The sequence below is a fragment of the Monodelphis domestica genome, chromosome 7 (genome assembly GCF_027887165.1).
Source record: "Monodelphis domestica isolate mMonDom1 chromosome 7, mMonDom1.pri, whole genome shotgun sequence".
NCBI classification, from domain to species: Eukaryota; Metazoa; Chordata; class Mammalia; order Didelphimorphia; family Didelphidae; genus Monodelphis; species Monodelphis domestica.
The window spans coordinates 134164603-134652189 of NC_077233.1; the positions used below are offsets into that span (position 1 = coordinate 134164603).

Consider the following 487587-nt stretch of genomic DNA (forward strand, 5'->3'; position numbering starts at 1 on the left):
TAACAATCTGCTCCCTTGAGATGGTTTGAGTTGGTTCTGGCATATCCCTGGCTAAATTCCACTAAAGGCAAATTAAAATCCTTGGGGGGGGGGGAAGCTTGTGTGTTTGGTAATCACACAAGATAATAAAAAAGATTGAAAAAAGAAAATGAAGTCACAGGTCATATACCAAGTCAACAACAGGAAGATCAAAGGTCTGGGGTTTCCAAATTCATCAGCTTTTGATGCTCTATTTTCATCAGCTTCTGGTTGTAGGAACTGATATTAACCATCCTCTGCCCCCACCTTTGCTAATTCAGCTGGGTGGATATCAAGAACTAATTCAGCCAGGGGCTTATGAGTATTTGGGGGTGGAGAACAGTGATCAGTCTCCCACAATGGAATAGGAGCTGAGATGCCCATCTATGAATCTGCTGAAAGGTCAGAGTGAAAGGGAAGTTCCAAATAAGATCTCCTCAGTCCCTGATCTGAATAATTTCTGAAATCCTCTATATTGTATATTTTAGACTGTTACTCTTTTCCTTGGATTAACCACCCAAATACCTGTAAAGCTTTAAATTTAAAAAGTACTTTCCTCAAAAAATGAGGAACATAATTATTGTTATAATCATTTTATAGATGAGAGACAGCCAGGAGAGAAAATGATGGAGAGACAGAGAGAAGACTGTCAATGGGACTTCTGTGTAGCAGTGCATTTTTTGCTTCCTCAGGTGATTAAAAATTCTCTATTCTGTGCCACCCTCCCCCAAAGCCCAGTTCTCTGCTTGGTTTCATCTAAAATACAAATTTAAGACATGGCATTAAGTGCTTAGTGATAATGTAGGCTATTCCCTCTCAGTTAAGTATTTTTATTACAAGGATCTTCAATGCCATCATATAGTAGAATAGTAAAGGTTGGTAAATTTCCATTGTATTGCCTAGCTTCCATCTGGCCCCCACTCCCTTAATAGCTGGCCACATAAATGTTGTGACTTTAAAAAAATCACCAGGTGGCTAACCTGCCTGTGATGTTCCCCTTTAAACAGTCAGTGTTTAAGAGAAAAACAAATATTCCTTTGCTAAGCTCAGACTTGAAGTTACATCAGCTTGGGAAACACCTAGCAATACTTTGCTGGCTAATCTCTGAAGGTCCATGGTCACCTCCTCAAAACAATGAGTTCTCAGAAGAAGAATTTAGCAAAAAAGAGTTGATACTTTGGGAACTGCAGGTATTCTGCAAAGTAAAAATTTGTTGGGGTGGGGGCTTTTAGGAAACCCCAAACACCAACGTGTAAGGAAGCTCTACCTGGGAACGTCACCCTTCTTTAGGGAATTGTGTCTGGGAAGACCAAGGTGGTAGAAGAAACATATGAACTTGGGAAGGTGTTCAGTTTCAGGAATGTAGAAAGAGCTTAACTCATTTATAACACATTTGATGAATGTTGGAAGGCTCCCTCTCTTTCTTTCTACTCAGGACTGCTTTATTTTTAAAACTTGTGGTTTTAACTGGGTTGTTTGGTCAGCTTAATGAGTACATTTGCGTCATAGGAAATTGTCACTGGTTTTAAAGGTTGTCTGTTCCAGATCTGATTTTTCCTTTTTGTCACTAGACTAGTTCCTGAGTGTACCTGAGATTAACTGTCTCCATGTCCTTCAGGCCAGATCCCCAAGGTTGCCCCTAGCTTTTCTGGGAAGGTGGATCCATGAGTTTAGGTTTTAACTCCCTTCACCTTAAGGCTTAGATTTTGGGAGAGATCATGAGATCTGAGCAAGGCCTAGACCATCTCATTTTTGATATCTGAGTGCAAAGAGGGAATCCTCTTCCTAAAGGAATTTTGGAACTCAGCATTAAAACTTGCTCCCATAAGCACCATCCTTAATTCACAAGACCCCCAATTCTCTGCCCTATTGCTTGGCAGAACCTACACCCCCCTATCCTTAAAATCATAGAATTTTAGTGTAATCGATGCAGTCATATAGGAAGATATTCTCTGATTCCATAGAGGATGGATTAGAACAGCCAAAAAGACAGCAAACCCATATGCCTCTCCTTGTCCCATAATGGGACTCTGTATCAAAGAGGATTGACCATTGAGCCAAGAATTGACTCTTAAGCAGACCTTAAAAGGAGTAATCACCAACTGATATTCTCTCTTAATATCTGCTGAGCATATGGGAACTCCACTAGCTTCTCTCAGACTTCTTGTGAGGGCAGAAAGGGCCTCTCCTCTTCTCTCCCCTTCCTCCACCAATGAGAGCTGCTTCTGCTTGGCTAAAAGGGCTTACACTACCAAGGTGAGCCTTCACCTTGACCTCAGGCCCTTGAATGCCTCTTCTTATGTTTCCTTCCTTGAGTAATGGGGAATGAACAGATTCTGAGATGGTTGCTTCTAGCCTTGAAATCCACCTGCAAGTTGGAGACTCCTGGATTGCTCAGTTGGGGCTAGGAGGTGGCAAGAAGAGTTTTCTACAATTATTCCCTTTCCAGAGATGTTGAGCCAACTCATGCCCTGGCTTACTAGGAGATGTAATATGGCCCCTGAAGGAGTTGTTTGAACAGCCCAGAGCCTAAGTGAAGGTGAAATGACTTTTCAGCAATACCACTAAAAATCTCATGTTTTAAGTAGCAGCCAATTGGGAGAGAGTTATAGGAGTTGTGTTATTATTTCAGATTTTAGGCTTTTGTTAATGCATGTGTCATAGGGGCTTGCTGGGACACACCAGATTTCCTATTGTGGAGTTTCTCTGAATCACCTACCAGTCGGGAGGGTAGGGATAGCCTCCCTTGTTTTTCTGCATAACCAGAACAAGCTGCATTTTTAAAACTGGCTAAAGTAAGGCAGTTGATTTCTCTCCTGATTCCTTTTTTCTTGAGCTTGCTTTCTCATGAGCTCTTTCCTGCTGAATCTAGAGGGTGAAAATTACTGTCTACTCGCAGCAAGAGGTGGTGAACCTTCCCCTGCTTGCTCTCTCTATCTCTCTCTGTCTCTCTGTCTCTCTCTGTCTCTGTCTCTGTGTCTGTCTCTGTCTCTGTCTCTCTGTCTCTGTGTGTGTGTGTGTGTGTGTGTGTGTGTGTGTAGTATTTGTGTACACATTTGATAGAAAGACAAAGACTTCAGACTTGAAGCCACATGAGCTTGGGAAACACCTAGCAGTACTTATACTGTGCCCCCTAATCTTTGAGGGTCCATGGTCACCTCCATAAAACAATGAGCTTTCAGAAATTTAGTAGAAGAGAGAATTTATAAATCCTTTGGGAACTTCAGGTATTTTGTAGAGGAAAATTTGGGGGGGGAAGCCTTTTTGAAGCTCTGCCTGGGAACATGTCAATATATAATAATACAGAATATACTATATATTAATTTGTGTATATAACATGTTATTCATATATACAATTTTATTCATGCTGATTTAATATCAATTGTTAAATGGAACTGGTTAAATGAGGTACAGGGAACAATTCCTACTCTTGAGATAATATCATTGGTGGGGAGCTGAAGTCATTGTCAGAGAGCCTAAATACCCCCAAACCCCTTATGGAAACCAGAGAACTTGGGAGAGAGGAGAAATATAATATACCTGACCTCCAAGCAACGAGGGCCAGGGTAGTCAATGTTACTCACGCTTATGTGTCTTTTATGTTCTGCTTATTTCTTTTTTTCAAAGGAAAATAATTATCTTATATCTGATTTGCACTCTACATTGAAGACCTTTCTACTCTCTTCAGGAAGACTCTAAACATAAACCAAACCTAAGCTTTCAGCACTTTCCCCCCCAAGGATTCTGGGTCAGCTCATGAAAAGACCAGGCTCCTCACTGGATCTGGTCCATGTGAACCCAGAACCAAAGCCCCTTAGTCCCAACCTGAGCCAGCGCCTGTCTATTGTTACATTGCTTCTGACTCAGAGGAAAGTGATTTGGAAAATCTTAAGGTGCTATGCTAGCCTGAATTTCTTCTTGTTATTACTATTTTATAGCCCAACTAATCCACTCTACTTTGCTGCATGACATGTGGTCATCCATCTAGTTTGAAGACAATCTAGTCTCAGTTGAAGGGATGCCCATTAATTGGAGAATGGCTGAACAAGTTGTGGTATATAATTGTGATGGACTACTATCGGACTCTATGAAATGATGAGTAGGATGCTTTCAGAAAATCCTAGAAAGACTCATGTGAACTGATGCAAAGTGAAGTGGGAAGAACCAGGACATTGTACACAGTAATAACAATATTGTATGATGATATACTATGAAAATTAGATTTCTCATCAATACAAAGTTTCAAGACAACTCCTAAGTATTCTTGAAGAAAAATGCTTCCTACCTCCAGAAAAAGAACCAGTGGAGTCTGATTGTAAATTGAAGGATACATTTGAAAACTTTATTTTTCTTGTTTTTTTTGTTCATGTTTTCTTTCACAACATAAGAAATATGGAAATATCTTACATGGCTGTATGTGTATATCAAATTGCTTGCCTTCTCAATGAGGGAAGAGAGAAAGGAGGAAGAGATTTGGAATAGAATAAAAAAATTTTAAAGTAAAAATTGTTTTTACATGTAAAATATTTTAAAAATAAAAATGAAGACAATTCAACCTCCTTTTAGATTGCTTTAATTCTTTAAAAATATTTTTTCTTGATATTGAACTCAATATATATTTCTTGTTTGAGGACTAGCTCTGTCCCTAACTTGCTATGTCATCTTAAACAAGTCGCTTCTTTCCTTGAGATCTTATTTTCAACCTCTTTAAAATGAGATTTGACTAGGTCAGAAATTCTTTTTTTTGTCTCCTAAGCTCCTTCAGCTGTCTAATGAGGTCCTTAAAATAACATTTCCAAATTCATAAAATAAAAATAAGATAGGCTAACAAGGGAAACTGATATTGAAATCCACTTATCAAAATATTAAAATTTCATAGACTCCCTGAAATCTATCCACAGGCCCCTTAAGGAGCCATGGACCCCAGATTTCTCGAAACTGATCATCTCTAAACTACCTTCTGACATTCTCTCTCTCTCTCTCTCTCTCTCTCTCTCTCTCTCTCTCTCTCTCTCTCTCTCTCTCTCTCTCTCTCTCTCAACCCTTCTAAGAATTGATACTAAGTATTGATTCCAAGGCAGAAGAGTAGCATGGGTTAGGCAATGGGGGTTAAGTGATTTGCCCAGGGTCACACAGCTAGTATGTGTCAGAGATCAAATTTGAACCCAAGACCTCCCACATCCATGCCTGGTGCTCTCTCTGAGCCACCTGGCTGCCCCTTAACATATATCTTCTAAGATCCTGTCCAGCTGTAGTGCTCTCTAAGTCCAAATGTCCCTAGTCTGAATTCAAACTCCTTTTACAAAGCAACTAAAACAATCAGGCCACACATTAGAAAAGACAACTTCACTGACATCTGCCCCCAAAATTAAGACAATTAATTGAAAAGAGGAAACTCTTTGTTCTCAGAATAGTATGGTTCTGTGTTAATGTAAATTAGAAGTGTTTTTACTTAATGGGTCACCCTGTGGAACTGAAACTATACTTTTAATTTTCTGTTTTATTTTGCCACCTGGGGCCCATAATATAATTTAATTCAATTCCAAAAGGTTTACTCAGTGCCTGCTGTGGCCTGTAGGAACCTCTTCAGCACTGTAGCTCTCTAATTCTTTGGCACACTGCAAGACACTGAGCTGAATAAGGTGCTGCTCCCTGTTTTTCATTGGTTCCTTGGCAGTTTGGAAATCCATCAGGAGAGTTAAAATGCAAGCATTTGCATGGTAGTGACTCTCAAAGGGTTTCTGTAATTAAGAAGTAACTAGTGAACCAGTTCGAGCTGGTAATCCCCACTTTTATTTTTTCTGAAAAGTTTGAATAGAAACCCAAAAATATTCTCCAATCCAATCTTGAACTGAATTCGTGTTTTGTGTGACTTGAGTCCATTCCCAAAAGCATCACTTCCCCCTAGGTCTGAGGACCCCGCTGTGTGTCCCCAAACCTTTTGCTCCATTCTCCCAAAAGGGCAGATCTCTGGAGGAAAAGTGACAGGTTTCAGATCAGAAGTTTGGGAAGCTTCTTTTTACCCAAAGAATCAAGAGAATTCTAGAGTAGAAGAGGCTCCTAGAGGCCATCTTGTCTCAACTGTACCTAGCCAAGAATCCCTTCTACAATATAATTATAATAGTTAGCATTTAAATAGTGCTTTACAAATACTATCTCATTTGATCACAACAACCCTGGACAAGAGATGCTGTTATTATCCCAATTTTACAGATGAAGAAACTGAGCCCCACAGAGATTAAAGGATTTGCCCAATGTCCCACAGCTAGTAAGTGTCTGGACCCAGGAATTGAGTCCTGGTTTTCCTAAGTCCAGGTCTATCCCACCTAACTGCTTATTTGATAAGTGAACATTTGGTTGTCACTTGAAGACTTCCAGTAAGCAGGAAACCACAATCTCCACAAGTGTCCCATTACATGTTGGTACAGCTAGACGTGTCTAGAAGTTTTTCCTTACATCCAACCAAAATCTGCCTGTAACCCAAGTTCGACTCTGGAGAATTTGCATGGGACTGGGTGGCAGAGAAAGTGGTAAGTGATGAATGAAACAGTGCTTGGGAGAGAAGAAAGAGGATTTCTTTTGCCTACTTTGAGATCCCTAGTTCTAGACTCTCTTCAGAAAGACACCTGGAGAGAGAGAGAGACAGACAGACAGACAGAGACAGAGAGACAGAGACAGAGAAGGACACAGACAAAGAGAGACAGAGAGAGAGACAGACACAGACACACACACACACACAGAGAGACAGACAGACAGACAGACAGACAGACAGACAGACAGAGACAGACAGAGAGAGAAAGAGAGAGAGAGAGAGAGAGAGAGAGAGAGAGAGAGAGAGAGAGAGAGAGAGAGAGAGAGAGAGAGAGAGAGAGAGAGCAAAAACAAAGAGAGTAAGAGAAACAGAGACAACAGACTTTGGAAGGTGGACAAATAGGGGAAAATTGACTCTTTAACATGTCTCTGATTTCCAAAGTCTTTTCTCTCCCTCCATGGGCCTCTCTCTGACAAGAGTCTGGAGCTAGGTATATCCTCTCTCAGAACAGGAAGGAAGTAGAATGTCCATGCCTGGGAAATGGAGAGGCTCAAACAAGATAATGGATGCAAATTATTTTGCAAACCTTAAGGTGCCATTATTATTGTTGATGTTTCTATCATTATTACCAGCTGATAGACATGAGTTCTACTTCTCTTTTTTGGAACTGTTCCTTTTTGAGTCTCCATGATTTCATTTTTGAGAGTTTCCTTTCTTTCTTGAGCTGACTTTCATTGTGGAATTTTTAGGTCACAGAATCTTAACCATTTTCCTCTGAACTCTTTGGAATCCGTTTTCCTGAATTCAGGGGGAAATCACATGAATCATATATTAAACCATGCCTAGTTTATCTTTTCTCCTCCCTAAAAAATAGAATGGTCAGGGGGCAGCTGGGTAGCCCAGTGGATTGAGAGCCAGGCCTAGAGATGGGAGATCCTAGGTTCAAATCTGGCCTCAGACACTTCCCAGCTGTGCGACCCTGGGCAAGTCACTTAACCCTCATTGCCCAGCCCTTACTGCTCTAACACACAATAATGACTCCAAGAAGGAAGGTAAGGGTTTAAAAAAAATAGAATGGTCACTTCCCTCCAAGGTTCCATCATTTCTACTTCAGCAGTTAGTTCCTTCTTGATGAGGAGAATCAGAATCAAAACAGTAGCTCTCATTACCATCTCCAGGCAGTCAGATGACAAGGAATTTATTAAGTACATATTAAGTAGCCAGGCACTGTGCCAAGTCTGGGGATTCAAAGAAAGGCAAAAATGGTTCTGGTTCTCAAGGAGCTTAAAGTTTAATAAGGAAAACAATATGCAAACAATTATGTACAGATAAGAAATGGAGACTAAGAAATTGGAGATAATCAACACTAGCACTGTGGGGGATGCATATAGGTTTCATATGGATGCTGGGATTTATTTATTTGGTTTTTTAACATTTTTTTAAATTTGGTCAATTTCAAATATTTTTTCTTGGTTACAAAAATCATTTTCTATTCCTCCCTCCCCTCCCCACCCCTCCCATAGCTGACACACAATTCCACTGGGTATTACTTGTGTCCTTGATCAGAACCCATTTCCATGTTGTTGGTGTTTGCACTAGGATGATCATTTAGAGTCTACATCCCCAACCATATCCCTTCGACCCATGTAGTCAAGCAGTTGTTTTTCTTTGGTGTTTCTACTACCACAGTTCTTCCTCTGAATGTGGATAGTGTTCTTTCTTATAGATCCCTCTGGGTTGTTCATTATCATTGCATTGCCACTAATGGAGAAGTCCATTACATTTGATTGTATCACAGTGTATCAGTCTCTGTGTATGTACAATGTTCTCTTGGATCTGCACCTCTCACTCTGCATCAATTCCTGGAGGTTGTTCCAGTTCCCATGGAATTCCTCCACTTTATTATTCTTTTTAGCACAATAGTATTCCATCACCAACATATATCACAATTTGTTCAGCTATTCCCCAATTGAAGGGCATCCCCTCATTTTCCAATTTATTTTTGCCACCACAAAGAGTGCAGCTATGAATATTCTTGTACAGGTCTTTATCCTTATTATCTTTTTGGGGTACAAACCCAGCAGTGCTATGACTGGATCAAAGGGCAGACAGTCTTTTAGTGCCCTTTGGGCATAGTTCCAAATTGGCCTCCAGAATGGTTGGATCAATTCACAACTCCACCAGTAATGCATTAATGTCCTGACTTTGCCACATTCCTTCCAGCATTCATTGCTGTCATGTTAGCCAATATGCTAGGTGTGAGGAGATACCTCAGAGTTGTTTTGATTTGCATTTCTCTGATTATAAGAGATTTAGAACACTTTTTCACGTGCTTATTAATGGTTTTTATTTCTTTGACTGAAAATTGCCTATTCATGTCCCTTGTCCATTTGTCTATTGGGGAATGGCTTGATTTTTTGTACAATTGATTTAACTCTTTATAAATCTGAGTAATTAGACCTTTGTCAGAGGTTTTTGTTACGAAGACTCTTTCCCAATTTGTTACTTCCCTTCTAATTTTGGTTACATTGGTTTTGTTTGTACAAAACCTTTTTAATTTGATGTAATCAAAGTTATTGATTTTACATTGGTTTTAAAATTGTTCCCTTCCCAAAGATCTGACATGTATACTATTCTGTGTTCACATAATTTACTTATAGTTTCCTTCTTTATGTTCAAGTCATTCACCCATTCTGAGTTTATCTTGGTGTAGGGTGTGAGGTGTTAATCCAATCCTAATATCTCTCACACTGTCTTCCAATTTTTGCAGCAGTTTTTGTCAAATAGTGGATTTTTGTCCCAAAAGCTGGGATCTTTGGGCTTGTCATAGACTGTTTTGCTGAGGTCACTTACCCCAAGTCTATTCCACTGATCCTCCTTTCTGTCTCTTAGCCAGTACCAAATTGTTTTGATGACCACTGCTTTACAATATAGTTTGAGATCTGGGACTGCAAGGCCACCTTCCTTTGCATTTTGTTTTCATTATTTCCCTGGCTATCCTTGATCTTTTGTTCTTCCAAATGAACTTTGTTATGTTTTTTTTTCTAAAAAAGTTTTCATTAAAAAGTTTTTTGGAATTTCGATGGGTATGGCACTAAATAAATAGATAAGTTTGGGTAGGATTGCCATTTTTATTATGTTAGCTCACCCTACCCATGAGCAGTTAATGTTTTTCCAGTTTCTCAGATCTAGTTTTAGTTGTGTGGAAAGTGTTTTGTAGTTGTGTTCAAATAGTTCCTGTATTTGTCTCAGCAGATAGATTCCTAAGTGTTTTATATTGTCTAAGGTGATTTTGAATGGAATTTCTCTTTCTAATTCCTGCTGCTGAGATGTGTTGGAGATATATAGAAATGCTGATGACTTATGTGGGTTTATTTTGTATCCTACAACTTTGCTAAAGTTGTTGATTATTTCCACTAGCTTTTTAGTTGATTCTCTAGGATTCTTTAAGTAAACCATCATATCATCCACAAAGAGTGATAGCTTGATCTCCTCATTGCCAATTTTAATACCTTCAATTTCTTTTTCTTCTCTAATTGCTACTGCTAGTGTTTCTATTACAATGTCAAATAATAGAGATGATAATGGACATCCTTGTTTCACTCCTGATCTTATTGGGAATGCATCTACTTTATCCCCATTGCAGATGATGTTGGCTGATGGTTTTAGATAGATACTGTCTATTATTTTTAGGAAAAACCCTTCTATTCCTGTGCTTTCTAGTGTTTTCAATAGGAATGGATGTTGTATTTTGTCAAAGGCTTTTTCTGTGTCTATTGAGATAATCATGTGATTTTTGTTAGTTACCTTGTTGATATGGTCAATTATGTGGTTGGTTTTCCTGATATTGAACAATCCTTGCATTCCTGGTATGAATCCTACCCGGTCATAACGAATAACCCTCCTGATCACTTGCTGGAGTCTTTTTGCTAGTGTCCTATTTAAGATTTTTGCATCTATGTTCATTAAGGAGATTGGTCTGTAGTTTTCTTTCTCAGTTTTTGACCTGTCTGGCTTTGGAATCAGTACCATGTTTGTGTCATAAAAAGGAATTTTGTAGCACTCCCTCTTTGCTTATTATGTCAAATAGTTTGTATAATATTGGGATTAGCTGTTCTTTGAATGTTTGATAGAATTCACTGGTGAATCCATCAGGCCCTGGGGATTTTTTCTTAGGGAGTTCTTTGATCTCCTGTTGGATTTCTTTTTCGGATATGGGATTATTTAAGAATTCTATTTCCTCTTCTGTTAATCTAGGCAATTTATATTTTTGTAAATACTCATCCATATCACCTAGATTGACATATTTATTACCATATAGTTGGGCAAAATAGTTTTTAATAATTGCCTTAATTTCCTCTTCATTGGAGGTGAGGTCCCCCTTTTCATCTATGATACTGTTAATTTGGTTTTCCTCTTTCCTTTTTTAAATTATATTGACCAGTACTTTGTCTATTTTGTTTGTTTTTTCAAAATACCAGCTTCTAGTCTTATTTATTAGTTCAATAGTTCTATCACTTTTGATTTTATTACTTTCTCCCTTAATTTTTAGGATCTCTAATTTGGCTTTCTTCTGGTGGGTTTTAATTTGTTTGCTTTCAAGTTCTTTGATTTGCATGTCTAATTCATTGATCTCTGCCCTTCCCAATTTGTTAACATATGAACTCAAGAATATAAATTTTCCCCTGAGTACTGCTTTGGCTGCATCACATAAAGTCTGAAAGGATGGCTCATCATTGTCATTTTCTTCAATGAAATTATTAACTGTTTCTATGATTTGTTCTCTAACTGATTTTGGAGAATCATATTATTTAATTTCCAGTTAATTTTTTATTTGGCTCTCCATGGATCCTTAATGATCATTATTTTATTGCCTTATGATCCGAAAAGGTTGCATTTATTATTTCTGCTTTTCTGCATTTGTATGCCATGTTTTATGACCTAGTATATGGTCAATCTTTGTGAATGTACCATGTGCTGCTGAAAAGAAGGTGTATTTCTTTTTGTTGGTATTTTTCTCCATATATATATTAACTCTAATTTTTCTAAGATTTTATTCACCTCTTTTACCTCTTTCTTATTTATTTTTTTATTTGATTTATCTAAATTTGATAGTGGTAGGTTCAGATCTCCCACTAGTATAGTTTTACTATCTATTTCCTCCTTCAATTCTATTAGTTTCTCCATTAGAAATTTTGGTGCTATACCATTTGGTGCATACATGTTGATTAGTGGTACTTCCTCATTGACTCTACTCCCTTTTATCAGAATGTATTTACCTTCCCTATCCCTTTTAATCAGGTCTATTTTTACTTTGGCTTTGTCAGATATCATGATTGCAACTCCTGCCTTCTTTCCATCAGTTGAGGCCCAATAGGTCTTGCTCCAACCTTTAATTCTGACCTTGTGAGTATCTACCTGCCTCAGCTGTGTTTCTTGTAGACAACATATGGTAGGATTTTGGATTCTAATCCACTCTCCAATTGTCTACATTTTATGGGTGAGTTCATCCCATTCACATTCAAAGTTATGATTGTCACTTGTGAATTCCCTAGCATTTTGATATCCTCTCCCAGTTCTGTCCTTTCTCCTTTTCCTCTATCCTTTTAAACCAGTGGTTTACTTTTAATCAATCCCCCTAATCCCCTCCCTTGATATGCTTCCCTTTCTAGTCCCTCCCTTTTTGTTCCCTTCTTGTTTTTTTTTTAGTGTCTGTTAAGTTTCCTCCCTCTCTCTCCTTCCCTCCCTCTTTGTACTCTCTCTCCCATACCCCCCCTTAGTTTCCCCTTCTCCCTTACCCTGTAGGATAAGATAGAATTCAGGATCCCAATGGATCTAGATGCTCTTCCCTCTCAGAGTTGATTTCACTGAGAGTAAGGTTTAAGTATTACCTATTAGCACTCTCTTCCTCTCATTCTTATAAGAGTATTCTTTCCCTCCCCTTCCCATGTGTATCTTTGTGTGAAAAAGATTATTCTATTTATTTTATTTCTTCAAGTATCTCTTGGTACCATCATCGATTCCCACACACACACCTTTTTTCTATTTTTTTGACATATCATCTTTTAGTCCTTCATGCCCCAATCTCTTCCTATGATTGATTCTAATTACTGTAATAATGAATACAATTTTTGAGAGTTACAAATAACATTTTCCCCATATATTAATATATATAATTTGATCTAATTGTAGATCTTAAAGAAGAGTGTTTGAATACAAAAATTTTTTTCTCCTTTTCCCTCTCTTTTATATTTACCTTTTCATGCATGTCTTGATCTTTGTGTTTGGATATCAAACTTTCCACTTAGTTCTGGTCTTTTCTTTACAAATACTTGGAAATCTTCTATTTTGTTGAATGCCCATACTTTCCCCTAGAAGTATATAGTCAGTTTTGATGGATAGGTGATTCTTGGTTGAATACCCAGTTCTCTTGCCTTTCTGAATATCGTGTTCCAGGCCTTGTGGTCCTTTAGTGGGGAAGCTGCCAGGTCTTTTGGGATCCTGATTGGTGCTCCTTGGTATCTGAATTGTCTCTTTTTGGCTTCTTGTAGAATTTTCTTCTTAGCTTGAAAGCTTTTGAATTTGGCAATTACATTCCTGGGAGTTGTCTTTTGGGATTTAGTGTGGTGGATGTTCTATGAACTCTTTCAATGTCTATTTTTCCACCTTCTTCAAGAACATCAGGGCAGGTTTCCTTGGATGATTTCTTATATTATGATTTCAAGATTTCTGTTTATTTATGACTTTTCAGGTAGATCAATGATTCTCAAATTGTCTTTCCTTCCTCTGTTTTCCTGATATGTCACCTTGTCAGTGATATATTTTATGTTTTCTTCTAATTTTCAGTCTTTTGACTTTGCTTTATTAATTTTTGCTGCTTTGCAAGATCATCATCATCCAGTTGCCTAATTCTGGTCTTTAAAGACTGGTTTTCCTTTTCAGTTTGATCTATCCTACTTTTTGTGGCATCCAACTGTTTCTCCAGTTGGGAGTTCTTGTCCCTTAGAATGTTGTTTTCTCTTTGAATTATTTCCCACTTTTCTTGACAGAAGGCTTCCATCTTTTTGATAAGCTCCATTTGAATTTTTCCAGAGCTTGTGGACAATTTCCATTTTTTTAAAGTTTTGATTTTGTTTGAATTTCTTCCTCTTTTTTCTCTATAACCTGGGTTTTCCCTCCATAAATTTTCTAGGGTCAATGCCCTCTTCCTGTTTTTCTTGGAGGGTGTTTGTCGGTCCTGGGCACAAATAGCCATCCCAATGGTGGTTTTTCCTTCCCTTTTTAGTCAGAAATCTGAATGAGTAGGGCAGGTTCTCTGTTTATGGAGTTAAGGAGAAAGGTTTTTGCCTGAGGCAAGCTCTTGAATCTTCGCAGCCTCTCCTGTTTGGGAGAGTGCCCACAGTCTGCGCTCCCCAGTGTGCAGGGGTTTCTGGTGTAATTGCTCTTAGGGGTAGGTTCCAAGCAGTCCTAGTCAGATCCCAAGGACCTAGAGGTGCCTCTTGTTTACTCTAGAGGTGTCCCTCACTCACTCACTGATTCTGGCACATGCTGGCTCTGACTATGGCTTTGTAGGTGGGGTGGGGGAGGGTAGATTGGCTCACATTTTGATGGGAGCTTTTTCACCCTCTTATAGTGTGGAAATGCTCAAACCCCATGTACCTTCAATGCTGCGCCCTACTGCTGAGTCCCTCCGTTCTCCTAAAAATGGTTTTTTTGTTCTTTTGAGGTAGTCTACTTTGTTGGGTGCTGGGTAGAGGAAGTGTCCCACGTCTAGACTGCCCCCATGCTTACCCAGAAGTCGGATGCTGGGATTTTAGCTGGGACTTCAAGGAAGCCAATAAAACCAGCACATGGAGATCGACAGGGATATGGGAGAGTCAAAAAAATGTTTAGAGTTGGTAGATGGCATCTTATTTGAGGAACAACAAGGAGACCAGGGTCACTGGATCACATGAAATTAAAGTAAGTCAAGAATTGATTAGCTTTCCTGCTTTTGGCAAAAAAGACAAAACTCCCACATCTATACAGATAATTAAAATCTCCCATTAGGGTAGGAGTAACATATTCTAAGATGCTTGACAAAAAGTTAGGTTAGGGGAGGAGGGTGTTGAATTCTCCCTTAAAATGTATTGAAATAATTTTATTATGCTTTATCTTTATTTTGTTTTAATAACCAATTTACATATACATTTTCCAAAATGATGTTATGATTCATGTTGTCTCCCTCACTTCTTCTATTTTCCCTCCTGGAGATGATAAGCAATTCAATTGGAGCTATATATATATTATGAAACCATCTGAAACACTAGCTTTATCCAGGTGATTAAAGGTCAAACCACTGATATAGCTCCCATATTGCCAAGGTTCAAAAACACCACACTGGGAGCACCTGTGAGATTTAAAATGGTTGAGGTCTTAAACTGTAGTGAGTTAAAATGGTGGAAGATATAAATTGTGATAGATATAAGGGAGGGTGAGTAAATTTGACTGCAGAAAATATGTTTCACTACAGTGTCTTGGTTTTTAAATCAAATATAAGGTGGTCGCCAGGGAAATATTCCCAATTATTCAAATACCCAAGTCAATTGGGTTTTATAGAGATTTTAATTAACAATACAAGGAGTAATCAAAGAAAGAGAGAGAGAGAGTAAGAAAGGAATAAGTATGAAGGGCCTCAAGCCAATATAGCCTAGACCTGAGTCTTTTTTTTTTTAAATATATTTTATTTGATCATTTCCAAGCATTATTCGTTAAAGACATAGATCATTTTCTTTTCCTCCCCCCACCCCCCATAGCCGACGCGTAAGTCCACTGGGCATTAGATGTTTTCTTGATTTGAACCCATTGCTTTGTTGATAGTATTTGCATTAGAGTGTTCATTTAAAGTCTATCCTCTGTCATGTCCCCTCAACCTCTGTATTCAGGCAGTTGCTTTTTCTCGGTGTTTCCACTCCCATAGTTTATCCTTTGCTTATGAATGGTGTTTTTTTTCTCCTGGATCCCTGAAAGTTGTTCAGGGACATTACACCGCCACTAATGGAGAAGTCCATTACGTTCGATGATACCACAGTGTATTAGTCTCTGTGTACAATGTTCTCCTGGTTCTGCTCCTCTCACTCTGCATCACTTCCTGGAGGTTGTTCCAGTCTCCATGGAACTTCTCCACTTTATTATTCCTTTGAGCACAATAGTATTCCATCACCAACATATACCACAGTTTGTTCAGCCATTCCCCAATTGATGGGCATCCCCTCGTTTTCCAGTTTTGGGCCACCACAAAGAGCGCAGCTATGAATATTTTTGTACAAGTCTTTGTGTCTATTATCTCTTTGGGGTACAGACCCAGCAGTGCTATGGCTGGGTCAAAGGGTAGATATTCTTTTGTCGCCCTTTGGGCATAGTTCCAAATTGCCCTCCAGAATGGTTGGATCAGTTCACAACTCCACCAGCAATGAATTAATGTCCCTACTTTGCCACATCCCCTCCAGCATTCATTACTTTCCTTTGCTGTTATGTTAGCCAATCTGCTAGGTGTGAGGTGATACCTCAGAGTTGTTTTGATTTGCATCTCTCTGATTATAAGAGATGTAGAACACTTCTTCATGTGCTTGTTAATAGTTTTGATTTCTTTATCTGAGAACTGCCTATCCATTTCCCTTGCCCATTTATCAATTGGAGAATGGCTTGATTTTTTGTACAATTGATTTAGCTCATTATAAATATGAGTAATTAAACCTTTGTCAGAGGTTTCTATGAAGATTTTTTCCCAATTTGTTGTTTCCCTTCTGATTTTAGTTATATTGGTTTTGTTTGTACAAAAGCTTTTTAGTTTGATGTAGTCAAAATTATTTATTTTACATTTTGTGATTCTTTCTATATCTTGCTTGGTTTTAAAGCCTTTCCCCTCCCAAAGGTCTGACATGTATACTATTCTGTGTTTACCCAATTTACTTATGGTTTCCTTCTTTATGTTTAAGTCACTCACCCATTTTGAATTTATCTTGGTGTAGGGTGTGAGGTGTTGATCTATTCCTAGTCTCTCCCACACTGTCTTCCAATTTTCCCAGCAGTTTTTATCGAATAGTGGATTTTTGTCCCAAAAGCTGGGATCTTTGGGTTTATCGTATACTGTCTTGCTGAGGTCGCTTTCCCCCAGTCTATTCCACTGATCTTCCTTTCTGTTTCTTAGCCAGTACCAAATTGTTTTGATGACTGCTGCTTTGTAATATAGTTTGAGGTCTGGGACTGCAAGGCCCCCATCATATGTGTTTTTTTTCATTATTTCCCTGGATATCCTTGATCTTTTGTTCTTCCAAATGAACTTTGTTATGGTTTTTTCTAAATCAGTGAAGAAGTATTTTGGTAGTTCAATGGGTATGGCACTAAATAGATAAATAAGTTTGGGTAGGATGGTCATTTTTATTATATTGGCTCGTCCTATCCATGAGCAGTTAATGTTTTTCCAATTGTTCAAGTCTAGTTTTAGTTGTGTGGCGAGTGTTTTGTAGTTGTGTTCATATAGTTCCTGTGTTTGTCTTGGGAGATAGATTCCTAGGTATTTTATTTTGTCTAAGGTGATTTTGAATGGGATTTCTCTTTCTAGTTCTTGCTGCTGAGCTGTGTTGGAGATATATAGAAAAGCTGATGATTTATGTGGGTTTATTTTGTATCCTGCAACTTTGCTAAAGTTGTTGATTATTTCAATTAGCTTTTTGGTTGAATCTCTAGGATTCTTTAAGTAGACCATCATGTCATCCGCAAAGAGTGATAGCTTGATCTCCTCATTGCCTATTCTGATGCCTTCAATTTCTTTATCTTCTCTAATTGCTACTGCTAGTGTTTCTAGTACAATGTCAAATAGTAGAGGTGATAATGGGCATCCTTGTTTCACTCCTGATCTTATTGGGAATGCATCTAGTTTATCCCCATTGCAGATGATATTAGCTGTTGGTTTTAGATATATACTGTTTATTATTTTTAGGAATGACCCTTCTATTCCTATGCTTTCTAGTGTTTTTAATAGGAATGGGTGTTGTATTTTATCAAAGGCTTTTTCTGCATCTATTGAGATAATCATGTGGTTCTTGCTAGTTTGTTTGTTGATGTGGTCAATTATGTGGATGGTTTTCCTAATGTTGAACCAGCCCTGCATCCCTGGTATGAATCCTACTTGATCATGGTGAATGATCCTTCTGATCACTTGCTGGAGTCTTTTTGCTAGTATCCTATTTAAAATTTTTGCATCTATATTCATTAGGGAGATTGGTCTATAGTTTTCTTTCTCTGTTTTTGACCTGCCTGGTTTTGGAATCAGTACCATGTTTGTGTCGTAAAAGGAGTTTGGTAGAACTCCCTCTTTGCTTATTATGTCAAATAGTTTGTATAGTATTGGGGTTAACTGTTCTCTGAATGTTTGATAGAATTCACAGGTGAATCCATCAGGCCCTGGGGATTTTTTCTTAGGAAGTTCTTTGATGGCTTGATGGATTTCAATTTCTGATATGGGATTATTTAAGAATTCTATTTCCTCTTCTGTTAGTCTAGGCAGTTTGTATTTTTGTATATATTCATCCATTTCTCCTAAATTGGTGTATTTATTGCCATATAATTGGGCAAAGTAATTTCTAATGATTGCCTTAATTTCCTCCTCATTGGAGGTGCTGTCCCCCTTTTCATCTTTAATGCTGTGAATTTGCTTTTCTTCCTTCCTTTTTTTAATTAGATTGACCAGTACTTTGTCTATTTTGTTTGTTTTTTCAAAGTACCAGCTTCTTGTCTTATTTATTAAATCAATAGTTCTATCACTTTCGATTTTATTAATTTCTCCCTTAATTTTTAGGATTTCTAATTTGGTTTTCTGCTGGGGGTTTTTAATTTGATCGCTTTCGAGTTTTTTCAATTGCATTTCCAATTGATTGATCTCTGCTCTCCCTTGTTTGTTAATATGAGCTTTCAGGGATATGAATTTGCCTCTGATTACCGCTTTGGCTGCATCCCAAAAGGTTTGAAAGGATGTTTCGCCATTGTCATTTTCCTTGATGAAATTATTAATTGTTTCTATGATTTCTTCTTTAGCTAAACGGTTTTGGAGTATCATATTGTTTAATTTCCAATTGGTTTTAGATTTGGTTTTCCATGTACCATTACTAATCATTATTTTTATTGCCTTGTGATCTGAGAAGGCTGCATTCATTATTTCTGCTTTTCTGCATTTGTGTGCTATGTTTCTGTGACCTAATGTATGGTCAATTTTTGTGAATGTGCCATGTGGTGCTGAGAAGAAGGTGTATTCCTTTTTATCCCTATTTATTTTTCTCCATATGTCTATTAATTCTAATTTTTCTAAGATTTCATTCACTTCTTTTACCTCTTTCTTATTTATTTTTTGATTTGATTTATCTAAATTTGATAATGGTTGGTTTAAGTCTCCCACTAGTATGGTTTTATTGTCTATTTCTTCCTTCAATTCGCCTAGTTTCTCCATTAGAAATTTGGGTGCTATATTATTTGGTGCATACATGTTGATTAATGATATTTCCTCATTGTCTAGAGTCCCTTTTAACAAAATATAATTACCTTCCCTATCCCTTTTGATCAGGTCTATTTTTGCATTGGCTTTATCAGATATCATGATTACCACTCCTGCCTTCTTTCTATCAGTTGAGGCCCAGAAGGTCTTACTCCATCCTTTAATTCTGACCTTGTGGGTGTCAACCCGCCTCATGTGTGTTTCTTGAAGACAACATATGGTAGGGTTTTGGATTCTAATCCATTCTGCTATTCGTCTACGTTTTATGGGTGAGTTCATCCCATTCACGTTCAAAGTTATGATTGTCATTTGTGGACTCCCTGGCATTTTGATTGCCTTCCCTAATTCTAACCTTTTCTTCTTCGGCTCTACCTTTTAGTCCAGTGATTTACTTTGAATCAGTCCCCCTTGTCCCCTCCCTTGATGTTTCCCTTTTTAGTCCCTCCCTTTTTGTTCCCTCCCCCTCCCCCCTCTCTTTCCCTCCCTTTTTGTTCTCCCTCTCCCCCTCCCCCCCTTGGTTTTCCCTTCTCCTTACCCTTGTTGGGTAAGATAGAATTCAAGATCCCAATGGATCTGGATGTTTTTCCCTCTCAGAGTTGATTTCCCTGAGATTGAGGTTTAAGTAAACCCCCCCCCCTCTCTTCCTCTCCTTCTTATAGGAGTTTTCTTCCCCTCCCCTTCCCCTGTGGATCTTTGTGTGAGAACCATTATTCTATTTGGTCTTTCTTTACCCCCTATTTATACATTACATTTTCCCCACATATTAGTATACATAGGTTGATATAAATGTAGTCCTTATAGAAGAGAGTTTGAGTAAAAGAAGATAACATTTTTCCCCTTTCCTTAATATTTACCTTTTCAGGTATTCCTTGCTCTTTGATTTTCGGTATCAAACTTTCCACAGAGCTCTGGTCTTTTCTTTGCAAAAAGTTGGAAGTCTTCTATTTTGTTGAATGCCCATACTTTCCCTTGGAAGTATATAGTCAGTTTTGCTGGGTAGCTGATTCTTGGTTGGAGACCCAGCTCTCTTGCCTTTCTGAAGATCATGTTCCATGCCTTACGATCATTCAGCGTAGAACTTGCAAGGTCTTGTGTGACCCTGATTGGCATTCCTTTATATCTAAATTGTCTTTTTCTGGCTTCCTGTAGGATTTTTTCTTTTGTTTGATAGCTTTGGAATTTGGCAATTACATTCCTGGGAGTTGTCTTTTGGGGGTTTAGTGTAGAAGGTGTTCTGTGAGCTCTGTCAGTGGATGTATTGCCCCCTTGTTCTAGAATCTCTGGGCAATTTTCTTTGATTATATCTTGTATCACCATGTCCAGTTTGGTGTTTATTTCTGGCTTTTCTGGGAGTCCAATTATTCTTAAATTTTCTCTTCTCCCCCTGTTTTCCAGATCTATCACCTTGTCGGTGAGATATTTTATGTTCTCTTCTAATTTCTTGGTGTTTTGGCTTTGCTTTATTAGTTCTTGCTTTAAAGCCTGGTTTTCTTTTACAGTTTGGTCAAACTGGTTTTATAGATGCGTGAATTTCTTTTGCATCATTTCCCACTTTTCCTCCCAGAGGGCTTCCATCTTTTTGGTCCTTTCTGATTCAAATTCTTCATGGGTTTGTGGAGAGTTTCTATTTCCTTTGGAAGATTTTGGAGAATTTTCTTGTATATCTTCTTCTATCTGCTCTGTATTTTGTATTTTGGCTCCATAGAATGTGTCCAGAGTCGCCCCTTTCTTCTTATTTTTCTTGGTATTTTGGGGCTTCTGTGCTTCTGTGGAGTTTGTCATCTCTGAACGTGGAGGATTGGCTTTTCTTGTCTTTGTCTGGTGATCAGAGGCTTTAGTCCTGGGCAGATGTTGGTTCTATGAGCGTTCCCTGGGTTAAACTGAATATGCCTCACTGGAACTGGAATGGAAGGGTCGGACCACGAGGCCACACTCTCCCCCTGGCTCGATTTCCGGAAGTTGCCTTCAGAATCCCTGGCCGTGAGGCTGTTTCGTAGGCCTGCGGGGGGATGGGCTGCAGCTAACCCAAGCTCCGAGAGCACAGACTTTCACTGAGACTTGGATAGCAGGATCCAGCCCGTGAGGCTGTCTTGCCCGCCCTGAGGGTTGCTGTTGTTTTGACCAGCTCTCTGCAGCGGAGGCCCCAGGCAGTAACTTTCACCCGGACCAACAGGCTCTCTGCAGCGGAAGCCCCAGGCAGTAACTTTCACCCGGACTGGGACTTGGGTAGAAGACCCTGAGGGTTGTTGTTCCTCAGACCCTGCTCTCTGAGCCCAGCGCGGCTGCCGCTTCCGGGAGCCTTGGACTCTGCGCTCCTACCCCTGAGGTCCGAGGGATCTCGGGTTCTGGCTTTTAAGGGGAGCCGTACCTTTTGAACCGGGTCCAGGTCCAGGAGGAGGGTTCCCAGGGTCTGTGCTGTTGATCATTTTGAATTTCGGTGCCTTAGGAGCTTCTAGTTTGAGATCGGTCGGGAAGGGTTTTCCGGAGATCTGAACTTCAGCTTTCTCTAAGCCGCCATCTTAACCGGAAGTCCTCTTAGTATCCTAGACCTGAGTCTTAAGAGAGAAATCAGTCAGTTTTTTAACACTCACCACAAGGTCTGACTAAACAAGGATTCTAGTGACATCAGGCCAACTCCATCTCAGCTGACTTCACCAGAGAGCCTTCCAGCCAGAGACTGTTCCAAAAGGCCTCTCTCAAGAGATTCTTCCCAAGCGGTCCTCATCAGAGATCCTCCAAAAGGCTTTCTCCAAAAGGATATCCTCAAGAGATTCTGCTTTTTCTTATATAGGGGTTTTTCTCCCATGTCACCTCCCCTAAGTCCCTACATCTACCAATCACTGTAGACGCTTTCCAAAGGATTGCCCATCTAAATTCCTGCTAAGTCAACCAATCTCCTCAGTAAGTCTGAATGAGAGAAAACACAGCTGAGTCAACTAATCTCATCAAGAGAAAACTTGCCTGACCCTTTTAGGTACCTAGCATCCCATTGTATCAATTCTAAAAACAGGCCTGGCTCAAAGAACTCCTTGCCTTATTATAAGCATGGGTCCAAGTACTTTCATTGTTTAGCAAGGAGTTTTCTCTCCTAAAGCAGTCTTAAGTATGGTTGGAGTAGAGGTCCTCCCATTTCTGATCCTGGCGAGTTCTCACATCAAAATGGGGAATGTTTCTCAGTAGGGAATTTGTTCCAATTAAGAATTCCCTGATGGGGAAATTTTTATCATTCACAAGTCTGAGAGATTTCAAGATTTACACACCTCAGGCTTATTATGTGGTACTGAACACATCCGCCAAGTCCAGAGACATGGAGGAACTACACCCAACTGGATCAATTTTGAATTCTTGCTGAATATCCTTTCCATGCTAATGTTAAGCAAACTACCATTTGTTCAGTGTTAGAAAGGCTATGAATCTGTGGTTTTATTTTCTAATCTCAAACCATACCACTCATCATTACAGTGCTTCCATGCCGGACAGAATCGGTTCTGTTTCTCCTTCGATTAATTGTCACCCAAATGGCTTATATGCTTCCCCACTTTGGTTCCTGAATTTCATCACATGAGGAAACTATGTAATTTTCAATTCTTTATCCCAATCTATTCTGTTCCATTTTAATAAGGGATCCCCTGCCAGAGCTAATTTTTAGCTTTTATTCACATTCTGTCATCTCTCAGCAATACCTTAGAAATACAACTTTGCTTTCTAGTATTAGGATTTCTAGTTTGCTTTGCAAATAGATATCTGAAGCCAGGGATTGCCCATTCCTTTTTTCCATTTTGTATATTATGAATTACTGGGGATCTCTATTACCCTTCTTCTTCTATTATAGCTAATAGTTATGATATCAAGTTGGTTCTTGGACTATATTCTCTTTTCTCTTTCCTTTTCAATGTAAATACTAGAATAGATTCAGTTTAAAGGTTAAATTCCCCCAACTCCAGGTAAATATATTTTAAAATCAATTTTATTGATAGATTTTATTTTTTTCTTCTGGTAATCCTTCCCTTCTTCCCTCCCAGAGAGCCACCCCATAGAACAAAGAATTTTTTCAAAGAAAAGGGATAAGAGGAAAAAAAGTCAATAAAATTGATCAATTCATAAAAAACCTAAAAACATATAATATTCCATTTCCATGGTCCCCCACCTCTGCAAAGTAGAATATATAATGCTATAGTCTTCTTTATGTATTGTGTATATAATATGTGTATAAACCTTTATATGTAAACATGCACACACAATCCTTTTTTGCTGCATTTTGTCCCTAGTCAATAGCATTTCATTCCTATGTTTCTAATCTATGCTGCAAAAATCTATTCCCCCATTTTCAGACATCTTTGGGCAATGGATTGTCAAGAATCTACCTTTCTCCTTTGAATGAATAGCAGTATAGAAGATATAGAAGACCTCTTTGACTCTGAAGTCCTCAGAGTCTTCTCCAGAACTTCAGAATCCCTACTTCGGACACTACCTATTGCACCTCTGTACTATCCATCTCTTCTTCCTTTGATGCTTATTGTATGATTTCCTCTCTCTTTTTTTTGGGATCACACGAGTCTATCTCTTCATTTCTTGGAGTTCAAGTAGCTGCTTCCTTCTCAGAGAGTCCAACTCTGTCTTTTTAGGAGAGCCCGATAGATTCTCCAAAGCTCTATTTTTTCTTCTTTTTCCCCTTTATATTGCATTCTTCTACTCTGCGACCTCTTCATACAAGACCTGATTCCTCTTTGTTGCTTTGGTTGATCTTCTCCTTCCTTGTATATACCTTGACATTCTAGTTTTTCAAGTAATTCACAAGCTTGACATTTCCCTAATGCCCTGAAAATGAAGAGGATTTCCTGAAAGTCCTTTTACTTTCACTCTTTTGCATCTTTCCACCAGTGCAGTGTATAGAGTGTCCAGCCTGGAGTCAGGAAGACTCCTCTTCCTGAGTTCAAATCTAGCCTCAGACACTTACTAGCTATGTGACACCTGGGCAAGTCATTTTAATCCTGTTTGCCTCTGTATCTGTAAAATGAATTAGAGAAGGAAATTGCAAGACACTCCAGTATCTCTGTCAAGAAAACCCCAAATAGGTTCATGAAGAGTTGGACACCACTGAAATGACTTAACAATAATAACATTTCGTCTGTAGTTGGGATGGACGATAAAGGAAGTGGAAAGAAAATGTGGCTTTGCATCAGAAGACTTAGATTTGAATCATAGGTCTGCTAATTAAAACCTATATGACCTCAAGAATCTTAGTTTACCTTTCTAGACTTCAGTTTCTTCAGGGGTAAAATAAGGTTCCTGAGAACTTAAAGCTTGGATTCTATGCTTCTATGGCACTCAGGATGGATGAATTCTTACTTAAATTCCTTTCTAGTTCTAAATTCTGCTGAAGCCCCCAGTGCTCTTCCAGCATTTTTACGGTTCAGATGCCAGTATCATCTAGAATCCAGATGTAGGAGAAAGATGAATCCAAGTCTGGCTGTCTCTTGTTTTCCTGCTAAAACTCCTCTGAAACATGTGGCAGAGAGCCCTTATATATCCTGCCTTAGGGATGGGTTGGTGAGGAGGCACACAGAAGCTTAAATCTTCAGAGCATGAGTCTTGTTCTCTTGTTGGAACTCTGGGAGTTTCCCACACCCTGCTGTGGTTTCATCTCTGAAGGGTAGCAGAGGGGATGGAGGAGGGAAAAGAAGGGAAGGGTGGGAGAGCTATGGAAATGGGTGAAGGAAGAATGACAGGAAGTGAGAAAAAGGTAGAAATTGTGTTTTCTCATCATTTGGTGTAGTTTATGAATCTGCTTAGCCTAACCCCAATCTTGGTAGAATCTTAGAATCTCAGGTCAAAACTAGAAAGGATCTTAGAGAACATCTAGTCTCTAAACTGGGGATCAGAGAAAGAAAGAGACTCATCTAAGATCACATAGCTAGGCAGTGGCAGAATTGGAATTCCAATCCAGGTCACTTAAAACCCAATTGAGCATATTACATGACCACTATTAAAACCCTCCATCTTCTCCAGATGTTTTTTTTTTAAATTTCAAGGTACTTTTCATCTTTCTTCTTAGTCTTACCTTTCTCCAGAGCCCTTTGATCTCACATGTCCAGTTACCTTCTGCATTTCCAGGACCATTATTAAAATGCCCCATCTTCTCTTCCTGGGTTTTTTTTAAAATTTCAAGTTATCTTTTCATCTTTTTTCTTGAAATCAACTAATACCTCTATGTTCCTTAGGCCTTACCTTTATCCAGGGCCCTTTAGTCTCACATGTACACCTACCTTCTGGATGTCTTCACCTCACTCTGTTACCTGAAATTCAGGATATTATGTGCTGGAACTCATTAGTGGGTAAATCTTGTCGTCTCATTATGACACAGTTTCTACTTTAGAAGGAAGAGGTTGGGTCTATTGATCTAAGATGCTTTGAATCCTCATCTGGGTTAGGTTGTATATGTGATTTAAGCTTCTATGATGAAAAGAGATCACTGGACCTTTTAGAGATTTTCTATTCTCAATCTTGCCAAGACAGCTATGTGACCTTATATAAGTGATTTCCTCTTTCTGACCTTCAAGACTAGATGATCTCTAAAGTGATTTTAAGCTTTGACATTCTATAATCAGCTTTAAAATTCTATAATTTAATAATTTCCATATCATTGCCTTCTACTGATGTCCTACTTGGATAACTCAGCATGATATACAGGTGCTACATGGTTCTTTTCTATGAAAAAAAAATATATATATCCATGCCCTTAAAAAATCATAGTCATTTCTGAATATTCCTTTCCTCTCCTCACCCTATCTATCCTAACTCTTTCCAGTTTTCCTTGAGAAAAAAGAAAAATAGTTAAGCAAAATCTACCAGCACATTGATTTGTGCCTCAAATTGTATGACACCAATAGTCTCCCTCCTCCCCTAGTGAAATGACAGAAGTGAATTCCTTCCTCTCTTCTCCAGAGCTGAAATGTGACTCTTACTTTCTTTTTTTTAACTCTTGCTTTTTCTCTTAGTAACAATTCTAAGACAGAAGAATCAGGGCTAGTCAAAAAGGGTTAAGTGACTTGTTCAGATTCACAGGGCTTTGAACCTGGATCCTCCCTACTCCAGGCTTGGCTCTTTATCTAATGTGCTGCTTAGCTGCCCCATGGCTCTGAATTCTTGAAAGTTATGTCTAGCAGAGGGAGGGCAAGCTCCAGTGGGTCTTACAGAAATGGAAGTTCTTTCTTTGAGCACAATCAGGCAGCAGATTGTATGTACTGGCTGTTTTAGGACCAACCTAGCTATGGTTAGAAAGACTGATCATCAGGTTGGCCACATGGTAGTGAATTGGTTGGTCCTAGCAACTGTCAAAGTCAACCACAGTTTCTTCACTACTTCAAATGATAATAATTGTCAATATAGAGTACTTTAAGGTTCACAGAGCACTTTTACATATGCTATCTCATTTTGTTGTCAAAACCACTATAGAGTGGCTATAATAACAAATATAATAAATAATAGTATTTTCATTTTCCAGATGAAGATGCCAACTGACTGAGGTTATTAGACTTGCCCTAAGATCAAACAGCTAGAAAGTATCTGAGGTAGGATTTGAACTTGAGTTTTCCTGACTCAAGTCTAGAACTTGATCTGTGCTGTTGCCTAGTTGTCTAGGATCTCTGATTAGTAGCTGTTAGTGAGTCTACAGGGAGGCAGAGGGAAACTCTTAGAAGGACCATGGGAACACATATTACCTCCCTAATGAAATGATCATATCAGATCACATCTGACTGATAACTGAATGCAAGTTATTAAACTATTAGTACCAAGAGGGTAAGGATTATACCTCATCTAAATTTCATATCTTCCCTGCAATGTAGACACTTAAGTTGTTGAATCAGATCAAAAAGAGAAGCTGATTGGGAGGTACTGACTCTTCAGTACTTCAGAGATCTGTGCAGATGGACTTACAGTTCCTGCCTTCGTAGAATATAGAGTTTTGTAGCTTACACAAACGCTGCTTTATATAATAACTGCCTTAGAGGTACTAGGAAAGAGCTGTGTGAAACTGGAGTGAGATCAGAGAAGATTTTTTAGAAAAAGGAGCTTTTGAGTTGATTTTGAAAGGACAAGGAGGATTTCAATAGGCAGGGAAAGAGAGGGAAGGTATTCCTCGTAGAGGGAACAGAATAAGCAAAGGCAGGAGGTAGGACACTATAGAGCATCTTTAGAGGATGGTTAATGATCCACTTTGGCTGAGGGAGGGGTACGTGGAATGTAATTGTATGAAATAAGGGCTGGCAATAAGTAGCATGGCTCCAGACTGAAGGATTTTGAATGTCAGCAAGGGAATTTGTACTTTGCACTCCTGACTATTGGGAACCCCAGGAGATAAGATGCTTGAGTTCAATGCCAATTCCTATTCTCCCTCCCAGCCATCTGACCTCTTTGGGTTACTTTATCAAAATGGCGATTAATAATTTTTTCAACTTGCCTTTTGGCCCATCAACTCCCATAAGCCTATTAAGGGTGGCCTTAAAAAATTTTGAAATTTAAGTAGAAAACCTCATTGTTTCCTGTCTAGTTAGTCTTCTGGGTGGTGTTAATCAGCCTGCTGGGAGTGGCATCTTCAAATCAGCTACATATACTTTGACCCTGTCCCCAACACTTAGTCAGCATAGGGTTGCATGTAGCATCCCAATTCCTTGTAATGAGTACGCAACAGCAGCAACCACACGTATTCACTAATCCATTTCCTCATTTGAAACAGGAGCCCATCATCATACTTAAGAAGGAGTCTGGGACACAGTGGTCCATCCCCTTTTGTAGATGGGGACCCATCAGGATTATCTTGCTCATATTTCAAAAGTGGTCCATCAAAGCAGCCTCCATCTTGAATCTCATGTTGAGCATAAGATCATCCCACCAAAAGGTTTCTGTTTTCATGTTTGTTTGTTTTAAATCAACTTTTAATTTTCTCACCCTAAATTTTTCCTCTTTAATCAGAGTGAAAACTCAAATATAGGATCTCCCTTTAGCAGCATCCCTTCTCCACAAGAGAAGGTATAAATGAGAGAAATAACTGCACTATACCTCCCTATTTTGCAGGATTGTTGTGGGATAAAAATTATAACTATGATGGTCAAAGGTCTCACACCAATAAAATTATGACCCAAGAAAACCTGGCTTCTTTCTGTCACCCAATGGATAGAGAGGAGAGAGAACTCTTCTTGGATAGCCTCTGTCTCCTCCATCTCTCCTCCCACTACTGCCAGAAGGATCTTTTTTTGTATATAAATAAGCTTGCACTGTTCCTTACGTCAAAGCCCTGCATGGTTGGGTTTCCTTTTTTCTGACTTCTTCTGTCTAGTATTCTAGATCCTCCAGAATCTCTTTCTGCCCAATTTTGTCTGTCACTAACTCTTCATGACTCCATTTGGGGTTTTCTTGGCAAAGATACTGGAGTGGTTTGCTATTTCCTTCTCCAACTCATTTTATAGGTGAAGAAAATAAGGCAAATGGGGTGAAGTGCTTTGCCCAGGGTCATACAGATAAGTGTCTGAGGCCGGATTTGAACTCTCCCAACTCCAGGTCTGGTGCTCTATCTACTGTGCCACCTAGCTGCCTCACCCTCTTTTTCCAAACTTATTTTTCTATCATTTCGTTCACCACAGCCACTCTCCCAAACAACCTCTACTGCTCTTTGACTTCCCCACTCCATTCCCAATATCCAGTATTCTGACTCTCTGCTCACACTATTTCTTTTGCTTAGAATGTTTCTCTTTTAACTGTCAAATTCCTACATAAAATTAAATAAAAATTCATACATTTAAGCTTTAAAATCAAACTCAAATACAACATCCTCCAAGAAGCCTTCCCTGATGAAACTCATCAGTATCACTTTGTTCAACATTTCTTGCTTGCTAATGGTTTTAGATAGAAGTTCATCATTTCTTAATATACTATCATGTCAAATTGTATACAAGTCCATCTTATCTAAATGATACATTTCACCCTATTGCCTCATGCAGACTTATTTACTTTAATAAATTACATTGATGATATTAACAATAAAATACAATATTAATAACATTAATAATAAACTTAATAATTGAATTACATATCTATTCAATGAATTTCAAAATGTCTGTCCAGTGAATGAATAGTTTCCTTGTCATTCTTTCCCCATTTTTCTTTCCTTCAGAGGATTGTAGAATTAAAGTTCCAATGAACCCTGGAGGTTATCTAGTTCCACCCCTCCTTTTACAAATGAAATAACTGAGATTCTGAGTTTTGTTGCCTAATGTCAACACAGACAACAATGGTGGAGTCAGGATTTAGACTTTTAGGTATCCTGGCGATAAATCCAGAGTCTTCTTGAACAGCACACTTTACCCCTCCAGTGGTTTCCAAATCCTTAGACAAGCTATGAATTACTGGGGGCTGTGCCATTGGGGTCCCTGGTTAGAGGAAGGATGAGGTAATTAAAGGAGAAAGAAGGTAAAAGTGGAGAAGGTGGGAAGAAAAAATACAGAGGAAAGAACAAAAGGAAAGAGAACAGAGAAGGAGGCAGAAGGAGAAAAGATGGGAGGAAAAAGAGAGTGGAAAAGAGGGGGAAAAGGAAGAAGAGAAGGAGAAGAAAAAAAGGAAAGAAAAAGGAGGAAAAGTTTGGAGATCTTCCCCAGCCCCACTGAAATGGTTATTGCTGCGCTCTGGTGGGTCTCTTCTCTGCCTTCTCCCCAGAGCACAAGTGCCCACTCCAGGCCTGTGCCCCTAAGGAAAGAGCAGGGTCTACCACTGTGGAGTGGATGGGCAGCATCCAGTCTAAGCATCTGGGTGTCTCATGAAGGAACCACCAGGTACTGAAAGTGTCATTTCAGAAAGGTATTAATTAATATAAAATGATTCCATTTTTATATTTAGTGAGAGAGGAGCAGGGCAGAGATATCTGATAGATGACAAAGACAAACTCAGGAAAGGCAGAGCTTGAGACTTGATCCCATATCTCTTGATCCTTTTTATTTTAAAACATTGCTATCCTTTCAATACCCCAAATATTTTGGATTTGATCCTTGGCTATGTGACCTGGAGCAAGTCATTGCTTCTGAGCCTGAGTTAACATCTACAAAATGGATGGCTGATCTAGATGATATCCTAGGTTTCTTCTAGTTCAAATATTTTATATTCTAGGGTCCCTTCCAACCCTCATATTCTGTGTTCTGTGTTCTAATATCCTGTGCATTTCTAGTATCCTTTATTCTAGTGTCTTCATGGAAAAGATGGGACTATGATTCTGTGATAGTCAATGTAATAATAATAATAATAATAATAATATTTCCTGTTGTTATTGTTCCATTGTTTGGTCATATCTAACTCTTCATGACCCCATGGGCTACAGCAGGCAGGGCGTTTTTATTGCCTCCTCTCCCCCAAAGCCTGTCCAAGTTTTTGCTTGTTGTTTCCATGGCACTATCTAGCCATCTCATCCTCCACCATCCCTGTTTCCATTAGCCTCTAATCTTTCCCAGCATCACAATATTTCCCAGTGAGTCCTCTGTTCTCAGTATGTGGTCAAAGTATTTAAGCATCACCTTCAGTATTTACCTTCCAGTGAAGAGTCTGAATTGATTTCAAGTTTTGGCTGATTTGGTCTCCTTGCTGTCCAAGGGACTTTCAGAAATCTAAAGTCTTTTCCGGTCACACAATTCCAAAGGGTCCATTCAGTGGCTCTCAGTCCAATTGTCACAACCATACATTGTTTTGGGAAAACCAATATGGACAAAATCGACTTTATGGACCTTTGTTGGCAAAATGAAGTCTCTCCTTTAGAATGCTGTCAAGATTTGCCATGGCTATTCTTCCAAGGAGCAAATATCTTTTAATTTCATGGCTGCAGACACTGTCTGCAGTGACCTTTGAGCCCAAGAATGTAAAATTGGACACTGCTTTCATTTCTTCTCCCTCTTTTTGCCAGGAAGTGAAGGGACCAGTTGCCAAGCTCTTAGCTAGCATTTATATGATATGTTAAAGTTTGCAAAGTTTTACAAATATTTTCTCATTAGATCCTTTTATGAGTGAGAAAACTGAGGCAAAGAGACTTGAGGCAAGTGACTTACCAGGGTCACAAACAGAGCTAGGAAGTGTCTGAGGCTGAATTTGAACTGAGGTCTTCCTGATTCCAGCATCAGCACCCTATCCACTATGCCCCTAACTACTTCCCTTGGCAAGTCCTCCTACTTCTTTCATCCATAAAATCAGGGGTTTGGGCTGGTTGACCTGTCCTTTTCAACTTTAAATCTGTGATCTTCTAAGATCCTCAGGGAGAGGGTCCCCCCAAAACATCTTGGGCTAATGCATCCTCAGGAGGCCAGAGAGGTCCTGAGACCTACCTGAAAACATTTATGTGGGATGTTGGTGGCCCTGAGGATTGAACCAAAGTGGTCCCTGATACCCAAGAGGGAGCAAGCCTTAAGCAACCTGCTGTGGTGGAAAGAGAACCAGTTTAGGAGTCTAAAGATCTGGGTTCAATATGTGTCTGCCATTTCCTAAACATGTGACTTCGAATAAGTCACTAAATTTCTGTAAAATGAAGCAAATGTTACTATGAATTTAGGAGACTAGAATGATGGGACAGGGTGGGGGTTGGGGAGCCCCCAAATTTTTCTCATTCAGATCAGTCAAGGCTCTGCTAAATCCAGGGAGAGAGAAGCAACAACCCAAGTTGGTCACTGATTTCTCTGCTTTTGCTTTTCAGAGGTACTTCCTCCCCATTACCTCACAGGGGCACCAGAGGCACAGCTAAAAGGAGAGGTGCTGAGATCCAAAGTGTGGGTGAAATGAACCCCACCCAGTTTGAAAAGAATGATCTTCCTAGCCATTTTGTTTGTTTGTTTGTTTGTTTTCTGACACCTCTGAATAGAATGAGGGCTAAACCTGGTTAGGGCAGGAGGCTAAAATTTCCCAAACCTGCCTTCTTTAAGAAAAAAAAAGAAAGTAAAAAATGTGGTCAATGCAATGATCCAAAGGATTCAGGGTGGAAAAAAATTATCTGGCTTCTGAGAGAGAACTGATGAATTCTTGGTACAAACCGAAGTATAATTTTCTAATTTTTAAAATTTTTCTTGCTTTTAAAAAATATAACTAATTGGAAATATTTTTGAATGCATTCATATGTATTGCTGATATCATTTCGCTTGCCTTCTCACTGGGTGGGAGAAGGAGAGAACTTAGAACTCAAAGAATGCTCTAAATAAATACATTTTTTTAAATGCTTAGAAATCATTAGGGAAAAGAACACGGGGATGGAAGGAACCCAGAAATAATATTAATGCAAAAGGAGTGTTGGATGCTGAAGGAATATGAAAGTGGAATGAGCACAGGCATTAAAGAAATTTGGATATAGAAAGAATAAAAGTCAATGAACCAACAAGAATTTATTAAATACCTACTATGTGCTTGGCACTGTTCTAGTCACAGGGATCATGGGATAGTTCCTCCCCTCATAGAGCTTACATTCCAGAGGTTATAGACATGAAAGGAGACAAGAAGGATGAAGGAGAATCACAGAATTTAAAAAAGATCTTAAAGATTGTCTAGTGACTAGGTCAACTCTTTCATCTCTCAGTTAGGGGTACTGGGTCCAGAGAGAAATGACTTGCCCCCAAATCACACAAATCACAGCTGGAATTTGAACCCAGGACTTCTGACTTGATATGTGAAGTCACAAGCCCTAAATAGGAGAATGTCTCTGAGTGCCAGTTTGCTAATCTGTTACGTGAAGGGGTTGGACCAGGTGACTTCTGAGGTTCCTTCCAACTCTAGACTCGTATCCTCTGATGTATTTATGAGAAGTGACTTGGTAGATGTGTGAGCGTAATGTTTTGTAAATCAAGAGGAGGTTTGTATTTCGGTTAGTTAGAGAGGAAGGCTGGAGTGATTGGGACTTTCTGCTTTGTTTGTTTTTTTTTGACCTTTTCTTTTCTCCGAAGTGTGGTTCAGTGGAAAAGAAAAAAAAAACACAACAACAAACAAAACAAAACCCCCTGAGTTTGAGTCTGGGGTCCTGGATTAGGAATTCTGCTGTGCTACTTACCATGAGTGCATCCTTGAACCAAACATGTCCAGGCTCACAAAGGTTGCTTCTGGCTCTGGACCTCTCACCTTAGGAAGATTCGGATGGACGTCCTTTGATTCCAAGTTCAGCATTTTTACTTTACTCAGCATTTGTGAAATCCCTACTGTGTGCTAGGCACCATGCCATGGATTTTATAGACAGCAAAGAGCCACTGGGAATTTTTGAGCAGGTGAATGACCTCAATAGAGATCTAGATCAGTTATTCTATTTGTTGAACCCTTTCCTGCTGTGTTAGTATGAATTCTAAGACAGAAGAGTGATGAGAGCTTGGCAATCGGGATTAAGTGACTTGTTCAGGGCCACACAACTAGGAAGTGTCTGAGGATACATTTGAACCCAGGACCTCCCGACTTCAGACCTGGTGCTCTATCCACTCTGCTACCCAGCTGCCCCAAGATCAATTATTCTAGTGGCTTCTGTGGTGTGGATTGGAGAAAGGAAGAAAAGAGAGGCAGAGAGACTAGTTAGGAGGCAATGCTAGCTGCCCAGTGGGAGATATTAGAGTTCTGGAATTAAGATAAGAATATAAGGTGGTTCATTCATTCATTCATTCACATATTAATTCATTCATACCCCAAAATATTTCTGAGTGCTACATACCACTTCCTCTGTTGGCAAAGGGAAAGCCAATAGGCAGGGAAAGAAGGCAAATAAAAGAATGATATTATGGGACTGCTGGGCTTAGAATATTGAATATACAAAAGAGATGACATGTAAAGGGCTTTGCAAACTATGAAGTGACATAAAAATATTGGTTATTATGTAGTGGGCAACTAGATGGCATGTATAGAGTGTCAGGAATGCAAAAGATTCATCTTTCTGAGTTCAAATTCAGCCTGATATACCCACTGGCTAGGTGACCCTGGGGAAGTCATTTCACCCTGTTTGCCTCAGTTTCCTCATCCATAAAGTGAGCTGGAGAAGGAAATGGCAAACTGCTCCAGTATCTTTGTCAAGAAAACCCCAGATAGGTCATGAAGAATTGGACAAAACTGAAAAACAACCTAATAACAGCAGCATATGAAAAGAGGCAAATTTCAGCTACGTGTCAGGACAAGTTTTCTAAGAGTTGACCCTATCTGAAGGTGGAATGGGCTGCCTCCAGAGGCAATGAGTGTCCCTTCCTGGGAGTCTTCCAGCAAAGGCTGGACAAACATTTCTGGACATGTCATAAGGGGAATATGTGTTCAAGTATGGGTTAAATTAGATAGTCCCATCACACTCAGGCTCTGCATATTTTTTGGACTTAAATTTAAATATAGCTATTTCTAATATTTGTGGGAATCCATACTCCCTTGAATAACATAATGAAGCACATTGTCAAATATGGTATAGGAGGTAGATGCACTCTTTCCCCATCAGCTCTTTCTTTCTTTCTTTCTTTCTTTCTTTCTTTCTTTCTTTCTTTCTTTCTTTCTTTCTTTCTTTCTTTCTTTCTTTCTTTCTTTCTTTCTTTCTTTCTTTCTTTCTTTCTTTCTTTCTTTCTTTCTTTCTTTCTTTCTTTCTTTCTTTCTTCTTTCTTTCTTTCTCTCTCTCTCTTTCTTTCTTTCTCTCTCTCTCTCTTTCTCTCTCTCTCCCTCTTTCTTTCTTTCTTTCTTTCTTTCTTTCTCTTTCTTTCTTTCTTTCTTTCTTTCTTTTCTTTCTTTCTTTCTTTCTTTCTTCTTTCTCTTCTTCTTTCTTCTTCTTCTCTCTCTCTTTTTCTTCCTTCCTCCTTCCTTCCTTCCTTCCTCTTCCTTCCTTCCTTCCTTCCTTCTTCCTTCCTCCTTCCTTCCTTCCTTCCTTCCTTCCTTCCTTCCTTCCTTCCTCCTTTTCTTCTTTCTTTCTTTCTTTCTTTCTTTCTTTCTTTCTTTCTTTCTTTCTTTCTTTCTTTCTTTCTTTCTTTCTTTCTTTCTTTCTTTCTTTTTTCCTTTCTTTCTTTCTTTCTTTCTTTCCTTCTTTCTTTCTTTTCTTTCTTTCTTTCTTCTCTCTCTCTCTCTCTCTCTCTCTCTCTCTCTCTCTCTCTCTCTCTCTCTCTTTCTTTCTTTCTCTCTCTCTCTCTGTGTTGGTCTCTCTGTCTCTCTATTTCTGTCTCTGTCTCTCTCTGTCTCTGTCTCTCACTTTGTCTCTCTGTCTCTCTGTGTGTCTGTCTATGTGTCTGTCTGTCTATCTGTCTCTCTGCTGGGAATAGGCAGCCAGTCTGTCATACTGATATAAAGCACATATTTAGGGCAAGTCTGGTCTCAGCCGAACTGGCTTCTTTTTACAAAGCTGCTGGTTCACAACTTCTCTAAGATACAGAAAGGAGTAACACCATGTTTGGGTTCTAAAGCCTCCCTCTGCATTTTTGTGTACAGTGTGTTAACCAGAGGAATTACTTTGCTGAGGCAGGTGAGCACAGTTGCCCTGGTCACCGGTCACAGAATTTTTGCACACAGGGATGAGGGCTCAGCTATCATTCCACAGCCTAGTTCTTTTATCCACATTTTTTCTCCCTGCTTCTGGTATTTCCTTCTCTATTAGAGGAAATGGTACTTGATGCAGAGATAGCAAACAAGAGATGCAAAACATTTTGCAAACTTAGAATGATATGAAAACGCTAGCTGCTGCTACTACTATTATTGCTGTCAAATGCAGTCTCTGTTGAATGGTTTTACTTAACTCTTTCTTTGTTAAATGGGAGGATTCACAGATAAGGTTGGGAAGAGGAACAGTATGTTCAGAATGACTGTGATGTAGGAGAAATGTGAGAGACAGGGTGGTTTAGTGGTTCAATAACCAACTGTGGAGACTAAAGACCTGAGTTCAAGTTCTCCCTCTCACACATACTTGCTGTGTGACCCTGGGCAAGTCATTTGGCCTTCAGCTGCTCTAACCTAGGCAGTCTTCTAGGACTAGAAGTTACAGGGAAGTGCCAACCTACTTTAGAAGGAGTTTCCTATTTCCCTGCCCTGTAAAAACAAAAGGGATCAATAAAACATTTTTTAAGTTCATAGAATTTTAAGAAAAATGACACTCCAAGCTGATCATACCGGTATGATCCAACTGGTACAGAATACAGCAGGAGTAGGCATATTCTTGCCCCGTATACTATGTTTTTGTTAACACCGACCAAGAGTATTTTTTTTTGCAGTTGTTTTTTTGACTGTCAGATCACACTGTTGACTCATAATGAGCTTGCAAAACAGCAAAACCCCCAAATCTTTTTCAGGAAAACCTTTCTATCCATACCTTTCTCATCCTGTATTTAGAAAGTTGATTTTTTGAACCTGAATGTATAATCTTCCATTTTCCCCTGTTAAATTTCATATTATTAGACTCAATCCAACAACATCAATTCTAGTTGGGATTTGGGATTTGGAAAGAGAATTACCTGCTATTTCTGTATTATTTTTATTTGAGTCTACCTTCATGAGTGTTGATAGTTGAAAATTAACTTCATTTTCCTTGGCTGTAAAATGAGAGTGCAGTCTAAGATCTCTGAGTTTCTTCTGGTTCAAAAATCTACAGTCTTCTATTTCTGTGATCTTCCTTCTTTCTCTCTGTCTCTGTCTCTCTCTGTCTCTGTCCCTCTCTGTGTCTATCTCTGTCTCTCTTTCCCTCTCTCAGTCTCTGTCTCTCTCTGTCTCTGTCTTTCTCCCTGTCTCATTTTCTGTTATTTCTTCCTAGGAGATAACGGATGATTAGATGAACAAGAAAGCTAAGGGTCATGATACATACAATATACACTATTGGAGCAGTAAGGGACCACAGAGTGATCAGCTAGGTGGCACAGTGGATAGAGTGCCAGGTCTGGAGTCAGGAAGACTCATGTTTGGAGTTCAAATCCAGCCTCAGACATTTACTAGCCATGTGCCACTGGACAAGTGACTTTACCCTATTTGCCTCAGTTTCTTCATCTGCCAAATGAATTGGAGAAGAAAATGGCAAACCACTCTAGGATCTTTGCCAAGAAAATCCCCAAAGAGGTCACAAAACATCAGGTATGGCTGAAGTGATTGAACAAAACAGAGATCATAGTATATAAAATAATAACTGTGGAAAAGATGTGAAGCATAGAATATTTAGAAAAAAACTGAGCTAGAAGAGCGCATAGGGTTCATTCACTTAATCCGGCTCCTTCAATATATAGATGAGAAAACCAAGAGCCAAGGACATAGATGGGACACAGATAGCTAACTTCTCTTAAAACTCTCTGCTTCATGGGGGAGGATAAAGAGAGGATATTTCATCACATTGAACCCATTTCTCTCTCTACCCCAGTGTTCTCTGTTCCTGGTCAATAGCTTCATCATCTAAGGTTTCTTTTTCAGATGTAGTTTGTGAGATGAGCTAATGGAGGAAAGGGTATTGCCTTGCCCTAGAGCTATGGAGGGAAGGCTAATAAGTCAGGCAGATGGACATTTCTTCCGGTCACCATAAGAGGTCATCTCAGGAGGGCCCAGGCTGGGATACTGGCGAGTTTACTGTTGGAAAGAGGGTAGAGTTCACTAATGGGGAAGTAAAAGCAGCTACTGTGACCCCGGGTCCCTCAGTACGTCTCCCCCTCTGCCATGTCTCCCCTCTTGTGGTCTCTCCACCTCCCCTCCCCCCCAAGTGTCAGAGGGGGCCTCAGGCAGCTGGGAGGGAAAGTCCCAGCCCAGCCACAAAAGTCTCTGTTTCAGGTACTTGGACCTCCAGAGTGAGCTTCTCAATGTAAGAAGCGCCATACGATGAAGCAGATGTGTGCAGGGCCCAGTGAAGTCATGACTGAGTCAACATGTGTGCATGTTGAAATGGGTGGACTGGGCTTTGAGGACCACAAGCAGCCACACTTCGGAGGGGGGGTTTGCTCCCCGATTCCAAGCAGGATTTTAGCAATCAATTGGCTATTTGTGAATGAATGGAAAGTGAGAAAGCATGAATGAGGAGGGGACTGAACCTGCCACTAAGGTGCTCACGCTATAGTTTGAGGATATCACACACAAAAGCTGCAGGACCAATCGAAAAGGCCCATAAATCTTGGGGATGCAGCAGCTAGAACGATGGCAAAGCCTGGGGAGCCTAAGGCTGCATCAGTAATCAGAGAGTGCTAGGATCTGAGGGGCAGAGTCAGGGCAGATAAGAGAGCTTGAAGGACCTTGGAAGGTAGTAGAAGGGCAAAAGCATAGTGGTCCTCCATTTCAGCAGAGGCAATAAAGTTGGAGACCCCCATCTTATCCAAGCCATGTGAGCAGTGAGGCAACCCAGGACTCAGGTTCTGGATTCTGGGTGCCCCCTGGGACTGGAGAGAGGGCAAAGGGAAAGACAGTTCTGTCATCTTTCTACTAAATAACCCATCTCTCCATGCACCATCTTTCTGGGCAATTCAGCAAGAAACTATAGGAACCTCCTTAGGCCAGAAAGTCTCTCTTTATAAAATGTGTCTGAAACCCCTAAGAAAATCGCCAGTGATTTAATTTGCTATTGGAAGTCTTGCTGCTGATATGACAAAGGTAGAAGTTCACATAGAAAAGGGTGGAAAATTTTAATAGCCAACACATTCTTTGGGCACGAGACATATTCAAGAATGGATAATAAGAGACATAAGTGGGCTATCTTAGGAGGCAAAACTGAGCAAAGGACTCCAGGAAACACAGGTCTTGTGAGGCAGGGAAGTGGCTGTGGAGATGGGATATCATCTGCAGCAAGTGAATCTCTCCATATTTCACTAGCACTCATATCCTCTCAACAACGCTTAGAGAATTAGGTAGAATGAATTGGTTTGGGTTGGAAGATTAAGACTTGTGGTTGTATGAACCGGGGATGAGGATTGATGTTGACCTTCATTGGACCTTCTGTTTTGCTTTTATTAATTCAATTCATTTTTAATTTGAATTTTTTTATTTAATTAATTGATTTAGAATATTTTTCCATGGTTCCATGATTCATGTTCTTTCCCTTCCCTCATCCCTCCCCCTTTCCATAGCCAATAAGCAATTCCACTGGTTTTACATGTGTCATTGAACAAGACCCATTTCCATATTATTAATATTTGCACTAGAGTGATCATTAGAGTCTACATCCCCAACCGTATCCTCATCGAATCATGTGATCAAGGAAATGGCTTCCTTCTGTGTTTCTGCTCCCACAGTTCTTCCTTTGGATGTGGATAGCGATCTTTCTCATAAGTCCCTCAGAATTGTCCTGGATCATTGCATTGCTGCCAGTAGAGAGGTCCATTACATTTGATAATTCAATTTATTTTAAAAATAATACATAAAAGCTTGAGTTATTAGGCAACACATTGAGAATTAGATCAAAGGAGAGTTTTCCTAGATTATGGTGGGAACAAATGAACCACAATATGACTATATAATCTACATCAAACATGAGTCCAACTAAAGAAAAGTAATACCTCTCACAAAGGTCTGGCATCCAAGGGGTTCCATCAATTGAGGAGTGACTGAACAAACTGAATTTATTGGAACACTATTGTGCCATACAAAATGATGAAAGAGAAGGATTGAAAGAAACCTAAAAAAATTTATATGAGAAGATGCAGAGTGATCAAAGCTAGGGAAAAAATTTATACAATGAATACAACATTGTAAAGAATGACAACTTTGAAAGACATAAAACTCTGATCCATTCAGTGATATACTATGATTCCATAGGACCAAACCTCTTGGCAGAGAAGTGATGGGATAGAGAGGAAGAATAACATACATTTTCAGATATGACCAATGTGTGAATTTGTTTTGTTTGACTATGTTTATTTGTTACAAGGATAAGTTTTAAATTTGGGCTGGTTGGTGGGGAGAAAGAAGGTAGTGTTAGCGATTCCTAAAAAATGAAGAAATAAAGAGCAATAAACTTTTTTTTCCCCAGAAGCATGAAAGAGAAAAGAAGGGGATTAAGAGGCAGATATAGACAAACAGAATATTGTAGCATTGAAACTGTGTTGAATTTACTTTATACTGGGCCAGTGAGGGCCCAGTTCTCAGAATAATAGCTCAGAGCAAATTTGACCTTCCTGGTGGGTTAAACAGGACATGTATAATATTCTCTGACTAAAGCCAATCCAACATATAGGACTTTGAGGTCCTGATTGCATTTATGACTGACTATGGGAGGGACTTCTAGCTGAGCCTAACCCATAAATCCCTTGGGGATATTCCCATGCTATAAGGAGAAGAGTTTAACAAAAGCAGGAATGTGATGCAGGGAGAAGAATTAGGAGACTATTTCATTGTAGAAGCAATAAAGGTCTCAGTTAGGGTGGTGGCTGTATGAGTGGAGAGAAAGGGAAAAATGCAAGAGATTTCATTGAATTAAAATCAATAAGACTTGATGCCAATTGGATAAGTGGGGTGAAAGTGAAGAACTGAGGATGATTCCAAAGTGGTGAATGTGGATGATTACAAAGATGGTGGGACCCTTGACAGTGGAAAGTTAAGAAGAAAAGTGAGTTTGGAGAAAAGATGAAAAGTTTCATTTTAGATATATTGAATCTGAGATGCCTATGATTCATCAAGTATGAAATGCTCAATTAGATAGTTGGTATGAGATTGGAGAGAGACTAGGGACTGAATATATATACATATGCATATATATATATGAGAAAGAGAGAGATTGAGGGAGAGAGAGGGTGAGGGGAGAGAGTAGAGAGAGAGAAAGAGAAGGGGAAGAGAGAGGGTGAGGGAAGAGAGTAGAGAGGGAGAAAGAGAAAGAGAAAGGGGGGAGAGAGAGAGGGAGAGAGAGAGGGAGAGAGAGAGAGAGAGAGAGAGAGAGAGAGAGAGAGAGAGAGAGAGAGAGAGAGAGAGAGAGAGAGCGCATAGGTGATACTCCTATACTTTATAGGGGTAGGATATAGATGATTGGGGCAGCTATGTGGTATGGTGGATGGAGATCTGGGGCCTGGAATACTTGAGTTTCAGACAATTACCAGCTGTATGACCCTGGGCAAGTCATATAACCCTGTTTGCCTCAGTTCTTCATCTGGAAAATGAACTAGAGAAGGAAATGGCAAACTGCTCTAGTATCTTTGCTAAGGAAACACCAAATGGGGTCACAAAGAGCTGGGAATGTCTGAACAACAATATCATATGGGTGATTATCTAGCAAGGCAAACTGAGAAGAAAGTCAGACAGGCTAGAGAACTAAGAGAAAACAGTACCACAAAAATCAGGACAACCAACATTTATTAAGTACTTAGTATGTGATAGAGCTACAAATAATACAGAATAAATGGTCATAAAGAAGACTCACAACACATCTGTCCCATCAACCCCATTGATTAAGCACCGTATGAAAAGCTCTCATAAGCCCTTTGTTTTTAATTACGGAAGGAAGTCCCTCCAGTATGTGTGACTAGAAGAGGCAGTAAGGAGGGAGGGAGGGAGGGCTGTTTCTGGAAGGACTGGCTTAAAGAGCTGATCCACTTTGATATTTGCCCACTTCCTGATTTTTTTCAAGTGGTAAATTTAGCTTGGAGTCTGCAAACAAGTGTTTTACTTCCTTATTGTGATCTGACTTCATGATCTGCCTGGAGTTTTCTACAAGACTACTTATTTAGAGCTTTATCAAGAATATCCAGAGTAGAAGGGATATATTGTCTAGGGGGCAAATGCAATGAACACTCTAATATAAATTATTTTGATTATTTATTTTGTCTAGACCTGTTGTGCCATGTATAAAGAACACCTGGGGAGGAAACTCCTTCCACTGAGGCACAGAGGAAACTTGTACAATTTAAGAATCTTTCAGAATGATCTTGGGCACTGAGCATCAAAGTGATTTATCCTATACATGCAGCAACCTCCCTGCTCATCTCAGTCCCTTCACAGAAGCATCTAGAGAGTAACAAGGAATTGTTTTGTCCTCCTGAAGTGTATGCCCTTCTGGACTAAGCCAGAGGACATGTCCAACTATGAGAATCACGGGATTATAGATCCAGTGTGGAAGGGACCCGAGAGGTCATTGAGTACCATCCCATAAGAAACATCCCTTTCTGGCAAACGTTCATATCCTGAAGTTCTATTAAGTGCAGGAAAGACTCAATTAATAAGAGGTCATTTGATCAGAACCACCCCCTCCACCACATTTCTTTCTTTCTTTCACTCTCTCTTTATTTCTCTCTTTCTTTCCTTCTTTCTCCTTCCCTCCCTCCTTCCTTCCTTCCTTCCTTCCTTCCTTCCTTCCTTCCTTCCTTCCTTCCTTCCTTCCTTCCTTCCTTCCTTCCTTCCTTCCTTCCTTCCTTCCTTTCTTCCTTTCTTTCTTTCTTTCTTTCTTTCTTTCTTTCTTTCTTTCTTTCTTTCTTTCTTTCTTTCTTTCTTTCTTTCTTTCTTTCTTTCTTTCTTTCTTTCTTCTTTCTTTCTTTCTTTCTTTCTTTCTTCCTTCCTTCCTTCCTTCCTTCCTTCCTTCCTTCCTTCCTTCCTTCCTTCCTTCCTTCCTTCCTTCCTTCCTTCCTTTCTTTCTTTCTTTCTTTCTTTCTTTCTTTCTTCTTCCTTCCTTCCTTCCTTCCTTCCTTCCTTCCTTCCTTCCTTCCTTCCTTTCTTTCTTTCTTTCTTTCTTTCTTTCTTTCTTTCTTTCTTTCTTTCTTTCTTTCTTTCTTTCTTTCTTTCTTCTTCTTTCTTTCTTTCTTTCTTTCTTTCTTTCTTTCTTTCTTTCTTTCTTTCTTTCTTTCTTTCTTCTTTCTTTCTTCTTTCTTTCTTTCTTTCTTTCTCTCTCTCTCTCTCTCTGTCTCTCTCTCTCTGTGTTGGTCTCTCTGTCTCTTTCTATTTCTGTCTCTGTCTAAGTAATAGAGGTGATACTTGAACCCAAGGCTTTTACTCTAGAGGCAGTATCCTCTCCATTTTACTCTGTTATCTCCTATATCAATGTTAACAAAAGAGGAACAAACATGATGAATTCACTCCAAATGACTGTGAATGCAGTCCAGTGATTATTCATGGAGGACTGATTTGAGCCAAGACACATTTTGAATCTAACTTGGGCTTGATCCACCACCATCATCATAAGTTGGCATAGTTTCATGAAACTGATGAACTGTACCATCATCCTGCTTGCTGTATCCAAATATGCCAAGTGTGAGCTAACTTTTGTGTGTGGAAGTAGAAAGTATCATAACAGGCATATTATATTTCTCTGTTATTCATTTTAGAAAATAGAAAACAAACCTTTTCTTAAAACCTACAACTCAAAAAAACTGAAAGAACTAGAGAATGGCATTAGATAACCATTTAAAAATTTAAATAATCAAATTTAAATTTAACTTTGAAACTTTTATTATCTCTAATTTTTAAGCAAGTAAAGAAACTCCTTTATTATAGATGAATGCATAAGTGTTTTGAAGAGGAAATCCACTGGAGCAGCTGAAATAGTGTAAGCAATGACAAGAGAGAGTTCAAGTAAGGAAAATACAAAGAAAGCTAACAGCAAAAAGCCCAAATCCAGAGGTCATAAGTATTGTTATTATTTATTCAAAACCATTATCTTCAGTCTTAGAATCAATACCGTATATTGTTTCTAAGACAGAAGAATGGTAAGGGCTAAGCAATGGGGTTAAGTGACTTTTCCAGGGTCTGGAAGCCAGATTTGAACACAGGATTTCCTGTCTCTAGATCTGGCTCTCAGTCCACTGAGCCACCTAATCACCACCAACCCCCCCCCCCCCCAAGTACTATGATTAATGGAGAGAAAAGACAGCTGTGTTTGCTGCATACAGATACTTTAGCTAAAGATATCATGAAACTGAATAAATAGAAATATCTTCATGGAAATAAATGGAAATGAAAAGTATACATGCAGACTATATTAGTAAACCTACAATTTTCCAGGAAAAAATAGATGCTTTTAATAAGAAGAAAACAAAGAAAAATCCATGGCTGTGACATCTAAAGGATTGTCTACGTCGTGTAAGGTTATATAAAAATGTCTAATTATCAAAAAGACTTATTAAGTAGGGGAAACATTGGTACCACATCCAACTATTAACATTGTGAAACAATGCTTAGAGAGTTAACATTATTTCGGGAGGACTCACTTGCAGAGTTATCCATTTGTCTGAAGATCTTTGCAATCAACTGAGAAAGTAACAAAAATTACTTTGTGTGAATTGTTATTTTTACAAGTGAACGAAACAGAAGAAAATGTTCCCATTCTTATACACAAGTAAAATATGCTGAAAAAAAACTGACATTGGGGAAATTTTGTTACTTTGCAAGTCCACTTAAGACAGTGCAACATCAAAGGGAATTTCCAGCATTACTGTTGATTTTTTCTAAAAATGAAGATGATATAATGTGAGAGAATTGTATTGAACTCTGCACCGATGGAGTTCAATCATGTTGGAACAGAATGCAGAATATAAAAGAATGAGTTTAAAATACAGCCTCCTGGGCAATATGCACACAGTTCATGCTTCATAGACAATCATTTAGATGGAAAACTATGAATCTAAGGCTACAAAGTTTTTCAAGTTTTCACAAGAGTAATCAATTATGATGAGTCCATTAAAGGAAGGCTCTTTGCAAAATTGTATGTTGATATAAGGATGAGCATAGGACACTTCTGGATTATTGTAAACACACTAGCTTTATCATACAAAAGTACTCCAAAGGGTCTTTGAACTAAAAGAAAAAATTGTCCTTTTTCTAAGTGTCCTTTTTCTAAGATAAGAACAAAGATGAAATAAATTCATTTTCTAATAGCTATTTCCTCCTGGTACTTGCATATTTAGTGTTTATTTTTTAGAAACTGGCTATTCTAAATCATTGTAAGGTCCTCACATTCTTACTCAGGCCCCAAGAGACAAAGCAGTTGAGTTTATGGAAAAACTAGAACTGAGAATAATAAATTTATAAACATAATGTTGTAATCCTTTTTCCAATTGAAAAACAAACAAACCTGACTTGATGGGCTTTGAACTATGGAACTGCTTGTCAGCTCTGGGAGGGAGAGGGGGAATCATGAATCATTTAACCATGGAAGAATATTCTAAAGAAAAAAAAAACCTGATTTAAAAAAAGAAAAGTTCTGTGGTACAAAAATCATTCTTATTTTAAAGACCCAGAATTGTCTAAATACAAATGGACAAGAAGTCCATTTGCCACAGACAAATATACCTTTGTTTTTACTCCTTTACTTTACTTACTTTAGAAGATTCTTGATAGACCTGTCTCAAAATGGTACCCCAAAGCAAGTGTTTGAATCTGAAAAATCTTACTATGTTTTGGCTATGGGTGAATTAAGAATTCTTTGATTTACCAAACAATTTGACTTCTTACTTATGTTAGATGTTTTCTGCTTTTGTTAAAAAAACAAAATATCAATACCGACTAATGGATGAAAAAGCATTATTATAGAGTGTCAATCATCAGTGAGAACATGTTTTAGAAGGTTTATACCAAAAAATAAGCCCATCCATCACATCAGTAATATTACCATGGATATTTTGTTAGAAATACAGAAGTTATAAAGGATTTAATTAATAAATAAATATACACGTATATAGTTTTGCTGCATGTTAATGATTTGTCATTTGTGTGTTATACAATTTATGATGGATCACTTACATCTTTTAAAAAACTCTTATTTTCTGTCTTGGTAAACAGCTTTAAGACAGAAGGGCAAGGAAGGGCTAGGCAAACAGGGTTATATGACTTGCCCAGGGTTGCACAACTAGGAAGTGTTTGAGACCAAATTTGAATCCAGATTATCTCTCTCTACTGAGCCACCTAGCCCCTTATAAGAGAGTCTTAATTTTGTTTGAATGATGCACTTTCCAAGAAAAGTGTTGGGATAGATAATTGTTTTGTGAAAAATCTGGAGGCAGCTGGGTAGCACAGTGGAGAATGCCGGGGGGGGGGTCAAATCTGGCCTCAGACATCTCCTACCTGTGTGACCTTGGGCAAGTCACTTGACCCACATTGCCTGGCCCTTACAGCTCTCCTACCTTAGAGTTATTACTAACTTACCTAGTCCCAATTCTAAAACAGAAGAAGGTAAGAGTTTATAAATAAACAACGTTCATGTGTGAAATGATCTGGGGATTTTTTGTGGACTGCACATTCAGTATGAGTCAACAGTGTGATTTGTGTACAAAAAAGTTGGCTCACCCCTAGACTGCATTTAAAGAAAGGCAAAGTATACAGAGGGGGCTGTGCCCTGTGCCACACTGGCCACATCCAATATGGTGGCTGGCAAGTAAACAGTACTTACAGAGAGTCAGACATGACTGAAACAACTGAACAACCGCAAATGTTCCAGGCTCTATGCTAAACTCTTTACAAGAATTCTCTCCTTTGACCCTCACAACAATCCTGGTAGGTAGGTGCTTTATTATTAGCCTCATTTTACTGATGAGGAATCTGAGGCAGGCAGGATTGGGTTTAGTTCTGGGCATCACATTTTAAGAAGGATATTGACAGCCTAGAGCATGTCCAAAGGAAAGCACCTGGAATGATCAGGTGCTAGAGACCATCTCATTGGGGTTTATTTGAAAACAAAACAAAACAAAAAAACCAGGGGGTATATTAGCCTTGGGGATGGGGTCTGAGATAGGGAAGAATAAAATGAAAAGGTATAGATAGTTGTCTTAAAATAAGGTGGGTTTTCATTATGGAAAAAGGAATTAGATATGATCTGCTTGTCAGAACAGAATAAAGCACAAAGACAGGATATAGCAAAGTGGCCAATTTTTGGTCCAATGTAAGGAAAAACTAGGACAGCTAGGTGGTACATTGGATAGAGCACCAAGCCTAAATTCAGAAGACTCATATTCCTGAATTCAAATCTGGTCTCAGACACTTACTATTTGGCTCACCCTGGGCAAGTCACTTCACCCTCTTTGCCTCAGTTTCCTCATCTGTAAAATGAGCTACAGAAGAAGATGGCAAATCATTCTAGTATCTTTGTCCAGAAAACACCAAATGGGGTCATGAAGAATCTGATACAACTTCTAACAACTGAACAATCATGAGGAAAAGCTCCCTGTAAGTGGATGGATTCAAGTCTACTGGAAGCTTTCAAGTTCTGACAGCATAACCACTTGTTCAAGGCCCTTAGATGTTCAATGAGTGGCATGGACAAGAGATGTAGCAAGAGTCAAGATGAAGGAGAAAGTGAGAGAGTTTTCTTGGAGAGAAATCTGAGCTAGATCCTATAGAACAGCAAGTGCAAAAGTCATAAAACTAGGGTGGAACTGGAGTCTACACTTCCTGGTCAGCTCTATTTAACCTCAATTGTGGGCAAACAAGAACTGGGAAAGTACTTGAGGTTATACCAGGCCACAGTGAGGGTAAACATACAGGAAATATTGACTATGGTCCTTTCTTCCTGCTTTTCCCTGACATTAGCCATGGTCTCTATTAGCAAAGCATCAGGGAACAAAAAGTGAGTGGGACCAAGGGCTTGCCCACAAGTTCCACAGATGGACATGGATGGAGGATGCTCATGTCTGGACCCTCTGCATTAAAGTCGAATCCTACTTCTTTAACCTTATTTCCCACTACTCCCTCACAGGTACTCCAAACACTAGACAAACCTAACTCCTACCTCTAGTTCCTACCTCTTCTCCCTACAGTGTCTGAGAAGAAGGCATGATGTAAGTTGATCAAGTCAAAGACTTGGGTTTAGATCTTGCCCCAAATATTAGCTGAATGAATTTCTAGATTCTAAGCCCTAAGATTACAATGACAAAAATGAAACAATTCTAGCCTTCAAAGAGCTTCCATGCTTTGGGGAAGAGGAGATGGCATTGTGTACACAGATGTGTGTGTGTATGTGTGTGTGTGTGTGTGTGTGTGTGTGTGTGTGTGTTAGTGTGTGTGTGTGTTGGGGGAAGGACAAGCCAAACTTTTTTATCAGTATAGGAAATTGCCGTTGAGAAACTCCTTCCTCCAATATAGTTCAGGATCTATTCCACAATTTTCTGTCTTAGAAAGTTATCTGAGGGAACTAAGAGATTAAATGCCTTGCTCATAATCACATTGCCTATTATCTGTTATAGGCAGAACTTGAATTCAATTCTTCCTGACTCTAAGACCAATTCCATTATGCCATATTCCTCATTCAAAACTGCATACAGAGTAAATTCAAAGAGATTTGTGGATATAGGAGAGTTCTGATGTGTATATGTTGAAGGAAGATGGGAATTCTACAAGGCTAGAGGAAGAATGTCCACTCAGGTGGCTGGCTCTGGGCAAGGGAATGGAGAAGGGAAAAGTGAGTGTTGGCCAAGCAGTTTCTTGTGAGAGAGAGCAGGTAAAGCCTTTTTTTTTTAAACTCCTGAATTCTGCAAACTCCTCTGACTAGTATTCAAAGTTATTTTTGATCTGCTCCTACCAGACTTTTTCAGCTTTATCTCATGTTAGTCTCCTTAATAAAGTTTTCTCTAGTCAGTTGGGGCTACTCTCTGTCTCACAGCAAACTCTAAACTCTCCTCTGTCTGTACATTTACTCCATATCTTCCTTATGCCTTGACTGGCCCTATTTACAGCTCTTCTCTTGTTGAATTCCAACCCATCCCTAAAAGCCCAATTGAAATCCTTTCAGGAATCCTTTCCTGAACCTCCCTGTTAATCCTTAATGCTCTTTCCCCTTTCACCTCATATGTCATCTCTCCAATGCTCTTATTAACATAGATTACATATTGCTGCATAATATAATTACTGATGCCAATGTTTGAGAGTGGAGGGATGAACACCCTGTGGAATATTTGCAAAGGGACAGGAACAAGAATTATATAGGAGGGAGACATATGGACTAGTTATAGAAGGAACAACTACTTCAAAGATAGGAAGATATAAGGGAGGGGATTGATGAATAGATAGACAGACAAATAGATGGGTAGGTAGATGGACGGGTAGACAGATCGATAGATAATAGATAAATATACACATAGAAAGATGGATGGATGGATGGGTAGATGTGTGGATGAATGGGATGGATGGACAGGATGGAGGGATGGGATGGAAAGACAGATAGCTAGCTAGATAGGCATAGATACATGCATATATACATACATAATGAAAATGTTTTATTTCTTTTTTTAATTCCTACAACTTTTGGTTAGTATTGCTGTCTTCTGACCAAAACCTATCCCATGACCTTTGGAAATTTACTCAGAATCTTAAGCATTCCTTAGATAAGAAGCCAGAGAGATAATTTCATTTCTTCTTGATTCCATTGGTAACATGCCAATCTTCTCCCTCAATCAACTTATTCAGGAATCTTCTAAATGTAGTTTAATCTGTAACTTGATTGTACTTATAGAGTTTGTTTGATAAAGATTGTTTCCTTTAGAGATGTGAGATTATGACTCAGTTTAATTGTTTGTTCTACTTTTAAGGCCTTGAAGGAAACATTCAGAGATTAGATTTTTCTTTTCTTTAACTTTTATGACCCAAGAGAACTCATACAAGATGGCAATATATAAAAGAATTATTTCAGTCACTTGGATATAATTTCTCTATAAAAGGATGACTTGGACTTCTAATAAGAGTTCAGATTTTTTGTAAAGCCTGAGCCTATGCTTGAACATCAATAAAACCTAAGTTGTTCCCTGTATATTTTCTGCATTGTAGAAAACACATTTTGGCAGCAGTAACCTACCACATGAAATCAGAGAAGAAATAGTTCTACTATAACATATACATAGAGTAAGGGAGGATTTATTAAGTTTTTCCTATGTAACAGACTCTATGTTCTGGGAAAACAAATGTCAAAAATCAAGATGGTGCCTGCTCTCCAGGAACTTCCATATAATGGGAAGCTAGAAAAGTTGGGGCAGAAGACAGCAAGAATGATGGTTTGAAGCTGGCAGTATAGAAGGATGCTTAGTTCTAGGCACCAGAAATGGAAAGAAAGCTCACCCATCAGAGCCCAGGGTAGTTCCAAGAGAGGAGTTCAATGTCCTATGGGAAAAAGTGAGTATGATGGTTATAGCCAAAGGCAGCAGGGCTTGAAGCCCATATCTAAGGAGTAAAGTTATCTGTGTTTGTGTCCTAATCCCCATACGATTGTAAGCCTCATGAGGGTAAGCAGCCCATCTCATCTAAACTGTGTATCCCCAAGATAACACAGTAGCCACATACATACCTACACATAGTGGGTACCTGTCTCTCCCTCTCTTTCCTTTTTTCTGTCTTGTTCTCTCATTTTGTTTTTATTACCACCTCTATCCATTCGACTGTCTCCCACACTCCCCCCTGTTTTTTCTTCTCTGACTTCTCTGGCAGAATGAGAAGGTTTTGTTGACAAATAACCATCTCTGGAACCTCATGGGCTTTCCTTCAGCAGATCACCTGGATGGGCTCTCTTCCCCTGAGATCTGGGCAGGAGGGACTCTTTTGAGACAAACAGGCCAGGATTTCTTCTAGAAATCCCTAGGCCTATTTCTGAGACAAAGACAAGCTTAAGGGGAAATGGGTAGAGAATGAGGGAAATGACAACTACTGATGTTAGTGGCCCAAAGTGATTGACCTCAGACTTCAAATAATAAAGTGATCAAAAAGCATTTATCAAGCACCCACTATGGGCCAGGCACTCTGCTGGGGCTGGGAATCTAATTACAAAGAATGAAATAATCCCTACTCAGAAGAAGTTTGCATTCTTTGTAAGAGACAAGTACATATATGAGTACAAACAGAATAAATACAAATAAATAGAACAGTAAGAGCAAGTGTGGTGGAGTGGAAAGAGAATCAGCCTCAGTGCCACCTTTGACACACAATAGCTGGCTAGGTTTGTTGTTGTTGAGTCATTTCAGTTGTGTTTGACTCTTTGTGACCCCATTTGGGGTTCTCTTGGCAAAGATACTGGAGCAGTGTCCCTTTTCCTCCATCTCATTTTACATTTGAGGAAACTGAAGCAAATAGGGCCAAATGACTTGCCCAGGATCACACAGCTAGTAAGTGTCTGAGGCTGGATTAGAACTCACAAAGATGAGTTTTCTTGACTCCAGACCCAGAGATCTATCCATGCACCATACCACTTACCTCCTTTGGTTAGGTGATCCTGGGCAAACCATTTAATCTCTTAAAGTTCTAGGCAAGTCCTTCAAATCATTAATAAATTTCAAAGAAGGTGCAAACTGCTTTTAAAAAATATATTTTTAAATTTGGTCAATTTCAAACATTATTCCTTGATTACAAGACTCATTTTCCATTCCTCCCTCCCCCCATAGCCGATGTGCAGTTTCCCTGGGTATGGCATGTGTTCCTGATCAGAACCCATTTCCATGTTGTTGGTATTTGCACTACGATGTTCATTTAGAGTCTACATCCCCAATCATATCCCCCTCGACCCATGTCATTAAGCAGTTGTTTTCCTTTAGTGTTTTTACTCCCACAGTGTTTCCTCTAGATATGGATAGTGTTTTTTTCTCCTGTAACCCTCTGAGATGTTCAGGATCAATGCATTACCACCAATGGAGAAGTCCATTACATTTGATTGTGCCACAGTGTATCAGTCTCTGTGTACAATGTTTTCCTGGTTCTGCTCCTCTCACTTTGCATCAATTCCTGGAGGTTGTTCCAGTCCCCATGGAATTCCTCCACTTTATTATTGCTTTGAGCACAATAGTATTCCATCATCGACATATACCACAATTTGCTCATCCAATCCCCAATTGAAGGGCATCCCCTCATTTTCCAATTTTTTTTGCCACCACAAAGAGCTCAGCTATGAATATTGTTGTACAAGTCTTTTTTCCTTTTTATTTCTTTGAGGTAATAACCCAGCAGTGCTATGGCTGGATCAAAAGGCAGTCTTTTGTCATCCTTTGGGCATAGTTCCAAATTACCCTCCAGAATGTTTGGATCAATTCACAACTCCATCAGCAATGAATTAATGTCCCCACTTTGCCACATCCCCTCCAACATTACAAACTGCTCTTAATAGGGGGAGTTTCCTCATTTTCTCATAACAATGAAATAGGAGGTCCATTCCCTTTCCTAAGAAGATGGTTAAAGACAAGATAGTTTGAAAGGGAAGGCATTGGCAATGGAGAGGAAAAGGAATTGAGAAAAGCTTCATGTATGAGGCACTGCCTTCCCTTAATGGCTTTGGGTCCAAGAGCTGCTGATTTGAGGGAACAGGGTCCCCTGTTCACCCCAAGTCCCTAGAGGAATCCCAAGTAAAAGATTACATGAGGAGTTTTCCAAACTTGCACCCCTGCAGTTCTGGCTGAAGAAAGGCAGCTCTAAGTGCAACCAAAGAGATGACTGAATAAACAAAAGATGCTCTGTTTCTTGCTTTAGATGCATTTACACTAGTTTTATAAAAGGAGTCTTAGCACAGAGAGATACCTTCTGTTTGCACCTCAAACATCACTAGGTTCCTCAAGATGGGCAACTCACCCACCTTTTTGATCAGGATGTCATAAATGATGTTTACCTGTAATTCTGCCCCAGACTCTAAGGCACCTCACCACATCCCCTTTGTGTGTCCCCCTCCCCACCTTTCTTTCTAAGTCATGTAGACTCTGTTCCTTCAGGATATAAAAATCCCAGACTCCTTCTCTTCAGGGAGGCAGTTTAGTCCTGCACCTGCCTCCTGGCCATTCAACTCAATACATTTCTTTATTTTTAAAGATAATCATCAGAGCCTGTTCATTCCTTGTATGAGCACCCTACCCAGCCCAGGTTAATATCAAACTCTCCCACAACACTACTGCTCAGGGTACCTTTATCTAACTGGATATTGATCCATTATGAGTTTATCTCTGGGTTCTGGCCCTTCAGCTGGCTCTGGATCCCATGTCTCCAGCTTATACATCTCTACCTGGAACATATGAGCAACATCAAAAATTATTTCCTGAGGCAGCCATTTTTGAACAGTTCTAGCTAGGTGGAGCAATGGATAAAGCATCTAGGCTGGAGTCAGTAGCACCCAAGTTCAAATTTGGCCTCAGACACTTACTGACTAGGTGACCCTGGGCAAGTCACTTCACCCTCTTGGCCTAGCAGTTTTCTTATCTGTAAAATAAACTGGAAAAGTTAATGGCAAACTACTCCAGTATCTTTGCCAAGAAAACACCCAAAAGGGTCATGAAGAGTCAAATGCGACTGAAAAACAACTGAACAACAACAATCACAGGGAAATTTTGCATCACATCAAGGCCAAATAATCCAGCAATTACTTCTGGTTCAGTCCTCTGATTTGGAATTCCTGGTTCTTTCCACCACATCTACTGACTTCTCATTATTTGATAGCTTTACATATTAAGATCTTTTGTAAATTGAGCTCATGTCTGCTTCCCTCATACTTCCACCCAGTGCTCCTAACCCATTAGAATTAAAAACAGTGAGCTTGTTCTTCCTAAGCAAAGGAAGGGAACAAGCTTTTATAGAAGCACCTAATATGTGCCAGACACTGTGTTAAGTGCCTTTACACCCCCCCTTCTTTCTTTCTTCTGCAGTTTAATGGACCCACTCCTCCAGTTTTGTTGGGCTGCTTGTGGTCTGTGGTGAAGACATAGTTTCCTCAGGCTCTCCCCATTATCTCCTCCATTCTGATCCCCTGGCCAGATAGGGCTTTCTGTGGAAGACCCAACAAGAGAGTTCATCAACACTTCCTTCAAAGGGAGATGAAAAGATCTCTCTGAGGCTAGGAAAAGAGTCTGAGTTTGTCAGAGAACAGTTCTGCAAATGGCACTGATTCTTGGAAAAATGAACTTATTTCTTCTCCTTTTCAGTTACCTTGGGCTTCTGAAGCCAGGTCCCAACTTGACTGAAGGCAGTATCTAGTTTCTCTTGCTGGAGTTTTGAGTCAGACCTCAGAGACACCTTCGAGGCTGACTACACTAGACTACAAGTCAAAGGAACTGAGCAGGTGCTTCATAAATGTTTCTGGATTGATTGATTAGTCCAAGTTGTGTCATTCATAGGTTGTGTAATTTTTGAGGAAATGGCTTCACTTCTCTGAGACTCCAGTTCCTGATATGTAAGATGGAGGTAATATTTCCTGACTTGCCTTTCTCCCTTTACTTTTGTTTGACATTTGCAAAAGGAAATTTACTGAGAAAGTATAGCATGAACAGAAGTATCAATATACTTCCCTGAATGCTCTCACCATTCTACACTCTGCTCTGGGGGAATAGACTCAAACTTGAAGTAACATCTAACAATATTTCCATTGGTGGTTGGTTATATGGTTATATGGTGGATAAGCGCTGGGCTGAGAATCAGGATGACATCTTCATGAGTTCAAATCTGGCCTCAGACACTAATTAGCTGGGTGATCCTGTGTAAGTGATTTAAGCCTGTGTGTCTCAGTTCCTCATCTATAAAATGAGCTAGAGAAGGAAATGGCAAATCTTTGCCAAGAAAATGCTAAAATGGAATCACAAAGAGTCAGGCACAACTGAAATGACTCCACAATGAAAACAACATTTCCTCCCACCAAGCTCATTTCCTGAGTTATAGCCCATGGATGAGTGAATGTTTTGATTGCAGAGTGTGATGTCTAAAGGCTGGGTCAATTTGCTGCAGGTTATTCTTCAGGGGCTATGCTGACTCTTCACCTAGCTGGGTGGAGATGGGTCATGAATAATGAGACTCCTTTTGGCCCCTTTGACTTCACCAAATTAGGTCTTGGTCCATGCTATCTTGGATTCTCAGTTAAGATCAGGAAAGAATTACAATAGCAATTGTAGAAATAGTAGCGCCATATGTCAGAGGCCATATGGAGCCCCAGGTGAGAAGCTAAAGGCTGCCCCCTGGAGGCTTCTTCTTCTTCTCCTTGCTCAAAAGCTTCCAGGGAAAAGCCTCTCTCACGGGCTGAACAGAGTCAAGAGATGAGTTTGAATGCTAGCCGCACATGTATCTATTAATTAGTTACTTATTCTCCCTGAGGAGAATACTCCTTTGTGTAAAATGGGAATAATAATACTTGGACATTCTGCTTCACGTGGTTGCTGTGGTAAAAGTGTTTTGTAAACTTCATAAATGTTATAGAATTGTGAACTCATTAATAATTGTAATGATGGTAATAATGGGATTAATAGCATCGGAGCAGTGCAGAAATCATAAAGCATAGTTATGGCGTTTTATTAATATGGTTTTAAACTAACAATCAGTAAGTCAATAAATATTTATTAAGAACCTACTCTTTACCAGGCAATGTGCCAATTGCTGGGGATATAAATATGAAAAAAGAAAGTAAGACAGTCCCTGACCTCAAGAAGCCAACAATCTAATGGGTGAAGACAATACACAAAAGAAAGATGAAAGGGGAGAGGAGGTAGCTGGTGTGGGCATGATGGATTCCAGTCCAAAAGAGTAATAGAGAAGGAAATGAAGAGGAGAGGGCTAACCTGGTAGCTCCCTTTAAATAAAGGCTTTGGGAGGAATTCTTTGCTTGGTCCTCTAGCTTTCCAAGTAGAAGGGCGAATGGTTCTGGGAGTACTGATAGGGTGTGAGTACCCAGACTGATACAATCTCAAAAGATGGTGAGTTTCCTGACAGTGAGATTCCTTGGGGACATGATGGAGTCCAGTCCAAAGAAATTGAAATATTTCCCAGCCTGATGGGAAATGAAGTCATTTCCATGTCATTTTCATATCCCTTCTGAGTATGCTAGCAGGCTAGAAATCCTGGGCTTAATATTTTTTAACTTTAGTTCCTTCATCTCCATGCAACAATAAACCACTACCTTTTTAGTGGATCTGAATCTCTCTCTCTACTAAAAAGTCTCTTTCATCTCTGATTCCAAGCATTCATGGCTCATTTTCAGTCTCAGGGGAGCATTACCTCTATATGAAAGGTCTTCTTAAACTCTCTAGTTCTTAAGCTCTCACCTAAGAGTCATGGGAAAATTACTTAAATTTAAGTGTTGTCAAATAGATAGCATATGCCTGCAATCCCAATCATTTGAGCTCAGGTCAATATGGTATCTTTAAATCAAGCCCCAATACAGGGCCACCCTGGGAGTGGAAGAGGGAGTTGGGGAGGGGGTGTGACATCAGGCTCTCTGAGGAGAAGCGAACCAGCTCAAGACAGAAAAATGGATCAGGCTAAAGTTCTCATGCCAAAAACATAGTCAAATTGAGTCCATGAGTGGTTTGTATGCTTCTAGCATGGATGAGATAGGCAGATCCAGTCAGAAAAGAAAAGAAGAAAGTTTGGATTCAGTTCATGTCTTATGTCTCCCAAAAAGAGAGTGGCGGAAGAAGAAAGGAGGCACAAGGTATACAACGTAAATCAATTTCCTCCACACACATACAAATGCTGAACACATAGGACTAATGTAATGTGTGGAGAGATGAAAAAAAGTCTGCAGCAAAGGCTGGAAAAGCAAGGACTCCAGAATCTGTCAATCAAGATGAACATTCTATTTAGAATGGTGACCGGGAAGGACCATTGCAAAAGGAGGAGGCAAACTGAAAAACAGTCTCTTTGCCTTGGGACAGAAAAGAGGAAGGTCAAAAGTCTTGCTCTCTGGTTACTCTCTGCTATACTACAGTGAACTTGAATTGTCAAGACCTGTTGACCATTTTCCCATATCTGAACTATATTCCCCCACCTTCCAACTTGGGAATTCTTTAGTATTAGGGAAACCCCAACCCCTCTCTCTCTCTCCTCAACTTCTTTTACTTTCCCTTCTCTCAAATAAACCCCTTACTTAATCTTAGAGAAGAGAAAGAGTGATTTATCTGATATACCAAAAGACTCACTCTGAGCTGATTTCAGTGAGACCAACAGAAGAATCAAATAGGGAGGGCAAGGGAGGAGGGAGGAGAAGGGAGGAGGGAGGAGACTGGCAAATCTGATCTTAAAATCATCATCTCTCACTTAAATAAATACACTAAGAAGCACACCATGACAGAAAACCTTCAAACAGGCAGCACTAATTTATGATTACTATTATATTCTCCTAGGAGATTGGGACCTAAACTTAGGAATGCAATGCAGTTTGCATGACTGCTGAAATAGAATCTATATTTCATCTTGGCTCTGCATTGTCTAAATCATTTCTTCTAGGTTCCCATCATCTGGCAAGCCCAGCCAGGGACTGGACTCATTATTCGGCTGGTGGTGTTCTTCTTTAAGAAACACTGAAAGCACTTGCAAAGTTCCCTCAATTAGTTTTCATTCCTACTGCTCTTTGTGTAATTTAACAGAACATCTCACAATTGTCATATTTCAAAAGTACCTATCGGAATAGGGTTGGCTATTGTTAAATGTTTCAGACCAGGCTAGCAGAATTGCATCTTTAAAACTCTTTAAGATAGCTGGAGACACTTTCTGCCCAAATAGAGATAAGCTTCAGTGGAGTGGCCAAATGTTCTCTCATCCTGGTTTTTAAATATCATTGGCCAGTTGATTTCCTATCCCCTGAATTTATCTTGGAGGGGGCAGGAGGCCTACTTATGATTGATTAGAACAGAACTAACTATAGAAGAAGACCATTAGTAATTCTGCCTTGTTGACATTAGCAAAAAGCTCTTCTCTGCCCTTTTAGTAAACCACAGGTGGGTAAGTGCCATACTCGGTAACACTTAAGAACTTAGCACCATCTATATGGATCAGGTTTGGGGGTTGCCGAACCATGTGGAATTTTTCAAGAAAAGTGTTCAGCAACCTCATATAAAGAAGCAAACTAAGGAAATAAAAGGCTATAAACATTTTTAATTGCTTTGCATGGTTTTCTTTTGAAGATTGGTGTAAGAATTTTGGCTTTTTATATTTGAGATGAAACATCAGAATAAAAATTAAATAAAAAAAAGAAACACTGAAAAATAATTGCAAGATCCCAAGAACTCCCATGGCTCTGAGACTAACTACTCTCTGAAGATTCATCTTAGAATCAATTTTAGTTACCCACAACCAAGCAAAGAAAGAATGTAGAAAATGATAGCTAAAGACCCAGTCTCAAGCCATCACGTCTTATTTCTGGATGCTATGTCATGAGGGTAATGTCTCTAAACTTTCCTGATTACATACTTCTATCAGTAAAGTTTTTTAGGGTCTTTTTATCATGTACTCCTAACATCTGAATATTAACTTATTAATAAATTACATATATATTACTATATAGTTATAGATATCATTATAACATATGAATGGATAAATGTTCACAAAAATAACAATTCAAAATGGATGAGATAAAGGTGAGGTGAAATAATATTTGATGCTAGAGTCAATGGGAGCCACTGGAATTGATTGACTGGGGGAGAGGCATATCCAGTCATTCTTTAAGAAAATCACATCAGAAGCTGTATCAGATGGACAGAAAGAGAAAACTCAGAGGTCAATTAAGAGTCTACTAATAAAATCCACTCAAGAGGCAGTGAGGGCTTGAACTTGAATGAAATGAGTGTGTTGGAGGAAGAAGTCAAAGATGCCTTTGAGATTGTAAATCTGGGTGACTAGAAGCTAGGGCTTCCCTTGATAGAAATATAAAAGGCTGGAAAAGTACTGTTGTGGGGTGGAGAAGACACCATGAAGATGCCTCCACAGACCACAAGCTGTACCAGAAGATCCAGAGTGAACTTTGGGATGTGGTGATTTGAACTGTGTAGGGTTTAAATGCATTTGATTTGTATGTATACTTTTATGCCAAAGGGGACTTCCCCCTAACTGGCTTTTTGTCAATGTGCTTAGGAAATATTGGTTTTGTTCTCTTTTCCTCTTATCCTCAAATTATTGTAATTTCATAGCTGCTATGTTTATAAGACCCACTGGAGAGACTAGTCTTCTGTGAGTCTGAGTGGATGGGGGGGATGTATAAATAGAGATTTTGGACCTTTGACTTCATTCCCCAGAAGTCCTTGGTATTTCCCAGAATTCCCTATAATCTCTCTTGCATCTCCACATTGGCGAGATCATGCTATTGTTATTTAACTGGCAATAACGCCCCCCATGCTCTCTCTTCTTGCATGATGTAGTATCAGCAGTGATGGTAGTAAGTTGGGGATGGCTGAAAATGGCTAACCAGCCATGGGCATGTGGTTTTTATTTTGTATCCTCTTTATTCCTTGGTTTCCAATGATCCTTAATAAACCTCATAAAATATAATATTTTTATTATTAGAGATATAAATTTAATTTTTACAGGGGTGAGGTAGGTAGGAAGATAACATTAAAAGATCTGATATGCAAATGACAGCATCTCTATGTCTGTCTCATCATCCAGTGAGACTCACTCTATCCCACAGAAAACAAGCAAAAAAAGGTGAGGTAGGGCTCAATCAGCAGTCAGTGCCCAAGGGCATAGAGCCAACTGTCTGAGATGCCCCTGCAGCAACCACCACATGAAGTGAAGGACACAGAACGAGGAAGCTGGGGAATGGCAATTTCCACTGGCATCTCTGAAGCTGCTGCCATCAGTATTGCAATAGTGGCTTGGCTATAAATGCCCTAGGAGGCTATTGCCTGGCCCAGACAGGAGTAGGTTGGAAGCTTGCACAGCTGTGGGAGGGGGTGTGAATGAGAGAAGCATTGGAGGATAAAGATCGATGTGATTGTGTTAGAGACAAGCCTGGCAACTTCCTCTAGCAGAAATAGGCAGATGGGCTGTGACATCTCTTTCCACCTTCTAAGTGATTACATGTGGGGGTCAGAGCATCCCTCCCCCCACCTCCAACTTTGGAGACCATTGTCTTACACCTCTCACCATCCTGGTTGCCCTTTTCTGGATGCATTCTTGTTTATCTATGTCCTTTCTATAATGGACACTGAAATGACCACAGTATTTTAGATGTGGTCTGAGCAGGAAGTGCACAAAGGCACCAGCCCTTCTAGTCCTAGTCACCAATGACTCTCAATGAAGGTGAAGATACTTTTTTTGACCCTGGTGTCACATGATTGATTCATATTGGTCTTTTTTTTAGGTTATTTATTTATTTAAGTTAATTTATTTAGTCAATTTAGAACATTATTCCTTGGTTACAAGAATCATATTACTTCCCTCCCTCCCCTCTCCCCACCCTTCCTGTAGCTGACGCGCAATTCCACTGGGTATTACTTGTGTCCTTAATCAAAACCTATTTCCATCTTGTTGGTGTTTGCATTAGGATGTTCATTTAGAGTCTACATCCCCAATCATATCCCCTCAACCCATGTAATCAAGCAGTTGTTTTTTTTCTGTGTTTCTATACCCACATTTTTTTCTCTGAATGTGAATAGTGTTCTTTCTCATAAGTCCCTCTGAATTGTTCTGAATCACTGCATTGCCACTAATGGAGAAGTCCATTACATTCGATTGTACCACAGTGTATCAGTCTCTGTGTATAATGATTTCCTGGATCTGCTCCTCTCACTCTGCATAACTTCCTGGAGGTTGTTCCAGTTCCAATGGAATTCCTCCACTTTATCATTCCTTTGAGCACAATAGTATTCCATTATCAACATATACAACAATTTGTTCAGCCATTCCCCAATGGAAGGGCAGCCCCTCATTTTCCAATTTTTAAAATATTTTTGTACAAGTCTTTTTCCTTATTATCTCTTTGGGGTACAAACCCAGCAGTGCTATGGTTGGATCAAAGGGCAGACAGTCTTTTATCGCCCTTTGGGCATAGTTCCAAATTGCCCTCCAGAATGGTTGGATCAATTCACAACTCCACCAGCAATGAATTAATGTCCCTACTTTGTCACATCCCCTCCATCATTCATTGCTGTTATGTTAGCCAGTCTGCTAGGTGTGAGGTGATACCTCAGAGATGTTTTGATTTGCATCTCTCTGATTATAAGAGATTTAGAACACTTTTTCATGTGCTTATTAATAGTTTTGATTTCTTTAACTGAAAATTGCCTATTCGTGTCCCTTGCCCATTTTTCAATTGGAGAATGGCTTGATTTTTTGTACAATTGGTCTAGTTCTTTATAAACTTGAGTAATTAGGCCTTTGTCAGAGGTTTTTGTTATGAACATATTGGTCTTTTAATCCACTAAATACTCAATATCTTTTTTTACATGAATAGTTAGCAAGTCAAAAGGCATTTTTTAAAAAGAATTCAAGTTCTGAGGAACCATAGTTAGGATCACACAAGATTTAGCAGCCACCACTATAAAGGAGCAGAAAGTTTGTGTTAGGTTAAAAAGGACTCATGTGGAAACAATCTTTGACATGATAGAAATTCATTGAGATTTTGAAATTTCTTGAAAAGAGGAAAACAACAGCAGTTGGAGAATATGCACATAGACAGTAAAGTAAGAAACTATGAAAGAATTCAGCAATAGCATTCTTTTTTACAAAATTAATAGCAAGTATTTAAAAATTCTTTAATTTTAAGCATAGTGATTTTATAGGTATCTAAAAATAACATACTTAAAACAATTATTTCTCAGAACTTATTTTTCAGAACTGTCAACCAGTTTTTTTCTTCACTGGCAAGTTTATCTGGTCTTACATACATCGATAATGCTGGCATAGAATGGTAGAACTATTTATTTAGGTTCAACCATGTGCCCCTGTTCTTGGCAGGTACTAAAGAATTTTAGGTTACTACATCCTAAGACCATAGTAGATTACAATTTAACACTCATTTATTTTTGCAAGTATAATATGAAATTCCAAAATGACAAAAAGTTTGATTTATAAATGAGAAAACCCCAGCAAAACTGATAAAAGAATAGGGACACATAAAAATTTTGAAACCTAAACACATGTCAAAAGAAATATAAAAAGTTAAATATACACACATAAGTAACTAAACAAGGATAAACTATTTACATTCTGGTATAGGGAAAATATATGTCCCTTCATCACCAGGAGTCATAGAAGAGATCTAATAAGAGAGAAGACCCATGAGTGGGTTTTTGGTGTTTGTTTTTTTTAATGTTTTGATTATCTTCCAAAGAAGAAAGGAAGGGAAGGGAATACACTGCGGTAAGGGGGAAGAAAAAGAGTAGGGGAAACTATCTCATATAATTTAGAAGTGTAAAGAGAAAACTATAACATGAGGGAAAAGGGTGAGGGGAGCAGGCAACATTTGAAACTTTGCTGTCCAAAAAGTCTGATCTATTACCTCTAGATCTTGCACCTGTACTCAAACAATGAACAGTTCAAGTTATAGGAAGGAAGGAAGAAGTCATTGCTAGCCCCTCATTACCAAATGTCCAATCAATCATGTTGTGCCTATTTCCTCAGCTATGTCACCTACTCTGTACAGTTTTTGTTCTATTCTTATAAAAATGAGTTCCATTTTCAATTCTGGATCTTTGGCATAAATGGAAGCAAATTATTGACTCAACTATTCTCAAGTCACTGGTTCTGATAATGAAATGTTATCCTGCTTGGAGAAATATGCCTCAGTTTACATTTTTGTTCAGTTTTATTCATGACAATGTGAATTGAGATACATTTTTTTGGACATAACCAATGTGGGAATTTATTTTGCTTGGCTATGAATATTTGCTAAAGGGTTTTGTTCTTTTTTAATGGGCAAGGGAGAGGGAAAGAAGGTTGATTTTTGTTCATAAAAAAAACGAAGTTAAAAAAGTACATTCAAGAGAGCACAACCATGCTCCCCAAAGTTACTAAACTTTTACTATTCTTTTGACCTACAGATACTACTACTAAGTTTAAACCTCAGAGATCAAAGAAAGAGAAAAAACATATGTTCCAAAAATATTCATAACAACTTCTTTTGTGGCAGGAAAGAGCTGCAAACTAAACTTTGGGGAAATGACTGAATAAAGTAGTGTAAGAGAATACTATTATGCTCTAAGAAATAACACAAGAGATGATTCCAGAGAAATCTAAGAAGAATTGTGTGGATGTAAAGGTAAATGAGGAGAACCAGAAGAACAATTTACATTATAATATATCAACATGGCAAAAACCAACAACTTTGAAAGACTTAAGAAATTTAATCAACCGTGATTCCAGAAGACTGATGAGGAAGCATGCTACCTGCCTCTTGACAGAGTTAATGGTCTAAATATATAAAATGAGACAAATTTTTTGGTCATGACCAATGTGGGAATTTGTTTTGCTTGACTATTCTTATATTTGTTTTAAGAGTTTGGCTTTTCCTCCCTCTCTCACCTTTTTTCTTCTCTTCCTTCTTTGCCCTTCCTTCTTCCTTCTTTCCTCTCTTCCTTTCTCTCTTTCTTTTTTCCTTTTTTCTTAGTAAAAGAGGAGCAGGTAAGGAGCAAAAATAAATGTTCAATAATTGAAAAAAATTAACTTACTTTTAAAAAAACTAAAACTTTAAAAATAGAATGGATTATCTCAGGAGGTAGTCTGCATTTGGAAAGGATGCTAAAACACCATTTGTCAGTAATGTTGTAGAAGAGAATTTTTTAATCAGCTATGCTTAGACTAGATAGCCTCTGAATTCTTATCTAGCCAGTCAGTCAATAAACATTCATCAAATACTCACTATTTGCCAGACATTGTACTAAGCACTGGGCTACAAAAAAGGGAAAAGACCATCTTTACACTTAAGGACCTCATGCTCTAAAGGGAGAGACAACATGCAAACAATTATAGACAGACAAGCTATAGACAGGATAAACTGGAGATCATCTCAGGAGAAAGGCACAAAGATTAGATCAACTCCATCTCAGATTCTGTGATTTCTGTGATCCTCCTTTCAGAGCATTTCAGCTTGCTATTATTTCTCTTAAAATGTAGGATCTAGAACCAAACACAATATTTTAGGTACTCTAACCATTGAAGAGGATAGTGACCCTATCAGTTCTTTTGATCAGGCCATTTGACTTCTATAAATGGAGCCCCGTCATGCTGTTGGCTCAAGTTCAGCCTGTGGTTGAATTTAAAACCCCAGGTCTTTATTCAAATGAACAGCTGTCAAGCTAGACCACCTTAACCCTGTACTTATGCAACTGATTTTTTAAACCTTTTTTTTAAAATTTTTATTTTAAAGCAATGCTTTAAATATATTCCCCTTCCATTTCATCTCGTCAGTTTTGATTCAGCTACCCAGTATGTTGAGAGGTAGCACAATCCAATTTATTCAATATGTTTTTATGTGACCTTGGACTTAAAAGTCATCTAGCCAGAAGTGTTACACACTTATACTGCAGAACTCCAGAGTGTAGCCCTAATCAGATTAAAATGTAATTGATGTAGCCGAACAAGTTGTGGGATGAGATCATAATAGAATACTATAGCGCTATAAGAAATGTCAAACAAGCTGGTTTCAGAAAAACCTGGGAAGACTTATGTGAATGGATGCAAAGGGAAGTGAGCAGAACCAGGAGAACATTGTCCACAGTAATAGCAATATTATAACAATTATAAGACTTAACTATTTGAATTAATACAATGATGCAAAACAATTCCAAAAGGACCCATGATGAAAAATATTATCAAACTCCAGAGAGAGAAATGATGAACCCTGAGTGCAAATTGAAGCATATTTTCCTTTCCTTCCTTCCTTCCTTCCTTCCTTCCTTCCTTCCTTCCTTCCTTTCTTCCTTCCTTCCTTCCTTCCTTCCTTCCTTCCTTCCTTCCTTCCTTTCTTCCTTCCCTTCCTTCCTTCCCTTCCTTCCTTCCCTTCCTTCTTTCCTTTCTTCCTTCCTTCCTTCCTTCCTTCCTTCCTTCCTTCCTTCCTTCCCTTCCTTCCTTCCTTCCTTCCTTCCTTCCTTCCTTCCTTCCTTCCTTCCTTCCTTCCTTCCTTCCTTCCTTCCTTCCTTCCTTCCTTCCTTCCTTCCTTCCTTCCTTCCTTCCTTCCTTCCTTCCTTCCTTCCCTTCCTTCTTTATTTCTAAGTGGAATTAATTTTTTAATGTAATTGGGAAATATTTAACAAACTAAATAAAAATACAACAGAGCATAGATAATGTTAATTTGTTGTTTTCTAAGTCAATATGTGATATGCAAAGATTCCTATGCACCATTGTAATGGCCCCGATTTCTATTTCAGTTTGATCCTTGATCTAGTACAACCTTCTGGAGGATTCTTTCTGTAGCATCTTTGCATTTTTTTTAAGCTGGGAGTGATCCAGGAGCCTTGACCCCTTTGTTGATGTGATGAAGTCCATGTTTTTAAATCCATGAAATAAAATGTATAGGATCACAAAGGAAACCATATATGTTGAAATACCATTATCAAAATATTTTTTCAAACTCCAAGTTCTTGGATTCCTGTTAAAAACATCTGATCTAACTCAAACCCTTTACTTTACAGAAAATGACTCAAAGACTTGCCCAAGGTAACACTGATACAAAGCAGTAGGAATAGGATTTGGACCTAGGTCTCTGCTTCCAAACTGAGCATTCTTTCCATGCCTCTCTGAGTCGAATTTTCCTCATCTGCAAAATTGAAAAAAAAATCCCTGAACTGCCCTGTCCCCCACCTCTAAAACAGGTTTTTGTGAACATTGAATGAGACAATGCATAAGAGATTGCTGTGGAAACTCTAAACTGTTTGTCAAATGTCAGGAATTATTATCATGTTTGAGAACCAAGACTCCAGCTGCGTCTCACTAGAGTGATAACTACTAGCTTCCCCAGCTGCGGCAGTCCCCAGCCCCAAAAGCTTGTTGTCAAGTGACCTTTTAGCAAGCCAGGCGGCCTGGGTGCCTGGGACCTCTCCCACCTCTTTCTCACAGTGACGGATGACTATGAATGAGCAAAGCTCTGTGGGCGGTGCTGGTGATAAACTTACTGAGGATCTCACCACATCCTCTTTGCCTGTGGTCTGCCAGGGAGCTAATAACAGTCTGGCTGGCTGGCTGGCTAACTGAATGGGGGCACTAGCTGGACCATAGATTGCAGAACAGCCTTTCAGTCTGGCTTAGACAGGCCTTCTGTGTGGCCTCCTGTCCTCCAGCTGAGTCCCTCAGCTGGTCTAGCCTCCATCTCTGCAATCTTCCACTGGCTAGTTGGCTCTCCATCCCTCCAGAAATCCCAGGGTTCTCCTTGGATTACTCACTCAATAGTGGAATGGCTATCTGAGGGGGGGGAAGCCAGGTAACTCCCTTTCTGTCTCATCCCTGGGATCCCCTAGGCCCAGATTTGTAGTCAGCCAGAGATACTTGACTCATAGGATAACAGTTTCATAGATATGCAATGATGTTCTTTCCCTCAACTGGAGATTGTAATCCTGTGGTTTGGGGTGGGGTGTGGAGGGGAAGAGGAGAAGAAAAGGAAGGATCCGATTCAGAGGATTTTTTTAAACTTTGTTTTAGTGAGATGAGATCAAGTTGGCTCCAGGGGGATGGAGACAGAAGAATGGTTGTGATGATCCCAAGACTTGTCTCTTGCAGTTCAGGGACTGATTTTCCTTGGACAGAGGGGTAATAAGACCTGTACTAGCTCGTGGCACTGATGTTTGGAGGGGACTTTGTTCCCATGATCCTTTGGGATTTGTTTGGCAGTTAATAAGGGATATACAGGAGAGAGCTTGGTCTTCCCTATACCTCCCAGAAGGTACAGGCACTCTCCCAGGAAAAGAGCCTAGAAGAAGGGAAGGAGGTGAGAGCATGGGAACCTGCAGGAGGAAGAGGTCAGACATTGTTTCTCCTCTCAGGGTCCCTGTGAAGGCACTTTCTTCTCATTTTGCAGATGAAGAAACCAAGGTTCAAAGAGGGTAAGTGTCTTGGCCAGCTCTAGTCCCCCAAATCCAAATCTAGCAATCTTGCTATCATCCACAACACATTTCTCCCAGATTACTTGAAAAGGAGTTATGGCATTTTTTAGATTGTTGTCTACTCAGCATGGACTTGGTGGGGGGCACAGTAAAGGTCACCTAAAAGGGATGATTGAGGAGAGTCACTGAGAAAAGGCTGACAAAAAAGGAGAGAGAGAGAGAGAGAGAGAGAGAGAGAGAGAGAGAGAGAGAGAGAAAGAGAGAGAGAGAGAGAGAAAGAAAGAAAGAAAGAAAGAAAGAAAGAAAGAAAGAAAGAAAGAGAGAGAAAGAAAGAGAGAAAGAAAGAGAGAAAGAAAGAGAGAAAGAAAGAAAGAAAGAAAGAAAGAAAGAAAGAAAGAAAGAAAGAAAGAAAGAAAGAAAGAAAGAAAGAAAGAAAGAAAGAAAGAAAGAAAGAAAGAAAGAAAGAAAGAAAGAAAGAAAGAAAGAAAGAAAGAAAGAAAGAAAGAAAGAAAGAAAGAAAGAAAGAAAGAAAGAAAGAAAGAAAGAAAGAAAGAAAGAAGCTCAATGAAATGGGAGTCAGATCTGAGTTCCAACACTGGACTCTGGCATTACAGGCTGGATGATCCTGGAGGAGTTTCATCTCTCTGAGCCTTGATTTTTCCCCCTGTAAAATGGGATTACTTTTGTATATACTACTTACTGCAAAGTATGGTTGCGAGAGAGAAAAAAAATACTGAGTAAACCTTAAAATTCTACAGTCAAAGGCAAATGATTACTATCAGCCAATCACTTTTCCCCATGAGGTTTCTGTAACACCTCCTCTAAGATAGAGAGCAGCTACTCTCAAAGCCCTGGTCTTGGTCCCTTTCAATAGGAGATAGAAATCCCTTTATCAGCCTGCAGTCTGTGGGGGATGTGGGACTCTCCATGGGTCTCTCCCAGCCTTCTGGCTCCCAGAGGCTGAGGCTGCAGAGGGGCATCTCCTTTCATCTCTTAGCCTTTGTTTTAAGCAGCAGCAGCAACTGCACCGGGGCAGGAACCCACACGGATGGAGGAGTAGCAGACCTGCAGCTTCAAGGAAGGAACCAACAGGTAAAGGGGGTTGGAGTCAGAGAGGGAGGCCAAGATCCCAAGGGAAATCATAGGATCATAGCATCATAGATCTGAAGCTAGAAAGGATCTCAAAGGCCTCATTACATAGATGAGGAAACTGAAGTTGTTGGAGGTCAAGTGATTTGGCCACGGTTAAATGGGTAGGATCAATGGGAGAATCTGAACTTGGGTCTTCTGACTACAGAGTTAGCACTTGTAGCATTATACCATTTAATGCCCTAAAATCTTTGAGGTAGGAATCTTCCTAACCTGGAGAGTCAAGAAGAGGAGTCAAGAAGAGTCACTGGATTCCTCACCACTATCTCTCAATAGCATTCAAACTGAATTTAGCTTGTTGATCAACCAACATTTGGACATATATGCTGGAAAGAGCCCTGGAGGCCTGAGTTCAAATTCTGGCTTTGGATAATCTATCCATGCCCGTGATTGTCAGAAAGTTTGTTGACATTTTTGTCTTAATTGCTCTGCCCTCCTCATGGTTTTGCATAGAGAGAGGCAATTTGTAAACTGTAAAGGAACACAGAGATGGCAGATTTTATTCTAAGAGCTGAGGATGTCTGGTCCAGCCCTTGTTTCTGAGAATGTCAGTGTCTAAACAATTCAAGAAAAAGTGAAAAGAGCAGCTTCAGTTCTGGTGGAAGCTGGAACAGAAGGAGGTTGATCTGCAAGTGATACTGGAAGAGACTAATTAGGGCCCCTCTTAGAGGAAGCAGTATTTTCCAGCCCTGAATCACAGAATCTTAAAATTGGAACATGCCCATTAAATAGTGCTTTAGCTTTATCTGGAGGACCTGAGCTTAGGGGCCCTGGAGGGCAAAGTGCTCCAAAGAGGGAACCTGTTCTGGAGATGTCTAGGCAAGGGACAGATATTCACACTATTAGCAGAAAGTCTTCATCCTCAATAAGATGATAAAGTAGGAAAAAGAGGCATGTGTTTAAAACCTGACTCAGACCGGCACTAGCCATGAGATCTTGGGTAAGACCCTTCGTTAACTTCTCTAGTTTCCTTTTCAATAAAATGGGGATAATAATCTTTGTCACTGCAAGGATTAAATGGGATATAGAAGTGCCTTGGAAACGCTCAGGCCCCGTAAGAATATTAGGGATAATTATTAAGATGGTACTCATGGTCTCCAGACTGGGTCTGGTGACAGATTTCTTGGTGGTTCTTCTAAAGGGGAGAGGGGGAAGGGGCTCAGGATGCTTGGGGTACAAGGCAGTCTAATGCATGAGGACAGTCTAGTAGGGGTCCCTCCCACACTCTCCCCAGCATCTTTGCTACTTACGATCTATGTGGCCTCAGACTTCCTGATCTATAAAATAAGGGTTTTGGATTAAATGACTTCTGCATCTTCTTCCAGCTCAAATTTTTTTACCCTAGAATCTATTCTATCTCATTGAGGATCTCAGAAGGGGTAAGGCCTCCAGAAGAGGAGAAAAGGATAGGGACGGGGAAGGGAGATGGGGCAGAGGCCAGAATGGCCTTGAGAAGGGAAAACAGATATATCTAGACAGAAGAGGTATGTATGAGTGGTTTGTGCAAGAGAAGAGAAAGCTGTAGATAGTGATTAGTGATAGCAGTCCCTGGGGGAGATGGGGTCTAGAGAGTTCTCTTCCAGCCCCCTGAGCTGCTTCTTCAACCTCCCTGCCCATTTGCTAACCACCACCATGATTCAGTGAATGGTTTTAGGAGGGATTCATGGTCCACTGAGGCTACTAGCTTCCACCAATCTCACTCTATAGTAAAGGGGTTTTTTACAGGCAATTCAAATGACTATGAGTAAACCTGGGAAGTTTTGAAACAAGAATTTTCCCCGAAATCAAGCAAACAGATGGTTGAGGGCATGGGGGATGGGGAAGGAGGGACTGTCCAGTCTCAGAACTAATTGCCTGTTCTTGCTTTCATGAGCTTTCATCTGCTCGCTTCGCTATCTTATCATGGCTTGGTATCATGATGGTATCTTCTGGAAGGTCAGAAGGTGAGAAAGAGGTCATTATTCAGAACTAGGGAAGGATGTCTGACACTTTTCCTTCTTTACCCCTACTGAATATGCCATCATACATGCGTTGAGTCTGAAGAGGTTTGTGGGGACTGCTAGGTCCTGAGAACACAAGGAAAGAGATTCATTCAATCAGGCAGGCTGGGGGCATTGAGGTGGCACAGTGGAAAGAGTGCTGGGCCTGAATTTTGGGGAAACTGGGTTCAAATTTGACTTCAGGAATTTCCTAGGTATATGACCCTGGGCAAGTCACTTGACCCTCTTTGCCTATCCTTTGCCCTTCTGTCTTAGAGTTGTTTCTAAGATAGAAATTAAGAGTTTAAAAAATCAGGCATACAAGTTGGCATGAGCCATATTCCCAGGGTCTTTAAGAAACTAGACTCTAAGAGAGCGAAGCATAATATCAGGGAAAGAATACTAGATGGGGAGGGAGAAGCCCAGATTCTAGTCCTGGCACTGTCATTGACTTGCTGGGCAATCTCAGCAAGTCATTTCCCATCTCTGGGATTCAGTTTCTTCAACCGAATGACAATGTGGTTGGTGAAATATCTCTAAAGTGCCTGATCTATAGTAAGTGCTTAATTCATATTTTATTCCCTTCCTTCCCCTTCTCACTCTAAATCTATGATCCAGTGATCTGTCTGTAAAGTCAGTGTAGACAATGTCTAAGGTCCCTTCTGACTCTAGCACCCTGTTCTGTGTTGTGTGCTGGGTGGGTCTTCTTGGATTTTGGCAACTCTTTGGCAAGTTTGGGAAAGGATAAGCCAAGTTTCTCAGGCTAGGAGAAGGATGCAAGACTCTTTGGAACCATAAGCTTCTAACTATGTCTCTTCTATCTTCCTGCACCCTTTTCTCCCCAAGGACTCAGGGGAAAGTGCCTCCCATTGTATGTGCTACTGTCTGTTCTTCAGTGCTCTTTTTCAAAGTGCCTAAAATCTGTGTGTGGTTAGGACTGAGAGCACCAATTGGTATCCAACAGCCTTTCCACACTGCTGATCTATGAGGTGTCTCATGAGTAAGCAGATATAGTGTCCTAAGACCATAAAATTGTAGATGACTATCTGCAATCTCCCTTTCACATTCACATGGTCTTTTTAGGAACCTGAAACTCCTCACCCCTTAATCCCAATAGCATTATGGGATCTAAAAGGAGAAGGTAATTTAGAGGTTGTTTTTGTCTAAGCTTTTATTTTAAATTTGAGAAAGACCTTCCCAAGGCTATACATATTGTAAATGGCTAAGCCAGGATTGAATTCAGGTCTTCTGACTTAAAATACACTTTTCTTTCCATTCAGATTTATTCTTCTTTCATATTCTGGCTCTAATACCTGTGTAACATTGATCAGATCCTCTCCCCTCTCTGGACCTCAGTTTGTTTATCTGTAAAATGGTGGAGGTATGTTGGACTAGAAAATCTCTAAAGCCCATTCCTGCCTTGACTCTTATGACTGTAACCAACATTTATTAAATGCCTACTGTGTTTAAGATATTGTGCTGGGCATATCTTAGTGTTTTGCATTCAAGAGTTTTTTTCTTTTGTTTTTCTTTTAATGGTTACCCTGTTTATGCTAGAACAATAAAGGTAATGGTATATTTGACCATATATGTTACTCAACAAAGACAACAACAAAAAAAAAAGGTATTGTTCTGGGCACTGATGACAAAGATAAGAGACATCCTACTACAAGAGGTTTATACTAAATTTGGAGAGGGGATTAAGACATGTATACAAGTGACTGTGACATAAGGAAGAGAGAGATAAGTATGAAGGAAATGTTCAGGCAAAGTACTCTGACAACTGGGATAAAGGAGAGATCATTTTCAAGCAGGCATCATGGTAGAGTAGAAAAAGTTGGAGTCCTAGCTTTGTCATTTGCTACGTGTGTGATGGTTGGAGAAGACCTATCAACTCCTTAGACATTTGGGGGAGACAAAAAAGGAATGAGAGCCCATCCTGGGATTATCAATGAATGAATGATATTTCTCAGTATCAACCCGAATCACACAGAACAGTTTATTCCCCTCCCTAACAGCTCAGAAAAGAATCAGGGGACAGAAGGCAAAGAGAATGGAGACCTTCGAGCCCTAGGTACAAAGAAGGAAGCAAAGAATACTCTTTACAATGTTCCCTTTTGGGAAGTCCCTCTTCTTTCAACTCTTCCCCCTCTAAGACATCCCTCCTCTCTCCTTTCTTCCTCTTCTGGGGAGTCCCTACTAGCTCATCTCAACCCTGTTGCTCTTTTCACCTTGGTACCTCTCCACAATAACCCTGATTTTCACTCTCATGGGCTCCACTTCTCCTTGCCCTTGGCCTTCTCCTTTCTCCAGAGGCCTGTAAGTTTGGAGGCTTGATAAGCTTGGGGGAGGGCTCAGTAGTCTGGACCAAACCAGATTTGAGAGCCAATGGCTTCCTGAGGAACACCCAGAGAGGCAACATGATAGAACAGAAAGGTCATGAGATCTAGACTTAGAAAAGCTGGACTGTAATCCTAGAGCTGACATTTTCTATCTCAGCAATCTCAGACAATTCATTTCCCCTCCTTCAGCCTCAGTATCTCCTATTATAACAGGAGAGGATTGGACTCAGTGGTTTCTGAGGTGCCTCTTAGTTCTAAATCTAGGATCCCATGATTCTTCAGGGCTCAGTGGAAATAATGCCTTTATTGTGAAGCCTTCCTTGATCCCCAGAGCTGGACACACTTCATCTGATCTCAAAGACACCTGGGGACTAAGACCTCTTCCAGCTCTGACAACCTATGATTCTAAATACAGTGTTCTCTTACTGACTGGAGTGTGTGTATGCATGTGTTTTGTATCTTGTACTACCTCAGATTCAGCTCCAAGCACAGTATTAGGCACACGGGACAAGGCCAGCATAGAATACTCACAGTCCAGGTCAGAATCTACCTTTAGATGGTAGACAGGAATCTGAGGACCAAATGCACTGGGGCTTAGCAAGCAGATCCAATACAGTCTTTGGAGCAAGAAAAATGTCTAATGATACCATAATAATAACAGCTCTCATTTCTATGCACTTTCCCCCCTCAGTTTTCCCTCAGTTTCCCTCAGTAAAGAAGATAAAAGTTATTTGAATGGGGTAGCAGTGATGCAGTAGGTGATGCAGTAGATAGAGCATTGCACCTGGAGTCAGAAAGACTCTTCTTCCTGAGTTCAAATCTGATCTCAGGCACTAACTAGCTGTGTGATCCTGGGCAAGTCACTCAACCCCTATTCTTATCTATAAAATGAGCTGGAGATGAAAATGGCAAACCATTCCAGCATCTTTGCCAAGAAAATTCCAAATGGAGTCTTGGAGGGTTGGACAACATTGAAAGGAATGGACAACAACAAAAAGATATTGAAGACCTCTGTTAAAATGTAAATTCTCCTAGAAAGAGACCATAAACTTGAGAATCTCAGCTCCTTGAGGGTAAGCAAGAACCAATCATTCCCTTTTGGTCTATGTGATTCCAACACCTAGCAGTGGTGGGCTGAAAGAAGATATTCATTAATCTGTTGATTATTACATTACTTGATTGAATTAGCTGCCATTACCACTTAAAATGAACAGGTTGTGAGAATATTTCCAAGGAATAAGGGTAAGGGTCTGGGGGTGGAGGGAGAGAGGTCCCAAGTCTAGGGAAATGCAGGAGAGGACTTTGGGGAGCCAGAAAGTAGGAAATGGAAAGGGGCACAAGATAGGGAAGATAGGGAAGGCAAACTCTCCCTATCATGATAGCCTGCCCAGGTTTCTCTTAGTATAAAGGGTAATTAATTAGAATGTTTTATCTAGAAAAGACCTTTGCAATCCTAGAGGCCCAGAAAGTTTTATGGACTCACAGCTAATTAGGGACAGAACCCTGTCTCCTGGGCCACCCACATTCACACTGCACTTCCCCAGTCAGTTCAGCCAACTCACAATAAAAAGGCTGAATTTCTCTATTGTTTTCCAGGCTTTCCTTTGGGGTCAGCATGTACCCTGGTCAGCTTGGCTGGACCATCTCCTTCCTCCTGATACTCCACTTCAGTAAGTATTCAGCTCAGATGTCAACTTGCTTTTTGCCTGAGGGAGGGGGAAGAGTTGGGAAGAGGGAGATCCTGCTCATCCCTAGTCACTCCTGGATGGAAAGTATGTGGGTGCATGCGTAATAATAGTCCGAGCCCAAATCCATATAATATTTAAAGGTTTGAAAAGCATCTTGCTCCCAGTAGCCCCAAGAGGTAGTATAATCATTTAACCTCCCCAGTGATGTAATTGACCATCATCACTCAGTGAGGCTCAGGCTCAGTGAAGTATCTTGGAAATGAGGGGGGGGTACCCTTCAGGGGTCATCTAGTCCTTTCCCCTGTCTCCAGAGAGACCTGACCCTCAGAGAATTATCCTCTTCCAAGGACTTTTCAAGGCAGGGGACATTATAACCTGCTTGAGCAGCCCACTGCAGTGTCTCTTGAGCCTAATGATTGGGGGAAATCCTTCCTTTGGTCTGATTTCAGTGACTCCCTCAATAATCCTTGGACAACACAGAATTTTTCTCCTCTCATTAATAATTGGTACTAGACACCCCAGGGCAGAGCTTTAAAATAGATACTCAGGGACAATGAAGAAGGAAAAGATAATCTTGGGTCCTTGGGTAAATAAAAGAGAGCAGATAGGACAAATAGGCACACATGCAAAACGCATTTCACATAAATGCACATGAATACATAATGTCAGATCTGGAAGGGACCCTGGAATGTAGAACAGAATATCAGGGCTGAAAGGGCTCTAAGAACATAAAATGTAAGACTTAGAAAGGAACTTAGAACAGAAAATGTCAAATCTGGAAAGAGATTCTAGAACATAAAAATATCCCAAAGAACAATCACTCTGAATATATTTCTATGTAAATTATTGTAAACTTCTTTTCAATGGTTGGAAATGACTTAGAATAAATCCTAGAACATAGAACAAAAGAATTAAAAGGGACCTAAGGGTGCAGAACATAGAAATTTAGAGCTGGAAGAATTTTGGGCTCTAGTTGGAAAGAATCTTAGAGATAATCTAATCCAAGATCCTCCTTTTACAGATGGGGAAAATGAGGCTCTGAGAGGAGATGTTACTTGCCTAAGGTCATGCAGAAAGTTAATGGCAGAGCCAGAATTGGAATCCAGGTCTCCTGACTACCAGTACAGTGGTTTTTTTCACTGCATTTAACTTCCCCAATTAGTCTAGCATCCCTAAGTGCTAAAAAAGGAACCTGGAGTCATGGAGTGATATAAATGGGGAGGAGGGGTTTTAGAGGGTGGGGAATAGGTAACACGCACATTTTGAGCATGGGACATTCCAATAGAGGATAATGACATATGTGAAAATGTGTAGGCGTCTTTGGAACCAGCCTATCACACATAAAGGTGATGGAGTTGAGGTAGAGGGAGGAACTGTAGTGGGGACCAACTTCTCTGCCTGTAACTGATTTGGTGACATTTTACACTGATTTTTTTTTTTTAATACCAAAGGGCAGGAAACAGATGTCACACTTTTTTATTTTCCCTTTCTAAATGGACAGCCTCCTCTCCAAGGGTACAGGTTGCTCCACAGAGTTGTCTTTGTTCATCTACCTTTCTCCTTCTTCTGGGGGGTTTTCTGAGTCAGAGATACAGCCATGATAAAAACAGCTTACATTTCTATAGTACTTAAAGCTTTTCAAAGTACTTTCCTCAAAATCAGTTTTGGAGGTTGATGGTGCAAGTATTGTTATCCCTGTTTTACAGATGAAGCAACTGAGGTTTAGAGACAGGAATTGACTTGCCCAGGGTTACACAGCTAACAAGATTCAGAACCCAGATTCAAATCTAATCTTCAGACACCAGGTCCACTGGTTTCTCTTTGTCCTGATACCTCAATAGTAATCCCTTTTGTATTATCTCCCCGCCCCCCCATTCAGGGATATACAACATAAGTTTCATGTTAAAGACAGCTCTGAGAGACAAATTCTTAAAAACTCAACATTTGCATTTTGTACATTAATCTGCAGCCCTAGATCTGATCCCCTCAATTTTCAATCATTTTCTGAATGAGGAGGTATTTAGCAGGTGGTAGAAGGATTAGAATTGTTCTGCTTGGCCCCAGAAGGCAGAACTAGAAGCAACTTCAGGAAGTTTAGAGGAAGATTTCAGCCCCAGGCAAGTAATAACTCCCCCAAAATTGTTGTTCATTAGTGTCAGACTCACCCTGTTTCAGGCTTTCCTTGACAAAAACACTGGAGTGGTTTTTCATTTCCTTTTCCAGTCCATTTGATAAATGAGGAAACTGAGGCAAACACAATTAAGTGACTTCCTCACCATCACACAGCTAGTAAGTGTCTGAGGCCAGAATTAAACTAATGAAGATGAGTCTTCCTGACTCCAGGCCAGGTACTCTACCTACTGCACCATCTAGCTGCCCTTTCTAAAGATTGGAGTTCCTAGCTGTGTGATCTTGGACAAGTCACTTAGTCACAATTGCCTAACCTTTATCACTCTTCTGCCTTAGAACCAATACATAATATTGTTTCTAAGATAGAAAGTAGGGGTTTAAGGGAAGGGAAAAATGTTAGAGTTGTACAAGAGTGAGATTTTTTTCCATGTAAACACTGTGCCATATATTTATGATGAAAATATCGAGTTAAAAAATTTGGACCAATAAAATGTTTGATGTTCTTTTTCTTTACCCTTCAAAATCAAGCACTCACAAAAAAATAGCAACAGTGGTGGAGTATGGAACCAACCCCAACATATTTTAGTTTTTGTACTGGAGTTCCTAACCTAATTTTAAAAATAACCTACTCACAAATGAGTTTCAGAATTTCTAGGTATGTCTAGAACAGTGATGGTGAACCAAGTGCCCAAACTGCAACCCTCATGTGAGCCCACCCCCTCTTACCCTAGATAGGGGAGGGAGGAAGCACTCTCATTGGGCTACAGGGCATAGGGATGGGTGATGTGAGAAATGTCCTCAGGTATGCATAGAGAGGGGGATTATCTTCAAAGGGATTAACCTGATATTGTAGAATTGTATATAGATATGTGACATTCAAATTCTCAAAAACAAATAGAAAAAGCAAGGTCCCCTAGTTTGTACCTGGTTTGACTGGCTTACTTAGTTTCAACATGAGTGTATTTTTAAAGATTGATTTTTCTCCCCATTTTCCAATAAAATTTACTGTAATATAAAAAAGTATTCTGCAATTTCAATAAAAGATAAATTATTTTTTTTAAATCAGCCCCTGTAGCACACTCTGGTACATGTACCATATGTTCACCAGCACAGGTCTAGATCCATACAACCTTAGATGCCAGTAACCATGTTCACCAGCACAGGTCTAGATCCATACAACTTTAGATGCCAGTAACCACTTCAATCCCACAATTGCACAGATTCATTAATATTTTAGAAAAACTTCTCCCTACCCCACTGCCTTGATAGCTAGTGGGTCCCCCCTCACTGAAGTCTTCAAGGGGAAATTAAATGTCAATACTTAATAGTCAATAAATGTTTATTAAACACCTACTATGTACCAGGTACCATATTATGTGCCATCAAATATGCCGTAGAGAGAATTCTTGGCAGGTATGATTTGTTAATAAACTAGATGAACTCCGGTCCCTTCCATCTGTGAGATTACATGATAACAAGTAGGCAAATTGAGTGGAATAGATTTTATACATAGACAGAGGGAGTTCAGAGCAAGGGGAAAGACTCTGTGGGGTGGATTCAGTTAGGGGAAGCTTCGTGAGTTAGATGACTCTTGAACTAAGCCTTGAAGGATGATGAGTAGGCGTCAGAAAGACTTTCAGGTAGGGAATCTATACAAAGGTATGAGACTGAAAGACATAGTACGTGTGAGGGCAAGAGAGAGAGAAGCTTTAGTACCTGGAGGATGTGGGAGTTGTGAGAAATAGGGTTGAATGAAATCATAGAACCCTAGTGCTGGAAGGGACCTCAGAGCTGAGCTACTTCAAACCACTTCATTTTACATGTGGGGAAACAATTTACATATTGGGGAAGTGGCTTGCCCAAATTCACCCAGTGAGTCAGTAATGGAACTGAGGTGAGTTAGAGCACCAGTGTCTTCACTCCCAGTTCCTTGCTTTCTTCTTGTGGCATTGAACTCAAATAGAAAGGAAGGCCAGTAATCCATACAGAAGGATCCCTGTAGACTGCACATTGATTTAATTTTAAAATGGAATATTTTTTATATTGTTAAAAAATTCCCAATTAAATTTGAATCTGGTTCCAGCTGTACTGGAGAGCCAGCAGCATGCTTGGTATCTGCTGCTTCAAGGTAGATTTGGGTAAGATCCTGGAAGACTTTTAATGGCAGGATAAGACATTTGAACTTAATTCTGTAGGCAAGAGGGAACTTGAGTAAGGGAAAGATGAACTTTCAGATGATAACTCTGGCTTCAGTGTGTAACAGAGATTGCACAAGGTCACTGGGGAGGCAGAGAAGCAAATGCTAAAGAAATTTTCCTTCCTTAAAAGTCATAGAGTGTGACCCTGGGCAAGTCACTCAACCCCAATTGCCTAGCTCTTATTACTCTTCTGCCTTGGAACTGATTCCAAGACAGAAGGAAAGGGTTTAAAAATAAGTCACCAAGACTTTATTAAAATGGAAGGGGCAGTGTGATGAGCTTATTTGAACCATTTGGATTGTACCTAAATAAAGACAGTTAGGGCAAAAAAGAGTGCTAGGGATGAGGAAGAAAAAAGAATCAAGGATGACTCTTCAAGCCTCTCAATTTATAAGGGAGGAAATTGAGATCCAGAGGTCTAATGACCTGCCTAAGATGACACTTCTTGTAAATGGTGGATCCAGACTTCAAACTCAGTTTCTTTTAATTCTAATTCAGGTCTTCCCTACTAGACCACATCACCTTCTGGTTTTGAGTCCAAATGAGAAGAAGATGATAGTAACATTAAGGGGAATAAGGAAGCAGCTAGGTGGCTCAGTGGATAGAGATCTAGGCCTGGAGAGGTCCTGGGTTCAAACCTCAGCCACTTCCTGGCTGTGTTACCTTAGGCAAGTCACTTAACCCAATTGCCTAGCCTATGGAAGTGACACTTAGTATTGAGTCTAAAACAGAAGGTATGGGCTTAAAAAAAAGAATAGGAAAATTAGAGAGCTTCAATATTCACAGAATAAAGTCCCCAAACTCAGCCTTCCATTCAAAGCATTCTGACTTCATGTGCCACTGATTCCCTAGTATGAACCCTCTGCCTTCCATTGGTTTTTTCCATTGTCCATAGACATCCATGCTGTTTCCTTCACTTTGGAGGCTCCAAGTCCTTATATTATTGGGCATACAGGAAAGGTCACTTACCTGGAGGGCAGGAGACTGACTCTAGGTCAGCTTTTGCTGTCTGTCCTAGGATAGGTCACCCTACCTTTAATTTAACTTGGTGAGGCACTTCCCCTTTCGGAGAACAAGTTGCCATCTCTGTAAATTCACAATTGATGATTATTCAAGCTGCGTTCAACTTTAACATCCTATGTTCTCTTTTCTAAGGTCCTTTCCAGCTCCAGCATCCTATGTTGCCCTCCTATCCTCTGCATTCTAAGATCACTCTCAGTTTGAATGTTCCAAGTTTTATTTTCTAAGGTTCTTTCCAGCTCACATATGCTAAAATTCGAATCCAGGCTCTTTTATTTCATTTTTGCCCATGAAAGCCATCAAGCTTAAACTAATAGAACTCTGTATCATTTCCACTTACACTTAACCCCTCTCTGCTCAGAGCCCCCTGTAATACTCATAAGCCTTATTTCTAGAAAAACCTGCATAGTACTAAGCAGCTCAGAAGAGCTAGGCTGCTCCTCGCCACCCTAGGCTGTTACCCTTCTCTCCCTGGGCCAATAAGCTGGGGACTGGGGAGTCTACTGGTCCCTACTATTCCTGCTCTCCTATCCCAAATCCCAAGGGGCATGTCAGTCAGTCTCCATGACAACATTCTCCTCTCTTGCCATTCTAAACATCCTAGCATTTGGCTACGAGGACCTCGCCTGCTATACAGACTATATCCAGACTCTGACGTGTATCCTACAGGTGGAGCCTGGAGGCCATGCTGAGACCTCCCCTGACCTCACTATTGAGTGGTAAGTGACAAGGATGGGAAAGAAGAGAGGGAGTGCAGGGGAAAGAAAAGATAGAGGGTGGGGAGAGAGAGACAGAGACAAGAGGGACAGAGACAGAGAGAGACAGAGATTTGGATTAAAATGATTTGAAATTCTTTTCTATAAGTCCAAGAATCAATCCTGTTATCATGTTAAGACTGAGGGGAGGTAATGATGGGACATCCAAATGAAGGGAATAAGCAGGAAATGTTTCACTTTTGCCTTTGTATCCCTGGTGCTTTGCATATAGCAAGCACTTAATAAATAACTTGTTGATTGATTAGTACCCCATAGGCAGCTGGAATGAATTAAATATATCCTTCTACCAACTATTTAGTTCAATAACCTTTTAAAAACCTTTTATTTTATTTTTTAATTTTTCTATGGTTATATAATTCTTGTTGTCCCCCTCCCCTGTTCCCTCCTCCCTCCCGGACTTGGCAAGCATTTTCACTGGGTTATACATATATTATCACTCAAAACCTATTTCTATTTCAATAACTAGCTGTTAACAAAGGGATCCTTATTCTGGAAGCTTATGATCAGTGTGTGGTCTTTTTTCTTGTAATATTATATTTTTTTCCCTCAATTACAGGAGAAAAACAATTTTGAACTTTCATTTTTTAAAGCTTGAGTCAAATTCTTCCCCTCTCTACCTCCCCTCCTTCATCCCCAAGACGATAAGCAATCTGATATAGAGTTTACATATGCAATAATGGAAAATACATTTTTCCATATTAGTCATTTTGTGGAAGAGAACTTAACTTATAGTGAAGGGGAACTTATGATCTTAAAGTCAATGAAATAGTCATGAATTCATTAAGTGTCTAATATGTTCCAAGGACTGTGTTAAACATTGGTAATACAAACACAATAAGTGGGAGGGGAGAGGAATCCCGATTTAACAGGAGCTTACATTCTAATAGAGGAGAAAAATTTGTATAAAATATATAGAGAAGAAATATTAAAATAGTTCAATACAAGGCAGTTTGGGAGGGAAGACATTAATAGTTGGGGAATAAAGAAAAGCCTATTGTAGAAAGTAATGCTCCAGCTACTGCTTTAAAGGAGCCAGGGATTCTATGAAGTAGAAGTGAAGAGGGAGAGTATTCCAGGTGTCAGGGACAGCCAATACAAAAGCATGGAGATGGGAAATGCTGTGTTGTCTGTGAGGTAGAAAGAGAAAGCCAGTTTGGCTTTCACAGAGCATAGAAGGGGAATAAAGTACAATGAAGCTTGAAAGACTTTGTAGTTTGAAGTTTAGGGCCAGGTTTCAAAGGGTTTTAACATTTTTTAATATTCATTTAAAAAATTTTCAGTTCCAATTTGGACTATGCCTCAAGGAGTATAAAACAATGCATATCAATGTATATCCTTTGACTTAAGGATACCACTATGAGATCCGAATCCCAAAGAGATCAAAAGCAAGGGAAAAGAATCTGTTTGTACAAAAATATTTACAGCAGCTCTTTATGCGGTGGCAAAAAATTAGAAATATAGAAGATGTCTATCAATTGGGGAATAGCTGAGCAAGTTGTGGTATATGCTTGTAATGGAATACTATTGGGCTATAAGAAAGGAGAAGTAGGAAGGCTTCAGAGAAGACTAGGAAGACCTACATGAACTGATGCAAAGTGACTTGAGCAGAAGCGGACCATTTCAGAGCATTTCACACAGTAACAGCAATATTGTAATAATGATCAATTATGAAAGACTTAGTTGCTCTGATCAATATAATGATTTTAACTAATTTTGAAGCACTCATAATGAAAAATTCTTTACACCTCCAGAGAAAGAACTGAAGAATTTAAGTACAAATTGAAGTGTAATTTTTTCACATTGTTTATCTTGCTTTTCTTGCTTTTTTTTATAACATAGCTAACATAAAAATATATTTTGTCTAATTTCACATTCATCATTGATATATCATTTGTCTTCTCAGCAAATGGGTCAAAGATGGGAGAGAGGGAGAGAATTTGGAACTCAGAATTTTTTTTGAACACAGAATTTTTAAAAAGAATATTAAAATTAAGAATTAAAATAAATGAAATTTGAGTTCCAAATTCTTTTCCTCCCTCAAGTCCCCTCTTTCACCCATTGAGAAGGCAAGGAATATGATACCTACTTTAACTATGAAATCATGCAAAACATATTTGTGGAGGACTTTAAAAACTAAATAGAGGAGATTGTATTTTATTCTTGAGACAATAGGAGTCACTGGAGTTTATTGAGTAAGGTAGTGACATGGTCAAATCCACATTTAAGGAAAATTACATTGTCAGCTGTGTGAGAAATGCACTGGATTAGAGAGCAACTGGAGGCAGGGAGGACAATTTGGAGATCCTTGCAATAATATAGACAAGTGGTGATGAGGGCTTGAATTAAGTAGTGACTATGTGAGAAAGTTGGATGAGAGGGATGCCATGCAAGTAGAAATGACAAGATTTGGCAACTGATTATAGATGTGAGGTCAAGAAACATGAAGGGTAAGGCATCTCCTTCTACTTTTGGACAGCTCTGATTGCTAAGAATTATCCCTTCTGAATAGAAATGCAGAAGAAAAACAATTGCTTGATCACATGGTTCAATGGGGATATGACTAGGGATGTAGACTCTAAATGATCACCTTAGTTGCAAATACTAATACTATGGAAATAGGTCGTGACCAATGACACATTTAAAACCCAGAGGAATTGCTCGTTGGCTACAGAAGAGGGGGTGGAAGGAGGGGAGGGAAAGAACATATTCATGTAACTAGGGAAAAATATTATAAATTAATTAATTAAATAAACTTAAAGAATAAAGAATTATCCCTTCTATCAAAATTGTCTGCCTCTCCACAACATTTACCATTATGCTTTGTTCTTTCCCCAGCCTTTCTACCCTCCATCCATGAACCCATCAGAACAAATCAAATCTTTTCCACTTGAAATCTCTTCAATATATGAAGACAACTTTTCTTTTCTAAACTAAACACCCCCAGTTCCTTCTACTAGTTCTCAAATGGTGTGAACGTGAAGCCCCTTATCATCCTGCTTGCTCTCTTCTGGATAATCTCTAGTTTATTTAGGTCTTTCTTAAAATGTGTCAACCAGAACTGAACAGAATGCTTCAGAAATGATCTGGCTAGGGCAAAAGAACCAGAACTTTCTTATTCCTAGTCCTTGACATTATAGCCCACTTTTAATATAACCAAAGATCGCATCAGTATTCTTGGCTGTCATATCATATTGTTGACTCATATTGAGATTAAAGTGTCCTAAGATTCCCAGATCTTTTTTTAGATAAACTATTATATCTAGACATGCCACACAAAATCATGAAATTTTAGAACATTAGAGGTCTTGTTCCAATAATCATTTTCCAGAGGAAATCAAAGCCCAGGGAGAAGAGACTTTTCTAAGGTCACATGGCTAGTGAGAGGAAGAATCAAATTTCAAACCCAAGTCTTCTGCCTCTAGATCTGGTATTCTTTTCAGTATACTCTTCCATTCCCTGTATTGGCCTGAAAACCGTGCCATATGAGACACAGGTAAAGGACCTGGAGAAAAGGAGTGTCTGGAATGACATAATAGCTGTCTTCAAATATCTAAAAGGTTGTCATGTACTAGGGAAATTCGGTCCCAGTTCTGCCCTATAAACTAGGGGGACTTTACAGGGAAGCAAATAAATCTAAGGAAGACCCTTTTCATCATTGCCATCATCCAGTAATGGGGTACCTTAGGAGGCCACAAATTCCTAGGTTCTAAAGACCTTCAAGGAGAGATTCCATGGCCACTTGTGAGAGATGTTATAATGGGGATTCCTGCTTCAGGTAGAGGGTGGGCTAGATGACACTTCTGAGGGCTCTTTTAAGACCTTGTGACTCTATAACATCAAGATGCCTGTAAATTGGGAAATGATCAGAATTGCTTTTTTTGTTGAAGGACTGATGCCTACGGGGAACTGGAGGAATTCGTGACCTCTTGTAGCTTCTACCGATCAACCCACAACCATACTCATATGCAATATACATGTCACATGGATGTGTATAAATTCATGTCAGATGATGAATTCAATGTCACCATCACAGACAAGGCAAGCAACAGCTCAAGCAAGGGAAGACCCTTCATCCTGTCTCAGAGCAGTGAGTATCACAGAGGAAAGAGAACAGGGACATCTTTTTTTTTTTTATCATGTCTCTCCTTCTCTTTCTTCCTTTGCCATTGTCTGAGCTACTTTCTACTTCCCAGAAATCTCCCTCCTATCTCCACCTCCCACACCCCTCATTGCTATGTCCTGGGTCTTGCCATTGTCCCTTTTCCTTATGTCCTATCAAAACTGCCCTGCCCTGTGTCCCATCCATTCCTTTGGGATCTTGACATCAGACTGATATCTAGCTAATACGGTTTATAGGGCACTTTCCCATCTATTACATTATTCGATTCTTGGAAAAGCATTTTCTTTTTTTCTAGTATAGATCTTCTTATTTTACAGAGGAAAAAACCAAGTCTCAGAGTTAAGTGACTTGCCAAGATCACACTGCTAACAGACAGTAGAGCCAAGACTGCTGCCTACTGTATATAAGATTTTGAATAAGTCACTTTTCTTCTACATGTCATCGGTAAATGAGAATAGGAATGTTTGTGCTAGTTATTTCATAGGGTGCTCAGAGGATAGATCTTTGTCCAGAGTTTATTAGCTATGCATTCCTGGTCAAGTCACTTAACCTCTGTCTGCCTTAGTTTCTTCAACTGTAACATAGAGATAATAGCACCTACTTCAGGGTTGCTGTGAGGATCAAATGAAATGATATTTGTAAAGCACCCAGCAGAATGCCTAGCACATAATAGGTACTTAAAAATGCTTGTTTCCTGGGGCAGCTGGGTTGCTCAGTGGATTGAGAGTTAGGGCTGGAGATGGGAAGTCCTAGGTTCAAATATGACCTCAGATACTTCCTAACTGTGTGACTGTGGACAAGTCACTTAAGTCCCATTCGCTAGCCTTTATCACTCTTTTGCCTTGGAACCAATATACAACTAATTCTAAGAAGGTAAAGGATTTTGAAAAAAATATGCTTGTTTTCTTCCTCCTCTTCCCCAAAAAGATTAATACCTGAAAGAAACCTTAGTGACCATCTAGCTTATCCAATTCCCTCATTTTATAGGCCTTAATAAATGGCTAACCTTAAGTAACATGGGCAGAAAGTGGCACAGCCAGCCTTTAAGACCAAATCCAATGCCCTTTCCATGAGGTTTCATCAGCAGAAGGAAATATCTACTCTGATATAAACTGGAGATTGTCCAGAAAAGGGCAAAGGGCTTCGAGTTCATGCTATGTAAGGATCAATGGAAGAGACTGGGAATATTCAGCACAAACAAGAAAAACTGCCTTCATTTGTTTGAAAGTCTTTCAAATGGAAGACATTAGACTTATTCTATTGAGCCCATGGATAGAGGGGGGAAAGGCTGGGGCCAGACTTAAGAAATATGAAGAAAGATGAACCGTCCAAGCTCATTTGGATGCCCTAATTAGAGTGATGCAGTGGAAAGAGTCTTGGATTTGGAATCAGAAGACTTGGTTCAAATCTTGCCTCTGCCTAAATGCTGTCTACTTATGTGGCCTCTACTTCCTCATCTCCAAAATGCTGGGATTATACTCGATGGCCTCTGAGATCCCAGCATTCTAGATCTATGAGTCATAGTTGGCTGGAGATACATTGTCTTAACCTAGGATCTATCAAGTCAGTGGACAGGAAAAAATACACCTCTTTGTATCTATTAACCTCTAACTGATATTTATTTTTTCCATCAATTATTTAAAGATATTTTCAAGAGAATGGGACCATAGGCTTCACCAGATTATCAAAGGGGTCCACCTCTCTCTCTCTCTCTCTCTCTCTCTCTCTCTCTCTCTCTCTCTCTCTCTCTCTCTCTCTCTCTCTCTCTCTCTCTCTTCCTTCTTCATCTTTGTCTCTCTGTCTCTCTCTGTCTGTCTCTCTGTCTCTCTCTGTCTCTGTCTCTCTCTTTCCTTCTTCATCCTTGTCTCTCTGTCTCTGTCTCTGTCTATTTCTCTCTCTCTCCTCTCTCTCTCTCTCTCTCTCTCTCTCTCTCTCTCTCTCTCTCTCTCTCTCTCACACACACACACACACACACACACACACACACAAGATTAGAAATCTCTGCTTTACTCCAAAGGCAAGGAAGATTCTGCCACTGAGTTGCATGACTTATGACAAGACTTTTTCTTACTTCAGTCCTCAGTTTCCTTCTCTTTAAAAAGAAAGGGTTGGCCTCTAAAACCTCTAAGGATCCTTCTAACTCTAATCTTTTTGGTCTATGTCCTGAGGTGTCTTTTACCCTAAACTTTTATTCTTTCCTTCCCTCTTTTATAATTTAAACAGTAAAGATGGAGAAAGAATACTAGATCTGGAGTCAGAGGACCTGGGTTTGAAATGCCAGCTTCTTTCTCATTCATTCATTCATTCACTAAATGGCAAAGTGCTTACTGTGTGCAGAGCACTGTGCTTGGCACTGAGTGAGAGAGCTGCTGCCCTTTGGAAGTTATGGTCTAGTAGGGGTAGACAACCGTGCTGCAATGGTACATGAAAAGCACATTAGAAATGCTAATAAATTTTGAGTGAGAAGGTTATTAGTGACAGGGGAGTATTTGAGCACACCTCACTAGAGGAAACATTTCACTTGGACTTTAGGGGAAAGGTAGGAATTCCTCCAGAAAGTAAGAGGAAGGCTATTCAGAGGATAGAGAACAATATGTATGACAGCATGAGCATGGATAGAAGCAGCACTTTGGATAGAGTTCTAGGCCTGGAATCAGAAAGACCTGAGTTCAAATTCAGTCTCATGTACCTTCTAGCTGTGTGACCCTGGGAAAGTCATTTAACCCTGTCGGCCTTAATTTTCTCAACTGTAAATTGGGTATAAAAACAGCATTAATCTCATAGAGTTGTTGTGAGAATCAAATGAGATAATATTTGTAAAAAGTGCTTAATCTAGAGCCTGGCTCTAGATTTTTTCTTGCCCTATATTTAGAGAGCTTCAAGTTACCCAGAAAGTCTGTGGTCTACATGTCGTCCATGAAGGGGAGTAAGGTGAGATAAATCTTAAATAGTACTATGGGGCCAGGTTAGTCTAGACCTTGAATGCCTGGCAAAGAAATGTGATTTATGCAGGAGACTGTTAGGACCCAAAGAAGATTTTTTTTTACCTTCTTTCTTAGAATGGTTCCAAGCAGTAAGGGCTCAGCACTTGCCCAGGGTCCCACAGCTAGGAAGTGTCTGAGGCTAGATTTGAACCCAGGACCTCCCATTTCTAGGCCTGGCTCTCCATCCATGAGCTACTCAGCTGCCCAAATATTTTTCCCATGGTTACATGATTCATATTCTCTCCCTTCCCACTCCTGGAGCTGACAAGCAATTCCTTTGGATTATACATGTATTATCACTCAAAATCTGTTGTCATTGAAGATTTTTGAGCAGAGAAGAGACATAACCAATTCTGTACATTAGAAGGATTAATTAAGCAGCGATATGTGGCAGCTGGGGTGATGGGCTGAGGACCCAAGTTTGAATGGACCCCAATTTGGGACATTATTTATCCCATTTGGTTCTCCATTTTCTCCTCTGTAAAACTGATGGTGCTTGGATTGGTCCAAGTCCCAGGTCTCCCCTGACTCTTGTCTATAAACTTATAAACTACTCTGGAAAACATGCCCATAGTTTTATATGTAAAGCCCAAGAAAATGTGGACAAAGAAACAGAGAAAGATCCTTCCATTATTGAAACCTATTCTTGGCTTCCGCTAACTGCTGGGACCCCACACATATGCCCAATAGCCAGTTGCCAGCCTTTGGGGCTATTGGTGCACCTAGAGAAGGGGGATGAGGACACAACAATATAGCTTCTCCTAGGGTGAAAGATGCACAGGATGGGCAAAGGAAAGTGCCAGTCACAGAGAAGTCTGCTTTGCATTTGGGTTTTTAACCTACACCTTGAATCTGAGCCCTGTGGTTTTTGAAGTTTCTGAATTTTGTCTCTTTTCTTTTCTTTTTTTTTCTCTTTCCTCCTTATTCCTCTCACTTCTCTTTACTCCTCTGTGACCCCACCCCCGCCCCTTACCAAAATCATGGGTGAGGAGGGGAGGCCAGCACCCCAGAGCCGGAAACAGTTTGTAGAAAGCTACAGCCTCTATCTCTTCCTGCACTGAGGCTCATGAAAATAAAGCAATTAGTGTTATCATGACTAGGGTCCCTCAGGGGGAGCAAACCCAGTTTATGAATGTCTGGATCTTTCTTTCTTCCTTTCTCTTTCTCTCTCTCTCTCTCTCTCTCTCTCTCTCTCTCTCTCTCTCTCTGTCTCTCTCTCTCTCTCTTTCTCTCTCTCTCTCTCTCTCTCTCTCTCTCTCTCTTTCATCTCTCTTTCTTTCTTTCTTTCTTTCTTTCTTTCTCTCTCTCTCTCTTTCTTCTCTTTCTTTCTTTCTTTCTTTCTTTCTTTCTTTCTTTCTTTCTTTCTTTCTTTCTTTCTTTCTTTCTTTCTTTCTTTCTTTCTTTCTTTCTTTTCTTTCTTTCTTTCTTTCTTTCTTTCTTTCTTTCTTTCTTTCTTTCTTTCTTCTTTCTTCTTTCTTTCTTTCTTTCTTTCTTTCTTTCTTCATTTATAAATGAAGATGTTAAGTTAGATGACCACCAAATCTCTTTCTAGATATAATGTTTTATGCTCTAACCCAGAAATTCTCAAACTTTGGGGACCTTTCACACTCTTAAAAGTTATTTGAGGGGGTAGCTGGGTGGCTCAGTGTATTGAGAGCCAGGCTTAGAGATACAAGGTCCTAGGTTCAAATCTGGCCTCAGACACTTCCTAGCCATGGGACCCTGGGCAAATCACTTAACCCCCATTGCCTAGCCCTTACCATTCTTCTGCCTTGGAACTAATACACATAATTGACTATTGACTCCAAGACAAGGTAAGGGTTTAAAAAAAAAGTTATTTGAGACTCCAAAGAGTTTTTATTTATGTGAGTTATTTCTATCAATATTTATTGTATTAGAAATTAAAACTGATTTTTGTCTTTATTCATTTAAAATCACAACAATAGATCCATTAAAGTTAGAATAAATAGCATATTTAAGAAAAATATATTTTCTAAAAGAAAAGAAATTTGTTGAGAACAGACATATTGTTTTACATATTTAATGTCTGGCTTAATAGAAGACAGTTGGCTTCTCATATTTGAGCTGTCATTCTTGTCAATATCTTCTCTCTACCATTCCAACTGCTGTTGGTTCCAACTCAGTGGCAGAAAGTCCAGAACTTGGTTTAGTTTTCCTTTCCATATTCTAAATCCAATCTGTTGCTCTAGGTTGTGTTTTGGTTGACATACATAAGGAAAATCTGATCTTCCAAAGATATGAAGTTGGAAAAGGGAGGAGTTTTTAATAGGCAAATAACATCTTAGTATTTGACCTTTCACTACCCCCTGAAAGGATCTTAGGGGTACCTAGTGGTCCATGGACCACACTTTTGAGAACTGCTATTCTAGATTCTATTTTCTAAGGTCTCATTCAGTTCTAACATTCTGGTTGGTAAACTCTTAGATCTTTCCTGTTTCTGGAGCCCCTAGAGCACCTCCTTTCACGATAATTGCTGTTTGTTCCATTTAGGATATTTTATGTATCAACACTCACTCAAAACCAGAGTTATGAGCCCCTACCAATGTGCTTTCTTTCTTTTTACCATCCAGAAGATATATTAGTTCAAACAAAAGATATTTATATAAACAGCATAGCCAGTAAAGTGATGAGTAAAGACTCCCTGCATATGTACATGAGGGTACATTCTCCCACAGGTTCCTATACTCCTCGTAAGGGAGGGCATAAACAAATATGAGAAGGACCCTTGGCCTGGGGTAGTAGAGAGGGCAGACCTAAAGGAAACACACTGATAAGAGATCATGCTTAAAGAAGCACATACTAGGAACGTATTCAGCCAAAACATACCCGAAGGCACCCAGAGGGAACACTTGTAGGGCTAGTGCAACTGACATTTGTTCTTATAGGATTAAGAATGTTCTCTGATGATGGCTTCACTTAGCTCTTGATGTTGTTGCTGTGATAACTTCATGGTCATTATTAATCATGCCATCTCTCCTGGCATTGTTCTGCTGTTGTTGTTAGCTACCTGCACTAGGCACATAGTCACTAAACTCTCTTCTACCAATTTCTGAACTTCATTTGAAAGGGGCATTTGATGGCTATCTTTGCTCCCATCTGCTAGGGTTCAATGATAAGCAAGCCTTTACCTGAAAAAGGTAGCCTAACCTCTCTTTAATCATAGCCAAGATTATGAGCCATTTCTTCAAGCTAAGGGACCAAAAAAGGAAACTCTCAGGCTAAGATGAAGTCTTTTCTTTCAACTCTGTATCTGAGAATGAATTTCAGTCTGTCATGTTAGATAATTTATCTGATAGGGCTAGAAATTCCTTGTAACTCCTATTTAACCCCTTATGAGTATCCTGTATTCCTCAAAGCCAGTTTAAGGGCAATACTCAACAGACACTTGTGGAAATTGAGGTACACAGCGCACTTACTACAGTCCCCAATTTATTGCTGCCTCAGAATGAAAATTAAGTTGAGCCAAAATAAAAAGTAAGCAAAGTAGGCTAATGATATCGTCTACCTTCTGAACTGCAATATTAGCCAGTCAATAAATATTTATAAATTATCTACCATGTGCCAGACACTCTGCTAAGTGCTGGAAGGCATTTTAGAGATCATCATGTCCCATGCTCTCATTCTCAAAAGAGAAAACTGAAACTAGAGAGGTTTAAGGTAATGTACATAAAATTACTTAATCCCACAAATGTTCTTTGAGGAATGAGAATATCCCTTCAGTTCACTCTTCTGTTTGGCATTTAAAGCCCTTTGAAATCTGGCTGCAACCCATGTTTCCAGGCTATTTACACATCAACACTCTATGGACCAGTCAAATTGTCATCCCATGTATTCCTCATACATGATGTGCCATCTTCTTTTCCCATGCAAGGATATTATAGTAGACTTCTATTTCTGAGATCCTCTTTCTCCTCACTTCTGCCTGTTAGAATCTCTAGATCACTCCAAGGCTCACTTCAAGTGCTACCACCTGTAAAAAGTCTTTCTGTATTCCTCCAGTTGCATTCTCTTCCTCAAGCTCCCTGAAATTACTTTGTATTTATTCTGCATGTATTTTATATTTACTTATATGTATATGTTGTTTCTTTCTAGTAGAATGTAACCTTCTTTTTCCATCTACCTATGAATGCACCTTTCTTTCTTCCCAGTTAAGCCATATCCCCCTTTCAATGTGACTGTAACCTATTTTGGAGATTATAACATTTCCTGGAAAACCCTCTATGAAGATCCTCTTTACTACGCATTACAGAACAAGCTACAATATGAGTTACGCTACAAAAAACTACAAGACTCCTGGACGGTAAGAAGTTTTCCAGAGAGAATGGTGATTGCCTTTCATGGAAGTAGAATGTCAAAGCCAAGAGGAACCTTAGGATTCAATGCATTTTAACATACATTTATTAAGTACTAGACTAGTCGTCTCTGGGGACACAAAGACAAAAATGAAATAGTTATTTCACTCAAGTTGTGTGCATTCTACTGGGAGGTATCACGTGTATACAAATAAGTTGATACAAGATAATTTGAGGAGGGATAGGGCATCAACAATTAAATAGATCAGGAAAGGCTTTGAATAGGAGGTGGCATCTGAGGCAAGCCTTGAGGGATTCTAAGGCTTCCAAGAGGTGACATGATGAGAGAATGGATTCCATCTGGTGCAAAGACATCAAGACTAGGGGACTGAATGTCAAATTTGGGCATGAATTAGGGAGTCAGTCTGAATGGAATGTAGGGGGAGTGTGTGAAGGTGAGATGAAATAAGTCTATAAAGATAGGTAGGAAGCCTGTTGGAAACTGAGGAGACTGTTGATTCTAAAGGCAATGGGGATCCACTGAAGATTTCTGAGCAAATAATTAGTCAACAAGAATCATAAGTACTGTGCTAGGAGTTGGGGATACAGAGGCAAAAGTGAAAGGGTCCCTGTTTTCAAGAAGTGTATAATCAGTTTGGGAAGACAATGAGCATAAACAAAATACATATGAAATAACTACAAAATAATCATGGGCAACAGAGTTCCAGAAATGTTTATTAATGAGATTCTAGAACATTTATAATCAAGAGGGTTCTGTAAGTATCCATTATGAACTAGAAACAGTGATAGGCAACCTTTTGAGCTTGGTGTGTCAAAATTTGCCAAAAAAACAAGCATAATTTGAGTAGTGTGTCACATTGAGAAAAAAATATCCTTCTCAACATTCAGCACCATACTTCTCTGTATGTGGCTACATGTCATCGAAAATGGCAATGTGTGTCAGGGCTGACACGTGTGTCATAGGTTCGCCATCACATAACTAGAACAATCCCAAGTGAGAATTCTAGGAGTACATGCCCTGCTAAGATTGCAGTTGCCAAATTTGGTTGAAAGAGAAATAGAAAGAAAGGCAGAGGAGACTTTTGTAAGGAAGTAGAAACCTTCAAAACCATTGATTTACTCTGGAAGATTATTAGTTTATTCTGACATTTGTTTACACCTTCTGAAGGTAACCAGAGGATGTTCTTCAATGGTGAGTCCCAGTCTCTTGGAGAAGATAGGTAGGTTCAGTGTATATGAAATGGCAACAGCAGGGACTAGAACCCAGTGTAATAGCCCCAAGGGGTGGGGGGAGCAGGACTGGGACCAGAGTTCCCCAGGTAAGAATGAAGAAAAATAATAGAGGAATAACAAAGGTGAAAATTATAAGGACCTTACCTATAGGTAAGGACAAGGGAAAAAATAAGAATCAAAAGATAATAGGCACAGTGTGGAGTTGAAAGGGTTTTCATTTTGCTGATGGCAGACAAAATACAGTTTATTGCAGGCAGCTAACAACTTTTAAAGGTACAGATCACAAAGAATGAAAGCATTCCTTTGAGATGGGTCCTTGGGAAAGGGCTGAGACAGTCCTTGGGAAAGTGCAACAAGGATGGTAGATATGACACCTGGTTCAGGATAAAGATTCTAGGAATTAGGGTGAGAGAATATTTCCAAGAAATGTAGATAGGCTCTTGGGGTAAAATAATGATTCAAGCACCATTCAAGGTTCATGGAATGGTCAGCATCAGCATGTCTTTGCCAGAAATAGGCAAGTATTACTATGAGAGGCCTAAAGAAGGGAAGGGAGAGGGCACTTGGGCTCGTTCTCAGACAGACTCTTTCTGTTTTTGACCTCTTTGACAGAGGTCACTCAGATCTTTATCTTGGATGGGCTCCAAGTTATCAACCTCTGACAACCTTGCAATCCTGACTCCAGCTTAGAGCTGGAGTTGGGACTCAACCTGTGACTCCATTGATAGAGGGAATTTCCAAATGAGGAAATTCCTACTCTACTAATATAGGTCCTAACCTTTTCTATAACTTCTGGTCTTCTAGAGTTGCCTAGGACAAATCTAAGAAATTAAATGACTCACCCACGGTCACACTGCCAGTTGATATCTGAGGTGGGACTTAAGGCAGGTCTTCCTGGTTTTGAGTTCAGTGCATTATCTACTATATTATACTACCTTTGAATGCAAAGGAGGAAGGATGTAAGCAGTTATGAGAACCTGCATGTTCCTAGAGACCTTCATAGATAACCTAGATGTGTTTCAGTATAAGTAGAATAACTTTTCTGGGGCAGGGGACTGGATTGGATAAGCATTTGAGATCTATTTTAGCCCAACAACTCTACCTACATGTGTTGACAGACTCAGAAGACCAAGTTCATATCAGCTGACTTGAAGTCAGCATTACTCCTATCCTTGGAATTCCAGAAGGACTCAGTCTATGAAATACAAGTTCGAGCTCGGCCCCAATCACCACTCTACAGTGGGATCTGGAGTGAATGGAGCAATTCCACCTTTTTCAGGACACAACCAGTGGGTGAGTATGAAGCCAATGAATCCCTTCTTCCCTGGCCAGGAGCACTATATTCTGGACCATCATCCTGACCTTAGTCTTCCTGGGTCAGATTTTATGAGTTCAGAAACCCCAAGATTCTTTAAGCAGCCTTCTAATTGTATGGACCCCAGTCCATCAGTTGATCAGTCAACCAGCTAGTCAGTTATTCAGTCGGTCACTTACTCAAGCTGTCATCTGTCAATCACTCTTTAAGGCTTCTAGTCAGCCAGTAGCTAACTCCACCAATAAGTCATTCATTGAAGCAGTGTTAGCTAGACAGTCAATCATTTCATCAGTCAGAAAACTATCTAGCCTCACTCACTCACCTGGCCAGCCAGTCAGTCAAGGAGTTATTTGCTATCAGTTAATTAGTCAGTCCAGCCAGTCAATCAATCAATAAATCAGTTTATTAGTCTGTCACTTACTCAGTAAGTCCAACAGGAAGTCCATAAGTGAATGAGTAAGTGAGCTAACTGTCAATTCAGTCAAGAACATTTTCCTATTCCTGACTATACTGGACTCAGGAATAAATAGCATGGTCTAGAATGTGGAGGTCATATATAGAAGACAAAGCTTTTTATAGTCTAACTGAGGAGGAAAGATCCCTGAGTAGTAAAAGACCTCTGTTCTCATTCCTCCCTCTTCTGTGCCACCATTATCCATTGACATTACCTTTCCCTTATTATTGCTCCTGTCCATTTTTCCATGCTATCCTCTTTCCCTAGTTCAGGGGAAGGTCTTGAATTCTGATATAATTTGTTTCATTCCCCATGAAGAAGAGAAATCCGAATGGTCCTCTTGGCTATTCCCCATCTCACTCCTCGTGGCCATATTTGCTTCTCTGGCTGGCTGGAAACTGACACAGAGGTGAGAAAGCCAAGGTCTCTTGGAAAGATAGGGGTGGGAGTGGAAGTGGGTTGGGAGCTGGGGGAAAATAATGCATAGACTGATTGATTGATTAAAAAGCATTTATTAAACATCTATACTAGGCACTGTGTTAGGTCCAGGGAAGACAAATGTAAGTGAAACAATCTCCACTTGCAGGAAGCTTACATTTGGATGGGGGGGGGGGGGGCAACCAGGACATAGATAAGTATATATGGAAAAAATACATGGATTTAAAAATAAGATAATTTGGGAGTGAAGGCTCTAATCATTGGAGGCATCAGGAAAGAAAGGATTCGCATAGATGGTAATGCTTGAGCTGCATCTTGAAGGAAGAGGGATTGCCTCTGTGAAGCTGGAAGAGGGAGAGCATTTCAGGAATGTGTGGAAGAGTCAATGGAGATGAGAGACGGAGTGTGTGAAGAACATAGAGAAGGCCAATCTGAGTAGATTGCAGAGCTTGTGATAAGGAGCAATGTCCATGAAGCCAGGAAGTTGGTCAGGCCAAATCTAGGAAAGGTTTAAAAAGATAAACAGGGGAGATTTGATTCTATCCTAGAAGGAGTAAGAAGCCTTTGAGCAGAGGAGTACCATAATCAGATCTATGCTTAAGGAAAATCACTCCGGATATTGGACTGAAGTGGGAAGAGGCTTAAAAGAGGGGAGGCCAAACAGGAGGAGGCTGATGAACTAGGTGAGGGGTGACCAAGGCCTGAAATAAGGTGGAAAGAATGGGTCAGATGTGAGAAATATTGTGGAGGTAGAAGGCGGCAAGATTTGACAACTGGGGGGAAATGTGTGGTGAGGGTAAGTGAGGAGTTGAAGATAACACAAAGGTTATGAAGCTGGGACACTAGAAGAGTGGTGGGAAAAGTGGTTGGAAGAGGGGAGAATTTGGAGGTAAAAATAATGATGAGCGTGTTCAATATGAGATAGCTGTAAGATAGTCAGTTTGAAATGGAAATAGCAGAATATATAGAAAGAAGACAATTATAAAAATATCAGAGCTAAGAGAGAGTGAGAGGGCATTTAATACCAAAAGTAATAGTATATTACATCTGTATCATGCTTTATAGTTTCCAAAAAATACTTTCATTCATTCAAGAATTTATCAAATAAGTACCTAATATGTGCCAGATACTGTTCAAGGTACCAAGGAGACAGATAAAAAGATAATAAATAAATAAATAAACTCTTTCCTCAAAGAACTTACATTAGAGAAGCAAGAAGTCAGAATTGGGGAGGGAGTATATTCAAGGACTTTGTAAAAAATAGGTACTTAATAAACAATTATTGGAATTGAATGGGAAAGGGCTTTAAAGAGGAGAGAAGGGGAAAAGCATTTTTATAGTGCCTACTATGTGCCAAATACTGTGCTCAGCACTTTTTACAAATACTATCTCATTTGATCCTAGAATCTGGTCTGCCATTAACTAAATATGTTACTTGGGGGGGGGGGGAACCTCTTCCTTTCTATGGACCTCAGTTTCTCCCTGTATAATATAATTGGGTTGGAAAAGGAAGAATCTCTAAAGTCCCTTCCTTAACATTGTCTAGGTCTAGGCAAGGCTCATTTTCATTTGATAGATGAAGAAACTAAAGAGTGATGACAAGGACTATACCTGTCTCCTTGGAGATGAACCAGAATAAGTCAGCGGAAAGATCGTTAGTTACTGGGGATTTTATTTTTTTTAATTAAAAAAGATATAGCAGGAAGCTAGGTGGCCCAGTGGATTGAAATCCAGGCCTAGAGAATGAGATGGGACGTCCTGGGTTCAAATCTGGTCTCAGACATTTCCTAGCTGTGTGATCCTAGACAAGTCACTTACTTCCATTGCTTAGCCCTTACTGCTCTTCTGTCTTAGAACCAACACATAGTGTTGGTTCTAAGACAGAAGGTAAGAGGAAAGAAAGAAAGAAAGAAAGAAAGAAAGAAAGAAAGAAAGAAAGAAAGAAAGAAAGAAAGAAAGAAAGAAAGAAAGAAAGAAAGAAAGAAAGAAAGAAAGAAAGAAAGAAAAGAAGGAAGAAAGGAAAAAAGAAGGAAGGAAGAAAGAAGGAAGGAAGGAAGAAAGAAGGAAGGAAGGAAGAAAGAAGGAAGGAAGGAAGAAAGGAAGGAAGGAAGGAAGGAAGGAAGGAAGGAAGGAAGGAAGGAAGGAAGGAAGGAAGGAAGGAAGAAAGAAGGAAGGAAGGAAGGAAGGAAGGAAGGAAGGAAGGAAGGAAGGAAGAAAGAAGGAAGGAAGGAAGGAAGGAAGGAAGGAAGGAAGGAAGGAAGGAAGGAAGGAAGGAAGGAAGGAAGGAAGGAAGGAAGGAAGAAAAGAGAGAGAAAGAGAGAGGAAGGAAGGATATTAAGCAAATGGCATGTTGAGTTCATGAAGAAGGTACACTGTAAGTTCTAACCAGGTTTGTCAGAGAAGAGAAATTTGTATGTTTTTTCAGAGACACCCTCCAAAATACAGACTACCTTGATCCTGGAGGGTAGAGCTGGTCAGTTTTGCTAGGCAGTTAAGACTGGATATGGCTGGGCTTCTCTGGAAGTGAGGCTTGGCTGGCCAATGCTGACCCAACCTACTGGGGGAAATGTTAAGAGCAGCTGGGCGAAAGCAGTCCTCTGTAAGAGTGAGATTGGGCTCACCAATCCCTCTGTGGGGGAGTTGTTTGGAACTATTAGGTGGGTGGGTCCATCCCTCCTTTAGGGTGCTGGTCAGTCATTATCAAGTCCCAGTTACGTGAGGTTGGGCTGACCAGTCAATGCTCTATGGAGTCGGGGAAGCACTAGCCATTAGCCCTTTTTGTGTAGAGCTCCACTGGACATTCTCTTGGGGGTAAGGAGGGATCTCGGTGCCACACCAGTCCTTCTGTGGGAACTGTGTAGAGCTGAGTTAGCCAATATGCCGGAGGCCATGGGCCCACCTATCCTCTAACAGCCCTGACCCTGGTTTTGTTTTTTTTTGTTTTGTTTTGTCTGTTTCTGTCTCTCTCTTTCTCTCTCTGACATTTCAGGCTATGGAAGAAGATGTGGGTGCTGGTACCCAACCCCGCGTCCTTCTTTCAGCCCCTGTACTCAGCCCATGAGGGCAACTTTAAGGTATGGGTGACTCAGAACTACAGATAATGTTGTCAGAAAAGGAAGCAAACACTTTGCAGGGGCCAGGAGCTGGTGGGAGGAATGGGTTTGCTCTCCAGATGAGCTCCCTTGGCAGGGTTGGGTGGGGTGACAAGAGCTCAGAAGCTACACATGGAAAATATAGCTTGGCTGAAAAGACTGGAGGTAAAACCATGTATTCTCTCCCTTTGCCTCCATGGGCACACAGAGTGCCACAACTGGAAGGGACCTTAAGGGTCACCTAATCTAAATGTCTTATTTTGTAGATGAGGTGGCTGAAGACTGGAGGGCAAGAGAGACTTGCCTGAGACCATGTAATAAATCTGAGTCAGAGCCTGGAGTAGAATCCCATTCTCCTGACTCTCAAGCTAGGTCTCTTTCTACTCCAAACTAATTTCTATCCTGTTCTTTAACATCTCCTGAGGAGAAGACTATCTCTTCTCTTCCTTGGGCTTTCCTTCTCAGCTGCTTCACCCCAGCCTTTCCACCCTTTGGGGCTAGGGAAGAGTATTAGAGACAAGATTTTAGGGTTATAACTGGGACCAAGTGGTGGGAGCTGTTCCCTCCCTTCCCTAAAGGACTGCCAGGAGTTGTCATCCTGTCCTCCCAGAAGTCTCTGCTAACATGTTTAGCTTGACCCATTAGAATATTCCCCCAGTTATGACTGGGAGAGGAGGAAGGGGGTGGTAGAAACTTTCCTTTCTTATCCTCCAAGGTATCCTGGATCCTCTAGAGCAGTGGTGGTGAACTTTTTGAGACTGAGTGCCCACTGCACTCTCATGCTGCATGTGAGCTGCTCCCTTTTACCCTTTACCCAGGCAGGGAAGGGAGGAAGCACGCTGGGCAGTGGGGCAGAGGGTAGGGGGGTGAAGTGAAAAATGACCCCAGGGGAGGTGGAGAGGGGGAAGAGAGCAGCTCCCTCCAGCACAGGTGCCATAGGGTTACCAGCATGGCTCCAGGGCAAGAAAGGAGCCTGATGCCATAGCTAATATTTATCTAGCCCTTCATATAATCTCATCTGATCTGTACAACCCTGCTAAGTGAGTATGATTATTATTACCCCAAAAAGGAGACTGAGGCAGAAAAAGATTAAATGATTCACCCAGAGTCAAACATTTAGTCAGCTAACTTTGTGTCAGGTATACAGTGAAAAGCAAAAACACAGCGTGTCCCCTCGTGGAGTTCGCCTTTACAACAAGAAAATAGCTGTGCATACTAAATATAGTTGGTGCAAATATTGGTGACCTCAGAGGAAAGATACAAGCAGTAGTAAGAGCGGGAGCTGAGTTTTGAAAGAAGTCAGGGAACCCAGGAGGGAGGTGAAGAGAGAACATTGCAGGCAGAGATAGTCAAGGTGGAGATGGAGGATGGGTGTGGAGGACACTAAGAAAGCCAGTGTCACTGGATCAGAAAACAAGGGAAGGGTAGTAAAGTAAGAAAAGACTAGAAAGGAGGAAGAGGCCAGCTTATAAAGGGCTAGGGAGCCACTGGGGTTTATTGAGTATGCATGGAGAAGATGGAAGGGAACTGAGAAGTGACATGCTCAGACCTAGAAAAATGACTTTGGTAGCTGAGTGGAGAATGGATTGGATTGGAGGAGAGATTCTAAAAAGTCGTTATCTTCCTGATTCAAACCTTAGTGTCCTATCCACTATGCCACCAGCTACCATTAGCATCTAGCCAGATGTGGGCAGGACAGACCTCACATAGAGGATGTCTGCTGGTCCGGCTTTCAGGCAAGGCCATTTTTACCCCCAACATCTCTTCCCAGCTCTTGGCCCTAGGCATGAACTTTCCACCATTTCCCACCTTCTCTCCTAGAGTCAAGGCATGAGGTGATCCCAGATGATATTTTACCTATTTTTCCTGGGAAGAGAGCAAACATTAAGGCTTGCTCTGCAATGCCTCTCTTAGTACGAAGTAGTTTTCTGGATGGACTGGCAGACAATAAAACCCCAAGGAGATGAAAGAGAGCTCAGCTGAGTCTTGATGCGATTGGGCCTCAAGGAAAAGGTCCAGGGGACCTCCTGGAAAGTGGGGGTGGCATGGGTGGAACAGGGCAACTAATATTATTTAAGTGACTAGTAATAGCAGAAAGGCCTTGAGTGCCAGATTGCAGGGAGCAAGGACTAAAGACAAACTTGACCTCCTTCATTCTGCTTCTATTGGCCCTGCCCGCTCCACTGAGTGTGAGGGTTCCTATGCCTCTCCATTCTTCTTCCAAAGGCAGAGCCTGGCATATGTGAAGTGGGGAAAGGTAAGCACTTACCAGATATTCTGATACAAACACAATCATGTGTTTAATGGGTCCAGCTGAGCACAAGATGAGTCAGAGGCTGTGGGCCAGGTCTCAGTTTCCAGAGTGATTTCCTGCTCTAGAAGCTATGCCTTAATTGGGGTCAGGGCAGCACTTTCTGCAGAGGAAATGCCAAATCTGTGTCCCCTGCTGTCTAGCAATACTCTAGGGTTGGATGCTTCCTGAGGTAGCCCAGAGCCTGATTTTAGGAGGAGGAATTTCTAAATCAGTTCCTGGTTTGAGAGCTAGGCAAGCTGGAGGGCAAGGAATGGGGTAAGGTTGAGGGGGAAAGCTCTGAGGGGAGGCCCAGGGAAAGAGCAGCCCGAGGATCTGGCTCAAGGGGACCTTGGACAAATCACAGATCCTCTCTAGACCTCAGTGCCATTACCTGTCAAATGAGAGGGGTTCCTGGTCATGTCTGGCCATTTCCTTTCCTCCCAGGAAACAGAGGGAAATATTATTAGAGACCTTCTCTGCCTTAACCCTAAGGAGAGAAGAGGGGAATGATAGAATGTTTGGGCTCTTAGCCTATGGCTGTTGGAGAAGATTTTTTGGAAAATCTGGCCTTACCTAGGAGGTATCCCTTATATGAAGTCTTTCATGCCCAGAGATAGCCAGACATAAGTGGCAGCCAATGGCTTATTGGATGTGAATGTTGAACTTGATCAAGGATCCATTACCTGAGTTCAATGGATCCCTGGGGAGTCTGTGGATAGACTTTAGTGGGGAGGGGGTGCCTGTGAACCTGGATAAGAAGAAAAAATTATATCTGTATATCTACATAATAGATTTCCTTTATAATCCTATGAATTTATTTTGTATATTTAAAACATCTTGAAAAGGGGTCTATAGACTTTCCCAGATTGCTGGTGGGATTTAGGACACAAAAAGGGTTAAGAACCTCTGGACTAGATCATCTCTGTCTTTTTGAGCACTTAAAAAATAGTCTGAGTTAATCTGTCAGTCAGCAAACATTTATACAGAGTATTTATAAAGTACCTACTATGTGTCATTAGGAAAAGAAAATAAAGTCATCTCTCTTAGAGGGGCTACATTATAAGAAGGGTCAAAGGTATGATAACAAAGTGGGGGAGCTTATTTATAAACTAAGAGGGACTTAGAGAAAGGACTCAGACGTGATTAGAGGAGAATTGCAAGAAGGAGGCAATAGAGGGGGGTTATTCTGGTCAGTTGAGGAATGAAGTCTTCCTCCAGGGCCATAGGCTCAACTAGAAGGAACCTCAGAGGTTATCTATTCCAACCCTCTTTGTTAGACCTAAGGTAATTGAGTGATTTGCCCATGGGTCACAAAAGAAGTGGGATTTGAACCAAATTTCTCTGGCTTAATGCCCTATGTTCACTAGGCCAAGAGTCCCCAGCTTTGTCTCTACCTGAGGCAAATCCAAGCTCATTTCATTTTCCCCTCTTTGAGTCACAATATCCAGGTCCCTTCTTAACTGGTAGCGTAGATTTGGGTGACATGATTGCTATAGATATTTACAGGAAGTAGAGGAACCAGACAGATGATGTGATGTGAACTCATTGGACATCCTCAAGAAAAGAAAGTGATGACTGCCTTATACTGGTTCTACTCCATTCATTTGCCCAACATTCACTCCTGGGTGCTTGATCCCAGGCTGTGGGAGAATCAGATGAATAAGATATATTAATAGTCCAATGTGGGGCACAAAATGGTAGACATATAACTATTAGAAAATGATGATAAGCAACGCTAGATAAGTGACACCTTAGAGAATGCTGTGAGGTGCTTGGCATCAAAGGAATTGGAGGTAGAATTAACCTTTAGAGCTCATCCAGTCCAATATTCAACAAATGAGGAAACTGAGGTCCAGGAGAATGAATGATTTGTCCAAAGACTTACACATTATAAGTAGTATGCTAGTATTTAAAGCAATGTTCTCTGACTCCACAACAAGGAAGAAGGTAGAAGAGGGAAGAGAGTGGCACATCTACTTGGGGAGAATCAGGGAAGGCTTGATAGAAGAGGTGGGCATTTGAACTGACCCTTGAAGGCTGGACAGGATTACAACAGGTAGAGCCTGGGGCTGAGTGGAAGGATGTTCCAGGCAAAGGAAAGACAGTGGAGCATATTCAGAATAGTCATCTGGATTGTAGGATTCATGGAAATAAGCAGGAGATGAAACCTCACCAAGAGATCTGCCTCATTACTTTGGAGTTATGCTTCAACTTTTACCAAAAATGGTATTCTGCCATTCAGTTCCCCACCTTGTTCATCAGACTTGACTCCACCTCAGTTTCCTTTTGTATAGGGCTAGATAATATCTATCTTTCTTGGAAGGTCTAGCATTTGATGTTCTGTGATTTGAAGAAAGACTTTATGGCTGGTTCCCAAAATCATAAAGTCTCTCCAAGAATGAAGGTTTATTACCAGTGAGATTCTTCCAAAGATGATCTTCCTGAAGAAGGTTCCAGAGTTTGGAGCAAAGGAATTACAGCATTACAGGAAAAAATGTCTAAACTCCACAGGGTGACTACTTGGAAAATCCCAACTCCATTTGGCTGGAGGGATAAGTTATGGTGTATTTGTTAAATAACCAGCTAAGAACTTATAAGCACATGCTGGAAAAAAGGACTTGAAAACTCTTACAAAGCCACAAGTGAGAATAGCATCTCTTATATTATAAGACATCTGTTTACAAGACGTTTCCCTTGCAATGGAGTGAAATAGATTACTGTAAATAAATATATGTATATAAATATATATACACACATATATACATAGATGTGTGCCTCTATACATATATATATAAATCTATACATACAAATATATGTTATATGTATGTATTTTTTAACTTGTGATTTCATCAGCTACTTCCTGGTGAGGACTTTCCTTACTGGTGTGGATAGATGCCTTTCTTTCAGGGTGACTGCCTGAGGCATTGAGGAAGGTGACTTACCCAGGGTCACCCAGCTCATATTTGTAGGAGGTGGGACTTGAATCCCAAATCTTCCTGACCTGGAGGCTAGCCCATGTTGCTTCTCAATGCAAGTATAATTATTCCATATTTGCAGATAAGGAAGCAGCCTCAGAGAGGATAGGAAAACTTAGGTTAAGTGACTTCCAGTGACTTGTCTGGGGCCCCAAAGCTCCTAAGTGATCAGAAACAGAGCTTGAACCCAGGACCTGCACTTACTGCTGCAGTGCAGCTATGTTTCAGGATAAATATTAATATGATTTGTAGAAACAGAAGAGTTTTAGAAAGACTCTTGGTAGGGTAACTGAGGATGTTGCAAGGAGTTGAGCCTGTGGCAGAGAGGCAAGAGTGCTGCCATTTAGACATCCGAGGATCTGGGTTCAAATCAGAGATGTGTGAATTTGACAAGGTCACTTGACCTCCAGGAGGCTTGGCTTCTTCCTCGGTGGAAATGGGGAATAGGGCTAGGTGATCTTTGACTCTGAGATCCCAAATTGTCACATAACTGTTTGTCTTCATAAGTTACTTGATAATGGGAGTACTTGATAATGGTTGTCCTGAGATGACTCTTTTGTAGACTCTATAACTTTTGAGGAAAATGATGGTAAATTTTGGAGAGAGAGAAAGTGAGAGAGAAAAGGATAGAGAAAGCTAAAAAGATGCAATAGATAGAGAGCCACACAGTCACAGAGAAAAACAAATACAGAGAAATCGAACTCTAAAAAGATGAGAAGCTTGCAAAATCGAGTGCCTCAACCTACCTCTCTGGCAGCAGCCTCCTTCCTGCCCCTCCTCATTTCCAGACCAGTTAGTTATCTCTGCAGATCCATCTCTACTCAGGTGTCTGTGTGAGAGGCTGGGTCCTGTGCAGAGGATGTGGTGTAGAATCTTAGGGTTGGAAAGGACCTCAGAAGTAATTTCATGTACAGAAACACATTCTGTCAGAGGAACAGTGAGGTACGATGGAAAGCAAAGTAGACTTCCTGGATGGAGACATGGGTCTAAATTCTTACTTTGACCTTCACTAACTATGCGACATTGCATTAAGTCTTTTGTAAACCTTAAAAGTGCCCCCTGAAAGTGACCCATTCTAATTTTTAGCATCCAGTACAGTGCTTTGCTCATAGCATAGACAGTAGCATCTCAACCTGTCTTTACAGACAGTTCTGAGCCTCAGTTTTCTCATCTCCAAAATGGGGATAGTAATATTTGTGCCAGCTCCCTCACAGGGTTGTAATGAATACAGACAGCTTTTTACAAACCTTGAATCCCTATAGAAGTGTGAGCTGTTGTTATAATAATAATAATAACAATAATCCCTTGAGTTCTGGGTGCTTTCATGACTAATATTTAACTGGAGTCACAAATTAAAAACCCTGTGGTCTAGATGAGGCCAGTATCCTCCATTTCACAGATGGGTAAACTGAGCCTCAGAGAAGTGACTTGCCCAGTGCATCATGGCTGGCAAACAACAATGGTCCTCTGGCCTCTGGCTGAACACTTGTGCTGATGGGAAGTTCACTATTTCCCTCCGAGAGTTAAGGTTAATCACATGAGCTGAAGGTGGCAGTGTGGCAAGCAATGCCTGGGAAGGTGGGCGGATGTTTGAGGATGGATAGTCAGTGTCCCCTCTCTCATTCTGACATTCACTCCTGGACCTGATGGAGGAGGTTCAGGAAGGTTTTTTTTTATCAAGTTTTCCTATCCGTTTCCTACAGGTTTTCTGCTCCCAGTCTGAGCAGCCCCTGGTGCAACAGTAAGAAGTGTGTATGAAAGGGGTGAAACCAGGTGGTTTCCAAGGGTGGTATGGCCTCAGTTTTTCTCATCTGTACAATGGAAGGGCTTAGCCAAGACAATCTATAAGCTGCTTTCAAATGCCACCATTTCCCTCCTGGAAAAGGGAATGAAAGTCATTGGCTCCTGCTCTCCCTCCTCTTCCCCATCGTGGCCATAGGACCACCAGTCGGCACAGGCTGGCCGAGGCTGGAGTCCCAGTGATGCAAGAGTCCCCTGCCCTGAGCTTGCTCTCTCATAGGCTCTAAAATCACTGGGGAAGTTGATTATCCCCATTCTGCAAAAGGAGCCTGCCACTCGCTGAGTCCCTCTTTGTGGGAAACGGCTATTGGAGGGAGGGCACGGCTGGGAAACCACCTGCCCCAAGATTTGAGGGATCTGATAGGGAGAGAGGCATCATGGGAGATGGCTATCCAAAGGGAGCGGAGTTATTCGAGACGACTCAGCGCAAGTCCCGCTCCACTAGCTAGGGAAAGGACATCAAATACAGAATACTAGTTTGTCCGCCATCTACAGAGGATGATGTCTGATTTGCCCAATTTCAGCCCTTCCTCAGTGGCTCCCAAAGCATTGTAGCCGAGCTCGCTCCTCGATCCCGCCAGGCAGGTAGGGAAGGAGCATGCGCAGGAGTTCGCCCCCACCCAAATGCTAACACCCAAACCAGGAGAGGCTTCTGGCAGGGTTTGGAAAATTGTAAACTTTGCATTAAGCTTTATGCCATTCTCACTTCCCCATCTAGCTCTCTTTCTCCCCCGCTGGCCTTTTCTACATTACCGCGTGACTGTGGGCAATCAATTCTCATATGACGTGATTTTCAGTCCTCTGCTAAGGTGCGGTGACTAGAACTGAATGCAGGATTTCAGACTGGCAAAGAAAGGCATTCTCAGCTTCCCCAATCTAGCCTCTCTTTCTCTTAATGCAGTCTGATTTTTTTTTTTTTTGTCTGCCGAATTGTGCTACTGACTCATTGAGCGTGCAATCTCACTGGGATTCCCAAATCTTTTCCGGCTGAGCCGCGGTCCAGCTATGCATTCCTATCTCATACTTGCTCAATTTTTTTAAACCCTTCGCTTCCCTCTTAGAATTGATACTAAGTACTGGTTCCAAGGCAGTAAGGGCTCCGCAACGGGGGTCAAATGACTTGCCCAGGATCACACAACTAGGAAGTGTCTGAGGTCAAATTTGAACCCAAGACCTCCCATCTCTAGGCCTGGCTCTCAATCCGCTGAGCTACCCAGCTGCCCCCTCAAAATTGATTTTTTTTTTTTGATCCCAAGTATAGGACTTTATATTTTTTGGGGAAAATTTTCATGTGATTAAATTCAGGCTATTACCCATATCTGTCAAAATCACTGAATTATTTGATTATTGTCTAGCATATGATATTTTCCCTCCCTCTGAATTTTGTGTTATTTATAAATTGAAAAAGCACGCTGGTCCTGCCTTCATCCAATCATTGATAAAAATGTAGATTTGGGAGGACATCGATGTGGCACAATGGAGAGAGCATCAGCTATGGGACCCTGGGCAAGTCACATAATCCTGTTGGCGTAATTGTCCCCTTTCTGTCTTGGAGTTATTACTAGGACAGAAAGTAAGAGTTTTTTGAGAAACATAGGTTTGAACCAGTTCCTAGTATGCTTAATTATACTATTATCTAACCCACACTGCTCCATTTTGTCCACAAGAAGAGCAAGAGAGGCTTTATTAAAAAGCTTTGTGGAAATCTAGGTATCCTATTCCTTTAATAATCCCTCAGTGGGTAGCTCAGTGAGCCAAGCCTAGACATGGGAGGTCCTGGGTTCAAATTTTGTTTAAAAAACAAAATCCCTCAGTCTACCAGATCCATCTTTCAGAAAAGGGATAGGAGGTTGGGTCCTGGTGGCATGTCCTCAATGAAGCCATTCTGATTCTTTAGCAAGCATTGCTTTCCTCTCAAACTATTCCTTTGATAATACATTCTAGAATTTTGTGTAGGACTCCAGATTAAGCTCCCAAGGCCAGTCGATTGATTGATAGAAACATTTGTCCCTTCCATATTTGGAACAAATATATTGTCTCTTCAATCCGTAAAATGAGGGGTTGGACTCCATGCCTTCTAAGGTCCTCTCCAATTCTGTATTTACGCTCTTGGATCTTTTGATTTTCTTCTAGTTTTTTAATTGGAAAGTTTAGTCTATTTTTACTTGGCTTTATAAATGTGAGTTTCGGCTTTTCCTTTTATAAGAAGGGAAATGCACATTTTCTCATTCTTATTATTTATGGCCTTAACCCAAAGCGAACAAAAACACTCTAAATTAAGTACATATCTTTAATTTGGACTTTCCCATCAAAGAAAGGAACTTCATCTTTTGCTCATCACCTCCCCACCCTCTTTATGGGATTTCCCTATTTATCTGTTTTTCTGAAACATTTGGTGATTTAGCTTCTACAAATGTACTCTCAAGGTATACACTTCATTAGCAACTTGTTTATCTTGATTTAAAAAGTACAACTGTTTTAAGTATTAATTTTTTAAAAAATTTGATACTAGACTATTTTTGAAAGATTTCCTTAAAGTGGAAGTTAGTTCCTTTGGCAAACTTTTCAAAAGTTAATTATTTTACAAAATTTTACAAATTATTTTTCAAAAACTCTTTCCTTAAAGTGGAGTTCTGGTTTTTGCTAGATATTTAATTCTGAGCCATTGGTCCATGCTTATTAATTCTATATGTGCTATTTTGCAATTTTTCCAATTGTCCTTGTTGATGTGTCTGCTCTGGCACTGATTTGTGGCCCTTGGTAGGTAATTTTTGTTTTTCTTCTAGTCACTTGAAGCATTTTTCTTCACCATTCTAATGTTGGAACTTAAGTCATGTATGTCTAGTAGAGTTGAATCTTAGGTTCTTATCAGGGTCCTGAGGAGCCTTTCTACTTCTATATCACAACATATTTTTGGTAGTTCTGGGGTTATCTTTGGTGATTTGCTGGAAGAGTATCTAATTTTTTCATTTTCTCAATTTTATGGGATGTCTTGAGAAAATTCAATGATTTTCAGTCTGATTTCCTTTCTATGATAATTGTTATTCTGTTTAACACTGGAGTAAATAAATTGGAGATGATCCTATAGATTCCCAAAGGTTTTCGGTTATTTTTCTCTTCCTTAGTTACTGTTTTCATTATTTTTTCATAATCTTTTCCCCCTCAGAATTAAATTTTTAGATTGATTTCCTTCTAGAATTTTATACTTTCCTCAAGCTCTTCTTTTATTTGATCTTGTCTAACTTTCTTTTGAGAGTTAATTCTTTTGTTTTATTTAATTTAAAAAATGTTTTTTTTCCCCAAGAGTTAATTCTTGCCTAATTTCTTTTCAATCAGCAACTTGCCACTTGACGATGCCTCTCTAGATAGCTTGAGTTATTTCTTTTCTTTTTCTTTTTTTCCATCTGTGTTGTTTCTGGTGCTTTAGCAGATTCAATTTAAAATCATATTCATTTAAAATTACAGCAGCATTCTGCTCTGCTAATTTTTATATACAATTAAAAGATTTTTTTGTGCTTCTTGAACTCTTTCTTCTCTTTGCATGCCGGTGTCTTTGGAGGGAATGTGAGGAATCTGGCTCCCTACAACCTATCACTTTGCCGTCTTGACTGGAAAGTCTGTTTATTTCAGATAGTTTTCTAGCCAGTTATTTATAAACTAAACCCAAGATCTCAGAAGCATAGGGAGGAGCTATGACAATGACTGACAGAAGTTTGACCCCTAATCTGCCCAGTTTAGACTGAAGAGCTTGGCCACAGAATCAGGAAATCCAGGTTTGAGCGTTGGCTCTGCTACGTACAATACAAGCAAGTTTGTCCTTTGAAATCCTATGAAATCATGTCTCTGCTGAATTTAGGACAAAAATCTTTGTTATTGACCTCCCAATTCTGTTATAAGGACAGCACAGTGCATATCTGCATTATTGTTCTTATTTTTTAGTAGGAATAATGGCAGGGGGAAGCTAGGTGGCTCAGTGGATTGAGAGTCAGGCTTAGAAATGGGAGGTTCTGGGTTCAAAGCTGGCCTCAGACACTTCCCAGCTGTGTGATCCTGAGCAAGTCACTTAACCCCTATTGACTAGACTTTACTGCTCTTCTGCCATGGAACTAATGTGCAGTATTGATTCTAAGATAGAAAGGAGGGAAGAAAGGAAGGATGGAAAGGAGGGAAGAAAGGAAGGAAGGAAGAAAGACAGCTAGACAATTATGCCAGGTGTAAATCAGAATATGTCCAAAGGCCATTAGAGAGATTTTTTTTTACCTGTTCTCATTTAATAATAACAACAAGAACATTTATGTAGCATTCTAAGGCTTAAAAGGAGCTCTCCTGTACACATTCTCATTTGATCCTGATGAGGTTGGTCCTAAAATTATTCCTATCTCACAGATGAGGAAATAGGCTGAGATAGTGTGGATGACATGCTCAGGGTCATACAGCTAGTAAGTATTTGAGGCAAGATTTGAATTTAGGTCTTCCTGACTCTGGGACATCGAGGTGGCTGGTACATTGTCTAGAACACCAGGCCTGGAGTTAGGAAGACCTGAGTTCAAATTTTACCTTAAAGCTTATTAGTTCTGTGACTTTGGGCAAGTTACTTAACTCTTTTTGTCTCTGTTTTCTTATCTGTAAAATAAGCTGGAGAAGGAAATGGCAAGCTACTCTGGTACCTTTGCCAAGAAAACCTCAAATGGGCTCATGAAGAATCAGATATGCCTGAAATATTTGAGCAACTTCCTGACTCGAAGTCCAATGCTCTTATTGCCAGTGCCACATAAGTGCTGGTTTTCTTGGGATTCCATGTAGTGGAACCCAGTGCCTTCATTTAAGGTGGGTCCTGGGGCCCTCTTTGTTGGGAAATGAAGAGCTGCCTTGACTTTTTGGGAAAGGACGTAAAAGAAGGATAAAATATTAGGAAATAGGAGCCAGAATATTGCAACTTTAAAAAATCAAGGTAAATTGTCAGGGACTTTAAATGTCATAGAAAGACATTTCTGTTTTATTGTAGAGGCGATAGAGAGCCACTAGGGCTTATTGAGCAGGGGACTGATGTGGTCAGAGATATTTAGGAGTATCTATTTGGCAGTTGAGTAGAAAATGGATTGGAAAAGGGAGAGTTGAGGCAGAGAGACCAATTAGGAGACTGACTGTTGCAATAATAATATAGGACCAAACCCTGTACACAGCTCTGATCGTGATATGCTCCTGAACTAGACTTGTTGTGAAATGAACTGAGAGAAGGGGACAGACCCAAGAGATGATGGGAAGGTAGAATTGATGATTTGACAACTTACTGAATGTGGTAGTGAGGGAGAGTCAAGAGCCAAGAATAAACTCCAAGGCTAATCACTGAGAGGGTTGTGATGGCTGTGCTCTCAACAGAAATAGGGAAGTTAAGAAGAGAGCTGAGTTTGGGCAAAAGAGTGATGCACTTTGTTTTCGGTATTAAGTGATAAGTGAAAATCCCCTTGGGCATTCAGTCTGCAATGTCCTACAGGTGACTGGTGATGCAATACTTAGAATTCAGTAGAGACTCTTGTTATCTTCTTCTATCTCAGATAATCTTTAATTCTTTGCCTGTACATTTTAGTTCATATGGAGGGAAGGAGACGGATATAAGATGATGTGAAAGGAGGATCAGGAGGACTTGGTAACTGATTGGACATGAAGGGTGAGGACTGAGATGACTTTTGAATCTGATTTAGAAATGATGGGTGGTAGATGCACTTGACAGAAATGGGCAAGTTAGGGAAAAGAGTGGGAAGAGACAGACAACGACTTTTGCCTTGGCTATGTAGAATTTGAAGTGTCTTCAAGATCTTCAGGTGAAGATGTCCAGCAAGGAGTTGGTGATTCAGGATTACAGTTTGGAAGAGAGATGAAAAGGTCTAGGTATGCAGATTTATTAGGCATCTGCAGAGAAATTATATTTTATTCCATAGGAGTCAATGGAATTACCAAGAAAGAGTATAGAGAAAGGAGAAAAGAGAACACAAATCAGAACCCTGGGATATAACCATACAAAAGGTGCGGAGCATGAGTAGGATCAAGAAGTCCTCAGACATGTAGGAGAAAAACCAGGAAAGAACCGAGACACAAAACCCCAGAGACCAGGCATCACCTAGAAGTAAGAAGTCGTTTATTCTGCTGAAAGCTGCAGAAAAGTCCAAAGGAGGAGTGAGAAAAGGCCATTGCATTTGGCATTTAGGAGCTGGGCTGGGGCAACGGGTTGTCTAAGGATTGTTGTTGAAAAAGATTTGTGAAGTTGCCCTCTACTAACTCAAGACCTGTGCATTTTCTCCCTATTTTTGTCACTTGCTAGCTGCTTTAACCTTGAACAAAACACCTTACATCTTGAGGCTTCAGTTTTCTCATTTATGAAATTAGGAGATGGGACAAGATGACCTCTAAGGTTCTCTTAGCTCTAAAACTCTGTTCTAAAGGCCCTTCCAGGTCTTAAATTCCATGTTCTAAGATTCCTTTCAGTTTGGATATTCTGTGATTCAGTAACTAGATGCTGTGGCCAGCAGTAAGGGCTAATGCCTGGGAGGGTTGATTGAATCTTGCATGATGTCTGGGGCTTTGGCGGAACGTTCACTTTTTGTTTGAAAAACCCCAACAACTCTTTTTCTAGTCAATGGCTACCCGAGAGCAAGTCCCTTAGTTTTCTAGTTACTTCAGTGTTTGAATGAAGGAGTGAAAAGCATTGGCCAAGTCCTGTGTATTCAAGCACTGTGCTAAATGCTAGGGATAGAAAGATCAAAGTAAGACAGTCCTTAGTTTACAAATATTTTTCAAACAGAAGGAGACAACACAAATAAGGGATTGGTAGATAGTGACGGTTGGTTTCATCTGGGAAGTCATAGGAATGGCAAGTGGAGTCACCAGGGAGTTTGTTGAAGTCTCCTTTTCAGAAGCAATGGTAATGTGGATTTGGTCATGATCCCCATGGCCTCAGATGATGACATTGTCTATTTCTGTCTCTCCTTTGCAGAGCTGGGTAGGAACGTCCTACGTCACAAGCACCATGGATTTGTTTTACTGGAGACCAATGCACCCAGAAGTATATGAAAGTTGTCTCACCAAAGAAATTGAGTTGATTGATGCTCATGGGCAACCCAAGATAGGCTACTGTGGAATCCTCCCCCCTGGACCCTCCCAGACAGAAGTTGGACCCTTTGCTTTAGGATTTGGTGAGAGGAATGACAAGTCCTATGGCCATGTGTCCCTTGACACAGTGATGGTGGTTGGTGACAAGGAGTCTGGTCAGCTGTGCTGTGACTGCAGTCACCTAGCACAGGATAGAGGTGGTGACTGTGATGGAGATAATTACCCCAAGATAAACCTTGATGGTGACCAACTTGTTGGGCAGGGCTCTGGTGACCTGCCCTTAGGGAGAGATGATAGAATCATATCCTCTGGTCATGTCTCCATGGAGAGCCCTGGGAGGATCCCAGTCTGGCCAGAAACCCCCATTGGCAGTATTTTGGAAGCCCTTTGCTTGCACCCTTCAGAGGCTTGGGATCCAGTGAGCCCTATTTCCCTTCCCTCACAGGAAGGGGAAGGTGCTCCCTTCAGCCAAGGACCTTATGCACTCTTCTCCTGCAGCTCAGAGAAAGAGGCCTTTGGCCATCCACTGGTCAGCTTGGATATGGACACCTTTGACAGTGGCTTTGCTGGCTCTGACTGTGACAGTCCCTTAGAGAGTGACTTCATGGGTGGGAGTCCAGTGGAAAGGGAAGGCACCTCAACCTTAGGCACCAATCTTGTTGAGGATGACACCCCAAGAAGTTACATCAAACAGTGGGTGATTTTTCCTCCTTCTTCCCCAGGTGGCAATCTGCCTTCTCTTTCAGTGCCCCCTTAGATCCCAAGGTGTTAGGAGAGTGTTGAGAGGGGGACGGGGAAGCCTGTGATTACATAAAGTGACTATGCAGTGGGCAACCTCTCCTCCACCAAGCTAAAGGGCTGTAGACACTTGATACTGAAGGGTCCAAGATTGACTTCTCTCCACATTGGTGCTTACAACTCAAGTTGGAGACACAGGCTTGGGCAGGAGTGCAACTAGAACCACATCATAAAGCAGCCAAAGAACTGGGATGTGCCAAATGCCAGAGTGTGTTTGCTAAATACGTTTTCACATTTTATTCCTATAGCTATAGCTCCAGGCTCTTATGGTCAATCAGTTAATGATCATTTATTAAGAACCAACTGTGCCAGGCATTGTGCTAAGTGCTGGAGATGCAAAAACAGGGTAAATAGTTCCTGTCCTCAAGAAGCTCACAATCTAATCTCTCTGTAGGAAGAGTGGTAGTTTATGGGGCTCTGGTCTTATTCTTTCCTCCTTCCCCTCCTGGTTTTCTCTTTCTTCTTCTTTTTCTCTCCCCTTTGCCAACCTCCTCTCTCATCTTACCCCCCCCCCATAAAGGACACTTATATTTGGAGAAGCAGGTTTAGAGTGAAAAACAAAGGATTTAGGCTCTGAACATAGTCCCTCCACTACCTAGCTAGGTGACTTTAAGCAAGCCATTTACTTTGACAGGATTTAGTTCTCTAGCCCAAGGGAATTGAATTAGGTAATCTAAGATCCTTTTCAGCTTTAAATATACAATCCCATGACTAAGAGCCTCTTTCAGCCCCACTTCTCAAAAGCCAAGTAGATCTCATGAAATCTCCATGGGAAGGTTATAGGTCTGGAGTTGGCAGAGATTTTAAGTTCAGCTCCCTCCTTCTCTAGATGAAGAATTTGAGGTCAAGAGGTAGTTATTTGACTCGCATCACACCACTGAGAGCAGAGATGGGATTTGAACCCCAAGTTTTCTAGCTCCAAATGAAGGAGGGAAGAGATCACTTCTGGTTCCTTCCCAAACATAGTACCTGTTCCAATGTATCACACAGACCCTCACATTTATGTGGAAATATTGCCTCATATCAGGGAATGGCTATTCTACGTGATGGCTGGCTTTCTCAAACTCATGACTTCTTACACTAGACATTTTGGATGTCAGACTACCCTAAAGAGGAAGGGGTTATAGGAGGCAAAACAAGGGTATCACACTGGAATGTAATGGAGTGGCTTTTGACTCTTAGATCTCCCTCTTCAGGGGGATAGCTTCTCAGAAACTAAGAGGAACTGAGTGAAGAGAAAGATACTCATGCTTCTCTGCTTCTCCCTGGGGTTTTCTGTTTGTAGGAACCTGTCTGCTCCTTTAAAGGAGACCAATGGTATTGCCTCTTTCACTTTCCAAGTTCTCCCACATCCCAGAATGATTCAAAATATCTGCTATTGGTGTTTTTTTCTTCTTTCCAAGTTTTCTTTGGTGGGGGGCTCTCTTATCTCCAAATAGTTTGAAATAGGAGTGCTTTGTAAGCTTTATGATACTAAATCAATGTGAGTTATTGTTGCTAATATCACCTTCAAATGGCAAGAAAATGGAGCAGGGCACTTTGGGAGATGCCCATCCCCTCTGCTATCTCAAATGTTATTAAGCAATAATTTGTGGGGGACACAATCTTAGGCAGACAAGGAATATAATGCCCAAACCACAAGTCAGATTGGAAAAAAGAATCAGATGACTGGTACCATGTAGATAAGAAGGGATTGAATGAAGCTTTTGCTTTTTAACAGCATGTTTAATCAACCAATCAGCTTGTAAATCAACAGACATTTATTAAGTGCTTACTAGGTACCAATACAGAAGAGACAGTCCTCGCCCTGGAAGAGCTTACATTCTACTGGGGGAGGTAGTAGGGGTGGCATATGACAGGTTCACCAAAAATGTACACAAAATAAAACCCCCATGATTGGGGGCAGAGAGCCATTAAATTGGAGACTCTGGAAAGACCTCTCAAAGATAAGTAAGCTGAGCTTTGAAGGAGCTAGGGGTTCTAAAAAACATAGATGAGGAGGGAAAACATTCTAGGCATGGGGGAAAAGAAACCATGTGAAAGATGCAAGGAGGTGGACAATGAGATATCCTCTATGAAGAAAAGCAAGTAGGTCAGCATGGCTGGAAAACAGGGCTTGATGGGGAATAACGTATCATAAGCCTGGAAAGACAAATTAGACTAAGAATTGGAGATGTCTTATCAGGGTTAAGTGCCTATCAATTGGGTAACAGCTGAATAAACTGGTACATGAATGTTATGGAATAATATTGCAGTATAAGAAAGGAGACTCAGAGAAGCTTTCTTGGGAAGAAAACTGTATAGACCCTGATGCAGTGTGGAACGAATAGAATCATCAATTTACACAATGAATACAACAACAGAATGGAAAACCACTTTAAAAGACTTTAAAACTTTAACCAAAGCAATGACCAGTCATGACTGCTGAAGATGGAGAAGGAAGTCTACCTTCTATTTCTTGGCTGAGAAGTGATAGACTGGACACACTGGATGAAATATACATTTTCAGATTTGGCCAATGTGTTGGTTTTGCATGATTATGCTTATTTGTTAGAAGGGAGGGTTTGTGTGTGTGTGGGGTGGGAGAAGTGTGAATTGGGGGTATTGTTAGAGCAGTCAAAAACAATGTTTTAAATAAAAGAAAAAAATTTAAAAGGGCATTGTTGTTCAGTTGTTTTTCAGTAGTGTCTGACTCTTTATGATCCCAATTGAGGTATTCTTGGCAAAGATACTGGAATGGCTTGCTATTTCTTTCTCCAGCTCATTTTACAGATGAGGAAACTGAGGCAAACAGGGTTAAGTGACAGGTCTGAAGCTCTATCCAAAGCACCATCAAGCTGCCCTTGCAAGAGGATACAAACAGCAATTTTGTAACTACTTTGTAAAATTTAATATACACTCTGAAAAACAAATTGTAACAAATGTTCTTGGTTTTATAATTTTGCTTTGTATCCTTTTATATTGAAATGCTCCTTTGTTGATGATTAAGTTTATCATGAAGAGGAAAATTAACTTTCAGAAAAAAAGCTAGTTTATAGCCAGTTCCTGAAGGGCTTTAAATGCCAAAACAAATACAAGTTTGCATTTTATAGAAATCTCCTGGACTAGGGGAGTAATGTAGTCAAAACTATGAATTAGAACCGTCACTTTGGCAAAAATGTACTGAAGATGGGTTAGAGAGTGGGGAGACTGGATGAAAAAGACCTATTAGGAACTTATTGCAATAGTCCATAAAGAATTAAAACCCTAACGTAGTAATCATCAAAGGGACAGAGATCTAGAGCTTAGAAGTTGTCTAGCTCGACTGCTTCATTTGGAGAGGTGAGAACGGGGAGGTCCTCGGTCCTACAACTTCCATAGGGAATTAGGGAAAAGTAAATGATTGGCAGGCAGGGCCCAGGGCCCCATTCACATGAAAACATTTGCAGTGGGTTCAGTCAAAATCCCTCAGGTGAATCCCTCCAGTTGTGCTCTACCTTTGTAGCCATGATGAAGCCAGATAACACCTGTTCTGAAGAATACTCGCAGAACGTCTGTTAAAATAGTAAACGTGTAACAAACATGTAAACAGGAAGGTTAAACATTTCCACTGAATACAATGTTATGGTAATAGTATGAACACAGTTTTCCCCACTACTGACATCAGGCAGTGAGTGAACTCAGGCTTCTGTTTGTAAGCCTTGTCAAGTGTGGCAGCTCACAAAAGAGTTGGCTAGACCATTTCTGGGATGAAATTTTGACAGGCTAATGAAAACCCAAATAGAGTTTTGTTCACTAATAGGCAAAGGTGGATTTCATGAGGGCGGAGCATGTTAATTCAACTGAAAAACTGAACTTGCAAGCGTTCCTCCTTCTCCAAGCTGTCTTGCTTACTCATCTCCGTAGGACTGACAGAGAAATCCCTTTTTATTGGGATTTATTGGGATTAAGTCCATTCCAGCCCGAGATGAGTCACTTCTCACACTGGAAGTACTTTCCATCCTGATGCCTCATCTTCTGACTGGTCAGTTCTTCCATTTGAAGGAGATGACTGCCGACTCGGTTCCACAGTTCCTTTTCTACCTTGGACCTCCCCCAGCACAGGGTCCCCTCTCCACTTGTTCAGCTCTCTTTACGTGTTGTCTTCTACCATTAGAAGGGCCAAGACTATCTTTCTCCTTCTCTTTATGTTTTCAGTTTGGCACAGCCCCGGGGAACATGGTAAATGCTTAATAAATGTTTGTTGACTGTTTGAAGAGCACCATAAAGGCAAAAGCAGCTGCAAATCTGCTAATTGTTTTTTGCTCTGGCCATTAGCTGGTACGTTTAGACGTTTGATAAGGTAAGTGCATTAGGGAGGATTCTGGTGCAAGTCAATCCTGGGAGTTGTCTAGTTCCTCCAGGATGGAGAGAGCAGAAGCCAACAAGGTGACAAGTTGGACAGTAGAGATTTTAAAACCATCTATTGATGTTTCTGCAGTTCCTATTAAGACCTTGCAAATGTGAGGGGGCAGTTTGGTTTTAGGAGATTGCCTTCATTCTTTAGAACTTTCCCCAACATACCATTTCTTGCATTTATCTCCACTTACACAGCTCAGATCTTTATCACTATTAGCCTTGTCATTTTTCAGGTGTGTCCAAATCTTTATGATCCCGTTTGAAGTATTCTTGGCAAAGATACCAGAATGGCTTGCTATTTCTTTCTCTAACTCATTTTACAGATGAGGAAACCGAGGCAAACTGGTTTAAATGACTTGCCCCAGGCAGATTTGAACTGAGGAAGATGAATTTTCCTGACTCCAGATTCAGTACTCTATTCACTGAGCCACCTAGCTGCCCCACCTTTGGCCTAGACAATATAAATACCACAATAGCTCCCAATTAGTTTCCTTCACTGCTCTAATCCATCCTCTGCTTGGCTGAGGGTGTGATATTCCTAAAACACAGGTCTGCCCATGCCTCTCCCCTACTCGGTAAACTCCAGGATCAAATAACAATTCTCCTGTTTGGCTCTAAAGCTCTTCCCCATGGCCCCTTCCTTTCTGTCTTTGTGCTCTCCCTCCCTTCCCCACCATCCTAGCCCTCTTGCTGTTCCTCAAGAATGAAGCTGCATCTTGTGTCTGCTTTGCATCGACTTTCCTCTGTGCTTGCATCCCTCTCGCCTCTCCACATCAGCTCCAGATGATCCCTGGCTTCCCAGTTCTCCATTATGCACGAGGCTTTTCCAGGAGCCCCAGCTGCTACAGCGGAAACTTCTAGAGTTCCACCAGACCCGCTTTTTATGTATCTCTCCTAGAATGATGTGGCTAGACGCTGTCTCCTCCTCAGACTGTAAGCCCCTTGAGGGCAGAGGCTTTTGCTAGTGCTTAGCCTAGTGCCTGGCACACAGCAGGAACTGAATGTTTCTTGAATAAATGAATGTGCTCCAGGTGCTTAGCTCAGGGCCTGGCATATAAGAGGCTTGTTGATGGATCCGATAATTAGCCGAGTTGCCCAGATAGTTTTGGAGCATGGATTCAAGCCCAGGTCTCTGGAATCCAAATCTAGTACTCTGCTTAGTACTTTACACTGCCTCAATCGAAAGAACTGGGGATGTTTAGGCTGGAGAAGATAGGACGTGGGAATGGGGAAGTTCATTGTCTTCAAATTTTTGCAGGTTTATCATATGGAAAATGAAAACAAGAGACATCTCAGTTTTACAGTGGATAGAGCCCCAGGCCTGGACCTGGAAGGATCTGGGTTCAAATCTAGCTCAGGCACTTCCTAGCTTAGTGATTCTGGGCAAGTCCCTTAACCCCAGTTGCCTAGCTCTTACCACTCTTCTGCCTCAGAACCTCTTCTTAGTATTGATGCTAAGACAGAAGGTAAGAGTTTAAAAAAAGAAAAGCAAACAGCTGTCATGTATAGTGTTTTGAGGTTCATAATGCATTCCCCCAAAGAGCTCTTTAGGATAGCTACTCTGACCATTATTTTCTTCATTTTTCAGGTGAGGAAAATGAGACTCAGATGGTCAGAGAGGATAAAAGGTAGGATTTGAATCCCGCTTTTTCTAGTTCAGTGCTCTACCCACTACACCTTACTATCTTGATTTGCTTGGCTTCAGTGAGCACAGTGCAAGGTACATTTTTCTAATAATTAGATATCCATAAGTGGATTGGGCCGCACTCACAGAGTCATGGATTCCCCTTTGTTGTGGTGGAGGATGGATGACCTTTGGCCAAGATATGGCAGGATTCTTGCTCAGGTATGGTTTGGCCAAATGCCCTCAGGCTCAGGGTCCTTCCCATTCTGACATTCTTCTAATTGGCCTCCTGACCCAACCAGTGGCTTTCCAACACTCATCCTATAACCTCAACGTATTCCTTCATGCTTTGGCTAATCATGTTGCCATTTAGGCCTGAAAAGCATCACTAGTAAATGTACAGAGTGAGGACTGGGCAGAGAATCACAGCATTTTAGGGCGGGAGGACCACAGGTGTTTAATGATATATGTAGCACCAGCCATGGCCAATGGGTTCATTTGTTTTGCTTAATGATACTATTTTGTTACAAGGGAGGGCTCTGTTGAGTAATAGGAGGGAGTCACTGGAAAGGAAGAACAATTAAAATATTAAATTAATTCAGGCTTTTCATCTACCTAGGGCAGGGGTCCTTAACTCTGTCAGGGGCTCCCTCTTTGGCAGTCTGGTAAAGCCTATGAATGCCTTCTCTGAATATTTTTTCCTTTTTTAAAAAAAAATCCTTAATTTCTGTCTTGGAATTGATGCTAAGTTTAGGTTTCAAGAAAAAAAAAGTGGTAAAAGCCAGGCAATTAGGGTTAAGTGACTTGCCCACAGTCACACAGTTAGGAAGTATCCAAGTCCACATTTGAACTCAGGACCTCCTAACTCTAGGCCTGGTTCTTTATCCACTAAGCCATCTAGCTGCCCTTTCTCTGAATAATATTACAGAGGCAGCTGGTGATGCTGCAGATGGTGCTGAGCCTGGAATGAGAAGCCTGAGTTCAAATACTGCCTTAGACATTTAAGACATGGCAAGACACTTAACCTCTGTTTGCCTCAGCTGCAAAATGGGGATAATAATAGCATCTACCTTGCAGGGTTGCTGTAAGGATCCAATGAGATCATATTTGTAAAAAGTGTTCAGCACAGTGCCCGGCACATAGTAGGTGCTTAATAAATGCTTATTTCCTCCTGCCTCCCCTGATATTTATTGCCTATACTTATAATTGAAGGAAACATTACATTTCAACTAGAGGTTAGTGAAAACAAAGATGTAATTTTCCCCCATCCAAGCTGGAACTTCTGAACGGGATCTGCTTGCCAGCTTAAGTACCCCTGACCTAGGGGCCTCCATCCCTTTCTTCCTCAGCACTCACTCCCCTCCCAGGCCTTTAGTCTTGCAGAGAAGGCTCCTCTCACCTCTTATTCCTTTGAAAAAAAAAGCTCGGGCCTTGGTGGTTGGCAGGGCTTGGTGCCCAGGAAGGCTGTGGTTTCCACACCCTTCCAGGTCACAAGTTTCAAGCTGCACACCCGGCGGTGCCTGGCCCCACCCAGCTACCACGGCTACTGGGAAAACCACTTCCCCTTCATACCCATCTGCTCTTAGGGAGCCTGAGCCTGTCAGAGAAGTGCACGATGCTGCCTTTGGTCGAGTTATTTAACTGGTTGCAAATCAGAAGGGCCTCACTGCTTCCAAAGCATCTGCAACAAGTGAGAAACAAGCAGAGGGCCGCAAACCCGGCAAACATTGGACTAAGTCCCCGACAGCCAGACACAACTTCCCCCAGTGAAGATTACGAGGCTTGGGGCGGGCAGAGGCAGCCCTTCCTCTCTGGGATGGGAAAATGGCACCCGTGAGCTAGCTGGTCTCTCACACTGGGGAAGGAGGCAGGGGAGGGCAGCTGCCCAGAGGACTCCGACTGTCTCGTTCCAGGACAGAACGTCCCAAGGTGGCGGCGGCACGGCGGCCACTGGACACGCCACCTGTCCTCTGTGTACGATAAGAATACGTAGGCCATCCACACCTCCGGAGGGGCCTCGAGGAAAGGTCTCTGAAAATATTTTCCTATCAAGCCCTCATTTTAAGGTTGAGGAAACCGAGGCGAATGAGGCCTCACACAATTAGTGGCAGAAGCAAGGCTAGCACAAAGACCTTTTGGTGCCTGGTCCCATCACACCACAGTTGAATATAGAAGGAAAGAGAGGCTGGTTGTTTGAAAGCATGGGAGAGACCAGAAAGTCCAGGTGCCACATTCTCCACAGAACCTCCCCCCAGTCCCACTCCACCCCTCCCCCAAAAGAATATGGGGCTTGAAGTCAGGAAGACCTGAATCCTGCCTCAGTTATTTACTCTCTGTGATCCTGGGCAAGTCACTCAACCCAGGTTTCAATTTTCTTATCTGTAACATGGGAATAATTATAATACCTACCTTACAAGATTATAAAGAGCAGATGAGTTAGCATATGTAAAACACTCTGTAAATCTTAAAGCATGATATAAGCCCTATTATTATTATTATTACTACCTGCAAGTCTTTGTTTTTTCCTAGAGTACTGTCTGGATCTGGATGGCACCTTTGCCCCAGTAACTCTCCAACCTGTGATTATACTTATCTATGGATATATCCCATTTGGATAACCATACAGGACAATCTCCTTGTTCCTTCAGGCAGGAATTGGGTTCCCTTTTATCCTGGTATTCTCAGTAGTGCCTTGTATACAGCAGGTTTCCATAAACAGTTTTTGAACCCTACTACCTTAAGGCTGTTACCATACAGAATGTAATTCCACCCACCTGTTCCAGAAACAATGCATTAGAGAATTAGCCACAAAGAGTGCTTTTTGTGCCACCTGCTGGCTCTCCCTCTTAACGGGGGTCAGAAGCTGTCCTCATCTCTTATTAGAGCAGGCCCTTAAAGGGGCACTCTAGCCTCTGGACACTGCTCTCCTGTACTTCCTTTCCCATTCTGAGCCACATAGCTAGCTGCCACGGTTCCCTTATCTATTGGCTGGGACTTCTCTGAGGAGTGGGGGAGGTGAGGTGTTCTCCAAAGAGCACATGATTCATTAAGTTCTCAAAAAATATTGATTCATTTTCATAAAAAAAACAAAAAACATGGCAGATAGCAGCTTTTTGGGTGGGTGGAGGAGGGAAGGTACAAGAGTGGAACCAAATACATGATAAGGAGGGAAAAAGGTCAAGATTTCTAAAAAGTTAAGTCACCAGACCTAGGATAAAAAAGAGGCTGTGACTAGAAGGAGAGAGTATGGAAGTAAAATATCTGTGTAGGCTAATTTGAAATCCCGCAACCTAATGGACCTAAGAAAATTATTTACAATGCTGGTTTATCCTAGTCTTAAAAGATCCCTTTTGGAAATTGGAGACCTCCTCAGAGGGCATCTAGTTCAACCCCTAACTAAGAAGAAATCCCCTTTATAATTTCCTAAACAAATGGTTATCCACTTGAACCAAGGCTTCTTGGGATGGGAAATCACTAACTCTTGAGGCAGCCCATTCCATTTTGGGACTCATCAAAGTGTTGGGAAATTTTTCCCTTACATAAAGTTGCCATCTGTAAGTTCTATCCACTGCTCCTGGCTTCTGGGACCAGAATGAAATCCCTACTTCCACTGGATTTCAAACACTTACAAGCATTTATTTATTGTCCTGCTGTCTTGCCTTCTCTCTACGTACTCCTTCCCCATCTTTTATTCCCTTTCTCATTTACTGAATTCTTAGTTAAGACATATTTCCACACGTTAACCTATGGAAATCTGGCATCAAATAGAACTCAGTAAGATCTAGATATGCTACCCCCACCCCCAATCTCCCTGTTTTATTCTGAGCTCCTATTTATAGATTCCTTTCATGCTTGGAATAATTCTGGCTTCCTTTATGCTCTCATGGTCCAGACAGAAGAAACAAATGGGACAGTCTACACTGCTGTACTTTCCTGGGCCTGAAATGTTGAGAGATCCTTCGGCAACAAATATACCAAGCTTAAAACCACAGGCCTAGATCCCCTCATCCCTCCTGATGACTCTTAAATTATATACTTTTTGGATCTGGTATCAGAAGACCCAGGTTCAAATGGAAGAAGGATCAGATTTATTCTGCTTGGTCTCAGAAGTCAGAACTAGAATTTGCAGAGGTCAATTTTTGTTTCAATAGAAGGAAAAACTTCTTTAAGCACTAGAGTTGTACAAAAATAGTGAGCTGCTCTTGGAGAATTGTAGGTAAGTTGTTCCTATCACTGGGGGCCAAGTGGAAGCTGATTGACCACTTGGGGATGTTTAAGTATGAGAAGGAATTATTTTATTCATTGTAATTGTATTCCAAGCCCCTAGCAGAACAACAGTTAGGAGAACTTAGTAAGTACTTATTGACTCATTAATTGTGGATAGGATTCCTATCCCAGTATTGGTTGGACTGGGTGACCTGTTTGGTTCTCTCCAGAACTTTGATACTTACTAGCTGTGTGATCTTGGATAAATCATTTAATTGTTTTGAGTCTTCATTTAAAAAAATCTGTAAAACAAGGATACCAATACCTACCCTACCTACATCAATACCACTCTGAAGACCAAATAAGATAATGTATGTAAACACTAATGGCTCTATGTAGATGCCAGCTATGATATGACAGGAATGGGCTACCCTCTGGAAGGTTACTGATGTAGTGGGGATTGCACTGTTTCTGAATGGCAGCTGGAACCCACCCAAGAGGATTCTGAAGAACCAGCACTTCTTTGAGTCCCCCCAATTCAAAGAAACTGAAGCTTTTATACATCAGAACAACTTCATTTACAAATTTGAAAACCACACAACTGCAGTGACTGAGAAACCAATACAAGTGGTATAAAAAAAGGTGGTTGTGGGGATGGGATGACCGGGAGGGAGCATAAATGTAGTATCACATATTTACATTCACTATCAGGCCCCATTCCACAGCTGGAATTTGGGGCTGCTCCTTACCAGCTAAGTGCATTAAGCATTGGGTCTAGCTAATATAAGAAGCACCGAACTGAGCCTGCTGGAAAGAGTGAATCATAAGGCTCTTGGGGGCTCTCTGGACAACTGGTGAGGCCCACTTTCCCCAGGAACATTCCATTCAGAAGCTACAGTTTGAGTTCCTGTTTCCAAAGCCAGAATTCCCCACCCCTTCTCTGGGTGACAGAGGAAGGGGGTGAATGGGGCATTCATTCAGCACCTGGTATTGGCAGCTGAATCAAGCATGGTGTGGGCAGACCATGTTAGACTGGGTTGGGATTAGGCCCACGGCTCTTCTGGTGCCTCAGAAGGCAAAGGGCTAAAGAAGGCCTTTAATTTAGATGTTCCTACAGAGAGTGCCATGAGATTGGCCTGGGGAAAGGCAGCCTGTGACAGGAGTCTGAGAAATAAAGGAGAACCGACATTTCCTTTTTGAACAGCTTATTGGCTACAGACCCCATCTTGGCCACTGGGCCTATATCTGAGGTCAATTGCACTGATGTCTAGGGGGATAATGAGTCTGGTTTGTCTCACGATGGAGGGTGCAGGGAAGGGAGAGGGTGTCTCACTGTTGACATGATTATGCTCCTTCACAGTGGGATGTATCCTTGGCCTGAGGCAATCCTGAAGCCCAGAAAATACAAGGTCATAATTGGGAGTGAGGTGGGGAGAGAAGATATTACTCAGCACCAAAGCCACTGTAAATCATCGACTGGGAAATCCATCCATGGCTCTCCAGTGACCATCTCCTCTCATCTAATGATGCCAGGAGAAGTAAATGCAAACACGTCTTCTTACAAATGGATCATCTGTACCCATTTGTTCCAGTTCACTTCTTGTGGGAATACACGGCCCATGCGGAGCGTACAGTCTATGGTAGGTTCATAAAATACAGTTGGCCTCTCACTCGGGCCAGGGGCCATCACCTCCTCTTCAATTGTTGGTTTGGAGAAAAGGGAGACTCCAGGTGGCTTTTTTAGGAAGAATTTTCTGATACAGCCAAGTGTTTCCAGACCCTGTGAAAATAACAAAGCCAGTCTTTAAGATTTTGTCTTTTAGACAATGTCTGCACTATCCTTTGGTGTGTCTCGTCACTCGTCTGGGCCTTCTCATTTTGTGCACTTAGTGGCCATGCTTTCCCACAGAGCCTTTATTTGGGGAGTGCTAGCCGCAAAGCAACCTCTCTTTTTATATTATCTGAGTACCCATGCATAGAGACTTTTCATATATAGATTTGATGTTCATGGCACAGTTAAAAAGAAATGGCACAGAAAAAAGCACCCAACGTGGAGTTAGGAGTTCAAATCCGAGTACAAGTCTCTCATCAACCAGCCTGTGGTCTTGGGAAGTCATTCAAACTGTCTGGGCCTTTCACTTGTCACACACTGCTAAATGCTCTCTTGCCTCACTTCTGACCTTCTGACTTCACTCCTTTAGCAGAATTAGCTCACATTCTGCCTTCTGTCAGGTGAAAGTCTAGCCCTGTCCTTGAGCCTAGGACCTTCCCTCTGAGAGAACCTCCCATTTATGTGATACATATCTTGTATGTACATAGCTATTTGCATGTTTTCTCCTCCAATAGACCATGAGCTCTTTGAGAGCAGGAACAAGGTTTTTTTGGTGTGTGCGTGTTTGACATGCTTTACCAAAGTACCAGCACAAAGAAGGCTCTTTCCTAAATGCTAACTGACTGGACTGGCTCATCTTTTTGTTCTAGCAATCTTTGAAGTCTGTGCTCATGTCAGAAGCTTGGGGTTTTTACCCAGCACAGTAGATGGTCTGGATTGAATTATCCACATTCTCTCACTTCTAAGATGGAAGACCCAGATTGCTAATGAGCCATTTAAAGTCAGAGAATTCTCTGTGAACCTAAAACTAGCTCTTTTATCACTTGTTCTCTGAAGAACAACACTGAAGATATTTTTCTTCAAGGGAAAGCTGTCCATGCACATACCTGGAGTATTTCCAATACTGCAATGGGCTGCAGGACACCTTGGTAGTGTTGCAGGAGGGTGTTCTCAGGGATGCCAGGCTTGGTCATGATGTGGTAGAGAACAGCCTCCATCATTCCCTTACAGACTGGCTTATTTAGATGGCCATCCACAATGCGCCAGGGCCTGCCAATGAAGCAGACATTCTCACAATCCCTGTTGGAGAGACAGAGGATAGATTTAGTGCTTACATCCATGGAACTAATGTTACTGGTGAGCATAAAAAGATGGGAATGGCAGTAAATGTTATCAGACTTAGTCTTGCTATGAGTCATTTCTGCTTAATTGTTTTTCTTTGTTATAAGGGAATGTTCTATTATGGTAGGCATGATATATTGGAAATTACCTTAGTTAAAAAAAGAAAAGGCATCAATGAAACCTGAATGAAAAACAAAAGAACCCAATCATTTAACCCTACTCACTTTTCCCGGTTTGTTTGGGAGAGGCTGCCTCCTCCTCCAAGACTTTCTGTTAGAAAAACAAAAGAAAGACAGAATTACATATATATACCTTTTCACAAGAATGAGATCATTCCTCTTGAGCTGGTCTCAAGGAAGGTTGCTGCCTCAGGGCTGTCTGCAGCTAGGGCTTCCAGAAAGCTGGACTTTATGCTCATAACCAAGAGTATGGACCCAAGTAATATTTCTATTCTATAAAGACTATCTAAAGAATAGGCATACTTGGGACAACATGCATATGATAGGAGAGGAAGAACAGGTTATAAAAGAAGCAAGGAGGGATAGATGGGAATCCTTACCAAATTCTTTTTGGCAACAAGAGGCATGGCCTTAAGGGGTGTTGGTCTCTCAGGGAAGAGGTGACTTCAGATTCAGAACATAATAATACACTTTGGGATTTTTCTGAATATAACATGTTAATTAGTTACTAAATTTTGATATACTAACACTTTAGTTAATGAGAACATAGGTTTAAAGAGCTGTAAGGGACTTTTGTATGCCAAGCAACTCTAGCACAATATCTGGCACACAGTGTTTAATAATTTATATTTATATATAATATTTTATTTATGCTTAATATATACTTAGATAATATATTTCTATATAAATATATTTAATAAATTCTACTTGTTGATTGATTGGTCTCATGTTCCTTCTGCTGTATGAGGATACTAAGCCTAACAGGTGGAAACAGCACTGTGAGGAAGAGCATTGGACTTGGAATCTGAAGACATGAGTTTGAATTTGACTCTGATATATTCTAGGAATTTATCATCAAGGCCTTAGGCTCCTCAGGCTCCATCCCTATGGTAGGGATGATAGTATGCCCACCACCTACTAGCTCTAGATAAGGTGCTTTGTAAACTTAGCCATTGTTATGAAACCTTCAGAAAAAAGGGGAGAAAAAAACCCAAATCACTTTGACAGAGCTCACCTTTGTTACTGACTCAGTTAAAATGTCCCACCAGCAGGTATGGGGGTCCAGTTAAGTATAATCAAAGCTTGATTATCTGGGAGGCTCAGATAAGGTTAACCCAGAATTAGACTTACCTCTTTTACCTGCCAAATTTTAACAAAAGATCCAGAAGCAACTTCTCATTTACATTTCAGTCACTGCATCCTTTTATTCAATTACTTTAATAAGTACTTTCCACCAGTACCATTCTTTGTCAGAACCATCTCTTGCTTCTTATTTAATAAGATTTTATTTTTATCTATCTGTCATTTGCCATTTTTGAGATATTTATTTAGCTTTCTAGAGTTCACTTTGCTGCTGTCACCAAAATGCACTTTTATCTTTTTAGGAGGACTCTTGAGGTGCTAACCCTGTGGCTGACCATCTGGTTAAAAGACTGAATATCTGTGGTTAGTAAATTGCTTTTAAACAGAACACAGGAAAGCAGCAGAAACTCAAGTCACTGAATCCTGGCAAGGCTTTTCTCTTTATGAAAATATTCAGTGCAATTCAGACTTCCCTCAGTGACTCAGAAGACCTTGTCCTCCAACTGTCACTCGTTATGCTACTGGGTTTTCTTCAAATTGAATGAAAGCTTTGAGAGCCTAGGTACTTAAAAAAAAAAAGGAAACTGGTCTCTGCTGTCACTAAGAAAGAAGACCCTTCTTTTGGGCAAGAGAGAATTGAAGCCAAAGTATACTTAAAAAACCCCAAAACAAACCTTCCTTTTTTATCACTTTTAAAATTGAAGAATGGCAATGGTTAGGCAAACAGGGCTCAGTGACTTGCCCAGGATCACACAGCTAAGAAGTGTTTGAGGCCAGATTTGAACCAGGTTCTTATCACTCCAGGCTTGACACCCTATTCACTATGTTACCTAGTTTCCCCCGATGCCAAAATATACTTTTTTGTAAAGCTTTCTGGAAAAAATCAAGTGTGTTGAAAGAAGAAAAGACTATTCCCAAAGGTAACAATGAGAGCTGACATTTATAATGTACTTTACATATATTACCACATTTGAGCTTCACAACTCAGTGAGGCAGAGGTAGCCTGAGTACTCCCATTTCACAGATAAACTAAAGCTCAGGAAGGGGGGTGACTTTACCCAGATCATATGCCTAGTCATTGCAAAAGCTGGGACTCACTTGACTCTGGGCTTTCTGATTTCAGTCCCTGTCTTGCTCTTCTATACATTCCTCTGCTCCCCTCCCACAAACTAGGTGAGAAATTAAAGGTCTAGTGGGGAGAATGAGTCCAAACAAGCTGATGTCTGCTGCTACCACAAAGTAAAGGATCCCGAAGCACAGGAAGGTAGGAAAAGAACAGTAAGATGATGTACATCACATCTGTCAGGCTCTCTGTCTCTAATTTTAAGAGTCAGTTTTCCCCAGACGGCATATTCTGATATTCTGTTGTGGCATTTGTAGGGCCTCAAGTTACATTTAATAGCTTTCTCCTGGGATATGCCAGTGGGAGTAGGGGTGGTCTACATATTGTCCCAATTACACATGGAAGAGTGCTCAGGCTCAGAAGGGTTAGCTAAGTGACCTCAACTAAGTCAGTGGGTGACAGGGCTGAGTTTTCTGACTCCAAGAACAGGGCTCCTTTCCTTCATTTTACCAATGCCATTAGGCTCATCAGCTATCCAGGGGCCTATCCTCATTCCTGTGCTGCCCATGGTGTCTGGACCCCATGGGGAAGGGCTGAGCTAGTCCACGCATGGCCTGGGACAGTTCCCATTTCTGGGGATTTTCAGGGTAACTCCCTTACTAAGTAGTCTAGTCTTATAAGGACAAGAGAACTGACTGAAAGTGTTTAAGCAGAGCCTGGATGATGACCATCTGTCTGAGAAATTGTGGATATAATGGGTAAGAATTTGGATTCAATCACCTCTCAGGCCCTTCCACACTGCTAAGATTTTATGCATGTCACAGGGAAAGAGCAGTGAGCAGGTGGTCAAAAGTAGTCTTGTTCCAAACATTCATTAGCTCCATGACCATCAGCAAGTCATAAGACTTCTCTGAACCTCAGTTTCCATTTCTGTAAGATGGAAATAAGAACTACCTCTTCATGGGGTTATTTTTTGGCTTAAAATAATAATGTGAGATAATGTGCATGAAAATACTTTGAAAACTGTCAAGTTGAGTATCAGTATAAAGTGACATGTTAAGAAGAAAATCTGAATTCTCCCTCCTTAACCTGAGGGCTAAAATCTGGACCACAGTTGTAAATTAATAATCTGGAGCCAATGAATGACCAAGTATCAATGTCAGTTCAAAGGGAGTGTAAACTGCTGCCATACCTTTTGGGTCCTCATAGCCCTCCAGTGCCTGGGGCTGGTTCCCAAGTTGCTCTTTGCCCAGGATTTCCAGGCCACTGGCATTTGCCTGATTGCCTTCAGACTCTGGTACCCTTATGGGCAGGTCACTTCCACTCAATTCTAACTGAGTCTTGGGTGCTGGAGCTTCTGTAGGGAGGGCCCCTTTCTCTTCAGCTGGATTTGGGCAGTGTTCTAGGCGCACATCCTTCAAAACAGCCTTCTTTGTGGGAGGCTCCTTTGTTCCTTCCAGATCACCTTCTGTGCCCTCCTGGGTAGGGTCAGGGTCCACCTGACTGCTGTGCAGTGTCTTCCTCTTAGCCTCCCGAGGACCCGGTTCAGTTCCCTCAAGGGAGCTCTTCTCTTTGGAAAGCTCCTCTTGGGTCCTCAGTTGTGGCTGCTGGCTAGGGGGGTGAAGATCCTCTGGTTGTAGATCGGTCTCTTCTTCCTTGTTCTTCAAGCGTACCGAGTGTAACAGCCAGGGATGAGCAGAGCTCATTGCCACCAGACGCACAGTGTTGCCTCCAACTTCCAGTACTTGGTGCAGAATCAAGAGGTCCTAGGAAAAGCAGAAAGGCACATCTTAATAAGTATTTGTTGAATGTTCTATATTTCTTTCTCCTTGACAGCACCTGGCAGGAGGGCAGCATATCTTTGCTAGAATGAAGAGGTTATAAGAAAACCAGTATCTAGAAGGTTAAAGGATACCCTTTTCACCCCCCTGCTTTGAAAAGAGAGAGAACCATGGCTTTTCATCTCAACACCTAGAGTTAGTTCTACCTTTTCCCTTTTGACTTGGTCCTAGCTGCTTGCCATAGGCTAGGGAGGGTAGTGACTCAACTTTGAAAAAGTTATCGGGCAGCTAGGTGGCTCAGTGGATGGGGAGCTAGGCCTGAAGATGGGAGTTCCTGGGTTCAAAATTTGACCTCAGACACTTTCTAGCTGTGTGATTCTGTGCAAGTCACTTGTATCTAATTGCCCAGCCCTAACTGCTCTCTCTTCTGCCTTGGAACCAATCCACAATACTGATTCTAAAACAGAAGGTAAGGGTTAAAAAAAAAAAGTCATTATGCTCCATTTTTCTACACCAGCACCCTGTTCCCCCTCAGCCCCCACCTCAAAGTGTGGTTCATTTTAAAAATGAAAGTGAGTTTAAATTTTTTTTTTTGAGAATTTAATGACTCTGCCTTGAGGAACTGAGACTCCCTTGAGGAAGTGAAAAATCACAGCCTTGTCTAAGGGTGTCTATAACTAATACAGAGTGATCCATGAACACATATTTCCATGAAAACCAGACTAGGAGGGAGGGACAGACTTAGTCATGACTGACTCATGAATTCTTTAGATCCTGGATACATGCTTGTTTTGAATTGTGGAAGTAGACACCAATCTATTTGACTTAGCTTTAGTATAGGCCCATCTAAAGGCAGAGGAAGGGATGCAATGACCTATAGAGGTAATATCTAATCACAAGGCCCATGAAGTCAACAGTTGTCAGAGGCTGTTAGAGAAGGATGTAGCACTTTATCTCTACCAATACATATAATCTGGAGAGGAGGCCAACAGGTGGCATAGACAGCATCCTCTTTCCTAGCTACTGATCCTACAGTTGGATGTTTCTCAAATAGGAGATTCAGGCCTCATGGGAAATATATGGGCATCACTTCTACAGGTGGGCTGGGGCTTAGGATGTTTATACCTAGCTCTCATCAATTATTTTGAGCTGGTTGCAGTGGTTAATTGGGCTTTTGTAAGGGTTAGGAAAAGAGGAGTCAATTTGTGACCCTGTAGAGGGCCCTGGGTTGGAAATCAGGTTCCAGTCCTAGCTCTATCACAGTTGTATGACATTGGGCAATTAAGCTATCTGAGTCTATTGTCTCATCTTTATAACAAAAGGATTGGAGGACATTATTTTGTATGTCTACTTAGAATCCTATCTAGAGAAAAACACTTCCTGCAACCTCTTAGGTCTTTTTCAATATGGAATGGAGACCACAACAGGGAAAGTTCACTTCCCACTCAATCACTATTCCGCACTTCAAGTTTCAGGGCCAGTGAGTGACAGCAGGTCATATAAAATTAACCAAGCTGTTCACTGAGAATTTCAGATCTTTTTTGGGGGACAAAGTTGAGATCCCTGGATCTCTAGAGGCCTTAAAACGTTTTCTATATAATAGTATACACAGGAGAGAGCAGATGATCATAAGAGAACACAATCATTTCATCTTTTCTATTGCTGATCATATAGCAGTCACTGGAATACTCCTTCCTCCAAAGTGCATGCAATATGCACAGTCCTGATTAATCCAGGGGAAAATCCAAGCCTATTTTAAAAATGTTCTGACTTAGTGAGTGCTCCTTCCACCTGTAAACAGATTGGTAACTTGTCTATAACAGTCTTCTAGAATTGCCTAGGGCTGTGTTGGTGAAGCTGTGGCATGTGTGCCCCGGCACGCTGGAGGGGGCTGCCCTGTTCTCCCTCTTCACAGCACCCAAGGACGGTATTCACATGCCTACTCCTCTGTCAAGCAGCCCAATGCAAGCACTTCTTCCCACTGCAGCTTGAAGTTGCAGTTTAGGAACATGATCTCTAAAAGGTTTGCCAATGCTGGCCTAGAGTATCTAGAGGTTAAATGACTTGACTTGTTCATTGGGTCAGAATGCCTCAGATGTCAAACTGCTGTTGTGTACAGAACAAAGACCCTTGTTATTTTTTTTAAACCCTTACATATTAATTCTAAGACAGAAAAGTGGCAAGCACAAGACATTCAGGGTTAAGTGAATTGCTCAGGGCCACATAGCTAGGAAATTTCTGAGGCCATACTTGAACCTAGGCCTTCCTAACTCCAGGCCTAGTGCTATGCCACCTATGCCCCTGGCCCATGTTATTCTGACTTCTGAAGTCTCAGCTATGTACCAAGAGCAATATAAAAGAATTATTTTTTTCTTTCTGTAAAAAATTAGAACTCATTCAGCAATTCTTTTAAAAAACTGTCCTTAGTTTTGAATTGGGGAAATCAGTGGCAGGTCCCAGAAAAGTTCCTTCTTTGTCTAAGCCCTAGCTTTGCTCCTTGCAAAAATCCTAATTTTGTCAAAATGCTCCCTGCGTTTCAGGCAGTACTAGAAGAGGATCCCTCCAATCCAGACATCATGAACAAGTTGTTAGCTGCATCTCTCCATACTGGGCTCATCTGTGAAACAGGGCCATCAATCACCGTTTTTAACTACCTCCTTTCACAGGCTGCTGTGAGGGAAGCATTTTGCAGTTTTACAAAAATATGGGCTATTTTTATTTCTCTACAGGTAGCGGTCAGTTTACAATAAAACTGATAATAAAAAATTGGTGCCCAACTAACCTGGATATACTCTGTGAAGGTCTTTGTGCGCTCACAGTCTATCTTCTCAAAGCTGGTGAACTGGGTACTCAGTTCTAACTTGTCTACCCCAAAATGGGAGGCAGCTGCAATGGTGTTCTGGATTTCCAAAGCAGCAGACACATCTGCAGGCTTATACCCATAACTCTTTAGTTGCTGGATAAGCTCATCTAAGTTGCAGGCATTTTCCTGGGGGTTTATCAACCTTGTAAAAGCATCAGGGAGGCAGGTGACCCCAACTGTAGTCTGATCCATTATAGAAGTCACTGAAAAGAGAAGAAACTCAATCACAATGAACCGATCAGAGATTTTCTAAACTATTACATGACAAGAAGCAGAAAGATTTTTAAACATTCTTCTCTGAAATGGTTTATTTACTAGCCCCTGAATAAACCTTGTATCTTCCTTCCTCAGAATTCTTCTTGACTTGCCTTAAATGTTCTTCCTCCTAATCTGTGCCTATCCAAACCCTGTGCATGCTTTAATTCTCAGGCCCAATTCATCTCTGTTTCCTTTGTAAAAACCTTCTATTCCAGCTCAGTGTGTAGTGATGATTTCATCTTCTTCTGACCTCCTACAGAAATTACTGTCTGAATAATCTATTTGACAACTGACCATGTACTACCCTGACATCCATGATTACCATGAACAAAATCTTAAGTCCTCTACTGTTTACAAGCTTCTATCTTGCCTTTCCAACTAGCCTGTAAGTTCTGTGGGGCCTTGATCTGATCTTTCTGGCTTTCATATATTGCACAGCAATAGGGTCTTGTGTACTTAGGCAACCCTCAGAAAAAAATACATCTAAAAAAATTAATTAATTAAAAATATATTTTCCTTGATTCAACTATATCTTTTCTGCATTTAATCCATTTTGCAAATACCTATTAAGTGCTGACTGTGTGCATTGCACCAAAGTTGGCCTTTTAAGAAGTTTTTCAAGGTGAAAGAATGACGTCTTGAGGAGGGTTTCAGGGTATAAGGGTTAAAATAAATAAATAAATAATTTAAAAAGGTTTTAAATGAGAAGCTTTAAAATGAAGAAAAGTATCAATAATGTTCACAGAAATTGATCCTGTTGTGACCAGTTCAAAAGCTGAAGGCCAATTGGTGTACATCTATCATTTCTCTTTACAGGGGAAAAATAACTAGGTTAAGGAAAGAATTGAGGCAGTCAGGCCAACAAGTATCCCCTCCTACCCTAGCACTTCATATCTCTGTCACCTGTCTGTCAGAGCGCTTAGCCACATCCTGATTTGTCTGGCTGCTAAGTGCTATCACTCAGGACTTATGGCTTTTGGCTCTCAGACTGAAGCCCTCAGACTTTCTACAAGAAGTTGACTTGAATAGAACACGAGGCTACTGGTTGTGCCTGTTTTCATCAAATTCTGGAAAGGAGGCTTTTACCAGGGGTGCCAAGGTGAGTGGGCAGTGGAGTACACCGCAGCTTCATTTTCATCTGGCAAGAATTCACCACAATGTTGTCATTAGGGTTCAGGTTCCGAGTGTTGACAATTCCAGGAGCATAGTAGCCTCGCATCAGTAAATAGTTGGTATGGGAAGCCTGGTGGGGTTTCACCTCAATCCTGCGTTTTGCAGCAGTACCCTCATCCAGTTCTTCCTCCTCTTCATCATCATCTTCCAAGCTACCATCTTTTGCCAAGCTAAAAGAAAAAAAGTGGTATTTATTCAAATACATGGCCCTTTCTCAAGAAAAGACTAAAAAAATGAACAATAAGAGAAAAGTCAGTTTAATTTTTCTATCTCTTTTAGGATATAAACTTCTTGAAAGTAAGGACATTGATGACACTTAAATCTGAACTACTGTGATAGTCTTTTAACCTCTTCCTTACTCTTAATCATTCACAACATTGCTAAATTCATCTTTCTAATGCACAGATCATATTATAATCACGTTTTACTCTAAAAAAACCACTCCATGACTCCTTTTTGCCTAGAGAATAAAGACTACACACGTTTAACTCTATCCAAATCTGGTACCATCCAGCTTTATGTCATATCACTTCTCTCTAGCCAAACCAGCTTACTCACAGGTCTCAACATTCATGGCCTTCTTATATCTCTGTCTCACATCACATTATGCTCTGTGCTGTGTTACCCCTTCAAGATCCACTAAAATTCTCCTTCCTCCAAAAAAGTCTTCTCTAATCTTCCCAGTTATGATCTTTCTTTTCTTTAATCTGAAAATTATTTAGTGTCTGTTTTAAGCATTTCATATATTCAAATTTGTAATATAGACACAGACAATGGCAAAAACTATACCTGCCCTTAGTGCTTAGCACACTGCTTTGTGAACAGTACTTTCTTAATAACTTCTTGTGGAATTGAACGGGAGCTACTTAATGAATGTATATTAAATTTAAATCTTTTTCTCATCTGAATTTAACATCAGTCAACCTTTTTTTTTTGTCACCTAGGTTCTGCTTAAGATTCTCTATTTCTGCTTTCCCTATATTTTAAAAAAATTTCTGCATAAACAAACCTATAAAAAATTGTAAATGTTAATAGACTGTCCAATAAGATTCTGACATTGATTAACAGTGTGACGTTGGGCCCTTCTCAGTTCCTTAGTTCCTGGTCATTTGTAAAATGAAGGGGCTAGACAGATGATCTTTGAGGTCTCTTCAAGACCTAAAACATCTTAGATTCTATGGGAATTCATACTGCCATAGAAACAGCATTAGATTTGGAGGCAAGAGACCTGGGTTCATGTCTTGAATCTAACAGTTTAGTATTAATGTGGCCATAGAAAAAAGAATTAGGGTGAACCTTAGTTGTTGTTGTTTTTACTTTAAAATGTGGCCAATCAGATTTAGTACTTCTAAGAAAAATGAGAAAAGCATTTTGTGAAATTTAAAGGGTTAGAGAAAGGTGAATAACCACCACCACAGGCAGAACAGATGTTCTTTTTTGGCTTGGTGGCAGCACTCTGGAGTCCCTGAGGTCATAGCTGTCTGGCAGTCAATGGCCTTACCTTTTCATCACTTCATTCTCAACCATGGAGCTGTCCACCACCACAATCTGGTCAGGGATTCGCACATCTACCGCAAGAAGGCCCAGAGAAAAAAGGCTGAGGATGGCCACACAATGGCCTCCAGGGCCATCTAGTGAAAATGCCACCATATCAGTCATGGCACCTTCTGGTTCCTTGAAAGAGAAACTATCCAGCTGATCTGCCTGGCCAATGGCCTTGACCTTCTCAAAGAACTGAAAAGATTCTGTGCAGACTGTACTGGGGAATCGCCAGGTAAAAATCCTAGACATTAAGAAAAAAAAAAGAAAAAAGAAATAAGCAAGAGAAAAGCTTCAGTGTAGGGCTGAAGAGGAAAATTATTTTGGTTTTAAATGAAAACAAATCTCAAATTCACATGAAAATGAAAGAATTTCTTTTAAAATTTCCTATACTTCATTAGACCCATGTCCCTTTCTAACAGTGCAATTTTAAGAAGGTTAAATGAAATGAGTATTGGAATCAGTCTGGGTTGAGTACTGGCTCCTACTTAATATCTGTGTGTTCCTGGGCAAAAAGTCAACAAGCTCTTATTAAGCATGTACTATGGGCCAGGTCCATTTGCCCTGGGGACACAAAGAAAGATAAAAATGGTCCCTGTGCTCAGGGAGCTCACAGCCTAAAAAGAGAGACAACATGCAAATAACTACATACAAACAATATGTATGTGGTTCACTCTCCCACATACAATAAATTGGAGATAATCTCAGAGGGAAGACACTAACATTAAGGTGGACTAGGAAAGGCTTCTTGTAGACAGTGGGATTTAACTGAGACTTGAATGACTAGATTATGAAGAATGTGGACTGGAGAAAGTGTTAAGAAAAAGGGTTGGAAGGGCATGGTTTTGAAGGTTTAAAAAAGCTAAACAGAGGATTTTGTATTTGATCCTAGAGGTGATAGGGAACCACTGGAGTTTACTGAATTGGAGCGGGATTGCATGGTCAGACCTGTGATTCAGGAAGATCAACTTGGGAGCTGAGTTGAGGATGGATTAGAATGGAAAGAGACTTGAGGCAGGGAGACCCACTGGAAGGCTAATGTAGGTGTAGCTAAGTGGCTTAGGGGGCAGAAAGCCAGGCCTGGAGACAGGGGATCCTGAGTTCAACTCTGGCCTCAGATACTTCCTAGTTGGGTGACCCTGGGCAAGTCACTTAGCCCGCACTGCCTAGCCCTTACTGCTCTTCTGCCTTGGAACTAATACTTAGTATCAACTCTAAAAAGAACAGACACTTAGTATTGATTCTAAGATAGAAGGTAAGGATTTAAAAAAATAAATAAGTAAAAGAAGGCTACTGTAATAGTTCAGATGTGAGACAGGGAGGGTCTATACCAGGGTGGATGAAGTGTGGAGAGAAAAGAAAGAAAAGAAATTCTTATTCAACAATTATTGTTAAAAGAGAATCCATAGGACTTGAGGATGGTAAGGAATAGTGAGGAGTCAAGGCTGCAAGCCTGGGTGACTAAGAGGATAATGGTGCCCCCGATAATAAGAGAAGTTAGGATGAAAGAAGGGATGGGAAAAATATAATGAGTATGATTTTGGATACGTGGAATTTAACCTGTCTGCAAAACATTCAGTTCAAGATATCCAACAGGTAGTTAAGAGATGTGAGATTGAAGGTCAGCAGAAAGGTGAGGGCTGGGCAAATATATCTGGGAATCAACTGCATAGAAATGATAGTTGAATCCATGGGAATTGAGATCACTGAGTGAATTAGGAGAGTGGAAGAAGAGAAGAGGGTCCAGGCCAGAGACTTGGGAAACACTTAAGGTGTGACCTGGATGAAAATCCAGCAAAGGCTACTGAGGAGCAGCCTGACAGGTAGGAGAATAGTAGAACAGTGCCATGAAAACTTAAAGAGAAGTGAGCATCAAAGAGAAGAGGACAGACCTTGCTGGATCTTTATCCACATCCCATCCCCTAAGTGTGGATGTCCTTTCTTCCTCTCTAAATTCTCTATTCTATATTATCATTGATTCAATTATCATCAGTATCCATATGACTCCCCTATACATCCATCCTAAGTTCTGTCCTGAACTTCCATCTTGTATCATTTTGTATCTCCAATTCTACTTCAATGTTCCATATACATCTCAAGGCAATATTTCAAAACAGAAGTCATGATCACTCATTAATAATTCAGGATTACGCCTTGTTGGTACTTACTCGTTTATTCCCAACATCCAAACAGTTGTCAAATCTAATCAATTTTACTCCTATAGCACCTCTTGCATCTATCTCCTTTTCTTTACTCATATGGTATCTATCCTAGTTTAGGCTCTTATTACCCTCTGGACTCTAGTGATAGTTTCCCAACTGGTCTCTCTGGTCCCACAATACATCTTTTATAGAACTGTCAAAATAATCTTCCTAAGTGATAAGATCAGACTTGTGACTCATCTGCTCAGAAGTCCCCACTACTTTCAAAATAAAATATAAGCTCTGAACCTAGCCTCCAGCCTATATTTCTAGATTTATTTCAAACTGTTGCCTTTCATGTACCTTCTATTTCAGTGTAGATGCAGCCAGATCCTGTGTTATCCTCATTGTGGTTCCATGGTATCTGAATGACTTCTTCTTAGCAGCTTGTAATATTTTTTCCTTGGTCTGATAGTTGTTGAATTTGGCTATCACATTCCTGGGTGTTGTCATTTGGGGATTAAGTACAGGAGGTGATCTGTGGATTCTTTCAATCTCCATTTTTCCCTCTTGTTCTAGAATATCAGGGCAGTTTTTTTGGATAATTTCCTGTAGTATGATGTCCAGGCTTTTTCTTTTGTCATCTTCTGGTAGACCAATGATTCTTAAGTTGTCTCTTCTGGAACAATTTTCTAAGTCTTCTGTTTTGTGAATGAGGTGCTTCATACTTTCCTCAATTTTTTCATTCTTTTGATTTTGTTTTATAGTGTCCTGCTGCCTTGTGAAGTCACTTGCTTCTAATTGTTGTATTCTGGATTTTAAAGACTGAAATTCATTCCTGGTTTTTTGGTCATCCTTCTCCTTCTGATCTTTCATTTCCTTTGCCTCATTTTCAAGCTGATTGGCTTTGGCTTTCAAGACACTGTTTTCTGTTTCCAGATGACTTATCTTACTTTTTAAGTTCTTTTCCCAGTTGTCTTCAGCCTCTCTTAATTGTGTTTTGAATTGTATTTTGAGTTCTTCCAAAGCCTGTATTCAATTTGCTGGGTTTTCTGTTTTATTGCTTGGTGTTCTCTCCTTCTCTGTTCCGCTTGCTCTTTGTTCATTGCCTGTATAGAAGCTATGGATTGTAACTTCTTTTTTCTTTTTCTGTTGTTTGCTCATATTTACCCATTTTTTACTCTCTGCAGTTGTCTGAGCTCTTGCTTCTCTCAATTTTTTTTGTTTTGTTTTGTTTTGTGCTTTTCTGTCAGTCTTCCCTCTTGGAGCTTTGTCAGCAAATTTCTCAGTGCAGTGTGTGGGAGAGGGGTGTTGGAGCTTGAGCTTCCCTGCCCTCTGAAGATTTTGATGGGATTAAGTCCAGCTAGGTTGGGCTGGATGTGCCCTGAGGCCAAAGCCTCCTGGAAGGGGGGAGCAATATGGAGTGTCTCAGCTGCTGCAACTAGGCTGCCCACTCTGCGCTTCTTCTCTAAATGCTTCCCCACTGCCTGTGTTCAAAGCTTTAAGCCTGGCACAGCTTTGCCTGCAAGGTACTCCCTCCAGACCAGCACCTTTGCCCACCCAGTTGTTCCAGCTGCCGCTGGAGGTTTGGTGATGTAGGTGGGGGAGGGGTCCTGGGACCTTCCTTCTTCTTAAACCTGAGTGTTCTCAAATTCAGGCTTTTGGGGGTGTACCTTTTAAGTTGAGTCCAGCAGGAGGGTTCCTTGGCTCTGTCTTGTTAGGTTTGATTTTCAGTCCCCTAGGCGCATTTAGATTGTAATTGGTAAGGAAGTGTTTTCAGAGGTCTGAACTTTCGCTGCCTCTATGCCACCATCTTGACTCCCAATGTATAACTTTTATTCCAGTCTAACTGCACTACTAGCTATTGGCCAAAGAAGATGTTCCATCTCCCATCTGTATGCAAACTTCCTGCCCCTGATGCCTGGAATACAATCTCTCCTCATTGCTGCCTTTTAAAAGACTATTTTATTCAAGGCCTAAGTTCAAGTGCCACCTCTCTCAGGAAGTCTTTCTTGATTCTCTCCTCCTACATGCTCTGTCCCTTGTTAGAATACCTTGTATTTACTTCTCTGTGTATATTTTATATTTCCCAACTAACAGAAGCTCTCTGAGGGTAAGGACTGCTTTGTTTTTGGTCTTTGTATCCCCAGCACATAGAACTTGAAAAAAGTAGGAACTTATTAAATATTTGTTAAATTGAACTGAATCATAGGAAGTGGTTTCCCCAATGATGAAAGTCTGAATGAGCTGACTTACATAGTTTCTTAATGCAGAAGCAATACTAATTAATCTGAAAATATAAATTACTGTTTTAAAAAGTAGTGTGTCAATCTTCTCAAAGAGAAAACTACAATTATTTCTGAGCTGTGATAGATCTATATATATTAGGGTTGTATCAAATAAGAAAACACATTTTTTTAAAAGAAAACACATTTTTTAAAAAAAGGATTAAACTGAAATTGTCTAGTTTTCAAAATCTGACTTTAAAACAATTTGGTTTGAGGGGGGGAACATAAGACTCCTATAACCCTTATGTGTAAGAGTTTGTAAACTTGGTTTATTACTTTATATCTGATGGTTACCAAAACTGTGTCCATGAGCAAGTCATCTTCTCTAAGTCTTAGTCTGCTCATCATTAAAATGGGTATAGTAATATTTGTACTACATATTCCTAATAATGTGAAGAAAGTGATTTTTAATGTTCTACAGAAATGTGAGCTACTCTTATGCTACTGTATAACATGGTGACAATATACCCATGAAAGCGGGAAAGTGTTGCAATTACTTTGGGGGGGATAAATGTATCTAGGCCTTACCTGGTAGGATAGGTCAAATAAGGCTACTATCCTATAACTATTGTCAAAAATAAAGTGGCTATCTCATCTGACTGGGCAATTGCTGCTTCTTTCAGCTTAACTGCAATTTAATGATTAGTAAAAGGGAACTTGGGAAATGCTAAATCCATAATCCAGAGAGTTTAGGATCACAGTTTTTAAAAATATAAGTTACTTAGTACCACTACTACATCTATATTCCAAAGAGATTAGAAAGAAAGAAAAAAAGGAAAAAAGGAAAAGAATCTACATATACAAAAATATTTATAGCATCTTTTTTATGGTGGCAGAGAATGGGAAATTGAGAGGATGTGGGGAATGGCTGAACAAGTTGTGGTATATGATTGTGATAGAATACTATTGTGCTATAAATGAGGAGCAGAATGGTTTCAGAAAAGCTCAGGAAGACTTATATGAACTGATGCAAAATGAAGTAAGTAGAACCAAGAGAACATTGTACATAGTAACAGCAATACTGTATGATGATAAACTGTGAGCAATTTAGCTATTCTCAGCAAAAACAAGAATCCAAGAAAATTCCAAAAGACTCATGATGAAAAATGATATCTACCTCTAGGAAGAACTGATAAGAGTCTGAATGCAGATCAAAGCATACTTTTTTAAACTGTTTTTTTTTTAGTCTGTTTTCTTTTACAACTAAAATGTAAATATATGTTTCATGACTGCACATGTGTAACCTATATCAAATTACTTGTCTTCTCAATGAGGGGGGAGGGAAGAGAATTTGGAACTCAAAATTTTTAAAAGTGAATATTAAAAGTTGTTTTTATATGTAATTGGAAAAAATAAAGTATTAAAAAAAATCCAGGTTCTGAGAGATGTGTGGGCACTCACCTATAGTAGGTCTGTGATAGCTGGTAAGACATGGGCACAAAGGGTAGGGCACGGCTTTTTTTGGGCCCCAGGGTGTGATTCACACGACGGCGGTTCACCAGACTTCTCTTCTGACATTCTACGAAGGCTTTCACAAGGATTTGGTCCTTGTATTCTCGGTATAGGCGGAAAGTCTGTAACAGAGCATAGGTGTGAGAACACGGAAGCTAATGCTACAATAGTTTTGGGATCAATCCCTTCTTCTGACCAAATGCAGAATGAGGAGACTTCCTGAGGCTACCTTCTGGGACAAAACCCACAAAAGTCATGTGATTTAAGAGGGAGGATAGGTTACTAACTTTGGACAAAAGAAATTAAGAATCATTGATCAGTACCTCTTTCCTCTGATTTCCAGAAAAGTGACACTTTAACTCTAATAACTCTTTCAAAGGAGAGCTCCCTCTCAGCTCTTGAGAGGTTCTGTGCACATAATGGGAAGGGAAATGGCTTTTATTAAAAGTGAAACATGAGTTTAAATCTGATCCTAAAAGCAATAGGGAACCAATAAAGTTACTGAATGACATAGTTAGACCTTCACTTTTAAGAAAATCACATTGACAATTATGTTTATGTAGACTATTTTGAAATGGGTGGTCATGTGAAGCAGGGAGAGCAGTACATTGACTATTGCAATATTTTGGATGAAAGGTGATGGATGAGAGACCGAACTAGTGTGATAGGAGAAAGGAGACAGATGTGAGAGATGGAGGAGGTTGAAATCGGAAGATTTGGCAACTTAGTGGATATTTGAGGAGGGAAAGTAGAAGTTACGGATAAGACCAAGGCAGAGAACCTGAGTGATTAAAAGGATGGTGGTACCTTTGACAGAAATAGTGAAGTTTGGAAGAAGAGTGAGTTTTAGGGGAAAGATAATAAGTTCATTAGTAGAGAGGATTTCCACAATAATGAATAAGAACTCACTACCTCCCAAGGCAACCCATTCCAACTTTAGATGGTGCTAATTGTTAATCAAGCCTTTTCTCATGTTGAGCCAAAAATCACTGCCTATTAACTCTCCTTAACTGGTTCTATATTTCTGTCCTCTGGGAGAAAGCAGAGTCAAAGTCATCTCAAATGTAGGCTCCTTAAATATTAGATTTCTCTTTTTCTACTTCCTTCAGCCTGATTTCTCTTCATATGATAATTTCCAGATTTCTCACCCCAGTTGCTTTCTAGTCATGTTCTAGCTTTCTGGTATCACTTTAAAATGTGGTACCCCCAAAGGAACCCTATTTTGTAGATGCTACTAACCATAGCACTGACCAACGGGACTATGACCTCCTATCCCAATCTCCACTTACCTCCTCCCACTCCATCCTAGGTCTGAACACTAGCATAGCCTAAGATCATATTAACAATTTTAGCTGTGAGAAACAAAATATCCATAGATACACATGGCAGAAACTATAGCATCCTTAGGGGAATATTGTAAAAGCCTCCATTTCTTCCCTCATTTCTGGACACTAGCATAACCTAAGATTATATAGTTGTCACAAACAACTAACACAAACAAATATGCATTAAAGCAAAATATCCAGAGATATAAGCAGAAACTCTAGCATCATTGGGGGGAAATGTATAAAAGCCTCCATTTCTTCCCTTATTTCCATCAGCAAAGTTTCTCTGTATCTTAAGGTAGATTCTAAAGGGACATTCAGATGACTTTCAGGTGCTCTCCTTAATACTTTATTAATGGGTCTTTTAGTAGGCCTGAAGGAGTCCTAGGAAGAAATATCCAGCTTTGAGTTGTGATGAGGGGCCCTCTATAGCATTATCAAGTAGATTTCCTTACCAAATAGTTCCCATGTTTCTGGTAGAGAAGAAGGAATTTCCAGTTATGGCATATATGGCCACATAACACAGAATTAGTTCTGAGATTTTGTAATTAGCAGTATAGGAAGGAAGAAGGTTATTGTGTTAGAATAGAAAGGTCACCAGAATACAGGTCAGAAGTCATGGAGTTTTGCTTTAGCTGCCAGGTACAAGGTATGTGGCCTTAAACTAGCTACTCTGGACCCCAGTGACCTCCTCTTAAAAATAGGGGAGTTAAATTAATTAACCAATCAATTTTTATTAAGCATCTACTATGACTAAGTGTTTTGCCAAGTGCTAGAGATACAAAGAAAGGCAAAAATAGCCCCTGTTCTAAGGAGTTCACAATCTCATGAGGAAGACAGTATTCAAATAATATAGAAAGCAAACTATAATACAAGATAAGACAGAAAAAAATTAATAAGGCACTTGATTCAAGAGGGATTGGGGAAAACTTCCTGCAGAAGAATGGGATTTTAGCTGGAACTTAAAGGAATCTAGGAAGGTTAGTAGTTGGAGAGTGTTCCAGGCATGGGGGACACCTGAGAAAGTGCCTAAAGCTGAGAGATGAAGAGTCTTACTCATAAAACAGTCAGGAGGCCAATGTATGTGGAATAGAGCAACACCTAAGACTGGAAAGGTAGGAGGGGTCTAACAGCATTTTGTATTTGATCCTAGAAGGGATAGGGAGCCACTAGAATTTACTGAGTAGAATAGTGACATGGTTAAACTCGGCTATGCTTTAAGAAAATCACTTCAGTGGCTGAATGGAGGATAGACTGAGTAGGGAGAGACTCAAGGTAGGCACTCACCAGCAGGTTATTGCAAAAGTCCAAGTGTGTGTTGATAAGGGCTTGCCCTTGGGTGGTGGTAGTGTCAAAAGAGGAGGGGGCAAAGTGGAGAGATAGTATAGAGGTGAAATGGTCAGGCCTTAGCAACAACTTGGATAGAGGAGGTGACAGTGAGGAATATAGGATGAGTTCTAGGTTGTTAGTCTGAGAGACAAGGCTAATCATGTTGCCTTCTACAATGATAGAGAAGGTAGGAGGGGAGGCGGGTTTAGGAGGAAATATATTGAGTTCATTTTGGGATATTTGGTTTAAGATGTACACAGAACATCCAGTTTGAGATGTCTGAAAGGCAGTTGGAGATGCAAGACTGGAAGTCAGCATAGAGGTTGGGACAAGATAGATAGATTTTGAGAATTACCAGCATAGAGATGGTAATTAAATCCATGGAGTTGATGAGATCACCAAGTATAAAGGGAGAAGGAGTAAAAAGTCAGAGATGATAGGTTCTACTTCTGGATGACTGCTTCTCTCCTCTAATGATAAAAAAAGAGCATCTCATGAATAGTCTATAAAAATGCTGTCATTGGACAGATCCTAGCAAACATTAAGGGCTGAGAGTTCTTAGATTGGCTTAGAGGTGCCATTATCCTTCCTTCTACCAGACTTAGGACCTGACACCACATGATCACTGAGGCCAGGACTGGATCATGTTTTCCCTAGTGCCTTGCTAATAGTAGGCACATATATACTCACTCGATCGGACTGGCTGGCTATCTGGATTCCTCTCACCATGGGGAGTAGGAGGAGACTTTTTAGAAGAAAGACTGTGAACTAGTCTACTCTAGCTCCAAAGTCAGACCAGGAGCAAGCAATTGTTAAGAATTCCATCCTGGTCTCCTCACCACTCTCCCCCCACTTAGGTTTACTGCTACCTCTTTTGGAATGGTGGACCATGAAGTACCCAAAGCATACCATGACATTTAAGGAAGATATGGAGGAATGCATGCTTATTCATAAAAGAAGTTAACACATACAATTAATGAACTTGAATTTGCAGAGACCCCAGGCATGTTGTTAGAATTCAGATGGAAGCAAATGATATGTAATTTTTCTGTTCAATCGCCAGTGTTTTTCTATTAAAGCCCAATTAAAATTCTACCTCCTCCAAGAAATTCTTCTTTGACCCCTTATGCAAAACAAAACAACTTTTTCTTTCCTGAAATTCATAGGGAATTTTAGTTAAATCTGTGGGGATTTTTGGTTGTTTCTTTTCCCTTTTGTCTTACCTTCCTAATGCAAAATTCTATGATGGTAGGGATTGATGTCCTTTCTCAGCATGGTACCTCCCTAAGCATCTAGCATAATGCTCTGCAAACAGTAGTTAATTAATAAATATTTGCTGAATATATATATGTCCTTTGAATGAACCACAAATAAACTGTGGAACACAATCACAACATATTTTTTTCTTATTATTTCATCTGAGCTCCCTCTTGTGGGCAAAATAATGAATTCTGTTTTTTGGTCACGCCTAACTGGGATTTCTTAGCAAAGATACTAGTTTGTCATTTCCTTCTCAAATTCATTTTACAGATGAGAAAACTGAGACAAACGGGTCTAGGGTCACAGAGCTAGTAATAAATATTTTCCCTTTAATACCCGAAGATACTGAGTGTTCTTAGATACATAGTGGTTTTAACTGAAAACAACAAATTCTTGCATCAGAAAGAATCTCTTTCTCTTCCAAATTAAACTTCTTGTCTCTCCGTTTTATCAAAGTACTTTGTGTGCATAAAGTTCAACTAAGAAGCACTGACCTTCAATGCTAAAACCAAATACAAAGTGAATTATATCAGAGGGTTATCTGATATGATTTCTTGTGTACAACAGGAAGCATGATGTGGGGGACAAAACCTCAGACTGGGAGTCAGAACACCTCTGATCAAGTTCTGGCTCTGTCACTGACCAGCTAGGTGACCATGGACAAACCAATCCATCTCGAGGGGTCTCATCTCAGCTTCTTCATCTATAAGACAGACATAGTGTTACCTATCTACCTCCAGAGCTAGTCCATCATTGTGCCACATATCTTGAACAGATACTGCAGACAAAGAAAGTTAAGGTATACAAAGGACACTTGAGAAGCAGTGATGAATGTGAACAGGTTGCAGCATGTTACCAAAAAAGTGCTCAAGAGAAGATTGGTGAAAGATGCCAGGCAGTGGGCTGCTCAAGCACTGAAAGTGAAGGATAACGATAAATAGTCTGGAGGCTCTATTGGTATCTGTGCATGTTCAAAAGACCCCTTGCCAAGATTCCTAGGGCCAGAGTCCCATAGGTTGAGTAAGCATGAATGAGCATTCTCAATCATAATGAGCATTTGGCAGGCAGCATAAAATGTACCCTCCTATCAATTTTTTATTTTTTAAACTCTTACCTTCTGTCTTAGAATCAATACTGTGTATAGGTTCCAAGGCAGAAGAGCAGTAAGGGTTAGGCAATGGGAGTCCAGTGACTTGCTCAGGATCACACAGTTAGAAGTGTCTGAGGCCACATTTGAACTCAGGACCTCCTGTCTCCAGTCCTGGCTCTTTATCCACTGAGCCATCTAGCTGTCCCACAATTAACCTTTAAAGACAATTTCAATTGCCTTGGAGAGCCTAGGGCAAAGAATATTGGGGGATGAACATGATCAGACTTATGCTTTGGTCTGTTAGGGTTATGTAAATGTGATACATGTTATACAATACTATCTAATTATATGCAATTTGCATGGGGGATGGATTATTAGAGAATGGGGAGATTAGAGATGGGCTGACTGATAGGAGATTATTATAATAGTACATGAATGAGGGCTTGACCAAGGGTGGTGAACATGTCAGCAGAAAGAAGTGGATGTAGCATCCATGTGGATGAGATCACACAACAATTAATGAATTTATCTCAAAGGTTTGTTGTAAGAAAAGCCAAATATATTATTAGGACAGTGATTCCTATTAGGATAGGAGAGTCAGACTGAAGCATTTTCAGAGATGTATGTATATAAGTCCTTTGTGCACCTGAAGACTCAATATTAGCACCTAGCACCACCTTGGACTCCACCTACAGTATTGATAAGAAGTACCATGACAAGGGACTCCTTGAAGGCAGAGGAGTACAGGCCTTTGAGAGAGACAAAGAACAAGAGAATAAAGTAAAGGAAATGAAAGAGGAGCTAGGTGAGATGATTTACACCCTGGGTGTTTACCCCAGGGATAACCTGACTGTAATACAGAATAAAGGACCTAGACCTGAATTATGGTTCTATAACTTACTATATGATCTTGGGCAAGTTGCTTTGCTTTTGTAGGTCTGAGTTTACTCATTTGTAAAATAAAGGGGGTTAACCCATAAGATCGCTAAGGTCCTTACAAATCTAAATCCCATGACTTTTAAAACATGATATCTCTATGAATATATTATTTTTTATTATTTTCCTGTGGGTCAAAGGAAATTTAGAGCTGGAAGGGTCTCTTAAAGAGGATCCAGTCCAACCTCCTAATTTTTACTGATGAGAAAGCAATAGAGTGAAGATTTATAACCTAAGCTGTCTGAATTCAATATTCTTCCCTTCTCCCCTATCCCACTATATTATTATGTCATCTTCAAAAAGGCCCTTAGAATATTTTAAAAGGGTTGGGTAACTGCTTCAGGATGAAATGGGAAGGCAGAGCCAACATGGAGGAGTAAACTAGAGCAGCTCTGTGTCACCATGAGAATCCTCTCCAACCCAGATTAAAATATCACCACAAAACAAAAACAGGAATGAAAGAACCAACAAGGAAATAGAGTAAAACAAGTTTCAAGAAAAGAATAACCAAAAAGGTAGGCAGAGACCATCTGGGGCACTGGGGTGAGAGAGGAGCAGAGCGAGCAAGAGGCTGTAGCAAGGAGGGAAGAGCAAGCCAAGAGCAAGCCACACACCTTCACCCCACATCTGCTACCACACAGCTTTAGAACCTAAGCCCAAACCAACATTCAGACCCTGAGATCCTGTGTGGGCAAAGAGTGGTCCAAGCCAACTGATACCCCTTAGAATTTTAAACCTGTGGAGAAGTCTGGAGTCCCAGTCCAGAGCAGTCTGGACTGAAGTGGCCTGATCCAAGTGGGCTGATCCATGTGGGCCCAGAGTGAACCTAGGAATCCAAGTCTGGGCTTGGGATAAGGACATAGTACACATTTTGGGGTGACTGACAGTACTAAGGAGGAGCCCCCCAGATTTTTTTGCTCAAAACTAAGGAGGAAGCTCCAGGACAGGGCAATCAAGGCTGTGCCCGATTAGATCAAGTACAAAGTGAGACCAAAAAATTGAGCCTAAGCCTGGGGTTAGAATTTGATCAGCCCCTGACCTAATCAAGTTCAGAGTGAGATCAAAAGTTTACACCCAAACTTGAGGCAAGTCCTTAAGCCATCAGCATCTCAAGGGTCAATTGAATCAGAAGGGGGAGGGGGCTCTCAGAGCTCCCAGCCCTTAGACCATCACATCATCCTCCAAGAAATGAAACTGGTAAAACCCCAGAAAATTAGCTGGGAATAACATAAAGGAAGGACTAAAGTTTAAGAGGGTATCCCAACTTTCCAGAAAACCTACTAATAATTAGACAGGAAAAATGAGCAAACAAAGAGCAAAGTACAGATACAGAAGGGCACAGAAAAAGTAAAGGAAACACACAAAGTTCAAACGAAAAATATGTATTGGACACAGATTCTGGAAGAGTTAAAAAAATTAAAAAACCAATTAAGAGAGGCAGAGGAAAAGTGGGGAAGAGAAATGAAAGTGATGCAAGGAGAAATGAAAGTGATGCAAGAAGAAATGGGCCAACTGAAAAAGGAGAACCAAAAACTGACAGAGGAAAATCAGGCCTTAAAAATCAGAATTGACCACCTAGAAATTTATGATTTCATGGGAAATCAAGAAACAATAAAGCAGACTCAAAGGAATGAAAAAAAAGAGGAAAACATGAAATAACTTACTGAAAAAACAAGTGACATAGAAAATTGATCTAAGAGAGACAATTTGAAAACTATTAGACTATCTGAAAGCCATGATCAAGAAAAACCTTGGACATCATATTACAAGAAATTATCAAAGATAACTGTCCAGAGATCCTCAAATAAGAAAAGAAAATTGAAAGAGAAATTATTCACAGATCACCTCCAGAAAGAAATCCTCACATGAAAACCTCCAGGAATATAATAGCTAAATTCGAGAACAACCAAGCCAAGGAGAAAATACTTCAAGCAGCCAAAAAGGATGAAATGGGAGGAGAAAGGAAAAAGCTACTATGTGCTATTTGTCAGGGCAATGGGGGAAGAAGAAGGCAGGGAGAAGAATGGGTACCAGCTTCCAGGAAAAAGAGCAAGGATCTACAGAAAGACAAAGGGGTGAACTGGGGCTCTCCTAGAAAACAATAACTGATTTACTTTGGAGATGCTGGTCTCTCAAAATCCTTAACTTTCCCTGGAAGTTAATCTCTATTTAGATAGTTCCATAATTTTTTTAAAAGAAGGTAGTAAAATCTCTTAAGAGACAGGATTAGTCTTGGAGCAAGGTTCCATTAAACACCTAGGTGCTTTAATTTCCCCTTCTAAATTTTCATTTGGATAACAAAAGATAAATGAGAGAAGATCTTTTACATTCTCTGGAAAAACAGAAGACTTGAATGTCCATTATATGTTCAACATGTAGTAATCACAAACACCCTAAAGTTCTGGGCACTTTTTAAAACAAAGAACAAAAAGACTCCCCAAACTGTTTCCCTGTTGACAGCTCTTTTGGTGATATCTCAGCATCATTTTTGTTGTTTCAGTCATGTCTGCCCTACTTTTGCCTAATTTCATGTCCGAAATATTGCTGCAATTTCTTTCTCTGTTGAAGTGCACAGACCCTTACTCTTCTCAGATGCCAAGGGCCAGAGAGTGATAAATACACCAAGGATGTAAATGGAAGCATCCTTTGCAATGTTTGGAATCATCACAAGTCTCACGCATAAGGAGGAAACACCAATCTGATACATACCTGAAATGACTGACACAACTTCATCTGATTATCTGAGAGAGCCAGAGTACTCTGGATTAGGTTCTGCAGTACCAGAAAGTGAATATCTTCCTCACTGAAACAACAGATAAGTGACAAGAACATCAAACCATAGACCCTCTGTATTCAATACTAATACAAAAGAGTCGGCAATCTCACAAAATAACAAATGTTCACAGTAGAAAAAAAAATTCCCTGTCATTGAATTTCTTTAGCTGGCTATCTGTTAAAGATGGAAATATTTTAAAGCTGTCAATTTGAGCAGGTCAGAAGATGACATTGCCTTATCACGCACCTAAAGTCAACTAATCTAGTGATTATATTAAGAATTAATTTTAAACAGCTTTTACTTTAAAGAGAAATGATTTTTCTTAGACCATACAAGTTAAAAGCTAAAATTGATATTAATTTGTAAAATAAAAGCAGAGTTTTCTTCCTATGGAGAGATCATGTGATAATAGGTCTAGCAGACTTCTTTTTTCTTGCCCACCTTGATAATAAAGATCTACAGCAGTTATAAAATCAGAGAGCTTAAATGCTGGAAGAAAACTTAAAGATCTGTGTTTCAGGGGCAGGTAGGTGGCTTAGTAGATACAGAGTCAGACCTGGAGATGGGAGGTCCTGGGTTCAAATTTAGCCTCAAACACTTTCTAGATGTATAACCCTCAGCAAGTCACTTCACTCCCATTTTCTAGCCCTTACTGCTCTTCTACCTTGAAAATGATTCTTAGAATAGATTCTAAGATGGAAGGTAAGGGTTTAAAATTAAAAAAAAAAATCTGTTTCCTAACACACACTCTTCCACAGAGAAATGAAACATACATGCTTTTAATTATAAATCTATTCTGCCTCACTTTCAGAAACTTCTGAGTTCAGGACCAGAAGCTAGTGGTTGGTTGAATGAGAATATTGAGAGGAAGAAAGAAGTAATTTTGAAAAAAATGTTTATAGGTTTTAAGTAGTAAGAACTTTTGGCAATAAGTTTTATGGACCAACTTGACTTGCAAGAAAAAAAAGCCAAGATCTTTATAGAATTTAGAGCTGGACAGGATCTTGCTTATAGGAACATTTCATTGAACCCCTTCATCTAACAGGCTGAGGCCAGAAAGTGGCAGTTAGGACTCATATCCAGGTCTTCTGACTCTGAAAAAGACCATGGGTGGCTTAATGACTGCAGGGATTATGTCTGTCAACACTTACCTGTTAAGTTCATCTTCTTTCCTGCTTTGATCTTTTTCATCTCCAATTGCCAAAACTCTGTATCTGAATAAGAGATAGAAAAGGAAACAATGTAGAAAGCAGGTTTTGAACTGTCTGACTAATGATAGGAAGACATACTTAACCAAATACCCCTTGATGGCCAATTGTAAATTCTTAGCACCAATTCCAAACTCTGATGTTAAAAGTCAAAGATATGGAGAAAATTTTGAATATGAAAGTGAACAAGACAGACCCTACAACCCAAGGAATAAATTGGGTTAAAGAGACAAATCAGAGTCTAGGGGGCCAGCTGTGGTCACCTGAGTGAGCCACCTCTTGGCTTTTTCACATAGAACAACATTCCATACAGCTTTGTTGTTCTAGTTCAGCTTGTCTTTGTCTGACTCCTTGGGACACTTTAACCTCATTCATATTAGTCTTCACCACAGTTCTAATAATTGTCTTTTAATTACACTATTCCTCCTCTCCACACCCATCTCTCCCTCCCTCCCCCCTTTCTTCTGCCTCACATCATCTAGAATGAACCCAGGGGGTCTAGAGTTGGGACTGTCTAATGAATTAACATTACTTTCCCATTTCATTTGATATGTATAGGCTAGTAATTCTTGAGTCCTGATTTGGGTCTCCAAGTAGGAGGGATTGTAAAATTACTTAATCTTTGCACAAATTAGTTTTAACTCACTTTGTGAATACTTTAGTGAAAAAAGTAAAGTCCTACCTGCAAATATTCTCTACAAGTCATTTTCTGAAATTTTTGCCCAAATAACAGAAAACTTGGGCCACAGGATCACAGACATTAAAGGCCATTTAATCCATTCTCTTCATTTTATAGAAAAAGAAACTAAGATTCAGAGAGAGGGAAATAATTTCCCTTAGGTTACACAGGACAACACTAGCCTCTTAGTAGCATCAGTGTTGGAAGACTGATAAGGTAGCTTCTTCTTAAATTGGATATTAAAGCAACTGTAAGAGTAAGAATTTCCCACAATTTTCATGGGAACTTTCTATTCCCTTATCATACTCTTTTGTACCATAGTCCTTTAGTTGCATGGCAATTCCTACTAGGTAGACCACTGGCTCTGTAAGATCAGGGTTTTTATCATATCTAGCTTTGTATTTTTCCTAGTGTTTACAGCATGGTGCCTTGTATATGGTAGGCATTTAATAAATGCTTGTTGAAATGAAAGAACTTTATGGACTGAGATCAAGCATATGATTGACTGGGCTTAAATCAATAAATGTTTAAATTAGAAAATGTTTAAAGGAGTGACTTTAGAAACCAAACTGAAAAAATGACTTTCCTGATGAAAAGTAAAATAGAGAAATTATTTGAATTTGGGCCAAGCATGGAAAGTCTGATTTGATCATTGTGAAAGTTTGGAAATGGAAGAAGATTCAGGAGCACAAGTAGGTGGCTGGGGATATCCCAGTCATAGGTTCCTCTGCATAAGGAACAGAAATGTAAACAAAGGTGATCAAACCATGAACCTAATAATAATAGTCCACCCTTCTCTAGGGCTCTAGGCTGATAAATTCCCCCTAAAACTCTTAAGGTAAGCAGTATTACTTTTATTTCACAAATATGGAAACAAAGGTTCAGAAGGTAAAATAATTTGCCCAGTACTACTTTTCCTTTCCTGAAACCTCTTCACTTCTACCTGCAGGTCTTGGGGCAGAGTAGGTAGAGAAGTCAGCCTAGGCTGGCTGTCTTAGGGAACAGGACAGTACAAACACAATTGTGAAGCATAGAGCCAAATACAATCAGAGCATCACATATGCAGTGTCCAGGAAAGAAGCATGTGGGAGTTTCAGGCTGATTGCATTTCTTCTTTCACATCATGGCCTGCATGAACTATTCCTGAAATACCATACCTGCTAAACAGTTCCTGAAGAGTGTCTGGGATTTCAAGGTCAGGATTCCTCAGGGCAGAACTGAACTTCTCTTTCAGCCTCTCCACAAATTCTTTAAACTCTTCAGCACAAACCTTTTGAAAGGAGAGGATGAAATATTAAACCCCAAAAGAAGGCTATGCTAAGTCTTATCTCATAATGCATGTTACCAGCCCATCTCTAAAGGAAGTGCTGCCTCCTACACTTCCAAAGCTAACCTTACATACAGATAGCAGGAAGGCCAGAGAAGGAGGGTGGGAAGAAAAGAGAGAGAGAGACAGAGACAGAGAGAGAGAGAGAGAGAGAGAGAGAGAGAGAGAGAGAGAGAGAGAGAGAGAGAGAGAGAGAGAGAGAGAGACAGAGAGAGAGAGAGAGAGAGAGAGAGAGAGAGAGAGAGAGAGAGAGAGAGAGAGAGAGAGAGAGAGAGAGAGAGAAGGAGGGAGGGAAGAAGGGAGGGAGGGGGTGTGCTCTATTTGGGGCAATGATGGCTTTGCTCTTTTTTAAGATCCTTCTTCTCCCACTTCCTTCAGAGACACAAATCAGACTCCTCTGGCAAATGGGGTCACACCTCTGCCTAGCCCCCAAAGATTGCTCCCTTCTCCCTGCTGCTTCGCCTCAATGTGCCCCAAGATCAAGACTGCCTAGATCTGGCTTTGCTGAGCACTAGAGTTCTGGGAGTTTATAAAATCCTATCACCATGTGAAAATGACAGCTTAAGTTTCTATGCACTTTTAAGTTTTAATCAAAGTCTTTTCCAACATAACCCAGATAAGTTATTAGCCTAAGTACTGTTATCCTCATTTTAGAATTGAGGTTGGGACAGCTGACATGCCTCATTCAGGGCTGCTCGGATAATTAATTTTGGGGCTGATAAATGAACTCTGTCTTCCTGACTCCAAGTGGAGTCAATGAATATTTTCTTATTGACTCTTATTATAATCAATCTTATTGATTCATGCCCAATCAATATCATGTTTGTTCTTACTCAACAGAATTCAGTTTATTTCAACAAGCATTGATTCAATGCCTACTATGCAAGGTACTGTGCTGCAAATACTGGGAAAAATACAAGTCTAGATGTAACACAAACCCTACTTTAAGAAGCTTTTGGTCTACCAGAGGGGGACTGTGGTGGATACAAAAAATTATGGTACAAAAGAAAGTATGATAGGGGGAAAGAAAAAGCCCAGAAAATGAAAAATGTGGGGAATTTCTTCTCTCAGGGTTTATTTCTCATTTAGCTTAAGAAAACAGATCTTGCCAGCTGCCAGGTCCAAGATATTTTCATAACATTACAATGGGAAGAGAAAGGAGTTGAATAGGGAAGATGCATTATCTCAAAATCTGACTAGTTTGTCAGCTGTCTGTCTCCAATTTCCTCGTCTTTAATGTAAGAGACATATTGCCAATCTGTGGCCTTCCATTCTTATATAGTTCTGTCCATCTGAAGGACAAGAGTCCTTATAGAATTGCAGGGCTGAAAGGGACTTCAGAAACTGAACTTTGTACCTTGCTCTTAAGCTCTCTAGAGATGCCTGACAGTTTGCAAAGAACCTGGATGTGATATCTGTAGTTACCCCATTTCCTTTCCAATGCAGGCCTGAGGCATAAGAACATTTCAAAACCTTATTTTTAAAATGATGATGGGAGCTGACCGAGTATCAAGTTCAAACTCAAAGAACTGAGAAGTAGATTTCCCAAATGGTCATGAAAAATCCCATGTTTGCCAGTCAAAGTGCAGTACTGGCATTCAGTACCAAATAAGTAAAAGACTTCTTTTGTGCCCCAGAAATTGTACTGTTCTTGTCTTCAAGGGCTCATAACAATCATACCACTCTTACCTCTGGGTCTTGATAGTTATGTTTTCTATTCATAAAATCATCAACGAGAGCTTTATCTTGGTACACTTCCGCAAGGCAAACTCTGAATCAGGAGAAGATAAAAGAAATGATTTTGTGTATTTTAATGTCTTATGTTCTGAAGTACCAGAGAACTGAGTAGAGGTGTTTCAGTTATAGTTGGTACAAATGCATCAGAAGCAAATCTTATAAATGAAAACATGATACATTTATAGTAGTTCTTTGAAGTTTCCAAAGTACTTTCCTCATGGCTTCCCTGAGAGATCTGGAGCCCAAGTATTATTTCCCTGATTCTATAGGTGAAGAGACTGAGGTTCAGAGAGCTAGTAAGCATCAGAGGTAGGACTTGAATCCCTGACTTTAAGCTTAATGATGTTGCTTCCCCTTTGGTATGTTGCAGTTTATCTTTTATGGTGCCATCTTTTCACAAAGCCCCAACTTAAAAGAACCAGTTATAGGAACCAGAGAACTATCGGAAAGGCTTGGAGACCAATGTCCAGGTCTTCTTTCTTTCAATGAGATGAAGAGCATCTGGGTCATCTGACTGCTGCATAAGAATAACTGGGCTGGCGGGAACTGTACTATTTACAAAGAGCTGTGAACGTTTTAGAAAGAATCACAATGAAAAGTTTTTGTTTTGGGTTAAGCTAGAACATTACAGCAGGATTGTGGGTTTACCACTGTTTTCATCTGTGACGTCAGTGTTCTTCCTGATACTTCAAAAGCAGGAAGAAACTTTCCTATGTCTACTCCCTGAGTCTCCAAGGGAGGAGAGTAGGGGCTAAGGTTCTAGTGAGGTGGAGGCAAGGAGACATCTGGAGCAGCTGTTCTGGGAAAAGGAATCTTTTCTTTGCAACTGACAAATGGTGCTAGTATGGTTGTATTAGCCCATGGTCACCCAGTTACTAAGTGGTAGGAGTAAAAATCCAGACCTTTTGTCTCAAAGCTCAATGCTCCTGCTACTGTAGCAGGTTCTGTTTTATAGTAAGAGCAACAAGCTGTACTAAACTCCTAGGTCTGCCACTCACTGGCCAAGGCATCTACCTCTCAGAGCCTTAGTTTCCTCCTTTGTAAAATGGGGAGAGGCATGTCATATTGGGGAGAGGACTAGCTCTGTCTTCAGGAAGACCTGGAACTGAGTTCTTCCTTTGACTCACATCTATTAAGTAACCTACTGTGTATCAGGCCTTCTTCTGCGTTTGAATCCTGCTGATAACTAGCAGTGTAACTACAGGCAAGCCATTTAAACTTAGACCTAAAGCAACTCTCTAAAACTATAACTTACACACAATTTGACAATCTGTACACATGGAGGGATATTCCAATCTGAATTCCCCATCTAAATGAAAGCACAGGTCTAGAACAAAAATTATGTGTGTACAGTATAAGAATATGTATGTTTGTCTTTTCTAAGATTTATTACATGGAAAGATTTAATCCGAAGAATTGGAATTATTAGAACCACCTTAACCCTAGGTAAATATAAATGTTTCTTTACACGCAGCTTACTTATAGTTCAGATAGGCTTGTGGATTTTTGACTATGTAGCGAGCTCTCCGTCCAACTGAATGGGATGTTTTATCCAAAGATTCTTCAAAGGTAGCATGCAAAATGTCCCGGACAACTTGCCATGGAACAAACGGGCCTTTCACCTAGATCAAATATGAAAGATAGAAAAATCAGACTTCTTCAAGAAAAGGCCAAACTCCTTCATGTGGCAATCTATCCCCCTATCTCTCCAGGCTTAATTCATACTACCTCCATACATGAATTTCATGCTCTAGGAAAACTGAACTAACTTCTGTTTCATAGATATAATGCAGTCACCCCACCTCTTTAATCATACTATTCTTTATGCCTAGAATGCTCTCCCCATTTTCTACTGAATTCCTCCACATCCTTTAAAACTCATCTCAAATGCCACCTCCTTCAATTCAATTCAATAATTCAACAACAGCTTATTCAGCATTTAATATGGAGAAGGCACTATACCAGAACCTGGAGATACAGAGCCAAAGAATAAATAATCCTTATCCTGAACAAGCTCCTGTGGAGGGACAAGGATGAAATAACATTTACACAGGTAGTGAATACAAGATGATTTGAGGAGGAAAAGAATACTAACAATTAAGGGACCCCTGAAAAAATAGGAGGTAACATCTCAAGTCAAATTTGAAGAAAACTAGATTCTATGAAATAAAGAGAGGAGAAAATGAATGCCATGCATACATGGGCCACAGCCTAGGTAAAGGCCCAATGGTGATAGATGTAATGCTGAGTTCAGGGAATAACAAGAGAGCTGGTTTGGTTGGAAGGTCAAAGATCTGAAGGAAAAGAAATTATATGCAAGATAGGTCTAAGTCTCCTTTCTCCAGGACATTTTTGTCTTTTAGCCTACCCCTTTTAGCCTACCCACAACCTCCCACATGTACAACTCTAAATATCTCCCTTTTTGAACCTCCCATGATATTTTGCTTTACTTCTCTAATATAAGGATTATGAGTCATTGTAAGAGTTGGGCTGGTGAAATAGTGATAAACAAATACTTCATGGGGCTTTTTTTCCTTAAGGCACATTTTACAAATGATTCCCCTTGAATTTACTTATAAATGTTTCATGAGCCATCATACTTTCCTTATCTCTACATCATCACTGTAAAGAAGACCAATTCATCTCTTCAAAAAACATTTAATAAGTATCTATAGTATACAAGGTACTCCTGTTGAAGTGATGCGGATAGGAAGATAAAGCTATATAACCTCAGACCTAAGGATTGTAGATTTTGATTTAGAGCTGGAAGGGACCCTAGAGATTATCTATTCTATCCCTTCTCATTTTATAGATGAGGAAACACAGACTCAGAAGGAGAAATGATGCTCCCACAGTCATACGGACAGTGAGGGGCAAAGTGGTGATATGAACCTAGGCTATGTGGCCCCAGAGCCAATATCTTTTCATCTATACAAAGTCCTACATTTGGATTAAAAAAAAAATCAGCCAAAGCACAAGATGAGGAAGACTCAGCCAATAAGCAGCTAGTATAGAAAAGACAGTGAGCTCCATGTATCAAGAGTGACCTAGAACTGGAAGAGCAAATGAGGTCTTAGTGTACACTGGGAGAAGCTGAGGCCTGTGCTGAGGATTAGGGAGGGGAGTGCTCCAGGGCACTCTATTCTTGCTAGATCCCCTCTGGAGTACCTCAGTCAAATGGGGGCAGCCCACATCACAAGTGTGCTGATGATCTCATCTGGACAGTGCCCAGGAGAGGGGAAGCAGAAGGATGAAGGGCCTTGAGATACTGTTGCCTAGCTGCTTGGCAGGCCCTACTACTGGCCTCATGTGTTCTCAGCAGGTGTTACTGTGCTGTCTGTGAGATGGCCCTAGTACCCAAGATAACCAACAGAGCATCCTGTAGACCAGACACAGAAAGGTGGAGAGAGACCAAGGGAGGTTCAGTTCTCTTTTACACACAAGGAGGTGGTATGGATAGTGTCTGAAAGAACATGAAAAGGAGATTCTTTATTACTTGTTAGTGCCTTGAGCCATTTGGAAAACCACATTCCAGAGCAGAAGTTCTTAGACTGTGGCACCCAGACTCAAAACAGTTGGAGAAGTTCTTGTTCCAGTGGCTATTCCAAAGGATGAGACAAACCAAAAAAATGTCAGATTTTTAAAGGAGTATTTCTTTACTGGAGATCTAATTTCACAGTAAAAATCTAAAAATTCAAAAGACACAATTGCAATAAATGGTTGGGTTTTTGTACTCCCTACCCAGGATTTGCACAGAAAGGGAGCTCAGAAAATAATGGCTGAAATGAACTGAATATTTGGAGGACTTGAGTAAAACTGCAGGCTGTGTGAGGCCCCAGAGGGCCAGATATAACTCTTAAGTAGTCTATGGAATAGCAATATACAGCTAGGGCACATTACAGGGTTGGAAGCAAATTTTTCTCTCTCCAGTGTCGCTTTTTTTAATGTCGTCTTCCAGTAACCTGGAGGTCAAATACCACTGAGTAAATTCAGGTATAGATGATCCTCAGATAAAAGAAGTTAAAAGAACCAAGGAACCAATTGAGTCATGAAACTGATTCCACAGGCATTGTCCCTCCTGGGTGGCCCAGGCAAATTAAGGAACTATGATTGATTCCTGAGATGTTTTGTAAACATATTTTATTGTTTCAAAAGTTTTTCAAAAGTTTGCACTATGCATTCTGAATTTCTGTAATTGTATGTTTTGCACTTGCATTTGTGTAAGTATGTTTTCATTGATTACTTGTTTTCATTGAAATTTTCTTTTCTTTGATTTATATCCCTAATTTAGGTTAGCATAGATAAGGTGTAACAATAAGAATAGGATAAGATAACCATAAGATTAAGACCATTTTTTTGGGAAATATAATAATAAGGTTAGGTATAGCTTTAGAATTACATAGAATAGTGAGCATACAAGAGAGATTTTTTTAAATCTCTCCTGTATGCTCAAAGGGGGGAAATTATAAGGATAATATTAGAAATTGGGTTTTGTTATATTAGTTTAGAGGGAAAGACCTGAAGGAGCTAAGTATTTTCTTTTTCCAATTTGGGAAACACTATTGACTATCTATTGCTGTTTTCATAGATTGTTTTAACTCTGAGAAGATCAAAAAAAGACCTGGTCTTTGTTTTGGACTCTGAGTCTGCTAAGGCTCAGAGTCTTAAGTTGGTTCTTGCTGAGACTCAACCAGTTAGCTTTTGCTATATTTATAAATTGGAGATGAAGTTAAGAATTATAAGGATAATAGTGTTAGTTTATTTAGAAAAGTAAAAATTAGGGTTAGTCATACCAGGAATGATCAGTGTAGCCTATAGAACCAAGGAGTTTTATTTGGGTGGAGTTAGAATCCCTTAGAGTTAGAAATCTTTTTATCTATTTTCAATAAATATCTTATTTTTTATAATGAGTCTCTTTGTCATCCTTGAGCCTGGCCCTGAAGAGAAATTCGCTTATGAGCTTCACTTCACTGATATAAACTGAAGATACTTTGTAAGCACAGCAAGTAGAGTATCTAAATCAGTTTATAACCCATAGTCAATCCATTGCTTTATTAGTTTTACAGTTCACCTTTTATTTTTACAGATGTGACGTGAGAGAGTTAGTGGGTGGAGAAAAGAGCTTATAAGCTGAGACCAGCAGGAAGTTGAGGTATTTGGTGTGCTGGTGGAGGAACAGAGTCCTTGCTGGGTTATAGCTACAGGTCCATTATGGCATCTGCAGATTAGAAAGGTTAAGTGCCTCTCTACCTCTCTCTTACTTTTTCCTCTCTTTACTACTACGACTACTACTTTTGATTTAATAAAATTGTTAAGCTACAAACAACCTCATAATTTTAAATATTACAACAGGTAGAAGGAAGAGAGGAAGCAAAAGCATGCTCAGGGATACCTGGGTAGTAAACATTTAAATATCTGTTAAATGAATGGATGAAATGAATAAAGCAAGTAAAGAATGCAGCAGCTGCCAGAATAAATACCTTGGAGTTTAGGACATTACTGGCAATTCGGCAAAGCATCAGTAGCCCATCTTCCTGCATAGTCCAGGTCACACGCAAACGTGTCATTCTCTGCAGAGCACTCTGGTCAGCTTCATCATGGTAGCGTATTTTTTTACTTTTTTCTTCTGACTTTTCTCCTAAACATCAGAGAAGGAAATATGCTGACTTAGTTTCTTCCAAAGAGTTCAAATTTCAGTTTTCTAGGCTTTACACTTGGAAAAGATCTGAGAGATGATCTAATCCACCTCCCTCATTTTACAGTTGAAGAAATATTACTGTGTAGATTTCATGACTATCACTTTGGATGAGTGCAGAGTTGCACTCCCCTGTCCTGGCAGCCTTCTTTAGTGTCTGGACTGTCACAGGTGGCAGCTATGGATGTTGTTTTTTAGTTATGAAGATGGATGCAACTTGACACTATCAGTTCCAAAAGTCCATTTTCCAGTGTTTTACAATTATAGCTATTTTAAGAATAGTTAGAGGAAAAGAAAAAAAGCAAGAAAATGCGAATCCAAATGCTTATTAACACTGAACTTTCCTAATAAATTAAATCTAGATTCTGATAATGCTATTATACTAAACTGCCTTTATCAAAAGGGTGGTAATTCAACTGCTACAATTCTATTTTGAATAATATCAAATGAATCCAGTTTCTGATTCTCTCATTCTCACCATATATGGATAAAAAACCAATAAAAATTTAGATCCCTTTGGATGCATTTAAAAAATAAAAATCTAGATTTCTCTTAAAATTTAAATAGCTTTATCAACTAGAACCTTATGGAAAAATTTGGGCTACTTCTCTAAAAGAAAGCAATCTAAAAAAATTCAAATATGCCTCCTCTCATCTTAAACTATTTTTCTCTGGTAAAACGCATCTGCTATACCATCTCAAGACAAAAATCCTAAGATAAATGCACTTGAGTGCCTGATTCAAGTCTGAAAGAGTTGTAGAACTCTGTCCTGCAGGTTTTAATGACCCTGGTGCTCTTTGAAAGAAGTTTCAAAATACAAAATGATCTTAAATTTTGACATAATTGGTTTACATACAGAGATGCAAAAAGAGAACAGAAAAGAGACTAGAATTTTTGCAAGGTGTGTATATTTAGGTAAGAATTTACAAGAAGAAACATAATCAGAGGTTTGAATTGAGACAGGACAGGAAACCATTCATAGCGATGGAATGATTACTCTTTAAAAGACAAAGAAAAATATAGCTGGAAAAAGGTATGTAGAAACAAGAATCTTTCATTGCCTGTCAGTCTGACTAAGACAATGAAATAGCAGTGACAACATATATATTAGATGAAGGGAGAAGACAGAAAACAGGGGAAAGATAGATTTAGGATCTAATTGGGTGTGTGATTTTCATGGGTAATAGAATGAAATCAAGAAATTAAGAGTAGAAACAGAAAAGAGAATGCTTTGCAAGACTAATAACCTTTCTTCCGTCTCTTAACCTTCTTTCCAGGATCCTTTTTGAGCCTTTTTCGTTTCTGACTTTTGCCACCCCTCACTCTCTTGTTTCTGTCTTGTGTCATTTCTTTGCCGATTTCAAACTGCTCTTCCTTCTCAGCAGGGAGTTCTGAAGGGGCTTTTGCATCTCCCAAAATATTTATCCTATTATCTAGAAATGATTAAAAGAGAAATATTATTGTGAACATTAGTTTCAAGACAATTTCTGAACACACCTCTTCCCAAATTAAACTGAAAAGCTTTTTGCTGCTGAACTCTCATTATTTTACATTTGAGAAGTGAAGATACCACTGAGACATAGAGTGATACTTACTTCCAGCACTTAGTGGCAGAGAGCGTTTGGATAAAAATGTCTGGAGCCTCACTGTGAGGCCATTTTCTGAAACTGTATTCTCCTAAAAGACAAATATGTGTAAGTATCAAGGAATTCCCTGGTATCAGAGGCACACATTCACTAACATTTATAAAAGTCTTTAATGAAGCCCAGAAAATAGTTGAGCGGTAACAGAGGAAAGCCGCCTGCAACTTGGTTCAGAAGTGAAATTTCTCACTCATGCTAGAGTAATGTGCTCATTATTGCATTATCCTGCATGCAATTTTTTCCTTGAGTCTCTTCCTTAAAAACTTTAAAGTGATTTCTGCAAATATGACATATTTTTATGTTGTTTACTGGAAATTTTACCCCAGACTGTTCTAATCTAAAGAAAAGCTAGAACTAAAAAAATAAGAGAACAGCAGACAAGCCACAAGGATGTTTAACTAAAGGGTTGGAACCAGATGACCTTGAATTTTCCTCTCAGCTCTGTCAATAGCATGCAGAGACAGAAGCCAATGATAAAGCCTGTTGACACCTACAGGGAGCCCTGCCCACAGGGGAAAGCAATAATGTGCAAGGTGTTTAATAAAGGCTCTGGAAGACTGCTGATGATTATGCAACTGTCAATTATACCAAGTGTAGAGTCTCAAGTGTATCAGCCTGTATGAGAGGATAGAACAGTCTCAGAATAAGTGTGTTAAAGAAATCCATGGTGGGATCAGGAAAATCTGAATTTTGATCAGTGTGTAGATTTTCCTGGCTCTGTGAGGGTAGGTTTAGGTCAGTTGGGCACATGGAGGGATGACCCATGTCATCATCTCCTTTTCAGAGTAGATTCTGGGAGTTCTCCCAACCATGTCTCTCCAGGCAGATAGGAAGACAAAGGAGAAAATGGGGTGGTTTCATCAACTGGGAAAACATCAATTATGAATGAGTTGTCTGCCACTTTTGAGTTGGCAATTCTACTTCAGAGAACCTTTTCTCAAGGTCCTTCCTATTAGAGATCACAGCAGAGTAACCCAAACTGACAAGAGTGTTCTACGAATCCATGATTCACCTGACACTACTTCCTGACCCACTGAATTGAATATTTGCTTCTGCATTTACTCCATTTTTACTTACACAGAAATATTTCACAAGAGAAAAAAGTACTAAGCAAGTATATAAATTATCAATAATTATAATTTTTTTCCTTTAAACACTTACCTTCCATCTTAGAATCAATACTAAATAATCCAAGGCAGAAGAGGGGTACAGTTTAGGCAATTGGGGTTTAGCGATTTGCCTAGAGTCATGCAGCTAGGAAGTATCTGTGTAACAGTTAAATTAGTCTCTAGTAATAAAAGTATTATATTTTATGAGGTTTATTAACGATTATTAGAAATCAAGGATACAAAATAATAAAACACATGCTTAGGGCTAATCACAGCCTGCCTATTACATGTTGCAATGTCTGAGTAGAGGAAGAGCTCTTGAGAGGCAGAGAGCCCGTTAAATACTAAATTGTGATCTTGCCCAGGTAGAGATTCAGGTGAGATTATAGGGAATTCTGGGAAGTACCAGGGACTTCTGGGGATTGAAGTCTGGGGTTCAAATCTCCATTTTACAACTGTAATCTTAAGATCCCAGACTTAAGAGCTGGAAAAGACCTAACAAGGTCCCCTTGTTCAATACCTTCTTTGTAAATTAGAAAACTGGAGTCTAAGTTGGGCTAGAGACTTGCTCTAAAGTACACAACTAGTGAATGGTCAGGATTCAAACACATGTCCTCTGACTTCTAGATTCAATGCTCTTTCATATATGAACTACATAAAAACATAAACAATTGCTATGACTATAGTATGAAATAAGGGGCTTACTTTTCTGGTCTTGTTAATGATGTAGCTGGTCCAGATCCAATTACGCTTTAAGTGTGCATAGAAACTAGAATCCAGGCCTGCAGCCCCTAATCCATCACCAGGTATAGAGCCATCATCCAGCACCTCACGGCTCCCACTAAGGAATGGAAAAATGAAAGCTTTAAGATCCTTTGTGGTAAAATAAGACACAAAAATGGCCAGGTGACTGTACATGCACTTGGCACTTGAAAAGGGTCTGTAATTGGGTCAGAGTGGGGATTCCCTATGCTGGCATGGATTGTGACTCTTCTAGAACTCAGCAGCCATCCAGAGTTTTTGTCACTTAGTCATGACCAACTCTTCATGACTCCCCCTTTTTAATGGGGTTTTTTCAACAGAGATTTAAACATTTTCCATTTCCTTCTCTGGGGTTCCAATTTTACAGATGAGGAATTGATGCAAATAGGGTTAAATGACTTGCCCAGGATTACACTGTTTTGTTTTGTTTTGTTTTTCCCAGGATTACACTATTAATAAATGCTTAAGGCTGGAAATGAACTCGGGTCCCCCTGACTTCAGACCCAGCACTTTATCTAGTATGCCGCCTGGCTACCCAGACTTATTGGAGTCTATAATATTATTACCTTGTTCATGGCTATCCTGCTGGTGAGACTGTCTAACTTGGCTAAGTTGGTTCTTAGATTCTCCGATTCAAACCCAGGACCTCTTGTCTTTTGGCCTGGCACTCTGCCCATTGGGCCACCTTGCTGCCCAAAGAGGAAACTCTTGGACTAGCTGTTACTGAATCTCAAAGATGGGAAAGCAGTGACTGTCCAGAGTGGTGACTCTTAACAGAGTCCAGCAAGTGAGACTTGGTTTGAACTAAGCACAGTACTGTGTTCAAGATGAGAGTATTGGCTCCAAGGCAGAAGAGGCTAAGCAATGGGGGTTAAGTGACTTGCCCAGGGTCACACAGCTAGGAAGTATCTGAGGTCAGATTTGAACCTAGAACTTCCCATCTCTAGGTCTGGCTCTCAATCCACTACGCCACCCAGCTGCCCCCTAGAATCCTCTCTTTAACAGTGATCACTTGATATTGGGTTGGTAGGAAAAAGTTTAAGGATGATTCCCTAGTTGCCCCATGTGTTGCACACATGTAGATGATCTCCTTGTGTAGCACCAAGCTACAGATCAAGAAGGGAGCTCTGGGCATAATGGAGAGAACTTGGAGTCAAAGGGCCTACGTACAAGTCTGGGCTCTGCTAGCTATGCGATAGTGGGCCAGCCACTCGCCATCCCTCTGGATTTTAACTCTCTCATCTGCAAAATAGGGGTAAAATATTTGTAAAGTCTCCTAGACAGAGAAGCTTAAAGGGAAGTGCCATATGAATGGCACATTACTATAGGAAGAGGCACAGGACTTTTAGATTCTTACCATGAGGGCACCTCATGCTCCTTCACAACCCTGTGAGGGCGCTAGTGCAAGGGTTTCTTTTCTAAAACTTCCTTTTAAATATTACATACTTGGATCAATAAACGAGATCATTTCCTTACATGAAGAACAGAAAAATGATACCTGTATATGACTATGAATCTCTGTTCCATACATCTTGGCTTTTTCTCTTTCTTTCTTTCTTTTTTCTAATTCTTACCTTACATCTTAGAATCAATACTATGGGGGGCAGCTAGGTAGCTCAGTGGACTGAAAGCCAGGCCTAGAGATGGGAGGTCCTAGGTTCAAATCTGACCTCAGACACGTTCCAACTGTGTGACCCTGAGCAAGTCACTTAATGTCCATTGCCAAGCCCTTACCACTCTTCTGCCTTGGAACCAATACACAGTATTGATTCCAAGACAGAAGGTAAGGTTTAAAAAAAAAATCAATACTCCCGAGACCAGGACCCCTAATATTTCAGATACCCACAAAAGCAGACTTCCTAGATGAAGTGTTGTTGAATTTGGACCCCCTAATGTGCCAGAGCCTTCCTCCCAAACTCCAGGCCTCTCTGCCAAAGGGCTTCTCCAATAACAGACTCATGGCCTAAGAAAGCCCAGGACCAGAGAGAGAGCTTTTCAAATCCCAGACCCCGGATCACAGGCCTCAGATTCTGGACCCATCATACCGGAGAAGCCCTAAAGACAGCAGAACCCTTAGTCTCTCAGCCAGTCCTTTGCCGGAGGAGGAATATAGACTACCTTCTCTCTCAATGCCACAGAAAGCAGGGACCTAACTCAGAAGACTCCAATACTAATCAATACTGTGTATTGGTTCCAAGGCAGAAGAGTGGTAAGGGATAGGCAGTGGGGGTCAAGTGACTTGCCCAGGAATACACAGCTAGTAAGTATCTGAGGTCAGATTCATACAACTTGGTTCTTTTTTTTTTTTTGAAAGTATATGTGAGGTTTAATATGGTAACTCCAACTCTGCCTTGCTTGTTGTATTTCCTTTTCAATTTTTAGACTATTTTTATGCTTTTTTTGTTTGTTTTTAGTGTATTTTAAAAATAAAAGCAATAGACTAAAGTAGCTATAGAACTAGCTTTGGGGCCAAGACTTTAGTTCAAGTCTGCCCCTGACTTGTGCTGAATATGTGTTCTGGGTTCTAAGATTATATATAAGTTGGAGAAATGGTGTTGAACCTGCACTGGGTAAAAGGGCTTTCGTCATCAGGGACCCTCTTTATCAGTGAAATAACAGGTCCAGTCCCCTCTGTCCCTCTTAGTTTTTTTAATAGTATGAGATTTCTTGTTCCCATTTTACAGATGAGAAAGCTCATCTCAGTGAAAGAAACGTGACTTACCAATAGTTGCAAATTTGAAATGACTCAAATCCAGGCTCCAAGTCTATGGTTTTTGACTAAACTCCCCTGCCTCTCAGCCACTTATGACCTGACACATCACACTACATTTAGGAAAAATTTTTAGGGGACATGTATACTCTGTCCAGAGCCCAAGGGGATGATTACAAGGTCAACATACGAGATGTATTCCAACATTGCACACTTGCGTTCCAAATTGTGCTTGTCTACTGCGTTCTCCTGCTCCATGTCAGCATCCATGCTGCCAGCCTCATTGTTTGGATCCTGAGAGCTGCTTTTCTTGACGCGAGGGTAGCGGACCACTCCTAGGAAATCAAATAAATTTCATGGCATTACTTTTGCACCATCAAAAACATCCCCTTCCTATCATCAAAATATAGTGACAGAATGCAGCTAGGATAAAATTAAGGAAAACAAAGTAAAAGATTCATGTCTTCCAATAGCCATAACTGCATAAACATTTTTTGGGGGGTGTAGGAGAATGGTGAGGGGATATAGAAGTGTACAGAATTCTCAGGTTGGAAACTCTCATTACTAATGTAAATTGCCAACTTATCTGCAAATTTTTATTTCTAAAAAGCTTCCCAGGACACGAAAACTTTAAGTAATTGAGCCATGGTCACAAGATCAGTACATGACAAGAGGTGAGAGTTGAAATTTGGGGTTTCTTGACTTTAAAGTCAAATGACAGATCTAAAATCAACAGAACTGACTTATAAAGAGATGTACAAAAGTACCATTTCTATCAGGAGAGAGAGAAGGCTATACTTTAGAGACTATAAATTTATTTCAGGATTAAGGATTAAAAGGGTCAAGTAGAACAACATGAATAGGGATTCCAAGCAGATATACTCCAAGAAATGGCCACAAGGAATCAATAGTACCTGGGAACAATCCTGAGAGCAAGGCCATGGGCTGGAGGAGAAGAGGAATGGACTCAATGTGGATATGACATGGGTAAGAGACTGTGAAGTCCTTTGAGGTAGCTGGTCCTCTGAATTGCTGACTAATACCTAAGACTTTCTGTTTCTCCCTTAAGAAACTGAGCTGAACCATGTGTTAATAACCTATGCTGAAATGATTGTCTTTCTTGGGATCTAGGTTACTACACATTTCCTGGACAATTATGGAAAAGGACCTGTTGATAATCCAACTCTTCATGGTTCTATGATTTCACTGGTGTGGGTCCCTGGCTACCTCTATAGATGGAGATCATAGGCCTTTATATTTCCTGAGAGCTAGCTAAATGAGTTAGATGTTCAGAAACAGACATACAAGTAGGCCCACATTTGAAATTTTTTCAATTTGGAAGACCCTGCTGGAACTTGTGTTCAAATAGCATAGATCTTGTCACAATGTAGTATTAGAGGATATTAGTGACAATATAATCCAATTACGAGACAATATGCAGCCTAACATAGTGCTGCATATATAGTATAGAAGTACTTAATAAAGGCTGATGAATAAAATAAGTTTCTAAGATTTCTGAGATAAAAGAAATTAAAGAAAAGTATTACTCATAGATGTATTTATCGTGTACCTATTCCTAGTAAAGGTAGTAGCATCTTTCTAGTCAGCCAGGTTCAAAAACTAGGAGTCAATCTTGACTTTTTTTTTTTTAAACCCATACCTTCTGTCTTGGTATCAGTTCTAAGACAGAAGATTAGCAAGGGCTAGGCAAATGAGATTAAGTGACTTGCCCAGGGTCACCTAGCCAGTAAATGTCTTAAGCCAGGTTTGAAACCAGGTCCTCCTGTCTCAAAGTTTGGCACTGTATTCACTGGGCTTCCTAGTTGCCCCTTAGAATCTTTTCAAATCTCAAATGAAAGTATATGTTCCCCAAACTACTTCTACTTAGACACTACTGGGTAAAGGTACAATTTTGAGCGACTGTTTTTATGATATTCATTCAATTAATAAAACACTTTCAATGCACCAAGAATTGGGTTAAGTAATGGGGATAGAGAAAGACTCGAAAATTAAACAGTCCATGCCTTCTAGTTTATATTCTTTTGAAGAAATAATATGGACATATATAAGTAAATGTAAACAATCTTGGGAGGGAAACAACTAGGGGGAATCAATGAAAAGATTCCTAAAGGATGTGGCATTTATGCTGAACTGAGAAGGATGCTAGGGATTCTAAGAGGGGATAGTGAGAAGGAATGCATCCTTAGAATGGAGAAGGGTCAGAGCAAAAGATCAGAGACAGGAAACAATGTTATGTTTGAGAAACAGGATATTGGTCAGTTTGGCTGAAGAACATGAAATGGAAGTGATTGTGATATATGAGCAGCCTAGAAAGGTAAGTTGTGGCCAGTCTGTAAAATAGTAGAGTATGCATTTTATCACAGAGAAAACTGAAAGGCCGTAGGGCTTTTTGAGCAAGGAAAAGATAGGGTCCCTTGTTTTCTTAGGAATATCCATTTGGGATGATCAAAGTGTTCATTTGTTTTCTTTACCTATACTTGATGCAAGAGATATTTGTATTGGATGGAGTTAGAGGAGGAGTGTTAGTGGTGAAGATGGGATTAACTCCACACAATGGACAGTGAAGATGATGTAAAAAAAAAGGCATCAATAAAACAGTAAACATTTTAAAAAGGAATATAAATTTGACAAAATGTGAGGAAGATGGCCTGGAGTGGGGAAAAGACTTGAGGCAGGGGGACCAATTAAGAGATTATTTTAATAGCCTAGGCAAGAGGTGGTTGTGATATAAGTAGAAAGAAGGCATGGATGTGGGCATGTTGTGGAGGTAGAATTGATAGAAGTTGTCAACTGACTGGATATGGGAAGTGAGGGAGAATGAAGAGCTTCAGATTTCTAGGCTGTGGACTTGGGTGACTAGAAGATGGTGACACTGTCAACAGAAATGATAAACACATATAATTAGTTCTTCCCTTTGCTTTAAGAGGCAATGTAGTATGGTGAAGAGAATATTAAGCCTAGAGTCAAAAGACAGTCTGAATTCCAGTGTGGACATTTAGGAGTTGTAAGACCCTCTGTAAGCCACCCTCTCTGCCTTTCTTCTCATCTCTACAATGAGAAGAATCTTGAACTACTTACTTCAGAGAGGCAGGTTAAGGAAAGAACTCTGAATATAGTAAAATGGCTCTAGACCAGTCATTCTTCTGTATGTGTAAGAGGTAAAGGGTTTTAAAGGTACCCAGTTATTTTCTTGGAGAGATAATAAGGAAGAAAATAAGAAAGGACAGTATAGAGGGAAAAGAGATGGATCAGGATAAGAAAATTTCGCCTCTACTTCTGGCACTGTTATTAAGTGCCAAAGTGACTTCAGACAAGTCACTATTTTTAGATCTCAGCTTCCAAATCTGTAAAATGAGGGGTTGGATGAGATGGTATCTTTTTAACTTTACTATTTGTAGATTCAGTAGGATGGAGGAAAAATAATGAGATCTGGCAGAGAAGTTGTACCTAGTGGAGTATTGAGGCAGACACACTGTAAATCAAACCAATAGTTTTCCACATCTTGCATCGAGTCCAGAATGTACAGACGCCTTTCATAGGGTCGGCTGCTTTGGGCCAGATTATAATGTGGGTCACAAATGGTGGTATCAATAATCACCGCGTTTTTCTTCAAATATATGAAGACCTGTAAGAAAATTGTGCACATGCACATACACACACATACACACAGATGTCAGCAGTGAGTTTGGTTGCTGGCATGTTGCTCCTGCCAAGCCACCACTACCACCACTGCCTTCATCACCACCATCACTGTCACTGCCACCGCTGACATCATTGGTGGTACCACCACCACCACCACCACCACCACCACCACCACCACCACCACCACCACCACCACCACCAACACTGCTTGCTGCCGCCACCATCACTACCACCACTACCGCCACCACTATTGATGCCAGCACCACCACCATTACCACCATTTGAGTTTTAAAGATGTTACCTGATCTTTATCCTGAAATTTTTCTGTGGGACCAAATTGCAGTAATCCCATATAGCAAAGCCTCTGGAGATTCTCCACTACTGAAAAAATATACCGCCTGTAAAAGAGATGAATGAGAATGACAAGCATCCTAACATGCATTCGAATATCACCAACTATAATTCAGAGATATTCTTTTTGAAACAAATGAGGGATTTCTTATACTCTAAAATCTCTTAAAATGAAACTTGTGCATCTCAACTTGGGCTCTTTTCTCATAGAAATCCCAGAATTGCTGTCAACTAGCAAGGGAAATGGTAAAAAAATTATTTTAAGATCTGGCTTTGATTTGGTAATTAAAATTCCTGGAGAAAAATCATCAAATCAATATTTATGGGAAAAAGTATTTATTGAGGAATAGGGAATTGGGAATAAATTCATATGAAAGAAAACTAATTTGCATTTGGAATTTGACATAGAACCTTCTCCCCTAAATGTTTTTTTTCTTCTATTAACAATTAACTTTTACTTTAAAATAGTCTTGATATTAAGTACTGTGCTTAAGCAATTCACATATGTGTGTATACATATGTAACATTTTATATATATATATTTATAATTCAATGGATGTATAATCTCATCAATATAGATATTCCTTCTAATGGTAAAGATCTAAATTGGGCTTTTCTTTTTATCCTGTGAAATTCTTGTACAAATTTTTCCATAAATCCTCTAGAAGAGCTCTCCTCAACACAATGGAGACCTTCTTTAGGGTTATTCACATTTTGTTGACAGTAGAGCACAGAGATGGTCTGTCTGTATTCCTTATTCTGACGATATGACTAGCCTGTTCCTTTTTTGATCAGATCTTTCTCAAATGGCATATCATGTGCTACTGGTTTATAAGCTATTGTTGGTTATATGCTGCTCCCATGCCCTCTGGGGCTCCTATGATATTGAATGTTTAGAGATAGCTTTGTTTCTTGAGTCACAGTCATATTGTACTAGCAGAATTACAGCCTCCTCCACCTCATGTAACATTTCTCTTCTCTCTTGCTTTTTCTCTATAGAAGGTATACAGACAGGAAAATTAAATGAAAATCACCAGTTCACAACCTTGATGGCATAATTTGTTTCTCCTTCTGGGGATATGTTTATTTTCAAGACTGCTTTAAAAGGTTCTTTGTCAATGTTAAATCAGTTGAACCCTGATGAACTTACCTCTTGTACAGAAGTTGTTGTCGAATTGGTCGGGGAAGAAATCTAATGAGCGTGTGCTTCTTTAGGGGGTCATTCAAAAAATCTTCCAGATTATCCACCTATAAAGGTTGTTTTTAGCACAAAATGAATGGCAAGGAGCAGAAAAGAATATTAACAACTCTACTTTGACTTTGATTTTGCAAATGACAGAAGTTGTACTTAATGTCTTTATTTATTAATCTGTGCTTATCCCTCCTTTACAACAGCTGGAAGATTATGCAGAGATCCAAAATGTTCATAAATGTGCTTCCTTTGACCCTGCTTGACTGTTGCTGCTAGTTGTTTTGAGAGAGGAGCAAAGCTTAGGTCTTACAAATAAAAACAAATGTATACTAGTATATACATGTACATGAGATGAAGTCACATTCTTAGGAAGGAACTCCATAAAGTTAGGTAACTATTTCCATTGTCTTGGATTATTTTCTTAAATAATAATAAACATAAAACAACACATTAATTATTATTTATTATATTTACATTAATCAACACAGAACATAATTAACAATAAAATAATAATCTCACATTAATCAATTAATAATAAAATAATAATTACATTAATATGAAAATAATAATTTAAAAAAACTAAAAGCAGGGAAGGGAAGAGAAAAAGCATTTAAATAACATGTACCATATGTCAATCCTATGCTAAAGGCTTTTTACAAATATCATCTCATGATCTTTTGATTTGATTTGAAAAGCAAGGAAGGACTAACGAAGATAGGAACCAAGTAGAGTGGGGCTGGTTTATTTGAAAGGAAATCACAACTGACATGACCTAAGTGCATATAGGCCATACTATATGGGGACCGGTTCAGTCCCCCTGTAACTGTAGAACTTTACTAATTGCGGTGAGAGGAAAACATTTTGATTAGGGGGCCTCAGCCTAGTATAGTAGATTTCTAGTAATATATTCATAAATATCTCTGAACTGTTCCCTGTTGGGATCCTAGGATACCAAAGCTCAGAACTTTAGAAGCTGAATAAACCACTATTCCTCACTAAGAACCTCTAGGAAAATGAAATGTTAACACCGGTCAACAAGCAACAACGTACATTACATAGTACCTTCTTAGGTTTATTTAAAGTTTTTGCCATCTATCTTTGGCAGGATTAGGATTTGAATTCAAGCTTCTTGATACTAAGCCTATTCCTCTTACCATGGCATAATATCATTTTCTTCTACTGACCACAGTCACTCAGTAGCCACAAGGAAACAAAAGACAAGTATGTTTCAATGCTGGACTCTGTTTTTCTTCTAAAAAGCATTTAATAAGGTTTTTCCCCCTCTTAATCCTAGCTTTTCTGGTCTCTGAAGAAAATTAGTGCAAAACTCTTCTGTTTTGTTCTGAGGTCAGAAAATACCACCTTTGTGGGCAAATAATCTCTGGGAGCTGAAGAGGGGAAGGAATAGGAAATGACCATACTGACCTTATAGCTGACTTGTACTATCTGGATGAAAATGGACAGAGGCAAGCAGAGAAGGATATCACTGACAAGGGCCCAGCCAAATCCAAAGTCTCTGTGTACTGGGATAGGGGGAACATAACGCATCCAAGAAGCTTCATCCACAAACACTAGAAGAAGACTTTCAGTTAGTCCCAGGTCCTAAAAATGACTGCCTCACCTACCATGGTAAAATGCTTTCAATAATAGACTGCTGGGTTTTGTTAGAATCTCAGAAATCTTGTCAATGTATAAAATCTCCCACAAAAACTTATGTCCAAATCTAAGTTTCATTCTAATAGTGGAAAACATTGAAGAGAGAGAAAACATATAAATTTGGGCTATTTCAATATTGAAGAGTACAATTCTTGTCTATCAGATATAGTCAGCTACCTTGCACCTAAAGGATCAGGTAGGTAAAGGCATAGGAATAGGACACATGAGAAAGAAATTCAAGCAAAAGTGCAGAAATACTAGACAGGAAAGTTATTTATTCATTTTTAGTCACATCAGACTCTTTGTGACCCCATTTGGGATCTTCTTGGCAAAGACACTGTAGTGGTTTGCTATTTTCTTCTACAGCTCTTTTTCCAGATGAGGAAACTGAGGTAACCAGGGTTAAATGACTTGTCCAGGGCCACATAGCTAATAAGTTGTTTGAGGCCAGATCTGAACTCAGGAAGATGAGACTTTCTGACTCCAGACTGAGTCTGAGACTGACTGAGAGAGACTCTTGTGTAAATGGAATTAAACAAAAATGGCATTAATGGAGAGTTGAGCTAGAGTGAAGTGCTTGAGTCAGTGAGGGAGGCATACACCTTTAAATGTACCTGAAGAAGAGAGGCTGGAGGAAAATGACAATACTATATGCAACCAGCAGACAACAAACACTTTAAAATGATTTAACATACGGACCAAAGAGAACATAGCTTGTCTCAGTGGGTTAGGTAATGACCTGGAGGGAGAACCTATACATTTATAGAACTCCCACTTTGGTTCTTCTGTGACTTTCCACACAATCATGGCTATTTTAGAATTGTTTTTTAGGGAGGTAGTGGTCATGATAGTAGCTTGGTTTCCTTAGTTATTGAAAAAAGGGAAGAAATAGCCATGTTGATTTTCATCACAAAAGATAACTGCAGAAATTTTGTAGAATATTTTAGTACGAAAGAGAAAGATTACTACCATTAGCAAAAACATGGTAATGTGTGAGGCATTGCACAAATTAAGAACAGAGAGGGCTCTGGCTGATATCTGTCCAGCCTGATGAGAGACGCATGAATATTTTCATTATTTTAAAGATGGAATAGCTAAAAGATAGATGTTCCAAAACCACAGAGAGAATGGGTAAACTGAGGGTTGGTCTATGTCTGCATATAATGACAGGAAGTGAGTGAGGGCCTGGGAATCGTAGTTTTTCTGGGGATTGTAGTTTTGTTGGGGATCATAGTTTTGCTGGGGATCATAGTTTTTAGGTAATAGATTCTAATTACAAAGCGGGAGACCTTTAAGTCTATCCTATCCCTATCTTTCCCAACATCTAATTATTACCATGAGGCTAAGTCTCCATTCAATTCAATTTCACACACACATTTAAGGAGGATCTGTGTGCAGAGCCCCATACCAGGTTAGGAGACGACATTACAAAATTCATGACATACACATGTGTTTCCAGCCTTCTAAGATGACATTTGGCAGATCAGACACAATGTTAATTGAGAGGGCTCCAAAAAGTACACCACTGGCAGAAACTTCCCTTAGGACACTTCTTGCTGCCATAAACCTCTAGCTTTTCCTTCTCCACTACAATCAGCTGTGGGGCTGCCCTGGGAGAAACACCACTGAAACATTATTCTCAATTTATCCTACTCTTTTCTCCGCACTTGGTTCTCAATATTTCCAGTGACTGGAAAATCCCTAACTTAGACCTTCTATTTCCTGTGATTCAGAGCCACTACATACCTAGACAAAAATTATTTTTTCCTAACAAACTCTCCTTATACTCTCATCATTATCCAGCTCAGTCCAATCTCTTTCTTTCTTATATATTCTATTCCATACTTTCCTTTCTTCAATCCTTCTGGAACCACCAAATAGAAATTTCCATTTATCCCATTTTTTCCTCTTACTTTTTTCCATCCTGTAAACCTCACTTAAAATCTAGCTTTCTCTCTAAATCCCTTGTCACCCACTCTAGGGATAGAGCTATTCTAGCTATACTCCTTTATGTCCAACCCCCTTTTCTCCTCCCATAGACTGTGGCAAGTAAAATGTAATAAGGAAAACTGAGGTAGTTCTCCAAGCAAGATCAGTTTATTAACAGTGATGCTGATGATGCTGACAGATATTAATGAAGTGGGTCATACTGGCCCCCTCAGTAAACAACTTCATGAAAAAACCTTTTGTATTGACATGTAGAAAAGTCAAGGATCTGGGTAGTTCCATAAAAGGGAAATCAAACTTTCTCTAATTATGCATGGAATGACAAGGACAGAACTGTCTTTTCAGTGGAGGGTGCCAGGTTAAACTGGTTTTTTTAAAGACAACAAACAGATATCCCAGGTTAAACTGATTAGCTAGGAGGTATTCTAGGGTTGGTTGCATGAATGATAACATCATTCCCTTTCAACCACACCTTAAGCCAATTCATACAAGGAGAAACCTCATTTTAGGTAGAAGAGTGAGTTCAAGCAGAAAAGGACAGTAATAAAAATCAATACAGCATAAATCAAAGGTTTCTTCTTACAAGACACAGTCAAGAGAAGTTGTATACCCCTTTCCACTGCCATCATCACTCAGGAACCTCTGCTTTGAAGCTCATACTTTCAACATCATCCCCACTAAACCCTTGTCACTAGTATCTACAGGTCTTTGTGCGTCTCTTCTTAATGAGTTCAGAACCCAGCTTTCACTCTTATTTTCTACTCTATCCCTAGACACCTCCTTGAGGACTTTGCTATTCATCAATATATTTGCTAGTCATCGGACCCTTCAAATACCCTGGACTCTTAGATTATTAACTTCTTCAAATCTCATGATCTTTGTTTCTATTTGATCTGTCATCAAAGGGAAGATCCTAATTTACAACTTACCATCATTGTAAACCATTACCACTTTGGAGATCCCGTACTCACACCTTCTCCTCTCTGATCCCAATCTTCTGTTCTTGCACTTTTCCCACTGCTTCCATCCTCATTATAATCCCAGTTCCTCTGCCTACTTTTATCACATTAGTCTGGCCTCACTTTTCTCAGTTAGCTCTTGACTCCAAGATTTAAATAGTTCAACAAGTCATTGTCCTCCACTGTTGGAGGAATTCCTTCCTCAGGAGCTCCCTCTGCCTTCCTTGCTCCTATTCTTGAGGTGCCATGTGCTAAGGAAGTCATGAAATCATGGGGGGAAAAAATTCATGTCATCTAATCTTAATAGGGCCATCATTGTTGAAAAAAATCTTTTTACTTCTCCAATTCTCTATTCTCCTTTGTACAATGGTCAGAATGAACTTTTCCAATCTCAAGCTCCCCAACTCTTCCTAACAGATGACTTTTTCAACAAACCTGATAATGAATGGGATAAGAGAGTTGAGATAGGAGCTAGATAGGGCAGAAAGGCCAAAAGGTTTTTAGGAGCAGGGAGACTTGAGCATGTTGGAGGTAGATTAGAAGATAGTAAAGTGAGAATGAAGATACAAGTGACAAAGAACATGATTGATGGAACAAGATCTTGGAGAAAACAGAAAGGGATGGGATCAATGGAACTGAGACAAAAAATGGCAGCAAAGAATAATGATATACTTCAGAAGACACACCTATTACAGCACAAGAGAACGTCTAACAATGGCATTCTTGCAATACAAACAAGAGGTAGAATAAGACAATAAAAGTTTTCTGTAGCACTAGCATCACTTAGGTTCTTGAGAATTCTGTCAGGAATCATGCCCATATCAATAGATACAATGGCTTCATGTTCAAATCTAGCAAAAAAGAATTTCACCAAGAATCTAAATAACTTTTGTGAAATTGGGTTTATGATTTCATTTGTGAAGGGAACAAGTGAGGAAACTCTTGACAAGGTAAATCATCAGATTTAGTAACTATCCAAATAGAGAATAGACTTTAATTAAAGTCAAATAAATATTAGAATCAAAATAGTAATGTTGGCAGTTTCCAGACCCCTCATTTAAGAATATAATAATAATAATAATATAATAGGAATCCAATCAAATGTTTTCTACATGCTGATCAAAGTATAATAAATATTATAGTTTTCAAACTACTAAGTTTAATTTTTAAATGTTGCCTATATATATATTTATATCTATATATCTATATATCTATATGTATCTATATAGGAGTAGCAGGATCTCACCTGTTTCAGTAGCTAGTTCCACTTCAGCCTCTGAATCTCCTCCTCCAGGGACCTGGATACACACTCTGTTGTTGTCACTGCTACTAGGTTCTTGACTGTTAGGCTTTTTTTCACCATCTTGACCAGTTCTCTCAAATACCTCATTGAAAGGATGTCCATAAATCAAATACCACAGAAACATATGGACCATCCGTAAACGAGGCATTTTAGGGAGAAATCCCAGGGAACGTCCAAGTCCTGGAACTGAGGAAAAAAGGAAGAATGATGAAGACTTCATGTGACTTATTTCCTCCTACAACTAGGTAATTATGGCACTGTCAATAATTAAGATGAGAAAGGATCTTAAATGCCATCTCATCTAACACTTTTATTCTCCTATGGAAATAGAATCCTGGGAAATGCCAGGTATGGGATAAGGATTTACGTGCCCAAATTAGGGCAATTAGCTCATTAGGGCAGAAGTAAGATGACAGCCTCAATCTCTGGATTCCTAACCCATTGTTCTTTCTGCCACAGTGTAATCATGATTATGTTATTTATATTTGCATATCTTTACTGCTATTATGTTGCAAAGAACACATGTACAAGGCAGATGCAATAAATGAAGATCATGCAAAGCCCAAATGCATAGACTGTCACCTCAAGAGCTGGCTATTTTATATAATTTATTTTTCTTATTAAAGCCAGTAAGGGCAGATGACAGGTTAGTAAGTAAGAGGCATAGTCATAGGTCAGGAAGAAGCAGAAATCAATCATGAGGTTGTTCCATCTCTGTCCCTAAAAGCAGGCCTGCTACCATCTTCCTAGAAGAATGCAAAGAAAGAGTGGATGCACCGCTGTTTCTGTCAGAGTGCATACATGAATGTCTCAATGCATCTCCCTCCCTTGTTAAGCTGAAAATATTAATGAGTTTGGCCCTTGAAATTAAAAAAAATAATTTGTCATGGGTCCTTAGTAAGTGAAAGTAAAAATAATGATCTTCATTTATGTTTAATATTTTATAGTTTTCAAATCAATCATTTCATACAATTGTCTTTTGAGGTATCAGGGTAAGGACTTACTCCTTTTAATAGCTCTAGGTTAGTGGAGAGAAATAGGCTCAAAGAGTGTTAAAAAATGAACTCATGTAAACCTTAAAATTTCCCAGACCCTACTTTATAAGATTGGATTAAGACCATTCCCCATTTGGGCAGTGAACTCTACTTAAAGCAGGAATGTGAGAATTCTACTTTACCTACTTGGGTCTGCCCTAGGGGACGATAAAGTTGTAAACTCTTTTCTGAACAATGAAAAGTACTTAAACCCATACTTTTAAGCTAAGTACCTATAAAGGTCAAGCAACTTGTGAATTTACAAGGAACAAAGAACTGGAAAACTTACTCAGAGCTTCCCTGGTGTGAATTACTCAAAAATCCACACCTTCTTAGGTGTGGACTAAGAATGAGCGGTCCTTTAGAAACATCTACAGTGATTGGAAGATGTAAGGACTTAGGGGAGGTGACAGAGGAGATTTTGCCCTTAAAAATAAGAGCTCAGGGAAGAGCTGGAAAGTCATTCTGAAACATTCAGATTGGAGAGACTCATTCTGAGGAGATTGATTCTGAGGAGACAGATTCTGAAACATTCAGATGGAGGAGGGAGCTGGTGAAAGCAGCTGAGATGCTGCTGGCTTGGTGTCATTAGAAATCCTTACTTAGACAGATCTTATGGTGAATTATAAAAAACTGTCTGATTTCTCTCTTAAGGCTCAGGTCTAGGCCATATTGGCTTGAGGCCCTTTATACTTATTCCTTTCTTACTCTCTCTCTCTTTCTTTGATTACTCATTGTATTGTTAATTAAAAATCTCTATAAAACCCAACTGACTTGGATATTTGAATAATTGGGAATATTTCCCTGGCGACCACCTTATATTTGATTTTAAAACCCAAGACACTGTAGTGAACCATATTTCTGCGGTCAAATTTACTCACCCTCTCTTATATCTATCACAATTTATATCTTCCACTATTTTAATCACTACAGTTTAAGGACTTAACCATTTTAAATCTCACAGTTTATGGCAACCTTACGAAGTTGGTGAGAAACCCTCAAAAGGCTTCTGTGAAATCTCTTTCCTTTATCTCTTTGCCTTATTACTTGTCTATCAGTCAGTTTTATTTTCTGTTTTAACTTGACTTCAATTTACAGCTTCAAGAACGGGTGAGAAAAAAACCTTTTTGATTCTCCTTAAATTAAGCTGTTTTAGATCTTAGCAACAGGGCCCTAAGGTCCTGGCTAGCAATTGCCTAAATTAGGATTAGAAAAACCTGGGAAAACTTTTTGGCCTTGCCCTGCTTCCCACGTTTTTACTTTAGAAATATGGAGTCACAGACAGTTCAGACACAGACAGTTCAGAACTTAGTTAACAACTGGAGTTTCAGTAAATACTTTGTTATTTTCTGAGTACAAGCATTGGTCTGCAGCTTACTTAGCAGCTGGCTCATCAGCCCCATGACCAATCTTATAAATACAGAATTCCTTGTCTCTCTGAAAGGGCTCATCACATGGAACTTATGGCAAAATCTAATCAACATACTACTTTCCCTTGAGTTTTTGATTGTTGTAATTTTAATATTGTATTTCCTTGAAGAACTCAATTCTCAGTCAAACCAACCAATTGCTCCCTCTCATATTCAACAAATGGAAAAACTAAATACTAGACAGGACCTTATAGAGGAAGATCAGCGAGAGATTGTAACTTTTATAAGAAGCATTAACAGAGAGTTAAGAACAATATCAGAATCTCTGTCCCACCCTGCTATGGACAATAACCCTCTTAATGAACCCACCCCTCCCCCTGCCCCCTTGGCCTCAGAAAACTCTAACTCTAATCAATCAACTCTAAATTCACACCCTACCGGTACTTCTGATCTTAATCCCTCTACTTCACACCTTACTGATTCTTCCAATCCAAACACCTCTGTATCCTTTCACACTTCTTCCTTGGCTCCTCCTTCTCATCCTACACAATTTACTTTAAGTTCACATTCCAACCTAAATTCACATCCTACCTCTGAATTTTCTGGCACAATGGGACAACAACAAACCCTTCCTTTTAATGTGCCCAACTCTTCTATGTCTCAGACTTACCCAATTGAAAATGGAGCAAGAAACCTAGAAACAGGAGTACCAAATAATTCAGATAGTTTATTTCCTTTAAGGGAAGTACCCACTTTTAATAAAAATGGAAACTTGATATCTGTAAGACATCATACACCTTTTACCCCTGAGGATTTAAAAAAATTGAAGGAAGATCTTCCATCATTTGAGGACAAACCAATATTAATTATAAAAAAATTAGAGAACACATTCAGAACTTTTGACCCCACTTGGTTGGATGTTGAGAATATATTGGAAGAATTATTAACAAAGAGAGAAAAAAATAAAGTTGTCTCTCTGGCTAATCAAAAACGAGGTAGAAGAGGACATTATTGGCGAACTGAAGATCCACATTGGAACCCCAATGTTGAATTAGATTACACTAAACTAAACCAGGCCAGAGAAGCATTATTGACAGCCATGAGAGCTTGCTCTGATAGACCTGAAAAATGGTCAAAATTAGAAAAAACCCGACAACATATTGATGAAACACCCTCCCAGTTTATGGACAGACTTATTGACATAGGGAATACATATATGGACCTTGATTTATCCAGAGAAAGAGACGTTAGACAAATACGTAGGCAATTTGTTAAAAATTGTTGTTCAGTGGTAAAAGACTACTTTAAAACTAGCTGTCCTAATTGGGACTCTATGGACCTCGATGAACTAAGGAGAGTAGCAACCTATGTTTATAAAGGTTGTGTAAAAAGACCTGAGGAAGACAATACATCAGTGGAAGATTTAAAGAAAGAAATTGAAATGTTAAAGAGACAATTGAAAAATAAGGGAGAGACTATAGCCCCTTTACGGGAATTCACAAATAAATCAGTGACTTGCCACTTCTGTGAGAAGAAGGGCCACAAAATGATGGAATGTAGAACCTTTCTTAAGATGACTAGAAGAAATACACAGTTTAATAATAGCTTTAGAAACTATAGAAATGATGATAATGGTCATAGAAACCAGAATTTTAGAAATTCTAGAAATTATAATAATGACTATGGAAATAACTATAATGAACATAGAAATAAGAACTTTAGAAACCAGAATTATAGAAATAGGAATTGGGAAAATAATGACAATGCTCCAAATGAAGAAAATGATAATACTCAACAACAATATATGAGAAATGGCGCTCGTCCAAAACATGCTCGAGGTGCTAATGAACCTCCGAGAGGTGCCCTTCAGGAGGGTGCCCAAGGAACTTCCCAATATAATGAAGATGATTCTTCTTAGATTGTGTTGATTTTGTTGATATTAATTAACCTTTTTCAGTTTTTTTTCTCCTCTCCAAATAATAGGAAAGAATGAACAAAGAACTTAAGACTATGATTGGAAAATTATGCACTGAGACCCATTTAAAATGGCCTGAAATTCTCCCTCTGGCCCTATTTTATCTTAGAAGCAGGCCTAGAGGAGACTTACATATTTCACCATTTGAGATGCTTTATGGACATCCGCCTATACAGGCTAAGCCTTTCTCCCCGGCATATACCTCACTATTAGGGGGAGAGAGTACTATTGCTTCCTATATACAGGAGTTACAGCACAAACTATGTGAACTTCATGAATCCAGAGCTGCAGTACAAGCTGGACCACTAGACTTTTCTCTGCATGACCTGAACCCAGGAGATAAAGTTTATATTAAGAATTTCAAGCGAACTGGAGCAACTCAACCTTCATGGGAAGGACCATTCCAAATATTATTAACTACTCCAACATCTATAAAGATTGGAGAAAAGGACTCTTGGATTCATTGCTCACATGTGAAGAAAGCATCTTCTGCTGAGACTGATTGACTGTATCCTATTGCATGCATTGGAGATAATAATCCTTAGACAAGTGGATGCTGTTTTTTTTTGAGAACACATTGAATTACTGATTTTTCCCTTATTTTTATTATTTCTTTTCTTTATTTTGATTAGAATATTTGATTTTTTCTCATTTTTTGTACTGAAGGTACACATAATTAATATTAATTTTTTTCCTGCAGTAATAGAAGTTAATATATATTCTTGCTATAATATCAATATATACCTAAAAGCTTTAAACTATGGGAACCTGCCATTTATTGATAAAATATTATAGGACTGTGATTAATGTTTATGTATGATTCCAGAAAAAGGGATAAAAAACAAGGAGCACAGACTTAACCTGAATAGTGCCAAAAAGAGCACAGAGGAAATACTAATGTGAGACTCGAGGTTGCAATGCTTGACATATGTTAAGTCGTAGGACTTCCTTGTATCTACACTCTTTACAAAGTACTCATACAAGTACAAAGTTTGACTATCATGCTGGCTCCCTATATCCCTGAGAATGACAAAAAAGTCAGACGAGGGAATGACATTTCCCTATCAAAATAGAATTCTAGTTACTTTTCTTTCTTATGTTATGGCAACTTCCTGTAGTCGTGGCTACAATTGACTAAGTGAACTATTACTGCATTCTGTCCTACAGACTTGTGGGATAGAAATTACTTTATACTGGACCTATACAAGGCCTATTTTGAATTTTTTATGTTTTTGATTATTTTTTATTCTTTTCATAATTGACTACTGCACCCCCATAACTCAACATTGCATTCTGAGTTGAACTGAATGTTTTTTAACACCTACTTCAGGGGGGATTGTATTTTAATTTAAAATCTAAGAATTTTTGAATTTTGAATTTTTTGTTTGAGATTGTATTTTTATAAAAATCCAAGAATTTTGATTTTTTGTTTAAGATTGTACTTTTATAAACATTCAAGATTTGATTTTGTTCGAGAAAAGATCTTCAAGAAAGAAGCTTGAAACTTTTATATCCAGAGAATGAACTGTTGCAGAAAGATACCGGAAAACCTACACTTCATCAAGAAGATCAAGAATGAACTTTGGATATGATTGATTGAACTGAACTTTGATTGAACATTTATTGTAAATGTACACATTTATGCCAAAAGGGACTGCCCCTGATTTGGCTTTCTGTCAATGTGCCCAGCAAAACATTGGTTTTGCTTTCTTTTCTTTTCTATTTCCTCCCTCACTATTCTAATTTCTCTTGGAAAATTGAATATTGTGTATATCTATAGTTAGAAGTGCATTTAGAACTACAAAATGACTATGTTAAATGATCAATGGGGAGACTAGTCTCCCAATGATCATCAGGGGGGATTGTAAACCTTAAAATTTCCCAGACCCTACTTTATAAGATTGGATTAAGACCATTCCCCATTTGGGCAGTGAACTCTACTTAAAGCAGGAATGTGAGAATTCTACTTTACTTACTTGGGTCTGCCCTAGGGGAAGATAAAGTTGTAAACTCTTTTCTGAACAATGAAAAGTACTTAAACCCATACTTTTCTTAAGCTAAGTACCTATAAAGGTCAAGCAACTTGTGAATTTACAAGGAACAAAGAACTTTCCTGGTGTGAATTACTCAAAAATCCATACCTTCTTAGGTGTGGACTAAGAATGGGCGGTCCTTTAGAAACATCTACAGTGATTGGTAGATGTAAGGACTTAGGGGAGGTGACAGAGGAAAATTTTTGCCCTTAAAAATAAGAGCTCAGGGAAGAGCTGGAAAGTCATTCTGAAACATTCAGATTGGAGAGACTCATTCTGAGGAGACTGATTCTGAAACATTCAGATGGAGGAGGGAGCTGGTGAAAGCAGCTGAGATGCTTCTGGCCTGGTGTCATTAGAAATCCTTACTTAGACAGATCTTATGGTGAGTTATAAAAAACTGTCTGATTTCTCTCTTAAGGCTCAGGTCTAGGCCACATTGGCTTGAGGCCCTTTATACTTATTCCTTTCTTACTCTCTCTCTTTCTTTGATTACTCACTGTATTGTTAATTAAAAATCTCTATAAAACCCAATTGACTTGGATATTTGAATAATTGGGAATATTTCCCTGGCGACCACCTTATATTTGATTTTAAAACCCAAGACACTGTAGTGAACCATATTTCTGTGGTCAAATTTACTCACCCTCTCTTATATCTATCACAATTTATATCTTCCACTATTTTAATCACTACAGTTTAAGGGTTTAACCATTTTAAATCTCACACTCAGGAGTCACATGGCCTATAAATTTCAGAGCTGGATCTAGACTTTCAGATCAGGGTTCAAATCTATCATGGCACATCATAATGATTGTGAAATAAGTCCCAAATGGTAAATCAAAGGATTTTTACCTACAACAGGGTTATAATTTTTAAGCTGTGTTATGCCCATTTTCTCATCAGTTTTCTTCATTCGTCCACTGCCTTCAGATTTAGAAGCTGATGTACGAGATTCCCCTGATCCAGCAACTTCCTCTTTTTCTTGATTTTCTTCCTCCTGCTCCTCCTGGGGGGCAGGGGTTTGGGGAGCTTTAACCCTACAGTCAGAATAAAAACACAACATGGTGAGGAAGTCATTGTCCCTAAGAAATATGATATCTATCAAAGTGCTCAAGAAATCCTTGATATCAGATTATCAGGAATGCAAAAAGTTAACATGAAGGTCCTCTAGGCCAGTATTCTGTGAGCTTTTAAAATATGATAATTGTATTTCAGTATAATTAGCTCTGTAACCAGTAAGCACTTGATCAATATTGCTTAAATTCATATAAAAGAACAAGGTTCTACATGCTGCCTGGGGGAGGGACAAACATCCATAGAGGCACAAATCCTTCTTGGTGGCTGCAACTTGCCTGTTTGCTGTGCTGGAATTGGAGATCCGGAAACGAACCTGTTCAATGGCACTTTTCATAAGTGGATCATTGGTGTTCACTGAAGGATGGACCACAAACTCCACCTATGGGAAACAGTCACAGTGACCAAAAAAGCAGGTGTGAGGAGGGGAGAATAGGAAGGGAGAGAAGGGGGGGAGAGGAGAATAGAGGACATAAGAGGAAGACAAGGAGGAAAAGCATAACTTACTCCTTAATTTATAGCAACTAAATAGAGTGGAATCTATTTTCAAATAACATTCACATATATTTCCAAAAAACACTTCTTTAAGACAACTATAGCAAGATGCCAGTTATTTTAAAATCATTTCAGCTTGTAGTCACTGTAGCCAGAAAATTAAAAAATCAAGAAGATTTACATTTGTTTTAAGGCAAGTGACTGCTTTGTCATGTAGATGAATTTGGCCTTTCAAATAAAGCAATAACATTTTCAAATACCCTATGAAGTCATAGGATATTAGTTTCCTTCCTGATGCCTGACTACCTTCATGAGTGTGATGCTATTGATTGTCACACTGGTCATCAGATCATTTCCCAGTTATGATTGACCCTGGATAACTTTCATTTGAAAAAGGTAATGGTGGCTCAAAAACTTTTCTTGGATGATATGATTTACAATTGGAAGGTACCTTAGAAATCATCTAATCCAACCCCATCTTATAGATGAGGAAACAAATATGCAGAGGTTACATTGTAGTGGAGGCTGTATTCAACATAGATCCCTTGACTCTAAAATTCAATTAACAACCCTGTCTTCTTACCATGCATAAAATCTCCAATGAGCTTTGATATTTTTTAAAATTTTATTTGGTCAATTTCAAACATTCCTTGGTTACACAAATCATATTCTATTCCTCCCATCCCTTCCCCTGCCCTTCCTGTTGCCGACGCCCAATTCCACTGGGTATTACATGTATTTTTGATCAGGACCTATTTCCATGCTGTTGATGTTTGCACTAGGATGTTCCTTTAGGGTCTATATCCCCAATCATATCCCCTTTGACCCATGTAGTCAAGCAGTTGTTTTTCTTTGGTGTTTCTACTCCCACAGTTTTTCCTCTGCATGTGAATAGTGCTCTTTTTCATAGATCCATCCAAGTTGTTCAGGATCACTGCACTGCCACTAATGGAGAAGTTCATTCCATTCAATTGTACCTATCAGTCTCTGTGTATGATATTCTCCTGGTTCTGCTCCTCTCACTCTACATCAATTCCTGGAAGTTGTTCCAGTTCCCATGGAATTTCGCCAGTTTATTATTCCTTTGAGCACAATAGTATTCCATCACCAAAATTTGTTTAGCCACTCCCCAACTGAAGGGCATCCCCTCATTTCCCAATTTTTTGCCACCACAAAGAGCGCAGCTATGAATATTCTCGTACATGTCTTTTAGCACCCTTTACGGAGAGTTCCAAAATGTCCTGCAGTATTGGCTCCAAGGCAGAAGAGTGGTAAGGGCTAGGCAATGGGGGTCAAGTGACTTGCCCAGGGTCACACAGCTGGGAAGTATCTGAGGCCAGATCTGAACCTAGGACCTCCTATCTCTAGGCCTGGCTCTCAATCCACTGAGCTACCCAGCTGCCCCCTTGGATTAGCTGTTTTTTGAATGTTTGATAGAATTAACTTGTGAATCCATCAGGCCCTGGGAATTTTTTCTTAGGGAGTTCATTGATGGCTTGTTTAATTTCTTTTTCTGATATGGGATTATTTAAGAATTCTATTTCTTCTTCTGTTAATCTAGGCAATTTATATTTTTGTAAATATTCATCCGGATCACCGAGATTGGAATATTTATTGCCATATAATTGGGCAAAAGTTTTTAATGATTGCCTTAATTTCCTCTTCATTGGAGGTGAGGCCTCCCTTTTCTTCTATGATACTGTTAATTTGGTTTTCTTCTTTGCTTTTTTTATTAGATTGACCAGTACTTTGTTTATTTTGTTTTTTTTTTTCAAAATATGAGCTTCGTCTTATTTATTAGTTCAATAGTTCTTTCACTTTTGATTCTATTAATTTCTCCCTTAATTTTTAGGATCTTTAATTTAGTTTTCTTCTGGGGATTTTTAATTTGTTTGCTTTCAAGTTTTTTGATTATTTTTTTATGTTTATTTTATTTTTATATCTATTTCCTCCTTCAAGTCCACTAGTTTCTCCTTTAGAAATTTGGATGCTATACCATTTGGTGCATACATGTTGATTACTGATATTTCCTCATTGTCTATACTCTCTTTTATTAGGATGTATTTACCTTCCCTATCCATTTTAATCAGATCTATTTTTACTTTGGTTTTGTCAGATATCATGATTGCAACTCCTGCCTTCTTTCTATCAGTTGAGGCCCAATAGGTTTTGCTCCAACCTTTAATTCTAATTTTGTCAGTATCTACCCGCCTCAGGTGTGTTTCTTGTAGACAACATATGGTAGGATTTTGGATTCTAATCCATTCTATTTGTTTTCGTTTTATGGGTGAGTTCATCCCATTCACGCTCAAAGTTATGACTGTCAGTTGTGTATTCCCCGGCATTTTGATATCCTCTCCTAGCTCTGTCCTTTCTTCTTTTGCTATATCCTTTTAAACCAATCAATACTGCTGATCCCCTCCCTTAATATGCTTCCCTTTCTGGCCCCTCCCTTTTTGTTTCCTTCTTGGTTCTTTAGGGTCTGTTACGTTCCCTCCCCCCTCTCTTTCCCTCCCCTTTTGTACTTCCTTGCCCCCACCCCCTTAGTTTTCCCTTCTCACTTTCTCTGTAGGATAAGATAGAATTCAAGACCCCAATGGATCTAGATGCTCTTCCCTCTCAGAACTGATTTCACTGAGAGTAAGGTTTAAGTATTACAGATTAGCACTCTCTTCTTCTCCTTCTTATGACAGTATTCTTTCCCTCCCCTTCCCTTGCATATCATTGTGATAAAGATTATCCTATTTATTTTATTTCTTCAAGTATCTCTTGGTGCCATCTTCGATTCCCCCCGCCCCTTTTCTTTTTTTTGCATATCATCATATAGTACTTATTACCCCAATATTTACCTATGAATGATTCTTAATTTTTGAGTTACAAATAACATTTCCCCATATATTAATGCATATAATTTGATCTAATTTTAGCCCTTAAAGAAGAATGATTGAATTAAAAAACAAAACAAAACATTTTCCCCTTTTTCCTCTCTTTCTTATTTACCTTTTCATGTTTCTCTTAATCTTTGTGTTTGGATATCAAACTTTCCACTTAGTTCTGGTCTTTTCTTTAAAAATACTTGGAAATCTTCTATTTTATTGAATGCCCATAGTTTCCTCTAGAAGTATATAGTCAGCTTTGATGGATAAGTGATCCTTGGTTGAAGACCCAATTCTCTTGCCTTTCTGAATGTCATGATCCAAGCCTTGCGGTCCTTTAGTGTGGTAGCTGCCAGGTCTAGTGTGATCCTGATTGGTGCTCCTTGGTATCTGAATTGTCTCTTTTTTGGCTTCTTGTAGAATTTTCTCCTTAGCTTAAAAGCTCTTGAATTTGGCAATTACATTCCTGGGAGTTGTCTTTTGAGGATTTAGTGTAGAGGGTGTTTTATGAACTCTTTCAATGTCTATTTTGTCCCCTTGTTCAAGAACATCAGGGCAGTTTTCTTGGATGATTTCTTGTAGTATGATGTCAAGATTTCTGTTTATTTATGGCTTCTCAGGAAGTTCAATGATTTTCAAATTGTCTCTCCTTGCTCTGTTTTCCTGATCTGACATCTTCTCAGATATTTTAAGTTTTCTTCTATTTTGTCAGTCTTTTGACTTTGCTTTATTAATTCCTGAGGTTTTGCAAGATCATTGTCTTCCAGTTGCCTAATTCTGGTCTTTAAAGACTGGTTTTCCTTTTCAGTTTGTTCAATCCTGCTTTTTGTGGCTTCTAGCTATTTCTCCATTTGGGAGTTCTTGTTCTTTAAACTGTTATTTTCTCTTTGAACTATTTCTCACTTTTCTTGCAAGAAGGCTTCCATCTTTTTGATAAGTCCTAATTTAAATTCTTCAAGAGCTTGTGGACAATTTCCATTTTGGGGGGGAAGGTTTTGGGGCATTTATTTGAATTTCCTCCTCTATTTCCTCTGTAGCCTGGGTTTTTCCTCCATAAAAATTTTCCAGGGTCAATCCCCTCTTCTTGTTTTTTTTTGTTTTTTTTTTTGGGGGGGGTGGAGGGAGGTTGTTGTTCCTGGGCACAATTTGCCATCACTGTGGAGGTTTTTCCTTCCCTTTTTAGTCAGAAGTCTGAGTGAGATGGGCGGGCTCTCTGTGTATGGAGCTAAGGAGCAAGGATTTTGCCTGAGGCAAGTTCTTGAATCTCCACAACTTCTGCTGTTTGCTGCCCTTCTCTGTACTATCTTCCCGTGAGAACCCATGGTCTATGCTCTTCAGTCTGCTGGGGTTTCAGTTGTAGCTGCTCTCAGGGGTACATCTTTGGTGGTCTTTAGTCAGCTCTCAAGGACCTAGAGGTGCCCCTTGCTCACTCGTTGATTCTGGTGCAAACTGGCTCTGATTCTGGCTCCAAAGGAGGGGTGGGGGAGGATAGATCAGCTCGCGTTTTGATGGGAGCTTTTTTATCCCCTTATAGTGTGGAAATGTCCAAATCCCACAATGCTCCGCCCTACTGTAGAGTCTCTTCGTTCTTTTGAATTTGTTTTTTTTGGTCAAGGTAGTCTATATCAGTGGATGCTAAGGAGAGGGCGAGTCTTGCATCTAGACTGCTGCCATGTTTACCTGGAAGTCTCAGGCTTTGATCTTTTATGTTCATATTTGTTCATAGTGAATAAAAACTAGTGTAACTCATTTCTTTAATTGGGAAATGGAAAACAAAGGAAGAGTTCTCTCCTTTCTCAATATCTTAAGAAGTATAGCCAGAGTTGGAAAAAGGATGGCAAACCTGAAATCTCAATCAGATTTGGAAGTTTTCTGCCATAGGTTTGAGATTTCTTATTTCATAGTTGAGTAGGTCTTGAAAACTTCCTAAAATCTAGATGCCTAGCCAAGGGAACATATACAGGAGCAAAAACATCAGTTTTACATCAGTGCAGAGTTATGAGTACCTATCTAATCATAATTAGCTTTCCAAAGACAATAGATTGATTGCACTTTTCAATCCTGGAGTGAACATTTTTTTAAAAGAAAGCTAAAACTACTGTGCAGATATATTAAAGACTAACAGTTACTCTTCTTACATGCTGCTTCTTCTCTCATCTACCCTGTAATACTCCATCTTGTGTTCATTTTTGAGGATGCATGATATGCTGTTTGTTTCTTGTACTTTTAATTCATTTCTGTTTTACTGATGTCTTTTTTATGTAATACTAATTTCTTTATATTCCCCTACTGTGAATTTTAGATTTATACCACCCTGCTTAGTCTTTAGAATTTTAGCAACCAGGAATGTATACACTTGCACTTAAGGATTAACTGTGAGGAGGAAGGCCTATGACCAACATGAGCTAGCAAGTGACAAATCAGAAACTACTGACTTTGTGTTATTGTGTGACCTTGTGTTATCCTAAGCCAAGCTTAAGCTACCATTGGTACATGTGAGATGCAGGAAGTGATGTAAAGAACTACCTATTTATTTCACGTCACTTCCTCACTTCCTCTCTCCCTCTCTCTCTTGGCGAGGTTGGGTTCTCGGCGGAGTTGGGAGCGCTGGGCGGCGTTTTTTGGGTGCTTGCAGTGTTTGGTTCTGTAGTGTGGTTTAGGTGAGGCATCTTTCCTGAGTGACCTTGGTGAGTGGTAAGGTTGCTGATTCCTCCTTTCCTTGACCTCCTGAAAAGGCACTATCCTCTAAGGAAGGCCTTCATCTCGAAGGAGACCTCATGGCTGGAAGCCAAGCTAGATTTAATCTTCTGAGAAAGCCCCTTGGCTAAGGCCTCTGAACTCCCTTTGACATACTCCAGGCCAGAGAAAAATCTCCTACCCTTACCCTCTTCCTCTTAATTTCTTCCTACTATTGTAATTAAACCATCATAAAAATCCCAAACTGACTTGAGTATTTTATTGGGATTGAATTTCAATCCCGGGCGACCACTAAAATAATATATTCAGTCAACAACTCTAATTTTACCCCTAACACTACTCATTTGCCCAGTGAACTTTCCCTTGTATAAAATATTTTTAAAGTTCAGTAAAACTAGTTGATCCTTCTATTGTAATTGGCAACATATGCCATATTCTGCACCTAGTCTTCTACTTCTTCAGTGAAAGGAAGGGAGTGTTGAATGCTCTAGCCTGCTACATTGAGTGACTTGCTCTATGATTTGTGGAACTAAATTCTCATTTACAGAACACAGTCACTTTAGACTTCAAAAACTTTGTGGAGATATTGACTATGTGATGTATATATGCAAAAGTTTTCAATTAAAAACCAATGGAAATAGAGGGTACTATTGCCAAAAGACTGTAGTTGGGCTCTTACTTCCATGGGTCTTACTTTAATGCTGGCATTTCAGGAGTGAGGGTTCTTGGCATCAAGGCAGTTCACACCACCTAGAAGATTACCTCCATGAATTGTGGTCAAAATATATATCAACTCATAGTCAAGCTTCCAGGGACATCTGAGTTTGGTTGTTAGAATACAGGTATCCAGTCTATCATCAGTCTGACATTCAAAGCTTGGCTAGAGTTATCAGACTCTGTGTTCCCCAAGTACAGCCTTAGGGAAATCAGGGTCCCCTCCATGCCAGGATGAAATATTAGAGTTGGAGAGGGCACAAAAGAAAGCTATTTTTTACCCTAGTCATTCCTGGTTGGATATAGTACTGGCATAGTACTTCCGTCTTGGAGTCAATACTGTGTATTGGCTCCAAGGCAGAAGAGTGGTAAGGGCTAGGCAATGGGGGTTAAATGACTTGCCCAGTGTCACACAGCTGGGAAGTGTCTGAGGCCAGATTTGAACCTAGGACCTCCTGTCTCTAGGCCTGGCTCTCAATCCACTGAACCACCCAGCTGCCCCCCTGGCATAGTATTTCTTGAATTATTGAATTATTGAATTATATGAAGTTAGTAACTTATGAAATCTTGGGATCAGAAGATTTTAATTTAGCTCCCAGCTCTGCCACTAACAAGTCTGGCTGTGTGGGCTTGGGTAAATCATTTCATCTCGTTTTCTCTTATGTAGCACAGGAGTAACACTTAAATTCTTTATCTCAAAGCATTCTTGTAAGGTTCAAGTATAATAATTGATATAAAGTGTTTTTTCCACTTATTATTTATGACTACTCTCACAAAGGCTATAGACTTGCTTTCTCTTTAAAAAAAAAAAGGTGATGCCAAAGTTAGAGTAAGAAAGAAACTGAAGAGAGAGAGAGAGAGATAAAAAATGACAGGAAATAGAAAACAACTGTCCCTGTAGGGCTATTTCCTTTGGACTCAATGCAGAGCTAACACTACCTTATATATTCATACCTTATAACATGCATGACATGATATATGCAAAAAGACTGATTTATAGTTGCTAAGGGAATGCACCATAACTTCAAATTTCCTGAAAAAGAGTTGAGACAAACAAGATATAATGTTCCTCACTGAAAAACAGCAGTACTGTTATCTGATCGAGTTGCTTCCACTTTTTCCTATGGGATGATTTCCTGCATATCTCCCTGGAAATTTTTCTGATGTTCAATCTAAAATTCCACCTTCTAAATATTATTTAATTTCTCTAAGCAACACCATGGTAAGTTGAAATAAGCACACCTTTTCTCCAGTTCCTTAGGGCTGGCTAAAGAGTTGGTTTAGTTACCAGAGAAACAGCCTAGTGTAATAGAGAGGTAATGGACTCACAAAATCTGTGTTTCCTTTTTGTTTCTGCCACTTGTGACCTACAGGACACTGGGCAAATGACTTAACTTTAATAAACCTCAGTTTCTTCACCTATAAAAGGTGACTATTGCCTACCACAGGGATAATGTAGGCTCAAAAGAGATCATGAAAATTGTTCTGTAGATCATCCAGCACTACATGAATGTCAGTTTTTAATGTGCTCTGTCAACCACAAAGCATTGCACAAGTATAATGTGCTGGAGGCTCAATTACTAGGGTATTTAAGGTAAAGAGAAAAGCTGGAAAAATGACTCTAAGAAATAAGGTCAAGGAGAGACTGAATTCTCAGTTCTCTTCCCCCCCCCCCCCCCCTTCTTGCTTTCTTCTATTTGATCCTAACAGCTATTCAGAGATGGTAAGTGATAACAGTTTTCAATAGACATTTCAAAATACAGGAAAAAGATTTATTTTAAAGGAAGAAAGGGTAGGGAGTGGGGAATAAGGGTAGAGGGAATTTTGGGTACCCCTAATCTATTATAAATTAAATATCAAGAAAGTAGAGTTGAATTGTCTTTAAGGGAATATTGTTAATAATTTGAAAAGATCTTCAGAGCTAAGCTCAAGTCTTCAAATTGAAACCAGTAGCCAGAAACTACAGAGTAAATCTGTCAGCTTTCTTCCTCAGAGTCTCAAGGAAGAAGTGAGTAAATCAGTGGCCAGCTTATTCAAACTGCCTTCTCCCTGGCCACATTCTTCTCTGGAATTTTTCTGATTGACAAATCTTCAAAGTTCCATGGCTTGCACTTGCTTGCAAGTCTTTCTGTAGCAATAATCAGGTTTTCACAGTAAGGAATGTTTGTTTTTTTACTATTTGTGCAGCATGTAGAATGCAAGCAAATTACTTTCCCATGTCTTTAAAAGGGGGACAATTTCTATTTTTTAACTTCAGTGGGGAAGAAGAGGAAGTGGAGTTATAGAGACAAAAGGAAAAAGAGCAAGGGAAGCAGAGTAGGGAAGGTAAAAAAGAAAAAGTGGAATATGGGAGAGGAAAGGAGGACAGAAAAGAGAAAGGTGGAAAGAAAATGAAAAGAGAGGAACAGTGGAGAAGGAAGAGAGGAGAGGGAATATTTTTTCTTTGGTGAGAGTAAGAGTATCCAGAAGATTACCTTCTTTTTAATGCCGTCTTGGATAACTGTTGTTCGGTATAGCCTCAAAAGTCCTTCCTCAGATAGTTTCCGGACTAAGCGAATAATGGACTTCTTACAACACTTGGTGGATACTCCTTCTTGCTTTTCCTGGTCCATGATCATCTTCTGAAGCCTGGGTCATCACAAAAAGGAACTTATAACTTATTCATGCAGTCAATAGAAACTAAATAAGAACCAGACATAGCACTTAAGTTGCAATTTAGGAATCTTGTTTTGGTGATTAGGAAAGGCTGTATTTGGGATAACAGAAAGAATAGTCTAGTTTGTCTTTATTTATTTATTTTCAAAGATTTATTTATTTATTAAAAAAAAAAACAAACCACCCTTACCTTCCATCTTAGAATCCAAGGCAGAAGAGTGGTAAGGGCTAAGTAATGGGGGTTAAGAGACTTGCCCAGGGTCATACAGCTAGTAAGTGTCTGAGGCCAGATTTGAATCTAGGACCTCCTGTCTCTAGGCCTGACTCAATTCACTGAGACACCCTGCTTCCCCCTCTAGTTTGTCTTTAGACAAAGATTTATCTAAAGTCAGATTGCTTCTCCATCTGCTTTACCCAAGGATGCTAAGAGGACTGAGGAGATAATTAATTTCAACATTCAAGTGGCTCCAAATAAATTTGATTTTGATAGTTGTTTCTTCTTATTATTATTGTCACAGCAACAAAAGCAGTAACTCTCTTACGTGAATAAGCTCTCAATTAAGCGGAGGTTGCCCACAGCTTCTATAATCAAGTTTCGTCGTTTCAGCACCCGATATGTTTCATGAGGTTTTTCCTGGGCTGAAGTCTTAGAGTTCTTCCCTTTTTTCTGGAGAGAGCTATTTTCCTAAGATAACATCAAAGGTAAAACTGGGTGGATATCCAGAAAAAAACTTGGGCTTTAATACATTTACTGGAGCATTTATCCCCTTGGGAAACGTTTACCTGCTTATATAAATTAAAAGCAAAACAAAGCAAGAACAATGTCTTCCATTGCTAAGATTCTTTACACATTGCTATCTGTGAGCAGAATCACATGAAGGACTTTAAGAACACCAGCTTCATAGATGAAAGCAGTTTCATACTCCTAGCAATCTATCCATTTCATTTCCTTTTCTTCCATTTTCCTTCCAGTGATAGGCAATATGGCATTATGGAAAGAGTGTTGGGTTCAGAGTCAGAAGACCTGGGTTTAACAATTAGTAGCTATATCTATATGATCAAGGTCTCTCAGATTCTGTTTCCTTATCTATAAAAAACAAAGAAAATATTTCCTTTATTTACCCTGCAGTGTTGTTATGAGGAAAAGCACTTAGTAAATCATAAGGTACTATAGAAAAGTAAGTTATTACTACTGGGCAGAATCTGTTATGCTTTCATTTAAATTCAGTTGTTCCATTAGTGAACACTTTGGATAAAGTCAATTGGGTTTTGTTCCCACTAGGGCAGGCAAAGAATTGAAAAGTGGCTACTTACTACTGAAAAAAGCAGCAACAATATTCCTTTTGAGCTGCATATCTCATGTTTGGAAATGAAATTCCCAAAGGCATTTCAAATAAAACACATCCAAGTCATAATTCATTATCTTACCCCCAAAACACATTCCTCTTCTCAGTTTCCCTATTTCTGTCATGCCTCACAGATTTGGAGTCATCCTTGATTTCTAATTGTCTTTAGTGCAAATTCCAACGAGTTGTCATATTTTGGTTTTATTTCTACAATCTCTTTCACATCTCTAGTCTTTCCATTCACATCACAACCTCTCTATTGCTTCTTGTGTGGCCTATTGAAATAACTTCCTACTTGGTCTCATTGCAGAAGCCTTTCTCCAACACTGTGATCAAAAAGATATTTCTAAGGCACATTTAACCATATCACTCTCTTGAGTCAAAAAGCTCTCACTATTCTTTCAGAATAAAATGCAAACTCCTAGTTGTTACATGAAGCCTTGATAGTCTGGACCCACCTTACCTTTCTAGACCTATTCTCCAGTACTTCCCTTCAAACACTATAGTCTAGCCCAACTGGCAAACTTACTGCCACTCATTACATAACGTTTCACCTCCCATCTTTGTGCTTTTTTTCTTTGGGCTGTGTTCCATCCTTGGAATACACTCCTTACTCACCTCTGCCTTTTAGAATCCCAAGCTTCCTTTATAACTCAGGTCCAGCCTGAGTGGCTTCCCTACAAAACTTAGAACTTCCTTGTATTTACTTCTTCTATACTTACATGTGCTTTCTTCAATAGAATGGAAGGTCTTGAGGGCATGGATTAGGTCACTGTTGTCTCTTTGTCTCTACTGCTTAGCACAGTGTCTAAAAACATTTTTGGCCCAAACATATAAGAACCTGGTAATTTCTACTAGGAATGCAAAGGAGCACTTTCTCTACAAATTCCAGTATTGAGAGAGTTGCCAAAGGGTGCTGAAAGGTTAGGTGCTTTTCCCATGGTCATCCAATCAGTATGTATCAAAGGTAGGACCTTAACCCAAGGCTTCCTGAATCTCAGGCCAATTCTCTATCCACTATACCATGCTGCCTCTGCCTGGTACATAACAGGTACTTAATAAATGCTTGATTGATTGGTTTGAGTCAACCTGCTCCTTTTCCCACCTTCTTCCTGCTTATCTCTTTATACATTCATCTTTGTTTCAAAGCTATAAAGTTGCACAGTATCTCAGAGGTCTAACCTAAACCTGTCTCTTAGTAGTGAAGGAAATTGAGGTCAGAAATGCTGAGTGAGTTGGATAATTGAAAAGAGGTGTAGAACCCCATGGACCTTGAATCCATATCCTTTGACTCCAAACTCAGTCCATTCTTTTCCCTCTATATCTGCCTCTAGCAAGATGATGTATCTCTCAAGTAGAATGGGGCTCTTTGCAGGAAATGTGTAATTTTGTCTTTGTAGGTGCCCTAGGGTCTAACCCACAGTGGGTGGCATGGTGTTTCCTGCTTGTTAGATTCTGACCTCCCTTGTACTGGCAGTGTGCTCATGTCTTTCAATTACCCTCTGATCATACTGTGCTGCCTTAAAACAAACATGCCTGGCCCAAAATGACCGTTTTATATAATTTCCACTTCAATGCTTCACTGGGGGCCTTTTTTACTTTAAAAAGGAAGTCAAAAGGCACTTTTCAGGACATGGAGAACTGCTAGAGGAAGGCAGAAGCATCTGTATTAGATTATCAGGTTTCAACTTAGCCTAGTTAATAATTTACACATTATTTTGTAAATTTGGGTGAGCCAGTTTTTAGCAAAATGAAGCAGGAATCTCAAAGAATAATAAAGTTATCTAAGGTAGCAAACAGTAGGTACAAGATGCTTAGATAGTTCCTTGTCCTATTTTAGAATGAAATTATCTAAATAAATAAAACAGAATTACAAAATGAGCTTCAGGATGGCAAGGCCTGGGCCTCTGCCTTTTTGGTATCCCTAGCTCTTAGAAATGTGCCTGGCATATAAAAGGTGCTTGACACATGTTGCTTGACTCATGGTTGACTGAGTGATGGTAGTTTTCTAAAAATTAGCACAGAACTGGTGATGTTATTCCTTTGCAGAAAAAACCTCAAGTGACTTATTATTTACCAAGTTCAAATTCCCCTCCCTGGGATACAGAAGCCTCCACTCTTTGTCACTGCTTCACCTTTTCAGCCTTATCTATGACCCCAATTAAGTACTCTATGCTGCAGCCTACACAGACTACTCTCTATTGTCCAAATGTTCCTTGTTTTCTATCACCCCCATGCATGGCTCTTATCACACTATTTCCTATGCTTTATATTCCCATCAATCCTTTCATGTGTTAAAATTCCTAACTATCCTTTAAATACCAAATCAAATTCTACCTCTTCCATGAAGGCTTCCTTTGTTGCTCTGAGTGGTGATAACATTAGCCTTCGGACTTCACACAGCACTTTGTTTTGTAACTCTAATGCAATTATGTAATAATGTGCAATAGAAATATATTTTCTTACCTTCCTCCTCCTCCCAATTACCTTCTCCATGAAGACACAACTTATATTCTCTATTTTTTGAAGGACTCAGAAGTGTCCAACACATAGCAGAGAAGATATAATGTACTATGGTGGACAGTAGACTGGATTTGGCATCAGGAAGATCTGGGTTCAAATTACACCTTTCACATTTTGGAGCTGTATGACCATGGATGGGCAAATGATCCAATATCTCTATCTCAATTTCCTCATCTCAAAAATGAGAAGTCTCTAAGAGACTTTTGTGGAAGACTTTTTTCTTTTTGTTTAAGAATATTCTCTATCATTTCCAATTTATCTTTCAAGTCCTGAACTCAAGTTTGACACACTTTCCAGTTCTAAATCTATCAGATTTATGTAAGTAGAGACTTCTGCTCTAACTTGTAAAGAGATTCCTTAGGAGGAGAAAGATCTGGCAAAGATCATAGTCAACAAACCAAGTGATGGGACCTCCAGGGTTAAGGCCATGATGGAGGAGTAACTAGAAGAGCAGTACCATTTCACCATGAAAATCCTCTCCAACCAAGATTAAAATATTGCTACAAGAAGAATATAGGAGTGAAAGAACCAACAAGAAGACAAAGTGAAACAACCTTCAAGAAAAGAAAAACACAGGAATTGATGCAGAGTAAAAGGAGCAGAATCAGGAGAACATTGTACACAGAGACTGATACACTGTGGTACAATCGAATGTAATGGACTTCTCCATTAGTGGCAATGCAGTGATCCTGAATAACTTGGAGGGATCTATGAGAAAGAACACTATCCACAATCAGAGGAAAAACTGTGGGAATAGAAACCGAAGAAAAACAACTGCTTGATTACATGGGTTGAGGGGATATGATTGGGGATGAAGACTCTAAATGAACATCCTAATGCAAATACCAACAACATGGAAATAGGTTTTGATCAAGGACACATGTAATACCCAATGAAATTGCGCGTCGGCTATGGAAAGGGTAAGGTTAGGGAAGGGAGGGAAACAATATGATTCTTGTAACCAAGGAATAATGTTCTAAATTGACTAAATAAATTAATTTAAATTAAAAAAAAAAAGAAAATCCCAAATAGAATCAGATGTTACTAGAAGGACCGAACAACAAATGATCGGGCTAATAATTATGGGCACTTTAAAACTTACACAAAATGGATATTTTTAAAAGGATGAGATAAAGATGAAATAATATTTAATCCTGAAGTCAACAGTGAGCCACTAGAATTTACTGATTAGAGGAATGACATGGTAGGATCTGTACTTTAGTAAAATCATTTTGGCAGCTGAGAAGAGAATAGATTAGAGAAGGGAAAGACAAGACAGGGGGGACCAATCAGGAGTCTATTAGAATACTTGAGGTGAGAAATGATGAGGGCCTGGATTGGAGCAGAGGTTTTCCTTCAAAGCCATAGCTACAAGGTAACCCTAGGGACAGGGGATGAGAATGGATTCACAGCTGAGTTGCCTCTGTAAGTGCTTGGGAGGTCTTGTGGTCACCTTGGACAAAGGGAATTGCTAATTTGCACTAAAGGGGAAAGGGGGGGACATTTGTTTTGGTGATTATACACCTCTTGTGTTAGGCCACAACCTAATCGGGAATCCCGACAGCCACTTTGGAGACTGCTGCCTTAGAGAACTGTGGAAGGGAATTGCTGGATCCGTATTTTGTATTCACATGACTATTATCACCAAACAATAACAAATAAATATCTTGTGCATGTAGTAAAAAAAAAAACCATCAGCAATGATCATCTGCAATGGCGACAAGTTAGAAGCCTTCCCAATAAGATCAGGAGTGAAGCAAGGATGACTATTATCACTGTATTATTTAACATTATTCTAGAAATACTAGCTGTAGCAATTAGAGAAGAAAAAGAAATTGAAGGGATTAAAGTAGGCAAAGAGGAAACTAAACTATCACTCTTTGCAGATGATATGATGGTATATTTAAATAACCCCAGAAAATCAACTAAAAGACTAGTGGAAATAATCAACAACTTTAGCAAAGTTGCACAGTACAAGATAAACCCACATAAAGCATCAGTATTTCTATATATTTCTAACACAACTCAGCAGCAGGAGTTAGAAGGAGAAACTCCATTTAAAATCACTCTAGACAGTATAAAATATTTGGGAATCTATTTGCCAAGACAAACACAGGAATTATATGAACACAACTACAAAACACTTTTCACACAATTAAAACTAGATCTAAGTAACTGGAAAAACATTAATTGCTCCTGGGTAGGATGAGCTAAAATAATAAAAATAACAATCCTACCCAAATTAATCTATTTTTATTCAGTGCCATACCTATCAAATTACCAAGAAACTTTTTTATGGAATTAGAAAAAATTATAACAAAATTCATCTGGAAGAAAAAAAAGATCAAGAATATCAAAGGAGATAATGAAAAAAAGTGTGAAGGATGGGAGCCCAGCAGTACGAGATTTTAAACTGTACTATATAGCAGTGGTCATCAATTCAATATGGTACTGGCTAAGGGACAGAAGGATGGATCAATGGAATAAACTAGGGGTAAATGACCTCAGCAAGCTGGATAAACTCAAAGATCTCAGCTTTTGGGACAAGAATTCACTGTCTGACAAAAACTGCTGGGAAAATTGGAAAACATTATGGGAGAGATTAGGTCTAGATCAACATCTCACACCCTATACCAAGATAAATTCAAAATGGGTAAATGACTTAAATATAAAGTGTGAAATCATAAATAAATTAAGTGAACATAGAATAGTATGCCTGTCAGATCTGTGGGAAAGGAAGGAATTTAAGACCAAGCAAGAGATAAAGAACACTGCAAAATGTAAAATTAATGACTGATATCCAATTTAAAAGGTTTTGTACAAACAAAACCAATGCAACCAAAATTAGAAGGAAAGCAACAAACTGGGAGAATATTTTTATAACAAAACTGACAAAGGTTTAAGTTCCCAAATATATAAGGAACTAAGTCAAATTTACAAAACCTCAAGGCATTCTCCAATCAACAAATGGTCAAGGGACATGAATAGGCAGTTTTCACATGATGAAATGAAAACTATCAATAAGCACATTAAAAAGTGTTCTACATCCCTTCTGCTTAGAGAAATGCAAATTAAAACAACTCTGAGGTACCACCTTACAATGAGCAAACTGGCCAATATGGCAGCAAAAGAAAGTGATAAATAACGGAGGGAATACGGCAAAATTGGGACACTAATTCATTGCTGGTTGAGATGTGAATTGGCCCAACCATTCTGGAGGGCAATCTGGAATTATATGCAAAGAGCTTTAAAAGAATGCCTACCCTTTGACCCAGGCATACCACTGTTGGGTTTGTACCCTGTGATAAAGAATGAATACTTTGCAACAAACTGAGTAGTGCTTAAGTCAGAGTGAATGACTGACAGAAGCATGTGGCTAAGAGTCACATGGGAGCCTAAGGCTGGAGATCTGGGATAAGATTCTATGCCCCAAGGGACAGAGTTCTCTCCTGAAGGACCTCAGTAGGAGGCTTGGAAAAAAAACAAGTTTTTGGCTTCTCCTGAGACCATCTAAAGAGAAAGAAATATTTGAATCTGGCTGCTAGCAGCTTTAGTAAAGAAGATTGAAGACAGACTTCATCTCTGGACCTGTTTGGATGCTAATCAACTAAAGATCCTGGTCCATTTTATTGGACTCCTTGTGTGAGATTTAGTTATTGGGAAATTTACTGCTTAGCTTTAGATAGTTTATAGACATTAGATTATAAGATAACTTGTAGACTCTCCTTACCCCTGGTCCTTTCTCCCCTTCCCAACCAATAAATCTGAATTTTTTTCTATGTTCCTTCTTGTTTTTTGCTCACCAAATTCCTATCATAAGAACCTCAAAGAAGAAGGAAAAAGACTAGTATAAAATATTTATAGCCATACTCTTTTTGGTGGCAAAAAAATGGAAAATGGGGGGGGGGGTGTCCATTGTTATAAGGAAAAGAATAGTTTACGTTTGCAGAACACAGTGGCATGAGACCAGCAGAAAAAAGAATTCTGGAATGTGGAAAGGAGCTAAAAACTTCAGGAACTGTTGTTCTGTCTTTCTCTGGATTTGATCCTGGAGGCTGTGGATGCCAAGTCCTAGGAGTTTGACCCAATCCTGTGTTAATGCTGTGTTGCTGGTTTTGTACTGTGGGTCCTGAAGAAGATCTAAGGAAGCTATCTGTGCTGTGTCATCTGTAGCTGGCTGTAAGATGAGGTCCAATTCCATCTGGACTTAGGATCTCTCCCTGGATTCCAGCCTGATTTGGTATTGTCCAGTATTTCTAATAACACCAAGGGAGGGTTTAGGGTATGATAGATATTCAGAGACTGGGTTTACAGCTTAGCATATCAGGGAGACAGTATGAAGAGATTAACTCTAAGAAGATCCTTCATGTGAAGGTTTTAGATTTTGGGTTACTTTAATTAGCAATCTCAGTGTTAGGATTTCCCCTTACCCTCTTAACTTTTCCCTTTTTGAAATAAAAACACACCCCCTTTCCCCCAAAAAAGAATCTTCTTAGAGAACATTGTACATAGAGACTGATACATTAAGGCACAATTGAAAGTAATGGACTTCTCTACTAGCAATGATCCAGGACAATCCAGAGGAACTTATGAGAAAACGCTATCCACATCCAGAGAAAGAACTGTGGGAACAGAAATGCAGAAGAAATACATATGATCCATCACGTGGTTTGATGGGGATATGATTAGGGTTTTGATGTAAAAGATCACTCTCCTGCAAATAGGAATAGCATGGAAATGGGTTTTGAACAATGATACATGTATAATCAGTGGAATTGCTTGTCAGTTTCGGGAAGGGTGAGGAAAGAGCAGGGGGAGGGGGGAATCATGTATCATGTAACCATGGAAAAATATTCTAAATTTTAAAAAGGGGGAATAAAAAGTAATAGGAGAGTCTGCCCTTACAGGCAACCCAACAAACCATTGCCACAAATATTCATTAAGTACCTATTATGTATGTGCAACAAACTGAGTCAGGTGCCGAGGATAAAAGAATTGAAAAAAGATTTAGTCTCTGCCCTTGTGAAGATTTCAAACTGTATACAAAAGGAGTACAGATATAAGGAAAATATAAGGCAACTGAAGTATAAGATGTTATTCAGTGTTTAAAATTTTATATCCTCATCTAAGCAGGTGAAATCAACTGTAAAATAAAATGGGCAAGGGCAGCCAGAGAAATATATAAATATATTCTTTATCACTTTTCCTATATTAGCATCATGACACAGGCCCTCTGAAAAGAAAGGTAAAAAATGAAACAAATCTTACTTGTGAAAGACTACTACATGTCAAGCATGTTAAAGACCAAATAAACCAGAGGTCAACAGCCAGAACTCACCTTTGGGTTTTCAAGTTTAACCTCTTCAATCACAGCCACATCCCCATCTTCATCAGTGGAGTGGGTGCCAAATGAGATGTTGGCCTCAGAGCCTTTAGAGGTGTCTAAACTGTTGTCAACAAAGGTCCCTGAGGTCTCATCAATCTCATCAGTAGATCCTAGGGAAGAAGATGGCTTCTTCTTTGTTGAATGTAGACTTGAGAACCTCCATCCAGCTACAAGAAAGAAAATGATCAAAAGTGGTCATATCAGTCAGCCAATAAACATTTATTAAGCCTACCATGTGTTAGGCACCAAGTACCAGGGATACAACGAAAGACAAAAGGCAGTTCCTGCCCTCAAGAAGCTCGCAGTCTACCAAGAGAGACAATATGCATTGACTATGGACCTATATAAATTGGAGATTACCAACAGAGGGTAGGTGCTAGAATTAAGAGAGATTGAGAAAGATTTTCTGTACAAGATGGATTTTAGTTGGGACTTGAAGGAGGCCAGCAAAGCCAGGAATCAGAGGGAGAGTATTTGAAGCACAGGGGATAGGTATTAAAAATGCTCCAAGTTGGAAAATGAAGAATCTTATGTGAGGAACAGCAAGGGGACCAGGATCATGAATCAAAGAATATGTAGGGGGTGGTGTTCTCAGATATAAAAGATCTAGAAAGGCAGGAAGGGGCCCCATCATTAAGAGCTTTGAATGCCAAACAAAAGATTTTATATTTGATCCTGGAGATGACAGGAAGTGACTGGAGTTTATAAAGTTGGGGTGGGGGTGGGGAGGGTGACATGGTCAATATGATGCTTTAAGATTAATTTGATAGTTGAATGGAGGTTGGCCTGAAGTAAGGCTAGAGAGAGCAACCAGAAGGCTACTGCTCAGTAATGAGACAGGAGCTTGCAACAGGGTGGTGCCAGCATCAGAGAAGAAAAGGGGTATATATATGTGACAGATGTTATGACGACAAAATTGATAGACCTTGGCAACAGATTGTATATGGGGGATCAAAGAGTGAGAAGTTGAGGATGACATCTAGATTGTGAGTCTGGGTCCTGAAATTATGGTAGTGTCCTTGATAACAACAGAGAAGCTGGGAAGAGGGAAGATTTGGGAGGAAAGATAGTGACTATCACTTGAACAAGAAAACTAGCCAAGAGCAAGACTAACTTCAGGAGCCTAGTGGTGAGCATAGAATTTCTCTTAGTTTTGCTTGCTTGACTTATTTCAGTGTATTAACAGCACTACCTCTTACTTCATAAGGACCCATGGCTGGGTGACTGCCAAAAATGCAGCAAGACAGATTTGGGTAAAACTCAGAAAACCTCATGGCTTGAAAGCCTGAGTTACTGAAAGGGAGGTTACAGAATTCCAATCCATTATATTATCTTTAGATAATATAAGTCCAGAACAAATATTTTGGAGAGCAATATGGCAATATAAAATAAGAATCAAAGGACCTATAATGTCTGTCAGCCTAGACATCCCATTGCTAAGATGTTTACTTAAAAAGAAAGAAAAAATGGCACTTCATTTGCTAAGATATTCAGGACCATTCTACATTTAATAGGTAAGTACTGGAAACAGCTCATGTCCAGCAATTGGAGGATGATTGAATAATGATGTGTTGGTGCAACAGAAAACTATAGTGCCACGAAAAAGGGAGAACTATTAGGTATGCAGAAAATACAGAAAGACAACAGAGTGATATGGAATGAGATCAGGAAGGACAGAAGTGTAAAGAGAAAAGAAAAGGAAGACAAGACCAAGGGCACCAGAATCACAGATGTACCTGGAAGGGAACATAAAAAAATAAATACTTTGGGGAGATTTAGTTCTATTTTCTCAAATGTTGAGGATTTTATGTAAGATTCTGTTCCTTATTATGTATTTTTATTTCATAGATTGTCCTCTCTCTCCTCATCCCCATTTCCTAAATTCCTTTGAGTCTCAGATACACCACCACCTTCTCCAAGATGCTTCCTTTATTCCCTCTCAGTGCTAGTGCACCTCCCCTGAGATGGTCTCCATCTTATCTGCAGATGGCTTGTTTACATATTGCCTTCCCCATTAGACTGTGAGCTCCTTGGGATCAGAAAATCTTTCTGCTTTTTTTTATAATCTCCAGTGCTTAGCATGGTGCCTGACACATAACGGGTGCTTAACAAATGCTTGCTGAGGAAGGATCAATGGAATACACTTGGGGTAAATACCCTTAGAAAGATAGTATATGATAAACCCAAAGATCCTGGCTTTTGGGACAAGAACTCACTGTCTGACAAAAACTGCTGGGAAAATTGGAAAACAGTATGGGAGAGATTAGGTCTAGATCTACAGCTGACACCTATACCAAGATAAATTCAGAATGGGTAAAAGACTTAAATATAAAGAAACTAAGTAAATTAGGTAAACATAGAATATATATCTGTCAGATTTACGGGAAAGAATTTAAGACCAAGCAAGAAATAGAAAATATTACAAAATGTAAAATGAATAATTTTGATTATATTAAATTAAAAAGGTTTTGTACAAACAAAACCAATGCAACCAAAATTAGAAGGGAAGCAACAAATTGGGAAAAAATCTTCATAACAAAAACCTCTGATAAAGCTCTAATTACTCAAATTTACAAAAAGCTAAATCAATTGTACAAAAAAAATCAAGCCATTCCCCAATTGATAAATGGACAAAGGACATGATAGGTAGTTTTCAGATAAAGAAATAAAAACTATCCATAAGCACAGGAAAGTGTTCTAAATCTCTTATAATTATAGAAATACAAAACAAAACAACTCTGAGGTACCACCTCACACCTAGCAGATTGACTAATATGACAGCAAAGGAAAGTAATAAATGTTGGAGGTGAAGTGGCAAAACTGGGGCATTAAAGCATTGCTGGTGGAGTTGTGAATTGATCCAACCATTTTGGAAGGCAATTTGGAACTATGTTCAAAGGGTGCTAAAGAACTGCCTGCCCTTTGATCCAGCCATAGCACTGCTGGGTTTGTACCCCAAAGACATAATGAGGAAAAATATGAGTACAAAAATATTTACAGCCTCATGCTTTGAGGCAGATATCCATCGATTGGGGAATGGTTGAACAAATTGTGGTATCTGTTGGTGATGGAAAACTATTGTGCTAAAAGGAATAATGAACTGGAGGAATTCCATGTGAACTAGAATGACTTCCAGGAATTGATGCAGAGTGAAAGGAGCAGAACCAGGAGAACACTGTACACAGAGACTGATACACTGTGGTACAATCAAACGCAATGGACTTCTCTACTAGCAGCAATGCAATGATCCAGGAAAATGCAGAGGAATTTATGAGAAAGAACACTATCCACAACCAGAGAAAGAACTGTGGGAGTAGTAACACAGAAGAAAGACATTTCCTTGATTACATGGTTCGATGGGGATATGACTGGGGATGTAGACTCTAAATTTCACTCTATTGCAAATATTAAAAATATGGAAATAGGTCTTGATCAAAGATACTTGTAAAACCCAGTGGAATTGTGCATTGGCTACAGGAAGGGGGAAGAGAGGAGGAGAGGGAAAGAACATGAAACATGTAACCATGGAAAAATACTCTAATAAAATAAAATAAATAAATAAGCAATAAACAAACAAACAAACAAATGCTTGTGGACTTAACCTCTAAGTAAAATAGAGGAGTTCTGAATATTTCTATATGGTTAGGTTCCATTTTCCCATTATATAAAATTTTTATGTTAAATTCTGGCAGCAGAAGGGCATGAGAAGGCTCAAAGTACCCTGGAAGCAAAGGAATGGTCTGGATGCCTTGTGCAAATTTTTTTGTTTTTAGTTGCTGCTGTAATGAGAGTGATGAGTATGAGGATTCATTACATAATAAGATTTATAAGGGAGATAACCATTTTTCAGAGCCAAATTTATGTTTGTAGGTATGGAAACCTCTCCACAAAGTAGTCTGGCAGCTCTCTTTTAACTTGTGGTCTTGAGGGAAGCAACCTGTAGACAGTCACACTATACGTGCTGAGTCAGGATGTGAACCTCGGCCTTCCTGACTCCAAAAGTGGACCTCAGTTTCCTCTGCCACACTGCCTCTCAGTTAGGGCAACTCAAATTTATATAGTATTTTTGTTACAAAATATTTTTCCATATTGTCGTTTATTTGACTTTCATAACAACCAGGTGAAATAATCAGTGCATATATTAGTATCCCCCTTTTGTGCATGACAAAACAGGTTCAGAAAAGCTAAGTTAGCTACCCAATTGCTAAGACTTTAACTTAAAAAACAGAACAGGAAAAAATGAACTTAAATTTATAAAGATATTCATGAGTGTTCTATTTTTCATAGTTAAGTATTAGAATCAGCCTATATGTTTGGCCATTGGAGGGTGGTTGAATAAAATATAGTGAACTGATGCAACAGAAAATTATAGTGTCATAAAAAAAAGGATAAATATCAGGTATGCAGAAAGTTCATTAGCTATCCAGCTCATAAAATGGGACAGCCAGGAACTCAATGGATGAAATGCCAGGCCTGGAGTCAAGAAGAGCAGAGTTCATATCTGGCCTCTAACACTAACTAGCTATGTGACCTTGGGCCTGTTTTCTCATATGTAAAATGGGGACAACAATCACACCTCTCTCCCATTAATGTGAGTATTCAATGAGATAACAGTGACAAACTACTTAGCATAATGCCAGACACAGATTAAGCATGTATAAATGTTTGCTATTATTACTATTGTTATTATTAGAGTCAAGTTTTCCAAGTTGGGAATCAGTGTGTTACAGAAGAAAGAACAGTAGACTTTAAGTGATAGGAAGGAAGTCTGAGTACAGACTCTCCTATTTCTTGGCCATTTAACTCTGGGCAAGGCACTTACTTCTGCTTCTAGGGGCCCCCCCATCCCTGCAATATGAGAAAGCAACTTAAACTTTAGGGTCCCTTAACCTAATATTCCATATGAGATCTAATATTCCATATCCAATATTCCAAAAGCTTGTATATCTTCTGATGGAAAGTCCAATGTTCCTTCCTCTTTTGGTACTGATGCAAGGGAAGCTACTGAACTTCCAGTTTAGAACAAAATTTTAAATAAGACATCTCCAAAACCAGTACCACAAAGCAAAAGGTAACTGGCTTGGTAGGATGCACCCTTCTAAATCCTGCAGCCCACAGGCAGTGTATCCTAGTGTCACCTTGCCTTGTCACTCCTAGTGTCACCAGTGTCACCTTGCCTTCTATCTTGCTTGGGAAATGGTGCTCACCCTTTGTTGGGGTTGAATGCTTGGGACTGAATTTTGACCTGGATGCCATGTCTCCCTGAGATGTTCTTTTTCTTCTTTTGGTGCTCCTGGTGTTCTCTTCCTCACTGTCAGATTCTGTGTGGAAGGTATCCTCCCCTTCAGGGACAAGAGATTCTTCAGGTACTGGAGCCAAATTAACCATGGTAAGATGCTCACTTCGAGCCTTTTCCCTCTCATACTGCCGGCTTAAATCACTTTCTTCTGCAAAAACATGGGAAATATACTTTGTTGTCCGCTGCCGACCTTCATCTTCCATGAAACCCTGAAGAAATCAGATTAAGCTAATTATACTGGGAAATTGAGGATACAGGGTGGCATGTTTCAAGTGAGTTAAACCATGGCTGGCAATTAAAGGGCAGATTAAAAATTCTGAAGAATTACTTTGCCTCCAGTGGAGGACAAAAGATAGTATATTCACTTGGAATCAGAAGACTTGGTTTCAAATTCTGGCTGTTTGACCTTGGGCAGGTCACTCGAACTCTTTGGGCCTGGGTTCCTTATCAGAGAAATAAGAGATGGACTAGATGCTCTCTAAATTTTCTCTCTAGCTCTAATTCTTATGATATGTTGGTACCACTTAATGACCTGTGCCACTTTCCCTATATGAAAAAGCTCTTCACCCCCAACATCATGTTAATGACAAGAAATGCAATATAATAACAATTCAACAGCCTGAAAATGATTCACTTGCTTCTTGGTTATCCCTATAGAGGGCAGGGAGAGCTTAAGTAACTGAATTCCAAATAGCAAATCTTTATCCAAAAGTTTCAACCTCTTCTCTAACCAAATTGTTTCCAGGAGCACATAGCTCCTGAGTGGGTTTGGGTTTCATCTCTTTCTTTTTTGCTGTTATGTCCCACAATTAACTTGTTCTGAGCTCAACTCTGCTATCATCTCTTTTTCTATTCCATATATTAGCAGGTTGCTAAGAGGCAATGAATTGATCAAAGAGCATCTGAAAACCAGAGTAGAAATATAAAGCTCAATTAATATACAAATTGACCACCTGTCGCTGAATAACAGAGCTGACTTAATCGATTAAATGCTCAATAAAGATAATATAACACTTTAAATTTTCTAGAGGGTTTCCTGCACAATAACCTTATAAGACAGTTAGGGTTAAGTGTTTTTTTTTTAGCTCTATACTACAGATGAGAAAAATGGGCTCATCCTCGAGACTGAGCAATTTGCTTATGATTACATACCTAGGCAGTATCAGAACCAAGACTCAAACTTAAAATTTTCTGATGAAAAGTCTAGTGTTCTTCCCCCTTTCAACATGGTAGTCCTACTTAGTTTTCTGACTCAATTAGATGTGTTGCTGGGTTTTCCCCTCTTCTGTATTCATATTATATCTAGATACAAACCAAATTACTAAATGTGGAGTTACTTCATTATTTTACCTTGACCACTTTGTATCTCTCAAGTAGACGACACAACATCCTTGCTTCCAATTTCCCCACATTCATAGCCATTCGTACCTCAGCCTGGGAAATTCCTTTGGTGCCTCTGCTTTCAACTGTTTGGAACAAGAAGATAATATCCATTCAATAAAAATGTATTAAGGGTCTACTAAGTATAGAGCATTGCACTAAACCATGGGGGTAGGGAAGTAGAGGAAAAAAAAGATAAATTAACCCTAAAAAGACAAGATGGGTTGACCTGCTGAGGTCATCAAGGGGTAAGACTATTTTTCTTCTGGAAAACATACTGATTTTTAAAGGTAGTAGAATCTCCTAATGCAATCAAATACCTGAAATTCTGCCATCTCCTTTGATTTAGAGTATTGTACTGAACATTAAGAAATCAAATGCTGATTGTCCAGATACACCACCCTTTTATTAATTAAGATTTCCGCAGAGACTTCAGAATTTCAAAGTTAGAAGGAATCTGAAAGTCCTTAGTCCAAGTGAAAACAATATGATGCCTTACTGGTGATGTTTTATGGGGAATTTTCCTACAGATAAATTATCAAGACTGGTAGGGAAAGGAAGCCCACTATATCCTGAGATAGCCATATTCACTGAGGTGCAGAGGACAGGGCAGTGAACGTGAGCTTAAAGTCCTAACTCTGCAATTTACTTGTTAGAATGTACATTTCTTGAGGGCAGAGGCTGTTTCTGCCTTTCTTGTACTCCCAGTGTTTTGTACAAAGCCTGGCACATAGCATATACTTAATAAATGCTGACTGACTTTCTGGAAGTAGTTTACCTCCCTGTGCCTCAGTTTCTTAAGATATAAACGGTAGTCAATCAACCAACCAATAAGTATTTATTAAGTTCCTTCTCTCTATTAGGCACCATAATACAAATACACACAGAATGAAAGAGTTTTTGCTGTCAATGAAAATAATTCTTTTAGTAATAACTTCATAGGTTTATTTTGAGGTTGTCAAAATCACACACACATATTTACTACATGTATGTATATATACACATGTGTATATATACATATACACATATCAGCTATGCTTATTTTTTCTATTAAGATCCTTGAGATATGTCTAACTTTTAACCCCCCTCCCCACTCCAGTTCTGATATGGAAAGATGTAATGACATGCACAATCTATAGTAATTTTGGCATAAATGAACTCCCTTGCAGATGTACATTTCCTTGACTTTTTAAACAGAGGACACTGAATATAAATTAAACTTTTCTTGATGATTCATTCACTATCAATGCAACAAAGTATGTAAAGTACTTTGCCAATAATAAAGGACCACAAAATTCAAGATACTATCATCAATTACTACACTGTAATGGCTCTGCGGTCTATGGTGGACACTCTCCACTTATTATTGTACTATGCTATAATGCAATTATGCCCTCAGGGGCAATTGAAGTGTATATAATAACAATAATAACAACACACATGTTTTATACTATTAAGAAAACCACTTTTTTTATTTCTCAGGTTTATAAAGCACTTTCTCCACAATTCCAATTGTGGAGGGAGCAATCAGTACACATGTTAATATCTTACTTTATAAATGAGAAAACTGCTATTTGAAGGCCTGAAGTGACTTGCTTCAAATCTGTATTCTTCTGACTCCAAGGTGCTTTTTTGCCATGAGGATTGCACAAAATCAAGAGCTCCAGACTTGTGCTTTTGAAATTGTGAAAGTATAGTGGAAAGTTCCCCAAGTTTGGAGTCAGGACATGTTAAGATTGGGGTGGTCTTGAGCGTGTACTTGACCTTTCTAGCCCCCACTCTCCTTATATGCAAGAGAGGGTTGGACTCTGCTTAAAATCCTCTGACTCTATAAATTAGTATGACTAAAAGGAGATGGTTTTAGTATATTAGAAATAATTGGGGGTAGCTCAGTGGATTGAGAGCCAGGCATAGAGATGGCAGGCCCTAGACTCAAATCTGGACCTAGACATTTCTCAGCTGTGTGACCCTGGGAAAGTCACTTGACCCCCATTGCCTAGCCTTACCACTCTTCTGCCTTGGAACCAATACACAGTATTGACTCCAAGACAGAAGGTAAGGGTTTTAGAAAAAAAAATAATAGCATCTCTCTCACAGGGCTATTATGAGGATTTAGTCAAATGAAATACCTGTAAAATATTTGGTAAACCATAAAGTGCTTTATAAAGTTAAAGCATTTTACATTTCATAGCTAGGTGGTAGAGAAGAGAATATGTTTACTTGGAATCCTGGAGACCTGAGCTTGAATCCTGCTTGAGACATTAGTTATGTGACTCTGGGCAAATTATTTAAACTCTGAGCCTCAGTTTCTTTATCTGTAAAGTGGAAATCATAATAGACTCTTTCTCAAGGGGATCAAATGAAATAGTGGTTTATGAACCTTAAAGCATAATATAATAAACAAACAAATGAATAAAAATTATTTATTAAGGGCTTCTATGTGCAAAGTACTGTGCTAAGCTCCAGGTTTGAAAACAGAAAGGCAGTTTTTACTTTCAAGGAGCTCCCATTGAAATACTGGAAGACAAAACATACAGTAAATTTCGGCTGCAGTGTAGATGTAAAGGCCCAAGTGTTCTTATGAGTGCGGTGGCAAGGTAGAGGGAAATACATCTTGTTTAATGTCACTTCTAGTAATAAAACCCCATTTGTTTCTGAGGTTAAACTATTTGATGGTCCCAATGAGTTTAGTGTCCAGAACTCCTTCCCTTATGGTTTTTATGGGGCTGTGGAAAAGGCAGGGGCTTCAGTAGTTATTATTATAGATGTCTTTTCTCATCAAAAGATGCCTAAGGAGAAGAAGGATCATAGACTTTTGGGAATGATGATCAGAAATCTAGACCAGTCTCATTTTACAGATAAAGGAATGAAGATTATGGAGGTTAAAGTGATCTGTCCAAGGTCATTAGGGTATTGGGGGCAGAGACAAGGTTCAAACCAGGAATGATCAGCTCTGGGATTAAGATTTTTCATACCAAAACTTGCAAGGCTGTGTTTTTCCCCCTTCCCATAAATTAAGCTAAAATCTCTCCATCTTAATACCAAAATAGACAATATAAAAATGCACATTGTGGCTCCTCTCATTTTACTATCTCAAAATGAGTTAAGACTATTACACTTCATATTAAATCTAATTATTAGCAAAGAAAATTGATGCTCTCATGCATAACAAAGTAGTAATTATAGAATGAGTATGCAATTTCACAGCCCCCTTCATTCCTCCTATTTAAAGCTAAATCCAGGCCTACCTCCATACTAATCTTAATATTTTCAATTCCTCTCTTTCTGCCTCTTAATGTTCATATTTATACTATTAAAAAAAATCTTAATTTGAGCTTGCTACCTGCTCTTCCTATTTCTTTAAGTCAAACTCTTTTAAGTAAGCAGATTCCACACATCACTTATAATACTTCACAATATCTTTAACTCTCTACAGAAAAGCCTTAAGCATATTACCCAGCAAATCTTAATCAAATGAATGAAGAAATGAATGTACCTGACTTCTTTTCTCACCTCAGTCACCAAAATAGCCAGACACCAATTACCTAACCAACCTCAAGGAGTTACCTAAAGATAATCATTCAGGACCAGTATTCCAGAACTATGGTGTCTTCCTAGCAGATGCTTGACAAATAATTGAATGAAGGTTTCCTTCCATAACTCTTCCCTATCCCTTTCTTAATTTGTTTATTTTGGTCAATGGTATTTATTATTATTCTCCCAGACCCTTTAGTTCAAAATCTTCTCTTACTAGTCAACAAGTTCTTTTGGTTTTAGCAGTTTTTCTTTTGACATGTTCTTTCTCCATTTCTACTACTCTACTCATTGCTTTAACTACTGAGTAGCTGTTTTCTACAATGTCCTAATTAGTATCTTTGTCTTTCTTCTCTTCAATCCATCTTGCAGATGGCACTAGCTGAACCTTTCTAAAACATAACTTTATCATGGTTCTCCCTTACTTAAGCACCTAGAAAATTTAAGCACTTATGTGGTGCTTAATAGATATTTGCTGATTAAGACCTCAAATGATTCGATTCCAAATCCCTTAAGCTCACATTTGACAAATTCCATCAACTTAGTCCTATGCTTTCTTTTTGAAAACCCTTATTTTTCTGTCTTAGAATTGAAACTAAATATGGGTTACCAACTGGAGTTAACTGGGAACTTGCCCAGGGTCACACAGCTAGGAAATATCTGTGACCACATTTGAATCCAGATCCTCTTGACCCCAGGCCTGACTCTCAATTCACAGAGATACCCCGTGATTTCTAACAATCCACTAATAGTAAATCCTATGTATATGTAATTCTTCAATTTGCACAATTCTTTGCTCACAACATCCCATACACTAGGTATTTCAAGAATTACTATCCTCCTTTTACAGGTTGCGATTGTCTCAGGCAAAAGCTAAATGAGTGGGCTGGCAAGAATCTAAACCCACATGTTCCATCCCAAGTTCAGTGCTGTTTCTACTTTACTAGTTCTTTTTATAACTCATTATTTATTATAAAACTTCTCTACTCTAGTGATAGTAATTTTTTTTACTATTATTATTTACTATTAAAAATTTTTTATTACTATTACCCTGTCATATTAATTCCTGCTTCTACATTCTTGATTATATTTTGTTTTGTTTTTGCTGTCAATAATGTCATTCTCTTTCTTAAAACCCCTCTCTGAATTTCTGTCATGGAGCCAATCAAGACCCAAACCTTCCTGAAGCATTCCCTGATTAAGTCCATCCCATTATGAATTTTATTCTCTCTTAATTCCAATAGTACTGCTTGTCTATACTATACAACCTTTCATTATATTTTCTACTATTCTCGATTTCATGAATACATACTTGGCTTTCCAATAATTCATGAGCTTTAAGGGTAATGATAGTATTTTCTATTTCTTTCTAGTGGCTAGTATGATGCTGCTGAATCAATACAGTATAAAGAAAATTATTGATTAAACTTGAAGGGGAGAGGAAAGAAGAACTAGATGTCTGTGGTGAATAGGCTTTGTGTCATTTTTCTTTGGTAAGAAAATTCAGAATGAATGTCCCAGGATCATACAAATAGAAGGAATAAAGTCACTGTGATATAGTCAAAAGGCCATTGCCCTGGGAATCAGATGACTCAGGAGGTAGTCCTCACTCTGTTACTAACTAGGTGTATGACTTTGGACAAGTGCTTGACTTCCAGAGGCTCAATTTCCTTGTCTGTAAAATCAAAGGATTGTGATAATGAAGACTACTTCTCACCTTGATGTCAGCAGGTGATAGATTAGGGCTCAGATTGACACATACAGTTTCAAAGATGGCTAATGGGTGGATCTATGTTTGTTTTTTTTAATCACAACTATTTTGAGAAGAGGTTTTTTGAGGACAAGAGATTGGGGAGAAATAGTGCTACCAGTACTAAAAAGGAAGAAAAGGAAAAAAAAAAGACTGTCAATGAATAATTTTTTAAAATAAGCAGGTGAAAGAAGAATATTGAGAAGTAGATCCATAAAAGCAAGGCAATGTTTGAACTACCAACACATTAATGTATGTTATGCTTGAAATACAAAAAAAAAAACCCTTAAACTGTACATTGTGGTTTTATATACTGAGTCTTTTTCTGATTTCTTTTCTTTTTTCTTTTTGAACAGGAAAATGTCCATACTTGTTGGTATTTATTGAGTTCACAACAATAAAAAGGAAAAAATTTAAAATATAAAATGAACCAAGGAGTTTGAACTATAAAACAGCTATACCAGAAAAGTTTTTTTTTAATAATGACTGATAACATTTAAAAGTATTTATAGTTTTTTTAGCTTTAAGATTTTTGTACATTATTTCATTTCATCCTCAATCAAAAAATAAGAAAGGCAACTTTAAAGTGGTATGTGAATTGTGAAGGGGAAAAGAGTTTGTCCTAAAATCTTTCTTACTTTGACTATTTAAAATAGTCTTGAAAGTAAATATTGTAGTTTGCCAGTACAACCCAATATTCCCCTGACTTGACTTTCTCCCAGGAAGCTCAATGCTGGTAAAAGAAATTAATCCAGGTTTCTTTAGTACTCAATGACCCTCTATTATTTCTCCCTCTGGAAAAGCAGGTTGGTAACCATTTATAAGGTTTGTTCTTTTTTTCTCATTTGTCTTAAAAAAAAACCAACAACAACAAAAAAACAACTTTTATCTTCCATCTTAGAAAATATACTAAATACTGGTTCCACAGCAGAAAAACAGGGGGGTTAAGTGACTTGTCCAGGATCACACAGCTAGTAAGTATCTGAGGCCAAATCTGAACCCAGGACCTTCTGTCTTTAGGCCTGACTCTTTATTCACTGAGCCATTTAGCTGTCCCACTTTAAATTTCTTTTTTTTAATATTTAGGAAATCTCACAAAGTTTCAAAGCCCAACTCCACAGGGGACAACACATCAAGTACAAAGAAAAGTCCAGGTCCAGCTATGCAGATTTCTTTTGACCACAAAGCCTTGAGAGGTTTCTAGCCACAGAGAAGGATGATCAGAGGATGCATCTGGGTCATAGCTACCATGAAGGATTTTCTTGTGAATAGGAATCTTAATTTTTTATACATGGACAAAATGCTTTAAAGTTAAGCTAGCTAAGAAGCATGCATTAGATGTATCTCTGTGCTACATATAACATGATAATGAGACCTACTTAGTTCATAAGTTTGTGTAAGCATGTCTCTCTCGTAGACAATGTCAACAGGCTGGATCACTTTGGAAATCACCTCATCATCATCATCATCATCTTGATCGTGATCATCTTCTACTTTTCGTTTGAATTCTTTCATTAGCTTGAGACATCGAACCATGACATGTGTTCCTAGGAATATAATAAGCAAACGACTTTCATTAAAGGAAAAAATAATTCTATCAAAACATATGTAAACATAAACATGGAAATATAAGAAGTAATACAACTACAGCACAATTCGATCTTCTTTTCTGTATCTGATGAAGCAAATTCTGTTAAAGACTTTTGTGATCTTTGGCAAGTCACTTTACTTTTGAGTGTCAGTTTCCTCCTCTGTAGAAGGGGATCAAACTAGATGTGTGGTTCCCAACCTTCTGAAGTATAAGGACTCCTCTTTAACTTAAAAAACTTAGCAGACTTTTTAATGATAATATTTATAATAATAAAATTTACAATGATCAACGACTGATTGAGAAAAAGCTACAAGGAATTTATTTAAGGTTGGAAGCAACCTCAAAAACTACCAACTCCCAGTTTCTTTATTTTATAAAACTCTGAATCAGAGACTCAAAGAAGGTAAATGGCTCCCCTTAGTTCACAAAGGTAATAAAGGTTGCTTTTTTCCTAGGTCTGACCCTGCTCTCCTTGGCTTAGTTATCTCCTGCCCTTCAGAATGGACCAATATAGTTCTTTACCTAACAGCAAACTGAGTTGCCCCCAGTCAACTTATTCACCCTAACGTGCAGAGGATACAGAACCCAACCTCTTATAAGACTCTCCCTTTTCTCCTAGATAACAAATATTTATTTTAGCATTGGTCTTAAGGAGACATATTAACCAACCTAGAAGTTGGAGGTAGAAGGAAAAATGAGGACTCATAGGCCAATTTGGGATATTTGAGCACTGGAGTTCTTGCTATAAGATTGATAGAGGTAAAAATGCCTATGGACAGAGCCAGAATATAAGAAGTCCTAAATGTTTCATTGTTAATCTCCTAAAGTGTATTCTAAGCACATCATTCCCTGACACAAAATCCCTTTTTTCTATCTTCCTACTCCCTAATATTCATAGACTCAAATGCAAACACCTTAGTTTGACCTTGAAGGCCTTCCACTCTCCAACCTCAAACTATCTTACCACCCTTATCTTGTATCAGTCCCTTTCTAAAGACCCCGTGTTTTGGCAAAACTACACTAATTGCTATTCCCAAACAAATCCCACACTTGCCCACCTCTATTCTGCTGTTGCCACTGCTTTCAAAGCTCTTTCTATAATTTCTTTTCTTGTTTTTAAAAAACTCTTACCTTCTGCCTTAGAGTAAATACTAAGTATTGGTTCCAAGGACAAAGAGTATAAAGGGACTAGGCTGGGTTTAAGTGATTTGCCTAAGATCACACAACTTGGAAGTATCTAAGGACAAATTTGAACCCTGGACCTCTTGTCTCCAGGCCTTGCTCTCTTCCACTGAGCTACCCAGCTGTTCCCATATACCTTTTTAAAAATTTTTATTTAATTGATTAGTTTAGAGTATTTTTCCAGGATTAAAAAACTCATGTTCTCCCCCCCCCCTTCCCCCAACCTCCTCCCATAGCCAATGCACAATTCCCCTGGGCTTTACATGTGTCTGTAACAGTTAAAATTAGTGGGCCAAGCTGTGGCAGGTAGAAATTAGTTTCTCTCTGCAAGGAGTAATATATTTTTAGAGGTTTATTTAAGATAAGGAATTTAGGAAAATACAAGTAAGAAAGGCACATGCTAGGCCCAGAGAGCCTATTCACAACCACTCACATCTTGCCTGCTAGGTGGAGAGCCGTGTGTGCTCTGAAGAGGTAGTAGGAAAAGAGACCCAGTAGCCTTTACAGCCAGGTTAAATAGAAATTCTTGACCTCGCCCAGGTGGAAATCTCAGTGAGATTAGAGGGCATTCTGGGAGCTAGCAAGGACTCCTGGGGATTGGAGTTTGGAATTCAAGTCTCCATTTTTACATGTCATTGGTCAATACCTATTACCATATTGTTGATATTTGTACTAGGATAATCATTTAGGGTTTATATCCCCAATCATATCCCCATCAACCCATGTAATCAAGCAGTTGTTTTTCTTCTGTGTTTCCTACATCCACGGATCATCCTCTGAATGTGGATAGCGCTCTTTCTCATAAGTTCTTCAGAATTGTCCTGAATCATTGCATTGCTACTCATAGAGAAGTCCATTACATTTTATTGTACCACAGTGTATCAGTCTCTGTGTATAATGTTTTCTTGGCTCTACTTCTTTCACTCTGCATCAACTCTTGGAGGTCCTTCCAGTTTACATGGAATTCCTCCAGTTCATTGTTTCTTTGAGCACAATAGTACTCCATCACGAACAGATACCACAATTTGTTTAGTCATTCCCCAATTGAAGGGCATCCCCTCATTTTCCAATTTTTTTGCCACCACAAAGAGCTAGGCTATGAATATTCTTGTACAAGTCTTTTTCCTTATTATCTCTTTGGGGTACAAACCCAGCAGTGCTATGGTTGGATCAAAGGGTAGGCAATCTTTTCGTGCCCTTTGGGCATAGTTCCAAATTGCCTTCCAGAGTGGTTGGATCAATTCACAACTCCACCATCAATGCATTGATTTCCCAATTCTGCCATATCCCCTTCAACATTTAATACTTTCCTTTGCTGTAATGTTAGCCAATCTACTAGGTGTGAGGCGGTACCTCAGAGTTATTTTGATTTGAATTTCTCTGATTATAAGAGTTTAGAACATTTTCTCATGTTTTTATTAATAGTTTTTATTTCTTTATCTGAAAATTGCCTATTCATGTCCCTTGCCCAATCATCAACCGGAGAATGGTTTGATTTTTTGTACAATTGATTTAGGTCTTTGTAAATTTGAGTAATTAGGCCTTTATCAGAGGATTTTGTTATGAAGATTTTTTCCCCAATTTGTTGCTTCCCTTCTAATTTTAGATATGTTGGTTTTGTTTGGACAAAACCTTTTAAATTTAATGTAATCAAAATTATTTATTTTACATTTTGTAATTTTTTTCTAACTCTTGCTTGGTCTTAAAATCTTTCCTTTCCCAAAGATCTGACAAGTATACTATTCTGTGTTCATCTAATTTACTTATAGTTTCCTTCTTTATATTCAAGTCATTCACCCATTCTGAGTTTATCTTGGTATATAGGGTGTTAGAAGTTGATCAAAACCTAATCTCTCTCCCATACTGTTTTCTAATTTTCCCAGCAGTTTTGTGTCAAATAGTGGATTTTTTGTACCAAAGCTGGGATGTTTATCATAGACTGTCTTATAGAGGTCATTTACCCCAAATCTATTCCACTGATCCTCTTTTCTGTCTTGTTGATTATTTCCACTAGCTTTTTGGCGGATTCTCTAGGATTCTTTAAGTAGACCATCATATCATCTACAAAAAGTGATAGCTTGGTCTCCTCGTTACCTATTTTAATACCTTCAATTTCTTTTTCTTCTCTAATTGCTACTGCTAGTATTTCTAGTACAATATTAAATAATATAGGTGATAATGGGCATCCTTGTTTCATTCCTGATATTATTGGTAATGCATCTAGTTTATCCCCATTGCAGATGATGCTTGCTGATGATTTTATATTATATCAACAACTTTAGCAACATTGAAGGTTAAAAAATAATCCCAAATAAATCATCAGCATTTCTGTATATTTCCAACACATCTCAGCAACAAGAGTTAGAAAGAGACATTCCATTTAAAATCACCCTAGACAATATAAAATACTTAGGAATCTATCTGCTGAAACAAACAACTATAAAACTATCCACACAATTAAAACTAGATATAAATAATTGGAAAAACATTAATTACTCATGAGTAGGATGAGCTAATATAATAAAAATGACAATCCTACCCAAATAATTTACTTATTAGGGCCATACCCATTAAACTACCAAGAAACTTTTTTTTTACTGAATTAGAAAAAACTTATAACAAAGTACATTTGGAAGAACAAAAAAACAAGAATATCAAGGGAAATACTGAAAAAAATGTGAAGGAAGGTGGCCTAGTAGTGCCATACTTCAAACTATAAAGCAGTGGTCATCAAAACAATATGGTACTTGTTCTTCTTGATGTTGGGAAGTTGTTTTTCCTGGGCATTGTTTGCCATCACTATGCTGGTTTTTTCTTTCTTTTCCAGTCAGAAATGTCTCAGTGAGGAGGGCAGGCTCTCTGTGTATGGAGCTAAGGAGTGAGGCTTTTGCCTGAGGCCACCTCTTGAGTCTCTAGAGCTTCTACTGTTTGCTGTCCTTGTCTGAGCTATCTCTGCAACCAAGGTCTACACTCTTCCCCCTGTTGGGGTCTCATGTCTCACTGCTCTCAGGGGTGGGTCTTTGGTGGTCTTAGTCAGCTGCCAATGACCTAGAGGTGCCACTCACTCGCTCACTAATTCTAGTGTGCACTGGCTCCATAGGTGGGGTGGGGGAGGATAGATCAGCTTGTGTTTTGGTGGAAGCTATTTCACTCCCTTATAGTGTGGAAATGTCCAAATCCCACGTACCTTCAATTCTGTGCCCTACTGTGGAGTCATTTTGTTCATATGAATTCAGTTCTTTTTGGTCTTTTGAGGTAGTCTATATCAGTAGGCAATGAGGAGAGGTAGATTCCTGCTTCTAAACTGTAGGCATGTTTACCTACAAGACCTTCATAATTTCGTTTTAATATATTCTGACTCATATTCTTCAAGACACAACTTAACTGCCCAGGAAGCCTCATGTGATATTCATATCAAAATATGGTTTATTCCTCATCTGAATTCATGTGATACCCTGGGCAACTCTCCAATAGCACCATTTTATGTTCTGCTTTCTTTTATGGTAATTTGATTATTCATCCTATTTTTCCCTAAACTCTCAAAGGCAGGTAAATAGTAGACAGTAATTAATTGTTAGATATAACTGGTTTACATGGGGCATATGTCCTGATGAGGTGTGAAGAATCTTGAAAAAAGGAAGAGTAATTATGGCAGAACATAGTGACTAGCAAGAGGCAGTAGTAGGTAATAGATAAAACAAAGAACCAATAATCAAAAGGCCTGAGTTACAGGGCTAGTTTTGCTGCATCCTTGGTATTCACTAACTTAATCAAGGCCCACTCTATACTTCAATTTCCCCAGGTATAAATCTCAATTTTCCTAGCTATATTCCATGTAGTCATCATTTGTCATGCACTTTACCTAAGCAGCATGAGGTTTTAAAATAGCTAATGAAATTGTAGACCTGGGTAAAAATAAATAAATATTGAAAAGTCTTCTGAGCTTAGTGGGAAGAAAGAGTTATAATAATAAAAGGTACCATTAGTATCAATCCCAATGAAAACTCCAAGGAGGAAATAAGTCTCATGATTATCCAAAGAAATTAACATGATTACCTAGACATACTTTATTCCACGAGAGTAATCTAACAATATTGCACTTAAGAAAGACAGTCTATTTTCTCCTAGTCAACAACCAAATGTTTTTTCCATTTGTTTTTAATTTCCTTAAGATACTAACTAGAAAAGAAAAGATGTGCAAAACAAATGTCAAAACAGGTACTAATAGAAGAAAATAAATTTTATGAACATTATGTTGGACTCCACTGATAAAAGGGAAAGCTATTTGATCACTTTTTCTTCACATGAGCCAAAGATATGTGTCCCTTTTCCTGGGTCACTCCCCAAATATCTCTGATTTGACATTTATGAGTCCTTCCAATATTCCTCAGGAATCTATTGTTATTAATCTGAAGTTTTAACATTTCTGTTGGATATCAGATGCTCCATTTCAGTAATATTATTCATTGCTAACAACTGGTGATTTATTCATATTTTAACTTCAAAACTTAGTTAAATTTCTTTCATGTCACAAGCCTATAGAAACACATTATAAACCAGTTAAATTCAGCAAATATTTATTGTCTATGATGTGTTAGTCCCTCCCCTCAAGAAGCTTAGGGAAAGATAAGATGATTATACAAGTGACCACAATAGAAGTTATCATATTTGTTGTTCAGTCATGACCAACCAGCTCTTTATAATTCCAACTGGGGTTTTCCTGCCAAAGATAATGGAGTGGTTTGCTATTTTCTTCTCCAGCTCATTCTGCTGATGAGAAAACTGAGGTAAATGGGGTTAAGTGACATGCCCAGGGTCAGCTAGCTAGTGTCTAAGGCTGGATTTGAACTTAGGTCTTCCATCAACATACAGCCTCACTAACCAGGCAGATTATAAGAAGGTGCTATAGGAGAGACTTCCAAAGTAACATATAAAGTGACATAAGGAAGAGTTCACATATTGTTATGGGGATCAGGTTGGACTCCATAGGCACCTGAGCTGGGTTTTGATAGTTGGGTCAGAATATATTAGAAATTATATGGAGAGAATATTCAAAGAGAGGGAATGGCAGAAGCAGAGGTGGAGAGGCTAGCACAAATGGTGATAATGAAAATAACAATTCCGTGGAGTTTTAAGGTTGAGAAAGTGCAGCAACATAGTGAAGGAGATAGAGAAGCTTGAAAAACCTAAGAGATCATCCTTGGAAAATTCTTCCAAGTTCTTTTTTTTTTCATCTTGGAATTCTTATACTTTTTTCTCCCCAGGTCTATATGATATAACAATTCAGACTTTAAAATTATTAAAGATATACAGAGCTAATTCTAATGTATGCTTCTATTGTATAGATAAGAATCTCAAGGCTTGGAGAGTGTGTCTAAGTTACTCACCTAGAGTCACTCAGTAAGAAGATCTAGGTCTTCTGTCTCTAAATATCATCCCATTTTAAGACAAGGAAACTGAGATTCAGTACAATAATGCGATATGCCCATAGTTATTCACCTATTATTAGGGCTAGACCGGGAATCTAGAATTCTTATTTTTTTCTCCTAAAATATGTATTGATACTGTTTGTTTCTATATCACCTTAATTTCTGAATAAATAGCTTCTTTTTACCTAATTAAAAAAAAAAAACCCAATACATCCACCAAATTAGGTTATTAGTACAGGCAATATTGCATGCTCAAAAGTCTCCCATCTCTATAAAAAGAAAAGGCTGAGACATTTTTTGACCCTTCTTTAGGGGTCATAATTACATGGCAGTTGGTTTGGGGTCTTTTTTTTTTAGCTTTCTACCCATATATTTCTTTTTTTAAAATGGTTTTATTTATTTAGAATTTTTCCATAGTTACATGATTCATGTTCTTTCTCTCCCCTCTTTTATTCCCCCTCCCTAAGCTGACAAGCAATTATACTGGGTTATACATGTATCATTATTCAAATATCCATATTATTCATATTTGCAATAGAGTGATCTTTTAACGCCAAAACTTGGGGTCTTTTTTGAACTAAGAATAGTCTGAGATCAGAATTCTTTCAATTATACCAAAAATGTTTATAAAATATTCCAATTCATACTTACAAACTAAATAGGCAAAACTATTAGTGATTTTTTAGCATCTTATTTAATGAGCTAGTACTTTTTTTATGGGTCTTTGAAGGCTTTAGTTGAAAGAAATAAACAGTTAAAATGATACAAAGTCTAGCCCAGCTATTTTGTTTTTTTCTCGGCCTTCAAATAAAAAACATATTCTTATATCATTTCATTTCAATATTTTTGAAGGGCTCATATTTTGAAGGCCATATATTAACATTTTATCTTATCTGTGAAAAAAAATGATAGATTATAACTCCTCTATAGGCACTGTCTCACTATCGGTGTTTGTCATAGGTAGTACTTGAAATCAGGTTTTCCTGGTTCCTTTTATCAATTACACTATTGATAATGGAATATTTTATAGAACCCTGTTCCTGCCCTGATAACTAGAGTATATATTGGGCTCTGACAACATTCTTCCTACGAATTCAGTCTTAGGGGAATTCAAGCAACACAGTACAGAAGGAAGAAAACTGGATTGAAAGCCAGGAGACTTGGATTCTTGTCATGGCTTTGCCACCAACTGTGTGAATTCTCTAAACTTCAGTTTCAGCTTCATCTGTAAGACAAGGGTATTCAACTAAAGGTGTTCTAAGTTCTTTCTAGAGCAAACATTCTATATTTTAAAATGATTGAAACAATTTATGTTGAATGTTGAACACAAATAAGTAAATAACTTTCTGGGTCAAAGTTCTACTCACAGATCATGAATTCTTACGAAACATTTAGCACAAATACCTTGCACATAACAAGTACTTAAAACATGCTTATAAAATAGAATTGAATACATCATAGGAAATGCTAAATTCTAAGCCTTGGATGAATAAGCTCATTATATCAGATTTCCAACAGAAATTACTATGAGTGAAAAAGTGAAAACAAATTATTTTAAGTGTGAAAGAAGTCAACAGTAAAAAATAAGCAAAGTTCAGCCCAGTTTCTGTGTTTTATTGTCAACCTTCAAATAAATTTTTTTTTCTTTTCCAATAGTTATTGTTGGGTCTTCTTTGAAGCTTTTACCTGATGGCTCATCATGAAATGATGGTGACTCAAAAGCTATGACGGGGGAGAAATGTGCTCTGGCAGGTCCTACCAGGCTAGAGAGACTTTGAGGAGGGCCTTGACAAAGCCTCATGCCCTTTAGACCAGGAAGAGACTACTACATAATAAGCATGAAACAGCTCATCATAAAAAGATTGGTCACCATTTGAGGTTTTTTTTTTTAGGCCATAGCATGAACTCCTGAATACTGAAATGTATAGTTTTGAAATATATTTCAGCAAAATGGTTGAAAATCTCCAGGTTGTTACTGATTCGGGGGAAAGAAGCAGTTGAAGGGCTTCCAACAAATATTCCATTTTAAGTTGGATCAAAAGCAGCTGAGCAATGCCTACTGCTGGCTTCATGAATCATATGGTACCCACGAGTTTGTAAAATTGAAATACTCCAAAATGCTTGCAAGAGAACACTGACAAGATTCCCCCGAGGGCTACATGAAATAAGTTTTTTCTATAGAAAATTTTCTATGTCAGAGAAAGCAGTGTTGCTTCTCTCAATATGTAGCTACAAAGTTAAAACATTTGCACCTTAAAAGGAAAAACTTAGCTGGAGTCCTTTATCACTGAGATACCAAGGGGATATTTGGAGCAATAGTTATGGGGTTAGAAAAGCATCTTTTGCATGAAGTCAATTCCATATGGTGGAATTTAGCACAAAGCAAGGCAGATGTTACCCAAATAGTAGAGTGAAAAAAAGTCTAGACTTTGAGTCCAAAGGCCTGGGTTAGACTCCTGACTCCATGACTGACCACTCCAACAAGTCACTTCCTTGCTCTCCTTCTCAGTTTCATTTTCTACACAATGGGTATAAGAAAACTTGTATTATTCTGGTTTTCTCAGGGGATTGTTAAGAAGACACTTTGCAAACTCAAAAGCACAGCATAAATGGGAGCTAGGTTTTCTATTTTTTTGCTAAAAACCTCAAATCAGTATAATGGTGCCAGTAATTTACATTAATATAGTTCTTAGTGCTTTACAAAATAATTTACCCCAACCCAAAGTAAGCAGTAATAGATTATTACCGCAGTTTTTACAGATGAGAAATCCAAGGTTGTTCTAAGAGTTTCAGTGACTTGCCTAGAGTTTATTCAGTAGCAAAATGTAAAAGCTGAGATTCATTTGAAATGTCTTCCTTCCAAGTTCAGTCATATGCTGAAACCTTTGTCACTCTTTAAGCCAGTCCTAAGGATTGGATCACTGTTTGGGAAATTACATTGCTGTTGATATAGTTTGGAAATATCCTGAGGAAGAACAAATCCAGGCTGTTCTGATAACTTGTGGTAAGGGATTTGACTGTTTATTCTGAATGCTATGGTATGGATCTGGTTAAAAGTAGAAATATAAGACATCATAGAAAGAAAACTGGGTTTGGAGTAAAAGGGCCCAGGATTCAAATATTGGCTCTGATACTTACTGTGTGACCACAGGGAACATCATTTAACTACTGATGAGCCCTAGTATTCTCATCTTTGAGAATATATTATGAGAATAGTAATATTTATGCTACTTACATATCATGGCTGCTGTTGTAGAAAAAGGACATTTTGCTTTATCTCTACATATCTATTTATCCATCTACATATATATGTATATACTATATATTGTTATATATGTGCTACATGCGCATATGTTGATGTAGACTATTTTATTTATATATATACATATATATACATACACATAGTACACACACACACACACACACACGCACACACACAGACACAGAGGCAACTCCAGATTCTTAATGTACATATCAGCAGGATGAAAACTTTGCTAGATACTCCTGAGCTAGAAAAGCTTGAAGTATATTCATAGCAACAAACTATTTCTGTTTTCTTAGGACTAGATTACATAATTATGGAAAGACTCCTCAATATTAGGCTATTCATCTGGCGATTAATTTATTGGTCATGATAATTCATGGAACAGAGAAAAATACAAAACAGTATTCAAACCTATGCAGCCACTTTTAACTTCTGAAATGATAGAGGAAGAAAAGTGGAAAAGAGGCCAGAGTATGGCAAGAATCACTTAAGTTTTTAGGCCATCCAAAAATGTTAATTTAATTATTGGTATTTTAAATATAAAATCCCTGTCTGATTATCAACAAGTGGGCATACTACTAGAGAAACTGAACTGTTTTGATCATTTCTGTATGACTACAAATGAAATCAAAAGTCCAAAGGAATAGCTAAATTAAAAGTTAGTCCACTGGTTGTCCTTAAAGAAAGCAAAAATGAAGTTGGCAAAGTTGTTTTTAATGTAGTCAGAGGCAACAACAAACAGCATTTTATAAGATACTTGGTCATCTTGGATTGTGATACCACTGGTAAACATCTACTATAGAGGACGAGAAGACTGGGAAAGCTATAAAAAAAAAATAGATAATACTCTCTGCATTAAAACAATATAAATTTTAATACTCACTGACTTAAGTACAAAGATTGACTTAGGGGAGGATGGCAAAAAATATGGTTCAGGAGTAAGAAATCAAAGATGCCAAAGGTTTGTAGACTATTCTGGTACTATATACTCATATAGCATGAATATTTTCTTTGAGAAAAGTTGAGAGATGCTGAAAAAGAAACAACTACAACTACTCAGATGCCATTCTTGATTCAGCTGTCTATATATGCTCAGACCATTAGCTTATTAGTTAGCATGTAGGTCAAAATTAATAAAAAAATAGAATAAAAGTGAGAAAAAGATATGACATGAAAGTCAACATCTCCAACTTGACCTATTTAAAAGAGCTGTTGACTCCAAAATGGGAAATGGATGGGTCCATCATCTTTTTAACAACAATATTCTTCCAGTGAAATTGTATCACTATGATTCATGAAATATAAAATAGAAAGAACTGAATTTAAGGATCAACCAAAGGACAACGAAGAGGTACGTGGCACTTTGAACTGGATATATCACATTACAAATAAAAAATAATGTGCAAATGGTAAAAAAGATATAATTAGGAAAAATGTAAAGCTGGAAAAAAAAAGGTGGATCAGCAATACAATAAGAATATAAGGTTTTCATGCAAGATATTTAAAGGACGGCCATGGGCATGCTAGGTATACCCCTCATGGCAGATCCTAGGGGAGAACATTGACAAAGGAAATATCCATCATTGGTTGAGGTGTCCACATAAATGAAATCACAAATCAGCTGAAGAAAAATCTAGGGTAGTAAGAGAAGAATTTTGCTGACTATGCACACTGTTTGAAGCAGTGTTAAATTAATTGTCACACACTTGACTTTTGTGTTCAGGAATATCCCAAATGAATATCATTTGTCAAAAAGGGGAAAGAGAGAAAAATGTGTGACAACATAACTTAGCATGATCACATCACTATTAATGAAAAATCTCAATGAGTAGCAAACTCTTCAAAGTCACAAATATGTGACAGCACATCCCCCTTTTAATATTCCAACTATGACCATATTCTGGAACAAGCATTGAGCTTATTATTGAGAATATGCATACTTCACTTAATATTGCTATTGGTTCTACAGAACATATTAGGAGAAATAAGAGTCACCGATAGTAAGTAGTTACTGCCCTCGGAATTACATTTAAAATGAGTGGTTGGCTGAAATTATCACATTGGGGAATCCCAAATTTTTGGTGATGTCTGCTTATAATATATTAACTATGGCAACCTTATGAACCATCCCTATATTTCTTGTCCTTTATCAGTAGAGCAGAGAGCATCTTGCATATGCCTCAAAAGGCCTGAGTCATTGTTCTAGATCTATAACTCCCATGTCTGAGCTTGGGCAAATTTCTTCAATTCAATTTATTTATTACCTTTATGTACATTATGTACGTTACATGTATATCCTAGGAATTAAGAGAGACACAAATTTCAGATAAGAAAGTGTCCTTTAACTCATGGAGTGCTTCGTCTAGTAAGAATATATGATATCTAGTTAGATATTGATAACTATAACACAAAAGGATTTAAGAATATTTAAAAGTGAAAAACAAATGCCACATAAGACAGGTCATTAGTAGTTTACTGTGTCTGGGCCTCAGTTTCTTCATCTATATAACGAGGGGTTTGGACTGAATTTCTTAAGAACTTCCAGCCTACAATTGTTTGAGTAGCTTCTAGGTTTGTTCAGCACTTTCCTAAACACGATCAATAAACGAAAATACAATTTTGTAGAATAGAAAAATAGGCAGTGATTATTTGAACTACAAGGCATTTTTTATTTTTTACAAAAGGATATACTACATCTTTCCTTGGAGCACTTAAAATAGAATTTAATCTATATAAATCTGATTTAAATGCAACTTTTCATGAATACAACTACTACATAAAATAGGCACCTGCAAACTTATATGAAGAACTGTTCATCAATTTGTTTAATTTTTCTATAATTTTTCATTCCTTATTGACCCCCATGGAAAAGAACTAATCTGAATTGCACAAACAAGGTAAATTGAGATCTGGGGAAAATTACACTTACAACTGTATATTTTTCTTTTGTCCTACTCTGGGAAGGTTCTGACACTGGAATTATGAAAGGTCAAATTTTAATGTACTGGTCCAATAAGAAAGTTTATGACCAATTGGTAGAAATGTGATTCTGGAAAGGGGATTAAAAGACAGAACTGTGGTAACCCAAAGCATAGTGGATTAAAAACTACAGTTTACAGTTCCCTAAGAAGACAAATGATGAAGTCAAATCCTTACTTGAACTACTGTGACATGGATGAAAAACTTATTCTGAATCCTGACCTGAATGTGGCCAATCACTCTCTTCAAGAGAAAGAGGCCAAGATTAGAGAGAAAGGGTTTACTGCTTTCCTGTAGAAAGGAGGTGTCAGCATGTCAAAGAGACAAAAGGTTTATTATCTTCCAGATCACATAGCTCATGGACCATGTGCATCCTTTATGAATTTAGATATACAATCTCATGAACTTGGATATTCCCCAAAGAGAAATGACATAAATCTAAGGTGATCATTACCTTTTTTGGTTTTACAAGGTCCACTGTTGGGGTGAATTTCCTGTAAAGGAACTGAGACCACCTTTGCTAGGCCAGCATTCAGCATATATTGATAAAGACGCTTAAATGTTCTTTCACAGAGACCCTGTCAAAATAAAAATCCAAAAGTCAGTATGAAGGATCAATAAGTTGATATGTAACAAACAAATGAGCTTAAGCTCATACTGAAATTAAAGTATAAAAAAAAATTATAGTAGTTGTGCCATCAGGGAGAACTTGGCAAGTACAAAAAAGAATTATAGAAAATTTTAGAAGTCATGAGCTATGTTTTGAAACTATCTGTAAATCTCAATATTCAAAAGGAATCACAAATCTTTAACAGGAATTCAAATCATGAACTACTCAACACATCTTCCATATAATCAGCTAAAGTATTTAAAAAAAATAATGTACTGAACACTAGAATGGAGATCATAAGCAATCATAAAACAATCATGTGGGCTTTGTTTTGTTTTGTTTTTTTTTACCAATTCTATCATTTTATTAGTGTAGGAAACTTCCAGGGAGAAAACATCCTCTGACATTAAACTTTACTGAACCACTCTGTAGCTTATTATGTTTGAGTGTTGCCTAGGGCCTGGAGTGCTTAAGTTAGAAGTCAGGATATATTTTAAGGCAGACTAGGAATTCAGACCTTATGCCTCCAAGGCTAGCTTTCCTTCTGATGTGCTCTGTAGCCTCTAAGTAACAATAATAATTTATTACAATACACAATATATTGAAGCAACTGACTATAAGTAAGCAAATCCATTTGGTTGCTTCATGAACTGCCAATTCCTGGGTTATGTCTACCAAGGTTACTGTAGAAGGCAGGATGGGAAGCTGAACAAGATCCCAGAAGGAATTAGAATTGTTAGGCACCTCCAAGATAATCGAGTCCAGTCATCTAAGGAAGCTGGGGCCCCAAATGGTGAGAAAATCAGAGGCAGGGCCAGGAGATAGGCCAACTGGCACCAAAGCTGGTGCTCTTTCCACTGTTCTCCACTAAAATGATCTCTAAAATCACTTCCAAGTCTAAAGTTCTATGGTTCTAAAATTTAAAAATGTGTAAAAATTTGGTTATTGATGTGAAATTGAGACACCATGCTGTGTAGTGGGAAGAATGAACAAGTTGGACCTAGGAAGACGAGTAAATATCTCCCCATGATCACTCACCAGCTCCATAATCTATAGTGGGGCCCTTCACCTGCTCAGGCTGAATGTTGCTCTCTGAGGCTCTAAATTATACCCACGCTAAGAACTGCACCAATGATGAAATCCTTACACCAAGAAAATCAAAAGAGTTTCTTGTATATGAAGCTACTTAACTGTCAAGTAGAAGTTTGTAGGAAAGATGGTGACAACTTGGTTTATAAGTTACTATGGCCAGCTGGAGAGGGCCTAATGCACCTGAGCAGTTTGCAGGTTTATTTCAGTGAAGTATAGAAGTTGTAAGAGTCACCTACTACATGTTAAATATGGAACAACAGAAGGTACTATCTACTGTGTTCTACCAGTTGAGCTGAGCTGGTCTATCTGTTTAAAAGAGGATGGGATGAGTGTAGGGAAGGGGAAGGAAAAGGCCTACAAAGATGCATGACACCCTCTTACATTGAATGGCTTTCTACCTACCTCTGGGAATGGTGTGACATGTGGCTAGAGCAGTAACAATGATGGTGTACATATGGCCCAAAAAAACCACTGGAGGTTTGTGGACTGTGCATCTTTGCTAATCTATGTATCAGAGAGAAAAGCCCATGGACAGGCATAAATTAAACCCCCATCAACAGCACGTGGCAGCACACCAGGCATTGTGGAAAAGGAATGAAAAGACATAGTCCCTGACTTTTAGGAGTTTATGATGAGAAAGAGGCAATAAGTTTTTGTTTTCTAAATTATAGGTCTGCTTCCCAAACTCAAGGCACTTTTGGAGCAGAATCACAGAAGCAATGAATCTAGAGTTGGAAGGAACCTTAAGTCTATTTTATAAATAAGGAAACAGGCCTAGAAGTGGCAGGGGATAGTTCCTGAGGGGCTGAGGCAGGATCTTCCTGGCTTTAAGCCTATTGCTCTTTCCACTGAAGAAGAGGATATTTTAACTGAAGAGGATCTGACATACTTCTTCTCCAATCTAATTTTTCATTACTTCCTAATCCTCAGTATTATAGGGAAAATAGTGTTGCCAGAGGAAGGCAAGTGAAACTTTCACATTCATAATAATACCAACTTAGAGTTGGAGGAGTCCTTACACAATATCTAGTCCAATCCCCACATTTTACAAATGAGAAAACAGGTCTAGAGAAAAATAATTTTCCTACAGAAGCTGAGGGATACAGTATAGAGATGGCCCTGGAGTCAAGAAGACTGGAGTTCAAAGTTGGCCTTAGATGCTTACTTTCAGAGGCAAGTGTAAGATTAAAATTAATATCCAATAACTCCAATTATTATATTTTATAAGATTTATTAGTAATCACTTGAAGTAAAAGAAATAAAAATACAAAAGTAAAAGCTTGAACAAAGAGAAGTTTTCCCAGTCGAGTTCACAAGGAAAAAGTGAGGGGAGGGTCCCACCCCACCCCACCCAAACACTATCTTCAAAACATAAGGATGAGATGTGAGAACGGAAGTGGGATGCTGGGAATTGGAGTTCTGGAGCAGATCCTAACTACACACAAGTTACTTCAGCTGTCTGCCTCAGTCTCCTCAAGGGTAAAATGGAGAAGACAATAACAGCACCCATCTCCTAGGATTATTGTTAGAATTGTAAAGATTAAATTTAACTCTCCCTTGATTGTGAAAATGAAATTAACTCTCCCCTGATTGTAAAGATGAGATTAACTCCCCTGCCCATTTTTAGATTTAATCACCAAAGGTGTAAACATCCCATTCATACTTGAGTAGGGGAGGTCTGTGACCCATGTGTGAGATAGTGAGTGACAAATCAGAATCAACTGACTGCCCTCTGAGCAGTCCTAAACAAAGTTTTAAGACTGATTTGTCCATGTAAAAATTGAAGGAAGGCACAGGAAGTGACACAAAAGAAAGTGTCTTTAAAAAGGAGTTACAACTTCCTGTAGAGGAGATTCCTCTGAGAATAGTCTGAGATTCCTAAGAGATTTCATCTGAGATCTTCAGAGAGGACCTACGACTTCTAGAGTTCTGAGTGGAGGCTGGTGAAGAATCTGCTGACTGGACCTGAGACCCTGTACATGGTGAGACTGTCCTTGAATCTCTCCCCTTTGGACTGACACTTGGTGATTGAAAAAGGCTGACTCCTTTCCTGGATTTTCTGAACAGACTAGCCTCAGGAGAGACTTATCTTCTTGAGAGAGGCTCCCTGTATCCTCAGATCCTCAGCTACAAGAGCCGAGGCCTCTCTGATTAAGGACTAAACTCCTCTGCCTGTTTTTGAGCCAGGGTTGCAGCAAAATACTTACTGCTTAGGCTAGTTATCTTATCTTATTCTCTCTCGGATTTTCTAACTTGACTCTTTCTATATTTTGTAAATAAATCTCTTTGGAATGAATTAAATTCCTGGTGACCCTATATTGTAAATAATCCAGCCCAATCTTTTTATAATTAACCCCTTTTTCCCCTTATAGGATCAAATGAGATAAGTTCATAAAGTGCTTCTCACATAGCTTGGCACACAGTAGGTACTTAATAAATGCTTGTTTCCTTCTTTTAGTCTCAAAGTTAATGAAGGACAAATGATGAGATTGAAAAAAATCCAAGCAGTATTCTTTTCACTACCTCAGATTTCTATATATATATATTTTAACACCAAATAACTGGAAGCTCACCAGGGAATTGATTAGATAATCTGCAAGAGAAATTCTTTCATTTTAGGGGTATAAATTATATTATGATTCAACTAATATGGCCTATTAAGAATACAGGCCATTACTAAACAAGGTGTGCAAGTTGTAAGATAGATTTACTTTAAAAATAAACAAAGCTCATTTAATTTTTATAACTGTTTACTTTTCTAAAACACTTTTTCTTCCAGTTCTTTATAATGAAAGCTTTGCAATACTGACCATGGCTGCATATTTGAATTGTTTCCTTCTGGATGCTTGTAGTAATTTTTCCTTGATCTGGGAGTTCTTGAATTTGGCTATAATAGTCTTGGGGTATTTTATTTTGGGTTTTCTTTCAGGAAGTGATTGGTAGATTCTCTCAATTTCTATTTTTCCCTCTTGTGTGAGGATATCAGGGTAGTATTCCCTGATGATTTCTTGTAATTTGGTGTCCAGGCTCTTTTTTTGATCATGGCTTTTGGGTATTCTGGTGGATTTATATTCTAGGTTGGTAATTTTTCCAATGAAATATTTTAGATTTTCTATAATTTTTTCATTTTCAAAATTTTGTCTTATTCTTGCCTGATGTCTTATGAATACACTAGTTTTTTTTTGTCTAATTCTAATTTTTTCTAATTATTTTATTCCCTGATTTTTTGCTTTCACTTTTCCATTTGGCCAATCCTAGTTGTTTTCTTCAGTACTTTCTTTTTCTTTCCTCCATTTCCATTTGGTTCATTCTATTCCTTAGGAAGTTGTTTTCTTCAATGTATTTTTGTGCCTCCATTTCCTTTTGTTCTATTCTAGTTTTTTAGGAAATCAATTTCTTCAGTGAATTTTTTTCTCCAGCTGTTGACTTTTTCTGTCATTTCTCTTATTTAGTTTTTTAACTTCTTTTCAAGTTCTTCCAGAGGTTCTTTTGGGACCCAAAATCATTTTACACTTTCCTTTGAGGCTTAACATTTTTCCTTTTTGGCCTTGTCCTCTTCTGAGTTTATATTTTGGTCTTCCCTGTCACTAAAGTAATTTTCTAAGATAATTTTTTTTTGGTCTTTTGCTCATTTTTCTAATTATTTTTCCCCCCTACTAACCATATCAATCTGATGAGGTTCTTCTCTGTTCCTGGGTTAGGGGGAGCACTGTTCCAAACTTTCAGGACACTCTTCTCTGATACTAGGGATAAGCTTCCTTTGTTTAGGCCCAAGTACCTTTGTGTCCTATGATATACCTGTTGAGGGGGTGGTCCTGCTGACTTGCTCTGGGTAGGTTTGTAGCTGTTTTGTCCAACTCAAATTAGAGGTCAGGTTACCAATTCCTCTATTATTTTGTGGGTTGTACTGGTCAGGTCCCTTGTTGGGCTTTGCTACCACAGGTACTCTGTAGCCATGTGTGAGTATATAGTTTTCTGCAGTTTGCTAGTCCCCTCCCCACTCCAGCCTTACTGCCCTAGGTGCTCGTAGCTTCTTGCAGTGTGTTGGTTCCTTGCTCTACTCCCTTGTTGCCTTAGACACTCTGTTGCCATGTGGGAACAAGTATGTTTCCTGTCCCCCCTGTTCTGTATACCTGTGTCGAGTGGCTTGGGTTGAGCTCATTATTATTTAGTTTTTTTGCCTTTGGCAATATCCCAGTGAGAAGTGTTCCTTCCGCTTTCCTTTGTTTTGAGGCAATTGATTTTCTTTTTTAGTGTGTGTGGGAGAATCAGGGGAGCGAAGCGTCCTTTACTCTACCATCTTAGCTCCCAGCATGCAACTCCACTTCTCTAACTTTTCTAAAAATAAAGTTCAAAATATGATTTTTAGTGATGCAATAAAAAGAACACTGGATTTGGAGTCAGAGGACCTGAGTTCAAATTCTGGATGCAATTGTGACTCTTGGCAAGTTATTTCACATGCCTAGGTCTGTTTCCTCATTGGTATGCTGCATTAGATATGGCTGCATTAGATAATCTTGTAAAATTCCTCTTAGGTCTGAACTTATAATCCTATAAACATAATCGCTTGATTGCCTTCTCCTTCTAATATAGAATCTCTTTTATCCAAACCTGATAATATGGAAATAATTAAAAATAAGACTGGGTGAGAAGTAGTTCCCAATTTCCCCTATTTCAGTGGAAAGAGCATTAGGTTTAGAATGAGAAAAGAGTTGTGTGAACATGGGCAGTTCTTTATAATCTTCTAAGAGCCTCAGATTCCTTATCTGTAAATGGAGATAATTCTATTTGTAATAACAAACTGGGATGATGTCACTTGAAATCAAAGGAAAATGTGTGGAAAAAAAAACACTTTGTAAAGTCTTAACGTGCCCCTTAGATGTCAGTTATCATTCTCCAGGCTTACTTTGCTGGAATTTATATAGATAAGAATATAAATTTTTATAATAGCCTTTTGAAATTCACAAGGCACTATTTTTTCACTACCCCATAGTATGTGGCTAAAGCACAAATATTATTGTTCTTATTTTATAGACAAAGTAACCTGCCCATGGTCATGTAGCTACAAAGTGTCAAAGCTGGGATCAGAACTCAGGTCTCCCAACTCTAAGGTTAGGGCTCTTCTTACCACTTAACATTGCCTTACAGAATAATCAAAACTGTGACTATTTTTCCTTCTTTGACTTTACTTCCCTTCCAGGCCTTCTCCAGAGACATTCCCATGAAAGATGTTCTCCACAAAATAGAAAGATGTTATGTAAAGGCTAATTTCATATGCCATTTCCACTTGCACTCTGTGAACACAGCATATAACAAAAAAAGACCACCCAAAAGACAACTTCATTCTGCTCAAGAATCTACAGAATCTAAGCAGAGTTCAAAGGAAGGACAAAGTACTTTTTCATTTCTGTTCCAAAGGGAAGAAAAAGAAAAATTCCATACCCGGAGCCATTCAAGTCTATAACATGGTCTTTAGGTTTCAATTTGTGATTCATTTACTCTGTGCTTAGAGAGACAGAGGTCTTCAAACCTAAGCTCCTCACACAATAATTACGTGCAGATTAAATTCAGCATAGCACAAGCACTGAAAAACCACGGAGTATCTCACCAGTTCCTCCCTCAGGCACCCTAATGTCTCCATCTGGTTAGTTCGAATGCTCAGCATTGCAGAAAGCTTCTCCATAAGGATGTCATATTTACTTCTCCTATGATAAAACAGACAATTTGCCATTTTCAGTTCCATTGTCACAGGCCATCTGTATTTTTAAAGATTACTATTCAAGAACTGGGTGTGTAAACATACATTTATAGAGCCTTAGAATCCTAGGATATTATTGCTGAAAGGAACCCTAGAGATCACCTGGTCTGAAATTTTTTTTTGGAACAGAGAAATTTGAGGCCAAGAGTATAAAAATACTTTTCAAGGTCATATAATCATGCAGTTAGTGGCCAAAAAGAGATTATGTAGCTCCTTAAGAATATACATATATGTGTATGCCCAGTTTTATTACTGTAAGCACTGACATCTCTGATTTAAGGAACTGAAGCTCTAGCTATAAAATGGTGGCAGGCTAAGAATAGCAATTTTTGCATCCTGAAACTCTCAGTCTATAAGATCTGAAGGAATAGTAACAATTCATTCTATGTCCTAACAAAGTCACAGTGCAGGTGACTCAAGAAATATTAACTCATAATGACAGAGGTGATTGCTAAAGTATATGGGAGGGAACTGTGTGACTAAACAGAGCAACCGGGAGTAAGAAGATTGGAAACCTATACTACTAGCTCCTCTTTTAGGTTGTTGCCCTACTCTTGCTTTTCAACTATATGAGGCAAAATATATCTAACATAAAGGAGAATGTTATCATCATTTCAAAAAGAGAATAGATACTGCAAGATGTTCCCTAGAAAGAGCCATGGGCTTCTCTGAAAACCTTGCTAAATTTGATTTTAGTTAGGCTTGGTATGTTGCAATGTAAAATCCTAGTAAATGCTGAAGTCTGTTACTTTTTTTTTTAATTCTGTTACTCTTAAGACAGAAGGGGGAGCAAATGGAATAGGTGCACAGTAAGGGCCCACTTCAAAGTTCCATTTTTGCTGCTCCAAGGATTTGTTGCCCTATGAAGGGCCATAAATCACCCTTACAGTAGCACCAACTGTGATTCTAGTAACAAAAAGCTGACAGCTGCCTGATATGAAAACATGCTAATCAAATATGCTGATGACACAAAGCCAGTGGTAATATCTATTATGTTAGATGACTAAAATCAAGATTCAAAGAGATCTCAACACACTAGGGAGAGCTAAAGTGAATAAAATGAAACTCAGTAGAGAAAAAGTAAAGCTCTGCACTTTAAAAATCCAATTGCACAAGTTGTAATGGTAGGTGAAGGTGTTAGGGATTATGGTTGAAGTAAAAGAATTCCTTATTAATGCTTTTATTAGCATTAGGAGATGGTTTCATACTTATTCTATCAAGCTCCAGAACACTAAAAGCCATTTCAGAAGTCAAAAGATTGGTCTGCCAGAACATCAAGCACTACAAAAGTAATGTGACCAACAACAAAAAAATGCATATTTCTCATCAAGTTGGTTCATGTGTATATGATGGAAAAGTATTGTAGATGGCTACTGAGCTAGGTCCTGTACTAACAGAATTAGGAAGTATGACTTCATATTTGGGACCCTGAGCTTCTCATGTTTCCAAATGACTTATCATTGGCAAAGTTAGCATCTTTTTTTTTTCCCTTTCTAAGGACGAGTCTCTCTAACTCTTCTGAGTTAGAAGTACATTGGTCCCTCGGGGGCACAATCCCATTGCTGATCAGCATGGAAGCCTTGACTCATTCCATTTCTGAGTTGGGCTAATTCTTCCTTCTGTAAGCATCCTGGTGGCTCCTGGGGAACCTAATTGGTGCTGACCTTTATGCACTCACTCAATTGCCCCAACTCTACTCCAGCTCAGATTACCTAAACTCAAAAGATCCACCAGTCTCAGCAGGGAGGACAGACAGGTACCATCTTGGCACAGGTCCATATCTTTTACACCAATATTCTTGCAGTGTTGCTGTGGCACTTCAAATCATGGATAACCACAAAGCTATGTAAGAATTAAAATGAAAAGAAGCCCAAAGGCAATGGAAAGAAAAATGGGGAACAAAAATAGGCTATACCATATTACTCATAACAACATGTACACAAACAACCATAAAGGAGATCATTGAGGATATATATGACAAGAAAAGGAGACAAGTTAGTAATAGAACAAGAAAGAGATGGTAGAGGACCATATTTTTATCAAGCTAAAAGAAATGAGAAGGCCTAAAGGGTGCTGAGACAATCTGCTGTGGAGGATTTGTAGGAAAACATGGATAAGAACAATCAAGAAAGAGAAGGTATACCTTTATGAGAAAACCTAACATATATATGAGTGGAGGGTACACTAATCAAATAATGCATCTTTCAAAAAGGAAAAGGAAAAATGATGGCTACAATCTCAGCATAAACCCAGTGTTATTATACATCAGCCCCCAAAGCTATTATTATTTTAGGAAGCATTAATAAAAAATGTCATCCATAGACCGCTCCTCCCCCTTTCCATCCCAATTTCATACTTCTTTGAAGAGCTGGAAATTTTATGTTAGGGAACACTGCATCTATTTTCAGATTCTCTCAAAGTATTGATTGGTTTTGCTGATTTTAATCATCTTTTCTTTTCCTTAAAAAATCTTTAATTTTCAGGATAGTTATAGAATATAAGGTTCTTGAAAGTAGGGATTCATTTTGTATCCTAAGTGCTTTGCACACTGCCTGACACATAGTAAAATCTTGATAAATGCTTACTCATTGATTAAGTAAACTGAAAAGATGGTCATACACCAAGAGAAATAGCAAAATTTGGAAAAGAGGTACTTTCGTGGGAAAAGGGGTGGGAGTGGGGGTAATAATGAACTTTGTTATAGACATAATGAGTTTGACATGCCTTCAGGATATGTAGTTCAAACTACCCATTAGACAACTGGTAATAGAAGATTAGAGCTCTGGAAAGAGACTAGGCCTGGATACATAGATCTGGGAGTCATCTTAATAGATATGATCATTAAATCCATGTGAGCTGATGAGGTTACCAACTCAGAGTGTGTACAGAAAGAAAAGGAAGACCAAGATAGAGAATTGACAATGTCCACATTTGAAAGCCATTATATGGACAACAATCCAGCAAAGGGAACTGAGATTTATCAACAAACCAAATAGGTGAATTGAAATTCAGTATTGTCATAAAAAAAACTGGGAAGGAGTATTCATGAGGAGGAAAAGATAATTAATGATGTCAAATTCCACAGAAAGGTCAAGCAGAATAGGCTCTAAGAAAAGACTACTACAACTGGCCATTAAAAGATTAATGGTATCTTTGGGGAGACAAGATTCAGTTGAAGTCTAAAGCCAGATTGCAAAGGGTTAAGAAATAAGTGAGTAGAGAAGAAGAGGCAACATGGGTAAGCAGCTTTTTCTAAGAGTGTGCCTATGAAAGAAAGGAGAGGTACAGGTTGATAGCTTAAGGGGCTAGTAGGGTCAAAAAAATTTTTTTTAAAGGACCAAGAAAACTTAGGTACATTTATAGGCAATTAGGAAAGAGCTGATAGAAAGGGAGAGATTAAAAACAGGCCAGAGATTGGAGGAGATTGTGGGGGCATTCTGCCAGATATGGGAGGAGATGGCATAAAGGATGCATATAGAAGCATTGGTCTTCATGAGAGGGACTAACTTGTCATCAGAAATGTAGAGAATGGGGGATTTATGTGGAGAAGAGAGGAGAAACACATTGTGGTTTTCTATGAAAATGTTCATTCTATAGAGGCTGGCTAATTGCTGCGAAGTGTTACTAAAGGACTGACAGATACTTAGACTAACTGACTTCCAAAGTTCCTGCCAAGTTTCTAAATCTACAAATGTTATGTCAACAGGCTGAATTATCAACTTAAGAACTATTAATTCTCTGCACATACCAAATTTGTTCGTTGTAATACTCCTCAGAACCTGGTTTATGGTTTTTAAAGGCTCAGTTCACATGGCTGCACCTGAACATTCTACTGAGTACATGTATATACTGTACCTGTCAACATGAAAACGATTCAGAAGCAGGAGAATTGAATGTTGCTGGGCTCCAGTTGGCAATCGAATAACATGAGACTGCATTGTAATAAGACCATTTCTGTTCAATATTTTTCTGTGGTAGTGAAGTTTACCTGCATCAACCCTTGGAGAAAATATGGGAATAAAAGGTAATTAATAAATTAAATACATAAATGCCTTCTTCATGCAGGACACTGGATTAGATGTTGAGGAAGATACAGAGTTAAGACAATTTCCCTGATATCTAAGAGCTGATAGTGTAGACACCAACACAGATAATTTTATTTTATAAAATGTACAGGGACAGCTAGGTGGCAGAGTAAATAGATCACTGGGCTTGAAATCAGAAAGACTCATATTCATGAGTCTAAATCCTGCCTCACTTACCAATTGTGTGATCCTGGGCAAGTAACTTAACTCTAGTTTAAAAGAAAATTAATACACCTAAGATAAGAAGAATGGCAGAATGGAGAAAAAACCCAAAAAAATTTGTATCAAATTTCTTTGAGAAATGTTTGGCATCCTAATTATATAAGTATATAAGTACACATATATCACAAACTATCAATATTCATGTATAAGTGCTTTGAATCACTATTAAGAGAAGTACAAATCAAAACAATCCTGAAGTTTTACCTCACTCACATCCTACAAACTGTCAAAGATGGTAAAAGATGGGAATAGTCTTTACAGGAGTGGTTGTGGAAAGACAGGCAAATTATGTCTGCTTCTGGTGAAGTTGTTAACCAGTACCACCATTTTGGAAAGTGATTTGGAATGAAGTAAATTAGGTGCCTAAAATATTCACATCATTTGAGATGGAGATTCCATTATTAGACATATCTTAAGGAAGTCATTGATAAGAAGAAAGTCTTCCAAATCTTTATAGCAATGACAGTAAAGAAATAGAAACAAAGATGTTATTGACTGGGAAATGGCTAAACAAATTGTAGTATATGAATGTAATAGGATATTATTGTGCTGTAAGAAATGATGACTACGATAGATAAAAAGAAGCATGGAAAGATTGATAGGAAGCGATACTGAAGGAGGCAAAAAAGGAAGAAAACAATATACACAATGACTATAACATCTGAAAAGAACTATACCCACATGAACATTAAAAATGAATGTTATAAAATTACCAAGAATAAGCATAACTCCAGAAAAGAGATACAAGACACACCTGCCTCATCACTTTGCAGAAGTGTGAGGTCTATCCATGAATATATCATACCATATATAATTTGAGACTTGCAATATAATGATGTTTTGCTGATTTTTTCTTTTCTGCTCTTTTTTATCTTTAAAAAAAGATTCCATGGAATGGCTCCCAGGGAAGTAGTAGGGAAAATTCTGATAATACAAAAAACTCCCAAGATATCAATAAAATTTATTTAAAAAATAAAAACAAGATAAATATACTACAGAATTATGAAACAAAGCAATAGATGAGGTCTGAGGTTGCTATTGACTAGAGCAATTAAAGAAAGTTTCCTGAAGGGAGTAGCATTTGAGCTGGATTTTTAAGAATTTTAAAGGATGGGCAGTAATTCAATAATGCAAAGTTGGGGAGAGAAAATTTTTCAAGTATAATATTTTGGTCATAGCTTGTATCTTAAATTATGTTTAGAATTTCATGGAAATGAAATATACTCCCTTGACATTTTTCCACCAGTGAGGATGAGGTACACATGGCCATTTCCACAGTTTGCCAATTTTGGACTACAGTTCCTAGGCAACTTGTTCAGAAAGTAGGATATTAATGGTGTGGGGACAGAGGTCCCTTAGGACTTCATATCCTTTGATGTAGAGATGACAGTAGAAGATGTAAAAGATCCATTCTATGCATCCGAGGAGTATAAAAAGGAATCTGAAGTCATCAGGAGGGGTCAAAAACAATTACTTAATCACAAATTGAGCATCGGAAAGGACCACTTTCCCCATTTCCCCCAAGGAAATGTTTCAAAATAATATGGGATTCAATGAGAGTAAGAGACAAATCATGAAGCTCTTGCATTTGGTTTTCAAAAGACCTAATGGCATATTTCTTTTAAAATTAGGTTTCTGCTGGTGCAGAGGCGTAAATCTTTTCACTTACTTGAAAGCACTGCTATGAAGGTCCCTCTGAAGTTCTCCTTGCCATCTTGCTCGGCCTAACCTCTCCAAAATACAGTAGGAGAAGTCTGGGAGTTTTAAATCTGGATCCCCTTCCAAGCCTATTAAGGCCCTATAACGCATATCCTGTGAGGCAACAATGATAAGTTTCTTTCCCCATCTGCAAATCAGAAATATTTTTGGAAGTTATTAAAAATACTAACTTCTAATTGCATTATATAGATGCACCACTTTCTACTTCGCATTTAACTCTTTCCTGCTTTTTATTATAAGGATATGATGTTTGAACAATCAGCTAAGTTTCCAGGGTCTTTCTATTCCTCAAGCTAACATAGTTTAAATTTTAATAGCTTAACTCGTTTATACTGCACAATGTTGGGACAACTTGTATATATGTAGCCTTTCTATGCCAAAAGACAGGAGATCTTCTCAACCTAGAAAAAAAATCCTAAAATGTAACAATAAATAAGTTATTATTTATGATTTTTTGAGGTCTCTTTTTAAAAAAGTTGCTTCAGAAATTCAACAGAAATACTAATTTCTTAGTTAAGGATCTAGGTGCAATCTCATGTACAACCTGATGTGCAACCAATGTACCTTGGCACAAATATAAAACAGCTTTAATCTAGAACCTATAACTCCAGAACATACCACAGTATAATACCACAGTCTCATCTGAACCGTCTTGAGAGCATCATTTTGCTGGATAAATAAAGAGTTTTACCAAGACTGTATGTTAACTTTTAAAAGACAATCTGGATAACCGTCTGAAGCTGAATAAGAAAATCTTCTGATAATTTACTTATTCCTACTGTCGGCTCTTATGTCCTACTACCTAACCCATAAATTGTGGTCCTTTACTTTTACTGTCCCCAAGTGATGTTCTTTTTTTAGAATTCAAAGATATTTTTTTCCAATTATGTGTTGTTTTATGAATAATGAAAGTGTTGTTTTCCAAAATTATAAGATCCAAACCATCTCCTTTCCTCTCCTGACTGGAAGATGGTAAGCACTTTGATCTAGGTCATAAGGTGCAAACAACACTTTCATATTGATCTTTATAAGAGCATACTCATACAAAACCAAAATCCCCAAATAAGACTGTAAATACATGGATATAAAAGATAGTATGTTTTGATCCACATCCATCTGACTCCAACAGTTCTTTCCTTGGAGGTGGATAGCATCCCCTGTCATAAGTTCTACAGAATTGTCCCTGATCAATGAATTGCTGAGAGAAGTCAAGTTTTCACAGTTGATCATGGTACAATATTGCCACTACTGTGTACCTGGTTCTGCTTATTTCACTTTGTATCAGTTCATGTAGATCTTTCAAGTTTTTTTCTGAAATCATTCTGATTATCATTTCTTATAGATCAATAGTAAAGCAATATTCTTAAAGCAGGGGTCTAACCATATTACCTCTTCACTCAATAAATTCCAATGGCTCTCTATTGCCTTTAGGATCAAATACAAATTCCTCTGTTTGGTATTTAAAGGTCTTTGTAACTTGGTCTTAGCTGTTCATGCTAAATTAGCCTTTGTTCTATTTCTCTCAAACACTTCATCTTCTTTTGACAACCAAACATAGAATACCTCTCAAAACCCTTAGTTTCCTCCAAAGCTCAGGTACAGCTTTGTCTTCTACCTGAGGATAGTACTCATGCCTTGAGTTGCTGCTGCCCCTACTTCAATTTGACCTTGTATTTATTTGGTAGACACTTTTATGTGCTCATATGTTATCTCCCCTAATGGAACACAAACTCCTTGACAACAAGGACTATTTCCCTTTTGTTTCTTTTATCTCAGGATCTGGCACAAAAGGAGATTAATGAATTCTTTTTCACTGATTTATACCACAGCCCCTGTCTCCGATGCTTCACCCATAGCATCTACCACAGAGTACTGAGTTTTTCTTTATTCCTGTGCTAGACTTGTTTGTTTCTTCCTCCTTAACACCTTTCCCAAGCAAGGAGCAAAAGCTTCATTGTCACACCTGACTCAACCTACCAATTACACTACCCTTCACTTTTATATTTAACAGTGACTTATAAATACTCATATATATTTAATAGCACATTGCTTTTTCTATCTTTATTACTTACTGATTTAAGTTATATAAACCTTTGAAAGAGGAAATGCACATTTTATTGATTTGTACCCCCAAACCTATTACCATTGGACCTATAAAGACAGTAGCACTCAATAATGTTCATTGAGTTGGAAAAAGTTCATATGAATATAAAAAGCTTGAGCAAAAGATGGGTGTATTAAGTTAAGGGAGGGAGAGCAGATTATGAGTGGGTTTGGGTTTTTTTTTAATTGCCTAGATTTTATTATTAATTTTTGGTAGGCTAATTTGAATATTTTTCCTGAGTTACTATTCAATAATTTAATAACTATAGCTAAACATAATTTTCTCATTTTCTGATGAAAGCAGTACATAAGTGTACGGAGAATTGGGAATCCTGGGTTTTAATCCTGGATCTGCAACTAGTTTGCTTGAGGACCCCCGGCATGCAATTTTTCCTCGTGCCTTAGGGTTCCTAGTCAGTAATATGAAGGGATTTAGTTAAAATGACTTCTAGATCCTTTTTCTACTTCAGCATCCTACAGTATTCTAACACACTTCAGTTATATATTATGAGAATCAAACATGGTATGCAAATGTGAGGAATGGGAGCTGAACTACTAACCTGCTTAGGGTGGGTCTTGCCCCATTTATGGACTGAATTTGGAGTCTCTTTCAAATCAAATCTATTGCCAAGTGTTGGGGCTGTACCAACTCTATGTTGTTTCATTAAGATAACAGTTTTGGGAGAGGCTGTGGAAAAATAGGCACCTCAATATCCTATTTATGAAGCTATGAATTGGTTCAATCTTTTTTGGAAATCTATTGGGAATTAAGGACATCTAGGTGGCCCAATAGATAAAGCACTAGGCCTAGGTAAGGAAGGTCTGAGTTCAATCTGGCCTCAGATACTTACTAGTTAAATGCTTGCCTAAAATTTCCATAGCCTTTGATCTACATACTCCATTGCTAGGTATATATTGCAAAGAAATTAGATAAAGAAATATTTGTAGCAACAATATTCATAGTAGCACATTTTTGTGGTAAGATTCAAGTAGACACAAACCAGATATGCCCATTGAGTAAGGAATGATGAAACAATTTATGGTAGAGAAATGTAACAAGATGTTACTATACCATAAACAAAGAATTCAGAGAAACACGAAAATCTTTTATGACCTGATAAAAATATTAGCAGAATCAGGAAAACAATATATATATATATATATATATATATATATATATGTTATACAATGCATATATAAAGAATAAAACAATAAAATGGAACGATGCATAATTATAATGATTACATTTGGCCACAGAGAAGACCTGAGAAAATGACTCTTTTTGTAAAGGTGGAAGATTATGGCTGTACAATTTTGTAAATACTATTAGATTCAGTTGATGTCTTGGTTAATTCTGCTTAATAGCTCTCCTTTACCCTCCCTTCTATTCATCTTTTTTTATTAAACAAGGAATGGTTTCTCTGGTTGAGGAACAAAAGGGAAATGAATGTATTTTACCACAAAGATATCAAAAGAGAGAATGTTTTTTTAAAGGCCTCAGGCCTCTAGCTGTGCAAATCAATGAAGCTCCTTTCACTTCTGACAGCTCACCTAGGGCCAGGGTCACAACAGTCCTGACGAAAGGCCAAACACATGTTTCATGTTTGGGCTATATTCCAGATACATAATCTTCAGGCAACTTGGGATAAGGCAAAGAAATGGGAAGAAAGGAAAGAAAGGAAAGAAAGGAAGGAAAGGAAAGAAAGGAAGGAAGGAAGGAAGGAAGGAAGGAAGGAAGGAAGGAAGGAAGGAAGGAAGGAAGGAAGGAAGGAAGGAAGGAAGGAAGGAAGGAAGGAAGGAAGGAAGGAAGGAAGGAAGGAAGGAAGGAAGGAAGGAAGGAAGGAAGGAAGGAAGGAAGGAAGGAAGGAAGGAAGGAAGGAAGGAAGGAAGGAAGGAAGGAAGGAAGGAAGGAAGGAAGGAAGAAAGAAAGAAAGAAAGAAAGAAAGAAAGAAAGAAAGAAAGAAAGAAAGAAAGAAAGAAAGAAAGAAAGAAAGAGAAAAGGCAAAAGAAACCACTGGAGGCCTGAATATGAAACAGACTGTGGCAGGGCCAGGGTTTGAGGGAGAAGGTGGAAACTAGTATCAGGCACCCCATCAATATGAACAGCAGTAGTGGCATCTATATTATAGGGGAAACTAGATCAAACAAGGATTATCTAATCCATTCATGTGTATTCAGGGAGTTTTGCTAGAACAAAAGTCCCGAATAAAGAAATAAGGCTAAAAATAGGAGTAACCAGAAGACACCAAGCATAATAAAGAAATATTATGGGATAAGAGAAGAATAAGAGGCAACCTCTAGGAAAGGAGAATAACAGAACAACTACCAGTAAAGTCTCATTTTAAAAAAATGACTTAAAAAAAAAAAGACCACAGGGGTCATTGGAAGAAATGAAGAAAGGATGGAAAAGTGAAATTAGAAATGAAATGGAAGTTCAGAAGGAAAAAGAAAACTTAAAACAAAACACAGAATCAAAGGTAGAAAACCTTAATTATAAAACAGATTTCCAAAAAACAGTAAATACATTTAATAGAAGGTATTCAAGGTTTCTTGATCAAAGACCAGAGTTGAATAGAAACTTGGAAGTGTGAACCCAGAAAGCAAGAGCAATATACCTGGAAGGGGCTAAATGATGATGAAGTCCTTACATTCCTACAGAAGAAAGAGATAAGTGATTCTTTTTCCTTTTTGAGGCGGCTGATGATACAATGGACAGAATACTGGGTCTGAAGTCAGGAACATCTCAATTCAAATCCTGCCTCAACACTTAATAGTTTTGTGACTCTGGGCAAGTCACTTAACCACTATTTGCCTCAGTTTCAAATGCAAAATGGGGATAAGGAAAGCATCTATTTCCCAGGGTTGCTATGAGGATCAAATGGAATAACATTTGTAAAGTGCTTAGCACAGTGACTGGCACATAGTAAGCTCTATATAAATGCTTATTCCCTCCCTCTCTCCTTCCCTCTATATTCTTCAGAATCCTAATGTCTTCAAGGATTAAAGACTATGATTAAAAAAAAAAGCCAAACATAGGAACTAGACATATTTAGGTTCTGTTTTATTGGTTTTAAGAAAATTAAGAGAGGAAAAAAGGAACATATGAGGGAAGAAATGAGGAAGGAAGAGGAGATACATATTAATTCATATAAATGAATACAAATATAGTCTACAAACTTTCTAGCTCCCTTTGGTCACCTATCCCCCTCTGCACTATAATCTAGACTCCACCCTTGGGTCCATTAGTTCTGAAGGTCAATTTTTGCCTTATCTGGTAAAATGCCTCTAAGCTACTCCTAGCACATTCTAAGCCAAGCATGCACCCTACCTCTCAACCTTAAAGGGGACTTTGTGAAATGTTTCTTTTAATTGAATTTAAGCTCCCTGAGAGCAGGGAGCTTGGGTTGTCGTGTTTGCTTGTATATTTAGATGGTACCTGGCATATAAGAAGTGCTCTATCTATCTACTTAAGAAAGAGGTGGGTAGATTGGGGTTGAACACACATAAAAACATAAATGGAGTGGGTAAATACACTAAACTAAAGAGAAAGATAGGAACATGGAATTAAGAGAAAGAGTTAGGGATATGTAGAATTAGGAAGGAAACAGTAGTTGATAACAAAGAAAGGTTACTTAAAAAAAGAAAGTGTAAGAACCAGAAATTAGAGTCTGGGCTCAGTGATGAAAAGAAGGGCAGAGTGGCATATATTGATAATTTCAATGATAAATTACTAGTATCCTTCTTTTTCTCTGTTTCTTTCTTCTTTACAAATAGGATACAAAGAAGATAAACAATGAATGTGAATAGAATGACCTCACAAAAGGTAGGAGGCAGCAGAATGGATTAGAGAGCAGGACACAAAATGAAAACACAGACTTGAAACAGATTTGTAGTTAAAATTTATTTTGATTCCATCAAACACAAAAAAATTAGAATAGTACTTAATGATTTCAGAAAAGGCAATGACAAACCAGGAGAATTATTCATATATATGTATATATCATATAAAATATTATATAAAATATATTATATATATGTTTATTATAGGGGGAAAAAAAGCAAAGAACAGCTTTGAAAGGACTTAGATAAGCAGGATAAGGTTGGTATTGCCCCATCAAATTGTATATGTATGTGTATAAAGGATAAGCCAAATGTAGTAGTTGTGTAATTTCATACATGATTCTCATTTTCTCTTAAATGGAAATTTATCAATTATATTCTAGTTCATAATAATAAAAAAGGGAAAAAGCAAGTCTTTTCTGATACTCCTGGTTGTTAGTGCTTTCTCCCTCTTCCAATGACCTTGGATTTATTCATCTGGACATGCTATACTCTTTTTCTTCATGGATATACTGCTCCCCCTTTCCACTCCACCCCTCTAGGACTGTTTCGTTTTTGCCTTTGTATTTCTCATGCCTAGAGCAATATTCTGTATACATTAGGTACTTAATAAATGTTTGATAAATTGAACTATCAAAATAACTGACCCAGTAATGAATTATTGGCCAACAAGATATTTAATTCAAGAATTTATTCTTTTAATATAGAGATGTATTCATGGTGTCAAGGCTTTCTCATAACAAAAATGAGCAACCCTCCCCAAACTGAAAGACAATATGGACAACTTACCTCTCATAAGCTTCAACCACTGTACAACGGGGCTGCAAAGATTCTGTCCTAATCTGATCAGTAACATCTTTCCGCTTGTCAAAATGTTGACAAGAACCCTGTATGCCATCTTTATTGTCCAATATCATATGGATGGGGTAAACATCTTCCAAAGGGACTGGGTCTCTCCTTGATTCCAGGATTCCAGTTTCAAAGTCAATTTCTTCATACCTAAAATGAAAACATATAATGAACCACACTGATCTTTAGAAAATACTTTCTTGAGGGGCCAGCTAAGTGGATCAATGGATAGAGAGCCAGGCCTGGAAACAGGAGGTATCCTAGTTTCAAATCTGGCCTCAGATACTTCCTTGCTGTGTGACCCTGGGAAGGTCACTTAACATACCTTACTACTTGGAATGTAAGGTATTTAAAAAAAAAAGACTATATAATAAAACAAACTCTAATCATTTCCATCTGATTCTCTAAGGGAAAATAAGTAGATCAATCAATGTGATGAGTAGGCATTTGTTGTGTTCTAAGTCCTAGAGAACACAAATACAAAAAGGAAATAGGCTAGTTATCAAGTAATTTACATTCTACCAATGGAGATAACATTTATCTATGTAAGTATATAAAAAAATAAATATGAAGTCATCTAAGGAAGGATAACAATTGGATGGATCAGAAAGGCTTTTCTGTGAAAAAGTGCTTGGAAAAAAAGAGTTGAAACTGGAAGGAAGAGAGACAAGGCAAAGGTGAAAAAGAATGTACTCTGAGAATAGGGAATGCTAATGTAAAGGCAATGGCTATAGAGGACAAAAAAGTGCAATGTATGACGAAGAGAGGTCAGTTTGGCTGATTTGTATATGGTAGGAATGGAACTTATCCATATTGAGGCTGGAAAGATAGGTCATCATGGTAGAGCTGAGTAAGGGAATATGGTCATGACATGGTCATGATAATGGTAAAACAACAAAAAAACAAAAAACAAAAACTGGCAGCTATGTAGAAGATTGGAGTAGGGAAATCATCTAGACAAGAATGCCTGAACTAAGATGCTGGCTATATGGATAATATAATAAGATGAATGGAATTTATATAGAAGGAGAAATGACAATTGATTAGATACATGTGGTGAGGGGTTAGAGAGAAAAGTGATGTGGACTGGGAGCTGGGAAGGATAATGATGCCCTAGATAGAAACAATTAGGGAAACTCGAAAGGACAAAAGATACTAAGTTATGTTTTGGCCATGTTTAGTTTGCAATGTCTCTGGGACATCCAGTTTGAAATGTTCAATTGATAATTTGTAAAGTAGAACTAGAGCTCAGAAGAGATTCTGTTGTACATAAAGATCCAGGAGTTATTTGAATAAAGATGAGTTAGATTATACAATTTTCCATGTAATCTTGGCGACAAACCATTTTCAAAGGCAAGGATATTCAACAGAAACTTCTCTATTTTAGCAGCTGGCATGGCAATTTACATAAACAGAGCACTTAATGAATACTTGTTGAATTTAGTTGGATCACATACACCATCCCCAATTCACTAGAGCCATCTAGAGTAAAGTATTTATCATCTGCCCTGTTTCTTCTTTAAAGCTGAACCCTCATGGTTCATACTAGTCTTTGAGGGCCAAACTACCCCCTTTTTATTTTCTCCCCCAAATTCTGTGCCTCAATCCTTCTCTCGCACAGAATCCCACCTATCAGTTTTCCAATCTCCTTTAAAGCCTTCCCAGATTCTCCTCTCCTTTGCTTGTAACCTGAACTATATTTGTAAGGAGTTCATGCACTCACATCATTTCAACTGGTCCCTCTATACTAAGAGGCAGCATAGTATGGTAGAAAAAGAAATGTTCTACAAATTACAAGATCCAAGTTGGAATTCCCATTATGCTAGTTTAGTGCCCTTGTGTCTATGGTCAAACCATTCTTTGATCTGAACCTGTGCTTCCTTAGTGTAAAAAATAGACTCGAATACAGGACTATAATCCCCACGAGCCTTTGCTCCACTTCCCCAGAATGCCTTGTAATCTCACCTGGGCCGAGATCGAGAAGGTATTTAAGCTGATTCAAAGGCTTTTGGCGGGCTCTCGGGTCTTTTGGACTTCCGTTTTGCAGCAGGCGCATCTCTTGCGTGATGTGAGGTTATTTTGTCTAGGCCTCTGGCCTAGGCACATGTTTCTTACTTGTATATTCTTTAATCTTTAATAAACCTCTAAAATATATATAATACTTCTTGCAGAGAGAAACTAATTTCTACCTGCCTCAGTCTCCCCAGTCTCCCCTAAATTTTAATCTTTACAATAGGGATTAATAATATTTGTATCACCTACTCTACCAGAGTGTCATAAGGAAAACACCTTGTAAATTTTGGAGGGTTATACAATATTGGTTATTTTGTTAATGTTCTCCAGTCTACAAGGGACAGTCAGCAATCAAGGTATGTTTTCATTTTTCCCAAATGTCTCTTACATTCCTCCCCTTTGGCACTTTCATCTTGGAATCATTAAGTACTTAGGTATAAATTGATTTAATTTTGAGGAATCTGCTTTTTTTCTCCATAAAATCATTCTATCTGTCCTCTATAAAAAGATGTTGGCATACAAGCTATAAATGCCACTCTGTAGTCAATTTATTTATGTTCATAAAGAACAACAAAAGCAGCCAAGTATCATAAGAAATTATGTTTCTAGTTTCCTCTCAGAACCTGGTGAAACTAACTCTGACAAACCGTTACATGCTTCTCAAAGAATGATCTTTGAAGGGCAACTAGGTTGCTCAGTGGATAGAGAGCCAGGTCAAAAAATGCGAAGTCCTGGGTTTAAATCTCACTTACATGCTTCCTAGCTGTGAAATCATTGGCAAGTCACTTAACCCCCACTGCCTACCTCTTACCACAATTCTGCCTTGGAACCAATATTCAGAATTAATTCTAAGACAAAAAGTAAGGATTTATTTTTTTTTTTTTTAAAGTAAAAAATAATCTCTGAGCTCTCTTGCCATTTAACTTCAGTCCCTCCTCCCCCTGTGGTTTTATCCAAAGGAAAAATGCCAATATATGAGTGGTTCAATTTTTCTGATGGTGCATCAATTTCTAAACTGATTCTCTGGGCATGCATGTCATTTTTAGAGTACTACTACTTAAGTTAATGTTTGTAGGCAATCTAAAAATTGTCATTTTGTTAGAATCAAGTGCAGAAGAGTTTGTTCTTAATTATGTCATAGATTTCCATTGTGCAATGGCCAATATTCTGCAAAAAGAAACCTAAGTTTGGTTCTCACATAGTTCTCAAAAAGTCAGCAATGATAGCTAAACAATTAAATAAATCTACAGTAGTGCTAGGTAGAGTAGTAGAGACTATGAGAACTGGAGACAGGAAGATCTGAGTTCAAATCCTGTCTCAGGTACTAGATGTGTTATCCTGGACAAATGACTTCATCTCTCTCATACTACTTCTTCATCTACAAAACGAATTATAACAGTACCTATCTAATATTCAAATTAAGTAACATGCAAAGTGCTTTATAAACCATAAAGCATTATACAGATCTTTTCCCACAGATCTTTTCCCACCTGTTCTGTTTGACACTGTTGACCATTCTCTCCTCCTAGATTATCTCTTCCAGGGGTTTATATAGATCTTTTTCCACCTGTTCTGTTTGACACTGTTGACCAATTCTCTCCTCCTAGATTATCTCTTCCAGGGGTTTTTGTGTTACTACTTTTCCTAGTTGGCTTTCTACCTGTCTAGCTGCTATTACTCTATCTCCTTTACTGGCTTATTATTTTTATTATACCCCCTGTTAGCATCCTCCTATGTTCTGTCCTAGGTCCTCTTTTCCTCACCTCTGCATTAGGGGTTCCTAACCTTTTATGTTATGGACCCCACCTGGTTTTTGGTGAAACCTATGGACTCCTCAGAATGTTTGTAAATGCATATAATAAAACAACAGGCATAATGAAAGAAGCCAATTACATTGACATAGTTAAAAGAAATTTTTCTTTTTAATTTATGAACCCCAGTTTAAGGATCCATGCTCTACACTTTAATAATCTATTCAGATGATTCAGATACATCCATACTTATGTAGATAGCTAAAGATTGCTTACCCCATCTTTCTCCTGGCTCTAGTTGTACATCACCAACTGCCTATTGGATATTTCAAAACTAGTATTCTAAAGACATCTCAAACTCAATTATCCTAGATTCCTTTCTCTGTCCTCAATCCACACATTCGATTGAATAATCAGGAGATAAATTTTGTCATTTCTACATTCACAAAGTCTCTTACATCCAACCACTTCTCTTTTATTCATATAGCTACCACCTTAGTTCAGGCCCTTGTCACCTCTTTGCTAGATAACTGTACACTTTCAGTTCATCCTACATATTTCATTTTTTTTTTAAAACATGGTAGTTCATTAACAGATAATTAAATGATCTGGGTTTTTTTTTCTCTTTTTAATCCTCAGTGTTTGGTAAAATTCCTAGAACATAATAAGTGCTTAAATCAATTCTTGTTGACCAACTTGAATCATATGCTTCTTTTTTTTGCAAATTTGACTATTTTTATTTTTGTAGACATTTATCCTTTTTTAAATGCTTAATTTTAATGGCATGTCACTGCAATATTCTCTAGTGATTTTCCTTATTTGTTCACAATTTGTTGTGGGTTCCCCCTTATTTTTTTCTATCAGTAATTTGATCTTCTTTTTGTCTAATTTGGATAAGTCTTATCAATTTTATTATCTTTGAAAAACAAACCTTTTGTTTTTATGGTGAGTCATCACAGATGTTCTTTCTACTTCATTTTTATTTAATTTCATTTTTTAATGATTAAAAAAATCTACTCTATTTCTCTCCAATAAACCTCCTCTTTTGGGAGGAGGGAACCCTTGTAAAATATGACGATTCAATGTCCAAAAGTATATATCTCATTCTTGCATGGTGATCCCATTACTCATCCACAAGTGAATAGCATAATGCTCTATCACTGATCTTCTGGAATCAAGGTTAGCTATTATGCTGGTCAGAATTTTGAAATCTTTCAAAGTTGTTTTAGCTTTACAATATTATTATATAAATGGTTATGCTCATTTCACTTTGCATCAATTTCAACAAATACTTGTTAAGTGACTTCTATGTACAATTTGGAAGGGTCAATTTTATAGTTCAGAAAGTTTATTTAGGCTCATGGGGATTAACTTCAAACATATTCTTTCTTTGGAACTTGATTTCAGGATGCCAGTAAGTCTTTTAACTATTCTGTCATAGCTCTCTCTCTCTCTGATAACATTATAGCTTTATGCTCAATGCATTTTTCCTGGGGGAAACCAAAGTATTTATAAGCATGTCCTTCATCTATTTCTCCATCATTTAATTTGACCTTTGGATTCAAACTCAAAGCTTTCATTGTGTTTCTTTGCTCTACTACTTAAGAATTTTGCCCTTGTAAGTCCAAATGACATTTTGTTATCACTGAAAAAAAAGTCATTGGGAAAGAACCACTTCATGGTTTTGGGTGAGAGTCACAGATTTTGAAGTCATTCATGTGCTTAATAATGTTTGACTTAATAATTTGGATGCCATCCTTTGTTTTACTTAGGAGGAGCAATAATTGATATGAAGCTAAACCAAAACACTTTGAACTTATTACCTCATTGATTTATTTATGAGGTTTTTATCAGTTTAGAGAGCTACTCAGGAACCACTCTACTGGTATATATATACTTTCTCTGCAATTTAAAGTCTTAACAGAATTGTCTGTGTCATTGAAGGGTTAAATAACGTGACCAGGGTCATATATGTTTCTATACTGGGCCATCTCTTCTTCTTCCTCTGTGCCATTTCCCTTGGTATCCCATTAGCTCCCACAGATTCAGATATAGATCAGTCGATGAGAGGTATCAAACATACAATCCCAGGTAACCCGCAATATTCCTGAATATAGTCAGAACCAGATCAAAATGTAACTCTAAATATTTAACATAATAAGTAAAAATACAATAAAACATAGATGTTATTTTTTCAAACAAAGTCAATATGCAGGGGTCTTTATGTATTATAGCTTTATGCTATAGTAACTGCTACATCTATTTGAATTTATTACCACTGATATAGATGATTCTCAGATCTATTAGTCCAGGTCTAACCTCTCCTGATTTCTAGCCTCAAATCTCCCAACTGCCTATTGGATATCTTGAAATGCATGGCCTATAGACATTTAAGTTTTAAAAAATTCCCAATTACATGTAAAAAGTTTCCAATATTTTTCAAAGAATGTTGACTCTCAAATTCTTTCCCTCTCTCCTCTGCCCTGAGATGGTAAGCAATCTCATATAGAGTCCAATCATGTAAAACATTTCCTATAGACATCTTAAACTCAACATGTCCAAAACTTGACTCTTTTCTCTCCAAATCCTTCCCTCTACCTAATTTTCCTACTTATTGCCAAAGGTACAGCCATCTTCTCAGTCATCCAGGCTTGAAATCTAGATGTCATTCTCAACTTTTTACTTTTTCACCACTCCCTCATTTGATACATGATGTGATCATTTAGCCTTTTATCTTCAGTGAGGGGAACCCATCTTTTGCTCATGCAGCACATTCTACTTTTATTATTATTATTATTAACTCTAAATTAATTAATAAACTCTAAGTAATTATTAACTCTGAATCTGCCTCTTTGCAACTTTCCTTCTTTGCTCCCAGTTCTGTTTTTTTGAAGCTATGCAGAAAACTTGATTCTTTTTTCTATATGATAGCCCTTCAAATACTTGAGGGAAATTTCTTAAATTGAACCTTTTGAAGCATGATCTTAGGGGCCTTCACCTTTCTTAGTATGCTCTAATTCAATGAACTCTCACAGTAGCATGATTCCAAAAGATGTGTGGTCAGTTAATTAGAGGATGGGAAAATGAATCCTATTCTATTCTCCTTAAGATGGCCAACTGTTGGGCTTGTCTTCATCACAGTCCTTCCTTAATCTATAAGTCTAATACTCTTCCACTCCACTCTTTCTCTCAGCTGTGCAAGCTCCCAACCTTCTCTATTCTTTATCAGCAAGGTGTCAGTTCCTTACAGTAGTTATAATGTAACCTTAACCATATCAGTATATGTGTAGTTGCCCTTGAAATTTCTCAATGTCCCCATGGGATTTACTCTCCCCAGTCTTCATTTTTTTGGGGGCCAGAGTGAACTGCACAAGATGAGAGGGCATGGATGAATTGTGATCCTCAAATCTCAATTTATTCACACTATCTTTTCCCTAAAACCTATACCTCTTTCCAATCCCCCCATTTCTGTAAAAGTAGCAATATTCTTCTAGCCAACCAGGCTCATAAGTTTTATACTATCCTTGACTCTTTTAGTTATTTTCATCTCCACAACATTGTACATGCCTCCACTTCTGACCACTAACATAAAAACTAGTTTTTCCTCACTCTAATCCATCCTCCACACACCTGCCAAAATAATTTTCTTAAAGCCCAGATTTGACATTGCTTCACCCCATCCCCTAACCCCACTGAATGGTTCTTTACTATTTTAAGTATATTTTAAGTATAACAATTCTGTTTGGCATATATAGTCCTTCTCTTAAACTGAATCAATCTTTTAATCAATTTTAATCAGTTTTTAAATTAGTTAAATCCTTTATCTACCTTTCCAAACTTCTTACACTTAACTTCCATTCCTGTACTCTAGGGTCCAATCAAATTGCCCCTATTGTTGTACAAGGCAACTAAAATATCTAAACATGAATATGATGTTATATATATATATATATACATATATATATATATGTGATGCTAATCATTAAGCAAAACCACACAAAGAATGGATTTATTTTAAACACTTTTCTACCATGTTCAAATCATAGACAATTTACTTTTTATTATTATTTTTACATGAAATTATCATGAATATCTACATATGGAAAAACATGACTCCTACTGAAAAACTTTTATATATTCACTGACTGTTATGACTTATTGTTTGATGTACTGTATCTCTTTGAGACTGTCATATTCTCTCGGTTATTGTCAGAAAACAATAAAGTATTTTCAATTATATTTCTCAAAGGCAATAAAATCTTTTATATTGTTAATAGATAAAATTGGTGAAAACAATCATCTTTTAGCTTTTTCCTTTTAACTTAAATTTTGTTGTATGTTTTATAAATGTGTACAATCTATAAGTAGAGTAGTACATATTTATGGCTTATAAATAAATTATAAATTTTTTGGAGGATATATACTGAATTTTTTTTTTTAGTTTGAATCCAGATCAAAGCAACCTTTTTTCATTTTCTCAATTTTTTTCTTTTTTTTTATGATAGCTGCTAAATTTGTTTATTTTTTTTAAACATTATTTTACTTGGTCATTTTCAAACATTATTCCTTGGAAACAAAGATCATTTTCTTTTTCTTCCCCCTCCCATAGCTGACGTGGGATTCCACTGGATATCACATGTGTCCTTGATTCGAACCTGAAGTTTTTTTTTAATGACAAGTGGGTGCTCAAAAGTTTGAAGACTATTACTCTAACTTATCAATGTCCTTCCTAAAAATGTGGTTTCCAGGATTGAACACAATGTTCCAAATATAGTCTGACTAGGGTAAAGAACATAGCCCAGACACCATGCCACTCCCAAAGCAATTTATGATTGCATTAGCTTTTTATTTTTAGGCTGCTACATCATGTTCAGTCACCTTAGTTGTGTCTGACTCTTCATAACCCTATTTGGGGTTTTCTTGGCAAAGATACTAAAAGTGCTTTGCCATTTCCTTTGCTAGCTCATTTTACAGATGAGGAATCAAAGCAAAAAGAGTCAAGTGACTTGCCCAGGGTCACCTAGCTAATAAATGTCTGAAGCCAGATTTGAACTTGGGAACATGAGTCTTCCTGATTTTAGGACTGGCACTTTATTCACTGAACCACCTAGCTGCCACATCATACAAGTTCACAATCAACCAAAATATCCAGATTTTTTCAGACAAACCTCTAACTAACCCTGCTTTCTACATCTAAGTGGTCCAGTGGATTTAAATTCAAATCTTTTCTCAGATACTGGCTATGTGTATCCATGGCAAGTTACCTAATCTATTAGCCAGTTTCCTTATCTTGTAAAATGGGGAAAATAAAAGCACCTACTACCTAGAGAAGTTGGAGGAGAAAATGTAATTTTTGTAAAGCATTTTGCAAAATCTTAGCTACAGAGGTGATGATAATAAAGATGATGATGATAATATCTTGTTCCTAATGACTTTCTGAACCAAATGAAGTCATGAAGTGTAAGTTATGTTATAGGGACTCTGCCAAGAAACCTACCCAATTCCAAACCGCATTTATTTCCCTGCCCTTTAACTTCCTACAGAACTAATAATTGGTCTCAGCATTTAGCTCAGGCTAAATAAGAAGCATTTAATAAGTGTTTGTTGACTTGACTATATCCAAGTTAAGCCCCCATTATGTTTCTTCTTTTAATCTTCCTTAACTAGCTGTGAGCTCTCATCTCTTTCTCTTCTATCCCATATTGAATATTGGCACAATTGAGTACAGCATTCAACTACTTCACTGACTGATTGATATTACACATTTTTTAGACACTATTATTTCACTAGCCTTCTAACTGTTGTTTGCCTCCATTCTATCAATCATTATTACATATGATAGTAAGACTCTTTTTAAAATAAAAGCAAAACCCCAAAATTTCCAGTGTTTCTTTACATTCTAAAGAATACAGTTCTAACTACTTAGAATCTTATTGTTTGGCCCGACTCTTGTCTTTAACCTGTCTTTCAGGGGCCTGTAAGACTGAGCCTCATTTCCCACTATTCTTGCCTTTAATCAAGTGGATAATTCAATATACCTCAAACATACCCTGTATTTTATCCACTTCTACAACTTTTCTTGCTTCATACCTTCTACCTTGAAAATTCTTTTTACCCACAAAAATCTTCATACTCCCAAACCAAGTTAATCTTTTTTCGGCCAGAAAAGACCATTCCTTTCATAAACTGAGCACTTTGTAATAAACTTATTATACTCTATCTCCTGCTAGAGCTATTTGTTCATGTTCCCTGAATTGGAACCCCCTCCATTCTTCCTCAGCCTACTGCTGCTACAGTCATTCCCTTCTTTCTCTCTAATTTGCAACCTCTGACTATTTATAGGTTTCTTCTTCCACTATTTTCAATCATGGCCAACTCTCCTTCACCTTTAAAAAGTCTTCACTAGATTCTACCATCCTCTCAAGCAATTGTTCTCTTTTTTTTCAGTTTATTAATCTTTAAAAAATTTTTTTATTTTATTTAAAAAATATTTTCCCTATTAAAAAAAATATATTTTCCCATGTTTACATGATTCATTTTCTTTCTTTCTCCTCTTTCCTCCTCGCTCCCAGAGCCAACAAGAAATTCTATTGGGTTGCACAAATGTTATCACCTAATACCTATTTCCATATTATTCATTTTTTACCCTAGAACTGAAACCCCAAATCATATATAATATAAACAAGTGATAAGTCATAAGCCATAAGTTTTTCTTTTGTGTTTCTACTCCCATAGTTCTTTCTCTTAATGTGGATAGCATTTTTTCTCCTAAGTCCTCCAGGAATGTCCTGGATTATTGTATTGCTACTAATAGTAAATAAAGTTCATTACATTGGATAGTTCCACAATGTTTAACTTTCATTGTACAATGTTCTCTTGGTTCTGCTCATTTCACTTTGCATCAGTTCTTGGAGGTCTTTCCAGTTCATATAGAAATCTTCCAGTTCATCACTCCTTACAGCACAATAGTATTCCATCAACAACAGATACCACAATTTGTTCAGCCATTCCCCAATCAAGGGGATCCCCTTGTTTTCAAATTTTTTGCCACCATAAAGAGCACAACTATGAATATTTTTGTGCAAACATTTTTTCCTTATTATCTTTATGGGGAACAAACCCAGTAGTGGCATGGCTGAATCAAAGGGTTACGGTTAGGGTTCTTTTAAAGTCCTTTGTGCATAATTCCAAATTTCAAGCCACGGTTCTATATTTCTCCTCCCTTTCTTAGACAAATACCAAGAAAAGCTGTCTATACAAGTGTTCCTGCCACCTTTCTCCTCTCGTTTTCTCAACTTTTTGCTACCTGGCTTCTTTCCTTATTATCTACTGAAAAACTGCTCTCCAAAGTGACTATCTCTTAATTACCAAATCTTATAGTTTCTTCTCATTTCTTGTCCCTTTACCTCTCTTCTGCATTTGATACTCCTGTTTACCTCCCCCCCCCCACTTTTTTCCCTTTTTTTTTTAACTGGAAACTCTTTCCTTTGTTGTTTTTTGACCCTATTCTTTCTTGGTCTTCCCCTACCAATTTTGGCTTTACCCCTACTTCCCCATACCACTCCTTCTCAGTCTCCTTTACTGGCAAAACATCCACATCATATCCATTAACTATGGGTCCCCATGACTCTATCCAAAGTCTTCTAATGACCTCATTAGCTTCTATGAGTTTAATAATCATCTCTATGCAGATGGTTCTCAGATCTATCTCTTCAGTCCCAATCTTACATTATCAACTACCTAGTGGATATTTCAAATGACATCTCAAACCCAACTCATACAAAACAGAGCTCATTATCTGCACTGTACACCCTGTCCCTCCAATCCCTCCTCTAAACCTCCCATTTTTTTTTTATTAAATTCAAAACCATTACTTTCTGTCCTAGTAATAACTCTTAGACAGAAGGGCAAGGGCTAAATGAACAGTATTAAGTGATTTGCCCAGGGTTACCCAGCTAGAAAGTGTCTGAGTCCAAATTCAAACCCAGGTCCTTTCAACTCCAGGCCTGACTCTCTATCCACTGAGCCACCTACCTGCCCCTAAACTTCCTATTTCTGAGAAAAGCAGCACCACAATTCTTTAGTCTCTCAGGTTTGTAGCCTCAGAAGTATTAATGCCTCACTCTCCATTAAAATACATATCCAATCAGTTGTCAATTCTTCCCATTTCAACATCATTTATCTTAGTTCAGATCTAATCATCTTTTGCAATGACTTTAAGTTTCCCCCACTCCACCCCTCTTCAAACACATATTAAATTGATTTTCCTTAAGGGCAACTCTGACCATGCTACTCCCCTATTCAATAAATCCCAATAGTTTCCTATTGCCTCTTGGTAATAAATAAAAATTTTTTCCCAATCTATCTTTCCAGCTTCTCATTATATGATTCCTCCTCACAGCCTCAGAAATTCAATTCATTTAGCCTTTTTTCTGTTCCTACCGCATGGATCCATTCTACTATTTGTCTCTGTACTTGTGTACTGGCTGCCCTCATGCTATCCCTTGTCATTTCTAGAATATATTTCTTCCCTCAAGACCCAGCTTAAAAACCACCTTCTTCCAAGTTTTTTTTCTAATCCCTCTCAACTACTAGTGCCCTCCTCCTTACTCCCTTGCAGCATGTACTTATTCTCTTTATATTTATTCTGTGTAAACTCCTTGAGAATAAGGAATATTTCATTATGCTTGTATTTTCAATGTCTGTTCACAGTGGTGGCTAAACAGAAGGCATTAAACAAATGCTTGTTGATTGAATGAAATCTTATTTCCCCTACAAGGCTACAATATCCTGAGAGCTGGGAGAGAGGGAAGCAGGAACTTATTCGTCTATGTATCCTGTACAACATCCAGCACAGCTTTGCACATTAGTAGGTACTTGTTCAAATGCTGAAACCAGAGTAGGAAGAGAGCTTAAAGTTCAGTCACTGAAGATCACAGGCTTAGAGTTGAAAGAGAATTTAGAGGTCTTTTGATCCAAACTCATTTTCCACATGGATGAAATGAAGCTTGGAGAGGTTTAAATGATTTGCCCAAGATTATGCAAGTAGTGTATTGAATGGCAGTTCCAGAATTCAAATCTTAGTTCTCTGGCTACAACTTCATTGTACTTTCTATATACCATAACCTCTTTATTTAGTAAAGAGGAAAAAAGAATCTAAGTCTATGAAATACTCAATAAGTAACTTCAAAAATATTAAGTGTCAACTACAGTATACAAAGCATACAAAGAAGAAAAGGCATTTTTGTTTTCCGGAAGCTTAATTAATGGGGAGGAGTGTGTGAGCAGTTGGAGAGAGGGAGAAATTATGTACATACACAAATAAAATACAAAATGGAGTGTGATGAGAGAAAAGGAGAGATCCAACAAAGTAGTCTAAGAAAGTTTTGGGAAGAAGAAAACACATTCTGCAGTTATCAGGACTGATGGAGGAAGTGAGATGGAGACTTGAAAGATGAGATTGATTTGAATGAGATGAGATGTATTTTTCATGTTTGAAAGATAGCTCAGCATCAAGCTGAAATTGGTGAACAGTCAGTAGTTAATGTGGGTGGTGTATAGAATGCATGAAAGGGAATGATATGAAACAAACCAAATAAGATAGATAGAAACCAGCTATAAAGCAACTTAAGTATTGAATCTTTGTATTTTGTGCTGCAGGTAATCAGGAGCCACTGAAGTTTATTGAGCAAGAGAACTCTGTGGTTAGAATAATTTGGTAGCTTCATGAAGGTTTGTTTGATCAAAATTTAAGATTTCTAATATAGTAAATGTCAGGAATATTTTATGCATGCAGAGCCCTGGCCTAGGATTCTTTTTCTGATTCTGATTTTTATTAGCTATATGACCCTTAGCAAGTAAGTCCTCCTATAAAATGAAGGGACTGGACTGGATATGGTCTCTAAGAAGACAGAGTGTAGTATAGTGGAAAGAGCAATTAACTGGGAGTTCTGAGACTAAAACTGAATACCAGCACCAAGAGATGCATTATTTTTAAAATGTCACTTCTCCTTTCTGGATCCCAATTTATTCATCTGATAAAATCAAAGTATTTCAACTTAATAAGCACCTCCTGTCTGCAGAATAGTACTGAGCCCCGAAAGAGAAAGAATATTTAGATAAGGCATGCGACTTTCCTACTCTCATAGAACCTACAAGAAAGTAGGATGTTCTAAAATAAATGAGTTGAAATGCATGTGGTAGAAAGTCTCTGAAAGTCTCTAATCATCTATAATTGCAGATCTTTCATCTCCAAAACCCCGTTTAGGATTGAAGAATGAGTTTGAGATTTTAAGCAACATAAACGAAGGCCCAGGGCAGCAAGGAGGTGAAGTGTATAGTGTCCAGCCTGTAGTCAGGAAGATTCATCTTCCTGAGTTCAAATCTGACCTCTGACACTTATTGGCTGTATAACCCTGGGCAAGTCACTTAACCCTGTTTGCCTCAGATTTCCTCATCTGTCAAATGAACTGGAGAAGTTGAAATGGCAAACCACTCCAGTATTTTTGCCAAGAAAACCCCAAATGGGGTCACGAAGAGCCGGACACAACTGAACAACAAAACGCGAGGCCTGTCAGTTATTCGGTACCTATGTGATGACTTTGGGAGGGACATTTCTCCACCTCGAGCCTCAGTTTCCTCATCCGTAAATAAGGAGCTTGGCCTAGACAGATGATCTCTCTCTAAGGTCCTTTCCAACTCTGCAACCATGATAGGCAACTCTTCCCTCCCAGCCCAAGGTCCAGGGCCCAGCTCGGGCTCCCCGGAGTCTAGAGTATCACTTCGGACTCCCCGCTGCCCGCATGCCTCCGGGTCCTCTCTCCTTCCCATCCCCACCCCCCGGGCCGGCCTGGGCCCCTGACCGGTCTTGCAGCAGGAGTTCAGGTCGATCCCTGGGCTCCACGTAGAAGCGGATGTCGGGGTGGGCTGCCAGCGCCCGCCACAGGAACTGCTGCGTGTGGGGCTCCATCGGCAGCGGGAAGGGCGGGACCCGCGACTCCAGGCGGCTCCACAGCGTGGGCACCGATAACCCATCCAGTCCTTCCAGGGCCACCTCGTCCAGGAGGGACTCGAGCGCGTCCATCCTTCCCTGGCTCAGTCAGCCAGAGGCGCGAGGAGATTCACAGCGCGCCGGCGCTGACGCTGACGTCACTACCGGCGAGGAGGCGGGCCAGGCTCGCCCTAGGCCGTGGTCATTGGCCGGTGGCGGATTTGTAACCAGGGGAACTGCAAACACTGTAGGAGCCGCTTCCGGTCCAAGAACCCGGAACCGCCGCTGCTTAGGGATGGAGGGTGAGTGTCCACTGGGCCTGTGACCCTGTCCCGCGGGGATCCTGGGGTCCGTCTCCTTGCCTCCTTGGCTCTCCCAACCCCCATAGATCCGGGTGTGGGTTTTCCTTCGCCCTGGGCTGGTGATAGTGCTATTTAGTGGGTCTGGGCCCCTCTGGGGTCCACAGTGACGGATTGGGCTGGAATGAAGGAAGGGAGATGTGGAGAACAGACCCGTGCCTACTTTGTTTGTGACCGGTCCAAAGTTTCCCTCTCCTTCGGTGTAGAACTTTTATAAAATGGGGAGGGGGGTTCCACGCATTTGGGGGCGGGGAGGAAAGGAGGAGAAGGAGGGAAATAATATTCACATTTACAAAGGGCTTTTTACCCAAGAGTGCTCCCAGGAAAGGATATTTTTACCTTACCCTTTTTGCAGATGAGGAAACTGAGATCCACACAGGTTCTGTAATTTGTCCAGGGTCACACCCAGGTAACCAGTGGCAGCCCTAAAACATGTACCCTGGTCGTCTAGAACTGTGCTCTTTACTGCTACCCCGCCCCCTGGCTTGCAAAAAAAAAAAAAAAGTCTTCAGTGTTGACTGAGACTTGATCCATATCACCTGTCAGCCCTGAGGTTAGAGGTCTGACCTCTGCACTTATGGCTATTCTCAGCCCTAGCCCACGATCTGTGGCTACTTTCCTTAACTTCAAACTTGACTTTGTCGAGCCCCTTGGAAAGACTACCTCAGTCTACTCACTGACTTTCCCTTCTTCCCTCTCCCCGGTGCTAGACGGGCTCCGATGAGTACTGATTGTGTACCTTTTGTTTCTAATTGTTTCACAAACAAGAAACAAACCAAATCAAACCCCTTACTTACACAGGATTGGCTCCTCTGAGTTTCTAGTTACTGCGATATTGAGATGGGGAGGGGCAGGAGAAATCCTGCCAATTGAGCTGTGCTACCTGCTTGAGGGAGACCTCTACTCATTACAGTCGAACAACACCAGTTTGCCCTTCTTTGGAAGAGTGAGCGATTTTAGAACATTTTTAAAGAAATACAATTTTATGACTTCTAAGACTATGTGAGTAAATCTCAAATTTATAGATAGATATATGGTAAGTCACAAGTTTATAGATGTTTTTAAAAATAAAAACAGGATGTAATTTATTCATTTTGTAAAGAGTCATTGTATAATTCATTTAAGTATCAAACTCCCCTGTGTATGTCCAATGATCAGCGTTATGAAATTTGATTTGCATTCAACTTTCACAAAGAAGTAACATTTCTTAAAGTGAATCAGTGCTATTAGATGTGATCTGAAAGTACAAATCTGTTCTGTTTATAGTTACATCTCCCCTAACATTTAGGCTCCTATAAAAATTTAATAAATATGTTTGATGAATACCTTTGAGCCTAAAAATGCTCAAATCTTTGCTCAAGAGAAATCTTTAAAAAACCCAAGGGTTTCTGTAGCACCATGTAGAAGCTTTATCTGAAATCATTAATTGTCCCCCTTTCACCTTATTTTGTCATTTTAATTTAGATTTGATTAGATGAAGCCCTACTGGTTATTTGGAAATTTATAGTTCCATGAGTAAAGAATAAGCTTTAAAACTGTTGGGAGAGAGGGAGGAGGCAGAGAAGTGCCACTGAGGGAATGGATGGGAGAAAAATTTTAGGAAATTCGATACTTCTAAGAAAGAGAAAAAAGATTATATTTAGTACAACCAGTTTAAAGGACAGCCCAAACTATGATATTTCAGATTTACATTAACAGGCAGATTGGAGGTGAATTTTCTCCTTATGAAGGAATCTTAATTTTTCAAAAAGATTCACTGTGATATTGAATATTAGTTTGCCCTTGAATGATAGAAATGTATTATCCCCTGAAGATGTATACATAGTCAGTTCCTTAAAAATGAGGCCTGCCCTGTTAAAAAGCTGCCTGTAAAAACCACTGAAAATTATTCACTTTTTTGCAGGATAAATATGTTACTTGTTTATTAATTTGCTTGACAGTCTCTTTAAGAAAATAGATGATGCAAAAGCCAAATTCAGTTTAGCTCATCAAAATGATCACAAACTAACAATGTCTAGAGTTTGCATGAAAAAGGTACTTATATTGTTAAAATACCTTGCCTTTTCTTGTTCTTGTGTTTGCTTCCCTGAGCAGGCATTTTATGATTTCTGTGTTTCTCTTCCCATTTAAAATAAACAGCATTCATGAGGCAAAATAAACTTATGTAATACTGAAACTCTGTGTCTATTCTATTGTCCTCTATTCTTTCTTCCCATTTCTCCAAAGAGATTCATTTCTTTTCTTTCAATTTTCTTCAGCATTCATTCAATACCTGTCAACTTAGCAATTGCAGTTCTTGAACCTATTTTATTTCATATAATATTCCTCTGACATAGGATGTCGAAATGGGGGGAAATGAGAGCCTAATCAGCTTATCTCTAATCAGTACTGCCATTTCTTGAGATGGAAGTAGGATTATTCCTTCATATTGATTATTATAATATTAACTTGTTGTTCAGCCATGTCAGACTTTATGACCTCAACTGGCAAAGACACTTTAAGTGTTTGCCATTTCCTTCTCCAGTTCATTTTACAAATTAAGAAACTGAGGCAAACAGTGTGAAGTGATTTGCCTAGGGCGACACAACTAGTAAGTGTCTAAGGTCATGTATGAATTTCCTGATTCTAGTACAGTGCTGTATCCCCTGTGACACCTACCACCATAATAACTACGATTTCTATAGTACTTTCTGATTTACAAAGTATATAGCAGGCTTTTGAAGGGATAATACAAATATTATCTCAGAACTACAGCTGAGGGGAGATAATGTGACATAAGTTTTATTATTTCCGTATTGTAGATGATACTTCCACAAAGGTGCTTCTTCAATACCCTATTATACATAGGTGATTTTAATCATTAAGGATTATGCCAAAGAACTGTGAGCTCTGGCAGATTCTGCCAAGATGAAAAAGCTTTTTGTAAAGGAAAGGGTGGGAAAATTTGCCTTAATATAGTGTCTAGTGTCACTGTGCTAAGTGCTTTTACAAATACTCTCTTGTTTGATCCTCACAATAGCCCTTCAAGATAGATGCTATTACTATCCCCATTTGAAAGCTGAGGAAGCTGTTGCAAACAGATCCTAACTGATTTGCCCAGGATCATACCACTAATGAGTGAGGTAAAATTTCAACTCAGGTCTTCCTGAATTTGGGCCTAGTGCTCTATCCATTGTGCAACCAGCTGCCTCTAAATAAAAAAAAAAAATAAAGACCGCACAGATCCAGGTTTATTGTTTGGGGACTACCCTAGATAGGTTTTAAGAAACCTCAGCAATTCCAAAAACCCATTTACTTTTTGATCTGTATTGGAAACAGTGTGGACATTGAAAAAAGTACAGATTTTTAAAGAATGATAAGGAAATGAGATAAGAAAACAAAGACTTGGACAGTTAAAATAACTTGTTGAGGGTTACAGTTAGCAAATGATAAAGATGGGTCTTAAACCAGATCTTCTTACTCTAGATGTAATGTTCATTGACTGTGCTAAGCCCCTTCCTGAGCATGCAGCGTGAACAAGGATGCTGATTGCACATAACTTGAATATACCTCATTATTTACACGTTATTTCTCCCATTAGAATGTACCCCTCTTGAAAGCAGGAATTACTTTGGCTTTTTTTTTTTTTTTTGTATTTAGCACAGTACCTGAATCATACATAGTAAATTAAAAATGCTTATTGACTGACAGACTGTTCACCAACCATGACTTTTTTCTCTTAAAGCTATTATCTGGTCCAACTTTATTTTACAGTGGAGGAAATGGACTCAGAGAATTTAAGTAACTCACTCAAGCCTACATAGCACGTTATTAGCAGAGGTAGAATCAATATCTCCTGATTCCTAATTTTATTTTATTTTATTTTTTTACTCAGGACATTGCTTCCATGGAAAAAATATAAAAAGGGGGGGGGGGCAACTAGGTGGCCTCAGATACTAGTTATGTAGCTGTGGGCAAGTCACTTAATTCTGTTTGCCTCAGTTTCCTAATCTGTAAAATGAGCTAGAGAAGAAAATGGCAAACCACTTTGCCAAGAAAACTTCAAACAGGGACACAAAGTGTCAGGCCTGACTGAAACAACTGAACAATAACAAAATGTTTATTTAACTTCCAGATAATTTGGCTCTGCCTTAGTCTTTCCTGTCCACAACTTTCATTAGACCATTCTATCACTATATTTTTTTCTCTCATTTTCCTATTTCCAACTTTGTATTCACTCTACTTTTCATTCATTCTCTAGCCCCCCCTTTTCTTGTTGATGTTACTAAAGTTTTTCCCATGCCTCCTTTACAATTTTTATAGTATCTAAAATCATTGAAGACCATCCCCCAAATCAAGATTACCTCAGTACTTAGGAATCATAGTTACATAAAATTCCATAGTTATAAGGGATCATCATCTAGTCTGGCCTATACCCTACAGACATCTTCCACTAAAACATATCTGAGTAGTACTCTTCCAGCCTGAACTTCGGCAGAGGGTTACATTTTTGGATAACTAGTTCAGAAGTCTTTGTTGACACAAAGCCTAAATTTGCCTTTTTTTTTTTAACATCTCATTACCCTGGTTCTGTCCCTTGGCTTAAAAGTATAAACACTTTTCCATATTTTTAAAGCATTCTGCACATTTTCCAATCTGCCACCCAGGATACGTTCCTTTCCCTCTTTCTCTCTCATGCTGTGAGAACAATAATCAAATCAACACATTGTCATTATTTCTGGAAAGAGTTTGGCCACCAGTTTTGATACATATTATCTTCACCTATTAAAATTTGAACTTGAGTGTAGGATCTATCTCACTTTTGTACCTGTATTTGCAAAGTTCAGCACTGTGCATGCCTATTTTAAAAGGATTTTCTTTGTTCATTCATCCAAAAAAGTTGTAGAGGATTTCATAGGATTTCAGTCTAATAGCCCACCCCCTTCATTTTACTGAGGACTACAGTGAGACTAAGAGTAGGAAAGTGACTTACCTGAGGTCAGATAGCTAAGAAATGCAAAAGTAGGATTTAAACATTGGTCTTCTAACTTGTTATCCAAAGGGCAGCTTAATGTGTAAGTTGTCAAACTTTTAGTGGAGCAGTGAATAGCAACACTGCAGAGAAATGCTGTTATGAATCATAGAAGGTCTGCAATATGACCATTTTTTTTTCTGAAGATAGCAGTTAGACTTAAAGTGATGGAATCACAAAATGTTAGAGCTAGAAAGGATGTTAGAACATGGAATGTTAGAATCAGAATGACTTTAGTGATCATTTAATCTACCTTCTTCAGTTTACTGTGCATGAAAGTGAGGTCTAGTGAGGCAAAATGATTTGCCCTGAGCCATAGTTAATAAATGGTAGAGCCCAGTCTCCCAGCTCCCAGTGTTCTTTCCAGTGTGTCACATTTCTCCATTCTATTTCTTTCTCATTAAAAAAATGTTTGGTGGTTGCTTTTTTGTTTTTATACTAGAGTCTTGAGGAATGGGAAGCTCTCTCCCAAGTCCTTCATGACAAAACAATTAAGCACAAACATCTGACTGGGATATGAGATCCCTGAGGGCAGAGACTTTTACCATTTTTGTATCCTCAGGACTTAGTAAGCACTTAGTCAATGCTTATTTACTGATCAGTGGATTCTAAAAAATAGATACAACATTCTGTCTTAATAGCATACTCCATTCACCTACCTTCTGTTGTAACATTTAAAATAGTTGTTCTGCCATAAACTGTGGCAGTTAAAAGAGTTGGGGTCATAAACTGTAAGAGTTAAAATAGTTGAAGATATAAATTGTGATAGATATAAGAGTGGCTGAGTAAATTTGTGACCGCAGAAAATATGTTTCACTACAGTGTCTTGGTTTTAAATCAAATATAAGGTGGTCGCCAGGGAAATATTCCCAATTATGAATATACCCAAGTCAACTGGGTTTTATAGAGAATTTAATTAAATATACAATGAGGAATTAAAGAAAAAGAGAGAAAGAGAAAAAAAGGAAATAAGTATGAAGGGCCTTAAGCCAACATGGCCTAGACCTGAGTCTTAAGAGAGAGATATCAGTCAGTCTTTTATCACTCACCACAAGGTCTGTCTAATCAAGGATTCTAGTGACAGAGTCTCCTCAGAGAGAGTTCCAGCCAGAGACTGTTTCAAAGGGCCTCTCTCCAGAGCCTCCAGAGGGACAGAGTCCCCTCAGAGGAGCTCCAGTGAAACCTCCTTAGAGATTGTCCTCCAAGAGCTTCCCTTCTCCAGAGCCTCTCCCAAGAGCTTTTCTCCAAAAGGATTTTTCCCAAAAGGATTGCTCCATAAGAGATTCTCCTTTTTCTTATATAGGAGGTTTTCTCCTATGTCACCTCCCCTAAGTTCTTTCATCTACCAATCACAGTAGACGTTTTCCAAGGGACAGCCCATTCTGAATTCACTGCTGGGTCGACTAATCCCTTTAGTAAGTTTGAACCAGAAAAACTTCTGAATAAGTTTTCACCTCTTTGCTCCTGGCAAGTTTATAAGTTGCCTGACCTTTAATAGGTACTTAGCACCCCATTGTATTAATTCTAAAAATAGGCATGGCTTAAAGAACTTTTTGCCTCATTATAAGTATGGGTTAAAGTACTTTCATTGTTTAGCAAGGAGTTCTCTCCTAAAGCAGTCTTAAGTACAGGTGGAGTAGAGGTCCTCCCATTTCTGATCCAAGTAGAGTTCTCACATTTTAGATGGGGAATGGTCCCTAATAGAGAATTGTCCCAATGAAAAATTCCCCAATGTGGAAATTTTTAACATTTACAAGTCTGAGAAATTTCAAGATTCACACTGTCCCCCAAAGAGAGTTATAGTTCACAATATATCCTTTAGGACTTTTATTGATTTTTCCATATTTACCTTTCTGTTTGAGAGTTTGGTTCAGAGTATTCCTTTCTTTAAGTTATCTTTTCATTTATTTTGTTGCAGTCTTTGAATATATTGTATCATTCTTTGGTTTTCCCCATTTTGTCATACCAGTTTTCTTCCCTATGTTTTCTGAATTCCTCATACTCATCACGACTTACTCCATAATTTTCTTCCATTACATTCAAATAACAAATTTTCCCCAACTATTCCCCAGCCAGAGTACTCACTTTAATTTTATTTCTTTTTTACCACAAAGAATATCTAGCCTTATTTTTCCCAAGAGATCAAAGTTATTTATACACATTTTGTCAAACAAGTCCCAAAGTCTTTTGAATTAGGTTGGTGGGAAGAATGGCCTATTATGTACTTTTGAGGTAGAGCATTTTAAGCTGATAATGTCCACCACAACCACAGTATTAGAATCTATTCTTCCAATTTTTGGTGACTCAATCTGCCCTTTTTTCTCTCTTTGCATTCTTTTCTCTAATACCTACAGTTTCCATCTTGAAGTTTTATAAATTTTGGAGAAGACTGAACAAGAAATATGAATTTCTTTTCATAAATTAATCTTTTATACCATTTCCCAAGCTTCCACAGGCAATTTGACAGAGTAGTTTTCTAAATGCAAATAATCTTCAGATTACCTTTTGGGCCATTCTAGGATGTTTTCCAAGAAGAAATGTAAATGCTTTTTAGAATTTTTTTTACAGGTCTCAAGTGGATATAGATGGGGTCAGGAATGGAGGCAAAACCAAAATGTATTAATTAATAGAAAGTCCATTTTTTATATGTACACATCCTACTTAGTAATCAGCTAAAAAAATATCTCAAATGTGTCTCCTGCATGTGAAGTATTTTGCTAGGCACTGAACATAAAAAGAGAAAAATTAAATAATCCAGCCCTCTAGAAGCTTAGGTTTTTTTTTTTTCCCCTAGGGGAACTCATTGATAAGTAATATAAGATAATTTGATGAGGGAGCAAGCACCAACAGTAGAAGTCCAGTCTTAGGCTTAGAAATTGGCACCTCAGCTGATCCTTGAAGGAAGCTAAAGATTTTAAGATAAAGATGTAAGTACATTATTGGGGATAAGGCATAGCCTTCTTGAAGGTATAGAGAAGAGGAGGAGGAATCCCGAATTCAGAAAGTGCTTACTGGGCTATTTTGACTTAAGCATAGATCATATAAGAGGAGAAAATATGAAGTAAGCCAGAAATGGTAGGTGGAAGTCATGTTTTGAAGGGCTTTAAATGCCATGCTGATTTCTTAGTAGAAAAGAGAATTTTTGAGCAGGATTGTGTAGTCAGATGTATTCCTTAGGAAGATTATTTTGACGCCTTCATAGAGGAAGATATATAGGACAGGAGAGGTTTGTTTTTTTTTAATTTTATTTAATTCGATGATTTAGAATATTTTTCCATGGTTACAAGACTCGTGTTCTTTCCCTCCCCTTCCCTTATCCCCTTCCCATATCTGATGCACAGTTCCACTGGGTTTAACATGTGTTATTGATCAGGACCCATTTCCATATTAATATTTGCACTAGGATGATTGTTTAGAGTCTTTTTTACCAGTCATAGCCCCATCCACCAATGTGGTGAAGCAATTGTTTTTCTTCTTGTTTCTTTTCCCAGTTCTTCCTCTGGATGTGGATAGCATTCTTTCTCATATGGCCCTCATTGCATTGCTACTAGTAGAGAAGTCCATTACATTTGATTTTACCACAGTGTATCAGTCTCTGTGTATAATGTTCTCCTGGTTCTGCTCCTCTCACTCTGTATCAATTCCTGGAGATTGTTCCAGTCCCCATGGAATTCCCCCACTTTATTATTCCTTTGAGTACAATAGTATTCCATCACCAACATATATCAAAATTTGTTCAGCTATTTCCCAATTGAAGGGCATTCCCTCATTTTCCAATTTTTTGCCACCACAAAGAGCTCAGCTATGAATATTGTTGTACAAGTCTTTTTCCTTTTTATTTCTTTGAGGTAATAACCCAGCAGTGTTATGGCTAGATCAAAGGGCAGACAGTCTTTTAGCACCCTTTGGGCAAAGTCCGAATTGCCTTCCAGAACGGTTGGATCAATTCACAACTCCACCAGCAATGCATTAATGTCCCAATTTTGCCACATCCCCTCCAACATTCATTACTCTTCTTTGCTGTCATGTTAGCCAATCTGCTAGATGTGAGGTGATACCTCAGAGTTGTTTTGATTTGCATTTCTCTGATTATAAGAGATTTAGAACATTTTTTTTATGTGCTTATTAATAGTTTTGATTTCTTTATCTGGAAATTGCCTATTCATGACCCTTGTCCATTTATCAATTGGGGAATGGCTGGATTTTTTGTACAATTGATTTAATTCCTTATAAATTTGAGTAATTAGGCCTTTGTCAGGGGCTTTTGTTATAAAGATTTTTTCCCAATTTGTTGCTTCCCTTCTAATTTTGATTGCATTGGTTTTGTTTGTACAAAACCTTTTTAATTTAGTGTAATCAAAATTATTTATTTTGAATTTTGTAATTTTTTCTAACTTTTGATTGGTCTTAAAATCTTTCCTTTCCCAAAGATCTGACAAGTATACTATTCCATTTTCACCTAGTTTACTTATTGTTTCCTTCTTTATGTTCAGGTCGTTAACCCATTCTGAGTTTATCTTGGTGTAGGGTATGAGATATTGATCTAAACCTAATCGGGAGAGGAAAGTTTCAAATCAGAAAGAACAATTAAGAAGTTATTTTGATAGAATATAGAGGAGGTCAAAGGATGACATAAATTTAAAGGCCTGGAAGGAAACTAGCCCAGAAAATGACAAGGTCATATAGGTCAGTAACTAGCAGATCTAGGATGGGAACCCTGAGGCCTAAAGTAGTATAATGACTGTTGGCATGGAGCATGTAGAGAGACTCAATTCAGTCCAACAAGTCTTTTCTAAACATCTGTGTTAGGAAGCAAGGACACAAAGCAATAACAAAATAGTCGCCACCCTCAAGGAACTTCTATTCTATTGGGGATATATGACATGTATACAAGTAAATAAAAATATATACAAAATAATTTCAAGAAGGTGAGAATACTGGCAACTGGGCATCAGGAAAGGACTCCTTAGGATGCAGTAGCTAAACTGTGCTTTCAGAGAAATTAGGTATTCTGAGTGAATGGTGAAAAAGTAGTATATTAAAAATATCAAGTGGGCCACTTTTTCCAAGACACAAAAGTGGGAGATAATTTATTATGTATATGGAACAAGTATCAATCCAGTTTGACTAGATTAAGGTAGTTGGAATTATGTTTAAAACATCAGCAAAGAGTAATTATGATATGCGCCTTTTAGATACCTAAACCTAAGGATCACTTAAAATTTATTTGAATAATTGAGAGATGAAAGGGTGTATATATGTACCTTAGGTCAAGAACTTTAATAAAACTTTTATTAAGATTTTCACCTTTATTTTCCACATGTTACCTTTGTTTACATTAGGTTCATTTAAATTAAGTCCCTATAAAAAGATTCTTGATAATGAAATGGGGACAGAGTAGAAGAAATGTTCCCCAGTGCTTCCTTTTCCTATATACACAATACATATGACTCATTTATAATTCCCTCCTGACAAGATCTGAGATGGAAGGTTAAGAATTGGGGCTAGACTGAGTGGTTCAAGTGGCAACTTCCACTCTTGGGTTTTTGGACTTTTAAAAGGTCAATCAGAATACTAGATAGTCACCACAATACCCAGGATTTCCAGATGGATAAATAGAATTGTTGACTTGTAGAGCTGGGAAAGACCTTAGAGATCATCTGATAGATACCTTTCATTTTACAGATGAAGAAATCAACCCCACAGAAATAGAGCAATTTACCCCAGGTCGAGGAGCAATCTTACTTTTGTCTCTCTACCCTCACCCCCAATCTTTTTTCTGATCTCTGAAGAAATGGGTTTCTTATAACATCCCAACATGTATGTGAACATTGTAAATTATTGTTAGCTTTGCCAATGAATGAATACATGGCTGTTATTTCAATTTTCAGAAAACACATTTTATTCTCCTTTAGTGTTTGTATTTTTCCTCATAGTCTTAAAATATATAATTTATTTTATTATAATATAATATGTCCCTTCCTAATATCATACAAATCTTTTTTTTTTTCTAATTATCATTTAGGATATTTCAAACTGTTCTTCCTCAGATTTATTGATTTGAATCTTTTTTTCTTTAACAAATTGCATTCTTTTGCTTCTTTGGAGGAAACTTATAAGATCTCCAATATAAATAGTTTCTTTCTGTGGGAAAATGAATAGAGTGGAGCTCCCCCTCCCCACAGGAGATCCCATTGTGGGTGAAAGTCATCTTTCTTATGGGATTTGTGTAATCTTTGTTTAATTCTCCAACAGTAAAAAAGATTTGGACCAACGCTTTCATTACTTATCATATATTATCTCATGTGCTTATATTTTTGATGAATCCATGTCATTGCTTAGCCCATCTTTTCCAACTTTTCACTTTTCATCAGATGTCTGCTAAGAGTGTTGCAAATTATTGAGGTTTACATGAATTTTTTTTGTGACTAATATGAGGTGAGAGAGAGGTGAAAAAAAAAGGGAATGCTTTATCCTTTAGGGACTTTGAATTCAGATTCAAGTCTCAAAATCAGATCTTTACATCTTAAGAAAACATCTAGTTCAATCTCACTATGTTACTAAGATCCACAGTGAAGCGATTTACCCAATGTCACAAAAGTAATAAATGGAAGAGCCTAGAATAAAATTCAAGTCTGGGACTTCAGTGTAGTGAAGGAAGGGGACCAGCACTGGATTTGGAGTCATTGGGGTACACTGGAAAAAACGTTAAACTTGGTATCTGTCAATCTGAGTTAGAATCCTGGCTTTGCTATGCACTACTTGTGTGAACTTGGGAAAGTCATTTAGCTCATCTAGGCCTCAGTTTCCTTATCTGTAAAATAAAGGAACTGACATAAATGACCTTTAAGTTTTCTTCTAATTCTATATGTATGATTCTATGACCATGTTTTCAATCCTAATTCTGCTATTTACAATCTATGTGACTGTGGGTAGATTAATTTTTCTTTCTTATCCCCAGTTTTCCTAAATAAGAGGAATATATTCTATAAAGTCCCTTCCAACTCTAAAATTTATGTTCTGACTTCTGGTCCAGTGCTTTTTTTCATTATACCAGGATACTTGAGTGCTCACCAATATTCTTGTTTGACTTTCTTGAGAACTACATCAAGAGTTAATACAAGTTGGGTACCTTAAACAAACTGAACCTAACATGTCTGCAGAAAGCATTGCTTAAATATCTAATAGATACCCTAGGGCTCTTAAGTATTAGTTTACAGATCAACAGGTACTTAACCAAGAGACTCTAGAATATGTACCTACACAATCTTGCTTGCATTGATTCTCTTTATTCACACAACCATCAACCTAGTTGAGGCCCTAGTTTCTGGACTCTTGCAATACCATCCCAATTAGTTTCCCTGTCTACTCTCTCTTGCCTCATTGCTTCATTATCCACATTGTTGCCATTTTGGAGTACTTAAAGCACAGGTACCACCATGATATTCTCCTATTCAAAAATGTTCAGCAACTCTCTATTGCTTCTATTATAAAATATAGACTCCTCTTTTTGGCATTTAAAGATTTTCACCCTCTTGCTCCAGCCTGTAATTCTAGGTTGATTTCACATTACTTTACATTCCAGGAGAATGGCCTACTTGCAATTTTCCATTAACACAGCCCATCTCCTAACTTGAATGTTCTCCATCATTCCTTTACCTCTTATAATCCATATCTCTCTTCAAGATTCTACTGAAGGAGCACCTGTCTACTAATGCCCCTTTTTTTCTGATTCTCATAGACATTATTACCAAGAAATATGTTTTTGTTATATATATATTTTGAATCTTCTTATCCAGGTATGGATACTATGAGATTTAAAATAGTGAAGCCCATAAACTGTAGTGAGTTAAAATGGTAGAAGATATAAATTGTGATAGCTATAAGAGAGGGTGAGTAAATTTGACCGCAGAAATATGTTTCACTACAGTGTCTTGGGTTTTAAATCAAATATAAGATGGTCACCAGGGAAATATTCCCAATTATTCAAATACCCAAGTCAATTGGGTTTTATAGAGATTTTAATTAACAATACAATGAGTAATCAGAGAAAGAGAGAGAGAGTAAGAAAGGAATAAGTATGAAGGGCCTCAAGCCAATATGGCCTAGACCTGAGTCTTAAGAGAGAAATCAGTCATTTTTTTAACACTCACCACAAGGTCTGACTAAACAAGGATTCTAGTCACACCAGGCCAGCTCCATCTCAGCTGACTTCACCAGAGAGCCTTCCAGCCAGAGACTGTTCCAAAGGGCCTCTCTCCAGAGCCTCCAGAGGGATAGAGTCCCCTTAGAGGAGCTCCAGGGAGACCTCCTTAGAGATTGTCTTCCAATAGCTTCCCTTCTCCAGAGCCTCTCTCAAGAGATTCTTCCCAAGCGATCCTCATCAGAGATCCTCCAAAAGGATTTCTCCAAAAGGAATATCTTCAAGAGATTCTGCTTTTTCTTATATAGGGGTTTTTCTCCCATGTCACCTCCCCTAAGTCCCTACATCTACCAATCACTGTAGATGCTTTCCAAAGGACTGCCCATCTGAATTCCTGCTAAGTTGACAAATCTCCTCAGTAAGTCTGAATCAGAAAAAACACAGCTGAGTCAACTAATCTCATCAAGAGAAAACTTGCCGGACCCTTTTAGGTACCTAGCATCTCATTCTATCAATTCTAAAAACAGGCCTGGCTCAAAGAACTCCTTGCCCCACCATAAGCATGGATCCAAGTACTTTCTTTGTTTAGCAAGGAGTTTTTTTTTTTCCCTAAAGCAGTCTTAAGTATGGTTGGAGTAGAGGTCCTCCCATTTCTGATCCTGGCGAGTTCTCACATCAAATTGAGAATGTTTCTCAGTAGGGAATTTATTCCAATTAAGAATTCCCTGATGGGGAAATTTTTAACATTCACAAGTCTAAGAGATTTTAAGGTTTACAATACCCTCTTTTATGGTAAGATTTTTTTAAATTTTTGCTTTTGCATCATCATTTCTAGCACAGTACATAGCATATGTAAGCACTTAATAAATACATATTGAATTGAAACAAACAACTGAAGAGAGAAAAGAACTTAAAAATCATTGAAGTAAGTCATTGGAGATCAACCAGGAATAGAGAATGTATGAAATCATTTGTTGGGAAAATAGGATTTTACTCCTAATATGTATATTCAACATATGTGGTTTTTCTCCCCAAACATCTATTAAATAAAGTGATATCCATTTATGCAGCAAATACCAGGCATTACTTAGAGAACCGTGGCTAAAGCATATCACCTTATGTGATAAAAAAAAAATGTCCTCTTTCCCTAAAAATCTTTGATTAGTATTAATTATAGTATTTTCATATGCTTGAGGACAAAATGAGATAATAGGAATGAAAGCTTTAGAAAAGTTAAAGACATCATATTGACAGACTAGTGTGTTGGATAGAACTATCTGAATATGGTATTTAACCTTAATTCCATTTTTGCTTTGTTGCCTATGTTACCTTGGGTTATCTCTAAAAATTTAGAATGGAAAGTGTACATAATGAAGGGCAGGGAAGGGGATAAACACTTATATAACTTCTATTATGTTCTAGGCATTAGTTGTTGTTTTTTAAGGAATGGTCATAATTTATTTTTTTTATCAATTACATGTTAAAACAATTAAAAATAGTTTTTTAGTTCCTAATTCCCTCTTTCCTTCCTCCTTGAGAAAGCAAACATTTTGATATAGGTTATACATGTGCAGGCATACAAAATATATCTTCATGTTAACCACATTGCATAAGAGAACACAGACTAAAAAAAAAAAACACCAGAAAAATAAAGAAGGCATGTATATATATTTTCCTTTTTCTCTGATTTGTTTGGGATACATACTTAGTATGGTGTTGCCAAGTCAAAGGGTATACACAGTTTTAGCTTTGGGGCATAGTTCTAAATCAAATACTAGCTTTTTATAGATATTATCCTCATTTTATAGCTGGGGAAACTGAGGCAAACAGAGGTTAAGTACTTGCCCAGGGCCATACAGCTAATAAGTATCTAGAACTAGATTTGAACTCCAGTCTTACTGATTCTAGGCCCAGCATATATCCATAGTTCCACTAGCTATTGCTGTTTACTAATGACAGCAAATTAAAAGAAATTTGAAATAAATTGTTTTCCAAATATATAAATAAAGGCACATGCTACTAACTTTGGTAGAAAGTTCATTTTTGAAGTTGCAAATGAGAAATTTCACTCTAAGTTAATTAAGTGGTTAATCTTTATGTTTTTATCATGGTAATTTTTTAAACACTATACCCTAATTTTAAACTGCTGCTTAATTTTTTTGGATGAATCATATCATGATATGGTAGTGGTAGAAAGGACCTTTGGATATAGATTGGATTTCAGAGCTCAAAAGGTGCCTAAAGCACAGAACAAAGAATGTTAAAAATGGAAGAGACCTTAGGGACATCTAGTCTAAGCCCCTCATTTATCAATAAGGTCATGGAGGCATAGAGAGAGGAGCACAGTAGCAGCTGTAGGACTGGAACCCAGGGTTCCTGACTCCTTGTTTAGTATTCTTTACTCAATGCAATTTCCTTTTAGCTGTTAGCTAGTGAGACCCAGTTCAGGCCCAAATTATACTGAACTTTTAATTGGTTGCCCTGTTTTTTGTCTTTCCTTTCTTCTATTTGTCTTACATATAGTTGCCAAATTTATATTCCCCAAACATGGAACTGACCCTATCCCTCCCCTTCTCATAAATCTTGTCTCCTATTGCCTCTGGAATAAAATGTCAACTCTGCTTTTTAGGATTTAAGGGACTTAAGGTCTTTCATAACCTGGTTCAACAACCTCCTTGTAGCCATCCTGGATATTACTCCCTTTCTCAGACTCTGCAATCCAGTCATCTCTGTCTGGTGTTTCCTTATTCCTGACATGTACTCCCATCCCACCTCAGCTTCCTAGAAGCTATCCCTAGCTTTGTTCAGAATTCATCCCCTATTCAGCCCCCACATGAGGCCATTCCTAAGTCCTTTCCTCCTCTTTTTAAATTGCCTGGTATTTACTTTGTGTGCCTTTTGTATCTACTTGTCTAAGTGCATTTAGTTTTCCCAGTGAGAAAGCAAAATCCTTGATGACAGTCTGTTTCATTCATGTCTTATAATCTCCAGCACCTAACCCAAAGGAAGTGCTTGAGAAATACTTGCTGATGGATTGATCAACTGACATCCTACCCTCTCACAAGCTCTCCTCTGTTCCAGCCAGCTGCTTCTCCTAAGTGATAGCCCATCTCCCCTCTCCTTTCCCCAGTACATTTGGAGTACAGTCTATTTTTGCCATTCTAAGGTTAAAGAGCAGCTTGGGTACCACCTTCAACAGAAGGCTCTCCAGATCTCCCCTGTTAGTATCTATCCTCTTGAAATTACATTATATTATTTTGTATATACTTTGTATTTAAATATCTGTATACATTTTGTATCCCCTGTTGGAATGAACTTAAGGACAAGGAATGATTTTGCTTTATTTCTTTGTATACCCAGCCTCTTATATAGTAGGAATTATTAAATGCATGTTGAATTGAGTTCTTGTATTTTTTTTTGTCATAGACAATTTCTTACCCACTTTAACAAATAAAAACTTGGCTGTTTCATTTAATAGTTAAAACAGGCAGAATGTCATAAAAAAAGGAAATGATTTGGAGTCATAGAGCTTGGGTTTGCTGCCCTTACAAGTTGTGTGGTCGGTCTTAGCCTCAGATTCCACATCTCTAATAATGCCTGTAGATAGAATTTCCTTCTCCACCAATGATGATCAGCAATTCATCTAGAACATATAGGGTTAGAAGTCTGTATGAGCATATTGAGAAGTTAAGTGATTTGTCCAAGTTCACATAACTAGAATGTGTCAGAAGAAGAAACTGGATCTGAGTCTTCCTGATTCTAAGGGGTCCCTCTACCCACCCTATCAAGTTAATTCTCTCTACAGGCATTATTATCCCCATTTATAACATGAGTTAGTAGTCCAATTTTCACTACTCTCTCTTCCCCCCAGTACCTGATCTCACTTCTCATGAAGTTTAAATAAAATGTTTGTACAGTGATTTGCAAACCTTTAAAACATGGCATAAATGTCAGTTATTATTGTGGCTATTATCTTACATCTCTTAACCTCAGTTTCCTCATCTATAATTTGGAGATAGTAATACTTGTACTACCTACCACGCAGAGATACTTTTAAACCCTAATACCCTCTACAAACATGAGTTATTGATATTGTTATAGATAACCTGTGGAAATGGGTGCATAGAAAACTGAGGAACTTGGGTAGGAATGGGGATCAAGGACACATAAATCCCTCAACCCTTTTTCCTTCTTCCTACTTTAACTCAGATTCATGCAGTTAATCCCTATCTCAGACTGGTCTTTTGGTGAATTGAAAGAGGTGCCTAAAAGTTATTGCAAAGGGGCATTACTTTAGTTTTTGTTTTTTTTTCATTCTTGTCACCATATAGAATACAAGGATACCCTCCAAAATTATCACAGGGACTGGAGCTCGGAACTGGTGGCAGGTGGGTATCCCCAGATCCCTAAATGTATACATATGAATGTATATCTATGTAGATGTTATTTAAGAATACAAAAATATTTGTGAATTGTTTCATAGGAACTCACAATCATCTGAGGCTCAGTTGAAAGAACTGGTGATATTTAGCAGGGAGAAATGAAGATCTATGAGGGATAAGCCATCTTCAAATGTCTGTCTGAGAGGCTGTCAGGTAGATGAGATATTAGCTCTAATTCTATGGTCCCAGGAGGCAGAATGTGGGTTATTGGGTGAAATCCAAAGAGCCACATTCCTGATCAGTATGAGGGAAGAGTTCCAAGAGAAAGAAGATAGAGTAGAATCATTTGAATGAAATAGCTTATGAAATAGTGAATTCCCCATCATTGGAAGCATTTTAAGTAGAAGCCCAATGACCACTGGCATGTTAAGACTCATAAAACATCAGAGCAGAAAAGGACCTAGAGTTTATACAGTCCAATTCTTTAATTTCTCAGGTGAAGAAGTGGAATCTCAAAGAGGCTGGTATGTGCCAAGTAGCAGTTAAACTTGCTGACCACTTAAAGACCTTTCCATTGCGGGGATTACATGATTCTAGATTGACATTTTAACAATTTCAGGGATATACTCAGGTATTACTGAGATCATAAATACTAAAAGAGAATGGTATAAAGGGTGGCATTTCTAAAAATTAGAGAATTGTTTTAGTAAGAGATAAAAAGATATCAGCTAATTTAGACCAAAGAAAATATAATTGAGGGAGAAAAGAAGATCCTTCAACTATATGGAAGAACTTGGAAAGTATTAGAATGTTGAAATGCCAAAATAAATTACCAGAAGGGCACAGGATCTCTTTCCTTAGATTTTTTTTTTTTTTTAGGATTTAATCACTTCCAGTGTAGGATAGTTTAAATGCATCCTTGCTGGTAGCCTAGCTGAGAGGCTTTATGACCTGTGGGAGGCATGTCAGTCCTTAAAGATGATATAGTTAGTCTAATTGGGAAGCATAATTACTCTTGCAAATGACAGACTGCAGCTTTTGACTTTGGCAGTTAAGTTCCAAATATGTATATTCTTTAATCTTACATTTTAAAGTAATTCAATACATTAATTTTCCATTAAAACATCATCTTATTTTCTCATGACTATATAAAAGTTTTGCAAAGTGAACTTGAAACAGTATATTTTAATATTATGATGTTAGTCTATTGAATTTATGTATATCTGCAAATTTCAATTTGCCAGTTTTCTCAAAAAGCTTTCAATTCACAGTGAAATTGTCCATTATGTGAAATATGTGTGATTACTGCTAATTCAAATGGCAAGGTTGCCAATTCTTTGAATATGGTGAGTTCAGGTGTTCAGTGTAATATGTCAGTATGTATTCACAAAAAAAGGTGCTGTATGGTACATTTTGTGGAAGTCGGTTTATGTAATTCCAAACAATTTAATAAAGATTTAATTCACCTAAGAAACCAAAGTCTGCCAGCCCTTTCTGAATGCAGATAATGTATTAGATTAAAGGGTTTGTGGCTTTGTTCATTATAGTCAAATAATATGAGCATGTGAAATTACCATCTCTCTATGTTGATCTGTTAAAAAAAAAAGATGTCATTTTCTCTTCAGTACAATAATAGGGTACATTTTCTTAAAAATCACTTGATTGTGATTGGTCTTGTCAATTGAATGAGCAAATGAAAGAGTTTTGCTGTGATAATCTGTTGCTCTAAAGTACCTATAATCTCCAGCTATGCTTCTGAACTGCTACAGGTCACACTCTGCGAAAGGCTGGAAGAAGCAGGTCCTGTTCACGGGAAAAAAAAGAGGTAATATGTTCACATGCTGTGAGTTTGGTGGGCAGTTTAAAATTTTTAGGGTTTGGGGACACTTGGTAATGAAAAAGAAAATATGCCTCAATCCTCTGACATTTTCCCCTCCAATGAAAAGACTTTAATTCTTGATAAGTCAATGACTAATGACAGTTCTGATTTTAATAGGGTAGTTGATAAAACCAAGAGATCTCTTCTTAGAATGAAACCATAGTTTCCCATGTAAAGTATTTCTTTCAAGTAAAGCAACACATTTGGATTCACAGATTGAAAAACATTTTAATTAATAAATTTTGTTTTAATATAGGAAAGATAAACACAAAAGCCATAATCTACACTTTCAAAAGTTCAAGCAGAGAACGCAGAGTGATTGTGACTGATAGTGAATGTTACAAAAAAGGACAGTTTTCTCTTTTAACTTTAACAAAGTAGTTTCATCATTGTCCATTGGATTTAAGCTATTTTGTTGTGATTTGATATTGTCTTCATGAATGCTGTTATATTTAGGGAGTGTATTATTCTTTTGAATCAGCGTTCTTCAGTCTACATCAATTCATACAGATCTTTCCATATTTCTTAGAATTGTTTGTATCATTCTTTACAGCATAATAATTTTCCATTATATTCACATACCACAATTTCCTTAGAATTCCTTAAATTGTTGTATACATTGTTTATAATTTGATTCTATGACAAATAAAGAACATTTTTACACAGATAAGAATATGTCAAAAACTTTTGGATTATAAGGTAAAAAGGAATGAATTTTTTGTAACATTTTATGTATGACTTTGTGTTGTTTTCCCAAATGGTCAGACCATCTTCAGTGTGAATGAATTGCTAAGACTTTCCCAAAAGCTTGCCAAGGTAGAATTTTTCCATATTTAACCATCTTTGCCAATTTGATGGATATGAGGTGATACTACAATGTTACTTTAATTTGCATTTCTCTAATTATTAACAATTTTAGAAAACTTTTTTGGATTGTTGAGATTTTGTGTTTCTTCATTTTAGAACTGATCTTCTCATCATATATCTAATTGCTTTTAATCCTATGGATTTGTGTCCATTCCCTGTTGATGTTGGATGTCAGACTTTTTATCAGAGGTGTTTGCAAAGTTTCATTTCCAATTCTACTTTTCTTTTTATTCTAGCTACATTGTATTTATTTAAGCAAGAGCTTGGAAAAAGTTAATACCATATGTTGTCTTTTTTTCTTTCTCCAAATATACATATTATGTATGTAACAGAACTTTCCACAAACTTTTATCTAAGTCTTCAAGCAATTTGTCTTTCCTTTTATTGGGGAACAAGACAAGATAGGACTGTTATTTATTTTTTCTACTACAAAAGAAATAACTCACAAAAGCTAATAATAGCACATTTACAAATACTTAAAGCATGATCTGATAAAGAGAAACATTTGTAGGAACTACTGAAGGTATATTATCTTCACCTCTACCCTGTACAATTTATCTAATATCCATTATCTTTTGATAAGCCAGGGCATGCCTCATGTTCATGTTAGTGAGTATCATTTTCTTTGAGAAGTATTATAAGAGCGTCAGGAAGCATCTTTTTCTGGGTAACCAATTTGTAGATCCGAATGTTCCTGATTGCTTAACTTTGTGGCATTGCCACCAAGGCTAGAAACCTCATCATAGGACTGCTGCTCAGTAACTTCTCTTCTAGGAAAGAAATTCATAGTAGAAGAGGCAACATGAATCCTGACTGGTATATGTCGATTATTGCTATTGCTAACAGGGAAAGGGAAAAAAGAAATATTTTTTCCCCTTCTCCCACAGAAAGCCCAAAGAAGAGTTCTTAGAGTTTCAAACCACAAAAACAAAAAGCAAGAGAAAAAGGTGTCTACTTTTAAAGTCTGTTGAGTGAATAGTGATTGCTGCTTTGGGGCACATATCAACCAGAATTTTCTGATTTCTCCACTAGGATGGGCAAAAGTATATGATCATCTCTAAGGTACATGCCATAATTAAGTGAAAAGTTCCCCTGATTAATATCCTTTTCTTCTTCCTCACCCCCCTACCCCCGCTCTCTCTCTCTCTCTCCTCTCTCTCTGTCTCTCCCTTTTTCTCTCATCCTATTTATTGAAAATTCTCTGGGAAGCTGGAAGAAGGTCTGACATTGTCATTTCAAGTGTCTTCTCCTCATGCCTGTCATTAGAATCTTAACAATGTCCACATGGCACAGGTCTTAATGACTTCCTAAGTGCCATACCTGAATAGTCCATTCAGCATATTTCAAGACTTCCATTCTTTTATAATGATAGCTTCTTTATCTCTGGATGACTGCAGTACTTGCTTCTTGATGTGGGAATTCAAATTTTGTCTATAATATTCCTGGGTGTTTTTATTTGGGAGTTTCTTTCAGGAGGTGACTAGTGAATTCTTTCAATTTATCCTATATTTTAATGAAGACTTTCCTATAGCTGTTAAAGTACTTATGATTTTGTTTTGTCACTCATATGATTGATTATGTGAATGATTTTCTCAATGCTTAACTGTCCTTACATTCTTGATATGAATTCAGTTGTCATTATGAACATAAAATTCAACATCAAGAAATAAGAGTGGAAAAATAAGAAAATTAGAAAATCAGAACTAGACCATAAAAAACTACTATGGTGATAGAAAAGATCAAGATAAATAAATCGAGAGTATAATGATGTCAAAAATGCTATAGGCAAAGTCTTAAAATAAAAAAAAAATTTTTAATTGTCCACAAGCCAAGAGCTAAAAAAAAATTAATTCAAAATCAAATAAGAGTCGCCAAGAAAAATTTGAGAAGAAAAATGAAAGCAATGCAAGAAAATTATGAAAAAGCAACAGCTTGGTGAAAGAGGAACAAAACATTAAGTAAAATCTTTTAAAAAAGAATTCACCAAATTAGAAGTTACAAAACTTCATTCATAAAAGCAACTTCTTTAAAAATAGAATTGGCCAAATGGAAAAGTGTGCAAGGTCAAAATATAGAGGTTTTGATTTGGTGAGAAGAGATGCCTTTTTGAGAGAGATTGAAGTAAGGGAGGAAAGAATGGGAAATGATATTAAGAGGTTTTGAAAGACAGAGAAAGGGAGAAAATGGTGCTCATAGTGAATGATTTCTGTTTTCTCAGGAAAGTATTCAGCTTTGCTTAGAAAGAAGGGGGGAGGATAAGGTGGGAAATTTGAGGAGAAAAGAGAAGATTCGGAACATCTGAGGAATGGGAATCAGAGAGGAGCAAAAGTACAGTTTTGCTACAGTAAGGATCTAGTTGAGATTAGATAACTTGAATTTGTAGTAGATCTGATCCAATCAGGTACATTATTTCCTCCAACTCCTTTCAATAGCAGGAGGTGGATGGTGGGAATAATCTAGGGAACAGGAGAATATAGCAAGGGATTTGAGGGCAGAGGAGAGTGCAGAGTTTAGCTGGAATTTACAGGGTCAGGATTGAGAAGGGAGGTGGTGTTGAGAACCTGACAGTAGTGAGGAATGAAGAGAATAAAGGATCTGTGGAGGATAAATTATGGATTTAGGAAGTATAAGAAATAGGGAGAACTTGAATGATAGGAGGCAATGGTCTAAAAGTAATTTCATAGTTTTTGATTGTTGAAGTGGAATATTTGCTGATGTTGGCTAGATCAGGCTGGGACAATCCTTGGGTATAGCTTAAATGGAACAGAATATATTATGCAGATTAAGGACCCTGAGGACTTGATAGGTTAGGATATTTGAGGGTTCATCAACATACATGTAGAAGTCCCTTGTTATTTGGCCAGGAGGGGGGCAGGGAAACCTGAGCTAATTATTCAATTTCTTGGAAGTGGGAAGGAGATTTTCCTTCCTTTTTTTTATTTTTTACCTTCTGTCTTAATAATCAATTTTAAGACAGACCAGTGGCAAGGACTAGATGACTAGAGTTAAGTGACTTGTTTGGGTCATTGTCCACAATGCTAGGAAATGTCTAAGGCCGAATTTGAACTCAGATCCCCTGGCTCCAGATTTGGTGCTACCTAGCTGCTTCTGAAAGCAGAATTTATAACAGTGATAGATAATTTACTCTCGGACTTTGATTGGATAATTAATTAGGTGACATTGAAGGAGGAGATACTAATGAAAATTAGCAGAAATAGGAGAGCCAGGAAATGGCAACAGGGAGCAAGGGGTATCTTCTCTTTAGGACTAATAGGTGGGGATGGGGAGAATGGTATAAGAAATGAAAGAAAGCCAGTGCAGAAGAGTGCTAAGTATGTAGTAACTTTTACTTTCAGTAAATGTAAGGCCCACAAGAGGAAGTTCTGGGCACAGTGGGAGAGGTGGTCAGGTTTAGAGTAAGATATAGGAAGATTTGAGGGGAATGGGAATGAAAATGGTAAATGAGGGCTCCAGGGAGTAGCTATTCCCAGAATTCTGGTTCCTTCAGTTTGACCTACTTTCTTACCTCCTTTAATTCCTTGTTCCTCATTCTCTTGATCTTTTATTTCCCCACTGGCAACTGTACATAGAATTCTTTTTGTAGGAACTTGGTTGAGAAAGGAAAGATATAGAATTAGAGCTTGAGAGGAAAGTAGAGTCTACTGTGGATTTTTCACTATGAGGGATACTCACATTCATAAATAATTTGATAATACAAGTTAGGGAGGGATTAAATGCTTTGGAAAAGGTTATACAGAGTAGCATGAGAAATTTGCAGATGGGAAGAGATCACTTTTAGCTAGGTAGATCAAAGAATATTTTATTAAAGAGGTAGCAGGGAAATAAGCCTTGAACCAAGAGAAAGATTTTTCAGGAATGGAGGCACATACAGCCTATACAAATGCACTCAGGTCAGAAAGGGCAGCTCAAAATCAGAGAATGGTGAATAGCCCAGTTTGGATAAAGCATGGAATGTGTGAAGGATCTGAGTATGAAATAAGACTGCAAAGGTAGGTTGGAACCAGAATATGGAGGGCTTTAGGTGCCAAGGTAGGGAAATTCTATTTTATTCATTAGGCAATGGTAGACTGATGCAATCCTATCTGTACATAATAAAAATTTTGTCTGACTTGTACTGTAGGAATGTGTCCATGTGAGTCTTATTTATCCTACTTGGAGGTCAGTTGATGGAAAATTTTGCTGATTTTAATCTAGGCTACTTAGTTCTGGGGGACCCCAGAGCAATTGCATTATCCCAAATCTAGGGAAGATGCTTTATCAGTTTGAGTCTTGAGATTCCTTGGACTATAGATTTTGCATTGAAGGGACCTTAGAGGTCTCAGTTCAACCCACTTATTTTATGGATAGACAGGCTAATGATCAGAGATGGTAAGCAATTTGCCTAAGCACAGCCATTTTTAACTCATTTACTCTAAACTCAATCCACTGAACCATATGGCCAAATGAAGATTCTGTTTTCATCCATACCTGTGTGTGAGTTGCTATAATTCCCTGAAAAGAGTTTGAAATTTAAGGAGTTTGTCTATTTGTTGAGGAATGGGAATTACTTCCTCTGCAGGTTCTATCTCTTCTGGATATAGATAGGTTGTGGGAGTGAGCTGGTTGTAACACAACATTCATAGATCACAGAGAACCAGTCTATGATGTGAAATGTCTCCAGGCTTTGCTCATCTGCTTATACTAGAAAATATCTGATATGAAAATGCCCTAGCCATTCTCATACATAAATTCATTTTAATGAACATTTATTAAGCTGGGAAGGAAAAGGAAATATGCCTTTATATAGGGCCATCTATGTGCTAGCCTTTGTGTTAAGCTTTTTTACAAATATTATTCCATTTAATACAAGACCTGTATTAAATGAGGGGAAACAAAGATAAAAATCAAACTTTCCTTGTCTTTAAGAAGATAACTTTCTAATTGGAGATTACTAAATTTACACAAATAAGTATAATATAAGGTTATTAGTGAAGGAAGGAAGTACTACCAATTTAGCAAATCAAAGAAAGCTTAAACTAGGAGGTGGCCCTTGAGCTAAAAGTTGAAATAAGAATTCTGAAAATTGGAGTTGAGAGTACAACCTAGGCATGGATGGTGGCTCATGTAATACCAAATTGAGGGGGCATATACTGTCAATTTCAGGAAACATAGTAATCTACCTTGTTTGGAACCTAGACTGCATAAAGTAGAGAAATATGAAATAGAATTGAAAAGATAGGTACAAGTAAGACTCTTGGAGGTATACCAAGGTCAGTTTTGAGATTTCATCTTATATATTGGGAGTTACTTGGAATTTTTTAGCAGTGAGAATGATATGGATGGTTGAGGTCAGTGAATTAGGTATACTGTTTTGGCACCTGTGTGGAAGATAAATTGGAGAAGGGGAAACTGAAGGTCAGTTAAACATTTAGAAAATTTTTGTCACAAGGACTTGAACTAGGGTGGTGGTTGTATGAAAGGAAAGAGAAGGGATTTGTTATTGAGACCAACTTAACAAGTCTTAATAAGTAATTGACTACAGAAGATAAAGAAGAGTTAGAGACAACAGTACTCTGTGGTTATGATCCTAGGTGATTGAGAGAATACAGGTGTCCTAACAGAAATAGGGGAGCATAGAGGTGATTGATTTTAATGGGAAGATGGTGAGTTCTCTTTTCATCATTTTGAGTTTGAGAGGACAGTGGGACATCCAGGTTATTTTAGCTGGCAGTTAGCAAAGTAGGATTATAGTTCAAAAGCTAGATTAGGTCTGGAGACCTCAATGTAAGAGTCATGAAGATGATAATTAAACCCATGAGAGTCCACTAGATCACCATAGAGAGAAAAACCTTTGGGGATACTCATGGTATATGAGATCACCATAGAGAGAAAAACCTTTGGAGATGCTTAGGGAGTAAGAAAAGGATCAGAAGCCAACAAAGGTGACTCAGAAGGAACATTCAGATAGGAATGAGGAGAACTTGGAGAGAAGAGTATTGCAGAAGTTCAGGGGCAAGGTGTTTAAAAGTGTTAAGAGGAAGGAGAGAGTACTTAGGAGGAGGGAGAAGTTATGGACAATGTCAAAAGATAGAGAGAGGTCAAGGAGGTTGAGTAATGAGAAAATTCTATCAGATTTAATAAGCAAAGAGATCATTGTTAGCCTTATTAATTTCAGTAGTTTGATGGGTTCAGAAGGCAGATTGCAAGGGATTGAGATTTGAATTAATATTGAGACATCTAGGAGTTTAGCAATGAAACGGCGGAATCAAAGAAAAGTTTTTGTCCAGATAGAGGAGACATCAGATATTTGTAGGCAGTGGGGGGGGGGGGTATAGTCAGGAGTTAAGAAGAAAGGGAAAATGACATGAGGAGAAGGAGAGGGAAGTCAAGGGAGACGGAAAGAAAAGAAATGATTGATGAGAAAATCTCTGGGAAGAAATAGGATAAGACAAGTATATTCGCATAATCAAGTGAATCAGATGGCAAGGAGTTGAGAATTGAAGTGTCTAGTGAGGTAAAGAAGACATTGAGAGTAAACTCTAGGACATGAGTAAAGAAGTTAGCTTTGGCACAGTTGGGCCACTTCTTCCCTAAAGAAGAGAGGGATGGGTGATGATATAAAGGGGTTTTTTTCTTTCTTTTTTTTTTTAGTGCAGAATAACAGGAATGAAAGAACTCACAATGGATGACTGATTTTTTCTTAGTTAAGTAGGAGGTGGAGTTGCCTACTGTGAGAGAAGGGAGGTTAATGAGAGAGGAGGTTTGGAACATCTGCTGTGGGAGTATGATAGAAATTCAATAAGGAAAGAATAAAATGATTGCTTTCAATAGTGAGAGCCCAGCTGAAATTAGGAAGTATGAATTTGTAGGCTGTCTCCAGCTGGCATCCATCACCTCAGGAGAAGGTGTGAAGACAGAGAATAGTATGTATGAACTAGATGAATGTTGGCAAGTATAAACTGGACAAGAGGGCAAGGGATTGAAGGGTAGAGTTTAATACATAGTTGAACTAGTTAACCATAAGGTCAATTCATCATCTCCCTTTTTCCTAGTGGGGATGGGGAGGTATGTGGATTCTGGGTCTCAGGGCCTGGGAAGCACAAGGAAATAGGGCCATCCCTCACAGAGAATGGTGCTAAATCACCCACTCCTGCATTCTTGGTTTAATAAGTATGTTACAGTTGGTAAGTCAATAACCATCTATTAACGATCTACCATGTGCCAAAAACTGTGCTCAGCATCACATATACAAGGAAACACAAGTCTAAAATAGTCTCTGCCATTATGGAAGGTACTTTCTAATGGAAGAAACAAGAAGTAAATATTAAAATACCTACAAGATCAATGCAGAATAGACAAAGATCATCTGATAAAGAAGGACATTGGCAACTGGGAAGACCAAGGAAGACCTCCTGCAGAAGGTGGAAATTGAGCTGCATCTTGAAGGAAACCAGGGAAACTATGAGGTGGAGCTGAGAGGGCAGAACAGTGCAGACCTGGGGGACAGCCATTGCAAATCATTGAGGAGGGAGATGGCTTGGCTATGTTCAAGAAACTGCAAGTCAGCCAGGATAGATGGATTGCTACAAATAGAAGGGAGTAAAAAGTGAAAGTTAGCAAAGGAGGGAGGAATTGGATTATAATACCAAACAAGATTTTTCTATTTGATTTTGTAAGAAATAGGGAACACCTGGTGTTCCTTGGTGGGAGGGGTAAGATTGTGTGACATCATTAGAATCACATTGGTGAAGATATGGCATGTTTGCCCCCTCATGCTCGAGGGAACTGCTCCATTGCCCCTCTCCATAGCACCTGAGGACAATGTTCACATGCCCTACCCCTCCACTCAGCAGTCCAGTGTGGGCACTTTCTCCCTCTACTGTCCAGGACAATGTGGGGGACTCACAGGCAGCTTGAAGGTGCAGTTTGGGCACATGATCTCTAAAAGGTTTGCCAATGCTGGTTAGAACCATGCTTTAGAAAAATTACCTTGATAGCTGAGTGGAAAATGGATTGTAATCAATAGAAACTCAAGTTTCTTGACAGGGAGATGTTAGCTATTTTGCAAATACCTAGCTTATTGTGATCTATTGAAATCTTTTATTATTTTTTGGTTGTTTTAAAATAAGTTTTACTGATATATTTTATTTTTTCTCAGGATCATTATTTCTGAATAGAATATTCCCTAATTGTAGGATTGAAAAAAACTTAGTGTAGCAAAAATAATTTGGCACATTGACCAAGTCTGACAGTATATGATATATATGACTTCTCTAGTCTACCTCTATGAGATATGTTTTACGGTCTAAGATAGATAATTACAATTATACTACTCAAAGGTTATCATCCTTATCATATGTTTATGTGTTTTTAATTTACATTTATTTCCATAATCATTGTGACTTTGTGACACTAATACTCATCCACTCAATAGCCTTTTTTCAGTTAATCAGAGTAAGAAGTCTCAACCATTGAGATATCTGTTGAGAGTCTCTTTCTTTGTTAAAAGCAGAGCAACCTCTAGATTTGACCCAAATTCATCTTGCCTCATTTGGCAGAGTCAGCCATGCCTTGTGGATGGCAGGTAGTGTTAATAAACTTTCAAATAAGTTAGGCAAGCAAACCACTAGTCTAGTGTTAGTCTTCCATTTGGCTGATTTTCTTGCTGAAATGATAGTCATGATCTTTTTCCTTAAAGCCTCCCCCACTTTCTAACTTCCCTATTACTGCTGAGGATAAGACTATCCTCCTACTCAAACAAGTTCACAACCTATATGTCATCCTTGTGTCCTCATTCTCACTCCCCATATTCAATCTCTTGTGGAGATCTCTCAATTTGACTTTTGTATCATCTCTCAAATTCTCTTCTCTCCTCTGCTATTGTTATAGCCCTGGCGATGGCCTTCATCTTCTTATGCCTGACCTAATGAAGTAGCCCATTAGTGAGTTTACCTGCCTCAAGTCTTCCCACTCCAGTCATCCTCTACTCAGCTTGTCAAATTAATCTCCCTAAAACACCACTCTGATTCTCTGATTGTCACCCTCCCTCATCTTCCCTCAGTCAATAAAATCGAATGACTCCATCTCCTCTCTAGAGATGTTCGATAGAACATTGGGAATTGAAGAGATGGACTAGAGATAGAGACATGTAAGTCTGGGAATCAGTTTTATAGGTGACAGTTGAACCTTTGAAAAATAATGAAAGCACTGAAGGCAAAATGAAAAAGGCCCTAGTTTACACCTATTCAGAAGGTGGGGGGGGAAAGGATGATGACAGGAAAGGGAATAAGTATTAATATTAGTAACTACTAATGTCCCAGGCACTATACTAAGCACTTTACAATTATTACTTCATTTGAACCTCACAACAGTTTTTGCATGTAAGTGCTATTATTATTCCCATTTTATGGATGAGGAAACAGAGGCAAACAGAGGTCAAGTGATTTGCTCAGGCTTATACAGCTGGTAACCATCTGAAGTGAGATTTTAACTCTGGCCTTCCAGACTCAGCACTCTCTCCACTAATGCCACCAACTATCAGAGATCCCAAACTGCCAGAACCCTTCCATCATGCCACATTGGGAAGGAGAAGTGTTTGAAGGATGAGAAAGGAAAGCAGCAGACTGATCACATTACCTGATAAGATAATCCCTGGATGTTAGTAAATATAGTCACAGGCAAACCATAACCTTCAGTTATCACTAGGTTGGCTCATATTTTGAAAATCCTAGCATTTTAGGGCTAAAAGCGACCAGAGAGATCACTGAGTCCAACATCCTCATTTTACAGATGAGGAAACTAGCCCATAGAGGTGAAGCAAATTGCTCAAAGTCACACAGCTTTGATAAGATGGTTTTTAAGTTGTGATAGCAAATTAAGTGCTGTGAATGAGGAGTGCATTTGTACTACATCTCTCTTCATCTCTCATCTAACATCTGCAGCCTTATGTGCCTGATAATCACTTCTTATTTTGTTCAATGGTAACTCTTTTAGGCATAGGTAATAAGGGACTAGCCAACCTCTCTCTCTCTCTCTCTCTCTCTCTCTCTCTCTCTCTCTCTCTCTCTCTCTCTCTCTCTCTCTCTCTCTCTCTCTCTCTCTCTCAACAAAGCTTTTATCAACTGAGAGCTTAAATCAGGTAGGATTTATCTGAACCTCGATTCTGAATTGTTTTCTTTCTGAACCAGTCATGTGTGGAGGAGTCTGGTTGTATCTTTTAGGCTCCACTTGATTTGAAAAGCAAGGCACTCCATTTCTTCAGTTAACATTTATAGTGTACTCGAGACCATGGCCTTCAGGGAGCTGTCCCTTAGGTATTGACAAGTCACAAGTATTGGATGGGGAAAAAACTGAAAGCTGTCAGTTCCTTATCACAGGAGCTCATTGAGACAGCTAAGATTGCATATTTATTACCATTTATGGGAATTAAGAATTTCTTAGTTCATAATATTGAGCACATGAGTATTAAACCCACATTGAATCAAAGTACTAAATTCATTTCTGCTGTTAAAGATATGAAGTTATTTTTTTAAAGACATTTTCCCTGCTTCTTGAGATATTGCTTTTCCCCCACTCTGTTTTAGCTGCTGGGGACTTAGGTAGGTTTTCACAAAAGGATCAGTCAGTCCAGTGATGCGTAAAGCAGTAGCAGTAGACTTTCATTAGGTACATTTTAACTGGCACAAGGGAAGATTTAAAGCTTAATATGAGATAGGATCAGGGAAATGGGGAAAGAGACAGGAACAGAGGAATTCAAGACAACAGTTACTGCTGGGGGTCTGTAGCCAGAAGTCATTGCCAGGCCTTGAGTTTGATGGTGTTCAGGCATCTAGGTAGCATAGTGGATTTGGTCCTGGAGTTAAGAAGTTTTGAATTCAAATCTGGCCTGGGTATTTGGCTGGGTGATTCTAGGCAGGTCACTTAACCCCTGCTTGTCTGAGTTTCCTCAACTGTAAAAGGGAGATAATAATGACACCTCTCTCCCTGCATTATTGTTAAGATCAAATGAGATAGTTTTTGTTAAGTAATTAGCACAGTATCTGACACATTATAGGAGCTTAATAAATGTATATTTCCTTATTTTCTTCTATAATAAGAGGAAGAAGAGAGCTAAAAATGGTACTGTGAGAGGCTGCCTCCAGATTTGGCACATGTAGGTAATGTCAAGCTCTAGGTATTTTAATCAATAGGACTTTGCTATGACTACCACTTAGGGAGGCTCAGGGACCTCAGAAGTTGACCATAAAAGTTTTAGAGAGGTTAAGCATAGCCTCATTCAGGTGCATCTGATTTGTTTCCTCATCTATGATGTCACAATCAGGGAGATTTTTGAGATTTATTGATATAAGAAATCAGGGATACCTTGGGTTATAGAAAATCCTTGTTCCTGGAGTCTTTGGTCTTTTTTTGTTTCCTGGACCCCTTCAGTAATCTGATAAAAACTATGGACTCCACCTCAAAATAATGTTTTTAAATGTATAAAACAATGAATCACAAAGCAAACAAATTATATTGAACTAGATGTAATTTTTTTCCCATGCAAATTCATAGACCTCCTTAAATCCATTCATAGGCTCTTACTGGGTTAAAAATCCTCTTTTCTAGTAGTTTCTAGAAACAAGCAAGATGGATTTTAATGAGGGAGTTTAGAGGAAAGGTAATCCGGAGCAAAAGCCAAGAGAGGTTTTCCCAGACACCATATGATCTTAGCGTCTTTGAGGATTTAAGCTTTAGTGCTAATCACTTTTGTGTTTGTTGGTTTAAAGGCATGACACATGTGCAAGAGAAAGCAAATTACTTAAAAGCTGGTAGGTCCATAAATTACCTGTGAGGTTAAAAGATAGAGCAGAAGCAAGTGAAAGATGAGAAATGAGCTAAATTAATGGATATAATTTTTTTTGGCAATACTAGAGGACATAGCAAAATATAGTGATAAAAGCACTAAATTTTCAAGATTGGGACCCCAGCTCTGCCGCTTAACCCCCGTGTTTTTAGACAAGTCACTTCCCCTTAATGGCAGTCAGTTTCTTCAACTGTAAAATGAGAGACTTGGACTAGATAATCTCTAAAGTACTTTATAATTCTAAACTCCTCTGATCTTAGGAATATGTGCACAATTTCTCTACTTCTCACTGTGAAACTTGAATTACCAGCTGTACCCTGACCTTATATGATCAACTTTCTTTCTGGAGGCTGTTGGAAATAATGTAAGCAAGCCCAATTCCCATGTCCTGAGTATAACAACAGCAGGGCTAAAACTGAATACTTGAAAAGCAAAGAGAATCAATTCCTTATAAAATGCCAGGAAAGAGATTGACACCTCTAAAGCCCTACTGGTATTACCTTCTCTAAAGCCCTACTGGTATTACCTTATCCTGTAGCACAAGATTGAAACTCCTAGAAAAACCCATCAAAGACCTGCAATTTGTGTGTTGAACAAGATAATGTTGACAGCTTCTCCTCGCTGAATCTATTTTGGATAAGAAATGTGCCCTTCAGCAGAACATCATCAAAGTTTTCTATATCCTTCCCAAATCTCAGTCTTGACAATTGCCTCCAAAATCCTTCTTCCCTGACCCCCTTCCCCACCCCAATCACTTTATGGAACACAAGACATAATTGTGACTTAGAAAACAGGAAGATCCTATCTGGGAAAAGCAGATTTCTTTAAGTACCTTATGTGATGAATGTCTATTGTAAAAAAAAAAAGAAAGAAAGAAAGAATGAATTGTAGCTATTCTCAAGGTTGGCTATAGAGCCAAAGAACAAGGAATTTAGTATTAAGGGCATAGAATTTGGAGTTGTAATGCCTGGGTTCAATTCTTAATTTGTCTATTTGATATTTGTGTAGCCTTGGGCAAGTCTCTTTTTTTCTGGGACTCAATTTTTCATTTTATAATCAGGTGAGGGAATGGATCAGTAAAGGCCCTTCTAGCTTTAAATGAACATGCTATAGTTATCTATGACTTAGAGAAGTGTCCTAGACATGTCATAAAATTTAGGATATTATATTATAGATAAAAAGAAAATTAATGTCATTTTGTAATTTAAATTGAATTTTATTTTTCCAGCATGTGAAGCATGTGTAGTATAGTAAGTATAGTATTTACAAAATAGACCAAACTTGACTATTATGTGTACTCCCTACCTTAAAATTATCAGACCTTGAACTGGCAAGGAATTTAACAAAAAAGACTTGCTCTTATTGAAGGGAAATTGCTCTCATGCTGGACTTCTGACTCTCTTGTAATTTTGCTAACTTAAATGTTCTATGTACCACAGTACCTCATGGCAAAGAATATTATACCATGAGAAAAAAAAGAGAACCATTGCTTTAGGACTTTAGCCAGTCTTGTTACCATTTTAAAACTCTGAAAAAATAGCAAAAGGAATTCCTTTATCCAACTAAGTGAACCCTAGTGTAGTTCTTTGGACAGTATTGCTCTCTCATGTCTTTTTCACTGCCTTTCATCCCTCTCAGGAACTGATCCAGCTTCTTGACACCTTCATGGAGGGGGATGGACTTGGTCTCAGGAAGCAGTGAAGTTCTGTTCCTTAGAACATTATTGGCACTAAATAAATATTTCTTGAATTGAATTAAAACAAAGCTAGTTTTATTGATTTGATTAAAAGGATGTCTCATTTCATTTCAACAAACAGGTATTTAATTGGAAGGTTTTCATTTGTTTTCTGCTGTTTAGTTGCAAATAAAATGGGTTGATTTGTTCTTTTTCTCTTATATTAATGTAAGAGTTTAGAGGTATAAAATTTCTCTATATTTCTTTGGCTAAATCCCAGTTTTGGTATGTTGTTCCACTGTTACCTTTAATGAAATTATTGATTGTTCATATGACTTGTTCTTTAACTCAGTTTTTAGTATTAAATTATTTAGTTTCCAAATAATTTTAATATGTTTCTAAGAGTCTTTTGAATGTAATTTTTAATGCATTATGGTTATAAAGGGTTGCATATATTTCTACTTTACTGCATTTGTTTGTGAGATGTTGATGTACATCCATGGTCAATTTTTTGAAGGTGTCATTTAGAGATGAGAAATAGAATACTTATTTTTATTCCCATTCAGTGTTCTCCAGAAGTGTATAATTCCTAAAACTTTTCTAAAATTCTATTCATCTCCACTTCTTTCTTGTTTATTTTATGGTTATATTTATCTAACTCTGAAAAAGATACATTGAGGTCCTCCACTATTACAGATTTACCATCTATTTCTTCCTATAACTCATTTAATTTTGCCTTTAAGAACTTAGATGCTGTGTCATTTGGTGTATATGTATATTATTGCTATTAATTCATTGTCAATAGTAATATTTTAGTAAGATGTGGTTTTTCTATTTATCTCCTTCAATTATGTGTGATCCTGACTGTGGCTCCACAGTACTTGAATTTCTCATTTTGCTTACTTGTATTTTCTCTTTGATTCTGGAGTTTTAGATTATTACTGCAATATTTTGGGGAATTTTATTTTGGGGTTTATTTCTGGAGGTAGCAAGTTAATTCTTTCAGTTTCTCCTTTGTCCTCTGGTTGTAAGAGATCTGGGTAGTTCTCCTTTATAGTTTTTTACAATATGATGTGGTCTTTTTTTGTTGATGACTTTCAGATGTCCAGTGATTATCCCTCCTCAATCCACTTTCCAAATCAGCTGGCTTTTTCCTGTCATTTACTTCATGTTTTTTCTTTTTTTGTAATTTGATTGAATTTTATTGTTTCTTGATGTTTCTTGGAGTCACTAACTTCCATTTGACCAATTCTAACTTTTAAGAAGTTCTTTTTCTTAAACCCTTACCTTCTCTCTTAGAATCTATCCAAGGCAGAAGAATAGTAAGGACTAGACAAAGAGGGTTAAGTGACTTTTTCCCCCTTCCAACATGTATGAACCTTGGCAAGTCACTTAACCCCAATTGCCAACCTTTCCTGCAACTGATTCTAAGGCAGAAGGTAAAGGTTAAAAAAAAAAAGATGGGAAGCAGGGGGAAGTCTTAGAGGATTAGAGGGGAAGGTCATCTTAGTGGTGTGATATCAAACTCGAGATCCCTACAAGTTCTATATTGACTCAGAAAACTACAAATTAACATTATCTATATTGTATTATATTTTTATTTTCTCAATTACATTTTAATTGAGTTCAGGCTTACCCTGGAGTTTTGCAAACAAGTTTGACATCTCTGCTATCCAAACCCTTCTCTTACCTCTATGTCTTCTAATTTAAGAACTAAAATGAAAAGTGTTTTTACTGCTAAATGGCACCTTCTCTAACTGGAATAGCCAACTGTTCTAACTCACAATCTTTTTATTATTCTTGGGGTCTTATGTAGTCAACCAGACTTTTCCCCCTGGGTTCTTTGAAAGTCCCATTGGAGAATGGTGTGGAAATGGCCTCCCACTTGTATGTATGGATATCAATCAGCTACTCCAATAATTTGCATTATCAATCTCTTCTGCCACCTCACTGTTACCCAATTTCTGGGTTTTGAGTGTGAGGTTCAAAATTAATCTTTCCAGGAAAATGACTGAGAACCCTTGTTCTATACTTGGGATTCTTAACCTGACTATGACTTAAACTGACTGAATAGATTTCAGGAGGATCTCTGAACTTCTGTCAGAAAAAAAAAATACATCTTTATTTCAGTGTTATTGCTTCCTTGGTCATCCTATGCACTTTATTTTATGCACATAAAAACACTATTTTGAGGAATCCATAGATTTCATCACACTGCCAAAGGAGACTATGATACAAAAAATAATGAAAACGGGGGCACCTGGATGGCTCAGTAGATTGAGTGCTAAGCTTAGAGATGAGAAATTCTGGGTTCAACCCTAACCTCAAACACTTTCTAGCTTTGTGGCAAGTTATTTCACCCCATTTGTCTTACCCTTACTACTCTTCTGCCTTGGAACCAATATTTAGTATTGATTCTAAGATGGAAGGTAAAGGTTTGAAAAAAATTAAACCCCTGTTCTAGATTGATTGAATACTTATTCCTATAGGATACAGTGGTTTTCTGAAATTGCACCAGATACATTTGAGATGAGCTATTATTTTGTCACTGTAGGCATTCTCCCCTCCATAGATGTGTATTATATCCTGTCAAAATTTCCTAGGATTTTTTGCTACCAATCATACTCATCAATACACAGAAGCCTTTTAATAATCAATTTATTTTACATTCAGAGAATAGATATATATGATATATAAAAACCAGCGGGCTCCAAGCTTTAGTTTTAGTGACTGTATATAGGTTTTAGTTACATCAGTAGGACAATGGAAGTTAAAGATTTATATATTAAAGAGAAGATAGCAGATGGGGAAAAGATGAACTTCAGGTAAAGTTATTAAATAGTCAATAAACAGTAGGGATAAAATTGGGATTTGCAGACTAACCAGAGAACCATTAACTCTAGAATTAGCTTGTTCATCTTAAATAAATAGAGGTAATAAAGTTGAATCAGAAATTTTCTTTATTGATAACAGTTAATCATTGGTTAATGAGCTAAAGTTTGGTGTGCCCGTTTAATTCTACAGGCTTTAGCTAGTGTTTAGCTATTTGCTTTCTCAAGCAAATGAAAGCCATAAAGCCAAACCAGAAAAATTCTTCTATGATAATACATTTCATATTTTGGGGCCATTTTCCACCTTTTTTCCCCTCAGGGACAATATTTTTCATATAGGAAATGGTCAATTAATGTTTATTGAATGGTCGAATGAAGAATGAGGTCAGGGACAAAATCTTATATAGTTATATAGTTATATTCCTTTAGTACTTAGTACAGTCAATAGTTCATAGTAGAGGTAGAGTGGTAAAATGGAAATAACTTTGGACTAGTAATCTAGAGGCTGAGACGTGATTTGCAGTCCTACCACTAACTTCCTGTAGGATGTTGGACAGATCTTTTCTGGGCTTCTGTGGAAATGGACTAGATAAAATCTATATTTCCTTTGAACTCCCACAACCTGTTGAATGAATGAATTTCTAACAGCAAGGATAATGAACTAATAGTTTCCCAGAAGTCTTTTGGACAAGGGAACCATAAGATATGATGAGAAGAGTTACCTCTAATGAATTAACCATTATGAATTTACTGTGTGGCAGACTTAGACTTTCCCTTACATTGACTGGAAAGGGTAAGTTTTCCAACAATGAGAACCATCTAAAAGTGTATTAGGCTTCAATAGAAGTGAGAGGCTAGGTAGACTTTTGTGGAGGGTATTGTTAAGGGGCATTCCTTTTTGGAATATAGAGTTAGAATGAGTAGATGTCTTTGGGATAATTGAAAACAAATTTCATTTTATAGATGAGCAAACTAAGAGAAGTTAAGTAAGTTACCTAAGGTCATACCACATGTACAATTAATATTTTTAACCCAAGTCCTTTGACTATAAATCTAGTCATTTGTGGTCATCTTTCCATGGCATAGTGCTCTATCACACTTACAACTCTGATCCAGCCATAAATGATGAAATGATTTCTTTGTTATATTAAACTTAGGAAAGTTTCACTTTCTATTGACTCTTGGGATGGATCAAATTGAACCCAAACAATTCCTAACTATTTTAGTTTTCTAACTAGTACTTTAGAAGTCCAAATGAGGCCATATCCTCTTCTGAACTCCTAATTTACCAGTCTCCTCTGGTTTGTCTGTCTGGGGCATCATCCATAGCCAGTTTTTAATCTCAGGACTGAATTTCCTTGTACTAAGTATATTTATGTAATGGATGTAAACATATTTTTATATCTACCCAAGGAAAATATAAAATTTGGCAAACACAATTTTGGCTATATACATCTAACATTTATTTCAAAACCAAATGGAAAATATTCTTCTGTGCCAATGATCCTTTCTGCTAGCATGGCTAATTGAGCACTGATTATATCCTCTATACTAGAAAATAATTTAGGTACTAAGAGGTTTACAGCTGATTTTTCCTTGCTGTGCATTTCTTTTCTTGAAATTTCAACATGGTTTGTAACTTGTGGCTCAGTGGCTCAATGTGTACGGCAGGGATGATAAATGTCAAAAGTTCTGATCTGGTCTAAATGCTCAGTGCTAATAATCTCAGCACAGACCTCCCTAATTTAATTAACAATATGTAAATCTATCGACCTGTCTGTCTGTCTATCTATCTATCTATCTATGTTTTAAGGTCTTCCCACCTGCCCACCTCACCAACTTCCTAATTGAGAAGATTAAAAAAATATATAAACATATATAGTCATTAAAAACAAATTTCCACCTTAGCTATGACTAAAAATTTTTGTCTAATTTTGCATTCTAAGTCCTCCTTTCTTTCAAGAAAAGGGTAGCTTGTTTCATCATTAGTCCTCAGGAATTATGGTTGGTCATTATTTCAGCATAATACTATTATATCACATTTATATACCATGACTTGTTCAGCCATTCCCTAATTCACTGTTCCATCCCCCAACACCTCAAAAAGAGCCACAAATATAAACCCTTAGAGTTTGTTTTGCTTAAGTCTCAACCTTCTCCTTATTCTACCCTCTCTTCTCTCTCTCATTTCCCTCCTATTTCCCTATTGAATGAAGTGTATCTGTTACTTGTTGTATGTATGTGTGTATTTATTTTCTTCTTTCTTTTGACAAATATAGATGAAAATGAAGTTCAAGTATTAGCCACTCCCTGGTCCTTGTTTGTCTACTTATGCATCCTCACTTTGTATGATAATAATTTCCACTAATCTTCCTTTCCCTTCGCTCTCCCCATCACCACTGTAATCCTCTTCCTCTCTTTCTATTCTTTTCTTAGGATTATTAAAATATAACAGAATCACTCTCATTGTCTAATTATATTTTCTCTTATGCTAAAAGGGTTTAGAGAAGACACATGTATTATCTCCCTACAATTGAATGTAAGCAGTTTATACTTTTAAAATCTTTTAACATTAATCATTCATATTTCTTTTAATATTTTTCTTCACTCCTGTGTTTGAATTCTGAGCTTTCTTCATGGTTCTGGTCTTTTCATCGGGAATAATTGGAAGGCTTCTATTTCCTTAAAAGTAAAATAATTCTCAGTTTTGCTGGGTAAGTTAGTCTTTATTGTACGCCTATGACCTTTGCCTTCTGGAATATTGCATTCCAGGTTTTCTGCTGCTTTATAGTGATGGCTGCTAAATTGCCTATGATCCTGATTTTGATTTCTGAAACTTGAATTCTTCCTTCCATGCTGTTTATGGGGTTTTCTCTTCGACCTAGAATCTCTGGATTTTGGTTATGATGTTCCTGGAAGTTTTCGTTTTGGGACTTGTTTCAGAATATGACCAGTAGATTCTTCCTATTTTTAGTTTGCACTCTAATTATAAGATCTGGACAGTTTTCTTATTTGGTCCATTTGATTTTCAGAAAACTTATTACTTGAGCAAGATTTTGTTGCTCTTATGGTAAGCTTTTAATTCCTTTTCTGATTTTTTTTTTACATAGCTCTCCTTTCTTTTCCAGTTTTTTCCTTAAACATTCTCATTCCATTTATGAAAAGGTTTTAAGTTCTTTTAAAAAAAATTCTTGCTTTATCCCTTCCAGGAATTCTAGATGAGTTTGTGTTTAAGCTGTGTTTTTCTCTTACGTATTTCTTATTGATGTTTTCAAGTCCATTCTCTTCTAATGCATTTGTATCTAGAGCATCTCTGCCACTACAATAGCTCATTATGGTGGGGTTCTTTTCTCCCCCTATTCTTCCAGCCTACTTCCTGGCTTTGGACTTAATGTTAGGACTGTCCTCTGAAACATTTCTGGAGGGAAGGTTTGAGCTATTCCTTTTGCTTTCCTCTTTGAAGTATTGAATGCTGTGCTTGTAGGATCTTAAGAACAGTCTGGGGACCTACAGATCCTTAGCTCCCAAAATGGTCTGATCCAAGGCAGTCAGATTGCTACTTCACTGGTCTGAAGTCTGGTTCTGACCTGGATTTGGATATAAGTAAGTGTAGTGTCCTGCTAGACACTGCTGCTATCAGCCAGCTGAAAAGCTTCATTGGATCAAAGAGGTAGAATTATAGGTTTCCCTTTGATATGAATTTCCTGCCTTGGTAATTCCATTGTATTCTGGGTTAGATGATAGAAGTAAGACACTGCTCTGAGCTTGGAGTCTGAACCACACCACTGTTCCTGGTGGCTCTTGAATTTCCTTCTTTCTCAGTACATTGTCCAGGGTCTTCCTATCTAGGGAGAGCTTGTCACTCCCTTATTAAAAAGGTCCTTCTCTCAGGCCTTCCTAGATCTGTGACCTGGAACTGGAGGATGGGTAACAAACTTGCTAGTTTATATCTGTACCTGTTGCAATGCTCCCATATGGATCTAGGAGTGCCTCATTTTGGGTCTGGGACTTCTTCCCCTGTTCACAGGGTCTTCCTGGGTGATGGAGTATCCATGCATGATGTGCTCCTGGTCACACCCTGTCCTAGCATCCATAGATTTCCTGATCTATTTCCCTATGCCAAGCAGGGCTGGATAAATAACTCATGACTTTTTCTGGATTTCCTCATCAGAATCCTATGGGGGTGGGGGTGGTGCAGCCGAGTAGCTCAGTGAATTGAGATTCAGATCCAGAGAAATGGGAGGTCCTGGGCTCAAATCTGGCCTCAGACACTTCCTCTCTATGTGACCCCAGGCAAGTCATTTAACCCCCATTGCTTAGCCCTTACCACTCTTTTGACTTAGAACCAATACACAGTATTGATTCTAAGATGGAAGGTAAGGGTTTAAAAAAATAGAATCCTATTTGGTGCATTTTCTATATCTGTTTAGAAAAGTTTATGGAATGGAGCTCATTCCATTCATTCCTACCATTCCTTCATCTTGGCTCCCCTCAGACTACTTCATACCACTTCAATTTTGAAGTCAAAGAAACTTATCCTGCTCCTCCACTTCTACTTACAAAGATACTGCTGTCCTAATTATTCTCCCCAGTACTAGATAAACCTTTTATTCTCCCAAGATATCCATTTAAGAGGATTAGCCCTATAATCATCTTCCTCACTGTCATTTCCCATTCCATCTCCTGCCATTACTTAGTAACTTCTCCATTTTCATAATCCCTTGTATCCAGATGTATTATCCTGTTCCAATCCTAGTAGCAATTGTCTATTGGCCCTTCAGCCATTCTCCAAAGAGGAAGGAAGCAAGCAAGAAGGAAGGAAGGAAATGAAAGAGAGAGGGAGGGAGAAAAGGAAGAGAGGGAACAAGGGAAAAAGCAAACATTTATTAAGTGCTTACTATATTCCAGGCATGGTACTAAATGCTTTACAAAATATTGTCTCATTTGATCTTCACAAAAGCTCTGGGAAGTAGGTGCTATTATCAACAGCTGGATTTGAACTAAGCTTCTCTTCTTGTATAGCACAATGTCTGTTCCAAACCTCTCCTTCCATCCTTAGGTCACTTATGTCACTCCCTCCATCTCAGCACAGAACTTTGCTTAACATTTTACTGAGAAAATTGAGGCCTTATATCAGGATATTTCTGTTCTCCTCCTTTCCATTCCTCACTTTACTTCGCAGTCCACATACTCTCCTTTGCTCAAGGCTTGGTAGAAAGGGTCCATTTTTCTTTGTTGTTGTTCAGTTGTACCCTGCTCTTTGTGATTGTATTTGGGGTTTTTCTTTGCAAAGATACTAGATTGGTTTGCCATTTCCTTCTTCAGCTTATTTTTCATATGAAGAAACTAAGGGAAACAGAGTTAAGTGACTTGCCTAGGGTCACACAGCTAGTGTCTTTAACTCGGGAAGATGCATCTTCCTGACTTCAGGCTCTATCCACTGGCACTTAGCTGCCCTACCTCTTTTCTCCTTACCAAGGTCAATTTCCCTTCCCTTTGCCCTGAATCCTATCTCCTCCTAGAGATTTTTCCTTCAATCACACCTTTTCCCCCTGTAGCTTTTCTTTATATATTGGCTCTGTTCCTTTTGCCTACAAATGTGCTTAGCTCTTCCTCATATTTAAAAAAAAAATCTCTTCTCAAGTGTCTCAGATTTATCTCAAGTGTCATCTTCTACATGAAACCTTTTCTGAACTCACCAAAATGCCAGTGCATACTCACCACAAAATTATCTTTTATGTTCAATGTTTTTCTCTAGGCAGAAGTTAATTACTTGAGCTCAGAGTCTGTTTCATTGTGTCTTTGTATCTGTAGTACCTACCACACTACCTGACAATCGTAGGTGCTTAATAAATGTTTATTAATTGGTCTTCTTAAGCCATCATTTTTATATTTTTTCTTCCCTTTTCCTGACTGACTCCCAGAAAAAGGTGTCAATACTTTATGCCTCCACTGTCACACCTCACATTTAATTCTCATTCCCTTGCATTCATGCTTCTCACCCCACTCCTCAATTGAAATGGTTTCCCAAGATTAGCAATAATTTCCTAATTGCTAAATCTAATGATCTTTTCTCAGGTCTTATCTTGTTTGATCCTCTAAAACCTCTTTGGCTTTAAGCACTAATGGCCACTCACTTCTGGATATTCTCCCCTCCCTTTTTGTGACACCATAATTTTTTTTTGGTTCTCTTACCTGTCTAACCATTCCTTCTAAGTTTCCTTCACTGGATGGGTATATTCCAGATCTCCATCCTTGGTCTACTTCTCTCTTTCTGTGTTCTATAGTCTTTATGTTTCATACTGTGCATCATGTCATCTCTTCCTTGGAGGATGTTCCCTCAGCTTTCTATTGAGAAATTTCTATCAAAGCTGTAATTTGACATATTGATTTTCTGCACATATATAATATGCTCATTTTCTTCCCTAGGAGACCTTTTTACCATATCATATCATATCATATCTATATATATATATATATATACATACACACACACACACACACACACACACACACATATATTTATGGCAGAGATCAAATGAGTTCAAAGCACTCTTGCTTCTTCATTGCCCCATACCTTGTGTTTCTTACCCACTGGGCCATTGGGTCATTAAGGATGGAAGGACTTCAATGCCAACAGTAAAAGAAGCTATTCTTTCATTCAACAGTTACTTAAAGCTACACTTAAGAATCTTAGCATTATACTTACAAGCAAACTCCAGTTCATTAGTGGTTGACTACTCTTTACTTGGTGAATAGGAACTGAGTTGACCATGATAAAGTAACTCAGATCCTCAGAATTCCTTTGTCGAAAGCAGTGGTTCTCCCCAGTTCCTTATTTGTCAGCTACTTGCATAAAATTCTTCCCTACCAGCCCATCAAGTAGCTGAACCTATATAGATAGCTGACTCAAGTTCCATTTTGCCCCTTCCAGAAATGTTATCTGATTGGACTAGCCCATCTTGTTGAACTTCCTTAGCCTGAACAATCCCACAGGTGACCTTTAATAGTTGTCTCAGTTCAGTATAGTTTATGTTAAACCCTCTGCTCACAGATTCTTAATTCTGACAGTTCTAAATACCACATTTTGTGAAGGACATTGGTAAACTGGAAAATATCCAGATGAGGATGATGATCAGTATTGTGAGATAACTTGGCACATTCCATGTGAAAAATGAGAACGAAACTGGCAGTGTTTATCCTGGAGGAGAGAAGAATGGTAGAAAGAAGAGAATAAGAGAAGGAAGAATGAGAAGACTATGATAGCAATCTTAAAGTATATGAAAGACCATAATAAGGAAAGAGGGATTAGACTTGTTCAGCTTGGGCTTAGTGAAAAATAGAAGAAATTGAGATGCATATTTCTGTTTACTCTAAGAAAGCACGTCTTAATAAAGCTGCCTGAAAGTGGAATGGGCTATATTATGAATTAGTAAGTTCTCTATCACTGTGAGTCTAAAAATAGACATTTATTAATTGCCTATTTAATGTGCCAGACAATCTGTTAGGCACTGTAGATATAAAGACAAAAATGAAATAAACCCTGCTTTCAACATATATAAACCTGGATAGAATATAAGGTCCTTGAGAGTAGGTTATATGTGTGTGTGTGCACATACACACATACACACACATACTCACAATAAAAGAAAAAAAAACAAAAAAATACAAAATAGTTCAATTACAAGGGAGTTGGGATCAGGAAAAGACTTTTTATGGAAGGCCAATAGGAAGGATACAGAGTGGATTCTTATTCAGGTATAAGTTGAACTAGATGACCTCTGAAGGGGTTTCCAACAGGATCCTTTAATCTTTCAAGAGATTCTCAAAAGGTTGATCAATCAAATTTAATCCTTTTATTGGTACAAAGGAATAGAAGACATTTTTCTGCACTGGTGTATTTGCTAATGGAGATGCACACCCTAAGGTTTACACTCTTAGAAATTTTTTTATCATTAATCATGCTTATCAAATTATAATATAAGGTCAGGGTATTTATTATGTAGCTTTATTGTTAAAGAAGGAACTCTGTTAGTTGAAAACATGTCATACTCAATTTCATTAACTTCATCATCAGTTGGAAATAGTGTGTCCCATCTCTTTGGGAGACAGAGGTTCCACTGGATCAGTGCATTAAGACCATCCACGATGACAACAATCTCTAGCCTTTTAGCAAGGACAGGTGCTACTTTGCCGAAATGTTTCATTACTATCTGTAGTGCTGGTGGCAGTCACCAAATTCTGTTCACTCTTTTTTCAAAGAATAAGAATCTTTTTTGCCTTATGGATTGGGATGATGACAGATACAACTGTAAGTTTTACCAGCCTTTCAAAATTGAAAGATACTCTAGAAGTCATTTAACCTAACTCATACCACAAAAAGAATTCTGCCACAGCAGCTCCAGCAAATGGTTATCAAGCCTTTTCCTTGAAAACACTAAATGAAGGGGAATGCACCATCTCCCAAGGCATCTCATTACCCCTCTGGACACAGCATCAATTGTTAAGACTCAAATTTGCCTCTTTTTAACTTCTCACTGCTCTTGATTCTGCCCATTAGGACCAAACGAAGAAATTCCAATATCTTCTTCCTTAGAGATAGCTTTCATAGCCCCACTTAGTTTTCTCTTCTGTAAAGTCATTGTCCCCGGTTTCTTCAGCTGACCTGAAATTTTTATGGACCTTCACTATCCTAGTAATCTTTCTATGACCACTGTTCATCTTATCAAAGTCATTCTTGAAATGTGGTGCTAAGTACTGAACATAGTTCTCTGGTTATCATCTGATCAGGGCAAAGTTTAAAGAGACTAGGGCCTTCCTTGTCCTAGGCACAAAATGTTTCACCTTGTATAATGTAATATGACTGCTGTATTGCACTATTGATTCTGATTGAGATGGCCATCCAATAAAACCCTCAATCTTTAAAATATTTAACCATGCCTCCCACAACATCCCCCCCCCAACCCGGAAGCTGATTTTTTTTCCCCCATATAGTTGTAAATCTTTATTTACAGTTAGGCTGTTAAATTTCTTCTTAGCTCTGGTTTAGTGTACTGATATGCCAAGATTTTTCTTTCATATCCATTGTGTTAATTAAATCTCACAGCTTGGTTGTTCACAAATTTGGTAAAGGTATCATTGGATCACAGAGTTAGGACCCTTTGACACTGCAGTAGAGACTTCCTGCTCAAAGGTGACATTCAACAACCAATTAAATTCTTTGAGTCAGGTCCTTCAATCAGTTCTATCTCCACTCTGTTGCATTGTCACCTTGCCCAGTGGTGTGAAACTCAAATTGAAATGGAGCCACAAAACTGTACATAAAAAGACCTGTGGCTGCATATTAGCTTAGAAAATCACATGTTAACATCATTTATGTTCTTCTGCATTTTTATTTCATTTAAGTATTTCCTAATTACATTAAAAATTTTAACCGTATCTTCTTAGAATTGATATTAAGTATTTATTCTTAGACAGGAGAATGGTAAAGGCTAGCAGTTGGGGTTAAGTGACTTGCCTTATAGCTAGTAAGTGTCTTGGGTCACATTTGAATCCAGGTCCTCTGGACACTAGGCTTGTTGCACTATCTACTACAATCCAGCTGCCCTGCCTCCCCATTTCATTTTAATCTGGTTTAATTAACATAGGTAAGATGCCTCTTACCTAAACCATATTAACTTTTCCACAAGAATAACATGAAGGATATTGTCAAATGTTGTGCTAAAATCTAAATTAATTATGTCTACAACCTTCCCTTGATCTATCAGTCTAAGGAAATGAGGTGAGCCCAGTCTGACCAAGTTTTTCTTTTGGAATTTTTAAAGAAAAATTATTTTCAATGAGATCTTTGGTTTTTCATCACCTTCATTTTCAAATCCAATGTCCGAATACTTTCCCCCATACACACATAAATCCCCAACAAACTATTCCTTATAACAAAGATTTAAATTAAAAGGAAAAGAGCTGACGATATATGGAGTATTTTATACTCATAGTCCCATATAACAATAAAATTAACAATAACAATGAACATTTATATAGTTCTTATTATAGGCGAAGCACTGTGCTAAATACTTTACAAATTATTATCTCATCTGATTCTCTCAACAACCTTGAGAGGTAGGTGCTATTATTATCTCCATTTTATAGATGAGTAAACTGAGGCAGAGTGACTCAACTTAAATCTCATAAAGCTAGTAAGTTTCTGAGAACAAATTTGAACTCAGATCTTCCTGATTCCAGGTGCAGTGCTTTGTCCACTGCTCCACCTAGCTGTTTCTCTTCAAAGAGAGAAGGGATGTATAGTTTTTCAACTTTTCTACATGGTCAAATTTAGTCATAATTTCACAACAATTTCATAGTATTTCAGTGTTTTTGTTCCTCCTATTTACAATGCCGTAGAATGACTTATTCCTAATTAATCTATGCCTTAATACTGCTCTCTCAGAGTTATGTAAATCTAACAGACAAAAAATGAATGGGACAAATTGTTGGATATATTTGACTGTCCAATGACAACTTCTGAATGGTAATATTTAAATAATATATATCTCATCATCCCATTGTATTTTCATAAAAATTAGCCATATGTTAAGACACAAATAAATCATAACTAAATACAAAAAGATAAATATCAGAAACCTATCCATTTTATACCATAAAATATTAAATAATACTACTAAAAAAAGGAAATATGGATAGAAAATATAGGCCTAAATGGAAGTCAAGCAACGACATCCTGAATAATAATTGAATAAAAGAACAAATCATAGAACTAAAAAATAATTATATTTAATAAAGTAGTAAGGAAAGAAGCATTTATTAAATGTTTTCTATGTTCTAGGCATTATGCTAAGAGTTTCATAAATATTAAATCATTTGATTATCAGAACAACGCTATGAGGTAGGTATTACTATTATCGCCATTTTATAGTTTGAAGAAATTGAGGCAGATAGAGGCTGTTTCCCAGGGTTAAACAAATAGGAAGTGTTTTGAGGCAGAATTTGAGGTCATTCTGACTCCAAATGTAGCACTTTATCAACTTCTTCTAGCTGCCTCTGATAACAATGAAACATTGTATAAAATCTTAAGGGATACAACTAAAGCAATACTCAGAGATAAAATTGTTTATTGTAAACTTACTTTATACAACAGAAAATGATTGTAGCTGTGAATTTAGTAAGTAAATTAAAAGAATAGAGAGGGTGGAAATCTATTGTAGAATGGCTTATTATTAGACATTTGTAATAATTTCTTATATATTTTGGCTATCTGACTTTTGTCAGTGATATTTGATGGAAATATTTCCCCCCACTCTGCTGTTTTTTTTCCCCTAATTCTATCTTTGTTGGTCTTCTTTTGCAAACATTTTTAAAAATGTTTTGTAAATCAACATTGTTATCTAGAATGGTGGGTTTAAATTGACAGTTTTCTCTCCCTCCTTTTACTTTCAATCACCCTTGATTATGTTGCAACCCTTGTACTCACTCTCTAAACTCCAGGGTGGTGAATGACAATTTCTTCCCTCAGATTTTTAGCTGGTTTTTCTTTTTTAGCCCTCTTGTTCATGGTCCCCTACCCCATTCTTTTTGTTCCTCATTGATTATCAATTATCCATCCAGACTTAATTAACATTGACAAAGGAATACTAAGATGATGTAAGAACACTTGGTGTAAAATAGACCTTCCAAAAGTCTGGGATGCACTTTCTCTCTTACACACACACACACACACACACACATGTACACACATATAAATATAATGTTTATATATATATTTGTAAGGAAGTAAATATATGTATATGTGTATATATTTGTATATATGGGAGGGGAGAGGAGAGAGAGAGAGAGAGAGAGAGAGAGAGAGAGAGAGAGAGAGAGAGAGAGAGAGAGAGAGAGAGAGAGAGAGAGACAGAGAGAATCTTGTTTGACTTGGAACTGGCCTGCTAGAATATACTTAGACCTGAAAATGTGTACAATTTCCTTCTTTCATACATTTACTTTGTGGCATCATCCAATGATCAAAATATTTTGTTTCAACCAAAATGAATACGGACAGTTGTTGGCATTTAGTTTACACTCTTGGTTGATAGATTTAATTCAATAGAAACTTATAGGACCTGTTCACACATAATTTGGCTCACACTTAATCTTTGATTCAAACAAGAAACCTAATTCTTCTTTATTTACATTAGTTTTACTTGGGGTGAGTGGTGTATGGGTGCATATTGAACATCCTCCCTACAATAAAATTTGCAAGCCACCAGGCAAATACCCTTACTAGCCTGGCCTTTCTTAGGTATACAGAAGCCTGTCATTCTGATATTTTAAATTATGGTCCAGAAATCCATATCCCATTCTTAGGTATTCTCTCTTTACCCAAGTGTCCCCTTCCCCAATCATCTTTTCTCTTCTGAATTCCCTGCCTTCCATTTATAGCAATGATGTAAACAACTGAGTTCCTTTGGCCTCTGCTATCTTGACTAAGACTTATTGTATTCTCAGGGACCTTTCTGTCATGTTGTTTTGTTTTTTTTTCTGATTTTTTTGTTATTGATATTTATTTCAGGTTTACACCATACCTCTCTGTTACTTTTGTCAACTAGCTGAAATAAAATCCTTCCTCTAAAGCGAGGTAGGTTGTTGGGAAGGGCCTAGATGGATGGGAGATGAGAAACACCCACATAGGGACTTCCCCAGGGCCAAAACACAAAACCCTTGGGCTTTTGAAACCAAGTTTATTTTGATAATTGGAGCAAAGGTATTGAGATCCATCCAGCAGTCTCTCTGAGGGTCCAAGGTTTCTCCATCTAGGTGTGACGATCTGGTCAAGTAATGGAGATGACAGACACTGTGTGCTCAGGCCCATGTGCATAGACATCACACAGTGTTCTGCCATAGCACAGAGGTTTGTTTATTATATAGGGTTTTAAATACATACTTCTTTGGCACACAATCAGTTTTCTACATATATGTTCCCATGGAACTTAACAAGACGTGTAGCCTAAGGAGATAGTCAACGAAACATTTTTGCTATAGATGAATGACATAAACATGATCATCTAGAAGTTAGTTCTCCCTGACCTAGGAGAATCATTGTTACTTTTGGTCAGCTTTCACAATCAATCACAATTACGTAGGAGATGGGTAACAAAACATTTCATAACTAGGTACAAGGTTAGAGGGCAATTTAATGACAGACTAGATTTGGGGTTTTCCTCAATTTACAAGTTCTATTTTTCTTGTGTTACTTTAAAGCATCTGGCAGTGTTGCCTGGTTTCTGTCCATAAACAAAATTCAGTAGTGTGTGTCTTGAAGGTGATTGATGTTCTTGGCTTGACTGGCTTGTAATGGGAGTGAATGTGGTTCTGTGGAGAAGGAAAGGAAGGGGGCAATGGGTAGTGATCTTTGGGCTTAAATTCTGTAAATGCAATCTTTTGGGGTAATAACCTTGGGGAATTAAAGTAGGATATATATGTATTGATCCTATAAGTATTTGCTCTCATATTATTTCTCCTGTTTTGGAGAGAGAATAATAATCATAACAAGTCCACTAGTTAGCAAAGTTGGAGAGGGAGAAGTCACGAAAGGGGGTTAGCAGGGGGATTTTGTTCTCGGGGGACTGCCTTGCAGTTCTGGCTTCCCAGACTATGACCATGTCAACCAGTGGGGGTCTGTTGGCTCCCCACAAAAAGGGAAAGGGTAGGATGGGTCCTAAAACTACAGATCTAGACTCAACCGACCTTCTATGTACCCCATGAGAGGCACTCTTTGTTGCTTCCCTGCCTATCTACTCCTTGCTCTTATTTAAAAATCCAAATGCTATCTGACTCTCTGCTAATCTAACTACCCAGAGTGTCTTTAAAAAGGCTAAGGAGACAGGACTCACTAGTAGCCTGAATCCCCTCTCAAGCTTGGGGTTGGCTTCCTAGGTAACCCAGAGTCCCAGGTGACAAACCCTTTTAATTAACTTAGCCAAGTGGATCTCTGACCAGTAGCTCTCAGACAGGTGAATCTCTGTACTCCAGGGAAAAAGCAGTCTACTCCAAGGCAAATTCTCCAACCCCCAAATCCCTAACCATTCCACAAGATTAGTTCTGCCCAGGGGAATGCCAGAGCAAAGATTCTCCTTCCAGCTTAGTGGAAAGCCAGAATCAGGAGTAACAGTTAAAAGCAGTCAAATACCAAGATCCTCCTCTCCTTCCAGAATCTTTCCCCCCAGGGCTTGTATCCAATTTCTCCTCCTTTCCTCTTAAAGACAATCCATACTTTTCCCTTACTATTCCTACATAGCTGCCTCTGTACTCCTGAACACAGAGAGTCATCAAGAACTTCTACTATGTCTTTTTCCTCTAACCCTTATTGGATGATTGTTCATCTTATAGGTTCTTTGACAATATTTCATCATTCCTTGGAAGATAAGCAGTTGTTTCTTCCTCTCAGCATCCAGCATTTTCCTATCTGGAAGAACCTTTCATTTTTTTTTAGCTTCATATGTATAGTGTGCTTTATTCTTTTCATCCTTTATGTAACACTTTTTCTACTCTCCAACCCTCTGACGAAGACCAAATTTCCTTTCAGCTACTTAAGCTGTTTTTTTACTATTTTTCCTCATAGTAATGCTCCATAGTATAATAATGACAGTAATGCTCCATAGTATAATAATGAGTATAAATTATCATGATTCTGAGTCATCAAGAAAAGGTTATTCTCTATTTTAGAAGGCAGAGAAGAATATATTTCAAGAATTCCATTAAAATGGTTTAAAATTTTTTAATTAAACATTGGTACTTATGGAGGGGAACACTTTAGGAACCTGGAATATTCACTTCTGTGAAACAGCTTATTTCCCTAAGATGCTAGGTAAATGAGGCATTGCTGTACTTGGGAATCAAATCACCTATATTTGGAGTAGAAGGACCTTTTAGTTCATTGAATTTTTTCCACTGAGAATTTTTTAGTCAAACATAAGCCATGCTGCCAGCAAAGGTTAGATGACTGGCAGTTATATGCTCTAGAGAAATGCTGCTTTCTCTACTGCTTTTAAGAATAGATCTTGCCTTGGTACTCACTTAACTCTATTTAGGAATCCTAAAATTCTGCCTAGAAATGAATATATAAGGGGCAAGTAGGCAGTTCATTGGATTGAGAGCCAGGGTTAGAGACAGAGATCCTGGGTTCAAATGTGACCTCGGATAGCTTCCAAATATGTGACACTGGGCAAATCACTTACCCCCATTGCCTAGTCCTTACTGCTCTTCTGCCTTGGAACTTGGAAAAAGTATTGAATCTAAGATGGAAGGTAAGGGTTATAAAAAAAGAAATAGATATATGAATTTTGTTAAATGTTTTTAAATATGTTAACAAAATTTTCCTCTGAAACAAAGATCCTCTTTTCTTCCAATAACTCCACCTTATAAACACCAATCTTTGATGTTTTTTAGTGTTACAAGTCTTGGAATACTTTAGTCTCTAAAGAACTGAAGTTGATAAACACCCAAATCAAAATGGAAAGGGACATTGTGGGTATGAATAACCCATAAGACATTTTAACTGAGAAAATATACAGAAGAAGTGATATAAAAGATGTCATAAAAATGTATTACTTGAATAAAAGATGCTTCTACCCCATAGTGAGAGAAAGAGACAGCTAATAGATAAGCCTGCATGTTCAACTGGTATATATATAATATCAAGAGAATTATATAAACAATATCAATGAGAATGGCTCCCAGCTTATGAGAGGAAATAGTTGAGAATCACATAGGATGAACAGGTGTAAATGGATTACAACTTGCATCATTGGAAAAAATGTTCACATTGATAAAAATCATTTGGATGCTGACTAGAGTGCTCGGCAAAAACTTCTTAGAAGAGATGGGAATTAAGTTGAGGTTTGAATGATGGTCCAGATTTGAATTACATGAAAACATAGAGAAAAGACTTGCCAGGTTGGGGAAATGGTATATACAAAAGCCAAAAGGAGGAAATCATGTTTTGTGAAAAGAATTTGTGAAGAGGTTATTCTTTTTGAAGTTAAGGATCCATTAAAATATTTGGAATAGGATTTACAGAAGTATAGGGTTAATGTTGGGCTTATAGAGAACAATAACATTGAATAATGGGGTAGAGCCAGATTATACAGACTTTGACTTGCTGTGATAGGTAATAGGAGGTTACTTAATTTAGTAAATATTTATTAAATTCCTTCTTTTATACAAATCATTGCACTAGAGATACAAGCAAAAATGACACTGACTTATCTCTCAGAGAATTAACAACATATTGGGAAGGATAGATATACAAATGCAATCCATCAAGTGCTTTAACCCCAACTATGCTATGTATAAAGACTGTGCCAAGTACCAGATACACAAAGATTAAAAAAAAAAAAACTGTAACTTGCCCTCAGAAATCTTATAGTCTACTTATATAAGACATAGGCAAATGTGATCTTAAGTACATACATGGTTATTTTGTGAACTTTAAAAACTACTTCACCCTACTTAGACCATACTTTAGGGGAAGATAAGGTTGTAATCTCCTGATTGGACAATGAAGGTCCTTAGTTATCACCTTACAGTGAAGCTAGAACTTTAAGCTAAGTCTATTTTTAGATCTAATACAAAAAAGTGTTAAGTAACTTTAAAGGTTAAATTAATCACAAAAAGGTCAAGTAACTCACAAAAGATGAACTGAACAAGTGTTAAGTAACTCTAAAGATATAATCAAATCAAAGAAAGTGAGAACTAAAAGTATGGGCAGTCCTGGAGGAAAACCCTTTAATGTGATTGGTAGATGTGAAAATTTAGAGGAGGAGACACAAGGATGAAAGGTATATATATTTGAGATTTTTCATCCCTCAAGGACTCTCTCTTTCCCTGATTGGCGGTGGAGAGTTAGCTGAGAGCTGTGTGCTGAGCCTTTGCGGCATCTTAGCATGGCTACAACCTATTGTCCGGTTCGGTGGTGAGTTTCTGGCTGAATTTTCCTCCTTTACTTTCCATCTTTTTCCTCTCAGAAGCCTCTAATCTTCTTTGAGACCTAGAGGCAGGGAGTTTAAAACTCCCTCTGGCATAGGCCAGGTAGGAGAAATCCTATATATCCTCTTTCCTCCTTCTCTTTAAATTCCTTCCCTCTATATTAATTAAATTACCATAAATTTCCAGACTGACTTGGGAATTTTATTTGGTGACCATTTAAATCTAGATTTAAAGTCACAACCCTAAAATTATCTGACACTTTGTGGAAGGAGGGAGCACCACCAACTATGAGGATCCCCAGGATTATATAGGAAATAATATATAAGTTGAACCTTGAAGGAAGTCAGGGATTCCAAGAGAAATTAAGGAGGAAATGTTCTCCAGGGATAGGGAATAATCCATGCAGAGGAGTGCAAGCAAGAGATGGAATCCTGAGTGTGAAAAAGAAGTATCATTGGGATACTGAGTGTATGATTGGGAATAATGTAAAGAAAGCCTTTTTCATAAGTTTGCAATCAGATGGAGGCTGGAACAATGAGGAGAGGGGAGCTATGAATCGTGAGATGATGTTTGTTCTCTATCCTGAGGCATTGTTAGGGAATAAGTGTTTCTGGAACAGAAGAGACATGTATTTCGCCATATCCAAAAGGAAAAAAATAGATTCTCAAATGAATACAAAGGAAAAGTCCAAGCAAAGTACATGGTCACTTACAAATGGCAGGGAATTCTTTATGGAGGAGACTGCATCTCATTTTGGTCTTAAAAGAAGAAATATATGTCATCAGATGTATATAGATGAGGGGAGGAGCCCATTCTAAACATGAGCTATGGCATGAGCAAAATCATAAGTAAAGCAGGCGAAGCACAGAGATCAGAGAGCAGTTTAATTTGGTTTGAACACAGAGTGTATTCCAACCACTATAAATAACAATAGATATAACCTGTTGGAAACATTTTTTTATTAATAAGCCCCTCCCCCATCCTCATTCCCCACTCAGTGGGGGAAAGAAGGAAGAAAGATCTTTTGCATCATCAAACAAAACAAAATCTCTCAGTGACCATAGCGAAAAATGTCTCATTCTGTTTATTTTAGTCCATCCCTTCTCTGTCAGGAGGTGAGTAGCATTTTTCGTCATGGGTACTCTTGGAAGATTTATCTGGCACTGTTCAACAAGATTGATTGAAAAGGAAAAAGACAGGAATCAAGGAGCCCAATTACAATAGACTACTGTAGTCATTCAGGCATGAGATGGTAGGAGCCTAGATGATGGTAGTAGGAATTCAAGAGAAGGGAAAAATCTGAGAGACATTTCCAAAGATGTTAAAAAAAATTATAGGATTTAATGGCCTTGGATCTAAGGGATAAAGAAGAGGAAAGAGGTGAAGATGATTCTGAGGTTTCCAAAGACTATGCAAATAGTAGTAATGTTGACAAAAATCAATAAATATAAGGTAGGGGAGCCATTTAGGGGAAAGATAACAAATTCAATTTCGGGCTTGTTATGTTTTAGGTGAAGGTAGAGTTTCCAGTAGACAACTGGTGATAGAGATTTAGAAATCTTTTGTATAGAAATGATAATTGAAACCATGAGGATGGAATGGATCCATATAGGCACAATTAGAAAATAACAGTTTTAAGTATGGTTAGAAGGAGTGATAGCTTTAAAAGACTGCTTGCCCCTTGATCCAGCCATACCACTGCTGGGTTTATACCCTAAAGAGATAAGGAAAAAGACTTGTTCAGAAATATTTATAGCCCTGCTCTTTGTGGTGGCAAAAAATTGGAAAATGAGGGGATGCCCTTCGATTGGGAATAGCTGAGCAAATTGTGGTATCTATTGGTGATGGAATACTATTGTGCTAAAAGGAATAATGAACTGGAGGAATTCCTTGTGAACTGGAACGGCCTCCAGGAACTGGTGCAGAGTGAAAGGAGCAGAACCAGGAGAACATTATACATAGAGAAGGATACACCGTGGCACAATCAAATGTAATGTACTCCTCTACTAGCAGCAATGATCCAGGACAATTCTGAGGGACTTGTGAGAAAGAACTCCATCTATATTCAGAGAAAGAACTGTGAGAGTAAAAAAAATAGAAGAAAAACAATTGCTTGATCACATTGTTCATTGGGGATATGATTAAGGACTCTAAATGATCATCCTAGTGCAAATATTAATAATATGAAAATAGGTCTTGATCAATGACACATGTAAAACCCAGTGGAATTGCTCGTTGGCTACAGGAAAGGGGTGGGAGGAAGGGAGGGAAAGAACATGAATCATATAATGATAGAAAAATACTATGAATTAAATAAATAAACTTTTAAAAAATAGAAGAAACAATTGAAAAAAAAAAGGAGCGGTAGCTAGGTGGCTCAGTGGATAGAAAACCAGGCCTAGAGATGGGAGATTCTGATTTCAAATCTGGCTTCAGATACCTCTTAGGTGTTTGACCCTGGGAAGTCACTTAACCCCAATTGCCTGGCCCATACCACTCTTCTATCTTGGAATCAGTACCTAATATTGATTCTAAGAAAGAAGGTTAAGATAAAAAAAAATGAAAAAGACCGATTAAAAGACTGCTTAGGGGTAGTTAGGTGGTGAATGCAATGGATAGAGTGCTGGGATTGGAGTAAACTTCCAGCTGTCAAACTCCCTAGTGTTGCTGGAAATAGATTAATGCCAAAAAAAGATAAATGCCAAGTTTTTAACACAATAAGTTAAAATGTAACACAGATAATGTTAATTTTTTTTTTATTTTCTAAGTTAGTTTTTGGCCAGCAGGGATCCCTTTCTTTTTGAGTTTCATTTAAGTGCTTGGGGCAACAAAAAGTTAAGTTAAGGTTACACAGCCAATATGTTTTAGGTATAGGACTTGAATTCAAGTCCTCTTTGCTTCAAGGCTAGCTTTCTATCCATTATGCTACATAGAGTCTCTAGTAAGAGAATGATTGATAATATTTTCTTTTTCTTTTCCTCTGGCCAGTATTCCTCATAGTAATCATAATTTTCACATAAATTCTATCTTTGTTGTAGATATTTTGTTTTGATATTTCGTTTAAAGTTGTTTCCCTTAACTTGTCATAGATTGTAAAATTATCAAGCTGTTATAATCACTGTCTGTTTTCTATTCTTTTTTAAATTTGGCTCTATTTATGAGAATTGAAATAAGTACATAATTGGTGTTGAGAAAGTGATAGAAAAGGTCCAAATATCTTCAGGATACTTGATTTTAAAGATGCTTGGAATTATCCACATTGGGAGATTAAAGGATATAACCTTTTTTCAGAGATCATATAAATATGACATAGAAAGACCCATTAAAGCACCAGTATTTCTCATGAGATTTGGGTTGATATTGTTTGCTGTAGAATGTTTTCCAGCAACGTGTTCAGGGAGTTGTGCCTTCGTCAAAGGCACTCTTATTGTTTATATCAAGTGTATGACTTTTCTGTTAGTGTTGCTCTATAACAGCTTTTTCTCCCCTCATTTCAGGGTTACACAAAAGACATGGTGACGGACTTTGATGAGAAACATGATGAGTATTTAATATTGCTTCAGCAGAGAAACCGGTAAGATAGTCAATAACAGCAGGCACTATTTTAAAAAAAATGACACTTCAGAAAAAAAGCATTTACAGATTAAATTTTTTTACTCATGGACTTAGAACTCAGTTTGTACTCTTTAGGGTAGTGAGATGGCTCAGTGGATAGAGTACCAGGCCTGGAGTCAGGAAGACTTCTCTTTCTGAGTTCAAATCTGGCCTCAGACATTTAGCAATGTGACCATAGGCAAGTCACTTAATCCTGTTGCCTCAGTTTCCTCATCTACAAAATGAGCTGAAGAAGGAAATGGCAAACTGCTCTAGTATCTTTCCCAAGAAAACCCCAAAAAGGGTCACAAAGAGCCCTAACATATTTGAATTTTATCAAACTGCTTGGCCATATCTTGCTTTACTGCTGGCTTTTGTGTTCATGAAAAGAAGCATTTTGACAGAAAGTACATGTGAATGAAGTAAATAGTATAATTTGTTGGACCAGCCTTCTATGTCATATCTATGTAATTATTAAATAACAAAATTAAGATTTGTTGTTATTGTTCAGTCATGTCCAATCTTTGTGACTGCATTTGGGATTTTCTTGGCAATGATACTAGAGTGGTTTGCCATTTCCTTCTCCAATTCATTTTTGTAGGTGAGAAAACTTGGGCAAAGAGGATTAAGTTATTTGCACAGGGTCACACAGCTAGCAAATGTTTAAGATCAGATTTGAAATCAAGAAGACTCATCTTTCTGATTCTGAGTAAGATGCTCTATTCACTGAGGTGCCACTTCACCACTACCTAGCTGCCTAGCACCGGAAATAATTCTTTCATGACCTACCTTCCCTCCCCCACAACAGGACATGACTTTTCCCTCAATTGATGATTTTTGTACTCCTCTTATGCACTCACCATATTTTATTTTGTCATATTAACTTATCTACTTATTTGTAAGCTCTTTGAAGGTTTATCTCTTATTTATGTCTTTTATTCCTTCCTTCTCTTGCAACTTTTATAATATGTATACTTAGCAGAAGCTTAATAAAAATTTGTTGAGTAAGCATACAGATGTTATTTAGTCCAGCATCTCATATCCCACTGGGAGAGCATTTTTGAGTAGAAATTATCAACATTCTTTTTATACAAAAATTAATTTATTTTTACATTCATTTTAAAGGAGGTTGAGTTAATTCAAAATGCCTGGGATAAAAATCTATCTCTGGGATTATAAAAATAATAATAGATCACAATGGTATAGTATTTTATAGTTAAAACCACTTTATGTACTAACATCTGTAAAGTTTTTGAAATTTAGTTATTATAGTGAATGTGGTAGAGCACAAGAAAGTGACTGGAATGACAATAGTATTGTCTAATCTGAAAGAAGTTTTATTTCTAAAGAAGTCTTATCAAAATGGGAATAACTTAAGATAACCATGTGTGTAAGTCTTATCAAAGTGTTAGAATGTTTTTTTAAATTTCAAAATCACTGATATTGGGATAGCCCTATTCCTTGGGTTCCTCAAGACAAGTGGCCACATGATCCTCTAAGTGATTTCTAGGCAGGAAAAACTTAAGATACCCTTGTGTATCCTTAGGACATCTTCTGCAAGAGTACAGCTGTTTTATAGTCATTTTCTAACATCTTGGATCTATTTAAAACTGAAATAGAACCAACTTAGTGTTGACCAGTCTAACTTAAAGACTTTGGGAGACCAGGTTCTGGAACAGGTTCTTATTAATTAGCTCATGACCTCAGGTAAGTTTCTTAATTTCTATAGGCTAAAGTACCCTCATCTAAAAATCAAGGTGGTTGAAGAGGATACTTTCTAAGACCCCTCCCATCTATAGCACTCTGATCTAGAATATCACTAGGTGATAGAGGCCCACTGCAATAATCTAATATGACAATTTTTAGACATATTCTGGGTGACTTAATAATGTCCAGAAGAGGGCCACCATGTTTGTGAGAGAACTCCAAACAGGTTCAGAATGACTTTACCATGTCTAGGAATCATAAAATCAGAATTAAAGAGTTAGAAGAGACCTTGGGATATTTTAAGGACCTTAAAGGAGTCCCCCTATCCCATTTTCAACAAGTTGTCACTCATCTTCTGCTTGAAGTCTTCAATTGTGGGGGAACCTATAACCTCACAAGAAGCCCGTTCCGCTTTTGGACAGTGCTAATTGTCAGAAAGTTTTTCCTTAAAACTTAAATCTACCTCTTTGAACCTTTCACTCATTTCTCCTGGTTCTTCCCTATGGTACCAAAGAGAACAAGTATAATTCTTCTTCCACATTGTACCTAACATGTCTATGCCTCACTTTTCTCTTCTGTAAAGTTAAGGAATTGGACTAACTGACTTCCAAGATCCTTTCCAATTCTAAGTCTAGGAGCCAGATATGGGAAGACACATAAATATGCATGCATAGGGCATGCTTTAGAGTTCTCCCCACCATATCTAATGAGATCATATCTGTAAAGCACTTAGCCCAATGCCTGGCATGAATAAGAGCTCAATAAATGCTTCCCCTTATCCCTTCCACAAGCCCCACTTGGCTTCCCACTTTATGTTTGCACAATTTCTTTGCAGACCTACCAATAGTAAATAGCTTTTTTCCAAATCAGAGCATCTGGATTCACTCTATATGTTCTCATTAATACCCTGGCTACAATAGTCCCAGATGGAAGTATTGATGTAAGGCTAGTCCTAGTTCTGCTAAGTAGCAGAAGTATCTTCAAACCTCATGAAGCATTTCCATCTATACTTTCTTCCATCATTGTGCCTTTTTATACTTCTTTAAAAGCTCAGGTCTCCTATAGAACTTTTCATTTCTCATATAGACTTAAGCTCAGTTTTGTTCTTTTTATCCTGGGTAACGGCAATTATCTGACTTTGTTATACAACCTGACAATACATTAATATAAGACAGCATTGTGGGAACCCAGTATATATGCTATTATCTCCATGGACATTTCATCTCTGAGAGGCATTGGGGTTTAGTGGAGAGAGTGATAGACTAGGAATAAGTAGGTGCCTGAATTGGCATCCCACCTTGGGTATGATCTGTGTGGCCCTAGACAAGACACTTACACTGATCTTGTCTCCTCTTCTGTAAAAATGGAGATAATAATACTACGCTATCTATCTCCCTAGGTAATTTTGAGCATCAAATGATGACGTATAATATTATGTATAAAGAGTTTTAGAAATCTTAGGGTATTATTTATGTCCTTTTTATTATTATTATTGCAATTAATATCATTGTTGTGATTTGTTTTCTTGGTAAGTATGGTACAATGGTGGCTCAATTTAATCCAGGCCATTTTTCGATACAATGAATAGATAGAACTGCACCAGTCCTAGAGTCAGAAAAGCTACTCTTCAATTTAAATACAGTTTAAATATGGCCTCAGACATTTAACTACCTATGTGACCTGGGGCAAGCCACTTAATCCTGTTTGTCTCAGTTTCCTAATTTCTAAAATGAGCCGGAGAATGAAATGGCAAACCTTTCTAGAATCTTTGCCAAGAAAACCCCAAAATGGGGTCACAGAGAGTTGAACACAACTAAAAAACAACTGAACCACCACTGCTGCCGCCATTTTGCACCTTCTGGCCCATTCTTGCTACTATACATTCACACACACACACTCGCTACTAGAAAGTATATTCTAATTCCTTAATAGGATCCAAGCCCTCTATGAGCTCTTTGCCAATATTGGTTGGATAGACTCTCATAGTTTAATACCTACATATCATTAAATGGCAAGACATAGTCTGGTAATGAAATCAAGGAGTAATGACAATCACTGTATCAACCCAGGGACTATATTCATCACATTTCAGTTTCTCTACCTTAGTTAAATGGCTGGCAAAATGCATAATTAGGGATACCTGCAAACTGGCCTACTGCAGGAAAACCATTAGGAAGTGAACAGAGGAATGTATCAGGGCACTCTTGGAAACAGTAAAGTGGCAAGAATTAGAAAGTGACCACTCTCATGCTAAAAACATTAAGAGGTTGATTGTCCAAATCTTTATTAAAACAGTGGATTAGACATAAAGACAAAGCAATGGGCCTCACAGACAGCAACTCCGAAACAAATCGGAGACTGTGCATATACACAGTGTGAAACCAAGTCTTGTCATACATTGATCTTTTTACCACATTAAAATAAGGAAAAACTCTACTGGAAATAGCAATTTTTTGTATGTGAGACATTGATATATGTATAATAGCCTCCTCTTTCTCTCAGTTACCCTGGGGTGAGAAGTGTGAGAGTTCATTTTTATAATGTGTATTAAAATTAAAATTAGAATGGAACAAAATGCTATTGAAGTAGTCAGTAATAGTCTCACTCTTGCTGTTACCCTGTGTGGGAAATAGGCTTCTTATAAATATGTTTGCATAAGAACAGCTGGGCCCCACAATTGCCTTCACTTAGATAGTTGTTAGCATTCAGCCTATGAACTGGCATCCTTGCTATCACTAGATGCAGTTGTATAGACATATAAGCCCTACTGTGCAATCTCCCTGTCAGCTATTGATTATCATTTCTCTTCCAGGATTTTAAAACATTTGAAAACCAAGGACCCCATGCAACTAAGACTAGAGCACTTAGAACAAGGATTTTCTGTTTATGTCAATGGAGCTAATTCAGAGCTGAAAACCTCTCCAAGAAAGGCCATTCTTCCAGATTTCCCTAGAAGTGCTTCACATGCAGAAGGGGCACATGGTAAGTTGGGAGTTTATTTTCAAGTTAGGAACCATGTTATCATAACTCATTTTATTGTAGTATAGTATTGTAGTAAACCTTAAAATAGGTTTGCAGAACACATTTTTCACAATGAATCTATTAGGTGATAGGAAAGGAATGGTTTTTTAAAATTTTTCTTATTTTTATTTTTTAATTTTACTCATGATGAAACTGAGACTCAGAGAGAATAAGTGATATCTCCATAATTCCATGGCTATTAAGTGTTGGAACTGGGAACTAAACCCAGGTGTCCCTTAGTCTTTAGGCAGTGTTTTGTCCACTATGCCATCCTACTTTCTTAGAGGTCTAGATAAGATTCCCTGAAATAGATATTTTAGAACAGGCCCTTTTTCCTAGAGGGAAGAGAGGGCTAATAAAAACATGCCAATGAAACAGCTAGAATGACTGATGAATCCATGAGTTCAACCCCTCACATAAAAGGATTCTGCCAATCTTTATCTTTATCAAGTCTATGTGCCATGTGCTATGTGATCATTGTAATTCAAAGGTTTAGACTAATTCATTTGTAAGGTTTCTAGACTTTTCTTTGACTATCTCATAAAACCTCACAGATCCTCCAATCTCTCCCCTCTCCAATTCATCCACCATACAACTGCCAAAATAAATTTTCCCAAAGCATAAATCTATGTCACTCTCTCCCTCAGTAAACTCCATGCCTTAGAGATGGAATGCAAATTCTTATGTCTGGTATTTGAAGCCATTATCAATCTGGATCCAACCTCTCTTTCTAGCCCTTCACATGGCCTACTGATCTGGTCAAATTGACCTTGTTATTTCTCAAACATTTCCATCTCTGAGCCTTTGTACTGACTCAGCCTCATATATACAATGTATTATTTTCTCACTTTTGTCTCTTAAAATCCTTAATTTCCTTTAAAATTCAGCTTAAGTTCTACTTTATACAAAATGTCTCTCTTGATCCCTCCAACTACTAGTAACTTTCTCTACAACATTCCCTTTGATTTATTTTGCATATATTTTGCATAAACCCTTTAATGTATATTTTGTCTTCCCTAATAGAATATAAACTATTTGAAGGCAGGGATTATTTAATTTAATTTTTGTCTTTGTATCCCTAGCACCTAACCTATTGTCTGGCATAAAGTAGGCACTTAATACATGTTCATTGATTTATTTGATTGAGTGATTGACCTTCCTTCCTTAGTTCATTCCAAATTAATACTTAGCTCTGGAAAAATCCTATTTCTTAGACTGAAGTTATATATGTGGCTCAATTTCCCAGAACCAAAACAAGATTGGGACCTAATGATATCAGGGAAACTACACAGAAGCTCATGTCCCACACATCTGTTTTGTGAGAGACTGTTCCACCATTAGTTTATATCCTATGAATAAATCCTTAGGTTGGGTTAGAAATAGGCATGGTTATATTTTTGTCCTTTTAGATTAAGGACTAGAAAAGTGTACTCTTTTAACCAGAGTTCACAGACTCCTAATGGTTTTCCTTCTCCTTAGGATTTTGATAGTCTTGGCCATTCTCTTTCATCTTTCCAAAAGCTCTATCTCTACTCTCTTTTTCTGTAAACATTTAATATGGGGAATTTGGATAAAGATTGTGAATAAGTAAGAATAATAATGAAAAGATCAAGAAATGAAGATAACTAATGAAATTTTAACTTGAAAATTCCTGGAGAGGAAACAGCACAGTCTTTGTATGCATACATAAATTATTTTCAAAGATATGTCATATACTTGAAGAGTCAGAATGGTATAATAAAATGGTGTAGGGGTTACAAATTCTCCTTTTTCTGTAGTCCATTGCAGTGTATTATCCAACTCTTGTCTCTGTCTAGAAGAATCTATAATAGATTTACAAGTCTTTGTGAAAAGAAACTAGTATTTAACTCATGATGGCATAATTGAGTGCCATAAATTTAAAACATACATGAAATTTGGCTTTGAGATCATCAGCATGATGAAAAGAACACTGGAATGAGAATCAGGAGGCTTAGCTTGCAGTCATAGTTCTTCCACTCATGTGGACTTGAGTAAATAAATCATTTATATCTCTGAGCATCAGTTTTCTCAGCTGAAAGTGGGCTTAATACTAATTCTACCTATCACCATAAGATTGTCACAAAGATTAAAAGAGATATACTGTACAATACAAAATACTATACAAAAATACTATATAAAATGCTACACAAAAAATTTTAAGTGATGATGAATGTAAGTTTCCAAAAAGTCCCTGTAAAGAATATTCTAATTATTAAGATGTCTCTCCTTTTTTTTTTTAACTTTAGGGAAAGATGAATGATTTTAATAGCTTAGAATTTTGTTTACTGGTTTTATATTAACCAATGGCATGTGGAACTCTCAAGCCACATACATGCCTACTAAATAGATCTCATTTTTTTTTTCAGATTCTGGAAGAAGACCTTTATTTAGAGAAACAGAAGAAACATTAAGACGTGGTTCACGGACAGCACCTTGCAAAGTTCAGCGCAAAGGATGGCATCAGGTCTGGAAATGTAGGAGACAATCTGTGATGATGCATCAAAAACATTTTCTTTCAAATAGGAAACTTGGCTATTATGAGGGCGTCATTGGTGCAGGATTTTGCTGTGTATTGAAAAAGGCCCATGAGCCCTAAAATGTGATTTGCCTACTTTGTGGAATGATCCTACCCATCCTAGGGGACAGATGAGCTAAAGATCAGAGATGCTCTTCTTTGACTTTTTAAAATATGCCTGTTACATATTTTTCTTTGCTTTAGTCCATGCAACCACACCTTTATCTAAGTTGGAGCTGTAGGAGGAGGTAGCATAAGTGTCGAAGCCTCCAAAGTAAAGCAAAATTCTCTTGTTGATTTAGAACTATTCTTATCTTTCTGAATAGAGTATCTAGAAATAGAATACCATATTTAGAATAACATATAGACAATGTGGTACATTTTCCACAATTTTAGAGTCAGAAACCTGGATTCAAATCCCATTTCTGTCACTTACCTAACACCTGTGGCTTTAGGAAGGTCCTTTTTTACCTCTTTACGGTTTAATGTCTTCATCTGTATTATCTGGAAATAACATGAGGAGACCTGTAAAAGAAAAAAATTAATAAAATTATAAGATAATAAAAGTCCTCAAGAAATAGCTTCTAATAGAACATGAGGCAAGGACTATACTTGATCTTAGCTCAGAATCCCAAGAGGTGATATTTGGAGATAAAAATAGAATACTTATCTTAGAAGGCTATTATGAATAAAAAATTCTATAAGGCTATAAAGTACTATATAAATGTGTACTGTTAGTATTTTTCAGATCCCCAAACTAAAACTCATTATAGTGACACAGTCATAAATTCTAAGTGTAGTAGAGGTTAATCATGTTCTCCTCTAAGCTCGGCTCCTATTTATACCTTCCAATCTACAGCTTTTACTGGGAATCTTGGTATTTTTATGTGAAACTTATGCTTGAAAATCTCATGAAAAGATACAAAGTGGAATAGATACTTGTTCTCCTTTAGGTGAGAAAGTGATCTCAAAGTGAGGGGATAAGGCCAATAAAGAGAAAGTATTGAGACCTTGGAAAATTAATATTTGACTATTCATTTACCTCTCTGATATCTTCTTCTCAGTCTCTTTTTCTGGATCATCATCCTGGACTCATCACCTAACCTCTATGTCCTTTAAGTAAGGTTCCATCTAGGGCCTTTTTCTATTCTTTCTCTACCTTGACGCTTGGTGATCTCATAAGCTCTGATAGGTTCAGTGACCATCTCCATGTGAAGGACTCCCAAATTTATACATCTATTCCCAATTTCTCTTCTGAGCTACAATTTCATACCACCTACTACCTTTGGGACCTCTCCACATAGATGTTACATAAACATCCCAACTCAGCATAACCAAAAGAGAACTAATTATCTTTCCCAGTAAACCCATCAATCTTTCAGAATGCCCTGTTGATGTTTAAATGTTAAACCTTAAAATGTTAAAGGTGCAAGGAACCCTAAAGAACATGTAGTCCAAGCCTGTCATTCTACAGATAAGAAAATGAGATGGAGGTGACCTGCCCAAGAGCAGCAAAATGAAGATTAGAGCCTAGGATTCCTGACAATGAGTTCAGTATGCTTTTCTCACATCTTATTGCCACCCCTTAGGAGTTATCATGAATATGGGAATTTTCCCTAATTTATGGCAATAGAAAGTTGTGCTTATTTCACAGATTTGGGTCCTGATTCAGGCCTTTATTTTCTTTCTCCTAGACTACTGCAATGACCTTCTAATTGGTTCCCCTGCTTCTAATTGGTCTCTGCCCTCTTCAATTCATTCTCCACATGGATGCCAAAGTAATATTCCTAAAATGCACATCTGACCATTTCATTATCCTATGCAAGAATCATCAGGGACTTTCTGTTGCCTCTAGGATAAATAGAAATTCCTTAGTTTGTTATTTAAAACCTTTCAAAATCTGGCTTTTGCCTACCTTTCCAGCTTAATTATGTGTTAATCCTCTTCATGTACTTTATGCTGCAACCAAATTGGTCTATTTGCTGTTCCCCAAATTTGGGATTTAATCTTTTAGCTCTGTGCCATTTACAATACAGGTCATCCCACCACACCTCAGCTTCTTAGAACACTTAGCTTCTTTCAAGGCTCAGCTCATGTATCACCTTCTACAAGAAGCCCCTGCTGAGCAGCCTTGTAAGCATCCTCTTCCTCCTCGGGTTATATATCTGTGTACATACTCTATCCCTACTCCCTGTAGAATGTAAGCTTCTCAAGGGTGTTTATTTTGTCTTTGTGTCCCGAGTGTCTCGTGCCTTCCTTATACACAGTTAGCAGTTACTAAATGCTTGTTGAATGTGTTGGCCTCTTATTTCCCTGCTCTGTGCTGGTCTGATTTCCTCAGGACCTTATAATTAAAACCTAAATGGGTGCCTGAGGGAGAGCAGATAAAACTAATACTTTAAATAGTTTTTACTTTATAGAAACACAAATAAACTCTTTATGGTAGGTCCGTGAATTTCAATCCCTAAAGAATTTGTGTGATAAAAGTATGGACTGTGCGCCTGGTCTCAGCAGACTACAAATGATACTGTGTTACAAACCTAAAAACAGATTTTTTTTTTTTAGCAATTTGGCCATATGTCTTTCACTCTATAATTATGAACTGTATTTGAGCCCTAGGCTGTGACCACAGGTTTATAGCAAAAGACTGAACCTAATTTTAAGAAATTTTCTTTTAAGATCAGTCTTTTGCAGCCTCTTCCCATCTCATTTCCCAACATCTAAATATGGTTCATTTCCTGTTTTCTTGATGCAGACACAAAGATCAAGATGCCTAATCCCAGACAAGATATGGTTAGACTTTGGATCTGTCAGACTCCTAATACTGCAGAGATGTTGTAGCTGGTTATATATGCACTCATGCACTTGACACTTTCTTTGCATCATGTCTGTGTGTTAGAGTCTTCTTGCTGTCAGTTGATTAAGATTTATGGTTGCTATAGCCTTGTAATACTTGGGTGGACAGCAGACTAATAAGCATTGCAGTCATTTACCAAAACTCTGTCAGGTTTGATGAACATCATCAGATGTTAGCCTTAAATTGGTAGTGAAAGAACTAACCTTCCAACAATTTATTGCAGGGTGGGCTTTACTGAAGGTCTCTAAAGAAAGTTCACTCCATTTATTAAGCACTACTTTGCCTTCACTATAATGCCTCTTCAGTTTCCAACAGACTAAACTGTACTGATCATGAACTTTCCAAAGAGGCAATCTCACAAGTTAAATTGAGAAAAAGGTTCTAATCTTTTCCTTTTTATTCATATTCTCAACTTTTAAGATAATTTGTTCTAATCAGTAGGGTTGGTTGTTCTGAGAGTATCAGTCCCATTTTACAGCTGAGGAAACTGAGTCTTAGAGCAGCAATGTCTTTAAAAAAAATGCCTTTTATTATACAATAAGTAGATAACAGAGCAAAACCTAGACCCAGGTCCCTTATTATTTTCAACACATCAAAGTGATCTGTCTTTATTAATGAAGGTTTATGAAGTAGCACATAGAGATCAGGTGTTTATAACTTTCCATAAGACAGGAGGACAGAATGTCAAAAAATTATATTTTTTAAAATCAGAAAAACAGTGTTCTGGGATATAGGACTGTAGATTTTGATTTAGGAGGGACCTCAGACATGCCTGAGTTGAAATCCCTCATTTTACAAATAAAGAAACTGAGGCCAGCAGAAATCAAGAAATTTGCCCGAGATATACAGCTAGTGTTTGAGATAGTATTTATAAACAAGTCCAGTACTTTGTCCAGTAGCAGTTTGATTTTTTCTTACTCATGTGAACTTAGCACCTTCTGTAGCACTGTATTAACTATATTTATTTGTCAATATGTTTATGAGGTACTGCTCCATAAAATGATCTTTAGATACATGTGTTTATTTAATTCCTTGAGGTCAAAGATTTTGTCTTCTATTTCTTTTTTATAATCCCTCCTCCATAATCTCCCGGGCCTTTTACATGGGCAGTTCATTATTTCCACAGGGGCTCTTAATAAATAATCAGACCTTATAGGTTATAGCAATTTTTTATTTTTAAGATAATTTTACATGTGTATTCTCATTTGATTTATGCCTTATAACAACTGCGTGATTGACATAGTCTTAATATTATTATCCCCATCTTGCAGATAAAGAAACTAAGGCTCAGAGAAATTATACGTCTTTCCTGGGGTCACATGATCTTATGTGGTAGAACCTAGAGAAGAACAAAGGCCTCTTACTTCTCATTTATCATACTTTCCTCTATACTTTAACTTCTTCTCATATAATAAAATGATAGATAAAGAACATTAGAGGTCATCTCCTTTAGCCTCCTCATCCTACAGTTGGAGAGACTTAGGCCCAAAGTGGGAAAATCCTGTGTTCTAGGCCAGAAAGATAATTCAGTCGAGAAGTAACACTAGAATTTTGGTCTCCTGAGTGCTTATCCCATGCTCTCTGTACTTGGGTAAGTTACTTCATTTCTTTTATCTGAAATACCTTACAGAGTAATTGTGAGAATCACATGGAACAATGTATGCAAAACAATTTGCAAACTTTAAAGTATTACATAAATTCCAGCTATTATTTTTATTATCAATTAATCAAAGATCTCCTCAAAATGGCCTATTCTCTTTAGTGGATACACTAGTAACTATAAGATCATAGCTTCAAAGGCCAATGTGCTAGAAGCTTTCTCCTAGGCCTCTTCTTATTTTATAGATAGCAGTATTGTTACATTTCTTATAACTAATATTACATGATCAATCTGCCTTCTTTTTGTCTGTATTTGTTATGGATACTTAAAGTATATATAGATACCTTCTCTGGTGCAGATCATAGTTTAATACTTTGCTGCCTTATGCATCTTCTATTCATCTTTCCATTGCTTTTTGAGTTATATATAGATTTGATTTTCCAGAGGTTGTGGTATTCTTATTCACAGGTATCACTTCAGAAGCACTTATAATTAAAACGATGAATTGTTGCAATTGTGAGCAGTTTATAGTCATTGAAAGCATAGCACAGTTTTTCAAATGTCAACTATCTTATTTCTAGCCTGTTGTTATCTTCTGAGCTTAGCTTATTGTCTGTAGTATCTGTTCAAGATCTTTTGAGGGACTCCTATTCAAAGACATCTTGATATAGTTGCATTCATTATCTAGGCAATAGGCATTTATCATCCACTTGGTTTTTCCTGTGTGGATTATTAAATAATGTTCTTTTGAGAAGCCATATATTTGAAAGAATGAATAAATTTTAAGTGTTTACTATATGTCAGCCACTATGATAAGCACTTGAGATATGAATATAAGAAGCAAGACAAACTTTGTTGTCAAGCAGTATACATTGAAGAAGAGAAAATACAAGGAATACACATGGGATGGTGTGATTTGGAAATGGCCAGTTAGTGACATGGAGGCCATGGAGGCCTGGTTCTTCAAAATAGACCCTTATCTTCAAGTTAAGACAGAATTTAACCAAGAGAGACCAAGGTGGTTCTAGGGGCAGTCCATCCTTATAATGAGAGGGAGAGGAGGAAATTGTAGATGATGGAGTTCAGGTTTGGAAATGATCAGGAAGAGAATGCCCTGAAATATTCTAGAGCTTGATACAGTCATTACAAAATCATATATAAATAGAAGCACTTAGACAACTCTACCATGTAGCTGACATCCTGCCACCATTTGGACTTTACCCTAGTATCTCCTCCAGGATAGTAATAAATACCTTTGCTTACTTTTGACAAGTATATATTTTCCTGTTTTAACTTGTCACTTAATATTGATAATTATTGAATAGTTGTATTCATCAATTAATTTTGAATGATCTTACCATATTATGTGGGAAGCACCAATTACATTTTGCTTTGCCAAATCATATCCCTTTTATAATCAACAATGAACCCAGTGGGATCTTGTATTCTCTGTATATTTGTATAGCTTTGAATATGCAATCTACAGTAGAAAATTATTTGAGAAAACTAGCATTTTCCCTACCTATGTTCTCATTAAGAGTATTTGCATAGATCATTCTCACAAAGATTTTATAGATTGGAGATAATCTGCATGTGAGTTAGTAGTTACTGATGTTATAGTATTGATGATTATTTTTCCATTATTTTGGAATCTTCCCTCTTGAAAATCAATCCCTGAGTGCCTAAAAAATTGCATTGTCTCCAATACAAATTTCCTTTCTATATATTTAGGCAAGTTTACTCTTCCCTGACTTCATTTTATTGAATGCCATTTCCTCTCCAAATAACCCATCAAGTATTGAGGTGCTAGCATCTAAATGTGGTAGTTTTATTGTAATGAGTGACAAAAACACATCTCCAAATCTGTGCTAAAGGAATCTGTTCTATTTTGTTTCTACTTGTACTCTTATCGGTTTTATGTCCAAACAATTTCTGAATGATTTGGCTGTGTTAGGTCTAACAGCAAGCTAGTGCAAAATCTGAGATTTGGAAGGGACTTCAAAGACTATGTAGTCTCACCCTTCATATCTAAATCCTTTATCCTTTTGAACTTTTTTTTTTTTGGGAATATGATGCAAGATGTTGTTCTATGCCTAATTTCTTCCTAACTGCTTTCCAGTTTTCCTAGCAATTTTTCCAAATTGTGTTATCCCAAAAGCTTGGATCTTTGGGTTTATCAAAGACTTGATTACTATGGTCATTTAGTTTTGTGTAATCTATTCCATTGATCCACCACTCTATATCATAGCCAGTACCAGATGGTTTTCATGATTAACAAGTTGTAGTATAGTTTGAAATCTGGTTCTGCTAGGCTGCCTTCCTTCACATTTTAAAAAATTGGTTCCCTTGATATTCTCTGCCTTTTGTTCTTCCAAATGAAATCTATTTTTTTCTAGTCCTTTAAAATAAAATAACTTTTCTGAAGTTAATTGATAGTTTTGTTTCCTCACTGGCTATTTTTATTCTTCCAATTTCTTTTACTTGCCTTTTTACTATAGCTAGTATTTGTAATACAATATTGAATAGTAGTGATGTTAACGTCTGCCCTTGCTTCACCCCTGATCTATTGGGAAGGCTTCAAGTTTATCCTCATTATAGATAATACTTGCTCTTGGATTTAGACAGAATCATTTATTATTTTAAGGAAGGCCGCATTGATTCCTGTGTTTTCTAGTGTTTTAAATAGTAATGAATATTGCATTTTGTCAAAAGCTTTTTCTGCATCTATTGGTATGATCATATGATTTGGTTTTTTTGTCATTGATATAGTCAGTTATGCTTATAATTTTCCCAATATTGATCCATCCCTGCTTTCCTGATGTAAATCCCACCTGGTAATAGTATATGATCTTTGTGCTATATTGCTGTAGTCTCCTTGCTAATATTTTATTTTAAATTTTTGCATCAATATTCATTAAGGAAATTGATCCATATTTTTATTTTTCTATTTTTACTTTCCCTAGTTTAGGTTTCAAAACCATATTTATGTCATAAAGGAAAGGACTCCTTCTTTGTCTGTTTTTTTTTTTCATATAGAATTGGGATTAATAGTTCCTTAAATGTTTGATAGAATTCACTTGTAAATCCATATGGTCTTTAAGGTTTTTCCTGAGGGAGCTTATTTATGACTTTTTCAATTTCCCTTTTCAAGATAGGGTTATTTAAATATCCTGTTTCCTCTTCTGATAATTTGGGCAAATTTTATTTTTGTGAATATTCATTCATTTCACTTATATTGTCAGTTGTATTTGTCATATAATTGGGCAAAAAACTAATTGCTTTAATTTCATCTTCATTGGTGGTACATTTCACCCTTTTCATTTTTGTTACTGGAATTTTTTTCTTTTTAAAAATCTAATTAGCTAAAAATGTATCTATTTTATTATTTATTTTTCATAAAACTAGTTCTTAGTTTTAATTAAATTTTTTAAATTTCAATTTTAGTCATCTTTAATTTTCAATATTTCCATTTTGATGTTTAATTGGGCATTTTTTTTTACCATGGAAAAATACTTTTATTTATTTATTTTTTTGGTGGTACAATTCCAGTAAAGTTTATTGATTTAGTTTTTTTTACAGTTATTGAATTATTTTATTTAGGCAATTCAGAACATTATTCCTTGGTTACAAGAATCACATTATTTCCCTCTCTCCCCTCCCCCTCCCCTTCCTGCAGCCCACACACAGTTTCATTGGATATCACATGTGTCCTTGATCAGAACCTATTTCCATGTTCTTGGTGTTTTCATTAGGATGTTCATTTAGAGTCTACCTCCCCAGCCATATCCCCTCGACCCATGTATTCAAGCAGTTGTTTTTCTTCTGTGTTTCTACTCCCTCAGTTTTTCCTCTGAATGTGGATAACGTTTTTTTTCTCATAGATTCCTCCAGCTTGTTCAGAATCACTGCATTACCACTAATGGAGAAGTCCATTATGTTTGATTTATCACAGTGTATCGGTCTTTGTGTACAATGTTCTCCTGGTTCTGCTCCTTTTGCTCTGCATCAATTCCTGGAGGTCATTCCAGTTCCCATGGAATTTCTCCACTTTATTATTTCTTTGAGCACAATAGTATTCCATCACCAACATATACCACTATTTGTTCAGCCATTCCCCATTAATTGGGGATTTTAAATTTGTTCTTTTTCTAGTTTTTTAGTTACATGTCCAATTCACAGATTTGCTCTTTCTTTTATTGATGTCCATATTTAGAGATATAAATTTCCCCCATAATAACTGCTCTGACTGCATCTTACAAGTTTTAGTATGTTGTTTCATTCTTGTCATTCTCTTTAATGAAATTATTGTTTCTGTGATGTGTTCTTTGATCCACCTGTTCCTTCTAAGATTTAAATTAATATCAGTAACTCCAAGTGTTATATTTTATAAGGTTTATTAATAACCAATTGAAGTAGAAAATAAGCTAAAAGAAATAGAAGTTCAAACCTAATTATCTAACAAAAAGTAAACCCACATGAGTAAGTTCTCCAGCTTGCTTCCAACACTGCGATCAAGGAAAAGAGAGAGGCAGGGCTACACAAAACTTATATACTCCCTACATTAGCACATAACATGCAAAGGAACATGGAATGCTGGGAGAGTCCTGGGGAGCAGATTCTAATTATGCATCTTTAAAATTAGATTATTAGTTTCCAATTAATTTTCAGTCTGTGCTTCCATGAACCTTGGTTGAATGTAGTTGTTACTGCATTAAGGTCAGAAAAGGGTGGATTCAATATTTCTGCTTTTCTGTATTTGTTTCTGAGGTTTTTATGCCCTAATATTCAGTCAGTTGGGAAGGTGCCACATATAGCTGAGAAAAAAGTATATTCTTTTTATTTTCCCATTCAATTTTCTTCAGAGGTTTGTCATATCTAAGTTTTCTAAGATTCTATTCATCTCCTAATTTTTTAATTATTTATTTTATGGTTAGACTTATATAGTTCTGATAGGGGATAGTTGAAGTTTCCCACTGGCATAGTTTTATTGTCTATTTTCTCTTCTAATTAATTTACCCTTTCCTTTAAGAATTTTAATACTATCGCATTTGATGCATATTTAGTTTTGATATTTCTTCATTGACTGTGGTACCTTTTAGCAAGATGTGATTTTCATTATCTCTTTTAATGTGATCTATTTTTGCTTTTGCTTTGTCTGAGATCATGGTTGCTACCCTTTGTTCCTTTAATATGGTAGCGGTTAAATCTTGTATGATCCCAATTGTGGTTCCAGGATATTTGAATGATTTCTTTCTGGCTAATTGAAGTATTTTCTGTTTTTCTAAGCTCTCTAGAATTTGTGCATAATATTCCTGAGAGTTTTCTTTTTGGGATCTCTTTAAGGTGGTGATTGGTAGATTCCTTCAATATGACCCTCTAGGATATCAAGTCAATTTTCCATATTTTCATATGGAAATATTTTTAATATTTTCTTGAAATATGATATCTAGGCTCTTTTTTAAATCATGATTTTCAGGTAGTTCAATAATTTTTAAATTATCTCACCTTAATCTATTTTCTAGGTCAGCTGTTTTTTTGATGAAATAGTTCTGTTTCTTAATTTTTTTTCATTCTTTTGACTTGTTTGACTTGACTTTTTAAATTTTTTTTCTTGATGTCTCATGGAATCATTAGCTTCTACTTCCCCAGTTCTACTTTTTAAGCAATTATTTTCTTTAGTGAGCATTTGAACTTCTTTTTCTCTTCAGCCAATTCTGCTTTTTTAAAGAGTTATTTTCATCAGTGAAGTATTGTACCTCTTTTCCATTTGGCCAATTCTGTTTTTTATGATGTTGTTTTCTTTAGGAATTTTTTGCCTCTTTTTCCAAGCTGTTAATTATTTTTTCTTTATTATCTTGCATCACTCTTAGTTTTTACCCAATTTTCCTCCTACCACTCTATTTCACTTTTTACCCCCTTTGAGGCTTTGCTTATAGGTGTTCTGTTTTCAGTGTCTTCTTTTGAATTTGTGTCCTTATCTTCCTTTTCATCCATTTTTATAGTTATGTTCTTTTGTTGTTTGTTCATTTTTCTAGCCTATTTCTTGACTTTGAACTTTATATTAAATATGGCTTTGTGCCTGTTGTGGAAGCAGAGTTGGGTGTAGGAGATAGTCCCAATCATCAAGCTTTTTCATGCTGCTGTTTTCAGAGTTAGTTCTGATTGTTTAGAAGTTTTCATTGCTTCCCAAGGTGGTTTGATCTTGAGATTGGTATATTTACTGCTCTGTTGATCTTTACTCTGGTCCTTACCCAGGAAGGACCCCAATCCCTTGGGATTTCAATGATTACTTCTCTTTATGATCTCTGCTCCCTTGTGACCAAAAGTGCTATTTTTTACCTTGAACTTTGACCTAGGAGTGAGTACAGGCAGTAGAGTTGCCAAATAGCATCAGGTTCTATATTCCATACCAGTACAGAGGGCCCTTGTAATCTCTTTCTGACAAGTTGTCAGATCCCTTTACTATCACTGGCTTGAGTGCTCCCCAAAATGCTATTGCTTCTGTTGCCACCAACTAGTCCTACTACTGGTCTTATATGTATACCTACATAGGTTTCGGGTTAGCCTACACTTCTATATCATAGACACCTCTATATCATTTATCATATATCACCCACACCCCTATATCATTTCTCTTTCCAACCCTCTAACTTATCTTAGGATGAAATAATATCTCACCTTGACCTTTTGTGTGCCTTACCATTCCAGAACTTGATTTGAGATATCATTTTAAAGTTTTTTGGAAGGGAATATTAGGATGACTTATCTCAGTGCTTCTTCTACTCTACCATCTTGCTTCTACCTATTCTGAACATTCTATGATTCTACATTTGAGCTTTATAAACTGGTCATGAGGAGCAGCTAAGTTGTTAAATTCATAGAGATCCAGGTATAGATATGGGAGCTTCTGGGCTCATATATGACCTCAGGCACTTCCTAGTTTAGTGACCCTGGGCAAGTCACTTAGCCTTAATTACATAGCCTTACCACTCTTCTGCTATATTGGTTCCAAGACAAAAGGTAAAGGTTAAAAAAAAAATGGTCATGGTTCATCCAGTAAAAAGGATAAGCCAAGGATAAACACTCTTAAGACAGCTTTGCTCTTTGAGATGGACCTAGTTAGTAGGATTTTATTGTGTGTCTTTGTATTCCATAGTTCAAGTCTTGTTGTGAAAATAGAACTAACTTTATTCAATAGAAGCCTACTAGAATATGGCTACCATGCAAAATATTTGTTCCTGTCCTTTGCCACAATCTGCAGTATGTTAAAAAAATTTTATTGTATTGTTGAAATCTTTTTTTCTATTTTCATTTATAGAAGTCTGTACAAATTAGAACCGAAGCTGGACCTCGACTCTATCTTGACCCCCCTCCTGATTTTGCTGAGGACTTTGAAAGAAATCAGAATGTGGACATCAAACCAAAGGATTTTTCTATTGATTTTTCCCAGGTATGAATCTGCCATGGCATGAGACTAATTACCAGGCTAGATAGTAAAAGTAGCTTACTCATCATAATAAGAGTAACTTACACTTTTATAGTTTTTTAATGTTTAGGTATTATGGTTACATCAAGAGCCTAGTTCTAACTCTGATAATGACCCAAAAAGCCTTTGTCTATCGAAAGGAATTTTAAGGTTCCTACATATAATACTTTTGTCTTTCCAAATTGTCATCTCATTTTATGAATGTCACATTGAGCTCCATGGCCACCCTTAGCCACTGGCAGGTCATAATCTTTCCTTAGAATTATCTTTGTACTTTTGCAGTGTATTGCACAAAGCTAATTTTGAGGGCCACCTCTTTTAGGAGGCCCATCCTGATCCTTCTGTTGCTAGTCTCCCCTCAGGAAACCACTTTGTTTTCTATCCATAATAGATCATTTTTGTTTACTTTTCTGTAGGTATCATTTCTTTCCAGTAGAACTTAAGCTTCTTGAGAGCAGACTTTCATTCTAGTCTCTGTATCCTTAGCTCTTAGAACCATAAATGGCACACAGGAAGTCCTTAACGAATTCTTATTTTATCAATTAACAAGTATTGTTCAAGCACTTTCTGTAGGACCATAGCATTATAGTTTAGAGCCAGAGGGGTCCTTCTATCCAAATCTTTATTTTGAGTTGAAGAAACTGAAACTCCCAGTGGTACTCAAGGTCGCAGACATAGTAAGTGGCAGATCCATTTGAATATAAGTCTTCTGATTCTACATCCAGCTCTATTTTCACTTTACCAACCACACACATTCATTAGTGAAAGTATGAACAGTAGTAAATGCAAAAGATATACGTTAGTAATCCATGATAGTCAAATTCAGGTTCTTTAATTCAGGAAGTAGTAACATTTCCCTTAGTAGCATTATCTCTACCATATTAAAATTCTATATATTTTGTAGTTTTAAAAGTTCAATAAAATCCTATTTTAATATAAAATTTTAGACAAAATGTCAGTTTCATGAAATGAGCATGACTAGAAAAGAAGATTTAAATAATATTTATGAGTATTTCATGTAATTAAAATTGCCATATACTTTAGGAAGAATCCCAATGAAAATGAATAATCAAATAAATAGACTAATTTAAGAATAAAATCACACTTAAAAACAAACTTTATGGGGCAGCTGGGTAGCTTAGTGGATTGAGAGCCAGGCCTAGAGAAGGGAGGTCCTAGGTTCAAATCTGGTCTCAGACACTTCCCAGCTATGTGACCTTGGGCAAGTCACTTGACCCCTGTTGCCTAGCCCTTTCCACTCTAATTAATGCCTTGGAACCAATACACAGTATTGGTTTAAAAAAAAAAACAAACAACTTTTATGCTATTTGCATTTTGATAACAGGATAAAGTAAATTTTACAAAAATAACAATAACAACTTTTCTCTGTTCTCTTCCAATATATTTCTGTTTATGTGAATATACAGTTTTGCTACTATTATTATTTCTATAATCTAGGCATCTACTTTTCTTCACATCATTTCAAAGAAGTTTATCCATATTTCTTTGCATTCTTCGAATATGAATCATTTTTTATGACACAATAATATTCTATTACAATGATTCATCCAACTTTATTCAGCCACTTACTAAGTCACTAGACATAAAAGTTGTTCCCAGTTTTCAATATTACCCATGAAGTCTTTATGAATTTTTATAGAAGTCCATTTAATTCAACAAATATTTAATGCCCACTGTATTCAAGCAGTCTGAATACTGTTTATACAAAGTCAAAAATGAAAAAAATCTTTGCTCCCAAAGAATCTACATTCTCTGGGAGGGATGCAACAGGGACAAAGACAAGGAAATGCAAGATAATTTAGATTGGAAGAAAGTGACATCTGAGCTAAGTCCTGAAGACAGGTGAGGATTCCAGGTGTGGTGGGTGGCCTGTTTAAAAGCATGGAAATGGCATTTTGAATTCTGGGGACAACCATGTTGATTCTTGAATTCATTTTGGCTAGAATGTATAATATATGGAGAGGGTAAAAGGAAATAATGCTAAAAAGATTAAGTGGGTTCAAGCAAGATTGTAGAGAGACTTAATGACTTTTAAATGTCTTTATCTGACCATACCTCTTGTCTTTGCATTTGCCCAGTGCCTCCTAAAACTGTTGTTTATTTGCAGTTCAGCCTTCAGCTACTCTACCATCCCTTTATTCTCAACCTATTTGTAGCCCTGTTCTGACCTCATTTCCCTCCCTTCAAAATCTTAGTGCTATAAACTGTTCAATTTTATGTCTTCTGTCATCAAATCTCTTATCCCCATTGTCCTCTAATCACTGATCCTTTCCAAACTCCAGCTCCACATTACACCACCATCAGTCTTCTCTGCTTCTACTCAAGAGCACTATTTAGTACTCCTGAAGGAAGTCACAGCCCTACTACTTGAGTAGACTACTCATTCACATTATCCAATCCTAAATGGGCCCACCTAATACCTTCCGTCCCTTTTTACCCATCCCTTTACTTCCACACCTTATATTTCAGACCTTTTTCTCCTTTATCTAGCTATCTGTTTCCTGTCCACCTCTTGAAAGATACCTTGGCTCATATTTAGCTGTTAAAATCAAAATTGTCTCTCATGGGCTTCCTCTTTCTCTCAATCCTACACCTTAGATCTCTTTAACATCATTCACTCCTCTCTTGTTCTTATCTCAGAGAAAAATTTCTTGCCATAGCTAACCCCTTTGTTGTACTCTTGATCTCATCTTTTCCTTTCTCCTCCTTCACTCTCTTTATAATTTTCAGTCTGTCTAATCACTGGAAGCCTTCAAATATGCCCAGATCTTTCCTGTTCTTAAAAAAGTCATTATTTGCTTTTCTCATCCCCTCAGGCTGTTTTCTTACATCTCTCCCTTTTCTTTTCTATACTCCAAGAAAAAAGCCAACTATGAATTAACTTTACTTTCTCAGGTTCCACTCACTTTATAAAGCCTTCTGATCTCATTTTCATTTCTACTATCTGACTGAAACTTCATATCTCTAGAACTACCATTGATGTCTTCAAGGCTAAGTTCAGTCACCTTTTATCAATTCTGCTCCTCTTTGACCTCTCTGTCACATTTGACGGTGCTGTTCCCTCTCTCTTCCTCAATACTCTCTCCTCCTTGGACTCTCTTCTTTTCTTACCTTTCTAACCATTCCTTCTGAGTCTTATTTGATGGCTTATCATCCATATCTCATCTTCTAACTAATGGCATTCCCCAAAACTTTGTCTTGGTCTCCTTTAATTCCCTTTCTGCCTTCTTCTTGGTGACTGTTCTTACTAGTCCCACTAAATTCTTATTGAATATGTTTCAACTTTCTCACATTTGACTCCTTTTTTTTCATCTGAGCATGACCTTAGTTTGGGCCTTCGTCCCTATATCTTACTTGACCCATACCTCCATTCTTTAACTTCTCTCAAACATCTTCTACACAGCCTTCTAATTGGCATTCCTAAAATATAGTTCTGAATATCACTCCTACTTCAATGAGCTTTTTCTATTGCTTTGAAGATCAAATGAAGGCACCTCTTTGGAACACTTAAATTCCCGCATAGTTCTGTCTATCTTTCTGCACTAGGATTTCTTAAGCTAGGTACATGAAAAATCCCCATACTCCTCAAAGAATCCCTGGATTTCAGGGCAGGGTCTGAAAGTTTATTTTATCAATATTTTAATAAGTGTATTTTAATATAATTGGCTTCCTTTACAATCCCATATATTTTATGCATTTAAAAACTTTCTGAGAATGGAATCTAAAGGCTTCACAAGACTGCCATAGAGGTCAGTGTCACAAAAAAGGTTAAGAATACCTGTTCTGCACTGACTTCACATCGCACAAGCCACTTTCTAGCCTCCTTACTAGTGCCTGTACATGACTGTCATTCCTTTGTATAAGCTGCCATCTCAAAATGCTCTCCTTTCTCAGGCCTGCCTCTTGGAAACCCTAGCTTACTTCAAGGCCCAGCTAAAATATCCCTTCCTACATGAGGATTTTTTTATGCCTCCTTGTTGTTAGTGCTTTCTTTCCCACAAAAATTATATTTATGATTGGCATGCTGATGGGACATCCAGGTAGGATTTTGTGAAGTATATAGTTAGCAAAGGGAGAATGTGCTTAAGGAGAGAGAATAGGACTGGAATATAGATTTGGGAATCAGATGCAGAAAGCTAATAATTTAGCCACAGGAGCAAATGAAATCATGAGTATAGAAGGAAAAGAGTCTAGGATAGAGCTTTAGAGACATTTTCTTAGGAAGTAAGAGAGGAATGATGACTCAGTAAAAAAAAAAAAATCAGAAGATCTTTCAGAAAAGGAGAACCAGGAGGAGCAGGAGCAGTATCATGGAAAGAAGGCATGAGTATCCAGGTAGTCAGCAATGTCAAAAGCAACAGAAAGATCTAGGAAAAAATAAGATTGTGAAACTGTCATCAGATTATCCATAACAACCCTTTAATAATCTTTGAGAAATCAGGTTTCAGAGGGGAATTTAGCTTCAGAAGTCAATTTACAAGTGCTTAACAAATGATGAAGAGGTAAGGAAGCAAATGGAGTTGAGTATAAACAACTCTATGCAGGAGCTGGGCAGTGAAAGAGAAGATAAATGGAAAGTCAGCTTGATAGGACAACAGGGTCAAGTTAACGTTTTTGAATGATGAGGGAAATTCAGGCATGTTTCCAGCAAGAAGAGAAGGATTTAGGAAAAAGGGAATGGTTAGAAATGTCATCAGAGGGAATAATCAATGGGACAGGCTCCCAGAAAAGATAGAAGGGAATGTAATTGAGGCCCCAATTAACAAGGAGAAGGCCCATCTTTTTCTTGGAGACTAGAACAAAAGAGGAAGGAGTGAATGATAATGTAAAAGGATTTTGGCCCATGGAATAGAGGATCAAAAGGAACTCATCTGATTTTCTTTGTAAAATAGGAGGTAAAGCCATCTACTCCAAGACTGGTATGAGATATAGTACTGAGGACTTTATAGAAAACAAGAGTGGGACTATACTTCTTCAGGAAGTGTAACAGAGAGATATCAGCAAGATAGCTTGAAGAATAGTGACATTGTTGTGCAGAGGACTTATTTGAGACTGTGGTAAATAGGATTGTTTTTCTTATTGATAGAATAAAGCTTGTCCTTAGTTAAAATTATAGTATTGAGATATCTGAATCAAGTGATATAATCAGTTTTGAAATTAATTATATGACAGCCTAGTCTCCAAAAACACAAGGCCTCTTTACGCATTCCTATTCCATCCCTGTAGTTGATAATATTGTGTTTTATCACTTTTAACTATTTCTATCAATTTTATTAACTTAATATGATATTTAAATGACTTTAGTGCATATTTCCTTATTAGGATTTGAAGAATTTTCAAGTAGTTATTAACAATCTGTTTCCTAGTTTATGGATTGTATATGTATATCCTTTGGCCATTTATACATTAGGAAAACACTTTAAAAATTTGTATTAGTTCTTCATAGATTCTGGATGTAGAGTTTTTATTAGTTATGGTAATGCAAAGATTTTTTTCCCTACCCTCTTTAAAAAAATTTCTATTGAATAATGAATTAGGACAATTAGAACAATTAGGACTTAATCTCTCAATGTCACCAGACAACTCTTAAAGACTAACTAAGGGTTGCCATTTTGCATTCATTGAGGGATTTTATGTAATGGGAGTTCTCTGCCTCAATGAAATTGCAATCCTTGGTTGCGATCTGAGTGGAGACAATATATAAATAAATTATTAGACATCCTATTAGTATTTTGATTGGTATAACTTCAAGTTTCTAATGTGGGACATATTTAATTTGTTTGGGCTCAACCTCACTATGAGTATGGGATATGCTCTTTGATTATTTATTTCTCTACTTATTTCTCTCAAAATCATTTTATAGTTGTGTTCCAAAATGCCTTGTTTAAATGTTGATATAATGTCATTATTATTAATGGTATTTCTTTTTCTTTCAAGTTTCCTAGTTTTATTAGTGCTATATAAAAATATAGGTGATTTTTATGAATTTGTCTTATAGCATATTCTCTCATTTCTTAATTAAACCTCTTAGATTTTCTAAATAAATAGATGTCTGCAAAAAAAGATATTTGAACTCCTTCTTTGTCACTACTTAGTTCCTTAATCTTCATGCTTTATTCATAAAGCTAAGATTTATAAACTAAGTTAATCATTATCATAGATTTGGAAATGGAATGCCCTAAAAGATTATCTAGTCCAAGCCCTTCATATTATTATGACTGAGGTAACTGACTTGTACAGGGTCACAAAGTCACAGGGGTTCTTAATGGCAAACTAAGTTTCAAACCCATGTCCTTTGATTCTAATCCAGTTCTCTTTCCATCATACCATGGTATAATGGTGCAGTTGTAGTGGCATATCCCTGAATCATACCATTTGGGGCAGAGTGGAGGTGGTTAGAATTGCCTCATTAACTTCCACTTCATATAGTGCTGGCTTTTGGTTTTAAATAACTTTTTGTAATTTAAGTCAAAATCCTCCTGTTCTTAAACATTTTCGTATAATTATAAACAGAGTAATCATTTAGCAAAGGCATTTTTGCTTCTATTGTTGTATGATTTTTTTATTACTTACATGATTTATTATACTGATGACTTTCCCAATATTGAATTTTCCTATATTGCTAGTATCAATCCTACATGAATGGAGTGAATAATTTTTGATACCTTGATATATTATTTGCCATTGTTTTATTTAGTAGTTATGTGCATCAATATTAATGATAATGGCCTTTCATCTTTCTTTATCTGCCTATTCCTTGCCAAATTTAATGATCAAAACTTTATTTGTCACAGAAAAATAATTGTACAGGTTACTGCTGAATTTCAACATGATCTTTTCTTGAGATACCTGAGCTACCCTCAGTTAATTTCTAAACATCTTAAAATTATCTCTGTTCAAGTTAATTTTACTTTGAGAAATTTCTTGCTTTTAGCATATCTTTGTTCCGATGATTTTCTGATTACATGATGGTGGGGGAGGAGCAGAGGTCTATTCACTTTACTCTTTGCTTTTTTGATGATTGTTAATTTTCTTGTGAGGATTTTTGACAATTTTGTTACTTTTTTGGCATTATCCCTATTTTGAGACAGAATAAGAAAACAATTCAACAGACATTTATTAGTTCCTTCATGTATCCTGAGCTAGCCTCAATATATAACAATCAACCCCTACCCTCAACAGTCTGCCTTCTACTTCCAGGTTCTTATTTCACCATCTTCTCAGAAGTTCATTAACATAATTATTAAAATAACATAATAAAATTAAGTTTTTAATAACTTTAATAAACTTTAATAACCAAAATAACATAATAAAAATAACATAAAAAATTAAATTATTCACGAAGGAGCAACATCAACCACATATTTTTCACATCATTCAAAAAATTTTTTTAATATTTACTCATTTGAACTTCACTACCACTATTCACTGCCCTGTGGTTCAGAGGAAATATAAACTAGATTTAGAGGCAGAAGAGCTGGGTTTGAATTTGCCAATTTCCATTTTGGAGGGAGAAAATTCTACTATTCATGGAATGACTTGTTTCCTAATACATCTCACAAAAACAGTGCTCTTTAAACTTAAAATAAAAGAAATTTATTCAGATTCTTTGTCATAACAAAAAGAATCTTAACAGAATTATATTTTGCATTACCTTTAGTTTCCTCCTTCACATTATCAACACAGCCTTTAGCTTTTTTACCTAAATCAAATTGTACCCTTGTTAGTCACAGTTCATTTCAAATAGAGCACCAGTTTTCCATGGTTTGGGAGTTGGATTTTTAATCAAGCTTAGCCTCCTTAAACCATTATATCCACTTTAAAGGAGGAGCAGAAAAAGGAGAAGACCCATTTGTACAAAAATATTTATAATTGCTCTTTTTGTGGTGGCAAAGAGTTGGAAAAGGTAATGTGCTCAATAAATTGTGCTATATAATGGTGATTGAGTACTATTGTGTTGTAAGGAATGATGAACCGTATGATTTCAGAAAGAGCTAGAAGGACCTTCATGGACTGATTCAGAGTGAAATAAACAGAACCAGGAGAACATTTAACACAGTAACTGCAATATTATGGAATGATAATCCATGATAGACTTAGCTATTATCCACAATACAATGATCTAGGACAGTTCTGAGGAGTTATGACAAAGAATGTTATCCACCTCCAGAGAAAGAACTGTTAAGAGTCAGAATGCAGATAAAAGCATATGATTTTTCAATTGTTTATTTAGGCTTATGTTTTGGTTTTTTGGTTTTATGAGATTACTCACAAAATGATCAAAATTGAAATAGATTTTGCATGATAATACATGTATAACCCAGATCAGATCACCTGCCAGCACCCAGGAGGGGGAAGGAAAAAGAGGGAAGGAGATAAGTTCTGTGTATACTGGTGTGGAAATTTGTTAATACATGTAATTGGAAAATTAAAAAAATGAGAGGGGTAAACATAAATCAGAGGTGTGAAGCATGATTGTGGCCAGCAACACTTCTCAGTGCCCCCAAACAATATTAAAATACAATTGGGAAAAAATTAATAAAAGCAATAAAAAATACAATAGAGCATAGATAATGTTAACATGCCATTTTCTAAGTTAGTAAACAGCCTGCAGGGATCCTTATGTACGGTAAAGTAACCCCCATTTCTAGTTGAATTTGATACTACTAGTGTAAATCATGGCTGGCAGGAAGGAGACCATTCCTAAAAACTGTCCCCCAGGCCCTCCAAATGCACCTAAGGCTTTTCAATACTTATTCTTTATTGTGTTGTACCCAAGGAATTTTTGAACTCCTTCTTTGTTCCTCTTCTTTTGTCCTTTGCTTCCTTTGTCCTTTGTCCATGCCTCATTTCTGGAGAACTTAAATTTTAGTCTTTTATGGGTACCCTTTTTCTCCCCTTAGATATTTGCTAAGTATTCTGTGGGAGGGGAGAAAAGCCCAACACTGGACCCCCTTGAGCTTTTCACAGGCCCTTGTTTTCTCTGCCCTTCCTTAAGAGGAAAAAAAGCTTCTTTCCACTTCATGTTGAATTACTATTAATTCCTTTCTTTTCTCAGATTCTACATCTTTCATTTGTGAGAGTCAGGATGACCTGAATCAAGTTCCTTACCTCTGTGTAACCTTGTCACTTAATTTCACTTTTTCCCAAGTGACCCTCTCAGATTGTAAGATGAAGGACAGTTGTTGATTTGTTTGTTGAATAGATTTGAATTTATATGAAAAAGTTGTTTGGAAAGCTTAGAATGCCAGGCTAAGGGTTTTGTACTTTATCCAGGAGATACTAGTGAGCTGCTGAAGGTTTTTGATTAGGAGATGGAAATATTTATCAGTCTTGGCTGCCTGTGAAGGATAAATTAAGAGAGGCAAGAGCAAAAAGACAAAGAGAAGTTAGAGATGGAGAAGTGATGAGGGCCTGAAATAGGGTGGCAGAAGTCGAGATGAAGAAAAGCCAGATAGGAAGGTTATCATCCTTGTAAAGGTGACAGTTCTTAGCCATTGGTTTGATGTGGGCAGTGAAGAAGGGGAAAGTGTCAAGATGGCTCTGAGGTTTAGAACCTGTGGGACTGGGACATATGGCAGCAGGAACAGCCCTTGGAAGAGAGAGCATTCTGTCAGAATTCTTTTGTCCACATGCTCTAGTTTGGTCTCACTGCAAAGCTCCAACAGCTTGAGTTTCTTGACTTTTAATACCTGCTTATTTTTTCATCTGTCTTGAGGGGGTGCTAGTGCAGTTTCAGTCAGCTTTCCTTTGATAATTATTGAGGATTTTTCTTCTCTGCTAAATGAAAGTATAAAATGGCAATGCTTACTTTTAGTGAAGGCAGAATCTTTATTAGAAATGTTTTAGCATTTAGTTAAGTGTTCTCAGCTATTGCAATTTTAAGTATTTCCTGAAATGGAGGCGAGAAATGCTCTTCTGCATATGAACACATTTTTCATTTTAACCCTTCATGATTAGACCTTTTACCTTCTGCTTGGGCTACATTTTTCATCATTGGTAGAAGTTTGGACAATTTGATCAAATGTCAACATTTCTAAATTTTTTTTTTTTTTAATATAACATGAGATAATATTACTTTGATTTTTGTGCTACATTTTTTTAAAGGAGCACTTTTTTTTTTACAGATATATTGGCCTATACTCTGTTCCTCATGCACAGCTCTCCATCTCCTATCTCAACATCTTTACATTGATTGTCCCCCACACCTAGAATGCTTTCTCTCCTTACTTCTGCTTCACAAAATCTCTCTTCTTTCAAGATACAACTTAAGCATTACCTTCTGCATGAAGTCTTTCTTTATCTCCATCAATTGCTAATTCCCTCTCTCCCAAATTACATTGCATTTAATTTTTTTGTATTTATTTTTATTTACTATCATATTTATTCTTTCTCCACATACATATATACACTTACATATACATGTATATATATATACACATTTGTATATGTATTTTTATGCCTACACAGAGAGAGAGACATATTGGTTTCCTGGTTAAAGTATAAATTCCTTGAGGCCATCCTCAAGTATTGTTTTCTATTTTCTATTTTTATTTCTAGTTGTTAGTATAGTGGCTGATACATAGTAGGTACTTAATAAGTGTTGGGTGACTGATGATTTAACCATTTCTCATAGTCATCCTGTCTGACAAGTCAACAAATATGTATTGCCAGACACTTTGCTCAGCTCTGAGGATATGAAGACATGGAAAGGATATTAAAATAAATATAAAGTCATTTTTTGTGGTGGTACTGGGAAAACACTAGCAGCTGATAAGATGTGGTACTTGAGCGGAGGTTTAAATAGATCTCCTAAGAGAAAGAGGTGAGAAAGAATTACATATTAGGCATGGTAAGCAACCTGTCCAAAGTTCAGGAAGACTGGGGATGAAATATGGTTTGTAAAGAAAAGGAAGGTCAGTAATATATAGTAAATCTGAAGAGGTAGGCTGCAGTCAGATTGTGAAGGATTTTAGATGTCAGACAGAGCATATAACATTACTATTTACCATACTATTACCATACTTATTGTACAATTGAGGCAACTAAGTCATTCATAGTAGAGCACATTGAGTTTTTCCTTGGAATCAGGAGAGCTGGGTATAAATCCAAGCAGGGGAAACCTGGTACAGTAGAAAGAATGCTATATCCTCTGACTCCTAAGTGAAAGGACTTGGGTATTAGCCCTGTCACTGACTACTTGTGTGACCTTGGACAAGTCACTTAAACTTTTTGGGCCTCAGCTTCTTCAGCTGTAATAAGAAGCAATTAAACTGAATAGTCTTGAAATCCCCTTCCATCTCTAAACCACTTCCAACCTCTCTGACTTTGGACTCATTATATCTCATTTCTAATCTCCAGTTTTCTTTTCTATAAAATTCTGGGTGGGACTAAATTCTGACATTCTTTCCAACCCACAATAGAATCCAAGGGCCTTGAGAACAAAGTCTAACTTGTTTTTGTTTTCATATGCCCACTATATTGCATAGGGCTGGCTTATAGTAAGTACTTAATAAACATTTGTTAAAATATTGAAGATATAAAAGGCTGGAAATGATGTGCCCAAATCATAGTGAATTAGTTCTATAACCAAGGTCTTTTGGCTCCTATTATAGTGGATTTCTTTTTTGTTGTTGTCTATTCATTGTAACCAGTCATTCTCAATTAGTTGCATTGAGGTGACCATTCTCAGCCCATGTTCCTGGTTTCTTTTGTTAATAGAAAACGAAGAGGAGCTGTACATAGTATAGTATGGGATATTTAGATCAGGTTTTAGGAGATCCATTATGAAGGATTATCAAGCCCCAAAATGAATTATGAAGGAAAGTATTGAGATATCTTTTGAAAAACTTTAAAAAAGAAGATTGATTTTCATCTATATAGGATGGTGTGAGTGTGGTTTATCAAAAATAATCAGAACAGGAAAAATTAGACTTGTCTAATCAAATATATAATTTAATCTAGTATACTTCAAAGTTATGAAAGACTTACAGTCCCTTTCAACTCTGACATCACATAAAATTAAAGACAATATATTTTTTCATATATCCAGTTCTTAACCAATCAACAAACATTTATTAAAGCACTTCCTATGTGCTAAGAATTGTGCTAAGCCCTCAGAGAGCTTACTACTGGGTGAGACAACATTTATAAATCTGAAAATGTGAGATAAGTAGTAGATTGAAGGAACTTGCATTAACAGTTGGGGAGACTTTGATGGGAGTCCTCCTGGAGGAGGGGGCACTTGAGCTAGATCTGAAAGGAAGCTCGGGATTCTAAAAGTTGGAGGTTAAGAGACAAGGCATCCTAGGAATGGAGAAGAACCAATAAAAAGGCATGGTGACAAGAGATGCAATATGATCTATAAGGAACAACGAATAGGCATGACTAGAAGGGAGTAAAGAGTAAGCAGATTGGAAAAGTAGGAAGAGGCAAGCTTGTGAAGAACTTGGAATGCCATACAAAGGACTTTGTGTTTCATTCTGGAAGTAATAGGGAGCTGGTGGGGTGGAGATGTTGGAGGGAGATCACACTTTAGGAAGGGCTCTTAGGCAAGTGCAATAGGATGCACACACTTAAGGAAATCCCTGAGGCAGCAGAGTTGAGGATAGATTGGACTGATTAAGACAGGTGACTGATCAGTAGATCTTTGAAGTGGTCCAGGTCAGAGAAGAGAAGGGCATGAACTAGAATGTTCGCTTTGAGAGAGGAGAGAAGAAGATATATATGTGAGGGATACTGTAGAGAAAGGAATAACAAGATTTGAAGACTGATTGGACAGGAGAGGTGAGTAAGAGAGAGGTTTTAAATCTGAGTGACTGAAAGGATAGTAGTTCCCTCAACAGTGATTAAACTAGTACTTTTAGTCTGGCCTTTTAGATTACAACATGTCTTCCCACATCAAAACTTTCGCTTCTCACATAAGCTTCTGTTCAGATGGTTCAGATATTTTAGTGTTTTGATGCTTTTCTTGGCTCCCTGTTAACAATGGAATAAAGTTTATAAATCTATTTTTTTTCCTTATTCATGTTTTGACCTTTGTTCATATCTTCACCCATTCTTAAAGGGAGTTGCTTCCCACCCATCCACATCTCTACCTGTGGAAATCCTCTTGTGAAAGAAGGATCCTTGCTGTGGTAATCCGTCTCTTCTTTCAGAGTCCAGTTCTGGTACCAACTTTTCCATAATTTGATCTTACTCCCCATAGCTGAAAATTATTTCTCCATCCTCAGATTTCTTTTTGGGCTTCATATCTATTTTTCACATCTCATTTTTCCTTGTTACAAGAGGGCAGATATCTGCAAATATAGTTTATCCTGCCTAATATATTATAAACTTGAAATCTTTTGTCGTTCTTCTTGTGTCATTTATGACTCTTTGTGACCCTTTTAGGATTTTCCTTGCAAAGATAACTGGAATGGTTTTCTGTTTCCTTCTCCAGCTCATTTTGCAGATGATGAAACTGAGGCAAACAGGGTTAAGCAATTTGCCCAGAGTCACACAGCTAACAGATCAGACATCTGAGTCCAGATTTGAACTTGGGAAGATTAGTTTTCCTAACTCCAACTAGGCCACATAGCTGCCCCACTTGAAGATAGAGATATATCTTATTTCATCTCTGCATTTTCAGCATCTGAGAGTTGAGTTGGCCTTAGAGCCAGGAAGACCTGTATTCAAACATACCTCTGATAGATACTGTGTTACCCTGGACCAGTGATTTATCTTGTCAAGATCCCAGGCAACTTTCTAAGACTAAATTACAGAGAGATACAGGTCTGTAGCAGTGTAAAGGGTGAAATTATGGCTGAGACTGAATGTATAATTAATTTAGGTCACCAAGGATTTTATTTATAAAAATCCTAATAAAAAAACAAATAATAAAATACCCAAGTCAACTGCCAAATTTTATGGTGATTTAATTGATATAGTAGAGGAAATTAAGAAGAAGGGAGAAGGATTTCTCCCCCACCCCCACTCTCCACCTCACACCCCACCCCACCCCCAGCCTCACTGGCTGGTCCTGGGCGGGAAGATTAGAAGATCAAGAAAGTAAGGGTTTGGAGTGTGAAGGAGGAAGGAATCAACATGAACTCCAAAAGGGGCTCAGCTGAGATGCCTGAACCTGAATCAGGTTAAGGACAAAACTCACAGCCAAAACCCAGATACTTGTTATTCCAAGTATCTCCATTGTTACTGATCAGGAAATAGCTAAATCACATCTTCTAAAGAATGGTCTGATTAGGGTGGAATAGTTTTAAAATTCACAATTCCCCCCACCTGAGGCCCTAGGAAGATGGTCTTGTAAACATACCAGCTATGAAATTACAATATTTATAGATAAGGGGGAAATAGGAGAGATAGAGAGAGAGAGAGAGACAACAAAACCAATGTTTTGCTGGGTGCATTGACAAAAACCAATTAGGGGGCAGTCCCCTATGGCATAAGAGTGTACATTCAAAATAAATGTTCAATCATCCTTCAGTTCAATCAACCACACCGCAAGGTGCATTCTTGATCTTGATGTGTGGTTTTCTGGCATCTTTCTGCAACAGTTCAGTCTCTGGATTTAAGAGTTAGCAAACTTCTTCCTTGATGATCTTTCTTCAACAAAAAAATTTCAAAATCTTGGATTTTTATTAAAATACAATCCCTCCTGAAGTGGGTGTTAAAAAAACAAACAAACATCCAGTTCAGCTCAGGATGCATTGTTGAGTTATGGGGGTGTATGAGTCAGTTATTAAAAGAATTCAAAAAAAATAAAAACAAAACAAAGAAAAAACAAAACAAAAAAAATATATATAAAGGGAAAAATATGGAAGAAAGTTAAACTTTTGGGAGAAAGAAAAAATAAAATTCAAAATCAGAATCAAAATACCAAAATCTATGTATATAAAATGGTGAGTAAGCAAGAATAAATTCATAATGGGCCCTTGTACAAGTCCAATTTAAAGTAATTTCTATCCCACAAGTCTATAGGACAGAATGCAGTAATATTTCACTTACCCATTTGCAGCCAAGACTACAGGAAGTTGCTATACTATAAGAAGGAAAGGAACTAGAATTCTATTTTGATAGGGAAGCATCTTTCCCTGGTCTGATTTTTAGTCATTCTCAGGGATATAGGGAGCCATCATGATAGTCAAATTTTGGTACTTGTATGAGTACTTCACAAAGAGTGTAGATACAAGGAAGTCATACTACTTAATGTATGTCAAGTGTCGCAACCTCGAGTCTACATTAGTATTTCCTGTGTGTTCTTTTGGCACTATTCAGGTTAAGTCTGTGCTCCTTGTTTTTATCCCTGGAATCAGACACAAACATTAATCATAATCCCATAACATTTTATCAATTAATGGCAGGTTCCCACAGTTTAAAGCTTTGGGATATATGTTGATATTATATATATATATATACATATGTATATATATATCATATATATATACATATGTATATATATATATATAAAACTTATATTACTGCAGAGAGAAAAAAATATTTAATTCTATGTAACTTTAGTACAAGAAATGAGGAAAAGGAGGGAAAATCAAATATTCTAATCAAAATGAAAGAAAAGCAATAATAAAAAAGAAGAGAAAAAGAAGGAAAAAATCAGGAATTCAATGTGTTCTTGAAAAAGAGCATCCACTTGTCAATGGATTATTATCTTCAATGCATGTGATGGGATACAGTCAATCAGTCTCAACAGAAGATGCTCTCTTTACATGTGAGCAATGAATCCAAGAGTCCTTCTCTCCAACCTTTATAGATGTTGGAGTAGTTAACAATATTTGGAATGGTCCCTCCTAGGAAGGCTGAGTTACTCCAGTATGCTGGAAATTCTTAGTATATACCTTGTTTCCTGGGTTCAGGTCGTGAAGTGAAAAAGTCTAGTGGTCCGGCTTGTACTGCAGTTACAGATTCATGGAGTTCACACAGTTTATGCTGTAATTCCTGTATATAGGATGCAATAGTAGTATCTCCCCCTAATAGTGATGTATATGCCAGGGAGAAAGACTTAGCCTGTATAGGCAGATGTCCAAAAAGCATCTCAAATGGTGAGATGTGTAGGTCTCTTCTAGGGCTGCTTCTAAGATAAAATAGGGCCAGAGGGAGAATTTCAGGCCATTTTAAATGGGTCTCAGTGCATAATTTGCCAATCATAGTTTTAAGTTCTTTATTCGTCCTTTGAACTCTGCCTGAGGTCTGGGGATGATATGAAACATGGAATTTGGGAGTTATCCCTAAGCAAGAATATATTTGGTTTAAGACAGAATCAGTAAAATGACTTCCTCTATCTGAATCAATACATGCTGGCAGGCCAAAACAAGGAATAATTTCTTTTAAAAGTACCTTAGCAACAAAAGCCTCTGTGGCTCGGGGTGCAGGAAATGCTTCTGGCCATCTGGTCAGTTGATCTACTATGACTAGACAAAATGTATAATGTCCAGCCTTTGGCATTGTTATGAAATCTATCTGTAGGTGCTCAAAAGGTACGTAAGCCAGAGGACGCTCACCAAAAGCTTTGCCATGAAAGGCATGTTGGTTATATGCCTGGCAGGTGGAGCAGGCTGAACACACTTTAGAGGCTATGGTAGTTATACCGGGGGCAATCCATACTCTCTTAACAGAGTCCACGATGCCCTGGGTACCAAAGTGACCATTTTTATGAACAGATTGGCAAATTTGGTGATAGAACCTTCTAGGGAGCAGGGGTTTTCCTTCAGATGACATCCATATTCCATTAATCTGTTTTGCTTTGAATTTTTGTTTCCATTTTTCCACTTCCTTTTCATTATAGGAAAGTGATAAATATAAATCATCAGTAGTTGTTAATGTTAAAATTAATTCAGGCCCTTCTATGGCTGCTAGCTTTGCAGCAGTATCTGCTCGCTCATTTCCCCTAGAGACAGGGTCAGTGCCACCTGTATGGGCAGAGCAATGAACTACAGCTAGGGTTTCAGGCAGTTTGAGAGAAGAAAGAACTTCATTAATAATTTCTGCATTAGCTATGGATTTCCCAGTTGAGGTTAAAAATCATCTCTGGAGCCACAGCATCCTGACGGAGTGACAAATGCCAAAAGCATATCTAGAATCCGTATAAATTGTTGCCTTTTTTACCCTTGGCAATTATATAGGCATGTTTCACAGCTATGAGTTCTGCCCCTTGAGCGCTAATGTTAGAGGGCAGTGAAGCTGACCACTCAATGGCAAATTCTGTGACTACGGCAGCTCCAGTGTAGCATATGCCATCTCTCATAAAAGAAGAACCATCAATAAATAAGACCAGATCAGAGTTGTTTAAGGGAGTGTCCAAGAGGTCATCTCGAGACTTTTCTGCCATGGACACTAGTGTTTCACAACTATGTAATGGCTCTCCTGAAGTTGGTAAATCTGGAAGCAAGGTGGCAGGGTTAAGGGTTGAATAGCATTTCAAGGTAATGTTTTTGCTATTTAATAAGGTTATTTCATAACTTGTAATTCACTGATCAGAAAATGCCTGTTGTGAATTTCAAAACTACTCAACCCTGTTCAAACCATTCTTTAGAGGATGGGATTTGGCTATTTCCTGATCAATAACAATAGAGATACTTGGAATGACAGAATCAGGTCTTGGAAACTACAATCTCCACCCACTCAGGGTAACAGGATTTAGGAAGGGCTGCAGAAAAGCTCAAGATTTAATTATTTGAGAATATACCCTTCAACAGACATGTGCAAAGGGGACAGACCTCTGGGAGGTCCTGGGTGAAGCTAGAGCCACCATTGGCACAGGTGAGAGAGAGGAAGTGAGGTAGAGGACAGCTGAGGAGTCTGGGGACTTCCTGTGTGGAGGAAAGAGGTGGTTGGAGCCTGGTGCTTGGGAGTGGAGGCCCTGAGACTGTTTCTCCATTTTGGTCACATGAGTGATAGGGACTGATCTCTTTTCTTTGCTTTGGCTATCTAAGGCCTTGGGCTTTTGGTCCAGCCTAAGCAGAGGGAGTATTTAAGCCCTATTCCCTTCTCTCCCCTTTTTTTCTCTCCCTCCCTCTCTCTCTCTCTCTCTCTCTCTCTCTCTCTCTCTCTCTCTCTCTCTCTCTCTCTCTCTCTCTCTCATACCTTTCTTCCTCCTGTTAGTAATTAAAAACTCCATAAAAGGTTGACTGCTGACTTGAGTTTTCATTTAAGAATTACATAGCTGAATTCCTTGGCGACCTTAAATTAATATATATATATATATAAGTCTTTTAATGTGATTTCCATATCACACTGTGTTCTATGTCTTAGCAACAATGCTTCTACCTCATGTGGGCACATAAATACTCCTTAATGGCATCCCAATACTAGATCAACACTTTTTGTCACTAGTAAGGCTATAGCAGCTACTCCTCTAAGACATGGTGGTGCTCCTGATGCTACTGGGTCCAGTTGGGCAGAATAATAAGCAATTGGGTGCTGAGAAGGCCCCAAAGTCTGAGTTAAAACACCTGAAGCTACCCCTCTTCCGTCATGTACATACAAAATAAATGGCTTGTTGTAATCTGGGATGCCTAGAGTAGAGGCAGACAGGATAGCCTTTTTTAGATCTGATAGAGCTGACAGGTGTTCTGGCTCTAATTTTAGGGGCTCAGGGACAGAATCCCTTGTTAGTGCTATAAGGGGTTTATTAATTTCCCCATAGCAAGAAATCCATTGTCTACAAAACCCCATTGCTCCCAAAATTGCTCTCAACTGTTTCTTAGTGGTAGGAGCCCTTAAATTTTGAATATTCTCAATTCGTTTGGGAGAAATAAAGTGGGCATCTGCAGTCAGGATGAACCCCAAATATTCTACTTTAGGGAGGCACCACTGAACCTTATCCTTCAAGATCTTATGCCCTCTTTTGTTCAATTCCCAAAGAAGGTGTTTACTATCTTCTTGATATGCTTCTGCATCTGTTGAAGCCAATAGTAAATCATCTACATATTTGATTAATTTGCTATTTTTAAATGTTATATTATCTGTATCTTGGCTCAAAATTTTGCAAATAATAAGTTCGGGCTCTCTACGAAACCTTGTGGAAGATGACTCCAGGAGTTTTTGCGGCCCTGCCAAGTGAAAGCAAAGATATACCTGGAGTTCTCATGTATGGGTATGGAAAAGAAGGCTGAGCACAAGTCTACTGCTATAAAATATGTAGTTGTGCTAGGAATAGAAGAAATAACATTATTGATGTTGGAAACTATGGAGTGTCTCTTTGGATTGTTCACAACCTTCACATCCTGTACGAATCTATAAAGGTGTTTGCCATCAGGCCCTCTTTTTGATTTTTTTAACGGGCAGGATGGGCATGTTGTATTCAGATTTACAAGGGATTATTATTCCCTGTGCAATTAATGAGTTAATTACTGAGGTAATTCCCTCAATTGCCTCTTTTGAGAGGGGAAACTGAGAAACGGAAGGAGGTGGGCTAGATTTAGTTTATTTAGATTATCTTCACAGGAACAGCCGACTTAAATAAGCCTACATCGAAAGAAGATGTGGCCCAAAGAGACTCCAGTATATCTGCAGGTATTACAAAAGTGGGATGCTCTTTCCCCTCCTGACTCTCTGAGAGAATTATAGGGAGTAAATTTAAAGATTCCTCCGGTATTTCCAATGATAAGGAACCATCTGGGGAGCAAGTTATTGTGGCTCTGAGTTTGCATAGAAGGTCCCTCCCCAGCAAATTTAAAGGGGAGTCAGGCATCAAAAGGAAGGAATGCTGTACCTCTGGGGGTCCTACAGACACCATTCTAGGGGAAAGTTTTTTAACTCTTTGGGATATTCCTGACACTCCTATTACACTCTCTGAGCCAGCAGAATAACAATGTAAATCAGGTGTACCCTTTAATACAGACCTGGAAGCTCCAGTGTCTAAAAGACAATCATAATAGGTGTTACCCACCTTTAAGGTAACATGGGGTTCATTAGTATAGGGGGGGGAAGTGGATAGGCACAATGGTTAGTAAGACATCAGGGTCCTGAAAATCAAAGGTTGTATCCTCTGATTCCTGTGTCCCGCCCCCGAGCCCCCCAAAACCTTCATCGTGTTTGGGAAGTTCCTTGGGCACTCCCCTAAAAAGCACCCGCCTGAGGGGCATTAGCACCCCGAGTATTTTTTGGGCAAGCACCACTTAAGTTATTTTGTTGTGGAGTCATTTGATTTGAGTTATCATTTTCCCAAGATCTATTCCTATAGTTATCATTCCTAAAGTTGTAGTTTCCATTGTCATAGTTATTTCTATAATTATCACTTCTGGAGTTGTTATTAAACTGCGTATTCCTTCTGATAATCTTGAGAAAAGCTCTATGCTCTACCATTTTGTGGCCCTTCTTCTCACAGAAGTGGCAGGTACTGGATCTATAATTAAATTTCTGGAGAGGGGCAAGTGTTGATTATTATGATCACTTTCTGTTTTAGCCATCTTATCTTTTAAACATCTCGATTCTTTCTTCATTTCCTCTATTACATCAGTATTTTCTTCCTCCTTTTCTTTGTTTCCCTTTAAAACATATATACCTGTTTTTTGCAATTCTTCAAGGTCCATCTCTGGCCATCTTGGACAATGTGTTCTAAAATAATCCCTAATCACTTTGCAAGAGTTATTGACAAAGAGCCTTCTAACTTGCCTTAAGCTATTTTCTTTAGATAGATCAAAATCCAGGTATTTACCCCCAAACACAATTATTCTATCCATGAATCTGGAGGGTGTTTATTCTTCAGTTTGCTTAATTTTTTCAAAATTCCATCCACTTATCTGTACTGTCTGCACATTCTCTCATTGACGTTAGGATGGCCTCTCTACAACAGTATAGTTGTAGATAATCCTCAGGGTTGTTATAGTTCCATTCAAGATCCTGAGATGGCCAATGTGCTGCATTACATCCCCGGGTTTTTTTTTTTTTTACATGAGTAATTATTTTATTTTTCTCAGGTTTATTTAAAAACGCCTGTAGCAAGTTTCCAACATCCTTGTAAGACAAATTATACTGAAAAAATATGTCTGTCATCTTTTTGTTACTGGAAAGGGATCTTGTTCATATGTGGGGATCTTTCACGTAAATTCATTTATTTCTTGGGGAATAAATAGTATCTTGTGTCCTAAAGTCACCACATCCCCATTCCATCCTATTTCAGGTACTTCTCTTAGAGAAAACAGGCCTGTAGTTGAATTTTGTACCTGTGGGTCAGTTCGACTAGGATGAGTTTCTCTAGGAGGAAAAGATCTCCTTTGGACTGAAATTGGGTTTTTGTGTAGGAGAAAGAACATGAGAAACTGGGATTGCAGGGAAAGGGTTTGGGGAATTAAATTCAGCCAAAATTTGCAGACCACAAGAGGAGCAGTCTGTTAGCTGAGCTATAGGGAAGGTGTTTTCCATCTCTATTTCAGGGAAGGAAATTTCCTCATTCAAAGGTTCAGAAACAGGTCTGTTTCTGGTAGAGTGGATGTTTGCCAATTGATCCTGTAAGAAACATTTTAATTCTTCTAATTGGGCTTGCATTTTATCCTCAATTTTTTTTATTTTAGCATCTCTAAACACAGTACTGAGGAGTACAAAAATGACATTATCTATTAATATAAAAAATTGGAGGTATGCTGTATTCCTCAAAGTCCCTAATTCTTCAACTGCCATATAAATGTCAAAGAAAATGAATACTACATTCTTTGACATTTATATGGCATTTGAAGAATTAGGGACTTTGAGGAACACCTCAAAGGGACATAGGGACACCTTCCCTATAGCTCAGCTAACAGACTGCTCCTCTTGTGGTCTGCAAATTTTGGCTGAATTTAATTCCCCAAACCCTTTCCCTGCAATCCCAGTTTCTCATGTTCTTTCTCCTACACAAAATACATACATATATATATACATATATATATATGTAGTAATTATTTTTCTAACAGTCTTCACAAAACACATGGGGAGCAGGACAAAGCCAAAACTTTTTACAGGTTTTTTCCACTTCTAATCTAGGCAGTTGTTCCCTAAGGGAAAGGAGATTTAGAAACAGCTCTCCCATCTAGGATCTTAGGGCCCTGTTGCTAAGATTTAAAACAGCGTGTTCTATCTAATTTAAGGAGAGAGGGAGAAAAGAAAAATAAAAGAGAAAATTAAATCCAAATTTACTTACCTGTATAGCTGATCAAAATAAGCTATTAAAAAAAAAAAGATAGTCACAGTAGAAAAATGGTTTAGGAAAGTTAAGAAGATTGAGGGTATTTCATCACAACTGATGTGGTCAGCCAAACTGTAAAGGGTGAAATTATGGCTGAGAATGAATGTATAATTAAGTTAGGTTGCCAAGGATTTTATTTATAAAAATCCTAATGAAAAAACCAAATAATAAAATACCCAAGTCATCTGCCAAATTTTATGGTGATTTAATTGATATAGTAGAGAAAATTAAGAAGGGAGAAGGAAAGTGAGAAGGATTTCTTCCCCACCCCCCCACCCCAGCCTGGCTGGTACAGGGCGGGAAGATTAGAAGGTCTTGAAAATAAGGGTTTGGAGTGTGAAGGAGGAAGGAATCAATATGAACTCCAAAAGGGGCTCAGCTGAGATGCCTGAACCTGAATCAGGTCAAAGACAAAACTCACCGCCAAAACCCAGACAATAACTGCTACTAATCCCAAGATGTCGGAATGCCTAGCACACTGCCAGTCAGTCACCTCTCCAGGGAAAGAGGAAGAGGCAGGAAGTGATGTGACTTATATGGACGTTTTTACATCACTTTTCTGCGTCTCATCTGTATCAATGAGGATGTAGCTTGACTTAGGACAGCCCAGAGGTCTGTCCTTTTTTTGCACATGTCTGTTGAAGGCCATCTCCTCAGATAATTAAATCTTGAGTTTGATGCAGACCTTCAAAATCTTGTTAAACTGAATAGGGTGGAGAATGTAGAGTTTCCAAGACCTGATTCTGTTATTCCAAGTATCTCCATTGTTACTGATCAGGAAATAGCTAAATCACATCTTCTAAAGAATGGTCTGATTAGGGTGGAATAGTTTTAAAATTCACATCAGCAGGCAGAGATTCTACATATTAGTACTTCATAAATATTTGTTTAATTTAATTAGTAAATAAATATTTTAATTTAAAGACTTAAGTGTCATTAGCATCTATTCCCTCCTCTAGGAGGCAGGCAAATCAATACGATCATAACAAGTATATGATCAAATGATTTTCTCTAAGGCCAAATTATATTTAGTTTATATCTTTTAGCTGAGAATCCTAACATACTCATTAAAAATTGGATGAGATGCTAGCAATGTGTGGTACATGATTTAATATGGCCTCTATTACTTAGTTTAAAAAAAATACTTTCATGAAGATGCTGAAACATCAACATTGGTCTCCAGTTGACCCAAAATTCATTTTGACTTGGAAATCAAGCCACATTAGGTTAGGAGGCAGGGTCACACAATGTAAAGAACACTGGACTAGGACTCTGAAGAAGTAAGTTCTAAACTCTATCTTGCCACAAAGTGGCTGTCACAATAAAAAAAAAAAATCCTGCCCTTCCTCAGACTTCAGTCTCCTCTTTTGTCACTTACCATTTGTAGAATCCTATGAGAATATAGGATTCCTGGGAACTTGAAATCATGGACTTGGATCTGAATGTGGCCTTAGAGGCCATATGTTCTAAATGGTGAGGCTCAGAGAAAATCAAGAGTAGCCTCAAGCTATTTAGTGACTGAGCAGGGATTTCTACCACACTTAAACTAAAGTCCTCTAGGGTCCAGGCTGAGTTTAAATCATTTAGCCATCCTGTTTATGTTTTTTTGGGTACCAATTATCCTCTTTTACATAATGTAGTTTCTTTCCTCATTTCATTCCAGACACATTAGCTTTGTAGACAGTAGCAAATGATTAATTATTGTATGTAGTTGAGCTTATTAATAATCATTTGAATGTTTGCTCTGACACTTCTGTTTTAATTATCTGATTATTTGGAGATTATCCATAAAAGAAGAGAGATGATGTCATCAGAATTAACCTTAGATTCTCATAGATTATCCATAGATTCCATTCACTGGGATTTCTAAGCCCCCAGGTGGATTTCCTTGAACTGGTCCAATAATCCTGATTAGTTTTAGTTTTACTTTAGCTTTTTTTTTTCATTTGTTTTAACCATCACTTATAACACTTCCCATCCTATAAAAGTGATGTCTGGCTCTTCCTCCTCCTCCTCCTCCCCTGGTAGCAGCAGGGAGCCGCGGGCCTGGGCCTGGCCATGCCTCCGCCCCCTGGGCCAGGCTGCGCAGGCTCCGATGCAGCTGCAGGCCCGGAGTGCCGGGGCGGCCCCAAGCGGTCCTGGGAGGCCGCCAAGCTAGAGCAGCAGCAGTGCCAGGAGCAGAAACGGAGGCGGCGGGATGCGCAACAGCGGAAGCAGTTGCAGCACCTTGAGTCCTTTTATGAAAAACCTCCTCCTGGACTTATTAAGGAAGATGAGACTAAGCCAGAAGACTATATCCCAGATGTACCAGGCAATGAACATGCCAGAGAATTTCTGGCTCATGCTCCAACTAAAGGACTCTGGATGCCCCTGGGGAAAGAAGTCAAGGTTATGCAATGCTGGAGCTGTAAACAGTATGGACACAGAACAGGTGACAAAGAATGCCCATTCTTTATCATAATCAGAAATTAGAACAATTCAGAGTAGCACACGAAGATCCCATGTATGACATCATAAGAGAGAATAAGCGGCATGAAAAGGATGTGAGGATACAACAGTTAAAGAAGCTACTAGAAGATTCTACCTCAGATGAAGATGGCATTAGTTCTAGCTCCTCAGAATGTAAGGTGAAGCATAAGAGAAAGAAGAAGAAAGAGAAACATAAGAAAAGGAAAAAGGAGAAGAAAAAGAGAAAGAAAAAGGGGAAAAAAGCACATATCTAAATCAAATGAGAATTCAGACTCTGACTAAAAAATCATTTCCTTTGAATCCACCTTGTCACTCCAGAATCATAGCTGAATGTCAGAGGTAAAGAAGAAGTAGCCACAAAAGGGCCTCAGTTGAAAGAGAAAAAAGAACCAAAAAAACTTGCATAGTTAGCATCCCCCCATGGCATTTTGCCCTCACTGCCAACAGTGATGAATTCACCGTGATGTTGAGTTTCTTATATGCAACACTGCTGGATTCTCATCCTCCTCCTCCCTGTGTACTGTAGTTTGTGATTAGTTTTGAAAAAAAAAATCAAGCATAAGATATGAAAATATTCTAGGTGTTTCCAAGAGATTCCTCTAGAAGATCAGAGGGTTAATGGAGTAGTAGGATGACTTGAGAAGTTGAGTTCTTCAGCAGTTACAAGTGCATTCTATTGAGTGATGAATAATAAAACTCCATTATATCTGACTTAAAAGTGAATTTAAAAAAAGTGATGTCTGTCTCTCTGCATGCCAAAGGGAATTGAGCTCTGGATTCAAGATAGGAATATAGGAGGCTGAAATCCCACCTCATGAACTGACTATTATGTAACTTTATGCTTAACTCTTCATTTCTCTGAACCTCAGTTTCCTCTTCTATGAAACAAGGAGAATAATAGCACCTACCTCCTATGTTGGTTGAGAGAATAACATATACAATGTAATTTGCAAGCTTTCAAGTGCTAAATAAACATGAGTCAGTAGTAATAATGGTATAATTACCCCATTTCTACAGTGAGAAAAAATATAACAATACCAATTTAATGTTGTAGAGCTGGAAAAAGGAAACTCAGGAAAAAAGTGTGCAAGAAAACTAAAGAATTACATTATCAAGGGAGAAAAAAGTCAGCCCCAATGTTCATTCCCAGGAAATTAAGTCAGAATGTTATTTTCTCCTTTAAAGCCATTACTGGTAAAGTTCACGGTATAATAACTAGAGGAAAGCTTGATCAGACTATTTACAAATGAAGATACTTGCTTGTTGAGAGACTGAATAGCCTAAAGACACTTTGGAAAGTAGGAAAGCCATTTTGGAATCCTTTTAGAGTAGACATTTTCAAAATAAACCAGATATCAAGTTCTTATTAATCCCTAAGTATTATATTCCTCCAGGGTCTGTCCTTGACCTTCTTTTCTCCTCTCTCCATACCCTCTTTCTTAATAGGCTCATATACTCCCAAATCTCTGTGCAGATAACTTCTTAATCTTATATATCTAATCCTGACCTGTCTTCTGACTTCCAAATCTGAGCAGGCATCCTATAGAATCTCACCACTGTGAGATTTTAAATGGTTGAGGTCTTAAACTGTAGTGATTAAAATAGTGGAAGATATAAATTGTGATAGATACAAGAGAGGGTGAGTAAATTTGACCGCAGAAATACGTTTCACTACAGTGTCTTGGGTTTTTAAAATCAAATATAAGGTGGTTGCCAGGGAAATATTCCCAATTATTCAAATACCCAAGTCAATTGGGTTTTATAGAGATTTTAATTAACAATACAATGAGTAAGCAAGAGAGAGAGAGAGAGAGAGAGAGAGAGAGAGAGAGAGAGAGAGAGAGAGAGAGAGAGAGAGAGAGAGAGTAAGAAAGGAATAAGTATGAAGAGCCTCAAGCCAATATGGCCTAGACCTGAGTCTTAAAAGAGAAATCAGGGGGCAGCTGGGTAGCTCAGTGGATTGAGAGCCAGTCCTAGAGATGGAAGGTCCTAGGTTCAAATCTGGCCTCAGACACTTCCCAGCTGTGTGACCCTGGGCAAGTCACTTGACCCCCATTGCCTAGCCCTTACCACTCTTCTGCCTTGAAGCCAATACACAGTATTGACTCCAAGAAGGAAGGTAAGGGTTTAAAAAAAAAAGAAAAGAAAAGAGAAATCAGTCAGTTTTTTAACACTCACCTCAAGGTCTGACTAAACAAGGATACTAGTGACACCAGGCCAGCGTCCTTCCTCAGAGTCTTCCAGCCAGAGATTGTTTCAAAGGGCCTCTCTCAAGAGCCTCCAGAGCTCCTACCGCAGAGGGACAGAGCCCCTCAGAGGAGCTCCTCAAGGAGCTCTCCTTCAGAATGAGATTTCCTCCAAGAGCACTTCTCCTCAAAGAGATCTATCTCCAAGGAAAGAGCCCTCAAGCATCAGTCCTCAAGGAAATGAGTCTCTCAGAATGAGATCCTCCAGAATGAGAATCAGAAATCGAGATTTTTGAATGAGATCCAAGCTCTTATTTTTAAGGGCAAAATTTCCTCTGTCACCTCCCCTAAGTCCTTACATCTACCAATCACTGTAGATGTTTCTAAAGGACCACCCATTTTGAATTCACAGCTGAGTAGTTTTATTCTCTTTAGTAAGTCAGGAAAAAATGATGCGGTGTAGACAAATTTCATTAAGAAAAAACCTCTGAATAAGTTATCACCCTTTTAGATTTAAGTAGTTTACAAGTTCCCCCACCTTTATAGGTACTTAGTATCCCATTGTATCAATTCTAAAACAGTCATGACTCAAAGAACTTCCTGTCCCTTCCATAAGCATGGATCAAAGTACTTTCATTGTTTAGCAAGCAGTTTTCTGTCCTAAAGCAGTCTTAAGTAGGGTGGAGCAGGGACACTCCCATAGCTAGGAGCCCCCACACTCAAGTAGAGTTCTCACCATCTGCTAGGGAATTTTTTTAAGTAGAAGATTCCCCAATGGGGGAAACCCTTAACATTCATAAGTCTGAGAAATTTTGAGGTTTACACCACATACATACCCCATTGTCACCTCAAATTCAACCTTTCCAATACAAAGTATATAATCTTTACCCATAAACTTGTGGTGGTCTCTATTCTAATAATGAATGTTCTGAAGTAGTCACATGTATTCAAATATGTACTATTCAAAGTTATAATTATATAAAATACGATAATTGGTTCCAGCCCAGTGAAGATATGCAGTGTGAATTTAAATAATGCCACCATATCTTGGGATTCATTATTTGCACAAATTGGGACCTAGCTGTAATTGCTATTTAACTAGTCTTCCATGTTCAAAACCTTGATATTATCCTTGATTCCTTCTTCTTCATCTATCATAACCAATCTGTCATCTTCTTTTATTGATTTTACCTTGCTTTTATATCTCACATCCATCCATCACTTCATCTCTATTTCCACTGCTAGCACACTAGTCAGATCCTCATTATCACTTCTAGGACTATTATAACCTCCTAACAATCTTCTGCCTTCACTCTCCTTCAAATCTATTCTTTTATATATATATATATATATATATATATACACCCCTGTATTTTGCTCAAAAAATTTTAGTGCTCTTTATTGCCTACTGAACAAAACTAAATTTTTTGCCTAATCTTCAGGGATTTCTATAATCTGGAGCTATTCAACTTTTCAGTATATCTTGTATTATCTTTAATGTACTATTTTCTCCAAACTGTACTCCTAGACATGCCCTTGGCTTTCTAGCCTCAATCCCTTTACTTATGCTAATCCTTGATTTTGGAATGCCTTACTAGGAAGACTCTTTAATTCTTAATTCTTACTTCATTGTTAAAAGTCCAGCTCCAAAAGCTAGCTTTTCCATGAAGACTTTGCTATTTCCTCTTAATTGGTGAAAATCTCCCTTTCCCAAACTAAATAATAATTTGTTCAAATCTCAAGTGCATTTATCATATAATGTTTTGTCCCTCTTTTTTAATATTTCCCATACTAAACTGTAATCTCCATAAGAGCAAGGTAATGCTTCATTTAAATTTTATAACTTCCCATGCCTCCCACAGTTTTTTAACACAGTATTACTTAGGATATGTGTGTTTAATGAATCCATGAAAGAATAAATGAATGAACTAATTCCTACTCTTGAGGATCTTTAGATTGTAACAGTGTGTAGGTGTGTACAAATATACTACAAATATAATATAATAATAATATAGTATGATTAATATAGAGAATCAATACAAAGTAGTTCAATACAAGGCATTTTGAGAGGATACTAGCAGCTGGAAGGATCTAGAGAGGCTTCATTTAGGATGTGGGGCTATGTCTTAAAGATATTTCATGTTGTATATGAAGAGAAAAGGCCCATTTGTCTGGATTATATTGTGTAGGAAGGGGAGCAATGTCCAGTAAGATTAGAAAATTCTTTGGGAGCCAAGTTGTAAATGTCACTAAAAACTAAACAGAAGAATTTATATTTTAGATGAGAAGCAATAGGGAGTCATTAGCATTTATTGAGTAGAAGTGGGAAGAGAATTGTGAGTCCAATTAGAAGGTTTATTTGACTTGTCATCAAATATGAATTTGAAAGAGAAAGGACTAATTTAGTTTATGCTGCCACTTCACTAGCTAACCACCTTGAAGGTAGGATGAATAAACATGAAATTAGTTTTCCAGTTGCCCTTGTACTTCAGTGAGCAATTTAGCCTGATCCTGAGGGATTGGGAATTCACTGTTAGATAGCAGTGTGATATGACTGCCCCCAAAATAATGCCATTATAGCCAAACTTGCATTTAGGCCCAAGAACATGATGACTCTGCTGTATTCAATTCTGGTCATACCACATCTGGGGTGTTTTGTGTTGGTCTTTAGGGAAGTCACAGTTTAGGGAAACATGAACAAGCTGAAGAGAAAGAGAGGAAAACAATGCAGGAGAAGCTTAGGAAGATCATACCACATGAAGATCAAGTAAAGGAACTAGGAATGTGTTTAACCTATGAGTGGGTGGTGGATATGGCCAATGTTTTGAAGTAGTTTAAAGGCTTTTATGGAGAAGAGGATTAAATTAGGTCTTCTTGGCCCCACAGGCAGAATTCAGTGAATTAAGTGGAAGTTGAACAAAATATAAAATAGTTTTAATCATTATTATAGGGAAAACTTCCTAACAATTAGGGTTCTATCTAAAAGTGAAATAGGCTGCCTTAGGAGGTAATGTGTTCCTCTTCAGTAGAGATCTATAAGGAAAGGTTTAATGATCATTTTCTGGATGTGCTATAGAGGAAATTCTCGATCAAATATAGGTTGGGCTAATGGCCACTGATGTCCCTTTCAGCTCTGAGATTCTGTTCTTCAAGGAAGCCTCAGTTGCCATGCAGGAGATGCATTTTCACTTGGGAAACAATGAAGTATTTTGACAAAACCCTGTCTTTTGTGTTTGTCTCTAGAATCCTGAGTATCCCACCAACAGCACTCCCTGTGATTTTAATTTCTCCCTTCTGAATACACATGGACAATCAGACCCCCACAGTGATGCAGACAAAGAAAGGATACTTTTAACTATTCATGATGTAATGGTAAGATTTCTTTTTAGCATTATACCAATGTGGACCAAGAAAGAACCATAGAATTTATTTTGATTGTTCAAACAATTGGACTATAATTCGAATCATTAGTTGAGGTGCTTTACTGGCCACAGGTGAAATGTACAAAACAAATAATAAGACCAGTATGTTATGACATCAAAAAAATCCTCTGGTAAGTACATCAAGAGACTTAAAGTGGCATCTGAGAGATTTATCTTATTCTATTAAAAATTATGTTCTTTGGAATTAATAGTCACAAGCAAGAAACTTTTCTGAATGTCTTTCTTCCATAAAAGTACAGTCCCTGCTGAGAAAAGAAAATGTTGCCCTGGAATTTTTCTGTCCCGCCAAAAGATGTTTAAAATATTATTGGTGCACATCCCAGAAGAAAGATGCTCCAAGATGACAGTTTATCAAATGCATTCTATGTTGTTTTAAAAAAAAATATGATAGAGAGGTCACTCCTAAGATAGATAGTATTAATTTCCTGAATTAATCCACAAAGGAGACCTTCAGTGAAAACAATTTCCAAAAGAGAAACCCAGAGAAGGTAGAGAGCATAGGTGAGGACTGTATTCTATGCTTTCTTATTAGTAGTTACTCCAAAATGTATTCCAAATTACTGCCAATTTAACCCATTATATAACTGAACTTCATTTCTGATTCTTCTCACCAGAGATTAATTACACTAATATAAGCCTGAAACTAAAGAGGTACCCCATGTGGTACAGGCAGGAGTAGAAAGAAAAGGAAACTTTTATTTTTCCTCTACTGAAAAACAGAGCCAAAAAGACAAAGTTTGCCTCTGACATCCTTCTGTGTCCCTTTTACCCTCTCCCCAGACTCTTGGTGATCTATTCTTATATTCCTCACACTTCCCAAGGTGGCACTGTCCCCTGGCTTTCCATCCTTTAAAGGGCTCCAGATACTAAAAGAACCTACTTTATTCCCAATAATAATTCCCATTCCCTTTGTGTATCTTGAAGGAAAGTCATCTAGTTTTAATTAAGGCCCCTTAATGATCCCAGAAGTCTCTGGTACTCAGGAAAATGGTTAGCCTAGGCGAATCTCTGAGTGGTCATGATTGGTCCTCTTCCCTCGGATTTTCCTTAAACCCATTGTTTTAGTGATCCTTTTCATGTTTTACCTTATATTTATCTTTGTGCCTGTTGTAACCTTCCAAATGGAAATATAAGCACTCTTGAGAACAAGGAGGATTTTGTTTTTAAACTCAGTGCCTAGTATGATGCCTTACAAATAGTTGGTCTTAAAATAAATGTTAATCAAATTGAACTAAATAGAATAAAAAGAGAGGAAAAAAATCAGATAATTGGGAGAAAATATTCTTGGGTATGAGAATTACCACATATCTTGCAATGGAATCCATCCATTGGCTCATTTCCTTTAAACTTTTTCTGCTTCACACAGTTTCTTCCTTTCCTATTTTTGAACCCAAAACTTTTTCTAAAGATACTGAATTGTTCTCAGGACCTTTTCCATGATAGGAGTCACAGGGGCTTCCCTGTGGGAGAATTAAGGTGTTTGTACATGGAGGAAGGGAGTTGAGAAGAGGACAGGCTTAATTTAATGTATGGAACCTTAATGAGGCTGGTATCTATAAGTCTAGGCCCATCTGGCAACCAATAACAAGATGCACAATACTAGGGCCCATGTACCTTCATCTTTGACAAGGTACAAAGAGATTTTCCATTATTAAGCATTTAATTCCTCACATTGAAAAAACCTAGTAGATGACAAGTGTGGTTATATCACTATCAAGTAAAAGTTGGGGAAGACATTGTATTCTTTTTCCACATTCCCTGTGTCAACAGCTGCTTATCTCTGGGGCCATGAATTGATGAAGTCTGGCAGCTATGCACTTCAGTGAGGTCCCAAACACAAAGAATACTTTCAATATTGCCATTGTGGTTCCACACAGATAACATGGATCAGTAGCAAAGGTATGTTCCTTGAGGGAAGTATGCCCCAAGGCCAAGAATAATTAGTTAATATGAGTCATGCTGAATAAACATTTAAGTTCCTCAACTTATGCCCCCCTCCTCCTGCCCCAGTTTTTAAATATGGTATAGGGAAGATCCAAGGTTCTAAGAATCTCTGCCAATTGAGCATGGGCCCTGGCAGGGCCCATGTGAGCAAGACCTTGAGTTATGGGCCTAACAAGGCATTATATAGCTAAGCTGTAAGGACCAGTCTCAATAGGTTGGAAGAAAACTCATTGCCAAAAGAGTGGTCACTGGGTAATTTGATTTCACTATAGCAACTGAAGAGAACTAATAAGATAGCTTTCTTAGTGGTCTTCAGACAACAAGGGTACCTGAGATCCATTCATGGAGTGTTTGGCTATTAATATACTCCTTCCTTTTTCCAGTTACAAATATGTGTGATTTTCTTCATACGCTTCAACCAGAAGTTTACTATAAGAACCTAGCTGTCTTCTATTAACCTAGACATTAGATTTTTTCCAAACTATGTAAACAAATACCGTTCATTCCTCTAATTTTATTATTTTAAGAAAATATAATTACTTTCATTTTAAAAGTATTCAAATTAATGTGTAATGAATGGGTTTGTTCTTGTCTTCTTGAATGAATTAATATTTTAAAATTTTATCCATTTTAGTTTCTAATATAGTAAATATCAACAGATATTACACACATAAACTAAAGCTCTTTAGGGCCCCTAATAATTTTTTTTAAACCCTTACCTTCCGTCTTGGAGTGAATACTGTGTATTGGCTCCAAGGCAGAAGAGTGGTAAGGGCTAGGCAATGGGGGTCAAGTGACTTGCCCAGGGTCACACAGCTAGGAAGTGTCTGAGGCCAGATTTGAACCTAGGACCTCCCATCTCTAGGCCTGGCTCTCAATCCACTGAACCACCCAGCTGCCCCTCCCCCCCAATAATTTTTAAGAGTTTAAAGGACTTCTAAGACCAAAATGTTTGAGAACTACTAGACCAAGGAGGCTTGGAGGGGTAATGAAATGCATCAGCAAAAGTAACATGGGCAGGGATTCAATTGTAGATCTGGGAAATACTGAAGCAACATTGTTTCTATGTAGTTGAGATTTAAAAAAAAAGAAATTTTGCAAACAGTTTCCATGAATTGAGAGAATAAAATGATAACTGGCTTGTACAGGTAGGTAGTCTTACTAAAGTTTCCTTTTCATCTTGGTTTGAAAAATAAGAATGATTTTTGAGTCAATAGACTAAAAATTGGAAGTAAACTGAACTGATTTCACATAGGCAGAGGTGTTTTCCTTATCATGAGAGATCTCACAGATTAACTTCTAGAATAATATAGATATAAATAAACCCTTCTAACGGCAATTAATAGAAGGAAAAGCCAAAATGTGATAGTTTAAAAAAAAAAAAAGGCCTGCAGATCTTAAACTCCTCAAAGCTAAGAACCCAGTTTTGAGGGCATACTCATATATCCATTTGGGGCAAAATATTCCCAGTTCATTGTTCCATTAGGATTTGAGAGGGATAGCATAAAAAATGAGACTAGAGGACTTTCAACTTGGGTTCAAAGTGTGTCTTACAAGCTATTTGTGGCCTAGGAGATAATAAAGTTTAAGATTTGCTATGACCTTTTAATGTATGTAAAGTGCTTTGTAAATCTTAAAAGTGATACAGAAATGCCAGCTATTAAATTCCAGCTATAATTTTATAGGTTTGGGTTTGCAAGGCTAGCATTTCAGAGGCTATTATTTTCTCCTATATACTCTATTGGCAGGTTGGGATATCTGCCATTTAGGTCTAAATACATATAACTAGTAGTAGACATCAGGTTTTCCATAACCATGGCTAACTGAATCCAAGAGAATATAACATGTTTATCATTTACATTCTTAGAGATTTTGCTTTATACATAAAATGTTAAATTAAAACAATCTCACTACCTGTCCCCCTACCCCATCTCTCTATCCAAAGAAATGTCCATTCATCCCTGTTCCTTGTTTCCTTTTTTCAAGCCAATCCATGATAAAATACGAAGGTGAGAGGAACAGGATTGGGAATTATGTTTGGATTTTTTTTTTAATGCCATCTCAGTGGATATATTATCTTTAACTAAAATTAATTTATTTTCAAGTGAGGTAGTCTGTGGATACTTGTTCTTACTTTTTTCCCCTTAAATCTATTTGGATTCTGCTAGGAACTAAGAAAAAGCTTGGAGCTTAGTGTAAATCTACAGAAAAAAGAAAAAGACCATCCCAATGAAGATTATGACTCTATTGAAGAGGACTTATTCACAGAACATTTGCCAGAGGATAAGACTCTAGACTCTTCTGGAGATGACCTTCTACTCTCTGGAAGTAACTCCATCCTGGAGGGAGCTCCCAAGCTGGAAGAGGTGGCAAAGGGATTCAATACTGAATGCTCAGACACACTCATTGTACTGGAATTTAACCCAGCTTCCACAAGTGAGCTATTTCTTACATTTGGTATGGCACGATTTTTGTTTGGTAATGCTTGATCTCTCAAAGTGACACCCCTCAATCCTACCTTTACATCAGAGTAGGCCAGTTTGGATTAAGGGTCTGCAGAAATCTAAAGGTTTAGTTAGGGCTTCTAAAGGTCAGGTTTCAGTGGGATGAAAAAACAAATGAGGGAAAGCATGAGAAAAAATGATTGTTTTTAGTTTAAAATGCACCAGAAATAAATTGGAGCTGTGGACCATTTGGTCCACTTTTTAAAAGAAAAATAAGGAGGAGGTGGCCTGTGATGAGAGAGTAAATCTGATCGATCTTAGGATGGGCCAACTGAAGGAGGAGGAGGAATCCATGCCTTTTCCATACATTTGAAGGGTGAGCCGCTACTGAGAGAGAACAATTGAATGGAGGTAGTATAAAAGAATCGTCTGGGGAAGGGGGTGGGATTCAATGGGAAGAGATGCAGCTTCTTGACATTTTAATATTTTTAACAATTAAACTGAAAAATAAGCCCTGCCATAAGAAGTGCTTGGAGCTGCATCATGAGGCATTCATGAGCCTCGGTGCCTGTGGAGTTGTGATACCTCCTGCTGCCTTCTAGCTTCAGTGCCTTTGATCAGCAGCATCATGCTGGGCTCTTTAACCTCAGTCAAGAGGAAGAGCCAACTCTCACTGAAGAGGGCAACATTCTTTAAGTCTCTGCCAATGGACCCAAGAAAGGCTAATGTGGAAGAGAATGTAGCCAAGTTATCTTGAACCATCATGCTCACACACAAATACAGTTATAGCTTGATCCTGAGAGATAAGCTCAAGACTGGTCAGAAATGACCCTTCTGGCTTAGGGCCTTCTCTGAAGAGGACTTTCAAAAGGGCATAATGATTCACATGCAGGTCCAAGAGTTGAGGTCCATAAGTCTAGGGAGTCTTGCCCTTTGGGTGAATTAAATTCAGCGAACATTTCTTTAAACACTTGCCTACTGATCACTGTGCCTGACACTTGAATAAATAGATGACATAGAGATGTCATGGACCCTATCTTCATAGAACTGACACATAGTGTGGTAGGTAGGGGAAGGGGATAGACCGAGGTTTGTGTTTCTTGTTTTCTATTTTATCTGGACAAAGTTGAGCTTAACTCTAGAGCCAACTGAAGCACTGCATTAATCCAAGCTTCTTGTCAATCTTTTGGGTCCAGCAATGGACTGCAACATCCACAAAATCTCAAATGGACAAATTCCCAAGGCCTTCTGCTGGCAGGTATTCTGCTGGTATGGCAATGGTTGGGAGAGGGCCCCAAGCTCCACAAAGAAGAGGGAGTCAAGAAGTGAAGCACATTTCAAGGAGTTCTTTGTCTTGCTATTTTCTTTTTTTGTGTTAAGCAAACACACAGTTATTGCTGTTTGGCCACCTCTTGCATCCTGACTACCATGCAGAACCAAGCATGTACCTAGTATGCCACAAAGTAGTATAAAATGGACATCAGAACAAACTGAAGTCATGACTTTTCTATCACTACAACTCAAAACCAATCAGATGGACATAGTATAATTCTAGTTATTAACTTGACATCCGAAATTCTGATCTGACTTATTAGTTTGATATCTGAACCAAATATTAGAATTCTAGTTGTGTTTGTATTCTTATTAGACAAATGTACATGGTAGTAACTCTCATTTTTATAGCCCTACAATGTTTTACAAAGAACTTTCCTCATAACAACAATATATGATATAGGTCACCCAATTATTATTCCCAATTTATAGGTGAGGAAACTGAGGCATATTTCTTCAGTGAACTGAAGTGACTTGCATATATTCATATAACTACTTGAGTTCAGAGCTGTGATCTGAATCCAGCTGTTTTTACTTTGAGACAATTTTCTTTACACTACAACTACCTCCTAGTAGATTCCATTTATAGGGCTTTGTGGTTTTTTAAATGGTACATACACACACACACACATATTTCATTTGATCCTTAGAACAACTCTAGGAGATAAGTTGTGCAAATATTGTTATCCCAGTTTTACAGACAAGGAAACTGAGGGCCAGAGTTGAAGTAACTTGCCCAAAGTCACACAGCTGGTAAGTTGCAGACCCAAGGCTCAAACTCAGATCCTCTGATTCTCTGTGTCCAGGACTTCTTTTTGTCTGGCCATTACACCATCAACAAGGGTTATGATTTCTTACAGATAAAAGGGAAAGAAATCTGTCTGCCAAGCGCAAGGAGAATGCTGAACTCTTTATTCCATCCAAGCCAGGCACAGCCCAAGGTCGAGGAGATCGCCAGCATTGTACTGCTTTACAGGACCAAGAGAAATCCTACTCTAGTAAGAGGTCTAAATAATATTCAAAGCAGGCTGAACCTGGACTCCATCCAGGTGGGGGCTGTGTACTCCTCCCCAAGGCTGAAGAAGAGCTTCTTTCTCTGCATTCCTGACTCTTCTTACCAGAGATATGATTAAATTAATAGTCACAAATCTTCTTTTCATATGTCTACTACTCATAATATTGAACTGATTGATTTTATTTTGCTTGCATAGAGGTGAAGGCTTCTATTGACTCACTGAGCAAATTTATGAAAGCAAAAAGTGTATTAGTGTTTTGACACTATTTATTAACAGGATTTTATCCCTGCCCTTCATCTGCTTACTTTTTAGATCACAAAATTTAGAAAGAAGTCAGATTTTCCTTAGCTAAAGGTGACTGCTTCACATTTGTTATGTTTGCTAGCACTATAGGATTTGCAGAGATCTTACACCAAGAATCATTCTCAGCTAAGGCATTCAGAGCTGGAGTAAGAGAGTGATGCCTTGCAGCAAATGTCAGGAACAAGTTAAGACTCAATCAGCACCAAGGGAGCCACTTTGGCTTGGAATAAAGATATGAAAGAGGCCTGTTGGGGCTTCCAAGGGATCTGAGAAAGATAGAGAGAAGGCAACAAAATCTCAGTGGCAATCAACAATATGGGAAATTAAATGTAGTTAGTAGTTAGTGTCTTCTTGATGGCACAAGAATGTCAAGGTCACTAAAACTGATGTGGTTCATGGGATCATAGGATTTAAAACTGGAGAAGACCATGGAGATTACTTTGTCTAATGCCTTCATTTTACTTATGAGGCATCTGAGGCCTAGAAAGGTATAGTAAGTCAAGTATGTTCTATTAATTATTTTTAACCCTTCCCTTCCAGCTTAGAATCAATACTTTGTTCTAAGGCAGAATAGCAGTACAGACATTAGGAGTTAAGAGATTTGCCTAGGGTCACACAGCAAGGAAGTGTCCAAGACCATATTTGAACCTAGGACCTCTCATCTTTAGGTCTGGCTCTCAATTCACTGAGCCACCTAGCTTTCTCTTGTTCTAGCAATTTTTAAAAACAGATAAATGTTAACACATGATTGTTAGTTCATGTGTAAAGTTAGAATAAAATCAAGTGAATTTTGACTATTAGATGCTTATAATAGAGACCTAAATGAAGTTTCCTTTACAAATAGGTAGGAGGCTAGATATTCCTGTATTAAAAAATGGAATTGGGTAGTGGAGCAGGAATTAAACTTCTCTTTAGACTACTACTGTTTCCACATCCATGGTGGAGTAGATATCCAGTTATTACAATAAGTTTGGTAAATATCAGTCTTTTTCCAAAATCCTTTCATATGGTAGGTTGAAGGAAAAAAAATATCTAGTACTATTGACTCTACTTTTTCTATTGACCAATTTTCAATTTCTTCTTTCTACAATACCATAACATTGAGAAAAAAAGAAGAAAATAATTTAAAAAACAAAAGCCCAATTCATTTGTCACTAAGTTAAAAAATATCACATTACCTAGTTTGCAAAACCCTTAAAAGTATGCCTTACATTAATTTCATATGCCCCAGTTGTTGTCAGCCAAACTGATATGTCAACAGCTATACTTTGGTACTGGAATATTATAGATTTATTACAATATTAGCCTCTGAAATGTAAATAATAATAAATGCTCTTACTGAATCCTGGTTGTTTCAGTAGCTCTCCAAGGTACTGGAAAATGTTCCTCCTGTTTCATGTCCCTATGATTTCAAATATGGGCGTTTGTATATTCATGAACTTTCTAAGAAATAAATTAGAAATGCTTTCTACAAGTTTCTGGTCTTCTCCAGTGCCTGGAGAGGGTGAAAGGACATTGGTCTCTTATGGAAGAAACTTTACTGTCCAAGCTGTCAAAGTACTCTGAAAATGACATATTTGAACCACTTTTCCCAGACAAGCTGCCAATCCAAGTAATAAAGTAATATTCCTTAGGTTCACTGAGAGAGCACTGCCAAGCCCTGTCGTGGGGCTGAATTTCATTAACATTTCTGTCATGCCAACCTCAGAGTACATAAACCAATGTCCTATAGCCTTTTAGACCTAATCATGCAATATCATCATAATATGTTGCCCACATGTTTGCAAGGGTCTGGTGCATATTCAAGAATAAAGAGATGAGAAGTATAGAACAGTGTATACCTTGTAGGGACTAGAGGTCAGAGGAGATTTTATTTAGTCTAGGTTCCTGACTATCTTATTATAAAGTTGTAGATCTTATTCTGTTTGCTAGTGATTTGCATTCTTGTGAACACAGGGATTTATAGATGTACCTGCTAATGCATTCATCTTCTTTTCCTCTCCCCTTTTCTGCTTCCCTTCCATCCTCGGCCATCATTTCCATAATAAAAACATAGCATGTAAGATATGGAAAGGCTGGACTGCCATCTCATTTTACAGAATAGGGCACATACCTAACCACAGAATCTGAATACTGGAAAGAAAACATAGAAATGGTCTAGTCCAACTCTCTGGTTTATAGATTTCATACATGAAAGACACAAAGAGACTAAAGAAGGGTTCTAACCAAGGTGTCACAGAGAATCCATGGCAAACTCTGGGGAAGAACCCAGATTTTCTCCTCGTCTCGTTCTTTCTTTTTAGCACCACCTTCCTTCACCCCCTTACCAATAAGGGTTAAAATGGGTATTTCTAATCATTTTTTAAATTTAGTGCAGAAAGGGCACTGTGAGATCTATTGCAGATTTCACCAGGCCTCATTTACAAAGAGGAAAAAATAGTCATTCTTTGTCCCAGTGACCAATTGATTAATAGATTCAGTGGTTAGCTAATTCCAATTGTCATACTGTTGATCTGGTATTGTAGTATCAGTCCGACAGTTTTATTTTCTGAACCCCTAAGCCCTGGAGATGGTCAAATAGCTTTTGAAAGGAAAGAAGGCTGTGGTGTTTAAAGGAGAAGGAAGGACATTGAGTGGGGTTAGAGAGAATTGGATATCTGTCCCCAGTGAGCATTCAATCAATTCTTTATTTTTATGATCATAGAAGCAGCACTTTAGAAAGTTAAGTTTTTTTGAGGACTAGAGTTTGATAAGAGTCAAACAGAAAAGAATGCAACCTAATTTTTAATTACCAAACCACACATAATCAGACATAGGATTCTTTTTAATGTCCTTGAATGTCCTAAATTAGACCTATAGACTGCCTGCTGAATAGATATATGTACGTAGCAGAGAGTGGTATCATCTTTATTGAAAAGAACATCTCCATTTAAAATATATTATCCTGACAGTCCTGGAAACCACCACTGTAGGTTCATCCTAGATTTTTTTTTTACCCTCTTGAGAATGCCAGTATTCCTCCCCCACTGAGAATACTTTGCTGCTACTGTTGTTAACCTCCACATTTTGGATCTCAGTAAAAGTCTGAGAGCAGAAAGAGAAATTCAAATCCCATAACAGGTTTTTCCCCCTTTGGTTGTTGTAATGACTTATCCAAGCAGACAGAAATCAGAGCATGCTATTTTATGAACAATTTTTATATTGGTCCATAATGGAGTCAAGTTGTATATCTAAACATATTAAAGTTGTTTTATGCTTCATACTTCAGTGCTTCACAAATCTATGACTTCATTGATTTGAATATTCCCTCTTCCAAAATAGACTGAAACCTCCCACACATAGCAGTAGTCAGTCTGGGGCCAAAAACCATTAATCACCCAGGGACCAACTTTCTACTGATGAGCAGTCCCAAACTTGGTAGGCTAATCCTGAATAGACATATGCAGTTTTAGACCTTCTCTGTACTCAAAACCATCCCACTTGTGGCAGGACCAGCTTGAGCCTTACACCACACTAGCATAGTATTTAAGAACCCAGAGTAACTTCAGGACCTCAGCGATGCAGACTAGTACTTTAGTGGAGGAATATTTATACATGTCCATAATATCAGCAGGAAAAACCATTATGTAATGGAAGGAACATCAAACTTGAAGGCAGGAGGCATGGGTCCTAGTCCTGCCTTGGCTACTTCATAGGCAATGTGTCTTGACAAAGCACCTGACCCAACTAGATCTCAGTTTCCTCATCTACAAAATGAGTGGGTTATACTAGATGGCCTTTAAGGTTCCTTTCAATTCAAAATTCAGCGATTACATGAATCAACCCGTGACAACAAATGTTAAGTTGATATGATCTAATTTCATATTTCAAATTCAGTTTCAGTAAAATAATTTCTTGATATCTGAGATGGCTATAGAAAAAATTTAGGCAAACTTAATAGTATTTATACTTCTCTCTGTCAGTGTGGTCTAAAAGAATGTCTTCTCACTTTCTATTGCCAGGACCAGGAAGCCGAAAAGAGAGACCACTGTCTGCTACACGAAAGAACACATGTAAGGATGAAGACCCAGAAGAAGATGCCTCAGCTGTTCTCAGAGCTATACAAGTTGAAAATGAAACCTTACAAAAGGAAATTCTTAGCAGAAAGCTAGATACTCTAGCTAGCCAACAGAAGGTATATTAGATAACTGAATTAGTTTCAGAAGCATTTAGAAACCACAGAAGAGAAAATAAGTTTATATTCCATTGTTCCGCACAGGTCTACTGTTTTGCAAAACAAAGCAGTAAGTTGTAATTCTCCTTATAGCACCTAAAATAGAATACAAGATAGCATCCCAACTCATGGGTTTAGGTTCTAAAGAATGCCATTTATACAGATTCTCAAATTTTTGGGGCAGTTACCTCTTTCTTGTCAAAGCTCTTGCTTTCTTCTGATTTAATAATAATAACTGGTATTTGCAAAACACTTTACAGTTTCCACATCACTTTGTGTTATTTCAGTTGATGCTTATGACAACTCTGAATATAGGCAGGGGAGGCATTATTAGTCCCATTTCATAGGTGAGGAAACTAATGTGTAGGAAATTTGCTTCAAATTATACAACTAGTACTTGGTAGAGAACTTGAACCTGATTTCTGGATTCTTAGCTGAATGTTCTTTCTGCTACAACATGCTACTTCACCTGGGGAAAAGCTTAACTATGATTTAAACACCTCTTCAATTCTTGCTATTGTCATTTTTAATAAGGAGAATAGGAGTTACTCTTCTTGACCAATTGCAAAATCAGTAACTGGCAGTGTTTACTTGGAACTATTTTTTTTTTTTACCTTGTAATAGGAAGAGGAGGATATACCAGTGAAACCTTGGGCTAATCTTCTGAAGAAAGTGGAAGAAGTCCCTTTTTCTGCCCTTGATGTAAGTGAAAATTTATCTCTTCAAATATAGTAAATAAATAAAAAGACAGTGTTATCACATAGTGGACTTGACTTAAGGCCTAAATAAGTCCAGCTCCATCGCTTGTTAGCATCATGATCTTTAACAAAATAATCAGCTTCTCTTGAGTCTCAGAAGCTTCATTTGTAAAATGGGGGTGATGCTTGTACTGCCTGCTTCCTAAGGTTGTGAAGATCAATTCAGATAATGTTTGTAAAGCATGTTGTTAACAACTATTACTTTATAAATATAAGCTATTATCAGTGAAACAGAAACTAATAGAGAGTTCGGTCAGTATCCTATTTATTTCTAGAATTTCCATTATACCCTGGGAAATACCTATTGCATAGGAAACCAGGGAAGAAATCACTAATTGCCTATCACCACTGCCTAACTCTTACAACAATAACAAAGACAGTAACAACTTGAAGCAGATGACTTAGGATTAGGTCTTTTCCTGAAACTACCCTACACCTCTGAACTTTTGAGTACCTGGAATATTGAATCAACCTTGAAGCTCTTGTTATCTTGTCCACTTTCTTTTTTATTATACAATTTTGTTTTAATAAAAAGGAAACTCTTCCCAATAAACACCCAAATCCTATCCATCTCACCATAGGTATATTCCTCAGACACAACTGAGCAAAACCACCTAGCATGGTTATGACTGTTAGTACAAGTCACTTTCTATTTTTGCAGTTTTCCAGGTGTTTTCAGAAAGGAAGACTACCCATTTTCACTTTGGTACCAACATTGTCTATTGCCTTTGATTATTTTGTTATTTTATTTATATCATTATGGTCATTGTGCATGTTATTATTTTAGTTCTTCATTCTTCATCATTTGATACCGATTTTCTTCTGTTTCTCTGACTTCTTCAGATTAGTCATCTACAATACAGTATTATTTCATTATATTAATATTATAATTTGTTCAGCTATTTCCCAGTTATTGGGCATACTTCTCCCCAGTTTTTTGTTCTCACAAATAATACTTTAACTATGAGTATATTTGGACATATGGGCCTTTTCTTGATATCATTAACTGAATTGAAGTATGATTCCAATGGTGGGATTTCTGAGTCAAAGTGTTTGAATAATTTAGCATTTTTGTTGCATAATTCCAAATTGTTTTCCAGAACAGTTGGACCATTTCACAGCTTTGTCAGCAGTGAATAAGCATGTCTGTCTTCCCACAACCCCTCCAACATTGAATTTTCCTGTCTTTTCTAATTTGATGTGTGCAAAATGGTACTTCTGAATTATTTTAATTCGCATTTCTCTGATTAGTGATTTTGAACTTGTTTTTAGGTGCTTATTGGTAATTCTTGCTCTTTTGAAAACTATTTGTTCATATGCTTTGAGCACTTATCTTTTGAGGAATAGTTCATAAATCTTGGAAATTTGCATTAAATCCTTATAAATTTTGGATGTCAAACTTTAATTTGAGATACTTAATACAAATTTTACCTTAATCCATTTATTTTCTTATTCTAGATGCATGGTTTTCTTTAAAGGATTCTTGGTTTCATAGAATCCAAATATTATTTTATATTTGATAATTCTATGTCATTGTGAGTTAAAAATTGTTTCTTTCTGTTTTACTCTGTCCACTTTGTCAAAGAATTGATATGTATCTGTTTATTGCCTACCATAGAATACTCCCTGTACTAATCATACCTATGTAGAACAAGTAATATATAGTTACTTCCTCCCTTAAAACATCTGCATTTTGTCCCTTAGGATCAATGTACAAGTTCTTTCAACCTACCACATTCTAATAATTCTATACCTTGTCATCTCATCTTTCCTTTTTCCCTTCCAGGAACATTTTCTTTTAAGGATATCAGCATAACATGGGTACACACACTACCTGAGTTAAACTTTGTGCCAGATAGCACTTATCCAACTCAAATGATTCCACTCCTAAGTTCATTAGCTTTTTTAAGAGAAAAGATATCAATACTTTGTATGAGTAGCTTATTAAAAATGTAATACCAAAAGGGAGGAGCCAGGAAACATAATAAGTGTTCTTGATGAAAAAGTAATGACTGAAACACATATGGACATAGCACAGTTCCTTTAAGGGATGCTAAATAGTCACATATTTTTTTCTCAAATTAGCCCCCTAAAGTCAAATAGGGATATAAGTACAAAACTACATTCAATATTAAATGAGATATGGAAATAATCTAAAATTTAAGGAAGATAATAATTTATATTTTCAGTAAACCACCACTTGATATTTCTCTTGTGTGCCATCTCTGTACATTATTTTCCTTGGACTAAACTTATTGAAGACAAGATCATGCCTTATTTATCCTTATTTGTCCCAAAGCTACTAGCATATTATATTGTACATAGATGTTTAACAAATATTTGTTGAATGAATGAACATAACAGATTTCTACTCTAAATTTTTTAAAGGATATTGTTTCTATATGATCAAATCAATGACTTTCATTGCTTATGAAAAAAAATTTTTTTAATTCTACTCTTTAGAAATTTTCTATGAAGTTAGGAGCTGTCTCTTGGGAGCCAGGATTCAATATCCAAAGGTCCTTGACTCCCCTTCCTTGAGTTCAAGAGACAAAATTAGTAGTAATAAGTAGATTTTGATTAAACAGTGACATTTCATGCCTTTTAGTTTCTGGCTGCTTTAAGAGGCTAATAGATGTGTATTTCATCATTAAATGAATAAAGGAATTTTACACTAAGCAGCAGTCATTTGGATCTTCTTTAATGATCCAAAACAAAGGCAATGGATTTGAGTCCATTTAAAAAATATGCTAAAGGAAATACCAGTACAGTGCAAATTAACAGGTTTTAGAATGCTTCTAACAATATGTATATATGTGTGTGTATATAGATTTGTATATCTCTACACACACACACACATGCAGTTTTTAAACAAAGACATTCAAGTTTTTCCAGACTGTAATTCCTTGGTGGTAGTAGTGATAATAATCACAACATGTGTGCCCATTGGTTGGAGAATGGCTAAATACAAATGTAATGTAATTCCTGCATCTTTAAGATAGTTCTCTAGGCACAAAAAGGGAATAAATATTGGGGGAAAGTGATTAAAAACAAAAAGATATTAATAAAAATAGTAATATTTTATGATTTTATGATATTATAATTTATGAAGTATTCACTCCTCTGTAAAATGAATTGATTGGGTTAAATGATGCTTCTGGTCCCTTTCATACCCCAATCCTAGGTTCCTTATCATGTGATTGGAATTCCCTTTCCAAATGGTTGATGGCAACTGAGTGTAAACCCCCTGAGGGCAGAGGCTGTTTTGTTTTTGTCTATAGTTCCAGTGGCAATAGTGCACATCACATAGTAAGCACTTAGTAAATGTTCCTTGAACATAATTGCAGTAATTAAATTAATGTGACCCAGTAACCATAAGAAATAAAAGATATATATATATATATATATATATAGTCTGAATATTTTACTGATCTAATATACACTTGAAATGTTTCTTATTCCTGTTTCCTCCTGACAAATATATGATTTTCCATTTATGTGCCTTTAAAAGCAGGCACTAATCTTTTTGAAATTCAGAAGCCTATTTTCTGTATTCCATTAATGAACTTCTCCAATCTCAGGTGCCTCCACATGACCTTTCCACAACCAATGTTGTATCTGAGCTTTCTGAAACCGCAGGAGGTGCAAACGCAGTCACGGAAGCAATAGAGAGAATTGGTCTTCTGGGAAGCAGGTACTTATTAATGTTGATTTTTTTTAAACTGAGGGAAGGAATCATCAGGTTCCTTGATTTAACATTTTTGCTTTCATTTCTAGTGTATCCTAGAGTCATTTTAACTTCTACAATCTTCTCCTTTCCTCTTGAGTAAACAAAACTTAACAATTCCTTTCAGGAAAATACCCTTGTCCTTGTCTGTTCATACCTTAATATGGACAGAAATGCAGAGCTCTACATACCTTTGCAACCACAAAAGAGGCAGTTACTTATTTGCTGAATATAAATAGGATGAAGGGTTCAGGATAATTGCCACTTGGAACCATTTCATCAATGGTGAACTTACATGAAGCCAAAATTCCTCTTTCTATCATTATACCTGCACAACTGTCCTTACTCTTCCTGAAAGAGGCAATGGTAGTATGCTACATCTGGGGTAGAGCCTTCACCTTTGTTTGTGTCAGGAACTCTTTCAGCATACTGTTGAAACCCATGGTCCCCTTTTCAAAATAATGTTTTAAAATGCATAATATAAACTAAAGTACCTAAGATCCCACTGGAAATCAACATACAGTTTTCAAAATATTTTTTAAAAAAGGTCACAAAACGCAGATTAATTATCTCCAAGCTAGGGTCAAAGAGATCTTGGTTTAAATCTTGCCTCAGATTCTTCCTAACTGCAATTTCCTTGAGAATTCATTTAACTTTTCCCTATCATTGTATCCTCTTTTGTAAAATGGGAAAAATAATTCTTGTAACACTTATGTCATAAGATTTTTATAAAGACCAAATGAGATATTCATTCAGTGTAAAGCACTTTGCGTTACCTTATACTATAGTGTCATTATTATCTTTGAAAACAAAAAATGTTGGGGTTCTCTTTCCAGTGATTAAGACTCACAGCTATGTTTGCAATGAATGATCCTATAGAGATAAGTACCTGAGAATTCAATTCTTGTAGCCTGCATGGTAGTTTGCTATCTTAACATGTAGGGAGTTTGCCTGCCAGGTATGAAATTTTATTGAAGAGATTCATGTATTGAGTGGATAGTGTGGCCTCCAAGGCCTTCTAAAGATAACCTTCTAGCTCTGAAATTCTATGATTCTAATTTCATCACAACCAGTATTTCTCACTAAATGGACTCATTAGTATAATAGCAGGGCCTTCCTCACGTGACATCCATATAGTTGCTCAAAAACTTTTTAAGCAATATTATGTTTCAGGGGCTATTTGTTCCAGAGATAGCCTAAACCAGAGAGGTCAATACTCTTAAAATCAAACAACCTGTTTTCAAATCCTATCTCAGGAATTTAATTACTACATGTTATAGAAGGGAAAATTACCTCATTTCTCTGAGCCTCTGAGGTTTTCTCATTTAAAAAGTAGGAATAATGGTAGAGTAAAAAAGAGCTCTGCATTTGAAAACAGTAGATTTGGATTTAAATCTAGGTTTTACTACTTCCTATCTGGGTAACCCTGGTCAAACAAAGGCCGCATTTTCCTTCTCTATAAAATGAAGAATTGGACTAGATGAGCTGAATCTCTTTTAGCTCTAAATTCAAGATACTGTAATCCATCTCATAAGGCTGTCCTGAGGAAAACTCAACTTTGTAAGCTTCAGAGTGCACAAGAATGGGAGTTACTGTTATAAAATTTATTTTGTCCATGATATGCAGAGAACTTCCCATTTGGTCACAAGTATGATGTATCAGCAATGCTAATCTAAAATATCATCACTTAAGATGGCAGTATGTGGGGCATGCCTACACAGGCTATCTGAAAGCTCCCTGGACCTCTGAGCAGGAATTCCATTTACTAAATTCTTCTTCAATAATCAGCATCTGCTGTATATTTTATAGTGAGGTGCATGGTTCCTTGGGTTGGTTTGATTGGTGCATATAGCAATCAGGAATTATCCACACATATTTTCTTCAGATTGCCTTAGGGGGAAAAAACCCCCAATATTCTACTCTAGTTTCTTATGTGTTATATTTCTTTCCAACCTACACAAAGATAAAGGCCACTGGTAGCCGTGTCCTATTTGTATATCAGTTGACTATTTCATGTTTCTTTAAAGTGCATTCCTATTTTAGGCAACAAAAGAAACTTCTGAAAGTCCTTCAGGCTATTGAAAATGATCCTGCCCATCTCAGTCATATAGGACCTGAGGACCCTGTATTGGATCTTGAGGTGAGAAAACATGCTCTTTGATAAATGTTTAGTAAGAACCCTCTCTGAAACTCTGGTTTGTAGAGACAGTGTTGTATAATGGTAAGAGATATCAGGATTTGAGTTCCATTCTACCACTTATCATCTTGATGACATTAGTCAGATCATGTATCATATCATAGTATTTGGAACAGAAGAATCCTTGGCAGTTATCTAGTCCAAACCCCTGAATATATTATATATGAAGAAACAGATCTCTCAGGGCTCAATTTTACTCTCTGTAAAATGGAGATAATAATACTTTCATGATCTACCTCAGAGACTGAAGGAGATTATCAAGTGAGATAATACATATAAAGCTTTTGCAGCCATATAAGGGTCCTCTGTAAGTGTTAACTATAATATAATAGTAGTAGCAACAAGCATTTTTCTGGTATGTAATTAAGAAGCAAAGATATTCAGAGCTGATAAGGAGGAGTGTGGATTAGACCTCAGGAGGTCTGTCTAACTCTGTGCCTTACAACTTCTTACTTGGCACAAGTCTCCTCAACCATATTTTGTACCAGTGATCACTTGTTAAAAACTTTCCTGGATTATACAATATTCAGTTATACCCCAAAGGTCAGATAGGAAGATCCTTTTTTTTTTTTAATCCAGGCAAAACATTTTTTTAAACCTTTATGGCACAGCAATGACTATCCTAATGGGTAACATTTCTTCCATGAACCCAAAGATCTCCTTTTAGTCACTAAAAGAATCCTGGTAAAGGAATATAAGTGGTAGAAACAATAGCAGAGTTGCCATTTTGACAAACAATGATGTTTTCCTGGTTAATAGACCTTTCAGTTTCTACATTTAGAAACTAAATGGAAGGACTTTACCAATTGAATATTATATTGGGTGTGATCCAGAATAGCCAGTCTGCAAGGCATTCTGCTTCCATCTGGCATCTTTCAAACTGCCAACTCACAACCCTGCTTTTTAGCACCTCTTCAGCCTGTCATCTGGCCCTGGTAAAACAGGGCATGAGCAGATCTTGTTTCCCTCCAGACCCTCTCACGAAGCAGGTCAGTGTTGCTTGCCTCATATTGCAACCAGAGAAATCCTGGCAAAGAGAAGTACTAAGTTTATCTGGCCAGGACTGTATAAGTCACTCAGTAGAGGAATAAATTATGTTGTTTGCCTGGTGACTAAATAAAAACAAATCCTAAATCGTCAACATTATGGAAGATCCCACCATCCCTTGTTGATGGGAAATGGAAACAGTAGCTGGTCCAAACAACAGGCAGCATCGTAGAGGAAAAGTATCACTTGGATAATTGGTTCTAGTCCCAGCTCAAGCACTGACTAATTGTATGACCTTGTGTAAGTCATATTTCCTGGGGATGGCAGAGGAGTGTCTTAGTTTCTTCACCTATACACTAATATCCTAGGACTTTATAGACCCACACTAAGGAGGCTAGTAACTAAAAAAATAAATAATGAACAGTTGTTCATTTCCTCAGCTCCCTGCTTAGAAAACCATTACAGATTGCCAGATCTCATTTACAGAGGGCACATGGGAAATCCTCTCTTTCATGAGTGATTGATCTATGGAGACAGGTGCCATATTCCAGGCCACAGAAGGGGTATTTGAAGGCCATTTAGTGATTTTATCATATGTTTATGACATTCATGGACATTTGCAAACAACTATAGGCATAACCTATGTTTTTTTTTGCTTCCCTATAAGGTCATTAACACTTTCTAACTAAACTTTTACATAATAAAAACTTGTTTTCAAAAACCCTGCTTCAATATTATCTGGCTCATTACCTAAAACAAAATCAGTCTATCTAGCGGGCATTGGGTTGGGGCAGCTAGATGGTACTGTAAAATTTAAATTAATATCAACGACTCCAAGTATTATTTTTATAAAGTTTATTAATAATCACCTGACATAGAAGAAATTTTTAAAAAAGAAATAGAAGTTCAAAACTAATATTCTAACTAAAGTAAGACCACATGTGTAAAATCTCTTGCTGTCTCTCAACCACCTACAGCAGCCATGTTCAGGAAAAGGGAAAAGAGAGAGAGAGAGAGAGGTGGGGTCACACCAAAACTTTATCCTTCCTACATCTGCATGTGGCTTAAATCCACAAATGGGATGCTGGTTAAGAGAGTCCTGGGGAGCAAATTCTATCCATACAGTACAATAATTATAGTGCTGAACCTGAAGTTAGGAAGACTTGAATTCAAATTCATTCTCAGACACTTATTAATCATGTGACTCTAGGCAAGTCACTTAACCTCTGTTTTCCTTAGTCTTCTCATCTGTAAAATGAGGATAGTAATGAAATAAAATTTTACAGGTTTTACCCAAGAGTTGTTTTGAGGATCAAATGAGGGAATAATTGTAAAGTGATTAGTAAATTCTATGTAAATGTTAGCTATTATTATTTATTAAGCACTTAACAAATACCAGATACTGTTAAGTACTAAGCATAGGAAGATAAAAGTGAAAATCCTTACCATCAAAGAGTTTACATTCTAAATGGGTCAAATGAGTGAAAGAAAATGCTTTCTCATTATTTCATGTAAATAACATGGTATACTTTGACCCAGCCATAGCACTGCTGGGTCTGTACCCCAAAGAGATAATGGACACAAAGACTTGTACAAAAATATTCATAGCTGCGCTCTTTGTGGTGGCCCAAAACTGGAAAATGAGGGGATGCCCATCAATTGGGGAATGGCTGAACAAACTGTGGTATATGTTGGTGATGGAGTACTATTGTGCTAAAAGGAATAATAAAGTGGAGAAGTTCCATGGAGACTGGAACAACCTCCAGGAAGTGATGCAGAGCAAGAGGAGCAGAACCAGGAGAACATTGTACACAGAGACTAATACACTGTGGTATAATCGAACGTAATGGACTTCTCCATTAGTGGCGGTGTAATGTCCCTGAACAACTTACAGGGATCCAGGAGAAAAAAACACCATTCATAAGCAAAGGATAAACTATGGGAGTGGAAACACCGAGAAAAAGCAACTGCCTGAATACAGAGGTTGAGGGGACATGACAGAGGATAGACTCTAAATGAACACTCTAATGCAAATACTATCAACAAAGCAATGGGTTCAAATCAAGAAAACATCTAATGCCCAGTGGACTTACGCGTCGGCTATGGGGGGTGGGGGGGGGAGGAAAAGAAAATGATCTATGTCTTTAACGAATAATGCTTGGAAATGATCAAATAAAATATATTTAAAAAAAAAAGATAAAAAAAAAAGAAAAAAGGCGCCCAAAAAAAAAATAACATGGTATATTCAGAACACATGAAAGGCAGGCAAAAGACATCTTTGGTTGGGAAGCTGAGGGGAAGAGGAAAGGCCTCCTGCTAAATGAAGGCTGAGCCAGGAATTAATTGAGAAAAGAGAGAATATCCTAGAGGTCAGCAGATTATAGCCACCAGGATTTGAATTTTGGTAGTGTTAACTTTAAAAGACAAAAGACTGCTGAGGGAGAAGGATTTAAGGAGAGTATGGAGATGTCAGTGGGCTACAAAGAACATTCCTGTTCCCATTCTGGCACCAATGAGTTTAGGATGGAAGGTATTTTGAGAAAAGGTGAAAACTATCCATACAGAGCAAACCAGATCCCAGTGAGTGCCAGAAGATGGAAGGAGCATGAGAAGACTTCTAAAATGAAGGGAAGTTTATTAATTGTAGTGTGAATGTCTAAGAGGGCACAACAGAGCAGACAAATCTGGAGTGGGACTTGAATGGGTAGGGTTGAAATAGAAAAGAATGAGAGAGTGAGTGACAGTGGTTGGGAAAAGGAGTGCTCATCCATGGTCAGCAGTCTTCAGTGCCATTTTCTTCCCCTCTGAAATTCTCTGCATTAAAAAAAAAGAGAAAACAATATATGGATATTAAGGCAGAACAAATCTTACATTGGCCATGTCCAAAAATATTTTGTCTAATTCTTCATCTTGAGCCCAGCATACTTCATCCTTGGTACTCTGGACCTATCGGTGGTCATCATATTGCTAAAGGGATTGAGAAAATAAGAGGGAGTGGAATATAGGGGATGAACCTAGGTAGACTATCAGTGGATAACAGGCACTCTGCTGACAAAAACAGGTGAATAGAATGTTCAAGGTTTTAGTGTGATCACATGGTCTCATTGAGGCCTAACATTTGTCATTATAGAATTTAGAAGTAAGAGGGACACTGGAGATCAATTAGTCCAACTTTATTTGACAAATGAGAGGATAGAGGCCCATAGAAATTAAATGACCTGTTCATGATCACTTGGCTAGTTATTCATGGCACTCAGACCAAATACCAGTAATCTGACTCTAAAGCCAATTAGATTTATTGTTGTTTTTTATTAAACATGGAATCATTAGAACTCAAAACCCAGCAACATTGATTCCCTCAAGCTTTAAATGACTTATGAATATCATTGAGAATATTGTCCATTATCAAAGTAATCAACCCTGTAATACTGTTTCACCTCCTATTGTCTTTTAATTGAAGTAGTTAATGATATGAAGCATGCAATTCCTATATCAGAGTGAGAAAAATAGAGGACACACATAAGAGAGTGTGTGTTAGAGAGAGAATAGGATGCGGAGAATGAGAGAATGTGTGTGTGAGAGAGAGAAATTGAAACAGATGAGAGAGAGAGAAAGGCAGTAAAATAAATGGAATAATTTTTTTTTATATTTGATTGACAGAAATTATGACAAGTAGTGAAGTATTGTTTTGTACCCAGTGAAAAAAGAAACACATGTCCCTATGGAGTCTAACATACATGTTGTATTTTTATTAGTTGTCTTTTTTTTTTTAAAGGATACATTGAGAACCAAAGTAGAAGAGATCAAAGATGCCATTTATGTGACCATGGAAATACTGTCCAATTGGGGAAATGAGGTCTGTGTGGGTCTGACAGAAGTTGAATTCTTTGACCTTAACAATGAAAAGGTGTTTGTGTCACCTCATGATGTGGATATCCGAAATACTGACAAGCCTGGGGACCTGAGCTGCCTCGTTAATAGAAATCTGGCTGTAAGTTTATACTTATTTTACTTTTTACTTTTACACCCTTAATGCATTTGACACTTTTACTCTAAGGATCTTAAAGTTAATTAGTCCTTAATTCCCCACAAAATTACTGTAGGAAAGGCAAGACATGACATCCAAACATTCTCTCTCAAATTTCTCATACCGTAGATTGCTGATCTTTGTGATTGTGCATCATACTTATGAGCCCTTGGACTTTAGAGCTTTTGAGGATTTCTAATCTCAGAGTCAATTAAGCATAAGAGTCTGCCTTTACCCTTTTTAATGTAATTTTTTTTAATTTAATAAGCATTAAGTTTCTTCCCATCCTAGTTACCTCATTGAAAAAAGAAAAAAAATATGGATATTAAAGCAAAATAATATCTTGTATTGACCATGTCCAAAAAAGGTATGTCTAATTCTTTAACATCTTAAGTCCATCATCTCTGTCAGGAAGTGAAAAGCACATTTATCTTTGGTATTCTGTAACCATGGCTGATCATTATATTTTTAGAATTCTTAAGTCTTTTAAAGTTGTTTGTCTTTACAATGTCAATATTATTATATAAATTGTTTTCCTAGTTCTGCTTACTTTGCCCTGCATCAGTTCTATAAGTCTTCTCAGATTTCTCTGAAACTGTTCTCTTGAGCATTTCTTACAACATAGTAGTATGCCATTGCTTTCATATGCCATAATTTATTCAGCTATTCCTCAGTTTGTGGTCTTAGTTTCTGGTTCTTTGTCACTGCTAAAAGAACTTCTATAAATATTTTTATAAAAATGGGTCCTTTTCTTCTCTCTTTTCTTTCTTTCTTTTTTTTTTTGAGGAAGAAGTATTGATCTAGTAGTGGTTTCTCTGAGTCAGAGGGTATACACAATTTAGTGACTTGGGCATTACTTTCTAAAATGGCTGAACCAATTGACAGATCCACTAGTGGTGCTTTATGCACCATTAGTTTTCTTATAATCCTTTCAACATTTGTCAATTTTCCTTTTATGTCTTATTTGTCAGTCTGATGAGGTTGCATTCCTATGATTATCAGTAATTTGGAGCATTTTTTCTCATGGCTATTGATATCTTGGAGTTCTTCCTTTTAAAACTGTTCAAATCCTTGACCATTATTAAGAATGGTCCTTAGTGTTAAAAATTGAAATAATTTCTTGATGTGGCTTGAAAATGGCATCTTTATCAGAGAAACTTGATGCAAAGATTTTTCCCCCTGGTAACTTTCCCTTCTAATTTTAGTTAAAAAGGTTTTATTTGTGCAAAAACTTTTTTTTAGTTTTATGTAATACAAATTTTCCATATTATTTCTATGAACCTATCTTATCCCTCATGGTCATAAACTCTTCTTCTATCCATCATTCCAACAGGACATTTTTTGCTTCTCTAATTTGTTCATGATGTTACTTTTTATATTTAAGTCATGTTTTCATTTGGAGCTTATCTTGGTAAATGGTGAGAGGAGCTGGTTTGAATCTAATTTCTGTCAGATTTTGTTATCCAGTTTTCCCAGGAATTTTTGTTGAATTCTAAATAATTAATCAAGCAATTGAAGCCTTTGGGTTTATCTAACAGAAACACCCCTCCCCCCCATGTTTTTGCCAAGTAGACATCAAAGCAACCATTTTTTGGAGTGCATCACAGTTAAAATTCTTTCTTTCTTCCCTCCTTCCTTCCTTTTGTTCTTTTCTTTCTTTCTTTCTTTCTTTCTTTCTTTCTTTCTTTCTTTCTTTCTTTCTTTCTTTCTTTCTTTCTTTCTTTCTTTCCTTCCTTCTTTCTTTCATTCTTCTTTTTTTCTTCTTTCTACCTTCCTTTCATCCTCTTTCTTTCTTTCTTTCTTTCCTTCCTTTCTTCCTTTTTCTTTCTTTCTTTCTTTCTTTCTTTCTTTCTTTCTTTCTTTCTTTCTTTCTTTCTTCCTTCCTTTCATCCTCTTTCTTTTTTATGTCTTTCTTTCTTTCTTTCTTTCTTTCTTTCTTTCTTTCTTTCTTTCCTTCCTTCCTTCCTTTTTCTTTCTTTTTTCTTTCCTTCTTCTTTCTTTCCTTCTTTCTTCTTTCCTTTCATCTTTCTTTCCTTCTTTCCTCTTTTCTCTTTCTTTCTTTCTTTTTCTTTCTTTCTTTCTTTCTTTCATTCTTCTTTCTTCTTTCCTTTCATCCTCTTTCTTTTCTTCTTTCCTTCCTTTCTTCCTTTCTCTTTCTTCCTTTCTTTCTTCCTTCCTTCCTTCCTGCTTTCCTTCCTTATTTTCTTTCTCTTGTTCTTTCTTTCTTTCCTTCTTTCTTCCTTCCTTTCATCCTCTTTCTTTTTTCCTTCCTTTCTTCCTTTCTTCCTTTCTTCCTTCCTTTCTTTTGTTCTTTCTTTCCTTCCTTCCTTCCTTTCATCCTCTTTCTTTTTTCCTTCTTTCCTTCCTTTCTTCCTTTCTTTTTCTTTCTTTCTTTCTTTCTTTCTTCCTTTCTTTCTTCCTCCCTCCCTTCTTTCCTTCCTTTCCTTCCTTCCTTCCTTCCTTCCTTCCTTCCTTCCTTCCTTCCTTCCTTCCTTCCTTCCTTCCTTCCTTTCTTTCTTTCTTTCTTTCTTTCTTTCTTTCTTTCTTTCTTCCTTCCTTCCTTCCTTCCTTCCTTCCTTCCTTCCTTCCTTCCTTCCTTCCTTCCTTCCTTCCTTCCTTCCTTCCTTCCTTCCTTCCTTCCTTCCTTCCTTCCTTCCTTCCTTCCTTCCTTCCTTCCTTCCTTCCTTCCTTCCTTCCTTCCTTCCTCTCTTTCTCTCTTTCTCCCAATTCTCTCCACCTATAGACTCTAGTCACATGGGCCATTTCAAATGGTTTCTCTGTTCTCTTCCTTGCTTCTATAAAGTAAAGAATACAGAGTTCTGTTTTTACCCAACCCTTAGAAGCTGATGTTTAGTATAGCAATTTAATTAAATTGCTTTTCTTTAAAGTTTTTAAAAATAATTAAATAATATAAATAAAAGATAAGTATAGATAGAATCCAGCTGGAGTTCAGAAAGGTATTTATTTCCCATTACATGTGACATTGTTACCTACAGGTATATATAATGCATTTTGGTGGAAATTTCACATGTGATATAGAAATATATATATATATATGTATATGTATATGTATATATATATATATATAGAGAGAGAGAGAGAGAGAGAGATACACATATATGGGAAGGATGGTTTAGACTACAGTGTCTCCACTTTTTCCATCACCTGATTCCCTTTCACCTAAAGAAGGCATATAGGAAGGTGCTAAATAAATGTTCATTGTTGAATTAATTGATCTTGACTATGCTTCCATCATTAAACAGCTATCCAGAGTCCCACAGTTCCAATCTTCCACACAAGACCTTAAAGACTGAGCAGGTATAGGGAGCATAAGAGGAAGAACCAAAAGATGAAGGTCCTAATTTCCCCCTTTCATGCTTCTCTTTTACCAGAATTTTGATTGGTGCTCCCCTTTCCAGGAGCTGTAATTCTCTGCTAACATCTCTGGAGAGATCCCAAGAATTCCAATTTGAGTATCTATCAATCAATAAGTATTTATTAATCTCCTGGAGATTCATTCCCACGTAGGGAGAAACTCAAGACATTTTTCTTGCCTTCTAAATGCTGAGTCCATTTGAGATGTTAAGAATCACACACATAAAATGACAGGGAGTGATAAAGAGTAAGTGCTTAATTGTTGGGAATAGATAAGTGTGGTTGAAGTCCAAAAGAGAAAGAGTTATCTATAGAATCTTGGAGGATGGATTTCATTTGAACAGGATTTTGAAAAGGAGAACACACATAAAGACAGCATTCTGGATGAAAAATGCAGAGCAAACAAAGGTAAGATTGACTGAGTATCAGCTTCGAGTATCATCAGGAGGAAACTAAAGCCCAGAATAGGGAAGTAACTTGCTTAGATTTGTGCAGTTATGGAAGTGATAGGTCCCAATCCAAGGCTTTGGATTCCTAGCCTAGAAAATATTGAATATTAGGTCTAAAAAGAACCTCAGCACATACAATCATCTTAGATTGTTAAGAACTGGAAAGACACCTTAGAGATTATCTTGTCTATCACATCATTTTACAGAGGCAAAAAATTAGTCAAAGAGAATTTAAATGACTTACCCAAGCTCACACAATAAGTTATTGGCAGAGCTGGGACCTAAACTCAGGAATCTCCTGATTCTTAGTCCAGTGCTCTTTCTGTAGCATGCTGGTGGAAACATAGAATAGAGGCAGATCACAGAGAGCCTTACAAGAGATAGGCAGAGGAGTTTAGGTTTGATTCAGCAGTAAATAAGAATTCCTTAAAGATTTTGAAGGGGATGAGTGATATGATCTTAAGGAAAGTCTTAAGGAAAATTGGTAGAGGATAGGGAGTGATAGAGGAAAGAAGGAAGGAGCCCAGCAAGGAGGCTATTGGAATTATCCCAGACATTAACTGTCAGGCATAATCATTTTGGCTGAATGTTTTTCTTGGTTACAAGGAAAGTTTCATTTGCAAGGGCTTAGGGTTAGGGGAAATGACTACTGTTTCTTTTTAAGGTATTTTTTTTTCTTAAAAAACAATCCAGGTTAGGACATAAAGAGAGGCTAGACCAGAGTGATGGCAGTGGGGATAAAAAGGAAGAAGTATGGAAAACATTTCAGAAAAAAAAATCTATGTCTTAATGACTGGCTAGATATGAAAGATATAGGTGACTTAGGTTTTGACCTCTGCAACTAGAAGAATGGTGGCACCAATGACAAATAAAGGGGAGTTTGAAGAAGGCTGTTAGTAGTGGGGGAAGGAAGTAGACCCAACAGAATGGGCATAGGATCATAGATTTAGAATTGTAATTAACCCCAAAGGTCTTAGAGTTCAATGCCCCCATTTTACAGATGAGGAAACTGAAGCTGAGAGAGGTTAAGTAAAGTGCCCAGCATAACACAGCTGGTAAATATTTGAAGGGACATTTGAACCTATGTCTTCCCAACTCTGAATCCAGTGCTGTAGGTAGAAAAATCTGGGAAAAGGGAAAGTTCAAGAAGGAGGGATGAAAAAGTACCTAAAACTATCAGGGTTAAGAAAAAAGGAAGAAAAGACCATTGGATTTGGCAAATGCTTTTCAGAAGACAGTTTCCAAAGAGTGATGGGGAAGGAATCCAAAGAAACATTGTAGAGGCTGATACTGACTAAAGGGTTGCACCTAAGGAATTATCAGTGGTTCAAATTCAGCTGGAAAGAGGTCCATGTATTCTCAAAGGTTAGTACTAAGTCTAGTATAATTTCCATGGATATTATATTTTGATTTTATCGTAAATTGGAAGCATGAACCAGAATTGCAAGTGATGTCATGTTGATTAAGAGCATCTAACATGTCAGCTGACAGAAATAAATTTCAAAATGGTCTCCAAAACAATTAGAAAAATATTGTCCATAGAGAACAGCCACAGGTGCTAGACAGAAGGAGTGATTTAGCCTTCGAAAAAAGTATACATTGACCTTTTGGCCATAACTTATATATTTAGATGCATTGACAAAGGCATATAGATACCCTGGTCTGCTCTCTCTGGTTAGCACTGGTTATGCAGATTTTGGACTTGGTCATTTGAAACCTAGAAAGAATATAGAAAAGAACAATGGAACTGATTTAAAGAATGAGAAGGGGTGAGGAAGACATGGACTGGAAAAGAGAACTTTTTGAAAGGGAATTTAATATCAATATTTAAATATACAAAGAAATTATTATGATAACATAAAGGCCACCTTTTTCTAAAGTAGATAAATGAAAAGAAAATGTCAACCAAAGCTTGTGGTTTAACATAACATTTCCAAACTAGTGAGTCAACCCTAGGCTACTAATGAAGATTGTGGTAACAAGAATTATCCTTGAAGTAGTCACATTTGTTAGTGGAAAAAACATTATACCAGGAGCCAGAAAGGACACTTGCATTCTTGCTATTTTACTGCTCTGAGCCTCAGTTTCCTTTTTTGTTCAATAAGAGGGTGAGATTAAAACAGCTTTATTTTATCTAAGAGTTCTAATATTCTGTGATTCTAAGTCCTTGGAAACTAGGTCAGATAATTATCCACCTCAGATGGCTTAATTAAGTATCCATCTGCCTAGAAGATGTGACCTTTTAAGTTACTGTCTAGCACTATGATTCTAATCTGTAAAACTATAACCTTTGCTTCTGAAACTTAGATTGGCTCACTATCTTCCACACCATTGGTTCTAATAGCTTCAACATTTGGGAAACATGATACATAGACATAAGCATCACAAAGGTAATAAAAAGAGCCATTCGATTTGATGTGGACCAATTTCTTGATTATTATGCCTTTTCTTGTGGTTGCCTAAAGCTGTGAAACATAGCCATGTGACCACAGTAGGAACTTTGGCATCTTCTGCCTAAGGTATTCTTTTGGCATAGCTATTGTGACATAAGGCAGCTGTCCTCACCCTGGGTTTGGGGTCTAAATCTCTAAGTACACACTGAGAATAGACTAAATTTCACCTACTTTTTTGCCACCAAGTCTTCCTGTTAGCCAGTACCATTGGCTTCACACACCAACTCCACAGTCTCAAATTCCAGCCCTGGGCTTGGTTCATTAGAACATATTGCCTCTCAAATATATTTGCAGTAAGGATCCCTGGGAGAGAAGTGTAGATCCAAATGAGAAGTTCTAAATACAGAATATTTAGGAGAGTAGGAAAGAAAGGCAAGCAAGGTAAAGATTCCCCAAAGGGCAGCTTGGCACTTGTCCAGGGTCCTATAGGATAACTGACTTTTTTTACCCTTTTGTAAAGAGGGAGCTATCCCTAGAAATTATGTCTACTGGCCTGGTATTATGGAAACTTTTCTAGCCTAGTTTTTACTGATAGTTTAGCCTCTAAACATTATGACTACCTAACTTTTTATCTTTAAAAGATTGGATCTGTGGGAGCTAAATCTCAAAGGTTTTAGTTGCTATTAAAGACCTCAGTTATATACAGATAAATAGTCTTTGATTTTCTACATGATTTTTACTGCTGGCTCCTCTTCATTTCTCTAGCTGACAGAAATCAGAAGGAAGATCAATTGCAAGACCAGGGCCTCATTTCAGAGTTGGGATTTATCCGATTTCCATTTGTCAAATGACTATAAAGGCCCATTTAAGAATCAGAATTTTAGAACCAAGAATAAGCCACTGCCTCCATAACTCCCACCCCTCCACTGGATTTTTTTAATACCTTGTATACTCCATCCAAACTTCCCAGAATAGCAAAAGTTCATGTGTGGCTTATGGAACTTGCCCAAATTAGTCATAAGCCCTCAAAACTGTCTCTTCCTCTCTTTTGCAAAAACAATTTTCTCTCTCATCTGAAAGGCACCATTGTCACAAGTAAGAAACCATCTTTGTTCTCAGTGGCAGCTGGAGTCCCAGGCATCCAAATTCCTGGGGTCCTGAAGAGGTCCAGATGGTGCCATTCACCTCTTTCAAAGGACTTTAAGCAAGTACTGGGCCCATTTTCAATGACAAGGAAAGCCCAGTTGAGATATGCTGGAGTACAGGATGTTCCTCTTCTTAAATAAAACAGAAGTTCTTCAGGAGTACAGTGCCAAGCACATAGCTGAGCTGTGGACAAATAGGAACTGATGATGATGATGATGATGATGATGATGATGATGATGATGATGATGATGATGATGATGATGATGATAATCCTCTGAAGATGATAGGATGGAAATCTTGAGTATCAAATACTTGTTCAAGAAAAGTTTCCATAACTATATAATTTGCTGAGGTTTTTTTCCCCATTCTGTCAAAAACAAATGCTATCAACAGTGTGAAATACTGCTGATGCAAATTTATTCAGAACAACAACTTAGATTTGTTTCCAAGTAGTACATGGCATAGAGGTCTTCTTGTCTGCCTCATTGGGAGGTGAGACAGTCTGCATGATGAGGACCTCTAAAGTGAAAAAGAAATAAATCCCAAGGTATAATGCACTGGTTTCATCCCAATAAAGGATTGAGCATGTCATCTTTTTTAAAATTAACATTATAGGGATTTAAAAAATGTAAAAGTCTTCACATGCCAGTTGAACAGTGGCCTCTTTCTCATTCCCTCCCCTCCCCCATTTTCCCTGGGCTACACAAAGCTGATTAAGTTGATTAAAATAGACCAAATGGTGACCCTGCCTTCATAATTCATTGTGGACGGAAAATCAGAGGAGAGTGAGCTGACTTCCTGCCAAGATACAAGGGTCAGGAGCCTGCAGCTATATATAGAAGAGGTGGCATGGGATCCAGCTTTCTATGATGCCCCATGTCCTCTCCTATTTTTAATTAGAGGAAGAATTAATCACAAATATTTACTTTGGGGAAAAGGGAAAATGTACTCATGGTTTTCTTTGCTCATTGGTTTTCAGAGTACTAAAGAGCTTTCTTTGTGGACCTGTCCTTTCCACCCTCCAGTTCAGCTTTTCTTTATCATCCGCAATACTAGACAGTCCTATGAATTTGGCATCTCCAGAATCAAGCTTTGGAATTATTGGACAACTTACAGCGTAAGTAATGACTCGGTTCCTTGCTGTGTACTAGGTTGATTAAAGTCCCCAGTCATTCAGTGTGTGATATAATTCTTGAAGCTGTTAAATAGGTACAAAGAAACACCTCCTTCTCTAACTTTACAGTTGTAGAAGAGAGGGTATGTCAGAGAATGGTTGTTATATTTGTCCTCATGTTCTAGTGTCCTCGTGTTTTGGAATTTGGATGTACAGTTATTAGGACACCCTTTCCTAAGGCATGAAAGAATATTCAAGTGTTCTTATAGAAGGTCAAAAGAAGGTACTGCAAGGTATGTCATTTCATTCTAGTCTATGGTAAGAATTCTTTTGTGAGGAAGAATTTTGACACCTGAGTGTGATGGTTTCATTAGCTACTTTCTGTTAAAATGAAGTGCTTCACTGGTTCATATTTTGCTCTTCACACTTGGTATATGTTGTGTACTGGCTGCAGGACCTCATGTATTACTGCATAAAAATGTCCTTATGTTATAGAGCCCCATTTCTCCAGTCCATCAGCTTTGGTGCTACACCCATTCTGAAAAAGACTGTGAAATGACAATGCCATAGTGCAGAATAATGTGGCTTATTGCTACTACAGTATTGCAAGCACTAAGTAAAAGAGGATTTTATGTACTGGATTACAGTGGAAGATTAGCTTCTTCCTTTATGCCTGTTTTCTTCATTTCTGTTCAGCAATGCCAATGCCTATAAAACATGTGGCCTCAGATTGGGAAAATGGTCTTAAACAAGTTCTGCACAAGAGCTTTGTGTTATTACATGCATTTCCAGAGACATTTCTTGCAAAAATTAAACTTTTTGGTAGTATTTTTAAAATACAAAACAAAATCTGGAGAATGAGCTCTTTGACAAGGGCTACTGCTGATAAAATAATAACCCATCTGTTTTCAGAATTTACTGGGGGAAGAAAAACACAAACAAATGCTACTGGAGGTTAATTTGCTTTGATATTTTCAGTATCAGGATATTATTTCAAAATTTTCAATAAAAGAAACAAGTTTATTGGAAATGTAGCATTACAGGGTATATGAATCTTGTTAATATAGTGTTTTATCCATTTAAAATAGAGAAGAAAATTAAATTTGGATAGCTGATTTAGCCCACTTAGAGTGTGACAAAATCAGTAATGAAAAAAGTGAGAATCATTTTTTATTTTAAGATATGCTGGCTTTGAACAGGCCTTGGTTTTTTTACTTTTCCTCTAATATTTCTTCCCTAATTTAAATTTTACTCAATTCTCCTTCCTGACAGGTGATGATACACGTGTCTACTAAAAAAATCAATACTTTCAATTTGTATTTTTTAAAGTACCTTGAAGACATGACCCTTTATTTATTTGGTGGAAAGCATATGTGTATAGTATAGTATAGTATGGTATATGGAATATACATGCATTATTTGAGACCTGTTACATTTCTCTAGTGTAGGAGAGGCTTTGTGGACATAGCTGTGAATCTAGGAAAGCAAAGGCATTTCTTGTAAATGTGACCTAACTATGAGAACCCTAATCCAGAATTGGAGAGTAGCACATCATTTGACCAGAAGGTGGGCTTGGATGTTGGCTAGATTTGAAAAGTGGGGCCACAGACCAGTGTGATTCTACAGACAAGATGACTGAGGCACTCAGAGCTAACTGGACCAGATACTCATGTAGGGGAGGTTAGATAAGAGTGCAACCCCGTGGAGTATTACAACTTGACTGCTACAGAATGCTGTTAGCTCTTTGGAGATAGGGAGTGTTTACATTTTGTCTTTGCATTCCCAGTGTCTGTCACAGTACCTAGAACACATTAGGTTCTAGAACACATTAGGTTCTAGAACACAATCATGCTGACTGGATCCAGTTGTGTGTTGTCCAATATCAGCTGCTTCCTCACTGACTAATTCTATATCCTCTCTAATTCCTGTTCTAAAGCTTTTCTTCTCTCATCAAGCCTCTTATAGTACCTCTTTATCTAACTCTCTCAGCTGAGGTTTTGGCCTCATGCTTTATTGAAAAAAAATCAAAACCATTCACCCTCTCTTCTCCTCTGTGCCTCACATGACGATCTCACCTCCTCATCTCACAACCCCCTCACATCATTTCCCTGTCTCTTCCTTTTCTCCAGTATTGGATGAAGATGTAGCCCTTCTCCTCACTAAGGCTAACTTTTCTATAGGTCCCCTTGATCCTATTTACTCCTTCCTACCTTCTCCAAAAGATTGTGCCCATTATTACCTCCTTTCTCTAATTTTCATTTGTTCCCTTTTTACTGCTCCCTTCCCTACTGCATTCAAATATACCCAAGTCTCCTTATCCTTAAAAAATACTTATTAGAGCCTATTATCATACCTGATAGAAACTCCACCTAAAAACTCTTTATAGGTACCTGTCCTCACTCTCTGCACTTTGAATTCTAACCTCATCCCTCAACTGAAACTACTCTCTCCAAAGTTACCAGTGATCTCTTAATTGTCAAATGTAATATCTTCTCGGTTCTCATCTTCCTTGACCTCTCTGTCATTACTCACCCCACACTCGGTTTTCATAACACTGCCCCCTATCTCTCTTTGTTCTGCTACTTGACTGATTTCTCATTAGTCTTGTTTACTAGATTTTCATCCATTAACTGTGGGTGTCCTTCTGCCCAACTTCTGACCTGGGTTCTCTTCTATCTCTGAACTCACTTGGTGATCTCATTAGTTCACAAGGATTTCATTATCATCTCTATTTTGATTACTCTCAGAAGATAACTAGCCTTAGTCTCTCTGGATTTACTGCCTATTGGAAACTTCAGACAGGCACCTCAAATTCAATATGGATCAAACAGAGCTTATTTTGCACTACAGCCCCATTCCAAACTCATTCTTCTCCTGAACTTCCCTCCTACCGTTAGGTGCACCACCTTTCTTGGTCACCCAAGTGCACAATCTCAGTGTCATCCTTCCTCCATACTTTCAACCACATAGCCAGTCATCTGGAAAATCTTGTCAATTCTTTCTCTATGTCATTTTCCACAAATGTCTCCTCATTACTCACACAGTTAATCCCTAGTTCAGTTCACCTCTCTTCTGGACTTGTTGCAGGAGTCTCCTAATTGGTTTCCCTGGATCATCTTCTCACTCTTACATATTCTTCACATAGTTGCCAATGTGATATTCCTAAAGTGCAGGTGTGATCATGAAACTCCCCTTAATGATGAATTCCAGCAATCCCTATAATCTGTTCAATATAGACTCCTTTGTTTGGCATTTGACACTCCTTAATTTCTAAGCCACTCTACACATATATCTGTGTCCACTACCACATAAGGATGACCATTCCCTTAGTGTTCAGAGTCAGTGGCAGTAAGCTCTTTGAGAGTGGAATCATTTCATTTTTATCTTTTCTAACCTTAGCATTTTGCACATGATTGATGCATGTTGAAATTTAATATAATAGAAGATATCCACTGTCACTAATTTAGGTGAAACTTGAAGGCAGAACCCCAGCTTCATGTCACTAGGCATAAAAATACACGAGACCCCACAAGAAATTGGGTCCTTTAAATTATGTGAGCCCCTATGTAGAACTAAAATCCTCTCTGTTATCTTGGTAGTGAACCTTTTAATAGACTGAGTCTCTTAATTGCTCCTTGGACTTCTCAATTCAGTACCAATTCAGGGTTCTGATCCATTCACCGCCTTCTACTTCCAATCACTTAACTCATTACTTTGCATCCCCAGCAGCAGATTCTAGCTCCTCACAATTAGTCTGGGGTATCTGGACCCTTTCCTGAGCAGGAATCTTGCAGACATGGTCTTTCTTTGCTTCTTGGTCTGGGAGGCTCTTAACCATAACCTACAATAGGTCCTTTTATAGTGGGAAGTATTAGTACACTGTTTTGTGTTGCATGGCATATTTTTTTCACTTATTTTTTATCAAGGTTCACCTATAAACTTAGATATCTGATACCTGGTATAGCTTTTATAACTTTGCTTGGAACTTTGTGACAGCATCTGTGAAGATGAGAAGACTTAGAAGGGATGTTATAGCTGTCTTCAGTTATTTGAAAAGCTGTCATGTAGAAGAGAGAGTAGAGTTTGGACCCAGAGGGCAAAACTAGGCATAGTTGGTATAAATAGCAAAGAAGAAAATATACCCTGGAAGGGAAGAAACATTTATTTTTAATTAGAGCTTTCTAAGAAGAAAGGGCCACCTTGGAAAGTGGTTGGCTCCCCCCACCAGACATTTAAAAAAAAAGGCTTGATGAGGATTCATAATGTAAAGAGGATTCTTTTCATGGGTGGGTTGGACTAACTGTTCTCTGAATTTCCTTCACCTTTCACTTGGTAATCTCAATGCCTTTTTTTTAAAACCCCTACCTTCTGTCTTAGAATTGATAGAAGTATCAGTTCAAAGGCAGAAGAGCAGTAAGGTTTAGGCAATTGGGGTTACTTGACCAGGATCACACAGGTAAGAAGTGTCTGAAACCATAATTGACCCAAGTCTTCCTGATCTAGGCTTTGGCTCTGTCCCCACTGAGCCACCAAGCTGTTCCTCTCATTGACTTTTAATTGTCATCGATCTCTATACCAGTGATTCTTAAATCTACTTATGGAGCCCTAACCTCTCTGCTGACCTTCAATCTTGTGCCTCCAACTCCTATTGGCTATCTCAAATCACTTTGGATAGCTCAATATCTGAATATATTATAGTTGTCATAAACTCAACCTGTCTGCAAGTTAACTCATTATTTTCCCCCTAAAATTCCTCTTTCTGACTTCCCTATTATTGTTGAGGACACTACCATCCTCCTAGTCACCCAGGCTCACACTTCCCATATTCAATCTTTTACCAAGGCATATTCTTTTTGCTGTCTAGTTTGCCAATTACAAGTACCTCCTCACTTCAATCTGTTGTCCACTCAGCTCCTAAGGTGATATTTTGAAAGCCAAGAACTGATCATTGTCTCCACCCTACTCAATAAACTCTAGGACCTCTTGTCCTCATAAGGATAATATAAAATCTTCTTTTTATCCTGCAAGGGCCTTCAGAACCTGTTTCCCCACCTATTTGCACGTTGCCTCCTCTCTTAGACTATGAACCCCTTAAAAGCAGAGACTGTCTTTTGCTTTACTTTGCATCCCCAGCACTTAGCACAGACAGGGCTTATAACATAGTAGGTGCTTAATAAATGTTTATTGACTGACTGGTATTAAGGTACTTTCTTTTAATCATAAATCTACTTGCATAATTAAAGTGCTAGAATAATATCTCTAAGCTGACCTTGAATAGTGTTGGGGGCAGTATCCTTTTGGTGAACTTCTCTACAGATAATAATTGGGAATGACTTAACAAATACCTTCATTTCAGTTTTTCATTCAGTGTTTATCTCTTTGATGTCATTATATTCCAGATCTTCCTGATTTCCCCATTACTATGGGGATAAGTTGAATATTGTTATTTCAAAACCACTTTTTACAATCCACAAGTGGACCCTATGATAATATTTATACTTTTTGACTTGGCAATAATTCATTTTGTGATCTTTTACTGGAAATTCCAGAACAAAAACTAGACTACTGTTGGTATTAAGTCCTCCTTGACATAGTAGAGTTTGATTCATATGAATAGTTTACAGATTTGGAGAGGAGTCATAGAATGATAGTTGCCTCAGTTTTCATCATTGCCTTTTTTCAGAAGCAGAATACTTCTTGACAATTCCCATACCTAAAAGAGATCCAGTAGCCTACAAGGTGAGGCATAAATGGTCTTCTCAAATATATTTCCATTTACCTTGAAATATTTAGAATAAATTATTTTATTTCCTGGTTTTTATTTCCCTTTCTTTTATATTAATTGAGCTGCTATATCACTCTATCCTACATAACAGAAAATATCTTCCCCCTTGCTATAGGGCAATAATGGCAAACCTATGTCACAAGTGCCAAAGATAGCACATAGAGCACTCTTTGTGGGCACTCCGCTACCCTCCTCCTCACCCAGTTCATTACTAGAAAGGCAGAGGGACTCTAGTGGAGCTGCTCCCTTTCCCCTCTCCACCTTGCCCAATGACATTTTTTCCTCATGCCCCACCCCTCTGCCCAGCATCCCAAAGGAAGCACATAGGAAATAAAGTGGGCAGGTCACAGGTGGCAGAGCTGGAAGGGAGTGGAGCTCTTGGGCCACTCCCTTCCCCCCCCCCTCTATACTCACTGAAGACATTCCTTACTTCACCTTCCCCTCTGTCCAGCAGCCCAATGGGAGTGTTCCTCCTTCCCCTGTGTAGGGTAAGGGAGGGACAGGGTGTGCCCAACACTCAGTGTGGGGGTAGGGCCCAGCACTCCATCTCTAAAAGGTTTGCCATCACTGCTATAAGAAATCTTGTGAATATAAGATAGAGAACATTATAATTCAGGGATAGCAGTTGTTCTTCATATCTAAAGACTGGCCATATTTGGCCTTTTTTTTTTTTTGTCAGAGCAACTCATAAAGACTAGTCTACCAATGCATAACTAGGTTGTAATTTTTATCAGTGGAGAAAAACTTGAGTATGTTTATAAAGAGATAGAAAGTATACAGTGAAGAGAGGAATGAATGAAGATGTTTGAAAGAGGGGTAATAACTGCGTCAGCAATGTCCTATCAAAGGTGAGAAAGAATGAGATAAAGGACATAGGTAAAGGCTTTAGTCTGAGTAAAGAATAAATTCTATCTCTTTTTCTATGACCAAAGAAATCAGTTTCTTGAAATAATGTAGTTGCCCTCATTCAGAAAGGATCCAGACTCAATCTCACAATCTCTGTAGATGAATCAAGTTCACCAGGAACTTCTCTGATGAAATATAGCAATCAGAAATCAGTAAAGGATAGGATTAGCCACCAAGGAAATTTGCAGCCAACACCTCCAAAGATTCTCCAGAGAGCCAGCTAACAGCCTTGGTCTCAGCCTAACCCTCTTCAAAGTTCCAGAATCTTCCTGCTGGTCCCATGCCACTTTTCTCTGCAAACTTCAACACTTTCCTTATAACAATGGGGAGTTCACAATATGCTTACCAATTCCTTCTTTTAGTATGACCACTTGATTTGCCCAACTTTAGTCCAAAATCTTTTTCTTCTTTCTGAAACTGTTTCTTTTCACCTGAGTCTTTGAGATGATTTTTAAACTCAGCTCCTTTCTAAAATCAAGGCTAAACTTTTTGGAGTTACTAAGAACTGGAAACAAAGTAAAATTTTAGTCCATCATTTGAGGGGTAGCTAAAAAAATCCTGGTACATGAATATGATGAAAATTATTGTGACATAAGAAACAATGACTATGATCAATACAGAGAAGCATGGGAAGACTGATAGGAATCAATATAAAATGAAATAAACAGAATTAGGAGAAAATGAGCATAAAGGCTAGAAAGAACAATAACAAAACAAAACCAAATGCTGAAATTATAATGACCAAGCTTGACCTCAAGGAAGAATTTGTTTTTCCTCTATTTGCTGAGGTGGGAGACCAAGAATGTAAGACACTGCATATAATTTCAGATTTGGTTGATGTGTTAGATTTGTTTAACTTTAATTTTTTTATTATTTTATTATATTCATATATTGTATCTTCTATAATTTATAATAAAAAGAAATCACTTTTAAAGTGAGAAAGATATCTTCAAAAATGCAGGTGACATAAGAGATGAATAATTTTTTAAAGTAAAATCAAGAGTAATATTGATATTGATATTGGCACACAAAAGTATGAAAAACATTAGATCTCATGTCAAACTGGAAAATCAGAACTCACATTCTTGAAAAGCCTTCAAGAGTCTCATTGTAATAATGTCATTGTTCACAAAAATGCTGGACTATAAATCTATCTCATCTCAAGTTGTAGTGCTGTTGCTAAAACTATGCCAAAAGGGTAATGAAATTATGAGATAGAAAGTCCCCATACACCAAAATATTTTAGCAGCATATTTTGTGATAGCAAAAAGGAAAAAAATGTAAATAAAGTAGATGCTTATCAGTTGGAGAATAGCTAAACAAATTATGACACATGTAGTAGTAGTAGTCTCTCGGTAACCAAGGATGACGAATGTAATTAAATACTACCATGTTGTAAAAATTGATGAGCACAGAGAAGCCTGCTAAGGTCTATATGAATTGATGCAGAGCAAAGTAAGCAAAACAGTATACAAAGTAACTACAATAATGTAAATGGAAAAAATAAATAAGTACATACCAAAAAAATGAATATAACAAAATTATAAAGATCAAGCAGGACTTAAAGAGAAACATGAGAGGACACTTCCAAACCACCCCTTTGTAAAGGTGAGAGGATCATGGATGGTATACATTGTACATGATTTCATACTTTCTCAATATATCAATCAGTTTTACTGATTTTCTTCTTTCAAAAATGCTATTATAAAGAATTGCTCTCAGGGATCAGATAGGTGGCTCAGTAGATTGAAAGCCAGGCCTAAAGATGGGAGGTCCTAGGTTCAAATCTGGCCTCAGAAACTTCCTAGCTGTGTAACCTGGGTCAAGTGATTTAACCTTCCATTGCCTAGCCCTTACCACTTCTCTATCTTGGAACCAATACATTGATTCTATTGATTCTAAGACAGATGGTAAGGGTTTAATAAAAGGAAAGAGAATGGCCCTCAAGATGGGAAAAAAAGAAATATTTAGGATAATTATGATCATGTAATAAACAGGTTTCACCAAAAATTATATTAAGAAAAAATTATTAATTCATTGAAAATTTTTGAATTATACTTGCTAAATGGAGTAATCTCCATTTCCTAGAAGAGGCAAGTATAGAATTAGCCTACTTCAAGATTTTAAAAGAAAAGTTGACATGCTCCATAGTATGAGGAAATTGCAGTGGTGTTAATGGATGATGAATGAATAAAAAAAATTTGGAGGGCCCTGAACAAAGATCATTCGTTCACAGCACTTTTGCTCAGACAAACTCTATATCATAACCCCCTATTGAAAGGTACCAGAGAAACATTGAGAACCTAAAAATGGCCCAGTTGGTAGACACTCAATCTGATTTATTTTGTCCTAAGAAGCACAAGGCATTTCTTCTTAGAGAAAGAATACAATAGGCTGGAACACTGACTTCTCAAATTAGCAGTAGTCCTATGAAAGTAATTTTTTTTTAAAGTACCAAGTGTATCCTTGAAAAAACTTGCAATGACAATAGAAAATTCTTGTTTCAAGAGAAGAAAAAAATTAAGAAAGACTAAGAACTGCTTCTGCCATTCAGCAGTTCTATCGATATGGGCAATTCACTTAACATCCAAACCTCAATTTCCACACCTGTAAAAGTATAGCTAATAATATTGAGGAAAGCATAAGCTGTAGAGATCTAATATGAATTAGTGTTGTTATTATTCATTCAGAAAGTAACTTCAGCAGATTGTAGATCCAATAAAAAAAGTTTGCCTTGGGCATTAGTGAAGCCATAAAGCAGAAGATGGTGAGAAGAGTACAGAAGGAAGTAAATGGAAAGATTGGAAAGGGAAAGTAGAGAAGGCTGTGTTAAGCAATCACACAAGTCCTAAATGAAGAACTTCAAATAATTTATTTCCTGAAGCATGTCAAAATGGTGAAACATTGTCCATCCATTTATCTATTTACTATCCTCATCATGAAAAATCACAACTTCTTATGACCCAACAGGAATACCATGGGGCAATATCAAAAAGCAAGTTTTCTTTGGCAAAACTGAATGTAGATGAGAAGTCTAGTCTTGCAAGGCATACCAAATAGCTCATCTTTACTGACAGCATCCAGAGGAAAATTCTATCTATAACATATACCCTCAAGCAAATTCTACTAAGTGTATTTCTCATACAAATATGACTGCAGTTACAAGTGCAGAAATATGATTCAGTAATATACATACGCTAGCATTAAAAGGTTAAGTTTTCATCTCCTTTTAGGACAGCTTCATAATTTGCTACTGAATGAGTTTCAGCCATCATCTCTTTGTACATGCCTTCCTAGGTCTTCAGTTTTCATCCTATTTTCCATTTAAGTAATATATCTCTTTTGCATATACATGTGTCTACTAGAGTAGTCCCCTCAGAGGTTCTGTCACCTGAAATCCAGCATTTCTGAAACTGAACTTATCTCCCCTCCTGACAATTCACCTTCTTAACTTCCTAATTTCTTTTAAATAGCAACACAATACCAGTTTATCACCTTTGCAATCTTTTTTTTTTTAAACCCTTACCTTCCATCTTGGAGTCAATACTGTGTATTGGCTCCAAGGCAGAAGAGTGGTAAGGGCTAGGCAATGGGGTCAAGTGACTTGCCCAGGGTCACACAGCTGGGAAGTGTCTGAGGCCAGATTTGAGCCTAGGACCTCCCATCTCTAGGCCTGACTGTCAATCCACTGAGCCACCCAGCTGCCCCCACCTTTGCAATCTTAAATCATCAGACTGATCTTTCTCATTTCCCTCTCACATCAAATCAATTACCATCCTGTCATTTATATCTTTGAAACAGGTCCCCTTTGAAATATGTTCCTTTGTTTCTGTTCCCACTGCCATCACCTATGTTTAGTCCCTTTTCTCCTTACTCCTAAATTACAATAGCATCCTTACTGGCTTCCCTACCCAGCGAGCTCTGATCAGTCCTATACACTGATTAACAGGCTTGTCTCCTTAAAATGTTGATATCATCACATCTTTCTTTGGCTCAGGTAGCTTCATTAGTTCTTCACTGCCTTCAGGATAAATTCTAGGTTCCTTAAATGGTTCTCATGACCCTTACATGAAGAGCTACTAGTGTTCTAGGACTTGATGCAGTCAATTTGGTGTTATTCTCAAAAAGGAACATCTGGTGAACTTCACTATCTATAGGAGATCTCCCTTGTATTTGGAATCTGATTAATTCTTCTTGTATGACTTTGGCAAACATCATTGATAAGTATATGCTTCCCTATGGTATGCCTTACTTGATAATAATCAGGAGTTTGTTACAGTTATCTGTGAGTCTATTAAAGGATTTCCCATGATCTTAAAAAATCATGGGAGATAAATTATAGGGAGAGAGATTTCAGTGCTGCATTATGTTCTGTGATGTCAAATGATTTTTTTTTTAAGTCAGTTACTCTACAAGCCTTTATTAAGAATCTGCTATGTATCAGACACTATGCTAGGGCCTGGGAATACAAAGACGAAAACTTCAATAGACCCTGTCTTTGAGGAGCTTACCACCTAATAAGAAAAGACACTGAATATACATATTGGTGTATATAGGAACATTTTTTTATGATAATTGAGGGAGGATCAGAAAAACTTCATATAGATGGCAGAATTTGACATGAACCTTGAAGGAAGCTAAGGATTCTAAGAAGTAGAGTCAAAGAGGGAAGACATTCCAGGAATTGATTTGTGGGGTGAATGAGAGGGAAGTACTTTGTACAGTTGTGCCTGTAGCAGAAAGGAAATTAGGAAGAGGAGTGGTTCAGAGGGAAAGACAATAAATTCTGTCTTAAATAGGTTGAGTTTGGGTTTAGAGTTAGAGGCACTGGATTCAAATTTCTCCTCTAATAGACACTTCCTGTATGACCCTGGGCAAGCCACTTAACCTCTGTGGACCACAGTTTCCCCATTGATAAAATGATCAAAGTAGACCTGAAAGTCTCTTCCAGTTCTGGAGCTATGAACATAGTTCAAAATATCCAATAGGCATTTAGAGAGAAACTAGGGTTGGATATATAGATGTTGAGAGTCATCATTATAAAGATTGTCATTTAAACCTATGGGAGCTGATGAGGTCATATATATATATATATAAAGAGAGAGAGAGAGAGAGAGAGAGAGAGAGAGAGAGAGAGAGAGAGAGAGAGAGAGAGAGAGAGAGAGAGAGAGAGAGAGAGAATGAGAAAAGAGAAGGTCCCAAAATAGAACCATGGGGTATATCCACAGATGGATGTGGATGAATATTAAGCAAAGGAGCTTGAGGAATAAGAGTCAGAATCTTATATCATCAAATTTTAAAAATCAAATAGATAAACTAAGTAAAGTACTTTGTAAACCTTAAAGCACTATATAAATGTGTGAATTATTACTATTCTCTTTACTCTGCAGTCAGTTGTGTGACTGATTATGTGGTCTTCTATAGAAAATCATCTGTAAAAGCCTGCTCTTCCCTTATGTTTTCTTAAAGGATGCCCTTGCTATGTATATAAACCCTTCTCATAAAGATTTTATAGAGATGAGTGATTAGGCATATTGGTTAACTGTTGATAATGAGTTCTTGGGAACCTATTTTTCTCACAATACTGTCATCTTATCTGTTCTTTTAGAATAACCCCCTTCTTTCAGATATTTTAAAAATCATTCCTTGAGCAACTTAAAATTATGGCAGCTCTAGCTTGATTCCTTCTATATATATTTTGTCAAGTCTCTTGCCATTTTCATCTTCTTAGATTACATTTTCTTTTTTTTTTCCCCATAAAGAGCTTTGGTTAGGCAAGTGTGAGAAGTATCATAGGAGAAGAGGATAGAGATAGGGACTGGTTCTGTGATTCAATTGGTATCAAGAACTTAACTCCCTTTGCCAGTGTAAGTAGGCATTTTCTCTACAGCTTAAAGTATTAGAGAGTTGCATAGAGCCCTCAAGGGTTAAGTGACTTGCCCAGAGTCATACAGCTTGTTAGAGACTAGGCTTAAATCCAACTCTTACTTGCTTTGAGGCCAGGCATTTAGCTACTCCTCCCTATTTCTGACACTTGCTTGCCCTGGGCAAGACACTTCACTAATTTGTTCATCTGTAAAATGGGAATAAGAATATTTATACTTTTCATTTCACAGCCAGATTGTGAACAAAGGGCATCATAAACCTCATAGTACTATTTTAGAAATACAAATTACTCTAGAGACAGGAACAAAGCAATTACTATACAAATGTTTGTTGAATTGAAAGAAAAATGGTCTTTTAAATTGAAATTTACTGCATTTTGGCAACCTCTTACCATAAAGGGTTTCACCTAAGCATATACAAATGAATATATGATAACCAGAATTCCATATTGCCAATTTCTTTTCTCGTATAATAAGATATATTGTTCAGTTCTCAGGGCAATAGTAAAAATCGCTGTCCTTTTGGATTTCTAAATTATTTAGTTTGAAATAATATTAATATTTTCATATTAATAATGTATTACAATAGTAACATATTTGTTTCTTTTTGTTTAAAAAGAAGTACAGCAAAGTAAGGATATCGTTTCTATTCTTCATGAGATAGCCATTTTTTGAAATGAGAGCTTTTCCATTTTCCCAAGTGTTTCTGTCTAAATGACTTTGTCTAAAAAGCATGGAGTACTAGATATTGACGTTTGTACATATTATCATTACTGAATATCTATTTTCTGATTGATTCAGGGCACATATTTGTTCCCTGTTTCAGCTGAACAGAGAGAACATGTCTATAAAAACACTTCAAAGAGCACTTTGATCATTGACTTTTCTGATAAACTAATGTTTGTTCAAAAAATAGCAAGCCACCATGTAGCAGTCTGATTGAAACTGAGTAACACATGCTTGATAGCTCACACTCTAAATTGCTACAGAAATCATGGTAACAAAGAGGACCAGAAATTCAGGGTATTGTTCGGCATATTGAATATTCAGTTTTGAGGAAGGCTTAAGATCAGTCCAGTTATATTTTACTTCCCAAAGATATTAGTAAAATCTTACTCCTAGGAGTGAGAAGTCCTAAAGATATCTAGTACAACCCCTTCCTTTTGAGAAAATACTCACTCAAAGAAGATATATGCCTAAAGTTAGCACAACTATTTAGCAGAGCCAAGATTGGAATTCAGGCTTCCTGTGTACCAGTTAGTGGCCTTTCCATTACATTATACTGAATTTTTAGAAATAAGACCACAAATATTCTTGGTATTTTAATTCATTAATTTATAGAGTAATTAGTTTACTTAGAAGTTAAATTTATCAGTAATTAACATCTTCCCATAACATAGTGTCACTAAGCTATTGTTTCTAATGATTCTCAATATCACCCTTTCTCTAGAATGTTGTGGTGTAGAAGCCTGATGCCACAAATCTTCTTTTCTTTTTATATCTTCAGGATCTTGACATAGGTGCAAAAAAGGTGAAGCTTTATGTCAATGAAAACCTTGTATTTGATGGAGAGTTAGAAAAAGGCAGTGGGCAGCTGGTAGCTGATTGTAACACCACAATTGACCTTAAAAATGATGGACAGGAGAATGCTGCTACTCCTAACACAGAAGAAAGCAAAGACACATGCAGGACTACTGGCACAGATGGTGGCAAGGAATTTGGTTTCAATTATTCACAGCCAGATGGAACCTCTTCACATTTGAAGGCCTCGTTGGATGGAAATATCTTTGATATTAAGATGCACTCTACTAATTGTATAAAGGACAATTTGTCTAAGTTAGAGGAGGATTTAAAAGTGTTATCTGCTCCTGTCTCCATGGTTGATGCACCAAGTAACCCTCCAGAATCCTCTGTTGTAAAATACCCTTCTGATGATGAACTTACCATAAATGAGCAATTAGAAAAACTCGCAGGCAGAAAAATCTCTCAGCCTCTTAGTAAAACCCCACCTTGGTTACTGTCTTTTTCCAAAATGAAAGATAAGCCAGAAGGCAAGAAACAGAAGCCTCCCTGGCTGAGTCCAGAGGAGCCTCTTGATTTGAAAGACAAACTACAATCAGATGGCATCACTAAAGAATTTCCTGGAGAAAATGAGGAAAATGATAACTGCCTTCGATGGGAACAAGGACGAGCCAGTAGCCGCCCTGCCATTGCAAGTGACAAGCCACAGGCAAGAACTGAAAAAGGGGACATTGATGACTTAGATATTTTTGACCTACTTTCTAATAAGGATCGCTATGGCCCAGAACGCCCTATCAGTGGGAGGAGGAGTTCAAGAAAGGATGCTTTTAGCAGTAATGATGGAGATGAAGGTCTGACCAATAAAGGTAAGAACAAAGAATCATTCTAAAGTTGAGCACTATTAGCATATTCAAGTACTTGGAGTTATCACCATTGAAATTTGCATACACATGTTGTCAATTAGTATTAAATGTGTCCAACTATTCCTGCTGCAAACACACTTTCCTACCTTCTATACTTTCACACACTGGTTCTTAGGCCTTAGGGAGTACCCTCTTTTCTTAAATTCTTATATATTAAAGTCTAACTCAAATGCCACCTCCTCAAGGAAACCTTTCCTGCCTTCTTTTCAGTAGTGGCTTTTTGGAATTGGGTCTCAAATTTGGCCTGCACATCTTTGATTACAGTTAGCCATGTTTTTGTCTTATCCCTTCTGCTGAATTATAAACTCCATCAATGCTGGAACTAGGTCTTATCTAAATTTAGTGTCTCTCTTGCACCTAGCACAGTGCTCTATACACATCAGGGGCTAAATTGAGTATCCATGTGGAGGGTATAATTTGATAAGTAAAAATGGAATCCTTCAAATCCTTACAAAAATATTTTGTTTATAAAAATAGAAGTTTTAGACATTGGTGGCCAGACAGCATTTGGAGGGTTTGGGACACAGAGGTAAACAGTTTAGGGCAGGATTGAGATCTGATATGTTTCCCTGGACTTAGAGTTTTCTACTTTTCAGGAAACAAATATTTGTCACTTACAACCTAGATTGAAGGAAAGTTGAAAGAGAAGGAAAGTAGAATAGAGGATCTGATGGAGAGAAAGAGAAAGCCTTGTGTGTCACGGTGCCTGTATCTTTGTGGCTTCTGATCTAGCTTCATGTGATTCAGTAATATAGCATGGCAGGCCAGAAAACCTAACAAGATCTTAGGCTACATTAAGAGAGGCCTGGTTTCCAGGAATAAGGAGATGAGAGTCCCTCTGTTCTTTGCCATACCTGGACCTAGTCACTGTTTAATGGGGATATTATATTGATAAGCTGAAGATCAGCTAGAATAGGATAGCCAGTATAATGAACGACCTTGACTACATATCATACAAGTCTCAGTTGAAGAAACTGGCAATGTTTAGGGCAGAAAAGATTCAGAAAACACATAACTGTCTTCAGTATGGACTGATGTGTAGAAAAGGAATTAATCTTGTTCCTCTTGGCCCTACAGGGTAAAACCAGGGGTAATAGCAGTTACAAAGAGGCAAATGCAGACTTGGCATTAGGAAAAACTTTGTAATGTGCCAAACTGGAATGGTCTGCCTCCAAAGGTAGTGGGTTACCCCTAATGAGAGGTCTTCAAGCAGAGATCAGATGACTTGTCTAGAAAGTTATTATGGTAAGATTTCCTTTTTAGATAGGGTTGTACTAAAAGAACACTAAGATCCCTTTTGATTGGAATTCATGATTCTGTGTGATTTTGTGGTTCTTTTTTTGGTTAGATATTTCCAGGACCTTGACATTCAACTCCTATTTCTCCTTAGTTCTCTATCTCTTACACACACATAGAGACACACAGAAGACATACACACACACATATAGACATACATACAGACTCACACAGACACACACACACACAGGTTTCAGATCTTTTGAGAGAAAAGAAAAAAGGATGTTAAATTCAGTTAGAGTTGGCTTAATTTATGCCTATATCTGAAACATGTCCAGAATATTGTTAGATTCCCACCCCCCCACCCCCAAAGAGGCAGGCTTTCCTAGTAAACACAAATAAGAATTCCTTGGGGTTTCACTGGTGGTTGCTATTATTCTCATCTGATGAAGTACAAGGTACCTTGTCTCATTTTAATTGATGTCCAGTCATATAAACTCAAAGGCTCTATGACATATTAAGAGCTTTTGGGATTTAGCACTTGTTAGGAGGATCATGATAACAAAAGAGAAAGGTATTTAGAAATTATAAATTACCCATTACACACAAGTCATATCTCTTAATAGTGCCTCAATGCAGGGGCTAAATGCTTATGGAAGGAATTTCTTTCTTTCTTTTTTTTTTAGGGCCAAGCCATTTATTCAAAGATTGTGGATCTTTGGATTAGTGCTCTCAAGTTGCAAGGGAATCCATAGGCCATCTAGTCCAACTCCTTACTTGTATAGTAGAAGAAAGGGAGACCTAGACATTGTATAAAGGTCATAATGGTAATAAGCTTCCAATGTGGAATTTGAACCCAGTTTCTCTGACTCCTGAGCCAGTGTTCTTTTCACTGCCTCCTTAATTGGATAGAATTATGTTGCCTTGAGACTGTACTCTGTTGGAGCTTGTTATCTTTTTGTTTTACGGAGATTTTCCTTAAAATCATTTCATGGTAATGAAATTCTCAAGTCAAAGGGTCATAAAACTTGATAACTGAAGGGGGCTCTTTAAAGATCATTCATGTTATAGTTGTAATGGAAAGAGCCCTGGATTTAGTGTTAAAGGATCTGGGGTTGAATCTTGGCTTGATACCTGTGTGATCTTGGGCAAGTTCCTGAAACAGTGTAGGTGTCTCAATTTTTCTGTAAAAGGAATGACTATACTGAACATATCACCTATGCCTTTGATGTACTCCTCTATCATTTCTGCCTCATAGAATCCCTCTCCTCTCTCAAGATACAACTTAAGCACCAATTTCTGCATGAAGACTTTTCAGATCTTTGTTCTCAACTTACCCCTTCCTATCCTTCATGCCTTCCCTCCAAAACTACCTTGTATTTAATGACTTTGCATTTATTTGTCTATATTACCTTTCTCCTTATTCTTTACACATATACATATACATATATGTGTGTATATATGTACTTGTCTTTCCCATTAGAATGAAACATCCTTGCAAGAAGAAATTCTTTTGTGCTTTGGATTTGGAATCCTAGAGCTTAGTGCCTTGTACATAGAAGGTACTTAATAAAAGCTAGTTGGTTGCTTGATTAATAGAGAAAATCTGAAGTTCTTTCTAGCTCTTACAGTTCATCATTGGTTCTATTAGTAGGTCAAAAAGCTAACAAAAGGAACATACATAAAGATTCATGCCTCAAATACACAAGCTACCAAATGCATTCAATATTGGATGTTCTTATTCTTTATGTCTGCCATTCATTTTAGCAAGTCGAAATCAAATTATGGTAACTAAAAATAATGAACATAAATCACAAAAATCCATATATGAAGTTCAGTCTGTCAGATACAAAGATGTAAAAGCTCTTTTTTTTCCTGGCAAAAAGATAAAGAAATCATGTTTTTTTCTGGTCTAAGCAATTTAAGTTTGTTGACTAAATTTATTGACATGCCCCTGTAATAATCGCTGTTGGGGATACAAAGGAAAAAAAAAGACCCAGACTTTGCTTCCTAAGAGCCAGTTGCCTCTTGGAGCTAGTATGTACATAACTTGTATACCAAATAATGTGGTAAGTGCCACCATTGCTATAAAACACAAGAGAGAGATCACTGCAGGATTAGGTTTTATCTAAGTAATTGGAGGCTGATCCAAACAGTATTGGGTATAATTTTAATGGGTGGTAGAAGGTGGAAGGCATTTTCAACAGAAGGAATAGTATAAGCAAAGTCAAAGGGGTAGGAAAACATAAAGCTTTTTGAAAGGAAACACTAAGTAAACCACAATTGAAGGTTTCTGTCTGGAGGAAGTATGAGTTATGAAGGTAGGAAGGGTCCAAATTGTGGGGGGGCCTTAAATGTCATACTGAGGAGTAAAGACTTTTTTCAGTGGGAGTGGGAAACACTATTTTAGTACTAGAATAATGTTATCAAAAAGGGCTTTAAAACCTATAAATTGGATGATAGTGTGGAAGATGGAGGGGGTACATAATGGAAACAGAGTGACTAATTATAAATTTATCACCATGGGTCAAACTTGAGGTCAAAAGGCCTTCAATTTAAAGGATGGCTAATGGGAATGGAAAGGTAGGAATGAAGCAAGAGGATGCTGGATGGAGTATAGAGAATGGAAAGAGATGCATGAAAGATGATAGTGAATTTTGGAGTCTGAGTAACTGAAATTCAACAAGCAATTCAACAAATATGCACTAAGTTCCTGTTCTAAGCAAAGTACTAAAGATGCCCAGATAAAAGTGATACTTTGCTTTCAGTGAAATTACCAGATAATAGCAGAAAGATAAATACAAGTATCTATAATGCTAGGGGAATGCAAAATAGTTGTGGAAAGGTTGAGGCAAAGTATTATGGAAAAAACAAGGAAGTAGAGGTTATGTTTACCTGAAGGAATATGGAACAGAGAAGGCTTCATAGGGGAAATGACCCTTCATTTGAGCTTTGAAGAAGGGAAAGACTTCAGCAGGCAGAGACAGCAGAAAAGGAAGTCTATTCCAGGATGGCATGAGGAAAATTACATTTACAGGAGAGGAGAGGACAAAATATAGGATAAGAATGAGTCCAACTTATCTGGAATGTAGAGTATGTGATAGAAATTATTATAAGACTATACTAGTAAATTGGAGTTAGAATGTAGAAATCCTTGAATGCCAGAATCAAATGCTTATACTTTTTTTTCAGTACCTTCCATGGGCAATCACTGAAATTTTTGATTAGAAAATAACCTTATCAGAGTGGTGTTTTAGGTAAATTGCTAAGGCATCAGTGTAAAGAATAGATTGGAGGGGAGATAAAAGAGACAGACCAGGATAGAGGCTCTCATAATAATCTAAGCCAAAAAAAAAAACAAAAACAAAAACAAGGACCTGAATTAGTATGTTTATAGTGGGACTAAAATGAAGCAAAAGATACATTACAAAGACAACACAATAGGGTTTGTTGGCTTCCTTGGATATTTTTGCATTTTCACCATCCAAAAAACTCTTCTTTGCTCCAAAACTAAAATCTGTCCTTTTTGAGATGGTATATATTGGATATACTAAGTGGGAGCTAGTTTACCTGAAGCTCAAACTGGCACACCTGCAACAATCTTCTAAGTCACAGATTTCTGTGTGACATGAGCAGGACTACTCATGCCTTATGTAATCTCTTTAATGCTCATATGTAACCCATTTGGTACCCAAAAATCTTCATTCTCTTAATATATTTATACATTTCTTTGGAAAATCTTAAATCTTACTTGTTCTCTTTTCTAGAGGATGCCCTTCCTATCATGTCTACAAAGATGACCCGATCCAGGTGGAACAGTGAACAAGAACATACCCTCCAGGAGTCTTGGAACTCCCTCACTGCCTTTAATCGTTCTCACCGGGGTCGCATATCCAATATGGAATTTCAGGGTGATATCTTTGATGAATTCCTCCAGCAGCAGAAGATTAATAGACATGGGGAGCAACCATCAGTGAAAAAGGAAGGAAAACAGGAGTCATTGAAAGGACAGGAAGATTATTCCATGGATACAGATGATGAAAGTGATTTTAAAATTCCAGTGTTGCCTCATGGACAACACTTAGTTATTGACATTAGATCAACCTGGGGAGACAGACACTATGTTGGCCTTAATGGAATTGAAATTTTTAGCTCCAAAGGAGAGCCTGTACAAATTTCTAACATAAAAGCTGAACCCCCTGATATTAACATTTTACCAGTCTATGGCAAAGATCCTCGTGTAGTAACCAACCTAACTGATGGTGTGCATAGGACCCAAGATGATATGCATCTTTGGCTGGCTCCATTTACTCCTGGCAAATCTCACTATATTTATATTGACTTTGTTCAGCCTTGCCAAGTTGCCATGATTAGAGTTTGGAATTATAATAAATCACGGATACATTCTTTTCGTGGGGTAAAAGACATCATAATGTTATTAGATGATCAGTGCATATTTAAAGGAGAAATTGCCAAGGCTTCAGGAACATTGACAGGAGGTATAGTATGTTCAGGAGACATTAAATGAAACATCTAACCTCTTTCTGGGAATTTGGGCAAAAAAAGCACCGAACATCATTGGAGAAAGTTGTCTATCCCACTTTTATAGGTCCACTAGTTGCCAACTGTCCCACATTAAAGCTAGAAGAGACCTTAGGATATATAACATAAACACATGAAATGTTTGAACAAGGAAGAAATTTGTAACACAGAATATGGAATATAAAAGCCAAAAGAGACCCTAGGCATCATCTATTTTAATCTCCTCATCTTATAGATGACAAAACTGAGACCTACGAGGTTTAATGACTGGCTCAATATTTTAAAATTAGTTAATAGCAGAGCTGTTATCCAGAACACCTAATTCCTTCCAGTTATCCTTGCTGGCTACATTAAATAATTATTTTCAGATATTTTGAAAGTAGTTAGGTACTCTTAAACCCTCATCTATTCAAAGGCAGGAAATATAGGTATCACATGTTATACTTAATGACACATTCCAGTGAACTGTGGTTCTTCCCCCTATTTAATTTGACATGTGTTATTCTTATAAAAGTTAGATTCTATTTGCCCAAAGCATTAAGAATAATGGATCTTTCAAAAATTAAGAACAGTTCTTTTATGTGGAAGGATACTTGTGAAAAGATCCATTCTCTATTAATGGGAATTGCATGTCACTCTTTAATAAACAATGTTATTCTCAAACATAAAAAAAAATTATTTTAGAACAGCTTTGGAACATCATTAGTACTTCTGATTTTTTCCTCATATTGCCTTGTTTAAAAAATTATATAGAATTTGGGTAGTGGATGGTTTAGCCATATATTTTTTAATTCTCTTAAGTCTTTTGTTACTCTTTAGCCCCAGAACAGTTTGGAGATACTATATTATTCACAACAGATGATGACATTCTAGAGGCTATATTCTGTTCTGATGAGACATTTGATATTGATATTGAAACTCTGTGTAATCTGAGATATGAGGAAGAATTCAAGAGACCCCAGACAGCAGATGGTGAGGGAGATGAAAGACCATTCACCCAAGCTGGTGTACGGATAGATGATCAGGTAAGAGATGATTCATAGCAAGCATATAAAAATATGACATCTATGTGTTACTCATGGTAGAGGACCAATAGGAAAATGTCAGGAGTTTCCTAATCTGCTTCAGAACTTCAAAATAATCATAAATTGATCACTATAAGTAGGAAAATCATGAACCCCACATGCCACTCTGGAGTCACTAATAGTAAATCTTTTCTGATTCATCTTGTCCTACTCCTAGGCAGCAGATAGAGAATCTTTCCTCACAATAGTACTGAAGTCTTTATAACTTAATAGAAACTGCTTTGGGCTTACAGAACTGCTAACATCACCAATATTATAACCCACACTTATACTGAACATTAGAGTTTGCAGAGCACTTTATGTATGTGAGCTCATTGAAGCTATACTCCAACTTCATGATATAGATACTATAGGCATTATTATCCTCATTTTACAGATAAGGAAACAGATCCAGAGAGGATAAGTAACTTGCCCATAGTCCCAGAACTAATTGGAGGCAGAATTTGAACATGGACCTTCCAAACTCTAAACACAGTACTGAAAAACCTAGAGGTTACTTATCTAACATATCAAAAGCATCAGAGGAATTGAGTGAATATCCCCAAAATCAGATTTCACAGAATCACTGAAACTCAGCATTAGAATGAATCTCAGAAGACATTTAGTCATACCCATACCTGAAGAAGGATCCTCTTTGCAATGTAGGTGATCTTTAACTTTGGCAAAAAGACCTTCATTAAGGGGGGACCCACTACTTTTCAAGGCTACCCATTACACTTTTGAATACTTTTACCTTATATCAACCTCTTTTCAATTTCTATCCACTGTACCTTGTTCTGCCTTCTAGCACCAAGCAAATCTCTTTTCCACATGACAACCCTTCAGAACTTAGAAGACTACTGTCATATTCCCTCTACTCCCCCAACTCCTGTCCCAAGGGGACATTGAGGTGGGGGAGAGGGAGTTCACAGGAAACTTTCATCCAAGTTGACATTAAGCCTTATAAACTATATAATGAGCAGTAGGAGCCCCCAGAAGCAGGGAATGAGGATAGTTGGGTGTCCTGGAAGATGCCACCACCTTATCTTAACCCTCACCCTTAACACCACCAGGAGAGCAAGACAAAAAAGCTTTATTAATGAAGTCTCTGGTGTAAATGAGAAGGCCTTGTCCTATAGGGGAAAGAATACAACATGAGACTACACTAGCACTAGGATCATGCCAGAACAGAAGTGGCATGGCTTGGCAAAAAGAACCTAGGGTTGAATTCTACTTTCTGCAGTACCTTGAACAACTCACTTCACCTCTTGGTGCCTCAATTTGCTCATCTGTAAAGTCAAGGGAGGGACTAGATAACATCTAAGGGCCCTTCCCACTTTAAATCTTAGGATACTAACAATCAGTAGCAGAGATACATTTATTAATCTTGCCATACTTGGCCATCGTGTCAAATTATTTAGTTCCTTGTACTCTTGTATTTTCCATCTTCATAGTGGGAAAGTTGTAAGATTTCCCTACATGCATTGATTGTAGAGGAATTATGAAGTGAAAGCTGTAATACATGCAGAAAGTTTAAACTTCTTAAAGGAAAGATTCAGTTGCCAGCTTTCAGTTGTCCAGAGCTATGGAGAATCAACATAAAAGAGATCACTGAAATCCATAGCTGATCCCCAAACCACCTTATAACCATTAGTGTCAATCTCTTTCATATCAGCAAGTAGCCACTAAGCAGGATTTTTAATCTATATGTCTCTACATCGAAAATATATATGTATGCAGATACATATATATAGGCATACAATATTTGTATTGTAGACACATACACACATGTACACACATGGATTTAGGTTTTCCTTCCTTTCCTTGACTGGTGGTGCTATCTCACATCCAGAAAATGGTGATGGTGATGGTGGTGTTGGGATTAGGGAGTTCATGATGATAGCTCCCATTTAATTTATTACCATTTACAAAATCCAGAAAGGTCCAGATGGTAAAAGCATTATTTCCGTTTTATAGATGAAGAAACTGAGGCTGAGATCAAAAACTAGGACTTGAGCTCCAAGACTTCTCTCTCTCAGACCAATGGTCTTACCATATATCTGGTACAGAAGATTAAAAAAAGAAAATCATTATAGTCCCTGTTATTCAAGAAGTATTTACTCATTATGATGAACAAAGTTGTACAAGATATGGGCATTATCCTCATAGAGTTTCAAGTCTTCAAGTTTCAAGTTAGAGGAGATAAAGAATTAAAGGGAAGAGATCAGATGAAAAAGGATGGTGTGAATTTAAAACTACTCTACCCTACTCAGGATGTACTTTAGAAGATCTGATTTAGCTATTTCCTGATCAGTAACAATGGAGATACTTGGTTTAACAGAATCAAGTCTTGGGAACTATACATTTCTCCACCCTACTCAGTTTAACAAGGCCAGGATGCTTGCACCATACTCAAATATTTAATTATCTGAGGAAATGGTCTTCAACAGACATGTGCAGAAAAAGTGGACAGACCCCTGGGCTGTCCTAAGTCAAGCTAAGCTATCATTGGTACAGATGAGACATAGGAAAGTGAAATAAACTGTCTATATAAGGCATATCTCTTGCTCTCTCTCCCTCTTTCCCCATGCTAAGTGTTCTGACATCTTGGCATGGTGGCAGCTATTTGTCTGGGCTTGGTGGTGAGTTTGCCCTTGAGCTAATTCAGGCTCAGATATCTTGGCTGAGCCCTTTTGGAGTTCAGGCTGATTCCTTCCTCCTTACTTTCTAGACCCTCTGGTAGTCTTTCTGGCACTAACCAGGTGGGAGAAATCCTACTCCCTTTCCTTCTTCCTTCTTAATCTCTTTCCACTTTATCAATTAAATCACCATAAATTTCCAGCTGATTTGGGTATTTTATTATTTGGGATTTTCTCTGGGGACCAATTAAATTTAGATTTTAAGTCACAATGCTAAAATTATCTTTACAATGGGTAATACACATATTGAGTATTATGGTGTGAGTCATTGAGAGTTGACTTTTCAATGCCCTTTCTTTGTATTTATTAGGTTCAAGAGCAAGAGTTGCCCTCCAGCCCATCTCTTCTTGAGTTGACAACTCCAGAGCCTGGAGTTTATAGTGGAATGTGTGAGTACTTATTTTGTCAGTAAAGTAAATGTAATTTCTTCATGCATCTAGAATAATACCTGACCTAGAGAAGGAGTATTGACTAATGATGAGGGACAGACTTATCACCAGTCTACCAAGGAACCAAAAATTGAAATTATTACAGCTGTTCAGACTCATGATCTCAGCAGTACTAGGTATAAAATATATATTTGGTCAGAATTAATTAACTGGTCAATTAATAATATACCCTTTCAAGTTTTGCTTTGTAAGGGCCAGAATGTAAGGGGTTGATATAAAAGGTTGGACTAGATTATTTAAGAATAGGGTGACCAGGAATTTAATAAATTCCAAAATGATTTTTGGGTAACAATTTATTTCTAAAATATATAAAGAGTGAAAGTAAGAAAATCAGAGAGAGGACAGAGTAAGATATCTAACCTACACACTGAGTATTTTTCTCCGATCCCTGGCTCAACCCAGGCAGGGCTAATTGTCCTTAGCGGGAGGGACCTCAGCCTTGAGCCAAGGACCTGGGGATGCAGGAAGCCTGTTTCAAGAGGGTAGGGCTCTCCTGAGACTAATCTCTTCAGAAAATCCAGGAAAGGAGTCAGCATTTTTCACTCACCTCACCTGGTAGTTCTAAGGAGAATAGAAGCAGTCTGAGGTCCTCAGTCAGAGATCCTCCAAGGTTAAGTTGAAGATGAAAGACTTTTTTCACAGGAAGTTTTTGGCATTTTTAAAGACCATTTCTTTTCATGACTTCCCATTACTTCCTTCCATTTTATGTGTAACAATTACAGTTAAAACTTTGCTTAGGACTGCCTGGGGCAGTCAGTTGATTCTGATTCTTCACCCATTATTGCACATGTGGGTGACAGACCTCCCCCACTCAAGTGTACCTGGGGTATATATGCTTCTGATGATTAAATCTAAAAATGGGCAGGGGAGAGTTAATCTCATCTTCACAGCCTCCACTTTTGAGGAATGGTCATATATGGTAAGGGATTTCAATTGTTCTTCCATTACCCTGATCCTAGCCCTTGTGAGTTCTCTTGTCCTTTACCTATCTGTTTACTGAGCAATTAGTCTCTTTGGCTAGATTACATTTGAGGATTTTTCTGATATATAAGCAAAGTTTCACCTGGTTTGTGGGCATTTTTCTTTCTTTTTTTTTTAAATAATATTTTATTTGATCATTTCCAAGCATTATTCATTAAAGACAAAGATCATTTTCTTTTCCTCCCCCCCAAACCCCCATAGCTGATGCGTGATTCCACTGGGTATCACATGTGTTCTTGATTCGAATCCATTCCCATGTTGTTAGTATTTGCATTAGAGTGTTCGTTTAGAGTCTCTCCTCTGTCATGTCCCCTCAACCTCTGTAGTCAGGCAGTTGCTTTTCCTCGGTGTTTCTACTCCCACAGTTTGTCCTCTGCTTATGAATAGTGTTTTTTCTCCTAGATCCCTGCAGATTGTTCAGGGACATTACATCGCCTCTATTGGAGAAGTCCATTACGTTCGATTACACCACAGTGTATTAGTCTCTGTGTACAATGTTCTTCTGGTTCTGCTCCTCTCGCTCTGCATCACTTCCTGGAGGTCGTTCCAGTCTCCATGGAATTCCTCCACTTTATTATTCCTTTTAGCACAATAGTATTCCATCACCAACATATACCACAATTTGTTCGGCCATTCCCCAATTGATGGGCATCCCCTCATTTTCCAATTTTTGGCCACCACAAAGAGTACAGCTATGAATATTCTTGTACAAGTCTTTTTGTCCATTATCTCTTTGGGGTACAAACCCAGCAGTGCTATGGCTGGATCAAAGGGTAGACATACTTTTATCGCCCTTTGGGCATAGTTCCAAATTGCCCTCCAGAATGGAGAGCCAAGTGGCTCTGAGGTTCCCTCTGCTGCCTCGGACTCAGCGCTCTAGGTTGGGGGGGATGGGTCCTGGGACCTTCCTTCTGCCTACCCCTTAGGTCCGAGTGATCTCAGGTTCTGGCTTTTGGGGGGGGTCATACCTTTTGATCCAGGTCCAGGTCCAGGAGGAGGAATCCCAGGGTCTATGCTGTCGTTTGTTTTGAATTTCGGTGCCTTAGGAGCATATAGTTTGAGTTCGGTAGGGAAGGGTTTCTGGAGATCTGAACTTTAGCTTTCTCTAAGCCACCATCTTGACTGGAAGTTGTGGGCATTTTTCTAAAAAATTAATGTAGATATAATTGTGGCTTTTTGAAACATAAGTGTAAAATTGTCACTTTTAAAAGGTATTTCTTCTATAATTTATTCTGGATAAGTGTTTTAATCTGGAATTTAGTCTGAAAGTTACTAAAGAAGCTAGTTATCAACTTTTTCATAAGCATTCATTGGGTCTTTAATATACTATAGTTTTCCATATTTCTCATTCATGGTCCTCCATGATATGGTATCAACCTTCCTTTGCTGTCTTATCAACTCATTACTCATATGAACCCTACATTCCAACTGAATTGAACTGCTTATTGATTACTGAAAACTATTTGTTCTCACCCTTTCCCCAACTCTTTGCTGCTTAGGAAGCTTCATATTGTATTCCTCAAGGCCCACCTTAAATACCATACATATCCTGAATGCTTCCTTGAGCATTCCAGTCAAAAGTAATCCCATTCTCCTTTGTACATCTTAATTTTCTTCTTTATTTTGATCTTAATTATAAAAAAAAAAAGAAACATTTCAATATATGAAGGGGGAAAAAACATTGAAGGATTGTATATAAAATCATGAGATTCTACTACATATAGTTTGGTTTTTAAAAGTATTGTAAATTTATCAAGGTACAATTTGAATCCCATTCTGACTTATTCTTTGTGGATTTTTTTGTTTTATTGATCATTTATTTCATTTCATCTCTATGCCTTCCTATTAACTTACATTTCCTCACCCCAATTCCAACCCCAGTAGAAGCCTTCCCTTATAGTACTTATTTTGTCAGTAGAGTAAATGTTTCTTCATGCATCTAGAATAATACCTGACGTAGAGAAGGAGTATTGACTAACGATGAGGGACAGACTTATCACCAGTCTACCAAGGAACTAGATAATGAAATTATTACAGATGTTCAGACTCATGATCTCAGCAGTACTAGGTATAAAATATATATTAGTCACTGTGTTGACCAGAATTCTGAAACCTTTCTAAGTCCCCTGATGTTTGTGACCATATTGTAAATTATTACCTATTTCACTCTGTTCATCCATATCTTCTCAAGTTTTTCTAGATTCTTTATATTTATCATTTCTCATGTCATAGGAATAATATACTAAATTCATGTACAACAGTTTTTTTAGCCATTCACAACTGATAAGCACCCTCTTTGTTTCAAGATCCTTGCTGCTAGGAAAGTGCTGCTATAAATGTTTTATAGGTATAGGTTCTTTCTCTGGGTCTTTGATCTCTTTGGACCATATGACTAAAAGTGGTATTGCTGGGTTGAAGAGTATGTCTATGTTAGTGATTTGGGGACTATGATTCCAAAGTGTTTTCCAAAATGGTTAATCCAATATCTATTTTTTCCTATCCCTTGAGTATTTGTCGGATTGCCAGTTTTATTGTTATGAATTGAAATCCCAGGACTGTTTTTAATTTACATTTTTCCTATATTAATTGTTTGAAGCATTATTCTATATAGTTGTTGATGACATATTTCTTGTCTAGAGATTCTTGTTCCTATCTTATGATCCCCTATCTATCTCTTATCTTTATATGTGTATATGAATTTCATAGTTATCTTGGAGATGAATCTTGTTATCAGACATTTGTTACAAAGATTTTTCTCCTAATTAACTTCTCTTCTAATCCTAGTCAATTTTTTTAGTGCAAAAAATGTTTCAATTTTATGTAATTGCAATTGCCCATTTTATTTTTTATGGCTTTCTCCATCCCTTGTTTATTTAAGTTTAGAAATTTTTCCTCCATCTATAGTTGGAAAAGATACCTCCATTGGTTTAAAATTTTTTTAATGATGTAACCTCATATTTTAAGTCATGTGCATATTTAGATCAATAAATCAACCAATAAAAAATTATTTATTAAGCATCCAGAACTGTGTCAAGCACTTGGAAAACAAATAAAATTAATAAGAATCCCTATTTAAAATAGCTTCTATTCTAACCAGAGAGATAATAAAGACCATGTTGTATTTAAGTATGTACAGTATGAATATGAAGGAAAGGAAGAAATACAAATAAAGTAGTTAGATATAAGATATCACTACAGTCTTAATGTAATTTTTAGCTTTACAAACTGCCCAAAGACTTTTGGGACACCTCATAAAGGACACCAGCTGTTGAGAGCATTAGGAAAGTTTTCATGTAAAAGGTGGTGCTTAAAGCAAAAAAATGAGGGATATATAGTGCTGGAAAAGAGGGCCATGTGGGGAATGTCTTTAAGGGAAAGCCAAGTCTCAATGAAGGTCAATAGATTCTAATGGGGGAATTGGCAAAGAAACACATAAATACATCTGTCATAAATATAAATACAAATATAAACAATATGGTTGTTTACAGAGTAGCTTAGGAGGAAGGGCAGTAGCAATTGGGTGAGGATCAGAAAAGAGTTCATGTAAAATGTGGTACTTGGTTTCCAAAAGGAGGAGAAAAGACTTTTTGAGGCAGATAAGAAGAGAGTGTAGATTGCAAGCATTTAGAACAACCAGTGACAGATGGAATGTCATATGGGAAGAATGGAGAAGACCAGTTTGACCGGATCTAGAGGGTATCAGTTGAAATAATATCCAACAATGGATTTGCAGCTAGGTTGTGAAAGTGCTTTAAAAGCTAACTAGAGGAATTTACATGTAATATAGAATCAATAGGGAACTTCTAAAATTGGCTGAGTAGGGGATTCTTATTGTCAGATCTATACTTAAAGAAAATTACCTTAACATCAGTATGTGGGATGGCCTGAAGCAACAAGACATTTGAGGCAGGAAAACCAACAAGGAAGATTCTATAAATCTAGATGAGAGGTGATGAGGGTGATGAGGGCCCAAACTAAGGTAATACTATGTATTAGGACTTGGATGTGAGATTTGAAATGGCAAAATTTCCAATTGATTAGAAGTTTGTAATAAAGGAATGTGGGAAGTCCAGAATAATGCTGAGGTTTTGAACCTAAGAGACTGGAAGGAGGGAGAAAATAGGAAAATTTGGAAGAAGAGAGAGCGTAGGGGGAAAGATAATAGGTTATTTTAGATCTGCTAACTTAAGGTATCTCCAGGACATCCAGTTTAAATGTCCAGTAGGCAACTAGTGATATGACACTGAAGCTCAGCAAAGTGACTGGGGTTAAATACAATTATTATAACATTAATATTATAATATGTGGTGCTTTTATAAAATGACATATGCTCATATATATAACTAAGAGTCATTAGCATAGAGTTAAATCACTAAACTCAAACGAGGTTAATAAGACAGTGTAGAGGAAAAAAAGAAAAGGACCTAAGACAGAACCTTGGGAAATGACCTCAAGGACATGATCTGGATGATGAAACAGCAGTTGAGACTGAGGAGTGTTCAGACCAATGAAAGATTAAGATGAACTGTTTTATAATATGGCTTAAGATCTGATAGGGTTAAGTTTCCCACCCCTGTATATCTCCTTTTTTTGTTGTTTCTCTTGAGATTTTTTACTTTTTGTTGCTCCAGATGAATTTTGGTTATTTTGTCTAATTCTTTAAATTTTGGTATTTGGATTGAAATGACCCCAATTCCATAAATTCCTTTGTATTCCTATAGCACAAGTTCCTATGACTCTTATCATATGCTGCTTTCTATTGTAGATCCTTTTTTATCCTATTGTACATCTTATTTTATTTCTCTTACTAAATTATAAGTCCCTTGAGGACAGGGACTCTATCTTTTATAACTTTGTTCACTTCAACACTTAGCACAGTGTTTTATACAGAGTGGATCTTAAGGGAATATGTGTTGATAATGACAGTGACTTTCAAGATTTTCCTTTTTGATGATCTGTATTTATTGGTTCAGGTTTTGTTGATAGTGCGAAAATACCTACTGGTTAGTAGAACCACTTGGAGAAAGGAGCAACAGAGGGCTGTAAAGGAGCAGCAATACTCCACTAGAAGCATAGCGGTTTGCCAAAATTACAAAATAATGGGAAAAAGAAGTGAAGAAGTTGCTATATATATGATCTTTAGTGGAGCTTGATACTGTGATCTGATACAGTAAAGTGAAGTTTCACTTCAGAAATTAATTCATCTTGGCAACATATGACAATGTCACATGGGTTAGAAATTGACTTGAAAAGTATTCTTGATATTCTATCCTATTCTTAAAAGATTCCTTGGATAAGTAATTCCATGGGTTTTTTGACTGAAGATAAACAAATTATAGATACATAAAACATATAAATGTATTTTATAATAAATATAATTCAATGTTCATATTTTATTATAACTTTATTTACATATTATACATTTTTGCAATTTGTCTCCCTTCAATTTGTCTACTTCCCACGCACCCCTGATCTACAACTGTTAAATTCCTGCCTTGTATAATTGAAAATCTTGTTACCCTAAAACAAGAACTACATTTCCTGGGAACCCAGTAACATTCTATCATTACATACTTCCTGTAGACAGGGGATATTAGGCAGGGATGGGGGGGGTCCTGCCCTCTCTTTGGCTTGCAGTGAACATAGATGATGGAGGTGGTAAGCTAAGCGCAAGGATTTTAAATGGGCTAATCAGCCATGAGCACATGGTCTTTATTTTGTATCTTCTTTATTCCTTGATTTCTAATGATCATTAATAAATCTCCTAAAATATAATATTTTTATTTATTGAGACTAATTTTAATTTTTTTTATGGCAACCAGAAGTTGGAAAAAAATTCTCAATCTTTTAAAGATAGCCTGGATAAATTTTTAAACCATAAATTTCTCCTGCCATGGTTTTTTGCACCCCCACCCCCACCCCACCCCCCTTGAGGACTTTAAACTCTCTGGAGCTGCTGCCTTTTTCTTTCCCTACTTTTTGCCCAGTCACTCTCCCTACTGGCTAGGCTATTTTTAGACAGGGGACAGACACTTGGTGAAGAAGAGATAAACCACTTCTCTCTCCCATCTGCTTGAGTCCATGTTCCTCAGTTCCTCACTGCTGACTCTGGCATTACTGATACTGCTTCTTCCCAAACTCCAGCCCCAGCCCCAGCCCCGGGTCCCAGACTGCTGGTAGCTGCCATTGTGTCTTCAAAACTCACAAATTTGGATCCACTCTCTGGGCAACTGGTAAAAACCAAGGTGTATTTTCCTTAGGCAACGATTAGCTTCCTAACTCCATCTCCACATGGTTGGTTAAACAAAGTGCTCCCTAGTATTTTACCTCAGGGTGGGAAGAAAGAAGTTACCCTTCCAAACAGGAAGTAAATTGCAAGCATGGCACATTCTATTTCAAACAGCTGTTTTAGGATGTTTTCTAGTTTTAGGATGATTTTTCTTTCCTCCACTGATACTTTCAATTATCTTGCCTGAGATTCAGGGGAGAAATTCATCAACCTACAACCCTTTGCCATTTGGGCCTGCCCAGTCCCTAATGTTTATCCAGTTTGAGATTCCCCAAACCCATGTTCTCCCTCAATATAGGAAAATCCAGAGCACTGACGAAAGGAATCTGAACGGATAGAGAAAGGAACTTTAAAGAGTCTTGAGGTGAAATTTTAAGCCTTTTTCAGACTCTATTCTTCTATGAAAGTTACTTTAATTTATTGTATTTTGAGAATTGTTTAAGATTTAATTTTGTTGTTTTAAGTTCATATATTAATATATTCGATACTATTCTGTTACACTGAATCAGCTTTATCTACAGTGTTTTAACTATTAGATATATTCTGTTACCTTTCTCCTATGACTACTGAACAAAAAATTGTAAAATATTGTAAAAGCTCATAAACAGTTTTTTAAATTTTATTTATTTAGTCAATTTAGAACACTATTTCTTGGTTATAAGAATCATATTATTTACCCCCCTTCCTTCCCCTACCCTTCTTGTAGCTAAGGCACAGTTTCTCTGGGAATTAGATGTATCCTTGATCAAAACCTATTTCTATGTTGTTGGTGTTTGCATTGGGATGTTCATTTAGAGTCGACATCCTCAACCATATCCCCATAACCCATGTAATCAATCAGTTGTTTTTCTTCTGTGTTTCTACTCCCATGGTTTTTCCTCTGAATGTGGATAGTGTTCTTTCTTGTAGATCCCTCCAAGTTGTTCAGGATCACTGCATTGCCACTAATGGAGAAGTCCATTACATTCAATTGTACCACAGTGTATCAGTCCCTGTCTACAATGTTCTCCTGGTTCTGCTCCTTTCGTTCAGCATCAATCCTGGAGGTCATTCCAGTTCCCATGGAATCCCTCCAGTTTATTATTCTTTTGAGCACAATAGTATTCCTACACCAACATATACCACAATTTGTTCAGCCATTCCCCAATCAACGGGCATCTCCTCATTTTCCAATTTTTTGCCACTACAAAGAGTGCAGCTATGAATATTCTTGTACAAGTCTTTTTCTTTATTACCTCTTTGGGGTACAAACCCAGCAGTGCTATGGCTGGATCAAAGGGCAGACAGTCTTTTAGCACCCTTTGGGCATAATTCCAAATTTCCCTCCAGAATGGTTGGATAAATTCACAACTCCACCAGCAGTGTATTAATGTCCCAACTTTGCCACATCCCCTCCAGCATTCATTACTTTCCATTGCTGTCATGTTAGCCAATCTGCTAGGTGTGAGGTGATACCTCAGAGTTGTTTTGATTTGTATCTCTGATTATAAGAGATTTAGAACACTTTTTCTGTGCTTATTAATAGTTTTGATTTCTTTAACTGAAAATTGCCTATTTATGTCCCTTGCCCATTTATCAATTGGAGAATGGCTTGATTTTTTGTACAACTGGTTTAGATCTTTATAAATTTGAGTAATTTGACCTTTTTCAGAGGTTTTTATTATGAAGAGTGTTTCCTAATTTGTTGCTTCCCTTCTAATTTTGGTTGCATTGGTTATTTTTGTACAAAATCTTTTTTTAGTTTGATGTAATCAAAATTATTGATTTTACATTTTGTGATTTTATTCTACCTCTTGCTTGGTTTTAGTCTTTCCTTTCCCAAAGATCTGACATGTATACTAGTCTATGTTCACCTAATTTACTTATAGTTTCCTTCTTTATCGCCAAGTCATTCACCCATTCTGAGTTTATCTTGGTGTAGGATGTGAGATGTTTATCCAAACCTAATCTCTCCCATAATGTCTTCCAATTTTCCCAGCAGTTTTTATCAAATAATGAATTTTGGTCCCCAAAGCTGGAATCTTTGGGTTTATCATAGACTGTCTTGCTGAGGTCACTTACCCCAAGTCTATTCCACTGATCCTCCTTTCTATCTCTTATCCAGTACCAAATTGTTTTGATGACCACTGATTTATAGTATAGTTTGAGATCTGGGACTGCAAGGCCACCTTCCTTCACATTTTTTTCATGATTTCCCTGGATATCCTTGATCTTTTATTCTTCCAAATGAACTTTGTTATGGTTTTTTCTAATTCAGTAAAAAAAGTTTTTTGGTAGTTCAATGGATATGGCACTAAATAAGTAAGTTAATTTGGGTAGGATTGTCATTTTTATTATGTTAGTTCATCCCACCCAGGAGCAATTGATGTTTTTCCAATTATTTAGATCTAGTTTTAATTTTGTGAAAAGTGTTTTGTAGTTGTGTTCATATAGTTCCTGTGTTTGTCTTGGCAGATATATTCCCAAGTATTTTATATTGTCTAGGGTGATTTTAAATGGAATTTCTCTTTCTAATTCTTGCTGCTGAGGTGTGTTGGAGATATATAGAAATACTGATGACTTATGTGGGTTTATTTTGTATCCTGCAACTTTGCTAAAGTTGTTGATTATTTCGACTAGCTCTTTGGTTGATTCTTTAGGATTCTTTAAGTAGACCATCATATCATCCGCAAAGAGTGATAGCTTAGTCTCCTCATTGCCAATTTTAATACTTTCAATTTCTTTGTCTTCTCTAATTGCTACAGCTAGTGTTTCTAGTACAATGTTAAATAATAGAGGTGATAATGGTCATCCTTCTTTCACTCCTGATCTTATTGGGAATGCATCTCATTCATCCCCATTGCAGATGATGTTGGCTAATGGTTTTAGATATATACTGTTGGTCATTTTTAGGAAAGACCCTTCTATTCCTGTGCTTTCTAGTGTTTTCAATAGGAATGAATGTTGTATTTTGTCAAAGGCTTTTTCTGCATCTATTGAAATAACCATGTGATGTTTGTTGGTTTGCTTGTTAATATGGTCAATTATGTGGATAGTTTTCCTAATATTGAACCATCCTTTCATTCCTGGTATGAATCCTATCTGATCATAGTGAATAACCCTTGAGATGACGTGCTGGAGTCTTTTTGCTAGTATCCTATTTAAGATTTTTGCATCTATATTCATTAAGGAGATTGGTCTATAGTTTTCTTTCTCTGTTTCTGACCTGCCTGGCTTTGGGATCAGTATCATATTTGTGTCTTAAAATGAATTTGGTAGAACTCCTTTTTTGCTTATTCCATCAAATAGTTTATATAATATTGGGATTAACTGTTCTCTGAATGTTTGATAGAATTCATTTGTGAATTCATCTGGACCTGGGGTTTTTTTCTTAGGAGTTCTTTGATGGCTTGTTCAATTTCTTTTTCTGATAAGGGGTTGTTTAGGTAGTCTATTTCTTCCTCTGTTAGTCTAGGCAATTTATGTTTTTGTAAATATTCATCCATGTCACCTAGATTGCCATATTTATTGCCATATATTTGGGCATAATAGTTTTTAATGATTGCCTTAATTAGAATTTAATTTATTATTTATTAGAAGTGAGATCTCCCTTTTCATCTTGGATACTTTCAATTTGGTTTTCTTTTTTCCCTTTTTTAATTAGATTGACCAGTACTTTGTCTATATTATTTGTTTTTTTCAAAGTACCAACTTCTGGTCTTATTTATTAAATCAATAGTTGATTTTCTTTGATTTATAATTTTATTAATTTCTCCTTTGATTTTTAGGATCTCTGAGTTTTCATCTAAGGATTTTTAATTTGTTCACTTTCTAGTTTTTAATTCGAATGCTCCATTCATTGACCTCTACCCTCTCTAATTTGTTAATATATGAACTCAAGGATATAAATTCCCCCCTGAGTACTGCTTTGGCTGCATCCCATAGATTTTAAAAGGATGTCTCATCATTGTCACTTTCTTCAATTAAATTATTAATTCTTTCTATGATTTGTTCTTTAACTGATTCTGGGGAATTATATTGTTTAATTTCCCATTAATTTTTTTGTTTGCCGTTCCATGCATTGTTACTAAATATTATTTTCATTTCATTGTGATCTGAGAAGGTTGCATTTATTATTTCTACTCTTTTGCATTTGTTTGCAATGTTTTTATGCCCTAGTACATGGTCAATCTTTGTGAATGTACCATGTGCTGCTGAAAAGAAGGTGTATTCTTTTTTGTCCCTATTTATTTTTCTTCACATATCTACTAATTTTTCCAAGATTCCATTCACTTCTCTTACCTCTTTCTTATTTTTTTGGTTTCATTTATCTATTTGTGATAGAGGAAGCTTCAGGTCCCTCACTAGTATAGTTTTTCTATCTATTGCATCCTTGAGCTCCACTAGTTTCTCCTTTAGAAATTTGGATGCTATGCTATTTGGTGCATACATGTTGAGTACTGATATTTCCTCATTGTCTATACTGCATTTGATCAGGATGTAATTACCATCCCTATCTCTTTTAACTAGATCTATTTTTAATTTGTCTTTGTCAGATATCATGATTGTGACTCCTGGCTTCTTTTTATCAGTTGATGCCCAATAGATTTGGCTCCATCCTCTTACTTTTACCCTATACATGTCTACCTTCCTCATGTGTATTTCTTGTAGACAGCATATGGTAAGGTTTTGGTTTCTAATCCATTTTGCTATTTGTGTTTTATGGATGAGTTCATTCCATTCACATTCAGAGTTATGATTATCAGCTGTGTATTTCCCAGCATTTTGATTTCCATTCCTAGTCCTGCCTTTTCTTCTTTCACTATTTCCTTCTACACCAATGTTTCATTTTTAATCAGTCCCCCTTATTCCCACCCTTATTTTACTTCCCTTTCTACCCCCTTCTCTCTTCTTTTTCCTCTCTTATTTTCTTTACAGTCTTTTTAAACTACCTCCCCACCCTTTCCCTCCCTTGTACTGCTTCCCTCCCCAGCAGTTTTTTTTTTTCCATTTTGCATTTGTTAGTTGTCACATAGATAATGAATGGACTCGACCTGGCTAACAACCTTTGAAAACTTTAATGAGCTAAATATCTTAAATTGATTTGAAGGGTTCTTCAGAAATAATTTTAGATAACTAGTGATTTCTGAATGGATGATGTTTTCTATTTATATTTATATTATAAAGAATGTTTTATTAAAGGTAGAGAACCAAATAGATGTTCCTACCAAGGTGTTTCTATGAAGCAAGAACCTGAAAAAAGAGCTTCTACAAAAATTCTTCAATTTAATTTACTTCCACCTGAAAAATCTAGATTTCTTAATGATATTCTTGACCCAAATAAGTTTTACTTTGTTTAAAAATATGTTTGCCAAGCCTGAAAGATTTGCTAAATCTATAAAAATTGTGTCAAATATCCATCAGTTCATAGGTTTTTTTAATGTCATACAACAACTTTCATGAAATATGACTGGGTTTCTTTGCTACTATAATTAACTGAGCTATTATTAATTTGGGGGACTTTGGTACTTTTTTGAATGTGCATTATCTACTGTATTACTGTTTTATTCTGAAAATTATTTATATTCACACAGTGATTTAAGTTAAAAAGGAAATGGATCTTATTTTTTTGGTTAGAAACTTTTGTATTCTACCTCTCCTTGGCTGACACAGTGTGTCACTGATTGTAAGCTATATTTTTTTATTTTTAATTTTTTTATTATTGTATTTCCTTGCATGTATAATATAGTATCTGAGATTTATTTTTCTCTCCTTTTTGTATTTGAAGCACATGTCAACAGTATTGAGAAGATTTTTCTTTAGTTTTTTTTTTTATTTTGTACTAATATAAGTTTATAATACATTTGTTCTAATATTAATGCATATCCAAAAAGCTTTAGACTATAAAAATGATGCCATTGATTGTTTAAAAAAATTATGGGACTTTGCTTAATGATTTTGTCTGATTCCAGGAGAAGGGAATACAAAAAGAGCCATTGCACAGTGCCAAAAAAGCACAAAGCTAAACTGCATAGTGCCAATTGAGCATAGGGTCAAATAGACCAACCAATCCCAATGGGTTTGAGGAAATTTTGAGCCAAGACAAGAGGACTTGAACTTGTTTGGGGTTTGAGGTTGCGGCTGTTTTGACATATGTATGTCAAAGGCAGGTCTTCATTATCCCACATTCTACCAAGTATCATAAATTTGGCTCCTACCTGGCTCCTATAATCTAGTCCCTATTCTGTCTTTCATAGTGTGGCAATCTTTCTGTAATCTTGGCTACCAATTGGATAAGTGCAAAATTTCTTAAATTACTTTAATTGGGCCCTGATTCTGTTATAGGTTTATTTTCCTTTACTTAGAATTTTTTCACATAAGACTTTCATCATCTATATTTCATCCAGAAATTATCTTTTCTCTTTTATTTGGATTCTTTTGATGTTTTTGATTTCTCTTACCAATTGATTCATATACCTCACAACTCAGCCATGCATCCATAAGTGATTCCTGTTTTTCAACACCCTCTTCAAGAAGGAATATATTATTATTCTAAAATACAAAGTTTGAATTCTTTTTGAGAGTAATTTTAGGATAAGAAACTTGCTAACTTTTTAAATCCAGATATGAACTATTTGGAGAAGGCACCATGAAGATGCCTCCAGAAACCAGACACTGCACCAGAAGACACAGAGTGAACTTTGGGATGTGTTGATTTGAACTGTGTGGGGTTGAATGCATTTGTTATACTCTTATGTCAAAGGGGACTCTCCCCTAACTGGCTTTTTGTCAATGTGCCTAGCAATCATTGGTTTTGTTCTCTCTTCCTTTTGTCCCCAAATTATAGTAATTTCAAAGTTGGTTATGTTTACAAGATTCATTGGAGAGACTAGTCTTCTACGAATCTCAGGGGGAGGATTGTAAAATTGAAAATCTGTTACACTAAAAAAAGAACTACATTTTCTGGGAACCCATTGACTTCCTTTCATTGCCTACTTCCTATAGACAGGGAATATTAGTCAGGGACGTGGAGGGTCCCTTCCTTTCTTTGGCTTGCAGCGAGCATAGATGATGGCAGTGATAAGCTAAGTGTGGGGATTTTAAATGGGCTAATCAGCCATGAGCACATGTTCTTTTATTTTGTATCCTATTTATTCCTTGATTTCTAATGATCATTAATAAATCTCATACAATATATTTTTATTTATTGAGACTAATTTTAATTTTTACATGCCCATCTTTCAACGTCCCACTAAATTTTGCATTATCCTTAAAGCCAACTCTCTACCCCAAGTCAAAAATGAACTTTCATTTTTATTCCAACCTCACTCATCAAGAAATCTCCAGAGACTTCTGGTCAAGATGGCGGCTTAGAGAAAGCTAAAGTTCAGATCTCCGGAAACCCTTCTTTACCGATCTCAAGCTATATGCTCCTAGGGCACCTAAATTCAAAACGAACAACAGCATAGACCCTGGGAATCCTCCTCCTGGACCTTGATCAAAAGGTACTCCCCCCCCCCCAAAAGCCAGAACCCGAGATCACTCGGACCTAAGGAGTAGGCAGAAGGAAGGTCCCAGGATCCATCCCCCCCAACCGAGGGTGCTGAGTCCAAGGCAGCAGAGGGAACCTCAGAGCCACAGGGCCGGCTATTCTGAAGGCCACTTCCTGAAAACAACCTGACTCAGATGAGGGGGCACCCAACACAGACAGCAGGGAAACAGAGAGAGACGGGGGGAGCCTGTAACCCCCTGGCTGGATCCTTCCATCTGAGTCTCACAGAAGGTCCCTGCCTCAGGGCATACTCAGTTCAACCCAGGTAAAGCTAATCCTATCAGGAGCCCGCAGAGCTCCAGGAAGCCTCGGCCCCTCCCCCCTCAGAGTGCTGGGTCTTCTGGCCGGTAAAGGCATTAAAACACTTCGTGGAGAGTGCCGAGCCAGGCTCAGAGCGTGGAAGTAAGGCAATGGAGAAGCATCGGGAGGGAACTGAGGAGGGCAGTAACACAGAAACACCAGCAATTCCTGGCTTCCCACGGAAGACAGAACAACAACTGCATTGAACGGACAATCTGCCTATGGCTAAAACCTCTGAACACCAGACAGAGATAAGAAAAGCTAGTCCTCCCCACTCAGATAGAGATGGCAAACTCCACAGAAGCACAAAAGCCTCAAAATTCCAAGAAAAACAAGAAGAAGGGGGTGACTTTAGACACATTTTATGGAGCAAAAATACAAAATACAGAGGAGATAGAAGAGGAAACACAAGCAAACGCTCCAAAACGTTCCAAAGGAAAAGGAAACTCTCCACAATCCCATGAAGAATCTGAATCGGAAAGGATCAAAAAGTTGGAAGCCTTCTGGGAGGAAAAGTGGGAAATAATGCAAAAGAAATTCACACATCTACAAAACCAGTTTGACCAAAGTGAAAAGGAAAACCAGGCTTTAAAGGTCAAAATTAGGCAACTCGAAGACAATGAGCAAGAATTAATAAAGCAAAGCCAAAAGACCAAGAAATTAGAAGAGAACATAAAATATCTTACTGACAAGGTCATAGACTTTGAAAATAGAGGGAAAAGAGACAATTTAAGAATAATTGTACTACCAGAAAAGCCAGAAATAAATAGCAAACTCGACATCATAATACAAGATATAATCAAAGAAAATTGCCCAGAGATTCTCGAACAAGAGGGCAATACAGCCACTGAAAGAGTTCACCGAACACCCTCTATACTAAATCCCCAAAAGACAACTCCCAGGAATGTAATTGCCAAATTCCAAAGCTTTCAGGCAAAAGAAAAAATCTTACAAGAAGCCAGAAAAAGACAATTTAGATATAAAGGAATGCCAATGAGGGTCACACAAGACCTTGCAAGTTTCACCCTGAATGACCGTAAGGCATGGAACATGATTTTCAGAAAGGCAAGAGAGCTGGGCCTTCAACCAAGAATCAGCTATCCAGCTAAACTGACTATATATTTCCAAGGGAAAGTATGGGCATTCAACAAAATAGAAGATTTCCAAGTTTTTGCAAATAAAAGACCAGAGCTCTGTGGAAAGTTCGATATCGAAAAACAAAGAGCATGGAATACCTGAAAAGGTAAATATGAAGTAAAGGGAAAAGGAGAAAAATGTTATTTTTCTTTTACTCAAACTCTCTTCTATAAGGACTATATTTATATCAATCTATGTATATTAACATGTGGGGAAAATGTAATGTGTAAATAGGGGGAAAAGAAAGACCAAATAGAATAATCTTTCTCACACAAAGATTCACACGGGAAGGGGAGGGGAAGAAAACTCCTATAAGAAAGAGAGGAAGAGAGTTTTTACTTAAACCTTACTCTCAGGGAAATCAACTCTGAGAGGGAAGAACATCCAGATCCATTGGGATCTTGAATTCTATCTTACCCAACAAGGGAAGGGAGAAGGGAAAACCAAGGCAGATAGAGGGGAGGGAACACAAGAAAGGGAGGGAAGAAGAGGAGGGAGGGGGAGGGAACAAAAAGGGAGGGACTACAAAGGGAAACATATCAAGGGAGGGGACAAGGGGGACTGATTTAAAATAAATTACTGGACTAAAAGGTAGAGCTGAAGAAGAAAGGTTAGAATTAGGGAAGGATATCAAAATGCCAGGGAGTCCACCAGTGACAGTCATAACTTTGAACGTGAATGGGATGATCTCACCCATAAAACATAGACGAATATCAGAATGGATTAGAATCCAAAACCCTACCATATGTTGTCTTCAAGAAACACACATGAGGTGGGTAGACACCCACAAGGTCAGAATTAAAGGATGGAGTAAGACCTTCTGGGCCTCAACTGACAGAAAGAAGGCAGGAGTTGCAATCATAATATCTGATACAGCCAAAGCAAAAATAGACCTGATCAAAAGGGATAGGGAAGGTAATTATATTTTGTTAAAAGGTACTGTAGATAATGAGGAAATATCACTAATTAACATGTATGCACCAAATAATATAGCACCCAAATTTCTAATGGAGAAACTAGGAGAATTGAAGGAAGAAATAGACAGTAAAGCCATATTAGTGGGAGATTTGAACCAACCATTATCAAATTTAGATAAATCAAATCAAAAAATAAATAAGAAAGAGGTAAAAGAAGTGAATGAAATCTTAGAAAAATTAGAATTAATAGACATATGGAGAAAAATAAATAGGGATAAAAAGGAATACACCTTCTTCTCAGCACCACATGGCACATTCACAAAGATTGACCATACATTAGGTCACAGAAACATGGCACACAAATGCAGAAAAGCAGAAATAATAAATGCAGCCTTTTCAGATCACAAAGCAATAAAAATAATGATCAGTAATGGTATGTGGAAAACCAAATCAAAAACTAATTGGAAATTAAACAATATGATACTCCAAAATCATTTAGTTAGAGAAATCACAGAAACAATTAATAATTTCATCGAGGAAAATGACAATGGCGAGACATCCTTTCAAACCTTTTGGGATGCAGCCAAAGCAGTAATCAGAGGTAAATTCATATCCCTGAGTGCATATATTAACCAACAAGGGAGAGCAGAAATCAATCAATTGGAAATGCAAATAAAAAAACTCAAAAGCGATCAAATTAACCCCCCCCAGCAGAAAACCAAACTAGAAATCCTAAAAATTAAGGGAGAAATTAATAAAATCGAAAGTGATAGAACTATTGATTTAATAAATAAGACAAGAAGCTGGTACTTTGAAAAAAAAACAAAGTAGACAAAGTACTGGTCAACCTAATTAAAAAAAGGAAAGAAGAAAAACAAATTAACAGCATCAAAGATGAAAAGGGGGACATCACCTCCGATGAAGAGGAAATTAAGGCAATCATTAAAAATTACTTTGCCCAATTATATGGCAATAAATACACCAATTTAAGTGATATGGATGAATATATACAAAAATACAAACTGCCTAGACTAACAGAAGAAGAAATAGAATTCTTAATAATCCCATATCAGAAAATGAAATCCAACAAGCCATCAAAGAACTTCCTAAGAAAAAATCCCCAGGGCCCGATGGATTCACCAGTGAATTCTATCAAACATTCAGAGAACAGTTAATCCCAATACTATACAAACTATTTGACATAATAAGCAAAGAGGGAGTTCTACCAAACTCTTTTTATGACACAAACCTGGTACTGATTCCAAAACCAGGCAGGTCAAAAACAGAGAAAGGAAACTATAGACCAATCTCCCTAATGAATATAAATGCAAAAATCTTAAATAGGATACTAGCAAAAAGACTCCAGCAAGTGATCAGAAGGGTCATCCACCATGATCAAGTAGGATTTATACCAGGGATGCAGGGCTGGTTCAATATTAGGAAAACCATCCACATAATTGACCACATCAACAAGCAAACCAACAAGAATCACATGATTATCTCAATAGAAGCAGAAAAAGCCTTTGATAAAATACATTCCTATTAAAAACACTAGAAAGCATAGGAATAGAAGGGTCGTTCCTAAAAATAATAAACATTATATATCTAAAACCATCAGCTAATATCATCTGCAATGGGGATAAACTAGATGCATTCCCAATAAGATCAGGAGTGAAACAAGGATGCCTATTATCACCTCTACTATTTGACATTGTACTAGAAACACTAGCAGTAGCAATTAGAGAAGAAAAAGAAATTGAAGGCATCAAAATAGGCAAGGAGGAGACCAAGTTATCACTCTTTGCAGATGACATGATGGTCTACTTAAAGAATCCTAGAGACTAAACCAAAAAGCTAATTGAAATAATCAAATTTAGCAAAGTTGCAGGATACAAAATGAACTCCCATAAGTCATCAGCATTTCTATATATCTCCAACACAGCTCAGCAGCAAAAACTAGAAAGAGAAATCCCATTCAAAATCACCTTAGACAAAATAAAATACCTAAGAATCTATCTCCTGAGACAAACACAGGAACTATATGAACACAACTACAAAAACTCTCCACACAACTAAAACTAGACTTGAGCAATTAGAAAAACATTAACTGCTCATGGATAGGACGAGCCAATATAATAAAAATGACCATCCTACCCAAACTTATTTATCTATTTAGTGCCATACTCACTGAACTCCCAAAAAATATCTTTACTGATTTAGAAAAAAAACATAACAAAGTTCATTTGGAATAACAAAAGATCAAGGATATCCAGGGAAATAATGAAAAACAAAACACAAATGATGGGGGCCTTGCAGTCCCAGATCTCAGACTATATTATAAAGAATCGGTCATCAAAACAATTTGGTACTGGCTGAGACAGAAAGAAGGATCAGTGGAATAGACTCGGGGTAAGTGACCTCAGCAGGACAGTATACAACAAACCCAGAGAACCCTGCTTTTGGGACAAAAATACACTATTTCATAAAAACTGCTGGGAAAATTGGAGGACAGTGTGGGAAAGATTAGGTTTAGATCAACACCTCACCCCCTACACCAAGATAAATTCAAAATGGGTGAATGACTTAAACATAAAGAAGGAAATCATAAGTAAATTAGGTAAACACAGAATAGTATACATGTCAGACCTGTGGGAGGGGAAAGACTTTAAAACCAAGCAAGACATAGAAAGAATCACAAAATGTAAAATAAATAATTTCGACTACATCAAATTAAAAAGCTTTTGTACAAAGAAAACCAATGTAACTAAAATCAGAAGGGAAGCAACAAATTGGGAAAAAATCTTCATAGAAACCTCTGACAAAGGTTTAATTACTCAAATTTATAGAGTTAAATCAATTGTACAAAAAACCAAGCCATTCTCCAATTGATAAATGGGCAAGGGACATGGATAGGCAGTTTTCAGATAAAGAAATCAAAACTATTAATAAGCACATGAAGAAGTGTTCTAAATCTCTTATAATCAGAGAGATGCAAATCAAAACAACTCTGAGGTGTCACCTCACACCTAGCAGATTGGCTAACATGATAGCAAAGGAAAGTAATGAATGCTGGAGGAGATGTGGCAAAGTAGGGACATTAATTCATTGCTGGTTGAGTTGTGAACTGATCCAACCATTCTGGAGGGCAATTTGGAACTATGCCCAAAGGGCGATAAAAGTATGTCTACCCTTTGATCCAGCCATAGCACTGCTGGGTTTGTACCCCAAAGAGATAATGGGGAAAAAGACTTGTACAAGAATATTCATAGCTGTACTCTTTGTGGTGGCCAAAAATTGGAAAATGAGGGGATGCCCATCAATTGGGGAATGGCCGAACAAATTGTGGTATATGTTGGTGATGGAATACTATTGTGCTAAAAGGAATAATAAAGTGGAGGAATTCCATGGAGACTGGAACGACCTCCAGGAAGTGATGCAGAGCGAGAGGAGCAGAACCAGAAGAACATTGTACACAGAGACTAATACACTGTGGTGTAATCGAACGTAATGGACTTCTCCAATAGAGGCGATGTAATGTCCCTGAACAATCTGCAGGGATCTAGGAGAAAAAACACTATTCATAAGCAGAGGACAAACTGTGGGAGTAGAAACACCGAGGAAAAGCAACTGCCTGAATACAGAGGTTGAGGGGACATGACAGAGGAGAGACTCTAAACGAACACTCTAATGCAAATACTAACAACATGGGAATGGGTTCGAATCAAGAACACATGTGATACTCAGTGGAATCACGCATCAGCTATGGGGGTTTGGGGAGGGAGGAAAAGAAAATGATCTTTGTCTTTAATGACTAATGCTTGGAAATGATCAAATAAAATATTATTAAAAAAAAAAAAGAAATCTCCAGAATTTCTTTCGATCCCTTGGGTTCCTCTCTTCAATATCTCCTTTATGTCTATCTGTTTTCTAACTTGTTTTATAGTTACTTGTATATACATCTCATTCCAAATACACAACACAACACACATTAGACTAAAAGCTTCTTAAGGATAGGGATTTGTTTTTACATTGTGATATATCTAGTACCTGGTATAGTGTACTGTGCATAGTAAGTAGGTGATAAATAGTTATTGACATAAATAAATTAATTCTTTCATTCAACAAATAGACAATGAGCATTTCTTGTGTATTAGTCCCAGTGCAGAAAAATTAGGGGAGGCAGAGATGACCAAGATAGGGCCCCTGCCTTCTGCTATTTGCCAAACATTCTACTAATCACATGATAGTTTCTTATAAACACACTGTTTATTTTCCTTTCTCTTGTTTCCTCTCTTCCATGTTATAATTTACTCTTTTACCCAGGTCTTTTCCTCTTAGGTACAATCCACTGCATTTCTGCTGTCTTTTGTCCAGTCTTCATTCTTTCTGCTTCTAATTTCTTTTGAACAAACTTCCATAAAATCTATTCCCTACCCCTACCTCTGTCCATTCTCTTTACTGTAATCTTTACCAACTGGTTCATAGTATCTCCCAGTGATTCCTTTTCAATGGGATAAAACCCTTAGAACTTCACTCAGGTATTGTATTAAAAAAAAAGATAAAAGAGAGAAGTTTGTACCTCTAGGGTAGCTTGGACTTTCGGTATGTAGAGGGGGAAAGAGAGAACCCCCTTCCACAAAGCGGGGTACAGGGGAGACAGCAGATGTAACAAATTGGTTCAGAGAGAGGAGAGAGAGTTTGAAGATTTTCCCCCTTCTGCCTTCCCTCCTTAGCTAACACTGCTCTCCCCAATTCACTCTTGTCCCTCTTGTCCCCCCTCCACTACTCGAGACCAAAAGGTCTCTCCTTGATCAATGTAACATTCATAACATCTATAGGTAAATATATATGCACATATATATATACACGTATATTAACTTGTATCTAATGAAATCTGATTCATTCTGTCCCTATGTTACCTCTATAGTTACAATATTCCCTTTTCCACCCTAAACTACTCTGTCCCTGTAGTATTTTAACTCTCCTTTCTAACTATATTACTAGATTAGATCATTATTATGCTATATATATATATATACATGTCATCATCCGCATGGACCCACAGTGAATACCAAGACAGGTATTCTATGGTGAACTGTCAGCTGGACTCAGGAAGCAAGACCAACCAAAGAAAAGATTCAAGGATCAGCTAAAGTCCAACTTGAAGTGGGCTGGCATTACACCAAAGCAACTAGAACTCGCTGCCTTTGACAGAAGCAGCTGGTGAACCCACATTAACCATGCTGCCACCACCTTTGAAGATGAGCGACATCGATGTCTTGCCGCTGCACGTGAACGCCGACACCAGGCCACAACCGCACCTCCTGTAACAACTGGTATCCCATGCCCCGTGTGCCACAAACTCTGCTCCTCAGTCTTTGGACTTCAAAGCCACATGAGGGTACATCAATAGATGATAATGCACAAAGACAATAGTCATTCTCTGCTTCCGAGAGACTACCACTATACATGTCTGCTATTTGTACACATTTACATGTCACATGTTATTTAAATACATATATACATATATATCCTCTGGAAGTAGAGATTTATTTACAGATATACAATTGATAGGTTGTCCTTATATACAGCATAGCCCCTAATGTCAGTGTAAAATTTGTTTGTGTTCTAGATATGTTGTGGTGGATGCATATTTATTCTAATGTCCATGTGGATGTACTTCCCTATATGTGAAGTTAATGTGATCGGCAATTAATCTTACATGACCCATTTTCCTGAAGTTCATTCCCAATAATGTCTTTGATTCAAAATTCTTTCCAGTTGTCCATATATCTTCCATCCTTTGGTGTTGTTTGAAGTTTATCACAGATCTGGGGTTCCTTCTCCTTTACAAGATACATACTTGCCTATCATCTCACCTTGAAAGATGATTTCAGGTATCCGGAACTACAGGATCATGCATGTGTATAAGATTAATGTGTGTGTGTGCATATAAGAGTGAATATTTTGATGCATGTAAGTGAAACTTTATATAGGATGTTTGTGCCATCCTCATGTGTGCAAGTGAGATTTTTTTTTATATAATGAATGTAGGTATCTTTCTTAATGTGTGATTATAAGGCAATTATTCTATATATGTGGTTGATTATAGAGGTTAATGATATTTTAGTCTAGGCTTGAGATTGAAATGTATATATAGGTTCAATAATTCTAAGGGATTCTAAATTGTGAACCTTAAAATTTCTCAGACCCTACTTCATAAGATTGGGTTAAGACCATTCCCCATTGGGACCATTCCTCATTTGGGCAGTGAAGGTACTTAGATCAGGAATGTGAGAACTCTACTTCACCATACTTAAGCATGCCTTAGGGGAAGATAAAGTTGTAAACTCTTTGCCGAACAATGAAAGATACTTAAACCCATACTTATAGTAAGACAAAAAGTTCTTAAGCCATGCCTATTTATAGATCTAATACAAAGGGGTGCTAAGTACCTATAAAGGTCAGGCAACTTGTGAACTTACAAGGAGCAAAAAGGTGAAAACTTCCTCAGAGATTCTAGTCTACTCAGGTGTGAATTACTCAAAAGATTAGTCTACTCAGATGTGAACTAAGAATGGTCTGTCCTTTGAAAAACGTCTACTGTGATTGGTAGATGGGAGAACTTGGGGGAGGGGACATAGGAGAAAATTCCCTTTATAAGGAGATGGAAAAGCTGAGAAAAGAGACAGTCTCTAAGGAGGCTCTGATGAGAGTCTCTTGAAGACAGTCTGAGGAAGGCTGACTCTGGCTGGAACTCCCTCTGAGGAGACTCTGTCCCTCTGAATCCTTGCTTGAACAAATCTTATAGTGAGTGATAAAAGACTGACTGATCTTTCTCTTAAGGCTTAGGCCTGGGTTGGCTAGGGCTGCCCTGGGCCAGCCTATCCTTTTCTCATTATTTCCTTTCTCTCTTTCTCCCTTTCTTTAATTCCTCATTGTATTAGTTAAATCTTTATAAAACCCAGCTGACTTGGGTATATATTTAATAATTGGGAATATTTCCCTGGCAACCACCTTATATATTTGATTTAAAAACAAGACACTGTAGTGAAAACATATTTTCTGCAGTCACAACTTACTCATCCACTCTTATATCTACTACAATTTATATCTTCCACTATTTTAATTATTACAAAATCCACCCACATAAACTCCCAGGTTCCGCAAGAAACCGCTTCTCCTGTGTTTTTGTGTTTCTCCCTGATCTAACCCAAATTTATACTATCTGTCATGGGCATTATTCTATTTCAGTTTCATGTAATAACTTGTTTGGGTAAGATGCTCCAATAGCATTTTGGATATTTTTCATCTACATTTACTGGGGTTCATGGACTTGTCTCAGTTTTTTTTTTCTTTCCAGCCAGGGATTGTCACTATAGGCTTATGGGTTTTCCTGATTTAATTAAAGTTTCTTCATCATTCATGTGTCAGATCTTATGCCTAGTACCAATCTGGGTTCTTATAAGGTTGCGTGTTGTTTGCTACCCTATAGAATTCAAACCAGTCCTGGTACCAAGTTCTCTATCATATTACTTCCAATTTGGTCTGGCACTTTTTCTCTAATGCCAGCCTCTGTCACAGTGTCTAATTTTTAAATCTTGTTTCCTCCTTTCCTCTTCCCATCTCCAACCTAAGCCCAATATCTCAGGTATTTTTCTCAGTACTTATGGAAAACAGCTCATGATTTTCTGTCTAACACCCTCACATTAGTCCTAAAGACAGTTCGATATGACTTTAACTCTTCTAGGTCATTTTCAAGCCCTTGGACTTTCCTCACTTATACTGTGTTCTAAGCCTTGAATCATTTTTATTGTTGTGTTCCATTGCAGAGAGTAATTTAATAAGGTGACATGGGGCTTGGTGTTAGGGATTTTTTAAATGACTGGCCCTATTAATATTTTGAAAGTGGACACCTAAGACTTGCTAATATGCAGATGATGCTAATTTTGGAAGTTTTGCAAATACCAGTCATGATGAAGTGTAGAAAAAGACCTAAGAGACTTGAGGTAAGGGTAAGAAATAATCAAATGAATCTCAGTTTGAAAAAATACTAATTGATACACTAGGGTAAAATGAATATAGAATTTGGATTTTAAAGGAAAAGGAAAGTAATAACATTCAATAACATGACACAAAATTAGATTTGAAACTGAGAAGCATTTTGCCAATGGGGGAAAAATAATTATGGGGAAAAATTATTATGAGAATGGGCAGGTCAGGAATTCTTTTCAGGTAATTTCCTGAAATAAAATAGGGGATGAGCATTGTTTTGTTCAAATGAGCTTGTAAAACCCTTTTGTTTATTTATGATTCTGTGGTACCATAAAGGATTTGAATGCCCAAGAATAATAGGAATTGTGTAGGAGAGTGGAGTCCTTAGTAAAGAAAACTGTTACTACAAAGAGAAATTATTTTCCTAAGCTTTGTAACCTTGGCCAAATGTTTTCCAATCTCTCTGCACCCATTTCTTGATCTATACAATGACCTGAGAGATTGAACTAGATAAAGAGCCATAAGTTGTATTACGTCCTCTGTGAAGCCTTTACAGACCTACTTGTTAGTGCTCTCCTGCCCTTTAGAACTTTGGCTAATTTCTCTTTTATCCTACTTTGTATTTTTCTCTACCTTGTAATTATTTGTGAGCATATTGCATTCCCAAGGTAGAATGTAAGCCCCTTGAGGACAAGGACTCTTTTACTTTTGTCATTGTATCCCCAGTATATAACTGCCTTTAGTAAGCATTTATTATACAATTTGAATTGATTTCTATCTCAGAATTCCCTGAGTCTTTCAAGCGGTCCTGAAAGAAGAAAAACTAGGTCTCTCCATGCTCACTGAATCTGGGTGAATCAGTATCCATGCTATCATAGCTTAAATGCCAAACTTCATGAGGATAAACATGTTGAGTTAACTATATATACCACCTATTTCAGTGCCATCTCTAGTCAACATTTCCTTGATTTTATGTCCTGAAATTAGTAGGATATAGAGTTTGTGAATCATTTATCTGCCTATTTTCATTTTAAGGATATTTCTATTGGTGCCTAAGGCTACTGACTGGCAATTTTTATTTGTGTTTAAGGCCTTCAGCTTAATTTCACAGCCTCTTGGGGTGACGTGCATTACTTAGGGCTGACAGGACTTGAAGTGGTAGGAAAAGATGGTCAGTCTTTGCCAATTACTTTGGATAAGATGTCTGCCTTGCCCAGGGATTTAAATGACCTTCCTGAATACACTGATGATTCCAGGACCTTAGACAAGTAAGTATCTCATAGACTTTGATTTTCATTTAGTAGTGTTTGCTGTATGTATGTCTCACTTCCCCTTACAGGGAATGAGACTTTGACTCTTCCTTGAGTTTTATCCTGACTTCAGTGGAGGTCATATGTTAAAATAGTAAGATTTCATATGCTAGGTAAGTTTATTGATGCCTTCCAAGAAAAAATTAGAATCTAAAAGAAGTAATATTGATCAAGGAAGACACGTTCCATACTCTAAGCTAAAGTCACACCAGGCCCCAATATGACAGCAATAGGATATATGTTCCTGGAAGTCTGTCTTTAAAATGTCCTAATTGCTGTACTGATCACTTATTGCCACTGCACTAGCATCAATTAATATTGAGGCTTAATTTGAAACCAAGATAATTATTTATTGTTTATTTAGAAGTACCATTTCAGCCACCAATAAATAGGGATTTCCATGTATCCATAAATGGATAGGATGTTTTAAATATCCATGGCAGGGAGACTATCCTTGTGTCCAAATTCATATCTAAAGAAGCAAAAGTGTATTACAGATGCATATTGAATGAGAAGAATCTGATGTAGTAGGAAGAGTACTGTATTTGGAGTCAGAATGCCTGGATTTTTGAATCCTGATTCTGCTACTTATTAGTTGTATGACCTTGGACAAATTATCTCCCCTCCCTCGGCCTCAGGTTCCTCATCCATAAAATGGAGGGGTTGGACTAAATGATCTCAAAGGTACCTTCCAACTCTAAGGTTTCTAATTGTGATAATACTATTTGATATTAACCAATCAGGGACTCACCAAAAGTCACCACCAAGAGACTTGATACCAAGAGGAAATACACAGCTGTTTAGAAATGGTGGTGAAGTCAGGGTGGCCATGCAAAACCATTACCATGTTGTATTCCTCATTATGCCAAGCAGTTGCTATTATCTGAATAGCTACTTTATGACCTTCTACATGAAACATGAGCCTTCTCCCTTTCCAGGCCCCCTACATTATAGGCAAGAAGAGATTTATGTCAATTGTACCTTCCTAATGATTCCAAATTCAAAGCGTCAATTGACTTATGCCCTGTGATTGGAAGATGAGTTACTTTGGTGATGCATTTCTATGATTTCTCTCCCATGGAATGCCTTTGATCCTGGAGTGTCTCCATTTCTTTCCCATTGCAAAATAAACACACACACACACACACACACACACACACTCCTGTCAAGGAAGAGCTAATGGAATTGTTTTTATGTATTTGCAGGTTAATAGATGGGACTAACATAACAGTGGAAGATGAGCACATGTGGCTGATCCCCTTCTCTCCTGGGGAGGATCACCTGATCACAATCTATTTTGATAAAGCTGAAAACATTGTGGGGCTGCGCTTTTGGAACTATAATAAATCTCCCGAGGACACCTATCGAGGGGTAAGCCAAAGAAAAGCGGTCTAGCTAGCAGAAATGTTCAATCGTCTGTCGTGGAAATAGCGCTTTGATAAATGACCAGAGCAGCTCTGGAAGAGCAGCATAAATCGTCTAGAACTTTCAGATGCCTGATTTTATGGCAGGGAGAATAACTTGCTGCTTTTTTCTTTGCAAGCAGCAAATGTGGATTAAAGAGCTCCCTCCAAATAGATTCAAAGAATCTTAGTACCCCATTTCCCCCAGGACTCACAGCACAATGTAGTTACCTTTGCTTGATTGTATTGTGTTCCTACCAATCTCTGGTTGCTTGTCTCTTTTGCCTTCTGCCATTTAATATGGGTAGGTTGTAATGCAAAAGAGAATATTCTGATCTGTTAGAGCAATTTCTCATACAATAACAATATTGGAAGTTCAATTTCCCAGGTACCTTTTGACATGGTGTATTGATGCTCAGAGCTATTTACATTTAGGAAGAACTTAAGAAGTTATAAGACTTCCCACCCCAAATCCCTTTAAAGACAGACATTATGACTATCCAATCTATAAGGAGTAAGAGAACTCTGAATGCGAGCCTGTGAAAAAACTGTTACAGATGTTTGAGACACTGTGTCTCTATATATTCTCTCTAAAGTTCAATGCTTCTTACAAGTAACATGTGCTCTTAAAAAAATCCTTCTGCCTTGATATTCTAAATTCCATTAAGCCATTCATTCACCAGCTTTCTAGTAGAATCTTTGAGAAAAGAAAAGAATGGTCCAGGAGTTATAGACCAGATTATATAAACACTGCTAGCCTTGCTATGTAACCCTCACTCACACAATTTTATCAATGAATTGAGCCAGGTAGGAAGTGGAGAGAGGGAAAGAAGAAACATTGCTCAAAAATGTCAATTATGCCCAACTCAGAACCATTTTTTTTTTTGCCACTGGATGCTATTCCCATAACTATCCTTGCAAACATCTTGCAGCATATTTTTGTTCAATCACTTTTTCCCTCTGTGTTTCAAGGAGAACCGTATCTCCTACTCCAGGATCAATCACTCAGGCCACAAACAATAGGCCTGTATACAATAATGGCTTCCCTTCCCATTTTCAGAAACACAGATTCTATATTGGAAAGCAATTCAGAAGTCATCTCATCCAACTTGAACTTGACCAAAAATTCACTCTATGCCATCCCTGACAGTCATACAATCTCTGAAATCATTCAGTGAGAAAGAATTCAAAGCATCCTATTTTACTTTTAGATCATTCTAATTTAAGACTTCTTTATGCTATGTCTAAATTGCTTCTACCTATTTGAAAACAATTGGCATGTTCCTACAAGTTTCTCTTCTTTAGGCTAATCTCCAACTTCTTCAACTTACTTTCAAGTGCCAGAATCTCAAGGTCCTTCACTCTGCTGGTCAATGTTCTCTGTATATTCTCTAGTTATTAATATCTTTCTTAGAAGGTGAGCCTCAAAACCTAAAGCAGAAGTCCAGATGGGGTGAGTGGAATTATCATCTACTTAGTTTTGGACACTGCACTTTTCATAATGTAACTTAAGATTCATTAACTTTTGGTTATATGTTGCTCAGTAGGTAACCAGTGTATCAGCTATATATGATTCAAATTGAACGTAGAGTCTACCAAAACCTCTAGACCAATGTTGAAGAACCTTTTCTGAGTTTGAGTGCTCAAAAGGCAAATTCAAGCTATCTGTAAGCCCCTGCATTACCAGAGAGAGTTGAGGGAGGAAAGTGCTTGCCTTGGAGGGGCAGAGCATGAAAAAATGTCCTCAGGTGCTGGGAAGAGGGAAGATGGAGCAACTCCCCAAATTCCAGCTCTGCATGCATGTCATGTCTTCATGTTCTAGACCTTTGTCAACCAAAATGCTATTGATCAGTGGATCCTTCATCTTGTACTTTGAAGTTAATTTTTTTTTAATCTAAGTGTAAGACCTAACAATGATCCCTGTTAAATATCACCTTACTGGATTTTACCCAGTGTTCTAGAACACAAGTTCCTTTGTAATTTTATGTATTTTACTATATTTAAAAAATTATTTGGGGGGGGGGTCCATAGACTTTACCAGATTGCTGAAGGTGGCTCTTACATAGACAGACACACACAATGAAGAACCTCTTCTATAAAGTGTCAGAATCTTTTGGGGCCTTGATTCTTTTATCTGGTGGCTTAGCTATACTTGTCAATTTTTCATCATTGGCAAATGAGGCACATCATCTATGTCTTTTTCTAAATAATTTATAAAATGGTAACTAGCATAAGACTTAAGTAATGATACTTGAGGCATTTTAATAAAGACCTTCTTCCAACTTGACACTGAACCATTATTGCCTATTCTTTAAGTTTAACCACTGAACCTATTTTGAATCTGCTTTGCTATATGGTTTTCTAATCCAGAGGTATCAAATACATAGTCCTACTGCTTGTAACCTACAGTACTCCTGAATGCAAGTATGGCCAGAACCAGATTAAAATTTAATTGGAAAATACTTGACAAAATAAATCAAAATATAATAAACCATAGATAATATCTCATTTTAAAACTAAGTCAGTATGTGGCCCACATTGATCCTTATGAATGCCTTAGTGCCCCCCCCCTTTTTTTAACCCTTACCTTCCATCTTAGAATCAATATTTCACATTGGTTCTAAGATAGAAGAGTGGTATGGGCTAGACAAATGAGGGTGAAGTGACTTGCCCCGGATCACACATCTAGGGAGTGTCTGAGGCCATATTTAAGCCTAGGACCTCTCATCTCTAGGCCTGACTCTCAATTCACTTTGGCCACCCATCTGCTGCCATTGATCCCATTTTTATTTGAGTTTGGCTTCACTGACCTAACCAACATATCTTCATCATTTCTTCAAGAATAGCATGAATGACTTTAAAAATGCTTTGCTAAAATCTAGGCAAACTATATCCACAGAATTATCCTGATCTGCTTTTCTAGTACCTCTTGCTTACTCTGGGTTCACTACTTCTTTTCTGGATGTTCACTAAGCATCCCTATACATCTAGATGTTCACTAAATATTTTCAGGAATCAAAATTAACTGACAAAGTTTGCAAACTCTATCCTCTTTCCTTTGTGGGAAAAATTGGTGTATTTGCCTTTCTTCGGTCCTGAAGTACTTCATTCATTTTCCATGGTCTTTCAGAAATCAATGACAGTGACTCAGCAATTACATCTCTCATTTCTTTCAGCTCTGTGGAATGTAGTTCATAAAGCCTAATGACAAAACTAATCAAGAGCAGTTTAAGTTCTCTCTTACTATCCCCTTTCCTTGAGTGGAGCATCTATCCCCTATTAGTCATTTTTCTTCTATCATTTTCAGTTTAAAAATCATCTTTGGCAGAAAATGGAAACAAAATAGTACTTTAGCAGAAATGCCAGCTCCCCATCATCCATTATCATTATCTCATCTACCCCAAACAGCAGTACTTTACTTGCTTCTTTTCTTTCCCTTTCACTTTGAAAAATATTTCATTTTTCTTAGCTTTCCTTGCCAGTGTCAGCTCACTGAGAAACTCAGAACTCCTGACACTATACTTCTGGGACCATTCAGTGCTTTTGGATTTCTTTTGCTCTTTTACCTACCCATGCTTCCATTTTTGGCAAATGGTTTTAAAATTCTCAAGTTGTTTAATGAGTTCCCTGTTCATCCATGCTATTCTCTTTAAATTACTTTCTCTTTCTTCCTCATAGCTACTGTTTTCTCTTTGTAACTTCAAAACTTCATTCTCAACAACTTCTCACTCTTCCTGGATTGAATTTCCCTGTAGAATTATAGATTCCACCTATCCTTTTTCTGAACCCTTTGAAATCTACTGTCCTGGAATCTCTGTTGTATAACAGACTACGCTTTGTTTCCTTCAACTTCTGTATCACAATGTCTAAGATGAAGTAGTCATTCTTCTTTGGTCCCTTCATTTCTAGCAATCAGTTTCTTCTTGATGAGAATCCAGTCTTTAGGATAAGCTCCCTTCATTGGTTCCTTCACCTTTTAAAAGATGAAATGATCATTGAGGCAAGTCAGGCAATTTGGTTTTGGAAGAAATAGAGCTCTAGCAAATACCTAGATAATAATAGTCCCTTTCAGTACTTGTGTATGCCCCTGTTCCAGATTATCAATATGTCATCTGATAGATAAATTGATTGATATAGGTACAGATATCCATATATGTATGTAGATATGTGGATAGAGACATATATGTGTAAATACAGATATAGATAAGTATAAAGATATCTCTGTCTATAAAAATATATGTAGATGTATGCAGTTTTCCCCCTTTTTCTCTTTTGATTTAAAATTCTAAAATATCTTATAAAGTAGTTCAGAAGGGCTTCATAGAAGAAATTACATTTTAGATGTGCCTAAAGGATGGTTATGGTTAGAGTGCGATGTGAAAAAGAACAAGGAGACAGATAGAGGAGAGTGAGGAGACTGGCCTGATAGAACAATGGGTTTTCCTTAGAGAGTATTGAGAAGTCTGGTTGGATGTATAGAATAACTAATAGAGGAGGGCTTCCTAAGCAAGATGTATGCATTGAGCACCATGCACAAGGGTGTGGCTTATTACAGGTAGCAGCCACTTGAACATAATAGCCTCTATAACTAAGTCCATAGAACAAAGGCAGTTGGGTCTTAGTGACCTACCCAAAGCCAAAATCTAATGATACATTTTATTGTCTTTTTTGGATTGGTGATATAACCACTTCTAGCTTTAAAAGGAAAAGAGGGTGAAAGGAGAAGGAATTGTGGAAAAGAATAGTTAGAGGACTTTAGAATTATGAAAATGTCATAAATAGAGTTTGGAAACTAAGAGAAGTTACAGAAGGCCACAAGTTAAAAGAGGAGGACGATTTGAACAAAAAGGAGGAACTCTTTAAGTTCCTTTAAAGGAAAGGGAGTCTTGTGAAAGAGGAAGACTTGGGGAAGAGAAGGAAGTGGATAAAAAAAGGATAAAGAAATTGGGTGGGACTGTTAAGGTGCTATCAAGGTGAGAGGATGAACCTAGGTAAACAGACTCCTCCTGGATAGTTAGTCATAAGAGCTACTGGTAAGAACAATAAAGAAGAAAAGATGTTTCCAGAAAATTTGGTGAACCAAAAAAAAAATTTATGTTGGCCTGTAGAAATTGTCTTGTGATTGTCTTTCTGCCACAACCAAGTGATTATTATGTGTGCTCAAAGTTTATACTTCTTTCCTTTGTTGAAGAGAAAGACTCCAAGATTATCTCTCTCCAGATTATTAGTTCTAGCTAGGGTTGAATAGCAAAGGGAAGCACCATAGTAGAATAGATGATGTTGGAGTTGGAGTCAGAAAATCTCAGTTCAAATACTAGATCTGCTATTTACTACTTTTGTGACATTGGGCACATTATTTAAGTTCACTGGACCACCCTTTCTTCAACTATAAAATGAGGAGGTTTGATATATATTACCTCCAAATTCTTAAGACTCTAAAGCTTGTAGTCCTATGAAAGGTCAAAAAGAAACTATTTTATTAAATATCATATAACTTTCTACTGCCAGAAGAAAAGATTGCTACCCAGATTAAATTACAGTATCATAACTTGCTCATGTTCCTATTAGATGGGGGAACTCTTCACCTTTTTGTGTGTCATACACTCCTCTGATAGTTCAGTGAAGGCTATGGATCTTTTCCCAGAAAAGAAATTGAAATAAATGCTGAATTTCAAAGGTTAATGAAAATAAATGAGAATTTTTCTCCATTCAAATTCTTATACCCCCTGATATCTGTTTGGGGATCTTAGAGGTCTATGGACTTTATATTAAGAACCTCTGCTTTCTCCTATTATTATTTTATTACTCTTCCCCTTTAAAAAAAAGTACCAATCTACTTCAATTTGTTTGTGTTTGCTTACGATTTCATTGCTAGAGGGAGCCTCCCTAGTTAGAAAACCCCCTCTACTAGTGCACATTAGAAATTGTTATATTACTTAAATGGATAGACAAAATAAACATTTATTAAACTTGTACTATGTTCCAGATACTGTGCTAAGTACTTTACAAATACTATATAACTTTGTGTGGTAGGTGCTATTATTATTCCCATTTTACAGTTGAGTAAACTTAGCAAGACAGAAGTTTATGACTTGCCCAAAGTCACACAGCTGGTAAGTACCCGAGTTTTAGAGAATTGCCTGGAGGTGAATTGAGTTGTCCAGGATCATACAAATATTATGTGTCAGAAGCAAGACTGGAATCAGAATCATGTTCTAAGGCTGGCTCTTTCTATTATACCACACTACCTCTTTGCTAGAACAAATTGGATTGTGTACTGGAGGGGACAGTCTAGAGCCTTGAATTCTCACTTTGGTTGTTTCCTCAGTTTTGAACTCAGTTAATGCCACTCTCTTAGCTTCTGCCTTATGGCTTCTATTTTCACTTAACTTCTATAAGCCTTAATTTCCTTATCTGTAAAGTGAGAAAATTGAACTAGATGAACATGAAAGTTGCTTCTATCTCTGTTCTATCTCTGAAGTCTGTTCTAGAGATCTCAGCTGGCTAGATCAGTGGGCCATATTTAGTAAGATAAAGTGTGATAGAAATGTCTTATACTCAGGTGCAAAAAAATCAACTTCAAAAAACAGGGAATAAATGGCTAAACAAAAATTTATTTAGAATTGTTCTAATGGACTACAAGCTCAATAGGCATCATCCCTGTAGTATAAGCAGTTAAAAAAAAATTCTAATGCAGCCTCAGGCTGTGTTGAAAGTCATAGTGCCCTGGACTAGAGAGGTGACAATCCCACTCTACAGTGTCCCAGCCAAGCCCTGTGTGTAGCATTGTGTTCAGTTCTGGGCATTCCTTTTAGGAAGGATACTGATAATCTAAAGAGGGTCCAAGGGAGGGCAGCCATGATGGTAAAGAGGAAGTAGGGGCTGAGAAGACCATGACAACATGATCACCGACTTCAAGTATCTGAACAGGCATCAAATGAAAGAGGAAGGAATTAGATGAGTTCTTCTCAAAAGGGAAACAAGAACAATGCATAGACATTGCAATGGGTTCCATTTGGGCTTGAAGCCAGGGAAAGTTTCTATTTAGTTAAAGCTTCCTAACAGAGCTGTCCAAAAAATGAAATGGGCTGTCTTGGAAGATAATGGGTTCCCTCCCTCTATAAATCTTACAAAGGATGGCCACTTGTCAACTACATATATTCTCAAAGATATTCTTGTTCAGGTACAGGTTGATTTAGACAGTTTCTCAGATTCCTTCCAACTCTTAAGATATTATGATTCTGGGATTTGTCCTACCCTATATATTCCAAGACCTTTTTATATATGCCTAAGTTCCTTGGCACAACTGTGTATTTGAAACCTTAGGAAAGGCAGTTTGGTGGCACAGTGAATAGAGCACCAGACTTGGAGTCAAGTAGATTGAGTTAACATCCTGTGTAACCTTGGGCAAGTCACTTAACCCTATTTGCCTCAATTTCCTCATATATAAAATGAGCTGGAAAAGGCAAAGGCAAAGCACTCCAGTATCTTTGCTAAGAAAACCCCAAATGGGGTCCCAACAAGTCAGATAAAACTGAAATCACTGAACAACAACAACAAAAGGGAAGGAGTTTCTCTTATACACTGCTTTATAGGACATTCTCCATATCTGCAATAACCAGACTTCTAGGAATGATCCATGAGACAACTTGATCATTTCATAAGGAACACTTCAAAGAGTACTGGACTGGTGGATGGGCTTCAGAAGATCTAAATTTTAGTCCCAGCTCTCCCTGACTTAAACTTTGAGATTTCACATATATCTCAGTTGCCTTGATTGTAAAATGGAGATCCAATATTCATACCTTTGTTTGTGGATAAAGTGATGTGTACATTGTAGAGCACTTGATAAATGTAAGTTCCAGTGACTATTATTAGAGAATACAGTTGTTGGAAAGGTGACCATCACAGAAGGTGCTTTTGGAACAGTGTAGAAGAAGGAAGTTGTAATTGTTACAGTAGGATTCACTCAGATGTCATTGCCATCTTTCCTTCTAGTCCCTCTTTTGTCCAAGTTTCCTGTGACACTTACATTTTAGGAACACATAGGAAGTGACACAAAGGAGACTGGATAAATATAGAATGGATGGAGAGTGGCATATGGCCTCAAAGAATCAGAAACAAGGCTAATGAAATATCTTTGTTCTACCAAGATCATACATCCTAATGTTTCTAGAGATGGTATGCACACTGCTTCTGAAGCATTGTCTAAGAATTGGAATCCCTGGTCCTTTGGGAAGGAGAGGCTGCTTTTCATTTGGCCAAAGTCTTGAGATCCTAGGGCAAGGAGGATGGGTTCATGGAGAAGGAAGAGAGGGGAAGTCCCTGAGAAAGTTAAAGGGATGAGGACTGGGAGTTCAGTGAAGAAGGGATAGTTGCCATTGTGGATGAGGACAATCATTTTGGACATCTTCCACTTAAAGTAATGATCTATCAGTAGATCTTGATCTACAGATAAGGTACCTCATTATTTAGAGAACTGACAATGCATGCTGCAGGGGAAGTGTATCTGAGGTCTAACTGGCAAATCACTTACCCTGGCCTAGCTTGAGTTTGTTTTGGTTTTGTATTTTCTTAGTAGGCATCATCACTCTGGATGACCTCCTAGAAGTAAGTCATTTAGCTTCTCAAAGGACCACAAGATCATTCAAGATGTAAGCTATGAAAACAGCAGAGGAAAAAGCAATTGATGTGCAATCAGCAGACCTAGGACTCAATCCCAGCTCTGCTAATTTCTATCTATGTGACCCTAAATAAGTCACTAATCTTTCTGAGCTTTGTTTTTCTCATTTGTCAAGGATCATAATGCTTATCCTCTCTCTTATATACAAGATTATTAGGAGATGTCAAATGAGATAGCCCATACAAAGAATATTGTCAACTGAAAGAATGGAGATCGAGACTGGACTTATGATCTAAATGATATAGGGAACTCCCAAATGAGGAAACACCCTCCACCAATGTGTCACTTCCTTCTCTGCAACTTAGTCTTAGAGTGTTGTCTATAGTGCTGGGGTCTTAAGTGACTTAATAACCAGGAGCTGCCAGATGCCCAACTTGAACTCGGGTCTCCCTGACTACAAAGCCAGCTTTTGATCTTCTAGGCCATGCTGCTTCTGTGTAAACGTCAGCAATCATACACTGAGTTTTTTAGCCATGAAGGTGACCCTGAAGTGAGAGTTTAGGCTTAAAGCACAGTACCTGTAACATGAAAAAACCAGGAATAAGCCTTAATAAGATGAAGGACTCTATGAGTGGTGTTCTGCATATGTGCACCTTTCTGTGAACAGTAATGTGAACGAGGACATAGCATGAATTTTCTGAAATGATGGGTTGTTTCACTAGGCCAAAGTCGTGCACGTGCTTTTGGATGGCCAATACATCTCTCCACCAGCAGGCTTCCTCATCCGCAAAGGGCCAGGCCACTGTCACTTTGATTTTGCTCAAGAAATTCTCTTCATCGACTATTTACAGCCCCAGACAGCGACAAAACCATCACGGAGGTAAACAAGGAGAAGTTAATATTTTCACTGCCCCTTATACATCGCAGTAGGAGATTGGGGACCAGATTTCTTTATGTGTTGTTTTGTGGTCAACAACCAAAAGGTTTTACAAATGTCTTGCTTTTGAACTTTGCTATTTCCTAAAGCTTAGTTGAACCTTCCTCTTTCCTAGAAACTCTGAGTCAGATAGCTCACTGCTTTTTTGGAGAAGGCTTTGATTTTCTCAGCCTATAATCCTTAAGTTTTGAAGTATCTCATTTCTTTTATGGCTGGGGAGACAATCCAGAAGACGACTAGATTTCCAAAGCAGATACTAGAAAGAGTGTACCTTCAACATATTTGTTGCTTAGCACTCAAAGTCAAACACTTGAGAAAATTTGGCAAATAAATATTGCACTAAGAATAGAGACGGGCTTTTTGTGGATCCTCTCAAATTCTTTTGGTCTTTGTTAAATTAAGGCCATTTTGTAGATGGCATACTCATTCATTTAACAAATATTTACTGAATACCAGCTGCATATAATGCCCTATACCCAGCATCATACAGGGATGTAGAAATAAATAAAGTAGAGGCTAGTGCAGGTGAGTTAAGACAAATAAACATGTAAACATGATCCAAGGCAGAAAGTGCTATAAGAGAAGTGCAGAGAAAGGGCTTTAGATCACAGAGACCCTTTGGATTGGCTTGAATCCTAACTCTGTTGCTTATTGGATGACCCAAGTCAAATTCCTTTCCCTTTCTTCTTCTCAGGTCAGACTAGATCATCTCCTTTCAGCTCTAAATCCTATCTCTGGTCCTTTAAGTACTATGGGAGTTTGGAGCAGATAGCAATCACTTATATTTGGCAATATCAAGGAAAATTTCTTTTTTTTTTTAATCCTTACCTTCTGTCTTGGAATCAATACTGTGTATTGGTTCCAAGGCAGAAGAGTGGTAAGGGCTAAGCAATGTGAGTTAAGTGACTTTCCCAGGGTCACACAGCTGGGAAGTGGCTGAGGCCAGATTTGAACCTAGGACCTCCTGTCTCTAGGTCTGGCTCTCAATCCACTGAGCTACCCAGCTGCCCCCAAAAATTTCTTAAAAGATGGAGATGAAGGGAATATATTCCAAACTGAGGGGAAAGCATGAACAAAGCCTTAGAGGTGGGAAATTCTGGGATGCCTTTGGTGAATGAGTAGCCTAGTCTGGTTGAAGTGTAGGTAACACTGGAGGGTGAGGCTGTAAAGGTCATAGAAGGTCTTCATTGCCAAGCTTAAGAGATTAGACTTTCTCCTATAGATAGTGCGAAGCAAGGAAGTAGCAGTCTGCTCATCTAAACAAACATCTAGTGATTGGGTGCTCATAATTGAATCAACTTAAACTGAACTGTGGACTGTTTCTTCTTTATTGGATTGTTGATGGGCAAAACTCACATACTTAAAATATAGCACATAAGCTTTCCCAGAATAGAACTCAAGTTGGGATAAGAATGAAGGTTTCTCCAGATCAAGGTAAAGACCATGTGCTGGACAGGTATTGATGAGCGAGTGGAAATGGAATTGTAAAATAATGATAGAGGTGGCTGTAGGCAGCTTTAACTCCAACCTGATAGTGATTATTCTAATACATCATGATACTAGTCCTTATTGCACTGTTTTCTGTTTTATCAGGGCTGATTTAAAGAGCACAGAGCAAGCTAGCATGGACTATGAAGCCCCATTAATGCCATGTGGCTGTATCCTGCACTAAGCTGTCACATCAAGGGAAGTTGGGTAACATTGTGTTAGTTATTGCCTCCTTACAGGCTTTCAGAACTTTCTTTGTTACTAATCAGTAATTCTTTTTCCCAGCCCCATCCCAAGTCCCAATTCATTGAGAGAGAGGCAGAGACAGAGATACAGAGAGAAAAAATATTTTGTAAATGTATATTTGTATTTCATGCACCTATATATGCATTTATTCTTTAGATATGATTCAGGGTATTGTGTTCATACCAGAAGTTCTTCAGTTGATAGACAGTTTCCTCACTTAACTAAAATGAAATAGAGCTTTTATTTTATGCAGAGGAAAGAGTACTGACCCTAGAACAGGAGACTTTATTCAGATTCCAAGTTCTACTACTTACTGTACAACCATAAGAGTGGGATTCTGCTTTAGTTTTCTCATTGGCAAAATGGGGAAAATAATATCTGTTGCCAACATCATAGGGTTGTTATGAGGAAAACATTATGTAAAATTTAAAATTATTATTACTCAACTATTATTATTTCTCCACAAAAAATCTTCCCCTGATGCCTAAAAGTAATATGGAACTGTTCTGGATTCTTGAAAGCACCAGAGAGCTAGCTCTGACAGGCCTACTCAGCTAGAAAATCTTTCATTATCAGTCCAGCAATTGATTGGTTGTCTACCTTGAGAACTAATCTAACCAGGTTTAGCAATGTTCTTTACCAGGAAATTGGTCTCAGATGATAAATAATTTTAGCCACAGCAATTCTAAAGACTGCTAAGGTATAAAGGAGTTTTAGCCTACATCTACACTAGTTCCTTGAGTATTGAAGAATTATTAATCAACATAATTCAATTCAGTATTTATTAAGCACTGTTCTAGAAATTTGAAATACAAAGCTAAAATTAGAATAATAAACCTTTAACTGATTAAAAAAATTACAGCTTAGAATTCATCTGATCATACGGACAGCTTTCTAAGGAAGAACCAAGAAAGAGAAACTAAAGTAGAGAGGTCACATATAGATCAGCTACCAAACTAGGACTGGTGCTTCTGTCTGTCTACAGATATCTTGTATTCCTTCTGCCTTGTTTATTGCTTCCCCAGCACCTAGCTGACTTCCTAGTACATAGTAGGTGCTTAATAAATTAAGTGCTTGGTTGCTGAGTAATTGAGGTGAGGTCATACAAGTATTAGTATTTGAATTTTACAAAATGAAGAAATTAATACAGCCAGTAAGTGTCAGATTAAAAATGAATTATCACCCAGAGAGCACTAAAGAGGCATATGGTGGGGGTGAGTGGGCTACAATGCTTTATGAACAAGGAATTCTGAAGGAGATTCAGAGTTAAGATGTAATAAGAAAAATGTATGTGATAGAAAAGAAGATAGGCTGGTTCTTTCAGCAAGAATAAGAGAGCCACAACCCATGTATCCTACTGACATCTTAAAGATGTCAGTAGGAGTCCAGGAAGACCCTCTGCATGGCAGATAGACTCCCCAGCTCCGGAGAAATTCTTGTAGGACCTGAATGAGAGTCACCCAGATAGACCAGATATGGACAAGTGGCTATAGGAGACACCTTTGGATGCTAGTATCTGGGTAAATGTTAAATCCAAGAAGGACTCAAACCTGAGGTCTTCTGATTGAAGAACCAATATTCTTTCTACAATTTCTCAGCCTCTCTTCAATAACCATAGCTTTAAAATATTTGAAGGACCTCAATCCCAGAGGAAGAGGTAATTCTTTTTTTCTCATCAATCTACAGTTTTAAAAGAACAATCAAACTTATTCATCTCTTTGCTGTTTTTACTTTGTTCTCAAAAAATTAAGTTGATGGTCCTTAAAAGCCCATTGCAGTCATCTTCCAGTTTCAGCTTCTCACCAGCTGGGGAGATCCATATTACATTGGCCTGAATGGACTGGAGCTGTATAATGAACATGGAGAAAGAATTCCTTTGACTGAAAACAGTATCCTTTATTGGACAGAATGACCTGTCCTTCTATATTGAAGGGGATGTAGCAGTTGGAAGGGAACAAGTCACTTTCACTGCATGCCATATCGAGTTTTATTTTGAAAATTGCCACCTTATTAAATATATTTCTGAGAGAGGAGACTCAATCCTGCCTAGAGTTCTTTATGAACTTCGAGATCACAGTCAGGTCATATCTCTTTGGGCAGCCCCACTGATTAGAGGCATCCCTACTAATTGGTTTATAGCTGCTGTGGGTCACATGGGCTCTGTGGGATTGGCAAGTTCATGTCCCAATATGGGACCACCATAAATTATCCAGTTCCTAACCTTCATCTGACCTCTTCCACTTCCCAAATTTTGGTGATGCCTTCGTTGGAGAGAAGCCCATTAGAGCCTGAGGCATTTCTCCCACCATTCTCCTACTTGGACTAGGGAAGCAGATCCAGGTTATCAGAACTGTCAGGCTGCTTTGCTGCCTATGTGAGTACTGTTAGTTACCTCCTCCATTCTTTTCCAGATTCCTCTCCCAACTACCCCTCTTTCTCCCCCCAAAACCCCCAAACTTCTAAATTTCCCTTCCTTATTTAACAGTCTTTCTTCTTCCCTTATCTTTAACAATTCTGGGAAACTAATATTTATCAGTCAACCTTTTGGCCAGTTTCCTCTACTTTATTCTTCTTAAGACTGGCTTGGCCCACCCCCTGTGCTCTTGTTCCTTTCTGCCTCCTTGCACTCTCATTTTCTCTTGAACATCCCTAATTTGGCTGTCACTTCAGCAGCTACCAGGACTAGCAGGCAGCAGCTTCTGCCTGTCTGGTACTTTGGCCCCACACTCCCCTGAGTTCTCCCATCATCTTGATGTAGGTTGGCAGATATAGATTGGAAAATGGTGTGCTGAGCACTTCGTTTGGGTTATTACAGCTTAAAGGTTCACCTCAGATATTGCCGCTTTCCCAGACAGTGTGAATACCCTGGAGGGAGTGTGTGGAGATGTCCGAACTCCAGACAAGCTCATTGACCAAGTGAATGACACCAGTGATGGCAGACACATGTGGCTGGCCCCAATTCTCCCTGGCTTGGTAGGATTTACTATGTATTATATAGCATTCTGATGTTTGGTGAAAAATTATCTTTTATTTTAATTTAGTACATATCAAAGGTAGTGGAAAGAGCTCTGGATTTGGGAACAAGAAAAATGGGATCTTAATTCTGGCTGTTACCAAATAGCTATGTAAATTTGGGCAAGTTATTTTTCTCTGTGAGCCTCAGTTTCTCTACAGATATAGGGAAGAGATAATATTATCTAGTCCACTTCACAGGGGCATTGTGAAGATTAAATGATATGCTATGTCTTAAAAGTCCTTTGTAAGTTAAAAAACACTAAAGAAATGTGAGGGGCTGCCAAATTACCATTGCCATTACTGACTACTGAGGTCTTTGGTTTATCTGTCAAGTCAGGTTCAGCTTTGGTATTCTGTCACCTATACTTAAGCTTGCTGTGTTTAGCCCTTGACATCTAAAGAATGAGTGTCCATAGCCATCACAGCATCTGGAGGGAAAAGAATTTAAGGTTCCAGTGTCTCTATATATATCACCAGGCCAGACCTTCTTCTTAGTCTCTCTGTGATAGGGACCAAATAGCAGGGATTCTGTGGTCCTGCTATGGTTGTCCTAAGAGGTTGGAGAACTGATTATTTTGTGGTCACTGTTTTCTAAGGATAACCTTAAAACAGGAATTATTCTGTGAGCTTCACACCCTCTTTTCACACCCTCAGTTAAAATCTGAGAGTGCTAAAATGTATTTGACTTTTATTTTTTGAAAGGGGAACAAAAGTATGAGATTATATAGGATTGTTGACACTGGACCTGGAAGAGATCTTAGAGAGCATCTAGTCCAGGCCCTCATTTTACAAAAGGAAGACTAAGGCCCAGAGAGATGTGATATTCCCAAGGCAATGCATCTCCTAAGTGACACAGTTGAGATTTGTATATATTTCTCTAACTGCCCTCCCCTAGGATACCATGACTGAGGATAAAATTTGAAAGGAAATCTCCAACTGAATATTAGAGGAGAGAGAGAACCAATGATAGGTGGCAGAATGGAGAAAAGACTAGCCTGGGAGTTGAGAGCCCTGGGTTCTCATCACAGATCTCTTTGGATCTCAGTTTACTACTGTCAAAGGAGAGGGACTAGATGATCTAGGGGGTTCCTTCCAACTCAAAATCCTGGGATCCTTATGATCCCATGGCAGGAATGGTATTTTAAAATTAATTTCTCTTCCCCATCCCTGAAAATTTAGCATTTCACCCCACAATTATTCAGCTAAGCTTTTTGTGTCTGTGTTTAATTTGTGGTGGATGAGTAAAGGGAAGGAAAGCTAAATAGTAGCCAAGATTTCACTAAATTCTCAGTTAGGAATGCTTTCCCTCCTCTCTGACATATTCACTATTGCTCATCACTGGGCCATTGAATTAGGGGAAGTTAGGATGGTCAGAGTATTACAAAGCTTCCCCAATAAGGAGGGAAATAGGCAGATCAGCGTTTTGCTTTTTGCTAAGGCTGCTGGTAACACAGCTACATGTGACAAGGCTGACTATCCACTGTCCAAAGACTAAAGAGCCATAATAAACAAGTTGAATGAAAGGGAGATGCTGGTATCTTGGTGAGACCTCAGAACAAAATAGGATTCACTCTCTTTAGGATTCATCAGGGCAATAGAATGGAAGGAGCATTGGATTTGGCATCTGAGAACTGTGACTTGAATTCTGGTTCTATCTCTTCCTACCTCTGGGATCTCGGACAGGTCCTTCAATGTTTAACTCAGCTGCCTCCTCTTATAGGAATCCTTTCCCAAACCCCAGTGGTTGTAAGTGACTTCTCTGGGCCACAGTTTCTTCCTACAAATTGAATGTTAAATTATAATCCCTAAGGTCCCTTCCAACTCTAAATCTTATGGAAGCTTCTCTGCTTGCAGAGATTTAATCTCGACTAGAATTATTTCTTCTTTCTCAGCACTGTCTCTCTTTACCTCCAGCCCCACCCTTGGCCTTCCTAACTCTATGTCAGTTCCTTTTTTTTGCTAATCATGTCTCCTTGAATCAAGTGTTTCCTCTGACAGGTGAATCGGGTTTACGTGATCTTTGATCTGCCTACTACTGTGTCTATGATCAAATTGTGGAATTATGCAAAAACTCCCCATCGAGGAGTAAAAGAATTTGGAGTAAGTACTTATTATTCTAGCTGCTAATTGCCCCCTGGCAAGTATATGATTTGTTTCATTCAGTTGCAACTCTGAAAACAAATGTCTGGTCTCCCAGGGTATGAATACTCACCACTGTGAACCTAAGGAGAACAAGTTTCCCCTTGAGACACAGATCCCCTGGTGTCAAGACTAGAGTTGTGCCCTCCCCTTCTAAGTATGTCCAGCTGGCATGCCACCCCTTTGCATCTGTAGGATAGTAAAAAATGAGAGAGTCAGAATGGTGTTCTTGAAAGATGTGATTCCAATTTTGAAATAGTGATCTTGATTAAAGTCAAGAACTGTTAATTCCCTAGATTCTTCTCCCACCTTTGAATTCTGTACTCTGCTCCCTTTAAGCCATGGCATATTTTGGGAGGTGATCTTTCAAATAGCTTTGTCTTTGTCATTGGGGATTAAAAAGGTATCTTAGCCAGGTCTGGAGATAGGTTGTCCAGGGTTCAGATCTGGCCTCCAATCCCTCCTAGATGTGTGACCTAGGTCAATTCTCTTAACCTCATTGCCTAGCCCTTACTGCTCTTCTGCCTTAGAACCAATACATAGTATTACTTCTAAGACAATAGAAAATAAGGGTTAAAAAAATTGTGTGTCCAGGGCTGGGAAGGATGCCCCAATCTCTTTTTCTCCATAGGTTTAATCCATGTCAGTGCCCTGTTTGAGAACCTTCAGTTATTTCCTGGTGCCTCTGGAACAAATTATAAATTCCTCAGTTAGGCATTTCCAGCCCTTCACACTCTGGATCCAAGCTATGTTTCAAGACTGATTTCCTGTTACTCCCCCTCAAGCACTCTACATACCAGCCAAATTGACCTGCTTACTTGTTGTTCACCATACACAACATGGCCTTTCCTGCCTCTGTGATGAGGCTGTCCTGGCCACCAGCCCTGAGTCATGCCCTTTCTCACCTCTGTTTTTTGGAATCCCTACCCTCCCTTAACAGCTCCACCAGATGCCACTTCTTACCCAAAGTCTTTACAAATCCTTGTTCCCTACCAGTCATTGTGCACCCCTCCCCAGTTCTATTGTTCTTACTTTTTTTATATTTTACATTTATTTAACTATCCATGTTGTTCACCCACCCTCCAAAGGCCATTTTTATTTTGGTATCCCCTCTGCCTAACACAGTGCTTAGCACTAGTAGGTACCTAATAAATGCTTGTTGAATTGCATAACACACTAGCTTTGGAATCTTAAGCTTGATGAGTTTCTGTTTCCTCTTGTGATCCTTGCACTGTTGCGTGGCATAATGGGAATGGTACTAGGTTTGGCATCAGGAGATCTAGTTTTGGTTTCCAGTTCCAACATTTACTTCTATTCTACCATGGACAAGTCACATCCTTCCTTGGAGCCTAAGCCTCTTCTGCAAAATGAGAAGTTTGTGGAAGGGCAAGGAGACCAGCTGGCTGGAATTCATAGAAAGAAGTAAGATAAAATAAGTCTGGAAAGGTAGGCTCAAACCAGAAGTATGAAGGGTTTTAATATGGGGCTTAAGAGTTTGGTTTTTATCCAAGGGCAATACAAAACTTCAGAAGATTTGTGAACAGGGAAGTAGCATGATGGTCAGACCTTTGCTAGCACAAATACACAGTTCTACCTCCCCCAAAGCCAGTACAATTAATAGCCTCTTGAATGCCCTGCCTAACTAAGGCACTGACTATGGAGAGAGCAGTGGGGCATTTTGCCCAGGCTTCGCTACCCACTTCCAACTAGAATAGTATCCTTGGAAGAGACTAATACCACCCAGATCCCCTGGCCAACTGGGATGCATCCTCTGCCATAATAGCCTAGCCCTGATCATCACCCAGAGGCTTACCTTCCCTAACTACTTATCCAAACAACTTAGAGTAGAAGAACTAACCTCTCATCCAGTGTCATCCTTCTCCAGATTCTCAATAGATGGTTATTAGTACTTCCTAAGGCAGCCCATTATATTATTGAACAGTATCTCCATAATTATTTTGAGCCAAAATTGGTTTCCCTATAACAGCCCCTCACTGGCCCAGGTTTTGCCCTTCGGGGCAATTTAAAACAAATCTCTTCCTCTTCTTCTATCTGATAGCCCTTCAGATGGCCTTTCCTGACAGTTCTCTCAATCATTCCTCTTAAGCTGTAGTTTCCAGACTCAACTCACATGATTGCTTTGGGTAAGATGGCAGCTGCTCAGTGGGGAGGATGAAGATGTTTCTGGGCACATCATTCCAATGGCCCAATGTGAGGAGGAGTCGTAGGAGTAAACCAGAGGTCTTTCTATTCCCATCTTTTTACCATGTATCATTGTTTGCTATAATTATTATTTTTTTGTCTGTTCTTTCTCTAGCTTCTTGTTGATGACTTGTTAGTATACAATGGAATCCTGGACGTGGTCAGCCATGTGGTTCATGGCATCTTGCCTACCTGTGATCCCATAGTCCCTTACCACACCATTCTCTTTACGGAGGACGAGGAGATTTGTCATCGAGAGAAGTACACCATTATCAGGTTTGTGTGCAAGACCTAATGGGAAACAGCAATCTCGTTTGTCGGCAGTCCTTTCTGGAGTAGGCTTCAGTAGGCCAGACGGTGATTCTTAGAGGGGATTGATGACAACCATGTTCTGACCCAGAAGATTGATTGAATCTCCCCATTTTCTTACTTCTGCAGTAATCATGTTGAGGATCAGGATGTCCGGATGATGAATGAAAATCAAATTGTTACCAACTCCAAAAAGAAACAAACAACTGCTGACCCAGGTCAGTTTCATTTCTCTCACAGAGAGCATTCTATCTCTTACTTAGTGTTTGCCAAAATTGAGACTGAGTCAGAGCTCATCACGAACAGCATCAATTCCCCAAAACTCCTGTCCCTTTCTCAATCCAGAGTCAGTGTGTTTCTGACACTGGCCAACCTTAGACTGTGGGGATGATTAGCTGATGTTGGCAGGTGCTTTAGAAAGGGACCTTTCTAATATGTCTTAGTACTAAATCATGTGGCATAGCCCTGATTAACCAGCACCTTTAGGGAAAGGGACACCCTAGTTAATTTTCATTTTGGGGTAACTCAGGCTTAACCAGAAAATCCTTTGATGCCAGCATTTGTCATAGAAAATCTTCTAAAACATATACTTCCCAGTCTCTGTGAAAGCCAAATGGTAGCTATGGTTGAATCATTATTGTAATGGTTCCTATTCTTAAAATGGCGATGTAGCTTTAGTGAATAAGATGAAGATGTAGGTTCAAATACCACATCAGGCACTGACTAGCTCTGTGACTCTGAATAACTTACTTAATGTCTCTGTACCTCAATTTCCTTATATGTAAAATGAGGGAGTGGGACTCAGTGTCCTCAAAGATCCCTTTTGGCTTTTCTGTGGCAGCAAGAATCATATATATATATATATATGTGATTCTTTAACGTCCTCAGTTAGATAGATAGATAGATAGATAGATAGATAGATAGATAGATAGATAGATAGATAGATAGATATAACTGAGGACCTTAAAGATGACACCAAATTGACCACCTGCTTGGGAGGTAGTAGCAAGGATTCCTGTTTAGATAGGAGTTCAATTAAACAACCCTTACAAGTCCCTTCTAACATTGAGGTTCCAAAATGAGAGCTAACATTTATCTAGCCTCACAGACCTAGAGAATCAGAAGGGATCTCAAATGACTTAGAAGGTAGACCTTGCATTTTACAAATGGGGGAACTTCCATCTTGGTTGCTTTCCAATTCATCATTATAGCACTTTTTAAAGTAACTTCCTCCTACGTTTTAAAAAATTGACCCTTGCAAAACTGTGAAGTAATCAGGCAAGGCAGCTTCAGCCAAATGAAAAGAACAAAGAACTAGGAGTTAAGTAACTTGGACTCTGGTTCTAGCACCAGCACATAGCAACTGGGTGACTTTGAGCCAGTCTCTGCCTCTGGTTGTTAATCTTTCCAACTGTACAATGAGGGATTCCATTAGATTAGAATGACTTCTAAGATCTCTTCTAGCTGTAGAATTCTGTGGATATACTCCATTTTTCATGGCAGAAGAATGATCTCATCAGTAATAGCATTCTATCAACTCTTTCCTGTCTTGGCAGATTAGATGGTCCATGCATGTTCCCTTTCCCCAAAGACTCCTTTGCTCACATTTCTATGTATGGAAATCTTAGTGAAATAGTGGAAATGAGATCGTTTCAGCATCTAGGAGTTAAGAAACTGTATTATTTGACTAGGGTGGAGGCACTAGGCTGGATTCAGATTTAGATTTAGATTTAGAACTAACCTATCAAGAACTCCATAGTATAAGAGTTAAAATTAGGACTCTGGTCCTTAGAATTTTATAAAGTTTATTAGAATTACTTGTATAGGTAAAAGATCAGAATTAGATAAAAGTAAAATAGCCTAATCTAAACTACCACATGGGTGGTCTCAGCCTGTCCAGCAGTCCCCCCCCTCACTGGCCCGGCATGGACATTCAAGATAGAGAGAGGATACTTCCTTGTCTCAAACCTTTTAACCTCCCTCTCCCTTCAGTGTCAAATTCAGGTATGTCCAGATCGAACTCAGAGTCACAGCATCCATGCTAGATGACATAAGTGACCTAGCTCCAGGAGCGCAGATACCTGTGATCCTAGGAGAGGATTCCCCCTCACACAATAGTCAGTTACTGATGCTCCAGAAACTGAGCTACAATTGTGCTTAATTGTAGACCTGCCATTCCAGGTCTCTATCCATGTCTTTTCTATTCCCTTTCCATAAATCTCCTGTCTACTTCAATGGCATTCACTGACAATTTACTTTATGAATTGACCTTGTACCTCTCTACCATTTGTGTGAAATAGCTCAGCTGAAAATCTACCACATAAGGCAATTTCCTAAATTTTGGACAATGATATAGTTGCCTGAGACCTTCACCCAAGGGAACAACCAATCTGCTTTAAATGGAAACAAGTCCCTAAACACTTGCCACAACTGTAAGACTGATATTTTTGATCACATATGTTTCCCAGAGCTTTAAAAGTCACCTTGTTTTTATTCAACTCCCCTGACTAGTCCCTGACATTAGCACTCTACAGAGCCTGTTCATTCTTCTATAGGATGCCCCCTGCCCTCTGGGTCCTTATGCTTGCTTTTCTAATGCCACCTTTAGACTCTCTCATCCTTTAGTCTGTCTAACAGTTACCTCCCAGCTGGGATTGGAATAGAGAAAACAATTTATTAGGGTATGAACATCCAAGCCCACCAAGTTGTTCCAGTTTCTTTTGGAGAATCCCCTACCTATTTTGAGATTGTAGTCCTAATAAAGGGCAATGATAGAGGGACACTGATCACACACACACACACACACACACACACACACACACACACACACACACACACAAAACAGAAAAATCTGCTCCTATCTTTGAAGCATTTAATCTTAGAGCTAGAAGAGATTTCAGTTCATGGAATTCAAGTCTTACCTGAGAAAGAAAACTATATGTCACAGAATCATAGAATTTTAGATTTGGAAGGGACTTCAATGACCATCTATCCCAACCCATATCCCAAAAGGAATCCCCATTCTAGTATTCTAGACAAGTTATCATCCAACCTCTGCTTAAAGACCTATAAGATGGTGGGCACTATCCCCAGAGGCATCCCATTCCACTTTAGGGCAGCTCTGACCTATCAGAGTCATATCATTTCATCAAACCTGAATTTGCTTCCACAATTTCTACCCATTGTTCTTCCTGGCTTTGCTCTCTGGGTCCAAATAGAACAAGTCTATTCATTCTTCTACATAACAGCCATTCACATATTTGAAGACAGTTATCAAATGTTCCTGCAGTCTTCTCCAATTTCTCATCTTTAACTGATCCTGGTTGGCCACCCTGGACACTCCTCAACTTATCAATGTCCCTCTTAAACTGTGGTGGCCAGAACTAACACAGTCTTCCAGATGTGGGCTAACCAGGGCAGAGCATAACCAAACTATCTCAACTTTATTCCTGAAAGCTGTCTATGTTTTGTCTAATAAAACCCAAGATCCCAATACCTTTTTTGGCTGCCATGCTTCACCATTTATTAAAACTCCCCAGATCTTTTTAAGCAATCTGATATATATATATGAGAGACTACTACACATATATATGGATATATATGGTATATATATATATCCATACTTTCCCCATCTTGTACCTTGGAAGTTGATTGTTTGAACCCAAGTGTAAGATTTTACACTTAATTCTAATGGAGTCCATCTTGTTAGATTCAGCCCAAGGTTCTAGATTGCCAGGATTGTGTTGGATTTTGACTTTGTCATCCAGTGTGTTAGCCATCTCTCCTGGCTTTTTGTCATCTAAAAACTTGAGGAGCATGCCAGCTATACTTTTCTCCAAGTCACTAACAAAAATCTTAAATAGCAGAGGGCAAAGGACATAGATCCCTGAGGTACTCTGCTAGTGAAATCTCCTACCAAAATGACATTGGCCATTAATGATGACTACTATTTGAGTCCGGCCATTAAACTAAATCCAAATCCATCTAACTACAGCATCTGGTCTTTCAGTCCTTTACCTAAGAATACTATTAAACTCTTTATCAAATGCTTTATTAAAATCTAGGTAAATTACATCTGCAACCTCTCCCTGGTTTACCAGTTCAAAAACCCCATAAAAAAAAGGATATAAAGTGTGACTCTGACATGATATATCCTTTATTTATATGACCTTTTCTATGTGTTTTTTCCTAAAACTTCTTTGAAGATCCATTCTAAAAAGATTCTAGGGATTGAAGTCAATATCACTGGCTTTTAATTTGCAAATTATTCCCTTTCCATTTTTTAAAAATCAGGATAGCATTTGCCTTTCTCCAGTTTGTCCAGTGATGCTTCTCCAATTTTCTATGATATTTTGGATGTCACTAACAGTAGCCCATCAGCTTGTTGTTCTTTTAATTCCTGATGATGTACCTCTTCTGGCCAAAGTTATGCAAATTCATTCACCAAGGGCAGCTTGGGCATCTTCTTTCTATCTTCTTCCTTACTCATTTTACGTATTGATGCCCTGTTTGTCATCATTTTTCTTCTTTTTCCACTGTAAAACACTCTTGGCAGGAGGAAAAAAAAACAGGCAAAAGAAATACTTAATAGCTGCAACCTCTCTTTGTTTTCAGTTATCATCACTTATTATTATCCCCTCCAAAGAGTGGTCCCACTTATTTTTTGATTCTCCTTTTTCTCTCAGGGTAGCTTAAGACAGACAGATAACACACACACACACACACACACACACACACACACACACACACACACACACACACACACACACACACAATCTTTTTTATCATCTTTGGCCATTGGTTTTTACAGACCTATGCTAGACACTTCTAGTAAATCTTTGCTTCCATCTTATTTAGTGAGTTATCTATGCATCCACATTACTCTTGTCAGATAAGATTTACTTTTCTTGCCTTTTTAAATGATTCTTTCCTTTCATTCTTTAGTATTTCCCATTCCTTCTGGGAAGATTTATCTTATAGAACTTTAGTCCACGGGATCCTACCCATCCTTCTTCTAATGCCTTTGAGATCAACTTTCTCCAAATCTAAGGCACAGGTCAAGACAGTTGCCCATTTTTGATCTTCTCTGTCACAAACTCTAGAAGAGAGTGGTCTCTTCTTCCCAAAGTTCCCATAATTTCTACCTACTTCCAGCAACCAACTTGTCTGCAGTAGTGAGAATTGGATCCAGAATAAAATTTTCCCTTTTGGTTCTACTCATTCTTGAAGAATGAAGTTATCACTAAAGCAAATCCAGTTGTTGGCTATTATGTTTTTATCAGAGAAGGAGCCTTCAAGAGATTATTAAAGGGCCTTCATATCATGCTGTGGTCCTACATTGATAGACTGTTTCCTGAACTCTTTATCTCTTTTCCTGCCCAAATGGGCATTCATATACCCACCTAACATCAATCTATCTTCATGAAAATGCTTGCTGCCCCCTGAGTTCCTCTCTCTACCCATTCTACTTCAACTCCTGGATTTTCTTCACATGAGTTTACTCTGGAATATACATTGTTTCCTTAGTACTTTCAATCTGTCCCATTTCTTTTTTTTCCATATTAACCATGTTGCCAAAAAAATTGAGGGGATGCCCATCAATTAGGGGTTGACTGAACAAGGTGTGGTATATGATTGTGAAAGGATATCATATGCTATAAATGATGAGCAGGATGATTTCAGAAAAATCTAGAAAGACTTACATGAACTGATGCAAAGTGAAGGGAATAGAACCAGGAGAACATTGTCCAAAGTAAGGCAATATTGTAACAATGATTAACTGTAACTTAACTACTCTGACCAGTATAATGATCCAAGACAATTCTGAATAACTCATGATGAAAAATACTATCTGCCTCCAGAGAGAGACCTGATGAACTCTGAATGAAGGTTGAAGCTTAATTTTTTCCTTTTATTTTTCTTTCCTTTTTTTTTTGACAACATGACTAATATGGGAAAAAATAAAGTACTATACTATATATCCTTTCTCCTCCCTCATTCTCCTCTTATTTGTTTCATCAAACTGCTTTATTATTCAATTTATTTTATACTAAATTGTTTTATTAAGTTATTTTTTGTTTGTGTTGGCTAGCCAGTTGCTTTTTCCCTTTAGTTCTCTGCAGGTCTTTGTACCTCAATCCTGGTTTCCTTCCTTCAAATCCAGTCTTCTGTCATATTGAACCCTTCTTCTCCTCCAGCTTATCCTCAGGTTTTCCTAATTTCTTTTCAGAATTCCTTCTGACCTTCTTTGGAAGTATATACACCTGCAATATGCCGTCAGAATTCCCTTCCTCCTTATTTAGCTCTTCTTCATTTCCTATGGGGAGCCAGAAATAGGAAGGTCAATGACTTCAAGTACTCACACAGTGTTCCTTTAAAGACCTCCAGTAAACAGAAATTCATTACCTCCTAAAGAATGTAATGCCATATTTGGACAGTTCTGATCAATAGAGTATCTTTCTTTATATCAAGCCAGAAATCCATCTCCCTGCACTCTCTATTCATTATTCTTAGTTTTATGCAATGGGGCAAAACAAGAAAAGGCTTGAGGAAAGCTACCATGCCTTTGCCAAGTCTTCTCTTTTCTAGCCTAAACATCACCAGTTCCTTCAAATGATCCTCTTATGACATAGTCTCCCGCCCATATATCCTAGTGTACCTTCCAATGTACACTTTCTATATTGTTACTGTCTTTCCCCAAATATGATACCCAGAATTCACAGACACCCAGAGATCAGATCTGATCTGAACAGAGAAAAGATGGAACCTAATTTCCCTTACTCTACTAGACCCTGTACTTCTATTAATGCAGCCTTATAGTACAATAAAAACAACCATGGCCATATAGTGGATAGAACTGACCTTGAGGTCAAGCAGACAAGGATTCAAGTCCTACCTCTGATACATATTGACTGTGTAACCTTGGGTAAGTCATTTAATCTCTCAGTGATCCAGGCAACTGTTTAATACATTGGATTATAGAGTAGACACCCATCCATATTGATAGGGAGAGTTTCCTCATAGGCAATTCTCTAAACCAATAAAATCACAGGTTTGCTCAGAAAACACACCCTCAAACATATTCACCTTCTTGGCTACCCCATCACATAGTACTACTTTTGAGTTTGGCATCCTCTAAAACACCTGCTCTTTCTCCAATGAAGTGTTACCTAGGCCCAGCTTCTTCAGTGTGAACATGAGCTATGTCATCCCAGGAGCTACAATACTGGTCAGAAGGGTCTGAAAGGCAGAGGAGAGAGGTGAAGGGGTCAGCAGGAAGGGCATTAGAAAGGTCTGAGGTAGATGGCTCAGCAGCAACTGCCTCTAACTTCTCATTACTTTAACCACAGGCCCTAGAGAATACTGCCAGATTTGACCCTTTGATCTCAACTCCTGACGTTGGACTGTAGAGTGTTCAGACCTACTTCTATTCACCTTTGTCCTGTTACCTGATTTTACCCAGCCATAATTATTAACTTATGATTATGATTGTGCAACTGTCAGCTAGCCACGGAGCAACATTCACAGTGTCTAAGGCACTTCTACAATATAATATTGACCAGTATTTGTTTTGTCTCTCTGTCTCTCTGTCTCTCCTCCTCTCCTTCTTCCTCTCTTCCCCTTCCTTTCTCCCTCCCTCTCTTGCTGTCTATCTCTCTGTCTTTGTCTATGTCTCTGTCTCATACACCCACATACACACAGACACACACACCTCCTCTGGAATCATTCCTTTTCTATAACAAAATTCATTAGAATTCTGAATTCTATAATTTTAATAGAAGTAGGAGAAACCATAAATATGATCCAATTTCTTATTACCATATTTAATAGATTTGGAATCTGTGGCCTAGAAAGGGGAAGTGGCTACCCAAGATCACAGAACACATTAACAGCAGAACTAAAAATTGAACCTTTGTATCTTGCCTCCCCATCCAGCTCCCTTTCTATCTCACCATGCCATGTACTGCAAGTCACTCTGCAAGTCACTCAATTCTTATAACAGATGGGGTGCAAGGAGTGGGAACATGTAGAATCTAGGACCTCCCAGATGCATTCATAAATAAAAACTTAATCATGAATCAAGGGTCCTACAGGTCTTTCTCACCTTTCCCACTGCTGACTGGAAGGCTGAAGCCCACTCAGTTCAGTTCATTAGTGTTAAAAGGCTTCTCCATCATAATGAATTGTAATGCCATGTATTGTGATCTTTCAACAGCTTTACGCCCCAAGACCTGCATAAGCGAGAAAGAATCGGTGAGGAGGAGAAGATACTGACAGATTGAGGAGAGAAAACAGTGTGGTCTAGCCAGCTCTTTGCTTTGACACTCCAGGACCCCCCTTCCCCCCCCCGCAGAGATCCTTCCACTCACAGGCTAGGGGAAGGTTTTTTGACTGATGTGAAATTCAGGGCAAGTGTTGTCCTCCCTTTGCATTTGGGTCTGATACTTTGCCAACTGGGAATCCAGAGGAGATATGAACTGAGTTCCAGTTAACACCACCAATCAAGAGGGGGCTGAGAAAACAGTCAGTATGTATTGGAGTCTGTTTGGGGATGGGGGAGAAGAGATTCAGAGGTTAAATTGCTTGGAAAAAATACAGGCATTGCTGGATACAAACCTAGAGGACAAAGGGCCATTTGAACTGTATTTTTCTAATGGATTTTGGGGGTTTTGTTGTTGTTGTTTTGTTTCACTTGCCATTCTACCAAATTCTTCTCCTGCTTTCTCAGAGCCCTCTCCTGGGTACCTTGTCAGGCTCAGGCAGCTGCAGGAAAAGCCAGTTTAAAATCTGTAATGGGGAATTGGCCTACAGGGGAAGAGCCTGATATAGAGGGAGAAAAAAAAAACCCAGTATGAATAAGAGTATCTCCCCCGAGCATGTGGTCCAGCCCTCTGAGTGTGAGCTCAGCAGTTACCAGAAAGAGACTGGGGTCACAGCCAAGAGCCAGCTTCTTGCTGGTGGAGATGGCCATAACTGCTCATTCTTTAGGTAGGGAGGGACTTTAGGATTGCCGAAGGAAGCTGTCCATCCCCACATTTCCTCTGAGGTCCAGTGTGGAAGACATACAGTTAGGTAGAGGACGTGACCATTATTGTTAAGCGTACTCCCCATTTCATTATTTTGGGGACAGTTTGGGGGCAGAGAATGGAACATCTCATGCTCATACCCATGGAAATATTCATATAGAGCATCTATTTTATGCAAACTCTCATCTTTGCACCATTCCTCTCAAATTCTTGATGGAAGAGAATCCCTGGGAAAGGTGTTTCTAAAAGTGAAATGCATCTCCAGACTTCCTGTGCATACACATATGTGTGCATGTGTGTATAGTCTCTTTCTCACACACATACACACACTCACACATAAACACACACACACACTTCTTTGGTCTTAACTCTCTTTTAACTCTGTAGGCCAGGCTGAATCCCAGAAATGAAAAGTGCATAATGTTAGATGTCATGCAGAAAGGGAAATTCCATCCCTTTCTTTAAAGCAGAGCAAAGAGGAAATCCTGGAGGCTGCCCGAGTCTCCATATTTCCCTGAACTTTGAACTTTGAAATTTGACCCTAAACAAGACCAGCCTTGGCCTAGGGTGAGGAGAGAGCTGGAGGCCACATTTGCCTTCCAGAACCCAGTCCAGCTACTGGTTTGTGTGTATCCAGAAAGAGGATGGTCTATTGCTGCAGAGGTTCCCCAAACACAATTCGATAGGTTGAATCAAAAGCAAAATTCCTCGCAAAGGGGAAGCCCAAGGTTAGTGACAGCACAGCCCTGTGGGGATGGGATGAACTGAGATCCAAGGAAGCTGCAGATCAGCCAGGTTCAATTCCCCAGTGCTGTTCCCTGTGGGGCAGGACAGAGCACCTTGAAGTCAGATTCCTGGGGCCTGAAGGTCATTTGCTTTCAGCACTTCCCTCCAAGAAGTGAGATGTTGCCATCTTGTTAGCTGCTTCCTCAGTCCCCTCTGCTTTGCCCTGTGTAAGGACTTACCCCCCATATTGTTTCCTTGTGGGCTCCCTGAAGGATAAGAATGTAGGGCTCTAACACTTTGGAAGCATTTAGCCAGGGAGTCGTAGGCCCTTCAGGTGTAATGGTTCCAGCTGCTGCCAGCTCCCGCTTACCAGCACATTGGGTACTTCTACTCCCCCACTCCCCACCCCCAGTGGGGAACAAGTGAGCCTTAACCCCTGTGCCATGCGCTGTTCAAAATACATCTACTTCCATCTATATACCAAGTTCTTATCAGGGAACTAATTGGTTTCCCAGTGGTGGGTAATTTCTTGTTCCAAATATTAATCTGTTGTTTTTCTGGCGCCCGGCCCGGAGACAGCCTATGTACTGTAAGTATGTTACTATGCAACGGAAAACCTGAACAAATATTTTATAAGATTTGCAGATTAAACGTAAGCAGCTATGCAAATGTACTTTCCATTTGTAACTTGTGCATGATATGAAGATCAGGATTTGCCCCTCCTAACTAAGATTTATCATTTACCCAGCTTGTAAAAAACCCAACTTCCTGCTCTTGGTGAATGCTTCTGATGTGTGGGATAGTAGAACTGTCCTTCATGTCCAAGCTCTTATAAGAGGGAAAATGGAAAGAAGGTCAGACATAGCTTGTAGGTTAGCATTCCAAACCCCTAGTGAGAATTTATAGGCATCTGACAAAACTACAGGGAAAAAAAACCCTGACCAACCTAACACTGATGCCATTTGTATAAGTTAGAATTGTCTGTGTAAGTGTGCTTGCACACATACAACACACACACACACAGTCTGTCTTTGCTGATATTGCTATAATTGTATGGACCATACCAGGCTAGAAAAGGATTGTACAGACGTTCATCTTCAAAGAGATTTATATTTTTTTCCCAAAGTCAATAAAATATGTTCTAAAAATGTCATCTTATTTGAGAGGAAGGGGTGGTGGTGATGGTGGTCAAGAATTCATATAAAGATACCAACAAATTAAAAGGTGGGGGGGGGGAGAAAAGAGAACAGGAAGGAGAAAAGGAGCGAAAGAGGGAAGGAAATATTCCACTGAGATTCTTTAGTAATAGATCTAGGCCTAGGGTCTGGTCTCCTTCTCATTTCTGGCTTTCATCCACAAGACTTTCCTCAAAGGGAGGGCTGAGGGCCAGAGAATAACCT

At 37.9% G+C, this 487587-nt stretch overlaps 3 protein-coding genes and 1 pseudogene across 15 annotated transcripts; 3 read left to right on the forward strand and 1 right to left on the reverse strand.

Annotated features, from left to right (window-relative positions):
- Positions 1-67069: 67069 nt before the first annotated feature.
- Positions 67070-115508, forward strand: IL21R (interleukin 21 receptor). The gene is made up of 9 exons (XM_007499483.3): positions 67070-67717; positions 73692-73765; positions 79736-79850; positions 83795-83994; positions 91181-91332; positions 93697-93871; positions 94666-94756; positions 97775-97859; positions 111937-115508. Exons 2-9 carry the CDS (start codon positions 73711-73713, stop codon positions 112807-112809), a joined length of 1746 nt encoding a protein of 581 aa, XP_007499545.2. The 5' UTR covers positions 67070-67717; positions 73692-73710; the 3' UTR covers positions 112810-115508.
- An 8103-nt stretch (positions 115509-123611) lies between these two features.
- Positions 123612-266273, reverse strand: GTF3C1 (general transcription factor IIIC subunit 1). The gene is made up of 37 exons (XM_001369925.5): positions 265982-266273; positions 251296-251505; positions 244514-244690; positions 242393-242536; positions 238388-238484; positions 231532-231655; positions 218011-218178; positions 211318-211433; positions 209876-210176; positions 204621-204835; positions 195956-196098; positions 195233-195386; positions 186255-186358; positions 185755-185939; positions 178431-178673; positions 174048-174193; positions 172581-172678; positions 171381-171477; positions 170885-171062; positions 167607-167751; positions 164650-164785; positions 162788-162869; positions 162440-162625; positions 160978-161135; positions 156977-157119; positions 155450-155531; positions 153591-153703; positions 151698-151760; positions 150480-150573; positions 141780-141952; positions 135912-136193; positions 134324-134580; positions 132899-133182; positions 129528-130101; positions 126235-126280; positions 125776-125968; positions 123612-124837 (listed from the first exon to the last, which is right to left on the reverse strand). The coding sequence occupies exons 1-37, from the start codon at positions 266200-266202 to the stop codon at positions 124616-124618; spliced, it is 6354 nt and encodes a 2117-aa protein (XP_001369962.2). The 5' UTR covers positions 266203-266273; the 3' UTR covers positions 123612-124615.
- A 43-nt stretch (positions 266274-266316) lies between these two features.
- Positions 266317-487335, forward strand: KATNIP (katanin interacting protein). Of its 13 annotated transcripts, none has more exons than XM_056805500.1 (32): positions 266343-266411; positions 267270-267470; positions 283954-284010; positions 284106-284217; positions 285774-285829; positions 323579-323655; positions 328195-328364; positions 330791-330888; positions 342715-342846; positions 372979-373107; positions 377291-377558; positions 379759-379896; positions 384219-384391; positions 385055-385132; positions 388770-388882; positions 390959-391055; positions 395875-396090; positions 404469-404606; positions 418687-419566; positions 424627-425358; positions 426221-426426; positions 429475-429553; positions 455854-456031; positions 457279-457444; positions 466822-466979; positions 468627-468694; positions 470549-470659; positions 471604-471743; positions 473784-473885; positions 476242-476402; positions 476565-476653; positions 484651-487335. In XM_056805500.1, the coding sequence occupies exons 6-32, from the start codon at positions 323594-323596 to the stop codon at positions 484707-484709; spliced, it is 4941 nt and encodes a 1646-aa protein (XP_056661478.1). In that variant the 5' UTR covers positions 266343-266411; positions 267270-267470; positions 283954-284010; positions 284106-284217; positions 285774-285829; positions 323579-323593; the 3' UTR covers positions 484710-487335. The 13 variants fall into 13 exon arrangements, with proteins under 13 accessions (XP_056661473.1, XP_016279695.1, XP_056661476.1 ...); XM_056805497.1 differs by lacking the exon at positions 284106-284217 and adding an exon at positions 287783-287812; XM_056805501.1 differs by lacking the exon at positions 284106-284217 and adding an exon at positions 315667-315732.
- LOC107649640 (retinitis pigmentosa 9 protein homolog) lies at positions 365311-371006 on the forward strand (annotated as a pseudogene).
- Positions 487336-487587: the final 252 nt, after the last annotated feature.

What these genes read in the sequence shown, in the direction of transcription:
- IL21R (XM_007499483.3), top strand. Translation starts at nt 73,711, where the DNA reads ATGTACCCTGGTCAGCTTGGCTGGACCATCTCCTTCCTCCTGATACTC. An exon ending in AACTACAAGACTCCTGGACG is followed by an intron (nt 91,333 to 93,696) that starts GTAAGAAGTTTT and finishes ATGTGTTGACAG; the next exon opens with ACTCAGAAGACCAAGTTCAT. An exon ending in GGCTGGAAACTGACACAGAG is followed by an intron (nt 94,757 to 97,774) that starts GTGAGAAAGCCA and finishes CTGACATTTCAG; the next exon opens with GCTATGGAAGAAGATGTGGG.
- GTF3C1 (XM_001369925.5), bottom strand. Translation starts at nt 266,202, where the DNA reads ATGGACGCGCTCGAGTCCCTCCTGGACGAGGTGGCCCTGGAAGGACTG. An exon ending in GTGGTTGAAGCTTATGAGAG is followed by an intron (nt 244,691 to 251,295) that starts GTAAGTTGTCCA and finishes TCTGATTTGCAG; the next exon opens with ATGGGGAAAGAAACTTATCA. An exon ending in TTAAACTTGAAAACCCAAAG is followed by an intron (nt 196,099 to 204,620) that starts GTGAGTTCTGGC and finishes ATGTTATCTTAG; the next exon opens with GAAAATAGCTCTCTCCAGAA.
- KATNIP (XM_056805495.1), top strand. An exon ending in TTGCTTCAGCAGAGAAACCG is followed by an intron (nt 323,656 to 328,194) that starts GTAAGATAGTCA and finishes TTTCTCTTCCAG; the next exon opens with GATTTTAAAACATTTGAAAA. An exon ending in TTTCTATTGATTTTTCCCAG is followed by an intron (nt 342,847 to 372,978) that starts GTATGAATCTGC and finishes GTTTGTCTCTAG; the next exon opens with AATCCTGAGTATCCCACCAA.